Source organism: Mustela lutreola, chromosome 2 (genome assembly GCF_030435805.1).
Source record: "Mustela lutreola isolate mMusLut2 chromosome 2, mMusLut2.pri, whole genome shotgun sequence".
Classification (NCBI taxonomy): Eukaryota; Metazoa; Chordata; class Mammalia; order Carnivora; family Mustelidae; genus Mustela; species Mustela lutreola.
Window position 1 is genome coordinate 183,203,605 of NC_081291.1, and position 576,716 is coordinate 183,780,320.

The 576,716-nt window shown below is 35.0% G+C and overlaps 1 protein-coding gene and 1 long non-coding RNA gene across 4 annotated transcripts in view; both read right to left on the bottom strand.

Annotated features, from left to right (window-relative positions):
* Window positions 1-60,689: 60,689 nt before the first annotated feature.
* On the bottom strand, window positions 60,690-426,614 carry EPHA3 (EPH receptor A3). 2 transcript variants are annotated; one of them, XM_059164417.1, is made up of 17 exons: window positions 426,329-426,614; window positions 407,009-407,073; window positions 325,316-325,976; window positions 193,040-193,195; window positions 191,997-192,332; window positions 140,532-140,656; window positions 137,535-137,694; window positions 130,102-130,204; window positions 129,327-129,394; window positions 124,071-124,196; window positions 117,466-117,651; window positions 106,662-106,723; window positions 104,815-105,024; window positions 84,215-84,364; window positions 82,502-82,695; window positions 69,207-69,362; window positions 60,690-63,488 (listed from the first exon to the last, which is right to left on the bottom strand). In XM_059164417.1, the coding sequence occupies exons 1-17, from the start codon at window positions 426,414-426,416 to the stop codon at window positions 63,383-63,385; spliced, it is 2,952 nt and encodes a 983-aa protein (XP_059020400.1). In that variant the 5' UTR covers window positions 426,417-426,614; the 3' UTR covers window positions 60,690-63,382. The 2 variants fall into 2 exon arrangements, with proteins under 2 accessions (XP_059020400.1, XP_059020399.1); XM_059164416.1 differs by having other exon boundaries at window positions 137,535-137,697; window positions 426,329-426,613.
* A 136,369-nt stretch (window positions 426,615-562,983) lies between these two features.
* The window catches only part of LOC131825948 (uncharacterized), a 22,737-nt gene continuing 9,004 nt past the window's right edge, over window positions 562,984-576,716 (bottom strand). The window contains exons 3-5 of one of the 2 annotated variants that reach the window (XR_009351374.1): window positions 566,576-566,745; window positions 566,095-566,163; window positions 562,984-563,115 (exon numbers count right to left, since the gene is read on the bottom strand). This is a non-coding gene — a long non-coding RNA (uncharacterized LOC131825948). Of the gene's footprint in view, window positions 563,116-565,823; window positions 566,746-576,716 lie in introns of those variants that run through there. The other variant, XR_009351373.1, reaches the window with a different exon arrangement.

The window sequence follows — 576,716 nt, forward strand, 5'->3', positions numbered from 1 at the left end:
TTCCTGAGGCATTCCTGGCTTTGCAGCTCCACATAAAGAGAAAAATAGTCAATGTGAGGCTGTGAACAGAGTCACTGTTTTATTCAGAAACCACTTTCCTTGCTATAATTTCTGGAGTCACTGTCATTCCATTCCCACATGTTAACTAATATTATTTAATAACATCTAAAATGCCTCTAGAACTTCGCTTCTTAAAAAGGAACATCATTTACATTATCTTATTTGATCTTGCAAGGCTTTACAAAATGCTTTGGATTAGAAGTATGGATTATAGCATTCATTTTCCAGATGAAGAATGGGAAACACTGATATGACTATAGTTGGTCAGAAGAGCAGCCCAGGCTTAAACAAAAATATTCGAACTCCAAGTCTATACCTTGAGTATTTATGCATATTTAACATAGTAAAAGGATAACCTGTTAAGAAATGACTCACTGTAGATGTAAAACACACACACACACACACACACACATTTTTAGACAGCTATTTTGAGATAAAAGGTTCTTTTTTATTATTTCCAAAACTATAGTATCCCTAGTTATCTTTGAAGAATAGATAAGGTTCTGGCAATTCTTAGTTAATTCTTCACTACTGAGATTTGCTTTGCATTAGTCCTCAAACTAAAAGTGAAAGGGCTCATAAAGAGAACTGGATTTAAGGTACTGGAAGGGGTAGAGGAGCACATGTGAAAAATGAGTTTTAACTAAACCAAATAAAACTTCTGAACTTGAGTCCACAGCTGCCAACATGCAGCAGCTGATCCTGACTGTGAGACTGAGTGTATTTACAGTGCTGGAGGCACTCCACAAGTGTGGGTCAGGAGGGACAACCAATGTTCTAGAGCTCCTCCTAGCCTATAGAACCAGAAAAAAACTATCTTTCATCTTCATCTTGCTTTCTGATCTCTAGCTCGATCATGCCTTTGGCAGAACCTTAATGTAAACCAGCTGCAAAGGAGTTGGGGAAATAAATTTTCCAGTTCTAGCCTCTTGTGATAGAAAGACGAGCACAGAAGGGCAGATATGAAGATTAGTGCCAACAGAAAATTGATGGCAGAAACTTGTCCATCGAAAAGTTTAAAATAACCTTGTACTTCATCTACTGAGAAGAATAAAGATGTAAAATAAAATATAACTTTAGTAGGAGATAGGAATGTACAGTTAAAAAGCTATATTTTAAATCTTCAGTTCCTATGCAGAATAGCTAAATTCTCCACCTTATTACATGCTCCATTAAAATATGGTCAAAGAATTGCATGAACACAATGGGAAGGTAATTGTAACTTAAAAAATTTTAGAAAGTAATAAAAATCAATGTTAATTTAAAAAATCCTGTGATTGTTTTTATTTAAGTAAAACATTTTGCAAAGAATAAATATATGCTCTGCACTGTATGTACAGATGTGTAAACATGTACACAGAACACAAATATATACTTACTATTATGACTAAATTCAAATATCTTCCTGGATGTATAACTGGATATCATATCTTATATATTATATATACTTATATATAATGTCTATGTACATCTCCAGAAAGAGTTTTGAATTTAGTAACAATTTAGAATTTCAGTTTCAGCTAAATTACTTTTATTGGCTCAGAGGCAGACATATTTTTAAAATAAGGAAGTGTAGGATTCTGGGTATCTATTTCCTAAGTTGATTTGCACAGTGTACAAAATTTGAAACTGCTTAAAATCAAATTTATACAAACATGAAGAAGACATTTTGCAGTCTCAATTTGAAATGAGAAATCTCCTTCAAATATAGTATACAGTTCTTAATCTCCAGTTACATTTACTTAAGAGATTTCCATTTCTATTTACTAGATAACTCAGAGTTGCAATTTAGCAATAATTTTGCATTATTTCCTTGTACTCTGTTTGGTACACATGGATATATTTGATCAGCAGGTAAGTTTAGAGACATCATTTTACACTGTTCCAGTCACATCTTAAATTAGCACATGGTTAATTCTTATCAGACATTTTCAAAAATAATCACAGTGAAGAAAATAGAAGTACAGCCTAGCAAACATCATGTTATGTCTTAATTAAATCTGGCTAACAGTGCTCCCTTTTTTACTTTAGGTAATGCAAGTTTAGGTGCTATCAGTGAAAATGTATCCTAATAAAACTTTCTTTCCAATAGACAATATATACACTCAAAGTAATAAAAACAAGAAGACTCTGGCCAAATTCTTGACAAACATATAGTCAGCCAATTTCCCTTTTTAGATGACAGAAATAGGAGAAACTCTCTGTTGAATTCCACCCATAGTCTTTGATAGCATCAACAAGGCAAAATAACAAGGAAAAAGATACTAGAAATCTCTAATTCTCATGATAATGTAGATGACATCTATTTTACATTTGTTTCAGACTAAAACACTACTTTACCAAATATTTTGGCACCTTCAGAACTAATCATGGAGGGTTCAGAGGTTATATAGGAACTTTCTGTACTTTCTGCTTAATTTTCCCATAAACCAAAAATATATGGTAAAGTTTGAGTGAGAACAAAAGGAAGAAAAAGCACATGTGTTAGGTGAAGGAATATACCATACACCAGTGATTTTTAAATATAACCATATCAGAATCACCTGGAGGGCATGCAGAATAGATTACTGTATTCAGCCTCCAGAGTTTCTGGGCAATATTTTATAAATTATGTAGATATAATAAGTTTTGAGTTATTTGATAATTGGTAATGCTTTACTTAATTTTAAAATATCATTTGAGGTACTATAAGGAAGGTGACACAAATCCATTATTTTATACACATATTTAGGAGGAACTGTAGTCAATTTTAAATATCTAAGAAATTTTTTTTTATATCTTTTGGGATTTTTTAAATTTGCTAATTAGGAAAGTGGTATTAAAATGTTTAGAGAAAACATCTTCATAGTTCTTTAGGAAGTTAATTATTATACAAAATATAATAGAAGTGATAGCTCCATGCCCCAACAGACAAACATTCAGTCATCTAAAATATTCTGAATTTTTGCCAGGATTTTAGAAAACATTCACACTTCTATTGTTGTTCTGACTTAATGAATTGACACAACAAAAGAAAATATTGAAGTATAAATTCCAGTTCCATGCAATAGTGATATAGGCTGATAAAAACCTGTATCCGTGTGGAATACTGTCACCTACATAGAGTTATCCAATTTTACTGATCCTTTTGCCCCAGTTTCTCAGGTGTGCAAGAATGGATGGCTCCTCAAATTGTGTGACATTTTGTTCTGGCCCCTTATTGTCCATGGCAACTGATATCTCCAGTTTAGTTCTTTTTCCTTAAGCTTGCTTCATCTATTTGGGTTCTTTAGTGATTTGATTTGAATTTTAGGATTTTTTTTTATATCGTGAAAAATGGAATTAGATGTTTGATAAGGATTGCATTGAATCTATAGATTCCTTTGGGTAACATTTATTATTTTCCATTTTCTGTGAGTCTGTAGGAAGTGGATAATGAAGTCCAGACTCACTAGATTTTCTTGGGATCACTCACCTGTCTGTATTCAGCTAGTTGGTCACCACTGAGCAACTCTGTTGTTCTCCATTTTCATGTTCCAAATGGTTTTTCAGGACGAGTTGTCATGATGGTGAAGATTTCTATGAATCAATGGAAGTTTTTTAAGTCTTTTTCAGTTCTAGGAGTGGATATGTCATATTGATACTTCCTCCATACTGTATTGGCCAAAGAAAGTCACAAGGTTAGCCCTGATTCAGGGGTCAGGGAAACAGAGACCACCTCTTGACTGAAGAAATTGTAATGTTACAAAGCAAAAGGGATGCCTAGGGGGAGAAGTGGTGAATTCAGCCATTTTTTGTAGTTGGTTTACTACAGTGTTTTTCTCCCAATACAGGCAAAAATCACAAACATAATTTCACAATAAATCATTAAGCGAATTCTGAAATAGATGAGGCATAGCTGAATTTCAAATTAAATTAAACAAGATAATTTCTGTAATATGTGTGGAAACGATGGCAGCATGTTGCTTTGGGTTGAGGTGATAGCTAGACAGATTTATAATAAAATAAATGGCCTTATCCAAACATATTTATTTATAGAAAAGTGTCAACTTAAAGAGACATTTTCAGTGGCAGAACATAAGGCTTTATTCTCAAGCAGGTTCTATGTAACACTTATCACCATTTATAAATGACTTGTATAAAAACATGACTCTCCAAATAGAAAATGACACGAATCTGGAAGGAATAGATAGTATTCTGGATGACAGTATTAGTGTCCAAAAAGAACATGACAGGATGAAATAGGGATCAAATTAAATGTGGCAAATTTTAACATAGATAAATTTAAGGCACAGCAATAAAATTGAAATCTCAAAATGTCCAATTATAACCTGGTTTAGCTGGATAAGCATCTTAAGGGCTTTAGTGAACAGCTGCTTCAATAATAATCAACAGTATGTGCAATTTACATAAAACATCTGTGAATATAGGTCACATTATTATCTGAGCTATGTATATTCTAGAATAAAGTGATAATCTTTTCCCCAAACTTCAAAACTTACTATGACTTCACTCTATAACTAAGCTATTGAATATACTAGTGATAATTAGTTTTAGCACTATTTCTGATATTGAGTTTCAGTTAATGTCTCAATGTGAAAATCAATTGCTTGGGCATCTAAATTCTCATCAGTCTGTAAAAGAGCATTAAAAAATGGTAATATTCTGTGTCAAATAGCAGATATTGTAAGTATCACAGTTTCTGATTATAAAGTAATAAAATTAGAAATTAATAGAAGGGCTTATTCAAACTATCAGAAATGAAAATAAGAAAAACATGATATCCAGGTTTTCTACTATTAATAGAGATTAAATTTTAAAACACAATGACTTATTAACTTAAAAATAATTATAATTATATTTTACATAAAATTGATGATATATGGTCAAGCTTTGACTCAGTAGAAAATATTTAGAGGCATTATTTTTAATTTAAAAGAAAAGGATAGACTTCTGATTTCAGCTTGAGCTGTGGAAAGCTGGAAATAATGTAATTCCCATCCTAAAAACAGGAAAAGTCATTATAATCTATAAAATTATTACCTTTCCTGAATCCACTGGATGAATGAAATCTTAGGTCAACCGCTTTATAAGCTTCCAAAAATTTGGGAGGCAATAGGTCATTGGTAAATTATTCTCAACCCCTGAGTGAGAAAGATTTCAACCCCTAAAACAGGGACACAGGGCAAGCCTAACACTGAGGCTGGGGACAAAAAAAATGACAAAAAACAACAACAACAAATAAAAACCCTTAGCAGAATGCAGCAAGCACCAAGTATCATGCAACAGCAGTCTATTTTTTATGGAAACACAAAAATATACACAAATCTTCTATGGGGCACAATCACAAAGGGAAAACCTAAAGCTGAGAGTCAAGAAAACTGAGGAAAACTTTCTGGCCAAGCACGCAAGTATGAGAAATTCTAGGGGATTCTGAAGCCAATGGTAAACTGAAGGTAGCCATGACAACAATAAACTCAAACCCAGCTCAACTCTGAGTAAGACTGACACAACCCTAAAACTGACAACCAAGATGAGGTCTAGTATATTATTTGCTATAGTAATTATTCCATATGCACTTAAAAGCAATGTGTTCTGGGTATGAAACATTCACTATGACAAGTCATATCCTAGGCCTAAAAGGAAAGCTAAACCTCAAGAAATTAAAACAACTAAAATCAAACAAAATAAGTTCACTGGTTAAAGCGGAATTCAATTAGAAATCAATAACCACGACATCTGAAACATCCTCAAATATTTATAAATAAAACAGCACAGTTCTACGTATTCCATGGGCTAATGGGGAAGTAAAAAGAAAAAATTGAAAATGTTTTGTATTTATTGACAATAAAACACTATATATCAAATTTGTGATGTTCTACTAAATAAAGAAATACTTAAGGGGAATTTTATGGAAATGACACTAATATTAGAATATCTTTTTTTTTTTTTTTAAGATTCCATTTATTTATTTGACAGACAGAGATCACAAGTAGGCAGAGAGGCAGGCAGAGAGAGAGGGAAGCAGGCTCCCTGCCGAGCAGAGAGCCCGATGCGGGACTCGATCCCAAGACCCTGAGATCATGACCCGAGCCGAAGGCAGCGGCTTAACCCACTGAGCCACCCAGGCGCCCCGACACTAATATTAGAAAGGAAGAATTATCATAAGTAAATGATCTATAATCTCATTTTAAGAAACAAATATAAGAAGAATAAATTAACAAATATAAGCATAAGAAATGAGATAATATCATAAGAGCAGAAATAAATCAATTTTAAATAAAAAATAAAATATGAAGGAAATCAAAAGATGTTTCTTTGAAAAGATAAATAAAATTGGCAAATATTGAGCCTGACTATCCAAGGCAAAAGGAGAGAAGCAAATTACCAGGAACAGTAAAGAAAGAGGGGACATTATTACAAAACCTAAGAATATTAAAACTAAAGAGAACTTTATAAATAATTTTATACTTTAAACCCAACAACTTAAGTGAAAATAAATTCTGTGAAAGACAAGTGACCAAAATTCATTCATGAAGAAACAACCTGAATAATCCTTTCATAAATTAATCTTTAAAGTCTTTTTATACTTTTAGTTCCTGGTTTTATATAAAAAGTTTGGAAGTCAGCATGACCTCTTAACAAGTGATAGAAAGCTAAGCAGAGGAAAAATGAAGAACTCTTCTTGAATCTGTGAGATAGGAAAGAAAGAGCAAGAAACAAAGAGAGGAGGAAAATATGTAAAGTAATTATTTAATGCATTATTTTATAAAGAGAAAAATCTAAGGACAGCAACTGTAGGAAAATTAAAAAATAAATTTTAGAAAATTTATAGACAAAATAATTTATAATTTGAGAAGATTAATATATAGATTAATAAATATTTATTTTTAAGACTGACAAACAGGAGCCAAATCAAAAACCAAAGTACACAAATCCATTTTGAAAAAAGTGACATAAAAAATGAACAAAAATATTCAATTATAATTAAACAGAAGATACAAACAAAATTAATAATTTCTTTGTCAAGTAAAATTTTCAAAATTAGTTGAACAAAAATTTTCAAAATTAGTTGAACAAAAATTTAAAAATGTTAGATAAATTGTCAAGAAAAATCAGAGATCTACTAAGTATATCTTGAGCTCAGGTAGATTTATTACTAATTAATCCCAAGCTTCCAAATGAGAAAAAATAGTTCTTCAATATTAATTTTTCTTCAACATAGAAAGTAGAAATAGTAAACTAAAAGAATAAATTTAAAACCTATCTCTTTTTACAGAAAAAGAAAAAAAAAGGCTAAAATCTAAACATTTTAAAGTTTAAGCCAGAATTAAAGGAGTAGGTAAAAACAAATATTGGAAAAAACCCACTTTGGAGTGCAATTCTTTTTATCTTCCTAATCTTATTATTTTGTGTTCATTCTAATTCTTCAGAAATATGCTACACACACACACACACACACACACACAATTAGACATGTCACCCAGGACTGATCATTCTTATTAGTCCAGTTTGTTAGATACCATGAGAGGTTGAATTTAAGCAAGAATGGTATGAGTTCTTTCCCTCTCTGTCCTATACAGGCTTTGGATATATATCAATGATAAGGAGATCCTTATTAAACTCTGAATGCAATTTTATGTTTATATTAAAATTTACATTTAATGTACACTTTTATTTGCGTTAAATAAAAACATTAAAATAGAAATAGAGTTTGTGTGGTGGAATCATGGGGTGTTTTATATATTTCTCAACTTTTCTATTGTTTTAAACTTGAATGTGTTTTTTTATATATTAAAAGTTAGGAAAACATAAAATCATGCACAGAATGCATTGTCCCACAACTTTTGGAAGGACACATTTAATTTAGTTTTTAAATACATCAAGATCTGCAAGAATTCAGACTGAACTTTACCTTTTTTTCCTCCAAAAGCTAAAGGCAGTAGTGAGAAGAGGTGAAGAGTAGGACAAGAAGTTCCATCTGTGGACTCTGAAGAACAAACTGAGGGTTTTGCATGGGGAAGCGGAGGGGGGTTGAGCCTGGTAGTGGGTATTATGGAGGGCACATATTGCAGGGAGCACTGGATGTGGTGCATAAAATAAAACTAAATTAAATTTATAAAAAATAAAGAAGTTCCATCTGCAACTGTGAAAATTAATTGTGATACTTAACTGACTGAGACACCAGGTGCCCCAATTCATATGCTTTCTTTAGTCATCTGTACACTCTTTGAATCCATCGTCACCTTCATACTGGTCTATAATAATAAACAAGATACTTTAAAACAACTCCTTTGCATAATGCCTTAACTTCAGGTTAGGCAATATGCAATGCAAGTCACTTTATTCAAATAGAGAAAAACTTCTATTTAAGGCACTTTCATACATAATTAGTAGCACAAAAGGATCAATTTGCTATGGGAACTTTCCAAGTTTACACTGTCTATTATTTCTGTCAAACCAGATTAATGTCTTACCTATAAATTTAGCACCTTTATTAGCCTATAATTATTTCAGAAAAGCAAAACTATTTAGTCAAATTCCCATGAGAAGTTTTATAGATTTGGCTTTTTTTTTTTTCTAAAGCTGTCAATTCTAAGAGCACCCACAGTTCAGCCCTTTCCTGTTTCAAGGAAGAATGCCATTCCCATTGGTGCCATCCTGAAAACACATTTCTTTTAATATACTAGTCCAGAGATATTAACAATTTTGTCCTGTAATTCTTCTCTCCCTGCCCTTTCTCCTTGGATAATTTTTACATAAGCTAATATTTGACACCCATATTTCTCAGAATGGACTGTAAAACACGTCTTCCCCCCTCATTAGTGAATGACCAGCCTCCTGTTCTCCTGCCCAGTGTGCAGCTGACAAGAAGCAGAACAATTTGACAGCGATGTGTGTGGGGGCCAGTGGTTCCGTGGAAAATGGGAGGAAAGGGGGGCAGAGTCTGCACTGTCTAGTATGTGACTTTACATCAGACAGTTTTTCCTAATAATAGGAAATGTAAACCACAAATTGGAGGCAGCAAACATGGTGATCAAAAATATGATTTTTATAAAAAGTGCTATTGTCATTATCTCACTGTTTGGCCTCTTCAGAAGGACCACACAAGCTTCACAGGAAGACTATTGTGAGAATCAGTAGCCAATTGTGTGCAGCACAGCACAGATATCATGTAAGATTTTGGATTAGACCACTTTTCATTTTTTTTCCAAATTGAAAAAATGTGCTAAATGGGTGTAATTAAGACTACATCTCATTCAGTTTGATCTGCTTCTCTCGTATCTTCTTCTAAATGCCCCGGAGTGGCTCTAAATTTATAGTAAAATGGGAAGGATAACAATTTTACCATTTAACCCAAAAGAAGATTTCTGCATGAAATTATGAGTATGAAAATGTTTAATGAATTTGAAACATGTACATATGTATTACGCAGTTATGTAGTCAACCTCCTATCTTATTGGATAGGTCATGACTATGCCTTTTGATTCTGTATTATTTTGATCATTTTTCCCTCCTGTGCCCAAATACACAGGCACAGAGTTCTATTTTTGAGAGCTTTTAGTGTTTTCCAAGAAAATTGATGATATTTAGGAATTTAGGGCATTATCAGAATATTTTTTAAAATATTTTATTTATTTATTTATCTATTTGAGAGAGAGAGAGAGAGAGTGCATGAGTTGGGGGAGGAGGGGCAGAGGGAGAGGGAGACACAGACACCTCACTGAGCAGGAAGCTCAGTATGAGGCTGATCCCAGGACCCTGAAATCATGACCTGAAGCTGAAGGCAGATGCTTAATCGACTGAGTCATCCAGGTGCCCCTAGAATATTTTCTATACCTAAGGAAACGTGTCCTCAATGGTATTAGTTATTATTTAGAATTGTACCTTAAAGGTACAGTGTAGAAACTTTGAATAAAATATTTTATTTCTCAAGGAAATCTGTAGTTGCTTTAATTAGTATAGTCATACTTAGGTTATAGGGTAAATTTTGTACCTGTAAACCTTGCCTTACTTTCATATTAGTGTTTAGTCAGGAACTCTATGATGTCATATTTACATTTTGCTAAGTAAAAACCTATATTTATTCTGAATATCTTGCTGGATTGGCTCTGTCTCTATGTGGAGTGGTTTTAGGGATGGGGAGAAGATCCTACAATCAAAAAACTTCATCTCATATAAATATACTTAAATTTATGTTAAGTACCCTCTAGAAGAAGGATCACCATAAGTCATTATTAAATTTTCAGGTTTATTCTGAGAGCATATTTTAATGAGAGTAAAAAAGGGAAATATAAAGATCTTGCTCTTCCCCTTCCCCCCGACCCCCGCTGCTGGGGTAAAAAAATGGTGCACCCAAATGGACCCTAGTATGCTCAAGTTTAAAGAAATAGAACTAAATTAGAATCTGTTTGCAGTTATCGATAGATAAAATGATTTTTTTTTTATGTAGTATGAGCTAAAGAAGGAGATAAAGAGTAGGAAATCAAGGATATCAAAACCCATAGTAAAATAACTGTTTTTCAAATTCAACTAATTTGTCTTTCAACATGGGAAGTTTTAAATAATAACCTTGCTGATTTTCAGGGAACAAAGTTAAGAAACAGATGATAATGCCACCTGATAAAAATATTTCCTCGTAACATTTCTGTTAAGATCGAATTTTCTTTTTACTATTAACTCCAGTCAAATACAGCCAGACTTTCTATTCTTATAGGCTATTTCAGTTCTCAAAATAACGTAAGAATCCAATGTTTTCTCTTAATTATTTAGCAAAGCTAAAATGCAGATTCATTGGTCTTATTAAAGTGAAATTTAATGTCATGAATGTATTTTCAAGATGTCAAATCAACTCTGTCTGTAAGAGCAAACTATGACAACTGAAAAGAAAGCTCTTTTCAATCTTGTTTATACTTACAATTGAGTGATAAGACTTTCAGATTTAAAAAACAAAATGTTTACAAACAATTCCAAAATAGAAAGGAAAATAGATTTTTAAGTTAATTGTAGTACCGTAACTCTCCAATGGTGAGGACCTGCTGAAAAGAGCTCTTAAATCCAATTAAGATAATGAAATGTTCACACAATTTTATTAAGCATTAGCTTTTTAAACACGAATGACTGCTTAAACAGTCAGTAAACTAGGAGAGCATGCTTCATACATTCTCTTTTAAGATGCCCTAAAGTCATTCATGTGTAGTGTGTAATCAAACACAATGTTTCTCCTTCCTTCACTATAATTTTTTTCAGAAATGTTTAAAGTCTGCTTATTATATGATTTAACATAGCATGATTTTTCCCTGAGCACCCTAGGGCTCAGTGTTCTCACCTTGTTATTATTCATGTATCTATCGTAAGTTATACATGTATCATAAGTTTACTTGTATTGTTGATTATAATCTAGAGGATTCATGCCTTAACTGTTGAATTGTACTGAGAGTCTTTCAAGGCCAGAAATACTGCTGCATCCTTTCTCTCCATAACACACAGCATGTTTTCCCCTCCATGACTGATACTGAAAAATGCTTACTATTGAAAATACTGAACAGGATATTAGACAAAGATGAGAGTTTAAAGAGGTTCATATGTAGAGCAAACTATCAGTAATGGGTCTGTTTGAAAACTGGATTTAACCTTGATAAAAAAAATGTCTGGAACTAAATACAGAACACTATTACTGACTTGTTTACCGTTAGATGTAAGCGATTTATTCCTTCCAAAGACTTACATTTTCATGATGATTAAAAAAAAATCTTTAACTACACATGTTTTATTTAAATATTATTTTAATAAGTACATTCTGCAATAAACTGGAAGCATAAATACTCTAAGTAACTTTATAGAGTACAGTTAATATAATAGGCCAAACTATAAAAGAAGAAATCAAGTAGAGATGAGCAGCTATAAAACAGAGCCAGTTGTATGTACAAATAAATTAACCCGTAAACAAAATCCGTCTCTGCAGAAATATCTGCTAATCAAGGAAATGACTTCTCTCTGAACTGAAAAAGGATACTTCTTCCAGACAAGTGATCATACTGGCAAATTTATGATAAACAAGAGATGTATCCTGTGTTCTTAAAGTTGTGGTAGAGAAAAAATGCAGGGACATGCAGCAGACAAAGCATCGACGAGGAAGTGAGGGAAATTGAGCAAATGTCTTCTGAGAATTGTAAGGATAATTCTCTCATTAGAACAGTTAAAACCAATGTTTCTATTGTTTTGTTTTTGATATTTGGCAAACTGCTGTTAAGTGTCTCCAAGTTATGGACAGCCTTGAAATTCTAAGAAAAACTGATGGTGAATTAGAATGAAATGTGTACCATAGACCTCTAATCTCCTGAGATGTTCCCTCAGAAGGAGATTAACTGTTCCGTTAATCGAGGAAAGCTTATGATGTACTCCCATTTTGAAAAGAACAGCACACTAGCGTATACAAATCTGTGAATTATAGGAGAAAAACACAAATCCAAGCATGCGTACACAATCCTGGCTAATTTTATTTAACTCCAAGTGAAATCTTTTTGCAACCTAACACCCATGAAAGTGTCAGAACTGGTATTCCATTAGCAAATCTCGGAAGACTAGTACATTGTTTTCTTCTGGAACAGGTGAGAAAAATCCTGATTAATTGTAATAGTGTTTGATGGTAATTCAAGATTACTGAGTACATATTTATTGCAGTGAAATGTATGTGACTTTAAAACATTTTTCTCTGGACCCTGCATTAAAATCTTTTAAATTATAATGTCATGGTAATGTAAACTAATATTTGTGTTTAATAGATTAACAGAAAAGTTTATAAAAGCTATTGGTGATTTCAAAAACTATTTACAGGGGCATCTGGGTGGTATAATCTGTTGAAAGCCTGACTCTTAATTTTGGCTCAGGAGTGATCTCAGGGTCATGAACTCAAGGTCGTGGGATTAAGTCCCACACCGGGCTCCCTGCTTAGAATGGAGTCTGCTTAAGTTTCTCTCTTCCTCTGTGCCTCCTTTTGGCTTTCTCTCTCTGTCTTTCAAATATATGTATGTATATGTATATATATATATGTATATATATACATATATATATAATTTTTTAAACTATTTTTATGGGCATCTATTTGAATACCACAGATTACAAGCATCACTTGCCACAGGATAGGAATAGTCATGATATAAAGTACCTCTTTTTGGAGGGATTACTATATACCAGGCAGTGAGAACTTCCTCTTAATGACTGAGACTCCGTTTTTTTTTTTTTAATGTTAGTGGCAGAATTACCACAGAGTTCAGTCTATAGATGTCAGACTCCAAAAGATATGTAAATTTTAAGCTTTTTACCCCAGAAGGAAATAATAATCTCTAGGACAGAAACCGTTTACATGTTAACTCAGAAAGTGTCCTGAAATGTTGCAGTAGGATTTCCATAAGCAGAGGAGAGAAAAGAAGTCATTTCAAAGTGTAATACCAGGTAATGCTCAGAATACGATTGCCATAAATTAGCTAATAAAGAATCTAATTTTTTTTCAATCTGTGAATGGATATAAGATGTGCTTTCTTTCCTTTCACTCCTAAAAGAAATATACTTAAATTTGTTCAGTGTAGTCACCAGAACAACTTTCTAGATGTTCATTAAACCCCCACCCCCTTCCCTGCTCTTGCTAGAGCTTTGACTTAAAGATGGGAAAGTGGAAGTAGAAAGGAATCAGGTTTGTAGTGGACCATTATTGCCAAAGCATCTCTGTTGCTCTGAAAAATCTGTTTCTGTCCCATTGAAAGCTAGGAGCTGGCCGACCGGGAAGGTGATCAGATTTCCATTAGCAGTGGAAGGAGTTATCTGTAATAAGGATGAGAGAAAGACACAGACACCGGGGACTGGAATGCAGAGCACTTATATCATAGGACTCTAAAGCTGAAAATAGAAGTCTGTGTAAAACTTAGGGAAAGAATAGTCTTCAGAGAGTCAGAGAACCATCAGTGAAAGCAGCCTGTTGGTAGGTGAACAAAGGAAGTCTTTGTGTGAACACAGGCTAATTAAGTCTTGCAATTACCGAAAGAGCTTTCTTTTGTGTGGAGGAGAGAGACATATAAGAGTGATGTACAAGTTCAGATTGAAAATACTTATTCATATTCTTTGGGAGAGGGGCCATTTGCCTATTAAACAAAGCCAATGTCACCCATTTCCCGCTTTGAGTAGACATGGGGAGAGCGGGAAGAGATGGGCTTCTAAAGTAGGTGAAATTGTTGGCCATGAAAAGTGCTTTTGACTCACAGTTTCAATGGATTTAACCTTTATTAAATATAGAACCCCTATCAAAATAGCTATAAGCTGAGAGAATCGCTTCCAATACACACTCCTTTTCTTAGTAGTCATAGAAAAAACAAAGCTCGATAAGCTCTTGCGGCTGAAGTATTCTTCTCCCATATGGGAGTTATTATTTCCAGTTCAATGTGTCTCAAAGTAGGGGTCAGGTCTCCCAGAGGCCAGAGGGGTCTGAGAGGGTTAACACAGAACAGAACTACAGAACTCTGAAGTGATCAGTGTTGATGATGGTGGTGAACTCTGAGCGATGTAAACCAGATGAAAAGGCCTCTACTCACTAGCCCTAGCCTTCACTTGTCACCTGGCACATGTCCAAATATACTCCATCTCCGAGAGGGGGCTCCAAACTGCTATTGCATGGCCATGGCCACAAGGAAGAACTTAGGAAAGTCAGCATCTGCTTGCTTTTCTGTGTGGGAAGCGTGGAGACAGCCTGAGAACCTGAAGCAAGTTGAGCAGAGAGGAAAGGCAAACTTAGAGCAGTTTCAAATTTGTGAAGGAAGTTTGTCGATCTCTTTGGCGATAAGCCAAAGCTCAAGGTACTTCAAATAGTCTGGCCTGGGAAAAGGCAGACTCCGATTTCTTTATTTTCTTGAGAAGTTCTTATCCAACTATTTTCTGATTATTCCTCCTGTCCCTCATCCTTCTGCTTCGTTCTTGAGATCGACCCAGCAACGCTGTATTTCCGAACTGTAACTTCATCTGAAGAATGTCTCAGGAATCCATGAAGTAACAGGGGGTTCATTCTTAACCACCTCATTACGGTGTGTTCTCTGAGCCCTTATGCTCTTACAATCAGTGACAAACAAATAAACTGAGAGGAGGGAGAGAAATGTTTATGATCCCCAGACACAGCCCTTTCATCATTCACCATCTTCGTTCTTAGAATGGCAAAGAGATCCCCTTCTTTTCCCAACCTGTTGACACCCACTGTAATTACTCCCAGCAAGGTAACTCTCCGAGGCAATGTTTCACTTCTCCTTAATCACACAAGCAGCAGTTTCCACCGTGTCAGAACTGACGAGCAGTGACACCCTCCTGTTGGCCAGGTCATTTGTTGGCAGAAAAACACCACAGTCACTTTAGTGTTCATCTTTCAAAATTTCTCATGCAAATGAGGTACGGTAATTAGTGCTGACCTTCTCCTATCACCAGCTGCCAATCAGCCATCCATCCTCCTCAGACAGCAGCCGCCTTGTTCTGTGCAAAGATGGGCCTATGAGGCAACATGGTAGCCCTAGTGGTGTAAGAGGGCACAGCTGGAAAATGAGCCTCCTGACAGACCACAGTGACAGACCCAGGCAGGACAATAGGTGGTAGGTATTAAAAATACTTCTTTTCAAATATCTTCTAGGAAACACCCAAGTGTGTAGCATTAGGATATCTGACCCCAAATTCAGATTCTGAGGCCGCATTCAGGCCTACGGAGCAAGAATGCCTGTGTATGAAGCCCCTGAAAATAAATTTTGCACAGGCACCTTACCCAGTTCCCTCAGCGCTCAAGTTTGGGAATGACTGGTTTCCAGTTAGCCTGTGTACCTTCCCACGCCTGGGCCAGAGCACACGCTTTCCCAGCATTAAATTCAAGCAACATCGTTACATCTTTTTTGTTGTGTGAGATATTACAGTTTGTAAACATGTGAACAAGATGTGGCACCTGTCCTCAGGGTTTTAGAATTTCTTAACCTAATTAACATAGTCCATCAAGGACTGTAGAATCTCAGCTATGAAGAAATACTTGTAAGCGAGAAATACCCAGCATGCACTGAGAAAATGCTCTAAGTGTGAACGTGACTGTTTCTTTGTCCTGCCCCCAGCATGAAGTACTCTTCATGTTACGTATCTTTAATACTTAGCCATTGTTTAGAATTGAAACTTTAGCACAGACTTTTTTTAAGTCCTTTTTTTTCCGTTCCAGGATTCATTATTTATGCACCACACCCAGTGCTCCATGCAATACATGCCCTCCTTTTCTTTTTTTCAAAGATTTTATTTATTTATTTGACAGAGAGGGATCACAAGTAGGCAGAGATGCAGGCAGAGAGAGAGAGAGGGGGAAGTAGGCTCCCTGCTGAGCAGAGAGCCCCATGTCCGGCTCAATCCCAGGACCCTGGGATCATGACCTGAGCTGAAGGCAGAGGCTTTAACCCACTAAGCCACCCAGGTGCCCCAATACATGCCCTCCTTAATGCTCACCACCAGGCTCATCCATCCCCCACTATCCTCCCCTCCAAAACCCTCAGTTTGTTTTGAACGCAACTTTAAGTTGAAGATCAGCTAATAAACTGCTTCATCTCTGGCAGTCTGAAAAGAAGCATGTACTTAGAAAGCATGTGCTTAGTTGTTTTCAGATATGTAAAAATATAGGTGAAATATCTGGAATTTGGCTTATCTCAAAATCTGTAACTTCTAGAATGTTTGTGTTTCATCAGCAAGATCTAATAGATGATTTATCATGAGCTTTTATTTCCGCATGAAGTCAAAGATCATCCTAAAGACTGTCGAGATAGCCCCATCCAGAAAAAAGATAAGAAATTCATCAATAGATAAGAAATTTTTAGTCAATGATAGAGTAAGTATTCCCAAATATTCAGAAAATCAGTGAATTAAGCCTACCTGAAATTCAGTGGTGCTTATATGGTTTGGGAGAGTTTATTTTACAAGAAGATAATAAGTGGACATCTTTATTTTTTTGCATTTCTTTTTTGAAGAATAAAACATTTAATTTTGGTGGAGAAATACTCATTCTCACTTTTGAGATCATCTAGGTGATAATAAATATTCAAAGAAGTTATTTACTTTGACCAAAATTCTTAATGTCTTTTGAACTGCAATGTATAAGGTCTGGTCATTTCCCACTGTGCTGGCTATTCCTCTTGGATAAGATCTGACAACTAAAGAGCCATTTGCTTGGTGTGGAAAGAAAGTTCCAAATCTGGAAGGTGCTGACTCAGCTGGGCAGGAGGTGGTAAGATTAATGGACACCAAACTTTGGGGAAAAGCAGTCTGAGTGTTAAGGGCCTTGGTGGGAGAAACATTCCCCAGTGAAAGAGAGAACACACACTTCGCCCTCCCATTCACCCCATGGCCAGACATCCTGTTGCATATGTGTGAGTCCCATGCAGGAGGACTATTGGAAATTTGTATCTCTATTCAATATTGACTGAATTAAAACCAACTCATCATACATTTTATCATACACTTGAACTTCTGAAATACTTTTATAGGAAGTCAATTTTATTTTCTTCAATAACATATGCATTCTACTGGAAATAGCAAGAATAATTGCAACAAAGAGTTTGTCGAAATACACATGAAAACAAGATACACTCAATAGCATAAAGTACAGCTTACATGCTGCAAGGTAGAGGGAAATTGTGACTAGATATGCAATGGAAACATAACAATATATTAAAAGAAAATACATGGCATACCACCTAAGGATTGTTTGATTCTCTAATATTTATTTAAAATTTGCATAGTGTGAGAGAATAGGCAGGCAAGTGTTTGTCTGTGTCTGGCACAATATGCCCCCCCTTTTTTAAGATTTTATGTATTTATCAGATAGAAATCACAAGTAGGCAGAGAGAGAGGGGGAAGCAGACTGCCTGCTGAGTAGAGAACCCTATGCTGGGCTCGATCCCAGGAGCCTGGGATCACCACCTGAGCTGAAGACAGAGGCTTTAACCCACTGAGCCACCCAGGCGCCCCTGTTTGATAGTGTTGCAGACAGGAAAAAAAAAAACCCCACACTTTGCACCTTCCTATTTACTGTTTGTCCGGGATGTTTGACACTTGAGCATATCCCGTTAGTAGACTCCCAAAGAGCACAGTAATAGAGCAGTGCTTACATGATCCAAACCATGTTTAGCTAACAGACAATTTGCTAGTATGGGTAGTTCAATTTCAAGGCTAGCCTTAATTCACATGGTGAGTTAAAAATATTAGAGTGTTGCAGATACAAAATGAATTTTTTTTTTAAATTCTGTAAATATTTACCAAGTATCTGCTCTGCACCAGGGGCTGTTTCCAGCCACTGAAGATCTAGTGATAAATAAATGACTCATCAAGTATGGAAGAGTGCTAATATTCAAAGGGGAAGAATGGAGAGTTACACAATCCAAGGTCAATGCAGATGCAATCTAGAATGAATGTCATCATTCTCTATTCTCTCAGTAGACAAATAAGTAAAGACTACAGTTTTTTGCCTTTTACCTGGCTGCACATTTGCTCTTGCTCATTTTCTTTGTAAATTCAATGTTCCGTGCACAATATAATGGAGAATGGAGAGGAATAAATGAGAAGACCTAGAAATTGGTATCATCTTTCACACTAATTAACCTTCTGACCTTAATTTTTCTGCGCCTCAGTTTCCTGAAATAATTCATAGAATTTTACGTAAGAGATAAAATGAAGCTTCACTTATGGGAGGTTGTACTGTGAATCGTATGAAGACAGAATAGTTATAGACTGTTTTGTGAGTTTTCGCATTAACTTTTTATCAGTTACATCCAGGAGAAAATGTTTCAGATGCAGTTCACAGACAGCAGTCATCGCTGTGTGTATATTAGGCAATTTCCCTATACTTGACTTTTCATTTCTTATTTGTTCATATCTACTTTTCTAGGTAGGGGGTAAATATTCGTTGTAGAGGAAAAAGAAAACTAATACATTTTTTCCAGTTAAAAGAATTATACTGAAAATACATACATATGTATTGGAACTTAAAATACCTACAGGGCCTCATGTTTTACAATCCTGTTGTAAAGTCTCACTTTTATGTTGTCTCAAAGGAGCAAGTCAAGAATGCAGGGGTAGGGATCCTGTGGTGAAATTTAGTAGAGTGACGGCTAATGGTGAAATGAACAATTTGTCTTTTGAAGAATGGTGAGAAAACTGAGATTTTCTCCTTTTCCATAAAATATTTTTATTTATAATCCTCTTTTTTTAACACACACACACATCCACTCATGCACAAACACGCACACAATCTCCTCTATCTCCCTGAAACAGTTTGCAGAAAGTGCTGAGTAGAATATCTGATCTTTTCCTTTTTAATCCTTGCTTATGGGAGTGATTATTTTACCAAAAAAGAGAGAAAAGAGGACTATTCCAACCTGAAAAAGTTCAAAAGTCCCTGTTGTTTAATAAATAATTAAATGAAGTCTTAAATACTATTATTCCTTTCTCTCCCTTTAAACTAATATAAACATGTCCTTCCTTCCAACAAACAAACAAAAAAATTTGTTAGTTGTTTGAAATACATCTCCTGGTGAACACTTTACACTTTAATCTCTAAACCATTATTTTCCTCCTGGCTCAGCAGGAAATTCTGCCTGTCATTAAATCAGTAACCCCTTATGTTTATGACTAGCAATAACTACAAGAGCCAGACTTAGGTGTGGAGTAAAACTTGTCTAATTAGCATCAGTCCACACATTAGCATATGTTGATAACAGTGTTTCATAGGTTATAATATTTTGGCATCAGTGACAGATAACAGAACCTAGAATAATTCTTCATTATTATTTTATCTTCTTGCTATAACTTCTCAAGCATTTGTTTGTCCTTTTTTATCTTTTTATCTTTTTTTTTTTTTAATATATTTCCAGAATTTCTCCCAGCATCATGACCCTTAGGTGCCTTGTTCTTGCTTTGTGAAGAGGGATCACATATAAAGATGTTAACATCTTTATATCACCAAACCTCTTACCCCTCTACTTTACAGTTCTGTCTGTTGATTTAGATCTGCTTCAAGATCTGTAATTTATTGTTCAAGATACTGGAAATTGACTGATAATTGTATAAAATCCAACTATTGTAGTATAAGGAAAAATAAGTAAAGGAGGAAAAAAAAGGAAAGAAAAATTGTAGAAGAAATGAACCATTCCTATTAAAATGATCTAATAGTTGTTTAAACAAGTTCAACTCAACTGAAAATCTACAAGGATGCTTGATGAGACTATATATTTTTTCCCTAATTTTCCTAAATGACCATAGGTGACAGTGTTAAAATACATAATATGATACATCATTTGATAGTTTATTTTTAAATAATCACCCCAGGTGAATTTTTATTAGAACCATTAGAATGGTTTGAGATCAAAACTAAGATTGTAGATTATACGTTCATCAAAGTTCAGGGTGAAAAAAGAGACAGCCTTAATCTTACCATTTACAGCTTTCTCTGTTGGAAAAAATTCTGATTCTAGGAGTGTTTTGCTCCCATCCTTAAAAAGTCTAGGAGCTCCTTCCTGAAGCCTCTCAATCCCCCAATATGTATTTTCCCTTGCTGGTTTCTTGTCCTTGGGTGTACTTCTTTAGATGCTACGTGCAAATTACAACACACATTTAATTGAGTTGTTTTGCTTGCCTACTCGGTAAGTTTCAGAAAGTCATCACCTTACATAGGTGGGTGGTGACAGTACAAAGAGAAGTTAGGGAACCCAGATATGTCAATAAGTCCAATCTAGGTAATGAGTTACTTACATAACATCTGGTTCCAAATAGTTTTGTTTGGTGCCTATTACTGTTTTGTTTCTGGACCAAATTGTTCTTGAAAGAATGAGAAATTTATTCTAAGTTGGTGTTGTTTCTAGTCCTACTCCCAAATAGGGACCCAAATATTTTTCTCTTCTACCATACAACTCTCAAGAACACCCCACTCTTTGGTATACTTTCATGGTATACTTCCCAACTTAATTCTATGATGTAGTTTCTGACCTCTCCCACATGCTGTAGGTGAAATTAACCAGTGATCTCCTCTTGTAAATTTCAAAGCTTTTTTTTTGTGTGTGTGTGTGTGTGATCATTACTCCTAATTTTTTCCAAACTGTGTGACATGTTAAACATCTTCTGCTTAAAGTTATCCCTTGATTTTAGTCATTAGAGGATTCTATTTCTACTCCTTACTCTCAATGTACTGCTTATATTTCCTTAACTCCTTTTCAATGATTGTTTAAATTGTGCCTCATGACTCGTATTTTTTATAAAGATTTTATGTATTTATTTGACAGAGAGAGACACAGCGAGAGAGGGAACACAAGCAGGGGGGAGGGCAGAGAGAAGCAGGGATCCTGATGTGGGGCTCGATCCGTGGACCCTGGGATCATGACCCAAGCCGAAGGTAGAAGCTTAATGACTGAGCCACCCAGGTGCCCCATGACTCATTTATTATCTCTCTGTTCTTCATTTGTTTCCTTCCTTGGACATCTCATATCTTCTTTTTTTTTTTTTTTTTTTTTAGACTTTAATTTTTTTTTTATTTTTTATAAACATATATCTTTATCCCCAGGGGTACAGGTCTGTGAATCACCAGGTTTACACACTTCACAGCACTCACCAAATCACATACCCTCCCCAATGTCCATAATCCCACCCCCTTCTCCCAAACCCCCTCCCCCCGGCAACCCTCAGTTTGTTTTGTGAGATTAAGAGTCACTTATGGTTTCTGATGACTTCAATTATAAACTCCAGTAAAACGATTTCTTAAGTTTACCAAACTTCTCTGGATCAGCCCTATAAAAATGTTGTTTTCAACTGAATGTGTGATCATTGTCTCAAATTCCTTATGTTGATCAAATACATCAAGATTTTCTGACTTGGTTCTCCTACACATGGCTTCCTGTTCTCTAAGACAAGCCAACATTTTCCAAGTTTTCACATTTGCGTTTTTGTAATCCTTCCTGACCTTTTCCCCCCAATGATTGTATTCAGTAAATTCTTCCACTCCTTTTTGCCTTCATTTGTCCCTTTCTTTCCATTCTGACTGTTATTAGTACCTTCCAGTCCAAGCTATCATTCTCATATGGCTAGTTTAACAATCCCCTCAGCTATCGTTTTGCCCCCTTAAACACGCCCTACAAACCATTGCCAAAAGAAACTTTCCAAAGCATTAGTTTTGATCAAATCCCTTTTTGGAAAAATTTGTCAAAGCTTTCGCCATTCCTATGATGTAAAACAAGACTGAATTTATTCATCTTTGTGAGTTGTTTCTTTTTATCTTCATTTCTTTTGGTTAAAATTATGTAAAACTATATTCAAGAAAATTGTTCTAACACTATTTTTTAAATCTAAAATGTATTGTCTCAAAAAATTTATATTTTTCTACTTATAAGAAAGATGTGGGATTTATCCATTTGTATCTGATAATGCTATTTGCATAACTGTATTTATATTCATATCTGTACTTTTTGCCAGAGGAGTACTGTGTATATTCCCTTTTCATCTCTTTCCATATACTAGACTCAAGGGCTATTTTAAATTTCATTTTACCTTCTATAAGATCCAGCAGAAATGTTTAGTCTTCACTCATCTTAATTCCTTGGCTTTATAATAGAGAAAGTCAATTTGCTGCTTATCACTAATTAATATTGTTCATTTTCTCCACCCTCTCCTTGACCCCCTTCACCACCACCACCACCGCTACCTCCTTCTTCTTTTTCTTCTTCTTTTGTTAAAGATTTTATTTATTTACTTGGCACAAAGATAGAAAGAGAGAGAGAGAGAGAGAGAAAGGGGGCACAAGGAAGGGGAGCGGCAGGCAGAGGGAGAGGTAGAAGCAGTGTCCCTAATCAGCAGGAAGCCCCTACAAGGTTCAATCCCAGGACCCTGGGATCATGACCCGAGCTGAAGGCAGATGCTTAACCAACTTAGCCACCCAGGTGCCTGCCCCAAACCTCCTCCTCCTCCTTCTAGCCCTCTTTTTCCTCCTTCTCTTCCTCTTCTTCTTCCTCATCTTCCTCCTTCTTCTCCTTCTCCTCCTCTTCTTGTAAGCATTGAGTTTCCAAGTGGGGCTTAAGTACCTTGGAGGCAGAGAAACAGTCATATAGTCTTTGTCATATCATCTCCTTAAAATATTGTACATCGTTAATGAAAACAATAAATAAAAAAAGAAATAAAAAATAGAGAAAAGAGGATAATCTCATCAGTTCATTCAATACATATTCTAATAAATTCTTCTTTAAATGCCTTAAATTAGGTCAAAATAAAGCTCAGAAAGCTGGCAGTGTGTGGATTTTTTTCATTTTAATATTTTTCTATTAAGTTTATTATTAGTTGCTTCTTGCATCTCATTTTTTTTAAAAGATTTTATTTATTTATCAGAGAGAGAGAGAGAAAGAGAGCGAGCGAGCACAGGCAGACAGAATGGCAGGCAGAGGCAGAGGGAGAAGCAGGCTCCTTGCCGAGCAAGGAGCCCAATGTGGGACTCGATCCCAGGACGCTGGGATCATGACCTGAGCTGAAGGCAGCCGCTTGACCAACTGAGCCACCCAGGCGTCCCTTGCATCTCATTTTTTTAAACCTTCACATAGAACTTGTATTGAACATATCTGATCTAGGCCTTGGAACCATGATTTTAAACAATCTTTAAAGTTCTAAAATTTAGAACAATGTTTTCAAGTAGTTATTGGGTATGTTCCTTTTTTCTTTTATTTGACTAAGATTAGGTATGAAATATAAACAACTAATACATCTCTACAGAAATATAATGAAAGGAAAAAATAAAATGCAAGTCAATGTGAAGCTTATCACCACAATGCAGATTAACAAAATATACAAATGTAATCTATAATGAAAATGAATCCATTTTTGTCAGTGAATTTGCATTTATATTGATTTCCATCATAATTTTAAAGGAAGTTATTTCAAATTATTTCTTATCCAGTCATAATTATAGCAAACCATAAATTTAAAACATAGTTTTAAATCATATAAGTATGTTTAACAATACATTGTAATCAATATTAAAAAGAATATATTTGTGATAAACTAAAGCTTGAAGTTTTACTTACACTCTATTACAACTATTAGTTGAAACTCTATGTAATGTTTCTTTAGAATAAAGAACCTATGTTTTGTAAGGATTTTGCTTGAATTTCAGGCTAATTAAGAAGAAAATTGAAATATAAGATTCTTTTAACAACTGGACCTAACAGTAATTCTCTCTTCAGACTGTCACTTTATGTTTAAATTGTGTTTAAAGCACATCATGATGTTCTGAATCTATGCGTTAGATCAAAGCTAAGCTCTTTCAAAATAAATCAGCTAATTCCAACATCAAATGTGTTTCTAGGATGAAAGTTAAACCTCCAGTTTTAAGCTATCAAGAACACTTAAATACTATGTTTCTAATCAGCATAATATAGAATTCCAGATATGGAGTGGACCTTAGAGATAACTATTTCAACCCCCTCACTTTACATGGAAGCACTATTTATTTATTTTATTTTATTTTTCTTGGAAGCAGTATTTACAGAGATTAAAATGCAGCTTGCCCAAAGTCTCATAGCACTTATGATAATGATAAGAGGCTGATAATCATGTGTTATGGCTTCTAGTTTAATTCCCTTTCTATTATAATCTTTCTGGGGGGTGGACAACAAAACCCTTTCTGTATCCCACTGAAGTAAAATGGAAGCCTCTTCGAGAGTTCCTTGCGTGGTGGTTGAACTGAGGACAGAGTGAGTGCTTAAAATAAGCCATTATTGTCATTCCTATTATAAAAGATTTTGCATAAACATTTTACTAAGTTTGTGATTTTTTTTTTAGGTGGTAGGTATTAAATGAATGTTCTCGTGTTTCCTTTTTCAGAAGAAAAGAAAATAATTTGGTAGAATAGTTAGTAATTTCCTACTATGAATTTCATTTCTGTTTATCTTCTCTTTTAAAGAATGTACTTTATATAAACTAGCTATCTAACTCACATATCTTAAGTATAAGTGAACTTGTCAGTGCAGTGGAAACTAACACATACAGGAATGAAATTTATCTCAGAATTTTTTTAAAAAGCATAAAAGAGAAAGATAAGTTAGTCATCTATTTTTTTCATATCATGTGTGATATACAAGTTGAGATAAAGTTATGTTTTTATGAAACAAAGAGGAGGTCTCAATTACTATCACATGTTACATGTGTGAAAGGTGAGTATATTGTTAGAATGAAAGAGATGTAATGGCTGGGTGTATGCTAGAACAGTAGAAACAGATCTTTAAGTTAAGGTACATTATGTTCAAGATTAATGACTCAAAAATTAATCTGTAAATGTAGATAAGTACATATAAAAAGCACAATTTATATCTCTTAGTTTAATATTATGGCATTTTGTAAGACCACAATATAGAAGAAGATGAGTGAAAATTTGAAAAATTAGGACTAGGATAAGATGTTAAGCAATACTAGTAGAAAATTACAATGCAACAAAATGGCATTGTCAACCAACTGACTCTAGGTACAAAAATGCAAAAAAAAAAAAATTCTAATATTAACGTAGTTCTAAACAGCTCAGAGGATCATAGGGTAAGGGAGGGAAAACTGAAGGGGATCTCATCAGAGAGTGAGAAAAAAATATGAGACTCTTAACTATAGAAAACAAATTGAGGATTGTTGGAGGGGAGGTGAGTAGGGGTAACCAGCTGATGGGAATTAGGGACAGCTTGTGATGTGATGAGCACTGGGTGTTATATGCAACTGGCAAATTATTGAGCACTATATCTGAAACTAATGATGTACAATATGTTGGTAAATTGAATTAAAAAAATAAAATAAAGAAATCACATAACATTTAGTGTATTTAAAGAAAAATACCATTCCTTTATACGTTCTAGGCTTATAGAGATCTACATGAATCCTGAGAAGGAGTGCTAGAAGATTATAGACCAAACTGATATCAGTTGGCTGCTTTTGGGGGATTGGTGGTGATGACCAAAGCAGATACTAACTTTATGTGGACTGTTTTAAATTTTGTATTAAAAAGAGTGTATTCTTATTAGATTTAACTGAAATTATTTTTTAAAACAATATTCTAAAGTAACTAGGGTAATTTAGTGCAGGTAGCTGAAAGGTAAATAAGACATTAAAATAATGTGTAAAGCTATCAAGATTTATAGAAGTCTGAATTTATAAAAGTGTGAATAAGTAGTTCCCTATTATCACTCAGATTATGGCTCAAGGATATGGAGTTTAAATTAAAGACTATATGGCAGACTATATGGCAGTTAAAGACTATCATGTACTTGATGATGGTTGCATGGTGAAATAAATTGCTTATGAAAACTGGAATCCTCTTCTTTGAATGCCATTAGAAACATTCCCATAGGGCACCTGCGTGGCTCAGCTGTTTAAGCGTCTGCCTTTGGCTCAGCTCATGAGCCTGGCATCTTGGGATCAAGTCCTACCTTGGGGTCCTTGCTCAGCCCAGAGCCCTGCTTCTCCTTCTCCCACCCCCTCAACTTGTGCTCTCTCTCAAATAGAAAAAGAGAAAAAATTCTCATAAGTCTGGGATAAAACAAGTATGAGGACTGAATGATTATAGAACAGTTAGCCACTATAAATGCCTAACCATCTCTTTTACAGTATTTCATATTAAAAAATCAACTGTCAAACACACCCTGAACCAGCATGAAGGTCCTGTTGCATAGCCTCCCTATGCAATTTTATGAGACCTCTGATTCTAAGATTGGTGGGGATGAACCAGGTGTCCATATCCATCCCCTTTTGAACAGGGAGACATGTGTTGAGGTCTAAGGAGGATTAAAGTTAAATGCATTTGTAATCACCTGTGAGACTTTATTTGTGTGACCATTTTATGTTTTCCAAAGATAACTTGATCATTGCTTCACCCGGCTAATTCTTCCATTATATTCTTAAAAACTCAACATAAATCCCTTAAGATGTTAAAGTGTAATCAAATGCTTGTTTATTCACAAAGATTATAAGGCTGAAGTACAAAATGAAAACACAGTAATTAAACCAACTTTCAATGAAGAAATAGGAAAAACAAATTTAATGTTAATGCTGTTTTTAAATTGAAGATTGAAAGTCCATCCAAGTTGGTCATCCTTTCCCAAATGGGATTTTGATCAAGCCAATGATATTTCCCTTTCTGCTTGAGGGCAGCTGTGAACAGGTCTCCCAATCCAGGGAAAAGCCTGATTCCATGAACCCACCCACAGAGTTTTGTAAACATTCAGGATTCTACATGTGGTATCACTCAGTTATTAAATGGAAGCCTGTTCTTCCATTGTATCCCTGTCATTGTGTGGGTTTCTCCAGTTCAGTGCTATGCATCATCTTGGATTAGACAAGCAACAAACTCTTCTGTTTGGAACTGCAAAAATATAACAGATGAAAGAATTTACTAAAAGAGGAATTGAGGGGCTAGAGAACCCTCTTTCACAACATCCTCTGGGATACATCAGCCAATGGCAGCATGAAACAGGGCTTTTGGTAGGCATCCATGTTTCCATTTCAGACAGCCTTGTACTAGGAACAGCTGCAGGGTAGAAGGAAGAAGCACACATACACAGAAACCAAATCCTACCTAATTTTACAGAATCAGTGCTCTTATAAGAGAAAATAAATGTTTTCAGTGTGTGACTACAAACTCCAAAAAATGTGCCTTTTTTAGATAAAAGCTTGTGAGGTTATGACAGCATACTTCTAAACTGGAAGAATTTTAATCAAATATCATTTCAACCTCAGACACACATGGCAATATTCTGTCTTGCCCTTGGTATTCCCTCTTCATTTTATATTTTGACAAAACAAAGCTCTGCTACTGGGAACTTATTTCTCATGCCTCTGAGGTAATTCCCTAGATAATCAGGATGTCACTTGAGTTTTCAGTGCTCAAATCTGACATTTATAACTCCCCAAAGACAAGGTCTGCATAGTTTTACCAAGTGCTTCTCAGACCTGAAGTTCTAACACTAGAGACCCAAGAAATATTTATTTCTGCTTGGAATGAATGAAGGTGGTGTCCTAGAAGATGTTTAAAGGTTGTTGTAACTGATTCTGTTTTCACACTTTCATGCCTGAGAAATGCTCTTTCTCTTACATTGTGCATCAGGGAGAATTTACGTTTGATAGAGTTTAAGGATTTTTGAAAGGTTAATTTTGTTTTGAAACAAAGTGATAAATATCTCATCCTGCAGTTTTATTCAAAGATGACTGGAATCACTTGTGTCTCCTGATGTAAGATAAAAATGATATGTGGAAGCATCCTATTATCCATGAGAGCTTCCAGTCTCTACATTAACAAGTCCTGATTTGACTGATTTGTGTTTGGCTTGATGCTACTTGAAAATAAACTTTCAGTTCCTGCCTGCACATACCTATTCTCTCTTAGAACCATCAATCAAGACTTTGTTAGCTGAAGTTCAGGACGGTGGTGAATTTATATTGCCAATTGCAAAGACAAGGTCCCAAAAAGAGGGGATGCAGATGAAACTGAGACAGATTCTATATAGGGTAGAAGTACTAAATATTTTTTGAAAGATTCTACATATGGTATCACTCAGTTATTAGATGCTTTATCTTTCCCCGTCATGATGATAAATTTTCCTCGGTCCTGAGTAATACACTATCTCTTATATTAGATAAATTAAAAACTCTGCTCAGTATTTCTCCAAGAGGTCACTAACCATCTGTACCCCATTGCCTGAGGATACAACATTAAAAATGAGATATATTTAGCTTCACTGAGAAACAAACACTGATCTTCACTTTATGCCATATGTTATTTTCAATAAAATACCCTCTAAGAGCACATTTTCACTACCAGCTCTGATAGTATAGGTATAAATTAACATCCTCTCGTCTTGCCTTCTTTCAAGCAGTTTTGTGTCTGTCACTGACCATGCTCTTGGTGGAGACTGTTTACAATCACTAAAATCTCTTTGAAGATGTTCAGTAGTTTTGCCAAACATTATGACAAAATTAGACATACTTCAATTTGATTTTATAAGTGCCATCTGTCCTTTAAAAAAAATGTCCATAAAGAGCCTTAATATGGCATTTATAGTGCAGGCCTCAGGATGACTGGCTAAAAAGGCCTCGGAGAAGCATGCAAATATATTTAAAAATCTAGACTATTCATAGGAAACTCTCAAGGAAGAGTTGAGGTGACACCATCGCTTTCATTTGCAGCAAGAAGAATTTATAGAGGTCAGGCTCAGATCAAAAGTAATAGAAAGGTAGTCTTTAGAAAAGAATTTGCATCAGTGAAGATGCCTTTCCCTAAGATCAATTTTGATCTATGCTACTGCTTTCAATTTTATATGTCATATCTTGGATTTCCATTGTCTGTCAAAAATCATGATTCTAAACATACGGGCGTAAGTTGGCAGCCAGTGAACCAGCATCACGAGGCTATACTCAAACAGTGGTCAGAACTGTTCTGATTCCATCAATGCCTACTTGTCTCACACCCCAGGATGAACTCCCCAAGGAGACCCAGGTGGCCACAACAGCTGCAGGTCTAATCAAGGAGCAGGAAGCACTATTACCTGCTGATGGCTCCAGAGGGGACATTGTTAATCCTCTTTCTGCCATGCTGGAAGGGAAAGTGAGGTCAATCTTGACCCCAACAGCCTCGTTTCCCACTTCTCTTCTTTCCCTTAATCTAGGCCTTCGGGATGTCGGAACATTTACCATTCACATGTTTAGTGCTACCAAACTAAGTCATCAGGCAGACATTGGACCAATGCTGGAGTTACGCAGAGAAAGGTAAGCACATCAGCATTTCTCTGACACAGGAATATCATGTTTCACGTTTTATAACAGTGCAGGAAAAAGTTTAAATTATCAGAATATCCTGGCAATCCTCCTGGCAGTGTTACTGGGTCAGTTCTGCCCTATGATGATTTCTACCCCAAAACTGTGAGAACTGTGAGAACTCTGTTTAGGGCTAGCCTACCCTAAATGTTTTTGGGCATTACTTCAAGATAAAGTGTCTCAGTGCAAAGAAAACTGAAAATCCCTCTACTTGAAGAGAGTCATTTTCAACTATTTTAAATAATTTTACATTTTCATCAGAGAAAAATGTAACATTTGCTTTCAGCTGTTTGCGAGGTAGCTCCATACTTCCCTAGTACAAAGCTATAAAGTATCTTATTAGAGTAACCTAGTCTGAGATAAACCATATTCTTCCCAGATAAGTTCATTTTGTATTATATAAAAAACATAAGCAGGCAGATTTAACACTAAATTGATTTATATATATTGAAATAAAACCTGTGTTGTATGCCAGCTGAATCTTAGAAATATAAGTACTTAAGTCTGTCCTCATTGATTAACCTCCTTCTAAGAAATCTAAGTCTCCTTTATACTTGGATATAATTAAGGGAAAAGTAGACAAAAATCTGCTGAATCTACGGCTCTCCTGAAGAGACACATTCAGGACCTCAGAAAAGAGACAACAGTTTGCACACATTACAATAGGTAAGGAGCCTCTCGATAACCAGGTGACTTTTATATATTTTGCCACAAAATTTACAAACTTAAAAAATTGCAGAACACAAATTTAAAAAACCATTTCAGCCTTTGACCATCATGTCAGTACCAAATGCTGTATTGTGATTCATTCAGTACAATACGGAGCAGCATTTCCCAGCTTGTGTCTGCAAAACAGATACCTACTTAAAAGCTTTCTGTGGTCAAATAAATTTGAATGATGTAGAAAAAGCACGGTTAAACAGATGTTTGGGGGCTGCACTTTCTAGAGGCTTTTACAAAGAAAAGCATAGAGGTTCACCAAGAGAAGGTATCTAGCGTATAATATTTTCCAAACTTCATTGGTCACAATACCACTACTGGTTTTTCCAAAGCAGATAACTTTGTCTAAACCTGTATCTTCCCCCAATCCAGGACCCTCTGTTTTCCTTTGAACGTGCATACTTTGTAGGAATAAATTTTAACAATGTACTTTCATTGTGATCCTTGGAAATAAATCAGCTGTAGTTCCAATGGTGTGGTAACTACTCTTTTTTGGCAACAAAAGAAGTGAAAGCACAAATCAGCCTGTAAAGCTACCTACTTACCAGCAGCACTTGTACATGATGATAAGAGTTCCAATTTTTCTTTTTTAAGCAAAGATTTCCCTAATAACCTTGATTTCGTTTTTAAAATATTATTTATTTATTTGAGAGAGAAAGAGAGAGCACAAGCAGCAAAGGAAGAAGGAGAAGCAGACCATCCCCACCCCCTGACCCCGAGCAGGAAGCTCGATGAAGGGCTGGATCCTGGGATCATTAACTGATCAGAAGGCAGACACTCAATTGACTGAGATGCCAAGAAACCCCTCGTTTCTTTTCTTTTCTTTCTTTCTTTCTTCTTCCTCCTCCTCCTTCTCCTCCTTCTTCTTCTTCGTTTTCTTCTTTTTGTATGTTTTCCCTCATTTTAAAAATTTAAATTCAATTAATTAACGTATAGTGTATTGGTTTCAGAGGAAAAGGTCATCAGTCTTATACAATACCCAGTGCTCATTACATCAAGAGTCCTCCTTAATCTCCATCACCCAGTTTCCCCATTCCCACTAGCAACCCTCATTTCTAAAGCATTTAGTTTACAAAAATTTCTAGATATCACAGAAAAATAAACAAAATATGTAATCTCTATAACTCTTATCATAAACAGTTGTTGAGATCAGTTCTGTCTTTAATTAAACAGTAAATCGTGTCATATATTTGACCATCCATAAGGCTATCACAGAGCTTTGCAAAAGTTTATGTTTTTAGGGAATAGAAATAGTGGGCACGAAGAACTCTGAAGACTTACGTATAATTTGAAATTTATTTTTCCATCAACATTTTTAAACTCCCCTTGGTTTGTTCATGCCAAATAAAAGCAGTCAATAATCCCTTTGATGCTTTGCAACAAAAAAAAATGTTTATAAATCACACATAATCCATTATGACATAAATTTTGATAATTGTTAATTCTAGACAATAATGTTCCTTTTGGGGAGGGCAATGAAGCCATCTAAAAAATGTTTTGTTTTGGGGCACCTGGGTGGCTCAGTGTAACCCACTGAGCCTCTGCCTTTGGCTCAGGTCATGATCCCAGGGTCCTGGGTTAAAGCCTCTGCCTTCGGCTCAGGTCATGATCCCAGGGTCCTGGGATTGAGCCCCGCATCAGGCTCTTTGCTCAGCAGGGAGCCCGCTCTCTCTGCCTGCTTCTCTGCCTACTTGTGATCTCTGTCTGTCAAATAAATAAATAAATAAATAAATGAATAAATAAAATCTTTTAAAAAATGTTTTGTTTTGAAACCAGTGAACATAATTTAAAATTGACACTCTCAAATTCAATGACTGTTTTGTAATTATAAAAACAATGGAAGAAAACAGTGATTCTATGGGTAGCTTTGGAAATTTTTCTCAGTACTTTATAAAATGTTGATGATACTAAAAGATAGCCAAACATTTTTCCTGAAGAATTCTGAAAATGGACAAAGGTCAGACAGAGATTCTGGAACTAAAGATCCCTTATAAAATCCAAAATTATGAGCAGCTGGTTCTATCCAACTCCTGTGAAGTGGAGTGCTCTGGTTCAAGAGTTTTCTTGTCATGCAATCAAAGGACGGAAACATTAAGATTGCAGATGGAAAGTGGTGACACACTGTAATTTCATACAGATCATGATGGTTTGGTGACATAAGAATTACTAGACCATGAGGCCTGGGGTCCATGAAATGGATTAAAGCTTTATTGCTCTTTGGAGTTCTGACAATGACAAATGCTCTCTCTGATGTTGGGATTATCTTGTCTAAACTTTTGTTTCCTTAGTTTCAAGTTTCACTTTTTCCTTAACCATCTTTTAAGATCGCAAATAACTTCCGTTTTCTTATTGTTACTGGAAGGCGTTTAGAAACACTCCCTTGGTTTATGCCTTCTTCTCTGGCATCACATCCGTGCATATACTCATTTTTCAATTTCCAATATCCTGATAAGGGTTTTGGATGATAGAATTAATGATATGGTCATATAACCTAACTCCAAATTCCTTTTAAAAAACAAAACAAAACCAAGGAAAAGGATGAATAAGAGACTTAAATAAGAAAATCCAGACACAAAATATTATGAATATTATTTATTAATACATTTATCCCACTGCTGGCATCAATTAAAGAAGCAGATGTTTGGCAGCAAACTTTTAAATAACAAGTCAAACACATCATGTATGCCTTTTCTACCATGGCACTCACATGCACAGAGTTGCATAAGTAAGATCTCTGATTTAAGTTGGAAATAAAGACTTGAAGTAAATTTCAAAAAGCATTTTGCAAAGGCACTTTTTTTTTCCTTATTAAAATGGGAAAGATAACTGATAGAAAAAAAGTTGTTTTTTTTTTTTCCTTCTGACTCTGAACCTGTTGGCACTTTTCTCTCTTCTTGCTATTCTGCCTTTGTCATTATCATGCATTGTGAAAACACTGCTTCTGGTGAAGTTAAGTGGGTAAAATCTTTAATATGAAAGGAATTGTATAGTACACCAATTCAGCAAAATTTGATGGCATTAACATTCAGTGTTTCTCTAGTACCTGATAAAAAGTGTGTGAAAGTCTTGCAGATGGAAACACATTAGGATTTTACATATTGCTAAAAATTTCCAGCAAACCAGATTGGAAATTTTGTTCTAAAAGTATAACTTTCCAACCTAGTTTCAGACTACATTTGAATTATTGCAATTGCAGTTACTCTTTAAAATACTTAAATAATTGAATAGTGGAATGGATGATCTAGTTAAACTAACTCTCCTATTACCTTTTCTGCCTTACAAAAATGAAAACAGCAATACATGTTCTAGGTATCAAATAAGAGTTACATCAGTTGGCACAACAAAGCAAGATATACTTTCCTTTAGGGAAAGTAGGCTGAGAAAAAGGTCAGTGAAAACAACTGGATGTATTATAGATTTAACAAGTCAGGAAATAACAAGTGTTCATGAAGATGTGGAGAAAGGGGAACCCTCTTATACTGTTGGTGGAAATGCAAGCTGGTACAGCCATTCTTGAAAACAGTATGGAGTTTCCTCAAAACATTAAAAATTGAACTACTCTACTACCCAGCAATTGCACTGCTGGGTATTTACTCCAAAGATAGAGATGAAGTGAAAAGAAGAGGCACATGCACACCAATGTTCATTACAACAATGTCCATGATAACCAAACTATAGAAGGACCTGAGATACCCTTCAACAGTTGAGTGGATAAAGAAGATGTGGTTCATATATACAATGGAATATTACCCAGACATCAGAAAGGATGAATACCCACCATTTGCACTGGGATGAATGGAACTGGAAGAGATTATGTTAAGTGAAATGAGTCAAACAGAGTAAGAAATTATCAGATAGTTTCACTCATATGTGGAACATAAGGAATATCACAGTGGACCACAGGGGAAAAGAGGGAAAACTGAATAGAAAAAAATCAGAGAGAGACAAACCATGAGAGACTCTGGACTTTGAGTACCAGACTGAGGCTTACAGAAAGGAAGGGGCATGGGGTGATGGGGTAACAGGATGATGGGTATTAAGGAGGGCACATGTGGTGATGAGCACTGGGTGTTATACACAACTAATGAATCATTGAACACTACATCAAAAACTAATGATGTACTGTATGCTGGCTAATTGAACATAATGATAAAAAATGAAAAAAAATGTATATTAGCACATAAAAGATTAAAAAAATTAAAGTAGAAATTTCCTGTGATTTAAAAGAGAAGGTTTTAAGAACAAATGAAAAGTTTATGGAAGTTTATTTCATTTCTTATTCTTTCATTAATCCCTGTTGTAATCATTGGCCAGCTGTTTACAAACAACTGAAACTATATTGTGTACTGAGCATTGTTTTAAATCCTTTTTAAAGTTTTTATTTAAATTACAGTTAGTTAACATACAGTGTAATATTAGTTTCAGGTGTAAAATATAGTGATTCAACACTTCCATACAACACTCAGTGCTCATCACAACTTGTGCTCTCCTTAATCCTCATCACCTATTTAACCCATCACCTGTCAACCTCCCCTCTGGTAATCATAGGTTGTTCTCTGTAGTTAAGAGTGTGTTTCTTGGTTTACCTCCCCATTTTCCCCCCTTTGCTTTTTTTTGTTTGTTTGTTTATTTCTTAATTTCCACATCTGAGTGAAACCAGAGGGTATTTTCTTCGACTGACTTATCTTGCTTAGCGTAATATTCTTTAACATTATCCACATCCTTGCAAAAGGCAAGATTACATTCTTTTTGATGGCTGAGTAATATTCTATTGTGTATTTATATACCACTTCTTTATCCATTCATCAGTTGATGGACACTTGAACTGCTTCCATAGTTTGTCAATTGTACATAATGCTACTGTAAACATTGTGGTGAGTTTATCCCTTTGAATTAATATTTTTGTGTTTTTTGAGTAAATACCTAGTAGTATAGTTGCTGGGTCATATGGTAGTTCTATTTTTAACTTTTGAGGAACTTCCATACTGTTTTCCATGGTGGCTGCACCAGTTTGCAATTCCACCAAGAGGGTTTTAATTTCTTCACATTCTTGTCCAAACCTGTTGTTTCTTCTGTTAATTTTAGCCATTTGAACAGGTATAAGGTGATATCTCATTATAGTTTTGACTTGTATTTCCCTGATGATCAGTGATGTTGAAAGGCGACCATGAAACAACAGAAATAATATCCACCACATAAATGAGTTTATAAGGTTAAAATATTTCTATTTCCTGAAAAACTAAAACAGGTAAATTGAGAATTAAACAGGGATACTTTTAAATCTCAGTTGTCACTAACTGTACCCCTGGCAAATGTCTGATCTTCTATAAGCCCCAGTAGCCACATGAGAAAAATAGTATCTACATCATAATTATGTTAAAAATTAAAAGAAATATTCTCTCTTTTTAAAAAGATTTTATTTATTTATTTGACATAGAAAGAGAGAGAACAAGCAGGGGCAGTGGGAGGCAGAGGGAGATGGAAAGACTGGCTTCCCCTGGAGTAGAAAGCTTAAAGTGGGCTTCAGTGCACAGCTCAATCCCAGGAGCCTGGGATCATGACTCAGACTGAAGGCAGACACTTAACCGACTTAGTCACCCAGGTACCCCAAAAGAAATATTTTCTGTGAAGTGCTGCTCCACAAAAAGCAGTGAATAATAAATTAGTCTCTCTTCCTATATCAGAAAACTTAAAATCAAGAGTAATACAAGTTTCATTCTTCAAAATTTGAGAACTTCAGTATTGGCAATAACATTGTGTATGGCATTGTTTCTGCATAGCATAGTATTAGGAAAACAGGACATCCAGGATTTTTAAAAGTCAAAATGTCACTCCTATCTACACTTCCATGTGTTTCTTCTCTAAAGATTGCTAATGGCTTTCTTGGGCAAGCTGACAGAGTTAGGGTTGGTATCCTTAAATTTCTTAGTGAAAAGACATCTTCCACATTTCAAGATATCACCTGGAATATAGTTTTCATAGTAAAAAGGAAGCTGAGACTCATGAAAAATAATTTTGAAAAACTACATATGTTATAGACTACACGAGGTATCACTAAATTTTTATGACATTTCTAGAAAAGAAAAAAAAAATATATAGAGACAGAAAGCACATCACAGCTTGCCTGGGGCTGAGATTGGGAGTGGGAAACTGCGAAAGGGTGAAAAGGGAATTTCTGCATCCTAAAACTGGATAGTGGTGATGGTAGCACAATTGTAAAAATTCACTAAAAATTAGTGGGCTATTTACTTCAATAAATAAATTTCATGGTATGTTAATTATATCTCAATAATGTTATATAAAAAACAAGTTATAATACAGCATTATATTTGCATTATGGGAATATCAATTTCTTTACACCACTGATTGGCACAAAAATGTACCAATTTTTGCATTCAGCCTATTTAAGAAATTATACCCTTGAGGGGCACCTAGGTGGCTCTATGGGTTAAGCATCTGATTTTGGCTCAAGTCCTGCTCTGAGTCCTGCTGCCTCAGGCTGCTTGCTCAGCAGGGAGTCTACTTGTCCCTCTGTGCCCCCACCCTTTTCCCTACTCATGTTCTTTCTGTCTCTCAAATAAATAAATAAAATCTTTTAAAAAAGGAAATTACAACATTGAAAACAATATGTATTATTATTATCTTTATATCTTCCTTCCAGACTCTCAGTAATAACAAGTAGAATCCTTCCCCAAATAGAAACTACATCTTGTTTATCTCTGTATCTTTCATCTATCACACAAAGTTTTTGGCACATCCATTGATAGTCAATAATATTTCTGCTGAACAAATACTGTGCATTATAAAGACTAAATATAAACCCTAAGAAATTAAATAATTTTCAATATTTCCATTTCACTAGTAAATGTGCTTTCACTGAGATTGCTTAACTATATTTATCTCTGTGATTTTAAATTATTTAGAAACACAGTTGAACACTGCATTTAGCAATAAATGAGATTAGTGATAATTTACCCATGAGAGGAAATAAAGATACCTCAGACTAAAATTTTCAATGTAATTTACTTTAACTTAGTTTTGTTTTTTTTTTCATTGTTTGGGAGTTTTTCATTAAGTTTATCTTTGCATCAAGCAAGAAAGTGGATGTTTTACAAATTACAAAGTAAAAATTAGCAACAATATAAAATGTAACTGTTTTAATAATTTTGCATATTTTATATCTGTTTCTTAGTAGTTATGAGAATTTTGATGCCATTTCACTGTACTTTCTTTCTATATCTTCCTATTCTACCCATTTAAAGTGATTAAAATCTCAAATCTCATTTTAATTAAATACTTATCATTTATGCTTATGACTAAATTATGATAAACATCTCTAGAGTAGGAAGAATTAGTATAAAATTTCAATACAGAACTATCTATTGACATTTTGTGTTGTTAACTTACTAGGTATATAGATATTTCAGATAAAGTCTTTAAGAATACGTCTCAGAAAAATCCAAGAGCATTTAATCTGAATCATATTACTTACAATAAAATATATGAAAATAATATATAGTTTGGGACCTCTGAATTATACTCAAAGCAAGAAGTTGAATGGAAAAATAAATTTCATTTAGAAATTATACACAATCTTTATAGTATTGAATGTCTGCAACTTGGGATATTACAGGTCCTGCCTAGCACATAGTTGACACTTAATAAATATTAAAATAAATAAAGAAGAAAGGGGTGGAGAGAAGAAAAGCAAGAAAGAAGAAAGAAAAAAAAAAGAAGAAAGGAGAGAAAGAGATTCTTCCATGTGTTTTTTCAGTAATGAAAACAGTGGAATCCCCAGTAAAGCTGTGTATGGCCAATTCATGATAAAAAAACATGCTGTTAGCTGTATCATTAAATGATGCAAAGATCCCCTGAAGGCAAATGTCGGGGCTGAGACAGATGTCCTCAATCATGAGAGTTCATACAAAAACGTGCTCCATATGGTTTAGAACACAAGATGTATGGCTCAACTGGCCCAAGAACAAGAAGAATACACAGCAAGCAGCAGAGAAGAGGAAACAATACAAAACAGGCACCATGTTAATAATAGTGTTGATAGTATAATAACTAATGAGAGCATGCCAATTAACAATGGCTCATCTGCACGTACATGACTGAACTTTTTAAGACATGTTTTACAGTCATGTAAAGTTCAATTGCAGCATATACATAAAACTAAAGTGAAGAGGAGACTTTATCAAACCAAATCTTTTGATGTATATGCCTACATCCTTACTAAGGGTAGAAAACATTGTTAAAATTGGTTTTAGAACTAAAAGAAGAAATTACATCCAGACCCTTAGGAAATTGTCCGTCTCCTGTACATGTTTAAGTATCAGATCAATGTGCTTTAGCTCTGTTAAAAGATCAACTGCAGAGATCTGCATCTAGCATTTTAATCTAATGTTTCCTGAAATAAGCAGTTACTGTTAGGAAAACCAATAAAAGTGCCTCTTGCCCACAATTTAATAAGGAGATTTCCACCATGGGTAAACAAATACAATCACAAAGCTACACAAGACTAAAGCCACTCATAAGAGCCATATTTTCTTCTTTAACAACCACATTGAATCAAATAGCTGGCCAATTTTTTCCATGCATTTACTGTGTAGGATCAAATAGTTCTGCTAATCAAAATACAAATTTGCTGAATGAATCAGATCTTCTAAGAGCCTCACATTTTTCTTTCAATTGTTAAAAGACTTTGGAAACATTTTCAAACATTTCAGACTGAATCTAATAATTTACATGTTCTACATAGCAGAAAACTATATTCACAGAGTAGCCATTTATTACATTTAACGTCTACTCATTTGAAACAACATTGCCAGTCTTCCAAATGTACAGAGTCCATGGTAAGCTAGAAATATATGGTTTATAATTTAAAACCAGGAAATATAATTTTTTTTTTATTATTTTAGTTGGGATGGAAAAATAGCTTCCATAGAAAATCAAAATATTCTGTTTCACCAAGGTAAAAGTTCAACCTTATATAAATTGTACTATTACATAGTTCAAATGTCAAAAATGAAAGCCATTTTACTAACAATGAGAAGTAGGAGAAGACTTGTTCTCTATTTTGAAAACAATTATTGATCAGTTTTAATGTAAAAAATTATTATCAGAGTTGGTCAAACGTCTAACAATGGCTCCTAAAGGTTTTCCAAATTTTACCTTTTATTTTGGTTTGTTATAAAAGTGTTTTGTTCTTTGGATTTATTACCTTTTAAGCTTACTTCCTTTACAGCTCAATTCTGATGAACATAAATCCAAAACCAGGCCTTTCATTGGACCAAGAAAAGTGAGTAGGGAAAGAAGAATTTACCTACTTGAGTAGGTAAACTAAGGAAAACATTTACCTACGATATTCCATTTTATCCTTCCAACTCTACTAGCTTAATACAATTATTTTAATAGACATAGTCTCTAGAATTCAGTAGACTGAATTATATTCCACTAATAAAAACAGCTAAGAGTATTGACATCAGGTCTGTTTTACACTAAGTCTTGATTTCTTCCCACTGTGGTATTTTTTATTAAGCATAACAGGATGTACTTACAGTGACAATAAATATCTGATGATATTCATGTTTATTCATTTATCCATTCAAAATGGTCACTTTTTAAAAAATCTTTAGTGTTTCAAACACCTGGGGCATGCAAATAAAAAATTATTATGGCCAATCCTCAACAAGTATACAGTATAATGTCTAAGGATATTTCAGATATAGAAAACTAAGAAAAAAGCACTTCACTCGGTGAATGTGGGTTTACAGCCCACTGCTTGGATGATAGGAAGAGCAATTTATCACAGCATCCAAACTCTTGTAGGAGTCAGAAAGGACCAAAATGTTTTCATGCTTCAACATTAACTTGCACATCCATGTTCACTATATACTTCACCTCTCTATTTCACCAACATATCCAAGGCTCAGATAAATTCCTAACACAGCAAATAAACAAAAGCCACATTATTTGTTGCTGTTGCTTAAACACATGGACTTTTGGCTTATTTTAGTATTAGTAGAGAACTCCAGCTAATTTGATGCTTGTGTTCCTATTGCCTCAGTTGCCAAAGTTATTAAAAATTTGTTGACTATATTCCTTATGCTGTACTTTTCATCTCCATGAATTATTTATTTTGTAGCTTAAAGTCTGTACTGCTTAGCCCCCTTCCCATATTTCACTCTTCCTAACTGGCAACCACTAATTTGTTCTCTGCATCTATGAGTCTGTTTATGTTTTATGTTTGTTTGTTCATTCATTTGTTTTTTTTAGATTCTGCTTATATATGAAATCCTGTGATATTTTTCATTCTCTGTCTGATTTATTTCAGTTAGCACTATATCCTGTCAGTCCATCCATGTTGTCACAAATAGTAAGATCTTATTCTTTATTATGGCTGAGCAATAATTCATTGTGTATATATACCACATCATCTTTATCCATTCATCTGTTAATGGACATTTGAGCTGTTTCCTTATCTTGGGTATTGTAAATAATAATGCAATAAAAATAGGGATATATATATAGATAGATAGAAATAGATAAGTAGAGATAGATATGGGTCTATCTATCACTATCTATCTATATCTATCTACTTATAGATAGATATAAATATCTCTCTCTATGTGTGTGTGTGTATATATATATATATATATATATATATATATATCTATCTATCTATATATATATATAGTTTTTTTTTTTTGTATTAGTGCTTTCATTTTCCTTGGAAAAATACCCAAATACTAATATCCAAAAACGAATACTAAATACTGAATACCCAAATACTAATCTTTGACAAAGCAGAAATGAATGTCCAAGGAAAAAAGACAGTCTCTTCATCAAAGGGTGTTGGGAAAATTGGCCAACCACATGCAGAAAAATGAAACTGGGCCATTTCCTTACACCACACACAAAAATAGACTCAATGTGGATGAAAGACCTCCATGTGAAACAGGAATCCATCAAAATCCTTGAGGAGAACACAGGGAGCAACCTCTTCGACCTCAGCCGTAGCAACTTCTTCCTAGAAACATCGCCAAAGGCAAGGAAAGCAAGGGCAAAAATGAACTATTGGGACTTCATCAAGACCAAGAGCTTTTGCACAGCAAAGGAAACAGTCAACAAAACCGAGAGAGAACTGACAGAATGGGAGAAGATATTTGCAAATGACATATCAGATAAAGGGCTAGTATTCAAAATCTATAAAGAACTTAGTAAACTCAACACCCCAAAAACAAATAATCCAATCAAGAAATGGGCAGAGGACATGAACAGACATTTCTACAAAGAAGACATCCAGATGGCCAATAGACACATGAAAAAGTGCTTAGCATCCCTCGGCATCAGGGAAATACAGATCAAAACCACAATGAGATAGAACCTCACACTACTCAGAATGGCCAAAATTAGCAATTCAGGAAATGACAGGTATTGGCAAGGACGTGCAGAAAGGGGAACTCTCCTATGCTATTGGTGGGAATGCAAGCTGGTGCAGCCACTCTGGAAAACAGCATGGAGGTTCCTGAAAAAGTTGAAAATAGAGCTATCCTATGACCCAGTAGTTGCGCTACTGGGTATTTACCTTAAAGATACAAATTCAGTGATCCAAAGGGTCACATGCACCTGAATGTTTATAGCATCAATGTCTACAATAGCCAAACTATGGAAAGAACCTAGATGTCCATCAACAGATGAATGAATAAAGAGGAGGTGGTGTATATATATACAAGGTACTGCTATGAAGCCATCAAAGGAAATGAAATCTTGCCATTTGCAATGACATGGATGGAACTACAAGGTACTATGAGATCACTGGGATTACTGGGTTATATGGTTTTTCCATTTTTAATTTTTTGAGAAAACTCTATACTGTTTTCCATAGTGGTTGCACGAATTTACATTCCAACCAACAGAACATGAAACTGTACTTTTCTCCATATTCTCACCAACACTTGGTATTTCCTGTCTCTTTAATACTAGGAATTCTAACTGGTGTAGGATGATATCTTATTGTGGTTTTGATATGCATTTCCCTTATGATTAATAATGTTGAACATCTTTTCATATATCTGTTGGACATATGTTTGTCTTCCTTAGAAAAATATCTATTCAGTCCTCTGCACACTTTTAATCAGATTCTTATTATTTTGGGGGGAGAATGTTGAGTTATATGAGTTCTTTACATAATTTGGATATTAACCTCTTGCTAGATATCTCATTTACAAATGTCTCTTCCTCTCATTAGATTTCCTTTTCATTTTGTTAATATTTCCCTTAACTATGAAAAAACTTTTTATTTGGGAGTAGTCCTAACACTTTATTTTTGCTTTTGTTTCCCCTTCATGAAGAGACATGAAGTAAAACAAACTTATAGTCTTCAATGTTGTTCACATATTGCAGGATGTTAGGAAGACCTGTAGAGATACCTAGACCAATTCTCATTTATTACAGGTAAAAAAAACAAAAAACAAAAAAACCACAGAAGAATAGACAAATTCATAATTATAGTTGGGAACTTCAATATAGACAAAACAGAAGTGACAGAGGAAAAGTGAGCAACAATATTGAATAATGAAAACATCATTAACCAGCAAGATTTAATAGATGTTATAAAAATACTCCACCAAATCATATCATAAAATGCATTGCATTCAAGTGCCAATGGAATATTCACAATAGTAGACCATACATTGGGTTAAAAAGAAATAAAAAGAAAAAGAAAAACTGAACAAACTGAAAGGAATAGAGAGCATATTACATATGTTCTTTCATCACTATAGATTCAAACTAGAAATCAATGAAAGAAAGACAACAGGAAAATCTATAAACATTTGAATATTAAATAACACACTTTTAAGGGATCCATAGTTAAAAGAGTAAGCCTAAAAAGAAATAGAATATTCATAGAACTAAATGAAAATTAAAACAAAAGATATTAGTATTAATGAAATGTGCCTAAAGTAGTGATCAGAGAAAAACATATAGCACTGTATTCTTATTTTAAAAGAGAGGAAAGACTTCAAATCAATAATCCATCAAGAAACTAGGAAAAAAAAAACCAGCAACAACTAAAACCTAAGCAGTGAAAGAAAAGAAATAATAAAGATAAGAGAAAATACTAATGAAAATCAAAACAGGACAACAATAAAGAAAATCCGTGAAACAAAAAAATGGCTCTTTACAAAACAAAAATGAAAAAAGTTATGCTAAATTTCTAGAAAAAATTAATAAAACTGAAAACAGTGAAGATGTAAATCATACATACTAATAATGAAACAAGTGATATTATTCCAGACCCTAAGGACAACAAGCAAATACTAAAAACTACACTCATAAATTTGACAACTGATTAAAACAGATACAGTTCTCAAAGACTAAAAATTATCAAAACTCGACCAAAACAAAATAGATAAACTATTGTCCAAATAAAATAAAATAGATAAATCATTACATAAATTGAATTCATAATTCAAAATCTCCTAAGGATAAAAGAACTTCAGGCCTAGATAATTTCACTGACATATTATATAATCATGTCAAGAAAAAATTTTATACCATCTCTTCTGGAAAATGAAAGAGAAAAGGATAATCTTCAACCTTTTTTTTATGATGCCTGATACCAAAAGACAAGCAAAAAAGAAAAAAGTAAAGAAATAAAAGAAAGAATAAAAGCTACACCTATAAATCTCTCATAAACTTAATGTAAAATTCTTAAGTTGAAGCCAACACTGCATTAAACATTTATTTATTTATTTATTTATTTTTAAAGATTTTATTTATTTATTTGACAGACAGAGATGACAAGTAGGTAGAGAGTCAGGCAGAGAGAGAGAGGAGGAAGCAGGCTCCCTGCTGAGCGGAGATCCCAATGTGGGGCTCGATCCCAGGACCCTGAGATCATGACCTGAGCTGAAGGCAGAGGCTTTAACCCACTGAGCCACCCAGGCGCCCCTGCATTAAACATTTATACACCATGAACACGAGAAATTTGTTTCAGGCATGCAAGGCTCTTTTAATATTCAAAATCAATCAGTATAATCACCTATATCTTTAGGTTAGTGGGAAAAAAAATCAGATCCAAGATGACCTTCAGCAGATGAATGTATAAAGAAGATATGGTCCAAATATACAGTGGAGTATTATGCCTCAATCAGAAAGGATGAATACCCAACTTTTGCATCAACATGGATGGGACTGGAGGATATTATGCTGAGTGAACTGAGTCAAGCAGAGAGAGTCAATTATCATATCATTTCACTTACTTGTGGAACATAAGGAAAAACACAGAGGACATTGGGTGAAAGAGAGGAGAAGTGGGGGAAATGGGAGGTAGAGAAAAACCCTGAGAGATTGTGGACTCAGAAACAAACTGAGGGTTTTGGAAGGGAGGGGGATAGGGGAGCCTACCCATATTGCATGGAGCACTGGGTGTGGTGCATAAACAATGAATCTTGGAACACTGAAAAAATCAAATAAAATTTTTAAAAAATCATATGATCATACCATACCAATTGAGATAGAAAAATCATTTGAAAATTATAACACTTGTTCATGAAAAATCTTAGAAAGCTAAGAGGAATTCCTCTATTTGATAAAAAGAATCTACAAAAAAATTACAGCTAACATCATACTTAATGGTGAAATATTGAATGCTTTTGTCTGAGACTGGGAACAAGGCGGAAATGCTTGCTTACTACTCTTATTCAACATAGTACTAGAAGTTGTAGCCAGAGCAATGAAGAAAGAAAAATAAATTAAAAATTATATGTTTTGTAGAGGAAGATATAAAATCATTACGATTTTTGAATGTCATGATTATTTACATAGAAAAATCCTAAAGAATCTACAAAAAAATTTAAAAATAGACTTAGAAGTAGTAAGTGAGTTCAACAGAGTTAAGGGATAAAAAATCAAAACAGTAAACCTGGTAATTCACAGACCTGTACCCCTGGGGATAAAAATATATGTTTATAAAAAATAAAAAATTAAAAAAAAATCAAAACAGAAAAATAATCATTTTCTAGGAACCAACAATGAATATGTGGCAACTGGAATCAAAACTGCAATATCATTTATAATGTGCCCAAGAAAATGATGTGTTTAGGTATAGGTTAAACAAAAATTACACAGGATCTTAATGATGATAGTTGCAAAACATTGATGAAGGACAGCAAAGAAAACTTAAGATAAATGCATTGCTCTGTGGACATTGGGACTTGGGGGACCAGCATGTGAAACTAAAGGCACTCTGACTTCTGCTATTACTGTGAGGGCTGAACCATCTATTGTGTCTCATCCAGAAACCTCAGGCCTTCCACCACCATTTACAAAAGTATGACGGGGTTGGGCACCTGGATGACTCAGTCGATTAACTCTTGGTTTTGGCTCAGGTCATGATCTCAGGGTCCTGAGATCCAGCCTCCTATTAAGCTGCATACTCAGAGGGGAGTCTGACTGAGATTATCTCTGTCCCTTTCCCCCTCTCCCCACTCATGCTCTTTCTCTCTTCTCTAAAAAAAATAAATATAATCTTTTGGGGAAAAAAAGTGTGACAATATAAATTGTTGGCTTATAAATAGGATAAAATCTCAGACTTCACAACTCTTTTTTTTTTTTTTTAAGATTTTATTTATTTATTTGACAGAGAGAAATCACAAGTAGATGGAGAGGCAGACAGAGAGAGAGGAAGGGAAGCAGGATCCCTGCTGAGCAGAGAGCCCAATGCAGGACTTGATCCCAGCACCCTGAGATCATGACCTGAGCCGAAGGCAGCGGCTTAACCCACTGAGCCACCCAGGCGCCCCAGACTTCACAACTCTTGATAGCTTTCTACCTCCTCTCTCTACCCTAAGATGCCTGTACTTGGAAGTAACCACCACAATGTGAGGACACCAGGGCCACAAAGACAAGGCATGTATAAGTGTTCCAGGCAATAGCCCAGTTATGTCCCCAATGAAAGCCAATATTAATAATGGAATGTGAATGAATGAAAATTCAGATAATTCCATACTGTAGGCTTTGAGTCTTCCCTCTGAGGCTTAGAAAACATGGAGAGAAAAGCTATCTCATTATGCCATGCCTGAATTTCTAACCCACAGAAAACAAGAGATTAGTGACTTTAAGTGACAATGTTTTAAACCATTAAGTGATACTACATAATGATAGTAATTAGAACACTCATTTTTTAAAAAACACAAATAAAAATACATTTAAAAAAATATTTCTTGGGTGCCTGAGTGGCAAGTGGGTTAAGCCTCTGCTTTTGGCTCAGGTCATGATCTCAGGATCCTGGGATTGAGTCCTGCATCCGGCTCTCTGCTTGGTGGGTGGCCTGCTTCACCCTCTCTCTTTGTCTGCCTCTCTGCCCACTTGCTAACTCTCTCTCTCTGTCAAATAAATAAATAACATCTTTGTTGTTGTTGTTTATTCATTGATTAATTGATTGATTAGTTAGTTATTTTTTTTAACATATAATGTATTATTTGTCCCAGGGGTGTAGGCCTGTGAATCATCAGGCTTACACATTTCACAGCACTCACTATATTAAATACCCTCACCAATGTCCATAACCCAAGCACCCTCTCCATAATCCCCCTCCCCTCAGCAACCCTCAGTTTGTTTTGTTGAGATTAAGAGAGTCTCTTATGGTTTGTCTCCCACCCCATCCCATCTTGTTTCATCTTTTTCCTTCCCTACCCCATAACCACCCCCCGCCAGTCTGTATCTCAAATTCCTCATATCAGGAAGAACATGTGATAATTGTCTTTATCTGATTGACTTATTTCACTCAGCATAATACCCTGTAGTTCCATCCATGTCATTGCAAATGGCAAGATTTCATTTCCTTTGATGGCTTCATAGCAGTACCTTGTATATATATACACCACCTCCTCTTTATTCATTCATCTGTTGATGGACATCTAGGTTCTTTCCATAGTTTGGCTATTGTAGACATTGATGCTATAAACATTCAGGTGCATGTGACCCTTTGGATCACTGAATTTGTATCTTTAAGGTAAATACCCAGTAGCGCAACTACTGGGTCATAGGATAGCTCTATTTTCAACTTTTTCAGGAACCTCCATGCTGTTTTCCAGAGTGGCTGCACCAGCTTGCATTCCCACCAATAGCATAGGAGAGTTCCCCTTTCTGCACGTCCTTGCCAATACCTGTCATTTCCTGAATTGCTAATTTTGGCCATTCTGAGTAGTGTGAGGTTCTATCTCATTGTGGTTTTGATCTGTATTTCCCTGATGCCGAGGGATGCTAAGCACTTTTTCATGTGTCTATTGGCCATCTGGATGTCTTCTTTGTAGAAATGTCTGTTCATGTCCTCTGCCCATTTCTTGATTGGATTATTTGTTTTTGGGGTGTTGAGTTTACTAAGTTCTTTATAGATTTTGAATACTAGCCCTTTATCTGATATGTCATTTGCAAATATCTTCTCCCATTCTGTCAGTTCTCTCTCGGTTTTGTTGACTGTTTCCTTTGCTGTGCAAAAGCTCTTGGTCTTGATGAAGTCCCAATAGTTCATTTTTGCCCTTGCTTTCCTTGCCTTTGGCGATGTTTCTAGGAAGAAGTTGCTACGGCTGAGGTCGAAGAGGTTGCTCCCTGTGTTCTCCTCAAGGATTTTGATGGATTCCTGTTTCACATGGAGTCTTTCATCCACATTGAGTCTATTTTTGTGTGTGGTGTAAGGAAATGGCCCAGTTTCATTTTTCTGCATGTGGTTGGCCAATTTTCTCAACACCCTTTGATGAAGAGACTGTCTTTTTTCCTTGGACATTCATTTCTGCTTTGTCAAAGATCAGTTGACCATAGATTTGAGGGTCTATCTGGGCACTCTATTCTGTTCCATTGCTTTATGTGTCTGTTTTTTGTGCCATTACCATACTGTCTTTGATGCTTACAGCTTTGTAATTGAGTTGGAAGTCTGGAATTGTGATGTCTTCAACTTTCGCTTTCTTTTTCAACATTCTTCTGGCTATTCAGTGTCCTTTCTGGTTCTACATAAGTGTTAGGATTATTTGTTTCATTTCTTTGAAAAAAATGGTTCTTTGATTGGGATTGCATTAAATGTATAGATTGCTTTAGGTAGTATAGACATTTTCACAATATTTTTTCTTCAATCTATAAGTATGGAACATTTTTTCCATTTCTTTGTGTCTTCCTCCATTTCTTTCATGAGTACTTTATAGTATTCTGAATATAGATTCTTTTCCTCTTTGGTCAGGTTTATTCCTAGGTATCTTAATTGTTTTGAGTGCAATTGTAAATGGGATTGACTCCTTAATTTCCCTTTCTTTTGTCTTGCTGTTGGTGTATAGAAATGCAACTGATTTATGTGCATTGATTTTATATACTGACACTTTACTGAATTCCTGTATGAGTTCTAGTAGTTTTAGAATGGAGTCTTTTGGGTTTTCCAATAAAGTATCATATCATCTGCAAAGAGTGACAGTTTGACTTCTTCTTTGCCGATTCAGATGTCTTTTATTTCTTTCTGTTGTCTGATTGCTGAGGCTAGGATTTATAGTACTATATTGAATAGCAGTGGAGATAGTGGACATCCCTGCCATGTTCCTGACCTTAGGGTGAAAGTTCTCAGTTTTTAATTGAGAATGATATTTGCTGTGGGTTTTTCAGAGATGGCTTTGATGATATTGAGGTATGCACCCTCTATCCTTATTCTTTGAAGAGTTTTGATCAAGAAAGGATGCTGTACTTTGTCAAATGCTTTTTCAGCATCTAATGAGAGTATTGTATGGTTCTTGTTCTTTCCTTTATTAATGTATTGTATCACATAGATTGATTTGTGGATGTTGCACCAACCTTGAAGCCCAGGAATAAATCCCACTTGGTCATGGTGAATAATCCTTTTAATGTACTGTTGGATCCTGTTGGCTAGTATTTTGGTGAGATTTTTCACAACTGTGTTCATCAAGGATATTGGTCTGTAATTCTCCTTTTTGATGGGGTTTTTGTCTGGTTTGGGAATCAAGGTAATTCTGGCCTCATAAAATGAGTTTGAAAGTTTTCCTTCCATTTCTATTTTTTTGAACAGTTTCAGAAGAATATGTATTAATTCTTCTTTAAATTCTTGGTAGAATTCCCCTGGGAAGCCGTCTGGCCCTGGGCTCTTGTTTGTTAGGAGAGTTTTGATGACTGCTTCAATCTCCTTACTGGTTATGGATCTGTTCAGGTTTTCTATTTCTTCCTGATTCTGTTTTGGTGTTTATACATCTTGAGGAATGCATCTATTTCTTCCAAATTTTCAAATTTGTGGCTATAGTTGCTCATAATATGTTCTGATAATTGTTTGTATTTCTTCAGTGTTGGTTGTGATCCCTTCTCTTTCATTCATGATTTTATTTATTTGGGTTCTTTCTCTTTTATTTTTGATAAGTCTGGTCTGGGGTTTATCAATCTTATTAATTCTTCAAAGAACCAGCTCCTAGTTTTGTTGATCTGTTCTTCTGTTCTTTTGGCTTCTATTTCATTGATTTCTGCTCTGACCTTTATTGTTTCTCTTTTCCTGCTGGGTTTAGGCTTACTTTGCTGCTCTTTCTCCACCTCTTTTAGGTGTAGGGTTATGGTGTGTACTTGAGACTTTTCTTATTTCTTGAGAAAGGCTTGTATTGCTATATTCTTTCCTCTCAGGACTGCCCTTGCTGTGTCCCACAGATTTTGAACAGTTGTGTTTTCATTTTCATTTCTTTCCATGACTTTTTTCAGTACTTCCTTAATTTCCTTGTTGACCTGTTCATTCTTTAGTAGTAGGATGCTCTTTAGCCTTCATGTATTTAAGTTCTTTCCAACTTTCTTCTTATGATTGAGTTCTAGTTTCAGAGCATTGTGGTCTGAAAATATGCAGAGAATGATTCCAGTCTTTTGGACCAGTTGAGGCCCGATTTGTGACCCAGGATGTGATCTATTCTGGAGAATGTTCTATGTACACTAGAGAAGAATGTGTATTCTTTTGCTTTGAGATGGAATGTTCTGAATATATCTGTGATGTCCATTTTGTCCAGTGTGTCATTTAAGGCCTTTATTTCCTTGTTGATCTTTTGCTTGGATGATTTGTCCATTTTAGTGAGAAGGGTGTTAAATTCCCCTACTATTATGGTATTATTGGCAATGTGTTTCTTTGATTTTGTTATTAATTGGTTTATATAATTGGTTGATCACATGTTAGGGGCATAGATATTTAAAATGGTTATATTTTCTTCTTCAATAGACCTTTTAAGATTGATATAATGTACTTCCTCATCTATTATTATAGTCTTTGGCTTGAAATTTAATTTATCTGATACAAGGATTGCCACCCCAGCCTTCTTTTGATGTCCATTAGCATGATAAATTGTTTTCCACCTCCTCACTTTAAATCTGGAGGTGTCTTTGGGTCTAAAATGAGTTTATTGCAGACAACATATTGATGGGTCTTGTTTTTTTAATCCATTCTGATAACCTGTGTCTTTTGACTGGAAGAATTTAGCACATTTACATTCAGGGTAACTATTGAAAGATATGAATTTAGTGTCATTGTATTGTCTGTAAGGTGACTGTTACTATATATTGTCTCTGTTCCTTTCTGTTCTATTACTTTTAAGCTCTCTCTTTGCTTAGAAGATGTCTTTCAATATTTTCTATAGGGCTGATTTGGTGTTTGCAAATTCTTTTAGTTTTTGTTTGTCCTGGAAGTTTGTTATCCCTACTTTTATTTTCAGTGACAGTCTAGCTGGATATAGTATTATTGGATGCATGTTTTTTTCGTTTCATGCTCTGAATATATCATGCCAGTCCTTTCTGGCCTGCCAGCTCTCTGTGGATAGGTCTGCTGCCAATCTAATATTTCTACCATTGTATTTTACAGACTTCTTGTCCTAAGCTTCTTTCAGGGTTTTCTCTTTGTCACTGAGACTTGTAAGTTTTACTATTAGATGACAGGGTGTGGACTTATTTTTTATTGATTTGGGGGGAAGTTTTCTGTGCCTCCTCAATTTTGATGCTTGCTCTCTTGTGATATTAGGGAAATGCTTTACTATAATTTGCTCCAATATACCTCCTGCCACTCTTTCTCTTTCTTTTTCTTCTGGAATCCCAATAATTCTAATATTGTTTCATCTTAGGCATCACTTATCTCTGGAATTCTTCCTTTGTGCTCCAGTAGTGGTTTGTCTCTCTTTTGCTTAGCTTTTTTATTCTCCATCATTTCATCATTTGGTCTTCTGTATCACTACTTCTCTCTTCTGCCTCATTTATCATAGCAGTAAGACCCTCCATTTTTGATTGTACCTTATTAATAGCTTTTTTTATTTCAACTTGGTTAGACTTTAGTTATTTTATTTCTTCAGATAGGGATTTTTATTTCTCCAGAGAAGGTTTCTCTAATATCTTCCATGCCTTTTTTGAGCCCAGCTAGCACCTTGAGAATTGTTGTTCTGAACTCCAATTCTGACATATTATCAATGTCCATATTGATTAGGTCCCTAGCCATTGGTACTACCTCTCGTTCATTTTTTTGTAGTGAGTTTTTCCACCATGTCATTTTATCCAGGTAAGGATATATGAACAACAGAACAAAATTCTAAAAGGGTAGAAAAGACCTCAGAAAAATGCATGCTAGCCAAATCAGAAGAGATCCAAAACCAGGGGAAGAATAAAAAAGAAAGAAAGAAAAGAAAAGAAAGAAAAGAAAGAAATAAAATAAAATAAAAATAAAAAATTATATATATATATATATTAGATTGGTGCATAACGCTGAGCCACCCACTTGATTTTGGGTGTGTTTTGCTCTCTTAGAGGAAACTATCTCCCAAAATTTTTAAGAAAGAAAAAGTTATATATGTACAAAAATAAAGGTAAACATGATGAATGGATGGAATATAACTGTAAAACTGAAAATTAAAAAAAAAGATTACAAAAAAGGAATTGATAAGATAAGTTGGTTTGAAAAAGAAAAATAAAAAGGGAGAGAATGTGCTCAGGCTGGAGACTAAAACAAAGCCATGTGCTCGATTTAGAGTATATTTTGATCTATTAGAAGAATTTGTATCTCAAAATTTTAAGGAAAAAAGAAAAACCTCTATGTATACAAAAAATAAGGTTAAATACAATGAAGGGATAATATATGACTATAACAATAAACGTTTAAAAAGATTTTTTTAGAAAGGTATTGTTAAGATAGACTAGTTAAAAAACATTAAAAGAGGAAGGAGAAAAAGTTAAAAAAATAGAATAAAAAAAGAATTAAATTAAAAAAATTAACTTTGCAATACTAAAGGCTCATAGGGAAAATGCCATGAATTCTATGCATTGATTTCCCCTAGCTCTGGTTCCTCTGTTCTCCTTGATTGGTCCGAGTGTGGTCTTGGCTGAATGTTCTTGCTGATCCTCTTGGGGAAGGACCTGTTGCAGAGAGTATCAAGTATCTTTGCCTGAGGTGGAATTGCACCACCCTTGCCAGGGGCCAGGCTAAGTAATCTGCTTGGGTTCCTGTTGGGAGTTTTTGTTCCCTGAACACTTTTCATAGAGCTCTGGAGGACAGGAATAAAAATGATTGCCTCCCAATCTCTTGCCTAGAAGAACCAAGAGCTCTGGGCCCCACTCCTCGGCCTGCCCCCATCTCCCTGGTCTCCAGCCATCCTCTGTGCTCATCCAGCCTGTGACTGAGCTTTTCTATCTTTGTGGCACAGCCGCATTTGGAGTCTCCAAACCCAGCAGATTCTTGCCACTCACTCCTGCACTACTCCTCCTTTCAGAAAGTAGTCGATTTTCTGTCCCTAGAATTGGTGCTCTTCTTCTCTTATATCTCCTGTTGAATTTGTAGTTGTTCAGAATGGTTTGATAACTATTTAGCTGAACTCCTGGGACCTGGTATCATTTCAGTCTGCTACTCCTTTGACATCTTGCCTCTCCCTTAATAAATAAAATCCTTAAAAAACTATTTCTTGATCTCTTTCATGTGCATAATATTTTAGAAAGAAATCATTTCCTATAAAAATTTAGTTTTATTCTTGGCCTTGTCATTCACTAATTCTATAAATTTTAGTGAGTCATTTATCATATATGTATTTCTTTCCTTCACAGCAGGACAAGATATTAAGAGTTTCTCTTGTTACCTGTGGTGATATTGAATTAGAATTATTTATCTCTTAACAAATAATTATGTCTATTCTGAAATGAACTAGGCCATGAACCAGGTTTTATGTTAGATTAGACTTGCCCTTACCATATTCTTTCTGTCTCTCTCTCTAAGTGTTTAAGAGAAGCATGACCTAAATGGAATTCAACATTATGTTATTCACTGGATCCACTGTGGAATTCAACATTATGTTATTCACTGGATCCACAGAATGCAGTTTGAAAGGCAATATTTAATTATTTGTTTTCTAACAATACACTTAAACTTCATTCAACAAATACTTATTATATGTCTACTTACATACTGTGTGCTAGGCTCTGTGTTAGGCATTTGATAAGTGATCCATCCCCATTAGGCTAAAATTTATAGATGTGTCATTCTAGAAATTTCCATGCTGAGGGGTGCCTATGTGGGTCAGTCATTTAAGCATCTGAATCTTGCTTTTAGCTCAGGTCATGATCACTTGGTCATGAGATCAAGTCCCATTTCAGGCTCTGCATTCAGCATGGAATCTGTTTCAAATTCTTTTTCCCTCTCCTTCTGCTTCTCCCTCAACCCTATTTGTGCTCTCTCTCAAATAAATAAATAAATAAATACACAAATAAATAAATAAATACATAATGTCTTAAAAAAAACACAAAGCACAAAACTTCCATGCTGAAATGATGCCTTACATTAAACTGTAGTCAATTAAACCAAGAAAAATTCCTGTTTGTAAAATATCTTTGAAAATTTAAACATTGAAAATCTCATCTATTTGATTCTGAAAGCACCTACTAAGCATTCATATATTGAAAAGATTTTATTACCTTAAGATATTGTAACATGGGGACACCTGGGTGGCTCAGTTGGTTAAGCAGCTGCCTTCGGCTCAGGTCATGATCCCAGCGTCCTGGGATTGAGTCCCACATCGGGGTCCTTGCTCCGCAGGGAGCCTGCTTCTCCCTCTGCCTCTGCCTTCCACTCTGTCTGCCTGTGCTCGCCCTCACTCTCTTTCTCTCTGACAAATAAATAAATAAAATCTTTAAAAAAAAAAAAGATATTGTAAAATGATTTCAATATTCCATGGAGTATGAAATACATATATGAAATCATATAACTATATGTATATATATATATATACACAAAATATATAGATATTTATATCTATATATATTATTTATATCTGTATATATATAATATATTTATATTTATATCTATATATATCTAAATGTATAGATGTGTGTGTGTGTGTGTGTGTGTATATACATATATATATATATACTGTCAGAAACACAAAACAAATTGATTATTAGGGGGATCTCCAGCCTAAAATAAATAATAATATTGGCAAATTGAGCATTGCCTAAAGGATAAACATTGCCTGAAGAAGAGTATCCAAATTAATTTTGACTAGAGTCTTTTTCCATTTTTGTGCTGCTGAGTTGCTGATATGAAATATATATTTATTATATGAAGCGTACCTATGGCAGTTAAATTCAGATAGTGTTATCTATAACAATTTGTATTGGCTTCTTCCCAAGGCTTTTGATTTGCCATGTATTAGAATAAATGAGAACCATATGAAAGTCAATAAGTTCTTGATAGTACATGACATTCTGTGTTCTCTCATCCTTGATTTTAGCAAACATTCCAAGGTTTTGGCTTCTATCATTGAGGGTGATAGGCTTCAAAAATGTAAGGGCTTTTTTCTTGGCTTCAGATAAGAATCCCAAACTTAACACTCTTCCATAAATCATTGGTGTGGAAATCTGTCAGAAAATAGCACAACAGTACTACTTTTTCCTTGTGGTATTTGGTGTTTCCAAATTAGATTATTTGTTGAATGTTCAAGGGAGTATGTTTGCTTGAAGGGTTCACCATATGTCAGACAAATCTCATGCTCTTGAAATGGAGTTCACAGAAATGAAATCAAGGGTTACTGTCTGTTCCTTCCTCTGGCATGGTAGTAAGATTCTGCAAAAATGTGTCTCTACTAGCAGAGTTATGGAGTAACCTCATGTATGTTGGAAAGTGGCAAAATGGAGACTACCCAAGACCTTAAGTCAGAGAGCATTTTAAACTTGTTCTTCAGATTTTGTTCTCATTAGTAATATAATTCTGACAGGTAATAGAGTGTGGTCATTCAGAGCATGAGTCTTGGAGTGGGTTTTGACTTCAATTCTTCCACTTGCTAGTTACATGATATGATGTGATTATTAACTACTTTAAGCCTCAAACTATAAAGTGGATAATAACATACTCATTTCATAGGTCTTTTGGGAAAGTTGAAATAGTATATATTAAGTGTTTGGCACATAGTACATACTCAGTTGATATTTGTTATTATTATTTGGAACAGATCAATATAATACATACAGGTATATATACATATGTGTAATAGAAATTATCCAGGAGTTTTCAGATTGTTATTTGTTGTTGCTATTACTATTGTCTCTTCTACTATTTCTAACTTAACTGGAAAATTACCTTTCTTCAAATCAGGAAGATGATAACTCACCTAGCAGGAAAATATGACTTAATTATGACTATTCTCTATCAGCTTGTAACTGGGTTTTCTCAAAGAATTTCAGGGTGAGGACTTCTGTAAACCTCCAAAATCTTTATTTTATGGTGTATTTAATTCTACCACTTATTTTCCCCAATTGTGTCTAGATCCCCTGGGTCCACAGAATATGCATCCCAGATGCCCTGTAAGAAGGGTGGCTTTTAGTAGGCATGTTGACGTTATTTGTACATAGTAAGAGAGTAGAAAGAATCAGAAAAGCTTTGGCATTTACCTTGTTAAATTTTTATAGCTAAGCTCTGGTTCAAGGGTCTACTTAAACAACTTAACTGCACTAAGAAAAATGAGAGCATTGAGACCTGTGAAAGGAGTTCACAAAATTCTATGAAAATGAACCGGTTTTAGCAGAAATCAGTACATTCAATGATCCAAGATACACAACTAGAATATTAACTAGTTTTATTGACCTGAAGGAAATTTATACTTCTTTTTCTATAAGACCAAAAATAAACAGGGACATGGTCTTTTATTATATTACCAAAAATTGTTTTAATACATTAAGTCAACTCAGATAATTCTGAATGCTTATTACATATCAGACATGTGCAATGGATCAGGGGGCACAGTAGTTTATAAGGCACAGTTCCCGGTAAAGTGCTCTCAGCCACAAGTAGGGTTGGTACCTGAAAAAAAGGCAATTTCAGTATAAGTTGATGTGTTATGCAGGATGAATCACAGGATTCCTTTGCTACACACAAAAAAGGAAACCCAGCACATGCTGGGGAGATAAGGAGAGGAGTAAATTAAAAGTTGGCTAGTGATTCTAAACAAAGGAACAAAAGTTCAAAATCTCTGATGCATAAAAAAGAAAAAAAATGGAAATATTCAGAGCACTACGAGGGGTTCAGTGCAGATGTGTATGGTGTGAAAAGGCAGTGGACAGACATGAGAATATGGAGAGAAGCAGGTTTTTTTTCAAGGCAGATCTTATGTATCACTATTAGGTAGTATTCTCCATTTCAGAAATAAGTTGGCAGCTGTGAACTAAGAACAGCCCTTGGATATGTCTTCATTATTAGATGGGTTACCATATTTAAAGTATATAGAAGTTTCTCACAAAAACTCAGATTATGAATTATTTTAGAGGATCCCAGATGGTTCAGTTAGTTAAGTGTCTCCTTCTTCATTTCAGCTCAGGTCATGATCTTATTGTCCTGGTATCTGGCACCTCTGGCTCCTAGCTTAGTGGGGAGTCTGCTTGAAATTCTCTCCTTCTCCCTCTATCCCTCCCCACCACTCTCTCTCGCTTTCTAAAATAAATAAATAAATCTTAAAAAAATTAAATCTTTCTTTTTTTTAAAGGAATTCTTTTAAGAGATTAGGAATTCACATTGGATCCATGCCTCCTTGTCCCTGAGAAATTGCTTTTGGAGGAACAAAGGGTGCTTTCAGGAGGCACCAACCTCTCCACTTGCTTCACTTATTTATATCAACTGCCAGTGCCCTTAGCATTTGTATGCATAAGAGGAATACATAATTAAATTTGCTCTAATGTATTGGTCTGACTGATATTAGAGTCATCAGTACCAGAGAGGGGGTGCACTATTTAGGAAATATCTTTGGTAATCAAAAAAGTAAGGAGGTACCCACAGAGATTGTGGTGGGAGGTAGAGAAAAGAAAGAAGTTAGCATTCCTTAGCTGGCATAGTGGCTTTAGTGAACCAAAATAAGAAAAGGGAAGAGTGAAGGGTGACTTTTTTTTTTTTTTTTTTTTTTAATTTTCAGGTTAATCCACTTGAAAGTGTCATTGTCTCAGTTTGGGATCTTCAAGAAACAGACACTGAGAGAGACTTAGACCTGCATGCCAGTGAAGGATCCAGGCAGGGAGCAAGAGAAGACATAGGGAGCGTTCAGATTGAAGTTCTTGTTTGAGGCTTATGGAAGGACAGAGCAGAGGAGGGGTTGGTAGGGAGCTCAGGCTTCAGTGCAGCTCTGAGAGCCCTGGGGGAGGTGGGTGGGGGAGGTGAGCCTGAGATATAACACTGATGAAAGGAGGCTGTCACCGGAGTAGAAATGGTCTTACTCTAGGACTCTCACCATGCTGCTGTGCCTGGGCCTGATGCTGTGCTGGGATTTCTGAGAGTACGACAGCTCAAAGTTCTCAGCTAATCGCTCTCCTTCTAGTAAGTTCTCTGTTGTAAGAAGGTCTGAACAGTTCTGGTCCAGAGCAGACCCAGGAGCCGCTAATTGAAGTTATCAGGTGTAAGTAAAGAGAGAAAAATGTTTAAAATGGTTGCCTATAGAGAATATGGAATGGGTGAAGTTAGCAAGAGGCTGATGTTCCCTTAATAGTACTTTAGAGAACTAGCTGCTTCTTAGTATTATACATGTCCATAAGGAGGACTTGGGGCAGAAACTGCTCTATAGATTCCTATACTCTGTAGTATAGATTTCTCTTTACTTTTCTATTTAGGCAACCTACTTCTTCCCCATTCTCTTGCAGTTAAATAAAATATGAGTTCTAGCCAATGGAAAGAGAGAAACAATGGGTGCCACTCACAGGCAAGACTCATAAAATCCACCACAGACAAGTCTCCCTTCCATTTTACTGGCTGGGAGCAAAAGATTCCAAGGACTTAGACTCCACAAGTTGAAGAGTGTGGGATCTGAATCACTGCTATTAAGGCTGCCTGACAAAAAGCTACTCTGGATAATTCTGTATTTAACATTTTGCTGTTTTTCTATTTTAAGCTGATGAGATTTGGAGATTTAACTATTAACTAGCAGCTAGCATTAACTTCAGAAAGGTAGTTCAAGATAAAGTTATATATGTTTGTATAGCATAAATGAAGATACATAGATCTTTGCATCAACTCAGAGACACTATCACCTTTGAATGATTTTTTCTAAAGCTTCAGACTCACATCTTCAACATCTATTAATTTGTTAATGTTTGGCAACACCATAAATTTTGCACTCATAATTTTAAGCTAACATTTCCTTATTCCCTACTTCTAATGGTGCCTTCATTTCCACAGAGAGTCATGACCTACATTTTATGGTTCACTTTGATTCTTACCTTTTAAATAATTGTTTCATCAAATTGATAACTTCTGCTAAATCTCTGTGTCTTTGTATGCATTTCATGATTCATATTCTTTTCACACCATTCCAGAGTAAATGCACAGCGTCGTGCCTATAGCACCGAAGTAGAATTCTAACATTGAATAATCTGCGATAGCCTCGCCACAAACCATTTTTGCAAATTGCCACTGACACTCTCCCCAGAGCACATTTTTGGATTATAGCAGCAATTATTTTATAAAACTAACACAAAATAAGAAGGTTCCAACTTGAAAAATATCTATTTGTCTACTTAGTAGAATTACTTTGGGAAGGTGACTGGGACATTCCTAACCTTGATTCCCTTACATATTAAAAGTGAGTAATCTATTTTCACAGGACTGTTGAAAAGATTGAATGAGTTGCTTTGCAAACAAATGGTAATAACAAAACACCTATTTCATAATAGTGTTAGATACATGTTTATTGAATGAATAAATATATTCTTCTTTACCTCTTTCACTTTATTTAGCTAATTTGCTGCTTACCAGTTATTCCCTACTCTAGTCAATGTTATCAAGCGCTATTTCTCCCTTAATATAATCTTAAATCTGACCTGTTTGGTGATCTCTCCCTATCGACTTTGTCTCTATGGAATTCTTGATCACTCATCTTGGCTTATATTATTAGTTAGCTTTTTTTGGTTTTCATGTATAATCATATTCTTTAAATAGATTGCAAATGACAATGGACCTACTTTATAAACAGTATCAGGTGTTTCTTAAGTAGTATCTGCAGTTGTGGTTGTTTGTTTTTCATTTCAGTTTTATTGACCTGTCCAAAACTATTTCGTTCTTTTTTCATAAATGACATGCTGATTTTCTTTTGGACAGAAACCACTCTGATACCTCTAATCCTGTAGATCATCAATTCCATTCACTTGGCCCCACCCACTGTCTCCAAGGGTAAGCACATGACTAAGTACTTGCCAATCTCAGTATTTCACTCTCCTTCCCAAAATGATTCACATAAGATCTGTGAGCTCAAAATTCTTGTTCTCCTTAACCTAATTTGTTTTTCCGTTACTTATAAGCAAAATATTTGCCAAATAAAGTTGTGTTTTTTAATGATAAAGGTAATACTTACTGCTTATTTTTTCTAGCTTATTGATAATGAGATTTAGACAACAAAATTGATTATATAAATGAACATTCCTCACTACTGGAGAAAAAAGAAACAGAAGCACATTCTTTGTGGCTTATATAAATTTCATTATTTTGCTGTTTAAATAAGCACATATCTTATAATGTTTAAAAAAGCTTCAAAGACCACTTCTGTATTCCAATCTGTAAAAAATATTTTCATTATGTTTATTATAAAAATATAAATGTTTCCACTACAAATCATTTTACATTAGTAAGAGGCCATCTACATTGTATGATATAAACTAAATGTGTAATTTTTGAAAATACAAGTTTAAAGTAAATACATATTGCCAATCATATCACATTTATACATGGCTTAATTGATACTTAGCACAGCATAAACTGCGTGAGTTACCAGAAATAAATAATATATGTAAATCAAATTTAAGATACAAAACAGATAATATGGTACATAAAATTGTGAAGTGTGTTTTCATGTTTATTGAAAGTCAATGCATGTCCTATACAAAGAGATGGCCATCAGCATTCTAGTACCTCTACTCCACAGTTAAGAATCGTACACTGTTATGTTTACATATGTACAGAGTAAAAAGCATGTAAAGTAAATTTATAAGAGGTCAGATAGAAAAATAGTGGAAAAAATGAAGAGCAATATACTGTGTATACAATCTCTACTTTCAAATGGAAACCACAGCCAAAAGAAGTGAAATAGATCTAGCAAATCTCAACTTCTATTAATTCATGAAATGCACAGATTTTGAGTATTCTCAGAATAGTAACTAAGAAAGTAAATGCTAGTATGGGAAAAAATGAGATTGAAGCCAGATTTAAGTCTTGATGAACATTCCAAAACACAAACAAAATATCTGATTTAAAAAAAAAAAAAAAAAAAAAAAAAAAAAACAGAAAGAAAAAATACCTTTTAGCTGCTTCTAGCAGGCTTAAGTGAAATTTGTAATTAATTTCATAACCGCATATATGTTTTTTAAAAAGTTCATGCTCTTATATATCCAATACAGAATTCTAGTAGGATGATTTTACTATAAGGAATATTGCAGAAATCTAAGAAATAATCTCATACATGAAGGAACACAACCTAAGCTTTATTACACTAAATTTACAACAGATTAGCACTTGTGAATTTTGATCTGTGACTGTAAGGTGTATAGTGTTCCATTGTGCATAAGAACATAAGGGTTGCAGCTTTGATTTATTCATCCAACTCTTGTGACGTATGCATTTCTCATGTCTATTCCCATAACATGATCCGATCAGCATTAGAAAGAATATAGATAGAACTAAAATGTTGCTTCACAATATATTAGTCGCTAGATCTCCACCAGGTATACCTTTTCAAATATTACTGAGTACACTCATATTTGGCTCTTATGGAATAGTAAATCTAAGTTCCTGCAATGAGAGATCTCTCCATTGTCTACAGATTTTTTTAGTCATTTGCTAGATAACCAGCTCGTGTGAAAATCAGATGCTCAATAAATGCAGAGAAGTTCAAGGCTTCTAAGTTATACACCAAAATTACAACAGGTGCATTTCAGTGGAAGACTCTTAAAGATAATATTACCTGCTATTGATGATCACAATGTTTAATTAAATTAACTAAACCCCAGTGACACAGATGAGTAGTTTAGTTTTCATTATTCCCTATAAACAGTTCAACAAGTTTAAGCAAAGATATTAAGTGACATTTCAAAGCCAGTCAGCAAGTGATTTTTTTTAACTCATGCACTGGCCTCTAGGCTTTGTTGCCAATTAATGCAGCAATCTAAATAGGATTCCAATTTTTTCCAGTGTAGCTATTCTCTACTCAGGAGCTCAAATGTAGCTCCTTTACTAATGGAGGGAGTTAATGGTCTCCTAAGCACCAGAGCAGGGCAGGTATGTCATTGAGAATCCATTACATACAAGCCAGTATATTACACTAAATTAGGAGCATACAGTTTGTAATAAATGGAGAGACAAAAATGGATAGGATAATTCAAACTGAGATTTAAGTAATGTATGAACAGAGAAGGGGTTTGGTTTCTTTCTTTTTGTATACAGATATAGGTACATAGAAGTGGATGGTTCAGAAAATCTGGAAAGAAACCCATCATTCCCCATGTCTAGTTTACCATGTTTCTTACTGCTGACAATTTTAAAGAACATTTGGCACTTGGCTGTAACAAATCCAAATTAAATCATCATGCTATAAATAGAAAATAATAAAAACAATTCAAAAGAAAATAAATATGTACTTTTCTTCAAAATTAAGACACATTTTTACATGGTAATACTTAAGAAGCTAACAATTAAAAATGTATAGTACTTAAAACAACTACAAACTTCATTTCTAAATGCTTTTAACAGATAAAAGAGAAAAATACAATGAAAAAGGTAGTATATATGGCCAGATAGTTTGAGGTATAAACTCCTCTATTTTGCTTGCTTTTAAAGAAACAAAATACCTGTTACAGATTTCTTCTGTGTATAAAAATATCACAAGTCTTTTCTTTTGTGGCTATTAGTAAACAGAGCCACCATGTTCATCTTGTTATTACACTTGTTCGGCTTTTATGATAATCAGTTTATGATCAATGGCTCTATGCTAGTTCTTCATCATTCCACGCTGAAGAATTTTAATTTAACCCATCAACTAATATAAAAAAGCAATTACAAAACAAAATACACCCCCCTCCCATCCACTAAATGATAGGGGAAAATAAAGAGTCTTTCAATTCCATGTTAAGGCATTTGTATTCATATCTGAGTGTCTTATTGGGCTTGGAATTGCCACCAGCATCTCCAGCATTATCGTCTGTCTGCAGAATGATACTAGATCTTCCACAGCCACCACTTTCTTCCAGAAATTACACTTTACACTGGAACTGGACTGTTTTTTGATTGTGTTTCTAGAGCTTTAATGCTACTGATGATTTTCTTCTGTGGACCAACCACAGTGACACCAACCTTTTTCATGTCACTGTAAAGAAAAAAGAAAATGTGTGGTGAGAATCTTGGTTTCCTGGATGGTATATTAGCAGAAGATTTTCAATCAGCAAATCTTGCACAATCATATATCCCAGTGCTTTGAACCTAATTTTCTGATTTTTGCATTATCCACGTACTCTATCCTGATGATTCCACCTCCATCATTATGAAGAATAGATGGTTTAATGGATTGACTTGTGTCCCCTCAAAATTTCTGTCCACCTGGAACCTCACCATGTGACGTTACTTGGAAATGGTGTCTTTGCAGATATAATCAAGACAAGGATGGAGATGAGATCGTACTAGATTAAGGTGGGCTCTGAATCCAAAGAGACTATATTTAGACACAAAGTGACACAGACAAGAAGGCCATGTAAAGATGGAGGCAGAGATTGTGGAGTTATGTTGCTGCAAGCCAAGGAATGTTAGAATATACCGGAAGCCAGAAGAGGCAAGGAAAGATTCCCCGACTCCAGACATTTTGGATCATATATGGGCCTGCCAATGCCTCGATTTCCAAATTCTGGGCTCCAGGAACTGTGAGAAAATAAATGTCTGTGGTTTAAGATAATAAGTTTGTGGTAATTTATTATGGCAGTCCTAGGAAACTAATATAGATGATAAATTCTTTGTGGGTCATTATCCAATTTCCTTATATCTGGGCTAGCTTGGGGATTATTTTTACTGCAAGAGCATGTTGGAAGTAACACTGTATCAGTTTCCATGTTCAGGTCTCAAGAAATTATAATATTCCATTTGTGTTTTGAGACACCATCACTGGGCCCTGAGATGCCATGTAAGTCTGACTAGCTTGAGACTATGACATTGGAGAAACCATGTGCAAGCATTTAGTCTACACTGCCAGCTGTGTAGCCGTCTGCATCAGGGCAGACATAAAGGAAATCATCTCAAGCCTTCTGGACTAGACCAGATTCATGTTAGATGAATGTTTCAGTCAGCACCAACATTAGGTAGAAGAATCACCCACCTGAGCTCTGCCCAAATTCATAACTGATGACATCGTGATATACAATAAAATTGTGGTTTTGAGGTAGTTAGTTATATAGCCATAGACAACTGAAACAATTTCTTTAAAGTATAAATTCCTTTCCAAGTAAAAGCAGTGACTATGATCGATTTCCATTTATCAAAAATATTTAACTTAAAATAGTTCAAACTTAGAAACCTAGAAACCAGGCATTAAAAATAAAGATTTTTTTTTTTATTGTGGATGCAAAAATAAAGATTTTAAGAACAAAAGGAATTTCATTTGGATGTGGGAGAGACTTAGCTAAGCATGTGCAAATGATTAATTAAATTACCTTGATTCAAGTATTCGTTCAAAAATTCACCTCTTTCAGGTCTTGACTCAAACATAGCCCTCTCAGAACTCCTTAACTGAACTTCCTATTTAATATTGCAAAACCTCTTGCACTCATATCTGCATTTCCTACTTTCTTTCCTTGTTTCATTTTCTTCTAAAGCATTTATCACCAACCAGCTTTTTGCCTTTCCTTCTGATTTATTTTCTTTATTCTCTGTCTTGTCCCATAAGAAGTTGAATTCCATGTGAAAAGGGATTCCTGTCGGTTTTGTACTCTGTTTATCAACCACACCTTGAACAATGGCTATCATTTAGTAGTGGCTCAATATCTACTTAATGAAGGATGAATAAATAGACTAAATTATATTTACCTGGGGAAGGCCATAGAGGAGTAAAGTATTGCTTTGCAAGGAATGCCAGGCTAACTGAGAATGGCCAGAAGGAAAAATATGCATTCAAATATGTGCACATACACAGAAACATACAGAAGGGCTTCTTTCATTTTGATCATAAAGAAAAGAAAGAAAAATTGGGAGTTCAATTACACAGAAATGGACCAATTGATTTCTTAAAAAATGGGTTCCCAAGCAACAAAGGTGTACAAGCAGACACTGGATAACCATTTTAGAAGGAATCTACATGATATTTATGTATCTGCTACAGAAAATTAACCAAGACGGGGTTGCATTCCTATCACCTAGGCTGGGAATAAAATCCTGATGACCTGCTCTTACCTCCCTGCTACCATTCAAGGGGCTGATAAATTCTCAATGTATAGCTTGTATCTTGTCTGAGTCTTCTCTGAGTTTCCTCTAGCAGCCTTGCTTCACCAGGAAGGCTAGTGGTTAGATACGGTGACACCAGACTTGCCGCTCTGTGTAACTGTGGATAATGAAACTCTCCCTTAGAGTAACATTGGCTATTTACATATGTTGATCCCCGCTTCTGAGAATATGTGTTTGCTTCTTTATATACCGTGGATCTATCTTTTAAGTGAATAAAAAGCATTTCCCCATTTATCCTTAACTATAGAAATTTACAGACAGAAAACAGGGAGATATAAATATATTTGTACGAATCAATAGATCCTCAATCTTTTTGTATTTCTCCTCTCATCTTTCTTCCAATTCTATATTATACTTTCATGACTTGCCCAGCTCTATGACTCTTGTTCCAACAGGAAGGGACAAGTGTTCTTCAGTACATTGTCCCCCTTATCACTTTTTTCCCTCTCATCATTTTTTTTTTAAATAGATGTATGTCTTAAACACACTCCTCAAGAAATCTCTTGCATAAGACTATTTCAGATTCTGTGCCTGGACCCAATGTAAATAAATAATACATAATTTTGTATATATTCAATGCAAAGGATTCTTGGAGAAAATATAAAGTAATTATCTCTTTAGGTTATACCTTAGCTTAGATTTTTATGTCCCCTCTAGCTTCCCTACCCTGCCAACGTGTCTCCTACCCACCAGCCTGCCAAGTCCAAAATAGTTGTAAACATCAGCTCCTGTAGTCTAAATAACATTCCCACGTGCTTATCTCATTTTGACTACCCTATTCAGAAGAGCAGTGGAAAAGTTCAAGTCTAAAGAGCAGCTCGAGACTGAGACCAGAGGTTAATAAGCTATCTGGCTGGCACTTCAAAGGCAAAGGATAGGTGATGACACTGTAAGAATGGCATCCAAGGGTGCAGGATAATGACCTGTAGCAATTAATCTGCCTAATATTCATTGCACACACTCAATGCTCTCTCCAGTTTCTGTAAGCACTCTTGCCCTTTCTTGTTCTCTCTTCCCATTTCACATTAACCTCCCTAAATCCATCGGAGGCTCTGCAATAATATTTTAAAACGTGTTATTTTGACTGAACAAAACTGCATATTTTCTGGATTTCATTTGAAAATTAGATAGCTTGATTAGCTTGTGTGTCAAGGAAGTCCCTACACTAACTGAAATAGATAATTATTTACTTGGATATGAAGCTCTATTGACCCTTTTCCTGTAACTTGAAGATCTGGAGAGAAGAAAAAAAAGAAACTCAATATCCTTTTTTAAGCATTCTGTCCTATTTGAAAAGAATATCTAGAATTATTTTGTCAAGAGAATCATTTCTGAATTGAGTCTGGATGACACAAAAGAATCGCATTTAAACAAAAAAGCCCAAGACTGCAAAAGGTAGGATGAAATACCAAGTTAAATATTTTATAACATTTGAGGTAAATATGTTGCCTCATTTAATTTCCCCATATTGCGTATTATGCATTTTTTAATACATTTTCATTTTTGTTATAAAAACTAGGAGCATGAAGGACAGCACACCGCAGAGATCCACAAGACAATTATTTTCAAGGAGTTTTAGGTCAATAGATGTTAATTCTACATTGTCCCTGCATTAAGGAGATAGGACAGGAGAAAGAACATTGTGGGGATTGAAGTAGATGTGGAACCATCTGGCTTCGTGTGAAGGACAAATCTGAAAGAGCAGTCTCCCAGGAAAAGTCAGCTTTCATCTTCCGTGTACATTCATAGGTCATTCAAATAATAACAATTAAGTTAAAATATTTTCAACAGCCAAAAAGAGCTCACTGTCCAACAGTGGAGTGTGGAGACAGACACATCCCAAACTTGGAAGTAGAGCAAATGCCACTACATCATCGTTTTAAGCAAATAGCCTTATTACCACATTCACAGCTCCCAACATATGACTCTATTTAAACTGTGAGCTAGCAGTTAATCATATTAACAGTGCTCTGCTAATCCACTCTAGCATGCTTTTTCATTATCTAAAAGCTCTGAGTGTTGATATTTGATGGAGAATAAACATTTGTATACCTTTGTCTTTGGAAATCTGGCAATGGTGCAGAAATATCCAACTTTGTGTTTGTTCTTTGCTATGCCTCTGTGCTCTGAAGCAGGTGCCTTGTAGAGCATAACCCTAATTGTTTACATTACTAAAATAAGAATTAATAAAAATATTTAAATACATTAATATATCCTGAGACTGTGTCTCATCAAAATAACTACCACAGAAACTCAAATGGTATTGTTGATTGAGTCAGAAGTCTATTCAATAAACATTACATTCCACTTCATACAGAAAAGCCAACATGTGTCAAGTAGATTGGAGTGGGTTTATTTTCTAAGAGCAAATTCTCCTTCAATAGGAACGTTCCCTTCCTAAAGATCTTTTTGTGAAGTTCTGTGTTTCCTATTGGAATGCTATATTATACATGATAAGCTTTACCTATTTGTTAGGCACTTGTATCTCTATTAATTATACTGTACACTCCTTTTTGACATCTAATCTGTTGCTCTCCACAGTGACTTTGTTTAAATGACCAACAGGGTGACAATGAAAATCTTTAAGTATTCAACATTTGAATATTAAGATATTGAATGGCAAGAATAAGACTAAAGGAACTTGTGCATGGAAATGCAAAAAAAAAAAGTCACTATGCAAAAAAAGAAAAACAATGCAGTTAAATTAGGACATCAATTAAATTGGTTTTCTTTCACAGAGAGATGGAGAATATGGCTTCTGGCTCTTCCTTTTCCACTTCCCAATTACCATATCCTATGAAGGAGGACTAATTTTATTGATTATATATTGGATTCAGTTAATTCTTTATAAACTCTCTTTGCCTTAGACCCATGTGTTCAAAGGATTCTTATTATATCAAAGAATTCTTTTTAGCAAAAATCCCTAAGAAGCACAGCATGTTATACTTGATATTTGACCTTTACACATGACACCATAAATTAACACTAATTAATGCATACTGATTATGCATATCCTGTCTTTCCAATCTGACTATAAGCCTTTTAAGGAAAACAAATAATATTATGTCTTAAACATATTTATAACTTCAGTTTCTAACATGATACCCTTCAAAGGATAGACAGTCAATAATAAGTGATGAAATACAATTATTTAGTATTTGTGAAACTACTTTTAGACTTTAATGTGTTTCCCTATATGCCATCCTATCCACTTAGTCCTTAATTTTCCTCTTCTATAGAGGTTGGGCTTTGTTATAAATAACAGAAAATCACAAATGCAGGAATGCTTTAATCATCATGCTATGTTTTCTTATGTCTTAAACTAAGAACTTGGGTCATTAGGGCTGGGAGTGGGTATGTATCTGTTGGTCTATCTGAGAAAGGTCATAATTCAATAAAGACACCTATTGTGGGGAGCTATGGTGAGGGAGAAAAGACATCAACACACATAAATCTAGAAGATGTCATTGACAAAGAGACCCAGGACCCAGAGGACAGTAAGAACCTCAGAGGTTCAGCTAACATGTATAGCTCATTAATTCAAAACATGTATGTCCAGCAGAAATTTCAGAATCATTCAGTCTTAAAATTTTTCTCTTACTCTGTGGAAATCTTGGCTATGGTGTCACAAGAACTGTACTCCACGCCTGTGAAGATTTCCTTGCACTGTGCTGTCCGGACACCATTAAGCCAGTCACCTGTTGTGCGGAAGGTAGTGATGTCGACATTGCTTTGGTCCAGAAGAAGATTTGATGGCCTGCAAAAAACAAAAAGAGAGATCAGGAGTCAGCAGTGTTACTGCGTGTCAAAATTTGACACCAACATCAGCAGGAACTTCCAGACTTCATGTGGTGTTCCTGTTTATTTGTGGAATTTATCTGTCATGAAGGCTTCATCTGTTCAAGCTGGCAGCTTGCAAGAATACTGTGCAATCATCTTGTCTCAGTGCTTCCCTCTCCACTCACGACCGCTTTGTAAATCATCAAAACTTTGCCAGTGGAATGCATAAATAGACCAATACATACTTCTTCAATTATTTTCTTTAACTATTAGCAAAGATGGTGGCACTTCAGGATCCAGTTATAGTAGACATGCCATACTGAATACCTAACTGTCTGGAAGTTCATTTGTAGACATTGTACAGGTTGCTGTCTAAAGGACAGTTGAATAACTGAGACTGTAATTATGGTAGGGCATAAAATCAGCACAGATGTAAATAATGTCACATAGGTCATTAAAAATAAAAATCACAAAAGAAATAGAAAAAGTAGATGAGTAACAATAAATGAAATTCTCACATATATGACAACATCAAATGGAGTTCATGATTTATAGAGAAAGATGAAAGAGGGAGAGATAAATAGATAATAGATATCATGACTGTGGTTTATATTGCACAATACAATCATCATTAAGGGAAACTTCTAGAACTGTTTTATATAATTACATGCCTTACCATAGATCTATGCCCAACTGCAAGATCTGGTAAATAAAAGGAACAGCAGGGACATAAAAGAAACAGAAGGGACCATATTTTTATCCTGGGAGAGCCAAAAGAAGCAGCCTTTTGGTAAAATGCCCTTGGGGTGTTTTTTCAGCTCTCAGTGACCCATATAATTGTCCTTTGACTCATAAGACTGGGACCAGTTACCAGATAGAAAATTGATTGTCCTCTTTTTTCATTTTCTCCTCTCAAGGAAAGGAGCTTGAGCAAAAGTAGTTATGAAGACCTTTGTTTTGAGATGAATATTAACAACTGGCAATAATGATTACATTGAATATTATGTTTCTATACTAAGCATGTTACACAGATATGAAGGGCTTTAATTCTTACAACATTGATGATAATATGTCCCTACAATAGATGTGGAAACCAAAACTAAAAGAGATTAAATCACAAATCTTGGTTTCCTCAGGCAAAAAAAGGCAAAACTAGGATTTAGAGGCAAGTTATTTTATACCAAAGCCCACACTCCTGGCCACTGGTGGAACTTTGTTCATATTGCTTTTCTCATGTTTCTCTTAAGTACTTTGTGGTTCCAAGATGTGGCCTGTTTGATTTTTATATTCCACAAAATGTAGAGGTCTAGTGCACAAGCACTGGAACCATAAGGCTTGGGATAAACCCTGGATATAGCTCACACTATCTGATCTTCTTTCTTTCTTTCTTCTTTCTTTCTTTCTTCCTTTCTCTCTTACTTTCTTTCAGATTTATTTACTTATTTGAGAGAGAAAGAGAGAGAGAAAGAGTGAGTGCATGTGCAGGTGAGGACAGAGGGACTGATAGAGGGGGAGAGAGACAATCTCAAACAGGCAGTACACCTAGCAGGATCCCAAGAGCCCAACACTGGGCTCAATCTCATGATCCTGATATCGTGACCTGAGCTGAAATCAAGAGGCCAATGCTTAATTGACTGAGCCACCCAGGCAACCCCATTGGTTTTCTTATCTTGTCTGTTTGCACATCTGTAAAATGGGAATGACCATCACAGTAGATTTCACACAACTAAAGATTAAATGAGGTTTAAAAAAGAGTACATATGTTAAGTGAAACTCAGAGATGTGTAGACATGTAATATGATATCAGTTAGCTATTTGTTATTCTGACATAAGGTAATACATCTAGTCAAATGGTTGAAGTTTTTAAAACTTCAAAAAGAAAATAATAATCCCAGTTCATGAAAAATACTAGGAATGTGTTGATGCTGTTAATTATCTTTCTGAGCAACTAGAAGTTTAGTCATGTACAATCTTAGGAGCATAATAGGGCAACAATCTCGTAAAGCAGGTATAATTGGGGACCTCATTAGAATAGCCAATAACTTTTATAAGCTCACAATGATTCTATAAACAATGCTTGCAAATAGGTATGCTATTCTCACTTCTGTAGTTTCTGTTTTCATTACTGCAAATAATATATATTATTAACATTAAAAATATGTGTGTCATAACCTAATCTTTAACTTATAATTGAGAAGGTACATTTAGATTTTTACCTTTTCAAAGTTATCCTTCAGAATCTTTCATGTTTTGTGATACTGCAGTTGAATTGAATTAGCATTGAACTCTTAAAATTTTTTTAAATTATTTTTAAAATCCCCAATGTTAGGATTTGTTAACTAAACTTCATATTTTCCGATCTATGAAAAATTAATACTTTGCCTAAATGAAATCTATTTTTTGAGGTGCAATTTAGAATTGTCAGAAGACAGAACAAATGAAGAATATACTAACATACATTTATCCTTATTTTAGAAACAAACTCAGCTCTTTAAAGTACCAATTCAATAATATTTTTAGAAGTAGCACGGAATAAAGACAGAAGGAACAGACCTGACAAAATTAAACTGCTTAGTGTTTTATCTATGAATAATAACCATTGATTATCATTTAGGAAATGTGGTAAAGCTCATGTTCTCAGGAGGAAACGTTTCTGTAAAGCAAATCTACAAACATGCCAACTCTACTGACATTTAAAAGGAATTTTTAATTGGGAGATTTTTATTACCACTGATAATATTTCTCAACTCACTCGTATAGAAAACATGCTTAAGTGTGAGGCTAATATTCTCAAACCTGAACAATTTTGTATCGTGTCCTAACCCTGCAGGCTACTGTTGGAGACACATGAGAGAATGTAAATTGACAGTCCATTTGGATTTTGATGGGGATACATTAAATTTTTTTGATGAAAATAAATTTTTAAGTATTTTTTTCATTTGATATAAAGAAATATTAAGGAAATCTTAATACTCAGTTGAAGAAAAAATTGATAGCATGAGAGCTTGGTTCTGTCTGTATTTTTATCCTCTACAGAAAAAATAGCTCAATAGCTAGTTCCCTCCCTCTCCTGATCATTTGTAAAGAAGAGGGCAGCTGAGAAGGGATGGCTTTTCAACCTTCTTTCCATTAAACTAAACTCAACTATTGCAATTTCATCTACCTCAAGTATTTTATTTATAAATTAAAACTAAAAAATTACAGAGTTTATAATTTCATTTATATATTATAATTTAGTTTTAACTAACAGAGGTTATCTTTAAAAAATGGAAAAGAGACAAAAATTAGATATTATTTTAAAAATCATTCCTTCAAGGAATACCTAGAAAACTACACAATATAAATAGAACATTGTATAAATTATTCTCTTCGGGGGAATATGTAAAAATAATTTTCTATGACTCTTTAAATTACTCATCTGTAAAAAAGGTTAAATCATTGAAAATTTCTTGGTTTTGTTTTCTTTCCCAGGAACTTGATGCAGATACACAAGCCAGATTCCAAAATTTATACAATATTCTTGGATTGTTTTAACATGGCCCTCATGGGTGAAATAGCTTTTGTCACTAGCCAGCATTACATAGAACACTGGACCCCTTGGATAAGTCACAGAATTAGCAAACAAAATTGATAGGAATCCCATTAAATCAGGTGGAGATAATTTTATAAGAAAAATGAAGTCATACTTAGAAGACAATAAAATACTAAACCATCTACAGGCAAACGTGCACACACACACACACAGGCACGCGTGCACACAGGCACATACACACACACACACACGCCCGCGCACACACCCCACAGCTTGTATTTCTACAGTAGCTGCAGTAAAGAATCTAATGTCGACTCTTGGTCCCATGAACAGCAATACTCCTTTATTTATGGGCTTGTAGGTATGAAGAATCAAACCCCAGGACATTTATTCAGAATATTTATGAACTGTGCCTAATAGCAAAATGCAGAACTTTTTCTTCTCAGTTCAAACTGGTTTGTATTTTTAAACTCAACACTATAGCCAGACTCAACAAGAGTTTAGAGAAAATTAGTATAAACAAATTGAAATGGAACAGGACGTGCAGATTAGGGATTAGAGTGACCCCAACTGAGTTTTTCTGTTTATTACTTGGATCAAAGTACAATGAAGACAAAGAATGGCCTAATTTTAATGCCAGTGACCTCAGAATAACCAGCCCTGCAAAGTATCATTTTTCCACTTCCAGGATTTCTCTGGGGAATTCAAATAAAAATTGGTTCCTTTCCTCCTCAGAGAGGACATCTGGAGAGTTTATCAATGGATAGGAATTTGTCTCTCACTGTGAAGAGCCTGTGATGTCTCTTCATGCGCACCAAGGGAATGTCCGCTTTTTTGAGCAGCTGCAGGCATTGGCTATTTTTTTTTTTTTTTTTAGACCCAGCCCCAGACTTGGGTCTGAAGGGGAAATTTATAGGCTGGGTGATGTGCTCCGTGAGCTCACACTTTTACTAGACAAATTAGATAGGTTTCAATCCATGCAGCTGTAAACGATGTCCTGCAGAGTTCCACCTGATCTTTTACAGCTTTTCATAAATCAGTACCTACTGGCCGCAAACCGCAGTCATTAAAAAGAAATCATGGAAATTACATGTTTGCTCAGGGGAAGCAAAAAAATAACTTTCCTCCCCCTTCTCTCTCCCTCCTTGTATTTAGGCTTGTGAATTATTCTTTTATGGATTTTCATACTGTTGCATTAAAGAGGTATGCATGTAATTTCTTCCCATCAATTCCTATTTTACCTGCAAATGGTTTCATACCAATTAGCACCCAATATTGGGGACCAAATATCAATAAAGAACTGCCAGTCCCAAGAATATCTTCCATAATGAGGTTATTTCAATATTGAATTAGAATTCCAAATCACTAGGATTGAATGTTAAGTTATCCTTTTAGAATATAAAGACTCCTTTTGGTATACAAGTGGCTTTATTTTTCATGTATTAAAAACAATGATTAATACACATTTCCTTGATAAGTAAGTAGGTCCTAAACTACATTTAGAAGTAAATATCAATAACAGCGGAGATGAACACTCTATGACTATAATTATCTACATTTTGTCTGTTGTTCTGAATAGTTCCAGGGAATATATGTACTCAAGAATAGTTTCTTAAAGACAGAATATCAATTATATCTATCCTTATTATTGTCTGAAATTAGTTGTCTAATTTTTCAATGATTCTTCTTGATTAATTGTTAATTTTTTTATTTTAAACAATGTCTTCCTGCTATAGTTCAGGGGTAAATCTTGTATTTGTCAATTTTTTATATGTGGATTTATTACAATTTTTATCTTTTTATCACTCATATTAAAAATTCCACATAAGATTAGGAAAATTTAATTTGTCCTAAGTAACTAAAAATAATTTTGAGTGTATAAAGTTCCCAATAGGAAAGTAGTATATCCATGACACATTAAAGAAAAGTAAAGTCCTTATGTTTATTTTAGTTATCTCTGGGCCTTAAGGATAAGAATCTTAGCAGTTATAGCTATTACATCTGGTTTAATTCCCCCCAATGGCAAAATTACCTACTTTGATTTTTATGATTAAAAAAAAAAATCATCTGGGTCTTTGGCACACTCGCTTCCCTATAAAATTTTCTTCATCGTATTTGATCAGTGAGGAAATTCCCCTTGTCAGTTTCAGAATTGGAGGTCAAAGTCAACGTTCGGAAATAGATTGTTTTTGATTGTTAGACTTCTCTTATAGGATGTAGTATTTGTCAAAAACAGTTATTCTCAAAAATAATTATATCATATTCTCTTAGAAATCAGAAGTATTTTATTTACATGAATTTACTGCTATTAACAGGGAAACATTACTAGTGTTGCTTATGTTTACTCTTATTTATCTTGCCAAATTAATAATAAAAAAAAATCCCTTCAAAGTTAGTGATCAATACAATGGAACAGTATATTTTAAATTATTTCAATAAACCACCTGAGTATAATTGGATCTATAGAACCTCATTCTAAATTATAATTAGAGGGATGCTTGGGTGGCTCAGTTGGTTAAGCACTCTGCTCTTGATTTTGGCTCTGATCATGATCTCAGGGTCCTGAGATGGAGCCCAGTGTTGGACTCTATGCTCGGTAGGGACTCTGCTGGAGATTTTCTCCCTCTCCCACAGCCTCTCCCTACCATTCACATGCTCTCTAAAACAAGTAAATATTAAAAATTTTTTTTTTTTTAATTACAATTCAATACATCGTTTAAGAACTTATGCCATGAATTTGGTTGCCTTCACTTTAGAACCTCATTCTAAATACATGGGATATATTATTCAATACTTTATGCCAAAAATATGTATTCCATAAATTAAAATATTATTGAAGAATCCAAATGCCTGGAGTATTAAATTATGTAAATTTAAAGAAAAAAAGTCTCTATTCTATTTTATATAAATGTCCATAAGTTAAAAAGGAATTTATTTAGTGCCTAAATAGAAATGAATCAATTCATCTCACATTTTTCTCTATTGTTAGTCTTCTTTATTTTTAATTTAGCTACATTCATAAAAATAGCTTAATTCATTTAAATACAGGAGCTATATTTTATATAGAATATTAACCATTTGAGTATTTATATAGCATAAAATATGTACCATAAAAATAATTTAAATTATACATGATTAATTCTTCAAAATAGTCTCTTTTAAAAAATGAATTTTTAAATTTTCTTGGTGGGGGTAGAGAGGGAGACCAAGAGAGAATCTCAAGTAGGCTCCATGCCGACACTGATCTCACCACCCTGAGATCATGACTGAGCTGAAATCAAGAGTCAGACACTTAACCAACAGAGCCACCCAGATTAAAAATGAATTTGATTTATTTCTCCTATCTGTGTAACTAAATTATATGTTAAGTAGGAGAAAATTTATCATTCTAAGACCATTTTCTATTTAGTTTTATGGAAGTATTTTTTTCCTTTTTTAATTATTTATTTATTTATTAGAGCGAGAAAGAGCACGAGCCGGGGGGGAGTGGTAGGCAGGAGAGGGAGAAGTGCCCTCCCTCTGCCTGATGTGGGGTTCCATGTTCCTGGGACCCTGGGAGCATGAGTTGAACCAAAGACAGAGGCTTAACTGACTGAGTTACCCAAGTGTCCCATGGAAATATTTTCTATCAAGAACTTCTTTAAGAAAAATTTTGTTCTTTTTTCTTTTTTTAAGATTTTGTTTATTTATTTGAGAGAGAGAGAGAAAGAACACAGAGCTGGGCAGGGGTGCAGAGGGAGGGGCACAGGGGCAGACTCCTCACTGAGCAGGGAGCCTAACAAAGAGCTCAACCCCAGATTCTACGGGTCATGACCTGAGCCAAAGGCAAACGCTTAACCAACTGAGTCACCCAGACGCCCCGATTTCTTCAATTCTTAAAAAAAGGAGGGAACTTTGTTTACCGTTTTACACATGTGCGTTATATTTACATTTTTTTCTAAATTTTTTAAAAGCACTGTTTTTTCATTAACTTTTCACATCCAATTATAACTAAACCTCTTAAAATGTTGTATCTCATGTTACCACTGTAAAAGAATCAAAATACTTCTCTAAAAAGAACCCAATGTTATCACCCTTGCTTAAGTGAATGGCTTTTTTCTCTCAGTCATCTTGTTTTCCCCACCACTCTTAAGCAGCTTTTGATAACAGTTCATTCTATCCACTTCTGGAAAATTCCTGGAGCTGTGGATTCAGTAATGGTCTAAGTCACATTTTTAATTCTGCCCCTGATTTCTACCAACCACTTGGTATCCTTCTGCTCTGTGATTGGTACTGTTCCCCCAAAGCTCTAAAGAGACCGTTTTCTTTCTCTCTGGGTAGTGTATGCAATGGGTTCATGCTCTGAGATATTTATGAATGTTTCATACTTTTTTTTTTTTCTTTTAGGACTGCCATCCACTGACATTAATTGGCTCTACAATCCCTTATAAAGGGCCAGAAATCCTCATGAGCTACCATCACACCGTGTTACATAGGATGGAAGCATTCACCCATTTCAATTAGCTTCCTGGCCCTTACAAACATTTTGGTTCTGGATTAAGTGATGGAGGCGTTCAGAAGCTTAAAAAGGCTCCCTAAACATCAAGAGAGCCCAGAGGCAGCAAGAAGAAGCATAGAGACAGATTGGGGGAGGGGTGGGATGACCCAATGTCAACTTCTGTGACAGACACCCTCCACTACTCATAGATTAAAATCTCCCTATAACCATGAGATATCAAAGTTTTAATTACAAATTACAATACTAGAAAAATAAAAAGAGATATATTTGTGGTAAAGCCCATCATTACTAGGGGCACCTGTGTGGCTCAGTCAATAAGTGCCTAACTCTTGACTTAGGCTCAGGTTACGTTCTCAGGGACCTAAGATCTAGCTCTATGTCAGGCTCTCCACACAGTGTGGAATCTACTTGCCCCTCTCTTTTTGCCTCCCCCAGTTTGTGTTACCACTCTCTCTCAAAAAAATAAATAAAATCTTAAAAAAAAAAAAATCAAACAAACCAACCCAGCATTGCTAGATTGAGGTCTGTACCCCTAGGCAAGTTTCTTGAGGCTTTTTATTATCTTTATAGAGAAAAGGCTCTATATTGATTGCCCAGGTTTAATTTCTCCCCCAGTTTGATATGTGAACTTGTAGTTTCCTGTGGGACTTGGTCTCATTGTTCCAAAATGCTCTTCTGTCTCACAGACCTGCTCTTCCTTATGCCGTTCCTATGCTGTCAGTGAGAGCAATGTTCTCATGTCCTCCATTTTCAAAACCTAGAAGTACTCTCCAATACTTTCCCTGTCGATCTGCACAGCTCCTTGGCCACCATGTCCTATAATACTTCAGTAAAACTTTTTGAACTCATACATTTTCTTTTTGTTTCCTCTGCTCTACCCAAGAGAAAGTTCTTTCTTAAACAACTGAAATCATCTCCCAACTCCTTATTATGAATGTCTTTACTCCAGCCCTTCTTAGGACTATCTGCCAGAGACCTATTTGATAGGCAGCAGACCACATGTCACTTAAGTATCTTCCATGGTTTCTCTTTTCTTTATGGACAAAAGTCCAGATCTCTAATGATGCCACAAAATCTTCCATTATCCTGTGAAATAATCTATCAGGCTCTTTCTTCATCTTTGCCTTTTTAAATCCTATATTTCTGCAGAATTGTATGATGCCAAAAAATTTGGAAGTATCTTAAGTTTTTGTGTGTTCGCTTCTTTGCACAGTGTTCCCCTAGCCTGATGTGATCTGATCTGCCTAAAGATATTTCATCCAGTGTTCAAAAGTTACTTCTTCTCTATGACTAATCATCATAGAGCCTAGTAAAATGCCTGGCACAAAGTAACTTCTAACTGAACATCTGTGGCTTCATATCAATGTACTGTCTAAACTTCCAAGTTCATGTATGTCTCCTTCAATTACACTACTTTTAGGAAAATAAATCAATTACCATAAGACAAACATAACATAAAATTTTATATAACTCTCCTTCTCTTCTCACCACCGCCTGCAATATCTAAGTTTTTAGTTGGCACACCTTGACCATCTGCTAATATATCCTCCTACTTCCAGCAGGAATATTCACAAAGACACTCTCAGTGGAAGGTTCTCTGGGAATTATTCTGTTATGAATCACCAACTCTAATGAAGGTTGAAAAGTGAAATGATGCATCGTAGAAGGATTTCTGTAATGTATATGAAATAAATTTTGCCATGAAACTAACTAGACACAGGCTGACTCTGGAAAACATCATCTCCATTGGAATGATGGAATAATGTTACTTTTCCTAATGGAGTTTATAGGCATAATTCTATACACTAATCTAAATAAGTCATTCAGAAACTTGAATTCTTGGTGCTACCCACAAAATCAAATGAGGACAGTCTCCTATTGTGCTTGGATGAGGACATTTTGGAGGTGAGTTGATAGAGACATGAAATTTTGCTTAGGAGAAAATTTTAAGATTTTAGTATTATGACTAATGTCTGCATAAATCTATATAATGAAAAGAAAAAAAATAACAAGAATTTTTTTAAAAAAATCCTTCTATTGAAATGGATGTTTGTTATTTTAGAAAATGTATATTGGTGTACTTAGCAGATAGTCATTGAGTTCCCAGTACCAACTTGGTACTGGTAATATAAGAGAGACATGGCATCTGATCTCATAGGACTTAGAATTTATCTGAGTAATGGATACTTAAAAAGAAAACACACAAAAGAAATTAAATTAGAAAAGCAGTGGAAGGGTGAAGCTACTACGAGAAAACAAAAGCATAAATTTTTTTGAATATTAATTTTGAAGACACTGTGAGACTCTGATTTGAGAAGTTTGGCCATGAAGTCCTGTGGATAAAAAAGGAAGGACCTGGCAGAGATGTGAGACCAGCAGAGATAATGTTGGCAAACAACATCCCCTAAATTCCCTGTATGATAAAAATCACCTGAAGTTTTTTTTTTCCTAGACCAGGATAACTGTCTATTTAATTAGTTATCCTGTGATTCTTATTGCCTGGGAATTTTTTTTAAGATTTTATTTATTTATTTGACAGAGCAGGCTCCCCACTGAGCATAGAGCTCGATGCAGGGCTAGATCCCAGGACCCTGGGATCATGATCTGAGCCTAATGCAAAGGCTTTAACCCACTGAGCCACCCAGGTGCCCCTTGCCAGGGGAGATTGAGAAACAATGTAATTTAGCACATTTCTGTGGCAATGGTTCTGCCCCCCAAAAGTATCTAGATATGCAAAGGAGGAGGGAGGGAGAGAGTTGGGTGAGAGGGAGAGAAAGGAAGGATTTGCCTCTGACAAGTAGATGGACACTTGCTCTATGCCCCTCTTATAATTAGAGAGAGAGAGAGAAAAAAAAAAAAAAGCAAGACGGGTAGGTGCAGGCACCTAATTTTTTGTTTTGTTGCCAGAATTTCCCATCTGAGGGATCGTATTTTCTCAATGATGTATGTGGCAAGAACATCACTGGAAAATTAAAGGGGGGTGGGAATGAGTTTAATCAGTGATTATAAAGGATGAAATAAACATTATTTAAAATGGAAAAGCAAATTTTCTAAAGAAAAAAATGTTTTCTTGACACTGTTATATGGAACTTAAGGTTGTTAACTAATAAATTTACATTGATGCAATCCACCTGGTTGTGTGTTTTAAGGGCAATAAATAAACATATAAACAAAACTTCCATGACTTTTATATTTAAGCGAATTAAGATATATGGGACCTCTTAGAAAAATATTTTCCTAAAGTTACTTACTTCGTGACAAAATACATAGAATTTATCAAGTACTAAGAATATATATTAGGAGAAATAATATTCAATTTCAATAAGAATAGAAAAGTGAATTTAAGAAGTATTTTAAAATTTGAGTACTAGGAGATATCCGGATATTAACACCATTTCCCCGACACAGAATTGGAATTAAATATACCTTGATCATATTACATGAGTTAGAAATATTATCTTATAGAAATGGCTTGCATGTCTTTTTTATGATATGGAAAGAACTGAAAGATATTTATTTTTTTGTTGTTCTTGCTTTCCCCCCATGACTGCTATTGAGTAAAGATCAAAAGAAATGGATTCAGGGTACAAACTATGGCCCAGAGAAGGGATTTCTCCAACCCGTTGTGTGGATCCAACCCATCGGGCAGATTTCCAAGAGAGTCTGTACAGTTTCTCTCTGTGAAGATTTGAGCAAGAGATTCAATCTTACAGGATAAGTTACAAGTAGTTTTTCCTGCTAAAGATATATCATCAAGTTCAATCTTAGTGACCCCTAAATGTTATTTTCAACAAATAATCTATAATCTTAGATTCCTCTTATTCATTTCATCCAAATATAGTGCAAAACCTGGATCATGTAGTCTTAATATAATTGTTCCTCTTAATGTTAAAATGTTAAAAATCATATGCTATTATAAAGTGCATCAGCAAATGCTCTATCAATTTGAAAATCATAATTCTTGGTGATTATCAGCAAAGACAGCAAAAGAGAAACAAACTCCTTTGAATAAAGCATTATGTTATATCTTTTTGATATAACATTTTTTATGAGTCATCTTTTACATGAGTCATGGGAAATCATCACTCACTATGTAGCATTTATACATCCCATTTAATACTGTGGATATATATGCATACTAAATATAGTTCTTTTACTACAATCATGTAATTGTCCTATGAGAGCACATATCATCAGAATGGAAAAGACCTGCTTTGCTCTTATGTGTATAATAAGAATATAAATCTTTAAGCATGACAGCTTTGCCTTTAGTTTGTCTGAGAAGTATTAAATATATTAACACCTTTTTTTTTCCTTTCTCATGGCCACTGACAAAATTCATCTCTCATTCCCTACTTCTCCAATAGCACTTTTTAGATACACTTTAACTTGCATTCCTCAAAATCATTAAGAGAACAGAGGAGGAATATGCATAAAATTTCATGTCTGTCACGCATTTGGAATTGCATTATAGCTTTGATGTACTGACATCTGTCTTTTGTTGCCGGACACTGACATTATTTTATACTCCGTTTTATTCTCTACAGTGTCTAACAAAGTCATTGGCACACAATATAGGTTCAACAAATGTTTGTTTAGTTACACAGTGGGGGGAACTGCATCTGCTGGCCCAGTGCAATGTTTTGGAAGCTTTATTATTTTTGAAGCTTTATTTTAGATGAGGAATGAATCACGACTTTGCTAGAATTCACCACCACTCCAGGAGATTTCATTTTTTTCTCTTAAAATTTTTGTTTACATAGTAGAGAGTGAAAAGAAGCTATGTGTCCAGGGTTCCTATCTCCCGAAGATTTAAACCCAAGCCCAAATGTAGACTCACTCAAGTCAAGCTGGAAATTAAAAATATCTCTGAATTTCATCATTACGATTAAACAACATAAGAATTTCTCTTGGAAGTTTTTTTTTCTTTTTTTTTTTTTAAGGAAGAAAAGAAAGACACTTTTCTCCAGTCCTCAGGAAAACAAGCTTCAAAGAATGCAGTTAGGGAAGTGGGAGAAGAAAATTAACACAGTGGAGATACAGAAAATACACTGATGTGTGAGTGAGAGCAAAATCTGAGTGTCACCTTGCTGCCGCGCTGGTGATGATCTTCAGGCTGCCTGGGTTCCGGATAAGCTTGTCCAGAATGCTGACAATCTGCTCAAACTTGGGTCTGTTGTTTCTGTCTTTCTGCCAGCAGTCCAGCATCAGCTGATACAATGCAGCTGGGCAGTCCATGGGGGGCGGCAGCCGATAGCCTTCATCCACAGCTTTAATCACCTGTGTGAGAAGCAGTTTCCAGGGACTTCAGAACTGAGACTCCTTTTATTCTCCGTGGGAAGGGTACACCAATGTGAATATTTTAAAGTTAAGTGGAAAAGTTCTCATTTTCATTTACTTAATAAGATGACAGCTTATCAAATAAATAAGAGATTATTCCTGCCTAGAGATGTTATATAAAAGGAGAGCTTGAGAGAGAGAACGTGAATTCAGGAAAGAAGCATTTGTCAAGCTCCTTTTCAGATGAAAATCAGAAGAAACATTTTGTGATATAGGAAATTCAATGAGTTATAAAGAAATTATTATGTGGTAATACAGATTTATATGGAATATCATTTGTACGTGAATGGATGCAGAAAAAGTTAGTGTACAGATTTTGTTTATATTTCATTCAAATGGTACCTCCCAAATCATAGTAAGTTTTTTAGGTAGGATCCTATGTGCCGAATAATGAAGTGATTATTAGTTCATTTGTAATTTTAAATCACATAAAACAGTGATTTTCAAACTTACTGTGTATCAGAATAATCTGGAGGACTTAATATATAGATTGTTCTCCTCTGATTCCATAAGTCTAGAGGAAGGCCCGAGAATTTGCATTACTAAAAATTCCCAAGCCCTGCTAAAGCTGCTGGTCCAGAGCCCACAGTCTGAGATCCTTGAATACAGAGAAAATTTGGACAAAAGAGATGTGGAAAAGTGAGTCTGATTTTCCCAGCACTATTATAAACATAGCTGGATTGGAGAGTACAGAAAGGTTTTATTTGCAAATATGATAAAAACAGTTTTATATGTAGTGGGCAGCAAATGACTAAAATCATCTGAGCTTTCCGTCTCATGTATCTTTGAGATCATGCTCACAGTCTTTGGCTAAGGAAAAAGAAAAGCCTCTGAGTGCTGATCCCATGTCAACAGCATTCTTTTACTAAGCATTTGCAAGACATGAATTCTAAAACCAAAAATCCTTTTCAAAAATCATATCACAGTTACAATAGAAAGTTTAACATTATTTTTCCAACCATATACTTCAATTCGTATGACTAAATTCACATGTAAGTTTAATACATTAAGAACAACAACACACAGACATTGGTTGCTTTGTCTGACACTGGGAAATGCTATGTTTAAGTAAACAAAATGCTGGCATAGATGCATTAATTAGATCTACAGAGAATGGCATACATGTGGCTTTTTAATGTTACATAGAAACAATTTTATAGCAAAAATACTTCAAACAGTCCCCGATATCTACTATCTTTTCAGTCACTTGTTTCATTACATTCTTATTACAAATGTCCTTATTTTGTCTCATTTCTAAACCCCTGCTTCAGGGAAACGTGTAAATCTATAAGAACAACTCAATTAACATCCTTGCAAGACTTGGAAACTATTTCATTTCTTCTAAGTATTCTATTTCAATGTCACAAACTGGGAGCCACCTGGTTTCATTATGCTCCACTTCCTTGCACAGCTTGATTTCTTAATCTGAACCCATAACTCATTGACTACAAATACTTACATCCTGATTGGACATCTCCCAGTATGGTCTCTCTCCATAGGACATCACCTCCCAGAGAACAATCCCGTAACTCCATACGTCGCTGGCTGACGTGAACTTGCGGTAAGCTATAGCTTCTGGTGATGTCCATCGGATTGGGATCTTCCCTCCCTTTAAATATAAAATTATGCACATATGTGATCAAGACTGAATTTGTCAGAGTATGTCTAAAATGGAATATGGGTTTCTGCTGAACTATCTGGATGTTCTATTTTAATGCCAAGCAGAAGCAAGTGGCATGCCATGTATTGAAGTGTTTACTTACAATTAATCTGTTGAAAGGAAAACATTTAAAACTTATTTAAATACCGCTGGTTTATATCAACTATGGCACATTAATTACTCATCTGAAATAAATGACCTAAAGTAGGCGTGCTACATGGTATATTAGAATTGAACGTGTTATCCTGAATCAACCTTTATTGATTTAACATAGCTTTATGTTCAGAATGCAAGTTAATATTTGTAAAGAACTATACCAAAAGAAGAACTTATACCACTCCTTGATATATAATTTCTCATTGGTATTTGTTAACTAAATAAATTTTAAGTTAAATTATACTCTTAAAACACTCTCTTCGATTCATAATTAATCATCTCGATAAGTTTACCCAATGCTTCACTTCATCATTAATCACTGAAGTACCTTCCATGCACTCGGTAGGCACCACATGAACTAACTAGATATAATAAATACATTCCCAGAACTTACAGTCTAGAGGAGAATCTTGCTTCACTGAGTTATGGGAGATATAAAGATATAACTCCCATGGAATTTTCTCTCAGTTTAATAAATATATTTAATAAAAATGTGTCGAGTAGCAGCCATATGGGAAGTATTAGGCAAGTCACCGTGGGTGAGACAAATATAAATAACACACTAGCCCTTCTGTTTGGAAAATCTCAGGCAACTAGGAATGATCATTAGTTGTTTGAATAATGAAATGCAGAACGAAGTATCTAGTACTTTGTTTCTCAAACTTTATTATATATATGAATCAGCTGGAGCTTGCCCCCATTAAAATGGAAGCACTGATTCAGTAGTTGCAGAGTGTAGCGATGGTCTGCTTTTCTCAAAAGTTCCAGATAACGCTTACTGGTCACACTGGTCATAGACCTTCCAGGGTCTATGCAGCAGAGATGGCTATGACGCAGAGTACGGGGCTGAGAGGCTCACTAGAGAGACTGAGGAGGTCACATATGAATTGAGCCTGAAAAGATGTACAGATCTATTTTAAAGACTTTATTTATTTGACAGAGAGAGACGCAGGGAGAAAAGGGAACACAAGCAGGGGGAGCAAGAGAGGGAGAAGGACTTCCAGCTGAGCAAGGAGCCCAAAGTGGGCCTTGAACCAAGGCCCCTGGGATCATGACCTGAGCTGAAGGCAAACGCTTAACGGACTGAGCCACCCAGGCGTCCCTATGAGCAGATTTTTGATATAAGAAAAAGGGGCTCAATACTGAAAAGAATTCACATCATCCAAATCATAAGGCCTATTCATAAAAAGGTTTGTTTGGCTGCCTAGCACTTCACTGGTTTTGAAGTAGTGCTGGGGGCAGGGGGATGTGAAATATCGCTATGGAGAAATGGATCTTAGGAAATAAAGTTATTACACCACATTACACCTGAGCTTCTTCATGCTATTTGGAAAAGTAAAAGTTCTGGTTCATAGTATAACTGTGGGGCTAAGTGACAAATTTCAATAAAACCTTTAGCATAGTTCCTGGCACACAGTAAAGACTCAAGAAACATCAGCTTAGCCCTCTCATACTTGGAGGGAAATACCATATATCAAACAAAGTATCAAACAGAGAAGGAAAATGTATGTTCTCAAAGAAGTTTCCAGTGTGATTATGCTTCAGAGTATGTGGAGGAATATAATGGAAAAGGATGGAAAAAGATCAGGTTGAGGCTTAACCATAATCCTCAAGTAAACTGAGCCAGCTTAATCCTGCAGAGGACAGGATTGATCTACAATTGGAACTTTCTCCATAAACTTGGGGCTTTTCCGTGATGCTTTCATACAAGTGAACTGCTCAAGGAGAATACTGCCATAGGTCTTTGAAGGAGGTGGGCTTTGAAGAATGCATGAAACGGCAGTGGAGCGAGCACAGAAAGGGTGACTGAGCACAACCTTCTTGAGGAGCTAACAGCCGAAGGCTACATGATGCTCTATGTTGGTGAAGTAAAATAAACCAGGTTGGGGAGACGGGAGGCCTTGGGAGGTCCTGGGGAGACACTACAGTGCACAGTGTGCCCCCCAGGAGTGGGATGGTTTAGAATCAGAAAAACAGAACAGAAAACTTTTATGGTCCAGTAGAGGAGAAGGTCTTAGAGGTTTCCCTTTCCTTTCTCTCTCACTCACTCATTCACTCTCTTCTTCACAGTTTGCCTTACTTTCAACATTTTAAAGGGTCCTTTTCATACTCAGATTTGGAGGGTAAAAGAGTGCCTGGGTGGCTCAGTCAGTTAAGCTTCCAACTTTTGATTTAGGCTCAGGTAATCTCAGAATCCTGAGATCAAGCCCCACATCAGGCTCACACTGGGTGTGGAGGCTATTTAAGATTCTCTCTCTCCCTCTGCCCCTCTTCCTCCTGCTCACCCTGGCTCCTTTCTGAAAAGTAAGTACGTAATAAATAATAATAATAAGTAAGTATGTAATAAGTAAATATAAAATAATAATTTTATATATTTATATATTTATGTATATAAATATATATTATTTATATATATAAATAAAAATAATAAGTAAGTACGTAATAAATAAATAAATTTGGAGGGTCTAATATTGCCATTTTCTCTGACAATACATTCAATCCTAAAAGTACCTAACAATACCCAAATTAACTTATTTGCACCTGCCTAGATCAAGTTCTGGGTCTAAGGATTCAAGATATCAAATATCATTAATTTAGAAAAAAACAAAATTATACATGTGACATGTGACAAAATCTATTCAGGATGCCAAATGACATCATCTGGCACGTTTTCTCTTCCTTAAAAAGCTCTGAGAATTAACAGAAGTCAAACAAAGCTATATTCACAGAGCAAAGGAAAGATAATATTCTGCAGTACCAGTTATATATCTTATCTCTGCTATAGACACTTTGCCATTTGCTTTTCTTTGTCCGGAGCCAAATTACTGAGAGCATAAAAATTGTGCTTAAAAGGAAGTCCTTTCCTTGATGAAAACTTTGTATCTATTTAGAAATATAAGGCACAGATACAGGTCATCTTATGAACGTCCTTAGTTTACAGTAATCTATGAACATAGACAAAAACATTAGGTTGATAACTGTCAGGAACAAGACACCTATTTGTTGTGTTTGACCTCAACCAGGATGAAAATGGAACACACTGAAGTTGTTTCCTCTTATGTGCTTCATCGCTCTTTTCCACAGAGGAGAGCAATGAGAATATTTTAATAAAATTGCTGAAAATAATCCAATCAAGAAATGGGCAGAGGACAGGAGCAGACATTTCTGCAAAGAAGACATCCAGATGGCCAACAGACACATGAAAAAGTGCTCCATATCACTCGGCATCAGGGAAATACAAATCAAAACCACAATGAGATATCACCTCACACCAGTCAGAATGGCTAAAATCAACAAGTCAGGAAATGACAGATGCTGGCGAGGATGCGGAGAAAGGGGAACCCTCCTACACTGTTGGTGGGAATGCAAGCTGGTGCAGCCACTCTGGAAAACAGCATGGAGGTTCCTCAAAATGTTGAAAATAGAACTGCCCTATGACCCAGCAATTGCACTATTGGGTATTTACCCTAAAGATACAAACATAGTGATCCAAAGGGGCACGTGCACCCGAATGTTTATAGCAGCAATGTACACAATAGCCAAACTATGGAAAGAACCTAGATGTCCATCAACAGATGAATGGATCAAGAAGATGTGGTATATATACACAATGGAATACTATGCAGCCATCAAAAGAAATGAAATCTTGCCATTTGCAACAACACGGATGGAACTAGAGCGTATCATGCTTAGTGAAATAAGTCAAGCAGAGAAAGACAACTATCATATGATCTCCCTGATATGAGGAAGTGGTGATGCAACATCGGGGCTTAAGTGGGTAGGAGAAGAATCAATGAAACAAGATAGGATTGAGAGGGAGACAAACCATAAGAGACTCTTAATCTCACAAAACAAACTGAGGGTTGCCGGGGGGAGGGGGGTTGGGAAAAGGGGGTGGGATTATGGACATTGGGGAGGGTATGTGCTTTGGTAAGTGCTGTGAAGTGTGTAAACCTGGTGATTCACAGACCTGTACCCCTGGGGATAAAAATATATGTTTATAAAAAATAAAAAATTAATTTAAAAAAAAAAGAATACAAAAAAAAGAGAGAAAGAAAGAAGTACATCATTAAATACATATTAAAAAAATAAATAAATAAAAAATTTAAAAAAAAATTGCTGAAAATAGTAAAGTACAGAAAAGTGATCCTTTTAAGGAAAAACAGGGCCACAGCAGTATTTCAGTTTAGAAGGAGAATCCTTCCCTGTGCGGTTTTGGACACAGGCATAAATGCTATGGGAGGGATGTCTCCTGGGAGCCCATCTTTTTAATGGTGGCTCTTCCCTGCACCATCCCTGAACTTGCCTGGGACTGGTGTAATGTGCTCTCTAAGCTAGCACGTGGTTACAGATTTAAGCAAATTATTTTCCAATCGAGTGCTAGCTATTTACTTTCACTGGATACATTTGATTGAAATCCTCACAAAAAGGAAATGCATTTGGAAAATTAATTAGTAAATTATTTTAAAGAATACATTTAAATTTTGAGTTGTGCTGTCTTGCTAATGTTTTGTAATCATTATAGTCTTCCAAACTATAGAAATAGAGGTAAACAAAGATGGCTGGAGATTATGGAATATTTTTGGTTTTGGCAATGGTTTTATAATATACATAAATCAACTAATAAAAGTGTCTGATCATTAACAGACTGCTCATAAATATCTTGCCCTTTCTTCTCTTCTAATTCCTTCAAGTAGTTAACACATTTTGTATATTGATACAAAGGATTTATTAAATGAACATAGGAAGGAAAGCTTATTGTTAACTACAATATATTATTCAAATTTAGCAATTGTTGCTATTGCTGCTAAAAATAAATCAGACTAAGAGGAATTTTATACATATTTTTCTTTTTCCATGATTGGCAAACAACGTGGAGTTACTCTGGCTTTAAATGAAACACAGGATCAAGTAGTAGCTCTTGTCCAATCTGTTGCCATGAGTAAATTTTTTTGTCACAGTTTGTAATAATTTGGAATTCTTAGCCTATGAAAATCTAAATAGGTTGTAAAGCTGAGGAAATACATGCTATTCTTTTTTCTTGGGAGGCTCTTTTCTTGTCTGCCTTCTGTAACTAGTATACTTAGTTGAACATTTTGGTGAAGTGTGAACTTATTGGTGGAAAATTTAGGAACATTCTAGGCCAAGTTGGTCACTCCATGTTCTGTGATCCTTCTACCTTTTAATCTTATGAGTAGACTGGGATGTTCAGAAGAGTAACTGTTTTGCTTACTCCATTTCTGCATTCCTAGAATTTAAAACAAGAGTCTGACTTTCAAGTTCTCCTGTTTACAACAGCTTGTTTCCCAGAGGTGTATGTAGATTTGTGGAGAGAGAATATAATCACTTACGTTACAGCCTTAGAGTGGTAGATTTTACTGAAGCTATTTGATAATTTGGGGCATATTTTAAAATACAGCTCACTTAGAAAACAATACATTGAACCTAGTTTTTCAGAATATACAAATATTAAGAATGAGCTAATATATAACACAATAATAACTTTAAAAAATCATACTATTTTCTTATGCCTTCTTTCTCCTCATGCTATTTAACAATGTTGTTATTTCCATAATAGTAATAAATATAAGAATTATTAAACATCAAGTTTTTATAGTATCTATAAAATTATGAAAATATCCCACAGGGTTGTGCATAGATTAAATATTTTAGAGTTTGCAGAATTCTATAAAGATTTTCATTTGACTCAACAAACAAAATACATCCTACAACAACTATTTCAATTTTAATATTGCAGGTACTTTACCAACCTAAAAATAAATAAATATTGTTGTCTCTGAATATGAATATTAATCCATTCCTTTGTAGGATGAGGTAAGTACAATTTTTATACATAAAAATTAATTATGCATGGCTAAGATTCAAGTGCTGAAAATACATGATGTATTTACCTGCAAGGTAAGTATGTCTACTACAGTTAACTCCAAAGACATATTAATAAAACAAAATCAAAACATCAAAAATAAAGAGGCCATGTTTAAAATTTAGAGCACCAGAGGAAGGAATTAAAATTTTAAGTACTAGATGAAGAACATATGAGAATAAAATATTAACAGGAACAAGAGTCATAGTATTCAGGGGCGCCAGAGTGGCTCAGTCGGTAAAGTGTCTGCTCTCTCTCCCTCTTTCTCAAATGATTAAATAAAACCTTTAAAAAAAAAAAAAGCATACTATTCATTTCATTCTGTTTGTGAAATATCCCCAAGTTCAACCTATTAGGCTTGGTGGCATATGGCTAAAGTGTTGTGTATATATATATATATATATATATATATATATTTTTTTTTTTTTTTCCCCTCACAAATGGCAATGTAGTCTACATTTCCTCAGGCAACTTATGGTCCAGTATGTACAGGAGAAATTATAAAGTACCTGAGAGGGACATTTGATCTTCAGTCCCATTTTTTACACATTATTTACACATGTTGGGTAATTTTAGAACAAGCTCTCTGTACAGTAGCAAAACGACATTTTAAGCCAGATTAATGATTTGTTGTGGGGGCTACCCTGTGCATTGTAAGATGTTTAGTAGCACCCCTGGCCTTTACCCACTAGATAACATTAGCATCCCTCCATTTGTGACAGCCAAAAATCTCTCCAGACAATGCCAAATACCCCCTAGGAGCCAAATTATCCCTATTTGAAAACTACTGCTTTAGACGGTATATGATAAGCTTTACTTAGCAAGGGAAAATAATTCAGACGAGGTCCAGGATTTATCCAGGATTTTATGTAGAATAAGTGGAATTAACTTTTTCATTTTTTTTTCCTTATTATTCACACCCTTTCTAAGGATATTTTTATTTCTGTTCTAGTCAAGTAAAGGCCAAGTTCTTCAGAGCTGATTTTGATACCTCCTTTTAGTAAATATAACAGTATCCTTTTGAGATGTTTCCCTCTATTTTTAACTTTTTTATGTTTTCATGCTTTTTTATTATTTTATTTTATTTTTATTTATTTTATTATTTTATTTTATTTTCTCCTCTCTTCTTACCTTCTCCTTTCTTCTTTCCCCCCTTTCTTTTTCTTTTTTGAAAAGGGGATAACTTCTTATTGCTAATAAAACTTTAGTTAAGCACCAATTTCTTTATCAAATGGAAGTATCTATGACCGAAGAGTTTAGTAAGAAACAAGTTTTTTACTCCCAGAGTAAAAAATGGCTACAAAAACATTAATGTCATTGACATAGTGAGACACTGGACACAAGTCCCTGAGGGCCCAATTTGGTTCTGAAATATGGGTGAAAGAAGAATCCATACATTTTAATAATGCCTTATTTCACAATAAGGCTGTCTGCCTTCAGGTTGAATATCTATATATCTGAGACTATCAAAATAAAATAAAATGGATCTATAAGAGTCTGACTCACTAAATTTCCTACAAGTCATCCCTTGTAGAATTTATTCATCCTTCTGCTTCTTGTTGATCACAAAAATCCCTTTTTCCCCCTACTCCCCACCCCAATAAATTCAAGCTTATATTGTTTGACTTCTTTTATATTTTTCAGGTCCAGAAATTGCTTTCTCAGTTATATATGTGCGAGACATTTTGAAACTTTAGATGCTTTTCAAATAACTGCCAAACACATCCTTCATTGGGTTACCCAAAGATTTGGAGTGATCATTTGGCATACTTCTTTTCTGCCACAGTAAAACTATTCAAGTACAACTGCTATTAATGAGCTAAAATTTTGAAATCAGTTGACAGTTTAAAGTTTGGCTGATAAAATGCTACTAGGCACTTAGAGTACTCTAAAGTACAACTAGTTACTATAAAGATGATTTATGAAGATGTATTTTTTACAACATACGAATACATTGTAAAATGAACACATTTACTTAAGGTGGTCTCTATATCCATATGTAAGCTCCCCAGATAGTTATGCATTTGAGAAAATTCTCCAATTGCCTGGAGCAACCTCAGAATCATAGCTTATGGAGTATATCTAAAACCTCAATTACAAAAAAATTAAAATTTAAACAAATTAAAAAAAAATAAAACCTCCATTACAGAGAAACCTCTTTAACAGACTGAAGTTAATGCTTGTTTCCCATATTGAAAGCTGCAAACCTAGAATCAGTTCCTTTCCGTGCTGATGTCTCATCTAGGTATAGCTCAGTAATTGGGGTGCAAGAGAATTTATAGTTATTCGTTCCATCTGTTTAGCAGAAATTAAGTGTCTTGGTTTCTGGTCAATTTTTAGAATACTGTTTAATTTAATTTAGCCAAGCTTCTTAACTTCTCTGTGCAGCTATCTTGTCATTCACCAACTGAAGATTACGGGGAGTATCTCTAACAGCTGGACTGACCTATGAACCTTAGCTCCTTGAACTTTCAAATTTCTGTCTGAAACATACAAGCATATCAAGGATGCTGAAGTTTTTGACATTCATTATTTTGGACTCTTAAAGATGGTCCTAAGTTTGGATTTACTTATCTATTGAATGTCATATCTGGATTTACTCCTATAGAATTCTTAAAGAAAATTTAAAAGAGGAGAATAAAATGGTGCAAGTAAAGATACTTGGGAGTCTCTGGGCAGAGGCATTACATAACTGCTACACTCAAATCCAGGATTATAGTTGAAATAATCCCAAACCTTGTTCACTTTGTCTAGAAATAGCAGTTGGAGTAAACCTATTCTCAAAAGATCCTGCAATTCAGTTCTCTAAGCTTAATGAATTTAGACAGTTCAAATGAGGCATTTGGCTAAAAGCCTGAATTTTTCAGGCACTCAACTAAAGCCAGCTCTTTCATTATGGGTTAGGGGGTTTCACGTCTTGATTCCTAAAGAAAAGGAGTATAATTGCTAAACTCTCTGGACATTAAGGCATAATATCTCATATCTGCCCCAATTTTTCTCTAATTATATATACAAATCTCTCCCTGCTGATTTCATAAATGCTTAGCTGATCCACAGTTCACACTGCCTGCCCGTGAGCTCTGTCAGGTCATACTTAGAGTGACAAAGGACTTCGGAGAGTTTATCTTAGTAAACCCTAAGTAATTGAGTGTTTAACCTGGAGGCAAATATTGGCTTCTCAGGTTAAAAGTGGAACCACAGAGATAAATCATTTGACTCAAGGATTTAGCATCTATCTATTGTCAGGAACTGAACTTCATTCACTGTAGACAACAGTAGAAAACAAGGTGAAGGGCAAGCCAGGAAGACTCCCAGGGGAAGCATCTGTTCTAATCCCCAGTAGTTCAAATCTAAAAGCCATTGAGAGAATTGCTCCAGCAGATGTTGATTGCCACAAGAGATCAGAGACAGATGATTTTTTAGGTAGCAAAAGCTTATCCCTTGAACTTTTGAAATGTTTCAACATTATGTGAAATGCTTAAGAATTTCTTAAAATACAAGAAAATCTTCAACTTGCATTCTAAGTTATTCTATTGCTATCCAGGTAATGCAGTATACAAATAAACAACTTTTCTGTTAGTTTCAAATTAGGTCATCTGATGTATAATGTCTATTTTCAACAAAAACAATACAAACATATACAGATAAGGTTGAAGATATTTCAGAGTTCAGTAAGGTTTTAAATATTAAACTTTTGTGTTTTATAGATACTCAACCGTAATTATTTTAAAGATTAAAGAAATTCATTTGAAAGTGTATATTTTTAGCACTCTGAACACAGTTTTCCAAAGAAACAATGTTATAAGCAAATAAATCAGAAAGACCTATTCAGTATATAATTGCAATAAAAATAACAGAAACAAAAATATTAGGTTCATTCTAGTTAGTAACCAAAAAAGTACGAAACTTGAATAAGCTTGTTTTGTTTAATATTGATGATTGAGAAATAAGGAAAGATAATATAATAGGTTGAGAATCTCATAAATATCCAAAAAGACAATTCTGACTGGACATAATGGCAATGGTTCCCTTATAGGCTTATATTTAATAAATAACAGCTTGAACTAGGGGTCAATTTCAGAGCAGTGGTCAGCAAATGAAAAAGGAAAAAAGTCACGGAAGTGTATCTGAACCATGACATATAGAATTATGGTTGAAAAGGGGTGACAAGACAGAAATGAGTCAAATTATTAGCCATTCCAGACATCCAGTGGTAAGACTGACTTAGGACTTCAAGACTGTGATACTTCCCAATGCCAAAGGAACTGGGCTGGTCAATGACTTTGGGGCACTAGGAAAATCTTCAGGTAATGTGTCATCACATATTTGAAAATGTGGGATATTCACAGCAAACTGGAAATCATATCAGAAAGTGATTTTTACTAAGCTTCCAGGCTCACCAACATTACAGACTAGACCAGTCACTATGAGCCTGATGTTTAGTCTGAGTCAAGCCATTAATCTGACTACTTAATTTGTCTTCTTGCAAAGTGAGCCTGTTGGAATTAGAACAATGATTAAAATTGATTTATTAAATTGAAAAGATTGTTAAAGCAAAATAAATCTGGTTAATTAACTTTGATATTTATAGTATTTTCTCCTCCTCTATCACTAATTCACTGCTCTAATGTCATTTTATCAGGGGAACTCTTGTAATCTTCCTCACTGAAATAACACGCCCCCCCCACACTCCCCATATTCTTCATCTTACTTCTCTGCCTTGCTATACCTTTACTAGTTGGTTTATTACCCGAATTCCCACACTAGAATGTCAACTCATAAGGTCAGGGCTTTGTTTTATTTACTGCCCTAGAACAGTGTCTGGCATATCATAGGCACTCAAACATTGAATGAATGAATTATGCACTTGAGAGAAAATTTTTAGAGAAAATGTTAGAGACCGTGTAATAGTTTACATACAACCTCCGTATTACTATGTTCCACTCTAAAAGTATAGCTATGATTTTTTTTCCTCACTTAAATCTGGATAGATTTTTTTCACATGTAAAATGTTTATGGTATCTATCTCTCTGAATCAGGTGACTAGAAAGTACTAGATCTCTCATTAAATATTGATGCAACATTGACAACTGAGATTATGATGTCTTCTAGCATTTTCTGATATTTGAATACATGACTTTACTTTGTGAAGCTGCATGAGGCATATCCATACTGATGCTAAGAGAGTAGGGAATAAATTCATGATTGACATTACTTATTTTGGTTCAAAACTTAAAATATATGAAGGCCACTGATTAGATATTTATGTGTTACCTTTTTTTCCATTCATTGAGGACATATGATATATATTACTTATCAAAATAATATAATTATCTTTTTATATCACACTGTTTCTTCATACTCATAGTTTTTAGTCCTTGACTACAGAATAAAGGCTCATGTTCTCTATTATTTATGTCCTTAGAATGGAGTTATCCTGAAGAGGAAATTTTAACTACTTAGCTTCTAACTACTTGCATTAGCCTATTTTTTTTCTTTCTTATCTTGCAAATGAAATTAGGTAAAATAACTGTAGCAGAATATTTCTGGCATCAAGTTGGCAGAATTACAGAGAAAAAAAATCAAATAAATTATTATGTAAAATAAGATTTCTTTCTCCTTCACTTAACACGCAATGCCTGTGATAACTTTTCAGTTGCTTTTATCTCCTAAAAATCAAATAGATACTAATGGGCTATAAATGTAATGAAAAGGAGAAACTTCTTATCCAATATAAAAATGTAACTGCAGAGGTGCCTGGATGTGCCTACAGGCAGTTAAGTGTCTGCCTTCAGCTCAGGTCACGATCCTAGGGTCCTGGGATCGAATTCTGCATTAAATTTGTATTTGGGGTGGGGAGGTAGGGAAAAAAAAATTCCTGTTCAGCAGGGAGCCTGCTTCTGCTTCTGCCTGTTGCTATCACTGCTGGAGCGCTTGCTTGAGCACACACACTCTCTCTTTATCTCTCAAATAAATAAAATAAAATAAAATAAAATAAAATATCTAATTTCTAACCACTTAGTATACATCTTCAGGAAATAAAAAGGAAAAAAAAATTGAAAGTGAAGAATATAACGAAAAATAAATCACCTGGCTCTCTCAAATTTCCCAAACCAGTTTATGTGGTAATTATATCCCTAAAATGAATTTGGGGGCTTGAGAATTGGATTGACTTTATATAATAGAGCATGTAAATTAGATAAAAGCCTATATTTTCCCTAACTTGATCTTGTTAAACGGTAAATTGATCACCATCGTGGTGGAATTTTGGATCCCATCTATTTGAACATATGAATATAAAAATGTTCATTTGCATAGATGCATGCATGCACATAAGAAATGCTAACCGCTTAAAATAAAATTTCATAAGGAAAAAGGCTAAAAATAAGTTAGTGGTAAACAGTCTTCACCAATAATTTCATGGTTCTCTTAAACTGAAATGAGTTGGTAGTTCAGAGCAAAAAAAAAAAAAAAAAAAAAAAAAAAAAAGGCAACATGCCATAACTGTGCTCTGAATTCACATGATGGGAAACCAAAGAAAGGCAATTCATATTTTGTTTGTTTTTCTCAACAAAAAAAAGTTTCTGATGGTTTAAGTTTGCAGAGCTAACTGCTCCATCCCCAGTAAAATCCAAAGCTTTTCAAGATGATTTATAGCCTTTCGTATGCAGCTGCTGTTATGCATCCCATGCCTTTCTTCAAAACATGCTATATCATATTAATACTATAAATCAAGACTTTATATCACTTGATAAAAACTAAAATATTCATTTCATTTTTAAAGTGCATTTTCATGACATAGTACCTAGAACAGTGGTTCTCAAAGTGTCCTTATGCACTTCAGGGTGTCTCCCAAGAACATTTCAGAGGGTCCACAAGATTGAATGATTTTCTCAAAACACTAGAACATCACACCTTTCTTACTCTCAAATCCCACGTGTACAGTGGAATTTTACAAAGGTTACAGGATGCATAATCACGTCGTATAATGGAAAGTGTCAATGTTTGGAATTTCTGCATAACTCAGTAGTGAGAAATGAGAAGAAATAACTGTGGGTGAGTACTAAAAGAAATTCTGATTTCCTACTCAGTTCCCTTATAAAAAAGAGAAAACATACAAAAGTGTATATTATGATCTGAGCTGACACTCACATCTCAAGGAATACTATTGGGACAGAAGGCAGGAAAACCTGTGATACACTTAAGACAGTGTTAAAGATGCAGAGAAAAATGTCTGGTAATTGTTTTGAGTTTCAAGGCTCAATGTCTTCTCAACTTCTCGGGTGTTCCATCCAGTTTAAAAGAAAAAAAAAGTACATACGGAATTAGTTGATATAAATTCTGTTCCACTCTCCTAACTTGCCTGTTGATTGCCAAGCTGTTTTTAAAATGAGATCAGCAGACATCCCATATTCATTCAGTGGCACTGAATCAAACGCCTCTCATGATTCCTTAGTGCAATTACCCTCTACCTAAAGGCAGGAACATTCTGAGCAGGAATTGGGCAACAGGCTTAGTGCACTGAGGCACTGAATGCTAATTTTTGAACCCCAGTGACACTGAGTGATATGTGTAAGTGTGACCGAAGTAATGTGGCTAGCTTCTTCTTTTTTTTTTTTTTTTTGAGATTTATATAATTTTTTATTTTTTATAAACATATATTTTTATCTCCAGGGGTACAGGTCTGTGAATCACCAGGTTTACACACTTCACAGCACTCACCAAAGCACATACCCTCCCCAATGTCCATAATCCCACCCCCTTCTCCCAAACCCCCTCCCCCCAGCAACCCTCAGTTTGTTTTGTGAGATTAAGAGTCACTTATGGTTTATCTCCCTCCCAATCCTAGTGGCTAGCTTCTTAAAGCAGATTCACCAGAGTGTGTTTATCCAACAAGAATGTATGGCACACACTCTTAAATGGTGAACCTGTTTTTCTGAAGTAACCATAAATTATAGGATTGCCTAACCAAATAAAAAAAGTGAATGTCTAAGCTGAAAAGTACTGGTTTGGGTTTAAAAAAAAAAAAAACTAGACTTCATTATATGACAATGTACTAATTTTTTCTTATTTATTAACTATAAATTTATTGAGACCAGAGTTTTATCTCAGGCAAGTATGCTTCCCAAAACACTATATGCTTAAATAATTCTGAATTATGATATCCTTTGCAATCCAATTTTAAAGATAATTTCAAAAGAGATTTCCCAAAACATTTTGTACAATAGCAGGGTTCCTGTAATATGTACAAATTCTCAAGAATTAGTATGGCAACACTCATTTAATTGTTTCAGTGTGTTTGTTTAAAAAACAAAATAGCAGTCCTATTACGTTAGAACATACCTAATAGTTTAGGGTAAATTATAAAATTGGTGTACCAAACAAGGAGATTACAGGAGATTAAAGATTTCTAAATTATTCGAGAAATGCAGATGCAAATTACAGCTTCTCAGAAGGAAGTTTGGACCCCCACAGATATTTTGAGAAGTTTTAAGAAAATACAAAGATGAACATTGAATAATTCTAAACAGCTGTTTATTGGCAGTTAATGAGCCATTTGGTTGGTGTAGTTTTTAATAATCTTCTGAGAATAAAAAGTGCAGAGAGCCTGTCGCATTTTTATTTCATGAATGATAATGAGGAATCTTGACAGAGCAATATCTTTTTTTTTTTTTTCCCCTACTAGGGTTAAAAAATGGTCTTCTGTACCCCTGGTCCTTAAAAGTAACAGTCAGTACAAATTAAGCTATGAAAGTTAACCCAATATATTCTCTAGAGAGCAGATGATCCAGATTTGGATGAAGCTTCCAAGTTTCTACAAAAAAAAAAGTCATGCCTTAGAGTTTCCTGGAAATCAAAGCTAATATTGAAAAAAAAAAATGCTCTAGTTTAAAAATAAGATATGGCACAGAACCTGACTAAATTACCAGAAATCTAATATTTCAAATAAAGGCCTTTTAATCAAATACTTTTTATTAAAACTGGAAGTATATCACATACATATATATAATATACTATATATATAGTGATTGCTGTACCATGGATGAGACCTGCAAGAATGATACTTTCTGTGCAGTGTGTTTAAAGCTCAATAGTAGCAGAAGGTTATGAAGGATATCTTTAGAATGCAGAGTAGCAATGAGCAGAATAAAAAATATTTCTCAAAACTATAAATATATTATCATCTGTTGCATACGTTATCTCCTGGGATGATAATTTATAATCATAAAAATGATGCTTTGCTGTAGAATATTGGCTAATTTTTCTGGAGATGAGAGAAGGAACAGAAGGGACACTAAAAGCACTATCCACATATTTACTCAGGTTCTGTAATTTCTTCAAGTTTTCAGAGCTTTATAGTCATAGTCACTGCTATAAATTTAATTAAACTAGCTGTTAGATATAAAATTTTATTTTATTTGTTTCGCTCTCAACTTAGTGAGCTATATTCCCAAGAACAGCAACATTTTTGTGCAGGACACATCTTAAGAAATACTAAGATGTATAGACAGTGAATCCACTACAGAGTCTAGTTGAAAATGGGAAATGCGAAAGAGAGTGTAATGTAAAAGGCATCAGGAGAGTTCCAACTCCTTTATCAACTCATCTAGGAATATCTCCAGGACGCTGTGCTTCTGAATTTCTGGTTCTATCTCTGTGGCTTTGTGGATGAAACTCAGTCTGGCAAATTGGGTTCTTTCTCAGAATGTGAGATAGACGTCACATGACACACTTGGTCATTGATAATAGATTTGTTGAAATTGATGTTTTAGGAAAGAATGAGCTTTTAATTTTTTTTAAATTAATAACTTTCTTTTTTTTTAAGATTATACTTATTTGACAAAGCAAAAGAGAGAGAGAGAGGGAGGGAGAGAGCAAGCACAAGCAGGGGGAGAAGCAGAGGAAGAGGGAGGAGGCTCCCCACTGAGCAGGGAGCCTGATGGGGCTCCATCCCAGGACCCTGGGATCGTGACCTAAACTGAAGGCAGGAGCTTAACCAACCGAGCAACCACCAAGCGCCCCAGTAATAACCTTTTAGAAACATAAAGAAAACAGCAGAAGTTGACATTTAAAAACTGCCCATTCTCTTGGCTGGTGCATGGGGGAATAGTCTCTTTTATATGTTGCCACTAGAAGTGAAACTCTATAACAAACTATATGGAAAACAATTGGGCAATTCATATATGAAAATCATACACATATCTGCATGCATTTTATTTATTTCTTTTTTAAGATTTTATTTATTTATTTATTTGTCAGAGAGAGAGAGCGAGAGAGAGTGCAAGCGCACAAGCAGGCAGAGTGGCAGGCAGAGGTGGAGAGAGCAGAGTCCCTGCCAAGCAAGGAGTGCCCGATGTGGAACTCAATCCCAGGACTGGAATCATGACCTGAGCTGAAGGCAGCGGCTTAACCGACTGAGCCACGCAGGTGTCCCTCTGCATGCATTTTAACTCAACAATTTGAACTCCAGAAATTTATCCTGAGGAAATAATCATGGCCAGACACTAATCATTTATCAGGATTACATCAAAGTAATGTTAAGAATATCAAAACTCTGGAATTTGCTTAATTAATAGTGCATTGGACAAATAATGTATGTATATGGATAAAGTGGGTTATGACACATTACTTAATGATAATGTTAAAATTCATCATGTAGAAAATTTTACATTTTATATTTTAAGTTAAAATAGTCAAATTACAAAACAACATTGAGTTTGTAAAAGAAGAAATTACTGGATTGATAATGGATATCATTTTATATATCAATATGTAATATCCCATTTTATAACTATATACATAATTGGTAATTACAGTTGGTTACTTTTGGTAGTATCATTAATGATGATCATATCTTTATTTTCTAAAATTGCCATGAAAAAAGAATTCTATAAAGAAATGTCTTTTCAAAGGAATCTGTCGATAAATATATGAAGAAATAATCAGATGCATTTTGAATCATATTAATAAAATTAAATCAATTAGATACTAAAACTAAAAAATACAAAAAATCATAATATCTATTTTTATCAGTATATAGTTAAGTATACTTTTATTTATTTATTTATTTTAAAGATTTTATCTATCCATTTGACAGACAAAGAGCACAAGTAGGCAGAGAGGCAGGCAGAGGGAGAGGGGGGATACAGGCTCCCCATTGATCAGAGAGCCCGATGTGGGGCTCAATCCCAGGACCCTGAGATCATGACCTGAGACGAAGGCAGAGGCTTTAACCCACTGAACCACCCAGGCACCCCCTAAGTACGCTTTTAAAATGGGCACAGAAGATCCACTTTGACAAAGAAAATCCACTTTTAGGGTTCTATCATAGGGAAATTATCAGACTTATATACTTAAGAATGTAGATGGATCATTTACATATTTGTATAAAATATTGAAAAGCATCTGACAAAGTACAACATCCATTCATGATAATAATCCTCTGCAAAGTAGGTTTAGAGAAAACATACCTCAACATAACACAGGCCTAATATGAGAAACCCATAGCGAACAGCATACTTAATGGTAGAAACCTGAGAGCTTTTCTCCTAACGCCAGAACCTGGTGGGCAAAGATGTCCACTCTCACCACTTTAATAGAACATAGTATCAGAAGAAATTAGACAACATAAGGAAATAAAAGGCATTCAAATAAGGAAGTAAACTCTCATTATTTGCAGATGGTATGGAACTATATATAGACAACCTGAAAGACTCCACCAAAACCTACTGGAACTGATAAATGAATTCAGTAAAGTAACAAGACACAAAATCAATGTACATAAATCTGCTGCATTTCTATATACCAGTAATGAAACAGCAGAAAGAGAAATTAAGAAAACACTTGCATTTACAATTGCACCAAAAACAATAACCTATCTAGGAATAAACTTAACCAGAGAGGTGGAACACCTATGCTCTGAAAACTATAAAGCACTGACAAAAGAAATTCAAAATGATGTAAAGAAATGAAAGACATTCCATGCTTATGGATTGAGAGAACAAATATTGTTAAAATATCCATACTACCCAAAGCAATCTACACACTTAAGTAATCCCTACTAAAATACTAACATCATTTTTCACAGAACTAGAACAAACAATCCTAAAACTTGTATGGAACCACAAAAGACCCCAGTAGTCAAAACAATCCCGAAGAAAAGAAAAAACCTGGAGGTATCACAATTCCAGACGTCGAATTATATGACAAAGCAATAGTAATTAAAATGGTATGGTACTGGTATTAAAAATAGACATACAGATCAAAAATACATATATAGAACAGAAAACCCAGAAATAAATTCACAATAATACAGTCAATTAACCTTTGACATAGGAGAAATGAATATAAATAGGAAAATGACAGTCTCTTCAACAAATGGTGTTGGGAAAACTGGACAGCCACATGCAAAACAATAAAACTGAAAAACATTCTTTCATCATACACAAAAATAAACTCAAAATGGATTAGAGACCTAAATGTAAGACCTGGAATCATAAAAATCCTTTAGGGGAACACAGGCAGTAACCTCTCTGACATCAGCCTTATTAGCATCTTTCTAGATATGTCTCCTGAGATGAGAAATAAAAGCAAAAATAAACTGTTGGGACTACATCAAAATTAAAAGTTTCTGCACAATGAAGAAAACAATTAACAAAACTAAAAGACAACCTTCAAATAGGAGAAGATATTTGCAAATGACATATCCCATAAGGGGTTAGTGTTCAAAATATATAAAGAAATAACATAATTTAAGATGAAAAAACAAATAATCCAATTAAAAATGGGCAGAAGACATGAACAAACATTTCTTCAAAGAAGACATACAGATGGCCACCAGACGCATGAAAAGAGGCTCAATATCACTAATCATTAGGGAAATACAAATCAAAACTACAATGAGATACCACCTCACACTTGTCAGAATGGCTCAAAGAAACAACACAAAAAACAAATGTTGGTGAGGAGGCAAAGAAAAAGGAACCCTCTTCCTCTAGTGGTGGGAATGCAAACTGGCACATTCACTGTGGAAAACAGTGCGGAGGCTCCTCAAAAAACTAAAAATAGAACTACCCTATGATCCAGTAATAGTACTACTAGGTATTTACCCCCCAAATACAAAACACTAATTCAAAGGGATATAAGCACCCGTATGCTTATTGTAGCACTATTTAAAACAGACAAATTGTGAAAGCAACCCAAATGTCCTTTGATTGAAGAATAGATAAGAAAGAAATGGTACATCACACACACACACACACACACACACACACACACACACAAAGGAATATCATTCAGCCATAAAATGAGTGAAATTTTGCCATTTGCAACAATAGGGATAGAGTTAGAGAGCACAATGTTAATGAAATAAATCAGTCAGAGAAAGGCAAATACCATACAATCTCACTCATATGTAGAATTTAAAAAACAAAACAAACAAGCAAAGGGGAAAAAAAGAGAGAGACAAATCAAGAAACAGACTCTTAACTATAGAGAACAAACTGATGGTTAGAAGGTACCTTGGTGGGGGGTGGGGATTAAAGAGTAGTCTTACCATAATGGAAAAAAATTTTAAAAATAACAGAATAAAATGATAAAAATTTTTAAAAAGCTAGAAATAATAATTTGACCAATAATTAGGAGTCGATTTTAATAAAATGGTACAACCAGATAGAACTGCTGAAAATGGAAACCTGAAGATTATTTACTGACAGTGAAATATATTCGGCAGGTTATTCGCTAAGAGAAAAGCAGGCTATACAGTGATATTATGAATAATCCCATTCTAATTATGTATTCATGGATAGGTGTGTATAATAAGGAGGCAGAAAAAATCTGGAAGAAATTGACTGACAAAGTTACAAATGTTCTCTGTGGGTGGCACAATTACGGATGACTTTTCTCCTTTTTATTGCTTTGTTTTGAATTTTTATGATGTGAGCATGTGCTCCTTAGGTAAACATGAATTTTATAATGCTTTAAAATTATATCTAGTTGGATGGAGGTACTGAGAATTTATCCTGTTTACTGAAAGTGGCTCAACCAGATCCAAAAATGCGTAAATATAAAAATCCCAAGACTTCAAACATGAGTGAATCATGCTGCCTTTCTGGGGGACACATTAAATCTATCTATGACATTTCAGAATTAGCATAATTATCCACTTTATAAATAGTGACCATCTCTTTGCCCAGAAGAAGTAACAATAGTTTAATGTTAAAGGATACATTTCCTTCACGGGAAGACATAATTGACAAAGCATTGAGAGACATGACTTCTATTTATTTGCAAGTCCACATAACACAAGGCAGAAAACAAAGATAAAAGAGGACAAAAAGAAAAAGAAAAAGTGACTCACTCTTGTTGTGTAAGCTGCTTCAGGATCATCCTCTAGAACACGTGAAAGTCCAAAATCAGAAACCTTACACACCAAATTACTGTTGATCAAAATGTTTCGAGCAGCAAGGTCCCGGTGAACATAACCCATGTCTGAGAGGTACTTCATGCCGGATGCGATCCCTCGAAGCATCCCCACTAGCTGGATGACAGTAAACTGGGCATCGTGTTTCTGAGAAGTATTTCAAATACACAGTTAAGATGTGTTACTCTTCCTTAGGGATATACCTCGGTTAAAAATCTCACAAACTGAACTGTAAAAAGACTGACTATATACATTTTAGTTCTAAGAGCACTCCAGCCTAACAAGATATGTGAATAAATAGTAATAAGGCTAAACCAAAATAGCACAGTAGCTGCATTACTGAATACTTCATTACAAGGAGGATCCCAATATTCTGACTTCAGGTTCAAAATTAGATCTTTCCTGGTCTGTTGGTGATAGACAAACCCCTCAGAAATTTTACGTTCAAGAACAGCAAAATGAAATGAATCCTGTGGCTATTTTAGTTTTACATACTTATTTGATTGAATGTCCGTTCTTCCTTCTGGTTTTTCAGATTTTTATTAATTGCTTCAGAGAAGGTGGATGTTACATGTTTAAATTATCATTATAAATAAATAATTCAGAATTAGAAATATTTACTGAATATTCATTTTCTACTCAATCTTGAGTTACAGGTTATAAAATGGAAGACAATAAAACACAAAGTCAGAGGTCTGTATTTAGAAAAGTTTCCAGTTTACTTGGATTAAAATAGAAATACACGATTTATATGATAAATAGGTAAGTAGATACACACATATGGATATACCTATGTGCATAAATGCATGCATAGATAGATATAAAATTCTATGTTTAGTTTTATCTACACAATAACAACTTAAAAGAAAAAAAAAATAACAACTTAAAAGAATATTTATTATAATGGTTTTAATCATCTGATTTGAAAAGTACTTTGTTTTTGAATGCTTGGGAAAATAATTGCTGGTAAAATTTGTATTTGCCTCATGAATATTAAAATAAATAATTTCTCATTTATAGAAAATTTAAAATTTTCCTCTATGAATGAATTGTACTATGCTTCCTGTCTATCTATTTCTATATTATAACACTGAAAGCATATTAAAGACAGAGTATAAAGTCTTTTTTTAACCCTTGAAGTGATTAGTGATTGGCAGGATCTTGTTCCCCAACAAACTTATTTCTTTGAATATTTGCTGAAGCAATCTTTAAAAATAAAATTTCTAAGCTAAAATCATTAAGAATATGTATGGATGCATATATATCACCGAAATGATATCTCTGAATTGAGACTCCTTTGGAATTATAAAACTTGCTTATTTTCTGAGACAAAAGCTCTGTGTGAGAGATAGATGGTTTTCTATCTAATAGCAGTCTGAGGTTACTTTAAATGAAGAAAAGAGAATGTTCATCTTACATCAATCAACGTTATTTATGTCTTACTTTAAGGATCTTTTAGAATTTTCTATTTTAACCAATGTGAATCTCGGCAGTACGAAAAGGCTGAAGAAGTTCACACAAATTTGTTTTAAAAATATAAACCTTTAACTTGGGATGCTGCAAAATAAAGATATGATTTTAGTCTTCCTCTTACTATTTAGTTCCCTCAATTTCAGTTTTACTTTAAACTTCGTTATCTAATAACTCGCAAAATATTAGAGGTTGTCTCACATTTTCAGCGATTCATTCCATATTTATGCATATATGTGTATAGATAGAGGGATAAAAGATATAGATAGATGCGGATGAGAGATAGATGAATATATATAAAATCTTCTACTTACACGTAAGAAACTGTCCAAGGAACCATTCTCCATGTATTCTGTGACAATCATGACTGGTTTACCTGGATATATGGTAAATAATAAATTAAACATGATCAGCAGAGTTCAATAGATATCATGTCATGAATATGTATAATACAATTTGATACACTGATGAATTAAAAAATGTAAAAGCTTTCCTTGTCTTCCCAATTTTGCAAAATTGCAAAATATATTTAATAGAAATAAAACAAAAAAATTGAAGATTTGTTTTCAAAACAAGTGGCTATAACCTGTAGTATCTCAATCAGCTTATTTGGCATGGCTTTCTGTGAGCATAAAATATGCCCCCTTTTTTATCTTTAGTTGAATCCTAGCTGATCTACAAAATGAAGTATTTCTGCCTTCTAGCCCAACATATAGCCAGGATTTCCACAATCATTTATCCTTTGTACAGACATTTATAGAGCTATGTACTAGGTGTTCCTTTTTATGCTGTTAGAGCAAGTAAATCAAAGTCCCCATCTTCATGGATCCTATATGTGATTTTCATAAAACAATTAAGATGAATAATTATAATTCTTAAAAATGTGTATTTGATTAACACATTAAAAATATAAAATCCATGTTTAAAAGGAAAATAAAATTAAAATAGCTGTTGGCAGTAACTTATAATAACCATTTTAGAAATATGTGCCCTTAAATACAATTAAATCTTTCAATGAGCATTTAACTTTATATAGCACTTATTATGTGCCAGATGCTGGTTTAATTATTCTATATATGATAACTTTTTAAGTATTATCATTTCCATTTTACACATGAGAAAACTAAGATATGTGGAGGTAATCAACTTACTCAATGTCATACAGCTAATACATAATAAAGCCAAAAGCAGCAACTGGAATCCACTATGCTGTTACTCTTGGAAATTTAGACTGAGGGAAATATTTAAAATATGACAAGCATTAGATACAAGAGTGTTAAGTATACTGTTATATGTATGTACAAATAGAACAAGTGTTCAACTATATAATGATTCAGGCAACTGATGGGTGTAAATTCTATGGATAATTCTGAATTAAAATAACAACTCTGAAGTCTATGGCATTTTAGATAATTGTCACAGTTTAATGTCATAGGAGCCAAGCTGAAAGTATACCTCTCTATATATTACAATAGCAACTTGGAAAATAAGTAATGCAAAATGAACAATTCAAAAAGACAAAGAAATATGAAAAATGGGTATTTTATATATAGAAAATACTAGTTAATTTTTTGCATGATTAGAATTATGTAACATTACATATTTATACATACATATATATATACATATATATATATATATATATATATAACATACATACATTACACTACTTTATGTTCACACCATCTTGTGCTTTAGTGATATATATTATTCCCATTTTATGGTGTCCTTAACTGAAAGCATCATGGATTTAAAAAACCTGCTGAGGTTACACAATCAATTAGTTCTCCAGCACATTCCCAACATGGCTATCTCTGATTTTAGAACCTACAGTATTACTACTCTATAGTTCTCTTCCTTTATTTTTGCTATAATATTGTTTTAAATATAATTCCATCATGTTACAAAAAGAAGGGAAATTGCTTGTCTTCCATGTCTGAAGGACCTGAATCTAGTCTTGACTAAGCACTGTTGAAGGACCTTGAGCAAATAGCTTTTTTTTTAATTGATTTTTTTCTTATTAACATATATGTATTATTTGCTTCAGGGGTAAAGGTCTGTGAATCATCAGTGTTACACAATTGACAGCATTCACCATAACACACACCCTCCTCAATGTCCGTAACCCAGCCACCCTAGACCTCCCCCACCATGCCCCAGCAACCCTCAATTTGTTTTCTGAGATTAAGAGTCTCTTACGGTTTGTCTCCCTCCCTGGTTCTTTTTAACAAACATTGATGCACCCCTCATTGTACTGCACATTTAAGTTTTCCTCATATGTTCCTTCTAAATCATGAAGTTTAGTTTGCTATTCTGATGATAGAAAATAGCTTTCTGAGGAGCCTGGGTGGCTCAGTCAGTTAATCATCTGCCTTCAGATGACCCTGATCTCAGGGTCCTGGGATGGAGCCTCTGTAGTCCTCCCTGCTGGACTGGGAGTCTCCTTCTCTCTCTCCCTCTGTCCCCGTCCCCAGCTTGTGCACTTTCTCTCTCTCTCTCTCAAGCAGATAAATAAATAGCTTTAAAAAAAAAAAAAAAGCTTTCTTTGCTTGCTTTTTCTTTTCATAGGTAAAAAAACTTAATTCACACTGAATTATATGGCTTGGTAGTATGAAGGTTATACTTGCTGTATTTAGTATTTGGATGTATCCCAAGCTATAGGTCTTATTTATTAAAAGGTAAAGAAAAATTATTTAAATTCTATAATTTTCAAATAATTTTTATATATGTAACAATTGACTGTATACCAATCTGTTTTCCTTGAAGGTACTGATTAAATATTTTGGGTAACATATCATATATATCTAGTTAATCTGGTAATGTCTGAAACGTCATTAGGCAAAAGCTTAAGCCTCTAGAACTTGCTTCTTCAAAATTCTAATTAAACTTTAGATTTAACAATATTCAGGAAGAAAGGGAAGATTCAACATTTCCTTGAAAACTTCTATCTATCCTGAACTGATCAGTCTAATGCCTAAAACCTGGTCCCAGAGACTGAGCTGAAATTAAAAGAATGGATGACTGAACAAATGAATGAATGAATGAATGAATGAATGAATAAAATCCTTTATATGTATGTTCTCCATAAATCATTATAATTTTCTTTGTTCTTGCCTTAATACCATTCTATGAAGAATAATATGCTAGCAAAATCCAATGCATACAGTAAGTGTAGTCACAGATATTTTGCCTCATACAGCCAACTCTCAATTACAGTGGCCAGTTACTGGGTTTTCATACTACCCAGACTTTTCATACTACCCATCAGACTTTTATCACTCGTTTCCTTCTGGCTCCCAGCCTTATGACCATTTCGTTTCTTGTTAGCATGTCTAGTGGAATGTTTGGCAAGGGAAATAAAAGTAGCTGAAAAATCAAACCAGTCAATTAAGCCAAAGCCCCATGACCATTCAGAAACCAAATCAGGCTGCATTTAGCTCTAAAATTTAGATATTTGTAAACACATCAGTTAATATGGGCAAGTCTGAAAATATGCTTTACATTAAGTTCAAAGATTCAGCAAACCCAAATGTACAGACAAAGAATAAACAGAATCACAAATATTCCACCTTGGAAAGCCTTAATTTCTAAGTTTTATTTTTTTAGTATCTAAGTTTCTATTCTACCTTAGTTTCCCTGTGCCTTTGATTATAATAAGTAAGGTTAAAGGAAAAGAAATTCTCTGCATTAGTGGTGAGAACTAGTTCTAACATGTACTAAATATAGCTGGAAATTATTTATAAAATATCAGTTCATCTGCACGTGGATGCAATGTGTTCTTCTATCAAGGTTGCATGCTCTCTCATACGTATTTTGATTTAGAAGTGACATTCTCATGTTTTCAAGGGCTTATATTATTCACTGCTACCAGAAATCCTAAAGTGCATATGAATATCCATAGTGAAACTCAATAAAATTATTGTTGGATGACTGGCTGAAATGGAACTTCAAAAATAAGCAAAAAAATGTGCAGTGGAATTTGGCTTTTGTTCCTAGGTTGACTCATGAGTATAAATAAAATTATGATCTTTCATAACTAAAGAGTTCAGGGAAGCAAATCAGTCTGTTACAATCAGTTCATTTCCCCAACTATTCCCAGTGGTTCAGATATATTATTAATCATTGGACCACTGTTTGATGACTCAAAATGTGATTTAGAGTATATAAGAATTCCAGGTTCAACATTATGTATTTCACCACAGCCTTTATAATCACATTTTCTAGAAAAAGGACAGGGAAATGTAATAAATATATAGCCATACACAGAGATTTATCTTGTAATTATCAAATAAATGTTGGCTTTAAATTGAAATATTTTCTTTCAAACATAAAAAGTATTCATCAATGATAAAAATATTAAAACTCATTGGGGTGCCTGGCTGGCTTAGTCAGTAGAGCATACAACTCTTCATTTTGGGATTGTAAATTTGAACCCCACACTGGATATAGAGAGTACTTAAAATTTTTTTTTTTTTAATTATTGAGGGGCAACTGGGTGGCTCATTTGGTTTATTGACTGACTCAATTTTGTCTCAGGCTGTGATCTTAGGGTGCTGGGATCAAGCTCCATGTGGGGCACCAGACTCAGCATGGTCTGCTTGAGATTTTCACCCTCTTCTATAGCCCTTCACCCCACTTGTTCCTGTGCTCTCTCTTTCAAATAAATAAATCTTTAAAAATACCAGTAATTGTATCTCACATATTCTGTCTCATTTCCAAAAAATTAAAAACACACTCCAATACATGAGTGTGATATATAAAATCAAAATCTTTGACCTTAGTAGCCAGCACTCATTATTAATATGTAATCAGAATCAGGATGGAAGCAAAAAAGCATACACAGCAGGAGGTAAACTGAAAAAAAAAATTGACAAATATGTTTCATTATTCCCAGGAAAAAAGACTAGAATCATCTTTGATTAGAAATAAAATGCTTTGGTTTTAGATTTTCATGTAATGTACCTAACTAGCTGATTGAACTTAGAGTATTTTCTGTGGTTTACTATTAAATCATGTAAAAATACAGGACAGTATTTTCCAGATTCCATTTTAATGAAGACATTATTCATTTTAAGAATGATCCCTATTAGGATGCTTGGGCAGCTCAGCTGGTTAAGCATCAGACTCTTGATTTCAGCTCAGGTCATGATCTCAGGGTCGTGAGACAGAACCATATATGGCTCCAGGCTCAGTGTGGAGTCTGCTTGTCCCTTTCCCTACTCCTCTGCTCCTTTGCCAACTCTCTCTCTCTCTCTCACATAAATAATTTTTTTTTTAAATGACCCCTATCACACCCACTGGTCTATAAATTAAGGAGGGCAGGGGCCAACTCCATGTTGTATGTAGTTCTAGCAGCACCTAGCAGACTGCCAATTAAAACTGATCACATGACTATCATTTCAGGGTGCCTAAGGATAATCTCTCTTTCCAAAGTCAGGCTAAGAAACACATTCTCCAAGTCTTCCTTACCAACCATACTCCAATCTTAGTACACTGAATGCTTTACGTTACTTTACACTTTTAAATTTTATTTGTGTTTAATTCAAAACAAAATTTAATAGTTTTTAAAACAGGAACAGCTGAAAAATACAGCATAGGCTATACAGCCAACAATATACCATCCACTTAAAACTAATTATCATTGTATATCAACTATACTTCAAAAAAAAGGACAAGAATGATATTTCTACTCTTTCTTATTTTATTCAAAGGTGGTTTGTAAAATAAGTGCAGTAACAATTAATAAATACGTAATCTGAATGTGCTCAGTTTGATTTTGCAAGGACAGCTTAGATATTTTTCCCTTTTCAATCTTTCTACATTTTATTTATTTTCTTTTCTATTTGCAAAAATTAAGACCTTGTGTATAATAATGAATTGAGTTGATAATACCAAGATTCTCATTTCTACTTTAAGATAAATGCCTTTCATGTTTTACTACTGAATACAAGGTTGTAAGATTTTTGTTTTGTTTTGTTTTATGGTTTTTACATACATTTATCAGGCATACATATTTCCATGTAGGATGTGCTGAGAAAAACTTTTTAACTAAAATGTTTATTTTCTGTATCTATCGAGATTGACTTTTTCTTTTCTATCTACCTTGTGAATTTCTAGAATGATTTAATAGCAAACCAACTTTGCATTTTTGGCATAAACCAAACTTGAGCATTACATAGTATCTTTTTTGATAAAATTATTAACTATGGCTTTATAATTATTCCAGTGTTATTGAATTTTTGTTCACACATTGCAGTTTTTTTTCTCCCTCTGAAAAATATTCTTGTATGATTTGGTGTCAAAGATATTCTCAGCCTCATGAGTAAGGGATGTTTCTTTTTCTCACTTTTTGCAAGAATTTGTGTATGATTAAAATTATACAGACAATTATTAAACAAGTGTATAATTATAGTTCTTCCTTTAGGAGAGTTATTGTATATTTAAAAATTTAAAATTGATCTTAACAAATGTTGTTAAGTTGCATTTAACCTTTCAAAAATATCATAAACCTATCTAAATGGGGAAATACACAAAAACCAATTCTTTTTTAAATTCAAGTGTGGCCAATTCAACCAAAAAATATAAACGGTCAATGTTGAAGAAATAAGGAAAATTCTTAAATGTGTAAAAATTGCATTCCCTGTCTTATATTTTCTCTAATATATTTGAAAGATTTTCCTAATTTCATTGTTGTGGATACTTGGATAGAGATGGTCTCAACTCCTTTCTAAAATTAGTCATGAATGTACCCTTGAGACAAGTGCAGAAGAACACTTTCAGAGAGAAGCAAACAGGACATAGCAAGAAATTGGCATGGTCAACATAGAATGACATTTTATTTCAGCAATATCTTTATCATATGCGCAGGAGATAGAAAGGTGCAAATAAATGACTAAGACTTTGCTGTAAAGTGAATGCTCACATCAGTATAGAAATGTTTTAATTATGAGAAACTGTCCTAATGTTCTGCTTACTATATTCCTTAATGATGTAAAGTTACAATTACACTAATTATTATTATTTTTCTAGTTTTCAGAAAATAATCCCTCCCAAATACCAACAATATCACATCAACCTTATCTAATATAATTCCTTCTATTTCACTTGGTAAAAAATGGCCAATGTGGGTCTTCTTGAAGTATGAACATTATTTGACTAATGGTGTGATGGCAGAAATATCAAACATTTGCTAAAAACAAGTTCCATCTTTTTGAACTTCGACTAAAATTGATAACACATGTTAGTACCAAGTTCTGAGCAGAGACTATGCCCCCAGCTTTCTGCTACTTTGAAGATCAGAGACTCTCTCACCTTCTCTTGTTTAAGACCATCAAGCTCAAAACTTATTACAATTGTTTATGGTTCAATTCAAATAAATGGAAATATAATGATTGAATAAAGGGCTTTCTCTAAATGACTTGAAAATGATACTTTATAACAGATGTAGTGTTTCAAACATATAATTAATAGAAATATTGAGAAGAATTATTATTGAGCAAAACAAAAGGAATTGCTTTCAAGAATTTTTCTTTTCTATACAGCCAAGATTAATTGATAAATTCTCAAACTTACCAGGAGTAATAATTTAGGTTTTCACAGGTCTATTTCACTTAATAAAATATATTCCTATATAATCTTACTTGACCTTTAAGGTATCTGGAAATAGTGAAGTAGAACTTCTATTCTGAATCAGAAGGGAAGAAACTGAGTCTCTGTGAGTGCTTTGATTTGCCACAGGACTCACAACCAGTTGGGTTGAGTCAAAACTTGAAGTATTACACTCTAATTCTTAATCCAGATACTGATATAATTGGTTTTCTTCTGTAAACACAATTTTGTTTATTAAATTATAAGCTATGCCTCACTCGTGTGTGTGTGTGTGTGTGTTTATGAACTTTGCAATTAGATCGTTCTAGCAGTCATATATTCCCAGGAAACAAAGAAAATAATAGCAGTGAATGAATAGCTTCTGGTGACCAAAATTGCCTTATTTATATGTTAAATGAAACATATTAACTTCATTTTAAGTCATTTCTATTTCCTCTCAGATGTTATAGGGTACCAGACTTAGAGCTTTTAAATATGTCAGAAGTTCAAAATCTTATCTAGGTTTGCTACTCTATTATGTTTGCACTATACAAGATGACTGGGATCTATATAGTCAAATTTGGCAACCTCTTACATGCTTATTTGACCTGGGAGAGTTATCAAATTTAGAACTTTCACCCCAAGAATAAGGCAGTTGTAATTCACATTAGAATGTTATAAAATCAGACTTCAATAAGGCATTTAATGTGTAATACCTATGATTTAAAAAAATTTTTTCCTTAATGCATTCTTTTTCTGCAGTTTGGTCTTGGGTATTATTTTATGGATTTCTTTGTCAGCTGGCCATAATTAATATTTGATTATTTCATTTTTATATTTAAAGAAAACCCGCCATAATGATTATGGTTTAATGTTGCTCATCATTCAGTGAATGAATTTATAGGTAACAGCTAGCAAAATATAATAGGTCATTTTCAATAATTTAATAACACTGGAAACCAAAAAGTCAATTTACATTTGATAACATGTAAAAGCCTATCAATAAACAAATTTAAATCTAATATTTATTTTGATAGTCACTTTTATCTCATTCTTTATTAAGTGTAGGTGTTGGAAAAGTTAGGTGGTAGATAATTCTGTCCATGCTAAAATATGATGATGTTTTCCATCACTCCCTGACTGATGCAAGCAGTTATACAGTTGTGCTTCCTTGAAGCATGCATTCAATTTAATGAACCAACACCAAAGAAAGACCTATAGGTAGAAGATACTGCTCTTTTTTCCATCTAATCAATCAATCAATATTTTTTAATTCCTTAACATTGGTAAGTTAAGAATCTAGTATGATCCAGTTTCTATTTTTATCACTCCTTAAAAATAACACGGACTCTTTCCCTTTATGAGAGTTCACATTTTGTTTTAGGTATTAAGGGTTATTAATTCTTTCCAGAAAATTTTTTAAGCTTGAGGGATTTCTTGCTATGATCAAATTATTAGAGAAATTTAAAAAATTCAAGATATAAAAGAAGTAGAATACAAAATGAAAATTAGAAACTTTTTGTCCATTGTTAGGGACAAGAGGTAAAACCAACAGACCAAGTTTCCAATGCTATTTCCAGGAATTTCTATTTAGATAAGCTGCTTGCTCTTTACGGGTTATCATTTGTTCTAATGCAAATGGAATTATTGTATCTAATTCACAGAGTAGTGATAATAATGAAATGACATCCATAGTACAATGTCAACTCAAAATACAATACAATAGTCAACTCAAAAAGAAAACCTTATGAAAAAAAAAATCTTATGAAAATTAAGTTAAAAGAAAAACAGCCATACAAGTAAAAATGAGCTTCCTCCCCAAGGGGTGTGCTCGCGATCTGAAGGACAACCACTTGGTGAGGATGATATAAAAGGGAATAAATGGCTAATTGATTATTAAAATCCCAGTGAGACATAATTGTTAATTCTATAGGCATTAAGTAGTATGGTCTTGCCCTGGAGGAACAAAGGATTTGAACATTTTCCCAATCTTACTACTACTAGCAGTGTTTTTATTATTAATTTAAAAAATAGTTAAAAAATGCTCTTCATCAGAAAATATTTCAGAGTTACTACTAGTATGGCCTAATATTAGGAGTACGAAGGGAAACATGCTTCTTACCGTACTTAATATGGGCTTACAGTTTATGGTTTAGTTCTACATTACTCAGTTCTTAATCCCATTTATTATATAAGAAAACTCCAAAGGAAATCAAAGTACATTTCAATTATACCATGCTCTTGTGAGAAAGGAACTGCCTTTTTAGTCACACTAAGATGAGAATAGGTATTAGTGCCATTTGGAAAGTGCTCCATGTAATGTTAAAGAAAAATATCATCGTGAAAAATATAATGTGTAATGTCTGTTGGTAACCATAGAATATGTAAATGTGGTGCCAATGAATTATCCCCTAAAGGATGCCAAATTTCCTGCCATATGTTGTCTTTCGCTCTAAGTAGTTTGCTGCCAATTTAGTTTATTCTTCATCCTGTGCTCTAAAATATTGAGGAAAAAAAAAATCCTAGAGCATTCTCAAGAGGTTTTCATTGGTACTGGAGCCAAAAATCACATACCTGCCTCACGGGATTCCTTTTGAGTCCGGCTGGAGAAACTATCATGGAAATAAGTTCAGATCTCTATCATGGGCAGTGAGCCAGAGTTTCCCCAGACCAGTCAAAAATCCATCTGGGACTCTAGATTAGAATTATTTCAAATCCACAGAGAACGAGGAAAAGGCCTAGGGTCTAATGTGATCCCAATCTTTACAGCTCGGAAGCAGTCCCCAAACTCCCATAATTTTCCTAAAATCAAGGGAGTAAAGATTTGGAAATTTAACTGAAACTGGTGAACAGTAAAAGAAAAGGCAGCTAGCTGGGAGTTCCCAGCAATTCCTGTCAAAATCGAGTCATCGTTTTTCCTTCTTACTCTACATAACAGAGACTTCTCCACAATTCACTTCTTAACTGTCTTTTCATCAATGTGTCTTAATACTGACCAATTTTTTTAGCTCCTATTTTTTCCAATTTTTTAAAGATCTAGAATAGCACTTTCAATATAAAACTACTTAAATATCTTCGTCCTTTTGTCAAAGAAAGACATGTTAACCCCAAACTAGTCTTTCTGTTAAGACTGACACTTATACCCACTTAAGCCCCCATGTTGAAACAAGATGGGATTGGGAGGGAGACAAACCATAAGTGACTCTTAATCTCACAAAACAAACTGAGGGTTGCTGGGGGGAGGGGGTTTGGGAGAGGGGGTGGGGTTATGGACATTGGGGAGGGTATGTGCTTTGGTGAGTGCTGTGAAGTGTGTAAACCTGGTGATTCATAGACCTGTACCCCTGGGGATAAAAATATATGTTTATAAAAAATAAAAAATTAAAAAAAATAAATAAATAATAAAAAATTAATAAAAAAAGACTGACACTTATAAAAAAAATCAAAAATCAAAATTCTTTAATGATTGAGTTTAGCTTTAAATAACCTCTGCTCAACAAAGGCAAAAGTCTGTCTTTTGACTTGACTTACTCTTAGTAACAACTCCCTCTAGTCGAATGATGTTGGGATGGTCAAACTGTCCCATAATACTTGCTTCTCCCAGGAAGTCTCTCCTCTGCTTTTCTGTGTAGCCCACCTTCAGGGTTTTGATGGCCACTGAAATCTCTTTTTTTGAAGGAAGCTTTAAGCGACCACTGCACACTTCTCCAAATTCACCTGTTAGAAGAACAGAACCACAACAAAAGGTAAGGACTTACATAATAAAAATGTATCAGTAAAGAGTAACTCTTTCCCCTCAATAATCCCATTCAAAATATTTATACCTTTGACCCACAAGATGTACTCTGTAGGCTTTCAACTTATTTCAGAAGACGGAAATCAGAGAATCCCTAAGAAAACTCAGGGGATCCACACCCTATGGAAAATGGACCTTGTAAGTGGCCTCATACATTTTTAAGTACCACATTGTGATAAAAAAAAATATGAAAGAACCAGAGGAAAGTTGAATGCCATATCTAATAGGGTTTTAATTCCTATTCTCATAGCTACCATTTCCTGAGGTTGATCAGCAGAGCAACACAGATATTATGGGTTGAGCAATGGATTAAATTTCAGATGTTTCCAGCCATTCTGTTATTACTAAGAGAATCAGTTTAGTGATATACTCAGACTCTCTGAAAATGAGAACAGTAGCATCTGCTATCAATTCATTTTATTGGAGTATTGGCATGTCACATTACTGACATACTAGTTGTAAAATTCTCTGAGCTTCTGGAAGGAAGAAGAAAATACTAGTATCAAAAAAGGGTAAAAACCTTTTCTATAGAATCACTATAAATATTTTCTTTGATTCAGTATCTCCAATAAAAAACTTGTCTTAAATGCATGATTAACCCAGAATTTACTAAATATGGAGTGTTGCTGACTTTTAAATAGTCTAAGTGAACTAATATAAAACTGCCTAGAAATAGTTGTGGTGCTAACTTCATATATATTGTTATTAAGAAGATTTACCCATAACTCTTCATCATGTTTTGAGCTCCCTGACAGTAGACATGCTTTACATTCATTTCTCTCACCCACTGCTTGCCATGGTAATTGCCACAAAATAGTGTCACCCATAGAACGTTCCTTGTTCATAGAGGAAATCCTAATATTATGTGGATTTGTACAATACCTTAAAAATGTGTTTTCTTTTTAAATATCAAATAAGAGATTTTTCTGAAAATGTTTAATTACATTGTTAGGGTACTATGGAATGGAAGAGCATTCTTGGTCCAGCCTTCTCGCTGTGAGTTTTTGTACAAGCTCCATGTCCCATGGCTCAGCCAGAGAAAAGCTGTCAAGAAGTGAGATGTTTCTTTCCTATATTTTGTTCAAACAAGTGGTTCAACTCACAAAAGCAGCAGGTTATCCTATTGATTTACCAGCTGCATTACTAGGAGCAGCTCGCTTCTCTCCAGGAAGCTCTAAACTCTCCCAGATTTGACCCTTTCTCGGGAATCCAGTTTCCAAACTGGTGGTTTTTGGAATCAGTTTCCAAAACAATGACTTATGCTGTAACTGGTCAAATTCATTTAACGTCCAAAAGCAGTTACTTATACATTTTTTAATAAATACTCATCAATTGGCAACAGTTTGACAAGATATATTGAAAAACACAGAGTTATAATACTAAATAAGACAGATTTCATTTCTTACCTTTGAGGGAGTATAGAAGATAGTGGTATCTGTAGCTAGAGTGTTCTTTCAGATTACAGGGAGAATCAGGGACAGAATTTGAGAACATTCATTGACTTTTTGAAATCCCAAGTAGAATATGTCATTATAGAGTGTATTCGGAAGAGAAGTTACGATGCAAAGTAAACCACTGTTAGAATATGTCAGCAGGAGTAAAGGCTGCAGGGAGTGGTCTACCTTCTGCTCAGGTCATGATCTTGGGTTCCTGTGATCCTGACTTGGGCTCCCTGCTCCATGGGGAGTCTGCTGCTTCTCCTGCAACCCCTCCTTGTGCACATGCATGCGCTCTCTCTTTTGCGTGCACGTACACCCAGAAATAAATATATTTTTTTAAGAATTAGGATTCCTTTCATGATACTGGGTTATTAGAACATTTCCAGAGAGCTCCAGTTCATGTTGTATAACATTAATTTTGAGTAAACCATAAGGAATCATCCACAATAAGCTTTAATTTTCTCTAAGTTCTGCCATCATCATGAGCCAATATGCTGTAATGCATCATGTTTTAAATTTTGATGTTATCATCACTTATTTCTAGACAATAAATCACTTGTCAACAGATTGCAGGACAGACAGTACAGAACTGTGGATAGAGTATGGATTCTAGGGTCTAATTGCCTTGGTAACTTCTTAGCCATGTGATTTTAAGCAAGCATCTTAACCTCTCTATTATTTTGTCTCCTGTCTGTAACTTGGGAGCACCAACTGTGTCTAACTCATGAGGTGTTTGTGCAAATAAAAGAATGAATATTATGTAAAGACACATAGTAAGTATCATCTACGTGTTGGTCACTATTTTCCTCTCTGAGTTCAGACCCACCTTAAGAAGGATAAATTACCTATCTCTAAAAAGTTAGATCAAATTGAAGCACAAATATAAAAATGATTTTTAAACTGTCAAATTCTGTATTGATGTGAGAATAGGTGGTTGTGATGATGATGGTGGTAGCAAGGTTAATGTCACCTTAGACAAGTATTTGTGAAGGACAGCATTTTGTGAGAGTACCTCACTGGGACCATCAGAAGAAGAGTTTGAATTTCAAGTTGGTTAATTAGAGTTCCTTTCTTTCTTCTCAATGGGATAACCAACATATGTAAATGTCTATCTACCTCCAAAATTCAGAAAATTATATTTCAGTAATGGTAATTAAAAAAAAAATTTTGAAATGTGATTGTTTCACCATACAAATACTAGAAATGGTCACCAATATATTTTACTAAACATAGAAATATTAAATATTAATTCAGTTCTCTTTATATTAACTTAAACAACAGTGTTGAAAAAATTAACAAAGATTGGCCAAACACAAGACTGGATTTTACATGGTCTTATACAATTAACTTTGAGCCCAAAAAAACCAAAAAACAAAAACTAGATCCTTTCATTCCCATCATTTCTAGGTAAAAGCACAACTACAATAAGATCCTTGGAAATCATTGCTTGATTTTTTAAATCCAGTAAGTATAGCAGTTTTTATTTGTCCTTTGAAATACAGTATGCTTTCTGAGAATGGACACACTGTATTCTGATTTAAGATACACAGTGCAAAATTGTTCAAAGTAAAATTTCTTACACTCGTGTCATTTAAAATAGAAGAAAAAAATCTACTTGTATTTAAGTAGAATGACACTCTGCCTTCAAATTCCACTCTCCTTCTACCGTTTTAACAAGAGAAGCATAATAAAAATATATATGGAACAATGTTGATGTGTCAGGTAAGCAATGTTCAAGAATTATCTCAATCCTCACAAAAATGTTAGATGAAGGCGTTACTGTCATTATTAATGTCTAGTATGAACTTTGAAATTGGAAAGTACAACATTCAAATTTTGGTTTTCAATTAATAATTATGTGACTATAGGTCACTCAAATTTTTAGCTCATCTGGTGAAATGGAGACGATGCCTACCCAAATGGCTAATAAAATTAAATACCATGTGAATGCCTAATAGGATAGGGAATTAAATGAACATATATTTAGATTTTGAAATAATGGTTGGATGGAGGAGTAAAACTGGAAATTTGAGTCATTCTGAATTCAAATATTAAAAAAATTACTACTTTGAGTAAGTCAATTTGTGGTTCAGTTTTAATTCTGTTATTCTCAATATGGGCATAATTCTTCTAATTAGCCAAAGTATAAATAAAAGTTTCCATTATACCTATTTCTTTTTATAATATATCCTACAGAAAATTAGAGAATTATCTCACATATGTAGAGTTTTCCTGCATATTTAATTGACTGAGAAAGTTCTGTCTTTGACTGAAAGATTTAGTACTAAAGCAATTGGAAGATAGATGCTAATCAGTTTAGCATAACTATTAAATTTTTATCAACAATATTACTTTTAAAATTTAAAAGGACATAGAAAATGAGTAAGTGTATAAATGAAAGAAGGCTGGCCAGGAATACATTGTTACTGAAGTTGTGGTGGAAATGGGTACTATTATACTATATTCTCCATTTTATTATTATACAATTTCATCTACTTTTGTAGATAGTTTACATTTTTCAAAACAAAATTTTAAGAAAAATTGATAGCTTTCAAAATCTCCATCTACTATTCTGTCTTGGTGATGACAAACCCTGAAAGGCAAATCAAGACAGACTAGAATTGGCTGGATTCAATATTATACTGAAATCTTCCAGGAGAAGTGTAATCGACCTTGAAGATATACTTGTTTGCAAACAAAACAGGCACAGTATTATTGTCCTGAATGTGGCAAATGAGGATATTGGCTACAAAAACCTGAAAATGGGGCATATGTCTATTTTTTTTTTTAATTTTTTATTTTTTATAAACATATATTTTTTATATACATATATTTTTATCCCCAGGTCTGTGAATCACCAGGTTTACACACTTCACAGCACTCACCAAATCACATACCCTCCCCAATGTCCATAATCCCACCCCCTTCTCCCCAACCCCCTCCCCCCGGCAACCCTCAGTTTGTTTTGTTTGAAGAGAGAAATGAAATAAGATGTTTGTCCTGATCTTTAATGAGTGTCGGGGATTATTAAATGAGTTAGTATAAGGAGCATTTCTTCATTTATCAGATACCATTTTTATTTTTTAAAAATTTTTAAAAGATTTTATTTATTTACTTGACAGACAGAGATCACAAGTAGGCAGAGAGGCAGGCAGAGAGAGGGAGGAGGAAGCAGGCTCCCTGTGGAGCAGAGAGCCCATGGGGCTCCATTCCAGGACCCTGGGATCATGACCTGAGCCGAAGGCAGAGGCTTTAACCCACTGAGCCACCTAGGTGCCCTTATCAGATACCATTTTTAATGTGTTTTGTCTCCCACCACACTGTTCTAGATATCTGGCATTATCAATAACATTGACATATTTAATTTTATTAATGCAGAGAGTCCCAAAGTTCAAGGTCCTGATGTGTTTGTCTGGTCTTCTGGACACTGGCTGAGCCTAAATGGGTTTCTCCTCCTCACATCGGTTGAGTGTGCAAAGTCTTTGTGCTACCTTTGCCCCTGAGTTTTCCATGCTGGGAAGCAGTGCACTCTTGTGGGACATTAATACCAGCACGACAAAAAGCCCCCATGTCACAGAGAAGTTTACAAAGCAGAACTACACAAATGAAAGAGAGTAATCAATATATATTTGTTCCAATTGCATTCATAGATATACGATGAGTATGTATATTCTTAAGTCTTAGATTGTGGAAAAGGAAGCTCATACTCTATTCTCCTTTTATCAATTGCTAGTTCCATATTTTAATATTACCTGCTCATGTGAGTTTTAGGAAGATAAAATATGAATAAAGTTGGAGGAGAAGATTTAGTAAATTATCGTTTTATTTAGATAATATGAATTACTCAGACTGTCCTGTTTGAATAGCAAATGCCGCTAGAATTCTAAACACTGGTTTGATGTACAGAAAGAGAAACAGAGAAATTATATGCACATCTGTGTAAAGAAGCATCGGTCACATATATATAGTACTTGCCAAAAACATGATTCGATACGTTATGTATAATTCAATGAGTTAATTTCTCAATCTTTCTATTTCCTACATCAACTTTGCTTTTGTTTTTAAAACAATATTGACTAATGAGATGATGGAATGAAACTATTGTACAATATTTATTTTTACTTTTAAGTAGTAGTTTTTATTCAATTGCACACTGCGTGTTTGTATTTGTCCATATGTTAATGTGTAAATGTGAAAATATCGTTATTTTATAAGTATAATTTTTATTGGAAATATGAATCTGCTTTAAAAATCCATAGGTGTTTGTTAATGGATCTATGATTGACTAGATTCATGATTAGAATGAAGAGATGTCTATATGAAGGCAAGCTTCAGCGCAATGAATTAAGACTATACAAAGTTACAGGCAAATATTAAAATGAACCATTTAAACTGTTCACTCAAAAATAGTTTTGAATAAATTTGAATAAAATGTGTCATTTATTATTTTATTTTGTGTTGTCTCTTTTTTAAATTCTGAAGAGCATTCTAAAATTACCTTTTTTACAAAATCAAATTTTCACCTTGTGAGCTTGTTTAAAGTAAGACACTTTCATCCTGTTATCCCCTTTTCAGCCAAATAGGCTTTGTGACACATGATCAGCACAGCCCGGGGAGGACTGAGCTCTTGCGGCTGCTGGCTCTGAAATTCAAAAAATAAAAAGCTGGCCATGGTCTGTGAGTCTGTAAGTCTGGCACCTTTGAAATCATTACATTCTGTTAAATGCTCCTTCATTTATTTATTGCCTGCCTTTGATCATGAAATCAGGGGGAAAAATGTCCCTTTTCATAGCAATATAACTTAGGCTTGAGAACTTGAGTGATCTCAGACGGCATTATTATTCATAGTTGTAAACTTGTAATTAACACAGGGTTGGGGGTGGGATTATTTTGGTGGTTACCTGCTCCAACAACTTTGTCAATGGATATGTTGGTGGCATCCAACTCCTTAGCAAACTCGTGAACTGCTTGGGTAGGGTCTTCGTATGTATGTGGGTCAACGTAAGTCCTGAGACCTGGAAGTTTTACTGTTTAAGGGAAGGAAGAAAGGCATTATTATAGCTAGATTTATTTAAATTTTACTGATGCAATTTCATAATCACATTATCAGTGGAAAAAAAATCCCCATTACAAAAAAGTACACCCACTTTAGTTTATTCTCAGGTATCATGGCAATTGGCAGACAGAGAAGTTGGATTAAGTACTGAACCACTTAAGAAACAAACTTTCCCATAATGACACAAAAGAGGAAACACAATGAACTTTCTCTGAAAAAGCATTAGAAGGAAAATGAACTTTCAGAAAGGGGAATCTCAAGGAAAGGATGGTTCCGGATTGAGTAGACCCAGGAATTATTACCAGAAGCATGAGTGAATGAATACCATCACACTATTACACATTTATGATTCTACAAAGCCTCCAGTAAACAGATATTTATAACAAGGCCACATCTGACAATAAATCAAAGTTTGTGAAATAATTTCATAAGGTGGAATGGCAGCTATAATTACAGACAAATTAAAGAACATAAAACATCATGGTTTTTGTCTGACACTATTCTCCTTTTAGTAACATTCACAATCAAAATTTCACATTGCTATTGTAGGTCTTCTTAAACCTGTGAGAATATGTATATATAATGTGAGTATTATATGCATGTACTATTACGTGCATGTACAATTAACTGAAATCTTATTGTATAATTTTTCAACATAGTTAAGGACAATATAGATTCTCTGTAAGTTTAATAATGGTTCTAAGAAGCTAAATTCCAAACATAAATTACATTTATAGTTTATTTTATATAAACCTCCTTCATCATATATGCACTTATTTAATTATTCTGAAGGCAAAATTTTTTTGTGATGATCTATAATTAAAATAGCATGGGTGGAAGATTCAGAAGAATCATTTTGGATCTGATTTTATATTAATGAGAGTCCTACCATTTGGAAAAATAAGTTATATTAGAAAAAATTTGGAATATTCAATAAATGAATTTTCTCTAAAGTAAAACTATTTTTTCTTTTTTGAGTAAGCTGTATGCCCAATGTGGGGCTTGAACTCACAACCCTGAGTTCTGAGTCACATGCTCTACTTGAGCCAGCCAGGCACCCCCTAAAACTAAATTTTAAAAAAGGGAGACTAGGCTCTATTAAAGTACACAAACATGCTCTAACATTAAAGAATATTGTGTATGTACTAATATGATGGATTTTTACTTTTAATTTTGGTAACATTGGTAAAAAAAATATTGGTAACATTGTTTTAGCAAGGGCAGGGATGACAAATAGTGATATATTTTTTCATTTATCACACTATATTATCAAAAGATTTTTTTAATACTAAAGTAACAAAATCAGATGTTATCCTTTCCGGTTTAATTTTTTATTGAAAGAATCTTAATGACAAATGCAACTGAACATTCTGTGATGACCAAAGACTTCTTCGACTCCATTTTGGACTTTGCATGAAATGGGTGCAAAGACTGAAGACCACAATTATTCTGGAAAGCCTTCAGCTCAATGGACATTAGGCCAACAGGTCTAGCATTTCATAGTGTGGGCTGAGAAAGAATTAGTTCATTGACCTATAGGACATCTTTATAAATGACATGGTTATGCCACATAATAATTTATGATCCTGCAAAGTATCCATAAACGTTTTGAGTAATGAAATAGAAGCATACAAAAAAATGGATTATAAAAATAAATGGTGGTTAGGGAGTAAAAAATCAGTTGTCCTCCGCTATGTTTTCAGATGATTTTAGCTATGTTTAGCTGTTTTCAGATGACTATAGAGTGGGTTTGGGAGAGTTGGGAAACAAATGGAGAAAAAAGTCTAACACTCGTCCTACTCAAGCCTGTGTTGACAAGGAGCGCCACCATAGTGCCACCTCTCCATCCTGAGGCCAAGTGCAGATATTTCAAGAAGACATATCTAGGGAGTTACATCCACAGAAATGGGAAAGTGACAAGTCCTTTGCTCTGGCTTGGGCAAACTGTGGATTAAAATAGCTTTTGAAGGTAAGAACTGTTACTTTTGAAGCTTTTCTACTTTGAACAGCTCAGCAAAAAGAATAAATGAGGTGCCAGAGAAAGAAGGCTCTTTCTATTTTCTATTTCTATTTCTTGCTATTCAGGCACCTGGCATGAGTGCCTGTTATGTGGTTAAGGTCCAATAAATGAGAGAGACTATTTGTCGTTTTAAGTATTTTCATGTTAAAAATGTTCATTCACAATTATTAATGTAAATGAGGTTTCTAGAGACAGAATTTGGGCTCAGAAGTGTCCATTCCTTTTGAGCTCCCAGATCAGTTTGCAAGCTTCTGCCATTATTGAAAACATTATTGCTTCCTATCAAAATAGATGGCCGAGCCACTCATTAGGACAGTGGTCTTCTATAGTTTATTATTACACTAAACCTATTTCAATATTATCAGTATCAAAACACTTTACCCTTAAAACAAGCAAACAGATTAAGGAAAGCTCTCATACTTTTCTTGCTTAGGTTAAGGAAAACAGTAAAAGTAACTGTAGACTTACATAAAAAGTCAGGAAATAAAATGTGTCAGAATCTTTTCATGAAGTCAGTTTGGTTACATTTTAATGAAGGCTTGCCTCAAAGTTTGGCTAGGCTATATGATCATTCTGTTTTGATTTATCTCTAGTAGATTGTAAGGTAAAGAACTAGTAAGGTAAGGAAATTAAGTATTACTTTTCAAGGAAAGAGAAACATTTTTAAAGATAAGGTAAAAATCAAGCTTTTCCCCCAAAATGAAAATTTTCTTGTAAACAATTACAAATGTTTTACTTTGCTCACCTCAAGGAAATGAAGTTGGAAGCGATTCACTAGCATCAGAATTTGCAAAGACCATAATAAAAGGAGCTGTCAGGAGCAAAGCCTCAAACATTTATAAATAAGCATTGGTTTTAAACAGCCTTGAAAGTGTTCTTAGAGTTACCTCTCATACCTGGCAGCCCTAGGGTAATATATGTATTACTAAATAATCTGAAAATTCAATATCGTTTCTAACTAAAATCAATCAAACTCGTTTCAATGAAGTAAAATCATATATATTGCTTTTTTTATCCACACAAAGTTTAGGGAACAATACAAATATAAACATACACACATCCCCAAGTAAAATAGCCTGTTCACTGTGGGAGTTTGGCTGCTGACTTTTAACTGCTGACCCTAGAGGTTCCAGGAATCAGGTGATGCAGGATGCAAGGCACATAATTCCTTCACACCAATAATTAAGGGCAACATACAGAGTAGCTTGGCTGTGTCAAGAAAACCAGATAATAAACACATGCACACGTGTTAAGCTGCACTACTTTACAGCTCGTTCTGTGCAAACACAATAATTTACATTTCCATTTTACCAGCATGAGTTGCCCTAAGGATAGCAAAAAATAAAAAGACCTAGCCAGAGAGGGCAAGGGGACAGGATCTTAGGAGGTGAAACACATTTCTTTCCTTTTGAAGCAATATTATAGGATTTGTAACAAGGCTGGAGGGAATAGTTCATAGCTAGAGCTTTTTAAAGTAATACCAAATAAATGGTCTGAAATAAACCAGCTGTAGCATTAAGACGCAGAAAGTTTATGACATGCACATAAGTTACCTTATGCCCTTATAGCTAGGATAAAATGCATTTCTCTTTTGTTTGTCTGTTATAAGAATATTGTGCATTTGAAGAAAATTAAAGTCTCAACCAACTCTCCCAGAAAAACCAACAGCTAAAACAGACTGGAGTGATAGAGGGACCTGTTTACAAGTGGGTTACAGAAATTTATCATTGTTCCAAATTCATGAGATTTACAATTCTGATATAAAAGAAAAGTATGGTTTTGCTCTAAAGACAATATTTACATTGACTATCTAACCCAAATTAAGAACAACTTAATCCACAGGAATGTAACTGCTTTAATTTATGCATGGTGACTGGGACTCTGTGTTTTTGGGGATGATGAAAAAAGCTAGACAAGTATCCTGTAATTTGTTCATTCATTCTTTTACGACTTCTGAGTTGGTAACCTAACTAATCTGAAATGATGAAGTGAGTCTACTAAGAATGTACTACTTTGGCTTTTGTGAATTATTCTGTAAGGACTACAAACAGAAAATGTTCTCTGTAAACTCTATCGCAGTGTTCACATTACATCAATTTACATTTCGGAAGACTTTTTTTTTTTTTTTTTCAAGCCACTGTATGCCCCCTGCATGTTAGCTACAGGTAATCAAGCTTTTACTTGAGTTATAACGAGAGCTATAATTTTTAGATGCAAAGCCACTGACTGATACAAAGTATGATGCTGAATTGACAATAATTTTACAAGGCAACGGTGAATTCCAAAGAAAGTAATGTATACAAGAACACATTACTTATATTGAGATTATTTGAAAGCACATAAATCTATACTAATTTCCATAAGAACATTCCCTTTGAGTCCACTGATTAGTAATTGCCACATTAAACTGAGCCATAGTTTGGAAAATCAAAACACCTGGGATGATTTATTTTGCCAGAAGAAGAAGAAGAAAAAAAGAGCCTTCTTATTAGATATAAACACTTCATTTCCTAAATGAAAGTATTTCTTTTAGAAAATATTAAAAAGACACTAAACTGATTAGTATTAAAATATGAGGGAAAAGTGCAGTCTTTCCTACCAGTTGGATATCGTATAACTCCAAAATAGTTTATTTTAAAGGCTCTCTCCTGCTTGGTTGACAAAACAGAGTAAGGCATTTCACATAAACAGAGGTTTATATTTATTTGGGAGTTAGGAAAAGGAAAAGGTTCCTATTTAGATTTTAGCAAAGGACAAGAAATGAGGAAATTGAAGATACGCTTTGCCTTTCAGCTACGCAGAGCTGACTATAGACCATACTCCACATCCTATGCATTATCTGGATAGAAACCACAGGTTATCCTTCCCTTTAGCTTAAGTATGCTGAAATGTGACCATGTAAAAATTACTTAATGTGGAGCCATGAATTTCCTTCTCCATTTAAAATTAATTTAATTTGCTCAATTCTTTCATAGAACTACTTTTGCATTCTCTTTGTGGGGAAGTTATCCAATAACAAATCAATAACTGGGAAAACTGAAATGGTAAAAACCAAAGCACCAAAACAGCTTAGGAACTTACAATGTCCATTCCCGAAATGAAGCCTTTTTTCATCTGCATTGTGTTTTGACTTGTTATAGCCACAGAACCTGGAGGTTAAGTCAAGGGAAGAAACACAGAAAGAAAATATACTTAAAGCAATTATCTATGTGCAGAATGTGCAAAGCACAAAAAAGTAAAGCATTTTCCTCAAACAATTAAATGCTTTAGTAAAAGTTTAATGACTTCATATTTTCTAAATCCTTTATAGAAAGCCTCTTTCTCTGGGGACTCTGGAAAGCTGCCTAATGAGGAGATACGTAGAGCTGATTCCCCACTGTGCAGACCCCTTCAGCTCAGTTTTTATAATAGCCTTAGAAAGTGTTTATAGTTTTGTTTTTTTTTTTTTTAAACAACTGCTGTGAGAATGAATGAAGGGTAAAGTCTCCATTGTTAGTGATTAGCGCTATGCTGCATTACCAGTGTTCTGGGTGAGAAAGTGACAGGGAAATCTGGGGCATATTTGAAGAGTAAGAGGATAATTGGAAAAAGAAAGTAAAAACTACAAGTGAGGTCAAGAGAGAGGAGACGTGGAATGTGTTGAAGAGTGGGGCAGGAATTTAATGGAGGAAAGAAAAATCAAAACTAAAGATGGAGAAAGAAAAGAAAGGGAGGAGAAGAAAGATCTAGATCTCAGTGGAGACATGCTTATTTGTTAAAATACTTCATGGACCACAACCTTTGGCTGTTAGTGGCCACTGAGGGGAGCAGGCAAGGCAATAATGAAAGTAAGTGGTAAAAGAGCCCGTGGACTCACCTCCCGATCAAGACGTAGGTGACGACTGTGAGCAGGATAATCGCCACCGCCGCTGAAATGGCAATCATCACTACTTGGCTGTTTTCCCCAGAAATGGAGAAAGCTGTGAGGTAGAGAAAAAAAAAAAATAAGAAAAGGCCAGGCATTAACACACCATAACTAACATCTGCACAGAGAAACCGTATTTACACTGGTTTTACCTGAAATTGGCTTACTGCTTAAGCCTGTATAGACAGAACTCTTCATTTCGTGTAAAAAAAAAAAAAAAGAAAGAAAAGAAAAGAAAAAAAATTTCTTAAAATGGCGCTTGAAATTTCTAATTAGTAAGATAAAGTATTCTGTTTCAATGGCATCAATCAAACACACCTTGAGTGCCTAGCGTGTGAAATATCCTGGCCTGGTTTTGTCTATCCTCACTACAGAGAAACTCACTGGATAAACCAGAAATTACCAGAGGCACATAGAGAACAGGTAAGAGTTCCAGGAACAAAATGATAAAAACAATCTAATCAAGCTTGTTTAGCCTCCAATATCTAGAGTTATTTAAATGTTTTACAACACATACCACCAACAAATTGTTCTTCCTGTATTTCCTACCTTTGTGAATGGCCCATTTGCTCACTCACTCACCTAGATAAGGTATTGGCAAAGAAGGCCCAGGGATCAAACCTGGCCTGCCACCAAGTTTTGTAATGCCCAGGAGTTCACATTATTTTTATATATATTTTTAATGGTTGTAAAAAGTTAAAAGAAGATTTCTTGACATGTAAAAATTATACAAAATTCAAGTTTGGGTGCATAAGTAAAATTGCTTTGGAACACAACCGCATTCAATTGTGTATTGTCTGGCCACTTTTATGCTACAATAGCCAAGTTGAGTAGGAACAACAGAGACTATACACACAAAGCCTGACATATTTATTATCTGTCCCTTTACAGAACAAGCTTACTGACCCTTGAGCTAGACCAATGCTTCTCTAACTTCATTCGAACCACTTGAGAATCTTTTGGAAAAGTTGTTTGTGATCCAGTTGGTCCAGAATGGGGACCAAGACTGGACTTTTCTTGTGAGCTCACAGTGATGCTGATGCCGCTGACCCAGTCAACATTTTGACTAGCAAAGACATAGACCATAAACATGAAGTCATCTCATCTTTTCCCTTTTGATCCTTCAATATCCAATTAATTACCAAATTCTTTGAGTATTTTAGTTTATGTCTTCATTTACCTTCTGGATTACAATTAGAAATTCCTGATTGGTCTCTATTTACATGGCCATCAGTGTATTTCTTCTAAACCATGAATTTGACCATGTCGTTCTCCTGCATAAAAGTTTTGAAGGGCTCTCCATCACTTTTAAGATAAAATGCAAATTCCATACCAGCGAAGGTAAAGCCATTTAAGATCCTAGTCCTCTCTACCCCCAGCCTCAGCTACTAACAAACTCCATAAGAATCCCGATCTCTAGACCTTCTAAAAATATGCTCAGCTCCTGGAACAACCCCATTCACATGCTCATATTTTAACATATATTACTCTTGTAATAAATGTCGGTGAACAAATGAATGAGGGATGAATGAAAAGAGCTTAGAAGACAGAGTTTGATTATTTGAATACCATCTCCTCTCCAGAAGCCAGTATCTGATGTTCAGCCTCATCAACATCTAACCTTGGAAGGTTTTCTGGAAAATAACGCTGCTTTAGGAACAGCTAAATGATACAAATGAAGAGACCTGGCAGATAGGCTATGAGAAGTTTCCTCAGCATCTGAAAAAAAGAGCTCCAAGTGTGGCAGGATGGCATCCTCATAATATAAACTGCTGCAAGCACTTTATTCTTTACTACCAGCAAACTGTTGTTTACACCACGGTGGCAGTCATGGGAGTGCCTGCTTCGATCTCTCCGCTGCCAAGCCTGCAGTGGCAGACAACCTCCAGCTGCTACCCCTTCAGGACCCACCGCAGCCTCCATGCACGGGCCATGGTCCCCTCCATGACTAACCGCCCTAGGGGACCAGGGCCAGGCCCTCCCTGCTCAGTGCAGGACTCCTCAACAGCAGTCTTCATTCTGGGGCTCCTCATGGGCTTGTGAGACCCTCCGAGCTGCACTGCTGTCTGAGGCTCCTCCTTCTCCATGCTTCTCTTTCCCTCCAGCTCTTCACAGACAGCTGGCCTACATCCCAGCCGGAGGTGCTGCTTGACCACTTCTGCTCTTCCTGCCTGTTTCCCCTACCTACATCTCCCCCTATAAAGCTCTTGTAATTCCATCTTCACATCTGCCTCCCAGAAGACCTGGACTGATACATACCCATGCATGGGACATTGATCTGTGATTAGTCTGCAAAATAACTTAACCTAGTGATTCAATAATTCTCCATAAGCCTATAATAATAACTCGATCTCTTACTTTCCATTTTGTATCCTGTAATAACTTATAAAGCCCAGCAAGTTCTACCTTCTCTGCACATTTTAGCCAGTTGATAAAATAAAGGTCAGTGAAACTGGGAGGGGAAACATGATAGAAGAAAGAGGACTTCTCGATTTCTTTTTCTGTCACAGGCAGTAGAACATCTCTGCAATTTCCTCTAGCTCTAAATAGCTATGAATCCTGGAGACTATCTAAAGCACATAATCAAAGTGATCATTTTTGCTGGTGAAATTAGCAAACACTTTAATGAGTAATATTGACTAAATGCATAATAGAGTTGTCCAATTCTTTATGTGGCATGCTGCTAAACATTGATACCTATTATGTGTCTTAGAAACTCATTTTGAATATTTACTCCCACAAGCAAACTGCTTCTCCTGTTTCTAGCTAGGCACTGCCCATTTTAGTATAGCCTGTACATACTGCCAGCTTCCTCTCCCTAAAGCAGGCTGGTTAGGAGATCGTTCTTGTGAACCAGAATGCCTGGATTTGCACTTATATGTTGTCTGACATAATATCTCATTGTTGTGAGGATTAAATGGGTAATGCAGTTAAAACACTTAAAACAGTGCCAGGCACATAGTAAGTGCTTAATAAATGTTACATATTTTTATTATTTCATTTCCTCAGTGAAAAACTGGCAAAAAGTGCTATGGATTCCATGTCTACCCACTGAGGGTTTCTAGACAGTTGACTTTATTTCCAAGCATGCCACAGTTTCATACTCTTCGTACTTCTTACTTAGGAGATGTTGCCTTGACTCTAGGATGCTTCTTTACTCCGGTAAACTCTACCACTTTAACATTACATATATATACATATTTAATTAATTAATATGTACATATATAAATAATATATTAATAAATATATTTTAATATGCAATCACAGCACTGGATCAGTACTCCAAAACTTGGAGATTCTAGGGTCATTGACCTCACTTATTGGTTATACAACCTGAGGGAAAAAAACATATAAACTTTGTGTCCTAGGCCACATAAAAAGGAAATAATAGTATTTGAATAGCTTACAGAACAGGACCAGATAAAATGATTTATAAGAATGCTTAATATAGGGGCGCCTGGGTGGCTCAGTGGTTTAAGCCTCTGTCTTCAACTCAGGTCATGATCTCAGAGTCCTGGGATCGAGCCCCGCATTGGGCTCTCTGCTCAGCAGGGAGCCTGCTTCCCCCTCTCTCTCTGCCTGCCTCTCTGCCTACTTGTGATCTCTCTCTGTCTATCAAATAAATAAATAAATAATCTTAAAAAAAAAAAGAATGCTTAATATATTATCACATAAATACATGAGTTCTAGTATCAGACCCGTAATTTACCAATGGTATGGTTTTGGAAAACTTGTTTAAACATCCCTATTTCTCAGTTTCCTCATTGGTAAGAGGAAGATGATAATCATTGTAAAAAGTAAGACATTTTAACCAAGTTCAAAAAATATTATCTAAATTCCAGGTAAAGATATACTTTGTTCTATTGAAAATTATGTATATGTGTTATGAATGAGAACTTTTCATATAATTTTTAAAAATAAAAACTAGAAAAAATTAAAAAAATAAAAAGTACAATAAATAGTAAATTGTTAAAAGAAATCCAAACATGAGACTTTATATATATATAATATATATAAATATTATATATATATAAATATCAATATATAACAAATAAGACTCTTATGTTCTTAGAATTTTAAGAAGATATCATTTTTATTAAAAAATATAGAAACTTAGGGGTACCTCGTTGGCTCAGTTGGTTAAGTATCTGATTCTTGGTTTTGGCTCAGGGCATGATCTCAGGGTCGTGAGATTAAGCCCCACATCAGGCTCCACACTCACTGGGGAGTCTGTTTGAAGATTCTCTCACTCTGCCCTTACCCCCTTTCTCTCTCTCTCTCTCTCTCAAATAAATCTTAAAAAAAAAAAAATAGAAAGTTGATTTTTGCCTTTTTTTCCCCGGCTAAGACAAAAAATACTTTTTTTTCCTCATTTATATTTAAAGGCTGGAATTATTTTATGCTGAAGCAGCAAGAGTAAATTGATTTTTTTTTTTTTTTTTAAATCAAACTGAGGGAAGACTGGGTGAATCAGTCAGTGAAGTGTCTGCCTTCAGCTCAAGACATGATCCAGGGTCCTGCAACTGGCTCCCTGCTGAGCAGGGAGTCAGCTTCCCCACTCTCTCTGTTCCTGTTCCTGCTCGTGCTCTCTCTTGCACGTTCTTTTTTGCTCTCTCTCTCTCAAGCAAATAAATAAAATCTTTAAAAATAAATAAATAAATAAATAAATAAAGCTGCTCAACTCAAAGATTTTTTTAAATGTAGAGGAGGTGTTAAAAAGTTCATCTTTTCCTTTTCCTCTCTTCAACTGCTCTATCAATCAGTGGAAGTATTGCAAATATAAAACTTATCTGGCAAAACCCCAAGACCCTATAGTTTTCCAATGGGATTATTTCTTAAACCTCAGACACTGAAGCTTCAGAAGTGGTTCATGCAGAAGGCCACTCCAGAAATATCTATAGTAAATCTGGAGTCACATTCATATATTGGAATTTGTTGTTCTCTTTGCATATTTACATATCAGATAAAGTTAAGTGCTGATTAAGAACATGCATGCTGGAACATAATGAAGGTTTATCTAATGGTGATCTGACCCTCCTGTCCCTCAATATGCCTAATTTCTACGACAGGGATATAATGCACATTTGTTTCTTTCTCTTCCTGGGATTTGTGATCTTTCTTGGTAAAGCAAATGTAGATTTTGTTGTTGTTCCCTTAAATATCATTTAAAAATTTGATAAAAAAATTCAATTTGTAATCATTTCAGAACAAGAAACTTTTCTGCAATGACCCTGGCAGGCAGGGAGGAGCATGCAACTCTTGATCTCAGGAGTGAGTTCAAGTCTCTTGTTGGGTGTAGAGATTATTTGAAAATAAAATCTTTAAAAAAAAAGAAAAAGTAAAAAGAAACTTGTTTTGCACTACTTAAACATTAACAAAAATATTTAGAACTACTAATGTCAAATTGCAATTAAACTTTTTTATTGTGTCACATAAAATTTTAAATTTGTTTTTAAAACTTGTTCAGATGTACTCTCATGGCAATTTGTACCATTTTGATGTGAATTGTCTCAGAGAACGATTTCTCCTTGGAACCTAGTCCCAGAGTGAAGACTGTTTGGAGAGGAATCCTGCATTAGTCAGAAAAGGCCTGACACCAGTCCCCTTGCAGTGTTTAGTCCACAAGGGAAGTGTGGCCCGTGCATGGTGGCTGTGGTGGGTCCTGAAGGAGCAGCAGCTGGAGGTTGTCTGCCCACTGCAGGCTTGGTAGCATGGAGATCCGAGCAGGCACTCCCATAACGCCACAGTTGGGTAAACATGTATATCCATCACGGAGGATTAGGAGAGGTCTTGAAGTATAGATGTGTGCTTTTGAGGATGGCAGCTCCCCTTTGAGTTAGAAGAATTGCCACATTTCAGCTGTGAGCTAATAATTTCTAAGAACACTAGGTTATCAGTGCCTTGCAGGAAGTACAGCTTGTTATTATAAGAAGCCTTTCTAATCATATGACCAAAAGTGTGCCATAAAATTACTACCTGATAGAGTAACTATTACACTAACTTGAACAGTTTTGATAATTTATGTTAATCTTCAATGTTTCTATTAGATATGGATTATGGGCATAATAAAAATATTACTGTACCGAAGCCAACATGATTTTAATGTCATGAACAAAATATTTAAGTAGGAAATATGCATGCCAGGAGAAATGGCAAATTGGAAAAATCAGAAGAGATTACTGGGTTTCCTTTCAGGACAGTGCAGGCCATTGTCAGACCCTTCCCAGAGAGTCTCTTTCTAAAGGGTGTTCATCTTTGATTGCCTTTCTAGGCTATTTTACAATTGAATTTAAGTTGCAGACAACTGAGTAATGTATATAATTTCTCCCATTAAAATTAAAATAAAACATTCACTGGAGACATAAATGGTTTATGTGCAGTAGAAAAGATTACTTCAATCATTACATTTGTTGTCCTATAGGATATTAGTCAGTTTGGGGCAAATTAGTAAATTTGTTTAAGTATTCCTGATTGCCTATATAGGTACACACACAAATATGTATTTATATGTATATATGTATCTGATCTTCAAATTTTCCTTTAAACCTATTTAATCTAAAAAAATAAGCCAGTTTAATCTTTTGGAGGATATAATGAACATAAATAAAATATAGATAAATACATAAGAGTCTCCTCATTAATTAATAAACTAAATAAAATCCTTAGCTTGAATGTGTGTTCACTCTGTATTAGTACTGTGGCCATGATATTAACTTTTTAAACATTATATTTCAGCAGAGGGTTTTTCTAATACAAAGCAAATACATTTGAAGAAAAGAGAAATACCACTGGGAAAATGTTTGCCAATTTTAGATGTATTTATGCCAAATTTGGTGTCAGACACATAAGACTATCCAAACTGCTTGTGAATGTGAATGAGGTGATAAATCACGATTTAGAAAATCCTCAATCTCCAAGTGACACAAGATTGAAGGTGTTAAGGATTAAAACAATATTAAAATCCTCATGGATATCAGCAAGTTTGTGTGTGTGTGTGTGTGTGTGTGTGTTTTAAATAATTCACTGAATTATGCAATGAACCCAGGACATCTGGATTAACAAGTACTGAGGGTATGTTTCATATTACATAATTTTCCTCAAAGCAATTTATGGCCAGTAGAGGACCAGTAGCATTTCAGCATTCGAACATGTTTGGTGTGTAAAAGAGAAAAACAACAACACAGATGCATACCCACACAAACACAAATCTGCAGACTCAATACCATACAAATTTTCAAATATTTCAAGCAATTTACTTTCAGTGTATCTCAATATGTAAATATTATCTAAATGTTAACAATTAAAATTTAGAGAAAATGAGAATGAATTATCAGACACCTTTACAGCAGCCCTCTCCCAATACATGACGCTGAAATAATACGTACAGTCTGGGCTAGTTTCAAACTCAAACTTGCGACTGTTGGTCCCGTATCCAGCTGCCGTTCGGGCTCGGATTTGGAATACGTAAGTAGTGTCAGGCTTGAGGCTACTGATGGTAACGTTCGTGCCTCTTGCCCTCAGAATGGTATAACTTGTCTCTTGCTCCTGCTTTGAGGTAAGAAAAATCATGTTAAAATCATATCTTCATAATGCTATCAAATGATAAAAAGGTGAACCACTCAAAACCAGTTCTTTCAGATTTTAACATAGAGCATAAGACACAGAAAAGAAACAACAATCATTTCACTCTCTGAATGCAGTAGAGGCATAAAGAATTTCCTAACTTGGGTAAAATGATTTGTGTCCCGCACATGAAGCAGGGAAAGTTTTCATTCTTACCAGTTCGTGAATATGCCAGGGAAAATATCTTTTCTTCCAGGCTAAGTCTGAATGAAAGCTTTGTTCTAATTTCAAAAATAAACGTACAATGAGGAAAATACTCCTGTGAATTAAATTTAATAGGAATGCCCTACTGATTCTCAGAAAAATATTTTTTATTGATTATGAAATATTAAACTCAGAAAAGGTCCAGGTTTTAGTATATGTGCTGCTGAAGTGAGCACAAGTCTAGGTTTTACATATAGCTCTACATTCATAACTTTCTAGGCATCAGTTATACGTGCACTGTATTTATTCTAAGTCACTGTGGTTTAGTAGAGACAAATATCTCCAGATTAGAGATATTTCCCCAAAGGATCTCCATCAGGGGATCCTTTGTATATTGTATAGAAATTGTATATTAGGGGATTCACAGTGCACATTAACAGGAAAGTTTTTTGTGTGTCGAGACTTATATAGAAAAAATGGATTTACACAGAATTGTGTTTTTCCCCTAAGGCACATTAATATACACGGAGTATTTTATGGGGAACCTGATTTTGAACAATGGTGGAATGTCCCTGCACCTGGGGTGAGGCCTAGAGTGGATATCCTTAACCAAAATGACATAGAATATTACAGAAGTGTACATTACAGATATTTTGTGCTAACTAGTTAAAGATGCTAGCTATGTACTAGATAGCATGTAAGCTGGCATATTAAAAAATGAAGAGGATCAAATATATTTATTTTACAGAAATAATTATTTCATTTGTGAAAAAATTTGTTGAGTCTATACCCAAAACTTGACTCTGTGCATCACCATTAGCGAACTAGTCAAGAAAGCTAGACCTTACAAAGCTTAAATTCTAGGGAAACATTCAAAATATTTCTAAGTATTATATACATTTGGGAATAATTTTTAAATTTATGTATGTCTGATATAAATATTTATATAAGCAGATATTAAAGATAATATTGCATGTACATTTGTATCTAGTTTTAAAATGCTTAGGGAATAATGAATAGATACAGCCATTTTTTTCCTTCCACTTGTTAATATTATTTTAATACAAGGATGTGCATTGTACTTTGTTAGTAAATTTGAAAGTTCAGAATTTTTTTTATGTTCATAATAGATATAAATATAAATTAACTGCATTTTTAAATTAGCCCTGTAGACCTAAAGTTTAGGTGCGTCCTGGCTTTGCTATCTGAACTGAGATGTGTCATTTTTCTTTTTATTTTGTTGCATCGTCTATAAAACATGGATTGTTACATTTGCCCAAACAATCTGGTCACACTTTTAAAAATAGAAGATCATGATCAGATGACTATTTCACAGTGCTGTCTACAGAGGAGGACCAAAAGCTAGCAAATAAGTTATCTATACTAAGACTTTAGCACAATGAAGTTGATTAGGTCTCTCTTCTTTTAATGAAAGGAACGTTCCTTTTCCCGCATCGGACAGTATGGGGGAAAAAATGGCATCACATTTATGAAATACATTAACCTCAATAAAGAGAATAACTACAAAATGCAAATTAATGTTTATACATTATGCTTTTTTGCCAACTGATCATACCACTAATTCTCATGTCTCTAATAATCCATTCTCATGTAGAGCAAGACATGTATTACAGGAAAACACACTAAAGGAGGGGTCATGGCTGCCAGGATTCAAAACCAAGACCTGTTCACTAGCAATGAGGCTGTGAGAAATTCAAATAATGCCACTGACTCCGTTTTCGTATTAGTGAATGAACCCAATTATCAAATTTCATAGGATCATCAGACAACTCAAAATAAAATCATGTACACAAAAGTGTTCTATAAAGTATTATATAAATATAAATACGCAATTTGATTTTAAGTCATTTGCAAATACTTTGTCAGCTGCCCACAAATATGTTTTATTCACATTAGTAGCTATAAAACCATCCAGCTCTGATAAGATCTGAATATCTTACTTTCGAACCTATCTATAATTTATAACCAGGGAGAAATAAGTACCATTTAGAGGTGATGAAATACTATAGCCTACATTCTACTTATAAATAATCATTGTACTAATTTTTATAATTGAATTATGGAACCACAATTTTATGACATGGAGCAAACTTATCCATCCACTCCCACCTTCCAAGTTACCTTGAAAGTATCAAGAAAGCTTTTCATTGCCAGTTCAATAATACGATGGCTTTGTTATTAGTTCAATGTTCCCATCTGTACTGAATGAAATTCACGTGAATGTGAAGGTCAGGAAGTGATGCTGAAGGCAATGAACTAAGGAGTAGCTCGTCAGTAGGCTAAGGAATCACTGTGAAATAATTGGTAGAACAGGGGTCTCAGCAGAGGACATAAATGTCATTTCTAATGCCATAACTCGATGGCTTAAGTTTGGTACTGACGTCTTTGCTGTGACATATTGTTATAGAATGGGGGATATTTGACACAATTATTTCAAAACCCCCCTACTGATAAATCAAAAGTATCACACGACCAGAGTTCCAAAGAGCTTTACCGCTTCTTAGCAACACCATTGGGTTCTTTGCAAGTACACAGCTCATGAAAAGATTACCTCTTTCCCGACACAACCCAACCCTTTCACATCATCTACCCACCTTTTCATAGTATTTGACCTCGTAGTCCAATATGATCCCATTAGGGTGCTCAGGTTCCTGCCAAGATAGAGAGATGCTGTTTCTGGACGTTCGATCCTTCTTAATCGTCATGACAGGCGATGGAGCTGTAGAGAAGCAACAGGAAGGGATGGTGGGAGGACACAAATCAATCCAATTAGGAAAGGTGGTAAAGGAGTGCAGAGGAAGAAAGGAACAAGCAAATGCAGGCCATCATTGCTCTTATCTTTGGCAAGAAAGCACTATCTCCATTTCAAAGGCTCTGGAGTATTAATCTGGCCCCATATCAAGCCCCAGCAGCTGGATTATAGCCCTGGTACATACAGGCGTATGGAAAATGAGCTGAGATTTTCAGATGCTGGTGGACTAGTGGCAAGTGAGCAGATGTTTTCAATCTGCTACTATAATGTAAGCAATGAAATATATTTGATCTATTAAAAAAAGAACCAAACATCAGGGCTACCTATTTGTTATAACGTTGCAAAGTTATTAATGCCAGATTCTGCAGCTCATTGATAACATTTTCATATGCAACTCTGTAAGAGGACTGGAATCTATTATGCAAAAGGAGTCCCATGGTATCTATAGGTAATAATAATATTTAGTGTATTGTAAATGGACAGGGTTTAGAACATATTATAGTAGGCCTTGACTTTTCACAAAAATCTCTCATGAATAAAAATATTTATCAGGAAATAATAATCATCTGCTTTTGTATTTTTATTTCTTAAAATGAAAATATTAAGAAGTACAAAGGAACTGACTGCTCTTTGTGTCACAAATCTCTGGATAGATACTGAGGTATCTTACTGGGTGTTGTTGACTCTATATTGATTATGTTTTGCTATGCATTATCAAAAAGTACAGAATAAGAATAAAAAACATCTGTTTGGATCAGATATCATACAATCACCCTCATTTCTAATGGAAGATTAAATATATTTTAAGTGATCTCCCACTTTAAATCCTTCCATTAAAAAGAAAAAGGCATACTATCCCTCAGTACACTTCTGGTTTCAAAACTCAATGTTGGTACACTGGCCAGCTGAAATATCTCACTGTGGGGTTCAGCAGCATCCCGTCCTGAGGGAATGTAACAAAATAAACTGCGAACATGAAACAACCCCAAATCAAGAATCCTCAAGTGTATTAACTATTGATCATTTTCATTGCTAAACAACCTATTTTTTTATAAAGATTTTTCTCAGGTCGAGTACCATTAGAATCCTGTGTATTTGTATTCCCTTTAATAGCTAGCATTAGAAGTTTTGTATTTGTGGATTTGATGTTTCTGTGATTGTCACATGCTGACTTCTGTGTCTAACTTCTCAAACCATTCCTGTACATAAATGCCTTTCATTTTTATTCCTCACTTAAAAATAGAGTTTTCATGAAGCCTGCCTCATGACACTTTATTAGAAAGGGTAAGTCTAAATGAAGAATCTATTGCAGTAAGTTTCCCATCCTCCTATTTCTATTATTTGTAAGATCTTATGAACTCTTTTGTAACTAAAGCATCATTAATTTAATGGCCTGGAAATGATTATTTAATCTTTTGCCAAGGAAAAATGTAGGTGTTGCTTTTTTGATGGAAAAGTAAATACATTTTCTTATTCATATTTTGCTCCCATTAGCAATTACTGTCAAGTAACTTATCATAATTTACCTTTCATACTTAATTTTCATCTATTCATTGTAATAATTTTATTTCCTGGATTGGCCTCATCATAATCTTACCTTCCACCCCCCTGACCAGTAGTGGTTTGATGCTCTGAAATTGAATTTAAGCAAAGGATAATTTATTTTGGTTATATTTAGTTAAAAGTTTATAAATGTATTCAATGTTTCTAGATATATCACTCAGGTGTAAGTAAATAAAAATGTTAATTTTTTGAGAATTCTTTTAACCTAACCCTGTTACTTAAAAAAAAAAAAATAGCAATTCATTATCTAATTGTTAGTAGAAAAATTATAGTCTTAACATCCAGGGAAATAAGTTTTGCTTTTTGTACAAAAACAGAGAAATTCCACTAATTTTCCTGCTGATTAAATCCACTAAAAGAGTAATTTTAATATATACTTAATGGGGCATTTCAAAGATGGTTGATGTTGGAACAATTTCCTAATAAACCCATGGAGATCCTACATTTATTCCATATCACCAGGAAACTGGTATATTTTCCCTAAAGTTAAAATACACTTTCAAAGAAATTTTGAAACTTATCATGCATGACATCTCTCCTTAAACACACACACACACACACACACACAACAAGAGAGAAACACATTCATTTCAAAAAATGTGAAGAAGATTGTATTAGCTTTTTAATGAAAGCTTTGCAGGCTGTTTGGGGTCTGCCCAAATTTTACTGCTTCTGCACTAAGCGAGGCTTTATAACTGTTGAAATTCTTCAAAGGTCTCTGAGCAAGCTGCAGGGCCCTGTTTGACTGTAATAAATAGTCTTTTGTAATTCCACACTTACTTAAGTAGAGGCAATTGCTCCAAGCTTGTGCCATCTCTAAGTTAAATGAACCTTTTCTGATTGCTGCTTTTAGGCCCCTGTTAAGTCATTTGTTCTGCTCTTTTAATACACGCCTCTTGTGTTGGCTGCATGTCAGCAGTTTCAACCCAGTGCACCAGCTGGAATCCCGTTACATTTAGGTAATGCTCATCAATATTTTAATATTAATAAATAATTAACAGAATTTGTTTTTCTCTCTCCTAATAAAGAATTTTAAGACATGATAAAACGTACTTCAGGAAGAGTTGAATTATATGGGCACGCCTCTGTATCAATGCTTTTTAAAGTATTTTCTAGAACACTCTTAACTCACACCTTGAAGTATAATTCATCCATACTGCCTCATGCACTCATAGAATCTGTAATATTAATGAGAAACCATAATATGGATTACATTTCTTTAGGTTAGTTTCCAGGTATTAAAGAGTGATTTGTTCAAAGTACTAATTTCTAATATCCACAGAAATTTCTTTCAGTTTATTATTATGTTGTGTAAGAGAACATGGTTTTACAGTGTATATCATAAAATAGATTTGATTTATTTTGTCTTCATTTCTTTTTTTTTTTTTTTTTTAAATTTTGTTATTTGGAAGAACGGTGGGTCATAGTTCCATAGAATGAAAAAAAAAAATCATCCCAAGACTAGAGAAGTGCTCAGTGCTAATGTAAGAAGTACACAGGAGGAGAACAAGTCTTCCCCAGCAAACTGCAGGTATATAAGGAGAAACAACAATTACTTGTGAACACTCCGATATTTCCAGATTGGGCATTTTAATCTGGTGCCTCTTTTATATACCTTAAATGATATATACCTGAAATGATTCTCTTACCAAGATGAAGAAATTGATCATAAAGTAGGCTATGGGGAAACTGGTCAAAGCCTCTATATAGTTTAGTAAATGCAGACTTCTGCAAAGGGGAGATATATATATTATATATATATATATATATATATATATATATATATATATATATAAAATAAGAAAAATTAAAACAGTAAGAAGGAACATGGTAACATGAAAAATTAAAATAATAGGAAGGAAATAATTTTTAGTAAGTTAATAGCCCTCTTTAAAATAATACCTTGGTGTGTAAAATACATTTTGTGGTATTGGTGTTTGAGAGGAAGCAAATATTTGACCCTTAGCTTTTGCTATTCTGGGTACAGTTAGTTATACACACGTCCTTTGGAGAATAAAGAACGGAGACATGATATACTTAGTAAAATAAAATGTATTATATTTTAACTGAAATATTTCTTTAAAGAATACACATACAAGAAAAATGTTGGGGGGGAAAGAGAGGTTCATGAATCACACAGTTATCTGTCCTCTATGAAGCTTTCCTATACTGACACTATACCACTGAGAAGTTCTGAACACTCCAGGTACTAAAAAAAAAGTCTTGTGTTGCCACAGTGGACTTGCTCATGGCTCTTTCAATTAATTCTTCTTTAAAATTTTTCTTTGTCATGACATAGAGCTATAAAGATTTTCAGATATTTTCACCTTATATTGTCTACTAGTATGTGTTTTGTAAAAGCTGGTATCAAAATACTTTTCAATTGTTATTCTAGGGAGACATCACTTTCTGGGAACGAAGGATTGAATGCTCACTGGGTGCTTACTTCCCTAACACCAGACCACTGCATCTGGCAGCCTCTTGAATCACAAACATGCAGTGGCTAGTCCAGAGGACAGAGAAACAACAGAGTATAACCCTTAATAGTTAATAACCGAACCCTAGTTATTTATTTATAGAGGAAAGGTAAGATTTCCTCTCATTGTCAGGGTAACCTGAGCCATTGACTACATCTAATGAAATAATAATTAAAAAAAAATTACAATGTAGAAGCAAAAAATGTTGGGCTAAAGAGATTTCCTTGTAAAGAGATTGAGTTAGAAATGGGGCTTGTATGGTTTACAATTTGTATTTGAGTTACACTTGATACACTTACATGCCAAACCTACTGACAGACATGGAAGAGATTCATTATTTTAACTACGGTGTTTTTAAGCTAAATTTACCATTATTCTGAAGCTAAAATATGACCCATCCTTAGAATCAGGAAGTCAAAACTTCAAAATTCAACTCCTAAAGGATCTGGTTTGGTTTGTTTTTATTGGGACTTTCCTCTTTCTGGGTTTGGGAATTTCTAATGAACCTCTGAGGTATCTGTGGTTTAGAGATTGGACAAGTTAAAGCAATAACAAAAAGGATTCAGTATTTCTTTTCTAAGTAAGCCAAAGCTTTTAAAAATTATCTCCATGGGAAAATGTCATGCAGTAAATGGTTGAAAGATTTTTACTTTGAATCAGACATGCCTTTAAAAGCATTACTCTTTTATATTTTTTGTACCATTCATTACAATGACCACTTAAGAACATTTCCTTCTTGGGTTTTGGGTTTTTTGTTTTTGTTTTTTTTTGTTTTTTTTTTTTTTTTTTTTTTTTTTTGGAAGTGAACCCTTCTATTAAATCCAGAAACACTCTTGGGTTTGAATTAGCATAATCATTCATAGCTTCATGTTCTCCATCTCACCACCCTTACCCTGATTTCCTCAACCTGTTGTTCTCTGGAATTTCCTGTTTGGATCTCAGCACTCACTATCTCTACAGCCTAACCAGTTTCAATTTCAGTGTTACACTCCTTGATATATTCTCCCTCACCAAGAACCCTGCATGCCAAAAGCTTCAACATCTGACAGCTGATGAATATTCTTTTTTCAACTCTAGTTTTCCAGCCCTGCTTCAATTCAAACTCTTGCCATTTTTCACCTGGATTCTATACTTTTCATCTCAATTGTTTCAGAAATTCAATTTTCTACACATTTTGATGACTTCTTATTTTATAAAGTAAATGAAACATTAATATTCCCCTCCTTCAAAATTTTATAATTTCAAACAGTTTTTTTCCCTAAACCTATTAGCTAAATAATAAGAGTCCAAAAAAAAGGTTAAGGAATCTACATTTTTAAGAAGTTTGTATCGGAAAACTCTTTAGATCATATATTTGGGAAATTCTGGACTACAGTTAAATACATATATTGAAATTCATGACATAATTATTAAGATTCCTCATAAGACTACCACACACATACCAGTTTTAGTATTTAGTGCTCTCCTTTCAAATTAAAATTCTAAAGCTAATTTCTTTGGTCATCTGCCCACAATGTGCTGCTACACTTGCTATCTGGAACATTCGATCTCTTCCTTTTTTCATCTGAAAAATCTCTTGTATTATTATCCTTAGAAATCAATTGCTAATATAATTCTCCCAAAAAGCCCTTCCTGAATCCCTTAGGCAATAGTTAATCAGCTTCTTCCTCTGTTCTGATATACAGAATAGTTGTTCATTCTCTTAATATTTAGCCCACCACATTGTGTTGTAATTACATAATTTACTTACCAGGTGTCTTCCTACTATATTATAAGCCCCTCAGAGTCTTCGGTGCCTAATGTCATGACAATCTTGCATAAAACTAGCTATGCACTTTGGATAGCTTTACAGTAAAATATACAATATATTTTGTGGTTATTTCCTTTGAAAGATAAGTTCGATTTAGCTCTTGATGTTAAATAAATAAAATTCTAACCAAAATGAAACCTATAATGTGTTTAGCAGAGATACCATTATCTATAATATTATGTCATTAATTTTCTATAGTAAAGAGAAAAATAATTTTCTCAACTGAACTAATAGTGATGGAAGAAAAACATTTTCAGGCATACACATTAAAGATAAATTTTGAGCAATACTGATAGAAGAAGGGTTCATTTCATAGGTGTTTATTGCATGGATTCTTCAAGAAAAGATTCCATTTTTCTTTCTTTTTTTTTTTTTAAAGATTTTATTTATTTATTTGACAGAGATTTATTTCACAAGCAGGCAGAGAGGCAGGCAGAGAGAGAGGAGGAAGCAGGCTCCCTGCTGAGCAGAGAGCCTGATGCAGGGCTCGATCCCAGCACCCTGAGATCATGACCTGAGCCGAAGGCAGCGGCTTAACCCACTGAGCCACCCAGGTGCCCCTTTTTTTTTTTTTTTTTCCAGTTGCCTTCCACATTCCTTATTCTTTAAACCAAGTTCTCCCCTCCCTTTTTTTTTTTTTTTAAGATTTTTATTTATTTATTTGACAGAACACAAGTAGGCAGAGAGGCAGGCAGAGAGAGAGAGGAGGAAGCAGGCTCCCCGCTGAGCAGAGAGCCCGATGTGGGACTCTATCCTAGGACCCTGAGATCATGACCTGAGCCAAAGGCAGAGGCTTTAACCTACTGAGCCACCCAGGTGCCCAAACCAAGTTTTCCTTCTAATGTCATTCAATATCCACATAGAATCAGAACAATCCTCAAATATGTTGTTTTTAAAAAAACAAAACCAAACCAAACAAAAAACCCTAGTTTGTCCCCTCTTATGTTTCTCTTTTATTCTCCTATTATTACCACAGCCACAACACTTCTGACACCTCCGGTCACCAAATGTGTGGGTTTTCCCGACACCAACTAATTCTATGACACCAGCTGGGTTTCCTACAGTTTAAATTCTGACACTATCTACTGGAAATAGCATCAGATCCCACAGGTTAAGGGCTCAGTCCTACGAGACTGCACCCCACTTAGATACCAACTACCAAATTGTAGGCCCCCAGGTTACTCACAACTTCTGACCTGGCTACAAATTGCAGGTTCCCATGACTCCCTTCTTCAGTTTGACTTATATGCTAGAATAGCTCACAACACTCAGGCAAATACTTATATTTATCAATCTATTAAAGAGCATGATAAAGGAGATACAGATGAATAGCCAGATGAAGAGATACACAGAGCAAGATCTGGGAGGGTCCTAAGAACAGGAACTTCTCTCTCTACTGGAGTTAAGGTATCACTGCCCTAGGACAAGGATGTGCTCACAGACCTGGAAGCTCTCCAAATGCCATACTGTTGGGATGTTTATGGAGGCTTCATCACATAGGTGTATTTCCACCCTTCTCCCTTCTCAAGAGAATTGGGTAGCAGGGCTGGAAATTCCAAGCTTCTAATCATGGCTTGGTCTTTACATTGACCAGTCCTCATCCAGGTGCTATTCAAAAACTCACCCAGAGTCACCTCATTAGAATATAAGACACTCCTTGTACCCAGGAACTGATAAGAGTTTCAGGAGTCCTATATCAGGAACCGGTGTCAAAGACAAAATACTGGAACAGAAGTATGCTACTAGTGTTCTATTATTTAGAAAACTACAGGAGTTTGTAGAGCTCTGTGCCAGGAGCAGGGAACAAAAACCAATATATAATTTCTGTTATCTCACATAGGTGATATGGCTTTGAAAAATCTATGGAGGGCAAACCACAGGTTTCTAAATACAATGTTCCGAAGTGAAAGAGGTTAATATTGATAAAGACCTATTTTAAAAACTCTTGTTGTTCACTTGGAGTTGATTAATCTCTGAAATAAGGAATCACATAGGTAGGAGGGGTACCTAGGTGGCTCAGTTAGTTAAGCATCCAACTCTTGATTTCAACTCAGGTCAAGATCTCAAGGTCCTGAGATTGAGCCCCTCATGGGGCTCCACACTCAGCATGAAGTCTGTTTATCCTGCTGTCCTTCTCCCTGCTCAAGCTGGTGCACTCTCTCTCTTTCAAATAAATAGAAAATCCTCAAAAAAATAAAATTAAGGAATCAGTTATGTAGGAAATATTAGGAATTAGAGCAAATAAAGATTTTTTTCAACTATTTGTCTTTGAAAAATGTAGTATACTAGAAAATTTATCAAAAGTATTGAAATCTTGGGAAAACTCAGTTAACATCTTATCCAGCTTTTGAGTACAGACAAGGTTATTTTAGTATAGAAGTTTCCAAAGATTAAGGGCGATAATTGTTGAATGTAGTTAATGAAAACATGGTGGTGAGAAAGGATTAGGATGCAAAAATCAAGCCCAGATGAAAGAACAAATCTTAGGTTATAACCAAGCTAACCACACTGTGAGTTTTTGTTTGCTTGTTTGTGTGTTTGTTTTAAAGCACTGTTGAAGTAATAAGGTCTCTTCTGACTTAGAGTCACTCAGGGGTAGAGCTGCTACATTCCAGCACAAGACAGACAGAACTGAATCTGGACCTTGGGAGGACTTTCTGTGGAGCTCGTGACAAAGGGCTTGCTGCTTTCTCATTAACTGCAGGAGTGGAGAGGTATGACTTAAATACATGTTAGTGCGGAAGGGGGCTGACACGTACCCTGCTTCCATTTTACAGAAGATGGTTAGAAATCTAGTAAAAAAATGAGCCCATTAGGCTGTTTGATCCTTGTACTCAATGGAGACAGAAAGGGGAGAAAATTTTACATTGTATTATTTACATTTTATTATGTTATATTTGGAAACAAGGCAAAATATATACAGGTCTTAAGTAAATTAAACTTTTATTGGCAAATTATAACTGTAGATAGATGGAAAGAGGCCACTGATAGACATACTCTATATTTTGAGTGGAGTGGATATCTTTGTCAAATGTCATTGAATTTTACACTTACAATTAATACAATTTACTATATATAAATGTTATTTCCATTTAAAAGGAAGTAAAATATATATATGTATATATATATATATATATATATATATATATATATATATATATATTTCTTTTTTTAACTATCTTTCTTTATTTTCTGTATTCTTGATCCTCTGGCATCTGAAGCCTTGCTGACTGGGTGGGGATAGACTGCCTCTCCCAAGGTTAGCCAATTCCTACAAATAGCAAAGACTGACCCAGGAGAGTGCTTTTCATATGAAATTAATCGATCCAGAGCCTTCTCTATCTGAATTTATACTCTAGGAGACAACATTTCCCTGCTTTAATCATCCCAAGGCTCGGTATCAGACAGCTGACAGGTCCCTACACCTCAGAGTCCACTGAAGTTTTTCTAACTGACTAATCCTAGGTCTACCTATCTTATCTCACCTTGCCTTTCTGACAGGAGTCATCATAAAGGCTCTCGCCCATGCTTTCTACTCATTCTTTCTGCCTCCTAACTGACCCTGATACTCCTCTATGTGGCCCCTATGGTGTGGCAGTTCCCCCCCCTTCCTCTTGGGAACTGTGAGTAACAAACTATCTTTTTCATAACAATCATCTCTTGACCAATTTTTGGTCTCACTATACCTGAATAATAATAAAAACTACATTTTAAAACAACTAAAGAGTGTAACATTGTCTACAAGTTATTGCAAGCAATAGACGTCCTCTCAACAGGACTATGAGGTATCTAAGAAAATACTTGGCATGCACACAATCTTGTTAATAACTTTTTGTCTTAGTCCCATCAAATCCAGAGCCTTCCATGATGTCCTGTCTTTGATGTCTAACCAACAGTAAAGGTTAAAACCAGCCTATCGCAGCTTTAATAATAGCTTTAACCTCTTATGCTACTTAAGGAATAGGTGTTTCTGTACTTATAAAGTTGCTGTCTGTTGGGTTCCTGTGTCTCTGTTCATCAGCAGTATGATTTTAGCCAGATTACATCAGCAGTTAGACAATATACACTAAATCATGAGCTAACACTTTTGTCTGTACCTACCCCTACTTGGCAATGCTGAGAGTCAAGGTGAAACATTTTGTTCTGTCTTTACCCCATCCTTTCTGGTAAAGAAAAGAAAATGAAGAGAATGATACCACAGTTGCATCTGTCCAGGATTCTGGATTAATTATGTACTATTAATTGGGGTTTGTGTCAGAAGTAATAAATAACTAACTTTAATTGAGGAACCAAAATTTGAAACACACATACATCCATACATGCTCACACACACACACACACACACACACACACACAAACACACACGCACATACACACGCAGTCATGCATTCATGTATTTGTATGACTTCGAGTGTGATCCTGTAATAACTTCACTTTCACTTATATATGTTCTTGGATGAATGATTTATTCCCGAAGGAGTGACAACTGTCTTTATAAGTATCACATGCATGAGTAAGCAACCATTACTGTTCATTGTTGTATGAATCATGAATTTTTATAGTGCATTATCCCTCTATAAATGTACACCATAGAAGTATATGTTACATCTAAATTTTATTGATTCTGTGTGTGGAAGCAGAAAAAATGTTGACAGATTGTGCTTAGCATATGGCATATGTAGGTCTGGCCCATTTGGCTTGTATGTGCCTAGCAATTCTACCCTAAGTGCAGCAGAAACCAACTGAAGCAGGAAAGTCCACTTTTGGAATCACAGAGGCTGATCTCTTTCTCAAGGAGCTGAAACCTTCCATACCACGAAATCTTCAAAGGCTGGTCAAACACTGGAAATCAGATTTTCAAAGTTAGCTCAGACTTACCAAATTTACTTACGTATAGAAATACTCATTGGCTTGGGGGAAAAAAGCGGGGGGGGGGGGGGCAAGGGAAGAGTCCAGAAAAGAAGATCTTTGAAAGGTCACTATATAGAATGTAGAATATTTGATTACCATGAAATCAACTTCCTTAGCAGCCCTACTTCTATGTTACCTTGATGCTAGGAACTTATTTATGGTATGGTTATATTCTTTTTTTTTTTTTTTTATTCTTAAAGAACACACTAGTCTTTATTTGTTAATTTGAAAGAAATCACCTGAAAAATATATTTTTTGAAGATTTATTTATTTATTTAGGAGAGAATAAGGGAGCGGGAAGCTCAGGAGCACAGGAGGAGGGGAAGAGGGAGAGAAGCTGACTTTCCATTGAGTGCAAAACCAGGCCCAGACCTTGTGCTGGACCCCAGAACCCTGAGATCATGACCTGAGTTGAAATCAAAAGTCAGGCACATAAGGAACTGAGCCACCCGGGTGCCCCTCACCTGAAAATTTTCAAGTAAAATAGGAAAAAGTTAAATGCATTTGGCAATTCCATGACTCTTGATATGCAGTCTACATCTCCTCAAATTATGCTTCCCAAACCCATTATCTGATTTCAATTAAAATTTTAAAAATTAAGTAATAAAAAAGAGGTTGTGATTATCAATTTTTTGTAGTCTAGCTATCTGAAGGATGCAGGTGGGAATTATGCTAATTCAGGTATGTTTGCTTATTTATACAAACAAAATGCACACCAGCAGGGACTTAAAGAGTTTCTAAAAGCAATCATGCTTGCAAAATTCCTATTTTGGCTGTAAAATTTGCATTGTTCATGCTTGCATTTAGTAATACTTCCCAAATTCTTTTTGTTTCAAATTCCCTCTCTCCACTCCATATCACTTGATTAAGAAATGCAAGCACTCAATTGTTATAAATAACATTTTACTTCCCACAAGCAGAAATTCTAAAAAATTTAAGCAAAAAACAAAGAGGAAATTGCAAAGGCAGACTACCTGCTGCTTAATTTCCATGATGCCTGTGGTTTGACCTCTTTAGTTCCAGGCATAAGATTAATTTATCTAAAGAATTTTTGTCAAATACCTTTTGAGCTAGCATGAGTTTTGGAAGAATTCAAATTCTCAAATCTATCCAAATAAGGAAAATACATCAATACATATTTTTGCCATTATGTAAACTCCACATAATTGACCTCAGAATTTTAAGAACTGGAGCAAATTAATTTTCACATGTAACATAAAAATTTTAGCACATTAGAAAAAATAGCCTAAAGTTATTCCATTTTTGGATTGCATAAGTAAAGCTAAAAAGAAAATTATGTGGATACATATATAGTAATACTTGTTTCTTTTAAGAATTTGGCTTTCACTTTAATGTGTGTATTTAGTTTCCTGCATTTCTAATTCCCAATAGCTAACAGACAATTATCTTTAGTCTACACAGAGCAAGAGTTCTCAGACAGTTCTGGGCAAACTTCAGGAAGGAATATAGTTCGTGTTATCTGAGATGTGGAAATATTCTAAAATTCATTCCCAAGTTTGTGAACTCAGGTCACTTTGTGTTGAGTTTTATTTATGAAAAATTAAATTCAATATGAAGGCTCTTAAATTAGAATTTATGTTTTAAAACTTGAACTTTAAAGGCAATGATAGGCTAATCATTACTTATTAAGGGGATAAAAATATTCTAAAACTGATTTGTATGGCAATGGTTGAATCAGTCAGAAGAGTTACTAAAAATTATTGAATTGTATACTTGAAAAGGGTAAATTTCATGAGGTGTAAAACCCACCCCAATAAAGTTACATGTTTATGTATATATGCATATGTAAAAGAGTAATCTGAAATAAAAATTAGTACATATAGTTTACCAGTACTGAGGTGTGGTTATATTAATTATATGGCTTTGAATAGTCTTGAAAATTTTTCTGCTGTGTTCCAATTTTTTTCTAATTTTCAGGCTTGTTTGTTGAAAAAAAAATTGTATTTGTGTGAAACTATTTTATAGGCAATATTACTTATTACAGACCTGGTCTGTCAGATTTCTTCTGGAATTGAAAAACAATAAGCCAAGAATCATTATTATTCACATTACACAGTCTGTGGTTTAGCTTTAGAAACATGCTTTTCAAGTTAAATTTCCTTCAAAATGCACCTAGCTAGAAAAAAACAAAATAAGGGAAAAATGCTACAGGCAAAGCAAACTTGAGGTTTGAGAGGTCTGGCAGTCCATTCTCAAAACACAACTGGGTTTTTCGACTCCAGCTACATTATAGGGGGCTCACAGTTGGTTTTCAAATACACATTTATGGATCTATGTGTACATCTTGGTTTCCTGGATGGTTAACATGTAGTACTTTTATTTTTTGTTAACCTTAGGAATAACTGACTGTCAAATTGATTTGGGACTATAAAGGCTTGTTTAGTACTCTGAAAGGGGATCAGGGAACAAAAGACCTTGTAAGGCCACACGTTGGATTCTAAACAATGTATACAGTTTGTAAATGAGTGCAGGTGGAATGAATATTCCATTAATATATAATGTTCAATATAAAGCATTCAAAGCATAGGCAATACACATAATCTATATAATGTCTGTGTTCTTTCCATTCATAAATTCAGGGGAAAAAGTGTATACAAAAACATTGGGAAGTTCTTTTGATAATTCACTACTAGCTTCTAGTGAAATGGTAGATCATGAAATCAGACCAGAAAATAATCCATCTAAATAAAACAAGTTTTGAACAACAACAACAAGCCTATGTTTTTGTTCTAAAACCTGTATCAGTTAAATTTGCAATGAGGAAAGTGACTACAAGAACTACAGACACAAAAGAAAAACCTTGAGAAAAAATTTTCCAGCACATTCCATGAAAAGTCAGCAGGGTTTTACAGGAAACAATCAAGTGATTGTAGGAAGAAAACATGCAACCAAAGAATGTATTCAGTTAACATCTATAATTTAACAAAATAACATATGGTCAAAGTCACTTTTTGAAGACAAATTAAAAGGTCCTTATGGACTACAAATTGCTAACTACCAATGTTCTTTTAAGGAAACAACGAATAATATTGATGACTGACTATCCCAAGACTGAATGCTGCAAAATTGGCATCTGAATACTTAGTGTTGACTTTGCTGGTAACTTTGAAATCTTAAATCAACACGTTTCATCCAAATACAGATGGAAGATATGCAATGTAGAGGAAACTATGTTTATGTTTTTGATTTTTTAAAATAAATATAAAATTATAAGAACTGACAACAAATAGTTTATTAAATTTGAACATAAGTTCTTTCATCATCAGAAACCCAATACAGGTGAACAAATTCTATACCCATAGTTAGATATTTATAAAAAGAACATGGATGAAATGTAAAACCTGAATGTAATAATCTTGAAAATCCTGCACAGGAAGACATATTTGTATTATACACTATATACTATATTTAAATATTTAATATATTTATTATCATAAATATGTATGTATCATGTACATATGTATCTTATCTGTGGTTTTGCTTTCCAGGGTTTCAGCTGCCCCTGGTCAACCACAGTCCAATAGCAGATGATCCTCCTTCTGACTTTTTGTCAATGTCAGTAGTAGCCTAATGCTATGTCACAATGCTTCTGTCATTCACCTCATTTCATCTCATGAGGTAGGCATTTTATCATCTCTCATCATCATCGTAAGAAGGGTGAGTACAGTACAAAGGAATGAGAGAGGGAAAGGGCAAATTCACATAATGATTATTATGTCATAATCATTCAATTTTATTGTTAATCTCTGTGCCTAATTTATAAATTAAACTTTAACGCAGGTATGAATGCATAGGAAAAATACCATATGTAGGGTTTGGTAGCATCTGTGGTTTCAGGCATCCCCTGGGGGTCTTGGAATGTATTCCCCTCAGATAAGGAGGCACTACTGTGCACATTTAAATATATATCTATATTAGTATCTATCTAACCTTCTATGTAAGCTAAGTTACTGATCATTTTATATATTAGATTCACACATCTTTTATTTAATTCTAACAGCTATCTTAAGAAATGGGAATTATTGGGGCTCAGGGGGTTAAAGCCTCTGCCTTTGGCTCAGGTCATGATCCCAGGTTCCTGCATCATTGGGCTCTCTGCTCAGCAGGGGGCCTACTTACTCCTGTCTCTGCCTGCCTCTCTGCCTACTTGTGATCTCTATCTGTCAAACAAATAAACAAATAAATAATCTTTAAAAAAAAAAAGAAAGAAAAGAAATGAGAATTACTTTTTCTGATTCCACAAACAGGAAACCCAGAATTAAAATATTAAGAAACTCAGCTAAAACAAGTCAGCAAATGGGGGTGCTCCTATTTCGCTTTCACGTCCTTCTCTCATTTGAATCCCTCCATTCATACCTGCCAATACTTTTTGCAATACAAATAATGAGATAATATGTTTCTATTTTAAAGAAAAGGAAAACATAAATGGTAAATTTTTTAAGGATAAAAAGTTAATGACTGGGATTTAACCCATACTCCTCTTTCCTACTATCCTACTGGAATAAGACTAAAGAAGTACTGAGGTAGTTCTCCAGAAAGACATTGGAGACAATATAATTTGTATTTCATTTAATAAAGCAACCATACTAACTAGTCTTATAGCTCTCCTTATTATCATTCTAAAGTCCTTTCTAAACTAATAATACAAAGAATATATCTGTACCTGTTCCTTTTTGCATATTTTTTCTTTGTATAACTTTGACCAATTCCTTAGTAAAGAATATTAAAGTAAAGAATTTGTGTTTCTATTACATGCTAGGCACTGTGGAAGGTACAATGGGTAAAACAATGTAAAAAGCAGATGTGTAGCCCGCCTTCATGAAGATCGAAAACATTTGCATCACTAGAGTTGGATTTCTTTACAAATTACTGATACCCCATGTTCCCCTAAATGCATATGGAACCTATTATATTAGTTAAACACTAACTGGTTTGAAGTATTCTAACCCATCCAGGATACCTAATGTGTATTTTGTTGGTGTCCCAACAAAATCCCTTTGGAATTTACAAATGTAGTGTAACTTTTCTATTTCAAGCTGCCAGCATCTTACTCTACTTGGGAGGGCTTTCTTTGAGCATCAGAGTCAGCTCTGCCAAACACGTCAGGCTGGACATTCTAAGAATTAATATTCCTTCAATTTACCTCTCATCCTTGGAACAGCTCTCAGTCAAGGACTATTGGGGAGTTGATGTATGATAACCCAAGCTTTCTCTTCATTTGGGAGGGATAATTCTCAAGCAAATATTCTACACCAGCTCTCCCTGTTCAGCAGCAGAATTAATTTCCAGTTTCCCACAGGGGAACTTGACCATTGCCTACCCCTAAAGTGGTTGCCTTCATTTCCCTGTTCCATTGTCATACTCCCCTACCTGTGTCTCCTGGGATAATCTCTCCCCAGAAAACTTGTATTCAAATTCTCATCTCAACATCTACTTATAGAAGAATACAAACTAAGACACCTTGGGTCTATGAAGAATTTCTGGGATACTGATGACAGCCAAGTCTGTCTGGAACTCTGTATAGATTTTTAAGATACTTAAGCAATTTACGTTTGCTCTAGATAATAGCTGATTCTGTCATTAGGAAGTTTTAATCCCCATTGGGTCTGAGTTTAAGGAAACCAAATACAGTCACACAAACAAGTGCACAATTTCACAGAGCTAACATACACACATATATAATCTTACTCCAGCATTGTTAATGTCTCAAAGTCACTCTTGAGAGTTGTAAATGGTAATATAGGTCATATTAGAAATTATTTAAGTAACAGGACTGTGGTTGCTATAGTGGGATGAGATAATTTGTGATACTGCTTGGAAGATTAGTGGCATCCCTTTCATTCAGAGAGGATTCTGTTTTTCTATCTACTCTAAGTTAGGAGTGACTCTTCTGAAACAAATGGTTAGTTTTTAAAAAATTCTATCCTTTTCTCCTATGCTCAGAATACAGCATTGTCAGGTTAGAGAAGCAAAGGTGTTTCATTACTTGGTTATTCTTGGGGATTCCCAAGCAAATACCAAAATGTATCATGACAATGGGCCCTTAAACAAGAAGCAGATATCACAATGCACACCAGATCTATAGAATTTTTTTTTTTTTAAGTGGAAAACAGAACAGAGGTCTCCTGATCTGTTGAAACTGCTTTCCTATTCTCTGATGACATTGCTGGAATATCTCATAGCTTTCTGTTACTTTCAGTTATTAATACCCAGTATACACAGGGTAAAATGAACATTTTCTGAGTTTGAGAGATAAAGGTTGGCAAACTTATTCCTTCTTTCTCTTTTCTGGTGTTGAAACACTGAGGAGAGGTTGTGGAAAAATAAAAAAGTTCACACAACTGAACTGTATTTGTTGAGTTCCATTGTTTTCTTGACTGATACCTGCTTTTAGAATTGTGTGCTAGCTTTCTGTTGCTACTTATGACTTTTTCAAAGGAACTGTGATATCCATTTCGAGCTACTTAGAAAATCCTCCAGATATATCTGGTCCCAATTTTTGAAATTTTCTTTTCCATGTGGTATACTTAGTACATTTTTGTACTATTTTTGATCTTAGTTGCCAATTCCCAAGCAATAATATATATATATATATATATATATATATATATATATATATATATATATGAACTCATATCTTTGCTTTTGGTTTGGAAACTCATTTTGAACAGATCTTTCTGTTGTCTTAATAAACTCTTGATAAGTATTATATATTGTACTATACATACTACCTATACCATAGTAGTTGGACCAAATGAGCTAGAGTTAACTTCTTATACCTACATTGAATAAAACCACAGAACAACACTTTTATCATCCTACAACATCCAAAGCTTTACAGAACGCAATTTAATTCTATGTTGGGGTAACATGTAATACAAGCCCATAAATGGAAGGCTGGAATAGGATTGAAAGGGAGCTAATATAGATCTCTAAATAAATCCTTCCTGCTGACTCACATGGGTGAGTGAGAATTAAGTCCAGTAGAAATCAGACAAAGAGGCCAATAAGCAAGTGCCCTCTGGGAGAGACTCCTTCGCAGCGATGGTGATATCCTGGTTTCCTACCATCTAGCAGACTTCACCAAAGAGACATCTGTCACGTAGGATTTGAAATTAGCGGGCCTAACCAGAAATTTTCTGTTTTTACTTCTTCAGTTCCCACATTGCCACAGCACAGCAATTACTCCCAAAATATTATTTTATGAGATAAGGCAGATGTTAGAAAGAGATAGGCTATACATAGAGGCTTATGCAGGTAGCCTATGTAAAATGAGGAAAACATTGTACATTGTATTAAGTTTTATCTTGCCTGAGGATCAGTCTTAAGAAAATGGTTTTGAAGAAATTACAAATGAACACTATGTTTTCTTTAAAAGTAAGATCAAAGGAGATGAGTAAAAAGCCCAACTTATTTCTTAGGTTAATATTTACATACTTACATAAGTCTTATAAGACTTTATAAAAAATCTTTACCTTTTTATAAGTCTTTACCCTTGCAAAGATTTGAAATTAATTAAAAAAAAAAATTATCTCAGGGAGTCGCCTGGGAGGCTCAGGGGGTTAAAGCCTCTGCCTTCGGCTCAGGTCATGATCTCAGGGTCCTGAGCTCTCTGCTCAGCAGGGAGCCTCCTTCCCCGAACCCCCCCCCTCTCTGCTTACTTGTGATCTCTGTCTGTCAAATAAATAAAGTAAAAAAAAAAATTTTCAGGAATAAATATGAGGGGTCTCTGGATGGCTCAGTTAGTTAAGCTCTGACTTGATTTCGGCTCTGACCATAATCTCAAGGTTGTGAGATCAAGTCTAGCATTGGGCTCCACACTAGGTGTGAAGCTGCTTAAGATTCTCTCTGTTCCTCTCCCTCTGTCCTTCCGCCCTTAAAAAATAATTAAAAAAAAAAAAGAATAAATTTGAACACTATACAGCATGAATTCTATTAATGCCAGAGACCTTTAATCAAATTAAAAAGTTATAAGAGGAAAAGCAAGACAAACAAAACACACTCATAAATACAGAGAACACCCTAATGGTTGCCAGAGAGAAGGGGGGTGGAGAGATGGGTGAAATAGGTGAAGACGATTAAGAGCTACAAACTTTCAGTTATAAAGTAAATAAGCCATGGGAATATAGAAACAAAGCATAGGGAATATTATATTAATGGAATAATAATAACTGTGTATGGTGACAGATGGTAACTAGACTTATCTTGGTGAGTATTTCATAATGTACATAAATGTCAATCGCTGTGCTGTACACCTGAAACTAATATAACATTGTATGTTAACTATATTTCAATGGAACAAAAAGGAATTGAAACCACTTTTATTGAGCAAAAAGACTAGAAAAACAAAGTGATAAAATACTTGGGAGAACCACATATTTTCTTAATCAAGATGCATTTGTTTGATCAAATTACTTTCTTCATGCAGCAGTTCTACACAGATTCATCCTTGGTTCTTTTTGTGGTTTAAATGGATTTTAGGCACACTGCCCTTTAAACTATATTACCAGTGCAAAGTGAGATAACATACCTTTTGTTAAGAGTCAGATGTTAAGTTATTCTATTTGTTTTATTTATGATTTAAGGTAACTGTCTCATTCATCAAGAATAACGCTAACCACAGTCTTGAGGAGACAGAGACTAAGCTGTTCAAATGAATGACTATAAAGTGAGTAGCTTGTGCCAAAGGATGATTCATTTGATTTAAAACACATTTATAGAATAAATTTTGGAACTGTGCACACTTGTTAATTTTCTCTTTTGTGATTTCCCTTCTCTTTTGTCAGTTGGCAATCAAAACCAACATTTAGATACTGCCAAGTTTGATGAAGTGGTTAAGAGCATTCCTGGGAGTGGCACACATGCCAATGAATCAGCTTTTTACAGTAAGAAAAAAAAAAAAAAGTCTGTGCTGGTATTAACAAAAGTTGCTGTGTGGTTTAGGGTTTTTTATTTAAAAAAAAAAAAAAATGTTGGTGAATACAGAAGCCTGAGCTGAAGTGTGACGGTGACAAGGAACTATCAAAAATAAGTGATATGCTCCATCATACTATAAAGCCATCAGGTCCAAAACTATCTGAGGCCTTGTCAAGTTTAAGGTCACAACTTGTGAGACTGGGAGTTGTCTCAGGGTCTTCTCTCGATACCTCCTGTTTTCTTATCTGCAGAATCCACAGGGGCTGACTGATTCGTTTTTTTTTTTTTTTTTTTAAGATTTATTTATTTATTTATTTGACAGACAGAAATCACAAGCAGGCAGGCAGAGAGAGAGGGGGAAAACAGATTCCCTGCTGAGCAGAGAGCCCAACGAGGGGATCGATCCCAGGACCCTGGGATCATGATCTGAGCCGAAGGCAGAGCCTTAACCTACTGAGCCACCCAGGCGCCCCCGGCTGACTGATTCTAAGAACTTCAGATGGGTCATTCTTTCATTCTAAATCGGGCAAATGTCAATCCCAATTTGATTTGAATATTTCAGACCAGGTGGATTATTGGTTATGAAGAAATGTGCAGTAGCATTTTTCTTCCCTGCTTTCTCTGTGCCATAAGATCATACATTTTTGGAAGTGAACGAAGCTTTCAGATAACTTCCTAAGCTAAAAGTGAATCATGGCGAATTGCCCCATAGAAACAATGGACATGGATTTGATCCTAATGTCCATCCCCAGGCATACTCTAATAACTCTTTAAATATTGATTACTTAGCAACTATGTTTCTTTTCTGCATAGATGATCAAAGTTGACCAGGATACAAAATTTTCCATGAAAGAAAGAAATTATTTCCAGTTTTGAAAATTGTTTCATGTTTTTCTGGTCTTTTCTTTTTTCTTTTTTCCTTTCATATTACTCTGTTTTATACTAAGAACTAAGTAGAGGAACATAAAGGAGAACAAACTTCACCATCAAGTTTCCCCTACTAATTCTGAATGTGTCAGACAAGATGGCTGCACGTCACTAAGTTAGAGAAGACCCTGACTGACAGTTGGTACTTAGGAGACTCCCTCCATCTCTTTGATAGGGGTATTAAGATACCAGCCTCATTCTTCCTTTTCTCTTATGTATCTTCTTAGTTCCCTATTATACACAGTAGAAGTGGACCTAACATAAAAAAGGTTCCTGTATAATGAATGCAAGGTAAAGAAAGATAGTTAAGCGCATGTTCATTAAATGAGTAAAGAAGCTAATCTTTCATGGAAATTTAAGACATGAGAACAGATAGAAGATAGTTTTGTTTAAATATGGGTAAGTAAAATATTAGGTAAACTGTGGCCTTTAATATGAATCAAAACTTCTCAAAATCATCAACCAAAAAAAAAAAAAAACCTGAAATTAAGAAATATATATGTGAACAACTAACATGAAGTTTTTGCCAAAATGGGCCATACAAAAAATAATTTACAGAGAACCTGAGCACCTTGAAACATTTATTTTCATATAGTTTAAGAGTTTTCATATAGTTTAACACTAGTTCCATATTGACCTCATCAATTTCTTGGTAGTTCCTTTATTTTCTTAGTTGATACCGCCTAGTGAGCTGCAGATGTTTAGTCTAGGTGCACAAAGAAGATAGAAAGCAAAGGTACCAGTTTGAGAGGGTATGTCACATTTTTACTTTTTAGTTCAATAACTTCTCAGTCCTTATCCAATTCAGTTCAGTTCAGTTCAGTTCTGTTCAAACACTGCCGATTTCAGGCAAAGTGACTTTCTAGATTCACCCATACTTTCCTCCTTTTCTCCGAGGGTTGATGAAGCAGGTTTTCCTATTCCTGTCTATGGCTTAATTCCATTCTTTCTTACATGTCATTCCTTAAGTCCTTGAAAGCCCTGCCTATCCTGTCGGTGATATTAATTAATGCTATTTTCCTTTGTGTGGCATACTTCCATAGAAGAGAGAGTGATGGTTAAGAATGCAGGTACTGCTGAGGCACCTGGGTGGCACAGTCAGATAAGCCACCAACTCTTGGTTTTGGCTCAGATCTTGACCTTGGGGTCCTGAGATGGAGCCCCGTGTGGAGCCCTGTGTGGAGACAAGCATGAGGCTTTGCCCTCAGAACAGAGTCTGATCAAGCTTCTCTCTCTCTCTCTGCCCCTCTTCCACCTCTGTCTCTCTCTTTCTCTCTCTCTCTCAAATAAATAAATAAATAAATACATGTATGTTTTGGGGAAGAAAAGAGAATTCAGATTACTTGAATTCTGATTATGATTCAGCAACATCTGTGTGAGGTTCAGCACGTTACTTCCTCTCTTTGCCTTAGTTTCTTCCACTGAAATATTGGGAGGACAATCATTTCCACCTTATGGGCTGTTATTCCTAATAAAATCAGTATTAGATGATATGCAGAACATGATTAGCACAATGCCTGCCACATAGCATGTACTTTAACATTGCAATCCAACTTACGTTTCGAAATTTTACTCTGAATTGTCTTGAATAATCAGATACTTTCCCAGCTACCAACTACTGTAGCTTTATATTCTGATCTAATTCAGTGAAACCTCTAGTATTTGAATCCTGTGTGCCTCCTTTCCTTTTTCTTACATCTCTTTCACTTAAAAACTATTCAGAAGTTCAGAAGTGCCTACTTGGATAGGGACCAAGGAAGCCAGTGAAGAAGACAAATGTGGGCCATGCCTGGATTGTGCCCTCAGGATCTTAGAGTACAGCAGGGAAGATTAAATGCATATAAAATATCATTCTAATGAAAATTAAAATAGGAGAGCACCAGAAGAGATACTGCTAACTCATAATGTAGTGCTCTGGAAGGTCAGATGAAAGCACAATGACTTCTGGCTAATAAAAATTAGAGAAAAGAATAGTGGAGGAGCTGGCATTTACTATGGGCTTTTCAGAATGGAAGACATTTATTTGGACACATAAGTAGTAAAGAAGTGTATTTTAAGTAAAGGTTACCAAATTGGCCAGACTTCTTATGAGAATAAGAAAGGGTTTTTTTGTTTTGTTTTGTTTTGTTTTGGGAAGATTTACTTACTTTACAGAGAGCACGTGAGTGGGGAGCAGGGCCACAGGGAGAGAGAGCCCTCAAGCAGGATCCCCACTGAGCTTGGAGCCTGGTATAAGGCTCCATGCCAAGACCCTGAGATCACAACCTGAGCCAAAACCAAGAGCCCCCGCTTAAACGACTGAGCCACCAGGATGCCCCTAGAACAAGAAAGTTTTAAATTCACTTTGTAACAAGGAGTAAAGCAGATTATGGTTGGAGTTTGCATAAACCCCGCTTGTGAAATGTCTTACCTTCCAGGCTAAAAAGTCTTGTTTTGGCTTGTTTTGTTTCCTGTGAATGATAGGGAACCATTAAAGCTTTTAGAGGAGGTAAGTGACCTGATCAAACCTGCATTCAGTAAGATAAGTCTTGCCGTGATTTCATCATACTTCAGTATACATGGATAAGATGGGGTATCTGCCTTTGGGGAGTCACAGAACTGGCTAAAAGCAAGTGATAGAGCTGTGAACAGGTTCCTACAGGGAAGTGAGAGGAGCTTGCTTACTCCCAGGGGAAATGGAAAACTTCTTATGAAAGGTGACTCATGAACTAGTTTTTGAGAGATGAGAAATGAACAGGCATGGAGGGAAATAGCAGAATCTCTTGTAGGTGGTAGAAGTTAAAATGTTTAAAATGGCATGAAACTGTAGAGAGTTTATGAAGAGTACAAGGAATTGTATTCATGGAGCGTAAAGTGGAAAGGTATTAAAAGAAAAGTAAGCATGGAGCAGGTCACAGAGGGCTTTACAAGCGATAGTAAAACACTTGGACCCGAGGCATTCTGTAAAACAAATGAAGTGGAGAAACAACTCCAGACCAGTGGTTACTGTAATAGTCCAAGTGAGAGATCATAATGACAACCCAGGTTTACAGATACCTGTGAAGACAAAGGATGTCACAGAAATAGGGGGGAGCTTGTGTTGGTGGCATTAAAGGGCTCATGTGACTATATATCCACTTGTTAGACATTTGATATCCATTCTATTCCAGCCACCAAGGAAATATATCAATAATAGATCAATGTGCAGAGTGGACAAAAATCCCCTGCCATCATAAAGCTTATATTTCTTGAGGAGGACCAAAAGAAGTGATGACAAGAAAATAAAACTTCATAAATAAGTTCGCAAATGGTTATTTCCTAGAAGCAGGCTGAGCTTTGGTCCCGCAGTCAGCTTCTTCTCCTATGCTCAGTAGCTATTGGTTGCTGTTCCCACGATCTTATTTTGGGCCCTTTTTTTTATCTTTTTTTTTTTTAATTCTATACTCTATATCCATTCCTTCTGTCTTCAAACCTTATGATTCGCAACTCTACAACTCATATTTAAGTTCTCTCCCAAGAATCAGACTTTGTCAGCTGCTTACTTTATATGATCTTTTGGATGACCACCTGCATTTTGCCTTATTCTCTTCAATTTCAAAATGCTCTATACTATCTTATGCAATTTTCCTCTTTGTCCTTTATTTCATACTTGCTTATGTCGTTTTCGTATGTGAGTGAGCTGGAACTCTGTCGTGCTCTTTAATGCACACCTAGTTACTTTGTACATCTTGGTTTTCAGATCTGAAAGGTCATCTCCTTAATTTCCTCAGGCTTAGTTCAGACCTTACTATCCCCCACTTGGGTTAGTGTTAGTTTGTTAACTGGTCTCCCTTGCCACTTTACTCACATCCCTAAATCACAGGTCAGATCTTGTTACTCTTTCGCAGAAGAGTTCTTTTGTGTCCATCCTGTCCCGGGTCATCTATAACATACAGAAGTACCCTTAGATATAAAAGGAAAACAAAAAGTCCTATGCATGCTTGACATGCAAGTAGTTGCATAGGCTCTGCAGAGAGATGGGTTTTCTATACCAAAGAAAAGTAGAAGACAGATATGTTATTCAAAAGTCACTGACTCTGTTTCCATCCCTATTCTTTTTTGTCTATTGTTAATGTTGTTACTCCGTTGGCTCAGGAACCAAACGAGCTCCATATTTGCAAATCTTCCCCTACAGCAAAGAGCAATTCTTTGTGGTTCTTTCTCAGAATGTCTAATACAGAACTGAATATTAAGGAACAGTGGCGCCATAAGTGGCGCTGTAGGGCTAATGAATGCTTCCAGGTAGGACCCTGACAGCACAGGGCTGTTGCTGTGTAGGAATCCCAGAAGTCAGAGTGTAGAGGAAAGCCAAGATATGCTGTATCTGCTCTTATGCCTGAGCTTGTTTACTTCAGTTAAATTCTATACCCTTGACTAAATCTGTTCGGAAATATTGGTTAGTTAGTGTATGCCTGCTTCCGTCCAACTGAATACGACTGGAGAAGTGCAGACCTCAAAGCACTTTCCCCATCCACATCCCTCATTCAGTGCTCCCTAGTGCTTCCCTCGCCTATGCTTCACCTGAATGGTTTCTCTGGGAGAGACAATTACCTCCCTAGCCTCTCTGCTTTTCCCCCACTTGGGTGAACTGTAATGCTCTTATTCCCTTTCGCACCGATCAAATCCTTATTTATCTCTCATTGCTACCTCAAAAACCCACCTCTTCCATAAAATCTTTCTTGATTTCCCAACTGGAAATAATCACCTCTTTTCTTTATTCTGATACATTTTGATTACAAAAAGTATATTTAGTTGATTAAGTGTTGAAGTAATTATAAATTCCTTGAGGGGAACAAGCATGTATTAATTATTATATTCCCCCACAACACAGCACAAGGTTGGTTGTAGAGCATAGTCAATAAATATCTTTGGAGTTAAATTGAATAATGAAACATTTCAGTTATAATGGTGCCATCACTTTACAAAACAAATTTTAAGAAAAAATTTTAAAAGCAACAAAGACTGATAAAAATGCAGAAGAAAAAATAACTGAACACTAGTTAATACATACTTTGGGTAAGGTCTGTGTATTACTGATTAACTTAGCTTTACTCTAACAAATTTGGGAGGAAATCAAATATAAATGGATGTCAAAATTCTTTATAATTAAATGGATTCGGAAAATATTGATAAGATAATGACAATCTTTAAATATGTATGAAGTTTAGAAAAATTAAGCATCGTCCTTTGAAGCCAACATAATAAACATAAACCTAGTTTTCAGTGGGCGCTTCCCATCTTCTATTTCTACAAATTCAGTATGTATGGCCTTAGACCAGGCAGTTAATCTAAGCTCAAACTGAGCAAAGACATCAAGTGTGAAAGGGCTGTAGATTTTCTGCCCATCTGCAACTTTGAAATTGGTCAAAACTTTCTCCAAAGCACTTCCAAGTGCTTGCTGACCAGATTTGGCTCTAGAGTGTTTTAAATATACATTGTCAGGAGCCGCTTTTATTTTCTGAGCCATTAAATCTGTAGGATTGACTTGAAGTTGGTATACATTAATATGCTGAAAAGCTTCTGAGTGATTTGTTAAAGTAATTCCATGTTTAAAAATCACTGAGCTGAAGGTTTGCATAGATAGCTCCACCCAAAAGATGATAAACAAGCTCTGTGAATGGTGCTATTGGTAGCCACAATACTGTCCTAAATTTAGGGATGTCCCTTGAAAACAGAGAAGGGGAAGAAGTATGGTAAAAGCTGTCTCATCAAATCTGATACTGTTTCTAGAATTCTGTCTGAGGAGGTACATTTGAAAGTGATCTCCAAGGGGTGCCTGTGTGGCTCAGTCTGTTAAACGTCTGCCTTCAGCTCAGGTCATGATCCCAGGGTCCCGGGATCCAGCCCCACGTCTGGCTCCCTGCTCAATGGGAAGTCTGTTTCTCCTTCTGCCCCTCCCCCTTACACTTGTGTACTCTTTCTCTCAGATAAAAAAATAAAATCTTAAAAAAAAAAAAAAGGAAGAAAGGAAGTGATCTTCAAAAGTATAATGTGAGCATGAAAATGTTTAACAATATAAACACACTATAATGTGTGTCGTTGTACCAATTATGTTGCTAAGGATAAGTGGTCACCCAAAGGAGGTCTTGAAACTTAGTATATTTGGGATAGGATTGGGGGAAGTATATTCTCTGATGCAGTAACCACTGTATTCCAAAGAAAACCTAAGAAAAGAATCCCAAAGAATAATCAAGACTCACAGAAAGAGAATATCAGTATGGTCAGTGGGTGAAATCCAAAGATTATTATTGTCTGTGGAACAACTTGTCCTGGCCTTTTCCTTAAATATACAGTCTAGAAACTCACTCGAAAGAGAGACTGCAATCACACAGAAATATGCACATGTGCACACACATGCGTGTGCGTGCACAAACACATGTACCCTATTACCATGGGAACTGTAATGTAATGGTTAATTTTTTTATGTGTCAACTTGGCTAAGCCACAATACCCTGGTATTTCATCAAATACCAGTCTAGATGTCACCATGAAGTTGTTTTTCAGATGAGGTTAACATTTAAATCAGTAGACTTTGAGTAAAGCAGATTGAACTCCTCAGTGTGGCTGGGACTCATATAATCACCTGAAGACCTTAACAGAAATAGGCTGAAGTCTTTCCCATGGAAAAGGGAATTCTGCTCCAGAATGCCTTTAGGCTCCGCGGCAACACTCTTCTTCCCTGAGTCTCTAGCCTGCCAGACTGTCCTGTAGATTCTGGAATTGTCATCCCTCACAATTACACGAACCAGTTCCTTAAAATAAATCTCTCCCATTCTCTCTCTCTCTCTCCTGATTCTGGGTGAGTGTTTGGGAGGTGATTTCATTTCTATGGATCCTTTCAACTGACTGGTCAGCTCACCAACCGAGAATTTTAAGAGGGGGATTTTTTAAAGTACTTTTTTGAATGAAATTTTTTTGTAGTTATTGTATATGTACCAAGAAAGCTATAACTTAGGGTTTGGTTGTGTTTTTTGCTTTTGGTTCTTTTTTTTTTTTTTTTCCTTTTTTGGTTTTGTACTTTTGGGGGAATGATTTGTTGAATTTTATTTTTTCCTAACTTTACCAAGGTTTGCAGCTTTTACCTCAATAGAACAGGAATATTTTAAATCCCATAACTGCAGACAGACCGGAGTGATACCGTTTTAAAAGTTTTTCTTTCCTCCTTGTTATTAGGTTTGTTAATGTGTTAGGAAGAAATGACAAAATCCCGTGTAGGCTTTTTCTAAAAAGTTCAATGTTCTTTGTCCAGATTTTAGATTCTCAGAATCTAAAATCTCTCACACACACGCGTACATGCGCATGCACACACACACACACACACACATGCACACATATACACACATACTTAACATATACATTAATATAATTCAATAAATGCTTTCCAAAAATACTTATAAAACCAAAAGCTATGTTAAAAAAAAAAAAAAGAAAAAGAAAAAGATACAAGGCTTTATTTAGTATTAATTGATAGAATTATTGTCTTTGGTGCCATAGTCAACCATCTTACAAACTTCACAATCTGGGCTTGTATAAATCCTCTTTCTTAAAATTCGAGGAGGAAATGAAGGTTGAATGGGCCGGACTAAACTCTTAACTTGAGTTGACAAATATAACCCTGGTAAGTAAGAACATTTCCTTTTAACTGTGAACAAATACAAAACCACATTCATCTGGCATATTTTTGGTTCACATTGTGTTGGTGATTCTTTTTTACAGGACAAAGGCTGATGACTCAAGCTTCTCTGACATTTCCCTCATGTAGTGTGCATCCTGCCACCTGTCAGTCTGGTGCTTTTCATAAACACTCGGTCACATATGTTAAACACGTTCCCCCTTGTCCCACTTCCCAACAGCAAAACACACGAGCACACTCTTCACACAACATTCAAGGAAAATGTCTTTCCGCTCCACTTTCTGCATTGCTCATTAGAGTGGCTGTAGGAAGCTTTCTGGTTGTAGCCTTTGAGACTAAAACATCACTCAATCAGTCAATAACAAAACACACACAAAAACTGGAATCCGAGTGCAGGTGACTACAGTTAGGATGAGAAGCCCTATAAAGAGGTATTGACAATGAAAGCAGCTGCCTGGCACCAACTGCTGTATGAAGGCAGCTGCTTTCTGTACATCTAGGTGGAGCAAAGCTCACTCCTAAGCAGCAGTTGCTACCCTCACAATAACTATGCAGGCTAATCTCCCACCAGCCCAATGAGTATTTGGAGAACAAAAGGAAAATGATTGTGTTTCTCCCTGAATCATAGATATACATAATGAATTTTTGTCTTCAGATGGTTTATTTCTCAAGACATGAGACATAGACATCTCCAAAAGAAACAAACACACACTTGATTAATAGCGGCGAGTTCCACTTTGAAAAGACGAGATGGGCCAATACACTTATTTTTGAAAGAAATAATAGTGGTTATTATTTTTGGCATGGGGTCGTCTCACATAGCCATTCTTCAGGTTTCAAACTACAGCATTGGGTTTTCAGTGCAGGAGCCTTTAGCGCTTTCAAATTATAATCAGGTCCTTGGGAAGGGTGGGAGTGACCATCATTTTTCACACTTTAACTTGGGATATATTTAAGGCACAGTGTTAACTACATATGCACTCTATGTTAAACACATACAAAAATCTTGCTTGTCCCATAGTACTAGTGTAGGTCATTATTCCATGATAGACTCCATTACCTCCCATTGGAAGAAGTAACAAAGAGAGAATTATTAAATAATGATCACAGGCAACTCTCACTGCTTGGTTTGTGAAATTCAAGTTATTATCACCTCTCCAGGCTAAGGGAATAGCAAGAAATAGTCAGAGAGGAGAGCAGCGCAGGTCTGTGGAGATGAGCGCTCAGAAAACGCTCATCTTAGCTCTAGGAATCCTTGAAGGGGGAATCTCATTAAGTAAAAGCAACCTTTTAGTGTTCCCTAGACTAAACTGTGAAACATTTTTGAAAAGCAGAAAATCCTTATTTATGGCAGGAATGTTTGAAATTCAAAAGATAAATGCCATTCGGAATGCAAGCATGTTCTAGGTATCTAATATGTAATGGGACACAGCTGTGATAACAGCCACTGAACCAGGGGCCTCTCTATATCATGTCATTAGTTGACTTGTTATAAGCCGATCTTCTGGCCCTTTTTATAAGGGCCACTGGGGTAAAAAATAAATATATCATGTACTGAACATCTGTGGTTCTGTCACAAAGCACCACTCATATCAACTTTCAAGCTCATATCTTGGGCTACACATGACACCCTTTTAAAAATGGATCTCAACAAAATATATAGATTAGGAACTCATGGGCCTTTATTTCCAAAGGATAAAGGATATGAGAAGGCCTGAGCTATACTCTGGGCAAAAACTAATGCATCCTTTTTTCTTATTGTTTTAGTGTATTCTTCCGGGTTCAAAACCATATGTGCACTCTAGATAAGATTCAGGTGATTATTTTATATGTGAGATGTTAAGTGAGGAAAGAAATGTCAAGTGTCCAATCTATTGACTTAGTAAATCATCAAAATCATGAGTCAGTGTTTAAGAACATGCAATTATTAGTAGCAATTCCTTCCTGAGCCCCCTCCCCCAACCTTTTTTTTTTTTTAATTTTTTAAACAAATCTATCAGGTCATAAAGAGGTTCTTTCATCTTTTTATGATCAAATAAAAAAATAATGTTTGTCTCCTTTAGGAAGAAACAGGCAAAGTAAATAAAATATTTGAAATAATTAGGAAATTATACCTGTTATAAAGTATTTCAGAGAAAAGTAAACATTATTAATCTACATAATGAAATAGTTCATGATATTAAACACTAATATAGTTATGAGAGGCTTATTTCATAGAGAAGGTATGGGGGAAGGAAGAAATCCAGTCAGGTTTTAAGTAATCTAGGTAAGATATGATAGAACAAGCATAGCAATGAACATAGTAAGAAGTGGGCAGATTCGGCTGGATTTGGAAGGCATATGTTTTTATGAAAATCCTGATGGATCACGTGTAGCGGTGTGAGGGAAAGAAAGGAGGCAAGCATAAATCTAACAGCTTTGGTCTAAATAACCTGGAAGGACACAGTTGGTCTTAAGATGAAGATATCTGTGGGTTATCAGTCCCAAATTAGCAACTGACAACAAGATCGTATGGGTGAGAAGAAGAATGCTACTCCAAGTGGTCCAACTTTACCCTTAGCGGTTTGTGGAAGGATCTTAGGAGCAAGGTGGACAACATTTATCTAATTAGTGATAAAGTTCTGGCAAGTGATATCACTTTTCTATTTACAGAAGTGAAGTTCTCTTTGAAATACAGTTCAGGACATGAAAACCGGGGCTTGATTTAAGTACATTGTTAAGCTGTAAGAGTCCTGGTGACACATGGTTGAACTAACTTCCTGAAAGTAGTAAGTTGTTTACTGACAGTTGGGAAAACTGTATTGGGAAGTCCTGGGTCCAAATTCTCCTCAGCCACCTAAGCTAGATAAATAGGGCTAGAGAACTAGTCTTAAAACAGCTTTTTCTTCCATCAGTTAGGGTAATGATGCTCCAAGTATAGAGATTTTTAAGGCTTCAATGATACCTATAAAATACCCAGTACCAGTGTTTAGCAAATTGCTGGCACTCCACACCTGGTTGATACTTTACATAACACATATGCTGATTTTTGTTTCCATTCAACATAAAAAGTAGCCTTTAGGCTACTACAACTGGAAGATACACACAAATACACACAAAATAGCTAATGTCCACAAATCCAATAAGAAATAACAAAACAAAATAATAAATAAGAAACTACTAATAGCAGAGAAGTGATTATTTCTGAAAAAAAATATATATAAACTTTTAAAACTTCATCCAGTATTCTAAAAATTATAGTAAATGGTAATATAAATACCAGTATTACATATGAAATCCACATTTTGAATCTTTTTAAGTACTTCCCAAGAAGATAAACTCATCTCCCAATTAAGTGTATATGCAGGTTGATTGATATAAAGAATGGCGGATTATTCCTTTATATCTAATTTCTCTGATATATTTCTCTTTGAAACTCATTTCAATAGTGTTTTATTTGTAATAGAGTGAGCAGTGTCTTTTAACTTTCAGAAATAGATGATATTCGTAAACATGGATGTCCTAATAAATATTAGCAGATAGAGTAGTAAAACCTGGCATACTATCAAGTCATCAGTGTTAAATTATGGCCATGTATCTTTAGAAAAATTTTAATTCATGCTTATAAAGATTTTTATAAAGATTATTATGAATGTTTCTAAAATTTTGACATTTTCTTAATTTGCTGATATAGTTTTTTCCATAATAATTACTATCAATGATTTCAGTGTATTCTAATTTCATATATTTTATGTGGTAACTGTCTATAAATTTGTATATTTAAATAAAATGCTTCATTACATATAGTTAAAAAGCTTGGTTGATCAGCAGAAGAGTGAACGCGCAGATTGATGAGTGAGACCGATGTGGAGTTTCACTAGACAGATGTAAATATCTGGTCTTATCCCACTATTATAAGTTTGTATATTTTGACTAAGTGCTTTATACAATCCAGACACATTCAGCTGGGATATCATTAAATTTGGCATGAAACTATCACTTAATTTGTACATAATTTTCCTTTTTCCTGTTTGTGGAAATACTTGAGATAGTATTCTGTTTTTTAGCATCTAAAGTCTCTCCTTTAGAAATAATAATTTTCAAAAATGTGAAGCTATTACACATAATTTGGCATTATCTGTGAGTATGAGATAAATCTGTTTCATTGGGTGGCTTCACTGAGCTGCTGATGCTTGTTGAAGTCTCCTGGCAGCTGGCTTTGCCTGCCTTTTCTTGGCCAAACCAATCAATTTCATGCTGGTTGCTTAAAATCTTTAAGATCACTTACTAAACTGAGAGCTCCTTGAAAATAGTAGCCACATCTTAATCATCACTTTATCCACAGTGCACCCAGGATAGTACCTCGCGATACTAAGCACTCGGTGATCACTTAGGCAACAGAAAAAAGCAATTAATCATGTGTGTGATTTACCGACAGAGAAAACAAGGAGTTACCTAAAAGTTATTTTGATCTTCAAGACTGCATTTCTTGCTCATGTGCCAAAAATTCATTAAATATACTACTACCAAGCAAGTGTTGGTCACTTAATAGTAGCAAGCATTATACAGGATATTACAGGCATTGGTTCCCATCTTTACCCTATCTCAGTGTAGAGCTAATCCTTATTTAATAAATAAGAAAGAGTAAAAATACCCAAATGTAATCAATTTAGTAGAAAAGGGATTTTCTCCTCTCAGATCTGTTAGACTTTATAAACATTTTATAATTTCACTCTTTCTGAGCTATACATTCTTCTTGAGCTTTGAATATACACACACATACACATACACACATAAATAGCAAGTTGTAAAACTTCATTCTTTATCTAGCTATTTCATATCAGGACTTCAGTAAGGATATCTATCTTCTATCTGTAATAATAAGCATTTATGAAAATAGCTTAAAATGGATGCATATTTCAAGGAAGATTGATGGGATTTTTTTAAAAACTATTCAGAAATAAAAATTTCCAACTAGATCAAGTTTTTCTACCATATCAATTCAAATCAATAAAGAACTATGTTATGTTCTTTTGTTATGTTCTATATTATGTTTACTGAAAGTTAATGGCATATTAGGCAATGTATTTCAGATGTCAATGATGAGAAACCTTTTTGAAACCATTTTTTTTTTAAGATTTTATTTATTTATTTGACAGACAGAGATCACAAGTAGGCAGAGAGGCAGGCAGAGAGAGAGAGAAAGGGAAGCAGGCTCCATGTGGAGCAGAGAGCCCGATGCGGGACTCAATTCCAGGACGCTGAGATCATGACCTGAGCCGAAGGCAGCGGCTTAACCCACTGTGCCACCCAGGCGCCCCTGAAACCATTTTTATATAGAAGGAAAATAAATTAAGCCTTACTCAATGAAACAAAAATAGAGAATCTTTTTCCTGGTGTATTGGAAATCTGCATAACTGTAATAAGTATTCCTTAGAGGATATATACACAACCTCCACAGGTGGAAAAAGATGGACAAACTTGTTCAAAATCTGTATGCAAATAACAAGATGAAAAAACAAATAGAACATGAAGAAAAACATTTTTCTTTAATATCTGTAGAGAGCATAATTTTTGGCATTTAAAATATTCTCTTGGAAATATAATAAACTTACGGAAATATACTTCAAGAAAGAACTAATATTCTAATGATAAAAGATGAGTATTTCCTAAGTAATTGAATTTCTTTTTTTCCTTTTAGGAATTTGCTTTTATTTCTTAACAGATTAATATGTAATAGGCATGGAGAAGCTACAAAGTTTTAGGAAGTTACACAACTTCTCAAGGTCAAAGTTCATAAGGTGTATTTTTGTTTTCCTAACTAGCTGGTTTTGAGGAACCATGGAGAACAGCCTTCAAGCTTTATTCTTCAAGGACAGCTCCTCAAACCTCCTTATGGCCTTTTTGTCTTCTTTTTTTGACACACAATATTACATTAGTTTCAAGTGTACAGCATAGTAGTGTTTCAATTTCTCTATGTTATGCTAGGATCACCACAAGTATAGCTACCATCTGTCACCATACATAGCTATCATAATATCATTGACTATATTCCTTATGCTGTGTTTTTTTTTTTTAAGGTTTTATTTATTTATTTGACAGAGATCTACAAGTAGGCAGAGAGTCAGGGAGAGAGAGAGAGGAGGAAGCAGGCTCCCGCTGAACAGAGAGCCTGATGTGGGGCTCGATCCCAGGACCCTGGGATCATGACCCAAGCCGAAGGCAGAGGCTTTAACCCACTGAGCCACCCAGGTGCTCCTATGCTGTGTTTTTTATTCCCATGATTTACTGATTCCATAACTGGGAAATCTGAATCTCCCACCCCTTTTGCCATTTTGTTCAAGTTCCTGGCCCCTTTCTTGGTTTTTGGCGTTTATAGTTCTATTCTGGTTTTTTGCTTATTTATTTATTCATTTGTTTTTTAGATTCCACATACCAGTGCAATCATGTTGTATTTGTCTTTCCAGTCTTATTTACAGTATTTTAAGTAATCACTAAATCTTTGTTTCACATCACAACATTGGTTAGAATTTTATTATTTTATTATTTTATTTTATTATTTATTTTATTATTTTAAGTCTATATGAAATGATTGTTACAATATTCTTTTGTCAGAGGAAGGATTCCTATAAATAAAATAACAAATGAGAAAGGAGATTGTTACTCAATTAACACCACAGAAATACAAACAACTATAAGAGAATGTTATGAAAAACTATCTGCCAACACAATGGACAAACTAGAAGAAATGGATAAATTCCTAGAAACATAAACTACCAAAACGGAAACAGAAAGAAATAGAAAATTCAAACAGACTGGTTACCAGCAAATAAATGGACTTAGTAATCAAAAAACTCCCAACAAACAGAAGTCCAGGGCCAGCTGGCTTCATAGGTGATTTCTACCAAACATTTAAAAAAGAGTTCACACTTATTCTCAAAATATTCAACATAGAGAAAAAGAAAGAAAAGTTCCAAATTCATTCTGAGTCCGGCATTACCCTGATACCAAAACCAGATGAAGACACCGTAAAAAAGAGAGAAAGAGAGAGAGAGAGAAAACTGCATGTCAATACATCTGATGAACATCGATGCAAAAATCCTCAAAAAAAATACTAGCAAACCAAATCCAACAATGCATTAAAAAATAATTCACCATGATCAAATGGGATTTATTCCTGTATTACCAGGATGGTGAATATTTGCCAATCAATCAACAGTATACAGCACATCAACAAGGAAAAGGATGAGAAACATATAACTATTTTGATAGATGGAGAAAAAGCATTCAACAAAGCACAGCGTCTATTTATGATAAAAACCCTCAACAAAGTAGGTTTAGTGGGAATATACCTCAACATAGCAAAGACCATATAGGAAAAGACCACAGCTAACATCATTCTTAATGGGGAAAAACTGAGAGATTTTCCCCAAAGGTCAGGAAAAAGAAGGATCTTTACTCTTGCCACTTTTATTCAACACAGGACTGGAAGTCCTAGCCACAAAAATCAGACAACAAAGAGAAATAAAAGGCATCTAAACTACAAAGGAAGAAGTAAAATTCACTGTTTGCAGATGATGACACTATACATAGAAATCTTGACAGACTCCACCAAGAAACTGCTAGAACTGATAAACGAATTCAGTAAATTTGCAGTATACAAAAATCAATGTACATTGCATTTCTGTTGCATTTCTATACAATAGTAATGAAGCAGCAGAAAGAGAAAGCAAGGAACTGATTCCATTTACAATTGCACCAAAAATAATGAGATACCTAGGAAGAAACTTAACCAAGGACAGGAAAGATCTATACTCTGAAAACTATAACACTGATGAAGAAATTCAAGATGATGCAAAGAAATGGAAAGACATTCCATGCTCATGGATTAGAAATGTTAAAATGTCTACATTAGACAAAGCAATCTATACATTTAATGTAAATCCTATCAAAATATCAACCACATTTTCACAGAGCTAGAACAAACAATCTTAAAATTTGTATGGAACCACAAAAGTTCTCGAATAGCCAAAGCAATCTTAATTGTGCTTAATTGCATCACAATTCTGGACTTACATTACAAAGCTATATTATATATATATTATATTATATTACAAAGCTATAGTAATCAAAGCAGTATGGTGCTGGTACAAAATAGACACTCAGATCAGTAGAACAGAATAGAAAACCCAGAAATGAACCCACAGCTATATAGTCAATTAGTCCTTGACAAAGCAGGGTAAATATTCAATGGGAAAAAGAGACAGTGTTGGGAAAATTGGACAGCAATGTGCAAAAGAATAAAAATGGACCACTTTCTTACAACATACACACACACACAAAAAAATCAAAATAAGCTAAAGACCTAAATGTAAGACAGGAAGCCATCAAAATCCTAGAAAAGAACACAGGCAGTCATCTCTCTGACATTGGCCATAGCAGCATTTTTTTTTCTAGATATGTCTCCTAAGGCAAGAGAATTAAAAGCAAAGATAAACTACCTGAACTTTATAAAAATAGAAAGCTTCTGCACAGCAAAGGAAACAATCAACAAAACTACAAAGCAACATACTGAATGGGAGAAGATATTTACCAATAATAGATAGGTAAAGGGTTAGTATCCAAAATATATAAAGGACTTAAAAATCTTCACACACAAAAAACAAATAATCTAATTTAAAAAATTAACAGACATTTCTCCAAAGAAGACATACAGATGGCCAACGGACACATGAAAAGATGCTCATTATCACTTACCATCAGGGAAATACAAATCAAAACTACAATGAGATGTTACCTCACAACTGTCAGACTGGCTAAAATCAACAACACAAGAAACAACAGGTGTTGGGGAGAATGTGGAGAAAAGGGAACCCTCTTGAACTGTTTATGGGCATGCAAACTGGTGGATCCACAATGGAAAAGGATATGAGGGTTCCTAAAAAAGTTATGGTCCAGCACTTGCACTACTAAAGAATAGGAAAACACTAAGTCAAAGGGATACAAGCACGCTACGTTGTTAACTAGCTGGAATTTAAAACTTAAAAAATAATATTTTGTCATTGATTTCTTCCCATATCTCTGCCCATTTCTTTTCTTTAATCATTATGGACATTCTTTGCTTGACTGTCATTTTATTATTCTTACCTATCCTTTTAATCAATCAATCAATTTATTTATTTATTTATTCATTCATTCATTTATTTATTTATTTATTTATTTATTTATTTATTTTAAGTGGGCTCCATACCTAGCATGGAGCTCAATACAGGGCTTCAACTCACAACACTGAGATCAAGGTCTGACCTGACAACAAAAGTCAGACAGATAACTGATTCAACCACCCAAGCACCCCACACATCCCTTTATATTTTTATTTTTTTTTTTAAGATTTTATTTACTTACTTGACAGACAAGTAGGCAGAGAGGTAGGTAGAGACTGAGAGCCCAATGCGGAGCTCGATCCCAGGACCCTGGGATCACGACCCGAGCCAAAAACAGGGGCTTTAACCCACTGCGCCACCCAGGCGCCCCACATCCCTTTATTTTATGGATGTTTTGGGGTCTTGTCTTTGCTCAAGTTTCAGCAGAATAGACCAATATAACCAACTGCCTATTAGACATTTTGATTAGACCTTCACAGGGACACCTCTGTGCTGGCTCAAAGCCTATATATACATAGGCACACACACATACACACACACACACACACACACACAGATGTATGTGTGAATATGTGTGTGATGAAAGGAGCAAGAATAGCTACTTACACTGAGAGTTGTTCCACATTACACATACGAATTATAATTCTGAAAGAACTGAGGCTTAAACCAATCACATCAAATAGATTTCAGAACTTGATCTCATGTTTTAATATTTCTTCGTATATATTTTATTTCATTTTTTATTTCCCTCTAGACAAAACAAGATCGGTATGATTATACTGGAAATGGGGCACAATGACTTTTTTAAGCACTTCCTTGGTTACTTATGCTGTCTCTCATTTTTGTACTCCTCACAACAATCTGTGTGAAGTATTTTCTCTATTTTAGAAAGGATGCAAGGGCTCCAGTTTAGTCCAGAAACTGCCTTAATTCATTTTTAAATAAAATTGGGAATAAATTCCTCAAAAAATAAAAATAATAATTAATAATACATATCAATGTATGTAATATAAAATAATAAATAATAAATGTTTTATAAAAAATATAAAACAATAGCTATGATAAGTGACCCATTCAGAGGATCGGATTGGGAGCACAGAGAGTCTTTTTGGACACCCATTCCAGAACTCTCCTACCCTGACATATAACCTGTCCTTTAAAGCTAATTCTTAGACAAAATTGTGAACAAAGATTTTCTCTCTTTTGATTTGTTATAATTATTTTTTTTCCTAATGAGATGAAAATAAAAACCAATAAGAGATTATTTCTGGATCATAACAAGTTTTCAAGGTAAATGCTATTTATTCATTTATTTATCTTTAAATATTTGTGTTTTTTATTTATTTTTGAGAGAGAGAGAGAGAATGGGAACAAGTGGGGGGTTGGGCAGAGGGAGAGAATCTTCAAGCAAACTCCCTGCTGACCACAGAGCTCAATGTTCCTCAATCTCAGGATCCAGGAGATCATGATCTGAGCTGAAACCAAGAGTGGAACAGCTAACCGACTCAGCCACTCAGGCGCCCCCAAGATAAATATTCTTAAAGTAGCATTGATTAATAGTAAGCACAATCTTTCAAAGCTACTTTAGAAATTTGGGCTACTCTAGAAAGTTTGGGATAAATAACTCTCTAATAAGGCAATTCAGGTTTCTAGTTCTAATCAGCATTACTCAAATCATGTGAATTTTTTTTTAATAATTTTTTATTTTTTATAAACATATATTTTTATCCCCAGGGGTACAGGTCTGTGAATCACCAGGTTTACACACTTCACAGCACTCACCAAAGCACATACCCTCCCCAATGTCCATAATCCCACCCCCTTCTCCCAAACCCCCTCCCCCCAGCAACCCTCAGTTTGTTTTGTGAGATTAAGAGTCACTAATGGTTTGTCTCCCTCCCAATCCCATCTTGTTTCATTTATTCTTCTCGTACCCACATGTGAAATTTTGATTTTAAAAGAAAAACTATCATATGATCTACATGCCAGTCAGTCAAGATTTTACAATAATACAATAACCATTTTCATATATTTCTTTTTTCAGCATTACTTGTTTATTATGAAAAAATTTTGTTATGAAAGAGTCTGGCCAATGGTAGTAAAACATTTGCTTCTGAGAACAGAGCATCTTCTCCTTTTAGATATGTTCATCTACTCAATTTCTCAATGATTTGCACATATTACAATTATTCCCTAAGGACCTTCCATGTTTAATTTAACCCTTAAATGGTAGAGCATATTTAAAATTTAAATCATTGTTTTTTCTATGCTTTGAAACTAAAAGTATTCTGTTGGGGGCAAATAAGAGCAATAAAGATTTCTGTTGCCAAAGAAGCTTTTTTTTTTTTTTTTTGACTTTTTTTTTTTAATATAATTTTTTATTTTTTATAAACATATATTTTTAGCCCCAGGGGTACAGGTCTGTGAATCACCAGGTTTACACACTTCACAGCACTCACCAAAGCACATACCCTCCCCAATGTCCATAATCCCACCTCCTTCTCCCAACCCCCCTCCCCCCAGCAACCCTCAGTTTGTTTTGTGAGATTAAGAGTCACTTATGGTTTGTCTCCCTCCCAATCCCATCTTCTTTCATTTATTCTTCTCCTACCCACTTAAGCCCCCATGTTGCATCACCACTTCCTCATATCAGGGAGATCATATGATAGTTGTCTTTCTCTGCTTGACTTATTTCGCTAAGCATGATACGCTCTAGTTCCATCCATGTTGTCGCAAATGGCAAGATTTCATTTCTTTTGATGGCTGCATAGTATTCCATTGTGTATATATACCACATCTTCTTGATCCATTCATCTGTTGATGGACATCTAGGTTCTTTCCATAGTTTGGCTATTGTGGACATTGCTGCTATAAACATTTGAGTACACGTGCCCCTTTGGATCACTACGTTTGTATCTTTAGGGTAAATGCCCAATAGTGCAATTGCTGGGTCATAGGGCAGTTCTATTTTCAACATTTTGAGGAACCTCCATGCTGTTTTCCAGAGAGGTTGCACCAGCTTGCATTCCCACCAACAGTGTAGGTGGGTTCCCCTTTCTCCGCATCCTCGCCAGCATCTGTCATTTCCTGACTTGTTGATTTTAGCCATTCTGACTGGTGTGAGGTGATATCGCATTGTGGTTTTGATTTGTATTTCCCTGATGCCGAGTGATATGGAGCACTTTTTCATGTGTCTGTTGGCCATCTGGATGTCTTCTTTGCAGAAATGTCTGTTCATGTCCTCTGCCCATTTCTTGATTGGATTATTTGTTCTTTGGGTGTTGAGTTTGCTAAGTTCTTTATAGATTCTGGACACTAGTCCTTTATCTGATATGTCGTTTGCAAATATCTTCTCCCATTCTGTCAGTTGTCTTTTGATTTTGTGAACTGTTTCCTTTGCTGTGCAAAAGCTTTTGATCTTGATGAAATCCCAATAGTTCATTTTTGCCCTTGCTTCCCTTGCCTTCCTCTGTTCCGCTGAGGGACATCGCTCCAGAGGCTACCCGAGGCAAAGCCCACACGGGGTCAGCGTGGCCTCAGGTCCCGCAGGGTCACAGAAGGATCGGGGGTGTCTGAGTGTCGCAGAGCTTGAGGGTATTGGAACGGGAAAGCCGGCTACAGAGACAGAGCCGACAGTAAGCTCACAGCTCGGGGTGACCTTGAACCGATCGCAGGCTCGGTGAGCTCGGAGCGCGGCTGGAGGTCAGGCAGATGGGAGTAACTGGGCGCGGTTCTCTGAGCGTGCACTGAGGAGTGTGGCCCTGGGCTCTTGGCTCCTCCAGGCCGGAGACCAGGAGGCCGCCATTTGTATTCCCGTCCTCCCGAACTCTACAGAAAGCGCTTAGGGAACAAAAGCTCCTGAAAGCAAACCCAAGTGGATTACTCACCCCGGCCCCGGGTAAGGGCGGTGCAATTCCGCCTGGGGCAAAGACACTTGAGAATCACTACAACAGGCCCCTCCCCCAGAAGATCAACAAGAAATCCATCTGAGACCAAGTTCACCTACCAAAGAGTGCGGTTTCAATACCAAGGAGACCAGCAGAATTCTAGAGGACGAGAAAGCAAAGCACGGAACTCATGGCTTTTGCCCTGTGATTTTTTTTAGTCTTGCGGTTAATTTAATTTTTTTCTTTTTCATTTTTTGTTTTTTTTTCTCGCCTTCGGGTAAAATTTTTTTTTTAACTGTTACCTTTTTCTTTTTTAACGATTTTTTACTAGTTTATCTAATACATATATTTTTTCTTTTTTATAGTTTTCTTAGGTGTTTTCTTTTTTTTTTTAAATTCTCTTTTTTTCTTTCTTTTTTCTTTTTTCTTTTTTTTCTTTCTTCCTTTTTGAACCTCTTTTTATCCCCTTTCTCCCCCCTCACGATTTGGGATCTCTTCTAATTTGGTTAAAGCATATTTTCCTGGGGTTGTTGCCACCCTTTTAGTATTTTACTTGCCCCCTCATATACTCTTCTCTGGACAAAATGACAAGACGGAAAAATTCAACACAAAAAAAAGAACAAGAGGCAGTACCGAAGGCTAGGGACCTAATCAATACAGACATTGGTAATATGTCAGATCTAGACTTCAGAATGACAATTCTCAAGGTTCTAGCCGGGCTCGAAAAAGGCATGGAAGATATTAGAGAAACCCTCTTGAGAGATATAAAAGCCCTTTCTGGAGAAATAAAAGAACTAAAATCTAACCAAGTTGAAATCAAAAAAGCTATTAATGAGGTGCAATCAAAAATGGAGGCTCTCACTGCTAGGATAAATGAGGCAGAAGAAAGAATTAGTGATATAGAAGACCAAAGAAGCATTTTTTGCTCTTGGAAAGATGCAGTGAAGATGGCACAAGTTAGCATTAAATGGCTATTTCTTTCTTAGAATTTATATGCTTTAGTTAACACTGCATTTCCTCCTCCAGCTGCTTGTTGATATGTCTACTCTTGTGAACATCCTTTAGGAGAAGCCAACAAGAAAGACAAGCACAGTCCAGGCACCGTTCTGCTCCATGGAGAGTAGTTATGCTAAGGATCAGAAAGGAAGATGGGATGAAATTTTTTTTTTAAAGATTTTATTTATTTATTTGACAGAGAGAGAGGTCACAAGTAGACAGAGAGGCAGGCAGAGAGAGAGAGGGAAGCAGGCTCCCTGCCGAGCAGAGAGCCCGATGCGGGACTCGATCCCAGGACCCTGAGATCATGACCTGAGCTGAAGGCAGCGGCTTAACCCACTGAGCCACCCAGGCGCCCCGGGATAGGTTGAAATTTAATTTGGATCCTGGAATCCTCCGTCTTCATCTACTTGTTCTCTCCATAGAGTTGTTGCTTTAAGTTCACATAAAAGTTCTGAATAACTGTGGGGACAGTCTATGGTTCTGATTTTGTTTAGCTTATAGCTCCTGCTGCTGATCTATAATCTGCCTCCATCCCAGGACGTGATGGCTGAAAGGCATCATTAATGTGTTAAACGATGTGGAAGGCTTCAGACACACGAGGACATATCCCCCAGAGTGATGTTCCTAGATGCACAGGTATCTGCCTCAATTTCAAATCAGAAAGAAAGAAGCTAAATGATCACACAAGTAAAATGCACCAGGAAAATTATAATATATATATTCACTCATAATCTCTGAGCCTGATTTGGGCCTCACGTGTTCCCTGAGAGAAATAAAAGGGTGAGATTTCCATTTTCAGAGCTTGTTAATCATACTAGTGGAATAAGGAGGGCAGGATTCATCATAGTGCATTACTGGAATCTTACCTCACTGTTTTGTGGTTGATTTTCATCACACTTTATCATTCTAACTCTCTTCACTGATGTTGCAAAACACCTTCCTCCCTGTTCTGGAAGAATTAATGCAAATTCTTCTGGTATCTACTTTACTTTCAGTCTACATCATTATGTGACAGCATATATTTCTATAAAGACTACACCAATATGTGCTCATATTTTAATAACAGATGCAACTTTGTGCCTTTTCTACCTTTGTACTGAAACATTTGCTTTCTCAGAAACGCTAAAGACTGATCAGCTATCTTTGACATGAGATGTTCCAATATCATATCCATATATTCTGTTCCTAAATTACAGCAGAACAAGGAAGATAGAGTAAACATATTTCAAAATCAGAAATATAGAAGATTTAGAAATATTGTCTTATCAATGTAAAAAATCAGAGTATATTCTAAACTTAGCCAAAAGGACCTGATAGTTCTCGGATTCATTTTTTTTTTTTAAATCCAAAAATCTTAATTTATTCTTTCTTGTCATTAAATAAAAATTCAAATATACAGACACATTCAATATTTATTTTTTAAAAGGATGTATTGCTTATTTAAGATGTATTAAAGATACCTGTTTCTTTTTCTACTAATGGACAAATCACATCTTATGATAGAAACTATACACCTACATGCAGAACTCTAGTAAGATAAATTGAAAGAGGAGGGAAAGTTCCATTCACTCTAGGTAAGAATCAGGGTCACGATAACATTCATAGAGAAAAAGTAAGTTTAAATGGAACTAGGAAAAAATATTAAAAATGTGCATACATACTTGGAGCAAAAAAAAAAAAATCAAGATTGGGGAGATATTTAAAATGGAAATAGTAGAGCAATACTAGGACCCAGAGAATGGAGAGACATCTCTCTCAACTAACATAAATTCAGAGAAACAGGATGGCATTTACCTAAGTGTCAAACTATGGGTAGTTAGTCCAAAAATTCTAGGATTGATGGTAGTAACTCAGTGTCAACAATCTGGCAACCAGGAATCCAAGTAGAAAAAGGTTCAAGTCCCAAAAAACTATTTTTGGGGGTTTGGATTTATGGCTCAAAAGTTTTAAAAATGCCATGTTAGATTTGAAAATAATAATTACAGATAATGTTAATACTCATATAAGTCCAATGATGTTACTTATTTCATTCTTTCATTATAATTAAGTCACTCAAATGCCAAGAATTTTATTCATTGACTTTATTTTCTGCTCTTTTCAATACTTCTTCTTAAAACACAAATTGAATGAAGTTACTCTTCCACTCAAAGTGTTTATCTCTATCCAACATCCCATTATGCAACATTCAGGTTGCTTGGTCTTCCTTGACTATTCAACCTGAGTTCTTGTTACCCCTTAAACAAGACCAATTTCTTCCTTTCAGCCTAGCCTTCAGGAAACTCAGCTCCAATATTGTGATATGATATATATATACTTCTTTTTACGTCTATCTGCTTTATTTCTATTTTTCAAAGTACATTTAATTCTTCTTCAAAGGTTTCCCCAAAATTTCTAACTAATTTAATTACATAGTGTCTTATGTATATTTGTTTGTTTCATATATATTGCTTTTTAAAAAGATTTTATTTATTTATTTTAGACAGAAAGCACATGAACGAGCACAGGCATGGGGGGAGGGGAATGGGTGGCAGAGGGAGAAGCAGGCTCTGAGCTGAGCAGGGAGCCAGATGTGGGCTTCATGTCCAGGACCCGAGGATCATGACCTGAGCCAAAGGCAGACGTTTAACTGACTGAGTCACCTAGACGCCCCCTCATATATATTGTTTTTAATTCTGTACTTAGATTGCAAATTCCTGCACATCTTGGGCACATATGGCATGCAGGTAAAAGAGGCATTCAAACATATTTGTTGACCTCTTAACACTTTTTACACATATCTCAGTGGAAAAAAGTTGCTAAGAAGTAAAATATTTTTATTTAAATTCCTACTTTTTATCTTGGAATCTATTACAGACTATTACAATTAATCACATCATTTACTTATGAATGCTATAACCAATAATTTTATTTGATTTGATTTTTAAAGATTTTATTTATTTATTTGACAGAGAGAGATCACAAGTAAGCAGAGAGGCAGGCAGAGAGAGAAGGAAGCAGGCTCCCAGCTGAGCAGAGATCCAGATGCGGGGCTCGATCCCAGGACCCTGGGATCATGACCTGAGCTGAAGGCAGAGGTTTAACCCACTGAGCCACCCAGGTGCCCCTATAACCAGGAATTTTAGAAATTGACATTAAGAATGGTGAACAAAGTGTGAGGATCTAAAACAACTGAAAGGAAAAATCAGTAGCATGGAACAACTTCTTATATGTAAAAGATGAACCAAAGATGCTTCCAAGTGTTAGATTAGGATCTGGTGAACTAGGGAAATGATGGTTATCTTGGCAAAGAGGAAAAAAAAAATAAGGAAAGAAAGTTGTTTGAGGGAGAATATATTTAATTTTGAATGATGAAAATTTCCACTAAACAATCATTCATTCAGTAAACATTTGAGTGATTACAAGGTGCTAGAAGGCATTGTTCTATGTCTGAGAAATACAAATGCGAACATCAGAGAAGATTCACAGCCTCATGAAATCTATATTCTTCCTGACACTTTAACATAAAGATACAAATAGGAAATTATTGAAGGACTTGCTATCACACGAGGGCAGAAATCAAACCTTAGTATGAATGAGAGAACAAAAGAAGTAAGGATTACACTACAAAATGTGTGTGTGTGTGTGTGTGTGTGTGTGTATTATCTTAGTCTGAAAATTAGGAGGAAAAATAGGATGAAATCTTGAAGATCACACACTTATGTCAATATTATTATTGCTGCTTCTGTTATTTCATTCTTTGTAACTTCCTCTAAGGTGAAGGAAAACCTCAGCAATTGCCCAAAAGGCAAAGAAAAAGAGACAGGAGCGCTCGTGCTGAAGGTGCTAGAGGAGAAGGAAATTTGTTTGAGAGCACATTCTATAAAAATTCTGGAATCGGTGAAAGTTAGTAAGTACAAAGTGAGGAAATTAGACTTAAAGAAGGCAGGTTTGAGGTGGGGGGAGTAGTATGTTCTTCTTCCTCTTAACCTTTACAGTCTTGAAAGTGAGGACAATGTAATAGGAGGCAAAACACTTTGCTGTGTCTCCTCTAATCTCAACACTCAACTCACAAAACATTTCGCTTCTGGTTACTAAATGTGTAACACACACCTTGCAATTCTGACCCATGAGCTGGGTCTCCTACAACTGACTTCAATTCTGATACTATCTACCTGGAATTAGCATTGGACCCACAGGTTAAGGGCTGTCTCCCTGTCCTCCGTTCAGCTGCTAATCTCAAGTCCAGGTTGGTATCTGTGATTCTCTCCCACCAGCTCTCAATCAGAGAGAGAGATCTCCTTGGGTCCCACTAATTTGCTATAGTAGCTCATGGAATGCAGGAAATATATTTTTTTAAAGATTTTATTTATTTATTTGACAGACAGAGATCACAAGTCGGCAGAGAGGCAGGCAGAGAGAGAGGAGGAAGCAGGCTTTCCGTGGAGCAGAGAGCCCGATGCAGGGATCAATCCCAGGACCCTGGGATCATGACCTGAGCTGAAGGCAGAGGCTTTAACCCACTGAGCCACCCAGGCACCCCCAGGAAACATTTTTTTACTAGATTACCAGCTTCTTATGAAAAGATACAACTCAGGAACAGCCAGATGGGCGAGATGTGTACGGCAAGGTGTAGCCGAAGAGGCACAGAGCTTCCCCCTTCTTTCCAGGCATGTCATCTACCAGCACCTGTATGTGTTCACCAACCCAGGACCTTTCTAAATCCCAACTTCTGGGCTTTTAGAGAGGCTTAATTATATAGGCAAGAATGATTATATCATTGGCCCCTGGTGATTGAAATCCATCTCTAGCCCCTCTCCCTATTCCTGGAGTTGGGGGTGGGAATAGGGGACCTGAAAGTTTCAACCTTCTAATCATAGGGTTTGGTTCCTCTGGCAATCAGACCCCATCCTTAGGGGTTTTCCAAAAGCCGATTCATTAACGTAAATGCAGGCCTGGTTGGAGGGGGTTATTATGAATAACCAAATATACCTTTATTACTCTCATCACTTAAGAAATTCCAGGGGTTTTAGGAGCATTATGTCCTGAACTGGGACCAAGACCAAATGTATTATTTCTTATTATAAATCACAGTATCCCCAAGGGAAATTCATCTGTGGAGAAGGAGAACATGAAGGTTGAGATTAGGTTTGCTGAAGAGTAGAGATGATAAGGACGGTCTAGCACAGAACCCCTCTAAGAAACTCTTTGACAGACGACTGAGAAGCAAGGACCAAATTTACTAGGGATGGCATAAGTTAGAGTAAATGTTCCAACAATCTCCCTCTCTGTCTCCATGGCTAAGCATTTATTTTTGTAGCCACATGGCATGAGTCACAGGATGACAGAAAGAATTTGAGGGTAAAAGAATGGAATTGGAGTTGGGAGACATAAATAAAAAGTTTGATCTCTTGATGAAATGTTGAAAAGGCCTCTGGGATCTCAGTTTTTCTAGATGTAAAATGGGGGTGGGTGAACCTCAGAACTGAAAGGCCCTAAAGTCTCTATTAGTGCTCCCTATTTTAGCCTAAGATCATCACATGCTATAGGATAGTGAAAAGTGGCCAGCTGCTAGGATGGAGGTTAAGAATAAACTGAGACAGTCCACTAGTGGAATGATTATTTCCAGAACTGAGAAGTAAATACATTCATTCAGGGAAGAAAACAAAAAGTCACAACTTACACCAAGTTATAACTTTACAGATTTTTTTTTTCACAATCTGCAATTCTTTCTGAACATGTTTGCCAGATTCATGGATAGATACAATCTTTATGTAGAGTCCATGCTTTTGATCTCACTGGCATACTTTGTGAAAGTATTGAACAAATATCCGAATTTACAACATAATCCTCTACAATTTAGAAGGTGGCTTATCATGTGGTCATCGCAAGGCTTTCACAATGTAATCAAGCGAAAAATCAACAAACTCAATCTCAGAAACTAAATTAAACAGGACACATTCACGTTCTTCCTTTATATCCTTGTCAAAGATAGAAAGCCTAGGAGGAATTTAAACACCATGGCATCATATCTGTCACAGCCGTATCTTTCTAGTGGTAGGAGTTCATTTATCAAGGCTACCAGTCCATTAACCTTCACAAGAAGAAAAATAAAGCAAAACAAAGAAACACTCCCTGGAGAAATGGCATTGCTCCTAATCTTGGTTATATATCTTACTGTGGGGATTTGAAGATAGAACAAAGACCTTTATCACCCCAGGCACACGAAATGATACAGACACCCTGAAATAAATATATAAAGTGCTTAGTGGTGCATAGTATAGACAAATTTGTAATTTTTTACAAAAATGATAGTGGGGTTAGAGAGAGTAACTGATATCATCCCTGTTAAATTTGTCTTACCTCGTGATTTGTAACTGGGAGGGCCAAAGCATCAACCCCATTTATTTTTTAATGTCTTGGCCTGCTCTTGGTTGCCCTTACCTCGATTCATTCACTGTATATATCTGGAACTATTAGTTTCCTGATAAATGCATTGTCAGAAAGCCAGAGGCCAATGATAAGATAGGAAATAAGGAGCTCTTGCTTGTTTTCATACGTTGCTGTTTGACTTGGGAGATAATTATAACACAGATTGATGCTCCTATTTTAAACAAGGTAGTAAATCAGCATGAAATGTAGGATTTGGGAAAGCCATGTGCCACATAATTATAATTTCTTAAAATCCCTGTGTTCACCGAATATGAGAAGCTGTAATCATGCAATATATAGCAACAGAATTACTCATCTCTTTCGCTCATAGAAGACAGTTAAGTAAACCTAAGTTACAAATTTTTAAATACTATTAGTTATGAAGTTTAAATGCCGTTAACTGAAGTGAAGCAAAACATATGTTGTTTGGTCTGGGACCTAGATTCCGGTGGGGAAAAGTACAGATTCAGTAAACCAGATTAAAATAATGACACAGTACACTTCATTTAAAAGTCATGGCTTTTCCACAAATAAAGTTTACTTATCACCAAGAGAGAATATAAAAGTATAAGAGTTCCATCAGCATAAGCGAGCAGAAGCAAAGTAGGAACAAAAGAGGGGTGTGGAATCAGATAGGGAGACGTCTGCACATGGACTCTGCCAGGGATAATAATCAAAATACCTATTAATCACATAGCAGGGACAAGGTCCCCTCAAGAAGGAGGAGTTCCAGTGCAGGACTGCAAAGACCTCCCCCTACCTCCCCACCCTATGCCAGCATTTATCCTTTGGTTGCCAAATTATGGGAGAGGACAAGAAGAGCTGAGACACTGCGTTTAGCAGGCTACCCAGGGCACCTGAGAAATGAACCAATACAGAGCTATTTGTGTAACTCCCCTGCAGAAGTAGTTAGAACTACTTTGAACTAGTACAGAAGTGGTGCAAAATTTTAACCATGAGCAGACCCATTCTGATGCATATTTATGGAATATTAGCCCTGGGTGACAGCTCTTAACTGTGCAACTTTGGTGATTTAACTAATCTTCCTGAGCCAGCCAAGTGAAACAAAAGAGTTGTCTTTTAGTTAGTTTTTTGGCTGCTGCTCTAAGACCTTTCCCAGCCAAAGAGAGAATTTAATCAGCTCTCTTTACCTTCGCCAACGCCATCCAGTACACCTCCTGCTATCCTCAGAGCAAAAGGAGAGTCCCATGAGACAGCAGAAGGGCTTCCAAATTCAAGCCACATGCAGGTAAGAGGCAAAGTTGACTCTCCATCCTGACTTCCAGCTCCAAGGTGAACCCACCTGGGAGCAGACCCAAGAATCTGTAGTTCTAGTTGAAGCATTCTCAGGCCACATTCTGTCTCTTCCTTTTCTCCCCTTTTGGCTCCATTATTTATTTCCATATAAACAATCAATGGTATTTCTGTCTTAAGCTGCTTGGAAGGTAGTATCCCTAATTATAGTATCTTAGAGCAACAATTTTATACAATGAGCATCAGCTTAACTTTGCACAGGCTTTGCTGCCTACAAAAGAAAATGGTTTATTTCTCATTCATCACAGTTATCAATAATGGAAACACTGTGATCACCTTATCTCAAAGGGACACCATGGGTGTGTCACATGTGTAGACTTTGTCAAGTATGACCTTCCCATATGTTTGAGAGAATCACAACTGAAATCCCATAAATAATTTTGGACTCCTCACTGCTTAAAAAACAAAACAAAAACACAAAAGCCATAGTCAAGAATTATCAGAGAAGGAGAAAACACAGAGAAGATTAAAGGGGTGATTGAAAGAACATGATTTACTAATAGTAAAAGGAACAGAAACGTTGTGGATGTAAAGACAAAGAAAGCTGAGAAGTATGCTTATTGTTTAATTTTTCCATTTCCTACTAAAGGTCATTGTCTTACAACCTGGCAACGTAGCATTTTGTTCCAACTGGAAAAAGATTGTCGGTGAAAAATAAAAAAGTAATTTATATTTGCAAATTTTTAGATCAGTCATTTCAACTCTTCTTCACTAAGACCTCTTTTCACTATGCTTCTCTACAAGTTCCTTTGAATTTTAAGTACAAATTATATCTATCAAATAAAATGGATTTTTCTTTTTTTATTAATCAGAGAATAATCTCAGCAAATAACACTCAGAGCTACTGAGGAGCATAAAATAGTTGAATAGTGATATAAAAATATGATATAATTATAACATAGATAAAGGTATTTCTAGTTTTAAGTATTCTGCATAACCTTTTGCAAGCTACGTTTCAATGTCTGTTAAGTTCTTTGGAATATCAAAATGTGTCAAGGAGGCCCACCAGTACCATCTCCAGTGTTCCAATTATTTAAAGATTCCCTATTGAAAAGCAATGGATTAAACCAGTTTAAAATTATCTAAAAAATTTGATCATTCCAACTTAAAGAATTAAATTGAGTTATTCAATGTAGCATAACTGTCTAAATGTGAGAGAAAAATACATTCTGGGGGTCTTTCTAAAAAATTGTTTTCTCAACCTTTTTTCCACTCCCTCTGTCAAAACCATTACTTGGCTCAGAGACGGCAGGAGTAGGAAGACTCCAGCATGTACTCACCAGCCTGGTTGGTCGTGATGCTGACTGCAGCGACCTGTCTTGGTGGTGAGCTCAGCTCTGACACCCCGTTAATGGCATCGATCTCAAAGGTGTAGTTAGTATGTGCCAGGAGATCTGTCACTGTCACCGTGGTGTTGGTGAGTCCAAACTGTCGAGGGAGGAAGCGGACATTTGGGCTGCATGGCTCACACTGTTTTATATTCCACCCACATTTTTTACATATGATGTTGAAGGTAACATCTTTCCGGCCTCCTGTGTCAAGGGGCCAACTCCAGTCCAGGATGACCGAGGTCTCGTTTATATTAGAGATAACATTTCTTGGTGCAGATGGAGGTCCTGCAAAGTAGTTCAACAAAGATTAATGAGCCTCACTTCTGTTTTCTACTACAAGGGAAATAGATAATTTACAATGGAACTGAAAGAGGTAAATAACCATCTTGTCTCTATTATATACTTTTAATTCATCCTTAGAGGATCCATGAGATTATAGACACATGGATTCAAGAGCACTGTCCTCCCTAAGCCATGAACGGGGGAGTTTTGATTCAAGTTGAAGATGCATTCACATAGTCCAACAAGGGAATGTACTACTAAATTCAATGCCCTCGTGAATAGTTATGAAAACTTTACTATTAGTTTTATAAATCTTAGTCCTTTTTCCCTGTGACCTATGACCAACACATAACAAGAGGGAATAGAAATGTAAAAACACAAATCCCATGACTATAACCTCCCCTAGTCTGTCAAATGTAATACAAGATCTAAACCAAGATAAAGAAAATTCTCCTTCTTTCTGGGGGTCCTGTTGCAGGAAGTGCTTTAAAAACTAATTCATTTTGCGTGATAAATGTTGCATTTGTGGTGAGCCAAGCATGGAGAGTGAAGCAGAGAAAGCTTTCAACTTGCACATGGATAACAGAAGGAAATGGGCCAAATGCTTAAAGATAAATAAATAAAAATAAAAAATTTAAAAAGCGCCATAACAAGAATTAAAAATAAAATAAAACAAACATGGAGGCATGGGTTGCAGCAAAACTACTCACGGGTACAAGCCATGGATGGAGGGTCTTTGTCTGCTCGGAAGTAATTATTCTCACACCTGCAGTTCACTGAACCATCTTCCTGAGTAGAACTGTGGGGTGGGCACTTGGCACATTTCATATTACCATCCGCAGCCTTGTAGAAACCTGGTCGGCAAGCTACAAACAAAACGGCTCTTTTAAATTCTGAGATAATTTTGAAAATGTATTTTTGAAAGTATGTAAAACAGATTTCCGAATGTTAGGGTATGCATTCATTATGAATAAAAATCCACCCCACCGCCCCCCACCAAGAACTTACAGAAGCAAATAATGTGGCCCAGTGTCGTTTCTCCACATATACATTTGAATTTACACCAAATGTTAAGGGGAGAAAAACCCCGAAGATTTAGATTATTTTGGCACTAGAGTGTGAGGAAATTTCCAGCTCATGTTTTCACAGCTTTCCTTGGCATTGAACTATTTGTGGAGAAAATACAGCAAAGCCATGTCATCATGTAGCCATTCCCTTTTAAAACATGATGCAATGTGTACACTTTCTGTACTGCAGTTAGCCCTGCACTACATACTCGCTCGGGTTTTATGGGTTTCTGTGTGTACAACTCTATCTCCACAAATTGTAAGCAACTGAAGGAAGAAATCATGGCTTCGTTATTTTAAGATTCTTGATGCGTGGTTTCCAGGAGCAGTATTTTTTTTTTTTTTCCCTGCCTTGACAGTGTTGTTCCTTAACTTCTATAGCAATGGCTTAAACTGAGATTTTAATGTATTTCCTTGTTTGAATCTCAAAAACATAGTGAGGTGTAATTTCTATTTCAGTATAGTTCCTTGTCTATATCTCAAATACATAAGAGGTATAATTTCTATTTAAACTGATCTACTTGTGAATTGTTACTAGGTCAAGTTTGCTTTTTTTGTTTTGTTTTGTTTTAAAGATTTATTTATTTTAGGGGCACCTGGGTGGCTCAGTTGGTTAAGCATCTGTCTTTGGTTCAAGTCATGATCCTGGGGTCCTGGAATAGAGCCAGGAAGGGCTCCCTACTCTGCTCAGCGGGGAGTCCTCTTCCCCCTCTGCTCCTCCCCTTTTGCCCCTTCTCGTGCTCCTGTTCTCTCTCTCTTAAATAAATAAAATCTTTAAAAATATATTTATTTATTTTAGTGAGAGACACCAAGATCATGACCTGAGCTGAAGTTAAGAGTGGGCTGCTTAACCAACCGAACTACCCAGATTCTCCAAAATTAAAGCTTTTTTTCTTTTTTGATTAATTTTTTTAAAAGATTTTATTTATTTATTTGACAGAGAGAGAGAGTAAAAGAGAGCATGAGAGGGGAGAAGGTCAGAGGGAGAAGCAGACTCCCCGCACAGCTGAGAGCCCGATGTGGGACTCCAGGATCATGAACAGAGCCAAAGGCAGTGGTTTAAAAAACTGAGCCACCCAGGCACCCAGGGTAAAGCTTTATAAGTAAGTGTCATCTTTTTTTCTAGACATCTCTGAATGACATTTCTTTAAGTCCAATTAATCGTGATGAAGTATTGATTTCAGCTGCCCATTTAACATTCTTCATATATTTACTGTTTTAACAGAAATATGCCTCTACTATATTAGTTTTGCTTAATCTGTATATTAAATTCAAAATGCTATAATGTTTCATGTGATCCAGTACCAAAGTTAAATTGAGAACTGACATCACCACGAAAATCCTGCAAAAAGTCTCTTGACATTGTTTTGAGGATTCAATTCAGGCTCTAAAGTTTTTAAATTTCCTCCAGATTATCTTTGGAAGTTAATGATTTCTTAAATCTCTAAAACTCAATGTCGATGCTACATTGAGATTTGATGACTTAAACAACTTAGATAGAGAATATACCCTATAGATTGCCTTTATCACTGAATCTCAGAATTTTCCTACATCAGTTTCATATTGTGAATAACAGGTTATTTGCATGCAAGTAAACCTGTGCGGACAAATGTTAACTTTCATAGTCATTAAATGCGTTTTGAAAGGTAACACATTATTTCCATAACAGTGGGTCTTCCTACTGAATGTTTCTTAAAAAATACACTGCCAAGGGAAATCTACTGTTAAGACCCATGATTACAATAACTAAAGATGACAGCATTTGTTAATCTAGTCTTGCTGTTTTCTAGTTTCTATCAAGAATGGCTGCATTCGAATTATCTAAATCAAATAAATTTCAGTGCCGCATTGAGAACCACACAGATAAATTCTATTGCCCTAACCAAACACGGATTAGGATTATAAACTTTTGAACATTGTTCTTGAGCACAGGTAAGAAGCCACCACTCATATCTCATGTCATATTGCCTCAGGGGAAAATGATGTAAAGTATAAACACTTAACTTCTGGTTTCAGTTTAGCTCATTGAGCGCTTTTAAATTTGCAAGAGGGCAATACTGAGTCTTTAAAAGGTAGAGTTGCAGTGTTTGCGTCTACTTTGTTTTTTGGTTGCTGGAAAGCTTATCTGCATGTTTTTATTGGAGTTTTTTATGGCTTCTGCAACATTTAGCATAAAGGTATTCACTAAACACTCAATCACTTTTTGTTAATATTATAAATGGCTATACTCTGGGATATTTAAGGAAAAGACGAGACAGTCATACAATCACTTCTTAGCTACAACACTGGACTTCTAATAATAACTTCAGGGTAGCTAGAGTAAATCAACCTAGAAGTTAAGAATGTGATTCAAACTAGTAATTTGATTTTCTCTAAATAGGATTTGATAACCTTAGATACAATACTAGTAAAAGGTAGGTAGACACACGCATATTCCGTTTAACAAATCCTTGGCAATCATTTATTTACTCTTGTTCAGGCTTTCTGTTAGCCTTGAAGGTACAAATGCCCCTAATTCTGTTTATCTTAAAAGGGCCTTGCAATGAAAAGCAGGCAACAGACATTTAACATAGGCCACAAGGAGCAAGCATTCCATTTTGACTGAGCTGTTGGAAGGAACTACACAGAAGGAATCTCATTTGAGAAAGATTGGAACATATAGTAAAAGCTGGCCTGTAAGTAGCATAATTAAATACACAAATACGAACAGGAAAAGAGAAACTGTTAAGTAGAGGAACATGATGGTTACTGTTGGTCGCATAGTAAACACCTAACTCTGCTTTCAGCTTGCTGATAGAATTTTGATTTTGTTCAGAATCGCAGTCTGCTGAGTACTCCTTTACACAGATATGATTGCAAATAGTTATGGATTTCTCAATTGATGTCTAAAAGATGGACAAAAAGATGCAAACAGAAATTTGATGAAAGTCTTCGAAATCTCTCTCCCCCACCCCAAGGAGATGGTCCAAATGTAACAGAAGCCACTCTACCTACATTATTCCAGCATTGATTCTCTGCATAATGGTTTACATGTGACAATAAGTTAAAGGCCAAGAAAATTAGATGTATAACCTTCACCTGATTCAACTAGCACCTCTCTCAGGATTTCTTATAATGTCAGAAAAATAACACCATATTTGTTTAAGTCACCATGGGCAAATTCCTCATCTCTACAGTGGAAAATATTTCTAAGGGATGGGAGACAAGCAAAGAATGCAGTTGAGAGGTACTAAGTAGAATTACAAGCTAACAGAGCTAAAAAGATCCTAATAAATCACTTTGGCCAGTCTGTGTATAGTCCGTCTGAGGACCCACAAGTCCAGGACTTCAGGTGACACACAACTGGGACAGCCCCTACTCTGCCTCTTCTGGAGGTAGTCAGGTGATTGGCTCTACTTCTCCAAATTGTTAATATTTATGAAATTACAACCATACAGAGTCCAATAATAGATTCAATAGCAACATCCTAAATTGTGTAGACTTCTTTACTCTTTCTGAGAAACTTTCATAGGTACCATCTCAATTGAATCTCACAACAATTGTACTGAAATCATTGGGGCAGATATTAATCTATTCATTTTACAGAATGGACAACTGAAGCACAAACAGCAAAAGTAGCATGCCCCAAGATAATGAAGAATTCAATGGCATAATCCAAAAAAAGAGATTTTCCCGCTGTTAATTTTATATAAATCACCTACTGAAAACAAATAACTCTCTAGAACCTTGAATTATTTTCCTACTAATTGTAAGCTGTTGTTATGACATTGAAGAATAGTCATTTAAAACTTATTTAATTAAAGAAATGCAAGTCTTTCATCATCTACTCTTAGAAATTATATCACAAAGGGTAATGTTTTCTCATGATTCTCTAGGATTTTCTATTTGATGTCTATAATTGTTATGGGGGGAGATGGGCAAGTGTTTTTTGTTGGAAGGGCAGAGCTGTTAAATTCAGGAATAGCACAACTTACGGTATGTGGGAGTTTTTGTTTTCTTTTTTTCCTTTCTTGCTACAAGCAGGATCTTTAAATTTTCTACTAAAATTTTCCAACAAATTTGAGAATATGACTGAATAATTTATATTCATTAATAAAATTGTACTGATAGGAAACACTACTTAAATTCATAAGGAGAAATTCTTTATATAGTATACTTGCTTTCAAATTTTTCCCATCAGTAAATAATCTCTCTTCTCTCTCTTCCTTGCAGTCAATCAATTTGTGCTTAAGTACCTATATACCTATTATACCATCTTCATCTTTCAAAAAATTCCTCCTGGAAGAATTTGAACCTTTAGTTCTAAAGAGCATAAATACCTGTGTTTTAGTATCTTGCTTATAGTAATAAAAGCAATGATTGTAATTTAAGAGCACCTCCTTTCTCTTTGAATGCAAAACTAGTGATAAAACAATCAGCACATTTCTTTCATTCAAGTAGTATTTCAAGAAGGTTTAGCATAAAAAAAATCAGGTAAAGGAGTAGAGAGTAATGTTTTTCTTCCTTTCATTGGTCAAGGGAAATCTTAGTCAACTTACTATAGAACATCACGGAAAAAAGAATGGACAAAATGGATACTAATTCAGATTTATCCAGTTTTAAGTTTTAAAATTAAACAAAACAAAACAAAGCAAACAAACAATATATGCTATATAGTTAAGGCCTTCCCCGGTTCAGGCAAGCTACTAAAGCAATATTCAGCTAAGGTGGATACACATATATTCGAAATCACTGGCAGAATGACAGAATTCTGATTTACAGATTTCTTCAGGTAACCTGGTATATATGTTATTCTCAAACACTGGTTAAATTACTCACAGATTTCAATCCTTGGGTAGTAAAACCAAAGAACAACTACTCAGTTTCATATCATTTGAGTGGAGGCAAATTACCACCCTAGTTTTTGTGGTCCCAGAAATGTTTTATTCCCCTGCTTTATTGAAGAATTTTGAAGTAGTGAAATGTGGTAGGAGCTCTCATCTTTGATTTTGGGTTGATGAATCTAAGTAAGGTGAGCCATGAGTCTAAATTAATAATCATTAAAAGCCAGAGGTGTCACTTCCTTAAACCTTACTAGATAGCAGCATAGATTTACTAAGTAATGAGCGTTGTTTATACAACATTTGGATTTTTAAAATTCATTTTCCTCAGACAAATATGTATTAATCTCCAAAATGACCTAGACACTTTATTGTGTCCAGTCTTACAGTGATAAAAGCTGCAATCCTAGCTTTAAAAAGATCAAATCCATATGGCATGGCTATTTTAGAAATGGATCTCTTGGCTTGAAAATGTGAGTGCTAAGATCATTTTCAATATGACATTTTAATGTCATTCTCATCAAGAAATTCTTTCATTTCTCTTTTTAATCCCAAGATTTCAAGTTGTTTTCAGCATTTTACAGGAAGAGCACTGGACTAAGAAGGAGAAAATGCAGGTTAGGATCTAATCTTTTTCTGGTAAATGGGTATCATCCCAAAGGCACTGGCCAAGAGTATACAAATTCTAATTATGTCCTTGGGATAGTGATTTCTTTTTCTATCCCTAAGTCTCAAGTTCCATTTGTAGTAATTACAGTATGTTCTCAGGTTAGAGCCTGAGCAATATAGAGATAGGACTTACTTCCTATTCATTTTGTATGCAGAGTGTCTAGCACATTGTTCAGCACCTAGCACTTGATTAGATACATTTTGAAGTGAATGAGTAACTTGAACCCAATTTTAGTCCCTATACTTCTATTTTTTTCATTTGTCAAGTGATGGGCATGGACTAACTTATCTCTAAAAACTCTTCACATTAACACTTTAAAAGGTTAATACTTTGTGTACCAAGATTTGTAGGATTCCTAGAACTTTCTAGGTTGCAATAAGTAGATTGAAGTACTTCACTTTCCTCACTGCTTTAAGGATTAAAATTTGCCACTGAAATTACAAAATAACATAGAGCAACAAGACAAAGAAAAGAGATTCTCTTCTGACTTAAAAGAAATATTCTTGAAAAATAAATGACAGATTTTTACTCTTTTTAGTGTTTTTCTGTATCAATGTGGTATGTATTCAAAGGACATGTTGATTTCACGATTGAACGGGTTGAAAAATAAATTGACCACCAAACAATTCCCTATTTCATAGTTTTATCTTAACAAATAACACAATAAAACCATATGTGATCTTACACACAGTTCAGATGGAGTAGATGTTTAAAATTTTGAAAATCTTAAGGGAATGAACAAAAATTAAAATATGATATTCTCTTTAATTTTGTAAAATGTAAGAAAAAATTTTTCCTTTTTTTTTTTTTGAAATTTTATTTATTAGATAGGCAGAGATCACAAGTAGACAGAGAGGCAGGCAGAGAGAGAGGGAAGCAGACTCCCTGCTGAGCAGAGAGCCTGATGCAGGGCTCAAATCCCAGGACCCTGAGATTATGACCTGAGCTGAAGTCAGAGGCTTAACCCACTGAACCACCCAGGCACCTCAATTTTTTTTTCTTTTTTTAATGACAAGGGAAATAGGCACAAGATTGAAAATAAAGTTTAAAAGAGAATACATTTCTCTTCTTCTGTCTACTAGAGGCAGACTTCTAGTCTGCCATGAGTTTTTGTCTGTCCTTACTAATCTAGATTTTAGTTCCTCTATTCTAAGCGCTGAGTTAGTGAGAATATGCTTGCTCACTTATTGAGCAAGCCCCAAAACTTATTGAAGAACCCAAGTTGGGCCACAGTAGTACAAAAATGATAAAGTCCTTGCCAAATGTTAATCTGTTATTGAGAACACTAAAAAATGTGAATAAAATAATAGAAGGAAGCCAAAATAATAACAATTTGTAGTGAATGAATGAAAAATATTTTGGGAATCTGCTGATTCCATATTTATGAAGCGGTAACAATAAAACAGGAACTAAATACTACAGGTCAATAGGTAGGTTAAAAAAATCCAACTATCAGCTTTGGAAAATAACAAAGAAAAAGAATGAAATAGAGAATATTATGAGCACTGTGTATACAATGAATAATAATTATAAAAAGGTTTCAAGATAGAATCTTGGCCTTATTCCCAAAGCACATAGCATACTTTCCTCCAAGTCATAATTGATGGGTTTAAGCTACGCTGATAGAGAGAATGGGTAAAGTTACCATAGTGAAAGGAAAACAAATGCACTTAGTAAACCATGGTGGCTACTGTTGAAAGAAAGTAGACAGCCTTTCAATTGCAAAGTGAATTTTGTCTCCAGTTGACTAATGTGGTTGACTTTTAAGAGAAAACATGGTCCTAATTAAGGGTTAAAAGGCTCATTTCAATTTGAATTAACTTTAAATTAAAAATAAAGCTGTTGGTAAATAGGTCCCATTTAGTATTCAGACTTTAGCTCCATAGACACAGGGCTATATTATCAATTCCTAGCCATAAACACAAACTAATGACCAGAACCAGCACTGACTAAACAGATGATTTCCTGGCCTTGCAATTCCAGACCTGACAGGGTCTATTTGCCGGTACAAGGTCAAAGCAACTGTTTATTCCCAAAATGAGCTGCACTCCACAATCTTACAGGAACTCTATTCTTTGCCATTTGAATAGAGGTACAATGCTTTGAGGCAAGGCCGAAGGATTTCAATACACTGGAAGTGGCTACGTTCAGTCATTAAACCCTGCCTGCAATGTGCAGCATTTACAAAGTGATCAAGTGTTTCCTTCTTCTGTTCCTTCCACTGTTCAATAAAAGAGGCCTAAGGCAAAATGCCACCACACCATTAAACACAACAGAATCAATCACAATCTGGTGTGGCTCAAAGATAGCTTAGTAACAAGACTTTATTGTGTTTGTTGTTGTTCCATCAGATTTAGCAAGACAGGTGCCAGTAGACCTGAAATATGTCCAATGCACAGTGGCCACAAAGAGAATACTAAAACAGCCTCCATTCTGCAGATTGTCGCATTTGGCCAGCTTTTCCGATGTCTTCCACTTTCACGGGAGAACTGTGGATCCTCAGAGTAGCACTTATTTGAGCTTTTCTGTTCTTAATTATCAGTGCCCAGAGATGAGACTCATTAACTAAGTTTACAAATTCATAAGAATACTATGTATATAACAAATAAGGTAAATATTAAAAGAGAAGAAAAGGAGGGATGATTATGAAAGAGAAAGTCATTTTTATGGGGTTTTATTATGAAGAATGTAAATGTAAAATGCAAAGGGCCCAAATCTATACTCAAGGCATACTGAGAGACAGCCCACTTTCAGGATAGTGCCAGAAGTCTTCTGTAGACCAGAGTAGCACTGGAATGTCTAAGAAAACTATTCCTAGGAAGGGGTTTTGGAGAAGGTAAATCACTTCTATGCTTAAGAATTACTATAGATGAGCATTTTCCAGGCTGCATTGGAACTGTAATTAGGGCACGGGGAGATCATCAGGCCAATACTTACGTTTATAAACTAATTTTAGAATAGAAGTTCCATAATAGATTTGTAATCACCCAGAGTAAGAGTTTGAGACACAAATCATGAAAACCTTAGATGTGATCTCCAAAGGATCTCTTGCATGTAAATGCACAAAAAACAATTAGGTCCTGTGCGTATTTATATACACAAAGATATATTTATGATATTGACAAATTAGAAAGAATACCTCAAACTAGAAAGGTAGTTAAGTTATCCCATATTCATACATTTTCACAAATAAATTATGATGTGTTCATATATTTATCTGACAGAGTTGACATCTCACACAGAAAGATGTTCATGTCATTTTTATGGGGAAAAAGCAGGATAAAATAATAAATATGTAACCCTGTTTTTAATTTTCTTAGTAATGTTATCACTTATCTAATGACAAACAAAAACTAAAGGGGTTTTAGAAGCGAAAAGGCTGTAGCACGTACACACAAACATATCACAACACTTCAATCAATGAACACTGTGTGTGTGTGTGTGTGTGTGTGTGTGTGGTGTAATTTGAGCTTTAGGTACATGTCAGAAAGTAAGAAACTAACTATGCATACTATGTGTGGTTTAATTTATATATTGAAATTACTCTTACTTTACTACACACACACACACACACACACACACACACACCCCTCGCACACATTTTCGCTATGGTTTTTACTAGTTCTTGTTTCTATTATACTGCTCTAGGTATTTTCTTTTTCCTCTCCTCTCTTCTTTAAAAAATCCAACGTGGAGGAAAATTATCATTGACTGCGAATGTCAATAGCTCCACTAATGTGAATTTCACACTTCTGATCACAAGTAACTATACTTCACTTGGGAACATTTAAACAGAAAATAGCACAATCTTTAAAAACCAGGATTTTAAAGAAAACCTATAAAAGGTAGAAGACTCAGAGGAAAAACAAACAAACAGAAAAAAGAATTTTATGGATGCTGCAAGAGACAGTGCAAAAATATTTGCCATCTTAGTTACACAGTTAATTATCTACTCTCCAAAAAAGAAGATCACCACCTAGAATTTGAAAAATGGTGACATCATTATATTTTATCAGAAGTCCTTTAGATTTGCTTTACTTTCTCGATAAGTTTATTTTAAAATAATGTCTATTTTTATCTTGAAGAAACACCTTTGCAACTTTCAAATTTTTATTTTAACACATCTTATGGTCCTATCAGCTTTCTATCCCATTTTTATCTTGTGAAATTTATTAAAATGACTGATAACATTGTGGTCAAAAATGATGCATTTAAAAGAAACCTACAGGGGCACCTGGGTGTCTCAGTCAGTTAAGCTGCTGCCTTCAGCTCAGATCATGATCTCAGGGTCCTGGGATTGAGCCCCACATCGGGCTCTGGGCTCAGCAGGGAGACGGTTTCTTCCTCACCCTCTGCCTGCCTCTCTGCCTACTTGTGTTCTGTCTGTCAAATAAATAAGTAAAATCTTTAAAAAAAAGAAAAGAAAAGAAACCTATAATGTGTCATTTATGTGTTAAGTATTCATTTTATGATCACAAAATATTACCAACAGAAAGTGTGTAATTAGAAGTATCCAGTATTGGTTTTGAATACCTTCATGGCTAACATTTGTAAGATAACATAGAAAAAAATGAATTACTGTAATTCTGAGGTCTCTTTTTTCATCTATATTTATGTTTATGGTAAATATTTATCTCAAGATAAAAAGGGGATTTCTATTCAACATATGCTGAAATTTCATTCTCTAAATGGGTAAGAATGAACTTTACAAAGGAAACATAAAAAGCAAATAGAAGTCCATAAATAGATGCCCATGGGACCAACAAAACCATTAGTCAAATAAGTGTTTCATAAAAATTTCAACCAATCATGTATTTTGAAACTGTTAGGGAAGACATAAATGTTCATAACTGTATCGAATAGCATGTCTATATATTTTAATTTTATGTAAAATTATTTCCATCCTATTCAAGAAAAAAATATTTTTCTCCTTGCATAAGAATATGAAGTTTTCAAAGAAAAAAGAAGCCACTATGAGGTTTCACATGCATATGTCTATTCTAATATATATGCAAAATATCTCTCCTTAATTAAGATAGAAATAAATTTCTCAAAATATAGAAAAGAATCTCATGGGCAGAAGACACAGCAATAAATCATAGTATTTAATGGTGTTATTACGATAAAAAGGAGTGAAGCACCTGGGTGGCTGAGTCTGTTAAGTGTCTGACTCTTGATTTTGATTCAGGTCATGATCTCAGTGTGGTGAGAGCAAGTTGGCCTCTGGGTGTGGAGCCTATATAGGATTCTTTCTCTCCCTCTGCTCCTTCCCCTGCTCAAGCTCTCTCTCTCTAATAAATAAATAAATACTTTAAAAAAGAAGTAAAGTAAAAAGACTAGGTTCGAATTCCTTAAAGAGGTTAATTTTTAAAGATAGAGGCAATCGTTTTTGTTCCTGCATAATTAGACTTTATTATTCACAACTTCACATTTGACTTGGGAGACAGATCATTGAATAAAAAAGATAAGATTAAATTAAGTAAAATTCATCTAAGAGGAAGAAAGAATTAAAGGGTGAAGCTATACTAGAAAGATGAGAAAATATGACTGAAGAAATATTAAACTGCATTGCTTATAGCTGGCAAACATATACCATTTTTCTGGTACAGAAACTGGGACACATTAGAAATTTGGAACATAAGGATGAAGAACAAAAGAGGACATCTGCCATTTTTGTCCACTCTGTTTGGTTATTTTACATAATTTCAGATTTGGTCACCTGTGCTGAGCATTGTTGCCCTGGAAGGGAAGAGGGTGGTGGGAGCCAGAGAGAGAAAAAAAAAAAAAAAAAAAAAACAGGAGAGGGAAGGAAGGTGGAGAAGAAGGTGTGTGTGTGTTCCTATTTAAAACCACTAAGTAGATTTTGCAAGTTTCTTTCAATAAAGAGGTCGTTATGTATCCCACCCATCCTCTGGAATTATTATTTAGAATTTTGTTGGTTTACTTTAGAAATGCGTTTAGCTTAACTTCTTCTATCCTACTAATTTAGGGGCTTTTTTCTTGTACTTGAGGCTAGAGAAGTGAGGGACTGTTCAGGGGATGGACATTAAGTCACATCTTATTCCAGAAGGCTTTGAAAACCGAGGCAGTGTGATACATAAGAGATGAATCATTAAACTCTACACCTGAAACTAATATTACACAGTATGTTAACTGGCTCGAATATAATGAAAAAATTGAGGAAAAAAAAAAGAAAAACCGAGGTAGATTGCCACTTGAAGAAAATAGTTCTCACCTCCATGTAATATAATAAATACCATTTCCTGCAAATCTTCTCCATGTCTAGCACTGCACTTGTACTTCACTTCTGTACTTACAATGATCATATGGCACAGGTATTATCTACTTTTCCTTGAAGAGATGACTGAGGCTTAATGATATTAATAAGTGCATTGGCTGCTTATCCTTCTATTAAGTGTTATAACCAGAAGTGAAATCTAAGTCTGGAGATTTCCTAGACACAGATATTTATGTGGTTTGTATTGACTGCCTTCTCGTTCTGTAATATTTAAAGTGATCACAAATGTGGACTGGCAGTGAATCTAGCACCTTAAAATTAATGCCAAAAATATATATATGGTGTAACTGTAAAGATAGTAGGCAGATATTACTGGGCACGTAGAGAAGTTGCTTCCCTCATTTTATTGGAGTAACCATGGATGGTTTTCTTCTACAATATCTCAGGGCTCCACCTAGCCAAGTGAATAGCTCTGATGGAGGAAAATTCTAGTCACTGAGAAGTGGGAATGCTTCACTGTTGGCAGACTCTGAGAAAGTATCTCTGAGCTGGATATCTTTGCAGAGGAGTGTGCCAGCTCACCAGAGAACACATTTTCTACTTTCTCTATGTTATCAGCTGAAACAAGGAACCTTACTGTGTAGAGCGGGGGAAGCCATACCTTTAAATAGGCTCCAATCAAAACCTAAAAGGGCGAATGCAATTCCACTTTTTTTGGTTTAGTCTTCTGGGCATTTAGAACTCTCAAGAAGCCTAGGGAAGTAAAATATTCCACTTTATCATACAACTGGATAGGTGATTTTCACCAAAATATAATATTATATTTGGAGTTCTTCAAAGTGTGCTCGCTTCGGCAGCACATATACTAAAATTGGAGTTCTTCAAAGTGTATATTGAAGTGTAACTGCTCGAGATACCAACAGGAGTGGAAAAAATAGCACTTTTCCCAAGACATTGGAGTAGATTTGCGGCACTTCAGAAAAAAATGCCAAACCAGGCCTTCCACACAGCTGCTGATCTGTACTTGTCACTCCAATTGAGTAGGAGACCCAACTAAGCAACAACAGATTTAGAAACCAGTCAATTTTTTTATTAATTAGGACTGGAAAATATATATCTAAAATGCCTGCACATAACTTATAACAGCTGGATCCATATTCTTTTCCTTCCATGGAACTCTTGGTTTCATAATACGTTCAACATATTTGATAATATACAGTAGGAAGCTATACCTAAAACGCAGAACTTATTTTTGTGACTACACAAAATTCCATTCATGTTCAGTAATAGCTGAAATCGCCCGAAAACACAGTCCAGCACCCGTTCTGACTGTCTTCACACTGCACGAGCCACAGGAAACTCCCCACTACCTGTAATCCTTCCTTCCAAAGTATGCTCAACTCCGTTGATAATTGACACATCTTGTCAAGCAATAAAGTTATGAGACTTACATATAAACTAAATACTGAAGATATAATCATGCTTTTACAAAATGTATCAGTAACATTATACTCTTTAAAACTCAACTCCTCTTATATTACTGTGGTGTGATAGATAAGATAATGAGCACCTCATGGGCTTTTTCTCCCCCTTTATTCCTTGGTGCCTATTAGGATGCTTGGCTCATAAAAAGCAACTAATACCTTTTGAGAGAAGAATGAAAGCCTTATTCATCTCTTTATAGCAGTGTCCCATTATAACATTTCCAATGTACATTTACTAGGTTCAACCACTCATAAACATTTCAGAATAAATTTCCCTTTAAAGAATCAGGCTCATGCTATGAATCAATTATAAAGCTTCATAATGGAAAAAAATTAAGGAAGATGGACAACTTTTTAAAAAACATATGTGTTCCATTAGGTGTTAAATGCAGAAATACATGATATAGCATGTGAATATATACATAATATGTAATTATATATATGATTAATAGTAATCATACATTGTACATAAAATCTAGAAATAAAGAAAGCTCTAAATTCCTTCTAAACATTTCTTTTGAAAAAATTCTTGAGTTATGTTTAAACAAATATCCCCAGGATAAAAGAAAACATAAGGCATATTTCCTAAAGGAACTTTGTTTCCTAAGTGAAGATGTTAAGTTAGTTCAGAACAAAAGGGAGTACGTGGATTTCCAATTGAGTAGTATAATTATGTACCATTGCTATGGTATACATATCATATCAAGCCATCGATATGGTATACATATCATAATTATTGATATGCATACCATCTAACCTTGAAAAAGAGGACTATCATTTTCTGTGATACATACAAAACACTACAAGATTTATGTGATATGCAAAAGACAGAGGCAAAAAGTGGACAACAGATCATTCTGGGGTGAAAGTCTTGAGGTAAGAGTTTTGAGAGTTTTTAGGAGTACTGTTCACAATAAACCAAAAGTGGAAATAATCCATATCCATTAACATATGAATAGATAAACAGAATTTGGCACATATCTACAATGGAATACTATTCAATCATAAAAAAATGAATGAAATACAGACACCTACTACAATATAGATGAGCCCTGAAACACTTTGTTAAGTAAAAGAAATCAGATGGACAGATCACATATTATATAACTTCACAGATATGATATATCCCTGAATAGGTAAATCCATAGGAACAAAAAGCATCTGCTTTTCAGTGATTGTGAGGGCCTGGGGGAAGAAGAAATGATGAAGAACTGCTTTGTGGGGCAGGGTTTCCTTTTGAGGTGTTGAAAACATTTGGAATCAGAGAGAGATGACTATTGTCTAGCCTTATGAATATATACTTTAAAATAGTTAACAAATGTTGTTGCTCTTTTACGTTATGGGACTTTAAAAATTAAAAAAAAAAAGAGTTTTGAGAGTTTTGAAAGTGAAAGAAAAAGAAAGTATAGCTGAAACAGAGAGCTTCAAATCGGTCTGGGGAGGCATGCAGACAAACCAGGCATGCAGTGCTGTGTTTATATTAAGGGTTTGTTTTTACATAGTAAGTGTTGTGGGAAGTCGCTGAAAGGTTTCATGCATGAGATACCCATAATCATATTTATATTTCAAAGAGATCATTCTTGCTCCTATGGGACAGATGCATCAAAAGGAGTCAAGAATGGAGTAGACAGATACTACTATAATAGTCCAAATTAGAAATATTATGACATAAATAAATAGTTATGACCATAGGAAGAAGTGTATTCATTTGAGGTATATTATCTAGATAATATTTCTAGATCTTGGAGAAAGAATGGATGGAGAACACTGGGTGGAAGAAACCAGAAGAACTGGCACCTAAGCTTCTTGTTCAAGTTGTTGGGTGCTATTCCTATTGTCTGAGTTAGGGAGTGAGTGACTATATAAGGAAAGACACACCATTTAAGTTTGGATACATTGCACTGAGTTAGACAAGTAAGCATTTGCTGTACTAAACTGTGTGGCATTTATCATATTTGTATTGTAAAGAAACTGATTCCAGTATTCCAACATTTTCCTTAACTATTTCCAATAGTTAAGGAAAATGCCAATTTAACTCTTCTTGGTCATAAACATTTTTGTTTATAGACAACAGATGAAATTCATTATAAAAAATATGGGTTTCCAGAGAAGCCAACATGATCAAGCGATCTATAGGATTTTTTTTTAATGTAAAAAGATTACACTAAAACATTAGTAAAGAAAGCTTTCAGGTCACAGACACATTAGAAACAGTGTCTTTACTGAGTTGGGTGATTCTTCTTCTCAGAACAGAATATTGATTTGATTTGCTTATGAACCAGATACTTGGATTAAAAAACAGAAAACCTTCATTCCAAGGACTCCAACATTTGCCTGAATTTGTTAATATATACTTCTTACCCCAAAGCAAAAAAAAGGAGAAAATTTATGAACAGAGCAACAAAAATATACCATGACTACTGAACCAATTTAAAATGCAATGTCAATCCTGGAAAACCAGTAGGAGTTATCAGTTTGGTGTGCATATTATAATTGTAGGAACACAGTTTTGGATGGTTAGGTTCAAAACTTGACTCTGTCACTTTTTTTTTAAAGATTTTATTTATTTATTTGACACAGAGAGAGAGATCACAAGTAGGCAGAGAGACAGGCAGAGAGAGAGAGGGAAGAAGGCTCCCTGCTGAGCAGAGAGCCCAATGCGGGGCCTGATCCCAGCACCCTGAGATCATGACCTGAGCCAAAGGCAGGGGTTTACCCCAGAGCCACCCAGGCATCCCTTGACTCTGTCACTTACTACCTGTGTAACTGAGCCAGTTACAAAGTCTTTTCATATCAGTTTCTCTGTGTCTATAAGATGGGGAGAGTAAAAGAGTCTTAGCAGGATTTTATAGGAATTAAATGAGTACATGTAAGTTTCAAGTACATATTAGAAATTAACAAATATTAAAATATATTTATATAAATAATTAAACATACATAATGTACACAAGCAAACATTCCTAAAATCTCTGGCATGAATCAACAGATTTTGCAGTGTATTTGAACTATATTAAACCACATTTGCCTTTTCCTAATTTTCTTCTTTTGAGATATATTAAGCATTTGTTTCTCCTTAAAATATGATTGCAACATCATTATCAATTAAGATTCTATTTTTTCCAGAAGATTCACAAAAATATATCACAAAAGAGCACCCTTTTGTCTAAGTCCCTTAGTGACAGATGTTCAGCCAGTTCTCTACTGTATCGTATATTCCCAACTATCTCTTTGTGACCCTGGAGATTTCCATAGATGTCTTATACCCATACAACTTTCTACTAAGATCGACAAACCAGAGCAATGTTTTGCCCTTGGTTCCTTGTTGAAATGCCAGCCCATCTCATTACACATTACTAATACCTTTATCCTTCTTTGAAATCTTTATATTTACTAGTAGAAGGACCAACACAGAATGGGTCCCCTCAAAGGTAATTGAAATGATTACCTCCAATTGGTAGTTCAAAGCCTCTTTGCTTCTTTATTCAGATTCATTCTTCCCATCCCCAATACTGGCAGTTTTTTATTTTTATTTTTTTGGCTGCTGTATGCACTAGAAAATACTTAGAAACTTGGCTGACTTCCCTCCACATCTTTTCCTCACTTCTTGAAGGATCTTTCTTTTACTGAGTTTCAAAATAAATCTGACTCTAAAATTCTTTAGTTTTCCTGAGTCTTATTTCTCCATAAGTACAGACTGTTACTAAGGTGATACTGATCTTTTTAACTTTCAGCCACTTGTCCAAATCTGTACCATGTTGGCACTGACCAATGTCTCCCCTGTCTGATAGCTTTTCTGACAGTTAATGAGAAGTAAAAGGCTAGAGCTATTAGTCCAAATCCTAGGGGATAAATGTCCAGATTAGAAAAACCACATTCACATATGGCAATAATTGGCAGCTCTTTTAGGTGATCACAGCCTTATTTCCAAAGACCCAATGGATACATGAATAATTCCTTAGTGCCAAATAGGAAGCTCTCCTGAATAAGATAAGTATATACAGCTTTTTTTGGGGGGGTACAGTTATTGCTTTTTTTCAATGGACTTTTTCAATAAAACAGATTCATCTAAATAGTTTATGACAGAATTTATATAATTCTACCAAAATTCCAGACTTAATTAACACTTGGCAATAGAAACCTGAGAAATAGGATACTTCAGTCTCACATCTTATAAGGTATTAGAGATTTTAATTAATGAAAGCCAATATGTTTATATATCTAAATATCATAGTAGCACTAGGAGCAGCAGCTCAGCAAATAATATTCCTTCAAGAACCTTAATATCATTTATTGAATGCTATTTAACTAATCTATTTCATTCTTTGATTTTTCAAAAATAGCAGAACATGAAGTCTATGTAAAAACATTTATTAATTCACTATTTAAAGATTCAATTTTATATGGAGTCATTTATTTATCCTTCAAAGTCCCTTTGCCCAAGCTGGTTTTCGAGACTCTATTGAACTCCTTTCTGCTTATCTCTAACCTTTCTGTTTAATCACACGTGGTAATAAATGGAACATTCCACAGACTCACAAGCAATCAACAAATGAGTAGAATATTGCAGCTCTTCTAAAGGAAGAACAGACATTTAAAGGGATGGCTGAATTAACAATGTGGTTTTAGAACATATCTTAGAGCAGAAAATATTTTCACTTATTTTATTTTAGTATCTAGATGTTTTTTTTTTTTGAGAGTTTTTAATTTTTTATTTTTTATAAACATATATTTTTATCCCCAGGGGTACAGGTCTGTGAATCACCAGGTTTACACACTTCACAGCACAGATGAATGGATCAAGAAGATGTGGTATAGATGTTTAACTTACTATTATTTTAGTTTAAAGTGTAAGTGCAACTTCCATATTCAACTCTATCCTTTCATGTAGGAGGAAAAGCAACCTCAAGACTGAAACCTCAATAGACCTATGTTCTAGCCCTGAATGGCCCTATTTCGGCTGGGTGCTAGCTTAGGTTAAGGGAACTTGTCCTAGAGCCCAGCTTCAGAATGAGAAGAACCTGACAACAATTCTTCCCCTCACCTCTTGCTTCCATTATACTAACAGCCTAGATCTCTGAGAAAATTAAATATATATATATTTTTTCCTGAGTCAGTTTAACCTGGGATGCATGTACTTTTGATAATATTTTACTTTACAGACATGTTCCCATACTGAACTCTGGGAACAGTCTAATATGACAAGCCAGTGGTACGAATGTCCTCATGAAGGTACAGAAGATTTTTATTATCTAACATTCTTTCCTCTGTCGATTGCTATAGATACAGAACGGATTTTTCAACAGCCAGTATGATGTTGATTCTATTTTAGGAATTCCTTTTTAATTTTACTTTATAGAGGAATTTCTAGCTTCTATTCATATAGATAGGCAGTTATTCATCACATGAAAAATATTTTTTTAGTCAATAGGAACACGTTTGCACATACAATCCATTAACAGTTTTTCAGAAGTTGTAAAAGACTTCCAGATACTTCCTATGATGTTGTATCTCTATATTCATTGCAGGTAACCTAAAACAAATTTTTGTTAATTAAGATCTTAAACAAGCATATAATTAAATTTAAACAAGGATTAAAAACCCTTGCCATGTAGCTCCATGGCTTAAAAAAAAAAAAAAAAAAAAACACAAAAAACAAAAAACAAAAAAACACAGGATTATTTTATTTAAAATCCCATATCCTAGGATAAATAGACTTCCTCATCTATTTAGCATTGGTCTCCCAGGATTAGAAGATTACACAAGATGGTTCAATGATTACACTGGAAAATATGTTTCCCCTAAAGCAAAGATATTATCCATGTAGTCACCTTTAGTTTCTTATCTCAAGTTATTCTTTCATTTGCTGAATTTCTATTCCTCTGTGTCAACTATGACTTGAAAATTAAACACCTCGGGACACTAGGGAATAGCATGAGAGGAACACTATTCTGACCACAGCTGGAGGCCACAGAAATGCTGTTGCACCAGATGAAGCAAAAGGCGGGGATGTCTGGGGAGCCTAATGTCAGACAGTTGGCACTTGCATCTGGTTCCCCCCCTCAGTATTTTCTATTTGAACTCTAGGTACATGAATGTATGCCTGTAATTCTTCTAAATATTACTAATAAGACATGATGTATAATAATCCATATAAAGCAATGAGTTGCCCTTAGAATAACACAAGTTTTTCAATATTAGAAATTTCTAGTGCTCAGAATTCAGAATATTTGGAACATAGCCATTGCTTAAATACATGCATTTTTTACAGTAACAGAAAAATATCTTATTTATAAATGCTTTATATGTATGTATAATGTATACCATTACTTTAGAGATAAACTGAAGAGTATTTTAAATTCATTTCTATGGATATTTATAGAAAGCAGATTAAGAGCAATTTGTTACATCATGAGCCTCTACTGAAAACATGCTAATCTTTGTAGGGAATTTACATGGTTGCTTAGCATTAAAAGAGAGAGAGTCTATTATCAACATTTCAAGGGATCAGTTTGCACAATCTGAGGTCCCCAGTTCTCCCAAAGGATCAGCCAATCTTCTGACAGGACAAGTTGGTCAAGTCCCCTCCACAAGATAGGGTTTCAATGGGTGGCTTCATTGTGTTTAGCCTCTTCCAGTTTCAGTTTTCTCGCGATCCTGACTGGTATTCCTGACTTCCGTTGGTAATTTTGACCCTTGGGTATATAGTTCAATTTTAGTATATTATATTCTTATTATCTCTCTGTGGGGCTCTCAACACTATTTTATTGGAAGTTCATTAACAAGAGGAATTTTGTCCTATATATCTTAGAATATTAGATATCTTAACACTGTTTGACACAGTTAATGCTTGTTGAAACAAATTAACACATACATACGTGTACACATACATGCAGGGGGTGTGTGTGTGTGTGTGCGTGTGTTTTGGGTGGTTAGTACACACACCACATCACAGTGTGGGGTCCCCTCGTGATCTCTCTCCTGCCCCCACTTCCACTCTCAGTGTCTCTAACCAAAGTTCTTAGATTCTACAGGAAAAATAATTGAGAAAAAAGAGAAACTATACTTACGAATAGAAATTTAGAAAACTGCCTACATTTTGTTTTTTTGCTTGTTTGCTTTTTTAAAAAATAATTTTATATTTTATTTTATTTTAATTTCAGTATAGAAATATACAGTGTTATATTAGTTTCAGGTGTACAATATAGTGCTTCAGCACTTGCATACATCATCCGGTGCTCCTCATAACAAGTGTCCTCCTTTAATCCCCACCACCTGTTCCCCATCCTCTCACCCAGCTCCCCTCTGGTCAGCATCAGCTTCTTCTCTGCAGTTAAGAGTCTGCTTCGGGGCGCCTGGGTGGCTCAGTGGGTTAAGCCGCTGCCTTCAGCTCAGGTCATGATCTCAGGGTCCTGGGATCGAGTCCCGCATCAGGCTCTCTGCTCAGCAGGGAGCCTGCTTCCTCCTCTCTCCTCTGCCTGCCTCTCTGCCTACTTGTAATCTCTCTCTGTCAAATAAATAAATAAGATCTTTAAAAAAAAAAAAAAAGAGTCTGCTTCTTGGTTTGTTTCTCTCTTATTTTCCCTTTGCTCATCTAAAAAAACTGCCTATATTTTGGAACCTGGAAAGAGCAAATGATACTGGGAAGGAGATATACAGAGTGATGAATGGGATATATGCATACTAGGGTCAATTATTTCAACACAAGCATGGACAAGAGTAAAATATTCTGAAGGAAATACGTAAAGTGTAAGAACTGGGGACGTGTGGTTTGAGTTATCAGACTTTTAGCCTAAGGAACATTGACATTTGTCATTCCTTTAGGGAAGGGTGTGTGCGTGTGTGTGTGTGTGTGCGTGTGTGTGTGTTTAATTCTGATTTCATTTCTGGAATCACAAACACAATTCTGTTTAAATGCAATTGACAAAGTTTGAGCGTTTGTGTAAGGTGTTACACATTTTCAAGTATGTATACTATAAGAAAAATCGTTATTAATATCAGTTCTTGAGCTTGATAACTCTATCATTCTCCAGTAGTGTCATTTTTGTATCTTTACAGATTGTGAGTTGATTCAGCTTGGCATCTCCAAAATGAAAATTCTACAGTGAGGTTTTTGATGAATGTAAGCTCTTGTTTGGAGATGCAATGCAATTAACCATAAATACCAACAATATATCCTTTCTGTATCAAACTAGCCTGTCATCTGATCATCTATGTGCAAAGTCAGATACTTTATCTGGCCATTTTGTGTTAAAGGAATGAGGGCCTGGATACATAAAGGGATTTCAAGAAGAAGTCAAATTACTCAACTGAAATCATCTGAAAAGGAAAGGATTTGAAAAGAAGCCAAAATAACCAAGTTATACAAATTATCATCATATCCCAGCCCTCCCCTGTGACAGAAACATCCAATCAAAGATTGGGAGATTGCTTAGAAAAGAAACTTCTTTAATAGTTGTTAATAATGTACAAAATTATACCTTAACATCTCATTCCAGGAAGAGAACAGTAAGTTTCATTTCACTCCAGAAAGCATGATTTCCATTCATGAACAGTATAGCTTTCTAAAATATCTCCTCAAGTTATTATGGTGTTTTATAACCAAGCCTGATTGTAAAATATGATGTTACAAAAAATCAATAATAAAATATTCATATGATCCAAGATTTTCCCAAATTGAATCTGACTGGGTCATGGCAGTATGCTGATGTCTGGAATGCAAGTAATATACTATATTATTGATGCCTGTCAAATAACGGAAATTGTTACAAATTAATTCATCCCTAACCTAATTAACCCCGTGTGCAATATTATATGCATTCCAGACGAGTACTGTTTTGCTCTGGCCATAAAACTAGGAAGGACAATATTTCAACCTATAAAATCGCCTTTTAAGCCACTTAGAAACCTCAAAGAATATTGCTTATGTAGAAGTGATGCAAAAGAATGCATTACCTCATCTGTTTGAATTATTTTTGGTCTGATACAAAATGTTCTAACTTTTTTTAACTATAAAAATAATCTAAGGAAAATGTCTAGTCTGTCCTACATGCTGAGTATATAGAATACTTTCATATTAATAGTTTGCATTGTTAGAAATAAAAGCTATGTACATTTTGGAGGGGAAATGGGGAAGCCTTAACATTTTCTTGATATCACAAGGTAAAAATTGTTTTCTTTTTTTTGGTAAAAATTGTTTTCTATCCAGGCTATCCAATAGTTCTGACTTTACAGGTCAATTTATATCAAGATACATTTTATCACTGCATATGGTTAGGACTGTTCCTTTTGGAATTTGTGGGAAGGTTGTTAATTTTTAATGGAATTTTGCTATTTCTCTTCAACTCTCTTTAGACATATTCTTTCCCATTTCCATTTGTCAATAATGCCTAGTCCTTTGGTAATGCAGACCCTGATTCAAATATACCTAGATTTGAAATTTTCCTGTGCTCCAAATCTGTCTTGGATCTACAACACATTAATATTTATCAGTTCTTTATTTTCTTTCCTGCTAGTTGAAAATGCTAGTATGCTGTATATCTCTTAGGTTTTTTAACTTACTATTAAACAGTTAAAAAAAAAAGTAATTCCAAAGAAAAAAATTAATTGTGGAGATGTTCTAAACTATTTCAAGCTGACTTTCTGTGACCATCATTTTATATCACACTGCAACATTTTCTTTTAATTATAGCCAAAAATTTCTATTTTTTCTAATTTTAGAATAACTTGATACTTGAGTAATAGATTTTAAAAGAATGAGGGTGGCCTTGAAAAGCAATAGAAAATGCATGCAGATGGTAAATTTGGATCTCTGGAAGAATCAGTGTTTTGCTGCCTTCTCAGTGATCTTGTTAAAGTTATTCAACCTCTTTGAACTTAATCTCCACAGATGCAGACTAACTACAAAAATGTCTGCCTCAAAGAGTGGTCATGAACACTGAAATGACCATTCATAAAGTGTGTATTAACACACTGTATTAACACACTGTAAAGTGTGTATTAACACACTGTATTAAGAGCAGGTATTTACTAAAAAGGAGATTTTATTATTATTTTACAGTTACAGTTAACAACTGGCACTTATGTAGAATGTTAGCATTTTTCAACTCAGCATTTCAATCTAGGCATTGTTTTAACATACATAATTATCAAGTATGTTCAAAAATCTATGGATTGGTTCATTTTCTATAAAAGCACATTAGACACTCTTAAGAAGAAAGCTGTAGCACATTTTTAAAGAGAGTACTTCTTTCTGCCTTCAAAATCTAAAACAGTGACAAAAACAAAAGTGCTTTGTCGTTAATTTCCATTTTAAGATGTATATATATATATCTTATATATAAGATACATATATATTAGATATATATATGTACATATATATGTTTATGTATATATATCTAGATATATGTAGGCATCTACATACCTATAGCTATATTAAGAGAGAGGGCAAGATCTCTGTATTGTGCTACATGTTGTCAAAATGCGTTAGTGAAATATCATATCTGATAACAACTAATGTGAAATGATACCCCACTGATTAGAATGTCATTGATGCTGTGGCCTGTTGTTCTTGACACCACAGAAGAGGATCAAAGCATCTTTCACGGTGATAAATTTGGCAATATGGACGGGAAATAACGCCAGAGAGACTGATTAAGTGTTAACATTCCCACCTGGTGCCATGAAAATAAAACACGATATCCATAATCCAAGATGATTTCCTCCTCCTGTGTTTGCCCTTGTGCCAGCTACAGTATTTGAAAGAGTTAATACTGACAAACACTTCCATCTCCCCAGGTAAAGAACAGGTTATAAGAGGTGTGAATCCTTTCAAGAAATACTTTTTACATTTATATTAAATATTAGAAAGGTAATTCAAGTGGGCATAAAAATATGACTCATCCATTTTCCCTGCTTCCACATCTGGGTTGACAGATACCCCACGCAAGCTGTCTCTTGACTGACAGTCACCTCAGTGGGCACTTTTTTTTATGATAATGCTTTAGAGATAATTCAGGGGACCTGCATCCCAGATTTGTATTTTCAAGGAATAACATCAACTAGAATATGAAGTTCTGAAATGAGAATAAGTCTTTATTTGAAACCATGCTTCATCTATCATAACTAAATTTGCTAGCACCTCTCATCTTCATGTCACTGGCTTCTCTCCATGAAACTATCTGTGAGGCAAATCCAGTGTAAGGCCTGAAGAGAAGGAACTCTGCCTGAACTGCTAGAGCTTAGATGGTTAAGAAGATAACACTGCATTTTTATATTTCTTTTTCTCTCTTTTTTTAATAAAAATTTTTAAGAAAATTTTCTTCACAGGCTTCAAGCATCCTAAATCAAAAGACAGCAATATTCATTCAACCTTAAGGAAGAATCTCCTAAAACAAGATTAAATGTCATTGCTAAAACAGATCAATGGTAACACATTTGTGTGAGTCACTACTATCCACAAGACAAAAAAGCTTTTATTAATTCCTGAAGGTGCACTGAATTGTTCCTGTCCACTGAGTTCTGAACCATAGCTCTTGTTCTAAATGTCTCATTACATAATATGACTGACACAATCAAAGCATGCTTTCCAACACTGTCCTTCTCAAGTCCATTTTTTGTTGGCATACACTCCTGTGATAAGACTTAATATTTTAACAAACATAAAATAAGTTTTTCAGACACATTCACACATGTTTCTCTCTCTCTCTCTCTCTCTCTCTCACACACACACACACACACACACACACACACACACACATGAGTTTTTTCTAAATATATCCATCAGGGAGTCATTTACTGGATGTACCCAAATGATGTAATGATGTAACAGGTATTTCTATTACTAATTTGTAGATTTTAGTCAGGCTTTCTGGTCCATTTGAAGGCCCTGTGTTTACACTTTGTAGGCTGCCATCTAGGTGCCAGATAGCTGAATGCATCTTATGTTACTGATGAGGTCATCTTCGAGTAGCATGCTGAGAACAGCAGGGCTATCACCAGGCTCTGGAAATGAGGCACATTCATGAAAATGTGTGTCTTCATTCGTATCCTTTCATAATTTATTTCCAAGAGTTTTCACTCTATAATCAGTGCACTTTGGATCTTTGATAAGCACATTATAAATTGCTTTGCATTACATCACATTGATGCCCACTATATTAGAGTTCTCCCATTGTTCTAACAAAATATCTTATTCATCTCCATGGAATCCTCATGACTCATTGGTTTATATAAGAAATTTAGTCTTATACTTTCAATGTAACAAACCAAAATATTGATTAACTACTTTAAAATTAGAAAAGAAGCTTTATATATAGCATCAAAAAATTGATTTGGCCATGTGCTGATAATTTCATGGTGGAAAAAGGGACTCAGTTTGACAATATTTGATATTTGACTACATAATCAGTGGCAGAAAAATTGATCTCTTCGAACATATTTAACTCATGTGTAATATACTGTAACAGCAGATCACTCAAACAACCAGATGGAGAAAGGCATGTTGAAGTGCTTAGTAAAATGAAAAGCAATATAAAATGCTAATACTAACAATATGTGTCTCTATGTGTACAATACAATATTAAATTCATATTATAATTATCTCAATTCTAAGTTATTACCACAGAATCACAAAAATTTGGAATTCTTAAGAATAGTTTGCTTTACAAAAATTATATGTTCCCCATGATAATAGTATATATCATTTTATTTTACTGATGACAGCTGGAATGACAAAGATAACAGAGTGCAAGTCTAATGATTTTTGCTTTTTTTCCCCTTCTGTTACTATTCACTAATATATTACTTCTTTTCTTGAATTATTTAAAAGCCCTATGAATGGTTAAACATTAGACTTTATATTTGCTATATATATTATATAATATGATATAATATCATATGATAACAATAGCTGGGGTGGGGAGCTATGCTTAAAAAAATTTCTGATATTTTGCTAGAAGCAAATTACTATCAACTTGAAGTAGATTTTGATAAGTTAGAGATGTACACTGAAATCACTACAGAGACCACCAAAAGAGTAACACAAGGAAGTATTGTTTAAAAGTTAACAGAGGGGGCACCTGGGTGGCTCCGTGGGTTAAGCCTCTGCCTTCGGCTCCGGTCATGATCTCAGGGTCCTGGGATCGAGCCTCACATCGGGCTCTCTGTTCAACGGGGAACCTGCTTCCCCCTCTCTCTCTGCCTGCCTCTCTCTCCTGCCTACTTGTGATCTCTCTCTCTTTCTCTAATAAATTAATAAAATCTTTTAAAAAAATTAACAGAGCAATTAAAGTTATAAAGGAATTAATTGCTGTATTAAAATAATGGTGTAACAGAACAAGAAAAGATTAAAGAAGAAACAGAATGGGGGGAAGCACTCAGAAAAAAACAGAAAACAAATAGCAAATGGCAAACCATACTAACTTTAATATTAAATGTGAAAGAATTAAATACTCCAAATATATGGCAGAGTCAGTCAAACTGTCAAGAAAGGAAGAATTAATTATTTACTATCTATAAAAAAATACATTTTAAACTCAAAAACAAAAATAAGTTAGAAGTGAAAAAGATGGAAGAAGATACACCATGAATATAATAACATGAGAGAATTGGAGTAGCTATATTAACATCAGATAAAATAAACTATTATTAGACACAGGAGAGACATAAAGCATCAATATAGTGGGAAAAAGTACACATATAAATGTATCTGAACCTAGTTGAATGTCATTTCTCAGCTCAAAATATGTAGTTGCAAATTACTGGCAAAAATTCATCCCCTTAGCTATAGTCTGTAAATAATTTGCTCTCTTTTGACTTCTTCCTGCTTGTTTTCTGCTAATTCAGTTAAGACTCTTAGCGTAACCTTTATTTCAAACACTCTCCCTGCACCATGGCTCATCATTTTGTGCATTGCATGGCCCCTCCCCCTACTCTAAGTCATGGCCAGCTTTGTCTATTAAGCCTCCCTTTACTTCAGAGGATGCTACAGAAGATGCTGACACATTTCATGTTGATTTTATTTTATTACAACAGGTCACAAATATATGAAACCAAAGACCTGAAACAAAAAATCTTTGTGGAGAAATGGATCGATCACAGAAAGTGAGGGACTAAGAGTTTGAAAAACTACACAGATGCCATCCCTCAACTTCTCTAACTTTGTCATTTAGTTTACTTTAGGATTTTCTTTTCATTTTTGGTGACCCTTTTCCTACAAAATAATGCCTAAGTTGTACCATACTCAATGCCACTCTTCAGTATTTTTGGCAATTCCTCATTGGATAACAAATCCCAGAATAATTTTAGACATTACATAAAAAATATTCCAGGTCACATTACCAGCTATGAAGTGTTGAAAATACAAGTGAAAATACAGTATTCTTCTGTGCCAAGGAAGGATACTCTGAAGTCAAAGAGCCTTTTGGAAGTATTAATAAGATAGATAATAAACAATTCCAGAGCTGGGATTTATTGAAGAAAGACAATCCATATTCACTAACTCAGAATAATAAACATGAATTTTAAGAGACCGTTAATGGCTTGGACCATAACTCTCCCAAATCCATTGCATCTTTTGGCTTGCACTAAAGAGAATGTTGAACTTGAGCACATCTGAAAAATCTAAAATGCCTTGACTCAATTATGATTATAATTTGTTTTTTTTCCAATCTAAGTGAATGATATACATGGAAACAAAATGCAGAATTTTAAAATTCATTTCTGTTACTCCTATCCCAATAGGAGATTTTGTTCCATTTGGACGCCAACGTTTGCATGGTTTCACTTAGATTGTTGGTCGGCAAAATAAATGTCAAAATCAAGAACAAAGAAATGGTAATATTCACCAAAAAGTCCATTTCTCCAAAATGTCAGCACTCCTTGTCAAAGTTAATAGGAGAACAAAGGAGAATGTGCTGAAGTTAAATTTTTTAATTTTTTCTTTCTCTTTGCAATCCAAAATCAGAAATACATCTTCTTTCTTTTTCCTTTTCTTTTTCTTTCTTTCTCTCTCTTTTTTTTTTTTTTCCTACATGGGGAGCATCAGTATGTAAAATGTACCATGCATTTTTTTCATTTGAAAAAAAAAATTGTTAAATAATAGGAGTGGCCACTCATAGAAAACTTACTATTTGCCAGTTGCCTTCCTGATTTTATTTAATTTCACTACAATCGCTTGTATAGGTACCATTATGAGCTCCATGCTATAGAGGAGAAGACCAAGAACCAGATAAAGGAAGTAACTAGCCAGGAAATGGATAAGAACAGAGGTATTTTGGTTTCAGAGGCTGTGCTCCTAATCTCTATGCTTATAAAACAAAACAAACGAATTATAGGCTAAGATATCTCAAAAAGACTAAAATTTGCTTTTTTACTATTTTGATACTTAATATATTTGTCAACACATCAGCAGTCCAACTAAATTATCTAGGTCTTATATTCAAATGGCTCCCAAGACCTAACAGTGCTGCATTACTGGTAATTTATTTTATTTACTGACTTCCAAGGGTTTGCTACTAATAATAGATGCTTTAATTGGCAGAATGTGCTCTTGCCTTTTGGAGAAGTGAATAAGGTTTTGGAAATAGCAGGAAGACCCAGGATGTAAAAAAAAAACAGGATAAAAAAATGTAGTTTATATCAAGAAATGGAAGGACTAAAATAATTTAAGCTAAGCTTCATCTCCTCAAAGTGCTTTTAAGTGAAACTACTTACCATATGAATATACAGTTTAGAAACACTATATGAACACTAAGAGTTTTTAGGAAAGCATTTCATGATGTTCCCAAAGCCATCTGATATTATTTTGTGCATTTGGAAGAATGATTGTGATCATCTCTTCCATTTCTACTTCTTTTGTTAAAGGCATTATATTTAATATTTTTCCTATCCCTTAAAATTAGTACTCTTGTGATCTAATGTGCTTTTCTACCTACTTGTCTTTTACTTTTATATATCTGCTTTATATATAAAGAACCCTAGTTTGAACTGCTCAACAGGTCGTACAGATACCAGCTCATTAAAAACTCTACTGTGCGACAGTCTGTGGACATTTTAGAAATTGTGCCACTTTTCACTTAGAACAGAGAGTTTAAGGCTTGTGAAGATCACCCTGTGGGTTCTCCATCAGAGATGTGACTTACTATAAGAATCTTGGGTCTGAAGTAACAAGTTCAGTTTCTTCTGAATGTTAACTCACAAGATGTGTAACTCAGAGTGACAAAAACCACAGGATATGAGAGTAACAATATGGAATATTTATGTGTGTGGAGGCATTTTATTCTGTAGAAATAAGAAAGGAAGGATGGACCCAAATATCTCTCAAAGCTTTTAAGCCTATATTCAGTTGCTTATTAAAAAATAATGTAGAAATTTGACTTAAATTACTATTGACACAAGAAGCACAGGTTTGGCAGTAAAATTAAAAAAAAATGTTCTTAGTTGATGACTATCAAATAAATGAATTAAAATAACAGTAACAGTATAAGCTACTAGTTTGGAAGTGCTCTGAATATGAACAATTGTCAGAGGCAGGCCCCTGGCCAGGGCAGCCTCCGCCATTAAAAGATGGCGCCTGGCTAGTTGCCAGGTTAGGATTGCCTCATGAGACTAAGCGGAATGCCCAAAGAGGAAGTAAACAGCATTGGTTGCTAGCGAAGTTGTTCGTTTAGGTGCACAGCCTGATTCGCTCCCTCCTGTAGACAGGTGTGTAGACTTGTGGAAATAAAGAGAGAGAAGATACATCTGAACTGGGGCTTCTTGTCATCCTTGCGGGTCGAGGGCGGTAAACAATAGGCTAAAAAAGGTTCAGATAGACATGGGGCTCTGTGGGTGTGTGTTCATGTGTGTGGGTGCATGTGTGTGGACATGGGCATATGGCATGAGGTTGAATGTGTACAGCAATAATCACCAAAAACTGAATGACTTTGAGAGTCTAAAACTAACAATTAGTATTTCTCTTCCTCATACGTCTTCCACCTGCACATGATTCTTGCCATTTATTCCATATTAAATATTATAAATTATAGTGCCTCGTATTCATTAGCCTCTCTCCCAATGGTCATAGATGAACTCAAGACACTGCCTTCCTATATGAAACAAACAAAATAACAACCTCTTATATTCCCCTGCTCCATGCCAAAATGCTTATGTAACTTTTAATTTTTCATATCCAAAACAATTATGGAAAAGGTATCCTCTCCTTTTTCTACTTTCATATGCCCATCTAATTCTCCAACTTTAACCAATTTAATTGGAACACAGGGATAAATTTCAAGAACTAATCTTCCAAATGCTAAATGGAAAGGGGCTTTTTCTTTACTTTCTTACAGTCTCTTTGATCTGTAAAGTGATATTTGGTACTTTCCCTATGCCCTCGTTCAAGAAGCTCTTCCAGTGTTGGGACATGGTTTTTTTTGTTTGTTTATTTTTGTTTTTAATATCTTTTTGAAAATTTCTAACAATATTCTCTAATATTTTACTATCTTTTTAACTATCTATCTTCTTGGGTATCTATAAAAATTTTCCTCTGTTTGTCTCCTAAATGTAGTAATTAGGGACCAGTGATCATTCATATGTAAATGAGTCTAGGGGTACCTGGGTGGCTCAGTGGGTTAAAGCCTCTGTCTTCAGCTCAGGTCGTGATCCCAGGGTCCTGGGATTGAGCCCCACATAGGGCTCTCTGCTCAGCGGAGAGCTGCTTCCCTCTCTCTCTCTGCCTGTCTCTCTGCCTACTTGCGATCTCTGTTAAATAAATAAATAAAATCTTTAAAAAAAAAAAAAGATAGTCTAAAAAAGATTGAATATCTTCCTGAACCCATTACCTTTGCCATTCAATCCATTTTACATGTGCATTCAACATTAACCTTCTTATTATTTTCAACTCAGCATTACTGAGTTGCATTCAGATAGCTATTTTCAGCTTCTTTTATACAAACTTTTTTATCATTCTACAAATCTCAATGCCTCAGTCTCACCATCTGCAACTAATACAGCCAAAGTGATGTTTCATAATGTTTGCTGAGTTGAATGTCATTTCTCAGCTCAAAATCTGTAGTTGCCAGTTACTGGCAGAATTCATCCCCTTAGCTATAGTCAGTAAATAATTTGCTCTCTTTTGACTTCTTCTTGCTTGTTTTCCACTAATTCAGTTAGGACTCTTAGCATAACCTTTATTTCAAACATTCTCCCTGCACCACGGCTCCTCATTTTGTGCATTGCATGGCCCCTCCCCCTTCATTTAAGTCATAGCCAGCTTTGTCTATTAAGCTTCTGTTTACTCCTCGCCTTTGATGATTCTGGTTCATACCAAAGCCCTTTCTTAAACTTCTTTGTCTCTACCTATCTATCTATCTATCTATCTAATCTAGTCTTAGCTATATAGTTGATGATGATGAAGAGGAGGATTTTGTGTAGCTAGAATATTTCTTTAGCGATTTTATTTATTTATTTATTTATTTATTTATTTATGAGCTAGAGATTGAGAGAGAGAGAGAGAGAGAGAGAGAGGAGGAGAGAGAGAGAGAAAGAGAAGAGCAGAGGAAGAGGAACAAGAAGACTGCTGAGCACAAGCTCGACATGGGATTTAATTTCATGATCCTGAGATCATGACCTAAGTTGAAATCAAGAGGTGTTCACCGTCCGTTAACCTACTGAGCCACCCAGGCACCCCTAGTGTAGCTAGGGGTTTAAACAATCTTAGGTATGACATAAACATAGAGAAGATACTTTGAAACAATCCATGCATCAGGAAAATTGAAATTCATCAAATTTCCTGACACCTAGGAAAATGTAGTCTCTTATACCAATGCATATATGGTAGTATAAAATTTAATGTTAAATTTCTATTCCTTTAAATTTGAAGTTACAAATATAGGCCTAATATTTTGGAATGTCAGAGGAACAAACAAGTATTTAATGTAAGATTTTTTTTTTTAATTTTGAGGATTATTTTTTATTCCTAACCAAAGAAAGGTACTTCATCTAGAAAGGATTATGTCAAATTCAAAAGGATCAATTAATTTCACAGTTGGCAAGTATCACCTGACAAGTCATGGAAGACACAGATATCTACTCTCAGCTTTCAGGCTAGCCAAACCACAGCATAGTCAGGACCAAACAGACTCAAACCCACAGGGCTTTTCTGAGGATTACTCGCAATTTGGTATGAATGAATGGCTAGACTGAGCTTAGGTGAACTGACCTGGAAAAGCCAGGAGTCTGATAATCTATCAGACCTTAGTTTTAAAACACTAAATTTACTGCCATTATATATCCCATATCTTTGTTTCCCAAAGGCCTAACCCAAAATTCAACTATAATTTGTCCTTCAGAAGTTTATACGGTCACTAGGTACTTTCTGGGATACTTTCTTAAGGGTTGAAATAGGAAAATTAAATTTTCTGAAAGCCAGTGCTAACACGAATTCTATCGTAACCACAAATATTCACAATTCATCTAACAACCTCAACTTTTGCTTTCATGATAATTTCAAAAGAGTTAATTGCTGTGAGGTGTCTTAAATTCTCTGCCTAGAGTTTAATGGGAAGGATAAAACCAAAATAATATAGTAATTAAGAAAAATGGGTTTGAATTCTTTAGTTAGAATTTTGGCTTCACCATTTACAAGCGTTACGACCTTAAATGGATCACTTAACCACTTTGTGCCATACAGGTTTTCACCTGTATGATGGGGACCAAGACAATAAACTCTCATATGATGATTGTTGAGATTAATCAATATGAAATGTAGAATACTTTGAATATTGCCTAAAACAGAGTAGGCACAAAAAGAACACCAATGATGATAATGATGATGATGATGATAATGTTGATGATGACGATGATGGGGATAATGATAACGGTGATGACTGTGAGGGACTATTCTACATCTGCCGAGGGGTACCAACTGATTCTATCAATGATAATTGCACACAATAGTAGTTACTTATTTTTGCATCCACATTTCCCCTTTTAGAAAATGGAGCTCTCCATGAAAATTACTTTTGTTCTACATGACATTTGACTTGGCGTTTTATTGCTAATTGGCTAGAATAACAAAAGAAAAATAAAAGGAAGTTGTCTTCACCAATCTTTATTCTCTGCAGTGTAAACCAGAGCAGACAAATCTGATAGGACACACATTGTGAGGAAAAGGAATGCAAACCCAGAGAAGCAATTATCTGGAAGTGGGAGCAGTCGACGATGAGTTGATATGGTCAGTATGGAAAATGGAGAAAACATGAAGATACATTACAGTTTTCCATCTAGCAATCAAGAACCGAAATATGGGGCACCTGGGTGGCTCAGTGGGTTAAAGCCTCTGCTTTCAGCTCAGGTCACGATCCCAAGGTCCTGGGAGCCACATCAGGCTCTCTGCTCAGTGGGGAGCCTTCTTCTCTCTCTCTCTCTCTCTGCCTGCCTCTCTGCCTACCTGTGATCTCTCTGTCAAATAAACAAATGAAATCTTAAAAAAAAAAAAAGAACCAAAATATGTAGTAGAATGAATGAATGTTAAAGGTTAACAAGATATTAAAGAGTAAGTTTCAGAGGTGTAAAGTGACTTATTCATGTTACACAACAAGAAAGCAGAAACAATGAGGAATTTTTATGTATGATTTTCTCAATATCAATCTAATATTCTTTCCTCTACCTTACAGGATGGGTTCAAAAAGGAACTGCCAGTATCTCCAAAGTGTAAATGTATTTACAAATGTTCATAGAATAAAACTGAAGTTACAATATGTCAATTCTGTCCTCTTTTAACAGATAGTATAATCTGTCATGCAGAGGGACACTTCCTTTAGCTCCTACTTTTTCCTTTATTTTTAAAAAAGATTTTACTTATCTGAAAGAGAAAGAATGAGAAGAGAGCATGAGCAGGGGGGAGGGTCAAAGGGACAAGAAGACTCCCTGCTGAGTGCAGAATCCAATACCGGGCTCAACCCCAGGACCCTGAGATCAAGACCTGAGCTGACGTCAGACACTTAACACCCTGAGCCATGGAGGCACCCCTACTTTTCCTTCAAACTATAGCAATTTTCATGTGCTTTGTTAAACAGTTAATCATGTTGAAAAGTATAAATCAGAGAGGGCTGATGGGAAGATGATTGTAACAGTAAAAAAATTATATATGATTATAACAGTAAAAAAAACAAAAGTACAAAACAAGAAAAAGATGCGAGGAAATGGGAAGAATTACAAGTGTATATGGGATGATTCTCCAAAGAGAAACAATTCCTAGAACAAGAGAGAACCATGCTCCATAAAAATTGCTAAGTAATGCAGTTTTAAATAGAAATTAAATTTTAGAAAGTAATTCTTAAAATGAATAATCTTTTAATCACATGACCAGAGAGGGTAACATCAAAGTAAGATGCTCATTCACCTAATGACACTTCTGGAAACATTTTCATTTTCATTTATAAATTCATCAAATATGTATTGAGAGGTGACTATGTTTCATGAACTTTTCAACGTGCTTATGATTCATCAGTAAACAAAACCAATAACCCTGCCCTCTTGGCGTTTCCATTGTAGTGTGTACTGAACAGTAGGGAAGGGAAGGGGAGAGAGGGAAAGGAACTAGACAATAAATCAGGAATAAAATAAATATATATATCCTGTTTTCTGTTAGAGACAAGAGTAATTCAAATTTAAAAATTTAAAAAAATATATATATAGGGACACCTGGGTGGCTCAGTGGGTTAAAGCCTCTGCCTTCGGCTCAGGTCATGATCTCAGGGTCCTGGGATCAAGCTTAGCATCAGACTCTCTGCTCAGCAGGGAGCCTGCTTCCCCCTCTCTGTCTCTGCCTGCCTCTCTGCCTACTTGTGATCTCTCTGTCAAATAAATAAATAAATAAAATCCTTTAAAGAAATAAAAATAAAAAAATAAACTGTGACGTTAAGAAAGTAGTGTGTGAGGGGAATATTTTAAATAGAGCAGTCAGCTTGTCAGGGACCTAATCAAACAGTGCAGGTCAAGGCTTTTATCACGTAGATACCTAAAAAGACAGTTCCTGGACTAATAAACAGGCAGGACACAATCCTTAGGATGAGGCTCGAGTTGAGGATGTTCAGTGTACCCAGACTGATGGAACTGATGGGGAGAGTCATAAAAGATGAGTCCCCAAAGTCAAATTATGTGTAGGATTCAAAGTCAGTACAAGGGTTTCAACTTCTATCCTGAAATAAATGGGGGAGCCATGGAGTGTGTGGGGCAGAGGAGAAAATGAATTGGCTAACTTGGAAAAATATCACTTGTCTGTGTTGAGAAGAGATGGTGGGAGGGTAAGAGGGGTTAACACTGAAGCTCAGTAATCCAACTTATACTGGACTAGAAAGTGGGGAGTTTGTTGTTAAAAGGCTAAGTCTGATATGGTACTGGTGATGAAAATTTTATCAAAAGCCGCAGCATGTTCTACAGATCCAAAGACCTTTAAATTTACATCCAAGTGAGTAGCAAAGCAAGGGCTAAGGAAACTACAGGAACTAAAAGTTCTCTTAGTTATGGGTTTCAACAGATTGTCAATGTAGAAGAAAATAACCTAAAGATGTTTATTGTTTTAAAAGTCAGCACGGAAAAGAAAAGGAAGTCTGGATCAGCTCTTACTTGGTGAAACTATAATTACTAAAAGAGACAGCAACTTTAAACTCCCTTTGGTGATTTTGGATAGAAAAGCACAAAGATACACAAAAGGCTATCTGAGCTATTTGGGAGTGGCAAAAGTTTTCTGTACTAAACTTTTTAATTTTTTTTTTCCTGGTGTAAGAAGCCCATTTTTTCAACATTGCGGGTGGCAGGGCCTGGTGCGGGGGGGTCCGGACTTGGAAGTGGGGGTCGCTGTGGGGGTGGGGGACGAAGTGGACACAACATTGCCATTTTTTCAAACCATAGAAAAAAATAGTTGCTTTATTTTTAGCATCCTGAATATATTATAGTGACTAATAAAAACAATATGAGATGGTTATTTATATGAAATATTTCCAAATAATCCAAATATCTCTCAAGTATCATTTCTAACGTGGAATAACTATATATAGATATAGATATAGATACAGATATAGATATAGATATATATGTAATAAGGATGTGTGACAATCAATTCGAATGTAATAAATTATCTCCGTCTTTCTCCTGCCCCCACTTGTTTTCTCCCTTTTACCTTCCCCTTCCTTTCCCTCTCTTGTTTTCTTCCGTCCCTTTTCCCAGATATTCAGGTTTACATTTTAAGATCATCTTTTTGAACTAAAGAGAAAATAATTTTTTAAAAATGGTACTGGGAAGAAGTTTTTGAAGATAATAGTGAACAGAAGACAGAAAAGAGCATTTAGAGCAAGCAGAAAAAGACAATGTGTGGAGGACAAACACCATCAATCAAAATTATTTTAAAAAGTCAAGAAATATCTTGAAAGACGTTCCTGTGGCTGATATAAAAGAGGTTACTGCCTGTGTTCTCCTCTAGGATTCTGATGGATTCCTGTCTCACGTTGAGGTCTTTTATCCATTTCGAATTTATCTTTGTGTATGGTGTTAAGAGAATGGTTGAATTTCATTCTTCTACATATAGCTGTCCAATTTTCCCAGCACCATTTATTGAAGAGACTGTATTTTTTTCACTGTATATTTTTTCCTGCTTTGTCGAAGATTATTTGACCATAGAATTGAGGGTCCATATCTGGGCTCTCTACTCTGTTCCACTGGTCTATGTGTCTGTTTTTATGCCAGTACCATGCTGCCTTGGTGACCACAGCTTTGTAGTAATCAGGTAATGTGATAAAATCAGGTAATGTGATGCCCCCGGTTTTGTTTTTCTTTTTCAACATTTCGTTAGCAATTCGGGGTCTCTTCTGATTTCATACAAATTTTAGGATTATTTGCTCCAGCAAATAATAAAAATACCGGTGGAATTTTGATTGGAATGGCATTAAAAGTATAGACTGCTCTAGGCAGTATAGGCATTTTAACAATGTTTATTCTTCCCATCCAAGAGCATGGAATGGCCTTCCTTCTTTTTGTGTTTTCTTCAATTTCTTTCATGAGTGTTCTGAAGTTCCTCGAGTACAGATCCCTTACCTCTTTGGTTAGGTTTATTCCCAGGTATCTTATCGTTCTATATAGGAAATGGAATCAATTCTCTAATTTCCCTTTCTGTATTTTCATTGTTACTGTATAAGAAAGCAACTGATTTCTGTACATTGACTTTGTATCCTGCCACATTACTGAATTGCTGAGTTCTAGTAGTTTGGGGAGGGAGTCTTATGGGTTTTCCATATAAAGTATCATGTCATCTGCAAAGAGAGAGAGTTTGACTTCTTCATTGCCAGTTTGGATACCTTTTATTTCTCTTTGTTGTCTAATTGCTGTTGCTAGGACTTCTATTACTATGTTGAACAAGAGTGGTGAGAGTGGGCATCCTTGTCATGTTCCTGATCTCAACAGGAAGGCTGTGATCTTTTCCCCATTGAAGATGATATTTGCTGTGGGTTTTTCATAGATAGATTTTAGGAAGTTCAGGAATGTTCCCTCTATCCCTATACTTTGAAGCATTTTAATCAGGAACGGATGTTGGATTTTGTCAAATGCTTTTTCTGCATCAATTGAGTGGACCATGTGGTTCTTCCTTCTTCTCTTATTGATTTATTCTATCACATTGATTGATTTGTGAATGTTGAGCCATCCTTGTAACTCAGGGATGAATCCCACCTGGTCATGGTGGATAATCTTTTTAATGTGCTGTTGGATCCTATTTCCTAGGATCTTTTTGAGAACTTAGCATCCATATTCATTAGTGATATTGGTCTGAAGTTCTCCTTTTTGGTGTGGTCTTTGCCTGGTTTGGGGATCAGTGTAATGCTGGCTTCATTAAAAGAGTCTGGAAGTTTTCCTTCTGCTTCAATTTTTTGAAATAGGTGTTATTTCTTCTTTGAAAATTTGGTAGAATTCCCCAGGGAATCTGTCAGGTCCTGGGCTCTTGTTTTTTGGGAGGTTTTTGATCACTGCTTCAATCTAATTACTAGATATCGGTCTATTCAGGTTGTCAGTCTCTTCCTGGTTCAGTTTTGGGAGTTTATAGTCTTCAGCAAGATCAAAAGTTTCTGCATAGCAAAGGAAACAGTCAACAAAACAAAGAGGCAACACACAGAATGGGAGAAGATATTTGCAAATGATAGTACAGACAAAAGGTTGATATCCAGGATGTATAAAGAACTTCTCAAACTCAACACACACAAAACAGATAATCCATGTCAAAAAAATGAGCAGAAGACGTGAACAGACACTTCTCCAATGAAGACATACAAATGGCTATCAGACACATGAAAAAATGTTCATCATCACTAGCCATCAGGGAGATTCAAGTTAAAATCACATTGAGATACCAACTTACACCAGTTAGAATGGCCAAAATTAGCAAGACAGAAAACAACATGTGTTGGAAAGGATGTGGAGAAAGGGGAACCCTCTTACACTGTTGGTAGGAATGCAAGTTGGTACAGCCACTTTGGAAAACAGTATGGAGATTCCTTAAGAAATTAAAAATACAGATTCCCTACGACCCTGAATTACACTACTGGGTATTTAACCCAAGGATACAGATGTAGTGAAAAGAAGGGCCATCTGTACCCCAATGTTTATAGCAGCAATGGCCATGGTCACCAAACTGGAAGGAACCAAGATGCCCTTCAATGGACAAATGGATAACGAAGATGTGGTCCATATACACTATGGAGTATTATGCCTCCATCAGAAAGGATGAATACTCAACTTTTGTATCAACATGGACGGGACTGGAAGAGATTATGCTGAGTGAAATAAGTCAAGCAGAGAGAGTCGATTTCATATGGTTTCACTTATTTGTGGAGCATAACGAATAACATGGGGGACATGGGGAGAGGAGAAGGGAGTTGAGGGAAATTGGACGGGGAGATGAACCATGAGAGACTATGGACTCTGAAAAACAATTTGAGGGGCTTGAAGGGGCGGGGGCTGGGAGGTTGGAGGAGCCAGGTGGTGGGTATTGTGGAGGGCATGTATTGCATGGAGCACTGGGTATAGTGCATAAACAATGAATTCTGTTATGCTGAAAAGAAATAAAAATATAAAAAGTCAAGAAATACAGTGTGAACAAAGGAAGGAGAAAAGAATAAAATCAAATGCTACTTGAGACAATCCTGTTATAAATATTGTTACCAAACCAAACACTATTGCTGTTTTTCAAATTCTAATGTCATTTAGAACAAGAAAGATACAAGAGCAAAAGCAATGAGCTAAACTTCAGGAGAGTATTAGAAAGTAGAGAACCACCATGATTCCAAATTCAGAGAGCACAAAAACAGTCTGAAGATTTTTAGGTATCTTAAAACATGTTAGGAGGAGGATATTAGAAAAATAAGCAGCCATGATATACACATGAAATGAATATCATATGGTATTCTTCATTCACATACAATATCTTTCACCACTTTGCTCCTGACTGCAATCTCTAATCACTCCCACCTACTCAGGTCTTATTCTCAACTTGTACTGAGTTAGCACAGAGTCAAACTCCTCAAATGGATATGAAAGAAAAGGCTTTTGTACCTCCCACAAAGCAAGTTAAATGTTAGAATCCCCCCCCTTTTTTTCCCCATTATATCAATGAGAATAGAGTAAAAGAGAGACTGTTTCATAGCAGATAAAAAGATTATCAGTAGGTGGCAAAGGGACTATAGGTAGGAAAAATTGACATTATATAGAAGTATTTTTATTCACTATAAAACTTTAAAATTATGTTACAATATGAATATGATTGACTTTAGAATATGAACTAAGTAGATTGTTTATTCTAATTACAGATGACATGACTTTTGGGATTTTACAGATGGACAATAAAATGAAAAAGTTGATGCTATGCCATCCTTTAATGTGAATTTTTTTTTAAGGTTTTATTTATTCATTTGACAGAAAGAGAGAGAGATCACAAGACAGAGAAGCAGGCAGAGGGAGAGGGAGAAGCAGGCTCCCTGCTAAGCAGAGAATCTGATGGGGGGCTCGATCCCAGGACCCTGAGACTATGACCCGAGCCGAAGGCAGAGGCTTAACCCGCTGAGCGACCCAGACATCCCCCACAATGTGAAATTTAAAATAATTATTTTGTTTATTTAATTGTCCAGACAAGATTCTTTCATCAGTGTAATTAAATTTTTTTCTAAAGCAATGATGTAGCCAGAGTTTATTTCTCTTTACTTACTTGAATACATCCAAAGTTAAAAAGATCAATATCACAAAATAGCTATACCACATTTTGTTTTAGATCCCTATATCCCCAGGAATGTTGCTGAAGCGTCACATCCTTACAGAGCTTTTTAACACCAACATAATATCTTAGATTAACATTCCAGGATCTGTTCTGTTATGTTGAGCTTCTTAGAAAATAAAAATAAAAATTAGAATACATCCCCACTTAACAGAAATTTGTGGAAAAGATCATGATTTCAACTCTAAGTAAGTATCCTGTGGTATTTTATACTTAACTCTCAATTTACACAATTAATATTTACTATAATATATTAGGATTCAAAGGACTGAAATTATTCTTTGAATATAGTGGCTGAATCCATAACAAACACCCACAAGCATGGCAAGATGCAAACATTTAAATATGTAAATCAAAATATCATGTGACACAGTTTAATTAATATGAAACCCAATTTTATTACTAAAAGTGGCATTTATTCATCCCTTGTGTGTGGTTAATATGCTAGTCTCTGTTCAAAGTAAGTTTAGTAAAATCTCTTTTTTTTAAGACCAAATATATGTTTTATTACTAAAAATAACATTATCAACTGTTTCTATCAGAACTATCCATAATATATCATTCCAAATAACTATTGCAGCTTAAAAGTGGAAAATTGAGAAGACTGCACATTTATCCCACAAGGCAGCTGAAACTCAAAACATTTTTGAGAACTCTCTTTTGACACTGCCACAAGAGACATTTTATGATCCACAAGAGAAAAATTTCCTCAGTGTTTTAAATCCATGACTCATTTTTTTTTTTAATTCTCTTCTTTTCATCCCTAAATGGCCTTTCTTATTTGGTAATTCATTTAACCACCAGGTTTGATGCTAGATTATTTTTTAAGATTTTATTTATTTATGACAGAGAGAGATAGCGAGAGAGGGAACACAAACATTGGGAGCTAGAGAGGGAGAAGCAGGCTCCCTGCCAGGCAGGAAGCCTGATGTGTGGTTTGATCCCAGGACACCTAGGATCATGACCTGAGCCAAAGGCAGACCACTTAACAACTGAGCCACCCAGTCTCCCTAACTCTGGATATTTCCTAACAACTTGCAAATTCAGCTTAGGAAAGTTCAATTCACCTTGGGAAGAAAAAATCAAAATGGGTTGCTATTGCATTTATTTAAAGAATGGGTCATAGGTTCTGAAGGTATGATTTGGTACCTTCACAGAACATCAGACATAACTACTTTATAAACAGGTCTCACAAACAATGTAACTTAAAAGTGAAGGAGAAGCAAGAGATACTCAGAAGTCTTTGGAGAATAGGTATGGCAATATAGTAAGAAAATAGAGGCTGTATATTTTGAGAGGTTTTACTTTTAAGAAATTGGTTTCACCACACAGGATTTCCTTTATTAAAATAAATGGCATACACTATATTGACTCAGTATATCTTAGTACAGAGCAGTATGACATTGTGGTTAAAAACCTGAACTCTGAAGTCAGACGGTGAAGGTTGAAATCTGGCTCCAAAGCTTATTACCTGAGTGATGTTGGGCAAATTTCAGACAATGGAGATAATTGTTGAAAGTATTAAATGAGATCATCTAAATAAAGCCGTTTAGCATGGTGTCTGGAAACACAGTGTGTATTATGTAATTCAGTCTTACCATTTTTCTCTCTGCTTCTTAGCTTGCGCCTGTGTGTGCAGTTTTGTTAGTACATCAAAGTTTACATAGACTGACGATTCTAAAAGGGTTTCAAGGGTAGTTTATATTGATGTTAACTTTACTGCTTTTATTACAGAAAAAAGAAATAAGTTGGATTAAATACTACCTTCCTGATAGAGGGGGAAAAATACATATATACGGATAGATGATAGATAGATAGATGGATAGATAAATAGATAGATAATCCAATGCGGAAAGATAAGAAAGATATTTTGGTCTTGAGACTTCAATAGTTCCTTGTCAATTAGAAGATTTACTGAGTTGCTACATAATAAACAAAATGAAATAATCACAATTACCCAAGACATAAATCTACTGTGGTAAAAACTAGCACAATGTTTTCAAGTCTTTCTTTTTTGGGCTTAGGGGTAAACATAATGTGAAAACAAAAATAAAATAATCTTATGTCCAAAAGAAAAACTGATACAGAAAAATGCAGTTACACTGTAACACTATCTCAGATTTTAGGTAGGCAAAACTTACAGTAACTGCTGCTTAGTGGTATCAGAATTGTTATTTAAGGCTAGATAGTGTACAAAACACTTACATTTTCCTATTTGATATATAGTGTTAGACAAGCTCCTGTCCAACAGGTTTTCTTTAAAATTCTGCATGTATCATTTCAATGGCAATTATCTAAAAGAAACTGGGTTCTGAAGCTGGATATATTGATATTCAAATTCTGACCCCACCACTTCTTGCTGTCACATTGAGCAGAAGACTCAGATCAATATCCTCATTTGTAAATTACAGATGGTCATAAAAGCTTCCAACAGTGCTGTGATGATTGAATGAGATAGTCCATGTGCAGACTTTTGCAAAGTGTTTGCACATATTGCACATTTAACAACTATTTCTATTTATTATTATTTTATTATTATATCACTATTTTTCTTCAGTTCATTTTAGTTTCAGATTTCCAGACTAAGCTCTCCTGGTGTGCCATTTTCTGTTGATAGTTTCATTATGCTCTTTTATCTAAATGTCAATCATCTTAGAAATTTCCCCTTTTTTCTTTCCCACATATAATCATCAATCACCAACTTCTGCAATTTATACCATATAATCCCTCTTCTGTCTTTTCTTTTTATCCACATAACCAATGTATTAATTCAGTTTAGATAAGTATAATAATTTTCTTACTATTCTCCCTAATATCTGTTTCCCTGTCACTTCACACTGATTATTCTTGCTCAAAATGGGTTTCAGCATCCTATTACAAACTGGTTCCACAATTTTAATGGTTTACTGCTGCCTTTATGTAAAATTATAAACTTGAAGTTTCTAAAATCTAGAATTTGCATACTTCTTTAAACATATGATCATCTTTTATTGCCCTCTTAAAATTATCTCTTCTTTGATCATTTTGCACAGCATACTTCTAATATGTAGTGTTTATCTACATGGAAAGACTTTCTCCAAATGAATATACTAGCCTCAGACAATTTACCAACACTATACTTTGTCTATGTAGGGGTCTCTAAATGTATAATTCTCAGTAAATTCTTATAAGGTTGAACTCTTGTGTTTACAAACCAGTTAGTGGTTAATTATATGTTGTTTTTTATCTGTTCTGTAATGTTTAATTGACCTATATCCTATACTTTTTACTCATTTTAAGAATCTGCACCATACTGGGATGCCTGAGTGGCTCAGTTGGTTAAATGTCTGCCTTTGGCTCAGGTCATGATCCCAGGGTCCTGAGATCAAGTCCCAGGTCTGGCTCCTCGCTCAACAGGGAGCCTGCTTCTCCCTCTGCCTGCTGTTCCCCTTTATTCCCTCTCTCTGACAAAAACAAAAACAAAACCTTTAAAAAACAAACAAACAAATAAATAAAAAAGCAGAGAGCTGGTATTTAAAAGAAAAAAAAAAGAATCTACAACACACATTACTCTATAGGATTGTATACCTTCCTCTGCACCTCTGATATATAGCCTTAAAACACTCACAAACAAATATTTCAAGAGAATCAATACATAACAAAACTCAGTCCTTGAGTCCTCACTGAGATAGAGTAACAGGGACTAGATTGACTGTATCATAAGAAAAATAAGAACAAGGAACAAACAAACAAAAATGTATGAAAGAACAGTTTTTAAGTCGCTGAATACCAGGCAACAAAAACAGTGAATCTTAAGAAAAGGGAAATGGCTAAGATGAGTATTTCAGTGTGACATCTTCCTGCCTTTAGATTTTCCTGGTGGCGAAATGGGGAGGAGGAACCAGGGACAGAGCTCAGGAAACTCCCCAATTTCAGGAGCTAAAGCTGAAATTCCAGGGAAACTAAACTGACTAGAGTTCCCAGGAAAGAATAGCAGAGAGGAGAGAACTGCATAGAGAGAGAAAAAGGTCATCTGTGAAAGATCCCCTCCTTCATGTTTCAGCAGAGCACTAACAGCCCATGAGTGAGAAAACCTCTTAAAGCCAAGGAAAGAACTACCCAAAAGTATTGGAGGCATCATGTTTGGTGCTCACACAAGGCTAGGAAAAATACTTGCTCTCACCAGCCAAATTGGAAAACATCAAGATTTGTGAAGCATTAGGTAAAGTACATGTAAGTGTCTTACCTCAGTAGTGAGGAATACTCAACCCTTGGTTTAACAGTGCTGTGATCCCACAGAAAAGATCTTAAAAGCAAAATTCACAAGGATAAAACTGCTTCCCAATTATGTAAGTGTGCACCATAAAAAAAGCTCAAGAATATTTATAGGAATACAAAAACACCTAGAACTTAAGAAAGTGAAAGTCACAATGATTGGAATTAAACAAAAAAAATTACAAGTCTTGTAGAAAAATACAATGCCTAATGAAGATGAAAATCAGTCAATCAAAATCAACCCAGAACTATCATAGATGTTAAAATGAGTAGACATGGCCATTAGAAGTGTTATTAATGCTGTATTCCATATATTCAAAAGGTCAAATACATAATGGGGGATACAAAAAGGATCCAAATAGATTTCTAAAGATAAAAATTACAACATTTGATGGGGTGCCTAGCTGGCTCAGCCTGTAGAGAATGCCAGGGTCATGAATTCAAACCCCATGTGAGGTGTAGAGATTACATTAAAAAAATTACAACATCTGATAATGATAAATACACTGAATTGAATTGGTGAAGATCAGATACTACAATGAAAAAGATTCACGAGCTTGAAGGCATAGCAATAGAAACTACCAAAAATGAATACAGAGAAAAACAAAAAGTGAAGAGCATTAATGAACCCCAGGACTACTTCAATTTACCTAATATATGTGTTACTGAAATTCCCAGTGGGGGTCAGGAATATTTAAAAAAATAATAACTGAAATTATTCCACATCTGATGAAAACTAAAACCCCACAGATCCAAGATCAATAAAATTCCACCAAGGCACATCATAAACTGTTCAAAACCAGTATTGAGCCATCTGATAAGCAATGACAGAAAAGTTACACCTCACATAAAAAGAAATAAAGGTTACAACAGATTTCTCATCTTGGAACAGTAAGATTAAAACATCTTCAAATCCTAAAAGAAAAATGTTTCAACTTAGAAGTCTACGCCCAGCAAAGTATCTTTCAAAAAAGCAGGTAGATAAACTTTGTCAGACAACCAAAGTTGAGGGATTTATCACCACAGACTTAAACTGTAAGAGAATAGAAGTCTTTAGGAAGTAAGAAAATGATACTAGATAGAAATGTAGATTTACATAAGAATGAAAAACAACAGCATTAGTAACTACACTAATAATTATTTGAGTTCTAAATATTTTAATCTTTTGAAAATGTAATTGAATTTTAAACCAAATATTAACAATGTATTATTAAATTATTAAATGTATTATTATTAAATGTATTATTAAATTAAATATAAACAATGTATTATTAAATTACACAGCACATGTGTGAAGATGAGATGTTTGAAAGCAACAATTTAAAGTCTAGGAGGGAAGAAATGGAAGTATACTAGTACAAGATTATTGTATTATATATGAAATGGCATATCATTTAACAATGGACTATGATAGGGGCACCTGGGTGTCTCAGTCAGTTGAGCATCCAACTCTTGATTTTGGCTCAGGTCAAGAGATCGAGCCCTGTGTCAGTCTCTGTGGTCTGCTGGGAGTCTACTTGAGATTCTCTCTCTCCCCCTGCCTCTCCCTTACCTCAAATAAATAAATAAATCTTAAAAAAAAATAAGTAAGGGTAGACTATGATAATGATTTTATATATATATATATATATATATATATAAAATCATATATATATTTATATATATACTAAAATAAAAAAACAAAGGATTTGAATTTGATTAACAAAAGAAATAAAATAGAATCATAAAAACATACTTGATTAATCCAAAGGACAAAAGAACAAGACAAAGTAAAGAAGCAATAGAGAGGGTGCCTCAGTGGCTCAGTCCGTTAAGTGACAACTCCTGATTTTGGCTCAGATCATGATCTCAGGGTTGTGAGATTGAGCCCCATGTGGGGCTCCATGGTTGGCTTGGTGCCTACTTAAGATTTCCCCTCTCCCTCCCCCTCCACCCCTCTTATCCTGTTCCCCCCACTCTGAAAAAGGAAGAGGAAGAGGAACATAAAATAAATAACAAGAAAATGATTTAAACGTAACTATCAATAGTCACATTGAGAATAGTCTAAGCAACCCAATTAAAAGGCAGAGATTGTCAACTTATATTTATTTATTTATTGTAATCCGTTCTTTAAAAGATTTATTTATGTATTTGAGAAAGAGCAAGAGCTGAATGGGGGGAGGGGGAGGTGGGGCAGAGGGAGAGGGAGAGAAGCAGACTCCCCCTGCTGAGGATGGACCCTGACTCTGGGCTGGATCCCAGGACTCTGAGGTTGTGACCTGAGCCAAAATCAAGAGTCAGCCACTTAACTGAGCCACCCAGGCACCCCTCAAGTTAGATTTAAAAGTAATACTACATGTTGGCTAACTGAACATAATAATAATAATAAAAATATATAAAAAGTAAAAGCAATACCAAACTTTATGGTGTTTAAAAGAAACATCTTAAATATAGACACATATGGGTTAAAAGTAAAAGAATGGAAAAGATATAAAATTCTAAAACTAGAAAATAGGTAGCTTAATGGTTATATTAAATTAGACAAATGACATTTCAGAATTAAAAATATTGAGAAGATAGGGGCACCTGGGTGGTAGAGTCAGTTAAAGTTGGTTTTGGCTCAGGTCATGATCTCAGGGTGGTGAGATTGAGCCCTGAGTTGCACTCAGTGTGGAGTCTACTTGAGATCCTCTCTCCCTCTCCATCTTCCTTTCCACTCATGCTATCTGTCTTTCTAAAATGAATAAACAAATCTTTAAAAAATTATATTGATGGAATAAAGTTTATCTCAAAGGAATAAAGGTGTGAATTAATCAAGGAAACATAACAATCATGTATGCTTATACAAATGAAGACAGAGTTCCATAAAAAAGAGAGAGAGAGAGAACAACAAGGAAAAACAGGCAAATACAAATTGGTAGATGGAGATTTTAATACCTTTCTCAATAACTTATAGAACAAGTCTGGAGAAAATCAGCAAAGATAGAAAAGACTTGGCCAGTAGAGTCAACTGATTTGAACTATTTGGCATTAATAGAACACTCCACTCAGTAAGAGCACAATACATACTTTCCTTATGGTCACACAAAACATTATAAAGGTACATTATGTTTTGGGCCATAAAAGAAATCTGAGTAAATTTTAAATAATTCAAATGACACAAGATCTGTTTTGAAAGCAAAACTGAATTAAATTTACATTCAGCAATGATAGGAATACTGAACAAAAGTTCTAAATACTGGAAATCAAATAATAGACTGAAATAAAATACAGTTCAAAGAAGAAATAAAAATGTAAATTAAAAAGCATTTTAAATTGAATGAAAATGAAAATACCACATATTAGAATTTGTATAGTGCCAATAAAGCAGTACTTAGAGATAATGTATAACACGAAGTACCTATGTTAAAAAAGAAAACTCTCAAAAGCAATGACCTCAGCTCACACCATGAAAACAAAACAAACACGAAGGACAAGAAGAACAAGAACAAGAAGAAGAAGAGGAAGAAGGAGAAGCAGGAGGAGGCGGAGGAGAGGGAGGAGGAGGAAGGGGAGGGGGAGGAGGAGAAGAAACAGAAGAGGAGGGGGGAGGGGGAGGGAAGGGAAAAATAATAAGGAGGAGAAGCGAGAGGGAGAGAAGGAGGAGACAAAGAAGGGGAAAGGAATGAATAAAAAGGAGAGGAAAGAAGAGAGGGAGGAAGAGGAGAGGAAGCAGAGGAGGGGCAGATTAAAAATAAGCTGAGGAAAGAAAATATTTAAAATCACAGCATAAATTGATTAAATAGAAAACAATAAAATGTAGAGTATCAATGAAATCAAATATATGTCTTTGAGAAGATCAGTAAAGTCGAAAACTTCTAACCATAATGGTGAGGGAACAAAGGAAAAATAACAAATTACATATATCAGGAAGAAGAGAATGGCATTACTATAGGAATTAGAAGAATAAGTGGCTGTTGTGAAAATGTTTATTCCGACAAATTTGGCAACTTAGATTAGATGAAAAAATTCCTTGAGAGATGAAGTTCACTCAAAAAAAGAAAAGAAAACCTAGATGGTCAAATATCTATGACATAATTTAAATTTGAAAAGAATGAACAAAGTTGGAGTACTAACACTTATGATTTCAAGACTTAATTCAAGACGTTGTGTTGCTGGTGTTAAGACAGAAAAATAGGTCAATAGAACAGAAAACAGTGCAGTAACAGAATCACACATAACTGATAGATGATTCTTTAGAAAGGCACAAAGGAATTTAGTGCAAAAGTCCTCTTCTTTCAACAAATGTTGCTGAAACAATTGGATTGCAAAAGATGAACTTCAAGATTTGTATCACATTAAAAAAATCAATTAATATGAATCATACCCTTACTGGAAAAAAAAAAATCTAGAAGAAAGCACAGGAGAAAATCATTGTGATCTGTGTCAGGATACTAGTTGGCAATTTATAGCTGACAGGTCAAATTCAATCTCCCACCTATGTTTTTAAAATGTGTGCGCTAAGAATACTCTTTAAATATTTAAATGATTGAAGAAATTTTTAAAAGAACAGTATTTCATAACATATAAAATGTGTGAAAATCAGGGCGCCTGGGTGGCTCAGTGCGTTAAGCCGCTGCCTTCGGCTCAGGTCATGATCTCAGGGTCCTGGGATCGAGTCCTGCATCGGGCTCTCTGCTCAGCAGGGAGCCTGCTTCCCTCTCTCTCTCTCTCTCTCTCTGCCTGCCTCTCCATCTACTTGTGATTTCTCTCTGTCAAATAAATAAATAAAATCTTTAAAAAAAAAATGTGTGAAAATCAAATTTCAGTAAATAGTTACTGGCACACAAGCACATTCATTCATTTGTACTTTTTGTGTGTGTCAGCTTTCACACTACAGGCACAAAAATGGTTAGTGAGGTGGAGGCTATATAGATACAGAGCCTAAGTTGCTTGCACCTGGCCCTTTAGAAAAAAATTGCCAACTCCTATTATAGGCAATTTCTTAGATATAGCAGTAAAAGCACAGTCCATAAAAGAATAAATTGATAAATTGGATTTCATCAAAATTTAAAATTCACCTCTTCAAAAGACACTATGAAGAGAATGAAAAGCATTAAACCACAAACTGGGAGAAAATATTTGTGAGACAAATATCTGATGAAAGAATTGTGCTGCATGTACAAAGAAATCTCAGACTCCATGGTTTAAACCCTCAGTCCCCCTAAAAGTACAAAATATTTAAACATGCATTTCACAAAAAAAGATATATGGATTGGAAATAAACACATGGAAAGACGCTCAACATCATTACTTTTATGGAAATGCAAATCAAAAGTATAATAAAATAACAAATATGCACCTATGAGAATGGCAAAAATTTTTCAAAAAATACTGACCAGGGCACCAGGGTGGCTCAGTGGGTTAAGCCACTGCCTTCGGCTCAGGTCATGATCCCAGTGTCCTGGGATTGAGTCCTACATTGGGCTCCTTGTTCAGCAGGGAGCCGGCTTCTTTCTCTGCCTCTCCCTGCCACTTCGCCTGCTTGTACACTCTCTCTCTCTGACAAATAAATAAATAAAATCTTAAAAAAAAAAATACTGACCATACCAAAAGTTGACAAAGCTGTGAACTGGAATTCTCATGTCGCTCTAGCAGGAATATAGTAAGTTATAGATACTTTGAAAAACACTTTGCTACCTTCTTACAAGCTTAAATGCCACATGATGCAGCCTGCCCACCATTTGATATTCATCCAAAAGAAATGAAATACGTGCTTAAAAAAATCTTATGCACAAAGGCACACTCAATTCAAAGATTTTTGAAATTTAGAATAAATTTCAGCAACCACAGTGTGTGTGTGTGTGTGTGTGTGTGTGTTTATGTGTAAAGAAAGAAAGCAAGATTTTAAAAAATTACATATAGAGACTATGTAAAGCTTTTAGTATATGAATTGTGGGGTCCTCAACTGATAGGCTATATTTTCTGAAGATCAAATACAGTTAAAATGTTTTATCCTGTATATATTTGAAATATATTTGAAATAAATTTGAAAAATGCAATATTGTGTTCATAAACAGCTTCTAAAAGCAGGGCATTTGAGGCAATACAGTAAGATGTGTTTTCTCTTTGTTTTATTTATTTATTTATTTATTTATTTATTTATTTATTTTTTAGGTTTTAGTTAACATATAGGGCAGTATTGATTTCTGGAGTATAATTCAAGGATTTATCACATCTATACAACGCTCAGTGCTCATCACAATACCCTCTTTAATACCCATCACCCATCTAGCTGATCATCCCTGACCCACCACCCTCCAACACTGAGTTGGCTCTCTATCATTAGAGTCTTACGGCTTGTTTCCCTCTGTCCTTTTTTTCTTTTCCCTCTTCCACTATGTTCATCTGTTTTCTTTCTTAAATTCCACTTATGTGTGAGATCATATGGTATTCCTCTTTTTCTGACTGACTTATTTTACTTAGCATAACACACTCTAGCTCTATCCACATCATCGTTGCATCATTGCAAATGGTAAAATTTCATTCTTTCAATGGCTGAGTAATATTCATATATATATGTATATATGAAAGTGGTCCACTTTCATTCTTCTGCAAGTTGCTGTCCAGTTTTCCCAGTACCATTTGTTGAAGAGACTCTTTTTTCCACTTCCTACTTTGCTGAAAATGAGTTGACCATATATTGGATCCATTTCTGGTTTTCTACTATGTTCCATAGATCTATGTGACAGCTTTTTTGCCAATACCAGGCTGTCTTGATGATTATAATATAGCTTGAAATCCAGAATCATGATACCTCTAGTTATGGTTTTCTTTTTCAGAGTTACTTTGGCTATTTAGGGCTTTAGTGGTTCCATACAAATTTTCAGGATTATTTGTTCCAGCTCTGTGAAAAACGCTGGTGGTATTTTGATAGATAGCACATCAAATATTTAGATTGCTTTGGGTAGTATAGACATTTTAACAACGAACATGGAATGCTTTTCCATTTCTTTGTGTCCTCTTCAATTTCTTTTATAAATGATCTATAGTGTTCAGAGTACATATCTTTTACCTCTTTAGTTAAGTTTATTTCTAGGTATCTTATTGTTTTTGGTGTAAGTTATGTTTTCTAAGTTCTACATAAAAGCTAAAGTAAATTACTTTTATAAGTGCCTTCCTTAACCTCCTCTACTTTCCTAATTAAATAATTATTCACTTATTATCAAAGGGATTTCTCGAAATAATTATAGTATCTTTTTAGCAGAATTTTTGGAACTAGAAATATTTAGGCTTATTAGTCTATTGAGTCCAAATCTTATTGCCACCAGAACATGAGAGTTTGTCAAGCAAGTATTAATTTGCCTACCAGGGTGTTTACATTCATCTCTGTTCCCCAGGCATTGGTGGAACCATGCATTCAGATGAATCTTGCTTTAAAAAGTAGACTGAGGATCATACATTATCACAAGTTCATTGAAGAACAGAATTTTAATTTATCCTGGTCAGCTGGCACATGTTCCATAAACCAGGCCAAATTTTTAGCCTCACAGGGTGGAAAGTTCTGATCTTTGAAGTGACAGACTCATAAAATGGAGCAAATGATCCTTACACATAATCTCATGCAACATCACACTTGAAGGTCCTCAGCAATTTACTAATAATTCTTCAGTCTTAAGTACCTACAACATTATAAGTTATCTTGTATCTGTCTTCTTCTTCTGATTTTATTGCTCAAGAATTTTGTAAATAACTTCCATCTCTTCTCATCTTTTTGTTATTATGGAAGACTGGTCTCAATCAGGTGTTAATTTATAAAACTGATGCAAATGTGCACTCTTTCTCAATCTTTCTCTCTCTGACATAATTCTTAGAAAATATTTCTGAATAAAAATCTGAATCTTTTTTGCAGACCTCTTTTCCTCTGTGATACAAACTATGGATGAAACTATATGCAGTTGAATTGTGCACCATCTATAATTATTTCTTAGATATTTAATCAAAGTACATGAGGGAGGGAAGGCAGTCTAGGCCAGCTCTCATATTACATAAATGATGGTACTTGGGATGAAAGAAGTTCAGTGACTTACTCATGGCCACAACATGAGGAAATTCTTAAGCTGGACTTGGATCCAGCTTCACTCATTAATTAGTTAGACATTTGAAGTGATGAGCCATACATTTTGCTAACTACAAATCCTGTATAGAGAAAAAGACACAAAGCCCACCATCTGAATGAGGACACATCCTTCAACTCAGTGGATTCTTGGTATCTATAGTTCTTTCCTCAAATCGACCATTAAAGATACATTACATTACAAGAAAAATACTTACAATATTATATCAAAAATATGGGTGAGTCTAGTTTATTTCAATTACAAAATACACCAAATAGCTCTAAAATAAAGAAGTCATTTATTGAGGAAAGACTGCTCCTAGTTTTTATTTGACTTATACATCTAGCAGTAACGGTGAAAACAGATTCTTCATGCAGTGCTAAAGCTTAAAATAGGTAGATGTGATTTTTATTTACACATATGACTTCAATCTCCTTTGTAGTAAGGTACAACTTTACTGTTAACCAAACACATGGTTACACTTTGCTTTTAAGTATACCAAAAAAGAAAAAGAAAAAGAAGAATTTGTAAGGTATTTTAATTTTAAATTAACACTTATCACAGTTCCTTTTTCATAGTTTGCCATTATTATTTTTGAGTGTATTTTTGAGGAGTTGTATCCATTCTTTCTAAACCGTGAATGATGCACATGTGAAAACACATTTTCCTCTATATACTATTCTGATGAGACCACACTTCTAACAATATTTTGTTGTTGTTGTTGATTCAGCAGAGAGAAGGGACAAAGAATATATGAGTGAGTTTAGTAGAAATCATCAGAAGATTGTTGGAAATAATGATACTATTCATTAAAATAATATTCATACCTCTACAAAGTCTATAGAGGAAGACAGAACTTTTGTTTATAACATTTGTATAATAAAACTTCAAGAGAAGTGTCTAGTTAAAATGATATGATCAACAGAAATGAACATTTAGGATAGTGACAGAGTTGTCTAACAGGGAGTTAATAATAGCCTCACAGTTTGTATTTTTTTTTTTTTTTACTTTGTATTTGATAAAACATACGAGAGATCTCAGAGAATGACTCTTAAACTGAAGCCAAGCAACACAATCTGTTAAATCAGGTGATTTTGAGCTGAGCTTTCTTTGATGCTTATAATCCAGAAAGTTTGATTTACCTATAATAGGTAAATTAGGACTCACCAGAAAATCCACCCAATATAATACAGTGTAAAAGGATTCATTTCTATGACTCAAATTTGAGTGGAAAGAAAGGAAGGATGGCAGAGTGGCAATGAATAGGAATCACAGCTTTTTTGTCTTCTCTGTGCATTTCTTTTCCTCTGTGTCTAAGTCTCAGCTCTCTGTATCATCCTCTTGCAAGAGTACATGCACAAAATCTCCTATTCTTAACCTTACATCACTAAGAATTCAGAAAATTAGGGACACCAGGGTTGCTCAGTGGGTTAAGCCTCTGCCTTCAGCTCTGGTCATGATCTCAAGGTTCTGGGATCAAGCCCTGCATTGGGCTCTTTGCTCAGTGGGGAGTCTGCTTGTCCCTCTGCCTGCCTCTGGGCCTACTTGTGATCTCTGTCTGTCAAATAAATAAATACAATCTTAAAAAAATCAAATACTTTTATAAGAAAAAGAATTCAGAAAATTAGATAAAACTATAATTTCTAATATGAGATTTATATATGCTACATATCTATATGCATTGTATAGATATGACATATCTATTACACTATATATTTATATACTATATGTATCTCCGAGAAATTCAACAAATTAAAAATTGTTCAAGGCGTTCAAATAAACTTGCCTGGCACAGTCTGTCTGCTCCAGGATCCCATTATAAAGGATGGATTACTTTAATATATAACATATAATTTCTCTCCTTTTTCATAGAACACCCTCAGGAGTAAATTCTGAAATCATTAACTTTTAGAACCAACTTTAATACCAATTTTAGCCAACTATAAGGGAACTGGATTAGCATTCCTGGCCATCAGTAGGAATAAAGAATAAAAGGCAGATCCAAGCAACAACTTCCTTCTACCAAACTACAACCCCACACTAGAGAAATTCAGATACGGAAATTTAAGGTCTATACACCTAAATGATCCCTGATGATAGGTGGCTACCACACACTAGCTCTGTGACAAGGAGCATGTCAACTCACCTTTCTGTTTCAGTTCCTTAGCTTGTAACACAGTGTAGTAATAGTTGTTATCTCCTAAGGTTGTTCTGATGACCACAAAGATTAAGATATGCAAAAATTTTGTCCTTCACATAGTAGGTGTTACATTAATATCATCTGTTACTATAATAATCATATCATGATTAACATGTCTATTAGTAAAACTTTACCATCAATATAGGGTAAAAATATCTTCAGAATGCTTTATTAAAGCCAAAAGACATTTAACAGAAATCTTTCCATCAATCTTAGTTTAAATAAAAATGCTTTACATTTTGAAGTTTAAACTTTAATTATCTTGAAAGTTTTCTATGCCGTAATGTCTCATCTTTCTATAACACTGAAGAAAGGCAGTATCATTTATGCAATAATTATGATGTTTTTGAGTTTAATATACCTGGTAATGGTAAAGGTTTGCATGAACAGTATTTATTACCAAATTAGTTATAGGGACCTTTGGTTGGTTTTGCCACCTGAGAAGATGCCTGGGTTACAGTCACCATTTGCCATTAACATAGAAGGATTGTCTCAAGTCTATATCCACATTGGTTCTTTAACAACCACAATAATGGAACATTGAAGTCTATAACACTTTTCATCACATAATAGTTACTGTGCTTGTCCACACACAGGCACTTTAAAATAGATATGACATATACTCTGTATCCACTCAAGGATTCGAGATAAAGTCTATGAAAGTGGCTATAAATGTCAACATTATACAGCATCATAGTCCTATATTTGTGGCAGGAAGGCGTATTACCAGTTTAAGGCTGTAATCATTCATGTCTTACCAAGTAATGGTATGACACATCCATTTAGAAAGATGTTCTGTGCTCGGAGAGTATTGTATTAAAAAGACAAATGCATATATACCCTAGCCTAAATATACAACACTGACTATGTATGTGAGAAATTGCTTTTTATCATGGTAACTATTATAGATAAACATTGAACGATTTTTTAATGGTACTCTTTTATAGCTGTGGCTAAGTCATCTTCTGTTACGATGCATGCACATCTTAGGCTTTTACCTTTTCTTCCAAAAAAAAAAAAAAAAAAAATTCTGGTGTGTTTTTCTTATCCGGCAATCATCTCTATAGAACTGGGATAGTAATCTAAGTTAAATTACCATATTCAGACATTTTTTTTTTAGTTGTCAAAAAAAAAAAAAAGGAAGATAAACTATTTGACATATTTTCTTCTATTCTTAGGAAAAATTTGAAGTCAATGTCCCACCTTGGAAGAATCTTGAGTGGGAAGAAAATAAGTTTCAACATAATTGACCCCAACTTGGGTCAGTATCGACCTGTGTAATCTGGGCAATTTCCTAATTGTCCATGTGTAAGTAAGGGTGTTGACCTCAGTGATCTTTTTGAAAATGCTCTGCTTCTAAAAAACATTTAAAGCTGAACTAAAAATGTTTGCTCACCTTTCTTTTATTCCTTTCTTTTGTCCTTAGGGTTTTTTGGGGAGAGGATATTTAATAACCTTGTTTACCTGTACAATATATATTTCCAGAATGTTATAGTTATTCCAGAGAGTGATGGCTCTTTCTTCTATTTAGCTATCACACCCTCCCTGAACTCAGTCAGCCCACAAGCAGCAACAAACCTTGTAAATGTCAGTCTCACTGACCTCACCATTATCACTCTTTTCTGTTGCAAAGCATCACTATAACCATAAAAGGGCACTTTTACCATTGGGGCCTGATGCCTTGGTTTAGAATCTCAATTTTCTTACTATGATCCCTATAGCCTCTGACTAGGCATTTAACATTTCTGTGCCTCAATTTTCTCACCTGTAAAATGAGGATAATGATGGTGCTTGCCCTCCAGGACTGTTCTGTATTTTGAATAGCCTTATTACATGTAAAGACAGAGAACAGTGCTTGGTACTCAATAAATGTTAGCTATTGTTTTTCTGTTTTTAACTGTTATGCAGCTATAAGTGTTGTTGTTGTTGTTGTTGATTTATGTTAAAAACCAAGGATAATTTTAAAAATTCTTTCTATCAACAAAGTATTTCTAGAGGGTTCCCCATGAATCAGGTTTAGTCAATAAAGTAGATCATCTTTGTGTTTGTATAAAGCTTACATTCCAGTGGGCACAAAAGGATGATATCCAAGTGAAATTAAAAATGAGTAAGATATTTTCAGGGACAGATAAGAGTCACTAAGAAAATTAAACAAGGATGTGTGACAGAGATGAAGAGGGTCAGGAGAGTGGAGTGGGGGTGGGGAAAGAGCTTCAATTGCTCATATGCATAATCTCTCTCTTTTTTTTTTTTTTTGAAGATTTTATTTGACAGACAGAGATCACATGAAGGCAGAGAGGCAGGGCAGAGGGAGCAGGCTCCCTGCTGAGCAGAGAGCCTGATGCGGGGCTCAATCCCAAAACCCTGGAATCATGACCTGAGCTGAAGGCAGAGGCTCAACCCACTGAGCCACCCAGGCGCCCCCATATGCATAATCTCTTAATGTTGAAGTGAATCAAGCCTCATTTCTTGCACGTTATCTCTGCTTTGCTTATGCAACCCTCCTTCCTTACTGCACCAAGTCTCAGGGCTTAAATATGACACCCAAACATACCATATACTTTGATTAGCTTCCTCAAACCTGTGACACTGGTAGTCACTTATTACAATAAGTAACATTTTCCCTTCATGAAGACCAGAGACCCTGGAGACATCCTGGCAACTTGTTTTCCTGTCTTCTTATATCCAATGCAGGAGCAAATTCTATGAACTCGAAATATAGCCAGTTCTTTCCACCTAAACTGCTTCCACCATGTGCCCAGACTCCCATGATTCTTGATTGAGTTCCTGGAAACCTTCCTAACTGCTCTTCTGGTGTTCACCTTTGCCCACCTACTGCTGAATTCCCACACAGCTACCAGAGTAAGTATAAATTGGATGATGCGCCTCTTCTGTCCAAAGGCTTCAAAGGTTCTGAATTCATTCAGAATAAAAGCAGAAGTCCACCATGGATATAAGCCTTCCTTGATCTGTCCCAGCTCCCTTATGTTATCCTCCTTACAACCCACTCCTCCCTCTCTACTTCACTCTGTACCTGGTGAACTGACCTCTTTAATATTCATGAAAAACACGAACAAGGCTTCTCTGCTCCAGGACTTTGCTCTTCTGTAAATACCTGGCATGTTCTTCCACCATCAGCATGGTTTGCTTCCTCCATTCCTTCCTGACTTCATCTAAACATCACCTTTGCAGTGAGGCCCTCTTTACTAGCTTTTATAAAGTTGCATCCTCAATCCTTAGCATTTGTTAACCTCCATGTGTTTTTTGGTTTGTGTGTGTGTGTGTTTTGTGGTTTTTTTTTTTTTTTTTTGCTTTATTTTGCTCCATGATACTTATCACCTTCTAACAAATTTATTTATTATATTGTATTATTTCTTCTCCCTTAGGGTATGTATACCATAAAGGCAAAGATTTTTGTCTATGTCATTCCATGCTGTATTCCAATTGCAGAGGCAACTGCTTAGCATATAATGTTCTTTCAAAATGAATGGAATGAATGAATGATTTAAAGACAGAATATGTAGTCCAGGAAGCTTCTCTATGAAGTAAGATTTTTCTGAGCCCTTAAAGATCAAGAGGCAGACAACCCGCAGACACTCTGGAGGCAGAGAATATTCTAAGTAGATGCAATGACCTTAGCAATTGTCAGCTATTGGACAGAGAGAGGAGAGACGTGAAATGACTTGCAGGTTTAAATGATTATTCTACTTCTGTATTTAAACAAAACAAAACAAACAAAACCAGGAAGATCATTGTTTGGAAGAGAGTTAGTGAGGAGGAGAGTGATCCGAGCTAAGTTCTGAGGAAGAAGTGGATAGTTCATTTCAAGGTTTCTAGGCTTGGGTGCTTGGGTGGCTCAGTGGGTTAAAGCCTCTGCCTCTGGCTCAGGTCAAGATCCCAGGGTCCTGGGATCCCAGGGTCCTGGGATGGAGCCCCGCTTTGGGCTCTCTGCTCAGCCTCCTCTCTCTCTGCCTGCTTCTCTGTGATCTCCATCTGTCAAATAAATAAATAAAATCTTAAAAGAAAAAAAGTAAATTTTACTTTAGACACAGATGGAAGCACTGTTAAGGGGGATGATTAAAGGTATGGGTTGAGTAAAGTGATATAATCCATCATTGCTATTGTTTTTGAAAATTCATTTGCCTTGCAAGGAATAGGAAGTTATTTTTTACTTAAAGAAAGTAATCTGGGAAATCACATGATGAAGATTTTTAAATCAGTAACATGAAAATATCTGAAAAATTAAGTCCCTGATGCTCCATATTTGAGGAGAAGTTCATGGTAGGAAAAAAAAATTCACAGAATTCACATTTTTTCAATATAGTCTAATATTCCTTCATATTCTAAATTGAATTTGTCAATGGCCTTATTACTGTTACTGAGAATTGTTTATTTTTCTGAAGCTTTCACATGGTTAACAGTTTCATTCACTTTCCCTGAGTCTTTTAAAAAAGCCTACTAAAATGTAGCAAGTTGCATTTATAAAATTTTCTAAATGATGTACTACAGATAATGACTATGGATTTTTAAAAATAAGAATAGATATTATGTGATCCAAAACATAAACCTGTGACACCACCAAATGTGGGTTTTGGATACAGATTTGACTTCATTAGTTGATTTTTTAGAATTACTTGGTATATAGTTACGTTCATTGTTACATATATGTGCATGAAATTCTACATAGCTATTAAGTCAATATGTTAATAAAATAATAGCAACAAATAAAATTTATAATAAATTTAACGTGATTACATTAATTAAACTAATAATACATTAATGATAATAACATGCTACTAAAATCCTAGTATTTTATACTGTATCTGTATAAATGTCTACAAATGTCCTATATTTACGCTAGCATATCACTAAGATACATCACTAAAAGCTAAGTCAATAAGGATACATGGATAGAAAAGTCCATGGAATTTCAAAAGACTTTTTTTAATACAAATGCTATAATTGATGCACTGCCATTTTAACTTAAAAAAAAAACTAAACATATTCCATCTGTTACATTATGATTATTTTCTTTGTTCATTTCTAGTGCATATTTATATAATGAGAAGGAAGAATTTTCAAGTTTGTAGAAACAGCTAAGTGTCAAAAATACGTGCAAGGACTATAAATTGTCTGTTTTGTATTTCGCCATGCTGTATGATGAAATTTGTATATAAAGAGTAGAATAGAGAAGAAAAAGGGATAGAAATGTGTATTATTTTTGAGCTATTTTGTCACCCAGTTATCTTGCTTCTGCTTTGTTCTCATTTAAATTCTTATTTCTATGTATGTCTTTTAAAAATACCAACATATTAAATAAAAACATGGGAGAGAGCAAGGTGTGTATCAAAAAAAATTATGATCTTCCATTAAAAGTAATGATCTATTTATTCCCATGAGTATGGATAAACAGAGCATCACGTTCCCATTATATAGGAAGGCAATGGGTTTGGAAAAGATTAAAAAAAGGCAGGAAAAGAAACTCTTGAATGAAAGGTACACAGCAGATGACCTATACTTTTTACAAATCTGCCCCCAAGAAAAGGTGCTTAGGACTTATGATTAATCAACAAAAATAGATAACTTCTAAATTAGAGGATAAATATCAATATTCACTGCTATTTCCTCAACTCCTTTGTGTCTGGCATATAGAAAATGTTCAATAAATTTTTATAGAATATCAGCTTAAATATCACTTCTCAGTGAACTTTGAAAATAGGTTATTATAGCAATCATCACAATTCTGATTAAATCATTTTTGAATTATAGGTATGTTTGCTCAAAGATTGAAAATGTCATAGAAGACAACATAATGTCTATATTTACTCATCAATGTATGTTGCCCTAGATATATGCTCAGACCTAGTAGATGTTCAATAAAACCGTTGAATGAAAGACTGTGTAAGTGGACCTTCAAAGGAATGTGAATGCCATGATGGACATTTGGTAAATAGCATTCATTATTTATCTATTATCATGAGCTAATCTTCTAAATAAAATATACAAGTCTAAATGCAAGTATTATGATTATGTGACAGGATACAGATGTTCTTTTGGGAAAATAACTCAAAACTCATTATTTTTATAGATAGCAGTGCTGAAGACAGTATTGTTAATATATGTAATATAGTATATATGGTTATATCATACTTATTACTGGGTGGTATGTCCTTTCTATATTTTAGAGCTATATATTGAGTTGAAGCATGCATAAATACAATGAAGATGGTTTCATCCACCAAAGCTATGTCTTATAATTATGTTGATGCATTGCTTAATTCCACTAAAACCCAATTACACCACATTTGACTCCCTGAAACACAACCACCCCCTCCAGAATAGTTCACTCAGTACTGAGAGATGAGAGTTTTGACATCACTCCTCTGTGCTTTGATTTGTGTACATTGCACAACAGAGGAAGCATGGCGACAGTGCCACACACTTCCCAACTTCACCCCCATTTTTTCCCCAGTCTTCTAGAGCCATTTTATTGATTACTATTAACTCTGAGATGATGTCTTTATACCAGAATCACAGAATGGTAGAAAGACCATCAATAACCATGTATTCCTTAAGTTCTGTTTGAAAGTCCAGCTAGGGATGCCTGGGTGGCTCAAATGGTTAAGCGTTGAACTCTTGATTTCAGCTGAGGTTATGATCTCAGGGTTGTGAGCTTGAGCCCTGGGTTAGGCCCTGTGCTGGACCTAGGACCTGCTTAAGGAAGGATCTCTCTTTCCCTCTCCCTACCCCCACAAAAGACCATTTAGTTTCCTAACTAAAATATCAGTATTTTCTATAAAACAGTATTCAAAAGAAATGGAGAAATATGAGAATTGCTAAATAAATCCACTTGTACTTTCAAGAGATAAAAGTCATTACATGAATTCCATATCAAGCTGTTTTAGTATAATATTTTATTCTGTGTTTCCCATTACACACAAACATACACATAGACACATGGGGGCACACACAAGTAATGTTGAAACACTGTAGTCAGTAATTTTATTTATTTTTCTGATATTTTAATACTATGAGTTTATAAAATGAATACAGTATGATGAAAGAACATTGCCAGATATTATGCTTTAATAATATTTTTAAAAAGATCATTTCTTGTTATTGAAGTATCTATTTTTGTATCATAACTAGTTGCATGTGGCTTTTCTCAGTATAACATATAGTAAAATTGAGTGTTTAGATATTATTTATGGTTATTTTTCTTTTCTTTGGTGATCACTGGCTACTTAGCAAAGAGGACTGTAATGAACACTTAACACTTAAATTAGTAGTCAAATGTAAAGCATAGTTTCCTTACCCTAAATTTAGGATCATTCTAAATAAATATTACAAGATCTTCTAATGTGACAGATGGTGTATTAAGGAAGATTTTGTAGCTTGGGGAAAAAAAAGAGAAGAAAAGAAAAGGAAAGGAAAAAAGTAAATTAAAGTCTTATGTTAAAAATCAGCTTACACACTAGTTCACTTCACTGAATTTTAAACAAATTAAGTAATTTCTTTGAAATTTTAGTAACATTTATTTTGGACATTTATTAAATACACATCTAAGCCAGTGACCAAAGGCAGTTATACATCAAAAAAAGAAAATATAAAAATTAATTAGCTACGGACACATGAAATATATGAATATAACTTATTCAATAACTCTAAATATTTAAGTGTAAAACAAGTGTTTGTTCCTGACATTTTCTCTAGCACTTTCTAGAATGCTAAACAAAGTATGTAAATTTCATTACTAAGAAAAGAAAACACTCTTTCTTTAAAACTCATATATTTCTTCCTATCTGAATGAGGTTTTGTGAGTGTGTGCACATACTAATAAAAAAAAAAAAAACTCTAAGAAAACAGAGTGTAGTTTCTTTGATATAGCTATTTACTTGTGAAACCAATTTTAAATTTTAAATAAAAGGCTACTCCTGGAATTTAAATGATACATAGTCTGCCATTCAAAAACCTAGAAAAGAACCCCACCTTATACACATTTGGTTCAAATTTTCCACAGTTTAAACTACCACCAGGCAAGTCAAATGCATATTTAAGAATCCTCAAGTTAAGGACGCGGTTGTAAACACACGTAAATATGAGGTCAGTCACACCCCTCCCCCAGCATAAAGCACTTAAAGTAATGAAATCTGTCTTCTTTTTAGAAGTTAATTTGCACTCATTTTAGAGCATTTCTTCTGGGAAATTAAGGCAAATCTCTGGGGTAATGGGCCTACTATCAGAAATGCTCTACCTGAGAAGTTGATAATTTATATATACAAATCTTTAATAAGATTTATCAAACTTTGAAAATAGAGCAATCTCTTTCACTTTATTCCTAATTTGTGTACTCATGGTTGTAGGTTATAGAGAAAGGGAGAGGAGAAGGAGTCACAAAAATAGGACTTTGCACAAGATCACAAGGTAGAGGAAGCCCACAAGCCTTTTGGAATGTCCTCCTGCTGGGTGTGCACATGGCATTCCACTCAGCCCATGAAACACTGGATTGTTTAGCAATGGAGGACCCTGAGAGCAAAGGGAAGGCTGTGTTGCAAACGTTTTCATTTAATGAAGTTAGTAAACTAATCATGTTTCCAGGACTCTTCCTGACAGGTTGATTTCCCACCTGATAGCGCCAAGCTTCTCAGGCTCTCACCACCTACGGGGCAGAGACCTGCTTCTAGCTACACTTGTGGCAAGTTCCAGGCTGCCAGTAGGCCACAGAGGCTGAGCAAACTTGATACCCTGTCTGAATAATGTCCCAATATGCCTGGGATTAAGAATAAATCTTTTAAAATGAAAAGTAAAGCAGGAAATATATATAACATACTCGCCTTTGGGGTAAAACTCCTCCAACAGAAAAGTATTTTGACTCTGTTTTAAAGGACTGCTGGGGAATTATACATGTTTTAGAAAGGCATCTTGTAAAAAAAAAAAAAAAAAAAAAAAAAAAAAAAAAAAAAGTATAAACCCATCATAAAGCTTGTAAAAGCAAAGATCTTTGTCAAAAAAAAAAATATTTTTGAGACAAGCCTCACAAATGTTTTTTGGAAAGGCAGCTGCAGCTAAACTCTTGATAGCAGTGTGAGAAGTGAGAGAGTTTAACACCCCATTGAAACTATATTCTCCATCCAAGGAGAACCTGATAGAGAATCTTTGTGTAAAAGATTTTTTTAAAAGGAGACAAAAGAGTAAATCGTTTAAATTGCATTAGCTAATACAGAGGGAATTTTCATAAATGGGAAAATGAAGAGTTACTGAAAAGTAAAGTTTCAGGAAATATTTAGAGAGAAAGCGACAAAACACTAGAGCATCATATTATGACAACAAATAGAATACACCAGGATCATTTTCCCCATTAAATGGGTAGCTTAGAATTTGAACTAAAAACCTATGAAATAAAAGTTCTCCAGAGGGTGCTATTCCTACACTAACATATTTTAAAATGCTCAAGTGAAAATACTTTATTTAAAAGCATTGTGTTTTCACAAGCCTACAACAATTCTACCATTGTCGTCTAGTTCTCAACTCTTATTTTGTGGTGCAGATTTATTTTTGTATTATCCTTTAGAGCTCAGTGTCAGCTTAGATTTAAGCATTTTTTAAAGATCCATCTAGTCATCTATTATGGCCACATAATCAGGAATTTTCAGGGGTATGGGTGAGCCCGGTGATGGGTATTAAAGAGGGAGCATATTGCATGGAACACTGGGTGGTAAACACAAACAATGAATCATGGAACACATCAAAAACTAATGATATAATGTATGGTGACTAACATAAAACAGTACAAAAATTATTAAAAATTAAAATGAAATTAAGAAGACAAGAAACAAAGGTTGGTGAGGATGTGAAGAAAAAGGAACCCTCACATACTATTGCATATGAATGTACATGGGAATATAAATTTGAAAGCCATTGTGGAGAAAAGCATGGACATTCCTCAAAAAATTAAAAATATAAAATATTGTATGATCCAATAATTTCACTACTGTGTATTTGCCCAGAAAAAATAAAAACACTAATTCAAAAGCAAAAACAAACAAAAAACAACAACAAAATAATTTTTAATGCATGAAATACCCATTGTAGGTTGGCTAGAAACATTCAAAATCTTAAAGGATTTTTTTGTCCAGTTACATTTTACTTGTGTTTTAGATATCATTACCTCATTAAATGTGCCTGTAAATCATTCCACTTTAAAATTCAGAATTAGAGTATATGTTTTATTATTACTATTCTTATTATTAATAACATCACTGTGATTTTTGCATGAAGGCAAAAAAGTCACCTATTTAGAGAAAAAAAAATTAGTTTTCAGAGAAAATGTAAGCCTTGATATGAGACTATTATTGTCAGGACATGAAAATTGGTGATACAGTGGCAAACAGAGAGATGGAATGGTTTCTGAAATTCTGATACTTCAATGCATTTAGCTTGTTTCTTGGGGAGGTGGGAAATGGGATAGGTAATGCTATTTTATATGGATATCCATGCAATTAATCATGAGCTTTACAAGATGACATCTTAAAAGGGATCTACGTGTTGAAAACTGTTAAATTGATCCTTAGTATCACTTTGGAAAGTATAAAAGTTGCTATGATCTCCTTAAGTTAAGACTACAGCTGGATAGCTTCAACATAGACTAACTTTCAGATATCCTCTTTAATACATAATGTGTCCTTTAGTGCTATAGTAAAATACATCATTTCCTGTGTTCTGTGGGAATCTAGACTTCCTGAGAGGCCTATTCAGATTAGAATCATAAATCTTTATCCTGAATATAGAGAGCCTGGTAAAACTTTCTCTCTCAATCAAACGTATTTCATATTTTCTTCCCCAAATAACATCTAAGAAGTTAAGAGAAGGACTGTTATCAATCTCTGCTGCTTTTGACTCCTGTGTTTTTAATTTATATGCACATTTTAAATCGCCATATTAAAAATAGAAGAGAGCAAGTTATCTCTGAACACTGTATTATCAGAACTTTAATTAGGAGCACTGTGGAGAAATTTGCAAAACCATTCTCTTCACAGTCAGGCATCCATTTGAGCATTCCTTCCTACTCAATCAAAGTATATTCAGTTTAAAGAATTTGCAAGTGACAGCTTCAATCAATAATTTAAGCAACCTGGCAGAAGCCTCACTCCGAACAGTGCATTGCTCTATGGACATCCTATCTGAGATAGAGGGGATTAAGAGAAGGTGTTCCGAGCTTTTCATACTACAGCTTATTCTGTAAAAGACTGACATATTTTTACCGATGGCATTCTGTGACACTGATAAATCAATCAGACTATGTTCTGGAGTATAAATTACCTATGTACAGTTTGAGAACAGGGACACTTATACAAGATGCATATCCTTGAGAGCATCTATTTTAAAAATGCAGGCTTCCATTTCTCTGATTTCCTGAGAGAGCACTCTTGCCTTGTGGCCTCTTTGAGGGTTTTTCCCTGTTTTTTTCCTCCTCTGTCCTATGCTCACTGACTGCTACTTATCCCCAGGGGTCCAGCTCAGACATCACCTTCTGCAACCCTCCAAAACTTGATCGAGTATTTTTCCTGAGTTACGCAGAATATGTAATGTATTGCATTACAGTGTATCCCTTTTAAATGAAGGAAGAGATTTTTCCTTACTCATTATTAATAGTACCTGTCCTCAGCAAAGTTCATTGCTCTCTGTACTCTGCAATATTTATTTAATGAATAAAAGAAATGAAGAATTTTTTTCATGATATGGAGTTGGAATAGTTAAACCAAATATGAAGAGCTCCAATAAAACCACAAAAACTAAAAATTATATCCTGCCAGCTACTAACTAGTGGAAAATGCTTGAGGATTTTAACACATTAGTGAGAAAATTCAAGATTGTAGGAGTGTGATAGGAATGAGCATGTTTGTCAGTGAGCTGGATAATTTGAAGGCATTTTCACATACAGTATCTCATTTGAATTCCCTAGTATCCAACAGAGGTAAGAATCTAACTTTCATCTGCAAAGATGAGGGTTTGGTGCTGTCACAAGTTGGGAACTTTGTTAGTCCAATTACAAATGTGCATTTTCCTCATTACAGACTGTGAGGATTTAGGAACAATATAGTTGTAGAGGAAATCTGGTTTCCTCTATCATTAGAATGCCTTGTCTTAGAAACATCACAGTTCTGTGTCAATGGATTTTTCTTTCTTGTGTCATGTCTTCTTGATTTTAGGAGCTGTCAGTGATTTTTAAAGAACAAAAATCTCCAGGGAAAAGAAGGTATAGAATTGATATTGCTCCCTCCAGGACCGTCTCCTAGCGCATCTAATAGTTGGAAATTTGGATTGACATGTATATGGAACCAAGTATGGTGGGAAGATATGGACTTTAGAATCTCTCAGACTTGAACTTCAATTTTAATGAAACTACTTACTAGCTGTTCATTTGAATAAGTCACAACCCCTCTAAGCTTTAGTTTTACCATTAGTAAAATTTTCAAAGTATTAATGTATACTGAGTAGAATGTTAGGAGAATTGGAACAAAATATAGATGTGAAGTGCCTGACATACATATCAAATTATGAAATGTGAGCATGAAACCTCAATGATAAATATCTACAGGAATGATGAAAATCCTCCCATTTGATAGCTATATTGGGAGGAGGAGCTTGGTAGTGATTAAGTAGCAATTTCAGTTCTTCTTAAATTTTTGTGTTATCTTCCCTGTTCCTCCTCTCTGGTTTCCACCCTAACTCACTGTCCAGTCTTCAAAAGTGCAAAAAGCTATAACAAAGAAGTACAAGGCAGGCATTTAATTCACTATATGGAAATGATGCTTTACCAATACTGATGTCCACTTCTTGATAAGTCATTTTAATTATGACACAAGTCTTTCAGACACATTTTTCTGTTCTCTATGAATTCACAGAAATCTAGGACATTCAGATAAAGATATCATTCCTTACTCATTAGAAAAAAATTTAATACAGATCATTACATAAAAAGTCTGATGATTTTACCTAAATGATGTGTCTCCTAAATTTTCTCCTTTCTAAATATCTAAATATTAAGTATCTGCAATATTTATAGAGCACTAAAGAATATTTTTGAACATTAAAGTGACAGAAATGGAATGATTTATTTTCTTAAACTTTTAAAAGGTCAATACTTTTAAAATATGTCAGAGAGGGCAGAACATCAACTATTTGGAGGACTGGACCAAATGGGAAAGAGGTAGATGAGTTGGAAACAACAAACAAAGTCAATCCTCATTATTGGTGAATTCTGTATTTGTAAATGTGTCTCCTCACTAAAATTTATCTGTGACTCCAAGGTCCAGACTCGTGGCTTTTTCATTGGCCGGTTTGCACAGAACAGCAGGAAAATATTTGACCCGCCATGCAACGTTAGAAAACAAGGAGAAATTCTGTCTTCTAGTTTCAGATCTCATTCTGTAAACAAATGGCCTTTTTGCAGTCTGTTTAGTGCCACATTTTTCACATTTTTTAAATATATTTTGCTAGTGAGTGTGATGTTTAAATCGGCCCCAAAGCAGAGTGCCAAAGTGTTGTCTAGTGTTCTGATGCACCTTATAGAAAAATACATGTGTTAGATAATCTTCCTTCAGGCATGAGTTATAGTGCTGTTGGCTTAGAGTTTAATGTTAATGAATCCACAATATATACTAAATAAGGTATCTTTAAACAGAAACACACATAAGACAATTTACGTGATGATCAGTGTATGAAAATGGGACCAGATGCTTACAGGAAACAACACTTGCATTTCCTTAAGAGGAGCAATCCAGTATTGTGGTGACTTTATAGGACATAACTTCCAAGAAAAATGAGAAGTGACTATGTGTGCTACAACTATTTTACTCTTAGCATATTTTTTGCCATTCTAATATCTCCTTGAGTAGCATTCATTGACATGCATTGTATTTATTCAAATTCTCTTCTGTTAGATTTTACTAAAAAAAAAAAAAAAAAAAAAAGTTGATGGAAATGGGGGAAAAGTTGGCTACTAATCTATGAATATAAAATTTTATCTAAGGTATACTCAGTGAAAGACATAAAATAAACAGAAGAAAGGCAGAAATGGACAACAAAGAGAAAATTACATTCCTATAGCTTTCTAAGTCTCCTTTATTACTTTATCTCCTTTGTACTTCTCTCGTAGGTATTTACAAGCATTTTTATTTTCAATTAACACAAAAGCAAAGTGAGGCTTAGAGAGACAACGTAACATCTTTATGAATACATGAGTGGGGCTAAAATAGCTGGTATAAAGAAACCTTTTGGCTCACAATGCTTATAGCAATTACTTGAGTAAACTGAAAATAGATCTTCTAATGATAATACTTGTCCTTCTGGCCTAATAAACCACTTTCTTAGACAAGGAAAACATTCATTTCCATTAATGAATACATAGCCAGTTAATGAAGATTATTATTTTATAAAGAATATTAAAGTCAGACTTTATTTCAGGTCGGAGATGGGTGGTTTCTTAAGGCTTTTATAGTAATGATTAGAGAACATTAATTCATTAAAATATGTCCCAGATTTACACATTTACTTTCAAACATCTATATTACCAAGTTGTGAAAAATAATCCCTTCATTCACCTTATAGTATTCTAACTTCCCATGCGTTCCATAGTTATTTTGAAACATAAAAGATTATGAATATGAACAAAGAGAAAGAAAGTAAATATAAATGTGCATCAGACTACACTAACAGGAATGATTTCAAGATATTGAACAAGCAATTCTCTCACACAATGAGAAAAATGAGAAATATGATTTCATTTATTGTAAGCACGCACGGATACTTAAAAATCTGGCATAAGTTTTATTTTCCATTTTCTAACAAATATTAATGGATTAAAATGCCATGATACTCATAACAGACAAAGTTCAAAGACACTGCATTATTTGTAAAAGATAGTGTTTTTGTTTCAAAGCTGATACAATTTTCTGGCAGTCTATCAATAAAACCACAGGTGTGAGGAAGATAGCTAAATTATATGACTTATGAAAAATTTTCTTAATTTGAATGTTAAGTAAAAATTATAACTAGAAATTGTATTTTTATTTTTAAATATAGTGGCCGAAAACTGATAATGCTACTGATATAATTAATGGTAAATAAACACAGACTCATTTGATAGCATTTTCTTTCCTTGTATTTCTGGTCATTTCTTCTTTCTTTCTGTTTTTCCTTATTCTTCCTCTTCTTCTTCCTTGAATACAAATCAAGATCTAAAATATCTTAGAGATGATGAGGTCCAAAGACAATGAAGACCAAAGAAAGACATTTCATGCAAGTCACTTAGCTTCGCCAGGAGAAATTTAACCCTTATAGAATTCCAGGCAAAGAAAAGGTAACATTTTACTATGCGCGTATTCAGAAATACATCCAACTTTACTATACCCCACAGAAAAATAAACTTATTTTGGATTTTTAAAAACATTATCTTAGATTGCTATTTCTAAGTGTTTTCCTTGTTATTTGTCTTTTTCTTTTCTTAACTTGTGTCTTCCAGGATATACAAAAGGTGATAGAGTGACTTTGCATTTAAAGATTTTTCTTCTTCAAGTGCCTGGGTGGCTCAGTTGGGTGAGCATCTGCCTTTGGCTTTAGCTCTCATCATGATCCCTGTCATGCACTGGGCTCCCTGCTCAGTGGGAAGTCTACGTTTCCCTCTCCCTCTGCTACGCTTTCTCTTTCTCACTCTCAAAAATAAATTAGTTCATGTAAAAAAAAATCCTTTTTTCTTCACTATTGTTTGGTTTCATAGTTTCTGATGAAGAAAAATAAACAATTTCTTTTTTTGTCTTAGCGCTGAAGCAGAGAATATAATGTCAATATGGAAATAATACATGGTGAGAATAATCTATATTTTGTGTACACAAAAGTTACAAATATGTAAAAGAGAGGACATTATTCTTTCCGTATTAATGTTCCTACTTGATCATTTTTTTTAAAGCATTATTGCTGCAACTTGGGAAATATTTGGTGAAGGAACACAGTTTTTGTTTGCCTATTTGCTTTTAAATTAAAACAGTTTTTTTTATCAGAAATAAATGGAAAAGAGAAAAATGACATAGAAGGGAAATTTTGTAGGAAATACTATTTCAAAGTTGGCGTTGAATTTATTCAAAAAGTTAAAACTACAAGGCACAGACAAAATTTGATAGAACACAGATCCTTGAGTATAACTTTTACTAGTTCCACTAAAAGTGGGACATGCATTTAAAATGGTTATAGTGGACTGAATGCATACTCAGGCCACAAAATTCAACCCACTCTTGTTTCTCTTATGGAAATAAGATAGAAGTGAAGGTCAGGCTGGCTGTAGATCAGGAGAAGCTGTCCACATGGCTCACACTGTTAGTCATGAAGAACAGGTGGACCAACAGCTGGCCAAAGACAGACAGGCACAAACTAGGAGGCAGTGGACAGTCTGTCAAAAGGAGGGTGGAGAAAAATGTCAGAGTCTAAGGTCAAAGGTAAACCCAAACCCAGTCTTCTCCAAGTCAAGGATAATGCTCTAACTGGCAAGGATAATGATTAATAAGAGCACTACTAACAGCGGCAATAACAATAACAATATGAGATCTCAGTTACTAAGCATTTACTGTTGGACACCATGAAGAATGACTTAGTATATAATATTAATGGATCCTCATATAATATTTAACTCCCATACCATGGATAATAAAACTGAGTTTTGGATTTCTTATTCACAGAGGATACACTAGCTTCTTGAGGTCTGCTTTATATACACTTCTAGTGCTCCTGACACCCTCGTCGGAGAGGGACTATTATTATCACTCACATTCTAAAGATAACTCAGCACTGAAAGACTAGGGACTTGAAGTCACACAGCTCATAACTGAAAATCTTGTCATTCAAAGCCAGGCAGTTTAACTGCAGAATCTATGCTCTAAACCAGTGGTTCTCAGACTGCAGCATGCATCACAATCGCCTGGTAAGCACATATTGCTGGGCCCTATACACAGAGTTTCTAACTCAGTTGGTCTGGAGTGGGACCAGAGGGTATACATTTCGTTTTTAAATTTAAAAAAAAAATCTGAAGTGTAATTGACATACAATATCATATTTACATTTATAACATGCTCCCCAGTGATGCTGATGTGTCTGGTCCGAGGTTCACACTTTGAGAACTATTTCTCTAAACTCCTTCTTGGATGTGGGAAGTTCAGTGAAGTTGTCTATACCTCACTCTGTAAAATATGTAAAATGAATCTTCCTCATAAGATAGTTCTAATGATCAAATAAGTTATCTCATAAAACTGCATCTGATGCACAAGAAGTGCTAAGTGCATATAAAAGGTCTTATTATTGGACAGCAAGAGTTACAAAAATAATATTTGAATTATATTGTAATGTTTTAAAGAGTTGGAAAGTAGAAACAGTCATGTCATAAAATTATCATCTTTTTTTTCAATTCACAGGTTTATCCTGTGTACTTGTATAAGATACAAAACCTTGCTTTGACCTCAAGTTCTTTTTTTTTCCCCTTAACTTGTAAATAAGAAAAATTATATCATTTACCACAACACAGGAAGGTTGAAAAGAATAACTTGTAAAATTATTTTATAGCACTTTGTGAAAATAATGGAGTATATAAAAGCTAATAATAAATTTCACCTTCCTCAAAGAACATTGTAAATTTTCAATCTTGGCTGATTTACTGCTACAGCTAAAGTGCTAAAATTATAGACAGGAATTTTTTTCTTGAAAAAATCATCACGGTTAGGCTTTCTCTTTAATAGGTCATTAATATAATTCATAATTTTCTAATTGTCTAGTATCCTGAGAATACATTCAATTTTCTCACTTTCAAGGACATTGATTATGTAATAAAATTTTGGTTGCTTAAAAGTAATAAAAACAGAAACATGAGAAACATGATAGACCACATATGTTAAGAAATAAGAAAAGGGAAAATCAAATTTGGAGATTTTAGGAAGTTGAAGTATCCCTTTAAATTTTTGAGAATGCAGTGAACTTGAAGATGAGTGATTCTTTCTTATTATTTCTTTCTACACAATGAAGATTAGCCATATGAACAGACATATCTTTCAGCAGCAATAGCATTAGGAAACATGTGTTTTCAGAAAGAAGAAAGTTAATCTATTGAGGGCAGTTTGAAACTGGTGTGGCCTCCTAGACGAGGTGTCAGAAATTGTGAATTTTAATCCCTCTCAAACACCACCCTATACTCCTGACTTGTGTGGCCTGGGGCAAGTGACTTGTTTCTTTTGGCATTTAAATGCATCCTCAGGAAACATGGATAAAATTACATTAACCTACCACAAATAAGAAACTTCATTATTTTTCTGAACTACATCAGCAAGTCCATCCTTGCTATTAGAATCTTCATGTGTCTTTTCTAGACTTGACCTTAGCCAAAAGGTGGAGAAACAATTCACATTATCTTTCAGTTATCGTAAACAATTGGTTGAAACTTTGTTGAAAGCTAATGTGAAATGAGACCAATAACAGAAGGGAGCTTCCAACCAGCTAAAATTACTAGCAAAACATACTTGTAGCCTAATGGAATCACACTGTTTTAAAACAAAAACCTATCAGTTTATCTGTTATTCTTTTCTCAAACTTAAACCCAGGATCATCTCAGAAACTTGTTAGCATTATGGTATAAAATTTTTTATATTTAAAACAGGTTAAGTCTTTACTTAGTTCCCACTTATTTTCAGCATTTATTATTACTATTTTTTTTACAGTTCAAAAAGATTGAAAAGTAAGTCCAAGTTTAAGTAAAAATTAAACAATGATTAATTCTGTGTTGTAAGACTATACTGGGACAGCCTTCGTTAAGGTATTTTTAAAAACTTAACGGATTAAAAAGCAAAATCTCCTTATGAAGTCTTTATTTTGAATATGCCTTCTACCAGCATGAAGGACTTTTAATGCTCATTTAGTCACATCCTTTCTTTGGGATTCTGCTTCCAGGCTACCAGGGAGAACACTGGGGCTGTGACATATAAGTCTGTCAGTGATGCCTAAGCTCTTCTTTTTAAATGAGAATAGGATTCCAGAATGAATAAATCAAGTTTCTCCCTCTCTGCCTAAGAGAGTAACATCTGAATTATCCACAGTGTAAAATAACCAAGGATAATTAATTATATGCTTTGAGTCAACCCTCACTCATTTCCAATTCAAGTATACAGACATCTTTTTTTAATGTAGTTACAAAGAAAATAACAATGATACTATCATCTTATATTTCGTAAGGTTTTGCCATTATAAAATCTTAAAAAAAAAAAAAAAGGTTACTGGCCTCCAAAGATCTTAGCCTTTTCAAGGTTTAATAAGTAAGTTTCTGCTTCTGAAGAAAAATGTATTAGAACATATTAAGATAAGTTTTGAAAATATTTCATATTTGGTAAATGACCATGATATTTTTCATTGTTAAATTGTTTTCTAATCTACTCTTGTTTCTGAGTTTTACTTTTGATGATGTACCTTTTAATAAAATTAATTTTTAAGTAATCATAAGAGTGATACAGCAACAATTACAGTGACAGGAGAGAAAACAAAAATATAAAGAAATTTAAAATGTAAAAAAAAAAATGCAAGTAAAAAAAATATATATAAAGAAATCTAAAGTGTAAAAAAATATGGTCACTCATAATGATTGACTATTTGAATGACTTAAGAAAATTTATATCCTCAAGACTGGCAGAAAATTAAGAAGTCTTTTATAAGGAAACAGCCAACTAAATAAAGAGGCAACCCACAGAATGGGAGAAGATATTCACAAAAGACACTACAGACAAAGGGCTGATATCCAAGATCTATAAAGAACCCCTGAAATTCAACACCCAAAAAACAGATAATCATGTCAAAAAATGGGCAGAAGATGTGAACAGACACTTCTCCAATGAAGACATACAAATGGCTAACAGACACATGAAAAAATGCTCATCATCATTAGCCATCAGGGAAATTCAAATTAAAATCACGTTGAGATACCACCTTACACCAGTTAGAATGGCCAAAATTAACGAGACAGTAAACAACAAGTGTTGGAGAGGATGTGGAGTGAGGGAACCCTCTTACACTATGGGTGGAAATGCAAGTTGGTATAGCCACTTTGGAAAACAGTGAGGAGATTCCTTAAAAAATTAAAAATAGAGATACCCTATGCAATTGCACTACTGGGTATTTAGCTCAAGGATACCGATGTAGTGAAAAGAAGGGCCATCTGTACCCCAATGTTTATAGTAGCAATGGCCACAGTCGCTAAACTGTGGAAAGAACCAAGATGCCCTTCAACGGACAAATCAATAAAGAAGATATGGTCCATATATACAATGGAGTATTATGCCTCCATCAGAAAGGATGAATACCCAACTTTTGTATCAACATTGATGGGACTGGAAGAGAGTATGCTGAGTGAAATAAGTTAAGCAGAGAGACTCAAGTATCATATGGTTTCACTTACTTGTGGAGCATAAGGAATAACGTGGAGGACATTGGGAGATGGGGAGGAGAAGTGAGTTGGGGGAAATTGGAGGGGGAGACAAACCATGAAAGACTGTGGACTCTCAGAAACAAACAGGGTTTTGGAGGGGATGGGGATGGGGGTTGGGTGAGTCTGGTGGTGAGTATTATGGAGGGCACATATTACATGGAGCACTGGGTAAGGTGCATAAATAATGAATTCTGGAACACTGAAAAGAAATAAAATAAAATAAAATAAAAAACCAAAAAAAAGCCTTTTATAAACATTTACCTGTAAAAACAGACTCTTTTGTCAAAATCTATAAAAGTCATTGAAGTTCATTGATTTATATGTTGTGCTATAATTGAATTTAAATCTTCAATTAAATGTTGACACATCTACAATATGAGACAGAACTTTTAAAAATCATGCTAATATGAATATCCAGATTAATCTAGATGGGAACTAATCCGGTTTTAATAAGACAACAGTTTCCAGTGCACATGAGGGCTATGGGATGTGGCAATTAGGAAGGACTCTAAGGAGTCAGTTGACCTGGGTTCAAATCTTATCTCCTTTACCTAGTAACTATGACCTAGGATAAGTCTGTAAACTGTAGGTCTACTTTCCTACTATGTAAAGTGGAATTAATAATAAAATTTATTTCATAGGTTTTTGGATATTAAATGAGTCCACACTTTATGTTGTTTTTCATTGTTGTTAAATGACTTTGGAGTCCCTTTCTTTGCACCACGTCACTCATCTGGAGATCTTGGAATCCAGAAACTAGAGTTAAGGGTGAACCTAGGAATTTAAATGAGTTTAGTTATCTTCTGCTAGTGTCCATCAGACTGGAAAATCCTGAGTTACAAAAAGTTCCCAGACTTCCAGCTCAAGTCTGGAAAACTTCCTTAGAAATAAGAAACAGAATTGCCTTGCATGTATTCTCACAGTAACTTCTTTCTCCTCTCACATTCACCTGAGGCAGAGGACCTTTGCCATGGAGAAGAGGAGTGTAAGAAACAGGTTGCCCTGTTGTCAAACCTTTCCTCACTCTTAGGACTTAACTTTTAAAGTGTTCTAGGTTTCATAATGATGAAAGAAGCAAGAATACTGCTTAATTCCTGACCTCTGCCATTGTTTCTATTATACTTTTCCCTAAAATAATAATATCAGCAAATAAAGGGATATATCAAGAAACCAGATGCTATTTCTTAAAAAGCAAGGGCATCATTTTATCTATTTGATTGTAGATGATAACAGGAATTCATTAAATAATAAAAGTCATATTACATTTTACTTTCTACATTTCCCAAAAAGCATTTCATGAAACAATGGTACATCAGATGTTTACAAGGTTTATTAAAACAAGTCTTTAGAGGGGAATTTTCTTCAGTAAATAAAATGTCTTTTCTGTAGAACTAGTCAGAGCTGTTACCTTAATTGATGTGCTTAATGAAAGTGAATGTGTGAGGGAGAATACTAAATACAGTATTTCCCAGAATTATTTGGCCTGGGATTCCCCATTTATCCCCCCATCACTCTAAAGGACTAAAGTTCTCTATGACGCCAGTTTTGGGAAATTTAACTTTTGATAAAAGGTCCTTAAAAACAAAGAGAATTTTTTTGCATTTTTCATGTATTATATTATAAAATTTTGGAGATACATTTACACTAAGAAAATTATGATACTAACAAAAGTTAAAGTAGATCAAAGAATAGTCTTTGTTAATGCTGAGAAGAATTTTTAAACTTTAATCAACTTCCAAAAGATATTTTAACAATTTGGAATGCCTAAGTTCCATCCAAATCTTGAAATTATCAAAAGCATAAGAATTGGTTTCCATTCCACCTGTATTCTCAATGACTCTTTGGAATTTTAACATGGATTTGGACATTTTTGTGCATGGCATTATTTTAATTCCTAAAGTGGAAAAAGCACGTGTTTTCTTTGAAGATAGAATTCCAATTCTGCCTTTATTCATTAATTCAATAAGTATTTCTTAAGATCTTAGAGTGCCACACTTGGATCTATGCTTTTGGGATATAACAGCACATAAGACATATACTGGTTCTGTCTGCTCTCATAGTTTAAATCCGACCTGGAGACACAAATATTATCCAATTTAGTTTAGAAATTACTTAATGTAATAAGTACTTGCAAGCATAGGTGCATGTGATGATGAATTTTATGTGTCAACTGGACCAAGAGATTCTGGACATCTGGTTAAACATTGTTTGTGAGTGTGCTTGTGGGGTTTTTCCAGAAGAGATGAGACTTTGAACTGGTGGACTAAGTAAGGCAGAGAGCTCTTCCCAATGTGGGTAGGTATCATCCAATCCACTGAGGCCCCCAGGAGAACCAAAATATGGAGGAAGGTCAATTGAATTCTCTCTCTCATCCTGATTGCTGAGAAATGAATCTTCTCTTGTTGTGGGACTCGAATGTACATGATAGGCATGTATAGTTCTCAGTCTTCTGGACTCAGACTGGAATTTAAGCCACTAGCTTTCCTGAGGTTCCAGTTTATAAATGACAGATTGTGGTACTTCTCCATCTCCACATATATGGAGATGGAGAAGTCCATCTCTCTCTCTCTCTCTCTCATATATATATATATATATATATATATAATAGCCTGGAACACTATTTAACAATGAATATATGTCTCCTATTGGTTCTGTTTCCCTGGAGAACCCTGACTAATACAGTGCAGATGAGTATCAATATGGAAATTTATAACAAAGGGAACTCATCTACTTAAGAAATTAATTAATATGTAAACCAAGACTAAAAGATAAGTAGGATTTTATAGAGAAAGGGATCATATAGATGTGGAAGTTGATGAGGAAGGGAACATAGAGGAGGGCTGACATCTATGGGCCTTTAGAATTGTGCATCATGCCACAGAGAGTATTTTCAAACCTTGAAACCTAATGGCATTTGCCCTGCTGGAATTAAGACTTGCTTGGGACAAATCACCCCTTTATTCCTTCCATTTTCTTCCTATGAGAATGGGAATGTCTATCCTATGACAGTACCACCATTGTATTTTGGAAACACATGACTAATTTTCTAGTTTCACAGGTATGCAAATCAAGAAGGTTTTGCTCCTACATATATCATATGAAGTCTCATTCATTCTTGATTTAAATGATAAGACTTCAAATTTATTGAGTCCATGATATTTAGATGAGATTTTAACTTAGAGCTGATGCTAGAATGGATTAGATTTTAAGAATGTTGGAATGGGGTAAATGTATTTTGTATAAGGGATGGATATAAATTTGGGGGCCACAGGGCAGGTCTATGCAGATGTAATTAGTTAAGATGAGGTCTTGTCTTAATATTTGATAAGGGTGGGCCTTAAATCTAATGAGTGGTTTCCTTAGAACCTACTCATGGAAGACACAGAAAAGAAGGCCATGTAAAGACAGAGGCAGAAATTAACAGTAACACAGCTATCAGTTAAGAAATGCTGAAAACTGCTGGCAAATGCCCAAAGCTAGGGAAAGAGTCTTCTCTAGAATGTTCTGAGGGAGCCGGGCCATGCAAATACCTTGACTTCATACCATTAGTCTCCAGAACTGTGAAAGAGTATTTTCTATTGTTGTAAGCCACCCAATTTGTAGCTACCTGTCACAGTAGCTCTAGGAATTATTTCAGCTTCTCACCAAAGTAAATACCTTGGGATATTTTTGTTTGCATCATTATACATACTGATAACAACGGTCTGTAATATGCCAGTTTCTTCTGAGGCTATTATATTATTACTTGGGTTTTGTTCAGTGGAAAACTAAAATTGTAACTTTGTAATATTGCATGTTTTATGTTTTACCTAATATTAAGTATGGCAAATAAATAATATCAAAGGTATATGAAGGACAATACTATAATATCATATTATCTATTATTATATTATATCTAAAATAATAATACTATATAGACAATGTTATAACTGTGTGTGTTTACATGTATATTTCAGTATCTGTGTGTTTGAAAGTTAAAGGTTGCATAACTCTCCAAGTAACTACTTAAAAATATAAAATGATTGAAAACGACTTTTGAGGAAAAATGTAATTATAATATACCAGTGTTATGAACAAATCAATATCTGATGCTTGTGGTTAACTTTTGTTTAAATAATTATTTTCCGGGTATATAAATCTATACAACTTGCATGTGGAAATCAGTTTTGTCAAACATAAAATTATTTTTAAAAAATATTTATTTTGGGAGCACCTGGGTGGCTCAGTTAAACGGCTGACTCTTGGTTTCGGCTCAGGTCACGATCTCAGAGTCATTAGATCAACCCACACCTCTCGCTCTGCACTCAGCAGTCTGCTTGGGACTTTCCCTTTCACTCTGCCCCTCCATGCCTCTCTAAAATGAATAAACAACATCTTTTAAAGATATATTTATTTTGGAGAGCCTGGGTGGCTCAGTAAGTTAAGCCTCTGCCTTCGGCTAAGGTCATGATCTCAGGGTCCCGGGATCCAGCCCCGCATAAGGCTCTCTGCTCAGAGGGGAAGCCTGCTCCCCACCCCCCTGCCTGCCTCTCTGCCAACTTGTGATCTCTGTCTGTCAAATAAATAAAATCTTAAAAAAAAAGTAAAGCTATATTTATTTTGATCCTCTATATATGCAAATCCTGTGCTAAGTGCATACAGTTTACAGGGAAAGAAACAATCCACACAATTTAAAAATGCATATAAAATAATAAGTTCTCCATAGGGTGTGGTCATAGAAAAGAACAAATAAGTGCATTTTCAATCCAGTGGTCAGCGCACAGCCCTCTGAGTATATGACTTTTAATTGAAGGCTGAAGTATTAAAAAGAGCAGAACACACAAAGAATAAGGAAAGTGATCAGCATTATGATAGAAAACACTGCATGTGTAAACACAGCCTAAGCAATGAATTGCAAACCCAAACATGTCAAGAGGAAAGAATATGCAAATACCAGCATCATAAAATCAAATAACTCTAGAATTACAAAATGTAAAACCATGTTGGGCAGACTTCCGCCCAAGAGTGTCCACACAGGCTTTTGTAGACTGAGTCTGAAAGCAAACACCACCATCACTGGTTTCATAGACCATCTTATCATCCACTAGTAAATCTTACTGAAAATTAAATGGCATGCGAAGAAGAAGAGCAAGCTCAGCCAGCAAGCCAGTGTCCTTTGTTGGAGTAAAACTCCACAGAAAGAAATGTAGAAAGAATGGATGACAGCAGGACCCCTAAGCAGCTGCTATGTGCTGAGCAGTAGCTAGACAGCCTCAAAGATTTCAGTGGAACGCGGTGGACGCCCATAGAGTCCTAACAGGAAACAATGGCAAAGGGCAGTCCTTCATGAATCAGCCTGGTGTGGAAGTCAGCACAGAGCGATATTTTGACTGTGTACAGAACAAAAAGGCAAAGAAAAAAAGTAATATTATGTTCTGTCAATAGTGCCTACAGCAGCAGTCCAAAGCCTCTTATTTTCTTGTTTCTTGTTGGAGATTTCAGTCAATGGTATACCTACAAAGTAATCAGACACAGTATTTTCTTGAAATAAAGTATGTCCTGCTTCTCACATAGAAACTTCTAGTACAGAACTTCCTCAATATATGATGGAGTTACATCCCAATTAACCCACTGTCCATTGAAAATATGTCAAAATGCATTTAATACACCTAACCTACCGAAGTCATAGCATCATGCCTTAAATGTGCTCAGAACACTGACACTAGCCTCCAGGTGGGCAAAGTCATCTAAAACAAAGCCTACTTTATGATAAGGTGTTGAACATTTTGGGCAATATACTGAACAGTGTACTGAAAATGGGAAACGGAGTGGTTATGTGGGGACAGAATGCTTCTGAGTGTATCAGCAGTTTACCCTTGGGATCCCATGGCTGACTGGGAACTGAGGCTCCCTGCTACCACTGCCCAACATCACCAGAGAGGATAACACCTTAGCATTACGCTGGAAATAGATCAATATTCAAATTTTGAAGTACAGTTTCTATTCAATGTGTATTCCTTTCACACCATCATAAAGTCAAAGAATTGTAAATTGAACCATTGTAAGTCACTGAGCCATCATAATTCGGTGACTTTCCAAGATTTGCCAATTAATTCAACATTTACATAAGAATATCCACTATGCCCCAAGCATTTTTTTAGGCCCTTGGTACCATCTATAAACCAAATACATACCTGTTGCAACTTCCCTTGTAGTCAGAAAGACAGACAATAGACATAATGGTTAAAAAAGTCAATGTATTAATAGAAAGTGTTAAGCTCTCTGGGAAAAAAAAAATAAGTCAAATAAAGTAAGAAGATTGGGAAGTTCTTTGGAGCAGTTGCATGTAGTAGTATTAAAGGCCACTATACTTGATATTTACTCAACAACTGCAGGTTAGTGACAACATAGTGATGACCCTCCCCTTTCCTATCATGCTCTTCCTACCCCATGTTTAATATCCCTCAGGTAATAGACGAATCCACTTCAACTCAAGTTACTTATTGATGTTTAAAAACATGCCTTTCCTATAGGAAAGCTTTAATTTTAGTTCAGAATTGAGATCTCTTGTGAGTTCTGCTGAAGTGTGAAGCCTCTAGCTCTTCTAGTTGTTAGCAAGTAAAGGACATTTATAAAAGGGGTATTCACGCTTTGAAAGAGTGTGTAAAAATATTAAATGCTGCCAATACACAGGTCCTTCAAAAATTTTGCTTAAATAGAGTTTTAACTTAATAGAGTTGATGCTGTTTGAATAGGAAATTTTAAACTGAGCAAAATTTTTAGGATTCACTCTACATACAATTGTAAATATATTATCCATTATATAGCCTCTCATTATTTAGGGTGAATGCAACATCAAAAAGGAAATAATATTAGTCACAAAACTAAATATATAAAAGTCATTCTCTATTTGATTAGTGTAGAGAAGAGTGATTTCAGATATTATCTGCTGACACTGACTTCTTAACAAGCAAAGGTATGTTTCCAACATTTTTAAATAAGAGCTTATACAGATGTACATTGTTACTAAGCACACTGTCTAAATGTGGATTAAAGTGGTTATTTTAGTGTGGAGAAAATAACCTCTTTAATCCACAAAAACAAAAGACTGTTCAACCTTCTTAATTAGTGCCTTCATAAATAGTATCAAATGTTAATAATGTGGAGAAACATGAATTCAAAAGTATCATTTGATACTATTTATGAGGGCACTAATTAAGAAGGTTGAACACTCTTTTGTTTTCTGTGATGTTTTTTCCACCTAAATTTGGAGAGAGTATACTTAGAATATGGAGAAGAAGCAGGTAGTTCAACTTCACAAAGTAAGATCACGAGTTCCTCATATCATGTACTTTTGCTATGTTACAAAACAAAACTCAGGCTATCTTTTCTTTTTCGAATAAACTTTCAACAAACTATAATTTCAAATCAGATTCTCTTAATATTGCACTTATCTTTAGCCATAAACTTCCCTAATAATTGGCTCAATTTGGTGTTTAAGACAATATAAAATGAGGTTGGAATTTTAGAATATTTATGGACCTAGGTATCTCCCTAAATTGTCCTATTTGTTTAAAATAATATCTTAAAGTTTACATTTTTGCAAGAAATTGACAATTGATCTCTTCTGTGAGTGCAGCTTACTAATAAACATGTGCAATGTACTTTCAAGTTCAAACTTATAACACTTGTCTACATAGAAACTAAGAGAACAGAGGAGTGTTCTAATGATTAAAGGCTGGCCTAAGCCAGGCATATTTTTGAGACCTTTTATTTTAAAAGAAAGTGTAACTTTGAGGTGGGAAGGAGAACATAGCGTGGGTGTGAATTTTATGTATCTTTTAATTTTATAAATCCATTCTTTTCAGAGAAAAGCTCAAGAGTTCCTCAAATATAAGTGTATTATATCTGTCTCAGTTATGTACTTGGGGGATTTTATCCCTAAAGTGAGGTATAGTTAACCACTGGAAAAAGAAAAAAGGGATAAAATACTGTAGCATATAATTTATAGTTATTAACAGGGAAAACTTTGGGTTTTTTTAATGTAAACCTACAACTCCTGCTGGGATCAGAAGTATCATTTGCAGAACTCTTTTAACCAGTGTTTCACCTCTCCACTTGTCCATGCATAAATCTTTTTCTATTGCCTGGAATAACTAAATGACATCTGGCAATGGGGAATTACTAAGTTGGGGGCAGGGAGAAGGAAAGTCAGTTTAAAACAAACCAGTTAGAAGAACTAAATTCTATCAAGGTCTTCCCTAAATTAAGTTGATGTTTTATAGGATTACTTTAAAGGATAGGATAAATACATAAAGGAAAAGATATATATGTTTTATACTATTACTTTAAAGGAAATGATATTATACATTATTACTAATATGGTATATAATATTATATCATATATTGCTAATATATCATCATTATATTACACATAATATATATTCTGCAAACTGTATTGTACCTGCTATTGACATCTATTAAGGTAAAGCATTCGAAACTTGAACAATATTTATAAAATATGAATAGACTAAAGTTGAATATTTCCTTGTTATTAGGACTTAGAAAAAAGTATCCATTTTTTTAAATGCTGAAAAAGAAACTGACTAAAGGGATATGAATTTCTTTTTTAACAAAATGCATTTTGCATCTGTGTTACACTTGAGAATTTTCTTTTTTAACACCAATAGCCAAAAATATAAAATGTTCTCTCTTGTTCAGGAATTTAGTCTAGCATAATACATGTTAAATATGGTCCAAACCAGCCCTGGAATTCAACATTTCTAAAAGAATTCAATAAAACATTAATTATCATTGTTCTTGGCAAGCATATGTGGAAATTTGGAAATGGTGTACAGTATGAGAAATATATGGAATCACATTTACTCTGCAAATATTTCATATTTCTTTTTAAAGGAACTGTTCCTCTATGACATGTTTTTGCTCTATAATTTATTATTCCTGAATAGATGACCTATAGAAACTGAGATTCAAAGTATAATCCATGATTTTCTCCCCCTTAGGCTGTATATAACATAATTATTTTTATCCATTTCCATATGCTCCTTTTCAAAAGACAAAACAAAATGCTGTCATTAACAAAGAACATACATAACATATTTAAATAGAGATATCCTAGGATACTTGCAGTGATACAATGCCCCAATACATTTTTCTATTAAATAGACTATGTGGCTAAAAATTTGAATTTTTTCATCCCCATGCAACAATAGGATGGAGTAAAGCAAGATATGTCAATGAATTAACTTACTCTATATAAGACAAATTGTCAAAAAATTAAATTGCTATTAAAATAAAAATGGTATTTGAGTATTATTGTTAATTATACTTGATTAACATATTTATCTTTATAATTATGGGAGAGTCAAAAGAGCATGGGCTCAGTAATCAGATTGATTTGTGTTTAAATTAGAGTTGTACCCTTTGCTGATTATGTTACCTTGGAGAAATTATTTAATGTCTCTTAACTCTATTAATTAGATTTATATCACCTACCTTCAGGGTTGAGATATTATGAAAAACATATCTAACACATAATCTGCCTTCATAAATTTCAGCCACCTTTCTCATATATCATTTTTAATGTTTATATATGATAAATTAATTTGGCCTAGAATTGTTACTGTGATTGAAACATTTATCACTTTCTATAGATTATTACATTAGTCTCCCTCTTTAAAGAAATAACCTTAATCTATTTGAAAAGTTAAAAAAAAAAAAAAAGTCCTGAAAAGAAGTATGTCCCCATAGGTACTGATTCAACAGGGTTTGTTTATTTTTATCTTTTCTTATTTTTCTGTTTATAAAAAAGAAAAAAACAAAGAAGCGAAAAAGCCCAATTGTTTGACAAGATTATGGCAAAAGAAGTTCAGTATGGCCCAATAGTTAGACACTCAATTTTATTTTATTTTATTTTATTTTATAATTTTATTTATTCATTTGAGAGAGAGAGACAGAGAGAGTGCAAGCAGGGGGTCCTGCAAAGGGAGAAGGAGAAGCAGATTCCCTACTGAGCTGGGAGCCTGAAGACGCAGAGCTCCATCCCAGGACCTGGAGATCCTTCCCAGAGTGAAGGCGGAGGCTTAATTATCTGAGCCACCCAGGCTTCCCCTATTTTTTTTAAACTAAGAAAGTTGATTGATTTTATCCAAAACAAAAATTTTGGATACTGAATTCTGAAGATCTTCAAATTTCCAAAAGTGAAATCATTATACATGATTTTTTTATGTCGCACTGCTTAGAGCTAAGGCTGACCTTTTTTGCTTCATGGTCTCAAACAACTAAGTCTACATCTAATGTTTCTAACAATTTCATGAAATGTTGTTACTAATATTTGCTGATTGCAGGCTCATGAAAAAATCTGTAGAGTTCACTTAGATGAACATGACCAATTCTTGTCAAATTTGCAGTCTCATGGAAAGATATCACTAAGAATTCACTGGGAGAAACTTTACCACTAGAGGGATTTATTTGTTTGAGGCTTCATGCAGAAATAGTATTACAGACAAACACAGAGGGAAAAAAATGGTAGTATTTTTCATCCGGAAGCCATCCCAAGAAAGTAAGAGAAAAGAGCCTGAGTAACAGGCAATGATAAGATAGTTTTGGACCTTTAAGCAAATTCTGATGAGTTAGTATACCTAGTCTGTAGAACTCCCTGGAACCTCCAGACTGGTTTAAGCATTAGGTTAGTACAGGATATCAGCAGCAATAAGAACAGAAAGTAACTAAGATTAGATTCTTAAAAGCCTGGCTGAGGAATCCGGGATTCGGTAGAAGACCCTGAGGACTTAAGGAAGTAATATGACTAGACTCATAAATTAAGGAAATTAATTTTGCAGTTCTTCCTAGGGTAGAAAAAGGTAGGGAGACATAAAAGACAAGCAAAACCCAAAAGCAAAACGAAACTAAAACAAAAAAAAACCCAAACCATAATTTGTAATACTTTGGTAATACATGTGAGAATTACTAAAACAGTGTGGAAAATACCCAAACTGACGAATAAATATGAAGGGAAGAACCAACTGAATAAATGTGTGAGGGTAGTTACATCGATAAAGCTTCTTTGGGTCTAGGCAAGGAACAAAGAAGCGTTTGCTAATACAGGAAAGTGGCTCACAGGAGCTGATTTTGTAGGGAGGGTGTTGACTTTGGTTTTGAATAAAATCAATCAACTTTCTAGGTATTAAAATAAAATTGTCCATATTCAGAATATAGTACTAGAAATATGGAACCTCAATTAAAAGACATTAAAAACTGGAAATTGTTGGTACTATTGGGTACTCAAGAATGGACTCAAATGAACAGTGTTGGTTCCTAAACTAGCACTCCTCTTCGTCTTATTTTCCAACACAACGTTAAGTATCCATGATCCTCTTCCTCTCCCTTGCTGCCATTACCCTCAGAGCATGCAGATTGTATCCCAGCTTTAGGGATGGAGGGTGATTGTTTCAGGACAGTGAGTGAGCTTGTGACTTGACTATCATCAGTGAGACATTATATAAAGTCAGCTGAGAGAAGTCTGAGGGAAAAATAATCCCCTCTTAGAGAAAAACCTAGGAAGACAATCTCTCTTCTGGAGATAATGCCTGGAATTGCCACAACCAAATTAACTACCAGCTCCCAGTGATGAAACTGCAGGGATTAAGGCAGAGCAAAGAAAGAATCTGGGTTCATTATAGTGTTTTTTATTTCAAATAACAATACATCCTGAAACACATCCTACCTCTGCACCTCCTGCCATGTAAGCTAGACACATTTTCCTGATTTTTTTCTGTTGGTTCAACAGGGGTATCTATTATTATACCCAAATGCAGTTCCCGCTGCTAAAAACATTTAAAATTTTTTCTATGTCAAAGGACCAAAGGGAAATAAAAATGGGAACAGAATACTGGCATTGGAAGTTCATGTTTTAAATTGGGAAAAATAGTCTTGTAGATCCACATTGTGGAGATTAGAAAAGGACCAGGGGTGATAAATCACAGAGTTGTAGAAAGGCAGACTTTCTAGAATGCGTCTGGTTAGCAACAGAGCACTTGCTTCAGAGAGATCAGGGAAGATGAGAATTGAGAAAGAAGGTTATTAATTTGGAACCTGGAAGTCTCATGTTGTGAACTCCAAGAACATCATTTCCACATGGTACCACACACAAAAAAATGGGCAGGGATTTTATGATGAAAAAGTACAGACAACATATGCTGTAATTCATTAAGGAAATGATTAGATTTCCTTATTAGCTTAGATTAAGGAAAGGAAATAAATAGAGTAACTTGAGCAGATATATTGAGAAAGTATTTTTGTTTGTGTTTTGTTTTAATTGGGAAAACGTAGGTATGCTCAAATTAAAGAAAAAAAAAAGGTAAATTAAAGCCAGGTACCATAAACGATAGACAGCTGACATAAAATAATTGAAAATTACTTCAAGCATCTGTGTTACCCAAGGCTCTTTACATTAGTATTGTCTTTACTTTCAGTCTCTGTGGGCAACCTCATCCACTCTCTTGGTTTTTAGCTGTTCCTATTATTGATCAATCTCACAAATCCATATGTCAATCATGTCTTTAGCAATGAAATTTAGACTCAAATTTTAAGTTTGCTTAATAGTTATACTTTGATGTTCCACTATGACTTTGAGTACAAAGTGCCCCAAACTGCCTTCATCACTTTATTCACAGTTCTGTATTTTCCCCACACTTCCTGTTTCTTATCAGAAAACTGGGTCACCTAGATTTCTCTCTCCCTTAGGTAACCTATTTCTATGGATTTCAGATCCTGTGTACTTTGGGATCTGTTCCTTTCTTTAGTTTTATAAAACTGGTCCAGGAAAAGGCCATCACCATCTCTTGAATTGGCAACTCAAACAGCCTCCACCTTTGTATCTCTAATTTCACTTCCATCACCAAGACCTATCTATGTCAATTGTTTGTTTCAGGACATTCAAAACTAACCCCTCACACACCTACCAAAAAGCACCTCCCCAGACATATATTTACAAGAAGTTCCTGGGATGTTATACGAGATAATATACTATCTGTCCCTTGCCTATTTCTCAGATTAACACTTTCCATCCCTGCCATACCCTTGGGTTTCAGCAACACCAAAATATTTGTCATCCTGCTTACATCCTACTTCTTTCTTTCCTTCAGAACTTTGTGATGACCCTTTGTCGTATTTTAGATTCCTTTATCCATTTTATCTCTTATATGCCTAATTATCTGCCAATACTTCATGCTCCACCTTAAGTTTATTTGATTTTAAAATCATCTTCTATCTCCACAAGTTGGGCTGAGTCTTTTCCAGTCTTACTGGATGATGTCCATTAATATTTACTGCCTTGAAATAATTCCCTTGACTTGACTTCTTCCTATTGTTTATATCCTAAACATGGAGCTGTTGGGAGTGAAAACTGGGACTTATATTTGCAATCATCCTCAATATCTAGAAAAGTATCAGTGCAGAGTAGATATTCAATAAATATTTGTTGGTTTGTGCTGAATATTTTTATTAAGGGATCGAGTCAACAAATACCAAATGTACTATATCTATCTATATCTATCTATCTATCTATCTATCTATCTATCTGACTCAGACATATCAAGCATCAGTAAGAACTCCTAGGACAAGAACTTCAGTTTCATATTGTCAAGCAAGAAAATCCACTCTTCCAAAGAACATTAAACAGACATTACTTTCTGATGACTTCAAAGTTAATAAAGGGCAAAATGAGTAAATCATTAAAATGTAAGCAGTGAATTTTGAAAAAGCCCAGAATATTTATTAAAACTCATATTGGACTTTTTTAGATGCTATTCAAATTTCTGTCAAAGAAAAGTGATTGAAAGTATGTCCACTGTATCATAGAAAGTGCAGGGTGACAATTGTCATGCAGTATATTCAAACACAAAATAATTGGGCTGCCATAGCCCATGGAAATGATGGCAACTTCATTGTGTCCCTTGCAAGCTCTTTGACACAACCTAGCAGGAGAGGCAAAGAATTAGGCCAGCAGGAGGTCAGATCTATTCAACAGAAGATCATGGTATAGACAGCTATGTCCTATATCACATTAAACGGATGTCGGAGCCATCAAAATGTTACTCTATCTTCCAAAAAAATAAAGAGTTTCATTAGAAAATACAAAATTTCAATGCCACACCTTATTCCTTTTGAAAAATTAAAACATATAATTAGTTCATAACAGGAGCTAAATGAGTTGTAAAAGTGTATTTTATAGTTTGCTGAGAGGATTTCTTTAAGCTTTTGAGTATCTAAAATACTACTTACCCCATTAAAAATAAAATATAAACTTAAAAATCTCATAATTTCATTGGAAGCTTTTATTGGGCCTTTTAGCTCTGCTGATGTTTCTCAGCCATGTTGAAATCTTCAGAATAACATGGTCTAAAGTGCAGAAGATTGTAGAAGATGATTGCCACAATCCCACATCATGTGTGAACATTATGTCACTGTCTTAAAGGGTTTCCCTTTAAAGAGTCAGTTTTTCTATGGTTTAAATTGAGCATACCCGTCACACAACACGAGAGAAAGCAAAGAAGGGCTGGGGTTTTAGCCTACACTTCCAGTAAAAGGTTTTTTTCCAGTATCCAACTTTGGGTCTAATTTATTCTCCTGAGATTCCCCATTCTAGTATTTCTAAATGATCTTGTATATGGCAGGGTTTTAAATAACCTTATTATGCTCTTTTACATCATAGACAAGGATTTAGAAAAGCTGTCCTTGTACAATTTGACCCACTTCCCTAAAGACTTTTTAACCTGAAGCAAAATCCATTTAACCAGCCAAGGCTAGCACTCTGATAACAGTAGCTGCCAGCTGGATGCCCAGTTCCATGATGTACACAGGCATCCACATCATCTCCAGACGATCCTGAGACATCAGACTTAATTCACACTTCAGAAAAGGTGTTACAGATTAGTCTTGTCCGTTGTAGTAGGATTTTTCACAATTATGAGAGTCAACTAGATTTTTAGATTTGTTCTATCTCACCAGAACCATCAACATAAAGAACCTTATAACTTTTCTTTCCCTTTCTATTTCATTATTTTTCAAGGTAAATATAACCTCTTGGCAATGTATAAATATTACTCTTTAATATTTATAACATCAACCAATTTCTTTGCAAGATACAGAAAGTCATTTTATAAGGTTTGATTATATAATAGATTTGAAAATACCACAATGCTATAAGATTATTAACTACAAAATGCTTTAAAAGATAAACAAAATACTCTTTTCTACTGTCTTTCTTTCAAATATCATTTAGTTAATTACATATCTGGATACTCTAGAATGCATTAATATAATAACTTTAATTTATGTCCAGGATAAGAACATAAAAGATATATGAATTTTTAATGTAACTTCAAGTTTGTTTGTTTTTCTTTTTTAAGACAAATTATTACTAGGTTTGGCATGATCTGTGATATTTATTTTTAAAAAACAATGAAATGAAGGAGAATTAAAAAATATTACAGGCACTGATCTTCTGGTTTGGTATTTATTTATTTTTAAATGCTTCTTCAAGAATATCCAGCCACATTTACTCTTTCTGCAATTCTCTTCAATAACTCAGACTGACTTGAGTGACAGCAAGTGACAGGAGCATAACAGTTCATCTGGGGGGTTAACTGCAATTGAACTTTGCCCAAAACAATCTGCTCAACTGCATTTTCATAAGAACAAGTGTCACTTCATTTCCAAAAACAAATGCTTAGCACAATAGCAAGAATTTGGAAAAATTAAAAAGCCAATACTTCCAATATGATCATTCAACTGTGCACTATGTAGTTGATTAAATGTTCTCATAACATGATAGCCACTGATAAAGTTGCCTATCAACATCGCTATTACTGTTGCTGGCACCATGGTGAATAAAATATACAGGCACATAAGAAATAAAGACAACCTGAAGCACTTCTTTCTATTTTCTATTCTATTTCTTTTCTCATGTTAGTATTTGTAGAAACACAAATTTAACAACCACTAATTAATACTTTTGTAAATTGAAAGAATGAAAGATATATATATATAAACATATATATATATATATAAACATATATATATATATGTTTATTACTAGGATTAAGGGATGCTTAACTCTAGGAGCCACCAGGGGCTGGTGGTGAATATTATGGAGGGCACATATTGCATGGAGCACTGGGTGTGGTACATAAACATTGAATTCTGGAACACTGAAGAGAAATAAAATAAAATGAAATGAAAAAAATAAAAAATAAATAAAATTCAATCTACTCTAAAATGAAAAAAGGAATTAAGGGATGGAATAAAATATTTTTGGGGGGTGTAACTCATACCATTCTGAAAATCATGCTATTTAAACTTTAATATATGAGCATACATACCAATTTGATTAAGGTTTTAACTCCTAAGCAAAGCAAACATAGGATATAGTAAAGTTATTTTCTTTTAGATTTCCTTAAAATGGACAATCCTGAAAACCCCATTTGACTGACTCAAAAAATCATCTTAGTTTTAGTTAAAATGTCTCACTATGGGAAAATTTCTCCCAATATTTTTTTCAGAATTATTGTATGTCAATAATGTAACATAAAGTTTGCATTGCAAAAATATAAAATGAGATGTGATGGCAATATTTTTACATTTTCAAATGTAAAAATAATTCCTAAGATCCAAATCCGAACAATGTTTTGTGAATTCTAAAAACAAGCATTGTTAAAAGTAGTATGAAATAAAATATTAAAAAGAGAGGCTTTTTTTTCCTTCCTGAGTGGAAATATTCTCATACTTTACTAAATAAAATGGATAAAAGGTAATGAAAACACAAGTAATGAGATAAATAAACCTGGGGAGTAAGATAATGTTTACCTAATACCTGTCCTATGCTCTGGAGAAACTCATCCAATCAAGTTTTAAATCATTATAAACTACAGAAAATATGAATTATAAAGGAAATACTAAAATATTTTACTGCAATCACAATTTAAATGGTTCTCACATTGAACTATATAAGAATTCTTAAGTTATTTTATTTAAAACATTAATATCAATGTGTGATCCTAAAAAATTGTTGTTGTTGTTGTTGTTGTTGTTTTTAACAGGAATTGTCCATGTATTTTAGCCTGTGGCAGGAATAGCTGTCTCAGTAGAATTACAGTTCTTGACTTGAACCTACTTGAAAAATCATTAGTTTATATGGCAGCATTTGTAGCAATTAGATAAATACATTCCTCTTTAGACTGGGAGTTGGATTCCCAACTCTGCCAACTGTGCATTTCCTTTCATATCCTCATTGATTGGAAAGCACCTTAAAAGAATCAACCTAGGTTTTGAAATCACCATTTTATTGCACTAAAGGACAACTTAATCTTGTTTTCTGAAACAGCGAAGTGTAATTTTATTTACTGCCCCATCAATAAGATCCTGAAACTTGAGATTTATAATTCTGTTTGATGGTTCCTTTAGTTTATCTCAGGGGGAGAAAAAAACTATTCAATAATTATAGGAATATTTAGTTTTTGTTCTTGTGATATATTTTCTCTTATACTTTCATTTTTAAGATACTCAAAATTAAAGATATTTTTACTTGCATTTTAAGAAGTAATGAAATATTTAGATTAGAAACAAAGAAAATGCACCACATTCTTTAAAAAACAGTGTAGAGATTCTTAAAAAAAGCAATTGACTAATAAACCACTTAAGTTTCTTCATTTTAAAAATGAAGAATATGATCATACTTGGCAAAGAGAGTTGTTATGAGGATTAAAAGCATCAATATATACAAAAGTGATGGAACAATCCCTGGCATAAACTAAGAACTCAATAAATAGTAGTTAATAATAGAAGTGATGGTATTAATTAACTGGTAGTAGTAGTTGTAATAGAGGCATCCTAGTCGTTGATGAAGCAAAAATAGTTGCGACAAGATTGCTAAAATGTATGAAAATCACCACTACTGTAGTATATTTGAGCTAAATGCACTGGGTTAGTGTCAAACGCCAATCAATTTTCAATTACCTAATATTTAGCTACAGGAGGTCAATAGTGACTGGTTGATTCACTGATTAGCATGTGGTATGAAAATTCCCACCAGAAGCGTGGAGTAATTGGGTTTGAGTAAAATAGTTAATCGCCTTTTCCTGATTCTCCCTGAGGAAAAACAGGAAGAAATCAAAAAGGACAAACATTAAATATAAGGTTATTATCCAATGACTAGTTTTGTTTATTTGCTTTTGTTTTTTAATGTTCAGACTAGATATTGGTTGGTTCAAATTAACAAAATGGTGATTAGATTACTGTAGGTAGGAAGCCGTGAGGTATATAATGAAAAGAAAATGAGTTTTTTTTAAAGAAAAAAATACATCTTTCCTAAAAGAAATCAAATGTTTTGTTTGATTTTGTCTGTTATCTCTGTTTAGTTTTCAAGAACTACTGCTGCTTAATAATTTCTCCATTTAGCATTTCAGTTTTAAAGTTCTGTCTCAAAACTTGCTCTGTAGGGACTATTGAAATAAATCAATTGTCTATTGTCTCAAATCAGCTTGTCAATCTTTCAAACTTAAATTAGTGCTGCTTTGTGTTACTTTTATTGGCAACCAATTGTCATTAATTATTATTACTTTATTACTTTTCTACCATTTATCATCAAATACATAATTATATAATTATCCATTTATCAGACACATAATTAAAAAGATGAAATGTGAATAGCCTTATTTCCTTGCTCTATTCTGAATTTAAATGAAAATGTCTCATAAATGAGCATGTTCTATTCATATAATTAGAAAAAACAATATATGATACATTTGTTCTGGAGTAGATATAAAAACATCATGTAACTAGGGACTTTACAAATCAGATAGTCACATAAAACAGAGAACTATTTTTTATTAAGGTGTTGTAAAATGTTTCTTATTCAATAGAACATTTCACCCTTTAAAAGGATACAAATATACTACATTTACAAGATGCTTGAATAGTTATATAATAGTGTATGTACTTCAAAATACCAGTAGTTATGGTTTTTTTTTTCTCCTAGAAATCTTAATTGCATTAATTATACATTCCCCCAGTCAAACACTCAATGAAGCAAGCGTTACAGTTACTGGAAGCCTTTCAGAAATCTGCTCAGGAAGTTGTTCTCCACAAAAAAAAAAAAAACACCCACCTAAACAAAAACATCACCCCCGCCCAAAGAAACCAGAAAATCACATCCTAAGATGATATCACTGCTTCTACACAGAGATTCTCTAGAAATACCATACAAATATATTATTTCAACCATCTGACCTGCTTTCTTCCCAGAAGTAGAATCTTGGGAAGAGCAGCCCCTGCTTTGGCCCCACTGGGGTTAGATGCCAAACTCTTGACCCTTCCTCTTGAATGTGCTCAGTTGTCAGTTTTGCCTACAGCAGCTGTTGGATATTCCAGAGGATCAGATGGCCAGAATAGGTCTGGAATAGACCTATTAGCATCTCAATACAGCCTCTTCAGTCCCCTTTATTACCAATTCACTCAAATTAATTAATTTTTAATTTTGCACTACCTCAACTATTATAAATCAAGTGAGCCAGTGAGACAGAAAAGCACACTGAAACATGAAACTGTCTGTGGTTTAAGTCACAGAGGCTCAACCTATGCAATCTGTCACTTTGAAGATCAGAAAAAAAGGAAAATTATCCTGTGCAGAGATTATTGAAAAAATATATTTTGATGAATTATGCTCTTTTCAAAAGGTCACAAAAGAGAGAAGTGGTGATAAATGTCTGTGATGTGTTTAGATCCTTAAACCCAAGATATGGATTCAGAAAGACCAGCTCACTAAAAAGAATGCTCCTGTGATTTCCCATTTATTTTATCTGAACCTAACATTTTATTGTCATATTGTATACTGTAGAAATAATAACTTTGAGTTTTAAAATTCACAGCACCTGTAATTATATAATACTCTTGAAATTTAAGAATTATTATTATTATTATTATTATTATTTAGGTGCAGCTTTAATTTCCTTACAGAAGCATCTTCTAAAAATGTGAGTGATTTGGATTAGATAATCATCTGAATTATAAACTGGTATTTTGAAATGCAGAAAGCAATGAAATCACTGGCAAAATATCCCTCTGTGTTCCTTTATCTTTAATTTACTTGAACTGGTCTCAGGAATAAAACTCAGAGTAAGAAAGCATTTACTTTTAACACTAAAATCCTCTTTGAGTGAGGACTGATTGCTTTTGATATTCCATAGTGCAATGTACACAGTTATAGATATATCATACGGAGCTTTCTTTTGACTTTGAGCTACAAAGTAGAAAGAGCAAAGATTAAAGGTGTTCAATCATTCCACCATACTGTGTAACTTCTTACATCATATTCTTGAGCAAGGAAATGTGGCCAAATTTAAGATGCATTTATACCATGCCGGGTAGGATTTTTTTTTTTAACCTAATATAAACTTAGCTGTTTGAGACAGAATACAATTGGTTTCTGTTTCTGAGAATAATAAAGGGTAGATTCATGGCTACCAAGTAACTCCTAGAAAGTTTTCTTTCCCTCTCAAATATAATCAAGCCCATGGTGTGGTTTATTACAAACATTTATGAAGTCATTTAATTTTAAATATTTGCAACTATTTTATAAGTACTTGGCATTTAAAGTTGTGGAAATGAAATAAGTAATTTGTTGAGGTTAACAATGCAGTAAAGGAAGAAAGATCAACTCATATTTTAGACCACCATTTCACAAATATTCCTGGGCAAAACTGCTTCCCAAAACCTATATTTGTTAACAGATAAATTACCATAAATGACAACTATCCACATTTAAACAAATATAAAATGAAATACTTCCCTAAACTGAGGGTTGTTAAATTCAAGAATAGATTTCTTATGTTAGAATTGTGGTTAAAGTAGAATAGTATCCTGATATGGGACTGCCTTAATTGCGGTTCTGACTGGAAGCAGAAGATAGCAAATATAATATTGAGATCTTTAAAAAATGTAATTATCAATTCAAAATTGGGTTAACATACCTCAACAATATTTCACACTATTAGCATAATGAAAAATTTTCTTGCTTCCCAATTCTTTATTGTTTTTATTGAGATTGTTATGCAAATTCTGTATTGGTTCTTTGGCAGAGAATGTTGGGCCAACTGCCAAATTAAATAGAAATCGCCCACATATTTCCATATGCTACCCCATGTTGTGTAATTATCTCCCTTAAAAATGTACTTTTCATTTTAGTACTTAAGAAAATACTCAACATACTAATACACAGTAAATGCCAGTTATTTAAAGAATATAATGATTTTCTCATTTACCTTTTTTCATTTTTAGTGTATAAGAAAGTAACTGATTTCTGTACATTGATTTTGTATCTTGCCACATTACTGAATTGCTGTATGAGTTTTAGTAGTTTATGGGTGGAGTCTTTTGGGTTTTCCATATAAAGTATCATCACCTACAAAGAGAGAGAGTTTGACTTCCCAATTTGGATACCATTTCTTTTTGTTGTCTGATTGCTATTGCTAGGACTTCTAATACTATGTTGAACAAGAGTGGTGAGAGTGGGCATCCTTGTTGTGTTCCTGATCTCAAAGGGAAGGTTGTCAGCTTTTCCCCATTGGGGGATGGTATTCACTATGGGATTTTCATAGATAGATTTAATGAAGTTGAGGAATGTTCCCTCTATCCCTATAGTTTGAAAAGTTTTAATCAGGAATGGATGCTGTATCTTGTCAAATGCTTTTTCTTCATCAATTGAGAGGACCATGTGGTTCTTATCTCTTCTCTTATGATCTATTCCATTTATTATAGCACCAGGAACCATAAGATACCTGGGAATAAACCTAACTGAAGAGGTAAAGGATCTGAACTCAAGGAACTATAGAATACTCATGAAAGAAATTGAAGAAGACAAAAAAAGATGGAAGACCATTCCATGCTCATGGATCAGAAGAAGAAACATTGTTTGTCTAAATTACCTAGAGCAATCTGTACTTTCAATGCCAGCCCAATCAAAATTCCACCAGCATTTTTCAAAGAGCTGGAACAAACAATCCTAAAATTTATATGGAACCACAAGAGACCCTGAATTTCTAAGGAAATGTTGAAAAAGAAAAACAAAACTAGGGGCATCACATTGTCTGATTTCAAGCTTTACTACAAAGCAGTGATCACCAAGACAGCATGGTACTGGCACAAAAACAGATACAGAGACCAGTGGAACAGAGTAGAGAGTCCCGATATGGACCCTCAATGCTATGCTCATATAATCTTCAACAAAGCAGGAAAAAATATACAGTGGAAAGAAATCTCTTCAACAAATGGTGCTTGGAAAATTGGAGAGCTATGTGTAGAAGAATGAAACTTGACCATTCTCTTACGCCATACACAAACATAAACTCGAAATGGATAAAAGACCTCAATGTGAGGCAGGAATCTATCAAAATCCTAGAGGAGAACCAAGGCAGTAACCTCTTTGATATCAGCAACTTCTTTCAAGATATGTCTCCAAAGGCAAAGGAAACAAAAGCAAAAGTGAACTTTTGGGACTTCATCAAGATCAAAAGCTTCTGTGCAGCAAAGAAAACAGTCAGCCAAACAAGGAGGCAACCCATGGAATGGGAGAAGATCAAAAATGACACTACAAAGAGCTGATATCCAAGATCTATAAAGAACTCCTCAAACTCAACACACACAAAACAGATAATCATGTCAAAAAATGGGCAGAAGACATTACTAGACACTTCTCCAAAGAAGAAATACAAATGGCTAACAGACACATGAAAAAATGTTCATCATCATTAGCCATCAGGGAGATTCAAATCAAAACCATATTGAGATACCACCTTACATCATTAGAATGGCCAAAATTAATAAGAGAGTAAACAACACGTGTGGGAGAGGATGTAGAGAAAGGGGAACCCTCTTACACTGTTGGTAGGAATGCAAGTTGGTGCAGCCACTTCGGAAAGCAGTATGGGGATTCCTTAAGAAATTAAAAATACAGATTCCCTATGACCCTGCAATTACACTACTGGATATTTACCCCAAAGATACAGATGTAGTGAAAAGAAGGGCCATCTGTATCCCATGTTTATAGCAGCAATGGCCACGGTCACCAAACTCTGGAAGGAACCAAGATGCCCTTCAAAGGACAAATGGATAAGGAAGATGTTGTCCATATACACTATGGAGTATTATGCCTTTATCAGAAAGGATGAATACCCAACTTTTGTGTTGACATGGATGGGACTGGAAGAGATTATGCTAAGTGAAATAAGTCAAGCAGAGATTCAAGTATCATATGGTTTCACTTACTTGTGGAGCATAAGGAATAACACAGAGGACACTGGGAGATGGAGAGGAGAAGTGAGTTGGGGGAAATTGGAGGTGGACTCTGAGAAACAAACTGAGGGTTTTGGAGGGGAAGGGTGTGGGGGGTTGGGTGAGACTGGTGGTGGGTATTATGGAGGACGTGTATTACGTGAAGCAACTGGGTGTGGTGCATAAACAATGAATGCTGGAACACTGAAAAGAAATAAAATAAAATAAAATGAAAAAAGAAAAATATACTGAATATTGTCATTACTATTCTCTCAGGTATCTCAAAAAAACCCCTGCTCTGATTGCTTGATGTTAGTATGCTGAGAGACAATTGTTCTTTTCTTCTGAAGAAGGGCTATAAGTCTAAAAATTAACTCAGCTTTACTCTAACATAATCTTACAAGCTACAAAATTGATCATGATTTAATATAATGGTCAAGTTATTCTTGTGCACAAATACTAATCATCCAGCACCAAATAGCTTTTCATACAAGTTCTTCATAATCATAGGCAGAAAAGCTTAGGGAAAAAATGTCAACAAAATATGAGATTTTATGACAGTTATGTATGTCATCTGATTTCTTTCTTTTTATTATAACTGAATTCATAGAATGAAAGTAACAATCTTTGGTTTATGAAACCTTTTTTAATTGGTTCATGTATGGCCATCATTTATGTATTTATGCATTTGCTTCCTTATTTGTTAATTCATTTTTTCATGCATTCATTCATTTATTCATTTTTTATTGGATTATAATACTGTAATAAGTGTAGATCAATCATCCAGAGTATGAGCTTGATGATAATTACAAACATCTAACCATATTATTTCCCTAATCCATTTCTGTCTCCCTTCACTTCATGTAATCAATACCCTTAGCTGTATTTTCACCATGATCTTGATTCCTCCTATTATATGTATGAGATACATATATCTTGATTTCGTAAATACTTGTAGCACTTTAAATTTTTTAGTTCTCTTTAACATTAGAAAAAAAATGGTCTCATGATAGATACCACTTTAAGGACTTTCCTGTCACTTAATACTATATTTCTAAGATTCAAACATAGTTTTATATCATTATTTTTCCTTAATTTGGCTTGATGTATACTATTCTATTGTGCAAACTTACTATAGTTCATTCATCCATTCTCTTTTTAATGGTATTTAGATTATTTCCAGGCCTTATATAGCTTGAACAATGCTTCATGAAAATTCATCTTCCTGAACATAAAGAAGAGTTTTCCTGGGGGATAGATATAGATATATATATCTATATCTATCTCCATCTAGGAAAATGGCTTATATCTTGTGTTAACCCAAAACTATTTACCAAAGTGGTTAGAACATTTAAATTCTCATGTTATTATTTAGACTAGAAGGTGTGAAACCACACCTTCTCTAAGACTAGAAATCTCTAATTTAAATAAATATATAAATTTATATGTAATATATATGATATATAAATTACATATACATTTTTATACAAATTATATATAAATATATGATATGTGTGTGTGTGTGTGTGTGTGTGTGTGTGTGTATATGGACCTGGATGGCTTAGTTGGTTAAGTTCTCTTTTTTTCTTTTTAATATTTTATTTATTAAATAAATTATTTGTCAGAGAAAGAGAGACAGATAGCACAAGCAGGGTGAGAGACAAGCAGAGGGAGAAGGAGGAGACCAGAGCAGAACTGGATCTTAGGATCCTGAGATCATAACCTGAGCTGAATGCAGACGCTTAACCAGCTGAACCACTCAGTCTTCCCAGCATCTCACTCTTGATCTAAACTCAGGCCCTAATCTCAGGGTTGTGAGTTTAACCCCTATGTTGGGCTTCATGCTGGGAATGGATTATACTTGGAAATACACACACACACACATATGTATGTATGTGTATATGTATCTATATACATTTAAATATAAATTTATAGATAAATATATACTTTCCAAGTAGGCTCCAACCTATATATTTATATATAAATTCATCTATATATACTTTTTCAACTAAATAGTTAAAAATGATAATCCATTGCCTTCTTGACTTGTGTTTCTCTCGTCATTTATTATATGGAACATTTCTTCTAATGCTTATTGAACACATATACTTACTTTTGGGGGAAATTTATGACTTTCACTCATTTTATTTCATTGCTTAATTATTAATAAATGTAAATTCCTTATTTATTACTAATGCATATATTTTTCAGTTGTATGTGTTGAGAATAATTCCTCTCAGTTTGAAACTTGTTTTACTCTCTTAAAAAGTATTTTGAAAAACCGAATTTCTTAATTTACTATAAATAAAAATTTAGTGTTAAGGTTTTAGGAGGGTTCCAAAACAAGAACTGATGATTATAGATATATTCAAGAAGTTTTAATAAATGTACAGATATATCATGTTCATGGATAAGAATAATCTATTGAAAATACATCAATTTTTCCTAAATATATGTACAGTTTTAAAAATTCCAATAAAAATCTCAACAAGAATTTTCCTAGCATTTAATAACATGATTCTTTTTTTTTAAAAGATTATATATCAGTTTTGACTCCCCATCTATGTTTTTTTTTTTTTAAAGTCTGTAAAACATTCACATGATTCTGTGCGCCAGAACTCTACAAAAATGTATAATCAGAGATGTGTCACCCTAATAATCAGAGATGTCTCCCCCATTTTCATTCCTCTGTTTTTCCTACTCTGTTCCCCTTACTCCTCCATAAATAAACAATTTTATTAGTTTCAAAAAAAAATAATAAATAAAGATTTTATTTATTTATTTGACAGAGAGAGAGATCACAAATAGGCAGAGAGACAGACAGAGAGAGAGATGAGGAGAAGCAGGCTCCCTGCTGAGCAGAGAGCCCTATGCGGGACTCGATCCCAGGCCCCTGGGACCATGACCTGAGCCGAAGGTAGAGGCTTAACCCACTGAGCCACCCAGGCGCCCCTAATAACATGATTCTTAAATGTGTATGAAAGAATAAAGGACAAGAATTGTCAGTAATATGAAGGGCAGGAATGAGAGATTTGTCTTTTCAGATATCAAGATTTAATATAAAATGTGTATATGTATCTATATACATTTAAATATAAATGTATAGTAATTAAGAAATTGAAATATTGACACAGGATAAATATATTTATGTAAAAGATATTTTATTTGAGGCTTAGACCTCCATATTGCCATTAAAAGTTATTTTGTTCCATCCCTTTGAATGTCAAAAGATTGTTTGAGAAAGAATTGTTGAGAAATATTGACACAGGATAAATATATTTATGTAAAAGATATTTTATTTGAGGCTTAGACCTCCATATTGCCATTAAAAGTTATTTTGTTCCATCCCTTTGAATGTCAAAAGATTGTTTGAGAAAGAGTCCACTTTTCATGAATATTTTCTCATTCTACAAAACTATCAATGTGTATCAGGAAAGAATTTATCTTGAAAACAACCCAGCTAAAGCCCAACCAATCACTATATCTTGTTAAAAAGCCTCATCCTCTTTTTTTTTTTTTTTTTTAAACTCAGGTATACTACTGAAATTCATCTCTAGAGGTAACTAATAGTCCCCATTACCAAGGAAGAGAGTAGCAGGTTTTATTGGTCCATATGTACCAAATCATAACAAACCAATATTACCTTAGTTACAAAACTGACAGAAAAAAACAATGAAAAGTAAGTGAAATTCAGTCACACAGACTGAAAGGGAGTACATTACTGTGTAGTTTAATAATTACTTTTCCCACATGTTTTGTAGAGCTTTAAAGATTTTATTAGTTAAAATACATGAAAATGGTTGTCACATGGAAAATTAATAATATCAAAATTTAATGTAAGTTCTGGTATAAATCAAATTCTCTTTTCTATTGCTAGCCTCAGTTACTTCATTAATGTTATTTTTATTCTATTTTTATTTCTGTTTATATAGCATCATTAATCTATAAAAATATATTTAAATTGATCTTTCATTTCATATCAATTTTAAGTTGCATTTTTTTCTTTTATGGCATAATTTATTAAATTCCTAGCCCATATTCTTTGCCTTTTATTTATCTGAGAAATGAAACACTTAAAACTACAACTATGGAATATACCACTCAGACTTAAGCCATTTTATCAGAGGCTTCCTTTCACTGTTCTACCTTCCAACTAAAACACTTCAATCACAAGCCCCTACTGTCATACTTTTTTGCTTGTACAAAAGATAAGAGAATAGAAAAATCTCAGTCACTTTAATGATGGCAACAGTAACTTCTATAATTCATAAGCATTTTGTACAAACCTTGGTCTTCTGAAAAGATCAACTGATAACTGCATGAGCTAGGAAAAAAAAGGTAGGTCTCACTAAAGACAAAATAAAAGGGAACGTTAAGTTCCTCCAATTGACTGTTTAAAAATAGCAAATCATCATTATAGAGAACTACAAAAATGTCACATACCCCAGAGTTTCTCCAGAAGAAAATATGTATAAAAACAAAAATGATTTCACAATTAAAGTTTTAAAGATTAACAGGACATTGAAATCCTGGCACATATTATCAACTATTTTTTCATGCTTGTCTATTTTAACCCATGTATCATTTAGCATATAGAGGGCCACGCTAGGCTCCATGACAAGGGAACTCTGTAGCCCACCTATTCTATAGGCAACCCCTGAAGAACAGCAGGACTGGGAAACATTCTTTCCAAGGTTCTCTCCACCAGGGCATTTCTTTGGATCAGAGAATGGGTGTCTCACATTCCAGCCAGGATTTTAAATAAACATGCATTTCAAACAGAGTCCCACCAAGACTGTTTTCTGTTTTATGGCATACTCTTGTGATTACATATGACTTCAGATTGAAAGGAAGTTACCTGACGCAATGCTTCAGTGACATGTGCATCCTTTTTAAACATCAGTGACAGAAATAAGTTAAAAATCTAAACATAATGAAGTATTATTCTACTATTCCTACCCTATGCAGCCTCAGGCCATCTTAACGTCTTTGCAGGATGGAAAATGTAATTGAAAGTCTACAAAGAGAAAAGTTCCCTTTAGTTAACTTTCTGCCTTTTCCAGCCAACAAACTCTAAAATACATTCATTTATCTTAGTTATGCCTTCCACTGTTTCCCTCGGACAGAGGTAGCACTACACTAAACTCCAGTTAGAAACAGCACAAGACCTGTAGCCAAATCTAATTGAGGGGCCACTGTGATTTTCACTCTCCCCTTGCAGTCTTAAGACCAAGCACAATTCAGCACATGAGAAAAAATAACAGGCAGTACAAAGTTCTTAGGGTCTGGCCCAGCAGGGGAAGTTGAAGCAAAAAGTCATGTCAACAACAATAACAATGAAAACAATTTTAAAAGCTTTGATCTTTTGAATAGCCTCAGTACCAAAGGCAAGCCCTGCTGTTCATGCCTTAACAACAGGGCAAAAAGAGCAGACAACCTCATTTACACATGCTAGTTCAATGCCAAAGGCAGAAAAGTAGAGAAGACAATGCAGGTCTATGGGGAAGCTCTGCAGTTAAGTGGATAGCCTTGTTTTTGCATCTACTACACTAAACAAATGCTACCAATAAAGGAAACTTTAAACTTTCTTATTTTAAAAATTTCTGTTTTTTAAGTCATTCATCTTCTAGTATGATAAAGTTAAGTGAATAATACGTGACAAATAGCCAGAAGAAATTTTTTTTTCTGCTTTTACATCCTAAACTTTCTTTTTTAAACTTTATTTCTTTTTGATTTCTTTTACTATTATTTTATTTTTATTAACATAAAATATATTCTTTGTTTCAGGGGTACAGGTCTGTGATTCATCAGTCTTAACACAATGCACAGCACTCACCAATGTCTATCATCCAACCACCCCATCTCTTTCACCCCCCTCTACTCTTTTGAAGTGTCACTGCATTTATGAAAGGTGAACATTTAGACGTGGAATATTTGTGGCCATTGCTATTGGGATAAATACCAAATTTTACAAAACTTGAAACTTGGTTATCTCTGAATATGAATTTTATATTCAAAATAGGGATTCATTTGTCCACAGCCTCAAAAAGCAAGTTGCCTTATACATACTGAAATCTGGTACAAGAATAAAAGAGAATTGACAGCTATGAGTCAATAACATTAAAAGTTCATTCTGTCTACTATTTGCCTACATTTAATACTAAAAAGGACATGAATGAATGATAGACCAACAGCTAAGTCTCTTCTAGCCTGCAACATAGGATTTAAAAAAAAAAATCACATTCATTTTGAGTCTGTTTAAAATTAATTATGGATCAATTCAATTTCTTCTTGGCTACTTGAATATTCTCAAGTTTGAAGAGACTATTTTGTGTAACACACTGTAATATTAATTGTCTTTCATTATGTAATCTGGCATAAAATTGGGAAATGGCTTCTGTGACTAAACTGGATTTTTAAAAATATTATTTTTCCTCCTTAGGACTTAAATTTTCCCATTAAATTAAAACTTAAACATACCTCCAAAACAAGGTGCATTCGTGGTTTTCCCATTTTGTTTTATTTTTATTAAATCTGTGCATATCAAGTATGTCATCTTGCCCTTTAAAATTACGTGAAGTCTCAGACACCTTTCCGTTTCCAACATAAATTTGTATTTCAAGCCTTTCACCAATCTGGTCTGCTATACCCAATCTGGCCCATCTGCCCAGACACACTTGTCAAACTACCACTTTTACTAGTTTGATCTCCTCATTGTCCCAGCAGCAAAGCTTTCCCAGATCTATCAGCCTGGCCAGAAATGGGTGTTCCTGCCCAACACCAAACTTGCGCTTTCTATTTTAAAAATATGTACATTTGAAATAGACTTTATTTTCTTAAGCAGAAGTAGAACCTTGTCATTCTAGTCTCTAAAGTCTTACGACACTGTAGTCCATAGACCAGCATTGTCCATATCATCTGAGAGCTTCTTAGAAAAGCAGAATCTCAGGGCGCTTGGTGGCTGAGTCCCCTGGATGGCTCAGCTCTTTAAGTGGCTCACTCTTGATTTGGGCTCAGGTCATGATCTCAGGGTCCTGGGATCAAACCCCACAAGGACTCTGTGCTCAGCGGGGAGCCTGCTGGAGATTCTCTCCCTCTCCCTCTGTCATTTCCTCTGCTTGTTGTCTCTCTCTCTGTCTCTCTCAATTTCTCAAATAAACAAATACATCTTAAAAAAAAAATGCAGAATATCAGCACCACCCTACTCATACAGACTTAGAGTCTACATTTTAAACAAGATCTTCAGGTAATCCATATGTAAAGTAACATTTGAGAAGTCCTATTCTGTACTGCCAAAAATATAAGCAAACAAACAATACCAACAGCACAGCCAACAAGCAAACAACTAGTAGCTAGAAACGAGGAGCCTTTAGGGAAAGGAAGAAAAACGTAAATATCAAACCAACTGCATTCTTTCTAAACTAGGTGTTTAATAAGAGACACAACTAAAATCTAGGTTGTGTTCATTTAGGTACATATATACTTAGAGAGGTATTCCTACAATATAGGAAGTATTTCAAAATCTGATGATATGCTCCACATGTTGCAATTAGTTAAGTGTTTGTTCTTTTTTTTTTTTTTAAGGTTTTATTTATTTATTTATGGTGAGGAGGGGCAGATGGAAATGGAGAAACAGACCCCCTGCTAGGCACGGAGCCTGCCTCAGGGCTTGATCCCAGGACTCTGGGATCATGATCTGAGCAGCAGGAAGCCATTTAACCAAAGAGCCACCCAGGCACCCCTAAGAGTTTGTTCTGGTAGAAGTTCTCAGTATTTTGTACCATAAATAATTTACTAATGTAAATTAATTTACTAATGTAAATTAGTAAATTATTTATTACTAATGTAAATTAGTAAATTATTTCTTTATGTAATGAAAGAAATGGCAGATACATTTTTTGTCCAATAAAATGGAACTGAAACCATTATTCTTTATGGGATGCTTGCATTAATAAACTTTATCCTATTCATCTTAGTGCAAGACATTAATAAGCAGCTTCATAAGATTGATCTAAGGGCACTGCCTGCCCAGATTTATCCTGAAAAGGCATATGGTGGTGGGGGGGGAGGAGGTAGATCCCTGAACTCAGATACAAAGGTAAAGGAGACCTTGTCCTGATTCAAGGGGAGCACAAAAAGGTGCTTCCAAAACTAGTTGCACTGCCACTCATTAGGAGGACCACTGGAGCAAAGAGGAAGGAGTATTTCACTCTGCCTAGGGAGTACAAGTGTTAGGAAAAAAAGCTGAAGAAGAGAATGAAAAGTCCACTAGAAAGGCCTTGTAGGAGTTTCCAAGGCAGACTGAGGGCTTCTGGTGTTGGCTATAATCAATTTAAAGGGTCTATCTAATTTAAAGAAAAAGTGAGGTAAGTAATTCTGTGGCCAGACCGAGCACACCAAAGCCTGGATGACTTTGATTGTCACCTCTCTTTTCCATGGGCATTATCTGCCCACCATTAGTACAAAGGCAAAGTCCAATTAGATATGGGTTCCCTACCCTCAAAGGGCACATGATGTAATGAGCATTGGGTATTATATGAGACTGATGAATCATTGACCTCTATCTCTGAAACTAATAACACACTATATGTTAATCAATTGAATTTAAATTAAAAAAATAAATTAAAAAAATAAAAGAATCAGCAATTACTAGTGGAGTGTAAAAGAAATTTGCATGAAGTCCCAAGGCAGGGGTGGGGTGGGGAAGATGTATCTTTGTTTGACCTTGGAAGACTAGGGGGAACCCAGAACGCAACCTTAGTTTAGAAGGCAAACTCTTAGTTTTAAAAAGAAGAGAGGGAACAAGAGTGGGCAAGAGAGATATATTTGGGGCAGTTCCTAATTAAAACAGCAGAAAGAAATGGTCACTTACTGGCTAATGTCATCAAGGGGAGGTGTTCCCAAACCTCTAGATCCAGAAAGTACCAGTTCTGCAACAATTTTTGCATTCAGAGAAAGTATATTTACCTGCAGGAAAACTGCCATTAAAATAAGTATAAATAATGCTTTATAAATAAGGCATGGAGTAATGTGTGTTATATGTAAACAATGAATCTTGGAACACTACATCAAAAACTAATGATGTACTGTATGGTTAGCAACATAATACGATAAAAAATAACAATAATTAAAAAAATAAGTGCAGGTATGCCAAATATATGTCCCATAATTAAAAAATCTGTCTGATGATATTTGCTTTTCTTCCTTGAATTTGCTTTTAATTCTCAGATGACACATTCCAAAGTGTTTTTCCAAATAGCACCATGGTTTATTTTTCTTAATTTTTTTTTCTCCTTCTCTTAAGTAAATTCAATTATTAGAAATATGGAGGCGAGACATTTATGTTAAAAACATAAGATGTTTTTAAGAGTTTAATGAATTGCTTTTATTTAGAATCAGTGTTAGAAGGAATATTACAGAAGCATAGATATTTAGGCATGGAGAAAGCCAGTAATGAGGGTCTCCACACTTATGCTTTAAAACAAAGACCAGAGTCTGGAACATAAAGATTTAGATTCAGTTGTGTGTATGTGGGTTGGTATGGATGTGGGGTGGTGGAGTAGGAGCATGTTTGTTAGGGCAGTGGAGCTCCATCAGTAGGATGGAGCCATACTGTAAAATTGAAGGACGATAAAGCCAGATAAAAAGACACTTGATTGGGCGCCTGGGTGGCTCAGTGGGTTAAGCTGCTGCCTTCGGCTCAGGTCATGATCTCAGGGTCCTGGGATCGAGTCCCGTATCGGGCTCTCTGCTCAGCGGGGAGCCTGCTTCCCTCTCTCTCTCTCTGCCTGCCTCTCTGTCTACTGTGATCTCTCTCTGTCAAATAAATAAATAAAATCTTAAAAAAAAAAAAAAAGACACTTGATTTATTTACCTAAAATAGTGTCTTGATCAACTAACCTCCTCTAATATGATCAAAATCATCTAGCAATATGCTTAAATTCCTTGTTATCTTCATATTATTTTTCTCCTTTATTCTACTAAAAAATCTTCAACAGCAAATCCCACACACAATACTTGAAGAAAGTTAAAAATCTTTGGCCTAACTCACCCATCCCATCATAACTTTATATCCATACATACCAATAATATTCCAATAAACACTATAAAATTCAAGCAAGCTAATATGTTCTATGGTTCAGGGATAGAAGTGACAGAGATCACAAGTAGGCAGAGAGGCAAGCAGAGAGAGAGGAGGAAGCAGGCTCCCCGCTGAGCACAGAGCCCCATGTGGGGCTCGATGCCAGGACCCTGGGATCATGACCTGAGCTGAAGGCAGAGGCTTTAACCCACTGAGCCACCCAGGTGCCCCTCAATGTTACATCCTTAATGAAACCTTTGTCTTCTGTGTAGACCCTTCTAACTGGGTGCTGCTGCTAACTGTTTGCGTGACCTTGGTAATATACTTAACTGCTCTGGATCTCCATAACTTCATTACTAATATAAAGTGGTTGGTATTAGATCTGTGAATTTCTAACTTTATTACTCACATGCACCCTAAAATAATCTTTTATAACCTATACTACTGATTCAGATATTTTAAGTTGGCATTTAAAATGTTTCCTCATGAATGTAAATAACTGGGAATGATGTAATTTCCAGCATATTGTAAATACTGACATTTAAAAATAAAGCTGTTATACCACTCTTTAAAATGCACCCAGTGGAATCTAAGTACCATGGTGACTTGATACCCACTATCGTGTAAAAATAAACAACTGACAATTTATTAGGTTTTTTTTCATTTTGAATGACAAGAAATAACTGAAAACCACTTGACCTGAAATAGAATTTGATGCACACCCATTTCACATCCTTAACACCAATTTTTAATTCCCATTTAATACTTATATCTAAAGAAAAATGCACCTTAATAAGATTTCAGAACCAGCATGAGAGAAATGCTTTTTTTTAGAAGAGAATGAAAAGAGTGATTGTGCAAACGTAAGTGGGAAAGAGAACGATCTTGAAAATCTGGGCTTAAACGCAAGTTTTCACACAAGTCAACATCAATACCTACGGGAATTGAGTACAGGAAAGTTCATTTCCTTAAAAGTGTAAGTGTACATGTACCCCTTGGACACTCTCTTGGAGTCTCCACTTTATATGTACCTCAGTTTAAAGAAACTGCCGTCCATCCTTCTTTGTGTATTTTTATAGATCCCTCAGGTGTTATATTCTACACAGTACTTTGCATAATGTCTTGAATTTAATACTCAACCAATACATATATATACAATCATAATTTCTAAAGTGTATCTAATTGTACATACACAAAATCTGTATTTAGATGGACATGGCATTGTTATTAGGCTTTTCAATACTTATTCCCAAACATATTGAATTGTCTGACAACAGCAATACAGTACAATGAGCTTGTGAATATACTATATAGGCAGGCTTCCCGATTTGCATTTTCTACAATTTCTTTTCTGAAGAACACTATATTTCAGTCATGTTTTCATCTTCAGTATTTTGCTTTCTTCCCAGAACTTTGTGTACCACTTAACCACACATTACCAATTGCACATTTATCCTGTTCATGAATATCCACCAATAGGTGAAACTATTTTCAGCAGAAACTTTTTCTTAAGTGAATCTAAGCAGGCATTTTATCTGGGGACCATGTGTCTAACAAAGCAGCCATTTCTAACTAAGGATACCAAAGTCAGAGTTACAGCAAATTTACTTTGCAATGTTATCACACATGCCAAACATAATATTGAACTACCAACAAAATGACTGCTATGCACAATACACTATAATTAACCTTGTAAATTCACTGTGCTTACAGCCTTAACATGTATGTACTTTGGTGAAAGGAACCACAGTGCTGAAAGCAAATGTGAAATTTGGAAAATAAATTTTTGGAAGCTTAAGTCATTTGACCTTTCCAGTTTAAACAACCTAATATAGGAGTTAGTCATTCTTGGATATGGGACATTACAAATAAACTGCCCAAAATAATAGTCATCATGTTCTGGGATATCCTTGCTCTAAATTATTATAATAAATTTTCCTGAAGAGTTTAAATGAATAAAATAATAATTGTCAGCCTCCTGAAATCACAGGTAAATCTATGAATCAATCAATCCTCTAGTATCTGAGAACATATAATTAGGAGTTACAAGTTGTTCCTGGAAAGGCAAGAACACTTAAGGAATTTTAGCCCAAGTTCCAGGATTTAAATTTATATCATGACTTATAAGATGTTTTCCTTAGCATACTGAATTCTAACTTAAATATTCAACCTTCAGTGATATATAAGCTCCTTACTTCAATTTAATATTTATACAAGAAACACACAGGAAATAAATTATGATTCATAAATGGGAAATCAGATCTGGGAGTGATCCCTTGGGCTTCTATCTTCAATACCTAAATGAGACTACCTCCGAAGTCTGAGGTGAATTTCCAGAATTTCTGAGAGAGAGACTATTACTTATTTCTCAAAAGCAATTTAAAACAATTCACTTAGAAAATAATGATTTAGCACTTAGTAGCCACAATTAAGATATCAATGTGAGAATGTCTGTCTCCATTAAAAAAAAAAAAAAAAAAAAAAGTGTAGGGGCGCCTGGGTGGCTCAGTGGGCTAAAGCCTCTGCCTTCGGCTCACGTCATGATCTCAGGGTCCTAGGATAGAGCCCCGCATTGGGTGCTCTGCTCAGCAGGGAGCCTGCTTCCTCCTCTCTCTCTGTTTGCCTCTCTGCCTACTTGTGATCTGTCAAATAAATAAATAAAATCTTAAAAAAAAATGTAGAACTGAAAACACTTAGAAATATTCATTTAAAAGTATGACATATATGAATACACATACTATTTATAACAGATACCAATTATATATTTGACTGAATATTTACATATAAAATGCAATGACTGATTATCAGGTCTTCACTTAATTTTCTCTTTGAACATTTTTAATTAAATTTATGTAATATATGTGTAGTCTGTCCCTTATTCTCTCTCTCTCTGCCTTATAATTTGTGCTCTGCTTTCTTACTGTTATGAAAAGAGACAATAGACCCAAAATGGAGTCACTCATGCTAAATCCCAGGTCAGAAAACCAAGATTTAATATCCAATCTAATTGAAATTTCAAATGTCTCCCAGGAATGTAATCTTAAATTAGGAAATCTGGAATTTTCTGGTCAGTCTTAGTGAGGTTATCTTCCCACAGACCATCTGTCCACAGTCCCCCAAAGGAAGGTGATCTTGTTTTAAATAATACACTCTTTTCCTTGCCTCACCCCCTATAAAAGCCTTCCTTTTTGTATAGCTCTTTGGACTTTGGAGTTCCTTTCTGTTTGCTAGGTGGGATGGTGCCCAACTCGTGAGTCATTGAATAAAGCCAATTTGATCTTCAAATTTTACTCCGGTGAATTTTGCTTTTAAATACTACCTATATGTACTTATATCACCATACTTATTCCTACACCTCCCTCACTTACTCACATTTTACACAGTGGAATGCATTTGAGGGATTTAAGTGTGATTAAAGTCTCAACAATCATGCTTGAGCTTCAGACTTTATGATACTTGCCAAGTAGCTAATTATTTGGTCCTGAAAAGGAGCTGGTTTTCTACATGATAGAGAGAAAAATACTGTCACAGCAAGGTAATTCAGAACGTATTAACAATTCCTAATGGTATGACATGCCTTGTTTTAAGAGAAACAACCCTGAACCATGTTAGACAGACCATCAAAACCAATTACTGAACAAAGCTATTTGATTCTGAAAAACTATCCAAACAGGATTAGTCTAAGTTCTAAATATGTAAGAGCTGAAGATCTCTTAATTTGGAACACAGAAATATTGGATGTTATAAGACAAACGTATTGTTTAAATTTTATTTTGTTTGTTTAAATTTTATTTTGTTTGTTTTGACCTTCTATTTAATATATAGCAAAATTTTGGCTCTCTGGATTCCTGGAACTTAGGTAAAGCAAACGAACAAACAAAATCTTTCTAGATAGCAGATGCGCCCCCACCCACCATCACCAAGGCTTTAGTCTTGTTATAAAAGCTAACACTCATTAAGTCCTTACTCTGTGTCAGAATCTGTATTGAATAGTTTATAAACATTATCTCACTTTATCCTCCCAATAACACTACAAAGGAGATACTTCTGTTATCTCTTCTTTTTTCTCATTTTATGTGTGAGGAAATGGACCCAGACTAGTTAAGTCCTTTGCCCACAGTCACATAGTGAATAGGGGGTAGAGCCAAGATGAAATCCAAACTCCTGATTTATACCATTCATAACAGTTAAAGTAATGATGCTTCAAATCATTGTCTTCTTTGAGACATTGTAAAATGTGCAACTAATTAATTTGTTACCAGAGTGGAGAGAATATAATTTAAACACTTATTGATAACTTAAGGCCACAACTATGAGTATTTCTACTTGTTTTATGGACTCCGTAATCCTGAGATCTTCTCAGGGTTTACTCAGCCATGGAAGGCGTTGGCCCCATTTTGGCCCCAGGCAGATGAAAATGATCACTTGTGTATGTTATCATAGCCCTTCTGCCTCCTGTCCTAAGCTGCCAGTTGTGATGTTTATTATATTTATGCTACTTTGCCCCTTTTCAACTTTTAGGCTTTCATCTATCAACTTTGGAACTCACTTACTTAGCAAGTTATAACTATATGTCTAAAGTAAGGTAGACTCTGACTGCTGTCTCAGTGTTGTCATAGGAATAAAGAATTTCACTACACAAACTTGAGACAAACCCACAAGACATATTTGTCATCCTCCTTAAACTTAGCAAGGGTGTTTTCTTTACAAGTATTTGGAAAAATAATATATCCTAGAAAATATACTAGGCTATTATGGCCCAATTTTATGGCTGTCATCAGTTTAAAGAATCTGATAATTATTAAACTAAAATAAATATAGAAATATGTGATTGATTGATATGTATAAAATCTTACAGTTGGTGGAATATGTAAAAGTTCCATCCAATCTACTTTCAAACCCAGTGCAGCTTCAGAAAACTGTTTTGAACAAACCAAAAGCTTTCAGAGGAAGTACAGAAGGTGCTCAAAGATTGATAGAATATATTCCCTGAAGTTCTCAGACATAGAAAGATTACAAGGACATTTTTTTCCTAATCATTACAATTATCTAAGCAACAACACATAATCATGTCCCATAACTGAGCAGCAAATGAATAACAGCAAATAAAATGTAATTACTAAATTACAACCCTTCAAATCTTTACATCTTAAGACAGATATTCCAGGCTGGATCATTTCAGCTGTAGATAACAATTTCCAAATGCTTTTTCAGCCTCTCTTTGTATTTTTGGGAAGAAATCCATTGCTTTTTCAATTCATTTCTTTCTTTTTATTTTGCTTTAAATTGGGATGATAGTCTCACAAATAACTGGAGACTTTTTACTGTGTATGAGAAATTAGATAATGATTTTAATTGTCTATTTTTTCAATATTTTAGAGTATTCAGATTGTCTGGACTTTATAAGGGTGGCTGTACCTTTAACATAAACTAGTGGCTATTTCAAGCACACTTCCTTCTTCCGAAATTACTTTCCTGTCACTTCATTTTTGTTGCCTGTCTTCTAAAAAAAAGATAAAAAAGACGTTAAAAGATATTTAAAGATAAACTGGTGTGATGCAAACTATGTGTTAACCAAAACAGCAGAATTTGTTTTATCATTTTATTGTTAGATTAACTATTTCAACCCCGTACCCTGAAAGTTTCGATACTTTGTCAGATATTTAGATTATACCTCTATTTTATAGAAAGCTTAATTGTGGGAAATGATTTGTGTAGGAAGGAGTGATGCAGTTTCTAAAATCACAAAAAGGTCAGGGTATAGCAAATAACTAGGTATGTGTGCTCCTATACCCACCATGTGTGCCTTCATGCAAGAAAGTTACCTATATTTCACTATCACTCCATTTTTCCTATTTTATACTGATACAGTGCATATGTTAATAAAGAAACAAAAATATTAGTAAGTAAAGGAGCCATCAATATTCCCACAAAAGATGTTGTTATTGTACATTATTTTACATTAAAATGTAAAATGTACAAAATGTACATTATTGTACATTTGAACTAGGCTCAGAAAAGATTCACAAAAGAGTAGAAAACACAGCTGCTAATCTTAGAAAGTTTACAATCTCTAACAATAACAAAGTATGCTTTTTATCCACTTAAAAAAATTAGTATTTATATGTTAGTACCCAATCTGTTATCAATATTTTATTGTTATATTTCTCTCCTAACTCTGACTCTTAAAAAATATTTAGGTCAAGACATATGAAAATTTTATATATATATATAATTATCTATCTATATCTATTTATTATAATAAAATGCTATAAACAAGATTCAAGAATATAAAATCAGGAATCCCCATTATCTTATTCTAAGGAATCTTACTGGATTTTTACCATGAATTTAGATATGTATCAAGTCATGTAAAACAAATGTAATCCCGCAACTGTGCTGAGCAAATCTCAGGTTTATTACTGGACTAAGAGTGTACAGAGAATAGAGCTGACAATTCCTCTGCAGTGCTGACCCTTGTCTGGAGTTTACAGCATGAACTTGGCTACTAGCCAATATGAACAATGCTTAAATTTTTTTATGGCAGCTCAATGAGCTTTCAAACACTCATCTGCTTTACTTACTGTGCTTAATAAAAAGCAAGCCAATGTATTTTCTCATTTCCTTTTCATCACTAATTAGAGTAACCATCAACCTTATGAAGGATATAGCCTGCTTTTTCTTCCAGCCTCTTTTGCCCAGTAGCTCTGCACTGAAGCACTAATAGAACACCATTATCCCACCCATCGTCATTACACAGATTTGAATATAAAGCAGCATATATCTTGTCACTAAACTATACTATATACAGTAGAAGCCCTTGGGAATTACATCTGTTCTTGGATATCAACATTTTAAAGGAGTTTTATTGTATAAATGAAACAGTTGCTTTATACAAGCCTTTATACTCTGGAAAGCTTAAAGGGTTAAAAATTTCTTTTAAAAAAAGGATTTATTCATTTATTTTAGAGATTGAGAGACAGATTAAGAAAGTGGGGAGAGAGAATCTTTAAGCTGATTCCCTGCTGAGCATGGAACCCCACCACCTATAGGATCATGACCTGAGTGGAAACTAAGAGTTAGAAGCTTAACCAAGTAAGCCAGCCAGATGCCCCACAAAATTTCTGATAGCAACACAAAACTTTGTAACCTATGACACCAATAGCATTTCCAAAGAGAGGAATTTCATATACAATCTTCATATAAAACAATCTGATTGATAATTTAGGAAACATGTACATTTTAAGCCATATTTATTTATTTACCCAAAGGAGTATAATGATTTATTATTGCAATTTTAAAGATATGCATATTATATTTATTAACTTACTCTGTGTGCTGCCTCATTCTAAAAGCAATACAAAGAAATATAAGAATGTATGCAGCAGTCCAATACCATCTGAAGTTCCATTTGATATTCTATTCCATACCTCATTCATCTTAAATTCTTTTAGAAACAAGATGTATATTTATAAGTACACATATTATAATACCTATATATATATGCTAAGTATACAGCACAAATGAATGTGTGTATATGAATATATATGCCATGCATCCATATATGCATCTACACATGCATATATGTACATGTCCTGTATGTCTTTAGGCACATACAGTTACACACATGTATACATATATATATACCTGCATATATTCCTACATACACGTACATACATTCATATATGTATTTCAGTGTTTGTAAGTTTTGAACATACCCAGTATGTTAGCAGATACATCAGCCATCTCCAAAACTCATTTCCAATCTGCCACTTGGAGATCTGTCAAACTAATAAAGAAGCATATTGTGCAAGCATACACACTGAGCACATAGCGAGAGTTTTCTGGGTCCTGGTTCCCCCCTCACCATCATCTCCTATCAATCATGGCCTCAACAACAGCAGGGGCAATGGAAATAGAAGCAGAGGTAATTAGAGGTGTGACCAAGTTCCACATGCACAGAAAATAAAGACCACAGCTACCCTGTTAAAACATGTTTGCATTATAGTCTTACCCAGTTCCATACTGAAAAAAGAGAGAAGGATTATGTTAAAGAATAAAGTTCTTGCCTCTTTAAATAACTACTGCTAATCTTTTTTTACCTCAATTCTAAAAACCACTTTCTTTAGCCACTCCCTTAGCTGCAAGAACTTCCAAATTTTCACGTTATTGTGACTTATAAAGTATCACCAAAAGAAAAATATTATTTTATTACAGTATAAGAAGGATTGGGATTCAGAATTAGACAGAGCTGTGTTTACAACCTGGCCTCATGAAACAGGACAAATTAGTAAATTATCTTAGCCCTGTCCTGGTAAATATGGCTAATAATATTTACTTTGTAAGGTTTTTGTTGAGCATTAAATGGTATATTAATTCCTGAGTACATACTTGGCAATCAATAAATGGCCATTCAAATGTATTTATCACTCATCCTAGAGACAGAATATCTAAAATTCAGGATGCAATAGAAAACTATAAAATATTGCTTGAAATCTGAAGAACAGAATACAAAGGAAACATATGGGGGAAAAATAAAATTGTGAAATAAGTGATGATGTAGAGAAAAAGGAACCCTTGTGCACTGTTGGTGGAAATGCAAACTGGAAAACAGTTTCGAGGTTCCTCAAAAAATTAAAAATGGATTTGCCCTATGATCAAGTAATCTCACTACTGGGTATTTACCTAAAGAATATGAAAACACTAATACAAAAAGATATATGTACCCCTATGTTTGTTGAAGCACTAGTCAATTTATGGAAGAAGCCCAAGTGTGTCCATCAATAGATAAATGAAGAATAAGTGTATATATACACTTATATACTTGTGTGTATGTGTGTGTGTGTATACATATATATATTTGCCTAAATAGATTTCTCATTTCACATGAAAAAAATTGTATTTTAACATCAACAAGGAATGTTGCAAGGGCACAGCTAATTGTAGGATGTAGGAAGACACAATTCTGCACTCATTTATAGAGAATGCAAGCAAGATACCATTACCATGACATGAATCAATTTCCAGAAGTGTAAACAAGCCAGTAGCCTGAGAAACACAAGCATTCCTGGCATGGGAGTCTGAAATCAATGTCTGCAATGGGTCTCAGAAAGAGGACAGAGTGGAAAGTGTTGAATGACATCCTCAAAAGCAGCCTTACAGCAACGACAGCCCTGTGCTGCACAGGCCAGTTCTAAAAACACAGGCTGGTGGGCTTCAGTTTCCTTATGTCCTGATCCTCCTTGCTAGGGAGGCCAAAGGAACGCTGGCCACACACAAATGTTCTGCATTCAAATTCCTGTTTCACCACTTACCAACTGCAACCTCTGGACAACTGTCCAGTTTCTCAACTTATTTAGTCTCCTCTCATGGGAAACGGGGACCTGACGGTACTTTCCCCATAGGTGTTTGGGAAGATAAAATAAAGCACCAAGCTCAGTTATAAGCCAGAGGACAGAAACTGCTGATGTTAAGGTGATGCTCTAATATCAAAAAAAGAGGAGTCTTAGAATTAGAACCAACGAAGTTTTTATACCGAGTTGTATATATTAATACAATATGGTCCTGTAAATAACCACATCTACCTGTCATCTTTACATTTGTACCACATTACAGAAAAAAGGGAATCAAATGTCAGATTCGATTTCATGTCAGCACGTCAGAGTTCGCTAAAAGGGAACTAACTCCATAGCAGCTGTCTGAACCCTTTGCTTAAGGAAACGCCCTCAATCTCCAAATGCTTTTTCTTTGATATCTCTTTTATCACTCTGCTCACATTCTCAGTCTGTGTACTACCAAATTCCAGCCATTAAATGTCAGTCACTTTTTCCAGCTCCGTGCAAGTAACATTCTTTCACTGTTTTTAAATATCTACCTTCATGTGAAGAGTCCTGAAATCTTTATTCTCTCTCTCACATAAAGAATCTTAGTTCTGATTTTCTTTGCTTAAGTGTTACTTTCCAATTACCTAAGTAGTTAATAAGACTCCACATGCCTTTAAAGTTATAGAAATTTCTAAGTCTAAATAAATCCCAAAAAGGAAATGTCCTGAGGTACCATCATAAGATGCTTGAGTTCGGGTTCCAACTTGGGCTCTGCTAATGTGTAATTTGACCTTTCAGTCTTTATTTATGTTTCTGTAAAAGGAAGGGTTATTCTAGACCAGGTTTTCCCAACCTTGACATAGTTTGCTTGGATGATCTGTTGTTACAGAGGCTGCCCTGTGCATTGTACAATATTTATCCGCATCTCTGTCCTCTAAACTCTAGATGCCAGTAGCAATCCCCAGCCCAAGCTGTGACAACTGAAATGTCTTCTTCAGACATTGTCATATGTCCCTTGGAGGCAAAATCACCTGGGCTGAGAGATTAGTCTATGCTTTATTCCACGGGTGGTACAATGAAAGAATCTGCATTAGCATATTCCACTGATATTTCCACTAAAAGCTAATTACTGTGAGGGCAGGGACATTTTTTTGTTGTGTTCAGTGCTATATTTCCAGTGGATATTGGTATAGTAGGTATTCATTACATTTTGTTTGATGAAAATGAATAAATGATGGAATATTTAACTCCATGGAAATTGAAACCTCTCCATTTATTACCTCTTAGCAACACATTTTGATGAGTCTCTAAGCAATATTCGTCTTTCATGCTTACTCCACTTTTTTTCTTCCTAATGAGCTTATGGATATTGTACTTGCTTCCTTTTAACATAAATTCAGTTCAGCTACCCTTTAGAATCCAAGGTGCTTAGGAGCAAGAACTGTATTGTCCTTCCCTTCAGTTCAGCACATTAATCAATTCTGGATGCCATAAAGCCTTTATACATGTTGACTGACAGATTGGAATATCCCATCTTCAATAGAGCAGCATGAGATAGGCAGCAAGTGGATCCAAATCTCTGGAATATAGATTTTCCTATCTAATAATGACCAGAGAAACAAAAACGTTCCTTTCCAACCATTTATATATACAGATTCATTTCTGAGTTCCAGAAAAATTTACATGTTCTTTATGCATTACTTCAAGAATGGTATTCTCTCATCTCACAGCATGTGCTTTCTTTTTCTTGTTGAAAGTAAGTCTTCATGTCAAAAAGCAGCAGATGTTCTCAATTACAGTGTCAACTTTTAACCTTTTGTGGCATTATAACTGACCACTGAACAGAGAATTCAGGAATATTTTACATGGAGGGTCTTTCATTTTTAGAAGCCATTCTTACTTCTTATTTTTATTTTCTTTTTTTCTCATACAAAAAGTCTATGACTGTTCATATGATGGCTATCAGTTTCATGATCTCGACTCACCCTTGGAATCTCTGGGTCTCCTCTCACAGAACAAATCTGTGATCAGAAGTCCAATACTGAGTGTTTCTAAAGGGCAACCAACAGCAACACATCTCAGAGGACTACTGGAAGAGGGATAAATAACAACCCAACTAAAGTTTATAATACATTTTTCCTACAGGATATCATGGATTCTGCTTCCTAAAAGAGACATCCATAAGTGATTACAGTTATCTGCCAACAGGATGTTTCGTCCACATCCTGGAAGATGAGAAGCTACACGAATAGAATATACATGCAGTCTCTCTAGTCATATGATTCTTTCCAAATGGCTCTCCTTTGGAGCACTTTCATCAAACATTATCAAAACGTGTATTTCTCTCCACAATTGCTTTCTATTAAGGTTTAGTGCCAGCTGTCAGAGCTGTAATGTAAACCCTTATTAGCTCTTATAAGTTCTACTCTGGAACTAATAAGGGATTGTCAAAACTCCAAACACAGACAGAGTGGGGGAGAAATCACAGGAAAGAAGGTGGAAAGTATACAACGAATCTGTACTTGCAAAGCACTCTTTGTGATACCCTTACCAATGTCTTTCACAGAATCTCAGTACCTCAAGAGGGAGATGATCTACTTCTTAGTTTATTTTGCATAAGGTTTGGTCTCCCTTTCTCTGAGAAGGGTTGATGAAAAACAATGAAACAAACTGGAAAAGTTCATGAAATCTCAATAATCTCTCTCTCTCCCTTTTTTTAGAATCATAACCTGCATTCTGAACAAAACTACATTGGCTTCTTCGAATTTTAAAATATAGAATCTCTGATAATTTCTGAATAGCTGGACAGAAAAAGCATGTTGATAAAGATGAATATTCCCTACAAGATCTATAGATTATATATCAGCTTTAAAATACTTGTTTTGCATAATTGCATGAAGCACATCAGACCAAGGAAGAATATCTATATCAACCCCCAAGTAGGCTATGTTAAAGAAATGAAATTTCAATAGTTCCTTCAGAGCCCAACTACCTGATGGTATATTATGGTGGCAGATCCACGAGCTATCCAACAAGGTCACACACACTAAAACACCAACTAACTAAAATTTTTATATATTCAAAATAAACAATATTCCACCAGTCACAGAGAAATGGGCTTAGATATGTCCTTCTTTGGAAAATTCTAATCACTTTTCAGATGCGTTTGCATTTAATAGATATTTCCTTAGTGGTACACAGTGTACTGATCTTCCTTTGAAAATGAGACTGAAAATGTGATGACAAAAATAACTTCTTTCAAGTAAAATTAAAGCTACTTTACTTTTTACAACTGAAATTACTTTTTCCCCATGTCTTAGATTCCTATAGTAAATACTGTATTGGGAAGCTCATTCCACATTTTTCCACAAACACACTCTCAAACAAACTACTTGAATGAGAAAATTATTTGTGTTCCCCAAAGACTATATAATTAGCATAGAAGACTTGCCTAAATAATTATTTCTACCTTTGAAACTTTGAAACACTAGGCTAGACAAAGTATCTGAAAATTCACAGATTTTAGCATATTAAAATTTTTAAATATGGTATACTAAAAGCAAATACTGTACAGCTATTTGACAAGGGATGATCGTGAACTGGGTTAAAACCTTGGGAAAATATCTTAATACTGACTTATAAAATGTCCCTTCAGGTCAAGACAAATACTAGAAAAAGACATATTTAAAGAAATGTCTTATTATTTTTCTCTCTTTGAACAGTGAAATTTGACATGATTATATAACTAAAGTTAACTTGTATAAAATAAACCATATAGTTAACTTGTATAAAATAAACCATATTTTATACAAGTTAAAGTTAACTTGTATAAAATAACCCATATTTTACTAGCAGACTGTAACTCTCATTTATTTGTAATCCTGTCCTAGACTAATATTTATAAAACCGTCTGTGATTTTTAAGGCCTTTTATAGTGGTTCATTGATGATCATCTAACTTGTGCTTATTAATTATGAGGTATTCCAATAATTAGACATGAATTCATTCTACTCCTTAAATTTAACAACAGTCCTATTTCTCCTAAATATGTTTGCAGTTAAATTGTCTCTGACTGCTCAAAGTAATCTGATTTGTAGTTTGTATGGAATGAAGAACTCACGTTTCTTTCTAGTATCTTCTTTTTTTTTTTTTTAAGATTTTATTTACTTGACAGAGAGAGAGATCACAAGTAGGCAGAGAGACAGGCAGAGAGAGAGGCGGGAGCAGGCTCCCTGCCTAGCAAAGAGCCCGATGTAGGGCTCAATCCCAGGACCCTAGGATCATGACCTGAGCCGAAGGCAGAGGCTTTAATCCACTAAGCCATGCAGGCACCCCTCTTTCTAGTATCTTAAATATGCAAATAGATGCTTTAAATTTATACTGTTTGTTTTTAGACTCAGAAATGAACTACAAACAAAGAAACAAATGAACTACAATACTTAGGTAACTCGCAAGCCAAATGCACTCTTTTTTTTTTTTTTTTTTTTTACTTTTAATTTTTTATTTTTTATAAACATATATTTTTATCCCCAGGGGTACAAGTCTGTGAATCACCAGGTTTACACACTTCACAGCACTCACCAAAGCACATACCCTCCCCAATGTCCATAATCCCACCCCCTTCTCCCCAAATGCACCCTTTATTTTCCTCTCTTTTTCATATTTTAAGAGTTTTTACTTAATTACTCTTTATATGGTATATTGTCATAATATGATTGAAAGTTTCTAGTAATATCATATAGTAATTCATGTAAACACATTTGTAATTTACTTCATACAATTTATACCGTTTTCTTCACTGCTTTTTTTTTCTTGTTTTTTTACTTTTTTTTTTTTTTTTTTTTTACTATTTAGGTGATTCTTAAATGTACATAATAAATACCCAAAGTAAATCAAATAGATATAGTTTGTTCTACACACAGTCAAGTAAAATGTCTGACAAATATTTTTACTTCTCTGATTACTTTTTTTGATTCACATGAATTCCTTCTAGGCAAGAACATTATTTATTATTATAACTCCCCTAATACCTAAGCTAGTCTTTTATACAATGAAATATTAGGACATAGAACAGTAAAAAAACTTCTGGGTTTAACATTTTTGAAATGTTGAATTTTATTTTATCTTGTTATTGTTATTGTTTGCCTGTTCCTAAACTACATTTTCTTAAATCAGTTAAAACCTAAAAGCCTCTCTGGATCTACAACAATAAAAATGTCCATATCTAAATTTAAGGTTGCTGTTAAATAATCAGCAGGAAAAAAAAAAAAGAAGAAGAAGACAAAAACAAAAACCAAACACGAAACACGCTAGAAGGAATAGAGACTGAGTCAACACCAGATGGGAAAAATCAAGAGTGACTGATGTTCAGAAAAAGAAAAATAGAAGCTAACAAGAAGAGAATGGAGGAAATATCACCTATGATTGAATAGACTAGAAGCTTAATGAAAATAAAAATGAAGTGTCCTCAGGAGAGGAAAATCCTACTTGAAAGAAGGTGGACAACCAGTGAATAAATAATGAATACATAGATAAATACGTTCATTAAAGGCATGTCCTTTCCCTTAAAGTATCCCTAAGCCCTAAGGTTTAAAGTAAGAAAGAGACTGTTGAATGGATGAGTTTATAACATCTGTTTTAACATAGATGAAACAAGAAAGCAAGGAAGATTACACATTCCAATGATGCTGAGGACTAACAATAATGATGATTTTCAAATACCCTTTTACGGATGAAGAAACTGATAAGCAGCATTTTTAAGGCTACTGAGTGCAAGAACTCAAACAGTTGTCAGTGACAAGAGCCTTTTGTTAAATAAAACAAATAAATGCAAATTGAAGTTTGAGGGCAAACTTGGGTGGATGGGGGGGACAGGGGTCTGCACTGTGCTAAAGGTACCAGAAGTTATTATACAAATTGGTGAGAAGATATAGAAACTTGTATAAATCAAGGGCTTTATAGCTCTTATAAAACTGTCAAAATATCTGGTTGCTTGAAAGTTATGCACATTATTACTTATCAGTGGCATATTTTGTAATAAAATAAATGTATTGGTTTGAAAAGTCATGGGTGTGCAACTGCTAAAGGTAAAGTGGGATTAGATAGATGTAATTTTAAACTCTGGGAAAACAAATAAGTTTTTTATAATTCAAGGTAAGAGATTTCAGTGCAGTAATTAAAGGATGAGTCAATGAGTACTAGGTGTATTAAACAAAAATTATTTCAGCATTTATATAAATAGAGCTTTGCTTTATTACAGGTATGATAGTCGATTGATTTTTTGTAAGTCAGAAAACCTATTCATCATAAATTCATAAAAGATAAAAGGTATTCTCTCAGATACCAGATACTAATTAATGAACAGATGAGATAACGTAATAGATCATTAATTAGTATCAGGATAGTTAGGTGGATCTAGTCTTTTTTCTTTTAAATTTTATTTATTTATTTGACAGAGATCACAAGTAGGCAGAGAGAGAGAGAGAGAGAGAGAGAGGAAGCAGGTTCTCCGCTGAGCAGAGAGCCCAACACGGACTCGATCCCAGGATCCTGAGATCATGACCAGAGCCAAAGGCAGAGGCCTAACCACTGAGCCACCCAGGTGCCCCTAGGTGGATCTAGTCTTAACTTGTTGCAACTGTATGTGATCTAAGAGTCAAATGTGCTTATTTCAAATTAGATAAAATGAACATCATTACGCATCTGAAAGACCTAGTAGATTCAAAAATAAATAGCATAAAGCATATTCACTCTAGAACTTACATTCTAAGGATGCGTACTTGGAAGAGTCATTCAGTAAGTATTCATTCAGTAAGTATCTAACTGAGAACTTAATTATCCTCTGTTAGTTCTAGGCATGATGTTCCTAGAAAAGGACAAAATGAGGTCCTTCCTTCAAGTAACTTGCTGCCTAGTGCCCAGCTCCCAGCACGTATTGCCCAGCATGGAATCCAGTGGCAGGCTCAAACTCAAGACCCTCTGATCAAGACCTGAGCCTAGATCATGAGTCAGATGCTTGACCGACTGAGCCACCCAAGTGCCCCCAGAAAAAAACAAATAGACAAACAAAAAAACATGCTTCTGAATTCATTACAATATATGAACTCCAAGAAGTTCCAGAGGGTGCAAACAGACTCAGTAGTAAGTGCCAAATTCTGAATGAGATTTTCAATTTTCTCTACCTCTTCAAGAGTAAGTAGAATCTCCAAATCTTTTGTTATTGAAACCTTGACAGCTTCTTTAAGAGTTTCTGAATTGACAGAGAAATGAAATGAGAACAAGAACTCTTGCCCTAAGTCCTAGGTGAAACCAACATAATTATGGATAATCATCAAAAAGTCTAGCTATTTTCATACATCACATCAAACACACTTTTCTATTAAGCAGCTGATGTACAAAAACAAGGAATAAAGTTGGCACTCCACAATGAATGCACAGAGATAAAACACAGAGCAATAGATTCTTCAGTGACGTTAATAAGGTACTTGGTACATTAAGTCTAAACAAAGTTTGTAGGAGCAGGAATATTTATAGTAACCTCCTGGGATCTGCCTCAAATGTAATTAATTGACTATATAAAAATCCATTAGCATTCTCGTTTTTTTTCTCCTAACTAAATCAAAGCAGATAGCAGAATTCATTAACCAGGATTAAAAAATAATAATAAATTTCACAAGGTTTTCTTGGCATTAATGCAAAATTTCTTTACATCTCCAATCTTAAAAAGTTAAAATAATTATACTGGGATGTAAGAAATACTAATGATTTCTCTAGTGAAATAAATCAGTTGTATCTCGATTGTTAATGATTGAAAGCAAACAGCAGATAAATTAGGTTTATAATTTTAATATTTAATAGTATCATTTTAAGGCTTATTAACATCCAATAAAAGCAACTCAACGTGCAATTTGACCACATTTAGCCAGCTCACCCAGAGACCAGAAACATTGCCCAAATACTTAAGCCATACACAGTAAATTAAAAGAGATAGCATGATTTCCTCCTCTATCATTAAACTGAGAGAAAACCTATTTAAATGAAAGCCATATTTTAAAATTATATATTACAGAAACTACCAGTAAACCAAGTCTCATGCATGATTTCTTACTTTTCATATTAATCATTATATCACTCTTTATCAGTTGAAGTATATGTAGTTATTTTTTTAAGATATTTTTTATTTATTTGACACAGAGAGAGAGAGAGAGAGAGAGAGGTCACAAGTAGGCAGAGAGGCAGGCAGAGAGAGGAGGAAGCTGAGCAGAGAGCTGGATGCTGGGCTGGATCCCAGGATGATGGGATCATGACCTGAGCCGAAGGCAGAGGCTTTAACCCACTGAGCCACCCAGGTGCCCCTGTAGTTATTTTTCATGTGTATTTCTATTTTACCAAACTTATCATAATAAGCACTCTCTCTTTTTCTGCATTTGTGGTTTGCATGGCATGCAATTTCTGAATTATTCTTTAACAACCAATATTTCTTTCAGTCTTTTCTTGTGTTCTCCCTCTAACTGTTCCTTAAAGGAGAAAGATGTACCACTTTATCTTCTTATCTTTCCTGTGTTCATTCTTTCTTAGCAGAGTAAAACAAAACCAGCAAAATAAAGCATCTTACTGTAGAAATTTTAAATTTCCTATCACTTATTTCCACCCACACCAATACCTCCTTCCTCATTACCACTAATAATTTATTTTTAGTTTAAACAGCCATTAACTTAGCTCTGTTTAAAAATTCAGTTAAAAATCTATGTTTTTTGGAGTGCCTGGGAGGCTCCTTCGGTTAGGCAGCTGCCTTCAGCTCAGGTCATGATCCCAGATTCCTGGGATTGAGCCCCTCACTGGGCTCCCTGCTCAAAGGAGAACTGCTTCTCCCTCTCCTTCTGCCTGCCATTCTGCCTGCTTGTACTTGCTCTCTCTCTCTCTCTCTCTATTGAATAAATAAATAAAATCTTCAAGAAAAAAAAAATCTATGCTTCCTTAAGAGCAAAGACCAAAGTATTTACCTCCCATTCCCCAATACACACAGATTTTTGAAATATGAACCAAACTAATTTAGCAGGGATAATGTTCATTTCTGTTTTTTTAGTGTGCAACACAGGATTTGGTACATACTATATACTACAGACTCAATAATAGTTGAATAACTGAATAAATAGCCAAAATATATTCCCACTCTTTTCCTCATTTCAGGAAAAGTGCACTGTTTTGAAGGTTTTCATTTATATACAAGAAAAGTATAATGCTATGGTTAGAATTCTGGCTCTGTAAAGGACAACATTGGTTTCAATTATAATTCTGAAATTGATGGGTGAATTTTTTGACAATGAAGTGTCTTCATCAATATATTTTCCTATCAAATGGATATTGTCATATCCTCAGCATTTACTTAACCAAACTTTAACTGTCCCAGTTATCCATCTAGAGTGGAATAAATGGTTCAGAATATTTCATTACTAAAGTGAGAAAATGACCTGGCTATGAAATCTTTACAAAACCTCCCTGCGGAACGAGCTCAGAACACAAAACTCTAATGGTACTTCTACACATTTTGAAATTCAATAAACAAATTATAAACTTTATTGTCTGTAATGAGTAAGCTATATAAGGTTGTTAGCCTCTTTTCCTTACTCCAAAAGTTTCTAATGCTAGCAAAGATGATCAAAATCTCTCATTCAAAGGCATTTCATCATTAATGAAAAAATCCCATTATGAATTTGGAAATACTCAAAATTATCTCTCCTTCCCCTACATTGCCAAAGTCTTTTGTACCCCTGGTGCAAGACTGATTGGTCTGGCTTGCATTAAAAGTATCCATTTATGTATCTGTCTTTCACAGGAGATGCTGAGCCCCTGTAAGGTAAATACAATCCATCTATGTTTCCCTGTGTCTAGTGCATTATTACTTTGTACTAATGGATAGTCAAAAACACTTATTGAATTAAATTTGTTAGACTTTGTTGTATATCTAAGATGACTGGTGATGTATATATCCAGATTTTATACATATCATCCAGACTAAAATTAGTCTTTCCAAAATATTACATTTTGACTAGTAGCTCTTCTTTTTAAAAATTCTAGAAGCAGAATGATGTGAGAAATAAACTGATTTATATTAAACCTTATATTAACAGATTTTGGGTTACTTTATGCCAATTCAACTGTGGTCCTACTCCTCCTTCAATGTACTGTACTCTTACTTCCAGTAGAATTTGTGTCTTATGGGGTTTCTTGGTCTCTGTCACCACTGGACTAAAACATAGGGAAGCAATGTGGATTGAGGTTAAGATGACAGCCTTTGGAATCAGACTGCCTGGTTTCAGATCTCTAATCCAACACTCACCCATTAAAGAAACTATGGCAAGATATTTAACTTGTGAAAGCTTTGTTCTCATTTTTTAAGATGTAGATAATAATAAGGTATGCCTGTAAGTTACTTGGAGGGGGGTGATAAATAAGATAGCTCATAGACATGACTTAACAAATAAATACACTAGCATCTAGTAAATCATGAACATTTAAAAAAAAAAGGCTTTGAGTTCTGATACAATACTTAGAATGAAATAGACACTCATTAAATATTCTTTTAAATAAAGTGAATGAGTCATGTTTTCTTTTGTGTTAGGCAACTGAAAGCCTATGGTTGCTTATCATTGGATTATAAGATTATGCTGAGATGTTTAAAATCTAGCTATATGTGTGTTCCAAATAGTGGGTATATCAAGGTATTACCCCATCATTTTTTTTAAAAAGGATGATACAATATCCTTTTGGAAAAAAATTTAAAAAATAAAAACTGATTTCATGAAATACAGGAAGTTTGTTTAGCTATCTTTTGTATCTGCTTCTTTCCTGAGGATTACCACTCTTCTCTGTGCCTAAACAGAAGCACGGCTGCTAAAATGTTGACTAGTGAGAGTCCTAGCATGCTGTTCAGACAGCCTACAAGTTTACCAAAAAGCCAACTGAAACACCAGCACCATCACTGACAACAACAGCAAAATTATAGCCAAGAACAAGATACAGAATAAATCTCGTTCCTGAGTTCCTGAGTTCTAAAATTTTAAGACATAGTATAGTAATGCCCAAAATAATATGTTTAAACAAATATTTGTTAAATATGTAAATCAAAAGAAAGTAGAATACCTCAACACATTGTCTAATAATCTGAATATACAAAGTCTTTGTGATTGTGAAAAGAAAGGAAACCAAAAATCACTTGGAAACATCAGCAAATGTCAAGACATAACTATAAGAAAATATTCCCCCTTTAAACTGCATCACTAAAAAAAAAAAAAATCCTCCCCTTTAAATTACAATCACATCCCATTTCAAGGGCAATCTCTAATTCTACTACAATTATTTTTATTATCTTCAAGATCTTTGTCTTAAAACAATCGGCTATTTTTATATATGTATCTCATTCTGAAACTAGTATTTTTAAATGCTGAGAGAGAAAGTCTATGATGATATTGCATTACTATATGAAAAAGGTGCTGTTGACATCCTTAAACTTAACAAGTTTCAAGAATATAAAACTTTCACTTAAATCCTTATCTATAAGGGCATCTAGGTGGTTAAGTCAGTTGAATGTCCTATTCTTGATTTTTGGCTCAGGTCAGAGTAGAGGTTATGGGATTAAGCCCCATGGAGAGCTCCATGCTGAGAAAGAAGCCTACTTATGATTCTGTCTCTTTTTCTCTCCATCTGCCCTTCCCCCCACCTTGTGTTTATTCTCTTGCTCTCTCACACAAAATTTAAAGATTAATTAATTAAATCCTATCTCTAGGAGTGATCTTGGAATACAACTGAATATCATAGTAGTTTAAAAAGTAGTTAAGTAAATTAGAATGAGGTTGAAAGTAAAGCAATTCTCACTTATTATGAACTTTCTGAATTATAACTTCATATGACTCTTTTATTCTTCTACTAGTTTATCCTTAAGATAGTATGTAACATAAGTCTGTAAGCTTTATTTCTACTAAGACTTTTATGTGATTCTTTTTACTTCACCAATACTTATTTTTCTATTTATGTTTCAATAAAATTTTATAACATATGAAAATTATTTAAAATCCAAACATCTAATGATTAAGTTTCTTGCCCACTGTCATATTTTAGGAGATAGTTCTACATAAATTGATACATATTATTGAGAAGTAGACATATCTCTTTCTCTCCTGGTGTGGATATCAGAGACTGGTTCCATAGAGACCAAATTAGAAAAAATGGCCAATTTTGAAATTCTTCTGAGTTAGGTCCTTATTATTTTATTTAAAATAATTTTCACAAATATTATATATACATAAAGAGTACATAGAGACAAGATATGATTCAAAGTGGATTATAAAGGCCACCGAGATTTTTCTCCACTCATGTATATAAAGAGTAGTATCTACCATGTTGTTTCAATTTTAGAACTTTCAAAACCATACTTAATAATGATATTTCTGATGGCATTTGCCAAGGATCTAAATAACATGGAGAAGTATGAGACTAGAGTGTAGCCCTTGCTGTCATTAAGCTTTTTCCATAGATTATGTTTATAGTCAAAAACAAAATGTTATGTTCCATTTACATTGTTAGAAAGGTTAATTAATGTATAAAGTATATTCATTTCTGTTGCATGGTATGAGATTACTGAATGGCTAAAAAGAGAACACCAAATTCAATTCCTTTTTCAGAGTATAACAGCAAACATAGGTATTAAAACAGACCAGATTCCCAAAACTAAGTAGTTAAATTCTCCTTATATTTATACACCTAAAATTTAAAAAAAAAAAAAATTTCAGTGTGTTCTTTTTTTTTTTTCAGTGTGTTCTTAAACACAAACCTTGCCTAATTAGAAACTAACAAATTTGGGGATTAAGTGGAAGTTTTCATCTGATATATCAAATCTTATATGAAAAAAAAGATTATTTTTAATTAATTTTATTTCAAATACAAAGAAAGTGTTAATAAAAGTCATCTTGGTAACTGTTCAGATTCTTTGCTACTGTATTAAGTATCAAATATACATCCAGCCTAAAATGTGGTACAGATATTCTCCTGGGCAGCTTAAAGGGCCAAACCATGAAACAAAATAATTTCTTTAAAAATTAACCTTTTATACATCAAACACTAAGGCATAAACCCTGGATTTTTAAATAAAATAATCTTTATTAAAGCACTAATGCATTGTAAGTAAACAGGTATTTGACATACAGACATCACTGAATGCTATATTTTATAAAAATAAAGAATATACCACTGTGAAATAGAAAAACATATAGTCAATCTAATTCTGTTGAAATTAGATTACCTGAGTGCCAGTGCTTCTTTCCTTTACATAAAAGAGAGATTTTTTTTTCTTTCACTTGATCTAGAATTATAACACCAGAGTCATTAAATAGAAGACAAAACTTAAAAATAGCATATGTAACACCTCTCGTGGGGTACAGGCCAGAACCACATAGTCAAACACTGCTAATATTTCTAGAGTGAACTGTGGATCAACACATCAAGTGAGATAAATTTGGTCTATAAATGGACTGTCAGTTTGAGGCATGTTTTGCTGCCAATGAGTTCAGGCTGGGTTCATTTCTTTCAGTTACTCAGTGATAATAAACTCACAGTTAAGCAACACCACTATAAGGAAAATAGAGAAGACTCTTACCTTGGCACATAAAACCTCTTTCTTCGTAGCCAGCATTGCATGAACACTTGCCAATGGGTACAAGCCATTCACCCTCTGTACTGCAGTACATCCTGGGAGGATCTTCCTCCTTAGAATTGTTAACACAAGATCCTCGAACCTCCACCAGGGATTGGGAATCCATGGGTACTGTGTCTGGAAACATAGCCAGATTCTTCACTGTAAATGGGCACTTTTTGAAGTACACTCTTACGGACACCAAGGCAACACAAGCACCAACATCTTGAAATGCCAGATAGAATCCCTTTTTGTTGACAGGACCTACTTCTCTAACCTCAGTGTTGAGTTTCAGAATACGGTCCCCAAGATCCATTTGGGTGAAACTTTCATCAGCTGCAATGGTGTCAATCTTTGTAAACTGATGTTCTCGAAATTTGACCCCATGATCATCATCGGACTCCATGTAGTACAAGTTGAAAGTCTCCTTGCAAGTTCCCAAAACCAGTGGAATGCTATTGCAGTCCCGTAGAGTGAACTTGAGCTCTACATAGATCTTCTGAGCTGAGTTCCTAGGGACCCAGTTTGTCCTCAGCCAATTATTTTGACTATGATCCATGACATTGCACACCTGGTAAGTCCTGATGGGTGTGTAATGTTCATCAACACCACTGATCTCTTCCCACTGAAGCATCAAAGGAGGAAAAAAAAAATGAGAAGCAGAATTAATGAGTGAAGCATAACGAATAATAATGAACACAAAATGAGGGTGTTAATGGAATCACAGGATATACAAAATTAATAAAGTTCAGTGTTACTCATTAAAGATCATGACATGAAGCAATTCCGTAACATTCTTATGTAGGTTTATTATTTGCAAGGTTCTCTGAGTTCATTGACACTAAGTAATTTATAATGTTGATGAATACATTTGAATTGTATTGTGGTTTGTGGGATATTCAGGAAAAAAGTTGCTTAGCGGGGCGCCTGGGTGGCTCAGCGGTTTAGGCCTCTGCCTTCGGCTCGGGTCGTGATCTCAGGGTCCTGGGATTGAGCCTCGCATCGGGGTCTCTGCTCGGGGGGGGCCTGCTTCCCCCTCTCTCTCTGCCTGCCTCTCTGCCTACTTGTCATCTCTGTCTGTCAAATAAATAAATAAATAAATCTTTAAAAAAAATTTTAAAAAAAAGTTGCTTAGCAATTGATTATACCTAGACAAATATTCCAACATCAAAATGTCAAATTAGTTATCTCAAATAACACTATGAAATGGTTCTGTGTTTTATTTATTTTATTTTATTTTATTTTAAAAGAAAATGAAAAATACTGCTGCCTAAAATAAACATTTATTCATTTTTTCCCAATTTGGTCTAGAATTTGGTAAAATCAGTATCTGGCAAAATTAGGTAAATCTAAATGATGTCCTTACCATCTATCTCCAAACATGACATTTTTTAACACTCTCAGTCATTTCAAGGAATACATGTTGGTGTACCACAAAAGAGAATTTGAAGTAAAAATACAAGCATGCCTCCCTCTGCTAACAAAATAAAATTTAATAGTTATATGCAGAAAACAAAAGATGTAAATGTAGTGAACATTTCAGTTCTTAGTATCTTTTACTCACATTGAATTTTACACAAACAAGAAATAAGTGGCTATGTGGGGTTTTGTTATTATAGCAGCTAAGGTTATCCTAACTTTTTTTTCAATGCAAAAAACACTTAAAAAGTTTCAAGACTTTCCAGGAAGTCTTTCAGAAAAGCACTGCTTTCTGTGATCCTGAATAGGTTTGGGAAGCTTTTAAGCTGGCATCATGTGGTTTGTGGTCCTACTTATGATTCGGCAACTATTAGACCAGCTGTTTCTGTTATCTGTGTCTACAACTTTTTTGCCATGCCAAATTTTGCCTTGTGCTGCCAGGAAAATCTCTCTTTTGTCATGTTATATTTGAATTCAAAGCCTTCTAGGGCTGCACATTGTCTACACAAATAACTTCAAACTCTTTAGTTTGGTATTGGCATTCTTCCAAAAACTAATTCCAAAATCCATTTATGTTTTTCTAAAAGTTTGAATGCAGATTAGTGAATTACATGTTTCACATACTACGTTCTTGGAGAGTGAACTTTTCTACTGTTGTCAAAAGCCATGTTAGATCTTCTTTCGTTTATGGTATAACACCAACTTGACCATACTATTTTCTCCTTGAAGCTATCCATACCCTTACCATTCTTAAAAAGCTTTCTGTAGTATATAATCTCTATTTTTTTCTTTTTTCCCAATTTTTATTTAAATTCTAGTTAGTTAGCATACAATGCAACATTGGTTTCAGGAGAAGAATTCAGTGATTCATTGATGTACAACATCACGAGTGCTCTCTTTACTCCCCATGACCCATCTAGTCCACCCCCCAAACCTACTCCCCCATCAACCCTCAGTTTATTCTCTGTCTTTAAGAGTCTCTTATAGTTTGTTTCCCTCTCTTTTTTCTCCCCTCCCAGATGTACTATACAACCTTTATTAAATGCCTTATGCATTTATAAATTTAATCCATGATGAATGCTAACCTCTTCATAGTCTCCATAATCTGCAGCATACAATTTCATCTTTTGAGAGATGTATAAAAATTATTTTTTCTCATAATAGATGTAGGACTCATTCAAGGGAGTGCAAATATAAACCTCTTAAAATAGAAGATATTTGAATTATGTAAATAAATATATAACTGAAATCCTTGTGAAACCCATTAGAAATGAGTTCTGAATTCTTTTCTCCATTCAGAGAATAAATGCTTTACATGGACATTTTACAGAAAATTAGATCATGGGTATTATTATTTAAAAATAAATCAACTGGCTTAAAATTTTTTAGGTCAAGGCTTTTCAGGGGTTTTTTTTTTTTTTTTTGTCTTTTTAAAAAAATCCGAATAGATATGAGTTTGTATTTCAACTGATGAATTGGTTGTAAATATTCCTGCTATTAACATTATTTTACTAGATATCAAATGAAGGTGATGACCATTTTTCAAAATTTGATATAAAATGCGATTTCAATTATGGAGGTCTCATTGTCATTTAACATTTTTCCTCTCAATGTTGATTTGGCAAGCTATCACAAGTCCTTGAATGCAGAGGTATACATTGCAAGAAGATAATGCAAACAGCACTATCATGCTTTGCACATAAAAGGTTGCAAAGAACAATTATTACTTCATTAATTTTTAAAGAAGACCATATTGCTTGTAAGTGTTGGTGGTTTGCCTACTCACTCCACTTGCAAAAACAACTCCCAAGCCCTAGCATTTGCTGGGGCTAAAGACAGTAGAAATAACATCCCTAAATGAGCATTTTTCTCAACAGTAGCAGCAACAGAAGTCGTTAATTAAAGCTGTGGCTGTAATGTTTACACTTTAGAAATTTAAAGAATGCCCATGTTTACCCATTCTTCCTACTCCAAGAACTAATGTGTAATGTTCATAAATTATTAGAAATATCATATTGCCATAGTAATTATACTAAGGAAAAATTGGGTTTAAAAAAGAAAATGGGTGAGTGGACACCTGGGTGGCTCAGTTAGTTAAGCAACTGCCTTCAGCTCAGGTCATGATCTTGCTAGGATCCAGTTCCACATTGGGCTCCCTGCTGGGCAGGGAGTCTGCTTCTCCCTCTGACCCTCCCCCTTCTCATGCTTTCTCTCTCTCATCCTCTCTCTCTCTCAAATAAATACATAAAATCTTCAAAAAAAAAAAAAAAAAGGTGACATACAGAATTGGTGACATATATAATCAGGTGGTACAAAGAAAGCATATTTCCCTTTATTTTCTTAATTAAATAAAAACGTCTCTGCAAGGGATTTTCAGCAGTAAGATTGTCTTCAGCAGAAGGGGGTACAGAACCAGAAAGAAGTCAAATTTTTTCTAAAGGTTAAATTCCCCCAAATCACCAATTCTGATGTTTAGTCTAATTCCCAAATTCTTATTCAGAGCTTTAATTATTAGACCACACAGGCCAGAACTGAGTTCCTTGTTTGTTTGTTTGTTTTCTTTTTCCAAGTTATTACAACCATAAGAAAATCATGTATCCAGACTTCCTATCCCTAAAAAGGTCATTCTGAAACTTATTCGCAGAAGCAGAGACAAGGTAAACCTCCCCACTATCAAAACACATGTAGGATACAAAAGAGACAATTTGTATTTTTCTAGATAGAAAAGTTCCTCATCACTGAGTGAAACATGTATTTTTGGAGGAAAACACATTTTTTTCAAATAATTAGTTAGCATTTAACCTAATAACTATCATTCTGATAAATCACAATTATAGTAATTATGGACTTATACTCTATATTATACATTTTTAGCTACTTGCATAGAGGGAATGAGGAGAATTCTTACATTTTCTTTAAGAACCTGCAATATGTTTAGTGCCTAGGCTAACACAGTTTGGGAAATGCTTAAAAAATAAGAAAAAGAACTTTTCATGATTTACCTTATACGATTTGAAGCCAATTTCTTAGAAATTTACAGATGACAATAAAGAGAAAATGATCACCAATATTCTTATGTTTATAATATTACATTTGCATTTCGAAGGCTAATATGAAACAGATGATGCTGCACTTTGCAAAATGCTAATGATGACTAATCTTGCACTCAGTAATTGTAATATTAAGTTGATTCATGTTATTCTTTCTCCCTTCATGTTTTGTAGTCCCTTGTTTATTCCCCTTTGTTCACACACACAGCCATTTCAAAATTCAGTGGTCATCCTAAAAATATTTGAACATTTACTATGCATCAACATTTTCACCATGGATATGTATCACCACTTATCACAGGAAAAATGTCACTACAAAGTGTAAGGCATAGCTATATCTACAAAAATCATCATATCCCCATTTTTTAATAAATAGTTTTTTAGCCCATTCTGATCTGAAGAGCACACACACACACACACAGATATATTTCTAATAGTATTATATAAAAAGGTAGAGTAAGGTAAAACAGTTGGAAAAAATTAGGTATACAACTGGCTTTTTGGGGGTTTTTTTGTTGTTGTTTTTTAACTTTCTTGTTGTCGATGTCAATTTTTGGCCAAATCAGAGGTTTACATTTGTAACCAGGAATTGAGGAGAGAGATGGGGATTTGATGTTGGAAAACCAACATCAGGTAGATGATAAACCAGCATTTGTTTAGTCTAAGAATAGAAATGGCCAAAAGGGGCATGCCTGGGATGATATGGCTGGCAGTCTTTATAAAATGACTACTATTCATTCCCCCAGCTACCTTCAACCCCTAAATATTCTGCAAAAAGTTTATTACCATCAAATTAGAATTGCCTTATTTAAATGGAGAGGACAACTTCCGACTTTGGGTCAAGTATACTGAAAAGAGCTGAAAAAAAAAGGAAAGGAATGAAAGGCCAGAGATTATTTTCTTTTAAAGTTTTCATTTATTTATTTGAAAGAGAGAGCACAAACAGGGGGAGAGGGAGAGGGAGAAGTTGACTCCCCACTGAGCAGGGAGCCTGATGCGGGGTGGGGAGGGATGCCATCCGAGGACCATGGCATCATGACCTGAGTCAAAGGCAGCCTCTTAACCGACTGAGCCACAGGCACCTCTGGCCAGAGATTATTAATAAGGAAAGCCAACAAAAGATTTCAGAGAGTGAGATGAAGAGATAGGACCCAGATGATATGAATCCTGTGCAGAATTCTCAGGAACATTGGATGCACCATGGTACTTTTTATAGTTATAATAAGCAGCAGGCTGTTAACGACAGTGCCTTCAGAAAGTTTGTTGGTGAAGGGGGTGGCTCTTGGTTCCCCTACAAGGACAACATTGGATCCTCTGTGTTTACTTTAGCTAGTACCTCATAATTCAATACCTCAACCTCATAATTCAATCTGAGGCAAGAACCAGCATGTTCTCTGCTCCACTATTTGATTTTGGTCATTTTCTTTCCAGCTGGAAGTCAATGGTACTGTGCTGAGCTCTCAGGGTGGCTGTCACATCTTTCACCTGTAGGCGAATGTGCCATATTTCTGACCTCACAGTCTATCTACTTCCTTATGTTGATAGTTCTTATTTCCAGCTAAACCTTAGCCAGGGAGCTTTTTAAAACTATTGCTTCATGTGTATCTATTCAAACTAATAGTTTGCAAATTGCTTAGGCAGTTCTAATGTATCCCTAATGTTGAGAAGCAACTTTCTATGTCCCTTGCCAACTGGATTATTCACCTCTACTATCTAGTTGACTTGGCTGCATATTCCAATGCCAGTTTCCAAGACGTGAATCTCCTAGGAAATGATGTCTAAAGTTTCTAGATAGCACTTCCTCTTCTCTGTGGAATGGCCTTCTGCTCAGCCCTCATCCCAAGTGTCTGAAGATTTTAGGTTTGCCAAGTCCTGGACATGGTTTACAGAGACTCACCTGAATAACCTCATCTTCCTATAAAGATTTGTAAGATTCTATTATAACAAAGTAAATTTCATCATAGTGTTCTTCTATTTCACATTTAGTGGTAAATGCAAAGTGTGTGCATTACAAAAAGATCTAAACTGTGTGGGAGAGTTACCTTCAAGCATGTATTTCTCCTGAAGGCAAGAAAACTAGTTTTAGACCTGTTACTTTTTTTATAGTTTGGTAGTTTCTTACTGTGATTTTCTGTGGTGATTTGTGATCTTCTAAGATGCCTCTCTCATAGAAGTTTTATTAAATTATTAAATATTTTTATGTAAAGCTTAGCTTAGAAATCATGGATAATAAAAAGATAAGTTACATGTGATTTTTGGTATCCAGAAGTTGATGCTGGACAGAGAGAGGCAGAAGTGTTTGTTGCATAAGGCAAATGATGATATGTTTGTTCTTCAAGATACGGCAAGGAGCTGTGGGAAAAGGAAGAGTTTCCACTATAAAGAAAATTGTGGGAAACCATTAAGTGTGAGCAAATAGAACAGTGTGTGGGAACTGAATCTGTTTAAGGAAATGGATTTCAGTACAGACACTGAGCAGTAGTCTGTGGGCAGTTACTTAGAAGAGAAAAGCCTCAGCCAATGTGGAAATATCACCCAGCATGCCATGTCTTTATTTGCTACAGTGAGTAACCACTGAAAAGAGGCACATGGTTAGCTCTGGACTGGGATCTGATTCTCCAAAGAAAAGAAGAGGGCTATAGAAAAGCCACTGCAAAGATTCAGAAGGGAGGTTTTAAGACAACAACCTCTACTGAATGAATGTAACACTGAATATTTTCCAGAAGCTATAAAAGGATGTAAGTTTTTGCTAAGCAAAATAAGTCAATCAGAGAAAGACAGTTATCATATTATCTCTCTGATATGAGGAATCTGATGTGGTTGAGGCAGCCAGGTGGCTCACTTGGTCAATTGCCTACCTTCAGATCAGGTTATAATCCCTGGGTCTTGGAATTGAGCCCTGAGTCAGGTTCCCTGTTCAGAAGGGAGTCTGCTTCTCTCTCTCCCTCTGCCCTTTCCCCCAGCTTGTGCTTGAGCACTCTCTCTCAAAAAGATAAACAAAACCTTCAAAGAAAAGACATGGTCACTGATTTATTCATTCATTATTCTTTCTCCTCTACACAGTCTCTGGTTTGGCTAATCTCCCCTCTCAAACATCTAGCTCGTACCTAAAATCAAGTAGCCAATTTACTAAGTTTATTAAAATTAAATATCACAAAATGTGCCCAATATTAAACTTAAATAACTAAAAAAGCACAGGAGTATGCTTTTGGGTACATAGTGCATTGAATTTTAAAAATCACTATTTTGTATAGTTATGTCTCAAAGAGTGGCCCTAGTGAGTTAGATAAACTCCATGTTTATAAACATTTTTGCAATTTAAAAAAAAAAGTGGGGAATGAAATTCTAGGAGCTATGTGTCAGCAGAATTATAATAAAGATTTTTAGAATAGATGGTGACAAAATTTTGGAAGATGAATATAAGAGTCTTAAATTCTAGGGGATGGTGGGATGGCAATAAAAAAACTTTCAAGAACAAATAAAAATCCTTAAAAGTCTACCAAAAAAGTGAATTTCTAGTCAGGAAATGATGTGCAACAGATACAATGTACTATATAAAATTTACTATGGGGAAATTTATATCAATTCACCATTGTCAAAAGTTTTCAATTAAGCCTTCTATTTGAATTTATTTTTTTCTACAAGGGCATAAATGTCAATATCAAAGGATATACAAGAAAAGTGTAGTTTACACTATACAGTTGTGATTTTAAGGGTGAAATACTTCTATTTATAATATGAGACATAATTGTAAATATGTTATTCTTAGGACAATAACCATGAAGGATACCATTATCTAAAACTTATCTCAGCAAAGAGGTCAATATGGTTAAAAAATAATTTAATAAACCATTTACCTATTCCACAAAATTTGAAAAAATAATTTATATTTATCAGAGGTTTTCTCATTCTGTGGTCTTATTTATATATATACAAATGACTTTACTCCTTATGGAATAAATTTCTTTTGAATATTAGGGACTAGGACATTGAAACTATCATGTTTCCAATTCTTGGAAAAATGTTCAATATGAAATTGTCCAATAAAAAGGTAATTTTAGAATTCAGTATAACTGCTTGGAAATAATGGGGGGAAATTCCATGCACATTGGCTTAACTTGTCTAGACTGAAAACTGTGCTAAGATGGACATTTACGGAATTATTACAAATGGCCAACTACTTAGAAATTAATGCATAGCAGTGACAGCAGTACATTTCATATCAGTTGTGAGATTCATGTAATTTCCTGCTATGATAATGGGTCACAGCCACAGTAATTCATAGCAATTTACGATATACCTGTGGAGCACTCACGGTGACGGAAATGAAATTAACTCATGTCACTGTAGAACATATGCTAAGTTTTATAGATCTTCAGATAACTAAGTTTATTTCTAACACACTAAGTATGATTCTTGAGAGCAATTCCCTGAAATGTAAGCTGCTTTACAGCAATGATTTTAAAGTTGCAGACTTTTTTCTTCAGTTCTTTCCACAGGGAGGGCAACCTTGCTTCAAAGGGACTTTTTAAATTCTTTCTCCATTGAGTATCGTGGGGAACCCAGATTAAGGGTCTAAACTCTTTGGACAAAGGATCCCTGGGTTAGAAACCTAGCTCTGCTACTCAATAGAAGATTCAACAGACTATGATTTAATTTACAGATCTATAAAATGAAAAAAAAAATAGCAAACACTGGAGACGCAAATAACAGTGGACTATCCATTTAAAATAGGTATAATAGTGTGCAGCACACAGGAAGCAGTAAACAAATATTATTTATTACTCTGCCAAAGCTAAGTTGGAGTGTCTGGGTGGCTTGTTGGTTAAGTAGCTGCCTTCAGTCCGTATCAAAACCCCAGGGTCCTGGAGTCTAGCCACACGTTGTACTACTTGCTCAGTGGGGAAACTGCTCCTTGCTCTCTGCCCCTCTCCCCTGCTCCCGCTTTCTCTCTCCCATTTGCTCACTCTCAGATAGATAAAATCTTAAAAATTAAACTAATTTAACAGAAAATGTCATCAGAATACACAGATATTTTTCCCTATAAAATAATACAATTCTTTTCTTAAACTCAAACTTTCCTTGTTTCCAATTTTTTTTTTTTTTTTTTTTTACTATTCTAGTGTTTCTTCAAATTTATTTAAGGTTATCAAATTTGTGACAAGTGTAGTTGTTTAACTGTTTTGAAATTCAATAAATATAGTAAATGACAAAAGTTAACTGAATATTGGGCTACTTCATATTTTTATTATAAATGAGTCAGCTATCTTTTATCTATGATAAATTTGCTATTCTATATGGAGTGAGAGTTTTGCTCATAATATTCCACACTTTACCAAGTACTACATGTATTTCTATAATGTTATTAGACATTGCCTTTCAATTCCTTTCACTATTCTTTTTTAAAGTGACACAGTGGGTTAAGGCCTCTGCTTTCGGCTCAGGTCATGATCCCAGTGTCCTGGGATCGAGCCCCGCATCGGGCTCTCTGCTGGGTGGGGAGCCTGCTTCCTCCTCTCTCTCTGCCTGCCTCTCTGCATACTTGTGATCTCTGTCTGTCAAATGAATAAATAAAATCTTTAAAAATAAATAAATAAATAAATAAAATAAAAATATAATCTATCTGAATAACATTTTAACAGTCATATGCTATTTCTTAAAGATTTATCTATTTATTTATTTATTTATTTTTAGGGGGCAAGGGCAGAGGGAGAGGCAGAGTGAATCTTAAAGAGACACCCTGCGGAGCACAGAGCCAGATCTGGGACTTGATCTCACAATCCTGATATCACGACCTGAGCCAAAACCAAGACTCAGATGCTTAACGAACTGAGCCACCCAGGTGTCCCATTCATATTCAATAGTTTAATAAAATAAAAATATATATTAAATAAATTAAATTAGTAAATTAAACTAAAATATATATTATTATGCTTTTACTCCATACTGATCAGTGTGTTATGCCAATTATCCCATATCTACATAGAGATAATAATCGTTTCACATAGGATTTTTCACTTGCTTAATAGATGATATTGATAGTTAATAAGTGGTTACATAGCTCGTACCTGATAATGAAGTAAAATAATTATGTATCAAGCACTTACAAGTGACAAAATTGTTTTCTGGTACAACATTATGATAAAGATACAAAAGTCATGGTTTCCTGCCTTTGGAAATATTACATTTTAAAAACAGAAATATGTGTCTGTAAGTCTAACAGTAGACAGTCATTCATTTATTCCACAGAATACTACTGTAGTCCAGGTACTCTTCTATGTCCTGGGGACCTCTTCTCCTTCATGAAAAAAATAATAATAAAGCCACAGTGTTTTCATAAAGCTTATGTTCTACTTGAAAGAAAACAAGTAATCAAAGAGTAAGCACATATACAAACACACACAGGAACACATACAATAGGTGTAGTGGTGACACTCATCACAAAGAAAAAAAGAGATAAAATGTAGGTTAAGAGGAGACAGTGGGTTGATTAAGATGGTATTTTCGATGAGGTAACTGGGAAAGAGGTCTCATTTTTGCAGCCATTTGAATGAAGTGAGAAACCAGGCCAGAGCGTATCTGCTAATAAAGCAACCCAGGCTGATAGCATAAACACCATTGGCTATGAGACAGAGGATGGTGTAAAAATCCAGGCAGAGCACAGAGGCCACTCTGGCTGAAAAGGAGTGATCCAGGCACGAAGCGGTGAAATAATGGATCAGAGAGTTAGTTGAATACAAAAGCATTTAGGTCCTCATTGACTATGTAAGGGACTTTGGATTTTATTCTCAAACAAAATGAGAATTCAGTAAACGGTTTGGCCAGAAGAGTGACATGGTCTGACTCATGTATTAAAAAGGTTGAGGGCTGCTGTGTAGGAAATGAACTGTAAGGAGAAAAGGTCTAAGAAATGAGATCATTAGGAGGTTATTATAATAGCTCAGGTGACAGAGGACAGGATGTTACTTGCAGAGAATAGACCAAACCCTGGAATTATTTTGGTAGTAGAGCCAAAGGACTTGATGATGGATTGGGTGTGGGACATTAGAGGAGGGACATTAGAGGAGGGTGGAAAATGTGATATATCCACCAAAGAATGGCAATCACCAGTGTGAAACCAGAGAAAGAGAATAGCAGCTAAGAGGTGGCATTTAGGCAAGAAATTTCAACATGAGTGGAATTTCAACTTGTAAAAATAGGTGATGATGGAAAAAAAAAATCCAGGCACAGGGAGCAAGATGGAAAATGCATATAAACACAAAAGTATCAACTGAGTGGTTATCATGAAGCTGCTGAAGTGAGAGAATGAAGATCCCTTGATTAATTCAGCATTTACTTACTACACACCCTTTATACACTAGGGATTCTATAAGGTGTTGGATTTATAGCAGCAAGCAAAAATGACCTGAAATTCCTCTCCTCAAGAAGCCTTCATTCTAAAGGAAGAGACGGGCTAAGAAACAAACAAAATGCAAACAAGATAAAGAATAAAATTTATGTTTTCTTATGTAGTAGCATGTTTTAAGAAGAAACAATAAAAGAAGCAAGGAGACAGTTGGAGGGTGGGGGATTTAAAAACAACAGCTCAGAAAGACCTCACCAGAGAGGAGATGTTGAAATAAAGACCTGAAAGGATGGCTCAAGCCAGAGGAAGATATTTGATATTCACTGAGGAGATATTTGAGTAAAGAAGTATGGACACATCAGGAAAGAGCATTCACGGCAAAGGAAAAATAAATAGAAGACCCTAAGGAATATATCTGAAGTAAAAAACCACGAAGAGTGAGATGTATGTGGTGTGTCCTAGGAAAAGGGACAAAAAGAGTATAGCAGGGGAGGAGTGGGGAAGTTGGAGGAATTAAGGTCCAATCTTGGGACGTGAGCAGAGGACAAACAGGGCTCTCATTGAAGAACCTCAATCTGGCAACTTTACAGGAAATAGTAGAAAATTGGATAAGTGGGAGATGCTCTCGTGAATGGTTTGGAATGTAAATGAGATTTTTCTCATCATTCAAAAGATTGAAACCAAGATCAGATTTAAGGACATCACTTTGACAAGAGTATTTAGGATGGATTGTTGGAGGAGTGGGGTGAGATGAATTTGAGAGTTATTGCGGTTAGTTAAGGGACAGTGAGGGGAGTTTGGCCATTTTGCTCATTATTGATTCCCAGCACCTGACAGGGATATACATCTTCCATTAATTGAATGAACACATGAATAGGTTAATTTTTGAAAGAGAGTAGTATTTCAGGAGTAGGACTACAACTTGGAAACTGATGGAGATTTGGCTTGAGAAAATTAAAAGCCTGAAAATGACTCAGGTTTTAAAGCTAACATTTGATAATCATACTGACCATTTTATGAGGATGTTACTCATGGTCATGGATGACCATGTTATGAGGATTTCTGCTTTCTCAGAAATGCATCATTTTATCCTTTCAAAAGCTCTATGCAGCAGGTGCTATTATCAACTAATTCTGTAGAGGAGACAAAGGAAAGCTTAGTAAGAGATCCAACTACTTGCCCCAAATTGAACACCTGTTAAATGGTGGAATCTAGACTCAAACTCAGAACTCTTCCATTACAAAGCCTTTCCTATTTTTCAGTAATCTGTGTTGGTGACTTAAAAATAATGTCATTAGAGAGAGACAGCAATAGAGGTGAGAAAAATTATAGGAAGAAGAGAAGCAGTTTTGTTTAATATAAGCCAAGTTTATTATGTCAATGTGAAACACAAAGACAATTTCAAAAGTTAGAAAGGTCATCTAGAAGTCAGGGGGAAAAGGGGGTATAAGAGTAGAAACTCAGGTTTTGAAAGTTGCATAATTAAAGCTTTGGAAATGGTTACAATGATTAAAAAAGAAGAAAAAGGAATTTTAGAGACCGTTTTTGAAATGCATTATGTTTAGACATTAGGAAGAGAAAGATGAGCTGATAAAAGGAATGGAATGTTTATAAAAACTGCTTTTTCAAAGCGTCTATATTGAAATCATCTCCACATCACAATAAGGTTTTTAAGTTAAATATAGTAAATACTGCTGAAAAAGGAGCATTATAGAGGTAAGATTGAAATAGGAAAAAAACAAGTCAAGAGATAGCAGACAGGAGAGAATTTCAAGAATTTTTTTTTTATTTATTTAATATGAAGAATAGAATAAAAGGCCTATAGTCTGAGAAGAATAAACTAGTAAACAGAAGGATATTGCTGACTTGGTGACTTATAAAAATATTTTTTTTTCAGGTAACATAGCTTTTTCCAAAACTTTATGGAATTAAGGAAGGTATTATAAAAGAAGTTGAGTCAGTAATTGTGATTAAAAAAAAATTATAGTTGAATAGAAAAGATTCAGAGGAGTCCACAGATATGGAGCCTAGAATATCCATCTACCACATAAAGATACCTTGAGACCTTCTTTACTAGTAAAAAAATTGACATCTGGAGATGAAAACGTCCAATATCATAATGCTAATAAGGATCCAACTAGACCAACCAATGTTCAGTTCTTATGCTCCATCCTATATTAGTGTCAATAAACCATACTCCCTCTATAAGACAGAAAGGATTGATTTTCATGTCAGTTTTGGTAGAACACTGATCTACTAGAAACCCATAGCAGTTTCAACTGGAAATTTCCCCTTGGTTATGGGCAAAAATTAATGGGTTTGAAACAAATGCAGGAGCATTGGTATTGCTATATTTTTAGATGAAACCTGTTGCTTTATTTTATAGTATGTTTAAACATGTCTTGAAATATTATTATTTTTTTAAAAAACTACATTCCAAAAGAATATTTGAGAATAGACTTAACTGTATTTTAATCCTGACTTAAAGACAACTATAAACAAAATAGATGTGGTAAATATTCCACTATGAAAACTACCACATGATCAGATATGTTCTACAATATACAGCATATAGTGTTTCAAAGTCCAAAGTGGTTGTGATTAGAAGTAAATACAATGAAATAAAGTGGAATGTTAAAAATCCAGATGCTCAGGATTAGAGATAAGTGTAACACATGAGATGTTCATAAAATATTAAGAATGAATGAAAATGTGAACATGGTGAACACGGAACAATGGTCCAATATTATTCATCTAACATTTAGATAACAAATAAAAATACTGGGAGAAACTTATAAAACTAAATGGCATATATTCAGAACATTATTTTGTGTACTATTTTTTTTCAAAGAAAAAGGAATTGATTTAAATAAAAATAATTGAGAAAAATTTTCTAATGACAAATTAAGTTGTACAAAATAGGTTTATCAAATTGGAACAATTACTCCTATAATAATGACAATGCCATTATCAATTGGGGGATAATAATTATGTTCAAAGCCATTTGAACTAAAAAAAAAAAAAATCCAAAAATCAGTCATAACTTAGAGTTCTTGTTTTCTTCCTTCACAGTTTGACCACTTATTTGCATGTGTTATCTCAAATGTTCCTGTATCTTGTAAATGGCCCACCTAGAGAAGGTATTCAACAGAATATATTATTTTGAATTTTCAAATTTATATTAACATAAACTAAAATTTTATGCCATTGTACCTCAAACTAATTTTTGTTCCACTTTCTACAAAATATTTCAGAGACTATCCATAGATAAATTTAAAGTTTAGGTATAAATAGTAGGTATGCCAAAATATGTTATTTAAAAATACTTTTCTAGGTTCTCTTTCTAATTATACAACTGATGACCAGTTCTGATCTCTAGACCAAATGAGGCTAACGTTGGTATTTTTTAACAGTTTTCTGTGCTAGATTAGTAGCAGGATGCTTCCCTATGTTATTTTCCTAATATTACATGTCTCCTCCCCAAGCCTTCAGCATCCAGAGCTATTTGGCACTTAAAATGGTAATGTGTACCAGTTCGTTTGCATTATGATCCCCTTCAAAATATAGAACCCAAGTCAATTCTGGGTAATGAATTAGGTTATGGTACTATACTGAGGAAAACTAATATTAACTCTAGGTTTCCAGATTTTTATAAGTACACTTAAAAGAAGATGTTCTGGTGAGATGTCCTAGTCAATTTTATACTCTAGTTATTTGAGGGCTAATTCTTAAATCCCATAACCATCTAGGTTGTTATAAATAATTTAGTATTTACTTTATCAGATGTAACATATATAATATATATGTGATATATACTATTTTATTATACACACACACACAGTGTTGGTTTTATGTATAACATATTTTACCCTTATCCATTATCATAGTTCGCTGCTTTAAAATATTAACCTTGTTATTTTGAAGATAATTTAACTCTTACCCCATAAATCTGGATCCAAGAGGGCCCAGAGTACAGTATTTTTAATATCAGCAATCATCCAACAGTACTATAGGTGTCAAATGTAAGTTAATGAACACTGTAATGTCATTTCTAGAACAAATGCCTAGGATTCTCTTCTTGGATGGTGGTGAGACTAGACAGCTTGACTAGTCCCCCACATAATCAAGCACTGAATGATTTTTTTTAATGTAGTAGACATTTTTCTGAGTTCTTGATATGTATAATCTAATATAATCCTCATAGCTATTCTAAAGTTTAAGGGATTTTTAATATCTTCTTCCCATCTCTGAAGATACTAAACTTCCAAAAGACTATACAAGATCTTATCAACACTCTCTAGGAAGTGACAGGAGATTTGAACTCAGGCATTCTCATTCACAGATTGCACTTTTCATCACACTTCTCTGTTGACTTGGCTCTGCTTATCTTTTCCTTTTCCTGGTTCTTATCATAATTATTTGGGGGAAGTGAAGTTCCAAAAGACACTTCTCTGCCACTCTTCCACTTAAATAGGAATCAAATTCCTGTTCTCCCTGCTTTGCAGCTTCCCGCTGCCTACTCAGTGGACCACTCTTCGATCTTTAAGTCTCCATTCCTATGGCATCTTGTCAGTGAAGATTTTTGTTTCCCTCTTCGCTAAGCTAAGTCTTGGTCACTTGTTTCTCAGTTTTTCACCCACCTCACTTCCTAAATAGACCTACTCTTACATATACTACTCCCTATCACATTGATTTGCTTAAACATTTTTCTCCAAAGGGGTTCCCTGAAGGTAAATTTGTGATATTTCAGAGTACAAATTCTCTGTGTAGCTGCAGAATCCAGTGGAGTGCTTGAAAATTATGTATATTTGCAGGGGCAGATCATGTGAAAGTAAAAAGTTAGCTGGGCACAACAGGGACTCAGGAACTATGGTAAACTAGGAAGTACACTGATAGTCTGAAGAAATTCCACTTTAATTTTTTCATAAACACTCCATCCTCTGGTCTATAATAATATATAGCAGGATTCATCTAATACATATTTGCTCAACTAATGAAAGAAGAAATTATATTTTAATGTTCCAATAAAAAAACAACAGGAAATGGGTAAGCATTTAATCAAGTGTTATGGGCTAAATTGGGTCCCACCACCACCAAATCCATAGTCTTGAAGTTCTAATACCAGTTCTTCAGGATGGAAGCATATTTGGAGAGAGGGTCCATAAGGAGATGATAATCTTGAGATCATTAGGGCAGGCCCTAAACCAATATCACTTGGTATCCTTAGAAGAAAAGGAAATTTGGACACAAACACAGAGGAAAGACTTTGGAAGACAGAACAAGAAGACATTTATCTATAAGCCAAGAAGAGAGGCCTGGTACAGATCTTTCCCTCATCACCCTTGAAGGAGCCAACCTTAGCAACACCTTGATCTTGGACTTCTGGCCAGTAAAAAAAGTGTGTTTCTATTGCTTATGCCATTCTGTAGTACTTTATTATGGAAGCCCTAGCAAAGAATACACAGTGTAATAACATCTATGCAAAGTTGAAAAGCCTAATATTTCAAGTCAATGTAGTTTGGGGTGCCCAGTTAATTGGTTGATTTATCATTGTGTTCTCCAAAATTTCTGGTTCAGATTTTTTCATAGATATGCCTGGCAAACAATGAGTTTTGAAGAGAGTTAGAAAAAGAATTTAAGATTTTTTTTATTATAATTGGGCCAGCCCCCCCATTACATATTTTTCTTTATCAGCTTGTTTTAGCAAGGGTTAAAAAATAAGGTAAGTTCAGATGAGTGTGACCTGATTTCAATGAGATATATAAAATATAAAAACAGATGCAGAAAAATCCTTTAGTTTAAGTAGTCATGGTGTCAGGAAATGGTTAAGTAGTAAAACCTTGAACTGCTACAGATGGAGGATGTTTAATAGTGCTGCACAGGAAGTATGTAAGAGTCCAAGTTTCTGCACAATGAGAGACTGTTTTCAGCTAAGATCTAATGTTGAAATTATGCTTCCAAATAAAAGTAGCCGAGCTTAAAATTTATTTTCCATTATTATATTTCTGCAGAAAATAGTAGGGCTAGTGAACAATAGAAAGCATATATAAATAATAAATTACAGAGCATACTAGGCAAAATTAATGCCTTTTTACTAATTCCACTGTTGAAAATGGAGTACTCAAAGTGATTTTTTTAAAGAGAGTAGCTGATATAAAATATATATATATATATATATATATATATATATATATATATATATATTACAGAAGAAGGAGAAGGTTCTCTTTTGGAACAAAAGCAACTCAGTCAGGGCAGATTAATATAAGGCAACCAACAACCCACAGTAACATCATCTGGAAATCAGAGCTTTTCAAGAAGAAAAATGAAGCTCAAACCAAAGCTAGGTCTTTTAGTATAGTTTCCAATACTATGCTTAGAATAAAGGATCAGACTTTATACCAATGTAATAAAAGTCTGGACATTAATATCAGAATCCCACTTTGTATCAGATAAAGCCTATGGTATACTTTCTACTTTATAATATAAGATCAATCCTTGTTTAGTCCTATCCGTACTTGGGAAATACTCGTTTATTCCCTTCAGAAATTGTCAACATCTTCTAAACAGATTAGAATCTATAAAACCACTGCACTCAAGGCAATACCAAATGAAGAAAGAGTTTGTAGAAAGGGAAGATAAAATAATGATAAGCTTTGTCAAATGCTCTTAGTACCTGAGAAAGATGAGGGTTTAGGACTGAGCCATTCAATTTGGCAACATGGAAGTCATCAGTGTGCTTGTTATAGAATGACTTTAACTGGCTTTTGCCTATCTAGATGTGTTTCATCTATTTGTTTCTTCAATGACATTTTATTGAAGAAATAGTATGTGTTGGTACTACAGAGGTAACTATGAAAAATAAGAAATCCATTTATTTCCATAATACACATAATTAAATCAGAAAACAAATGACAACAAAATGCCCATTAAAATTCTGTATTTCTTCAGATTGCTTGTTTTTATTTAGGATATACTAATTACATAATTTAAAATATATTTTAAAGTTGTCAAACAAAACAGATTGATGTGCAAAGAAGTTATTTGTGTCAGTTAATATATAATAGATTTCTTTTCCAACAAATCAAGAGAATTATTATATTGCATTCCTCAACCCAGTTTTTTAAGTGATGCCACAGAGCTATGTCATGGTCAATTATCTCAGATAAGTGTCTATGGTGAAAGACGGCTGCTTAATTTAGCTTTTTTATACACAGGCAAATGCACACACACAATAGACACCAATAAATATTTTCTATGATATTTAACAATTAATTCTAGGGATACACAGTTGAGCAAAACAAGGGGACAGTTTGTAGAATTATACTGATATTACAAGTTCAAATATATCACTTCATTTAAGTTGATTAATGTTTACTTCATATTTACTTTTTCATAAATGTTCATGTCACTTTACCAACATCTATCTTCATATCTTATTCAATGTAATAACATTATACCTTTACCTTTTTAAAACACTAATTTTATATTAAAATAACATAGTAAGGGGTTTTAAAAAGTAATTCAACAAAGGCAAGGTATGTACGTGAAAATAAAAATTTAGTATGTAGTACCCAAAAAGAGTACATTCACAGTGTGAAGTGAAAATCTGAACAGTACACTGTTGTTAAATTTTATACATGTTTATAGTCCATATAAATATGAATAAAGATTTTTAATTTCAATTTAATTAGAAAAAGAAAAACAAAGCAGCAATAATTTTGTATAGGATAACTCAGAGCTCTACAAAATGGACACACAGAAAATTAAAGATTAAAAGCATAGCTCAGGTAACAAAAATTCAATAAATTCAACAAACAGGTGCATAACATATCATTTCCTTGGTTTCACAAGTCTTTGAAATGCTATCTTTCTACACAATGGAATTTTCTATAGGATTCCCTATCCACAACATGTTTTCCTATTGTCATTTACCTAAACACTGAACATACTGTAGAATCAGTACTGCTGGGCTGAATGAAACTGTAAAAAGCACCAGCTGGCTGTATTCAGAATGGCACTTCTCCAGGTCTCAAATGTCTTATTTATATACAGTGGAATTCTGCCAGCTGTTTAATATTTAGGGCTAATAAATGTAATTGGCAGTACTACAAAAGCACAACTAACAAAATATCAGAAAATACTTCTCAATGTGAAGTTTGACTTGTTCTTATTTCACATAATTCAATTTGTGACACTGGAAAATAAGTTTAAGCAATTTTTCTTTTGAAAGAATAAAAAAAATTAAAGAAAAATGTAAACGAAGCTGTAGGTGAGTTGTAAGCTTACCATCTGGTCTACATTTTATTAAACCAGGGGCATATATTGATAGGTAAAGCTTATACCATTATACGGATGAACAGAGGTATTTAGACAGGTCCCTGGGCCTCTCAGACAAGGTAAATGTTAGTAAGTCCTTAAGGAAGCCACAACCTAGTGTCAAAATAAATTAATATCACATGAAAATGCACTGATGCTTTACCAAGAAAGGTTTATATAAAACGTATGATGGAGCCTCTAACTGTGCCAGTCAAAACGATAACATTGTGATTTAGATTTTCATTTCTAGAAACCAACAGTAAGCATGCATCTCTTGATGAAAGAAAGAAAGAAAGAAAGAAAAATAAGGAAGGGAGGGAGAGAGGGAAGAGAAGGAGGAAAGAAGGGAGGAATGGAGGGAAAGAAAGAAAACCTTCCTTAAAGAAAACAAAATAGGTACTATAATTTAAATTTGATTGACAAGAAGGTGAGTGGTGTGCCTGGGTGGCTCAGTGGGTGGGGCGTGGGAGGTTGGGGGAACCAGGTGGTGGGTACTAGAGAGGGCACGGATTGCTTGGAGCACTGGGTGTAGTGCAAAAACAATGAATACTCTTACAGAAAAAAGAAATTAAAAAATTTAAAAAAAGAATTCAACCCTTGCTTTAGGCTCAGGTCATGACCTCAGGGTCCTGAAGTGGAGTCTTACATAGGGCTCTATGCTTAGCACAGCACCTACTTGAGATTCTCTCTCCCACTCCCTGCCTTTCCTTTTACTCTCTCTCTCTTTTAAAAAAATAAATCAATCTTTAAATTTGATTGACAAGAAGGTGAACCTCTCCTCAAAATACTAAGACATACTTAACTATTAAGTCATTATTTCATCTAAATTAACCAAAAAATGACTGCACCCTGAAAGTGACATTATATGAATCCCAAGCCATTATTTGCATAATAGTGCGACCATGTGAACCCAGAATGCTCTGATAGCCTGGGGAGTAGAAGGGCAGGGCTATGATTGCGAATACCCATGTGAAGTGAAAAATGGAAGAGTATAACTGGAGAGTGAACATATTCTTCAAATTCCAACTATTCCACACTTAGCTCTAAAGAAGATAAAAAGACCTAGTTCTTTACCTAATAGTGAAATATAAGGGGTAGAGATGATGCAAAACTAAATAGTTAAGAGATCTGAATTCTAATTCTGCTTCTAGGAATTTCTATGTGACATTTGGTAATGAGTAGCTACCCCTAAGTCTCTATATTCTAATCTTCTACAGATCAAACATAAGTCCCTTTCTGTATAATTAGTCATTTAAATGTCCATTTCATCTTTAATTAGTGCTGGATTAACCATCTCACAGATTGGCATGTACTTTGGAGACAGCAGGGTCACCAAATTTCAGTTTTTTAGTTTTTTTTTTTTTTTTAAGATTTTATTTATTTATTTGACACTCAGAGATCACAAGTAGACAGAGAGGCAGGCAGAGGGAGAGGAGGAAGCAGGCTCCCTGCTGAGCAGAGAGCACAATGTGGGGGGCTTGATCCCAGGACCCTGGGATCATGACCTCAGTCGAAGGCAGAGGCTTTAACCCACTGAGCCACTCAGGCACCCCTAGTTTTCTTTTTTTAATTTCCAAAATTTATAAAGATGTTGGAAATACTTAAAATTGAAAAAAAAATAAGCACAAAGAAGTTTTTGTCAGGAGAAAAGCTAGAACTTCACTAAACTTATACTACTAACACTGTTTTTACTTTATTATATATTAAGTAAAAGCATAATATTTCAGGATTTGGGTTCTTAATTGTAGCCTGATTACAAGTACGCATACATAGACATATGCTATCTTCATAACAGTCATGTAGATAAAGGACAAACTCGTATCAGAAGAATAATCTAGAAATAGGAAAAAAGCAGACAATAAAATCAGCTCTTCTATTATAGACACACAGAAATCAAGAACACGCCATCCAAACTGAAGATACCAAACTCCCAGATGGCAACAGATACAAAATTTGCATGGGTTTGGATGATTTAATCCTAGAGTAGTAGTTCCTTGCTTGATATCCAAGTATCATTACTACCTTCCCTTTTCCTAGTCCCCTTGTCTTCCCACCTGATTCTCCGTCATCTTGCTACAAACCACTCAGACTTACTACAAAAGCTGGGAGAATACGGTAAAACTATTGAATTTCTGAGTTTTGTTTCACTTTATTTTAACAATTAAAAGGGATACTAGGAATTCTGGCATGGAAAAATTTGAGTGCCATGAATGCAGTATCTTTTGTTGATGTTTTTTAAAGAGCTTTTCAGCATGTGTTTATATTTTGAATTATACTCCTGAAAAACGTAAGAGTTTGGTTGTTCCGCTGCTTGTTTTTTTTTTTTTTTTTTTTTTTTTTAAGTCTCCTACTGACTGCTACTTTGTAATTTCTGCATATGATTATTGAAAGTAGGATCACTTATGGCATATTGAAACTAAATTCAAAACAACCAGAATGCAATTACATTAATGCCAACATAAACCACCAACTCAATGAATGGAGGTCTTTTAAGCACAAATAGAATGCGATGGTTTTGATACCATATAATCCCTGTGGCCTGGAACCTACTAAGATACCATTGCTGTGCAGACAAGGGCCTCCATTTTGATGAAGTCACTCAAACTGATCAACCAGCCAATGAACTACTTTTACACGGTTGTCCTCACGTTCCCTTCTTGAATATTAATTAATTAATTAATTAATTCTTAGGGGAACTGCTTACTTTCAGTTTTAAACTATCTGAGATAAAATTGATCATCCTATCTCAGTGACTCTGCAACTACTCAATCTTTGACACATTGGGAGAATACCAACAGCCTGAAAATTCCCAATATTGCTTTGAATCAAGTGAATATTTTAAAACGAAAAGAACAAATCTTTAAGAAGCAGCAAGAATAAGACCATTAAAGTATTTATAAAAATTACACCCTTAAAACATTTTTATATTCATAAGATACTTAATTATTTAAGTCTCAATAATTCTATTAACCCACAGAATCTCACAGACTTTTTACAATCATGATTGCATTCAAGCCTTGAATTTTGCAAGGGAATTTCAGATACGACGCTAGTGTAAAAATCTCTAGCTATTACTTAATTCCTGAAAAATGACAGCTACTCATTAGATCATTCAAAAAATGTGTAGAAAGGTGTATAATTCAAGATTTCTACTTAAGCAAAAGCCAAATTTTGTAGATCCCACCCAAAAATAAGATTCAGGGTTGTCTTAGAGTGAGCTGTTACATTAAATTTCCATAGATCATGTGGCTTAAACAACAAGTATTCCTTTCTCACAGTTCTAAAATCTGGGAAGTCTAACATTATGGCACCAGCAGATCCAGAGTCTGGTGGGGACCCACTTTCTGATTTGCAGATAGCCATCTTCATATAGTATCTTCACATGACAGATAGCAGAAAGAAATCCTCTCTCATGTGTCTTATAAGTGTACTAATCCTATCCAAAAGAACTCCATCATCATGACCTAATTACCCACCAAAGGCCCACCTCTAAATACCATCACATTGGGAATTTAGACTTTAACATATAAATTTTGGGGGGAACAGAGATGGTCAGTCCATAGCAAGGACTATCCAAAATGAAATGTATTCATCTCAAGTGCTCAGTAAGGCATGTAGGGTAGGAAGACTACATCAGAAATTCAATTCATGTCCTCTTTTTAATTCATATTTAATTTCAATTTTGTGTACAGTATGTTCAGAGGTACGTGTACACATAAATCTATAGATATCTATAATTATATACCAAATGAGAGTTCAAAAATTATATTAATTATCAGAGTATATCATCAAAAAATTTAATCGTTTTAAATTATATTGGGAATCTGACTTCAAAAATTATCTCCCTGGATCTTCAAATTAAAATCACATTTGCAATCAGTTTTTTTTTTTTTAATTTTATTATTTATTTGACAGAAAGAGAGAGAGCACATTCCTGCACACAAATAGGGGGAACAGCAGAGAGAGAGGGAGAAGCAGGGACCCTGAAATGGGGCTTGATCCCAGGACCCCAGGCTCATGACTGAGCTACCCAGGTGCCCCAACAGTCAGTTTTCCTTTCAGGTTCAGAAATGTCTGACATTCTAACAAGTTTTAGTGCTTGCTTTGTATATTTTAATCCAAAGACTAAGCTATTTATCACAGATAATTTTCATTCAAAGCATTTTAAATTAAAGTAATATAGACCGTATGGTTCTGGAAAGCAAATGCATGGAGTTTTATATCATATATACATGGTTTTGATCTTTCAATGTTTCCTCATAAAAATGAGAAAGGAACATCTTATTTCCCTGACATTGTTACAAAAGTAGAAAAATATGCTAAGTTTATGTTGGTTATATCTCAATTTTTGCATATTTATTATTTCCAGGTAAAGCAGAAAACTTACACACTGTGCACACACAAAGTTAATACCTATGATTTTTTTAAAAACTGTTTAACTGAAGCCATTTTTTTAAACTCAAATTTTGTATATGCATTGACTTTTCATTTAATTTTTCAACAGACTTCACCATACTCCTCTTTATATCATAATGTAAGATAAATCTTTTGAAATTACTGAAATGAGTAGAAATCTATGTGGACTATCTGGAGAGTCAACTGGACATCTATTCAAACTGTATAACTTCGTACACCAAACTATCAATACATTCCTACCTCTTATTTTTAAAGAAGATCCTGGTATATTTAAACTCTCCACGAGGAATATTCATATTTTCTTACTGCCCAGGCTACACCACTAGCAATTATACATTCCCGGACTGATCTTTTGCAGATGTCAAAGAAATTTGATGAAAGAATGTTCTCAGAATGGAGGCATGGTTGAGATAGCAAAGTTCTGCTACTGAGTATGATATGCCTTGCTTTAGGAAATAAAGGATGGTATGAGACCCGTATTTATTTTTCACTGAAAGGAGGGCCGGGGGGTGGGTAGGGAGATGATTAAAATCATTAGGAAAAGTGGAGGAAGAAGAAGGAGAAAAGAAATTTGTGATAGTATGGCTAGTAAATAAGAGAAAAATTACAGTGAAAAATTAACATAAATAAAAATAGAAATTTCTCTTTCTTCTGTCTTGCTGTTGGTGTAGAGAAATGCAACTGATTTCTGTGCATTGAATTTATATCCTGACACTTTACTGAATTCACAAGTGCATCCAAAACCATAAGATACCTAGGAATAAACCTAACCAAAGAGACACAGAATCTATACTCGGAAAACTATAAAGTACTCATGAAAGAAATTGAGGAAGACACAAAGAAATGGAAAAATGTTCCATGCTCCTGGATTGGAAGAAGAAATATTGTGAAAATGTCTATGCTACCTAAAGCAATCTACACATTTAATGCAATTCCTATCAAAGTACCATCCATCTTTTTCAAAGAAATGGAACAAATAATGCTAAAATTTATATGGAACCAGAAAAGACCTCGAATAGCCAAAGGGATATTGAAAAAGAAAGCCAACGTTGGTGGCATCACAATTCCGGACTTCAAGCTCTATTACAAAGCTGTCATCATCAAGACAGCATGGTACTGGCACAAAAACAGACACATAGATCAATGGAACAGAATAGAGAGCCCAGAAATAGACCCTCAACTATACAGTCAACTAATCTTCGACAAAGCAGGAAAGAATGCCCAATGGAAAAAAGACAGCCTCTTCAATAAATGGTGCTGGGAAAATTGGACAGCCACATGCAGAAAAATGAAATTGGACCATTTCCTTACACCACACACAAAAATAGACTCAAAATGGATGAAGGACCTCAATGTGCGAAAGGAATCCATCAAAATCCTTGAGGAGAACACGGGCAGCAACCTCTTCGACCTCTGCCGCAGCAACATCTTCCTTGGAACAACGCAAAAGGCAAGGGAAGCAAGGGAAAAAATGAACTATTGGGATTTCATCAAGATCAAAAGCTTTTGCACAGCAAAGGAAACAGTTAACAAAATCAAAAGACAACTGACAGAATGGGAGAAAATATTTGCAAACGACATATCAGATAAAGGACTAGTGTCCAGAATCTATAAAGAACTTAGCAAACTCAACACCCAGAGAACAAATAATCCAATCAAGAAATGGGCAGAGGACATGAGCAGACATTTCTGCAAAGAAGACATCCAGATGGCCAACAGACACATGAAAAAGTGCTCCATATCACTCGGCATCAGGGAAATACAAATCAAAACCACAATGCGATATCACCTCACACCAGTCAGAATGGCTAAAATCAACAAGTCAGGAAATGACAGATGCTGGCGAGGATGCGGAGAAAGGGGAACCCTCCTACACTGTTGGTGGGAATGCAAGCTGGTGCAGCCACTCTGGAAAACAGCATGGAGGTTCCTCAAAATGTTGAAAATAGAACTGCCCTATGACCCAGCAATTGCACTATTGGGTATTTACCCTAAAGATACAAATGTAGTGATCCAAAGGGGCACGTGCACCCGAATGTTTATAGCAGCAATGTCCACAATAGCCAAACTATGGAAAGAACCTAGATGTCCATCAACAGATGAATGGATCAAGAAGATGTGGTATATATACACAATGGAATACTATGCAGCCATCAAAAGAAATGAAATCTTGCCATTTGCGACAACATGGATGGAACTAGAGCGTATCATGCTTAGCAAAATAAGTCAAGCAGAGAAAGACAACTATCATATGATCTCCCTGATATGAGGAAGTGGTGATGCAACATGGAGGCTTAAGTGGGTAGAAGAAGAATAAATGAAACAAGATGGGATTGGGAGGGAGACAAACCATAAGTGACTCTTAATCTCACAAAACAAACTGAGGGTTGCTGGGGGGAGGGGGTTTGGGAGAAGGGGGTGGGATTATGGACATTGGGGAGGGTATGTGCTTGGGTGAGTGCTGTGAAGTGTGTAAACCTGGTGATTCACAGACCTGTACCCCTGGGGATAAAAATACATGTTTATAAAAAATAAAAATTAATAAAAAGATGAGAAAAAAAAGAAAACTAATAGTAATAATGAAAATAACAGGTGTGCCTCTGTGGCTCATTCAGTTAAGTGTCTGCCTTCTGCTTAGGTCATGAGCCTGCAGCTTTAGGCTCCCTGCTCAGCGGGGATCCTGCTCCCCACTCTGGTCCTCACCTTTCCCCCTCGTGCTCTCTCTTTCTCTCTCTCTCATATAAATACATAAATAAATAAATAAATTGATAAAAAAGAAAAAAAATAGAAATAATTATTATCATTTGTCAAATAGTCTGTAAGTGCCCAAGGTTGGCTAAATAGTTTATACGCAGTATTTCATTGGCCTAAACAACAATCCTCGAAAAAAGTAACAATATTTTGCCAAGGAATAATGACGCGAAGAACTCGAAAGCGGGTTTCCTATTGGAGACATTCCCCTTGCAATGCTTTGCAGCGCCAGCCTCTAGGGCATGCGCTCTGCGCAAACGCACAGGGCTCCGAGTTTAGGGAGATTGCCCTTGCTTAAGGCTCTGAGCCACCATCAACGAATTGCTAATAATTTTCGAGCAAGGGTTTATTATTATGTCCTGTGCCCCTCAAATTATGAAACTAGAACTGATACCTTATAATACTGGAGGGCATATAAAACATGATTATTGACTGTAGCACTAAAAATGTACAAACTTAAATAGGTTAAAACATCAGCGTATTATTTTTTTTTTTTAAAGATTTTTTATTTATTTATTTGTCAGAGAGAGAGCAAGAGCGAGCACAGGCAGACAGAGTGGAAGGCAGAGTCAGAGGGAGAGGGAGAAGCAGGCTCCCTGCGGAGCAAGGAGCCCGATGTGGGACTCGATCCCAGGACGCTGGGATCATGACCTGAGCCGAAGGCAGCTGCTTAACCAACTGAGCCACCCAGGCGTCCCTAAACATCAGCGTATTAAATGTTTCAACATTTCCACTACCATTTTCACCATGTTGGGTTTTTTGTTTGTTTTTTCATTTTATTTGGTTGTATCCCCTTGTCAGCTGTTTATTGATTAGCTACTAAAGAGATCTATTTGAATGTCTAGCCGTCTCTTCAAAAATTTCCATCAGTGTATGAAACTGAACTATATGACACAGTATAGAATTGTTATCTTTTGTTGTAAGAAAAATATTCTTCAGTAGAAATCAGGAGAGCCAGACAGCATGGCATTATTCATTTATTCAATATATCTTTGCTATGTTTTCTCAGCTAGATTGTAAATTCCTTAGGAATTCTTCTGTGTTCTTCAGAATTCCTACTACAACTTGAGAACAAGGCAGACGTCCAATAAATACACATAAATTTACTGAAAGTCTAAAAAGGAATGAACTGTCATATAAAGAGAAACAAGTAGAATAAGGGAGTAACTTAAATAAAACTAGAAGATCACTTTAAGTGTGTCTAACACAAATTGCTTGATTATAAGAGCACTTGGGTTTAAATTAAAAGAAGCATTTTCAAAATTATGAAAGCAAATTTTAATTACTAGATGTTAAAGAGTATGGAAAATGTTCTGTTTAAAATGGTTAACCACTCATTTGGCTTGTCCACATTTTGTTCAAAAGGCTGTGACAAATCCTTCTTCTTTTTTTTTTTTTTTAACTCTTCTGGAAATTATTTTAGCTCCTCCTATATAAGTAAGTCTTAACAAATTAACACAAACTAAACCTGCTGGAGTATTTCCATATGAATTTCACTTACAAAAAAAATGTATTTCTTTCATGTAAAGCACAGGTTTCCCACCTCAGAGTTTCATGGAAATACGTTTTTTTTTTTTTTCTTTAAAAAATAATGACAGAGAAAAATAAATGACAAAGCTGGAGTCAAGGAATCTTGGAAACAGTCCAATTGTTTTATCAGCTGCACCACAAGGCAAGTAAACCTTAACCTCGTTTGGCCTTATAATGCTACTAAACTGATGCTTTTCATACTCTGCATTTTGCATATATGAGCAAACTTCGCTCCTCAGTTTAATATGCTGATTACTGTAAGATAAGCATAATGTCAAAACAACATTTGACCCAAAGCATCATAAAGCTGTGGCTTTTTCTAACCAGTGCTCCTGTCTCATGCCAGTCGGTAAATATATACACTAAAAATTTAAGGGTATGGTCTCATCTTTCTCTTTGGGGAATTGAGCATAAAGCCTTGAAAATCAAGAGAAACTAACTTGTGATTCAGTTTACAGTAAAGTGGAAAACTTACAGAAGAAAGGAACACCCGGTTTGGAATTGCACAAATACCAATGTCTAAACATTTCACATTCGAGCCTGATAATATATTAAGATATTTTAGATATATGGAAGGAAAGGGGGATCATTAATGGAGATCACCTTGGGAACATACAGCTATTTTGACATCTTATATTATTGGTATACTGTGCATTTATGAATTTTTAAGGAAGAAGGTATTCACTGTTTTCTAGAAAAACATCGAAACAAAAGAACAGGTTTCCAGATATTCTCAATTACACATCACATTGTTTTACTGTAACTTCTCTCTTCGTTGATAACAAGAATACAAAGGAATTAAAAAACCCACTTGAGTTACATTTCTGCATATTCAGACATTTAAATTATTTAGCTTCTCTCAGCATATTAAAAAAAAAAAAAAAACCCTGCTCTCAGTGAGACACTGATTTCATGCTGTGACAAGCTCAAAAATGAAAACAACTACACAGATGAGAGGGTTTTTCACTAAACCGCAGCACTAAGCACAAATGAAATCCTGCTGGGAACATGTATCTACAAGTGTGAGTGTGTTTGACTTGGTAACACACGTTTGTGACTCTATGTGTTAATAGGAAAAAGTAAAAAAAGAAGCTAGACAAGGATTTCATTGTCCATGTTTCTTGAAGATTTTTTTTTTTTTGTAGTTAGTTTAAAAATATTGGCAACATTTAAACATAACACTTAGCATTGGCTCAAAGGCTGTCTTGACTACATTTAACCTTACAGTTCCCTATGCTGCCCCATCAGTGACTTCAGCCCAAACAAAAAAGATGAGACAAGATTTGAACTTTATGCTTTTACATTCCCCTTGGACTAGTCTGGACCAAAGATCGTAAAGAAACTGAGTACAGATCATATGATTTCTTTCTTCTTCGATGATGCAGAATGCATTCTATTATGTAAGAAATAAAGTCAGACCATAACTCCTTTTTATAGTTCTCCTCCTTTTTCTTTTGGATTTATTTAAAACTCCTTCTCTGATAAGCCTGTCTATACCCACCTCACTCCCATGTGATAATTGAGGGAAGAATCAGAGATACAGAGATCAGTATTACACTAGGAGAAATGCTAGAAACATAGCAATTAGTCTTCCAAATTATTTCTATTTCCAATATAACTTGATAATTTTTTGTTTAGATCTCTGGAAAACATGAAAATGCACATGAAATAATTCAACACTGAAATATACCAAAATCATGTTTCTAAAATAGTTGGTTAGAGGATGAAGAAATTCTTTTCTTCAAGTTAAAAAAAGAGAATGCAAATTAATTTTATAATAAAATATAAGTGATATATTTTAGATTCCTTGCTTTTACTAAAAGATCACACTGTAGTAATACATTACACCTATAGTTTTTAGACTGTGACTAATTTATTTTACCATTTTATTATGGTATGATATACAATGGCCAAAAGCAATAAACTTATGACCTTAAACATAAATTGTTTGTTTCAAGATTCAGACACTACTAATAAGTAGTGATTGATATAAAACATACCTTTCATTTTTCTTTACTTGTCCTAAAAATTTGATATGAAATTGTTATTTATCTCAGCAAATAAAAGTTAAAGTATTCAAAATGTTTTTTTAGAAAGTGGATCTTTTAAAATATGTCTTGGAAATAATAGTATTTTAAATATTAAATTATATCATTCAGAAATAGTCAATAATCCTACACTTCAAATTCCCTAAAATATATGCTCTTGATGCACCTGCAAGATCTGTCCTAATCCACAAACTTTATAGATAATGTACCATCTACTGTATTAAATAATGGATTCACAAGGGCCATATTCCCAAAGGTCTAAAAGTTTAGAAGTTTCTTTCAAGATAGCTGGTGCATCTTTGCAATGATGTCTGATTCCACAGACAGATTTCATTTCTAATTCCCAAGCCAACTATATGTAAAATTATAAATTCTTTAATAAAATTCCTTTACACATTATCTTATCTTTCTACAAATGAAAACAAAGAACCATATAGAAATCATACATATTTCTAAGTTGTAATGAATAACAAAAAATGTTCACGGATAAAAAAGGCTACATGTGGGACAACTGGGTGGCTCAGTCAGTTAAGCATCTACCTTCAGATCAGGTCATGATCCTAGGTCCTGGGATCAAGCCCAACATTGGGCTCCCTGCGCAGCAAGGAGCCTGCTTCTCCTTCTCCCTACTTGTGCTCTCTCTTTCTCTTTCTTTTGCTGTCAAATAAATTAGTAAAATCTTAAAAAAAATAAAAAAAGAAGAAGGCTACATGTGCCTCTTGACTATAAGCTTTCAAAATATTATTCAATTAACAATAGTTTATGGAAATAATGCTAGAAGTACTGCACCTTTAGGTGGCTTAATAGAATAATTGTTCTCAATATTTCAAGACTATCCATATTCAAGATGAAGTTTCAATATTGGTAAAATATTGGTTTTAATATTTTGGTTAAATTCTAAATAGAAGTCCATTTCAGTAAATACCTAGCAATATAGTTCACCTCTTGGAATTTTCCTCCAACATGTTAGTTCCCTTTAGGGGATATTGTTCTTGTTATCTCTAGACATTATATCTTTGCTTTGTGCTTCAAGCTTCTTTGGGAAGTTCTGGGTCGAATAAGTTAATCAATCAGTAACACTTCCTTGAATAGCAAGCTATCTAAATAGGACAGAAATAAAATGAATAAGGGAAAGAGAGGTAAGAAAGAGGAAATACAGTAGGACAGTAGCAAACAGTGAATACAATTATAAAACACATGGGATGTTGTTGACAAGATCATAGTTTAAATTACCCAGAGGGGAATGTACACAGCGCTGTGATAAAACAGTGCATTTAATTTGCAATCACTAATTTGAATTAACTAACTTGAATATCTGCTTTTCTTTTCTTTTTTTTCCTCTCTTTCTTCTTCTTCTTCTTTTTTTTTTTTTTTTACATTTCCTAGCATTTCAGTGGCTTTTCAAATCCCTTTGTAACAAATGAAATCTTAAACCTAATTGACAACTTCAAAAAATGTTGATAAAAATGAAACCTTAAGGAGAAGTGGAGAAAGGTAGCCCTTCACATCTCCAGCATGCTGTCAGCCTGTGTCCGTCTTTAAAGAGGCTGACTGAAATCTTACCAATGGGAGAGAGAACATCAGACCAGAAGAGAGAAGGCAGATGTATGAGAGATAAATATTTTTTGTTGTTGTTGTTAAAGTTCCAAATGTGGACAAGCAATCCAAGGCATCAGACTTGCAGTCGCTCCTGGAGTCCCCCCAGAGATTTCAATACTCCATTGTTAGTGTACACAGAGGCATACGCAACACCCAGTGCTCAACTGATGGCAGGTAGCCGACTGACATTCTGCACATGCTTAGAGGTAAAACTGTTTGTTAAGACCCCAAATCAGATATAAGAAGAAAAACTACTTTTTTGACATTTAAGAAATTCCAAATAACTATGAGAAGTGATAGAGGTAAGATGTATGTACACACACGAACCCTTTAATGGTATGCTACATGTAGGTAAGTGTTTTGGGTTTGCAAATTAGTTATTCATCAGTGTCTAGAAAAACATTGCGTGTGTATGAGTGGTATGTCTTATATCTGTGCTTTATGTGTATTTGTTGTTGCTTGAGTGTCTGAAACACTAAAAGCAAATCTGTATGCCTTTATTTTCATTTTGTTTTATTTTTTAAATAAAGTCTGACTGCCACTTTCAGCACCTCACTTGGAGGTGTCTGGAGACTTGGAAGGTTGACTACCCTACGTTCTCCTACAAATGGACCTTGAGAATTTGTTTGGAGGTTCTAGCAGGGGAACACAGTTAACTCGTATGCCCTTGACTGAAGGACAGTCCTTTTATATCCGAGAAGGTTGTCCTCTTTCACCCAGCATGCAGCTTCTGAATGGATGCACATGCGGAGGGGCAGTGAGGGAGGAAGCGGACAGGCGCCTAGCCAGCCGGACCAGCCAAATCAACTCTGGCTATAAGTGGGGCCTCAGATGTCCAGCCAGATTGTCCTCACACCCTGTCTTTATTTTAATTAACATACCAAATTGAAATTATATGTTTTGAAAGTCATTTTTGGATTTTATTTATTCGCCTCATGGCATTTTCCTATGGGTACATTCAAGATAAATTCCAAGTGATTTATACCACAAATTCTAACAGTGACAATCTGCTATTTGTCAAATAAGTACAAATTATGTATTTATTTATATGCTTACAGTTAAGTACATTTATAACACTCCTTGTTGTAAGCAATATTTAAGGCATCTAACATTTAAGTGGTTTACAAAGCACTGCCACTTGCAACTGTGAGACATGTACTTATACTTTCATTCTACAGGTGAATCTACTGAGAGAATGATTAAACAACTTCAACAAGAATTAAGAGTAAATGGCAATAAGTTATCTCCAAGTCAGAAATGGAATGGAAACTGCCAGAAGAAGATTTGGGTTGGAATTGGAATATTGAAAGTATCTCTAAAAAACTAATATGGAACTTTTACCTAAAATAAGAGGTTTGAACTCAAGATCACCTAGCTAGAGGCAGCGGTAACTACCAAACAACACAAGTGAAGAAAACAAACAAAACAGATTAAACCTATATAGAAGGGCAAATGAAGTCCTGGAGAATAGAACTATGTTGACTTCTTCCTCTTCCCTCACCTCCTTCTCTCCTCTCCTCCGTTCCTTCCCCCTCCTCCTCCGTCCTCTCTTTTTAAACACTAGAAGTATCAGAACATAAGAGAACCAGGATAGAATTCCAGACATGATTCAGAAATCAAACGAAAAATTTTAAAGAGCAACATTTCCGTTAAGGAAAATATTTTAACTTGTAGGAATAAATTATTTAAAATGGAATAATTTTGTGAACTAATGTTTAGGAAGAGTGATATTAAAAGTCTATGAGAAGGAAGCAAAATTTCACTAATGCATTCAGAAATCTTTAAAGTTAACATTTAACATACTTAAAATAAACCTCCACATACTAAAATATATATATATATATATATATATATATATTTGTCCATTCCTGTGTTTTAGTATTAAAAAAATGATGTGCTTTAATAAATGATCAGCAACTATATTGCACCTGTAAATCACAAGTTTAAATGAATAGTTTAAAGTTGTCTTGAGCTTGTACTTGGAACGGATCTTGCAATCTGAGCATGGCTGGTATAAAATATATCATAAAATATTGACACTTTTCCAACTTAAAAGGGTGCCAAATTTTCCTGGAGCAAATTGTACTTGTAAACACCAATCATTTTTACAACACTTTAAATTATCAAGTGCTGGCACTTGTGACCCAATTTGTTTAAGCGTTATTTTGGATCACATCAAATAAAAAGGGCATATTTTCAAAGACAACATTCTACTGCCAAACACAACCTACTCATGTTTATTTCTTCAGGTGAAAGGTTCAGGGTCAAATTTTAAAAAGGCTATCACCTTTTTTTCCCTTACGAAACCCTTACAAAACATATTGTCATCATATTTTCAAAGCTTAGCTTAATTAAAAAAGAATTATACAGAATGAGAGATGTTGCTATTATATACCTCTAATTAAACTGAGACAAAACTAGCATAACAAAATGCAATCATTTTTTTTGTTTTGCAAATGTTATTGTCATCAGATTCAAAACTTACTGTGATTTTTTTTTTAATGCAGGACCAGAAACTTACAATCATTGGCATTTGATTAAATTGGCTACTATAAGTTCTTTCCAAATGTCCTACTTTATGATGTATTATCACCTCCAAAAATATTATACTGTGATATTTGTTTCATAATTTTACCTGATGCTTAAGGAAAAAAAGAAAAGAATTTTCCATCAAGATAGGTACTTCTGAGACTTCTAGCTCTGGCTTATAACTTGAAAATTAAGGGTAATAATGAATTCTGATTTACATTCAAGATAGGAATTCCTGGAGGAAAAAATGACAGCCTTTTGGATTATAGCGCAAATGCATTCTCTCTAAATCAATCTCTCCATAAGTTTACTTCCTGAAGTGATAAGCAAATTATATAAGTGCATGTGCTATTTAGAAATGAATTAAAAAAACAAACCCAAACAGACCCAATCTATCTACAGATAATAAGTTCATTGCATGTAGCTGCAAATAATCTACAGTCATACTTCACATGATACAGCACTTGGTTATGAAGTGTAAAGTAGCAAAGGCTACACACAAAAAATCTCATCATTTTTTGTCAGTGAATACATTTATATATACGTATATTACCTACATACATATGAAACAGTTTTGCAGATTCTGAAACCTCAGTGCTTTTTATAAATTTAAAAATGTTTATATAAGTCAAGCAGAGAAAGACAACTATCATATGATCTCCCTGATATGAGGAAGTGGTGATACAACATGGAGGCTTAATTGGGTAGAAGAAGAATAAATGAAACAAGATGGGATTGGGAGGGAGACAAACCATAAGTGACTCTTAATCTCACAAAACAAACTGAGGGTTGCCGGGGGGAGGGGGTTTGGGAGAAGGGGGTGGGATTATGGACATTGGGGAGGGTATGTGATTTGGTGAGTGCTGTGAAGTGTGTAAACCTGGTGATTCACAGACCTGTACCCCTGGGGATAAAAATATATGTTTATAAAAAATAAAAAAAATTAAAGTCTAAAAATGTTTATATAATAGCTTTTTCATTAAGACTTTTTTAACTTGTGAAAATCTTTTAAAACCTTTAATGAATTTATAATCCCAAACTCAGGTTGCTTTGGTCATTAAAATAATCTAAAATGCATCAAAATACTGTTTCATAGCATTTCCTCTTGTTTCCAATACAAAGAAGAAAGCAAGACAATTTTATACCTATCACAGCACATAATTACATAATAACTGATGTCCTATTTTTATTAACACTATGGAATAGATCACCTTTCTGAGTGAAATATTAATGATCCCTTGTTTTCTTTTCAACATTACTATTTCATATAAAATCAGTACAGTGATAGGGAATGTTTTCTTTCTCTTACAGGTTTTTTTTTCCCCCGACGATGTGCATACATATTATTCTAATAGCTTCCAATGGATCCACTTGAGTGACCAATGGAAAGGTTAAGTTAGACTAAGAGAAAGCATTGCAACTAATTAATATGTCAGAGGAGTATAGTCCTAGCCAAAAGAGTTAATGAAGCTTGCTAAGGACACATGTGGGCCTTTTGTAATGCAAGCCTGACTGTACAGCCTAGTTAGGTTAAATTGTCTGTCAGTTACTGGCCAGTTGGCCACCACCTGGCTGCCTAGGCCAGTCTCTCCCCCATCCCCAACAGCCTTCTTCCCAGCTCTCAATGGCAAGCTGCTGCCACTAAACATCTAGAAGCCTCTGACAAGGTTTGGGCACACAATGGGCTCCTGACAAGTGAATGAAGGGCCAGGGTGACACTCTGAATGGGGAAGATTTTCCCCATTTAGACTCATAATGTTCACAACAACACCCATAAAAAAAAAAAAAAAAAAAAAAAAAAATCCCATCTTTGGTGTCAGGCCATTAACATTTATAACAATATGCTAATAACCTTCTAGATTACTTTCAGTTTCCAAGGACATTTAAATACATGAATTGATGGCTTCAAAACTTAAAGGGAGTGGTGGGGGAGGAAAAAGGAAGGGGTAGTTGGTTCAGGGAGGAGGAAGAAACAAAAAGCAAATGGGAGAAATTGCAATCTATCTCACAGAAAACTACTTTCAAAAGCCTTCCACCCAAACAGAGGGCTTCTGTCTATGGAAAGATTATAATCCAGGCTCACACAATGCCCCCAGGAAAATGTAATCAATGATATGCACATCTCTATGAGTCTGGCATTTAAACATGACTTGTGATCAGAAGGTAAATCTTGATTCACAAACTATTTTTAAGTCAAGCCATGCATCTTTGGTTTTGTGGTTGTGTAATTACCCTTCTCTCAATGGCCTCCTTCGGGTGCATTTCCAGAATACTCAGGTAGAGTTTGAACATCTGCCCAAATAACAGATTATTTTTTTCAGTACTGTAAAATATCATATCACAGGAAAAAATAATGACATTTGGAAATAGGCCCTGCATGAGGCTGCACCCTGAAGTGATTAAGAAATGAGTGGATAATCCTGGATAAATTATAAAGGATGTTTTCTTCCCCATTACTTTATGATTTGCCAGTTTTTTATAATAAAACAAACATGAGATGGAGTTTTAATATTATGTCCTACCATATTCACTCAGCATAAGCCTCAAAATTAAGTATCAATTTATGTTATCATAAGAAAAAGACCTACCATATACACCACCTGCTATACTGTACGTCAGAATCCATTGCTTCTGCCTTAAAGAAAGACAACAATTCTTTCTTTAGTGCTGATTAGGGATATTCAATCAATTTGAAAAACTGCTGCTTCCATAGATTTCAATATTGAGCTCTTGCCATGAAATTGAATCTGCGTGACTTCCAATGAGAAAAAGCATTTGAAAAATATGATGTGCTTATTTTAAATCCTGTCACAAGTGACTTACCAGATATAGCATAAGACTCTCCCATAACATTTCACTACAATTTAATGGGTAAATGCTTCCTTTTTTATAGTTTTGAAACAACTCTCACACATCTGGAGCATCAAAATCTGCATGTAACACAGAGGCTAATTTGTACCCATCTGCAAAAACAATACCCATGAGGTGATGTTAAACAGAACCCATTTTTGGAGAATTAAATCTGTAACAAATTGTGCTTCTCTATCCAACTAAGCAAAAGTATCAGACTGTAATCCTTGAAACATGGCTATAAAAAGTACACATTTGCTTTTTGTGCTGTAAACATCTTTTATTTTTAATGAATCCTTAGACAAGTAAATACTGAAATTAACTCCATGTAATATTAATAAAAATAACAGTAGCAATGTGCATTCCCCTATTATTTTGTAATATTGTGATTTAGGATTCAGTATTTCTATTTGGGCTTGGATCCCATTGTCTACCCTCTTGTCTATTTTCCTTAGAGAGAGTCATCACAGGAAACACAGAAGAACAGTATAGAAGACACTAGTTCATATGCCATTAGCTCCCTGGACACACTTTGTCCCCAAAGTTCAAAAAGTTTGAAAGATCAGTGGATATCTTTACTGCCAGAGTACTGCTATTCCATTTCTATCAGGACAGAGAGCTAGAACAGGAGGGTGTCCTTAAAGGTTTGGATCAGTGAAATCCATATAATAAACTACTTATGAGGGAAAGGGAATAGAATAAGTCAAGTATCCCCAAAATTAACTTAAGTAATTCTGCTTCTGTGATTAAGTCTTCCTTTTATGAGGAAATTTTTAAATATAATACTTATTAGTATTAATTTAAATGTTAGTAATATTAATGTTGATATTAGAATTTTTTGACTTCTGAATCACTCATTTGGCTCTTTCCATCACCACCATCAACCTTATGGGATATACTAATTAACAAAATCTTTCAGCAAAAGTAAACCCAATGCTATAATTTCTGTGAGAAAATGTGACTCAAAAACCAATGGTAAGGCATAAAGTGGCATTTACATTCCAGTAAAACTGAAGTTGTGTTACATTTGGGTTTAAAACCAAAGAATAAAAGGGCAAGAGGAGTAACTTGAGAGAAACCTCTCTTTTTATGGCCTTGTGATCCTACAAAAACAAATTTTTCAAGTTAAGGGACACAGAATTCTGACATATACGGTGTCTGATAATATACAAGAAGAAATGTATGGTCACACATTAGTTTTCTTCTCTCCATTTGGGGTATGAGTTACATAAAAGAACTGTTTTACATATAACCATCAACAAATGAGTAGATATAATTTATGTCCAGATTATTTGAGACTGTCATTTATTCTACATATAAAAGGCAAGATCATTTAAATAATTTGTCACAATTAAAAGTAATATAGAGCAATAAAACTGAATCAGATGTAGCATTGAGGAAGCACGGGTGAGATGAAATGAAAATGAATATATGACATCTGTAAGAAAAAAAATACACTGCGTTTGGATATCTTAACAAATATTTTTATAAGAGAGAAAACATATACAATTAGGAGAGTGATACAATTCAACTAGTACATTTTACAAAGGCTGTCTGGAAATTTCATCTTTTTATACTTTTTAAGTTACTTCATGTTTTTAGAAAAAAGAAGTCTAATTTTACATTCAGATGACTTAAATGGGCTGAGGCTTTTTCACTAAAACAAAGATTGTCTGTTTGTCCAAACCTTCAGCCAAGAGGCAATTGTTGTCTCCAGACAGAGACAATTGTTAGTGTTTATTCTACTGAAAAATGCAAATATATTGTGTCCCTGAATATTTGCTTAATTAAAAAAAAGCTTTATGAGCAATTAAGGAAAAAGATAAATCCATGAAAACTCTTTTTCTTTAAATTTCCTAATAGTTTTATCTTCTAATGATGCACCAGAATTGCTCAACAATTTTCTATTTCCACACACTTACATATTACAATTATTGAAATATATCACAATCATTGAAAATTGTTATATATTATTATATGTACAGATAAGGTTTGTTTACCTAGCAACAGGAATTTAGCATGTAGCCAAATATCTATTTTATTCTTACCTTCTAAAACAGATGTGAAGGAAGAAATTCCAAGTATTCTTAAGTACTAATTAAAGTGCATCTCTGCACTTCAAAAGCATTGCATTTAATTCATTATCAGTATACTTCTTTCCCTTAACTACAGTTTTGATTTAATATACTAATCTCTGAAAAAGTTTCCATGAAATTAAAACTGAAATGAGGTTTCTTAATTACCGCAAAATTATGTTTAGTTTATATTTACCATAGTTCTAATTCTCAATATCACACAAAAATTAGGTATAAATTAGAAATTTAGAAGTTCTACAGCAACAAGTGTTCTTTTTGCATTTTGTTTTCTGTTTTTTAATCATAGTCTCTTTAATAGTTGAGGTCATTACAGTATGATTTAAGAAACAACCTGTGAAAATTACACATGTGTGTGCACGCGTACACACACACACACACACACACACACACACAACGTTCCACTTTGAGAGATCCAATAACAAAATACCACAGTTGCCAAAGTTATCTGCTTCCTATCAAGACCCATGTTTGGCACAAGAAGTATTCAATTCATTCATCATTGTCAATGCACTAGTACACTAATTATTTCAAATTGTTTCCTCAGCCAGAGGTCTAGGACAAATCAGGCAAGCCAAAAATAGCAGTTATGAATAATTATGCATAATTTACCTCAAGGCCTGGGCCAGTCTATCATTAAAACTTTTACTTGCCACGCTGTGATCTCTGCTAATTGCAAACTTTAAAATTAGTTCAAGGTTGTCTTTTTATCCAGTGCCAACCTCAAACCCTCTTCCTAGCCACTTTCTGTTATTTTGAACACTTCAAATAAAATGTCATCAGAATTTAGTAAAGAATATATATACTAAATGAAAGATGGAAATTAGTGGAGAAGGTATTGTTCCCAGCTTTTGAAATGCTCAAATATGTTCACAAATGGTATAAAGATGAGGGGTTAGAAGTCAAAATATGGTAATGACCTAGGGGTGGGAATTCCATCCTATTTGAGAAGAGAAGAAAGGGCTTTAGCAATGTGCAAATATTTCTCTTCAGTGGCAAGTCAGTCCTCAGACATTCTCTAAACTTTCTTAAGAAAGGGAATCTTGATATTCTGCTGTTCATTAGAAAGTTCCCAGTGTACTCTGACTTTGACTTTCATTTAAGACAAAAACAGAAGACACCTGAGCTGTTAACACTGCTACCAGGGTTTCCAACAGTTCTTTTCAACTACGCAGCAAGTATAACACACAACTGAAGATGATACATTTTAATTTCTATTTATTCTTTGTAATGTGACTTCTCCCACATAGGCAGAATGTTACACACTTCATTATTCTTCCTTATTTCTCCCCATTTCCCTATCCATGCTGCATTTTGTAGTTACACCTTATCTTCCTATTGAAGGAAAACATTAATTAAAGAAAAAATGGATGTGATATTTTAAATAATCTGTCCTTCACTTTTCCAATTTTACTTCAATTTCAACCCCCCCCCCCCAGGGCCTTGATTTTAGGTCATGGAGACATGTATCACTAAGCTGTCATCCCCCTGAATTATTTTCTTTGTGTAAAATAAAGGATGCTCCATTTCACCTCAGACACATTTTGAGGAGAAATGGGCCAATTTGCTGGAATATTTTTCCTGGCTGTGACCTGTCAGATAAATGCCTGCTCCACCCCTTTTTAATAACACATTATACTTGCTGGTTTTCTGTGCTTGTGTTTTTGTGCTGTTTGTTAACTGATGCTCTCAGTTAACAAGACACCTCTTCAGTATTGCCAGGTAAATTCACTCAAAGCATGAGCGCTCTCTGGGCCCTCCTAAAACCTCATTACAATATATTTTGAGAGTCTGAGGTTTCTGCTAAAATGGTGCTTTGGAAAACTGGTTGTAGGTAGATGGTTCCAAGAAGCATAAGAAAAAAGGAGAGCAAATCTGAGAACACTGGTAAATTTGGAGAAGAAAAGGAAAAGCCTAGAGACAGAAGCTAACAGATTTATCTTGAACATTCCAAAGAATTCTGCCATTTTTATTATTGGCATTATTTTTAGTCTTTTGTGCTAAAAAGAACCTTGTAATATGGCTGTTAAGATGGTACCAGAGAGAAAATCATAGAACAGTTATCATACCTTAGATTTGTCGCCTTCAAAGTTACAGATAGCCAATACCTGCCTGACCTCCCAGTGTGCCTCACATTACTTCAAGCAATAAGGGATTGAGCGAGTGCTTATGTTGAAAGGAGCTTACACGTGCTGGGTATATTTTGTTCTTCCTCACAGAAATCTTATAATTAAGTAAATTAATAAGAGAAAAACCTGAACAAAAAAGAATTAAGTGAAGGAGAAGATAGAAAAGTAATATAAGGCATACAGGGATGGTTGCTAAGCCCTAGACAGTTGATGGTGGGGAGGGGTGCCTGGCATGTAAGCTGAGGACCCACAGGATGATAACAGAGGTCTTGTGGTGGCAAAGGACTCAGGATTCAAAGTCTGATTACTGAGGTTCAAATTCTGCCACTTACATGCTGTTCATTAGACTTTTGGCAAGTTACTTTCTCTGGCCTCAGTTTTGTCATCTGTAAAATGAAGATGATGACAGCACCTAAAACCATAGGGTGAACAGCGTCTGAAGAACCAGGGGAAAGTGTTCTGGGAAAATGAAACCACAGGAATGAGAGCATTAACAGTGGACAAACTATATTTGGTGCTCCTGAGAAACTGAAAATTGGCCAGGAGAACCACAGCATAATCTGGCAGAGATGAGGTCTGAGAGCAACAGGAGCCTTATTATCCAAGGCCGGCATCCTTGGAAAGGAGTCTGGATTTTGCTCACTGTGCAAAAGCTGATGTAGGCTCTTCCCTCAGAAGACGTGTATGTAAGTGTTCAAGATAATGGTGTGCAGAAAGGGATGACGTGAAATGGGCCTTCTCTTTTCATTTTGAAAAGTAATAACATTAAAATTAAACCAGGATTAACTTAAGATTTGCATTTTAAATACATCACCTTGACTGCAATAGGAAGATTTTAAAGGGGAAGCCAAAAGGAAGAGTAGTGACATTTTTATTACCTGTGTGAGAACAGTTAAGAGATGGTCGTCTGGACTGTGATGGCAGCACTGGGGATGGGAAGAATTTGACCAATGTGACATGTGTTTGCATTGCACTGCATTTATTAAACATATTTCTATTAAAAATGTCATTTCCATGGAAAAGGTTTTATATACCGATAATACATGTCAGGTGGGTTGTATAGTATGATGTTTCATTTTAATTCTGAATTAGATCAGTTTTAGCTAAGGCATTGGCAAATTGTCTTATTCTTAAATGAAGATTCTCCTTTTTCTTCTGCAGCTTTCCCAGCTTTTCAATCATTGCTAGAAAGGACACTAGACTGGCTTTTCCCACGGATCTCAGTGGGATTGTTTAGAATGTTGAGTCAGAATCCCTTACAGAATGTTTCCTGTATTAATCTGTTTTCTGTTACTGATCCTTCATTGATTAGAAATAGAAGTGACAGAAAGACTGTAAGGAGCCCCTGCAATCTTTAAAAGCCTAGTTTCCAAAGTATATGAGAATCCCAAGTCAACAACGTTGCACTCAAAGACATTTTGAGTAGTACTACCAATGGTTTCTGTGTAATTGTATAAATTACACTTTATTTATGTACCTTGATTATAATAAGTTTACTCTTTCTATTAAATATGTCCATAGTCCATGAGATATACTACATGGCTATTCTATTTGGTGTTCTTAGGCAATTGCACAACAGCATATAGTCTGTTAGCATAATTTGGTGCTCTCAGGAGAGCAAGTGGGAAGAAAACCATATGCATTCATTGAATTATCTGGAGATCATTTCTATGGCCTACCTATTTTTTTTTCCATGAAAGGAAAAAGGATTACAAAGGCATCTACAATTTTGTGTTAGGAAATTTCTAGTAAGTCAGAAGAAGTCAAGAAAAACTAATGGGATTCACACTCAAGAGAAAATATGATAGAAACAGAGTTAATGAGCAGAAGAAGCTATGGATGTCAAGAATCAGGAGGGGTCAGGTGTAGAAAAGAGTTCTGGAAAATGTCTCCCAATAAAGTTTTCCTGGTTGATTCAAACAATGACATACACTCTACAACAGTTCCTCAACTTCTCTTTGGGAGTGTGGGGGCAGAACTGGATTTTGTCTAGACTTTCTGGCAGGTCAATGTATCTCTAGATCCATTATTTTCCTGTGTTCCTTTCTGTCTGAAATGCTACCTCCATCTGAACAATTCAGTATTATTACTGGATTAATCTGAGTTATTTCTATCCCCTTGATACTATTTGATACCATTTTCCACCCTGGTTTGGTGCTTTTAGCTACTTTCCATCCCAAACTAGGCACAGCCAAATGCTCAAAGATCTCCTTCTTAAATCTGCCTCAATTCACCTGGATGAACCCACTAGTTCCCATAGTAACCTTAAATAGGGATCCTTTATTTTAGAACATTTGTGTGTGTCTCTCTCTCCTCCCCAGTCCCTCCATCTTGGAAGAATTCTTGTCCTCTCCATTGATTCAGATTTGTCCAGGAGTGTTACATTTTTCTCTGCCACTCAGCTGTAGCAAAGACAAGCAGGCCATGCTAGAAACCAAGAAACCCGAGAGTCTCCCAACTCTCAGTCATGAAGTTCATGTTCCTACAACTAGTTTCAGTTTAGGGTATTTAAAGTTTCTCATCCCTATCAGTCTGTAAGGGAATGCATTAGAAAGTAAAGACTTGATGAAAATCCTACATTTCACTTTTATGTCATAAAAATATAACGCATATTGGGAATGAATTATAAAACATGAGTAGAATAGAACAGAACAGAATAGAGACAAGGTTAGCTTAGTGAGCCAGGAGTCATACAAATGAGATGTTGTGAGAAGGTTTCCCTATTCCACCCCTTCATCTCTCCCCTGCAAAAAAATAAAAATGTTATACTTGAAGCAAAAAGTTAATCAAGTTATTATTACCCTTTAAAAATTCAAGTTGCCATTATTGAAACCTCACTGTGAAGTCTCAAAAAAGTAAGATAGAGAATATCATGATTGAACAATTCTATGTATATAAAAAGGGGGATTATATTTAAATTTATGCTCTTACATGATCCTCACATATAAATACACAACTAAGAACATGAATGGCCTCTGGAACAAAGAAAAAGTGACCTACTAGCAGAGTGGAGTGAACCATATAAATGTATTACCTATTCAAAACTCCTTTTTACTCTAGGGTTCCGAAAAATCACGGTTCTTTCTCCAAAATACAGTCTGATAAAATCAAACCTATTTCCATGGTGACACTAAGGTGGCACTCGTCTTTTCTCTCTACTTGTCTCATAGTGTTCAGTGGAGTTTTCCAGAAGCTCTACGATGTGTGATGAGATCATAGCTTTAATGTTAACATCTAGTAAGCTTTTTGTTATATATTTGGATGAATTAGTAACTTTTTTAAATCTCTCAGTTTAATTCCTATTAGAGTAATTATTGCAGACATAACCCATATAAACAAAACTTCAATAATTTTTAAGGGCATAAAGGGGTCCTGAGAACAGAAAGTGGGAGAACCACTAGGACATAGGGGTGAAGAAAGAAAAATGTTTGTAACGTAGAAACATTTGAGATTGTGAGATGGAAGCAGTTAGTAAAGTGAGGCGAGCACAGCAAATAAAATCTCTTCGCTGCTGGATTTGCTATGAAAAGCCTGTTAAATACTCGCCAAAAAGATACACCAAGTTTTAACAACACTGGAGAAACCTTGTGCTATGACATCAATTAGGGATGGGAATAAACAGGATACGAGTTTGGCTGTACAACATGATCCCGGCTATATTGAAAGAAGTGTACACAAAGAAGAACAGAACAAAATATAACCAAATCTGAATGTTGGTTTTCTCTGAGTATTATTAGTATGCAAAGCTGTTTATTATTTACTTATGAACACTCATTTACAATTAGTTCCCTATAAATACAGATTCATTTTATAATCTTAAGAACTTTTTATAGGGCCTTCACATGAAATCTTCTTTCATTCTCCTAAACAAACTTGCAGACAAAGAACCTGAATACAGCCATCACTTTATGTAAGAAACTGTTATTAAGAAGATAACCCATACTGCATTTTTTTCTGTACAGTTTATCAAATATTAACATATTATACAATTAACTTATTTATATGTATATTGTCTGTCTTCCCGTGAAGGAAAGTAACATCCATTAAGGTTGCTCCACAAGATTACCAACTTCTATCATATTATATTTATACTCATTGGCTGTATTTGCAAAGTGCCTTCACCTGATAGGATGAAAGAAAACTGATTGCCAACATTTTCTTTTTATTCAAACTCTTGGAGTATGTATGATTTTAGGATAAAGTTCTTAGGATGTTATTTTAATTGCAATATTTGTTTATATATACCCAAGTCTAGTATAACCTCTCTATTTTTGGAGAAACCCTCCCACACCCCAGGAAAAAAGGAAAGAAGGGAAGGAAGTAGGAGAAAGAAGGAGGGAGGAGAAGAGAGACAGACAGACAGCTGAAGCAGAAAAGAAACAAAAATAACCAAAATCCATGTAAAGTCTAGTAAGTAGTTTCTTTTTTTTTAATTTTTTATTTTTTATAAACATATATTTTTATCCCCAGGGGTACAGGTCTGTGAATCACCAGGTTTACACACTTCACAGCACTCACCAAAGCACACACCCTCCCCAATGTCCATAATCCCACCCCCTTCTCCCAACCTCTCTCCCCCCAGCAACCCTCAGTTTGTTTTGTGAGATTAAGAGTCAATGAAACAAGATGGAATTGGGAGGGAGACAAACCATTAGTAAGTAGTTTCTTAAGAAGTTATGCTCACATCCAACACCAAATCTCTCAAATCACTCTGTGAAGCTAACATTTTATTACACTGATACTGAGTATACTCTAAGATAACAACTAAAACTATAAAAATAATGAAAGCAATAGTATTAGGGATGTATAGATATATATTTTTCCACTTTGTATTCCCAGAAGCTGAGCTTACTTCCCTACATTGGGATACACAACCATCAAATGCTCCCCATTACTGTCTGTGGCTCCAACTAGCAGTTGGTGCCTGGCTCATCCAATATTCCCAGCTAGGACTATTAGAGAAAAAGAGAGAGTGGAAAATTTATTCCTGTCACAGTCGCCTCACAATGCACCCAGGTTCCTTTGGCAGCATTTTCAGTTGGTACCAGCCAGTGCCTAAATAAAGCCGGTGACTACAGGAACCACACCACTGGATTTTGCTGCTGCTTGCTGTGGTCCCTGCTGGACCCTCCTCAACTTGGGTCCTGTTGCTTTTGAGCTCAGTTGGTCAGGTCTTGCTGATTATTATCATTTTATTATCATTAAATTTCTTTCCTGACTAAATCAGCCTGAATGAGCTTCTGGTGCTTATAAGTAAGAACCCTGGTTCACAAAATGAGTATCTAATTTGGAATAAAGATACTAGTATGGTATAAATTGCCAGGACTAAAAGTAAGGTTTTACTAAAAGTAAAACCTAGTGTATCAGAATGCATAGTAGATGTTTGATAACTATTGACTTAATGAATCCGTGAAATCTCATTAGAAACATTTAATCAATAGGCCAGCCATTAGTACAAAATGAACTAATAAGTCATTAAATAAATAATGCATATACTCTTTAAAAGAAACAGGCAATGGTATTTATAATGTCCTTGCCTTACAATAATGTATTATTTAGGCAAATAACAAGAAAAAAGTCATTTCCTTTCTTCTTTCCTCATTCTATGTTTAAGAGATATTTTTTATTTATGTAAGGAAATTAAAGGCAAGTGCATTTATATTTTTCCTGTGCAATACCCTATGAAATGTTCATTCTTTTCAGATAGAACTGATTTTAAATTTGAAAAAAATAGCTCCATCCAGTCCTCCTTTGGCACTATTCACTAAACAGTGCTCCTTGGGACATTAGCATCCTTTGTAATATTAAACTATTCCTAAGAAGAAAAGCTCATTGTAAAATAGGTTGAGAAATAACAGGTTTATAAAGAAGCAAATCATGTCTCTTTAAAATAGGACTTTTCAAAATTTTTAGAATATTGTTTTGATATCTGGAAGGAAACATGACAAGTAGCATTTTGTAACCTTATTTTACCTTTTATAAAATTTAACCTTAACATTTTTTAGACTAATACATGGTCTTCTTATGGGAAAATCTGGGAATTCTTGACCAAATAATGAATCCAATCAATAAATTGCATGTTTTTTAAATCTCCTTTTAATAGATAGTAAAAATTAAAACCCCACCAACTTGTAATTGTACCCTAATTGATAACTAAGAGACAAGGTCTATAATTAGAAACCATATACCTTCTACCATTAGCATTCAAGGTAATGCTCACTGGAGTGATAATACTGATAGTGACATACACTTTTTTTTTGGAAAAATGATTTAGAACATTCTGCTGCTTAGGTTTAAATCCTGTCTCCACTATTTACTAGTTGTATGACCTTGAATGATTTACCTACTTTCACTGTCTTTAGTTTTCTCATCTATAAAGTGATAATAGAATGTGCCTCATAGGGTTATCATGTGGATTAAATAAATGAATATTATAAAGCACTGGTATATACTGAACCATAGAGTGTGTGGTTCACCACCATCAGACTTTTATATTACTTTCTCAGGCTTTTCTCTGTCAACCTCAGTTAAAATTTCAACCCTACTCATGGACTCTCCTTATTTCCCTGTCCTGCTTTAATTTTATTTTTTTTATTTTTCTCCATAGTATATGCTGCCATCTAACACCACAAAGATAATAGTTTATTGTCTATATTTCCCACTTTCCAAGACCAATTCTATTTACCATTGTATCTCCAGAGATATGTAGAGGCAACTTCCTGGTATTAGTCACTTGTAAGATAACTGTGAAATTAATACATGCACATCATCAGTCTCCAGAGTTTCATCTCTGCTTTTGGGTCCCCATAGCCTGGTCTTCATCCCTCCAGTATTACCCTTTTACAACATTCATCTGCCTGCAGCAGCATGGTTATTCAGATAACCATGAACTTAAGCACATATTCCAGAACCCAAAGGAAATCAGAAAAAAAAACACCTAAAAGAAATGTGATATTCTATGCAACTTGTTCCTCTTCCTTTTCCATCAACTTTGCAAGAGATCTGGTTTTGTGAAAGAACGCCATAGGAATGTGCTACAGGTGTTATGGATAACAGCTGAAGCAGGAGAAAGTGTGCACAGTAATAAAGGTCAAATAGAACTTGTTTTAATTTAGCAAACTGAGAAGATTATTTGTAAGCTGTACTAAGAAAGAACTGGAAATTGTTTCTAATGAAGGCATCCTCTTTAATCTTCATTTTTCTCAAGTAAATCGTGGGAATAAGAGATTCAATCAGAAAAGGCTGGAATTTGGTTGGCCATGACTAGGACACTGGATCACAGTACCTTAGTGTCCTGGCTTCTATCCCAGGAGAAACCTCCACTTCATCACATTCTCAACCTTATATATCTGTAAACCAGAACTGTCCATGAAAGTTTATTCTATTCCTTCAGCTTTTGCACTCTACACATTAGGAGTCAGACACCTTGTTTCAGTCACATTATCTGGCTTCATTTGTGCACTGATGCTGTGTCAATTTTGAAACCTGTCCAGGCAACAAGAGGTGTCCTGTTTTCTGTCCTAGGCCATCTGGCTGCCCTTAGTTACAATTTGTTCAGGAAAAAAAAAAAAAAAGTGTAGTGGACATAAGAGTGACTATAAAGAGAAAAAGGAATGTGATGTTACCAAAAATAATCAGAAAAATGTATATATTTAGCACTTTCATAGTCTACTTATTTTTTTAATAAAATGTTGCTGCTCAGTCTGGCATTATTATATTGTTTCAGCTTTTGAATGTTAACTTGCTTTGATAATTTGCCAACTAAGTTCATTTTTATTCTTGTCTCAGAAACAAAATTTTCACGAAGAATAGTGGAAGAAAATAGCATATGTTAGAAAACCAGTCCTTGAAGTTTACCTCACAGTGGAATAAAAAAAAAAAAAAAAAACAATAGATTATTTTTTCTGCCAGTGTCTCAGTCATCTGAAGCAGCCACTTTGGCCTAATTTTGCAAAAAGCACAGCAAATCACTCTTCCACACACCCACACAGAATAAGAAGAAAATCCCTAACTATATCCCGAACAACTTACTTTAAAAATAAATTTCATTTTTTGAAGATCAGCTAAAAATAAGAGTGCTTGACCATTACTTTGTAACATGTTTTCAACTTTTTTTTTTTTTTTAATCTACTTTCTTCTTGTTTAGTACAAGGAAGTCCTTGCTTTCTAGCATCCAAATAAACCTCATGTGAGGAACACCCAGATACAAAGAAGTGCTTTTATAAAAAAACAAAAGTCACATGAAAGCAGTTAAGTTTGGACACATTTTTCCCTGAAAAGTCTAGTTGTGTCCTCGTCCTAATGTCCAAGTCATTCGTGTTGTCCTGATAAGATATTTGGTACTCCTGTTTTTGTTTGTTCATTCATAAAATACTCTGGAACTTGGATGTAAACTGTATCTTCTTCTCAACAGCCTCCAGTCAATATGTCCCTCCAAGTGACTAAGTTGACTAGTTTAACAATCACCACACTGTTCATCCCATAAAGATTGTTATTTCTTTTCCTTTAGATACTTACAATCTGTTTCTTGTAAAGTTGAAAGGAGGTTGTTTTCTCATGTTGAAAGAACTGACAGCTGTAATTACTCCTACCATTGCAGCAAGACTTGGTTCCCAACATTCGACTACATACTGTAGAAAGCATGAATCTGTTCAATGTTTTCAAAGATGAGAAAGGGTAATCTCAGAAAAGAAAAATCACTAATGCCATATTTTCACCATTTCAAGAAAATGCAAGCCTCAATAGGTAGATAAGATTTTTTTAAATTAAACTTGTTGAAACATAGTTGTAAAACTGTGCATATTTTGTTATACTTTTTTCTTTTACAAATTATTTCTATGAAGTGTAGCATTATGAAAAAGTAATAATCCTTTTCCTTTACAGAATTTCTAGCAACAGTGCAAAAGCCACTGTTAAAATCAAAATGGACTGTTATCATAGGTAATCCAATCTGAAATCTTATTTAAAACTTTTTACCCTCTCATCTGTTGTAGCATCTTCTAGTTAGTATCATGCTCAAAATTGGGAGTATTGTTGGGAAGATTAAATGAAGTAATATATATAACATATGCTGTTAGTGTCCCGCACAATGTCAGCACTCACTAAATGTGATTTGATAATCTTACTACCGTAACTAGGAAAACTAATTTATATGTTTCCTGAACTTTGAGAAATTTGTTTTAAATGACAGATTAGGTAAAACCACAGTTACAATTTAATAAAGAATTTCTAAACTATTATTTTTTTTAAACATTTTTATTTATTTGACAGACAGAGATCACAAGTAGACAGAGAGGCAGGCAGAGAGAGACGGAGATGCAGGCTCCCTGCTGAGCAGAGAGCCCAATGCGGGGCTGGATCCCAGGATCCTGGGATCATGACCTGAGCCGAAGGCAGAGGCTTTAACCCACTGAGCCACCCAGGCGTCCCAAGAATTTCTAAACAATTAAAGTTGAAGAATATAAATGTAATTATTGATATTTTAGAATACTGCCCATTATTTACCAATTCTACATATATTTCTGTACCTATTTGCTCCAAACCTCCTCTAACCTGAGAATCATACCATATATTCATCTTTTTATATGTAATGTACCATACCATCAGACACAATTACAGGAAGTGCTTAATAGATGCTGCTTTGAATAAACTATGATTCAAGAATTAGATTAAAGAATTCTTTAATGAAGTTTTATCTTTAGAAAACAAAAATCTCCCAAGCCTTTTAACACAATTATCTCTCTATTCATTAATTCCCTTTTCTACATTCAATGGATGAAAGAACCAAAATGTAATGATTAAAATTATATGAAGCTTTTTGGGTAGGACTATTACTAAAATGCAGATAAGACTGTTATTTATGAAGGATTTTAGGTAAAGCCTGGTCTTTTTAGATCAGTAAAGAGAAGCTGAAAATATAATAAAATTACTCTGTAGTTATCTAGGATTTAAAGCTTGTATATCAACTCTTGTCAATGGATTGTAGATAAACAAATTTATCACATTTTACAATTATGATTGCTCTACCTGAACATTTTATAAATGCTCTTAGACACTTCAGCGTGACTTGAAGAAGTTGGCCTACTGAGTGTATCATTTATCTTTGGATGAAATATATAGAACTGCCTAATGTCTCAAATTAAATATTGATTTTTTTAAAAGCTCCATCCTTTTTAAATCATCATCTTTTTGATCCTGAAAACTTTGTATTATATTCTTCAGTTGTTTGACCAATCAACAAATTACAGACAGTTGTTTACTAAATGGCCATCGAATGATTGACTTTTTTTTTTTTACAGGATTTAAAAAATTAACCCTAGCTTGATCAAAGGATTGAAAATACTTTTCATTATAGCTATCCATTATGCAAAGCAATTGCAGAAACCAGGGCCCAAACCAGTATTTTCAGAATTAATAAAAGATGACAAATCTCTGTACTCCATTAACACAGCTTTGTTAGCATCATTTAAGCACACATAGGCCACTGATACTAATAACATTTTCTGAATAATTCATAGGGAGGAGATACTATTTCTTACATTTATTAATTTATTGAAGTATTCAACAAATATTTGTTTCAGGTCTTGTCTGGGTTCTGGGAATAAAATGAAAAACAAAGGGCCCCCAAATGCCTGTCCTACCTTTCTAAAGGGAAGGAGGTATAACAATGATAGTAATAATAATAATAATATAATAAAAATAATAATAATACAGATAATGTTAGAAAATGATAAATGTTACAAGAGTTGATAAAAGAAGAAAGTGCCCCATGGAATTTTGGGGGAAGGAAGAAATGAAATTTATAATAGAGTGATCAAGGCAACCTTACTGAGAGGTTGGCATTTGAAGGGTGAAGAAATAAAGGATAAGAGGGGGAACCTCGGGGGATGGGCTACATTTGCAGGTATTGAGAAGAGTAAATACGGACACTCAGAGATGAAAGCAGATATGACTTGTTCAAGGTCACTTCAGAAGCCCACCAGGATGGAGGAGCATGAAGAAAGGGAGAAGATAAGACCATTAATAACACTGGGGGGAAATCATTGGGACCTCGTAGATAATTCTGATGGCTTTCGCTTTCTGAGTGGGTTGGAAAACCACTGCAGGGTTGGGGGTAGCCAGGGACATTTTAACAGGATCACTCCATGTCAAAAATTGATCATAAACTGTAATGGGAAAAAGGCAGAATTAGAAAGCCCAACTTTTACAATAATCCAAGAAAAAAAAATCGTGTAATCCTTGCTATGGTGGTAGCAGCAAAGGTGGTAAGAAATGATGATATTTTTGATATAGTTTAAAGGGAGAACCAACAAAATTTACTTACCACCACTGCAAATGAATTGAAAAAGAAAAAGAAAGTCAGAATTGACTCCAAAGTATTTGACCTGATCACCTGGAAGGAGAAAGTGGCCACTGACTGACATGAGGAAGACCATAGACATAAGTTTTGTGGATCAGATAGAAAGAGAAAGAGAAAAATCAGTTTTTAATAAGTTTGGTTTGAGATGAAAATGTTAAGGAGAAAGTTGAATACATGAATCTGGATTCTGGAGAAGTCTGGAAACAAAAAGGTAACAGCAAAGTCCAAAAAGCCACGGATGGGGGATGGGCAGAAGGCAAGAACAGGTATTTCATGAGCCCCGTGAAATGAATATGCAACATTTCTGTCTGCTCTTAGACTTATACACACTCTTGAGGGAAAAGCTGAACTTGGAGTTCTGAATGCCTCTTTCCCTAATCACTCCAGCTCGTTACAGAGCTCTTGAGTTTCTAAACATCTATGGCTTTTATTACAGACATAGGTCAGTTAGTTATCAGCAGACAGCTCAGTGCTTATGAAGGCTGTGCTTATTTAAATATACTTTATTCTAGGGTGCCTGCCTGGCTCATTTGTTAAGTGTTTGTCTTCGGCTCAGGTCATGATCCTGGGGTCCTGGGTTCTAGCCCTACATCGGGGTCCTTGCTCAATGGGAAGCCTTCTTCTTCCTCTCCCACTCCCCCTACTTGTGCTCCCTCTCTCACTTTGTTTCTCTGTGTAAAATAAATAAATAATAAATAAATCTTTGAAAAAACATATATATGTATATATATTACATATGCTTTATTCTAATCTATTCTTAGTTTTCTCTACTGAGCTATTGTAATTTATAAATATACACAAAATAGTTATAAGAAATAGAAAATAAGATAATTGGATAATTTAACAGATAAATACTCAAAATTTAACTTTGAGAGACTTGTTCTAAACAAACCCAGGAAACTGGTATCAAAAATGTTGGAATTTAGTTCCTAGCTCATAATGAATCTTTTCAAACTGCTCTCAACATATATAGGCTTTTGTTCTCTCTTTCATTTGAAATACATGAACAATTGTTTTGTGATTTTTCACATCCACTTTTGTATTCAATATATTCCTATATTTGTAGGAATATACTACTACATTGCATTTTGATTCTGCAAAAAGTTTCAACTGGATGGATAGGAAATGTAAACATGCTCTTTAGAAAATTAAAATTAAGTTTCAGAAAGTTGAAATGATAAATGAAAAAATAATGCTGCAAATTCCAGTACTTTTTTATATGTAACAGTATGTATTCCGTTAGTCCTCCCTAAAATGTTTAACAGTATGAACACTTTAGGTCCTGAGAATTATTCATAAAAACAGATGAGTAAAATCACCTAGACATCTTGAATGGTCTTGACCCTAAGTTAAAACTTCCATATGTGAAAGGAGGTTGGGGGTGGAGAAGAAGGATCTGTGCAGTTTCTGAGAGCCTTTAATCATAATAAGAAACAGCATGAGGAGGTTGTTTTAGGTTTACTAGAAGTAGACAACTATAGTATTCTGCTAATTCTAAGGTAGAGGTGACTTATGCATGTTGTGTTGCCTCTGATTATTCTCTGATCTAGAGAGAGGATTTGGGATTATAATCAGATAAACAAAGAACACAAATTAATATGGAGATCATAATGGTGATGACTACTTTTGTGATCCAGAGAAAGATGAATTAAAATACCCAAGATTATATGTGAAATGACGTAAACAAGTCCACTTTATAATCTCAAGGTGGGACAAAAGTCTTTATCCAATGAAAAATTCCTTTCAAACAACATTTTGTTTTTAGTATTTGTAACAGTAGATAGTTATGATTTTAAGAACAAAAACAGAACTTTCAGCCTCTTACCATTTTTATTTAGATTTTTTTTTTTTTACTTTTTTATTAACATACAATGTATTGTTTCAGGCATATAGGTCTGTGATTCATCAGTCTTACATAATTCACAGCACTCACCATAGCTCATACCCTCCCCAATGTCCATCATCCAGCCCCACTCTTACTAGTTTTACAAGTAAATGTGGATAGACCACTGCAAACAGTATTTGTAAGAATATTGGTCCCCCCCTGACTTGGGCTTCAAGTTTACTAGAAGTAGACAACTATAGTATTCTGCTAATTCTAAGGTAGAGGTGACTTATGCATGTTGTGTTGCCTCTGATTATTCTCTGATCTAGAGAGAGGATTTGGGATTATAATCAGATAAACAAAGAACACAAATTAATATGGACATCATAATGGTGATGACTACTTTTGTGATCCAGAGAAAGATGAATTAAAATACCCAAGATTATATGTGAAATGTATCTGACAATAAAATGGATTTGCAAATTTCATGAATATTTAATTTCTATATTTTCTTTAGCTTCTATTATTTATAATGTCATGCTTATGTACAAAATGCAAACTGTGTATTCATATACATCCTCATACCAGATTTAGGCTTTACTAAAATAAAATACAATTTTCATATCAGTTGGAGATTATATTCTACTGATAGAGACAGAAACAGGAAAATCTTCACTAAATGCAAGGTCTAATTTTTTAATAAGAAGAGTTTTTCATGTGAAAAGTTGCAATGGCAGCTTTCTGAAATCATCAGCACACTAACTCCTCCTACCTCCTCACCACACTGCCCCCAGGATGTAGCTTTCATCCCAATCTGTCAAGATGCATGTTTAGTGCTACTCATTACCCAAATGCTTACATCACATGGGGACCCATGTCCTTGTCATATGGACATACTTTGATTCTACAGAAGCTGAGAAATGGATTCTTTCAGCAGGACACAATGTCACTCTAAGTAAAACAGGGATTCTTATCATTAGCAGAAAGGACTGAATAGATTTCAGGATAGACAATTAGACACAGACGAATTTCAGGGGCACACAATCCAGGCAAGATGACCAGATCTACCCCTCTGCTGTTTCTATGAACCATCAATTGCCCCATTCCTCTTATGATATTTAATCTGTTCATAATATCTCCTTCATTAACAAAGTTACAGCATTGAGCATGTCTTCTGCTGCAGGGTTTGCTCTTTAGCAGAATACAGCAAAAGGTGGTAGAACTAGTACCAATTTATGAACTCTCAGTTCAAACTAGTACAAATTTAGCAACTCTCAGACTAAAACTGTCAAACTAATGAGTGTCCAACAGATATGTACATATTAATCTGTCACTTTGATTGCTTTCTATGAGGTAAGTAATCATATAGAAACTTAATGCATATTAACTTTAAGTTGATATCTAGCAAACACTTCAGTCACATAAACTGTCAATCTGTTATCAATATTTTGAGGCTTTCTCAAAGGGGTGTATTTGCATTTGGGGAAGTTACATGAATTCTTAAAATGTGGAAATGACCATTAGTCATAAAATAAATGAAGCCATCTATTACCTGTACTATGAGGCTTCCAAAATGAGGTACAAAGGCCCCTGCGATTAATATTTGTTTTAACCTTTTTAAAATTCTCCTAATTTTTAGCATTTAATGAATATTATTATCTATCTATACATACAAACTATAAACCAGTTACATATACACTAGAAATGTGTGTCAAATTTTGCTCTCAAAATTTCTTGAAGACCACTGATGATTTCACATCTTGATCAAAATTCAAGGCATTTGTTCAACTGATCAATATACCCCATGGAAGTTTAGTTGTTTGTTACTATTTTGCCTTTCCTGTTCGCAGCATATATTGCATAATTAAGACATAATTTGACAGAGCATGTACTTAATTGGTCATGAAGACGTTGGTGTGCCACCAATACTCCCTAAGAATCATATCCTTTTCTATCCCAACTGTGTTACCAAGCAGACGCCTGAGACACATGGAAGTGGGTATATAGCAACAGAACCTTTGAAATATCTACCCCTGTGATGGGCTGTAGTCAAACCTGAGAACAAGCTGGTACTTGTCCACTGGAGTATATTTTGGTGCCTTGCAAATTCTATTACAAATTTTATGGCTTTTTCCTAGGGGCAGAGAGGAGGACAGAGAAATCCACCTAAAATTTCCTATTAATTCATAACAATCACCCTTCCTTTTTCCATCACATATTGACATACAAGTAAATATGTTTGCATTTAAAGAAAATTAAGTTACTTCTTTTTATTTTATTTTATTTTATAATTGTCATGCTTAATGGCAAAATGCTGAATTAATGAATGGTTTGTTAAAGGTTTAGTGATGGTTTTTAGAAAGTATTTCTTAATTTTTAGATCAGTTTGAGGTTTACTTAGCAGATAATACAGATTTCCCATATAACTTTCCTTGCCATACCCCTCTTATTGTTTAATGTATTACATTAGTATGATACATTTGTTAAAACTGATTAAAGTGTATTAACTTGCTTCTTATAACTTCTATAGTTTTATAAAGATAAAGACCTACAACTTTTATATTTTTGCAGCATTTCTATGGTACCTTTTTTATTCTTCCTATGCATTTAATGTTACAGAAGTACACAATAACCAACCAGAGTTCATGACCAGTATCTGATGGATGATGTAGCATATCTGTATGACGAGTTTCAATGGTTTTCTATTTCGGAAAAATAAATCCAGAAGATGACTGGTATGTTAAAATAGTGATTGTTCCATCTTCAAGTTAATACTATTAAAAAAATGTGGTTTTGATTTGTATTTCCCTGATGCCGAGTGATATGGAGCACTTTTTCATGTGTCTGTTCGCCATCTGGATGTCTTCTTTGCAGAAATGTCTGTTCATGTCTTCTGCCCATTTCTTGATTGGATTATTTGTTCTTTGGGTGTTGAGTTTGCTAAGTTCTTTATAGATTCTGGACACTAGTCCTTTATCTGATATGTCGTTTGCAAATATCTTCTCCCATTCTGTCGGTTGTCTTTTGATTTTGTTAACTGTTTCCTTTGCTGTGCAAAAGCTTTTGATCTTGATGAAATCCCAGTAGTTCATTTTTTCCCTTGCTTCCCTTGCCTTTTGCGTTGTTCCTAGGAAGATGTTGCTGCGGCAGAGGTCGAAGAGGTTGCTGCCCGTGTTCTCCTCAAGGATTTTGATGGATTCCTTTCGTACATTGAGATCCTTCATCCATTTTGAGTCTATTTTTGTGTGTGGTGTAAGGAAATGGTCCAATTTCATTTTTCTGCATGTGGCTGTCCAATTTTCCCAGCACCATTTATTGAAAAGGCTGTCTTTTTTCCATTGGACATTCTTTCCTGCTTTGTCGAAGATTAGTTGACCATAGATTTGAGGGTCTATTTCTGGGCTCTCTATTCTGTTCCATTGATCTATGTGTCTGTTTTTGTGCCAGTACCATGCTGTCTTGATGATTACAGCTTTGTAATAGAGCTTGAAGTCCGGAATTGTGATGCCACCAACGTTGGCTTTCTTTTTCAATATCCCTTTGGCTATTCGAGGTCTTTTCTGGTTCCATATAAATTTTAGCATTATTTGTTCCATTTCTTTGAAAAAGATGGATGGTACTTTGATAGGAATTGCATTAAATGTGTAGATTGCTTTAGGTAGCATAGACATTTTCACAATATTTATTCTTCCAATCCAGGAGCATGGAACATTTTTCCATTTCTTTGTGTCTTCCTCAATTTCTTTCATGAGTACTTTATAGTTTTCTGAGTATAGATTCTGTGTCTCTTTGGTTAGGTTTATTCCTAGGTATCTTATGGTTTTGGATGCAATTGTAAATGGGATTGACTCCTTAATATCTCTTTCTTCTGTCTTGCTGTTGGTGTAGAGAAATGCAACTGATTTCTGTGCATTGATTTTATATCCTGACACTTTACTGAATTCCTGTATAAGTTCTAGCAGTTTTGGAGTGGAGTCTTTTGGGTTTTCCACATATAGTATCATATCATCTGCGAAGAGTGATAATTTGACTTCTTCTTTGCCGATTTGGATGCCTTTAATTTCCTTTTGTTGTCTGATTGCTGAGGCTAGGACCTCTAGTACGATGTTGAATAGCAGTGGTGATAATGGACATCCCTGCCGTGTTCCTGACCTTAGCGGAAAAGCTTTCAGTTTTTCTCCATTGAGAATGATATTTGCGGTGGGTTTTTCATAGATGGCTTTGATGATATTGAGGTATGTGCCCTCTATCCCTACACTTTGAAGAGTTTTGATCAGGAAGGGATGTTGTACTTTGTCAAATGCTTTTTCAGCATCTATTGAGAGTATCATATGGTTCTTGTTCTTTCTTTTATTGATGTGTTGTATCACATTGACTGATTTGCGGATGTTGAACCAACCTTGCAGCCCTGGAATAAATCCCACTTGGTCGTGGTGAATAATCTTTTTAATGTACTGTTGAATCCTATTGGCTAGTATTTTGTTGAGTATTTTCGCATCTGTGTTCATCAAGGATATCGGTCTATAGCTCTCTTTTTTGGTGGGATCCTTGTCTGGTTTTGGGATCAAGGTGATGCTGGCCTCAATGAGATATCACCTCACACCAGTCAGAATGGCTAAAATCAACAAGTCAGGAAATGACAGATGCTGGCGAGGATGCGGAGAAAGGGGAACCCTCCTACACTGTTGGTGGGAATGCAAGCTGGTGCAGCCACTCTGGAAAACAGCATGGAGGTTCCTCAAAATGTTGAAAATAGAACTGCCCTATGACCCAGCAATTGCACTATTGGGTATTTACCCTAAAGATACAAATGTAGTGATCCAAAGGGGCACGTGCACCCGAATGTTTATAGCAGCAATGTCCACAATAGCCAAACTATGGAAAGAACCTAGATGTCCATCAACAGATGAATGGATCAAGAAGATGTGGTATATATACACAATGGAATACTATGCAGCCATCAAAAGAAATGAAATCTTGCCATTTGCGACAACATGGATGGAACTAGAGCGTATCATGCTTAGCGAAATAAGTCAAGCAGAGAAAGACAACTATCATATGATCTCCCTGATATGAGGAAGTGGTGATGCAACATGGAGGCTTAAGTGGGTAGAAGAAGAATAAATGAAACAAGATGGGATTGGGAGGGAGACAAACCATAAGTGACTCTTAATCTCACGAAACAAACTGAGGGTTGCCGGGGGGAGGGGGTTTGGGAGAAGGGGGTGGGATTATGGACATTGGGGAGGGTATGTGATTTGGTGAGTGCTGTGAAGTGTGTAAACCTGGTGATTCACAGACCTGTACCCCTGGGGATAAAAATATATGTTTATAAAAAATAAAAAAAAATTAAAAAAAAAATTAAAAAAAAATGTGTGGTACTTCCTCAGTAAATAGAGTATTTTCAATAAATATTTACAGAATAAGTGAATAATTTTCAAAGGCAAAACTTCATACAAGTTTTAAATCTGTATCCATAAAATCATGTCAGACACACCTGGTTTTAGGAAGAAGTCAATACTCCACAAAGTCCACCTAATTATAGAAGATTTTACAATTACTTTGACATGGTATTCTCTATTTCAATAGAGTCCTGAGGTTTTAGGACCTAGCTGCAATTTTACTGTTGCTTTTAAAGGACTATGATCCCTACATCATTTTGTGCTGGCTTCAAAGTCTGCGTTATGCTATCCCAGTTTCTAGTGGTTCAGTACTTTTAGGTCCCAGTATTGATGTATGTCTTCACAATTGTTTCATTATATATTGTGACTTTAATTAAATTCTGTTCTCTCTTTGCAAATGCCTAATTTAAGTAGATTCTGTGAAAAATTAATTTTTTCTGACCATTTTTCAACCTTTAAAAATAAGAAACCTAGAGAAAACTAAATTTAAATTCATTTGGGGGCTCTATTCCGTGAAAAATGGAAACATTTTGTGTAACTTCTTCTATTGACATACCATCTTAATTTACTCATAAGTTCTTTTCCTTTGCTCTTAAATAAAACTTACTTAGCACTTCCTGTCTTCTCTGCTCATCAATAAAATTCTTTTAAATCCAATAAATAAAAGAGAAAGAGAAATGGTGGGATAGAGAGTCTTTCCTGTAAAATAGTAAAATCACAGATACTAATCCTCACTATCATTTTTAGACACTGTAAAAACAAATATAGTTGAATATGCTCTTATTCTTTATTGTGATCTTTTAATTGACTGTATTATATGGCCATGTTTTCATTTTAAAATACTTTAGCTTTCCAATAATTAATAAACACACACATGCATGCATGTATATATGTGGTATTAGTTGATATTTGCATAATACCTTCAAAACGCATGGCCATTTATTCTTTCTCCAAATTATTAGCGCACTTTGGATACATAGCTTATCATTTCTCCCAAATGACTTTTTCATTGAACTCTATTACCTCATGCTCCAACCCTTGTTTTTCTTTAATTTTTCTAAGATAAAACATAAGGACTTTTCTATTTTGGTTACCTTTTTTTTTTTTTTTTAATACCAACTACAGCATGGTATTGTCAGATAAGCTGTTTGAGTTTTACTAAGCCTATTCTTTGCTAATATGTGGGTCATTCACTATTTCAAATTAGTCAGTAGTCATTATCTCTATCTTAATGCCAGCATCCTTTTCTGCCCCATGCTATACTTCTTGGCAAAGAACCTCATGAGTGAGACTCAGTCATAAGATCAGGTTCCGTAGAAATAATCATTAATTTTCAAAATTACCCTCTGTTTCATTTTTAACACTGTATTTCTTTTTTATTATTATTTTAATGTTAATTTTTCTTCTTTCATTCAATGATTTATTTAATTGTATTTTTTTATTATTTAAGCCAAAATTCTTTTTACATACAAGTCCCTTCTTCAGTTATAGTGGCTGGACTGAAATCTAAGAACAGTTAAGATGGAGGAAAAGATACTGATTCTATACATATTTAAGAAAGAATCCTCGGGAAATAGTGAACAATTGAATATGAAAAACAGAAACAACAAATCAGAATTGATTCAAAGGTCTTTAGATCAAGGACTAAGTAGCTATTTAATGTATTATCTGAGATATGTACTTTAGAAAGAAGAGTAGACTTTTAAAATTTGAGGTATTTAAATCGATTTATTCAGTGAATAGGATGCAAGGAATTGAATATTATACATTTAGACAAATCAATGAGGAAAATGTCATAAGATCGTCTAAGTATATAATAAATATCATTCTACATTATTTTAAGTCATTGGATAAGAATTGGTTAAGATCACAGAACATATCCACCTGAAAGTTGGCTGTGTCTACATAATAGAATGGTTTTAAGAATGTTTATATAATGGATATTATTATTATTTAAAAAAACAAAGCTTTTTACGCACTTACCTGAAGAATATCTCTACGTAAGAAAAAGACTCTTTACATCTCTGTGTGTGTCTGTATCCACCTATATGTGCGTATACCATAATCAACTAAAATAAAATATTTCTAACACATTTGATTTAAAGAAAGTGAAGCAAATTCATTTGGAGCAAAAATTTGAGAACAGTGATTTTAGGCAAAAAAAAATCAATTACCAAATCCTTCCCTATCCTTCCCTCTCTCTCTTTCTCAAATAAACCATCAGAAAAAATGTTCTTTATAAGAATTTTTTTTCCTTTAGTGAAGGAAAAGAAGGAAAACAAACTTGTCTATATAAAGGTAGATTTAATTTTGTTATCTTGTGAGATACTGTATCAAATCCTGTAGCATCATCAAATATTTGCTATTGATAATATACAAATTATATGATTGCTAGTCCCTAACTTGTTTTAAATTTTACAACCAAAATCAGTCAACCAACTATTGTATTTCAATTAGACTATGCTTATTCTGATTTTTTTTTATCTCACTTTTAATCAAATGCTCATTGCCTAATAACTAGCTTTGGAAATTGAGAAGTATAAATAATTACAATTCATCATTACTATAGACACAAAGTGTTTGGAAGATGAAAAACTAATAATATTTGAAACTCTAAGTAAAAATAAATAATTGAATGACATTGTAAAATAAACAAAAAATGTAGAATTTATCATGTCTTACAAGGAATAATATGCAAAGAAACTGACGTCTTCATATGTTTATATACTTCCTGAGTAAACTGCATTCAAAGCTTTGTTGTAACTTCAGACCAAGGATTATGAAAGAAAACCAGAATCAAAAATGGAGCAGTCCTCAGGAAGTTCAGAATAGAAATAGAACATGGACAAGACTTGTTTGGTAAATTCAGAATGCAAAAGGCTATGTATAAAACTAGAAGTGTATGTAGACAGGCAAAGCAAATACAAAACAGCATCACACATGGAGGAATCTTAGATGCATATTGCTAAGTGAATGAAACTAGTCTGAAAATCATAGATACAATATGATTCCAGCTATATGACTTTCTGGAAAGGGCAGAAGTATAGAGACAGTAAAAAAATGAGTGTTGCCCCAAGAATGGGAAAGGGATGAACAGGTGGAGTACAGGCGATTTTTAGGGCAGTGAAACTGTTCTGTATGATGCTGAAATGGTAGATACATATGTTATGCATTTGGCAAAACCCAGAGAAAGGTACAATACAAAGAGAGCATTCTAATGTAAACTATGGTCTTTAGTTAAAATCGTGTTTCAATACTGGTTCGTCATTTTTAACCAACACACCTCAACAATTCAAAATGTTCGTTACAGAGGAAATCGGAGAGGGGGAGAGTATATGTAAACTCTGTATAGAACAGATGTATATACTCTGTACTCTTGGTTCAACTGTTCTATGAACCTAAAACAGCTTTAAGAAGAAGTCTGTTAATTTTAAGTTAAACTGATGACAGTTAAACTCGTATGTTGTAAAATGTATTACTAAGTATAAATTGATGGGGAAAAATATCCTTCTTCCTGCAATGGAAGTATATTAGTGGAAAAACGAGTGAAATCTAAATAAAGACTATAGTTTAGTTACTAGTAACATATCAATGTGAATATCTTAGTTTTGACAAATATACCATGGTTATATAAGATTAGGAGAAACTAGGTAGAGTAAATGGGAACTCTTTGAATACTCTTTACCACTTTTCTATAATTCTAAAATCATTCCCCCAAAACAAACTTTTTAAAACCAGCATCATACATGATTATGAAATAAATAAACAACAGCCAGAACTATATGTCCAACTACTACAAACCACATTCACCTTTGGCTCTGAAAGCTGGATGTACACGAATGAGACAAACACAATTATATCAGAAACTTCTTTGGAGCAGGGATTGTTTCTGATTTTCTTTTAACTCTAAAATGTCTATAGGAAGAGCTGCTTATACATATTCAATGGCTGACTCTTAAATACCTAGAACCAAATGAAAACAGATTTTCTGAAGGCACTTAATAGTGCAGCTTGTGTTGTATTAATTAAAATGACAGCTTTTCATTTAGCTTTGGTCTCCCTCATAGAAAGACTACATTACGTATTCCAAAAAAAAGACAAAAAGTATTACTAGAAAAAGCAAAGAGGATCTGGTCTCATGACAGACAATGATATCTTTCTCTTCTAAATTATATAGATATCATATGGGAATTCAGTATTTAAATATTTTGCTAAATATAAAGTTATGGCTCTTTTTGTAAGCAAGCTTTTTTTTTTTTTTTAAGCAAGCTTTTTATTTTTCAAATTAGTTATATTTTATGAAATATTCCCTAAATAACATTTAGAAATTCTTTCATATTCAGATATCTGCTAATTCACTAAAAGGTCAAATGGATTTCCCCACCCTACTGTTAAACATATTACAGATAATTAACTGTTCAATTATATCTTTGAATATGATCTTTACTTAGTACTGTGTTAGGCCCATGCTCTTTTTTGAAAGGTATGAAGTGAACCTGATCGGGGTGAAGTTATTCAAAGATTTGATGAATCAGCGATTTAAATCATTATACTAAATACTAATTGGTTATAAGAATAAAAATGCAGTTATGTAAGATTCAAAGAAACCACTGTCCTTTATATATATATATATTTTTTTTTAACCCCCCCCCTTTTTTTTAAGATTTTATTTATTTATTTGACAGAGAGAAAGAGATCACAAGTAGACAGAGAGGCAGGAAGAGGTGGAGGGAGAAGCAGACTCCCTGCTGAGCAGATGAGGAACTCCAATCCTAGGACCCTGAGATCACGACCTGAGCCCAAGGCAGAGGTTTACTCAGCCACCCAGGTGGCCCTATTCTTTATATTTTAAAAAAATCCTTCTTTGGTACATATTAGTCGTGGTATTTCATGAGAGACGTACATCCTAATCTTCCAAACTGACAATTCGGACCTATGCATATTTACTGAGCATGTCCCACAAGAAACACATAAAATTAATTTCATTATAATTTTGAATTAAAATTTTATAATTAAAAATATTAAAACATCCATTTATTTTATTTGACATATTTTTGGATAAAAGGAATGAAAATACTCATGAGAATCATAAAAAAGAAAATAAAAGAGGACCAAGGCCACAAGAATTATTTCATTTGTTTATAAGTGCCTTGAGATAGTTCATGTTCTTTTTGTTTATATTCATTTCCTATGGAATGATTCCCTGATCTATACCCAGTTAAGCATTATTCCTCTTCTGTTTAAATATTGCTTTAAATACCAACCTATGTCTCTGTTGAGAATCATAAATTCTACAAACGCTACATCTAATCAAATGTTAAAGGAAATATTCTTCAAAGGGAAAGTGCATACTAAAAGAAAAGCTATCTGGTGAATATTTCCTAAGGCTGTTAATTGTTTAAAATTCTATTCAAAATTTCATCTTTTATTTTCCCTTTATCTATGCTTTGTCTATCACATATCATGAGTCTATTTTACAACATTTCTTCAGAAATTACCTGTTTTGTATTATAAATACTATATTATATATAATTAATATTGGGGTAAAATCTTTATTTTTTGCTTCTAAATACCTTCTACTGCCAAAATACCAATATTGGACCTCCCAAAACTTTAGAAGTACATTACATGACCTTCTATGGCTGACTATGGTCATCTATTTGAAAATTTAGTCTTCATGGCTTCTATATTTCTCTGTAATTCAGGAAATATTGGGGTAATGATATGGACTTTCAAATACTAGAAGCACGTTAGATACCACTGGGTATGTTATGATATGTGTTATAAATACAAATATCCATAAGTGTGCAGATATATACATGAATATTATATGTTAATATTATAGGTTTATATCAACAAATACATATGCCAATACAAAGTATTAAAAATTTATTCTCAATCTTAATTGACCATCTACACATGAGAATAGATCACATCTCTCCTTTTAAATTCAGTTAATTTCTACCCTTTAAATTTCACAAAATGAAACTATTCAAATTTATTTTCAGGTAAATCCCTTAATGTTGATCTAGGACACTGATTTGCAAAGTATGGTGCTGAGACCAGCACCATTAGCAATGCAATCTCTAACCATGAAGTGGTGTCCTACAGTTGATCCAGAGGCATTTGCGCATCTAAGAAGATTTTATCTAGGAGATACTAATACACATGTGAGTCATCATTAATCACCCATCGTATCAGAAATTATCTTTGAATCCTTCATCTCCTTTCCACCCATACCCAGTTGGCATCATTTCCTATAGAGCAGATATCATAAATGACACCACATTCACGACCTCTCTTCTATGCCTTGCCAGGTATCTTTCTCAGATGACCTGAGAAGCCAACTCTTTTTTGCACCTCCGGTCTAAGTGCACAGAGTAAACTTCCAAATTCCTAACCAGTTTAAGAATGTCCTGTAAGAAAATCCAAAGCCCTGACCATGGTGCATGAGGCTCCTCACAATCCAGATGAAAATTTTCACTTCTTTTTTTTTTTCCTTCACAAATTATCACTTTATTCCTTCTATCCCTTACTTTCAGATGGTATGGACTGTGTTTTTTGCTCAGCATAAAATGCTGTTTTACAGTCTGTGCTTTGTGTATGGGATGCCCAGTTACATATACCTCATAGATTCCAACTCATCCTTAAAAGTTTAACAACCTCTTGCAATCATTTTCCCTGATGCAGGTCAAACAGAGCTGATCCCACATTCAGTGCGATATTTTACCCACTATTTATCTCAATTGATGATTTTCATCATATTGTAGTTGCTGGTTCATGGTGTCTTCTACCAAACTTTATGCTTCACCCAGAAATACATTCCTCACTTCTCTTAAGAGAAGCATTTTAGAGTAGGGGTGATGTATGCAGCATAAGGAATCTGACTAACTGATTTTCATGCCTGACACAATTATTGGGTGTAAGATCTTGTTTGAGTTATTTAAACACTTTGGTTGTACTTTTTTTCTACTATGAAATGAGAGTAAATTTTGTACAATTGTTGTAAGATTTAAGTGAAATGATATACAGAAAGCAGGGGAATACAACATAGCACATGGTAAAAATATTACCTATGGGTTATGTTTGTATCCCTACTCCATATGATAGGGCCTACCACATATTAGGAGCTCAAACAATTATAAATAACATGATGGGGGTGCCTGGGTGGCTCAGTGGGTTAAAGCCTCTGCCTTCGGCTTAGGTCATGATCCCAGGGTCCTGGGATCGAGCCCCGTGTTGGGCTCTCTGCTCAGCGGGGAGCCTGCTTCCTCCTCTCTCTCTGCCTGCCTCTCTACCTACTTGTGATCTCTGCCTGTCAAACAAATAAAAAAAAAAAAAAAAAGAAGAAGAAGAATCTCCTCCCTTAAACAACATGATGAATGAGTATCAATATACTAATGATTTTACATACCCCTTTTATACTGCATAAGCTATTAAGAATACAATTGGCTCTGGAAATTAATAATACCCATATACTTTCCTTTCTAAAATAATGCTTGGGACACCTGGGTAGCTCAGTCACCTGGTCAGCAGGGAGTCTTCTTGAAGATTCTCTTCCTCTGCCTCTTTCCCCATACACACACATGCACATGCATACACACTGTCTCTCTCTTTCTCTCTCTCTAAAATAAACAAATCCCTAAAAATAAAATAAAATAATAAACTAAAACAATGCTATCACCCTTAGTCTTCCCCCAAAATGTTTATCACTACTGGGATTTTCTTTGAACTAGGATCATTTATTTTAGAAACGAAAAAGTAGTGATTTTAAAAGAGATGATCACTATGGTAAATTTCACCACAAATTATTTCTTGGATTATGTAACTCCTGTGTTTTTATATTTTAGTGTCCAAAATGTGTTGTTGAACTAACTTGTTAATCTAATTTTTACTCATCAACTTATCTGGAAAACTACATGAGAGCACCATTTATTTCTGTCAAAATGATTCAACAAAAAAAATCTATATTAGCAGTGCAGAATGCAAAAAAATATAGCTAGCAATTTAGAAACATTTTAAATCTGGAAGGGGATTATTGGCTTGAAGATACCACATTTACCCTTGTTTTTAAACTAGTACATTAAAATGATGTATTAATTTTTAAAAAGGTCTCAAAATATCCAATAGTTCTTATGAAAACTGAAATTAAATGGGATTTGCTTTGGTTATAAGCTAACATTTAAAAATGTCATTTCAGGGACGCCTGGGTGGCTCAGTGGGTTAAGCCGCTGCCTTCGGCTCAGGTCATGATCTCAGGGTCCTGGGATCGAGTCCCGCATCGGGCTCTCTGCTCAGCCAGGAGCCTGCTTCCCTCTCTCTCTGCCTGCCTCTCCGACTACTTGTGATTTCTCTCTGTCAAATAAATAAATAAAATCTTTAAAAAAAAAAAAAAAAAAAAAAAAAAAAAAAAAAAAGTCATTTCAGTTCAGGTAAATTTAAATTTATATTTGAATCTAAGCTAAAAATCAACTTGATTTTAGAGTTGTCAAGAGAATGAGTTAAGAATGTTTAGTCATCGGGGCGCCTGGGTGGCTCAGTGGGTTAAGCCACTGCCTTCGGCTCAGGTCATGATCTCAGGGTCCTGGGATCGAGTCCCGCATCGGGCTCTCTGCTCAGTGGGGAGCCTGCTTCCTCCTCTCTCTCTCTGCCTGCCTCTCTGCCTACTTGTGATCTCCCTCTGTCAAATAAATAAATAAAAATCTTAAAAAAAAAAAAAAAAAAAAAAAAAGAATGTTTAGTCATCAGTGACAGTTCATTCCCTAGATCATAAGTCCAGCTGTTTGTGGATTGTGTTTGTCGGGGCGGGGGAAGATATATATACACAAGAATAGAGAGCTAATAATAATCCTATACAACCCACTTTCTTCTTGGGCTTATGAAAGATCGGCATTTTTCAGCTGCTGAGAAAAATAGCTTATATTGACTGATGTATTGCAAGATGTGGTCACTATTGAGGGTGCTGTAAGACAGCACACTCAGACAAAATAGTTCTAAAACTTGATGGTGTATAATCTGCTAAGTATTAAACCACACAATTTCAAAATCTACTTTGGTATTGTCCAGACCAAGACAGAAGGGAATAATGAAAAAAGCATGGACTCAGACCCAGGAAGCAATAATATAACCTTGGTCAAGCCAAGGTTTAGCTGTTTGTCAACATGAGTTTGGGAATTACACTAGATGACTTCTAAAGTCACTGCTATTTTAAAATTGATTATCCCTTTGAATATATTCTACTGCTCCAAATAAAATAAAATTTTGCTACTCTTAATAAAAAGTGAAGCAACTTGGGGTGTCTGAGTGGCATAGTTGGTTAAGCATCTGACGCTTGGTTTCAGCTCAGGTTGTGATCTCCAGGTCCTGGGATCAAGCCCCTCATGGGGCTCTGCATTCAGTGTGGAGTCTGCTTGAGATTCTCTCTCCCTCTTCCTTTGTCCCTCCCATTCAAGTTCTCTCTCTCTAAAATAAATGAATAAATCTTAAGAAAAAGTGAAGCAACTCTGTCAATAAATATTTTCACAAAATTCTACTATTTTGTGAAAACCTAGAAATTCACAAAATTTCTTGTAGTTTATGATTACATTGTTGTTTATTGCCTTTTGAACACTCATGAGAAGAGAGAAATTGAAGTCAAAATTATATCACTAATTCTACATTAAAAAATGGCCACCCATCACTTATATTCAACATTATGGATACAGATGACAAATGGATCTAGGGAATTGCTGAGCAAGCACAGTTTGCAAGATGCATTCATATCACTCAGAAGCTTTAATCCTCTTTGGAAACCTTTGACTAAATTCATAAAGTTTATGACGACCAACTCTCTTTGGATTCCATGGCATGGAATAAATATCCAAGTGTAGACTGGGAATTAAAGTTCTTTGGGGAGCCTGGGTGGCTCGGTGGGATAAGCCTCTGCTTTTGGCTTAGGTCATGATCTTAGGGTCCTGGGATCAAGCCCGGCATAGGGCTCTCTGCTCAGCAGGGAGCCTGCTTCCTTCTCTCTCTCTCTGTCTGCCTCTCTGCCTACTACTATGATCTCTGTCAAATAAATAAATAAAATCTTAAGAAAAAAATGTTTAAAAAATAAAAGTTCTATGAAACCATCACATGGCATCCTTCCTCTCTTTCTGTACTGGCTCTCTTCCATAGTAACTAGATCCGTAGTTCTATTACTTCATATTGAGAAGAGAGGTCACCATTTTACATTTTTCTGAATTTTAGCTTATCCTTAACCTCAGGCCCAAAAAATTCATTGACTGATACTGTCACAGGGAAGGGAGACTTAATTACTCTTACCATCCAAGCATTTTATGCTCCCCTTTCTTTCTTTTCCTTTGTCTTTCTTAGTTTACAAGATAATTTTCATTTCTACTGAATCCTCCAATGGTCTTCAACTTACTCAGTTCTCCAAATTCAGCTTCTCTGTTTCATGCCTTTATTTAAAAAAAAAAAAATTCACTAATAAAAAAAGATTTAATTTTTTTAGAATATCCCTTCTTTGAATATTAGCAAAATAGTTAAAATTCAACCTTACGCCAAATCACTAAGCTATATAATCAAAGGGATACAAGCAGATCCTAGGTTCCCATACAAGCTACCCATGGGAACTTTCACAATGCTTTTCTGTTTTTTTTTCTGACTCTCGTCTGTTCTTCAATTAAAACATCCCCCATAATTACCTAGATTAAAATGTTGCCTTTAATTGTTATACAGTATCTTTAGTGTGGCACATAAAATCCATCAAAAGATGATGCCTGTCATTTTCTAGGAACATCCCATAGCCGTTCCCTAGACAAACTTAAATTATCGTAACACTTTGATGGAAGATTTTCATATTCTTTTTTTTTTAAGATTTTATTTATTTGACAGAGAGAGATCACAAGTAGGCAGAGAGGCAGGCAGAGAGAGAGAGAGAGAGAGAGAGAGAGAGAGGAAGAAGCAGGCTCCCTGCTGAGCAAAGAGCCCAATGCAGGGCTTGATCCCAGGACCCTGGGTGGAGGCTTTAACCCACTGAGCCACAATTTTCATATTCTTTATTGCGATTTTTTAATCACTTAATTCATGACTATTTTATCTCTTTTATGGTGAGCAATGGATGCCAGATGTATAAACAGCGTATATATGCAGTTCAAACTAAATTCCCAGATTACATGAGAGAAAGGTAATGATTCTAAAATGAATCATTATAGCAAACTGCAAAGAATAAATTCCCCAAGCTACTGGTCAAGTACTTACATTCACGTGTTGCATGTTTATAAAATCTTAAATGAAAAACATCCAGAGCTATATTAATCATGAATTGTGCTGTATTAAGAGGTTGGAATGAACTACAATACAGCATCAGGCAGCAAATGAGTATCTTCCTAAGTAATGGTGGCCTCATTACAGCAAATAACAATATTCTAGTACAGTGATTCCCAAACTTGAGCAGCATCACAATCACAGAGGGTCTATGAAAAAGCAGATTTCTGGGTCCCACCCCTCTGGATTTCTAATGAAATAAGTCTTGGTCTGGATTTCGCCTTGTTGTTTACATATTTTAAACTAAGGATTTCAATCTATATATTTATAATTATTATTTTATATATTTATTTGCATATAAATATATATCAGAATGAATAAAAATAACTCGTAGAAGTGGACTACTCAGAAAACCCCTTTGATGTTTCTTTTCATATGTCTCATGGAAAGGGGATGAATGATTTTAGCAACCCCCAAGAAACCGGCATCGTTTTTCATTAAACTGAACAGCATTAGCAGAAAACAAATAACTGTAATCAATGGGCTATTAAGGTTGCAGAAGTACTTAAGTGGTCTGTATTGTAAATAGAATAACCTTTAAATGATTTCAGATGCAATGGTTATCATTTGGAATGTGGAACTTCTTTAAAAAGTGTTTCACACTATATTTTTGCAGGGCATATTTAATTTTTTAATCTTCCAAAAAAATGGCCCACCAGACAATACCAAACCTAAGGATCAAAATCATTAAGTCATGAAATTAAAAAAAAAAAAAAAGGAAAGGAAAGAAACTTTGGGCAAATTATTATTTTTACAAATTTCTATCAAAATTCTTGGCTTAATATAATAACAGAATTGAAACATTTTCCCACTGAGTGTCTATGTTTTTATATCTTATTTCAAAGGAAAATTTGGAAGCTTGAAAACATAGTGTTTTAGTATATTTTTTTAAATATTAAAGGAACTGATGGTGTCTGGGTGGCTCAGTTGGTTAAATGATGGCCTTTGGCTCAGGCCATGATCCCAGAGTCCCATACTAAGTCTCACATCAGGCTCCCTGCTCAGCGGGAGTCTGCTTCTCCCTCTGACCTTCTCCCTCTCATATGCTCTCTCAATAATTCTCACTCTAAAAAATGCATAAATAAAAATTAAATGAATTAATTAAATTAAATATTAAATGAACTGAATGTTTCTCAGCAATAAAAAAGTTGATATTCAGGCTGCTATATACTATTTTGCACATTTCAACAAATTTAATGTATAATGAACTGAGTGAACGTAGGAACACAGTTTGCATGAACACAGAAATATACAACATTAGCAATGGAAAAATGATTTTTATTTTCTTAAGGCACTGACAAAAATTATGTTAAAATAAATAAAAGGTAACATTTTTATAAATTAAATGTTGCTAGAATAAATTCTACCTTTGCTTATTTTTACCACTTATCCTCATTTCCCCTTAGATTTTGGTGCATTTTGTTTCAAAGAACCTTTGCTTATTTTTACCACTTATCCTCATTTCCCCTTAGATTTTGGTGCATTTTGTTTCAAAGAAAGGTGAGAAAGAAAAAACTGAAAAACTTTGCCATGTTTTTCTAATTTGATCAGACAGCCTTCCTTGAAAGGTCAGCACAATAGGTGAAAGTGACATATTGAAAATATATAGCATTGTTCATTCTAGGCATAAAAATTTCAAATGACCCAGAATCACATATCACATGTGTCAAAAATTTGATTTTTCTAGATCAACTATTCAGCATATGAAGCAGAATTTAGACTATGATTCATAAAGGCAGAATCCCAAGTGGTTATTGTTGACACCCAGTTGTCAAAATATTCTTCCTGCCTTTCAGAAACCATTCACAATGTGAGAGCTAGAGATCTAGTAGCTAAGACTTAAAATCCAGACTTCAAAAACAGCAGGAATTCCAACACTGAAGGCAAATTACAGTAAACTGGAGAACAGCAAAGCAATGACTCATTTTAGCTATTATTTTTATTATTCCCACTCCTCTCTACGATTCATTCAATTCTAAACATTTCTACTTTTAGTTAAATGAAATTTATTTGCAGGATTCTGGCTTTTTAACCTTCAAACAACAGTCAAGATGAAATTCAATATAGAACTGTTTTTAGCTAGTTTTCTTTCTTGTTTAAGATTGATTGATTTATTTATTTATTTATTGATTTATTTATTTATTTCAATGAGAGCACAAGCGGGAGGGAGAGGGACAAGTAGGTTCCACCTGACTGGTGAGCCCCATGCAGAGCTCGATCTCAGGACTCTGAGATTATGACCTGATCAGAAATGAAGAGTCAGATGCTTAAAGGACTGAGTCACTGAGCCACCCAAGTGCCCCTAGCTAATTTTCTTTTCAGTTAACCTCTAATTCATGGGCTGTTTGTAATTAACTAAATAGCCCTGCTAGTACAAACAACAGCATAATATCATATGCAATATAAACATGGATATCTATACGTTATATGCTTATAGTACATATAGTATGTGTTTATATTATAATTTCACTTAGCATTTATACCACGAAAAAAGAGAGTGGAAGCATTAATAGACACCATTTGAAATAACAGATAGGAAATCAAACTTTTTCAACAAATACATAACGTCAACTTAGTTATACTTCCTTATTTTGGAAAGCGTTTATATTTCATTCATTCAGGCAATTTTAATTTATGGACAGCTATCCCAGGGACTGAAACTGTGGAGAATAAAAGAGGAAGTTTCATGATGGAGACTGACTTCATAGAGTTTTCAGCTTCCTGGCTGAAATAAGTGTCAATGAAATAATTGCAGAATGTTAATGTAGAATTACAAGCTGTGGAGGTACAAGAGAGAACAAGGAAGATGAGTTTAACAGTATTACGTGCTCACCTGGGGGGTGTGGGTGGGTAGAGGGGAGGGGTGGCAGGAGAGTGGCATGTGAAAGAGTCAGAAGGTCTCCCTGAAGGAGAGAGATTAAAATTTTGAGGAAATTCTCATCACTTAAAAGTTTGAAATAAATTAAAGTGGACATGCAACTTTTGACTCATTCATCCATAGTTAACCCTTTCCATTCAAAATATAATGCCAAGACTTTATGGACACTTTTGTCTGCACAGATTCAATAGCGTAACAACCCTGTGATGTCAAAGGCCATGTTTGGGGCTCTTAACTGAGAAGAAAACGTCAGGTAGTAATATCAATTTTCCTTCTCCTAAATCCAAATCCAAGATGCCACATAGAGTCTGGGAGCTAAGATTCGAAGGGGAAATCCTCAAATTTATTTAAGAATAAGAAATTATATGTGTATAGCTCTTTCACATGCACTATCTCGTATATTTTGTCATAGATAACATAAATATCTTATTTGTTCAAATATTCACTACAAAGTGCTGTGACATGGAAACTATAATTGTTCCTCTTTTAAAAGTATAGAGAAATGTTAATGAAGGTTAATTAGCCTATGTCGGATCAAATAGTAATAAATAGCAAAGCCAGGGGCGCCTGGGTGGCTCAGTGGGTTAAAGCCTCTGCCTTCAGCTCAGGTCATGATCCCAGGGTCCTGGAATCGAGCCCCGTGTTGGGCTCTCTGCTCAGCGGGGAGCCTGCTTCCTCCTCTCTCTGCCTACTTGTGATCACTGTCTGTCAAATAAATAACATCTTAAATAAATAAATAAATAGCAAAGCCAGATTTCAAATGCAGTTTTCCAACCCTAAACAATGTAGCTCACTGTATTTTACTACTCTGCATATGATCTCTAACATCATACTAAAGCACTGGGAAAATACAAATAACATAATACAATTCACAAAATAATATAAATATAATTATCCATTGCTGTATCCCTCATTTGGAATTTAAGATATTTGATCAGGAAATTAAACATTGTATCCTATCAGAATCCCTTTCATTTGAAAGTATGGGAAATACTAAGAGTGATTTAAACATGGAAAATTCTTTTACATAACTCAGTGGTTCTGCCAGGTCAGGTCTCTAAGCTAATTTCTCCAGGCTAACCCAAGTGGGTTAGCGCTTTTCTGGTCATGAAGGGACCAGATGCTCCAGACAAGGACACTGGGCCCTCACAGGGCAAGCCTGGAGACACAAAGTTCTTAGGCTCTCCCCATGTCTTTTTATTAGCAGGAAAATTTTTCCAGAATTCACTGGAATTCTGCTCTAGATTCACTGACTTTATTTATTTTTGCCTAAACCAGTCACTGGCAAGTGATCATGATTAGCTCTCAGATGAGTCAACTTTGGCCGCACAGAGTCACAGAGGGGCTATTTTCCAGGGACACAACAGAAGTTGAAAACATAAACAATATAGGTGCGCCATTCTCAAGAAAAAGCCAGGAAATAGATGTTGGGGACAACCAACAGGGCCTCTTTGCCAAAAGAGCATTTTGGTTTTGTTTTGTTTGTTTTAGCTTGTTTGTGTACATTATCAAAAGCGAGGCACCAATAAATTTCTAAGGAAATCTTTAAGGAAAAAAAATTCTAAAGAAGTTGAAAAAAGAAGAAGTTAGAAAATTAAAAAAAAAAAGCTCTGCAATTACTAATTTTGAGAATTCTTTCTATCATCAGCTAATATACATGAATCACTCATTTCAGGCTATGCTTTTTCTATATTTCCTAAACTCTCTCCTTTTTTAAAAAAAATTTATTACATTCAGTTAACCACTGTATACTACATCATTAGTTTTTGATGTAGTGTTCAGTGATTCATTACTTGTGTATAACATCCAGTGCCCATCACAGCACGTTCCCCAACCCTCTCCTCATGCCTTTCTGGCTACCTGAGCTTCTGTAATTAAGTGAATTGGGGCTCATAATTCCTTTGTACTATTTGGTTAGCATATCAATACTATTCTAATTATACAGCTCCACCTCCCTCTGATCATTCTTCTACGTTGACACATATACTAAGAAAACTTATGTGGTAGATTGGCATTATCAATCAATCAACCAATCAATAAATTTAAATACTAGACATATTTAAACAAAAGACTCTTTCAAAGTTGTAATAAAATATGTAAATGGGTTTTTACGTGTGTTGATTGTCCCCTAAATCAAAGAATATTTAACCTACTGATTACTAAAATTCCTGAAGATAATTATACCCAAAATTCGAACATTATAATTCACAGTTCATAAATACAGCAAATGTCATTGCTATGTCTGCTTTATTAGTGCCAAAACTTGTCCATAACAAAAAAAAAAAAAAAAAAAAAAAAAAAAAACTCTTATCAAAAAATAAATTGTGTTCATAACCCCCTGATAATTTCAGTTTACAAACTTTGAGTATTATTTATAAGAATTTAATTTAGAGGGGTGCCTGGGTGACTCAATTTGTCAAGCATCTGACTCTTGGTTTCAGCTCAGGTCATAGCCTCATGGGTCATGAGATCAAGCCTTGCTGGGGCTCCACACAGAGCCAGGAGTCTGCTTGCAAATGATTCTTGCCCTCTGCCCCCCCCCACTCTCAATTGCCCTTTCTCTCTCTCTCTCTAAAATAAATACATATCATTTATTATGATTATACATTATCATAAGTAAGGCACCAATAAATGTCTAAGGAAATCTTTAAGGAAAATTTTCTAAATAAATAAATAAATCTTTAAAAAAAATCATTTAAAGAAAACCAAAGTCTCATTAAATTTCCTCCCAGATACTCATTTGGAGAAGTTTTTCCAGGCCTAATGGTATAGTACCATAATTTTCACCAGATTCCCTCTAAGATTTGAAGCATCATTTTAAAATAGAGTTAGAAATACTCCTCCCAAGAAAATTACATAGGTTAATTGTAAGTTTTTATGCATGAATACATCTCTGGGGGAAAAGGGGAACAAAAATAGGAAAGAACATACATGAAGGAATGACTCATTGTTGGGCCTTTTCGCCCAAATATATTAATTTTATATAGCTTTGGTATACAATCATTTTTTAAAATTAATATTGCAAAAGATTTGGAATTTGGATGGGAGTAAGGCTGAGACTTAGAGAACTTGCCAGCAGTCTCCCAGTTTCTTTTTAGTGACCACAGCTCCTGACAAAGCACCGTTATTCATCCCCTAAGCAAGGATTTCTCAACCTGGGCAGTGTTATTTTGGGCCTGATTATTCTTTGTTGTGGGAGTTTGCCCTGTTTCTTGCAAGATGTTTAGCAGCACCTAGACCTTCCACACTAAATGCCAGCAGTGTCCTGCCTTACCAGTTATGACAACCAACAATATCTCCAGACATTTTCAAATATCTCCATGGAGCCCATTCAAAATTGCCTCCCTCCCTACCTACCTCCCCCATCACACTGAAAACCATGGCCCTAAATCAAAAGAGTAGGATTTTCCTTGCTGTTTCCAACAACATGCGTGGACCTTTAGGACATTATGCTATGAAATAAGCCAGACAGAGAAAGATAAATATTACATAATATCACTATTTCACAGATTTTAGGGGGGAAAAAAGTCAAACCCATAGAAACAGAAGAAAAGTGGGTGTCAGGGACTGAGAAGTAGGAGAAACAGGCAGAAGTAGGTAAAAGAGTACAAACTTTCACCTTAAGATGAATAAGCTCTGTAGATAGAATGTAAAATACAGTGAGTGAAGCTGGTAACACTGTATCGAATAGTTAAAATATGCTAAGAGAATAGAATTTAAATGTTATCTCTCTCACACACACACACACAAAGCAGGGTTTTCAGTTATTTAGTATGCTATAACATTGTTATTACAATTTTTTCCTCCAAACTTTATAATCATATTTTAGTTAACCTACAAACAGATGCACTGCTTTTATTGGAGTTAATCAATTAAGACAGTAACAAGTTCAAAATTGTTTCCAGCACTACATTTCACTTCTTATGGAAAAGCTGTAACAAAAATATCATGATATTTTTAACTATTTCCTTTAAAAACAAAAGATCACAAAATTAACCTATTTTTGTTATATTGAAAATGGCACTGGTTAGGCAATAAAAATAATTAAAAATAAAAGCATAAACAACTATAAAAGCAAGGATGTTAAATTCCAACTGGTAATTAACTATGCAGTGCTTTTACTTGAGAATGTCACCAGTTCTGGGGGCGCCTGGGTGGCTCAGTGGATTAAAGCCTCTGCCTTCCACTCAGGACATGATCTCAGGGTCCTGGGATGGAGCCCCGCATCGGGCTCTCTGCTCAGCAGGGAGCCTGTTTCCCCTCTCTCTCTTTGCTCTGCCTCCCTGCCTACTTGTGATCTGTCAAATAAATAAATAAAATCTTTTAAAAAATTTCATCAGTTTCTCAAAAAGAAATGAATATTAATCAAACATATTCCAAATTATGTTACTTATTTCATTGTGGACATTTTGGTTAACACAATATACGATTTAGAGGAAAAACACACTATACAGCACCACAGGATAATAATTCACATCTCTCTCTATATATATTTTTTCTCTTTTTGCTTTGGGGTCTTGGGATATTATAAATATCATGACCTGTTGGGGAGATTTTTTTTTTCCCTGATAGTTTTAAAGATAACTCCGAAAACTTGGCCAGTTGTCTTAGGCATTTTTTATTTAACTTTACTTTTTCAGAATTCCAAGATTCATTGTTTATGCATCACACCCAGTGCTCCATGTAATACTTGCCCTCCTTAATACCCACTACTAGGCTCACTCAACTCCCCATTCCCCCCTTCCTTCCAAAAGGAAAGACACAGCTGCAGGGAGATGCACCAGGAAAACAATGAAGAGGAAGCCCAAGCTCATGAGGTTGGCTCTCTAAGGCAACCAAAAGCCAAAGGAAAACTGAAAACTGTTTGCTGATAAAGCCACAGAATTTGTGGACAAAAATGAGGTAGGAAATTGGGCAAGAGATGGGAAAAGCCAAGAGGTGAGTTATCCTAAGGAGTGCTTCTTAAATATAATGTGCTCAGCAATTCCCTGGGGACCATGTTAAGATGCATATTCTGATTCAGAAAGTCTGGGGCAGGTCCTGAGAGTCTATCAAAAAATCTCCGGGGGATTGATATTGCTGGTTAGTGCACATACCTACCACACCTTGAGTAGTAGAGAACATTTCTCTAGAACATTTCTCCCCACCCCCAACATATCTCTGGAAGCAGAAGTGCCAGTTTTGTTTCATTACAATACACCTAATATTAACATGGTTAAATGTATTCACTTACACAGTATTCTCCCCAAAAGTCTTAATATATAGAAATATTTTTTCTTTATACCTTCTTCAAAGGAAATCATGAAATAGACTGTTGCTTTGAAATACATGTTAATTTCTTGGTTTTTTTTTATAAGCCTGTATAACTATCTGTTAGTAAAATATCACTGTGATTTTTGCTTTTCATACATCCTTAGGCAGCAAGTTTCTATAGTGGATAACCTGACGGAGTAATGAAAAACGCAAATTTCTAAAATCAGAATTAAAATTAGACTTGACTTTAGGGTGATTAGTTTTAAATGAGTTTTCCAGCTCAATCTGGAGTTTTGATTCACTCTTTCTGACTACCCAGGATGTGCTTTTATCCTAATAATTTGATTCCTTTTACACCTATGGGAAGACCAAATCCTGGCTTACTTCATATTCTCTCCTCCAAAACAACCAACCAAGTCCTGATTATGTGATAGGTTTTGGCATTGTGTCAATGTCAAGGTGTACCAGGAAGAGAAGCAGATTCAAAGATGACAGATAGATGAAGTATCTCTGATGTAAAACATCCGTTGGTGAAGAAGAAGCTGGCAGTACCGTAAAAATCAGTATGTTTAGGCACAAAAATCTAAAGACTGAATATCAGCACTAAGTGGAAGTAATTATAACCTCTTTAAAAAGAGGATGAGTAGAAGGAAAAGAAATACACAAATTTGTTCCTACCACAGGTATTTCAAAATAACATTTTACATTTTCCACAAGCTATACTTGGAAGCAAAGTATGTTTAGGCACTTATTACACAATTTCATAAGAACAAGAATTTTCCAAATGTATATGATGATCCTCCCCCAACCAACCACCAAAAAAAAAAAAAAAAAAAAGAAAAGAAAACAAAAAACTTTCTCACAGAATCTTATCAGAAACGGTTGGGTCACAAAAATTCTATACACTTTAGTAAACTATGTCTGGCTTGGTAATGTATTAAAGGTATATAAAGAGTTTAAATTTAAAGGTATTCAATTTTTTTTTTTCTAAATGAAATTTCCCAGGCTTAAGCTGACCTTGATATGCTGCAGACATTTTAAGTGAAGAAGTTAAAGCAATGTGAAGAAATTAAGAAATAAAGATCAATGAACAAAGAATTTAAGGTTTTACAGAATTGACAAATATATCCTTCTTGGATGGTCTCCAAGGCTGCTTTTAATGCTATGACTCTGCAGGTCTCTAAATACACACTTTCTACATTACTTGAAATTTGAAATGTCTTCTCAATTCACCTCTTCTGATCACATCACAAAAAGAATGTTAGATGATCACACTCAGACCATCTACATGATGCCAGTAAAAGGTTTAATTAGTGTCATCAAGCAACTGATGGCAATCGATTCAGAAGGAAAAAATTAGACTTCAAAAATTTTAATAGTTCCATTGGACACAAATATCTGGCTCTCTTGGTGCATGTATTGAAGATACTGATAAATATATATGCCACTGAAGTAGAGGAGTTCATTTTAGAGAACATACCAGTAATTCCCTCTGTTCTCTATGAGACAATGGACAGAATTATGTTTCCTTTCAACAGTTTACCATACTCACCCCATGTGATGGGTAAGAGATCCATCCCAGCTCCCCTTGAATTGTTTTTGAATCCAGTAGATTGACTAAAAGAAAACACAAACACACAAATGCGGTTAAAATAAATAAATTTCTATTTGCCTCTGTGAAGTTAACGTTGCCTGTTGTCGTTGATATAAGAATAAGATCATGTTTAAAATACAAGACTCTTTATTTTTGTGATAAGAATATGAAAGAAAAAGAAGGAAATGGCAAAGGGGAAGTAATCATGGAAACAGTTAAGGAATTAAATTTCTCTGGCTTTTTTGACTGTGCTTATTTATAACGATAGATCAATATTCAAAATATTGATAACAGTTTTTGACCAATTAATTATAGGTTTAAGGAAGAAATGGTAAAAATGAAAAACAGGAAACATTAATGCTAACATGTTATCAAAATAACTTAGAAGACCATTAAATTTAACAAATTTACATATGATTTCACTATGAATGAACTTCTTTAATATGCTTCCATAATGAACCAATATTTCTGTTTGTGTCTGTTAGGACATCTTTTTTATTGTCTGTGTCCAATAGAAGAATTTTTAAGACCACATAAATTATCTTCTTATGTGTAATAAAAAAACATACTTCACTAATAATTCCAGGAGAAATCAAAACAGAACTATGTTTTATAAAATTCCCTGGAATAAGCTTTAGTTATTTAAAGAAAACATTGTTACTCAAAGGCTTTAATGATTTTACTTAGAACTTTGCACTAGCTATTAAAAAGTCTGATGAATAATAAGACACAACATGAATGTGTTTTCATTTTGAACATATTATTAAAGAAAGACAAATCATTTCTTTTTAATTTTTAAAGGTTTTATTTATTTATTTGTCAGAGAGCGAGAGAGAGAGAGCAAGTGCACAAGCAGGCAGAGTTGGCAGGCAGAGGCAGAGAGAGAAACAGGCTCTCTACCAAGCAAGGAGCCCGATGCCGGACTCAATCCCAGGACCCTGGGATCATGAACTGAGCCAAAGGCAGAGGTTTAACTGACTGAGCCACCAGGTGTTCCAAATCATTTCTTTTTAACGCAGAGGGTAATAATTGGTAATGAATTAAAAATTAAAATATAAAAAGATACTTCAAGTTGAATTAATAACGAAAGGCTCACTTTGTTGATCTATTAAACAATGTAAACTATGGTTTTACCTCATCCTTCATCTAAATCAGAAAGCAATCCCACAATTGACTAATGAAAGACGTAGAGGAAGTTTACACAAAATAGCTATGTATTATTAACACAAACCAGAGCAGGTGAATCAATAAATACAATGAGAAATCATTTTCAGTTTCCATATATACATAAATCAAAATACAATGTTAATACATGCATAAATATTATATGTTAATACATGCATAAATAAAATATTTCCTGATCCGTAAAAAAAACACCATACTTCAATCACCCCAAATAGGAAACATTAATCTTATAAAATGTTAAGTAAAATAAAAAACATATTTTATAGGTGTGAGATTCTAAATTTTCAAGAACTGCTTTTTAGGGGAGCCTGGGTGGCTCAGAGTGTTAAGCCTCTGCCTTCTGCTCAGGTAATGATCTCAGGGTCCTGGAATAGAGCCCCACATTGGGCTCTCTACTCAGGAGGAAGCCTGCTTCCCCCTCCCCCTCTGCCTGCCTCTCTGCTTACTTGTGATCTCTCTCTCTCTCTCTCTCTCTCTGTCAAATAAATAAAATAAAATAAAATAAAACTTAAAAAAAAAGAACTGCTTTTTAAAAGAAGGTATTTGGTTATCTAGGTGAGTTTCAAAAAATCCTCCTGACTATTAAGTTAGAAGACATATAATTCTCAAAGTTAGAATCTCTAAGTTTTGCTAGTGAAAGTACATAAATGTAATTACACTGGAATTCCTTAATGATTAAAGATTTTTTTTTTCTCACAATGAATTAATCCCACTGAGAAGTAATTATATTTAGATAAGAGAAGAAACCAGTTGCTGCATAGTGCAATTTCCATAATGGTATTATTTCCCAGGATATCAGTTTAGAAATGAATAGTCTTAATTGTCTTGAAATTATCTGTCAAAAATGATTTTTAAAAACCCTCAACCAATTAATCAATGTTACAGATAATATTTCAGATTAATCAATGTTAGAGAACTTTTGAAAATATGAAAATTCACCTTCAGAGTAAAGCATCTTACCAACATTCATTCTAATAGATATGTTCTATTGATGAATCCTACTTTGACAGTTCTATCAGTCATCAGATGATTTCTCTGAGTTTTACATATGATTTGCATAGAATTTACAATGCCAATATTCATCATTAGATCATATTTGCAATCCCTTTAGGAGTCTAAATGGTTCAATGTATTTGTGTGTGGTGTGTAATAACTGAATATGTACTAAATGAATATGTGTCACTCAACTCGCTAAGTTAAACGGCTGATTTAATTTCAATATTACTAACCAGAGGAGGAAAGTGTTTGAGGCAAAAGAAGACATGAATATAGTCTCCATTTAGTCAATGACTTATTGGAATGTAGGCTGTTAACTAAGAACTAAATACCCTTTAGTTTTCTCTGATGATAATGAGGGAGAAGGGACCGGACTAATCATATCTGCATTTGGTGTCTACTCAAAAGAGAATAACTAAGCCAAAAAGAATTATATCACGCTGTTGATTAAATAAGTATAATAAATTAATTGAATTTATTTCATTTATTTGGAAATGGAAATTTAGTGTACTCTATTTTACGTGAATGAGGAAAACACAGCAGCATCATTACCCATGATTCTGATTCTGTTGTCTATCAAACATAATTATATCTGTCCTGGTTATCTCACACTGTTGCATCATGTGATGATCAAATAATAGAAACGTATTTAAAGCCTCCATGAGTTTATAACATGCTATACAGATTTGGTGTTCTTGTAAAATTAATACCTGAACTCACAACCATACTATGTTGGTTTATGAATTGTATTTATAATCAACCATGGATATATAACCTAATAGAAAAGAAGAGTGACAACAAAACACTTTTTAAAAGCTTATGTTTTGAGTTCATATGGTGCCTTTTGTTTATAGCCAAATAAGAAAAGCAGAATCTAAGAATACTAGCCACTTTAAAGTGAATGATTGCTAACCTGGGACTTCCCAGGATATAACCTCAAATCTCCTGTGATCTGTTGTGCAGCAGTCTGAGTGTAGCATAATTGAAATAAGAAAAAGAGAAAGTTAATGGAATTTGAAAGTCAGCATGTTGCAAGTGAGTTCTCTGGATACATCGACTAAATCCAACATTGCAATATAACATACTGAATCCGACACTGAATCACGCAAGAACTTGGGTTTCTAATGCTTTCTCTCCTAAAATAGAGGTACAACCTGATCATAGCCTTTCGGTGGTACCAACATACAAATGTTGGGACACATGGAAGAAACAGAATTGTGACATACAATTATATTCAGTTTTTTGAGTTTTAGTGATGATTTGCAATGTAGAAGGTTTATTTCAACTTCTGAAAAAATTCTGAGTCTGTGATTATAACTTTTAGCCAAGAAGAGTTAGGAATATTCTTAAGGTCAGATGGAGGATGGCTTTAATCCTTTAATAACTGCCTTTTGCCAGATTACTTTTCAAAGATATAAATTATTCCTTGCCACTGTTCATATTCTAAAGGTATGATTTCTAAATATTTTTGTTTTGTAACAGGAAACATTTCATTTCATTAATTTCAGCTTATTTTCTCTTTAAAATAATATTTTCAATTTAAAGAGCTCTATGGCATATATTAACTTCTTAAAGTGATTTAAGCCGGACACATTTTAAAATGTCCTGACTCTGAGCAGAGCAATAAATAAGTGCTCTTTGGCAAAACTGTATTTGGAAATCACTGCCCAAAGTCTGGATGTATATAGTTCTGGGTTTCTTTAACATGTTTTACCCGGCCTAAACTTTATTTCTTTTAAATAAAAGATGTATGAATGGGTAAAGGGGTTCACATTCATGAAAACTGATTTCATGAATCATGAAAGGATTCATATTCAGGAATCCTTTTTCAAACTCACTGAGTTGGCTTTCAAGTGGGCACTAATGTGAATTTGCTGAGCAAAAGGAATTATGTTCTCTGATGGGAATTAGAAGGGGTAGAATGGAGAACAGGAATAAGAACAAAGTAAGAATAGGTAAGTTGGCTCAAACTGGAGCAAGTACTTTTAGAAAGGAGAAAATCTTCCTGTCATTCCTGCCACTGATCTTTACTGTCACTTTTCCCACTCAGCTGGATTGAGGGTTTAAGATGTCCAGGAGTCTTGGGGCACCTAAGTGGGTCAGTCGGTTAAACGCCTGCCTTCAACTCAGGTCATGATCCAAGGGTCCTGGGATTGAAGGCCCACACTGCATCTTGATCCCCGCTCAGTGGGGAGCCTGCTTCTCCCTCTTCCTCTGCCTGCTGCTCTGCCTACTTGTGCTCTCTCTCTGTCTCCCTCTCTCTCTGTCAAATAAATAAATAAAATCTTAAAAAAAAAAAAAAAAGATGTCCAAGAGTCTTGCCCTCTCTTCTTTCCTATTTTCCATCATAATGGAGAGACAACCAAATAAATGTCCACTCCTTGGTTCATTTGTACGAACAGTGTTATGAAGAATCTATACCAAGAATTTATACCTGTTCCCTTCTTAATAATAATGCAATAAAATTTTTAAAGGACTCGATTACTAAAATAAGTGTTTTCAACACATATTGCTAGCTAGTGAGGACAGATTAAAAATTTAAGGTATACATTTCTGGAGTTTTCACTTGGGGAATCATTAACATGCCAAGATTTTTTTCGAGGGCATTTCAAAGTTCTGATTCATGTGACTATGTATCCAGTTAGAAAGACAGAACTAAACTAATATTCTGTCTTGCAAATTAAGGGCTGCAAATACGCAGATATTGCTAAAATAATTTTTAAAATTAAATGACACAATTTCTTACTGAAGTGGAAGATCTTTTCAATTATCTAATAACATATCACTATCCTTTACAGTAATGCTATTTGTATTTTATGAAATGTTAGTTGCATTTTTTGAAAATATCAAGTTATAAAAATTATCAAATAATTCTAGGTGATCAGAGGAGTTTAATGGCTAAAGAATTTAGACTCTTATAATAACAAACATGTTTTCATATGAAACGATAAAACATTCAGCTAAGGTGCCTTTAAAGCCAATTGCAAATAACTGTAGAACCACTACAACAGAATAGGAATCCATCCCTTTATTATGTCTTGCATTTACTAAAGAAAAATGAAATTTCCTTTCCTATTCACACTATCACTGTCATTGTCCCAGCCACATTTCTTGTATACTACTTATCTTTATCATTTTCATCACTTTCCGTTACGATAAAAAGAATAGATTTGCTCTAGGTTACAGATAGCAGAAGGATCCTTTAATCTGTTTCTAGGTTGCACTTAAATGTCACAAATAGAAGAAAATGATACAGGAAGTGATAAATTTTACTGTGGGTGTTGTAGTTCTCTGTGTAGTACTCCGGTCAACTGTAACATGGAATCAAGAAACCAAGATGTATTTTCTGACAGAAGTACACCGAAGCTCAGCTGTTCATTTTATTGTACATACTAGGATATGCCATTGAGAAGAAATTTAGAGAAGTCAAAGTTTGACTTATGTACTTATATATGTCAACATAACTTTTACCTACTGTGATTACATATTCTTAATTTATAACTCCTGCAGCCTTCCTGTTTATATTTATTTCTACCTAAATATAACTAGAACCATTTCAATACATTGAGTTAATATTGTATTTCATAGACTAAAACTTACATAATGTTTGAGGTTATAAATGAAGTCAACAATAACTTATTGTGTGCAGATAAGTCTTCCTATAAACTTTGTTAAATTTTACAAGCATTTCGTGTCACAGAAAAGTATTAATTCGTGATAATTTCTCCATCCAGCTGCCAGCTAAAGTCATTATGTAAAAATTCAAATAAAAATTCTGTAGTGCTAGCAGTTCTGTGAAAAAAAGAAAAAAAAAACCTTTTGTCACATGGTATTTTAAGGGCTTATTTATGTGATTTAGGCAGATTTCTGGATAAGGTGGTATACTATTAACTTACTCTTCCTTTTAAGCTTTTCCTCCTGAGCAATAATGGATTTACTTCTATATAGGTCCTAATTACAGAAGTAACTGTAATTAGTTGTCTCATCTCAATCTTTGCGAAGAGCAAGGAGATCTCTTTGGACTCAAAACATAGTCTCACAATAAGATGTTCGTGTTTTAATGACTAGAGTTGTTCAAGGAAATAACAGAAACACAGACCAAAATTCTGCTTGAAACCTGGACACTTCACAAATGGAAACCCTGTGCTGTTTCTAATGTGTTAAAGTTTTCTCTTTTTTTTTTTTCCTTCTTAATCTGAGAAATATAAAGTTCATTCTAATATCGTACTATTACAGAGAAAAACAGCTATAAAACTATCACTAGGGAATGTGTTCTTACAACAAATTAGTCCTTTCACATAAATGAGTGGGGATGGCCTACTGTCAGTGAAGTTTTAGTGAGTTAACTATCCCAGCTTTAATAACAGTGGCTAGAATGGCAGGTCTCTGTCTCTGTGCATTGTCAACTGATATTACGAATCATTTAGATAAATAAAATGTATTTCCCAAAATGTGAAACTTACTAAAATTAGATTAATGATTTTATTAACACTGTATTTTTCCAACATATTTTGCCTTTTAAAGTGTTCTAGAAATAACAGAACTTGTTTATTTCTAATTCAGAAAGACTTTTCTGACAGATTAAAAAGTAAAAAATGAAAATATGCAATTCTAAAATTATAAAAATAATTGCTAAGGCAATTACATATTCAAACCTTAGCATATATATTTTGCCTTCACACCATAAATTGAGGCTACCTTGGAATACGTTTTTTTAATCATAAAATCTTGATTATCAAACATCAACTACTAAATGAAAGCTGTCTGTTCAGTCAGAGTTTGACTGATGGCTAAGAAAATGAAACAGAATAAGCACATTTGCTTTAGTAGAACAATTCTACTACAGCATTTCTTTTAGAAATAAAATACTCCTGGACGCCCTTGGATATAAGGATTCAAAAGTTTAGCAGAGAGAACAAAAAGTGCAGTGATAACATTTAATTTCAGTTTAAAAGCACTCTCTGGACATAATTATGCCACAAAACATGTTCTTTTTTTTTTCCTTTTTTTTTTTTTTTTTAAATTTCAAAAAATACCCCTTGCAGAATAAATTGATTTAAATTTCTAGAAAAGTAAAATCAGGGTCTGGCTTTGGCTTCATCATATTCGGGGGTACAACTACATCTGGACTTTACGTCACACATTGGGACTGGCAGCTACACACAAAGACATGCACACATATAAACAAACTCTTCAGGTATAAATATGGGTCTCTACAGAGGTCCACAAAGGATCCAATGTGGAGTCACATGCTTATCTGTTTAATTCAAAACTTTCCATCTTAGAAGTATGGTATCAAGGGAAAAAAATCAAAGCATTTGCACTGGTGATAGAAGTTTGTTTTTTGTTTTTTGTTTTTTGTTTTTAAGATTTTATTTATTTTACAGAGAGAGAGAGAGAGAGATTACAAGCAGGCAGAGAGGCAGGCAGAGGCGGAAGGGGAAGCAGGCTCCCTGCTGAGCAGAGAGCCTGATGCAGGGCTGGATCCCGTGACACTGAGTTCATGACCTGAGCTGAAGGCAGAGGCTTACCCCACTAAGCCACCCAGGCGTCCCAGAAAACTTTTAATGTGTCCCTCAAAGAGAAGGTAGAATTCGGAAAAACCTCAATGTGATTTCTCTTGGTAGTAGAGTTGGTATAAACAGCCTATAAAGACTTCTATTTGGGGATCGTTCCTTTCTGACATGCAATCATGTTTGTTTCCCATATACCCTCATGCACACGTGAGTATGAATCTATTCAGACAGAACTGACATTGAACTTAGCTATATGTTTACTAAGAATAGCTATTTCTGAGTGTTCAGTACTTTAAAAGGTGCTTTTTACTTGTATATATACTTAAAATGCACCCATTCCGATTATTTCTAAAGTTTTCTAGACATACGAGGTAAAATAATTGGAATTAAAATTATGCTACCACATATTAGACAAATTATTTAATCTTCTCTGCCTTGTTTTTAACTTATTAACTTTTATATTAAAAATGTATTTTCTATATCCCAGGTGTTCTTTTCTGGGAAGCTAACTGTACCCTACTATAAAGATTCATATTGTATTTTTGTAATTTTTACATCTATGCTAAAACACTAAATTTTTATATAAATATTTATTTTGTGGTCATCTCTTCCACCTAAGTTATCTTCAAGGGAAGAAGATATACTCTTCCCAATAATTTTTTTTTTCCAAAGTCCAGTACATAACTAATAGTCATGTGTGTACTGTTTGATAAATAAATAAATACAAACAACAAATTGCAATATGGAACATGAGTTATTTTTTCTTAACACATTTCTTGATTCATTTTTAATGGTTTTTAGATTTGTGGCTCTGCAATTAAGTTTGAATTCCTAAGCAGTCAGTATTAGCTTAGAGTAGTAAACCTACTGCAAACCCAGGCAAACATAAAATAAAATATTCTTAATTAGTTTCCAAAGGGCCACCTTTAGTTCTTTTCTTCTCTAATTCTACATATAGTTTTAAAAGATATAAACATTTGGAATAATTTTGGACATTGCTTGTAAGGAAAGAGAAAAAAAAGTCCTTATTCAACACATAAATGTTTAAGAAAACCTGTTCATTCAGATAAAATACAAATAATAATGACTGAAAAGCATTTTTCAAAAAAAAAAGACTATTAAAGCATTAAAATTTCAGATCAGAAATGTTAAGAATGCCATAATAAAATCTGAGTTTGCCTTTTTTGAGTTATCTAATGTAAATGAGAATTAACTTATCTAGGGTAAACCAGATCATAAAAATAAACCAAGAGAAAAATACTATTCCCTTTTTTTCTGCTTCTTTAAAAACATTTTCAGAATTTAGAGATAGCTATATTTGGTGAAATATATATTGGATGAAGTTTATACACCTAATGAAAGAATAACAACCCAATTTAATTTCCATTTATAATTTCTATGATTATGCCAGTTCTTTACATTCAGTTAAAATGCAAAACCAACCATAAATAGCTTTGGCATATGAAAGGGGAAAAAAATCACAATTTAGACATAACTCTAGCTTTATACTATCTTTGAATACTGTGGGTAGATTAAGGGGTCCAGTTGGGAAAAACTTATAAAATTAGATAATGGCAAATAACTTACACATGGTTATTTTTATCTTTCCTCATCACAAATTTATAATTCAGAGAAACAGAATTTCATACCATCTAGATTCTAAAAGGTATATACTCATTCATAAAATTTTGCCCACAGTGTGGGGATAGTTCCATTTTGTACAGGGAGAATACTATTGGTGACCTAGACACACAGACACCCTCACACATATATACACACAGTTCTTGACATTGACAGACACACAGACACACAGACACCCACACACACATATATACACACACAGTGCTTGAAAGGGGCTTCCCAACCTAACTTCTCCTTAGTGTGAGAACTACCATTGTATGCAATAAATAAATACATCTTTCTAAAACCTACAGATTTATATTAATTGCTAAACTATATTTGAAAATCAGGAAATAAATACATGTTAACTACTAACAAGCTATTCTCTGTTGCCCTTAGTCACCCCAAGGTAGATAAAGAACATCTGAATTTCATACTGTTTGGAAGTCAACCAACTTTATCATAGACAAAAAGTTAATTTTAAAGCCTTATATTTTTATCAAGGGAGGGTAGGGATAGGGGTTAAAGGAGAGGTATTACTCTTTACTGGGCCAGTAGAATTTAGTCATCTATCTTTCTTTTTTATTTGAAAGAAGATAAATGAACCTCACCTTAAGGAACATATAGGAAATTCAAGACAAAACCATTTTGATATTGATTAATCAGCAACAAAATTAACTCTGGCTTATCCCTTTGCTCCTGTACCTTTTGAGACCTTGCCATGTAATTAGTCAAGACTTTTGTCTTAAAACAAGAGACAATTCAGTTTGGAGACTTTAAAGTCAAGTTTATATTTTCTTGAATAAGAATCCCACAAACTCAAATATAAATTAAAAGTTTTAAAAATAGGAAAAGTAGTTGTTGACTGTAATTACCCAGAAGCAAGAAAAAAAAAAAAAAAAGTTTGTTGCCAAGCCCTCATTTTTGCTTACGGCAAAATGTACCAATAGCTTGAGTGGTTGAATCATTCGTTGGAAAAATAAAAGATAACATATTAGATTTTTTTGGGGGGGGGTACATTACAGTGAAAAAAGCAAGATACTAAAAGCAGCTTTCTGATTTGAAAGACTAATGTCATCAATATGCTGTTTTTGCTCTTTGCCAGGTTAACAGAATTTATTGCAGCAATTAATGCAAAACATATGTGCTGAAGTACCCACATCAAATATATAATTGCCCCCAACTTAATTTGCTACCTTTCAAAACCCTGTTTTAGCTACCTTTTCTCAATGCCTCCACTTAAATAGAGTACAAGTGTTTTTATGAAAGAGAAGATAAATCATTATAAGTTATTTTCTCATCCTCAGTAATTTCTACATGATCTTTTAAATAGGGAAAGGTTTCTACAGGGAATCAAGTCTACTTTTTAGACTATGTTCTATTTTCTCCATTACTGACTTCTATAACAATTCCTACGGTTAATTCACACTCGATTTTTATTATATAAAACTCATAATAATAATAATAATAATATTTGTATTATAGTGACCGTTGCCTCACAATCTGTGTATGGAATTCCTGACAAAATCTTTTCTCCAGCATGAGGAAAGGAGTGTTGGAGTGTCAGGAAGGAAAGACAGAGGTAAGAACGTGTGAAGAAAAGGCAACACAGAGATTTTCTTCAATTCCTTTGCCTACATCAAATTTTCTTTACATTATTTTCTTGGTGTGTCCTCCACCCACGCATATAAATCATAATTTAGGAGTGTAAAAAAACTATGCCATTTCTAAGCACTCTTGGAAGCACTTTTTGAAAAGTACTTCGAAGCACAATTTTTCATTCAATGACTCTTGGTATTTCTAAGTTACTCTTGCAAAGTCACAGGACACAACAGCGAGTCACTAGGATTCAGGTTCAAAAGCAAGTGCATTTCCTGAAGAGAAGGATGCCTCCCTCATTCACAGGCATTGGCGTACAAGAGAAAACATACGAAGTTAAAACCAAAAGACAAAGACAAGAGAGGGCCTGGCTCAGTTACTACTTTATTATGATTTGTTTCCCAGTTTCCTTAACTGTAACAATGGAAGGTGTTTCGGGGCTGTTTGAATGATTAAATGTGGTCCAGTAAATAGTGAATGATAATGTAGGGTAAAAATCTTTCTAGCCAGCTGAATTCTGTACAATTATTACGACAGCGTTGGGCATGGCACCGAGGCCATATTTAGCCCCGGAATCCCTTGAATTCAAGAATTCTATCTTTGATGAAAAATACTAACGTTCCAACACAACCACGGAAACATCAGCATCATCCTACTACTAACCTACCTCGATGGCAGGGCTCCCAGAAAAATTCTGGCCCATTCCAAGTTTACTCGCAAAATCGGAACAAGGAAAATCCCGTCTTAATAAAATGGTGCCAATCAACTACGGGGCTGCAGGAGAAAAGAGCTTTCGATCTTGCACTGGGGTGGAGGGTGGGGGACTGGGGGGAGCTTATGCAACATGCCCCTTATGGCTTTCACGAGGGGCCCAACAGGTGGCATTAGTAGGTGGCTTTAAAGAAAACGGGGTGGAGGTGGGGGTCCTTATTTTAGTTTAGCGAGTGAAGAACTTAAGGGAAGATCGTCTGGAAGACCAGAAAACAGCCCAGAGGTCGGTCAGACAGCAGCAGGCCCGACAACTGGGCGTCTCAGGCGCGCCTGTGTGTTCCAAAAGAGCACCAGGTGGGTTCCAGACGCTTTCCCTACACTGCAGGGAGTTTGTTCTAGAAGCCTGCAGAACGGAGTCCCTCTCTTCCCCTAGTCAAGCGGTGGCTCCATGAACACGTATGTGTGGAAAGGAGACCGCGCCACTTCCTGACGCCAAGCTGAAAAGGGTGGCTGAGAGTAACGGCGGGGGCCGGGGGCGTGCGCCAAGGATGTCCGGTAACAGTCTCCGGGCAAAGTCAGGACGTACCTGGCCCGTCGTAGGCGCTCGCGCTCTCTGGTCGGGCCCGAGCCCCAGGTGAGGAGGGTCCAGGTGGTGAGGCGGTCGCCGCCTCTGCCAGCGCCAGCAGCTCCGCGGCCGCAGGCAGAGGGCGCACGATTACCTCTCGCCCGCCGGGTCTCCAGCCCGCGCTCGGTTTGGGTAACTTGGCGCGGCCGCGCCGCTCACACCCACCCTCCGCCCGGCAGAGAGCCGCGGGCCCCGCCGCCCGGAGGAAGCCCACAGCAGCGGGGGTTCCGCCTTAGCCCGCCGCCCGCCCGGCATGCGGGAGGCCGGGGCAATGCGGGGGGCGGGGGGGGGGGGTGTTTGCGGCCGCCTGGCGCGGAGACGCTCGCGCACAAAGAACCACCCGCCTCCCGGAGGGCTGGGGCAGGGGCTGGGGGCTGCAGCCCCGGAATTGAGTTTTTATCATCTGATCTTTAAGCACATGCAGAGAGTAAGACTAATGAATGGTTGAGAGACCCCCCACCCCCACCCCTGCACTACTGAGCCTGGTTCTGCCGGCGAATTAGTTTGCAGTTGAGATGCCCTGGTGGTGGGTGTGGTGGCAGCGAGGAGCGCTTGCTCATCTCTCAGCTGCCACACTGAAGTCACTACCCGCGAAGCCCGGCTTCCCCCTAAAATTTCTCAGAGCCCACGTCTGAAGGGTAATCGATATTGTATCATCAAATGCGGGAGGCGTAACGCGAGGAAAAAGAAACGCCGTCATGCCCTTCTGTGACCACCCCAGTCCCCAGGGCTAAGATTGTTCACAACAGTTTGTTTGTACAGTGCTGCCACTTGTTTTCCCCCTCCTTCCTCGCCTATTATTCTGACTTCACCATGTTGGTTTGGATTATGTGGATTTTCACCCTTTGCTTTGACTGGAACAGCAGGACATGGTTTAGAAAATGAAGGGAAGGAGGGGGCTGCACACTCTGGGCTTCCAGTTTAATAACATCACTCCAAGTTGGAGGCTTTATTTGCTGAACTGGTTTTGATTCCATCCACCCTCCACATGCATTTGCCCAGGCACCCAAAGGAGGAAGCATTCTTTGGCGTACACTCTTAAAACTTTCCTGGATAAATATTTTCTTCTGGGGAAAATCAAAAGTTGTATAAACTTTAGAGAAGAAACAAACAACGCAACGCCCCCCCCCCCCCGCTTTTTTAAAGTGTGCAGGTTTTTAGGGTTTTAATAAAAATTGATTAGCCAGATGTTTCAAGTGATAAATATTTTATTTTAAGCAAAATATTTATATATTAACATTGGATTTAGAACCTTTGCACGTCTCTACTTCCCCATCTTTCCAATCAACTTTTTTATTTTCTTTTCACTTGCAAAGACTTTTTTTCTTTGTAATCGACCACCTTTTTTTTTTATTTCAGAGAAAGCTGGTAGGAAGCAAACTAAAACTTGCTAACTTTCAGACTTTTCCAAGAGAAAACCCCCTGCCAGTTTTCAAGAACTACCTGATACTAGGCAGTTTGTAAAGGACCCAGAGATTGAATTTAAGGGGAGCAGTGCTCCCACACCCCGATTCCCACCAGGAGTGTCCTCCTAGTTTGATTTGTGGCTTGGAATTCTTTGCATTTTATAAAAGTCTAAAGACATTAGGAAAGAATTGTCTAAGGCTTTCAAATTTCTGAGAAGCAAATTTCAAGTCCTACTTTTTGGTGTACCTGGATGAATAACATAATGAATGTTTCACACCACCAGTCATCCCTTTATTTGAACAATCTGTGGAAAGCTACTTGTCCACTTTGTAAGAGCCCTGCACTGACCCTCTCTGGTGATAAAATCCAGATCTCTGAAAACAGAACCCAAAACGAGACACCTGCATCTGTTTTTCTAAATCTTTTAATGAACAGGAATTGCAAGAACAAGGTTTATTAAATGCTTTAAAGGAAAAGTGTGTATCTTAAAAAATAAAGTTGAGGATCTTGACAGAAAATGATTTGTAAATTTAGCGTTCTTCCAATATATACATATTTCCCCTTACATCTAGTATCTGTGCCAAACAAAATCACTGGGAATGACTAAAATCAAAGGTAACCCAAATCACAGATTTCTTAGTAAGTAAATGTCTGTAAAAACTTATCGGGTTTTGATGATTTGTGGAAAGTTTTATTAATATTTACTTGAAGATTTTATGACTTGGAAAATGTAACTCTCAAGAACAGTCCTTGCTCTTTCCATTTGCGTTGAAGTTAGTAAATCAAATATACTGTGAAAATATGTTTTGCCTTTAAAAATCCTTTGCATATGTAACCAATTATTTGATATTTAAAAATTGCATAGATTTTATTTCAGACAAATTCCAAAGCTTCAGAAACAATCTTAACATTTAAGGTACTGTATAAAGAAAGTTACTATGAGAGGCTAATAGAAGTGAGGGTGTTAAAAAAAACACACCAAAATTTGAATATTGACATGTGGATAATATATTAATACAATAAAGAATTTTACTAAATCTTTTATTTAAAGATAATAAGTTTCTCAAGAGTCAAGGTGAAATTACTAATTGTTTACATGAGCAAGGCACAAACCATCATTATATTCAATTAATTAAGAAACTTCACATGAAACTTCCTAAGCCCATTAAACAATGTTCTAAAAAAGCCTTCAAGTTTTGATTGTTTACAATATTTTGTTTAAAATTGTTTACATTAATTTTAAGTGCTTTTCATTTTTGCTCCCAATTTCTAGCATTTCATGGAAAATACAACTTTATATAAAATGTAACCATGATGTAACACGTGGCAATGGCGTTTTATCATATGTAGTTTCCCTTTTATAGTTTCAGTTGTTTCTGAATTATAAATATATCCAATTGACCTTAAATCTTAAAATAGGCAGAAAAGTGATACCAACTACAGTACCAACAATAAAGTATAATTTTGAAAACTTGATAGCTGGTTTGTATTTCTAAATCTATTGTTAATGCCAGAGCATTTTTGGTTTAAAAGAATTCTTAATTGCTCACTTATGACAAGGACTAGAATGGTGTAACGGATGAATGGAAGAGTGAGGAGAATGGACATTTTTCCCACTTGAATTGTTATCATCAATATTAGTTGTTGGGAAGATACAGATTCAAAATGAATTAATTTCGTGATAGATTTTGAGAGGTTACAAGAAGTTTCTTTCCGGCACAATCAAAATATTATCGTAGCAATTCAGGTTGTCAGTAAAAGCTTAAACAAATTTGCTGATAATCCTGTTAATGACCTAGGTCAAGTGTTAACTGTTGTGGGTTATAAAATAGTGAAATTAAGGTTTCTCCTACCTCCAGGCAAATAGCATAGTTATAACTATTGGGGGGTGGGGGTAGCTATTAGGGAAGCTATTAAATTACGAAAATGTATAATGCATTCAATTATTTAGTCTAGCATGATGAAATGCTATTAAAAGCAAATGTAAACCCTCTTCAAAAAAAAAACACCTACAAAGATATGACAGCTTAGTCTCCATAAATATTTCAATCACAAGGTATTATTATAAGTGTTTATATATGAAAAGTGATGCCAATTTATAGTGATTGTTAAAAATGGAATAATCCATTGTTTAATTGTTTGTCTCTAACATTTGCTTAGTAATCAAAGGGAAGCATACAGTGTTCATTTGCAAATTTTACTTTTAAGCTTTGAACAATCACATAGTCCCCTCTAGTACTTAGAAGATTTATGTTCAGCAAAATACATTTCAAAGATAGTGTCCTAGCCACTCCAATAAAAGTCTCCCAAAATAAGTAGTATATAAATATGCAGATTTAATTTTATTTACTTTTATTTTGAAAACTTTGATTTCCAATGTAAAGAGCTCTATGGGTAAATGTTAATCGAATTTACAAATGCTTCTGGATAGAAAAATGATTCAATGCTTATTTACTGATGAATTTGCAGTACATTCTCCTCAGACTCCTTCAAATGTAGGAAATTATTTAAAGAGAATACTTTATCCATTGCTAAAGAGATTGATACTTCCATTTTATAGCAAGTTTTTACCTCTTTGCAAAGTTATTTTTATTTACTATTATGATCATACATTTGGGGTCAGAACTGGGACCAAATATATGAAGTTCTTAAATAACATGTAGTCTAGCAATGCTATTTTACCATGAGTAGTGATTTCCCATTGTAAGTCTTTTATTGGTGTGTCATGTAAACAGAGACCTGATAAGATTTTAGCAATATTCTATGCAGCTTTACTAAAGTTTCTATTTAAGTAGATAGGCCAATTGTTAGTTTAAGCAATCATTGAAATTACAAATAATCTATTAACGTTGAGGAGGCCAGTGATAGTATCACCTGGCATCATTTTCTTGAAAGTATATTAGAAAGTTATTGGTAACTGGATTAATAAAAAGAAAGTTCAGATGAAACTTTTTCTAAGTTTTTTTTAACTTTTTAATCATAGGCCCATGGCATTTTAATATTGATATTTGACTACCAGACCTCAAATTAAAAGAATATCACACAAGGGAAAGCAATTAACTCAATTGCTTGGTTTTGTTACCTTTTAATTATATCATGTCTAACTTCATAATAGATTGTGAAATAAATTCTAATAAATTTTACTAGTAGATTTCTAGTAAATTTTCTTTGGTGTTGAAATAAAATTTTTAGCATAGTATTTTAAATACAACTTAGTATTTTATATCTCAGTTCTCAAAATGTATACCAAAATCTATATTAAACAGATTCATCTTATTATTACTTCCACTCGATATATGAATTTTCAGAAGCATTTTACTTTCTATTGAAATGATATTGTTAGAAGAATTTCATGGAAATTTTGGCACATACTTGGATTTTTCACTTTTCATGTTCCTCAACTCAACTATGAAGACCTAAGCTGTTGCATTAATATTTAAAATTTCACTCAAATATTACTCAAGTTAAATCATTCATTTTAAATTTTATTTCAAAGTTTCCCTTCATGACCTCAGGAGGGAAAGGAGACACTACCCATAGGACATGATCTGGAAAGAATAATGCCAGGAACAATGGATAAACTTTTATCCAAACAATTAAATGTAATTGTGTCAGTTTTCTGCATAAAGTTCCCTTTCTACATACATTCCTGCCTACATAATCATATATACATTAGATACTGAAACATATACAATGTGTGGCTTAAAAGAAATTTACATTTGATTATTCCTGTTTCATTAAATTAATTTGCAGTAGTTTTATATGAGCATGAATAAGTTTCAAGGGTCTTTTTTTTTCTCCTTGCAGTTTACTGAAATGTTATGTTTTCCACAAAAATACTTACTTTCTCAGCTCTATCCCTGTGCATTATTAATTCAGTAAAATCCATTATCTAAATAGTTTATAAATATTCCATCTGGAGAAATACAATTTATCATAGCAGTATGGGAATAATATTGTTAGACTTCTATGTTATTGTCAACTCTTGAATATCTTCAAAAAATAGGATTAAACAACACTAATTTTAGCTTACTGATATATTACTCATTATACTAATGATACTCTTGCCTTTCATTCAATAAAAAAATGATTGGCCATTACTTTCAAATAAAGATTTTAATTTTATTTGTAAAAAAAATGTCATTTATAGGTGATCCAATGATTTTCTTAATTCTTATATTTTAGAATTTTCACTTTCCCAGTTAAAAAAAAGACACAGAAAAATTTAATGAAATCCATCAAATTGATAATGGCAGTCACTAAGGAAAGAACAAAATTAAACTGCTCTATTAGCAGTGAAAGTAGGTCACCAAATATGAAAGGCAGTTTTTAGATCTAATTAAAAAGTTTCTAAATATTTTGAGTATTTAATAGTCTTTTTTAGATAATGCATACAATATACAACAGGATTGGCTTGCCAATATATTTTTAGTGACAAAATATATAAAGAAGCATTTTCACATCTTGCTCAGTATTGCTAAATTGCAAAACATTGCTAAGTGTTATTGTCATAAATTCTAAATGATTAAAAGGAAATCAAAGTTGCAAGTGTTGCTTTAAAGCACTCAATTATTTAGAGAACTTTGTCTTAAGAGTCAGTGATTGTATTCACAAATCATTAGGAATAGATCACAAAAGGTATATATGAGAAAAGCAATGTATCCATCAAATACACAATCTTATATAGGAAACATTCGTGTCCTCAATATTACATTTGCACTTTAATCCATTGAAAAGGAATGAACACCCATTAGAAGGAAAATAAATAACCCAACATCAGGAAATGCCATTTGCTGTATATGGATATTCTTTCTTAATTTGTTATTCAGTTATTTACTATACCTACCCAGAACTTTTCACTTTTCAACAAATACGTTCCCTTATTTGTATATAAACTCTTAAACAAAGAGAATCCAACCTAAGTTTATTGTAATTCCTGCAAATATTACTTATGTTAATGTGGCACATGCTGCTCATTAAAACCTGTACCATAGAGCAAACCATCGCCTGGCGGGATACACATCACTTCAATACAGCATTGCAATATAAACACCCACACACCACAATACACACACACACACACACACACACACACACAGAGAGAGAGGCACACACACACCATCAGTTTCAACAAACTCTGATTTCCCTTTAGTCCATTCATAAATGCCATGATCCTAAGTAGGAACAACCTGTCATTACCTTTAAACATACTAAAGAATCTAGCGAGGAGGGTTTAATTTTCTTTTAAACTTCTCAGAGTACTACATGGTCATAATTAGAAATAAAATACTGCCATGGCTATTTGGCAATTAACATCGTGGGTTGTAAAACTGGAGGATCTTTCTTTCTTTCTTTCCTTTCTTTCTGCTTTAAATTGACAAACAAGATAATTGTTTGAACTGGTATTAGAGTAAAAACACATTTTAGGTTTAGGCAATCCAAAATTCTCTCTTAAAGTCTTTTAGAAGACAGCAGAAAATAAAAGCACATCTTTAGTTTACTCTCAGAGGAAACTGCTTTATGCTGAGGCACCTTAAGGACCTGAAAAGGTTTCAGTGAGAACGTGCTTTGAAGAGCGTTAGCCCTGCGGGGCAGGGCTGTTTGCTGTACCTAGCTTACCTTCATTGGAAGGTTGGAGAATCAGTTCCCCGAAGCAGTTGAGAATGGAGCAGCTGAGAAGAAGGAGGATGGAGAGGTGACAATCCATGTTGCTGGTGCAGAGGGCAGTGAGAGGAGCATATCTCCATGAAGCATGCCACTGATGTGAGGGGGAGCGCTCTGATTGCTGGAGAAGTTACCATGCTCCGCTCGCAGGCTGATGTCAAGTTTGACACTGGAGATAAGGAGGAGTCTGGCTGCCTTTCCTCGAACCTGGCTCAGGGACTTCCCTGGGTCCTAGTGCCGTCGGAAGCGAGCGCTGTAGAGGAACGCGCTGCACGCGGAGGAGCCTCGGAGACTCGCAGACTGCTCTGTGAGCAAGGGGTGGGGCTGGGGGGGGGGGAAGGGTGCGCCGCCCATAGGCAGGAAATCCAGAAGTTGTGATGGGGCAGTGGTAGAGAGCAGTGGAAGGTATGGAAAAACACCCGCTCTTTATTTCCAGTGAAAAGCAACTGTTTTATTGTTTGCTATACATGCTCTGTAGGTTAATTCCCTGAAGAAATCAGAAACCCTGATGGGAGTGTCATATGGCAGTGTGAGTGGAAGAGAAAGTGAAATGCCAGAAGATGTTTGTATTATAAGAACAGGAGCCTTTCATTTAAAAAGAAAAAAAAAATCAAAGATGATTGTATAATTCAAAGGAAAATTAGGATTATTCCTTCACTACGTTCAATATAATCCTAACTCTTATGAGTCCTTTGTGGTGCAGGAGGACACTAACACACACCCCAGATCAGGAAGTCTTTCAGTTCTGTACCAAGTGGTCTCAGGGCTTTCACATAGACTTGGCACAGGGATTTCGATGTACATTGGGTATACTTTAATTTTCCAAACTGAGGAGTAACCTTCACCATGCTAAAGAAGTGAACAAACCTAGCCCCAGGAATAGCTGCTGGGCAGCATTTACTTTTTTCTGTGCTGTGGGTATAATACAAATCAAACCTGAAGTTCTTGACAGCACATCGCTACCCCTCTCCCTCACCATCCCTGTTAAGATCTCTGGGTTCTGTGAGATAAACATGGCATAATTCACAGCTCCACTTTCGGCTTTTCAGCCACTTCCAATCTGATAATAGTTGGACACTGTTCTTCTTTAACATTCCAAATCCAATGCCTAAATAAAGTGTCCTAGCACTTTCTCACTTTACACCATGGCCAGAAATGATTTCTCTTATTTCCAGTTCCCTTGCTGGATAATATAAGTGCAATCTATTTCAGCTGAATAATTTTGTGATTTATATTTTGAGAACTATCCTCACTTATCCTTAAAACATCCCCCAGAAAATGATTACTCAAATATCCTCCTTCTCATCTCTTTTCCTATTCTGAACAGAAAACAAGACTTAGATTCCTTGCACAACTCCAGAAAGTAAGGATAGGTTGACAACTTTAAGATCAGTGATCAATTTTAGAGCACTAAGTTGTAGAATCTAAATAAGGGTTTGAAAAGGCCTTGCTAATAACATATTCATTTCACAAACACGATGTTTTTAATGAGAGAACACAATTTTCACATGAATTGAAGTTAAGAGCTTCTGAGAATAGCTTGTTGGCTGGGGTGGGGGGTTGGGAGGTCGGTTGAGGAAGTGAGAGGAAGAGTGGCCCTGCTCACTTTCTATGTATGCCTTGTTACTTTGTATCTCTAACTTCTTCCCACATTATGTCACCGGAGGCTGTATAACCCTCTTCAAGTGCCAAGTCTGTCAGAATTGAAAATAATGACAGATACTGAACAGAGGACTCAGATAATGGTGACTCTGGGATTTTTTTAAAGTTGCAACACAACTTTAGTCTTTCCATAAGGCACAGTTCCATTGTTCTAGGGTTAGATAAGATTTTTCTGAAACTTGAAAGAAAATAAAGTCTTATTTGGAATGGCAGTTTATAAACATTTTGGAAAAATATGCCAATGTGCTGATATCCACATGCATTGGCTTCCCCTTACACTATTCTCTCTTCACAATTAACTGCTGTCACTGGGGAAAGAGGCATTCATGTTTGAAGGAAACTACAATAGTGTGAAAATGGGTAAGAAGCAATTCTTGGCCTGGGAATATAATATAAACAATACAAGATCTCTCAATTGTAGACTCTCTAAATCAAGAGACATCAAACAATAAGTAAAGTATTTCCACAATCTGAAATACTTATTAAAAATCCCTCTGCCCACCACAGATTTACTGAATTAAACCTCTGAGGCTGGGACCCAGGAACCTGAAATGTGACAAGCTCCTCAGGAGATCCTTGTGGTGATCCCAAAATTTGAGAACCATTGCTGAGTGTGAAGAGGGAAAATCAGAAACAGAATGATGAGATCTGAAGCAATTTTAAAAGTAAAACTAAAGTACTATGAGCTGAACTACAATCTAGTAAAAAAGAAAGAAAACACAAGATGAAATTAAAATATATGCATGAGGTGAAACAAACCCGAAGAAAATCTGGATTTGGGCTTTGAGGAAGAGGGCGATGACCAACCTCTGCAATGTTTAGTTCACCTAATATTTCAGTTTAACAGGATGTGAATGTCTAACATGTGCCTTATCTTGTGCTAGACGCTGAGGGTAAAATCATGAAGAAGACCTTGTCCCTGTCCTTTAAAACAATTTAGAATCCAATATGGCAGGTGTTAGATAGAGGTAGAATTTTTTTATAGTGTGGGGTGACGGTTGGGGACAATTCAAGTTGGGGTTAAAGGATATTCTTCTAAAGGAATAGATGGCGATTGAGTGGCATAGAAAAGATTTATTTTGAAGAGAAGAGAGACTATATTTGAAAAGCATGCCTTCTGGAAGAAATAACAAATGCCTCTATTACTGGAGCATAGATTTTTGAGGTGAGGTGAGAGGGTATGAAAAAGAGGAGGCAGGAGGGATAGGAAAGAGGAAGGTTAAAAAGAATTTTGCGAAGTCTTCTAAGGAGTTGGGCTTGAAAGTGATATGGGACAGAAGAGAGACCTACTCAATTTGCATTTTAAAAAGATCATTTTGCTGGGCAATTGGGTGGTTCAGTTGGTTAAGCAGTTAAACTTCTGACTCTTGATTTCAGCTCAGGTCATGATCTCGGAACTCTGAGATCAAGCCCCACATCAGCCTATTCTCTCAGCGGCAAGTCAGCTTGTGATTCACTCTCTTCCTCTCCCTTTCCTTGCCTCTCCACCCGCCCAACCGCCCCCCCCCCCCGTGCTCATCCTCACTCTTACTCTGTCTCTCTAAAATAAATAAATCTTAACAAAATAAAATAAAAAGAAAAAGATCATATTGGTATATTTAAGTGGGGGAGAGTAAAAAGGAAGCACAAACACCAGTTAGGAGCCAAGAGACCAATTGGAATCCCTTTGCAACAGAATAGCCAATATCATGTGGTGATAGAAGTGGGGCTCTTTTTTTTTTTTTTTTAAGATTTTATTTATTTATTTGACAGACAGAGATCACAAGTAGGCAGAGAGGCAGGCAGAGAGAGAGGAAGGGAAGCAGGCTCCCTGCTGAGCAGAGAGCCTGATGCGGGGCTTGATCCCAGGACCCTGGGATCATGACCTGAGTTGAAGGCAGAGGCTTTAACTCACTGAGCCACCCAGGCACCCCAGAAGTGGGGCTCTTGAATCATACTAAATTGGTGACTGCTCTTACTCTATTACTCTTAGTAAAATTCTAGTAATAATAGATCCTTGTGATAAGGATGTTGTAGGATTAGATAAGATTCATTCGGGATGGTACAGATAAAGTCTAAGCCTAGTTCTTGACACGTTAAAAACATCATATATATATATATATATATATATATATATACATATATATATGTATATATATTTTTAAATCTTGATCTAGAAGAGAGATCTAGAAGGTATGATGCTGAACACTTCATCATAGACTGATTACAAGAAATGAGGTGGATGGAAGTTTCTAGGAGGCCTTTCAATCTCTGGCTTGAGGGAGAGGGTAGTCAGGAATGTGAAAGCAAAGATGGGCATGAGATACAACAATTTCTGTTTTAGGTGTATCTACATAAAATGGCCCAAGGAAAAGTCAAGGGTAGATGAACTACTAGGAGACAAAGATCCTAACTGGAGTTCTTCTTTTGGGAATAATTTCTTGCAAATAATTATTATTTTTTTTTAAAAAGGAGGCTCATCCACATAAATCAAGTGTTGGCAGAAAGATGAGTTGGCCACGGATGAAAGAAACCCTAGCATATACCAATACTTAGAGGACAGGAAGAAATAGAGATTAGAGAGCTAGAAGAGATGAACATATCATTAAAACTTTTTAAGGGTTTCACAAAGAATTCATGGCCAGAAGTGCATGCAAGAAAAATATTCAATAAAATATCGACTGAATAGTGACAGCTGGATTTGACAGCCAAAGATTTTGATGACTTGGGTGGTTGCAGTTCTGGAGGAGTAATTGGGCATCACGTAAACATTGAGCTGAGGGAGTAAATGGAGTGAGGAAGTAGAAAGATAAATGTACTATTTTTTTCAAGAAGGTGAACTTAAAGGAGAAGTCATGCCTAGGAAAGGAAAAAGCAAGAGGTGATAAGAGTACTAAAAAATGGGAGAGGGTTGCAAGATTCTTCTCTCATGTGCTTGACTGACCAGTGATACAAATAACTGAGAAGAACTTTGGTGGATCAAATTTGGGGTATGGAGAAAAGGTGGGGAAGTAATGGCTTTTGTGAGGGACATGGCAAGATACAAGTGTAGATATTCAAGCCAATAGTTAGAAGATAAGCCCAGAAGGGAAGGCAGGTTAGACACTGCAAGTTAAACACTCATTAGTGAACTGGTAATAGCTTAACCCACTGGAATAGATGAAATTGTCCAGCAGGGGGCGCCTGGGTGGCTCAGTGGGTTAAGCCGCTGCCTTCGGCTCAGGTCATGATCTCAGGGTCCTGGAATCGAGTTCCGCATCAGGCTCTCTGCTTGGCAGGGAGCCTGCTTCCCTCTCTCTCTCTCTCTGCCTGCCTCTCCATCTACTTGTGATTTCTCTCTGTCAAATAAAATAAATAAAATCTTAAAAAAAAAAATTGTCCAGCAGGGTCATAAACAGTCATAAACATAAACAGTGGGGGGGAATCAATTCTCTTAAATAAAATATTCAAAAAGCAGACAGAGGATGTATAATTATCAGAATTAATTGAGTAGGAGTAAATGTTATAAAATAAAGTTAAGAGAGAATGAGTTGGAGATGGTAAGACAGATGAAAATTTCAGAAAGGGAGAGAATCAACAACAACAACAACATCAACAAAAAAGATGTTTTCAGTGAATAGAAAGACCAAAGGACTGGGAATCCCCACCCAGAAAATCATACTTAGAGCTGCAAAATTCTTTAGAGCTTATCATTTTACAGTTAGAGAAAGACTAAAACATTAGTGACTTCATTCTGTTCACACGGTTAAAGACAACAATAGAGAAAGTATCTGAAAGCTCTTGCCAGTATGCAAAGAAAACATTAGAAAAAATACTTACGAGGAACTTTATAGGAAATCTTCCATTACCTAAGTGTTCGATGCTGATTAGAATAGAATAACCTGGGGCGCCTGGGTGGCTCAGTGGGTTAAGCTGCTGCCTTTGGCTCAGGTCATGATCCCAGAGTCCTGGGATCGAGCCCTGCATCGGGCTCTCTGCTCGGCAGGGAGCCTGATTCCTCCCCTCTCTCTGCCTGCCTCTCTGCCTGCTTGTCATCTCTCTGTCAAATAAATAAAAAAATAAAAAATCTTAAAAAAAAAAAAAAGAATAGAATAACCCAAGAAAACCTCTTGAAGAGTTGTGATTTTTGGGGACAGTGACTAAATTTTGGACTTGAAAATAGTCACAGTAGGTTGCACAAATTAATTTACTGTATTGTAACTAATATTCCCTGAATTAATCTATCTCTACTTTAAACATGCAAGTTTATGCTATCAATATAAAAATGCCTGAATTATTAAAAAATGCTAATTGTAAGTTACAAAGATTTCGTTTGATTTTTATAAAGTCGTCAAAAGGAAAGTAAAAAAAAAAAAAATCAGAAATGTGATTTGCTTGTCAGGATCAACCAGTGCTATCCAAAACATTCTATTACACTGATTTTTATTTTTTATTTTTTTTAAATATTTTTATTTATTTATTTGACAGAGAGAGATCACAAGTAGGCAGAGAGGCAGGCAGAGAGAGGAGAGGAGGAAGCAGGCTCCCTGCTGAGCAGAGAGCCCGAAGTGACTGGATCCCAGGACCCTGAGATCATGACCTGAGCCGAAGGCAGCGGCTTAACCCACTGAGCCACCGAGGCGCCCTACACTGACTTTTGTAACTACCTCTGAAACACTTCTTCATTTTAAAAAACAGACTTTACTACTACCATTACTTCCTAATCTTCCATTTCTCTTCCCAAAAGATAGTCAAAATAAGCCAAGAGTCCATCTTAAAATCTAAGGAAAACATCCCAAAGCTCTGAGCAAATTCTGAGCAAGAGCACATGGAGTTTGAGGTGGTGGGGAAATGAGGGAGCATTTGGCTGAAACAGAACCAGTTTCATAGAACTTTTGAGTCTAATTTTTGAGAAAAAATCATATGTATTTACACACATACATTCTATGTATATACTCACATACATACATGCACACGCGGAGGAAATACTGTATTGATACTCTACCCAATAATGTTTTCTAGAATGGGTTGTCTCAATTTTTAACAGGCAGAAGATTGGGAGCTTGTAAAAATGCAGACTCTGACTTTGGAAATCAAGCACAGGGCCTGAGATTCTGTATTCTCACAAGTTCTTTACACCATGTCTTTTGCAGGTCTGATAATACTTTGCATAGTAGAGTTCTAGAATATATAGATCTTGTTTGGATAAATTAGTATAAATATGTAGATATCACATAAATAAAAGCATAAACATATTAAAAAGTCAGATGGTTAAAAATAGATGAAATACATGGTCCAATGGATTCAACTTTATCTTTCAGTAAATTTCCAGATAAACCTAATGCTCCCACAAACTAGTTAGATAATACTGTAATAAGCTAAATCACTCTCTTCTTGTAGGTAAGTAGTCAAGACTAATTCACCATTACTATGAATTCTTCCTCTGCTTTTATCTAAATCACTCTTGTAAGCATCTTATAATATACTGATCTGCCTTGTTATTGGAGTGTTTAAAGGGTATGAACTGTCTACCCAATATTTTAAGTTCTTTAATGACAAAATAAATATCAAACATTATCTAGAAGAGAGAGGATACTGCTCAACACAAGAATGTATAATAATCTCTTTCATTTTATTTTAGAATATGTTGAACATGTGATAATTACAGTTTGATAATAATTTCTCAAGGTATGTAATTGAGGCCAAATTTCAACTATCCAAGGGGATTTGCAAAGCTTAACCTGCATAAGAAAACCATTGTAAAAACAAACCCATGACTTAATTCAAAATGAATTTGTGTTTACAAGTACTAGGACATTTATCTAACGATGAAAAATTAATATCCCTTATTTCTAATGGATTAATTTTAATTACAAAATAGCATTTTAATTTTCTTGATATACTGATAGGTAGTTCAGTAAAACAAGTATTAGAAATATGGCTTAATGATGTCATATATATATCATACATATATGATTTTGGCTCAGGTAAAAATGTAGCTGCAACCAGAGTAATTTTCAACAAAAAGCAAAAAGTGATAAAGGATTATTAACTAGTCCATGAACGTATTTTGAGAACACATGGCTTCAATTTTGTTTCTCAAGTATCTTGTAAGCCTGAACATAAAATAGAATTACTCAATACAGAAAAATTAACTGATTATGTGCTTGTCTAACCATAGTCATCTATTCAGCTGGGAACCAGAAAAATAATCCATATTAAGTCATAGGGATCTTATATTCAACAGTGTCAAACATTTGTGATTTTTCACGGATGCTCTTGTTTCTACAAGTGCCCAAATAACCTCACCTGCTTTTCCAATTTGTCCCCTGGACTGTGCTGTGGGTCAGTGATCCCTATTATGTCATGTCAATACAGTGGTTAAATAATGATAAATAATTTAAAATGTGGCAGGTAATCCACGTCTTAATGTCAATCATCTTTACCCATACAGCATTTCCCAAATTAAAATGGAAGCTAAACTCAAGTTCTTATATATCCAAATATATTTCCTTAAATAAAAATTATGTATTTTGCATATTTGTTTGAAGCTCAAAGGAAACTGAATTTTAAAAATAAATCAAGGTCAAAGGAATTGCTCCTAAAACATTTAAATGTAATTACAAATATACTAATGACATCATTTTTCTTCTAATAAAATAAGATACCTCCTCCAGTTCCTAATCATAGCAATTAAATGATTCAAAATATGCGTGTTGTATTCTTATTATTTCAAGTGTACTCACTTAGCAATGTCTATTATTTAGTTAGTTTGGGCTCAAATAATCAACAGTTCTTTTTTTAAAACCCTTGTACAAGTAAAGCCCGAGTAAAAGAGTGGACCTCTTTAAAATCACTTTAGTGTACAATAAATTTACAAGTCACACTCACATATAAGAATCTTGTCTGTTGGAGGTACATCACATCGAAACCCATGAAAGGTTGATGTCATATGCCAGTACTCACTTCACTCGATTTCATGAAAGATCTAGGAAGTTGCTGTAGGCCATGCGGTCCACTAGAGGGCTCTGCAGAAGCAGCAGCCACTGCAGGGGAAGATTCAGGTGTGTAGATCAGCTCATTGACAAAAAGCACAAAGGTCTTCCTGGGAGTTAGCACAACTTTATTTTTAGGTTTAGTTTGATTGGTCTCCTGATTGCTAGTAATTAAGAAGGGTTATGGAGGCCTATGTGTGAGTTTTATCTGCTCATACAACCTTCTTTTACTTCCCTTATCTGGACCCAGTGTTGAATTCATCATAACACTAAAGAATCAAGAAAACAAAGAATCACATTTGATTTCTGGTCTAAAGAGATCTATTCATGTCTACATTAACAGGTGTTGAGATAAGTGGTACAGTTTCTTCTTTATGATTCTCTCTTCCACAGAGTTTCCTTGTTAAACTTCCACATTGAAATGGACGACGAGAATGTGTGAATGTAAGATTTGCAGTATATTTGAGATGCTTTTAGCAAAATACGAGTTAATAAAATTTACTGAAAAAGTTAAAGGAATATGGTGAAAGTGACAGTGACGCAGAATCTCCAAAATGGATAGTCATGTATATGGCACCTAGGGTGGACAGAAGACAGACTCACCTGTTGTATTAATGGTAAAGGTGCTACCGAGAGCAACAACTATAGCAAACACACAATAATTTGGTTTTAGCACTTTAAATTTATAAATTTACATCTTTAAGAAGGGAACCAAATAAAAATGTATAGAACAAATATTCTAATATCCTTTTTGGACAAAAGTATACCTGATGTTCCCATGGAATGTGTCTAACTCTCATTAGTAAAAGCGACACCCCATCATGATTTTCAAGAGAGACATGATGCAATCTTTGAATTTGAATAAGTACAGAAAATTATCATAGGGTTGAGCTTTTCCACTGGAGGATAACATGCCTAACTTAGAAATACAAATTTATTTTCTATATTTGCTGCAAAAACATGAATTATCTATTTTTAATAAACTTCAGATTGAAAGTTTGCATAATTTCCACAATATTGTTTCACAATCTTCTAACTTAGAACTATTTTTGATGGGTTGATGGAGATCCTAACATAACAAATAAGCCAAACATAACAAATACCACACTATGACAAGCCTGATGAAGCCCAGAATACTGCACTTTCAGAAATGTAAAGATGACTGTGAACACTAAGTCGTCTATAGACTGACCACCTGTCTCCAAAGTTTGAGACTGCCAAAAGATGAATTCATCCAAAATGCCACATAATTAGTAAATAAAATGTGAATTGCAGGAGAGCAAAGGTTTTGGTCCGTTTTGTTCACTGCTGTTATCCTAGCATCTAGAACGGAAGCTGGCATATTGTAGGTCCACAATCAATATTTGTTGAATGAGTGAGAACATAATTCACATTCATGATAATGTACTTAAAGCTTTGCTCTATATTCTGCTTTGTCCCTTTTTCAGACTCACTTTATGCCAGACTTCAACACTCTATATAGCAGCTTCATTTTTTAGTTTTCTTTTCAAATTGTTTAACATAGCCCAGAAACAAAGGCAGAAGGAGTTACTCACGTAGCAGTGAATTAAGATTTACTCCATTATATTTGGATAAATTAATACATTTGCCTTTTGGACAGTAAACTTAAACTAGCATTTTTATACCCCCATCCCTTGAAAAACATAGACAAAACTAGATTGACTAGACAATATTAAGGGTCATTTAATTGAACTATTGACCCTAGAAAGAGGTATCTGGAAATTATTCTTCAGGCAACCATTGACCGAACAGTAAAAAACCTTTGTCTGTATATTGATTGAATTTATTTAACAATCTTTATGTTAACTTATTTATTTCCATTTGTAATAAATTGACTTTATACAGAGGAATTCAAAGAATGATAGAAACAAGACAAAACTACAACTTAACAAAACAGTGCAAATAATTCAATTTATAAAGTTCTTCTCTTTATTTTAGTTTTTAAAATTTAAAATCCTCGAATTGCAGTATTTTATTTTGAGGGTTTACCCCACAAAATAGGGAGAAGCCATGCTTATACCTTTAAAATCCCAATAAGTCAAACCACACAATCAGAGATCTCTAGGCCTCATGCTTATATAAATAATAAGAAAATAACTGTTAGGTATGAATATTTGAAATGATTACTGGAGAAATCAGTTGTTATATCTGGTCAAATTTCAATTTTAGACCTCCTCAAAAAAAGCCATTTAATGTCCATAAAGTTTAATTTATATTTTTAATTAATTATACCACATGTAAGTGATCTTCATTTTAGAGCCATCAGTATTTAGCAAAGTAACAATATGTATTTTCTTATTTGCTTAATAACTCAGTGTGGAATAGAATAAATGCAGTATCTGATTTCAAGAGAGCCTGGTAAGCAGCTGTGAGATATACAGGTTTTACTTGCCCTCTGGACAAGCATATTACAGAAAAAAATAGTGCAGCTCAAGTTCTTTCATGTCATTCTATACGTCACAAGTCAGCTCATACCTAGTATAGAGTCTTTTATTTGTTTAGTTTATCTTCCTCATCAATATTCAACTACCTGAATATCCTTATGTAGCCACTTGCATTATTTTTTATCAATCTCAAGACTATAAGGAAAGAAACTAGAGAAAAATCTTAATACTTTAATCATGATATTTAAAGAAAAAAAAACATAGCTTCTTCATCTTTATTAGTATATTTAGTTACTCAAGAATATAAGAATAAGCAGGGTTAGCTTTGGGTGAAGAAAATCTTCCTAGTAGGGCTAAAAACAGAAGTCAGCCCATTTAACACTTTGCTGAGAGAGATTATTATAGAGAGGATTTCCAACTTGGAAAAAATGAGTCTTTATTCCCTTGGATGCTTCTTTGTTTTATGGAGCATTGAAGTCCTAGAATTAAGGCAGTGAATAATATTTCAGTAAGACTTCCTATACTGAGAAATTCTTCAAAGCAGTCTTAGGCCATGGAAACCTTGAAACATATTTCAGCAGGTCATATTGTAATAGAATAACTTGAAAAATTATGGAGGAAAAAGAAAATGGCAGATGTAAATTTCATGTATAGAAAATTCATAATATCCCTTACATCATCTCAACACCCTAAATATGTTCTACGACATATTTTTGCTCAATAACAAACTCTCTAGAAAGCAGTAAGTTCTTGGAGAAATAGGGTAAATACAACATTAAGTAATAGAAACAATGATTCAATCTGCTGGATCAAGACACCATTTTCTACCACTTTATGCTGTGTGCAGGAGCACTTAACAAATATTTAGAAATTCCTACTTGAGGCATCTGGGTGGCTCAGCTGCTTTTGGCTTAGGTCGTGATCTCAGGACTTGGAGATTCCCAGCCCCCATCATTGGGCTACCTGCTCAGCAGGGAGTCTGCTTGTCCCTCTCTCTCTGCTACTTGTGCTCTCTCTCTCTCAAATAAATACAATCTAGAAGAAGAAGAAGGAGGAGGAGGAGGAGGGAGGAGGAGAAGAAGAAGAAGGGGAAATTCCTACATGATCTCCTTTGAGGACTTTTTGAAGAGGTCTTCTGAAGAAAAAAAAAAATTTTTTAAGATTTTTATTTATTTATTTGACAGACAGAGACCACAAGTAGGCAGAGAGGCAGACAGAGAGAGAGGAGGAAGCAGGCTCCCAGGACCCCTGGGATCATGACCTGAGCTGAAGGCAGAGGATTTAACCCACTGAGCCACCCAGGCGCCCCTGAAGAAAAATCTTTTATCTGTACTTGCCTACCTATCAACTGGCAAATCAGCTAGCATACTTGGGGAAGAAGGCTACTAATGTAGAAATTTGTCTTACCACTTGCTAATGAATGGCTTCCAGGGGAAGGACGGACTGGGTAATTAAACCATGATAGGCAGAAACTGGAACAAGAAGTGAAGATGAAAGTAAATGTTCAAGCTCAGGACATACAGAAGGCATGAACTCTAGAGCTAATTTGTAACAGGCCACAATTAAAGATCAATAGATGTAGTTTATTTGTGATTTATATGGAGCCATTTTTTCTAATGCTTAGTATTCCTGTATTTTTCTTCTATGCAAATAAAAATGGCAAGTGAAGTAAAATGAAAGTAAAAAGTAATACAATATTATGAAGTACATAATACAGTATTCTGAAGGTACAGGTTCATCTCCTCCCCCACCCCTTGCTGTTTATCAGCTGTCTTAGGGGCTTTAACTGAAGCGGTTTTCCTAAAAATAGTCCTTTGATTAAGAAGCACTACCTTTTTCTTTTTTTATTTTTCTTTTTTTTTTTTTAAAGATTTTATTTATTTATTTGACAGAGAGAAATCACAAGTAGTCAGAGAGGCAGGCAGAGAGAGAGAAAGGGAAGCAGGCTCCCTGCTGAGCAGAGAGCCCGATGCGGGACTCGATCCCAGGACCCTGAGATCATGACCTGAGCCGAAGGCAGCGGCCTAACCCACTGAGCCACCCAGGCGCCCCAAGAAGCACTACCTTTTTCTTCATGGGTTTTACAATTCCAGAAATTATGTGTTTTAAAAATAAAATTTAGAAAAGTACAAATTGAATTAGGTATTAAGAAAATATGTTGATTTGCTAAATATATTTTTTGCTATTTGACATTATACTGTTGATTTATGTTTCCTATTGAGCTTTTTAAAACAGCTAAATTGGATGAAAAATATATAATATGAAATAATATTAATTTAGAAAGTTGATAGAGAGTGTATCTGTGGTTCAGTGGAGAGAGCCAGCATGTCACTTCCACTCCTCCAAAGATATATCAACCAGAAAATAGAGAGCTATATATAGTAGCTATAACCACCAGGTAACATGATCTGTCTCTTACCAATAGCAACATTTAATTTCAGACTCTTGGCCATAATCAAAAATTAACTGCAATGACCTGAATAGAGTTCATTAGCTCTAACTTGTCTGTAGAGTTCCACTGTTTATAAAAGATACCTAAAATATTGTGAAACCACTGACACTTTATTTAGTAGGAGAAAGAGAAAATTCTTGTCGTTAATCAGAACTTACAAGTTCACTCTAACCAGGGTAAACAGGTTAATTTTGTACAGTGACATGAATTCCAAGGGGATTTAAGATCAACATGTTTGTCTAAGGGAATGATGACAACTGCTTGAATGTAGTGATTACAATCTTGACAATAAGACTCTTTTATTTAAAGCGCATGTGAACATACACAAAAAACCTCTTTGGATTAGTGAATATCAAGGAGAGATAATTATTTTTGTCATATTATGATAAAATTCTAGTTATAAAATTCTAGTTGCACCACTAGAATAAAAGATTGAGAAATCTACAGGCTAAAATTAGAAGGATTTGTTTTACTTCTATTACATTTTACAGACCCAATATACTTGAGTATATTATTGTGGTTATGGGAGCCATGTTATAATACTGTAAATAAATGATTTTACAATGATACAGTTATTTAATTTGAATGAGGACTTTGGAAATAAGATTTTTTTAATATAAATATAAACTCCCGATAATCACATGGAAATATAATAATTTGGTTTGTTGTCTTTAATTTCAGGAATTAATAGTTGAATAATAGTCAAAAAGTTACACTGTCCCAAACTTTCTGAGCGAAGAAAAACACAAAAGTTTACTCAACATGAATACAATAAATTTCCAGAGATTAGCAAAACCTATGAGTTAACAGAAAAAGCCTCATTCTGAGAAGTTTCTGTCTCATTTCCACCCAAACTTAATATGTAATCCTAAACAAAAGTCTCTGTTGTTCTACTGTCAATCTGCAAAATGAGGTTTTGTTTTGTTTTGTTTGGCCTGTGATATATAAGATTGTCTACAACCTTAACACTAGAAAGTAAATCAAAGTAAAATTACATTTTAATTTACTACACCATTTTTTTTTTTATTTACCTCAATCAGACATTGTACTATTGGTTATAGTAACTGGTATGCTGAAACAAGTAATCTCAATAGTCATATATTTGTCTGCCTTGCCAGAGCATATTCATATCATTATGTATTTTGTCATTTTTTTCTTTAAAACTAAAGCTTCAAATACTATTAGATTTTTTTTAAGATCTTATTTATTTATTAGAGAGAGAGTGTATGCATGAGAGAGAGAGAGAACAGGGGCAGGGACAGAGGAAGGAGAAACAGGCTCCCTGCTGAACAGGGAGCCCGACGTGGGGATAGATCCAAGGACCCTGGAATTGTGACCTGAACTGAAGGTAGACATTTAACCAACAGAGCCACCAAGGAGTCCCCCAAATACTATTAGATTAACAAATGATGCCTAAGTTACTAGTTGTCTTCTACCCATCTGATTCCCAGGAAGCAAGGCAGACAGCTTATTAGATGAGTCTCTTCAGAAAAAAACATGACAAAGCTAAGTAATATTGAAAGATGTGCAAGGCATCTACATACAAATTCCCTAGGTCTTCACCCACCCTACTACCTCTCTCATATTAACATGACTTAAAAGTTGTATTTGAACAAAGGGGTATTTCTCTTATATATACAATGTTTGAAATTTACAAAATATAAGGGAAAAAAAACCTTAACAACACCTTCATTTATATTCTTCCAGTTTTGTTTGTTCCTTTGTATGTATACATTTACATAGTTCTGAGCTTTTAACAAATAAAAATCCATCAGGCTATTCATTTTCTGGCATTTTAAGCATGTTATTACCAACATTATAAAACCACTTTCGTAGTTACATCAACATTGAGTCCTGTGAACATATCATACTTTGACGACTTTTTTTCCAATTTTAAATTATAATTTTCATTATGTATGTATTTCATTATGTATAATTTTCATATATTTTCATTATGTAAATTCACTTGAATTTTAACCAGTGTATATACCTGCGAAACACCCTGAGGAACATGATGTAGAATATTTTCATTACCCACAAAAATATTCTCCCGCTTGGTCACATTCCATTGCTGCCTCTGTTTCTCCGTCCCAGACAACAATTGATCGACTTTTAGATACAATTCATTAGATTGTATTTCCCAACATTTTAATTAAATGGAGGCTTACAGTATGTATAATTTTTTGTCTAACTTGCATCATGTAGGGGAATGAGTTTCAGATCATCTATGTGGTATGCATGAGTAGTTTGTTTCTTTTGGTTGCTGAGAATTATTCCATTACATGGATATAACATTTTTTTAACCCATTTTCCTCTGAGTAGGCATTTGGGTTTTTCCCAGTTTTTAGCTATTGTGAATAAAGTTTGTAGAGAAATTCATGTATAAACATTTTTTGAGTATTTTCATTTCTAGTGAGTAAAAACCTAGAAATGAAATGACTAGATCATAAGATGGCTGTATTTTAGCATTTTTTAAAAGATTTAATTTATTTATTTGACAGAGAGAGACAGTGAGGGAGGGAGTAGGCTCTCCCTGCACAAGCAGGGGGAGAGGGAGAGGTAGAAGCAGGCTCTCCACTGTGCAGGAAGCCACCGGATATAGAACTTGATCCCAAGACCCTGCACTCATGACCCTAGCCAAAGGCAGATGTTCAACAACTAAGCCACCCAGGCGCTGTATTTTAAGAATTTAAAGGAACTTTTTGATTTCTCAAAAACAGTGTATTAGAGAACCAGTTGTTCAAAAAACCCTTGTCCACACTTGACATATCAACTTAGTCATCCTAATGGTAAGTAGTGATTTTTTACTGTGGCTTTTGGTCACACTTTTCCTGATGATTAATGTACCTTCTTGATGTTATGCATCTTTTCATGTGATTATTGACCAGTTTTTATATCCTATTTGTGACATCCATCCAAATATTTCACCCATTTTTAATTGGTTGTCTGCATATTATTGAGTAATAAAGATTAGTTATATTTTCTGAATAGAAATTCTTTGTAAGATAAATGTATTGTGAATATTTTCTCTTATCTTTTGGTTTATCTTTTTGTTGTTTTAAAACTGTATGTTGAAATATAAAAGTTTTTAACTTTGAAAAGTCCAATATATAATCTTTTTTCCTTTATATATTGTGTTTTTTGTCCTACCTAAGCAGGTTTTGTCTGCTTCAAAGTGCCAAATGTACTCCTATGTTTTTCTTCTTGATTTTTTGTAATTCAAGCTTTTCTATTTAAGTATTTGACTGATTGAGAGCTAATTTTTGTATGTGGTATGAGGTACAGTTAAATGTTCACTTCTCCCCTACGTGAATAGCCAGTTATTCTAGCACTATTTATTCAAAATACTTTTTAAAATCATTGAATTGTTTTGACATGTTTGTCAAAAACAACATAGCTTATGTGTATAGATCTATTCCTGGATTCACTATTCTGTTTCACTAATCTATATGTCATTTCATCAATACCACACTGTCTTGACTGCTAGGGATTTAGATGAAGTCTTTAGATTGTCCTATAATTTAGGTCTCCCTTCTAAACATTGCCTTGGCTTTTCTAGGTCATGTGTGTTTACATATATAATTTTACATGAGATTTATAATTTCTGCAAAAAACGTTCTAAGAATATGACTGAGATTGCAATTAGATTAAGAATTGCTATCTTGAAAATATTGAGCTTCCTTTATATGAATGTTATATTTACATTATTGATATCTTCTATAATTTCTCTTAGCAATGTTTTTTTTTATAATGAAGACTTTTTTTTTTTTAAGATTTATTTATTTATTTATTTGACAGAGCGAGATCACAAGTAGGCAGAAAAGCAGGCAGAGAGAGAGAGGAAGGGAAGCAGGCTCCCTGCTAAACAAAGAGCCTGATGTGGGAATCGATCCCAGGACCCTGAGATCATGACCTGAGTCGAAGGCAGCAGCTTAACACACTGAGCCACCCGGGCGCCCCTTAGCAATGTTTTTTAATCTTGAATGTAGATGCCTTGCACATCTTTTGTTAATTTTTTTTCTGTGTTTTATGTGTTTTGATGCTATTGTAGATTCCATTTTCTAGTCTTTTGCTGCCAGTGTATAAATATGCAGTATATTTTTAATTTATAAATTTATAAATGTACTTAAATTTATATGCACACTGCTGCCAGTGTGTAAATCTATATTTATAGTTTATAAATAAATAAAATATGTTTAAAATATATAATTAATTTATTGTGTTGACCTTTATCTTGCAACCTTGATAGATTCACTTATCAGTTCTACTGGTGCTGTATATTCCTTAAGATTTTGTATCAAACAATCTTGCCATGTCTAAACAAAGATAGCTTATTTCTTCCTTTTTAATCTTCATTGTATTTATTTTTATTATGCTATTGCAATGACTGAGATCTTCAGTTGAAAAAAAAAAAAAAAACCGATGAGAGCATCTATCCCTATCTTTTTGATCTTGTAAGGAAAGCATTTAGTATATTATTCTATTGGTCAAAATCCTCCAGAGAAACAAAACAATAGGGTGTGTGTATGTGTGTGTGTGTGTGTGTGTGTGTATGTATAAAAGAACTGTATCTATATGTATGAACTTGCTGTAGAACCAAGAAAAGCCAATGTTGAAGATAAGGTCTGAAAACAGTCTCCTGAAGAATTCACTCTTTCTCAGAGGATGCTAGAGTTTTGTTCTATTTAGGCCTTCAACTGATTGGATGAAGCACACCATGTCATGGAGGACAAACTGTTCTACTCAAAATCCACTAATTTAAATGCTATTCCCACCCAAAAACACCCTCACAAACACCCAGAATAATATCTGACCAAATGTCTGGGTATCTTGTGTCCCAGCCAAATTGACACACAAATCAGCCATCACAATTACCATTAATTATGATGTTAACTGAAGACTTTTCCGGATCTCATGAATGAATGTTGAATCTTGTCGAATTCCTTTTCCGACTCTTTTAAAAGAAGCACATGGTTTTTATCCTTAATTTGGATATGATGAATTACAGTGATTGATTTTGAATATTAAAATAAATTTATATTCCTGGGATAAATCCTACATAGTCATAGTCCATTATATTTAACATTTATTGTATTCAATTGTGAATATTCTGTTAATGATTTTTGGATATATATTCACAAGATATTAATCTGTAATTTTCTTTTTTCATAACGTCTTTTTCAGATTTTGGCATTAAGACAATGCTGGCCTGATAACATGAGTTAGAAAGTCTTTCCTCCTTCGCTTTTTATGTACAATTCTCTGTTTACATATAATTATTTGAATGTTTAATAGATATCACCCATAAAATTATCTGGTCCTGGAGATATCATCATAGGAAGATTGGAAGAATTAATTCAATTTTTTAATTTATTTGTCTTATTTGATTTTTCAACAGTGTTTTTAAAATTTTCCCTGTAGTTATCTTACATATCTTTTGTTAATTATTTTTAGTAATTGTCAATTTCAGATTTCCTGATTTTATTGTTATATTTCTTCAAGGAATTTGTCATTTTATTCAAGTTTTTTATTGCCTTGGATTATGTTCATTTTTTATGTATATGTATGTGTGTGTGTATAATTCTACACATTACCCTTAAAACCTGTTAATTTTCCCTGAATTCTTTTTTTGTAACCTTGAATAGTTTTTGCCATTCTACTAGCATGCTTCTCTGATAAATGCAGGATGGCTTTTATGATATTTAGAAGTTTCAGAAAGCTTTTTCTAGCGGTACTAACACTTTGTGAATAGAATATATATCCCTACCACTCTTTTCTACCCATTTCTAAGATTCTGTAACTATCTGAAATCATAGAATCACAAAATATTTAATAGATGTCAAGAGATATAGATAATTTAATATAAACTTGCCCTTTTGTTTTTCTAAGTATGATAGAATTCCGTTCTTGCCAAACATACTGTTAGTGCTTAATTAATAAGCTGGCTCAACCAGCTCACTATGTTTGCCCATGATTGCTCAAAAGTAAATGACAGAGGTAAGGGTAGGCAGAGAAGACATTACAATTCATAGCAAAAGTACATTAATTAACTTTAATGTAAACTATGAACTAGCACATGTGGCCAAAAAGTATGTAAATTCCTTTGCATTTCTCCATTTCCAGTCCTTGTTGAAATAAAATACCAGTGAACTACAATAACTATAATGATTTTAGACTGTCACTGGTTCATTATGTTGAGGTTTAATGAAGTTTAAACAGTTTTTTTCAAAGTTGTCCAACTAAAACATTACATTTGTTTCTCAAACCTTAATTTCTAAGAGGATAATAGCAAACATGTTTGAGAGAATATTACCAATATACACTAATGGGTATATATACAAAGACATACATGAATATATAGCAAAGATTTCAAGTGAAGTTTTCACGAACATCCCCCTAATGCTAAACTTTACAAAACAAATTAATTCCTCAGGTGAATAAACTGCCATTTTCAGAATCAAATCAACACTCATGTTACAATAATATTCAAACACATAAAGCAAGTTCCCAATTAGAGGTACTTTGATTTTCCGTTTCCTTCTCAGAACCTGTAAACCGATCTGAAATCACAAATGGCTGTGTCTGAGATCTGTGAGAATTCTTCTGCTCCCCCAAGAAAAATGTCTACAGCAAGAGTGATACCTCCTGATAACCTCAAAGAACCTAATCTTAGTATATAATAAGATAGGGCTTTTTATTTGCAACTCATGAGGGTGTTTGCTCATAGTCAAATGAACCAGGGGGGACTTAACCCATCTGTGACTTGTTAGGTCTTCTGTGATCCAAAGTAGATCTTTGTGTCTCAAATCAAGAAATGTCTTACACCAGTTAGAATGACCAAAATTAACAAAACAGGAAACAACATGTGTTGGAGAGGATGTGGAGAAAGGGGAACCCTCTTACACTGTTGGTGGGAATGCAAGTTGGTACAGCCTCTTTGGAGAACAGTGTGGCGATTCCTCAAGAAATTAAAAATAGAACTTCCCTATGACCCTGCAATTGCTCTACTGGGTATTTACCCCAAAGATACAGATGTAGTGAAAAGAAGGGCTATCTGTACCCCAATGTTTATAGCAGCAATGGCCACGGTCACCAAACTATGGAAAGAACCAAGATGCCCTTCAACGGACGAGTGGATAAGGAAGATGTGGTCCATATACACTATGGAGTATTATGCCTCCATCAAAAAGGACGAATACCCAACTTTTGTAGCAACATGGATGGGACTGGAAGAGATTATGCTGAGTGAAATAAGTCAAGCAGAGAGAGTCAATTGTCATATGGTTTCACTTATTTGTGGAGCATAACAAATATCATGGAGGACAAGGGGTGTTAGAGAGGAGAAGGGAGTTGGGGTAAATTGGAAGGGGAGGTGAGCCATGAGAGACTATGGACTCTGAAAAACAATCTGAGGGGTTTGAAGTGGCGGGGGGGTGGGAGGTTGGGGTACCAGGTGGTGGGTATTATAGAGGGCACGGATTGCATGGAGCACTGGGTGTTGTGAAAAAATAATGAATACTGTTTTTCTGAAAATAAATAAATTAATTTAAAAAAAAGAAAAGTAACAAGGAAAAAAATTTAAAAAATTTAAAAAAAGATTAAGCATTACCAAAAAAAAAAAAAAAAAAAGAAATGTCTTAAAAGCATTGCACCAATTTCTGCCCTGTCCTTTAATGATGAATTTTATTTGAATTTTCTCTTAAAAACTTTATTTTGAGGTTCTGACACTCATTTTTAAAAATACCTTTATTGAGACATAATTCCAGGACACAAAATTCCCCAATTTAAAGTGTGTAATTCAATTTTAGCATACTCGCAGAATTGTGCAACCATTACCACAATCTAAATTTAGGACATTTTGATCACCAGAAAAGAAACCCCATACCTATTAGCTATCAATACTTAATTAACACTAGTACTCCCTCCCCTACCTCCACCTGCCCTCACCCAGTTTTAGGTAATCACTAATTTACTTTCTACCTCTGTAGATGTGCCTATTCTGGAAGCTCCATAAAATAAAATTATATAATGGATGGTTTTTGATGAGTAGCTTATTTCACTTACCATAATAATTTCATCATTCATCTATGTTGTAGCATACATTAGTACTTCAGTCCTTTTTATTCATAAATGATATTCCGTTGTAAAAATATAGCACATTTTATTTATCCATTCTTCCGCTGATGGACATTGGGGTTCTTTTCAGTTTTTGGCGATTTTGAATAATACTGCTAGAAACATACACAAGTTTTTGGTGGATATCTGTTCTTGTTTTGTTTGGACACATACCTAAAAGTGAAATTGCTGAGTCATATGATAACTCTATGCTTAACTTTCTAAGGAACTGAAAACTGTTTTCCAAAAAGGCTACACATTTCTACATTCTCATTGGCAATTAACAAGAAGTCCAATTTTTCCACATCCTCCCTAATACTTGTTATTATCTGTCTTTTTAATTATAGCCATCCCAGAGGGTGTGAAGTGGTATCTCACTGTGGTTTTAATTTACATTTACCTAATGGCTAATGATGTTGAGCATCATTTTACGTGCTCATTAGCTCTTTGTACATCTTCTTTGAAGAAATATCTATTCAAATCTCTTGCAATATTTTAATTGAGTTATTTTCCTTTTTATTGTTAAGTTGTAATTGTTCTTTATATATTTGGGTTACCACTTCCTTATCAAGTATGTTAATATTTTCTTTCATTCTTTGAACTTTTTATTTCCTTAATGTTTTAGAAATGTTGCTGCTTATGTATTTGACATGACATCTCATGTTTAAGAAGTTCTCGAAACTATTGTCTAATTCAAGGAAAGAAAGACTTATACTTGTATTTTATTGTAATCCTTTGCGTTTTATTGTAATCATGTGGGTTTAACTCCTACATTTAGTTCTATGATTATTTTCTAATTAATTTAAGAAAAGGATCTAACTTCAATTTTTTGCATATAGACATTCAGTTGTCCTAGCGTTATTTGTTGAAAAGACTGTTTTCTGCAATGTATTTTCTTAGCACTCTTTAGTTATCATCTTGCTGTTGCTTCTTCTTTTTTTAAATCATTTTATGCCAGTCAAGGGATTAGCTACCATGACATCCCCACTATTACCTTTCTTTTCCTTACCTCAAAGCCAAAAATAACTTGTTCTCTTACAGAAGAGCAGGCCTTGGAGGTCATAGAAGACACAGCATCTACCATCTTTAATTTTTTCCTATAAATAAAAAACTATTTCCTTAGTCAAAACAAACAAACAAACAAGTAAACATGCTGTAAGTCCAATCCAAGTAACTGCTTTTTTCACAAACATGAAAATGATTAACAAATTTGCAATTTTAATTTAGTTTTAAGCTGCATGCTGTACACATTCAGGTTTAAGCACTTTGAAACACTTTGTTTCTTCTTGAAACACTACTCAAGCTGCAAAAATCAAGTTAGTTATCAATGACCATGAGCTCAGCTCTGAGATGACAGCAGTGGATACATCCCTATTCTAGGAATCACCAATTTGTTCCTTATTATATCACTGAAATACTTTGTGCCTATGGGAGGTTTCAGCTGCAGAGAGCAAGTTTCCCAAAAGAAAATTATAGGATTTAGAAACCTTTGTAAATTACATGTAACTTTAGCTAGAAGGTAAGTGATCCACGTGAAAGGATCATAGTTTTTAAAGGCTTTTTTGCCTTCACACTACAATACTCTGAGAAGAGCTTTTTAAGTTCTTGTAAGAAACACAAACAAATGAAACTAAAAGCTACCTGTATGGTAGCATTGTCCTATGATTCGGCAACAGAAGTGATGAGAACAGTGGTCAGTCTTCCTGTCTTTTCTTACTCTTAGATCTGAAACAAAATCCATTTTATTTTAAATAGATCTTCATCATAGAAATACAGTTGCCATGTTAGTTGAAATGGTCTGTCCCTAAAAGCCTCCCATTTATCACCTAAGGAATGTTAGAAGATTTACAGTAAAGTCAGCCTTTTAAGTATGAAAGATGTGTGATATCGATTGCGGTGGGAACAGCAAAAAGTCTGCATTTTAAGCAACTTTGTCTGCCTTGAACATCAGCAGATGCCATTGATGAATTCCAAATAGAAACATTTGGGATTCTATTTGAGATTTATCCTCCTTTATGCTTTTTTCTCAACTAACATTATCCGCTCACTCAGAAGCACTTACGTTCCTGGAACAAGAACAACAAAAAGAAATAGCTATTGAAATGCAACAGGGTAGGATATTTCTACCCAGGGAAAAGAAATCTTTCACATAAATATATTTCATTTATAAGGAATATTCTGAAAGACTTATAATGTCTGCTTTAATACTACCAGGGAATACTTTGATGTTAAAAAAAAATCCACTTATGTTTCAATAAAACAATTTTCAAAGTAAATCCCAGTGTCCAAATATTGATCTTGATGACAATATTATCCATGATTTGTAACAAAATTTATAATAATATAGTTTCCCATGATGCTTATAAAAAGTATGATCCAAGTACAGAATTTACTGCTATTTCTAACTTAGTGTATCCAAGAAGACATATGACACCAGATTTATTTATCTTTACTAAATTTAACAAATGCATAATACAAAACAGGACACAAATCCATGAAAATTTGTAACTATGAATACTTGGTTAAGAAATGTAACAACCTTGGGAGCCTGGGTGGCTGAGGTGGTTAAGTGACTGCCTTCAGGTCAGGTCATGATACTGGAGTCTCAGGATTGGGACCCTGCACTGTGCACCCAGCTCCATGGAAAGTTTGTTTCTCCTTCTGACCTTCTCCCTTTTCTCTCACTGTCTCTCTCTCAAATAAATAAATAAATGATCTTTTAAAACAAAAAGAAATATAACAAACTCAAATGCCTTTTCTTAGACACTATCAGTATTAATATATATAAATATGAAATTGTGTATTAGTATTCCATGTGCTGCCTGATTTATTGGCTTAAAAACAAACTCTAGTACCAGTTATAGTAATTGTTCACAGAAACAATGATAATGTTTCAAAAAATTTTGAAACTCATGGCCTTAAATAATTTATGTAGAAAAAATTTATAATAATATTATAACAAAAAGAAAAGACAAAAAATGCCAAATGGAATATTGGTTAAATAAATGCCATGTGATAGAATATTACGTGACCATAAAAAATACCCTTTCCAAGAGTGTCTAATTACAAAATGTTAATGATAGAAAAGTACGAAAAATAATCAGACTGTGGAACAGCATGCATTATAATTTGGAACATGTAAAAAGTGGACATATACACAGAGCAGTTTAGAAAGAAAACACCAACAAAAAAATTAACAAACAACACTGGGTAGTAAAACAATTAGCAAGGCAAGTATAATGAGGAGAGAGTTCTGCCCTGGACTGACCTCTAGGAAATCTATATGTCTTCTATTTTCACTCTAAGCAGCATGGCCAAGCTGGCTCTCCTCAGTCTTCCCTCTAGGCTGCTAAGAATTCTTAAATTCTTTTTCATAGGTGAAGAACCAATGATTCCAACTGTCTTACTCAGATTTTATTTTCATGACTATCCATTCTTTACTTTCCCTTAAGTTTCAGATAGGGGAATTCTTCTCTTCCTGAGATTTATGCCTGAACTGCTGCCTTGATATAATCCTTTCCCACATACCCACCTATAGAATATTGCTCCATTGCCTATTTACACTGTTTCCCTTCAAGGTGTCATCAATTTCTTCCTCCATATTGACACAAATAGTCCTCCACACAAATAGTCTGTTATCATCACTTGCTGAAAAAAAATACTTTATTTACCCAATTCCTTTTTTTACGTAGAACCCCACACTGTCATACTTTTATTCATGCATTTAACCAATATTTATTGAGCACTTAGTATGCGCCAGGCACTATTCTAGGTACTAAGAATATAGGATTGGACAAAACAGAGGAAATGCCCACTGTACGGTAGCTTACATTCTGGAAGGGGGGGAGGGAGGATTAAAAAATACATCTTTAATATGTCTGGTTATAATAATAAGTACTCAAAAGAGAGATTAGAGTGGGATAGCAAGTCATGGAAGAAAGAGTAGCCTCTTTTAAATAAGGTGGCCATGGAAAGTTTACTTATGAAGGTGATATTTATGAGAAAGATCATGGAGAGAGTGGGGGCGATGAGTTCAGAAAATGAGCAGAAGTCCAAATGAAGCAGAGGCATTTAGGCTATGATACGAACTTTTAATTTTATTGGGAGTGAAATGAACGTAACCAGTGGGCTTTGAACAATGGAGAAACATGTTAACTTCATTCCAGCCAAACGTCTTTGAATCATAATCCACTTTCATCATCCCTAATTTAGTCACCTCATGTTTTCACTGCACGTGACTTCGGCTAGCACTATACAACTAAGACTATGCTAAAAAATGGCCAATAATTTTCTCATTGTTGTTTGCCTAGCCTCTTCAATAAACTTAGTTTGTTTGTGACATGACTGCAGCTTTTGACCTAATTTTCATCCATTTTCTAAATATCCACAATCTCTCTTGACTTGTCTTTTCTGTTTTTTTTTTTTTTTTCATTCTTTGTTTTTTGTGGTCTCTTTATGCTAGGACCACTAGATAAGTTCTAAGCAGATTCACGTGAAATTCCTACAAGTAGCTCTAATTCACATTTTGCAAGGCAAACCCACTTCTTCATCATAACTTCCCTCTTCCAAGTGACCTCAATTACTTCTTCTTCTGTAGTAAGACTCCTGCTGCCATATCTAATTTGTTTCCTTCTTCTCAACAATTACACTCCACTGCTCACCATTCCTGAGTTCTACAGCTATGCCGACTTCTTAAATTATTTTAATATTTCTCCTTTCCATTTCCAATGTGTCTTCTTATACTTTTGGAGGAAATCCATGTCAGTATTCCTATATCCAGAAACTTCTCACTTTCCTCCAGGAGGAAAAAAAAAAAAAAATCAGTCACACATCCATCTCTCAAAAATATAAATCTGATCATCTACAACCCTGATCTAATCTCAGGTATTTCTGCATCCCCAAATGAATAAAACTGGCCTCCTTCACACGATATCCACAGTACTCAACAAGGCCCAACTCCACTTTCCAAAGCTTCTGCACTCAGACATGGTCTGGACTGTGGTCATAAAGCACTTTCACACTGATCTAGATTTGTTCTTTTTGTCTCCTTACCTGAGAGAGTGAGCCTTCTCTATTTTTTCTACCTTTTTCTAATGGAGAGTAGCCATCTGTTACAATTTACTTGAGCTGTCACTTGTATAGACATTTTTTTCCCTTTTTTTCAGCTTTTCAGTTAGAATTCCTTAGTGCATTTTCTGTAACCCAATATTATTTCATTTATTAAAGCATCCTACCAATTTGTGTTGTGCCATAAATGTGAAATTTATACATATCAGTCTCCATCATTACAATATAAGTTTCTTGAGAATCAGAACTCTGGTTTTCCTTTAGGTAACCCTAGTTCTTTACATATGAGAATGATTCAAAACCTAGTTTTTAAATTCCACTGAATGGGGTATACTCTCCCAACAATGCAGTTATATAGAACCTTTTAAAATAATAGTCATTTGGGGGCACCTGTGTGGCTCAGTTGTTTAAGATCTTACTTCAGCTCAGGTCATGATGTCAGGGCCAAAGGATTAAGCCCTTGTTGGGCTCCCTGCTCAGTAGGGAGCCTGCTTGTTCTACTCCCTTGTCCTTCTCTCTCCCTCTCCTCATGCTCTTGTTCTCTTTCAAATAAATAAATCTTAAAAATAACAAATAAAATAATCATCATGTCAAAATAAAAATAGGGAACATACGTTGACTACTGTGATATATATTATGAGTTCACTATTATGTCTTATTTTAATCTTCCAAGCACACAGTAGGATTGAAATTTACCCAATCTCTCGATGATTGTCAAAGCCGTGTGATGTACTTTTACTCACATATGTAAATACCGTGATGTATTTCCAGGGACTTAAAAGCTGGTCCATAATTCGTTATTTTCTGTTTTCTCTCTTTGTGACCTATCACATTCCAGCTTGTAAATCCTTCATCCAGCTGGCTCCTATGATGCACATTGTATCATGTGCAGGAAATAAACTTTTTTAATTAAAAAAACTGCAATATTGGTGTTTTTAGTTAATATAGAATAACTAAGCTTATATAAAAATGCAACTATTTATTATACATCTTTTAACTATCTATTATGTGTCACTTTCTCTGCTGCAATACAGCTTCATGTAAGTTATGTCATTCAATCCACCAAAGCAATGAAGACAAAGAGGTTGCAGGGCTCCATCTCACGATCCTGGCACCATGACTTGAGCCAAAATCAAGAGCTGGATGTTCAACCAACCTAGTCACCCAGGTGCCTTTATAATCAAGTGTTTTTGTTGCTGTTGTTGTTGTTTGTTTGTTTGTTTTTTGTCAGAGACAGTGAGCACAGACAGAAAGAGTGGCAGGCAGAGGCAAAGGGAGAAGCAGGCTCCCTGCTGAGCAAGGAGCCCAATGTGGGACTCAATCCCAGGACTCTGGGATCATGACCTGAGCTGAGGCAGCCGTTTAACCAACTGAGCCATCCAGGCATCCCTATAATCAAGTTTTTAACCACTTCATAGCATTGGGTCCTAAAAAATTATTAATTTATTTTAAATTTTGTAAGTTCCTATTGAATGCAACATAGCATAATCTTTAATGGGCCCTGAGTCAGACTCTTTGGGTTGAATCTCAGCTTGCCTCTTATGAATTGTGTGACATTAGTCAAATCACATTCTCTCCACAACTTTGTTTTCTCATCTTTAATAAGGGGATATAAATCGCACCTATTTTATAGAGTTGCTGCACAGATGAAAAACATTTGAAATGATACCTGATGACAATAAGTACTCAATAAATTTAGATATTGTTCTTATCATTATTTATTTTAGTCCAGATACTAAGATAAAAATGACAATATGTAAAGCAAGTCATTATCCTAGTCCCAATATCTCAAGAAGAGGTAAGCAAGTAAATCAGTAATTACAAACTAATATAGCACTATGTAAGGAATGTATAAGGTGTTATAGGATGATCAAGAAAAAAGAACATCATTCTCACCCACATACAGTGAACTGCCCTTCCGTTTTGACCTGGTGAGCCACTGCCGATAATGCCTTTGACACTGAGGGATAGCCCTAAAGTAAGAGGTGAATGGTGAAAGTGGCATGATAGAATGCTTCCTAGCATCAGTTCTAAGAGTAGACTAACTCTGGGGTGCATGGGTGACTCAGTCGCCTGAACATCTAGCTCTTAATTTCAGCTCAAGTCATGGTCTCAGGGTCATGGGATCAAGCCTTGCATTGGGCTCTCCACTCAGTGGGGAGTCTGAGAGTTTCTCTCTCTCCTCTCCCTCTGCTTCTCCCCTCACCCCCTGCTCCCTCGCTCTCTCTCTCTCTGTCTCTCTCAAATAAATGGATAAATCTAAAAATGAAAGAAAGAGAAAAAAGAAAAGAAAAGAAAGGAAAAAAGAGGAAAAGTTGGCCCAGCAAGGGAGTGTCATGACATTGTGAATCCGTTTAACACATGAAATTCCTCATAGGAATGAGCATGAGAGGGGCACCTGGGCAGGGGAAGGGGGTGGACATTTGGTTAAGCAACTGACTCTTGATTTGGGCTCAGGTTGTCATCTCAGGGTCATGAGATTGAGCTTGGAGAAGGGCTCCTGGCTTTCCATAGGGCCCCGGCTCTGCTTCAGCTCTGGACTCTGCTCTGCACTCAGTGAAGAGTCAGCTTGAGACTTAATCTCCTTCTGTCACTCCTTCTCTATCTCTCTATTTCCCTCTAAAATAAATAAATAAATCTTAAAAAAAAAAAAAAAAAGACTTTCCAGGAATGAGCATGAGAAATAGAGAGTCATCCCAAACAAATCAAGAAGTAATTAGATTGAATGAAGCACTACCATAAAGGCACAAACTAAGACTTTTTAATGCTGTTAGGATATCTCCATTTTTTTCTGGAATGGAACTGTATCACTTTTTGTTGTTGATGGAAAAAAAGTAATTTCAGAAGCTGTCCACAAAAATCTCAGTATTTTACAGACTCAGATGAGGACTGACCCCTTTGGGGACAGAATGTAAGCAAGAAGTTATGTTTCCCGATTTCCTACTATGTATCCATTCTTCACCAATATATATTATAAGAAACAAAAATATAACCTATAAATACTTGTAAAAAAATAGATTATAAGCTATTTCCATTGTCACTGTAGCCATGGGAAGATCTGTGATACAGGCTGGTGAGAAAAGAAGGAGCATCCTCTCTGGATGGCACTGGTCTAGCTCCAGAGCAGCCTGAGGTTCCCTCAGCTTTGAGCAGAGAAAGGTGAGAATGAAGGTTGCAAACAATGGGACATATAGCTGTTTTGAAAGGCTGTTATTTGCTCCATGATGATAAATATAGAAAGATAATTAAGTGTAAAGAATTCCTCAATGAACAAATATTTGGCAAGCGTTTACTCTGTGCACTCTTCCAGATGCTGCAAAGTGATGATCAGGAGATTAGATTTCAAATGTCATGGAGCTCAAATTCTAGTGGGAAAAAAAGACATCACAAGGAAATAAATACAGTCAACTTAGTAATGTTTTATAGTGTTAGAAGTATAATGAAGACAAAAGGGTATTGTGACAGTGAGTGTCTAGTGGACTGTTTTGTTTGGGTGAATCTGCCTCAAAGAAATAAAAATAATCGGAGACCTGAAGGACCAGGAAGACATAAATACCTGGAGACCTGGGGGAAAAGTCTCCCAGGTGTAGGTATAGGTATTATGCAAATATCATAAGAAAGAACAGACTCAGACTATGAGAAACCCTGAAGAAAGCCAGGATGGTTGAAATAAAGTAGAACTGTGGGAGAACTGCAAAAGGTAAGCTCAGGATGGCAGACAAGGTTGTAACTTCACAAAGATTTATTCTTAGGGTGATAGACTTAGGATACAAATTCATAGTTTATTCTGGGTGGACATAAAATCAAATAAGTGCTTTAGTAATGGATTAAAATGATCTGTTTGAAGATTTTTTTAAAGATTTTATTTATTTATTTATTTATTTATTTTATTTTTTATTTTTTTTAATTTTATAAAATGTTTATTTGTTGGGGTGCCTGGCTGGATCAGTCAGTAAAACATGTAACTCTTGATCTTGGGGTTGTACATTTGAAATCCACCTTGGGTGTAGAGGTTTTTAAAAATAAAATATTTAAAAACTATTTTTTCATTTTTTTTTTATTTTTTTATTTTTTTATTTTTTATTTTTTATAAACATATATTTTTATCCCCAGGGGTACAGGTCTGTGAATCACCAGGTTTACACACTTCATAGCACTCACCAAATCACATACCCTCCCCAATGTCCATAATCCCACCCCCTTCTCCCAAACCCCCTCCCCCCGGCAACCCTCAGTTTGTTTTGTGAGATTAAGAGTCACTTATGGTTTGTCTCCCTCCCAATCCCATCTTGTTTCATTTATTCTTCTTCTACCCACTTAAGCCTCCATGTTGCATCACCACTTCCTCATATCAGGGAGATCATATGATAGTTGTCTTTCTCTGCTTGACTTATTTCGCTAAGCATGATACGCTCTAGTTCCATCCATGTTGTTGCAAATGGCAAGATTTCATTTCTTTTGATGGCTGCATAGTATTCCATTGTGTATATATACCACATCTTCTTGATCCATTCATCTGTTGATGGACATCTAGGTTCTTTCCATAGTTTGGCTATTGTGGACATTGCTGCTATAAACATTCGGGTGCATGTGTCCCTTTGGATCACTACATTTGTATCTTTAGGGTAAATACCCAATAGTGCAATTGCTGGGTCATAGGGCAGTTCTATTTTCAACATTTTGAGGAACCTCCATGCTGTTTTCCAGAGTGGCTGCACCAGCTTGCATTCCCACCAACAGTGTAGGAGGGTTCCCCTTTCTCCGCATCCTCGCCAGCATCTGTCATTTCCTGACTTGTTGATTTTAGCCATTCTGACTGGTGTGAGGTGATATCTCATTGTGGTTTTGATTTGTATTTCCCTGATGCCGAGTGATATGGAGCACTTTTTCATGTGTCTGTTCGCCATCTGGATGTCTTCTTTGCAGAAATGTCTGTTCATGTCTTCTGCCCATTTCTTGATTGGATTATTTGTTCTTTGGGTGTTGAGTTTGCTAAGTTCTTTATAGATTCTGGACACTAGTCCTTTATCTGATATGTCGTTTGCAAATATCTTCTCCCATTCTGTCAGTTGTCTTTTGATTTTATTAACTGTTTCCTTTGCTGTGCAAAAGCTTTTGATCTTGATGAAATCCCAGTAGTTCATTTTTTCCCTTGCTTCCCTTGCCTTTTGCGTTGTTCCTAGGAAGATGTTGCTGCGGCAGAGGTCAAAGAGGTTGCTGCCCGTGTTCTCCTCAAGGATTTTGATGGATTCCTTTCGTACATTGAGATCCTTCATCCATTTTGAGTCTATTTTTGTGTGTGGTGTAAGGAAATGGTCCAATTTCATTTTTCTGCATGTGGCTGTCCAATTTTCCCAGCACCATTTATTGAAAAGGCTGTCTTTTTTCCATTGGACATTCTTTCCTGCTTTGTCGAAGATTAGTTGACCATAGATTTGAGGGTCTATTTCTGGGCTCTCTATTCTGTTCCATTGATCTATGTGTCTGTTTTTGTGCCAGTACCATGCTGTCTTGATGATGACAGCTTTGTAATAGAGCTTGAAGTCCGGAATTGTGATGCCACCAACGTTGGCTTTCTTTTTCAATATCCCTTTGGCTATTCGAGGTCTTTTCTGGTTCCATATAAATTTTAGAATTATTTGTTCCATTTCTTTGAAAAAGATGGATGGTACTTTGATAGGAATTGCATTAAATGTGTAGATTGCTTTAGGTAGCATAGACATTTTCACAATATTTATTCTTCCAATCCAGGAGCATGGAACATTTTTCCATTTCTTTGTGTCTTCCTCAATTTCTTTCATGAGTACTTTATAGTTTTCTGAGTATAGATTCTGTGTCTCTTTGGTTAGGTTTATTCCTAGGTATCTTATGGTTTTGGATGCAATTGTAAATGGGATTGACTCCTTAATATCTCTTTCTTCTGTCTTGCTGTTGGTGTAGAGAAATGCAACTGATTTCTGTGCATTGATTTTATATCCTGACACTTTACTGAATTCCTGTATAAGTTCTAGCAGTTTTGGAGTGGAGTCTTTTGGGTTTTCCACATATAGTATCATGTCATCTGCGAAGAGTGATAATTTGACTTCTTCTTTGCCGATTTGGATGCCTTTAATTTCCTTTTGTTGTCTGATTGCTGAGGCTAGGACCTCTAGTACGATGTTGAATAGCAGTGGTGATAATGGACATCCCTGCCGTGTTCCTGACCTTAGCGGAAAAGCTTTCAGTTTTTCTCCATTGAGAATGATATTTGCGGTGGGTTTTTCATAGATGGCTTTGATGATATTGAGGTATGTGCCCTCTATCCCTACACTTTGAAGAGTTTTGATCAGGAAGGGATGTTGTACTTTGTCAAATGCTTTTTCAGCATCTATTGAGAGTATCATATGGTTCTTGTTCTTTCTTTTATTGATGTTTTGTATCACATTGACTGATTTGCGGATGTTGAACCAACCTTGCAGCCCTGGAATAAATCCCACTTGGTCGTGGTGAATAATCTTTTTAATGTACTGTTGAATCCTATTGGCTAGTATTTTGTTGAGTATTTTCGCATCTGTGTTCATCAAGGATATTGGTCTATAGCTCTCTTTTTTGGTGGGATCCTTGTCTGGTTTTGGGATCAAGGTGATGCTGGCCTCATAAAATGAGTTTGGAAGTTTTCCTTCCATTTCTATTTTTTGGAACAGTTTCAGGAGAATAGGAATTAGTTCTTCTTTAAATGTTTGGTAGAATTCCCCCGGGAAGCCGTCTGGCCCTGGGCTTTTGTTTGTTTGGAGATTTTTAATGACTGTTTCAATCTCCTTACTGGTTATGGGTCTGTTCAGGCTTTCTATTTGTACCACAACTGAACCAGGAAGAAATATTTATTTATTTTTAAAGATTTTTATTTATTTATTAGACAGACAGAGATCACAAGTAGGCAGAAAGGCAGGCAGAGAGAGAGAGAGGCTGAAGCAGGCTCCCTGTGGAACAGAAAGCCCAATGCAGGGTTCCATCCCAGGACCCTGGTATCATGACCTGAGCCAAAGGCAGAGGCTTTAACCCACTGAGCCACCCAGGTGTCCCCTTTTTGTTTTGTTTTGTTTTGTTTTTAAACAGATTTACCAAGATGTAATTTAGATGCCATATAGATCCCCCATTTAAAATGCACAATTCCAGATAGATTCCTAGGAGAAATTTATCAGACATTTAAAGAAGAGTTAATAACTATTCTTCTTAAAGTGTTCCAGAAAATAGAAATGGGAGGAAAACTTCCAAACTCATTCTATGAAGCCAGCATTACCTTGATCCCAAATTCAGACAAAGATCCCACTAGAAAGAATGACAAGCCAGTATCCCTGATGAACATGGATGGAAAAATTCTCAATAAAATACCAGCAAATTGAATCCAAGAGTACATTAAAAGAATTATTCACCACGATCAAGTGGGATTTATTCCCGGGCTGCAGGGGTGGTTGAATATTCACGAGTCAATCAACATGATACACCACATTACTAAAAGAAAGGGCAAGAATCATATGATCCTCCCGATAGATGGAGAAAAGCATTTAACAAAAAACAGCATCCTTTCTTGATAAAATCCATCAACAAAATAGGAATAGATGGAAAATATTTCAACATGATAAAGACCATATATGAAAGACCAACAGCCAATATCATCTTCTATGGGAAAAACTGAGACCCTTTCCCCTACAGTCAGGAACAAGACAAGGATGTTCTCCCTCACAATTACTATTTAACATAGGACTGGAAGTCTTAGCCTCAACAATCAGACAACAAAAAAAAATAAAAGATATCCACAATGGCAAGGAAGGGGTCAAATTTTTGCCCTCTGCAGACATGATATTCTGTGTAGAAAACCCGAAAGACTCCACCAAAAAGTTGCTAGAATATATGAATTCAGCAAAGTTTCAGGATATCAAATTAATGTGCAGAAATTTGTTGCAATTCTATATATCAGTAATGAAGCAGCAGAAAAAAACATCAAGGAATTACTCCAATCTGCAATTGCACCAGACACAAGGTACCTAGGAATAAAGTTAACTAAAGGGATAAAAGATCTAAACTCTGAAAACTATAGAACAGTGATGATTGACACAAAGAAATGGAAAAGAAATTCCATGCTCACGGATTGAAAAACAAACATTGTTAAAGAATCTATATGACCCTGAACAATGTCCTATCAAAATACCACCAGTATTTTTCACAGAGTTAGAACAAATAATCCTAAAATTTGTATAGAATTACAAACAAACAAACAAACAAAACCAAACAGCAAAAGAACTCCTGAAAAACGGAACTGGAGACAATATGATTATAGATTTCAAGCTATATTACAAAGCTCTAGTCTTCAAGACAATATGGTACTGACACAAAAACAAACAGATCAATGGAACAGGACAGAGAACCCAGAAATGGACCCACAATATATATGGTTAACTAATATTCTACAAAGCAGGAAAGAATATATAGTGGAAAAAAGACAGTCTTTTCAACAAATGGTGCTGGTAAAACAGGACTGCAACATGAAGAAGAACAAAACTGCACAACTTTCTTACACCATACACAGAAATAAATTCAAAATGGATCAAAGACCTAAATGTGAGCCAGGATACCACCAAAATCCTAGAGTACACAGAGAGCAACCTCTTTGACCTTGGCTGTGACAATTTCTTACTAGACACATTGCCAGAGGCAGGACAAACAAAAGCAAAAATGAACTATTGGGACTTCATCAAGATAAAAAAGCTTCTGCACAGTGAAGAAAACAACAAAACTAAAAGCCATACTATGGAATGGGAGAAGATCTATGTAAATGACACATCTGAAAAAGTGTTGGTGTCCAAAACCTATAAAGAACTTGTCAAACTCCACACCCCAAACCAAATAACCCAGTTAAGAAATGGGCAGAAAACATGAATAGATACTTTTCCAAAGAAGACATCCAGATGACTAATAGACACATGAGAAGATACTCCACATCAGTCATCAGGGAAATACAAACGTAAGCTATAATGAGTTACCACATCACACTTGTCAGAATGGCTAAAATTAACAACACAAGAAAGAGATGTTTGTGAGGATGCAGAAAACGGGGAACACTCTTGCACTGTTGGTGGGAGTGCAAACTGATGCAGACCTTCTAGAGAACATTATGGAGGTTCCTCAGAAAGTTAAAATCCAGCAATTCGGAGCCTGCTTCTCCCTCTGCCTCTGCCTGCCATTCTGTCTGCCTGTGCTCGCTCTCTCCCTCTCTCTCTCTGATAAATAAATAAAATCTTAAAAAAAAAAAATCCAGCAATTGCACTACTAGTTATTTACCCAAGGGAATCAAAAATACGGATTCAAAGAAGTACAAGTACCCAAATGTTCATAGCCGAATTATCAACAATAACCAAACTATGAAGAGAGCCCAAATGTCCATCAACTAATGAAAGGATAAAGAAGAGGTGGTATATATGCAATGGAATATTACTCAGCTATCAAAAAAGTGAAATCTTGCCATTTACAACACAGATGAAGCTAGAGTGTATTATGCCAAGTGAAAGTAAGTCAGAGAAAGACAGATACCGTATATCACTCATATGTAGAATTTAAGAAAGAAAACAGATGTACACAGCCAAAGAGGAAGAAGAAAAAAGAGAAAGAGAGAGAGAGAAACAACCATAAAAGACACTTAATGAGGGGCGCCTGGGTGGCTCAGTGGGTTAAGGCTCTGCCCTCAGTTCAAGTCATGATCTCAGGGTCCTAGAATGGAGCCCTGCATCGGACTCTCTGCTCAGGGGGGAACCTGCTCCTCTCCCTCTCTCTCTGCTTGCCTCTCTGCCTACCTGTGACCTCTCCCTGTCAAATAAATAACTAAATAAATAAAATCTTTAGGAAAAAAAAGACACTTAATGATAAAGAACCAACTGAGGATCGATGGAGAGAGGGGAGTGGGCGATGGGCTGGGCAAGTGATGGGTATTAAAGAGGACGTTGTTGTGGTGAGCACTGGGTATTATATGTAAGTGATGAATCAAAGAATTCCACTCCAGAAACAAATACTGCACTGTATGTTAACTAAAATTTAAATGAAAACATAAAATAAAATGAAATTTACATTTAATCATTTTCAGTATATATACTGAGTATGGAAACCATCATTCTAATCTAATTTTGAACATTTTCATCATCCCTAAAAGAAACCTTGTACTCATTAGGGCTTTTTGTCCACTCTCATTTAGCACCCACTCATCCTCCTCTACCAGCACACACACATCACAGGTTGCTCTACACAGCTATTAATCTACATTATGCCTTTATAGTTCTGCTTATTCTGGACATTCCATTGAAATGAGATGATATAATGTGTGGCCTTTCATAACGAACTTCTTTCATCTACCATAAAATGTTCAAGCTTCATCCATATTATATCATGTATCAGTACTCAGTTCCTTTTTGTTGCTGAATAATATCCCATTGTATATGTATGGATTTACCATATTTTGTTTATCCATTCCTTAATGGTAAACATTTAAGTTGTTTCCATTTTTTGCCTACTATAAATAATGCTATTGTGAATATTCATGTACAAATTTTTGTGTGGATGTATTTTTTCATTTCTCTTGGGTAGATATCTCAAAGTAGAATTGCTGATATGCAGAGTAGCTCTATACTTAGCATTTTGAGGAAATTATTTGAGGAACTGGGGATTTAAGATAAGTTCTTCATTCATGCCTATGGTACTGGAATTATTTCTTGGCCCATTTCTCTTCATCGATGGTCTCATTCTCTACACATGGCTCTGGTATCTCAAAGCTTTGCAGCTTTGCTGTTTCTTATAGTTCCATATCTTACAGGGCTTTTGGCTTCAAGATGCAGGAAACTGAAGCCTTTGTACTGGGTCAGTGTTACACCTACTCTATTCTATTGGCCAGTCAGTCCTCCCACATCCAGGTGGGTAGAAGGATAGATTTTACCTCTTATTAGGGATGTGGCAAGGTCATGAGGCAGAAAATTAAGTGAGATCAGAGATTCTGACATGGCTATTTCTGAAAAATAAAATCTATTATAGTGGGGCAGTTAGAAGATATTGCAAAAATTCAAGGGAAATATAATAATGGCTTCTACTAGAGTGTTAGCTGTGGAAATGAAGAGAAGTACACAGACCCAGAATACTTCAGAGATAGAACTTGAATAGGGTTGGGAGGAGGTAAGAAAAGCATGACTGCTCTACCCCTATCTTAATTCTTGAGCAGCTCTGATAATGGACACTGTTTTCAGTATACCAGAGGAGAAAGAGGGGGCATGTTTTAGTGAGTTTATTTTCTTTTGTATGTGTCTGTGTATGTATGTGTACATGTGGGGGTAAAATCTGATGTGTTTTTCATATTCACTATAATGTGCCTTTTACATCTTTTACATCTCATAGTCTAAAGTTCCTGAGAAAACTAATGACAGAAGATATAAGTTTGGTTGATGTGCCATCTTTGTCCTGTTTGTTCTCAGAGGTACTTCTCATCTTTCCCTTGTTGTGCTTTGCATCATAAATGAGCCAATCACTGATGACTATATGTGACATTGGGTTTGGCTGATGCCAGGCACTGGCAAGAGACAAGGGGAATGAGTGTTGATAATCAAGGGTATTTCTCTCCCTCCGCTCTTCCCTTGAAGAAGGTCTATAACAGTCGCTGAATATCCTTGGTAACTCCTGCTTCCACTCCACAGGCTGGTGTGATTCAGGCTTCCTTCTGGCGAGTCCCTGCCTCTAATATCTGGTGATTCTATCTCTATTCTTTAATCTTCTAATCTATGAGTGTAGCTGTTCGTAACATGCTGGTTACCTTATTGATCCTTCCTTTTCTTTTCAGCTCTTTTATCACCAGTGTACCAACTGACTCTATTAAAGTCCTTTTTAAAAAATCCCTGCAGTGGTTTCTGTTTTCTGGATTAGTCTCTCACTGATAGTAGTTATCAGCATATAGATGGTCCTGAAAGCCATGGGAAAGAGTAAGATTAACAACTGTGCTGTTCACAGGAAAATAGCTCAAAGAGGGCAGAGTTTTGTCTATTTTATTCAGCTGATGTATTTTCAGGGCATAGAACACTATCAAAAATATATGAAGACTCAATAAAGGCTGTTGGATCAACAAATCCATTAATTAAGGGAATCATTATTAACATTCAGATCTACTTTGATTAATTTTTAACTCAAATGTTCCTCACTTCAAAAAAAGGTTTTGAAAATATATTAAATGTATTCTTTCCCTCCTGTACTTTTATCAGTATCACTTTGTTTCTTACAAAACACAGAACAATGAACTAGGGAGAGGAAGAAAAAAAAAAAAAGAAGGAGGCAAATCATAAGAGGCTATTAACTACACAGAACAAACTGAGAGTTGCCAGGTGTGGGGAGGGTGGATTAAAAGGGTGATGGGAAGGGTATTGTGCCAAGCATGTTGTGTTGTATGTAAGTGATCAATCACTAAATCCTACTCCTGATATTACACTATATGTTAACTATAATTTAAATAAAAACTTGAAACAAACAAACGTAATATCACTTTGTTTCAAGGTAGTAGTAGGTTTGGTGAAAGGTGATTAAAGTTGTTGCAAAAGGGATGAGGAACGAAGATTAAATTGTATTCAGCAGATGGCATTCAAAATATAATTTTACAAATTCAGGCTTGAGAATACTCTCTTTGACTTATTAAGAAACAAATCCAGAGGAATCAGAATAAAGGGTTTCTTCTACTTTATAGAGAAAAATCCATTTCATCTATGAAGCTTTGGTAGATGAGTCTTTGTGCCTGAGGTTAATAGTAGCATGTAATATGAAGGAAAGGTCCTGTTCAATAAGGTTGACTAAATTTCTGCAGCCACTCAAATGAAAGACCAGGAGGACCCAGAGGATTCTATATTCAAGGACCACTGCTGCCTTGTTGCCAACTATCATCTCCCTCCCCAAACACATGTATACCAGGTTGAGCTGAGGACAGAAAAAAGAGTAAAATCTGAAAGAACATTTATCTGAAGAAAGAGAGTTAGCCAAATCAACTCTACAAAAAAGAAATTTGGACTAAGTTCAATTTTTAAGCGAAAAATAGACTTAAATTAGAAAATACTGGAATATTTTCCCATTGCTAAGCATCTCTCTTGTTTAGTGGAGTTTGGCTTTATGGAAAATGAGAGCAAAGAAGCTACTTTTCTTTTTGCACCCACCTGTCTAGAGGAATAATTCTGACACCTGCTGCATTTTGAATATCGAGTATTTAATGTTATATTAATCCTATTCTGTAGTTCCTATTTACTCTTTAATGCTATATCACACCCTACATTGTCTCTGGGACAAAGTGAATGACTATTGTCTTACAAAGTTTTTTAAAAGAAAGTTCATAAACATTTGTCTGGCAACTAGCATCTTCCCCAAAATATGTATGTTTAGGAAAAGAAAATAATTAAACTCTGGGAAAAATATTGACAAGGTAACATTGACATTTTGATATGCAAAATGACTTTAGGATACAATTTCACCTATAAAGGTGTGTCTTTTGACAGTGATACTTCAGATAAACTTTTCTCATTTTTATTCAAAATGAAAAATAATTGTTTTGGTGATATAACAGTCATGTCAGAGAGGACATAATATTATAAATCTTTTTATAAGAATTTAGCTAGGGCGCCTAGGTGGCTCAGTGGGTTAAAGATCTGTTTTCATCTCAGGTCATGATCTCAGGGTCCTGGGATCGAATTCCGCCTCTGGCTCTCTGCTCAGCAGGGAGCCTGCTTCCCTTCCTCTCTGCCTACTTGTGATCTCTGTCTGTCAAATGAATAAATAAAATCTTAAAAAAAAAGAATTTAGCTATATATTTCAATAAAGTTTTCATTTACTTACCAGGATATTATAAGGCAAAATTGAACTCTGTTAAGATCTGGAGACATCTTTATCATAAAAACCTGTAACATTCAAGTTAAACTATAGTTTATTGTGAGACATTATTGGAAACCTAGAAACACAGTTGTAGCTATTCAGGAGCTGAAAGAAGTGTTCACTTCATGGGTGATCTTCCACACATATAGTTGATGTGGAAGCTGCCCTGGCAATAATGCTATTCCTCTTTCATATCCAGAGAAATAATATAATCTTGACCTTTTCTTCCTTGATCAAAACACACTCTTGCCTCATGATACAGTGGAATCAGAGTTGCTGTTGCAAGAAAAACCTAAACACATTAAGTTTTCATAAGAACTTTTGCTCCAATCATAGTTTATGTATGGTTCCTATTAAAAGTTTATTCTCAGACCTCATGGTTTTGAACAGTCCATTTTCATATTTGAAACATTACTTTTTATATAACTAGAAGGGTTGCATATCTTCTAAGAACTGTTGAAAAAAAAAAGAAAATGCAATCTGGCTTAAGATACTATTTTCAGAGAAATTCCTACCTTAAAAATGCATGCTGAAAAGCATTAAAAGAGTTAAAATGGATTGTTTATTGCGGGGGCTTTAAGGTTAGTAGATTTTCCCACGGCAACTGGGTACAAAAGGCCTCTTAAGTGTTTAGGCATTGAAGAAAATAACAGTATTCCATTAACAAGTTTCTTTTGTTAGCAAGTTTTCACTTAAGAAGAGTTTTCATTGAATTGACATAAACTAGTGCATTACAGATGTATTAATTTAATACCTCTCTATACTTACTATGGTTAATCCTGTGTTTCACTGACTTTTAGTCATCTTCTTCACTTATTCTATTCAAATATTAATATAAATAGTATTACTCTACTGATACATAGTAATTTTTTTCTTATACACAACCACTCAGTTAACAACAATCATAATGAAAATAAAAAATAGTAAAATAATAAATTTATCACATACTAAGTTCAAGTAACTCCATGCACACAAAACATTTTATCCTAAATATGTTTATAGTACAGTATTGAGACTGTTTGTGTATGCAACTAAAAGTATTCCTAAAACTATTCATGCCATTGTACCTTAAAATAAAAATCAATTCCAATAGGAGTGTTTGAATAAAAAGTAAGCTTATCTAGAGTGTTCATTTGCACTACTATATTCTGAGAGATAACTATTAATGTTGAAAGGATATAAGTCACATGTCTATAGTTTAATATTTTTCTCTATTCTTAATCAAAAGAAAAAGGGAGAAAATAATAAATACTGTCATATAAATATTCTAAAAATGCAAATGATTTATAGATGAATGCAAGTCTCTTAACTGTGAATATGTCCTCAACACCAGAAAAGGCTTAATTTCAGTCATTATCAATTTATATAAGACAAGAAATGTATTATTAATGTATTTTGGCTAAGCAAAGTGGGATTCTTTTCAGAAAGTGATCTTTATGAAAATGACATGTTACTATTAGCAGAGGGAAGAGTTAATATTCTAACAAAATTGTTCTAATTTTTGGACTTGTTCTAATTTTTAGACTTTTTTTGGAAGTTTTGATCAAATTACACAGTTAAAACAAACTGAGGGTTGCTGGGGGGAGGGGGTTTGGGAGAAGGGGGTGGGATTATGGACATTGGGGAGGGTATGTGCTTTGGTGAGTGCTGTGAAGTGTGTAAACCTGGTGATTCACAGACCTGTACCCCTGGGGATAAAAATATATGTTTATAAAAAATAAAAAATTATATTAAAAAAATATTTTAAACACATTTTTAAAATTATTATCCAGATAGCAAGTGCTCACGTTAAAAAATTTTCAACTATTGAAATGATATGCTTTTACCCAAAAGAAGAGTTTGAATCGCAGAAAATTTTTCAGAATAATATGGAAAGTAATTGGTCTTGGATTAATTCCAAATGGTACAACATAGAACAGATTGACTCTTCATTCATTATGGAAAACATCAAAACTTTTTTAGGCTAAATATAGATGGTATAGAACGTATGTACATATCATATGGTACACTTAGATTTCTGCAGAATGATATTTTATTATTTTGTGTCTGGAGACCTAAAAAAAAAAAAAAAAAAAACCTGGGAAACCAACTGTTTCTCTTATTTTTCATGAACTTCCGCAGAGTCTGTATCTTTAATTCCTTATTCACACATTGTTGGAACAGTTGACCCCTGAGTTTGGTAGATTAATGGCATAGCACCAAGTGGATATCAAACAAATGTGGCACTTCTAAAGCTGTAGTACCAAACTGCAAATTGGAAATACACCCCTGGTTATACTATCAACAAAGGAGACCCTTGATGTGTGATTCCACTCATCATTCCTCTTAAGCCATTATCAGACAGCTGAGATCAGACAACAATAAAAAAAAAAAAATGTGCTTGATGGTTAGTATGTCAGAAGTACGTTATTAAAAACAGTAGGGACAAGGAGAGAGATGAGAAGAAAGGCATTGGCTTCTTTGTTCTATGCCGGAAGGGTCTGTTTGAGAAGAAAAGAATTCTAAGAAGCACTGCCATGTAACTCCCTATCATGAAAGCCTTGCTTTCCTCTCTGTTCATTTGATAATGACGTTTATGATCTTTTTTTTAACTTCATAATGAAAATGATTAAGAGTTTGTTTTAATGGCATACCCATTCTTATCAATTTCAACTGAAAATCCATTTTTATCTGATTGAATTTCTGATCTTGAAAGATCTGAATGTAAATTACCTGGCTTGAGTTGGACCTTTTCCAATTCCCCCTAAGTATATTAGAGGATAAGAAGAGTTAGGAATTGTTGATGTCATCCAGATCTTGCAACTAAAAGTCAGTGATAATCAATTTTTTTAATATATCATATCATACATGGTTTAGCTAAAGTAAGGGCTTAAAGTTCAGAAGAAATACATGAGAATGAGTCAGTATTTTATAGTTCTACTTGAGACATTTCCTAAAGAGAATTTAGAAATTTTTCACCTAAAAAATTACCACTGATATCAAAGATAACCAAATTATAGTCACAGAATAGAATTTATAAAATAAATTTATAAAACATAAATGGAATTTACAGACCTTGCTAACTACAGGGGAAATCAGAATTATATATATTTTAATATGTAAAACTATTTTTTTCATTTTTCTAAATTTATTATTTTGGGCAATACTTTTAATTATTTTTAATCCTTTTTTGAAGTAATTTTTTAATACTCATAATGTATATCTATTCAATAACTTATATAACTACAATCTCAAATATTTATGTAAAAAGCTTAAATTCAGAATTCATGGAATTAAAATTTTGATAAGTCCTAAATATTTATTTCTAGATTTCCAAGGTCATTATAGTAATAAAATTTCCTTTTTAAAATCTGAAAATTAATCAAGTGTATTGTGTCTGTAATCACTTAAATATGATAATATTAACTGTATTCCAGTGTGCATTGGAAATACACCCCTGGTTATACTATCAACAAAGGAGACCCTTGATGTGTGATTCCACTCATCATTCCTCTTAAGCCATTATCAGACAGCTGAGATCAGACAACAATAAAAAAAAAAATGTGCTTGATGGTTAGTATGTCAGAAGTACATTTGCACACACAAATGTGTGCAAATATTTATATATAGATGTGGAAATATTTGTTTTTGTTATTTATATATGGGGAATAAGAAACAAATGCAAATATTTCCACATTTTTTTAGCATTTATTGTAAAGACACACTGAAATACTTAGTACATATTATTTACTTTTTGAGTAGAGATGATTTATGTATATACAGTTGGTTTGAGATCTTTCAGTGTGAAAACAATTTATAGTTGTTGAAAGGACATTGTTTTCAATAACAGTAACATTTTTGCCAATTGCAATAATTATATTTATTTTTCATCTAGAAACATTATCTATTGAAGGATATATTTCTGAACACATCTATATGTAATAAAATACCTGCCATAAATAAATATATAACATTTGCAATTATGCAAATAAATACCTCAGAAATATAAAATTTACTTGGTAAATTTTAAAGATAAATAGGAATAAAGAATATTGTCTCACTTTTATTTTTTTAATTTATTTTTTAAGGTTTTATTTTTTTTATTTGACAGAGAGGGAGCAAAGTAGGCAGAACAGCAAGCAAAGGGAGAAAAAGAAGCAGATTCCCTGCTAAGCAGACAGCCCGATGGACTCCATCCCAGGACTCTGGTATCACGACCTGAGCCCAAGGCAGATGCTTAACCGACTGAATCACCCAGGAGCCCCATGAACATTGAAAAATAGAGAACTTTTGAAAAATAGAGAAATAAATGGCATTTGCTTTCCTGATTTAAGATTATTGGTAGCTTGATATGTAGGTCACACATCCTCTCCTTGTTACCAACAGGTACTTTGAAAACACATATGGGAATCACCACCGAGCAGTGAGTTCAGCTGCTCATGTGTAAAGAGGCTTAAATCATGAGGATGTTTATCATTTTCCTAACCAAAAATCTCGAAATAGTCTAAGGTTTAGTTCAAAACCTTTATATCATCATCAAAACTCTTTCCTCATATTGTGTTTTGCAGAACTTTTTCTTTATACATTTTTGCTTCCTGGTCAAAAGATGGTTGCTTCAACTCTTGGTATTAGGTCCATGTATAAGGCAAAAAGAATGAGAAAAAGGAGAAGCTCCTGGGTGGCTCAGTCACCCTAGCCCAGGTCATGATTCCAGGGTCCTGGGATCTAGAACCCTCTGTGGGGCTTCCTGTCAGCAGGGAGCCTGCTCCTTCCTCTCTTCCCCTTTTGTGCTCTCTGTATTGCTATCTCTGTCTCTCTGTCTCTCTCTCTCTTTCTCAGATAAATAAATAAACCCTTAACAAATTATTTTAGAAAAATAAGAAAGAAGCAATGCTAACTTTTGAGAAATTTTCAGCACAATTTTCTTGTATCTCAGTGTCCAGGAATGTGTCTCATGGACACCCCTGATTTCAAGGAAGCCTGGAAAAGCAAACATTTGGCAAAAAAGAAATACACATGGTTAGGCATGTTGAGTCCCCAAACAGAAAAATGACTTAGTTTATTTTAAAAAATACAAAATAAATAGAGGGAAAATACTATTGAAAACAATCATTATTTTCATTTACTTTTAAAATGTATTTTATTTGGTTAGACTGAGAAGCTAGAATGCAAGGTGTTTAGTTATATTTTAAGTGATCCTTTATCTTTTTTTTTTTTTTTTTTTTTTTATTTTTTTTATTTTTTATTTTTTATAAACATATATTTTTTATATACATATATTTTTATCCCCAGGTCTGTGAATCACCAGGTTTACACACTTCACAGCACTCACCAAATCACATACCCTCCCCAATGTCCATAATCCCACCCCCTTCTCCCCAACCCCCTCCCCCCGGCAACCCTCAGTTTGTTTTGTGAGATTAAGAGTCACTTATGGTTTGTCTCCCTCCCAATCCCATCTTGTTTCATTTATTCTTCTACCCACTTAAGCCTCCATGTTGCATCACCACTTCCTCATATCAGGGAGATCATATGATAGTTGTCTTTCTCTGCTTGACTTATTTCGCTAAGCATGATACGCTCTAGTTCCATCCATGTTGTTGCAAATGGCAAGATTTCATTTCTTTTGATGGCTGCATAGTATTCCATTGTGTATATATACCACATCTTCTTGATCCATTCATCTGTTGATGGACATCTAGGTTCTTTCCATAGTTTGGCTATTGTGGACATTGCTGCTATAAACATTCGGGTGCATGTGTCCCTTTGGATCACTACATTTGTATCTTTAGGGTAAATACCCAATAGTGCAATTGCTGGGTCATAGGGCAGTTCTATTTTCAACATTTTGAGGAACCTCCATGCTGTTTTCCAGAGTGGCTGCACCAGCTTGCATTCCCACCAACAGTGTAGGAGGGTTCCCCTTTCTCCGCATCCTCGCCAGCATCTGTCATTTCCTGACTTGTTGATTTTAGCCATTCTGACTGGTGTGAGGTGATATCTCATTGTGGTTTTGATTTGTATTTCCCTGATGCCAAGTGATATGGAGCACTTTTTCATGTGTCTGTTGGCCATCTGGATGTCTTCTTTGCAGAAATGTCTGTTCATGTCTTCTGCCCATTTCTTGATTGGATTATTTGTTCTTTGGGTGTTGAGTTTGCTAAGTTCTTTATAGATTCTGGACACTAGTCCTTTATCTGATATGTCGTTTGCAAATATCTTCTCCCATTCTGTCAGTTGTCTTTTGATTTTGTTAACTGTTTCCTTTGCTGTGCAAAAGCTTTTGATCTTGATGAAATCCCAGTAGTTCATTTTTTCCCTTGCTTCCCTTGCCTTTTGCGTTGTTCCTAGGAAGATGTTGCTGCGGCAGAGGTCGAAGAGGTTGCTGCCCGTGTTCTCCTCAAGGATTTTGATGGATTCCTTTCGTACATTGAGGTCCTTCATCCATTTTGAGTCTATTTTTGTGTGTGGTGTAAGGAAATGGTCCAATTTCATTTTTCTGCATGTGGCTGTCCAATTTTCCCAGCACCATTTATTGAAAAGGCTGTCTTTTTTCCATTGGACATTCTTTCCTGCTTTGTCGAAGATTAGTTGACCATAGAGTTGAGGGTCTATTTCTGGGCTCTCTATTCTGTTCCATTGATCTATGTGTCTGTTTTTGTGCCAGTACCATGCTGTCTTGATGATGACAGCTTTGTAATAGAGCTTGAAGTCCGGAATTGTGATGCCACCAACGTTGGCTTTCTTTTTCAATATCCCTTTGGCTATTCGAGGTCCTTTCTGGTTCCATATAAATTTTAGAATTATTTGTTCCATTTCTTTGAAAAAGATGGATGGTACTTTGATAGGAATTGCATTAAATGTGTAGATTGCTTTAGGTAGCATAGACATTTTCACAATATTTATTCTTCCAATCCAGGAGCATGGAACATTTTTCCATTTCTTTGTGTCTTCCTCAATTTCTTTCATGAGTACTTTATAGTTTTCTGAGTATAGATTCTGTGTCTCTTTGGTTAGGTTTATTCCTAGGTATCTTATGGTTTTGGATGCAATTGTAAATGGGATTGACTCCTTAATATCTCTTTCTTCTGTCTTGCTGTTGGTGTAGAGAAATGCAACTGATTTCTGTGCATTGATTTTATATCCTGACACTTTACTGAATTCCTGTATAAGTTCTAGCAGTTTTGGAGTGGAGTCTTTTGGGTTTTCCACATATAGTATCATATCATCTGCGAAGAGTGATAATTTGACTTCTTCTTTGCCGATTTGGATGCCTTTAATTTCCTTTTGTTGTCTGATTGCTGAGGCTAGGACCTCTAGTACGATGTTGAATAGCAGTGGTGATAATGGACATCCCTGCCGTGTTCCTGACCTTAGCGGAAAAGCTTTCAGTTTTTCTCCATTGAGAATGATATTTGCGGTGGGTTTTTCATAGATGGCTTTGATGATATTGAGGTATGTGCCCTCTATCCCTACACTTTGAAGAGTTTTGATCAGGAAGGGATGTTGTACTTTGTCAAATGCTTTTTCAGCATCTATTGAGAGTATCATATGGTTCTTGTTCTTACTTTTATTGATGTGTTGTATCACATTGACTGATTTGCGGATGTTGAACCAACCTTGCAGCCCTGGAATAAATCCCACTTGGTCGTGGTGAATAATCTTTTTAATGTACTGTTGAATCCGATTGGCTAGTATTTTGTTGAGTATTTTCGCATCTGTGTTCATCAAGGATATCGGTCTATAGCTCTCTTTTTTGGTGGGATCCTTGTCTGGTTTTGGGATCAAGGTGATGCTGGCCTCATAAAATGAGTTTGGAAGTTTTCCTTCCATTTCTATTTTTTGGAACAGTTTCAGGAGAATAGGAATTAGTTCTTCTTTAAATGTTTGGTAGAATTCCCCCGGGAAGCCGTCTGGCCCTGGGCTTTTGTTTGTTTGGAGATTTTTAATGACTGTTTCAATCTCCTTACTGGTTATGGGTCTGTTCAGGCTTTCTATTTCTTCATGGTTCAGTTGTGGTAGTTTATATGTTTCTAGGAATGCATCCATTTCTTCCAGATTGTCAAATTTATTGCCGTAGAGTTGCTCATAGTATGTTCTTATAATAGTTTGTATTTCCTTGGTGTTAGTTGTGATCTCTCCTCTTTCATTCATTATTTTATTTATTTGGGTCCTTTCTCTTTTCTTTTTGATAAGTCGGGCCAGGGGTTTATCAATTTTATTAATTCTTTCAAAGAACCAGCTCCTAGTTTCGTTGATTTGTTCTATTGTTTTTTTGGTTTCTATTTCATTGATTTCTGCTCTGATCTTTATGATTTCTCTTCTCCTGCTGGGCTTAGGGTTTCTTTCTTGTTCCTTCTCCAGCTCCTTTAGGTGTAGGGTTAGGTTGTGTACCTGAGACCTTTCTTGTTTCTTGAGAAATGCTTGTACCGCTATATATTTTCCTCTCAGGACTGCCTTTGTTGTGTCCCACAGATTTTGAACCGTTGTATTTTCATTATCATTTGTTTCCATGATTTTTTTCAATTCTTCTTTAATTTCCCGGTTGACCCATTCATTCTTTAGAAGGATACTGTTTAGTCTCCATGTATTTGGGTTCTTTCCAAACTTCCTTTTGTGGTTGAGTTCTAGCTTTAGAGCATTGTGGTCTGAAAATATGCAGGGAATGATCCCAATCTTTTGATACCGGTTGAGTCCTGATTTAGGACCGAGGATGTGATCTATTCTGGAGAATGTACCATGTGCACTAGAGAAGAATGTGTATTCTGTTGCTTTGGGATGAAATATTCTGAATATATCTGTGATGTCCATCTGGTCCAGTGTGTCATTTAAGGCCTTTATTTCCTTGCTGATCTTTTGCTTGGATGACCTGTCCATTTCAGTGAGGGGAATATTAAAGTCCCCTACTATTATTGTATTGTTGTTTATGTGTTTCTTTGATTTTGTTATTAATTGGTTTATATAGTTGGCTGCTCCCACGTTGGGGGCATAGATATTTAAAATTGTTAAATCTTCTTGTTGGACAGACCCTTTGAGTATGATATAGTGTCCTTCCTCATCTCTTATTACAGTCTTTGGCTTAAAATCTAATTGATCTGATATAAGGATTGCCACTCCTGCTTTCTTCTGATGTCCATTAGCATGGTAAATTCTTTTCCACCCCCTCACTTTAAATCTGGAGGTGTCTTCGGGCTTAAAATGTGTTTCTTGGAGGCAACATATAGATGGGTTTTGTTTTTTTATCCATTCTGATACCCTGTGTCTTTTGACAGGGGCATTTAGCCCATTCACATTCAGGGTAACTATTGAGAGATATGAATTTAGTGCCATTGTATTGCCTGTAAGGTGACTGTTACTGTATATGGTCTCTGTTCCTTTCTGATCTACCACTTGTAGGCTCTCTCTTTGCTTAGAGGACCCCTTTCAATATTTCCTGTAGAGCTGGTTTGGTATTTGCAAATTCTTTCAGTTGTTGTTTGTCCTGGAAGCTTTTAATCTCTCCTTCTATTTTCAATGATAGCCTAGCTGGATATAGTATTCTTGGCTGCATGTTTTTCTCGTTTAGTGCTCTGAAAATATCATGCCAGCTCTTTCTGGCCTGCCAGGTCTCTGTGGATAAGTCAGCTGCCAATCTAATATTTTTACCATTGTATGTTACAGACTTCTTTTCCCGGGCTGCTTTCAGGATTTTCTCTTTGTCATTGAGACTTGTAAATTTTACTATTATGTGACGGGGTGTGGGCCTATTCTTATTTATTTTGAGGGGCATTCTCTGAACCTCCTGAATTTTGATGCTTGTTCCCTTTGCCATATTGGGGAAATTCTCCCCAATAATTCTCTCCAGTATACCTTCTGCTCCCCTCTCACTTTCTTCTTCTTCTGGAATCCCAATTATTCTAATGTTGTTTCGTCTTATGGTGTCACTTATTTCTCGAATTCTCCCCTCGTGGTCCAGTAGCTGTTTGTCCCTCTTTTGATCAGCTTCTTTATTCTCTGTCATTTGGTCTTCTATATCACTAATTCTTTCTTCTGCCTCATTTATCCTAGCAGTGAGAGCCTCCATTTTTGATTGCACCTCATTAATAGCTTTTTTGATTTCAACTTGGTTAGATTTTAGTTCTTTTATTTCTCCAGAAAGGGCTTTTATATCTCTCGAGAGGGTTTCTCTAATATCTTCCATGCCTTTTTCGAGCCCGGCTAGAGCCTTGAGAATTGTCATTCTGAACTCTAGATCTGACATATTACCGATGTCTGTATTGATTAGGTCCCTAGCCTTCGGTACTGCCTCTTGTTCTTTTTTTTGTGGTGAATTTTTACGTCTTGTCATTTTGTCCAGATAAGAGTAAATGAAGGGGCAAGTAAAATACTAAAAGGGTGGCAACAACCCCAGGAAAATATGCTTTAGCCAAATTAGAAGAGATCCAAAATCGTGAGTGGGGAGAAAGGGGATAAAAAGAGGTTCAAAAAGGAAGAAAGAAAAAAGAAAAAAAGAAAAAAAAAAAAAAAAAAAAAGAAAAGAATTTTTTTTTAAAAAAGAAAACACCTAAGAAAAATGTAAAAAAATATATATATATATTAGATAAACTAGTAAAAAATCGTTAAAAAAGAAAAAGGTAACAGTTAAAAAAAAAAAAAATTTTACCCGAAGGCGAGAAAAAAAAAAAAAAATGAAAAAGAAAAAATTAAATTAACTGCAAGACTAAAAAAAATCACAGGAAAAAAGCCATGAGTTCCGTGCTTGGCTTTCTCCTCCTCTGGAATTCTGCTGCTCTCCTTGGTATTGAAACCGCACTCCTTGGTAGGTGAGCTTGGTCTCGGCTGGATTTCTTGTTGATCTTCTGGGGGAGGGGCCTGTTGTAGTGATTTTCAAGTGTCTTTGCCCCAGGCGGAATTGCACCGCCCTTACCCGGGGCCGGGGTGAGTAATCCGCTCGGGTTTGCTTTCAGGAGCTTTTGTTCCCTGAGCGCTTTCCGTAGAGTTCCAGAGGACGGGAATACAAATGGCGGCCTCCTGGTCTCCGGCCCGGAGGAGCCGAGAGCCCAGGGCCCCACTCCTCAGTGCGCCCTCAGAGAACAGCGCCCAGTTACTCCCGTCTGCCTGACCTCCGGCCGCGCTCCGAGCTCACCGAGCCTGCGACCGGTTCAAGGTAACACGGAGCTGCGAGCTTACTGTCGGCTCTGTCTCTGCAGCCGGCTTTCCCGTTCCAATACCCGCAAGCTCTGCGACACTCAGACACCCCCGATCCTTCTGTGACCCTGCGGGACCTGAGGCCACGCTGACCCCGCGTGGGCTTCGCCCCGGTTTAGCCTCTGGAGCGATGTCCCTCAGCGGAACAGACTTTTAAAAGTCCTGATTTTGTGCGCGGTTGCTCCGCCGCTTGCCGGGAGCCGGCCCCTCCCCCCGGGGTCTATCTTCCCGTCGCTTTGGATTCACTTCTCCGCCGGTCCTACCTTTCAGAAAGTGGTTGTTTTTCTGTTTCCAGAATTGCTGTTCTTCTTCTCTTCGATCTGCCGATGGATTTTCAGGTGTTTGCAATCTTTAGATAAGCTATCTAGCTGATCTCCGGCTAGCTGAAGCAGTCTCAGCTTGCTACTTCTCCGCCATCTTCTCCTATTTGTGATCCTTTATCTTATCAAGAGTAATTTTCTCTATCATCTTTACTGATAGAGAAATATGGACTATTGAGTACTTTGGGATAAAATCAAAATTAAAATTTTTAAATTAAATTGTAAGTTGCAAGATATTATATCAATGGAAAGTTAATTATCTTTTAAATACAGTATAGGTTTATTTCTAAAAGTAAAAAAGTATTTCTTTGTTTTAAGAGATTTATTTATTTATTAGAAAGAGAGATAGAGAGAGAGGAGTGGGGGGGCAGGGACAGAGGGAAAAGGAGATGCCCACTGAGTTCAGATTTTGAGGGGACTTCATCTCATGACCCTGAGATCATGACCTGAGCCAAAACCAAGAGGCAGATGCTTAATCATCATGGTGCCTGCAAAAAGTTATTTCTAATAACTACCTAACATCCAAAATGCCTTTAGGACATCTTAAGTTTTTGATGCCATTTTTTCATTGTAACTTACATTATATCATACCTCTACAGAATACAGCAAATAAAGAATAGTCTGGCAGTCCTTAAATCAATCAAGCTCAGGTTGGTTTGGTTTTTTGTTTGTTTGTTTTGTTTTGTTTTTTTGGGGAAAAAAAACAATTATAATCCCTTATTATAGTTAAAGTGTATTTTAAATTACTAAACTAACTTTCAGTATTTCTCCTGCTATTGACTTTTTTTCTTCAGGAAACTAATCTCAATAAGGTTTCTATTTAAGATCTCAGAAAATTGTAGCATAAACTTTTCCAAATGCTGCTTTTTTAACTCAGGCAGGAAGGATTACTTCTAAAACATTCTTTGCATGCCCCACCCTTTTTAACTTCCACTATCATGAGAAAGAAAATAATTGGGAATGAATGAGATGAAGAGTAAAAGAGGGATCATGGGGAACAAATCTATGTTTAATTCGGGGAAACTCCCTAATGACATCTCACCAGTTAGTTTAAAACTATCCAAAAAGAAAATATTCAATTGGATTTTTGATTTAAGGAACGATAAGTATAGGATGTATTCTAAGAAGCCACTTGCACAATTTTTTCTCTATTCAGGAATATACATAAGCAAACTTAGACCACAGAGTTCCAAATGGAAAATCTTACTGTAATACAGCTACAAGGCTCCTTTAATTCATAAACACAAACACAGACACATTCTCAACAACAACAAAATTACAATGGTTGTTGGTCTTCAGTCTTGGGAATTTATTTCTTATTTCAAAGTAAATAATCCATCTCCATCCATTTCCTCTCGTTCTGTCCTCAATGGAGATGAAGAACACCTGGACGAGTGCTTTATGTAAAGCACTTGATATTGCTGAGAGTTGTAGTACCTCTTATTCATGTCTTCCAAAAGCAGAGTTAACTTTTTTTTTTTTCTAATACCATTCTGCATACAACCTATTTCCCAAGTCTTTACTATTTATTTTCAACTTTGGAGTTACCCCAGTTCCATCTTATTGAGTAATGACTCTCAGAACCCAAGAGAATAGCCAAGAAATTACCCAGAGGAAAATAAAGTCCCATCAAATGTTTCTGAGCCTTTTAAAATTGAGGAAGAGGAAAGGAAGTTCTTGACATATATAAGACAATTGAAAACCTTAATCAAAACCATTCTTCTCTCCTCCCTTATATTAGTAATTTTAAAAGAAAATATGATTTCACATGCTTTCTTTGAATTATCCATCCTCCAAAGTATCAACGGCATGTTTAAAACTAAACAAAACAAAATGCAAAACCTAAGCAGGTGAGTTTATTATCTTGTGGTATTAAATATGTGTGTGTTCTGCATGCACACATGCACACACACATAGAATTTCTTTTCCTCATCCTTCTTTCTTATACACAAGTTTTCAAATGCACAGAACTCATTGGGAGCTCCCAAGTCAAGGGTATATTCTTCCAGGTTCTTGAACTTGTTTGATTCAATATATTTTTCCTTGTTCCTTCTCATAACAATATTTAGTTTGCTTTTTCCTTTCCTCTTTGTTTCTCTACTAAATTTCTATTCTGACAAACATTCTTTAGGTTGTTGTAGGAAATATGTTCTATTTTTAGGTAAAAGCCAAAAAAATTATAGGTTTTTTTTTTTTTTTTGAGATATTGGGAAAAAAACTCAAGCAGAACAAAAAGAACAAATTGGAATAGAAAAAAAAACATATTTAAAATGGCAGCTGAGCTGGGTCTATGGGTGTTCATCTTATTTCCTGCCACAATTAGATATTTATAATATATTTTACAGAAATAACTAAATCATGATTTTACATAGAAAATTATTTGGAAGCCTTAATGGGATTTCCAGTATTGTCCATTACACTTAGAGTAATTTTTTTTTTCCTCAAAGTATATTATAAGGTCAAATGAATTAAAATGGTGAGGTAGGTAGGTACTATTTAATATACAGATTCTGGGACACATGCCAAATTCACTCAGTCAGAATATTTGTGCCAAGGCCCAGGGACACCAGTGTTCCAAGATCAACAGTTGACTTGAAACTTATGTTAATATGAAAACCACTGATGTAGAAGCCATAGAACCCAAGAAAAAATATTCCCTGTAGTTTTCATTCTAACTCCAGACCCAATGACAGAATTTTCAAAGTAGATGCAGTCAGTTTAAAATGAACATCAAGAGCTAATTGAAACTAGCTTGTTGGGAACTCATCAGTGATTTTTTTAAGCACAGGTACGGAATGGGATCTCTTTATCCCTGGGACAGTTCTTCAAATCCATATTGCAATTCCACTTGTCATGTAGCGAAGCGGTGCCCTTAAAATATTGAACTAACTGACCAAGGGGAAGGCCCTAGTGTATTACACCCTCAGGGTGGATCTGATGGGATAAAATTTATTATGTACAAATCCTAAATTAGCACAGTCTTTATCATGCAACTCATACAAAGTTATATCAATGTGCTGACCAATGTGTAGGACTTGCTAGGATCCAGGAATGTTCCATGGATTTTTTAATTTAATTTAATTTTTTTTGCCATGTTGCAGTTTACTTGCCCTCTCACACCAGAGTACCCAAATAATGACACTGTTTTATGTATCAGGCTTGATACCATTTTCCAAAATACTATAATGTTCTTGATCACTTCTGAGATTCAGAGAAATATTATGAGGAAGACTGGATACATTTTCACTTTCACAATTAACCAAGGGACAAATTGAAACTCAAAACGGTAAATAACCCATGAAAGTATCTTGTGTATTTCAGACTCCAGATTAATGCTCAGGTGTTTTTATTCTAACTGGGATGCATTCTATATTACTCTATATAAATAACATACTATAAAGTAACATGATATTTGCTTATAGTTTATACATTTTTTTAAACAAAATAGACATGATTTTATTCCTTTACCTCACCTTCACTAAAATATGAGCTCCAAAATAGCAAGCTTTGCCTCTGTTTCATTTTTCTACAGTTGCTAACTAGACTAGTGAATGGCAAATAGTGGGTATTAAATAAACAAAGTCTGAATATAAATGGGCCCCCCAAATAATTGTCATCTTTAATTTGTCTGATTTAAAGGAACTTTGATTTTTTTCCCTTAAACATACCTGAATTTATTTGAGACAGCTGGAATATCTTTTTTTTTTCTTTTTTTAGTATATGTGCTGCTGAAGCGAGCATTGGAATATCTTCTTAATGGAAGTTCATAAAATACTATTTATTCATAGGTTTCTGTTCAATTGTTCTGTTGTTTTTCTCATCAGGTTCAACATCAGTTGTCTATGGAAAACGAACTGGATGATCTTCTAGGTATGTTGCAAGCTCTAACAATAAAATCTTTGTGGTTTAAAGATTAACTGGTGTCACAAAATTAAGATCAAGAAGTTTAATTGCAATAATTTCCAACAGAATTTCCAAACCCCACAGTTAGAGAATCTGGAGAAATGTGTGAGTGCAAAACATCTGATGAGGTCTGTAAGGCTGATATGCAAGAGGAATGTTTTAGTTTATTGGTAGATGTTTTATTTTCCTCATGCCAAAGTAAAGCCCAGTGATGTCTAATGACTCCCCATGTTTTGCTGTTATTGTTGTTGTTTTTGGTCTCTTGCATTTCATACTATGTTTGCAAACAATTACATCAGCCCATGGGGAAATAGTTCAGAAACCTAACAGCCTTCTCTGAGCCAAAACCATTTGTGCACTGAACAAATAAACAGCAATCAAATGAATATCAACATGTAGGAACATAGCATAGATGGCAGATAAATCTAAAACCACCAGTGCAAACTGCCACTCTAGTCAATACATATAGCGAACGTATATGTCAGACATACTATCTATCATGGGCATGCATTGCTCTGGCAGTTTCTATTTCCCCTTTTATTATGGAAAGTGTATATTATTGTGACTAAACACTCCTGCTTGGGGAATACGATAGTTTCCAGGTCAATGAAAATGTGAATTTGAATTATTAATCCACCAGGTAAGGGTGGAGTAATTTAACCCTGTTTGACCTTTATCACTTCAGGTAAATTGATGTATTAAAACTGTATATATGTGTGTGTGTGGGAAAACATAGTAGCACAAAAAGTACATCTTTATAACACTGTCATCAATCTAACAACAGCATTTTTAATATGTTAATTTGAAATAGTGTGGAAGAGTATATGTACAATGTGTTTATGTATACTTGGTGTGATCTTTCAAGAAATAGCTTGCTTTTTCTACCAAAGCATCAGGCTTCCTTACATAACAAGAGCAAATAAACTTTAAGCTTACATACATTGAGTAATGGTGTCATTAAAGCCAGAAAGAAGTTTCTAAAAATTCACTTATAGATTTCCATTTGTAAATTCTAATACAATGCCTTTCTTAATAGGATTTTCAGAAAATGACAAAGGCTCAATCCACTGCTAAGAATTTCCTATGCTTTCTTGACTCCATGCTTCAGTAGAACTGAATGTGTGTATGTGAAAAAAGTCTTCAGTTACCCCAAGAATGTAAAGACCTTTAGCTATGAAATAAGATCTTTCAACCACTATTAATTTCTTTGGATAAAGGATGGGAACTCATACACTTATAGGAACCAGGCATTTTTCATGTATGTATGAGTTAAGATAGGATAGCGTAGTGAATTTGGCTTTGAGCTAGTCTGTCTATATCTTTGTGTCTACGCATCACTATACTGAGTCTATATCTATGTCTAGATCCACATCTGTACCTCCAGATGTACATACTTCATATGTACATCTATACAAACATCCCTAGCTCTACATATATTTGTTTATCTATCATCTATCTATCTCTATCTATCTATCTATCTATCTATCCATCATCTAAAATCAGGACTCTTCAGCCTGTGGATCAGACACAAGCCACTCAGGCTTAGAGTCACAAAGCTATTTTGTTGCAGAGTTTGCAGGAAAAGAAAAAATACTTTTTCCAATGTGTCACAAGTGTACGAGGAAAGTAAATTAAGCTTTTAAAACACTTGAAGTAGCCTCAGTTTCTTCGTATTTAAGAACACTGAAACAAAACTTACACTGATTTTTATTGTTGCTAACTCTTGGATTACCAAATAATTGCTATGCAATTTATTTAATATGAGTAACAGTGTGATAATCTACATTGCACGATATCCTGAATTAAATAATTTTGCTGATAACACAGAGGGCAAACAGTACTATAAGCAATACTTGATTGAACAACGTCAAGATAATCAACCATTTTGACTAAGTTTTCTGTTAAATGGTTGTTTCTTTTCAACAGTATGGCACTGTTAAATGAGGAATTGGAGGACATGTGCTACAGAGCGGAGGTGGTTTTAGGGAAATATGGATCTTTCCTAAGGAAGTGCCAAGTCATATTAAGTCACTAGCCCCAGCCAGTGCTTTATGGAGGTAAAGTAGCCCATATATTTTAGGTAGTAAAATTTGACATTTTAAAGAGGGAAAGATGCTTTTACAGAAATCCTTAAAATAACATGAAAGAAATAGTATTGAGGGACAGAGTGTGGATGGAGAATTTTGACTGAAGTTCTTTCAAAGTGTAAGAGGAAGTTGCAATATTGTAGATAAAGAAGAGACAATTACAGTGTGTCTGACTAGGACAGAATAGTAAATTTGGATGGAAAGGTCTTCATTGTTTAAAATGGATGTGTGCCACTGAAGCAGTTAATGAATTATCTTGATTTCCCTCAATGGGATCTAAAGTCTAAGTTTTCAAATGAACACCAGGAAATTGGCTTGAGGAAAAAGTGAGACACAGTATTATTATTTTTCAAAAATTTTTCACTCAACGGTGAATATTAAATGCCATTTTTCCCATAGACTTTGAAATGCCTTGACAGTTGTAAATAAGTCAATTATTCACCCCAAGTTTTATTTATACACTTTATTTATTTATACACTATTTATTTATAAAGTTTTACACACTTTATTTAGCCAACAAAATACTTAACATTCAAAGTGAGTTTGTTCTGATAATCTATCTAACCTAATTCAGAAGACAAATATAGCCACTGGAAACTTGCAACAATATTATGGAGGCAGAGAAGAATCCCATTAGAGGGGTTTAATCCCTATAATGCTCAAGGACTTACTTTTGGCACACCCAGACAACGACGTACTGAGACAGTACCTACCTTGAATATTTTCATCATATATAAGTATTTTAAAATTCTTGGCCTTTTAGGAAGATAAAATTATGGAATTTGGGGATCTCAAGTATATAAACATTGCATTCCAGTGTCCCCAGTATTTTCACAATTTCTTTCTTTCTATAGTCTAATCCACACAGCTAGAAATGACCCATGGTTTATTCATGTATATGATCAAGTCATATATTTTCCCACCCCAAATTATTCATTGTTATTGGTAGAATATAGGGTAATATACTTTAAACACTATAAAGTACTATATAAATAAAGATGTGGTAAATTTCAGGGGAAATAAATTCCAGAGTGAATTCATAAAGATGATATATGATTTGAATTAATACCTTTTATAAAGAATTGAAATACAATTTTTTAAATCCTGTGCATCTATATTCAAATAATACATTCTCTCTTCTGAGACACTGATTTTTCAATAAAAAGGCATTTCCCCTCAGAGGACAATATAGAAATTTTATCCTCTGAATAAAACTATTAGGGATTAATATAATACAGAGGGAAAGACCAGTTACTTGTGGAAACTTCCAGAAATTAGCACATTTGGGGCGATTGATAAATATTTCTGCAAAAACCTCATTTGAAAAATTCTGATATAAAAGTAACTAAAGTGAGATCATTTCATCATCTATAAAGTGAGGAGGATGGATTAGAGGGTGATCCCCAAGAATTATATCACAATTATGCCAAACGCAAAGAGAAAGGTAGGCACGGAACAAGGTTCAGAAATTATTTGGAGGAGGCAGAGTCACATAGAGATGAATGCTAAAAGGCCATCTGTTGTAATGTGCCCAGTTTTAAGCCCAATTTGTATAGCGTGAGCCATGTGGTGATGAATGTATGTACCAGGGCTTAAGGGAACTAAGTAAAATGAACAGACCAGCATGAAACAAGACAAATGAGCAATGACTGAGTGGGCCCCAAAGAGGAAGGAGCATGATTACTATGGCTACAAAGCAAGTTATGTAATTGTTGGCACGTGCATTGTTTGTGACTTGTGTAAGAGTGCATGGAAGTGGGGAAGCCCTGGGTTTATTCAACAGGGCATATTTTGTGGCTTCTGGGTTGGGGTTTGGCTGAGAGAAGTGTTACAGGCGCCTGTGGTACAGGGTTACACATACTTATCCTTTTTCATTTCCAATTATAACAAAGTATACTAGAATAACATGAGGTATTGAACCATGTGTTCTATGTTTGATATTTCTTAGCTATTAAATTCTGTAAGTATTTTTCCTCCTATTTAAACTTTTGCAAGCTACTTAATAGTGTTTTGCAACCATATTAACTCTTTCAACCCACCACGGTGTGTGGAAATAATTTCTATGAAGATAATGCATTATTTATTGTTAATAAAATGTATAAGGATTTTCTTAAAATGAACCACAGATCCATCTCTGAAAACTTCTTCGAAAATTTGTTGACACTCTTTAGGAAGCTACAGTCAGATTTTGATGTGGTGAGCAGATTTCAGTTTTGATAAGAATTTTACAACTTATAAACATTATGACTAGCTCCCATTTGCAAAATTTTGGTAAATACTTTAATAGTATCCAAATAAGCTCAGTGGATTGATTTTATATGTGCTGTTCTACTAAATACTGCCACCTTCCAGCCAGCTATGATAATATTATAAACCTGAGATTTATAACTATTTGTATTAGGTAATAACATGTGCCAGGATCCCGCCATGTACTTAACCTTAATTATTTCATTCAATCATGAGAATATTTTGCATGGAGGCTGTAACATTATTATTCCTGTTTTACAGAAATGGAAACTGAGTTTTTAAGATATTATGTAGCTTATCCAAGGCCACATACCTTAGGAGTTTCACCTGTGGGATTGATGACTTAAGAGTTTGAATTCAGGGCCTGGTATTTTAGCTTTTGCACATGTTATTCCCCTAGACTCTCATGTTCGTTGAGCTCACTATGAAATACAGTAGTAGAGCAGTACTTTCTTTTTTGACAGTAATGATGGATACAGGTATCTCAACAGAGGCCTTTACCTGATACCTACAGTAGAATACTCTGGATAACAGAGGAGAATGGGCTGCTCATTTCAGTGAAGCCAATCTGAGCTGTGCCCTTTCTACCTTAGATGGGTATTTGAGGAGGGGAGTGGAGTGAAAAGAATAATAAATAGAGACCCCGAAAGAGTAGTTCATATTATTAGAGCAGAATATAGTAGAAGAACAACTAACATTTGTTAAATACACATTAAAAGACTTTGAGACCCCTCATAATCTAGTGACCTGTTTTGCTAACCTCACTTTAATTACTTCTTACCTTCCCTCATGCTTTATACCACTCTACTGACCATCACTGAAGATCTCATGATGCTTTCATGTCTTAATGCCCTTCATCTGTACTGCCCCTTCTCTTTGTGATCCATTTTCTCTTCCACTCTAAAGCTCATCATTTGTTATGGTAGCTCAAATGTCATTTTCTTATAAGAACTGAGAAAACTCCCTGAATCATGATTCCATTTTTTTTAATACTTCTCTGCTTGGGCTCACTACATTGCATTCTTTCCAGCTGACCACTAGTGCCCTCAAGTTAGGGAAAGCATTTTAACATCTAACACTTCGTGTTCTGATGTGAACTAGGCTGAATATAATGGCATGCTCTGTGTTAGAAGTAAAAATGACATTTTGAGCCTCACTTCAGTTTATTGGTGAATGGGTAAGAGAATAAATAAACCAGAATAGTGTTGGGAGAGGTGATTTGCCGTGTGCTGTGTGTCCTGTGGGTCCTTGCTGGGTATACCAAAAATATAAGATAATGACTTCTCTTTGCTTGGGCCAATTTTCAGGATGGCATTTACAGTGAGGGATGAGGAGTGAAAATAAGTGTACTTTCCACTCATGATAAAATCATAAAGTCTCCAAGTTTAGTATCCTCAATCATGACACAGATTTACTGTGCATCCTTCATATGAGTCCCTGTGCATCCTCTTTCTGGTGCTTGGAGGAAGGGATCACAAGAAGAGCTGACACATGAAGCTCACATGGCCTGCTGTGCCATGTGAAGTCCTTTGCCTATGACCTAGGAGTCTCATGTCTTGTGTCAATAACCATGAAATAGAAATAGGCTAATTTATTAGATCACAAGCAAAAAATTGGAGTAAAGTCAAAGAATTCTCACAGCTCTTGATAGGTACAAGTGATTGCACATAACTTGATTTTTTCCTAATTCTTCAACAAAATAAATCTAAATTATCTTAATTTGGCTTCCCTCCACAAACAGATCCTGAGTCAGGAATGTGAATCCCAGTAGCTTATTTGTGACTAACAGAAAACACGGTGAGATTAATAAAGAAGTGAGACAAAGAAGAGAACAGTCAACAAAGGGTTGGTCATATATATATGAAAAAATATATATATATGGATGTAAAGCCAGTAGTCACTGTAGATGATGGTCCTTAAACCCACCGAAAAACTCTAGAAGTCAATGTAAAGCACATGCTTCAGTGTTTTCCCATCTAAGAGAGAGGGTGATAGGATATTTATATACCAATTCCTATCAGTCACCAGTTGGGCAGTACTCTTAAGGGGCATTAAATACTTGGTATTTCCAGGATATCAGGCATGTGGGTAGAGCCATCTCTAGATTTGGAGAAAGGCATCAGGCTTAGAAAAATACAGATACTAGAGTTGGAATCAACTTGTGTCCTCTGAAATTGTAAGGCTAAAGAGATGTGGTTGGGCAGCAAAATATCAAATAAGTGCTAAAACTGGCCCTCATGGGAGTAAGAAACCACAAGTTAGAGGAGCTCATAGTCATGAGTTTTTAGCTATTGATGCCATCAGATATCAGGGCATGGGAGCACATGTTTTGTCTACTAACAGCGTATTCTGCTTTGTTTCATATAGGTATTCTGAGTTCTTTCTTTTTCTTTTTTTTTTCTTTAAAGATTTTATTTATTTATTTGACAGAGAGAAATCACAAGTAGATGGAGAGGCAGGCAGAGAGAGAGAGAGGGAAGCAGGCTCCCTGCTGAGCAGAGAGCCCGATGTGGGACTCGATCCCAGGACCCTGAGATCATGACCTGAGCCGAAGGCAGCGGCTTAACCCACTGAGCCACCCAGGCGCCCTCTTTCTATTTTTCTTAATGTCATCTTACCCCTTTATATAATATCCTAGTAATGAGGTCTACTGTGTCACTGTGATCTACCACAATCTGCCCAATGCATATTTATTAGAAAGAAAAAACAAGAGTGATGAAAGTGTAGCTGGTAAGCATCCTGAAATGCATAGCCAAAAGATCATTGATTAACAAAGATTAAATAGAAAGGTTCAAATATATTTTTTATGGTACAAAGGTACCTAATGGAGAGAACAACCTTGCATAATCCAATTTGATGTGTGATTAAATTAGTTGGTTTGGCTCATACCTTTCCCTAAGATGAAGAATGCTGGCCAGCTGAAATGGATGCTGGGAAACTCCTGGGGCATCATGTTATCCCCAAGGAGGACAACTCACTTGTGAATAATCAGGAATTGGCTGTACAGGAAAACCTTACTATTGCCAGGGTTTCCATTCAGAAATAAACAGAAGTTACTGAATGTCTGAGGGAAAAAGGTAGAACCAGCATGAAGAATGCCTACCATATGCTGAAAACCATGCCACACAACTCACATGAATCGCACATTGACATTTTCCCCTTAACAGTTTCTAGAGGTTTCTATTTTATATAGTGGAGGAAACTGGAAAGTTTAAGTATACTTTTCCAAAAGCACAGAATAAATAACAGCAGATTAAAAGTTCAGGTTTGTCTGACTAAAGTGATGATTTCTACACCACCCTTGACTCCCTGTGAATCACTTATATCATGCTGAGCACAGGTGAAAATGTAGTAATATTGCAAATCAAATCTTTCCTTCTAACATGCATCACACACACACACACACACACACACACACACACACGTGTAATAAAATACAACATCCTATTTTTGTGTTGTCTCGCTGCTGACAACTTTCAAGTCCCAGCATTCCCCTTTCCTCTGCTCCACACCTGGTCAGGCTTTAGAAAAGCCTAGGTGTTCCCTCTTTTGATACAGGTGGAAAGTTCAAACCTTTCCAGTCCCTGTTTTCATTGAGGAACTCTCATACTCGCCTCACTCCTAACTTCCTTAAAAATCTCAAAGCCAGTCTCCCCTCCCCACTTTCGTGATCCATGTTTGGACCTGCTAGATACAATCCTACTCTCCCTAGGAAGTCCTATTGAATAGTAACAAATCTTTTCAAACCTTCTTGGTGCATGTGTGGCATCATCAATTTTGACATCTGAACTAAATATTGGGTAGAGGTTCCATCTCTTTGTTGTGAGTGATGATAACAATTGGCAGAGGAAACAGAATGACAGATAATGGCTACCATCACTAGGGAGATTTCTTCTCTTACATTGGCTTGATAACTGGATGTGCTTGCTGGCAATGTTGTGTTTTGAACTGTGCTGGTTTGTGTTCCAATTGGTAAGTCCCACTTAATTTCACCAACTTGAGTTTTGAGTTTCAGTAATTAGCATTTAAGGACAGAAGTATGTGACTGGGGCCCTCTTTATACAATAATTTTTTTAAAAGCGCCGCTTGGCTTTGGTGCCTGTACAATATAGGCCCTAGAATAACTTTTTTAACATCCATCGAAATGCACCATTTGGCAAACCTTTATGATTATAATCAGTACTGGAGCTCAAATTACAGTTCAGCTTGGAATCCTACTACATTTAATTGTGGTGTTCCCCATAACCTTAGGGATGTTCCTGAATATGAAACAGAGGACATAAAGACATGTCTTAACCATTGGACCTTAACCATTGGATCTTAACCATTGAACTATTTCCTAGCCAAAATTCTCCAAAGCTGCAGTGACCATTGCCCTAAAATATCCCATAGTAGGCAGAGAGGATCTTTCTCAATGAATAAAAAATTAAAATTAATTAATTTTTCGATATTTACAAATGGTTTGACAAAATGGGACCCCATGGTCATTTTCCTCCCTAGTTAAAATAGTTAATACAGACCAATGTAAATTAAAACAGGACCTTCAAAAATTGAAACTTGTGATGGAAGACCTAATTAAGGAAAGGTTGATTATTCACCTTGCTTTTCTATTTAACAGCCCAGTTTGATCTTTTGTTGAACTGGGAGGGAATGAATGGCACCTTATGGTACATTCCCCCAACCTTAATGTCTTGGTCCCACTCAGTAAAGCCTATACCCAATATTATCATAATATTATTTGAATTACTGTCTCCATCCACCAATTGGTAAAATGCTTAGTCATAGGTTTGGCTAGAATTTTCTGATCAGTTTCTCTTTCAACAGCTTCTCAAGTTGTAGTTGGCTTTCACCTCTGAAGAGACCAATGCACTTTTATCTGACTGCTTAAGGAGTGCTACAACAGTCTCTCCATCTCATGTGATCCTTGCAGACAAGTTCTTAACCACATCCAACTCTCTCCAGGAATACAGGTATGATATTATTTTGATGACATCACTTTCCAAGGAGGTCCATTTGACATACTCATTTGGGCCATACAAATCTTAACAAAAGAGCTCACTAAAAGAGACTGAGCTATTGTACCACAAATAACATTAGACCCCATAACCTCAGTTAAATTCTTGAAAATGATTAAGTAAACTGAAGCTGCTTTGGTAGTGTTAAGAACAATCACTGATCTACTCATCACACATAATTTTAAAACAAGCTGGTTGTCCTTATTGCTGGTTGTATACTGGGCTCTCCCAGAAATAGAGGTTCTCACAGGCCCTAAACCCACAACTCTCCATACCCAACTGTCCTTATGTCTTGGATTATAGAAGCAGCACTCCACAAGTTCAGCATAACCATGGAGCCTTTCTTCTAGAGAATAGAGTCAAACATGGCTGCTAACATATTCCATCAACAGGAGGAGGGTTCCTTCTATCCTCAATGTGTTGCCAAGAGCCACAGTTCTAGAGGAGAACTCTTTTATCCTAAATGACTTGGCCACTTGGGTAATCCCTTGAGTACATCTATGTGAATAGAAAAGGAAATTCATATAGTTTTTGGACAGCAATAGTGCCATCATATATGATGGATACTAATATTACCTTATTATTCTTTTACCATGATGTCCCTGAACAAGAATAGAATCCAAAGATCAGCATAATTCATTGTATATTCGGTAGCCATCTTAGCATTGGATACCTTGGCCAATAATTGGTCCCATCTGCCATTTACAAGTTCTTGGTCATTGCCAATGGTTTGGCCATCTAGTGTGGTAACAGCAACAACAATTGTTTAGCCAAACTTACCTCTTTTGATGTAAGAACTCTTATGATCTCTTGCTTCGTCAATATGCAAAAATTGGATTAGGATTACATAAATTCCTGTACATACTAAAGACACAATACAAGATACCACCAAAATACTCATTATCCTTTTCAGAGTTCCTGACTCTGTTCCTAATAGTGACCAAGGCACTTATTTCACTTCAAGAGCTGCATAATTTTGGACTCTTGAGCAACACATTCAATGGAACATTCACTTCCCTTACCAGTCTCAGACTATAGAGACTCAGGCCTTTTACAAGATAGTGATGGCCTATTTAAATTAGTTCAAACTCAATTAACCAAAACACTACACACTTCAGTCATCAGTCAAATATTAGAGGTGAATTGTAATAGATTCAGTTATCGATGTTTGCTTGACAGCTGACAGATGTCAATCCCAGCCACTCCCTTTCTCTGTCTGCTTTATATCTGGGCAAGCTAATAACAAAGTTGATTCTTTGGTGCTAGTGGGAATTTCAAGCCACATAGGCCCCTTTCCATGTGAGGGAACACTTGCTTTACCATCACCCATTCTATCTACCATAAAAAAGCCTAAAGATGATTTCTGTTCTCCACTTTTTCAAGCTATTCTCAGAACTGCTTGGGACTTCATCCTGTTTTTCTCCCCAAGAAAGCCTCATTATGTTAGTAATAAACCATTGCATACTCTCCTGATGAATCTGTGGCATTATCAATCTTGATACCTAAACCAAATTTTGAGTTTGGGAGGGGTTCATCTCATCTTTATGAGTGATCACCAAAAAAATGCATCTCAGTTATTTTGGTATAGTACACCTATGAAGTAGTGACTCTTGGCATTATGATATAGTTCAGTTGTATTACCATTACCAAAGAACCTTAGATCTTTTCTGAAAGTGCGCCTTTAAAAAAAATTATTTATTTGAAAGGGAGAAAAAAAGAGATAGAAAGAGAGAGCACGAGCTGGGGGAGGGGAAGAGGGAGAAGCAGACTCCCTGCTGTGCGTGGTACAGGGCTCAATCCCAGGGCCCTGAGATCATGGCCTAAGCCAAAGGCAGATGCTTTTCAGGTGCCCCTGAAAGTGTATCTTACCTTTGAAAATGCAAAGTTCTAGCTGAAATCCCTTAGAGTAAACTTTTCTTGCAACTAATATGTGGTCCTTCTAATATGTCTGGCTAAGCCTTATAAAAAAATATTTAAAAAAAGTCTTCCTTTTTTCTCCAATTTTGTGTGTATTATACAAAATTTAAGCCTCCAAACATTTCAGAATGTCCATCTAACTCAAAACAGCAATGTTCTAACTGGTTCTGCATTCGGTTTTAAAAACAAAGTGGTCTATTTTGCCAAGGTTAAATTGCCATTCCATGCTATATTTAGTATGTATTTCATGGAAATTTTTTCCCGGATTTATACTTCCTGAATATTTACACTTGACTAACTTGAATATCCTTAAGAAAAGTTATCCAGTATTCAAAAAAATTAAATTTTCTCTTCATTTGCTTAAACCTTTGTGAATTTTTTGAACAGCAAATCCTACTCTCTTGTCATTATGAACAGTGACATTTGTGAAAAGCATTGAGACATCACCATTTTAACCAAAGCATGTCTGAAGGTAAGATACCTAGAAGGGTGATATTCTGGTTGTGAGTGTTAGAGTTAAGAAAATCTGGCACACTGCCATAAGTCAAATAGGGAAAATTAAGGGGGCTTAGGGTTGTCTTTCAGAAAAGAGTTTCAAACATCAAAAAGAAACTTGAAGTTAAGGAGAAATTAAAATGGTAGGAAGAATAGCAGGATTAGTAGGTGAGATCATCAAATGCAAAAGAGAGCTGAGCTCTATGTCCAGGAAAACTGTTACAAGGAACTAACCCTGCATCCAACAAGTGCCTGCATCCAACAAGTGTATGCTGAAGGTTATCTTTCATACAGTGCCTAGGGTTTGTGTCATGCCCGGGTTGCTGACACATGAAACATGGTTTGTTTGGCCACTGAGGACAGGCAGAGTGAGCAGCAACCCTTCAAGCTAAATCTATCTCCTTGGTTTCCTGAGACTGACTTCTGGTTTCAGATTCCCTTTGGTTTTGGGTAAAAACAGTTTGTACTGTAGCAGAGTCTCCTTTATTAAAATCATCATTGATTTTCTCTTTCTGCCTCTCCTGACTTTCCTCAAGAGTTGGGCACTTTGTATGAACCTCAATTTCAGAAACACACATATACACACATACACGCACACACTGAGACATGCTCCCTGAGAATAATTTCCATAACTGTCTATTGCTTCCATTGGATTATAACCTTCTTGAGCTTAGGAAATAGATTATATTCATCTCTGGATTCTTTACCTCCAGCATATAATTTGATGTATGAGGGTCTCAGTGTGGTGTTATCTTATTCAAAAGGAGGCAGACTTATATGGGGCTACTGAACAGTTGTTACTAAGACCTTACTCATAACCCATGCCAGAACTGTTGTCTCTGTTGGTGGCACTATCTCATTGTAACTGAACACTCAGAGCTTTCATTTTTCATATTTTCTTACATATTATGTTACATCATAATTAATCACCGAACCAACAGCTCCTCTTATTCTGGACAAGATTACATAGGTTCACATTTGCATCTCAGACAAGATTACATAGGTTCACATTTGCATCTCAATGTATTGTGCAGAGATACATTCAATAAATATTTCACTTAATATTTCTTTAGAATGTATTTTTGATACTATGAATTTACTAGTAACTATGTGAGATAAAATGACTAAACACTGTTCACTTAAGGAATGTCATATTCTCTCTCACATAATAGACATTCAACAAGTATTTGTTGGATGAAAGGATAACATAAACTTGTTGGTCTAAAAGAGCATTGGACTATTTATAGTTTAAAGTGGAGCAAGTTGACCGCGAAAGCTGAAGTTAATTACACAACTCACTCCCTGTAAACTCTCTCCTTGTGTAGTTGGGAAGGGTCAGTTCCAGGCACAGTTTCCTGACATTAAACTTTTCTTGTCAAGAGTTACACATTAACATTTCAAGCTCCAGAAGATATATATAAAGCTTTCTCAGTGGTTGCCTTAGAGACCTTTTTCCCTGTTTACATGGAGGCAGAGGGAAAGCGCATCCTGCTCTGTTCTGACCTTGACTCGAGAAGAATCCTCAGTTTTCTCATCTGTTCAACTTCATTCTGGAGTTGAAGCAGCTCTAATGGAGTCTGCCAAGGTGGACTGTCCTGCCAAAGTGGACTGTCTTCTCATTCAGTACAAGAGTCAATCTGGCAGAGAGTTTCTCCTTTCTTCCCAGACCAAAGTGTTTCCTGATAAAGATTAAAAATCTCTGTCATTATAGATTTGAAGATAAAGATTTAATGAGTGTCATATACAAACCAAGGGACAGCCAGATAGGAACTCCTATTGTGTTGGGTATCCTGAGATCATTTTTTTTTTTTTCCATAGGAATATGTGTCAACACAATCTTCAGTTCAAGCTTATAAAGAAAGCATTCAGGACACATGGACTAACAAAGAAAAAGTTAGAAAAGGAAATATAAACTGAGATGGCTTCCAGAAATGTGTGAATAGCCAAGAGAGGACAGAACCACAGAAGAAAAAACAAAAAGCAAAAAACAAAACACCTTAATATAATAGTTACAACCCAATGTAAGCCACAATAAATACACTGCTATCCAGATTTCAGTTAAGCAACACTGCCCTTTGATATTTAGTAAAATTGGCTCAAACCTTTATCCCAAGTCCTGTGGGAAATCCTGTCCCAGTACATACAGGGATTAAAATTCTCGTGGTCATTTTTGACAGTCATTTTTACTTTTGTGAAACTCAGCTTCTCCCACAAGGCTTGCTTTTGAATTCATATTCATTGAAAATTTAGGCAGGTCAAGAGAGTTTTTATCTCAGCAAGACATTCTGCTTTAAATTGATCTTAGATACCCCCATTAGAGCAATGGCTGTTCAATGGTCACTTTCTGTACTTGCTTCAGCCTCTTGACATAAGTTCTCTCTTCTCTTTCTTCCCTCTGTAAGTTTAAAAATGCTTCTCCTCCACCCTCTCCCACCAGCACACCCTCCCCCGATATCCACATTTTAATTCCTGGAAGCTGTGAATGTCACCTTAAGTGTGGTCAAGAAAAAAAATAGTAAGTCTGATTAAGTTAAGGATCTTGAAATAAGAAGAGTATTCTGTCTTGTGGATCCTAAAAACAATCACATATATCCTCTGAAGATGGAGGCAGAGGAATTTTACAGACAGACTCACAGAGGAGAAGGTGATGTGCAGATGGAGCAGAGAGAGATTTGAAGATGCTGACCTCAAAGATTGTAGTGATGCACTACAAGGAAAGGAATCAGAAGCCTGCAGCCATCAGAAACAGGAACAATTTGGATGGCTGGTGGCTCAGGGGGTGAAGCATCCAACTCTTGATCTCTGCTCAGGTCTTGATCTCAGGGTCGTGAGTTCAAGCCCTACATTGGGCTGCAGTGTGGAGCCTACTTAAAAAAATAAAAAAATAAAAAAGAGAAGAACCTCTTCCATGTTTGAATGTTCCAATCCATCCAAGGCATGGATTCTTCCATTCTCCCCTAAAGCAGGGGGTGCAGCCTTGTCATTGTAATTTTAGCACAGTTACATCAGTTTTGGATTTCTGGCTTCCAGAATGGTGAGAAAATCAGTTTCTGTTGCTCTGTGCCACCAGATTTGTGGTAATTTGTTGCAGTTGCCCCAGGAAATGACTACCATGCACTCTTCTCTTCCCTCTGTCATATGTCTATTCTTCTCTGCTCTTATACCCCTACTGTGTGTGGCTCCCCGTGCAGAGCCATCAGTTGTACCCTGGAAAACCCTGGTTTTCAGGATATCCACCTTGGCCAAACTACATAAGAAGAGGGGTAGGGCAGAATGGCCTGCCCCCTGACAGTTGTATAACAATGTGGCCAATTCTTCCCAAAACCGTTTTCTGAACCTTAAGCTACATTGCACCTCTAAATTAGAGTTTTCCTGCATAAGCAGTCCCATCCTCAATGAATTCTGGGTAAAGTTGTGGCAGAGGGAGCCTGTAGGAGATGAAGTTATACTTGTAGTTACAGCACATATAGGGATTGGGAATCAGGGTAACAATTCCCTACAAACATGTAAATAAAGTTTGGACAATACTTCGAAGGAATGGACAAAACAACTACACATAAGACATTGAAAGTAAAAGTCAAAAAACAGAGGAGACAAACACACATGATGTTTACCAGAGATACAAAGCTGATTCTGTGAATTTCACAATCCCTCCATAGAGGACAGATTGGATGAAATCTATACTAACACTGTATCATAGCTTGAGATTAGGTATATTGCTCAGTAATTGGTTGAACTGTAATATTTAACATTTTGTGGAGTTTCTCAGAGTGTGATTTGCAGAAGCATCAGACACACTTGTTAAACACTCAAAGAGAACTGACAATTTGTATTTATAACAAGCTGAATTTGAGAAACGGTCATCTTCATAGGGTCACTAAAATATTCCCATTTTGTCCCGTATCTCAGTTTAAGACTCCTAATATCTACCCTAGGGTATACCTAATTGCAATGGATTGTTATTTCTCTCTGTAGGGAATAAATACCATTTGAGATCGTTATCTCTGATTTAATCTGCCTGGATTCCTATCCATGTCATAGAAAAAAGGAAGTTCGAAATTATTTTTTTAAGCCATCATAAGAGATAACTAAAAATCATTTATATAGAGCTGAACTGTCTCAATCGCAGTTGCTGAACATACTAGTAGGGTCAGATCTAAAAGAATTGAGAAGATATATATTCAAAAGTCTTCTGCTTTTGATTTATTTTTTTTCTTTCCCTTTCAAGAGACTCAGACTGAAGAACATTGCCTTTTGTTCTCTGGATGATTCTGAAGCTCATCAGGTATAGAGTAAGACAGACAGTAGTTCCAAGGTAACTAGGTCTGGAAACTCACAGGGGTCAAAGAACCGTAGATTGTTAGTTTTGAGTTAGTGGATTGTTTGGCAAACCAAAATTACCTAACATACTATTTCCAACTCAAGAAAAAAAAATGGGTATTTTTGTATCATAGAGTATAATTATTTTTCCATGATTCAAGTAAGTTTAAAAGGGCAGATTATTGGTTAATTTCATTTTCCTGAATAGGGTATTTTATTTAAGCATAATCTGTTAAATGTTGGTAAAAACAAAAGCACCCAGGGTTTATTTTCAAGCTCATCATATTAAAACAGATTTGTTTTTATTTTTAAGTGAAAAATCTTTTATGTGGCATATGTATTTAGAATTTTAATTGTTTACTAATTTTCACAGTTATCTGAAACCAATGCACAAGTAAATAATATTTATTAACTGGTAAATGGTACTTCTGTTGCTTGTGGGTGTTTTGCAAACTGCTCTATTTGCAGAAGAATGGGCTTTCATATCACTAGGAATCATCATAAAAGTTATCTCCTTCATCACTGCTTCTGAGGAGTAAAAATTAAGTTCAATTGAGGGAATTCATTAACTTTCAAAATATAAACAAATTGTCTTTTTCCCCCTTAGCTGGAGAACATCAATGGTTTACAAAAGCTTGAGTGTTTCCTTTACCTAAGGAGCTAACTCTTATTTCACTAGGGTTTTTATTACACTGGAGAATAAATCGTGAACTAATGGCATGTTTTTATGGCAACCTTCTTGTCAAAGAAGGCTTGTTTTGCTTATCAAGAGATGTTCAGGAAATTAACACTCTGCCGCTCTGAAAGGATCCTCAGACAGCCCAGATTGAAGAACAGATTGCTGCTGCAATTCCTTCATTCTTTTGTCACACCTTAATAATTATGCACAATAAGTACCAAAATGCCTCCTATTGTGCACTGCTTATGATCGCAGTACCACAGAGGAAGCCGATGTGAACACAATGGATCAGTAGTATTAACTAGATCCCATCTTTTATCACGTCCTCTGTGTGAGTAGATGAATGGAAATGAAAGAGCAGCACTTGAAAGGAGTACTTGGAAAAAAATGTTCCCAACTAGATATTGGAAAGAAGAAAATTGCAATGCTTCATAACTGGAGACAGTATATACATTTCCATTGTATAAACGTAGACAAATGACCTACAATAACTTCTAGGTTGAAAGAGAACACAGAAGATTTGTTTTCTTCCTTTACCTTAAGAATCCTTGTAAAGCATTTTTTTAAATAATTTGCTGGGCCAAAATAGAATGATTAAAAAAAATTAAAAATCAATGACAGTAAGTTGATACTTCAGAGAGTTTCTGCTGTGAACAAATTAATGTGACTCTGTCAAGAAATAATAATGTAACTAATTGGTTTTAAAAATAACAGAATTTTCCTTTTCTACAATTTACTGTTAATGTTAGAAAATAAAAGCAAATAATCTTGGATTTTATTAGTAATTATTCTGATAATATTTATTTATTGAAGTATCCCATGGCATTTATGTGCACATTTTGTAACCATTTCTTGCTTAGTTATACCTTGGATTCCGACAGTAACTACTGATTAAAATAATGTGTAGGATATTGGATTTTTCACCATCATAGTAGTAACACAAAACTAACTACACACTGCTGAGATAATTATTCAGAGGATTTGGTATGCCAAGTCTCCCTTTTAAAAATTAAAATCATTTTTAGTTTGACAATGTATTCAGTTAGCACTTTTTTTTCTTTAAATGAATTCAGTGCCTCATAAAAGTGCTGGATTGACAGACTTTTGGAGAGGAGGCTTTTGTTTATCCCTCAAATGAGGACAGCCTGGGCAGCAGCAGGGGAAGCTTCCACTTTTAGGCAGGTGGAACTCTCAAAAAAGAAAATTCACACTCCTGTCAATACCATTTAAAGTTCTCACTTACACCAGTTTCACATGAGATAAAGCATTTTGTGGTTGTGACTCACATCTCACTCCCCTTCCCATGCTTAACTGAAGTTTTCCAGCCAGTTCTGGAATTAATATAAATCTGCCCATGTCACTGGCTCAGGGTGAGCGTCTGCAAAACTAATACCACATTTCTTAACTCTGAGAACCCATCATTTTTTTTTTTTTTAATCTGTGAAATCCGTCCTTAGTCTGACTGGAAATGGGGTAAAATAAACTGGATATAGGAGGGTCTATAGGAATCTGGCTTGTTTCACATGTGTGGACATCATAAATACTTGTTTAATTCAAAGAAAATATTTAGCTTTAAACTTAAAGAGTCTTTTCAGTTGAAATTCTCCTGTTTGAGGTAGGGACCACTTCCTTCAAACGTTAGCTTTGGCCTCCCTTGAACAAAACCTCAGGGCTACATGTAGATCTCCCTGAGATTCTGACGTGGAGACTGTTTTTTAATTAAAATCCTGAATGTTTTGTCATATCATCTACTTATAAATTATTATTGGTAAAAATTCTGGAGTATATTAATTAAATGACTTTGGTAAGAGATTTTTGGGTATTTCAGATGCTTAAGCTTTGAAAATATGCTATGTAAATTTTCATGTGGGAAAAATAGTTTTTTTCAATTATATAAATGTAGGATGAAAAATCTGGTGAAAGTATATACTGAAGATAGTTTTGAAAATAGCTGTCTATATTAAAATCTGTTAGTAAAGTAATATAAAAGTCTGATAAAGTCCTACAGACTTTCAGTTACTTATTAATTTCTGTAGACAATAGGCAGTATGTTAAATGTGGATAAGTATAGGTAACATAGATCCATTTTCAAGAGAGAAAATGTCATAAGGTTATTTCCATTCTTAATATGAATGGATATGGCATGTGATCGGTTCTAGGCTTTAAAGAAGAAATATTGATTTGACCAATTGACACTCTATAGACCGCAGGTGTATCTTGGAGTTATAATGGATTCAATTTCAGACTGACACTATAAAATAAACATGGCAATAAAATGAGTAAAATATTTGGTTTCTAATACGTATTGAAATTATGTATCCACTATACCATAGTCTAATAAATGTGTGATAGCATTATATTCAAAAAATGATGTATATAACTTGACTAAAACATACTTTATTTCTAAAAATTGCTAGCATCTGAGCATTCAGTGAGTCAAAATCTATGCTTGTGGAGGTCTTGCTTTGAAGCTGATGACTGCTAAATGATCAGGGTGGTCCAGGTTGTTGAAGGTGAAGGTGGTTATGGCAATTTCTTAAAATAAGATGACGAAATTTGCCACACTAATTGATTCTCCCTTTCACCAATGATTTCTCTGTAGTAGACAATGTTGTTAAATAACATTTTATCCTAGTAGAACTTCTTTCAAAATTGGCATCAATTTCCTCAAAACCTGTCACTGGTCTGTCAACCAAGTTTATGTAATAGTGTAAAAAGTCTTCATATCATCTCCACTAAGAGTAGATTCCACCTTAAGAAACCATTTTCTTTGCTCATCCATAAGAAGCAAACCTCATCTGTTAAAGTTTTATCCCGAGATTACAGCAAGTCAGTCACATCTTCAGGCTCTACTTCTAATTCTAGTTTACTTGCTATTTCCACCACAACTGAAATCCTGAACCCCTCAAAATCATCCAAGAAATTTGGAACCAACTTATTCCAAACTCCCCTTCACATTGACATTCTGACCTTTTCCCATGAATCAGGAATATTCATAATGGCATTTAGAATGGTGACTCCTTTCCAAAAGGTTTTCAACTCACTTTTGCCCAGATCAAAAGAGGAATCACTGTCTGTGGCAGCTGTAGCCTTATAAAACGTATTTCTTAAGTAGTAAGACCTGAAAGCTGAAATGACTCCTGGATCCACAGGCTGCCGAAGAGCTGTGTTGACTGGCATGAAAATAACATTGATTTCATCATACATCTCCCTCAGGGCTCTTGGGTGACCAGGTCTATTGTCAATCAACAGTAATATTTTGAAAGGAATCTTGTTTTTCTGAGCAGTGGATCTCAAGATTGGGCTTAAAATATCCAGTAAACCATGTTGTAAGTAGAAATGCTGTCATCCAGGCTCTATTGTTTCATTAAGAGCAAAGGCAAAGTAAATTTAGCATAACTTAGGGAGGTCCTAGAACTTCTCAAACTTTGAATGAGCACTGGCTTCAGTTGTATTAGCCCCTAGCAAGACAGTCAGTCTGTCTTTTGAAGCCTGAAGTCAGGTCTTGACTGCTCTCTAGCTGTGAAGTGCTATATGGTATCTTCCTCCAATAGAAGGCAGCTTCACTACCTGGAAAATCTGTTTAGTGTAGCCACCTTCATCAATTATCTTTAACAAGATCTTCTGGATAACTTGGTGCAGCTTCTACATCACCTTGCATTTCTGTGTTATGGAGATGCCTTCTTTCCTTAAATCTCATGAACCAACCTCTGCTAGCTTTAAATTTCTGCTCTGTAGCTTCCTTGCCTCTGTTAGCCTTCACAGAATTAAAGACAGTTAGGGCTTTGCTCTGGATAAGTTTTAGCTTAAGGGAATGTTGTGGCTGGTTTGATCATCAATCCAGACCACTAAAACTTTCTCCATCTCAGCAATAAGGCTGTTACACTTCCTTATCATTTGTGTGTGTTCACTGAAGTAGCACTTCTAATTTCCTTCAAAACTTTTTTCTTTTGAATTCACAACTTGACTAAACATTTGGCACAAAAGGCTTAGCTTTTGGCCTGTTTCAACTTTCAGCATGCTTTCCTCACTAAGCTTAATCATTTCTGGCTTTTGATTTAAAAGTGGGAGATGTGAGATTCTTTCTTTAACTTTAACACTCAGAAGCTATTGTAGGGTTGTTAATTCACCTAGTTTTAGTATTGCTGTGGCCCAAGGAATGAGGAGACCTGGGAAGAGGGGAAGGGAGGAGGGAACAGCAAGTCATAGAGCAGTCAGAACACATACAACATTTATTGATTAAGTTTGTTGTCTTATATGGATGCAATTCATGGTGAACCAAAACAATTATAATGGTAACATCAGATATCACTGATCACAGATCACCATAACAAATATAATAGTAATAGAAAAGTTTGAAGTATTACCAGAATTACCAGAATGTGACACAGAGACACAAAGTAAACAAATACTGGGGGGAAAAATGGCACCAATAGACTTGCTTAAAGCAGAGTTGCTACAAACCTTCAATTTCTAAAAAAAAAAAAAAAAAAATGATATCTGCAAAGCATAATAAAGCAAAGTGGAATAAACAATAATTGCCTTGGGACGCCTGGGTGGCTCAGTTGGTTAAGCAGATGCCTTCGGCTCAGGTCATGATCCCAGCGTCCTGGGATCGATCCCACATCGGGCTCCTTGCTCAGCAGGGAGCCTGCTTCTCCCTCTGCCTCTGCCTGCTATTCTGTCTGCCTGTGCTCACTCTCTCCCCCTCTCTCTCTCTGATAAATAAATAAAATCTTAAAAACAACAACAACAACAACAACAAAAAAAAACAATATTTTCCTGTACTCTTCAGGATTTGAGAGTAATCAGCCATAACATTTATGATCATATAGGTCTTAGATATTGATTTGGATGGCTTAATTTATTATTTATTGAGCCATTCTTTCATCCATCATTGATATATATTATCTACCTAAGTAGTACAGACACAGGTAAATGAAGCCCTTTTTCTGAATCTAAGCATCATAAGAAGCATGTACACCACATCTGTAACAAGGGATATGAACTAAAGGAAGAACCCTGAGCTTGAAAGTTGCCCTGTTATTCTATATACATAAATGTGTAAAAAGTCTTACCTTGGATTGTCTAAATGGTCCATTAAGAGCATGATTATTCATAATAATTGTACCAAGAATATTTTAATTAAAAAAAAATTGTTTCCTAATGATGACCGGTGGCTCTCATCTTTAATTTTCAACCACAACATCAATCATTCTATCTATGTTTGAGGAATTCTTCCTTAAGGACATCTCATTTATCTCTCACTTGAGATGCTGAAAAGGACTTGTTCACTCTCCAGTCCTCACTTGTAACTAAAGCATTGGCAGACTTTCTCACTTAGGCTCTGTCAAGCATATAAAGTTGCCACAACTTTTGAAGCTAGTGAGATATAGAAGCAGGAACAAGAGTTAGCTTTTCCTGATAAGACCAGTGTCAGGAGTGCCAGCTAAGGCAAGTTTTTGGAATCAGCAGCCTCAGGGTTCTAACATTGCTTTTCAGTGTCCAGCAGAGTGGAAACAGTGGTGTCGTACTGTGGTCTGTCCCTAGAGATGGCAGCATGGAGAAATGTATTTTCAACTTAAAACAATTTAAAGGACTGTAGTTTTGTAAGTAGTGTTTCTTTCTTAAAGGAAAACAAAACAAAACAAAACAAAAAAACAAAACAATGTACCTGCGTGGCTCAGTTGGTTGAACATCTAACTCTTGATTTCAGCTCAGGTCATGATCTCAGGGTCTTGAGATCAAACCCCGTATTGGGCTTTGTTCTGTGCTGGATATGGAACCTAACTGGAATTCTCTCTCTCCCTCTCCCCATCCCCTACCCACTGCTAGTGCTCTACCTCTCTTTTTCTCTCTCTTTATAAAAAAAAGGAAAGAAATAAAGAAAAGAAAAAAAAAGCATCTTCTACTATGTGAAAAATTCTGTCACTAAAAGGAATCATTAACAGAGTGAATAGGTGACCTATCAAAAAAAGGAGAAAATATATGTAAATAATATATCTAATAAGGAATTAATATCCAGAATGTAAAATGAACTCCTATAACTAACAACAACAAAGGAAATAACCAAATTTTTTTAATGGGATAATGGCTTGAATAGACAGTTATCCAAAGAAGACATACACATGGCCAACAAGCACATGAAAAGATGCTCACCATCACTAGTTATTGGGGAAATGCAGTTCAAAACTACAATGAGATACCACCTCATGCTCATTAGTTTGGCCACTATCAAAATAACATAAAACAGGCCTTCCCAAAGATGTGGAGAATTTGGAATACTTGGGCCCTGTTGATGGGAATGTAAAGTGGTACAGTTGCTATGGAAAACAGTATGCAGGATTTTTTAAAAATTAAAAATAGAATTCCCATATGATCTAACAATCCCCCTTCTGGATATATATCCAAAATAATTCAAAGAAAAATCTTGAAGAGACACTTTTATACCAATGTTCATTGCGGCATTTTCATAATAGTCAAGAGGTGAAGATAACCCAAATATCCATGAATCGTGAATGGACAAAGAAAATGTAATATATATATACAACAGATACTATTCAGCCTTTAAAGAAAGGAGATCTATAATGTAGGGAGATCTATAATGTAAAGGAGATCTATAATGCTATAATGTGGATGAACCTCTAAGACATTATGCAGAGTGAAATAAGCCAGGCACACAAGGGCAAAAACTGTATGAGTCCACATACTTAAAGTATCTAACATAGTCAAAATCATAAAAACAGAACATAGAAAAGTGATTGCCAAAGACTAGGTGGAGAGGGGAAATTTGTGTTTAATGAGTATAGAGTTTCAATTCTGCAGGATGAAAAAAATTCTAGAGATCTTTTATAAGCAGTGTCCATATACTTAGTGAACTCTACACTTAAAAATGTTTAAAATGGTCAATTTAATTTCAGGTGTTTATAATCACAATTAAAATTAAATTTTAAATTAAAATATTTTTAAAAAAGTTTTTCTGTCTTTTTTGTTTTGTTTTGTTTTCCAGGATTCATCCTCAAATGTAGATCCTGACTCTGTCTTATTTAGTTTATCTGGTCAACTCTGATTATGACTAATTGTCTGTCCCTGAAACTTCTCTCTCTCTCTAGATGTGGCCACCACTCACAAACACTATCATGTTGATTCTTTTCTGATCCTGAAAAAAGGTTCTCAGGAAAACTTCTGTAAAAATTTCCCTTACTTATTACTCTCAAATATTAAAATTCTTAGAAGTCTCCTCTCTGAATTTTGTCTGCTCTTAGGATCTTGGGCATGGCGTTACACATGTAACAAAGCATGTTTTCTCTTTCTAGATTTCAGTGATGTCCATATGCTATCTGAATTTTCCCCACCTAAATTCCTGATAAATTCAGCTGCATTTCCTATGTATAGTCCTCAACAGCTTTACTGAGCTATAATTCATAAATCATTCAATTCACCTGCTTAAATTACATAATCTAGTGGGTTGTAGTATATTCACAGAGATGTGTCACCATCATCACAATTTAATTTTAGAACATTGTCACTATCCTGAAAAGAAATTTCCATATTAGCAGTCATTCACAATTCCTGACCCACCACCCATCCCCCACCCCCAGACACCACTTAAACAATTAACAGACTCTCTATCTCCACAGGTTTGCCTATTCTAAACATTTCATGTAAATGGCCTCATACAATACAGGATTATTTATGACTGACTTATTTTAGTGAGCAAAATATTTTGAAAGTTCACATACACTGTAGCTTGTATTGGTACTCCACAGAGTTGTGCAACAATCACAATCTAATTTCAGAATATTTTTTTTACCCTACAAAGAAAACTTGTACCTATTATTTGTTATTCTCATTTCCATTTACCAACCCATCTCCTCGCAACCATTAATCTACCTTCTGTCTCTATAGGTTTGCCTATTTTTGACATCTCCTATAAAGGAATCATACAATATCTAGTCCTTAGTGACTGACTTCTTTCACTGAGCAAAATATTTTCAAGATTTGTTCATGTTATAGCATGTATCCCTCTTCCATTCTGTTTTATTGCCAAATAATATTCCATTGTATGGATACATCCCATTTTTTATACATTCCTCAGCTGATGAAGATTTTAATTGTTTTCTATTCTTGGTATAATGGATAATGTTATAAACACTTATGTACACATTTCATGTGGAAGTATTTCTCCATTTCTCTTAAATACATACCTAGGAGTAGAACTGCTGAGTCATATGAGGAGTCCACGTTTAACATTTTCAGGAACTGTCGCATTGTTTTCAACACAGCTGCACCACTTTACACTCTCACCAGCAATGTATGAAGGTTCTAATTTCTCCACTTTATTGCCAGCACTTGTGATTTGTATATTTTCTTTGGAGAAATGTCTATTGGGATTCTTTGCCCATTTTAAAATTTATCTTTCTATGTTGTAAATGTTCTTTATATATTCTGAACAGAAAGCCCTTACCAGATCTATGATTTGCAAATATGTTTTCCATCTATGGATTTGCAGAAAAAAGTTTTTAATTTTGATCAAGTCCAAATTATTTTTTTTCTTCTGTTGTCTGTGTTTAGTTAGTTTACCTAAGACAACTTTCTCTAACCTGAGGTAATGATGACTTTATGTTTTGTTCTAAGACTTATAGTTCTAGTTCATATATTTTGGTCTTGAATTAATTCTTCATTATGGTATAAGGAAGGAACTGAATTTCATTCTTTTACATATGCACATCCAGCTTTCACTGCACTGTTACTTAAAAAGATTATTCTTTCCCCTTTGAATTTTCTTAACAAGTCTGACAAAAATCAATTAACCATAAATGTGTAAAGGATATTTTGGAATTCTCAATACTATTCCATTTATCTTTGCCTTTACTTTACATCAATATCAATCTGTTTTGATCATAGTATCTTTGTAGTAAGTTCAGAAATCAGAAAATGCAAGTCCTCAAACTTTGTTTTTGTTCAAAATTGTATTGACTATTTTGGGTGTCTCAGATTTCCATATATATTTAGGATGAACTTGTCAATTTTCTTTTGAAAAATATAGTTGAGGGGCGCCTAGGTGGCTCAGTGGGTTGAAGCCTCTGCCTTCGGCTCAGGTCATGATCCCAGTGTCCTGGGATCGAGCCCCGCATCGGGCTCTCTGCTCAGCAGGGAGACTGCTTCCCCCACTCTCTCTCTCTGCCTGCCTCTCTGCCTACTTCTGCTCTATCAAATAAAAAAAAAAAAAATGTAGTTGAAGGGTGCCTGGATGGCACAATCAGTTAAGCTATCAACTCTTGGTTTGGGCTCAGATTGTGATCCCAGGGTCATAAAATCAAGCCCCATGTTGAGCAGCATGCTCAGCGTAGTTCCACTTCAGATTCTCTCTCCCTCTCCCTCTGCCTCTCCCACGCATGCTCTCTCTCCCTCTTTAAAATAAATAAATAAATAAATCTTTAAAATTGTAGTTGGAATTTTGATATGTTTGCATTGAATCTAGGTCAACTTGAGAGTATTGAAATTTTAACTCTAATAAGTGTTCCAATCTATGAATGTGAAACCTCAATTTCCTAGAAAGATATTCTTTTGTATTGTTTTTCTATTTATTAGGTCTTCTTCAGTGTCTCTCAAATGGTTTGTATTTTTCAGAGTGTATTACACTTATTTTGTTAAATGAATTGCTTTTTATTTTATTCTTTTTAAATACTATTTTAAGTAGAGTTTTTGTATTTTATTTTATTTGATGATTGGTCATTTCTAGTATATAGAAATACAATTGACTTTTAAATATTGATATTGAATACTGCAACCTTGCCAAAATAGTTTATTAGTTTTAATAGATTTTTAGTAGATTCCTTCAGATTTTCTACATACAAGATTACATCATATTTAAAAAAATGTTTTAAAATTTCTTCTTTCTAAGATCCTTCTTTCTTCTATGTATTTCTTTCTTCTTTTTTCTATGTTTTTATTGCCTTATTGTCCTTTCCAAAATCAAGTAAAATATTGAAAAGCAATGCTGAGAGTGGACTTATTTGTCTTGGTCCAGGTCTTAGAGGGAAATCTTTCAGTCTGTTACCACCAAGTATGATGTTATCTGTATGTTTTTCATAGATTCTTTTTATCAGGTTGAGTAATTTCCCTTTTATTTCAGGTTTTCCAAGTGATTTTATAATGAAAGAGTGCTGGATTTTAAAAATAATTTCTGTCTATTGAGATGATTGTGGTTTTTTATCATTTAGTCTATTAAGAAGGTTAATTCCATTGACTATTATATGGTTAAACCAACCTTGCATTCCTAGGATAAATCCGCTTTGGCCATGGGATTTATAATTTACATATAATCTCTTTTATATGTTGACCAGTATAGTTTATTGATATTTGTTGAGGAGTTTTGCATCTATAGTCATAAGAGATATTTATCTGTAGATTTCTATTTTCTTTTCTATGATGTTTTTGTTTGGCATTGGTCTCAGGGTAATACTGAGCATGAATTGGGAAAGAATAGAAGAGTAATATGCAATTTTATTGTATTTTATGATCGCTTACATAATTATCTTTACGAACACTCTCAAGTGTATATGGTTTCAAATTACTACTGGTGTTACTCATTTTTAGTCTGAAATACTTCAGTGGTATTTCTCATGTGGAGTATTTACTAGCAAGAAATTCTTATTTTTAAGAAATCTGGACAGGTACCTGGGTGGTGCAGTGGGTTAAGCATCTGACTCTTGGTTTCTGCTTAGACTGTGATCTCAGGGTTGTGAGATGGAGTCCTGCGTTGGGCTCAGCACTCAGTGTGGAGTCTACTTAGGACTCTCTCTTCCTCTGCCTGACCCCTGCTCTCTTTCCATCTCTCCCAAACAAATAAATAAATATTTTTTTAAAAAATTGGATTTTGTCAAATGCTTTTTCAGCATCAATTGAGAGTACCATGTGGTTCTTCTCTCTTCTCATATTAATTTGTTGTATCACATTGATGATTTGCGAATGTTGAACCATCCTTGTAGCCCAGGGATGAATCCCACCTGATCATGGTGGATAATCTTTTTAATGTGCTGTTGGATCCTGTAGGCTAGGATCTTGTTGAGAATCTTAGCATCCATATTCGACAGTGATATTGGTCTGAAATTCTCCTTTTTGGTAGGGTCTTTGCCTGGTTTGGGGATCAGGGTAATGCTGGCTTCATAGAAAGAGTCAGGAAGTTTCCCTTCTGCTTCAATTTTTTGAAACAGCTTCAGGAGAATAAGTGTTATATTTCTTCTTTGAAAGTTTGGTAGAATTCCCCAGGGAATCCGTCAGGTCCTGGGCTCTTGTTTTTTGGGAGGTTTTTGATCACTGCTTCAATCTCGTTACTAGATATAGGTCTATTCAGGTTGTCTATTTCTTCCTGGATCAATTTTGGTAGTTTATAGTTTTCCAGGAATGCATCCATTTCATCTAGGTTGCTAAGCTTATTGGCATATAACTGTTGATAATAACTTCTGATGATTGCTTCTACTTCCTTGGTGTTAGTTGTGATCTCTCCCTTTTCATTCATAGTTTTATGAATTTGGGCTTTCTCTCTTTTCTTTTGGATTAGTGTGGCCAATGGTTTATCAATCTTATTGATTCTTTCAAAAAACCAGCTTCTAGTTTCATTGATACATTCTACTGTATCTCTGGTTTCTACCTCATTGATCTCAGCTCTAATCTTGATGATTTCCCTTCTCATGTGTGGAGTTGGTTTGATTTGTTGTTGATTCTCCAGTTCTTTAAGGTGTAGAGACAGCTGGTGTATTCTGGATTTTTCAATATTTTTGAGGGAGGCTTGGATGGCTATATATTTCCCACTTAGGACCGCCTTTCCTGTATCCCATAGGTTTTGGACCGAAGTGTCTTCATTCTTATTGATTTCCATGAATTGTTTCAGTTCTTTGATCTCCTGGTTGATCCAAGCATTCTTAAGCAAGGTGGCCTTTAGCTTCCAGGTGTTTGAGTTCCTTCTGAACTTTTCCTTGTGATTGAGCTCCAGTTTCAAAGCATTGTGATCTGAGAATATGCAGGGAATAATCTCAGTCTTTTGGTATCAGTTGAGTCCTGATTTGTGACCCAGTATGTGGTCTATTCTGGAGAAGGTTCTGTGTGCACTTGAGAAGAATGAGTATTCTGTTGTTTTAGGGTGGAATGTTCTGTATATATCTATGAGGTCCATCTGGTCCAATGTGTCATTCAATGCTCTTGATCTGTAATGAACTCCTCAAACTCAACACACACAAAACAGGCAAACATATCAAAAAATGGGCAGAAGATATGAACAGACACTTCTCCAATCAAGACATACAAATGGCTATCAGACACATGAAAAAATGTTCATCATCACTAGCCATCAGGGAGATTCAAATTAAAACCACATTGAGATAGGGGCACCTGGGTGGCTCAGTGGGTTAAGCTGCTGCCTTCGGCTCAGGTCGTGATCTCAGGGTCCTGGGATCGAGTCCCGCATCGGGCTCTCTGCTCAGCAGGGAGCCTGCTTCCCTCTCTCTCTGCCTGCCTCTCCGACTACTTGTGATTTCTCTCTGTCAAATAAATAAATAAAATCTTAAAAAAAAACAAACACATTGAGATATCACCTTACACCACTTAGAATGGCCAAAATTAACAAAACAGGAAACAACATGTGTTGGAGAGGATGTGGAGAAAGGGGAACCCTCTTACACTGTTGGTGGGAATGCAAGTTGGTGCAGCCTCTTTGGAGAACAGTGTGGAGATTCCTCAAGAAATTGAAAATAGAACTACCCTATGACCCTGCAATTGCACTCCTGGGTATTTACCCCAAAGATACAGATGTCGCGAAAAGAAGGGCCATCTGTACCCCAATGTTTATAGCAGCAATGGCCACGGTCACCAAACTATGGAAAGAACCAAGATGCCCTTCAACGGACGAGTGGATAAGGAAGATGTGGTCCATATACACTATGGAGTATTATGCCTCCATCAGAAAGGACGAATACCCAACTTTTGTAGCAACATGGATGGGACTGGAAAAGATTATGCTGAGTGAAATAAGTCAAGCAGAGAGAGTCAATTATCATATGGTTTCACTTATTTGTGGAGCATAACAAATATCATGGAGGACAAGGGGTGTTAGAGAGGAGAAGGGAGTTGGGGTAAATTGGACGGGGAGGTGAATCATGAGAGACTATGGACTCTGAAAAACAATCTGAGGGGTTTGAAGTGGCGGGAGGCGGTGGGAGGTTGGGGTAGCAGGTGGTGGGTATTATAGAGGGCATGGATTGCATGGAGCACTGAGTGTGGTGAAAAAAAATGAATACTGTTTTTCTGAAAATAAATCAATTTAATAAAAAAAAATTGAAAATGTATTTTCCTTTTCATTTTAAAGTAATTTGGGGGGGGTAAAGTTTTCTGATTTATAAGATTCTAGGTTGACAGTTTTATTTTTTTCTTTTAGCACTTTAAATGTTATACCACCGTCTCCTAACATCCACTGTTTCTCATGAGAAGTCACATTTATTCTTATTGAAGTTTCCTTTATAACAAGTTAGTTCTGTTTGCTGCTTTCAGGATTTTTGTCTTTGTTCTTGACTTTCAACATTTTGATTATGATGTGTCTGGTGTTGATCTGTTCATATTTACCCTACTAGATTTCATTGAGCTTCTTGGATGTGCAGAAAAATGTATTTGGTGAAGTTTAGGAAATGTTTTGCCATTATTTTTACACTATTTTTTTTTTCATTTTCTCTCCTTCTTCTCAGGTACCTCCATTATGCAGATAGTGCTTAACTTAATGTTATCCTACATTTATCTGAAGCTATGCTTATTTTTTCTAATTCTCTTTTCTCTCTGTTCTTTACATTACATAATATTTCTCAATCCATCTTCAACTTCACTAATTTATATTTCTACCAGCTCAAATCTACTGCTGATTCTCTTGAGTAAGTACTTCATCTTGATTACCATACTTTGGAACTCCAGAATTTTTATTTGATTCTTAAAAAAAAAAATTCTGTCTGCTTATTGATATTTACTATTTGATGAGATGTTGTTTTCATGCCTCTTTTAATTTATTAATTATGGTTATTTTTATTTCTTTGAAAATAGGTCTAAGAGCTGCTTTGAAGTCTTTGTCTTCTGTGTGCATCATTTCTGCTCTCTCAAAAGCAATCTTTATTGTATTTTTTTTTTTTTTTACAGCTTACACTTTTCTGTTTCTTTGCATGAATCAATTTCTTTGCTGAATATTTTAGGTAATATATTGTAGCACTTCCAGATCCTGACATACTTTGTTTCCTACTCTTACTGTTTGCTTGCTTATTTGTTTAATGACTTGGCAGGACTGGTTCAGTAAAGTCTATTTCTCTCTCAATATGAAGCCTCTGCTATTACTTTTGAAGGGTACAGTCTTAAATGTCCCCCTAACCTACACAGAAGTAATTGGGTTCTTTAACTCCTTTATCTGATCTTTCTACTAAGCTTTGGATGGTGTGTCTCTAGTGGTATCATATTCAGTTAACTTCCTCTAATTGTTAGATGATTAATATATTGCATTCAATCACTTTCTGGGGCATAGATGTTCCCATTGTCTTATCCAAATAAAGTGTGGTCACCCCATTTGCAGGGGTACACTCAAAATTTCTTTCAGGCCAGTCTTTGAAACTTGCTTTTAACCCCAGGATGGCTCTTCTTATTCAAGTATTTCCATGGCTCATTCTGTTAAACTTCTATCTGGTCTACTGGTTGCTATCATAAAGCCCATTACTATCAAGGAAATCTCCTCTTAATTGCTCTGTTCCAAGATCTTTATTGATTTTAACCCTGTCCATGAGCATGAACATTCCCCTTATATTTCAAATAAAAGCAATCTCTTTATAGAGAGTGATAACATTTTGTGTTATTGTAAACTGAATCTCTCCCTGTGTAGAAACTCTGTGCCACTGTTCCAGAGCTGGATGCAAGGACAGTGGCTTGCTTCTCTGGGAGTGAAACTGTACCCTAGGACTGGGCACTGAGGTGATGCTGGTGTATGATACCCTTGTCTTCCTCTTTGTTTCTACTGGCATATAACTTCTACCCCATGAGCAAGCTGAGGTAGGGGGAAAATGGGTCCCAATAGACTTGGGAAGACAATTCTGAGTTAAGGTTTCCATCACAAAAGCAGAGACCAGATAGAGAAAAAGAATGCCAGATCTCTTAGCTGTCTTTGCTTGGAATGTAGCTTTTGCAACATAAGCTGGAAGAAGGATATGAGTAATGGTCATAGTCTACCCTTCTCAAGAAGTCATCACCTTAGAGAGGGAGCTGGCAGAGGACAGAATTCCATCTTCTTTGTTGCACAAGCCCAGAGTATAGCTTTCACCACACTGAGCTAAGGGAGGAGAACAGGAAGGGTTTGGATGCAATGATGCAGACAAAGATGGCACAGAATACTTTAAAATGATTTATTTTTTACTTATTTTATTTGAGAGAGAGAAAGAGAGCGAACATGTGTATGAGATGAGAACAGTGGGAATGAGGGAATCTCAAGTAGACTTCACACTGAGCATGGAGCCCAACACAGGGCTTGACTTCCCAACCCTAAGATCATGACCTGAGCTAAAACCAAGAGTCAAAAACTTAACCAACTGAACCACCCAGGCACCCAAGACACAGATATTAAATGTTTCTTCATTTGATGTTTACAAATTCCTGGAAAATAATTCCCATAGATTAAAGAGGTTTTTTTTTCTTTTTTTTTTTTTTATTACTTTCATGAATTATGGTTGTTTTGCTGTTCCAAAGAGATCCTCACAGCATCATTTCAGAAGTGTTTCTCGCCTTTTGTATACTTTTACAGTCTGCTAAGTTTATCTAAAGGTATTTATATGTTTTCCAGTTCCACCATTTGCACATTTGTTTTTGGAAGGCAGATCCTATGTTTAAGAATTTTTCACACTGTTCTTAGTGGTTGCTTGTTAAATAAATATGCCATACTCTCCATATCCAATAGTCTGGCTAGATTTCATTCTATTCAATATATGGTACTTTTCTCAAACAGCCATCTTTCCTGCCTTATAAACTATGTCTATATATATGTACATTTATATATTGTCTCTTCTGACATATTTCAAAATCCATGTAGCTCCATGAATCAAAGTAACAATTCTTTAAACCACTCTGTCTCTTCAATTAGTTCCATTGCACTACCTTATATTCTCTACAAGTTGTTTAATTATATTGATGTATGGTGATGTGAATTTCCAAGTTACAGGTCTATATCACATCATAGAATAAGGACAGGAATGGCTTTAGTATGTTTCCAACAATATTTCCAATGATGAATACAGCTATCTTTTATTGAGTACATACTATGTGTTAGGCACTCTGCTACATTTTTCACATGCATTTTTCCACCTAATTCACAAAAATCTCTGCCATTTAGATATTGGAAGCACAGTTTTACAAATAAGAAAAAGAAGATACGTAACTTGCCCAATATCGCACAGTCAGATTATATATTCCTAAAAAAAGAACTATGAAATATTTATTTTATTTCAAAGGCCATGAGATTATACTTCACATTTAGTTTACATTTTGAGTGTCCACAGCATATTAGGCTATTTTTAGGGACCAGGTAACAACAAATCTGATGCAATATTAAGGGAGGCAACTCAAGAAGCTATTATCTGATTAAGTGACAGCCTGAATGCATAATCTTCCACTAGCTCACAGTCATAAATGTAAAGTTGTTTACTTAGAAAAAAATCAAAACTAATAGATAATAGACCTTTATTCATGGTATTCTGCATTAAATATGGTAAAAGGTAAAGTTGCCATTTTTTCCAGTCTATTTTTTCCCTAAATCTGCCATGTCCCTTGTCTCAATTGATATTTTCTCTTTCATTATGTACACAGGGACCATGCTACATGGTTTACAGTAAAGAAACATTTTGATCTGAAATGCCAAACCCAACATCATATTTCTTGGTTCTAATATCATTAGACAGTCATATATTATGGCTGTGACAGCAAGGCTATGACAGATGACACTTTGAGAGTGTTGGAAGAGAAAGCTCATATAGCACTTAATCAAATGGTTGCAATGTCTAAAAGGATTAAAGTCAAGCAGGCTATGACTCATAAAATTATGTTTCCTATTATTATCTTAAAACTGACAATGAAAAACTGTCTATCTTAAGTGTGCATGTATTTTCTATTCTTTTTTGAAAAATAATTCAACAAAACAAAACCACAGGACATATTTTCCCAAAGAACTTTACATATCTAATTTTTAAAAAACATATGTATACATTTTTATGTACTTTTTATGCTTTATGAACTTTTGAAATAGTGATGTTGGTAAAATAGATGTCAGCACCATTTCCTAGCTAATGACTACTAGACCATTGCATGACTTTAAAAAGAGCACAAACACAAGAATCAAAATAAGGAAAAAATTTCTTTAGTGTTAAAAGTCAAAAACATTTATTAATACACTTTTGAATGTTGTCTTTTGCAAAGCAGAGATGAGTAGTTACAGTCTTAATTCATTGCTTATGGTAAGAAAAGTATTTGCTCTTTGCTGTCTTTAAAAAAATATGTTGTCTATTTGTCCTGGCTAACAAAAACAAACTTGGTAAGAGGCTTATATGACAATTGAGAAGTCTTCCAGAAAAAGAGCTTAAAGTGTTTTTCTTTCAAAATAAAATTTCAAAAATTCTACTTGGCTACGCTGTAGTGTTTTCTTCCCAAATGTTTTCTCAAAATATGTATTTTCAGATTTTTGCTTCTTGTGATAACCGTGAATGTTCCAGTATAAAACTATGGGGATAAATAAATAAATAAATTTTTAAGAAACTAGAGGCATGATTGAGTATGGCATCTTCAAAATCTCTTTCATTGCCTCTTTGTCTTTTACAATCCTCATAGTCTGTTGTAATGAAGACCTACTCTGGGTTATAGTACTGTCACCTCTGGTAAATTCAACTACCAAGCAATCTCACCTGTTAGAAATAAGTTACCGAAACAAACAAAAATTTATTTATAAACAATGAAAACATATGTCATGAACCTTGCATAATGATTCATATAATTATTGAGACATGATGTCTCAATTAATTTCTCATATTTCTAAGAGATGAAGTAGGCTCCAGGTTACTGCATTCATGAGGGATATCTGATTTTCAGGGTGGGAAATGTCTGATTTCTGAGTAAGAAATGTTGGAATCTAGACAATCATCACTAACATTGAAGTCTAACATGCTAGCTTTTGGCCCTGTGTATATTCGACAATTTCATAAATTCTTCACTGTATTTCTGGAATCCTGATAACTTAGTCAATAAGACAAGAAATTTTTGAATTGATCCCAAATTGTGCTTCAAACTCAAATCTCTATAGGTCTCAAATAAATGTCAATGAGTGCCAAAACAGAAGCCTGTCTCCAGCTCCATGCCATTCTTAGAGTAATACCTGGATGGTTATAAGAAAGTTTCTGATTTTTAATATGGCCCCCCAAATTTAAAACTCTATGACTAGAAAACACACACACACTCATCATCATCATTGTCATTGTCATCATCATCATCATCTAGGTCCTACCAAGACCTGTTCACAAGTCTATGGACCTTCAGTTACTTGATCAGTCCTTGGACATTTTAATTTATATACCTACAAACTTAATTTTCAAGAGTGAACTTCTGGATTTTGACATCTAAGTTTCATTCACCCCCCTTGACTATACATGATTTAGTTGTCCTTCAGAGATTCTTATTCAGTGCAAACAATGACAATTATAATGCTTGATTAGAGAAATGGTGGAAACATTTATTATTGAAAAAATGGGGAAAACTTGGTGAGTATACAAAATCAAAAGGCTCATATTTTGTGTTAAAAACGTGACCTTTTCCAAGGCACATTTTTATTTTCAAAATGCATATTAGTCCTTGGCTCTAAGGATCACACACACACAAAAATGTTTGATTTATCTTAGCTGAGATCCTAGCTCTCATGGCCTCTCAGAGGCTTTATTCTAGTGTTACTGAAACATGCAAATTGCTCAGCTACTGGGAATATCCTTATATACTGGACAGAATCTATGCAAGCATTCAGCTTGCAAATGATGTGAGATACCTAATAGCAGTCTAGAAAAAATTTCATATAAAGTGCTTATATTTTACAAGACTGTGGCTACTAGCAAGTCTTATGGCATTTTTCCTTAATAAGTAATCTATACATTTATAAATGCATACATGGTTAAAATCTAAAAAAACTAGTAATCTAGAACTGAAAAGAATTTTAAACATCACCTAAGTTATCCTATCTGAAGTCCCAAAATGATGATCATATTTTCATATACTACCAAAAAAAGAAACCAAAACTCCAACCCATGTATTTTGATTTTAAGCCCAGGCTCTTACATTGTTTAATATGGCCCACCTATAATATAAAACTTAGAGTTAATGATTTTAGTATAAGATAAACTAACAGAAGGTAGGATTGCAGTTACTGTCTAGGAGTAACATTCTGATTTCTTATTAACAGCTGCTAAATTTTTGTTCTGCTTGATTTTCTATAAATGTTCATTTCAATGTATTTCTTTCTTTCTTTTTTTTTTTTTTTTTTTAGATTTAACCTATTTATTTGACAGACAGAGATCACAAGCAGGCAGTGTAAGGTGGGGGGAGAAGCAGGCTCCCTGCTGAGCAGAGAGCCGGGTGTGGGGCTCGATCCAAGAACCCTGAGATCATGACCTGAGCTGAAGGCAGAAGCTTAAACCCACTGAGCCACCCAAGCTCCCCTCTTCATTTCTTAAAATAATTTTATTTTGATATACAAAAGTTCTACTACAGAAAATCTGTCAAGGAATATAGATGTAGAAACAAGATAATTGAGTTTTTTTGGGGGGGGTCCTTTATTTTTATTTTTTTATTTTTTATAAGCATATATTTTTATCCCCAGGGGTACAGGTCTGTGAATCACCAGGTTTACACACTTCACAGCACTCACCAAAGCATATACCCTCCCCAATGTCCATAATCCCACCCCCTTCTCCCAAACCCCCTCCCTCCAGCAACCCTCAGTTTGTATTGTGAGATTAAGAGTCACTTATGGTTTTTTGCTAATGTACCATATTTTGTGTAAGTGGTCAAACTACCTGTGCAATTAAATAGTAATCCACAAAAGCATGAATCCTTCTGTATTCTTGGTAAGTAAGCACTGGTTTAGAAGGAACACTTCTTACAAAATCTCACTCTTGAAATTAAATTAAAAGGTGTTTAGAATATGACACTTAATTTACAAATTTTCCTATTTACTTCATATAAATATAAACTTTTTTGGTGAAGATATCTTCTCTTGACTAAGGATTACACATATCTGACAGAATCCATTACAGTTTTTGTCCAGAAATCGTGAGTTAATTTAAAGCAAAAAAGGGAAAATCACACTTTCTTAAGTTTAAAAAGGAGCAGCTAAGCCTCTAAAGTAATGCGCATGATATTTAAACATCCATTAGAAGTTATGGAATAAGTGTAATATACACGGTCTCCACTTTAAAAAGATATAAATCCTTGTTGTTTCTCCTGACAACAACACCTGCTCAACTGCTTCCCTACCCTTAATCTTGTCCCCTCCAGAAATTTTCTTCACTGTGCCTGGAAGGACCTTTTCAAAAGGAGAATCTGAAGGTTGTAATTCTACACTTGAAATTCTTCAATGGCTTTCTAGTAGCTAGAGGATAAACTTTGAGTTTCTGTTGAAGCCATTAGGCACCCCATGGGGTCTGAGGCCTGCAGCCCTCTTGCACACACCAATTCTAAATTATCAGACTCCCCACTCTTCTCCTATAGAGAAAGGCCTTGCAGGTGCTAGTCCCTGGAGCATCTTGGTCTTTCTTCATCTTACCCTTCCTTGTCTTTCATTACTGCTGAGGAGCCCCAAATTCCTGAAATCTAACCAATTCCCTGAGTCTAGGTTACATGGACCTTTCATGTTTTCCCCAAGCCCCTGGTAGTGAACCATTCAGGTATCTATTTCTTCTCCCTTTAAGTAGAATATAACTTGATAACTTGATATCCTCTTATATATCAAGATTCACATTTTGTAATAAGTGACACATGACAATCATCCAATAATTAATTTTAGAGCAGAGCATGAAAGAGTGAATATATTAACTCAAAAAGAATTCATGTGAGGAGCCATGCATTAATCTTGGTGGTGTTTCCACTGGGAGCCAAGGAAGACCTTTGCTGCCAGAATGCAAAGATTCAGGTCACTGGGCAGAAGAACTGTGCTCTGATGTTGTCCCTACTATCTTCTTCTGACTGCAGTTTCTTGACCAAACCTCAGCCCACAAACCTGGACATCATGCTGATGCCTCTTCATGACCACTCCTGCAACCATCCCATCCCATTCTTCAACTGATACTTTGGAATGAGCAGCTAAACCAGTAAGTTCCATTCTGCCAATGTTACATCCAATGCAGACTTTACTTTTCTTAATCCCTGTTCTCTCTTACAACCCACTTGTGTCACTCTCTAACTTGGTCATGGGATAGCTAATTATATCTTCCACTCTATTCTTCAGTGACTCAGATTACTCTGGCCTTATTTAAAGCAAATTAGATGATGATTTGAGTAATATCAACCCTGAAGCCAGATGTTGCTTTTCCCTTGCTTTAGATCAAGTAAGTGGCTGTCTGCCTCCCACGTGCAAAAGGAAAAATCTGTGTCAAAAGATTCTCCAACAAGAACACTCAAGGCCTGAAAGTTCTCACATTTTTGAGAGCTATGTTATCAGGCAGAATGCCTTTCTTCCTCTCTCTAAAGAGGCCATTTGCTAATCTGCAGGTATTCACCAATGCATTAACAGATAAATTCCCTGGAGGAAATAGCAATAGCAAAACACTGAGCAATTTCTATGACGGAATAGTAACATTCGAGAAGAGGAAACAGGATTTTAATGTCCTAAAGAAAAAGCCAAGGATGGGTGCATTCCAGTGAGAGGCAGAGGCAGGATGATCATAGGCAATTTGAAAACAAAAATTTCAAAACCAGTTTGTGCTTACAGTGTTTCTTTATTTCTTCTATTTTCCTTCCTGCAACTTAATGGGTACCCTCTCCCTGTCCCAAATTCAAATTTCATTAAATGCTTTAATGTTTATAGGCATAACTCAAGTACCACACTCGACTGATATTAACCAAAAAATACTTAGGATCCTCCATCAAAGGAAAAACAAATGCCTCATCAGAAATCATATCAGAAATACTAATTGCAGCATACTTTGAAGTTCTCTTGATAATTATGTTTTTATATATCTGACTATGGTCAAGTCTATATGTGCTAGTTATTCAATGAAAACTTTAGAGCAAAAATATTAAAGGAGGAATTTTCTGGGTAACTTACAAGAAGATCATGTAAGATTCAGTCTTATTTACATATAAGCCTTTAGACACTATATCAATATCAACAAGTGAGTCACTGAAATACTAAATATTATTACAACTTAATGGCATCTTTTTAAATAGATGTGTGTGACTATTTATTTATCTATTTAAGTACATGTGTGTGACTCTAAATGTGTAGAGTCACACATTTAAATCACACATTTATTTAAATAAATGTGTGACTCTACATTTTATACTTTTATCTGAATTGACAGGTGCTTCAGCTAGAACCTATTAAAGTGAGATAATCAATAATATGATCATAGGGCAAGGGATAATTAGAAATATATTTATGAATGATTAATGGACCTTGTATTGTTTCCTCTTCAAGATTTTTACTCTTATATCTCACTTTAAAATATAAAAATTTCAAAACCAAACCATACCTCCTAATTGTTTCCTTTTTCTCTTCCAGTACATTTACAGCCACTTAATGGCTTTCTATAACATTTTAAAAATCTAGGTACATGTTTGACCATCAACTTGAAACTGAATTTTATGTCTGAAGTTAGAACAGTTCTAGAGCATTCCTAAATAAATCATTTTTAACTAAAATTAAATGCATTTAGATTTTTTTTTTTTTAATCTATCTGTCAGGAGATAGAGAGAGAGCAAGCATAAGCAGGCAAAGGGGCAGACAGAGGGAAAGGGAGAAGCAGGCTCCCTATTAAGCAGAGTTGAATGTGACGTTGGGCTAAATCTTAACATACTGGGATCATGACCTAGGCATTTAACTAACTGAGCCACCCATGTGCCCCAAAGCTAAAAGTGTTTAAAAAACCTAAGTGTTACTTATAATTTAAAGAAATGAAACGTTAAACTATGTTTGACTATTGCATACTATAGCTTATTACACTTACTGCATTATGCATTACTTTAAAATAATAAAATATTATTAAATTATTCTTTGTTTTAAAAAGTAGATTTTATGTTTAGGACTTTTTGGGTAGGGTTTGAAAAACAATATCTCTAAATTATTTTATCTGGTCACCAATATTTTGGAGTTAAAAAAAATGAAAAACTGCAAAAAAAAAAAAAAAAAGAAGAAGAAACGAGATCATCTGACATGAGTTCTTTTTGGATTTGGAAGGAGAATTTATTTTGGATTTTTGTCGGGACACCAAAAAAAGCAGGCAGATCTCTTCAATCCTACAATTTAGGAAAATCTTATTGGAACGAATCCTCTTTGGTTATACCGTTCATTCCTTCAGTGCTGGATTCTGAAGCCAGTGGTTTAATTGTGTCGATGACTAACTTCCATTGTGCAAAGAACTTAATTACATACTGTGGTTCAGTTTCTATTTTGCCAGGCAGTCATTCATCCATAAAAGAATGCTGTAGAAAGTAAGTGGTAAAATGCAAAAGAAATTGAAAGCACATGATTGTAGTCAAGAAGCAAATAAGTAGTTTTCAAAGAAAAGCCAGAACTCTTTAACTGTGAACTGGATTGTACTCCTAAAACAAAGAAAAAATTGGCAGCCAAGGAGAAATATTTTGTGATCTCACTTATTGTTCAATGTTTTAAGGTCATTTGAACCTACTTTTGCACTTCTGTTTACTAGTCAATTAGTGAAATTTGTCCAATGAAACTATTTTTTTAAAGCCAGGAAATTTTTAAGAGAAAAATATTGCCCTTTGGAAATATATGGTTATTTTCTATCTCCTCTGTTGTAAGATGATCATTCCCACTCTAAATTTATGATAGTGACTCCTTCGGAATTAACTAGACAGCTTTGCAATAACCCCAGGTTATTAAAGCACACAGGATTGAAAGATCTGGATAGTTTCTCCAACTTTGTATAGCTTTATTGCTGCTTTGGATGTAGCTTAAAATATCAAGATACAATCTTGAAAATATTGGGTTTTTTGTGTATCACATTAGTGGCTTCAGATAATTAACCCTAAAATATATTTATAAGTAAAAATGTTTACTGTAAGCAGAATATTTTAATCTGAGCATGATGTACTCCACCTCATTAAAATACACCTCATGAGGGCAGGAGATACAATGTTCCCTGCAATCGATAATTACTTTATGTTTCTCATTATTTTTTGTTCTAATAAAGAGACTACAGTGTAGCATAATTGCCTTTCAGCTGTTTTATTTCAGTGCTTGATAGTTACCATTTAAATGTGTGTTAATTTACAGCTTGAGGGATTTTAAAAAAATCATTTAGTTCATTTTATACAAAGTCCTTTGTCCTCAGATCAAAACATGTTAAAATTTCACAAATAGAAATGGTTAATAATAAATTCCTGGGAATTGTCACTTGATTTGAGTGGGGGGAGGAAATCACAAGAGGTACAAACTCGGCGTGACCCTGGAAGGATTCAGAAAGCACAAGCAATAAAGAATAAAAAGTAAAGGTATTGACTTTGCAGACAGATGGGCCATGGTCACTGGTTGTGTGACCTTGAATCATGCAATGCTTCTGAAATTTTATTTCCTAATGTGTGAGTTTAAGATTATCATGATATATTTTTTAGGGCTGATGTGAGCATTAGGTGAGATAAAGTATATAAACACTTGACCCAGAGTAGATACTCAATAAGCATGGGCTAAGCTGGTTCCAGCAGTGGGCCTGACTCAGAAGGGGTCAGTTCTCTCAGCTTTGCACTGCAGTGCTGCAAGTGGCCGTCCTCATGAAGCTCTTGGGAAGGAAACCCTTGCTAAAGACTCTGGAAACAACACCTTGTATTCAGACAACTTCCAGACTCAAGGAACTTTTTCAGCCTGAATGCAATTCTACTATTTATGTATCCACACATTTAGCAGTGGAGTGTACAAGATTTTTGTGAGAGCATAGCCTTGCTATATCATCCCAAGGATCAATTTTATTATACTGTTTCTCCATAATATTAAGAAAGCTTTCTAAGTGGCTGAGCAAAATATTGCCGGTTCCTTTGGTTAAATTTTCCCTGGAGGTGAAATGGCAGGAAAAGATAATATTTAAAAACCAGTGAACTAAAGGCCATGTAGAAGAGGCTAAATAGCCATAAATTGGAGTATTGGGGTACTGTAGCTGAGTACTCAATGTGAAGTTATTTGTTTTATCCTCGCATTCATCCAGCACTGAAGTTCAAAAGAAGAAATCAGGAAAACTGAAAATGCGATGATAAAGCATTTTGTTGACCGTCTAAATAATAGAAATTAAGAAATTATAATTATTTTGCTTGGAGATGAGAAAAAATCTATATGGAGGTTAAGGATTACTTTGTATTACTAATTACTTACTACTTAGTACTAATTACTAATTACTTAGTAATACTAATTACTTAGTATCTGGTCAAATGGTACAAAAAAATGGTGCATTTGAATTTGAGTAATTTAGATCACTAATGAAGAATAACCTTCCTAAAAATAAAGATCTATAGTCCAGAAAGTTCCCTAAGAATGATAAAAGAATTATCTGTTTTAAAAATCTCAGAATAGGGGCGCCTGGGTGGCTCAGTTTGTTAAGCCTCTGCCTTTGGCTGGGGTCATGATCTCAGGGTCCTGGGATTGAGTCCCTATTGGGCTCTCTGCTCAGCAGGGAGCCTACTTCCCCCTCTCTCTCTGCCTGCCTGTCAAACAAATAAATAAAATCTTAAAAAAAAAATCACAGAATATAAAATTTATTTCAACTAAATGTTTGGTTTTATCTATGAAATCTTACATGTTTAAGAAATTAACACACCTCTCATTATACCTAAATTATAATCCAGCCTAGAGGTAAATAGGTGAATTTCAGATTTACTAGGTGAGAAAGCAGATCAAAATTTCATGATAAGCTTAAGGCAATTTAAAAGAACACATTGATTCATTTAAAAATATACCTTAGACATATGACAAGGTAAGCTTAGAAAACAGTTCATAATATATTGATGTTAACCTCTAGATGATTTTACTGAAGAATATGAAACTTTCTTCTAAAATAAAAAAAGGAATAGAAATGGACCGAGTTTGTTTGCTCTCCAACAGACCTAAATTGCTATGAAAAATGCAGATCGGAAGGAAACTCTTCAGGGAAAATGTGCTGAAGTCATCATCAAATCATATAATCAGTATAAGTAGGTCATGACAGTACTCAAGATACTTGTCCTCTAGAAAGTCTGACCTAGAAGAATCTTTCTTTTTTTTTTCTTTTCTTTTCTCTTGGATGATAACTATTTAAAGCTGGAAACATATTATCACTGATGCTAACAAGTGGAATTTGGGGAAAGAATGAACAAGTAAATGCTATGGACCTGTTATCACCAGATGAAAGACCTTCAAGATACGTAAGTGTGGCTTGTCTAACTCACTATGAATATTTCCAGTTGCAATCTTAGCTTTACCATTACAGATTGTATAGCACCGACAAAAACTGAATATAAAATAAGCTTGATAACAACAAAAAGATTAGGTATTTCTGCCTACTTTCTTTCAAAACTCCTTTTTATGCCTCTATTTAATCAATCTTGAATTGTCAGAAACAAAAAACAAAAACAAAAAAGTCATCAGAGAAATGCATTAAGTGCTTATAGCATAGGGAAAAATTATTTTCCCTTTCTGCCCAAGAATGCATTATTAAAAAATCTTTAAGATGTGTTTTAAATGTACGCCCACACAGCCAGACAACCACTGTCACCACAAAGAAGGAAAATCGTCCAAAAGTGACTTGAACAGAGATCGTTGTACATCCTGCAAAAAGCTAGGGTCTTTCAACATTTTTGTGGCTTCACTGCAGGAAGCAGACTCATTTGTTGATGAAGCTATTATGCAGTTATGAAGTACTGCTCTTTCACCAAGGCTGTGCAATATTTTTTTAACCATTGGTTAAAATACAGCAAATTTAAATTTTTCATCAAAAAATGGGAAACCAAAGAATGAGATCAACTCCTACCCAGTTATGTAGCAAAAGTTGCCGTCTCCAAGATCAGAGGACACAATATGTTTTCATTTACAATTTTGTCATGCTTAAAACTTGGCTGTGAAAGGCCAAGTTCCTTTAAACTGATGAAATTTGGTATAGAAGATAGCAAATTGTCTATATTTTTTAAAAAAATACTAATTTAAATACCTCAGTTGCTTCTGTAGAACAGGAATGCCAAAATTCTAAGTTTTCTTATAATCAAATTTTCTCTCTTCTAACTTAGTTCTAGCTTCTAATAAAATATGATCATAATGTGGAAGATGAGTAGTTTTCAATTGCTTTTACATAATAGGCTGGAGAGGAATATTTTTATCTCTTTTCTATTTAATGATTTGATGTATGAAAAGATGATTTTCAAATAAAAACAAATATAAGCTAGCAGAAATGTAGGCTACTCTAGCATAGGCTCTAACTTTATAATATGGTATATTAACTGAAAGATGGACTTACTAATTTTTCACTATCAGATAAATGTATCTATTTCTATTACCAGCATTGATATATGTGTACATGTATGTGAATATGTATACATTTATAATACATTTGATCTGGATAAACTGTACTAAAGTTTAGATCTGTGTTTAAAGTATGTGGTAGACATTTGATTTGTTTACCTATATTTGTCATACATGGGAGGTTTGCATGGCCTCACTGCCTTACTATTTGGCATAACTTGGGCTTTATTTTGCTGATAAATGATAGAGATCTTGTGCACAATTCTCTTTCTCTTTCTCTACTGCCCAGATCTAAGGAGACCACGTGTTTAAGATGAAGTAGTTACAGAATGCTAGACCCTCCCCCACTGATTCACTACATGGAGTACAGTTGCTTTGGAGAGACACTCAGACCCACAGCAGACATTGGGCAACACAAGAAATAGCACTTTTTGGTGTTAAGGATCAGAATTTGTGTGTTGCTTACTATGGAAACATAATCTAGACTGGTATAATCTACAGTGACAATTTCTAAACCTTTGAAACTGTTCTCAACATCAGTAGAAGTTTTGAGTATGCACTTTTAATGTATATGTTTAGTCACAAATATCATAGCTTCTGATTTTTCTTATATTTCTTGTGCATTATAAAACATAGTCAAAAAGTAGAAATGAAAAAAGACAAATTAAAAAGTAATATCAAGTTCTCTGATACTTTCCTACACTCTACATCTTTACCTGTTTTGTCCTTGATTGCCTGCACCTCACATTGGTGGTCAATGTTCCAGAATTTAGAGAGAAAAATGAAACTGATATAATCATGGGGAAGTTTACTACCAGGTATAAAAAACACTGTAATTTTAGGTTCTATTTGTTGTCTCCTTTTCATACAACAATGTATCTACCTTATGGCTCAGAATCATTAGTATCTTCTTCCATACTAAAGAGATCATGGTCTTTGAGGGCCTAGAAATCTTTATTGTATTAAGTCCACTACCTGATTCTTACATGCTTTCAAGTGCGAAAACTTTTGCCTTAAGTTGTTCTGGAATCAAGGATTCAGCTTTTTACTCTCCATAACAAATAGCTGAAGGTGATAATACAAACACCATCAGGGTTTTTGTTTGTTAAATCCTTACACTTGTCAGTAACCACTCATTTAAAACTGAAGTTCAAAGACAGCATTCATGTAATAGCTTCTTTCGGAAACAATTTTAATTAAAACATCATTGAGAGAGGAAGCCAAAAGACATCCCAAATCCAAGCTAGTGGAATCTTTTATAAATTGATAGCATAACATAAAGTTCTATGAAACTTGAAGTATATAAATATTTGTCACGTATGAGATATATGTGGAAAAACAAAGGAAGTCACTACCAGAATACATAGGTTTAAAAAATGGTAATTGGTCAATTCAGAAAGGCTTAAATCGCTAACCATTCTTAACTGATCCCATATTTTATTGACTTGAAGAAATGACATCATGAATATTTTGACCACCATGTTTTTGTTATCTCACAGGGTTGAAATGGAATGGAAGTCCACAATTCTGTGACATGATTCATCACCAGTCAAATGTTTCAAAGGCCATTCAAGAAAAGGTTTATAAATTCAATGCAATTAAATTTTTCATCTTATATCAATGTTCTCTAAACTAGTCACCCACGTGAGTCATGATTTTCAAACACTCAGATCTCATTACTGTGCATAGTAAGCTATGCAAATTAGGCAAATAAATTCCCCCCCCCCAAATCTACGATAATATTAACTAACCTCTTGTAATAGTGATATTATGTTTAGGGGGTACTTTTATAGCTGCTGAATAAAATATTGGCAATAATAATAAGAACTGCTGCCATTTTCAGAGTACATTATTTCAGGTGTCCAACAAGACACATTACAGGGAATTACGTATTGGCATAATGAATTACTTCTTTTACTGATGAGATGAGTCTGGTACACAGGCCAACAGCTCACTGAGTTCAAGTATAAGGATGTTAGCATTCAGTGAAACTGAGAACAGTTTCAGTGAAACTGTTAGCATTCAGCGAAAAGACTTGTTATTAAATATGATAATAAAATATACAAAGAAACATATATATGGATGGTAACTTAACTAGATTTTCATCATTAAGATTATTTGCAGCTTTTAAAGCTTTGCCAAGGAACTTATCAGTCAAATGGGGATCAATTCTTTTTGTTTACTTTTTGTTCCTTTTAATTTAATTTTATTTTATTTTATTTCAGTGTTATAAAATTCATTGTTTATGTACCATACCCAGTGCTCCATGCAATATGTGCCTTCCTTAATACCCACCACCAGGCTCATTCAACTCCCCTCTCCTCCAAAACCCTCAGTTTGTTTCTCTTTCTCTCTCATTGTTTGTCTCCCCCTCTAATTCCCCCAACTCACTTCTCCTCTCCATCTCCCAATGTCAGTAAACAACAAGTGTTGGAGGGGATGTGGAGAAAGGGGAACCCTCTTACACTGTTGGTGGGAATGAAAGTTGGTACAGCCACTTTGGAAAACAGTGTGGAGATTCCTTAGGAAATTAAGAATAGAGCTACCCTACGACCCTGCAACTGAACTACTGGATATTTACCCTAAAGACACAGATGTAGTGAAAAGAAGGGCCATCTGTACCCCAATGTTCATAGCAGCAATGGCCACAGTCACTAAACTGTGGAAAGAGCCAAGATGCCCTTCAACAAACAAATAGATAAAGAAGATATGGCCCATATATACAATGGAGTATTATGCCTCCATCAGAAAAGATGAATATCCAACTTTTGTATCAACATGGACGGGACTGGAGGAGATTATGCTGAATGAAATAACATGGAGGACATTGGGATCAATTCTTAATGAACTTGCTGTGTGTAGGTTGTAATTAGGGAGAGTGTGACCTAAGGAAAACTTCTAAATAAGTGACCTTTCCCTAGCAAGGGCTTGAGAAAATTCTGATTTTAAAAAAAATGCAGAAACATTGCATTGTTCTTGTATTTATTCAATAATCTTTATAAAAATTATTGCTCTCATCTTTAACAGATGAGGAAGATATACCAGAGAAAGACCACAGCTTAAGTAAGGTTTATTTTATTCAACTTGTATCAGCTTGTAACTTTGTATCATTCATGCTATTCTTTGACAATTATCTCTATCTTCGGTGACTGGCTCTAATATCTGGTACAGCACAAGCACACACAAAAGTATTTACTGCTTGAATGAATAAATACTTACTTAAAAACATATTCTGGTTTAATTTAAATCAAGTCTGGGCAGAATTAACTGCTTATTTTTTTATGTTCCTGTGATGATTCATGCTTCTTATTATTATAGAATCTATCACAGTGACTTTTATTCATTTGTATTATGTGTCCATCTCTCACAAACTGTAATTTCCTTAAGAGTAGGGTTCATCACTTCATTGAGCCTTGTATTCCCAAATCTTGCATCACATCTGGACCCTAATAAGCACTCAATAAGTATTTGTTCAACTGAATTAAATTTCTGTCCTTCCCTTGGCATGGCTTCAGACTGACCTAAGAGGCAGGAGTGACAACATGAATCAGAAATAAGAAAGGATACCAATCAGAATGGCCCATTGGCATGATGGAGCAATTGGTGGTTACCTGTGAAAGACTTCTGACCCATGGCACAAAAGGAGTGGCCGAGATGGGCAAACTTTTTGAATTTCAGGTGTGAACAATATATAGGATGCCTCACACAAACCCTGCCACGTTCAGGTGCTTCAGAGAAGTGGGAGCACTATGAGGGTAGATGTCAGAACATAGATAAGCAAGAGTCAACAGAAGGGCAAAAGCTGACATACAGTCTATGCATGGGTAAAAGTCCAAGTCAGGGCTGTCAATAGTCTGGAAGTCTGATCTTAGTGTGTCCAGTTTGAGTATGAATCATCTTAAATCAGAGTTTCAGCTCTATTGTAGCTCTATCATAGCAGCCCAAACTCACGTGACTGGATGGAAGAAATACTGGAGCTATGAGACAACCCCATATGTATAAGCTCTTGAACTCCTTGGAGTATGCGTTGAACCCATGTCTGTGGTAGGCAATTGAAAAGGATCCTAAAAGGGAGTGACTGGGACCAAAGCATATGGGGGTCTCAGTGTGTGCAATACTGTTAGCACAGTTCCTCCCAGGCACTGCAGGGGAGCTTAGAAAATTTTAAGAAATACACTCCAAAGCATGGGAGCTCCTTGGTTGAGTACCTATAGCAGGGACCCAACTTGACCTGATCTAAGGGTATTTTGAATCAAGATCTCCTGAGGTGCTTGCTAAATATGCAGAATTCTCAGCCCATCCTAAACATACTGAATCAGAAAGTTTTATACTGAACAGAAAATACATCTCACGGGCTTCCTGGAATTTCTAAGGGATATTGATGTCTAAGAGCCACTGTCCTAATCCTTAAGGTATCTTTTTTTTAGCACGCATTCACATTGATAGCCTGACTCATTTACCCTCAAAATCTTTGAGTTATCAATTGCAGACCAACCAGATCAGATGGACCATTTTTTTCCACTTTTTTTTTTTTTATTAAAGATTTATTTATTTACTTGAGAGAGCAAGTGAGCAGGGAAGGGGACAAGTGGGAGAGAGAGGATTCCAAAAGACTCCCCACTGAGCACAGAGCCCAGCCCTGGCCTCCATCTCAACACCCTGAGATCACAACCTGAGCCAAAACTAAGAATCAGACGCTTAACCAGCGGAGCACCCAGTGCCCCAGATGGACCATTTTCTATTCACCAGACATCCCATGCACATTCATATAGTCACACCTTTTTTTCTCCCCTTATCTTCCCTCTGAGTGGATTATTTATCCAATATTTATATGATCATTGTAGTCCTACTAATGCCTGATGGCACATCCTTTCTAATGCCCATTTATGTTTGTGTGTGTGTCTGCTGTATATTCTTTTTATTTATTGTTTTTCTGTTTATCTTTCCTTTCAAATTTGAACTTTGAATGCTTGGAACACATGATGTATTTTGTAACTCAATCATTTTGCCACATTGTGGTGTCTCAACTACTCTACCTAATATGGTCCCAAATATAATGCCAAAACATTATGTTATAAAGGCTTAGCTCTGCACTGTCCTTTCAAATCAAGTCTTACAGAAAGCATTTAGGATCATTATACCAGAGTCATTTACTTCTAAAACCAAGCCCATTCTTAGAACAGATTTTTTAGACAGAGAATCTGCAGGCTAACCATTAAAATTAACATAATGGGTCCAGTTATAGAGTCAGGGACTATCGACCTTGCAGAGTGATTTAGTTTAAGAAAAAAAGCAGATCTAGATGTCCCATTAGTGCTACTAAATAAACTGTGTTCTGATAGTAGGGATTGATCTAAGACAGGGGAAAGTGGCTAATGTATAGCTAATCCAAGTCTGGAGTGAAAAAATAGGTGTCTTTTGGTTCTGAACGCATTTTTTTCAGATGCATTTATCACACCATAGAAATAAAGAGCAAAGCATGGAACTGACACTGTAGTTTCTAGTCTCACAACTTGTGGGATAAGAAAAGTCAGTTCACATGGGAGAAACCTGGAGCTAAAGCACTGATCAAACATCACTAACAAAGTTGTCCAGAATTTTCTAAGTCCCACAAAGGGAAAACTGGCTGTATTGAGTATGATAATTAATCACAGAAAATTATTTTGAAAATCTTAAATCCCTAAAGGATTGAAAATGTGACTAAAAGCTACACTAACAGAAAACTAGAAGTGGTTGGCATGCATTTAAGGAGTAGTGAGAAAACTAAGCCTCATTGGATGCAGGTTTGTGTATCAGGTAGTTTAGTGTCAGGCATGCATTGAATCAAATAGGTGAGTAGTAATTGACCTGTATCCTTGCAATTAGAACTGTATTTTTAAATTGAAAAAAAAAAATCCCTTCAAGACTGCCTCAACTGTATCAATTTATCAAAACAGAATATGAGAGCTTCAGAAAAACAAGATTTCTTTTTCTTTGACCCATGAAGGATATTAGAGCCCTGGACAAATTCAGAAGTAAAATGGAATTTTTTTTTTTATTCTGTGCAAGTTTAATAAAAGCTTAGAAGGGCAATTCTGAATTAGAGTCTCACATGTATTTTAATCTTGAGTTTATTATCCTTTTCGTAAAGAATTTCACCCATAGCTTCTGAAAATTGAGCAGCTGGTTTCAGTTGATTGATGGGTATGTTTTATGAAAACAACAAAGTGCAAATGAGCTAGCTTATTGCAGTTGGTTCTGTTTCATTCACTGTCTCATGCAAAGGCTCCATCTGTAACTTTGTCAGTCACTGAAAATGTAACCCTCACTTCAGCTTGAAGATATTACACATTTCTGAAAGAACATCCTTTCACTTGACTTTCTTCTCTTAAATATATATCCCTGATGTCTTGTATTTATGAAAGAAAAGCCCCAGGAGTCAAAAAGGACCCCTTTCTTAGAAATATTAACAGCTGGCAAAGACAGCCCCCTACTATTTCAGTGTATTCAACGATTCATCCATTTATTTAATGAATCATTATGAGTCCCTGCTCTTCTGTCTGCATGAGATACGGGGGTATGTAGAAAGTAGCTCCTGCCCTCAAGGGACTCTATGCATAGTCTACTTGTGAGATGGATAATAAAGAGTAAGCAGATTAATAGAGTATTTTTAACTCAGAAGAAAAATCAAGGAGGCTAAGGAACAAGTGAATGATCAGATAGAAGAGAAGTCCTTTTTATTAATTGGTCAGGAAAGAGCTCACTGAAGGGATGACATTTAAGCAGTGATTAATGGAGGGAGTGAATCTGTCTAGACCTAAATGTGGGACATTCTAGGCAGAAGAAAGGCAAGGCCCATAGCTCAGAAGTGACTGAACAAAAGGTGTGTGTTTGTATGTTTCTTGATTGTTTTTAACCTAAAATCACCAGTGTGGCTAGAATGGGATGAACATAAGGATACCTAAGGAAAGTGACTTTTCAGTCAGCTAGGCAAGGAATGAATTGGCAATATTTATAATATACTTATTGAACTGGTTCATTGTTAAAATCTGTAAAATGTTTTTTAAATAATTGCAGATAAGATATATTTAAGGGTGGGGTGCCTGGGTGGCTCAATCAATTAAGCAGCCAATTCTTGTTTTTGGCTTAGGGTCATGATCTCATTGTTCATGAGATCAAGCCTCCTATTGGGCTTCCATGCTCAGCAGGGTGTCTGCTTGAAGATCCTCTCCCTCTGCCCCTCCCCCACTTATGCATATGCTCTCTCTCTCACTCATAAATAAACGAATCTTTAAAAATATATATATTGGGTTACCTGGGTGGCTCAGTGGGTTAAAGCCTCTGCCTTCGGCTCAGGTCATGATACCAGGGTCCTGGGATCAAGCCCCGCATCGGGCTCTCTGCTCAGCGGGGAGCCTGCTTCCCTCTCTTTCTCTGCCTGCCTCTCTGTCTGCTTGTGATCTCTGTCTGTCAAATAAATAAATAAAATCTTTTTAAAGAATTTAAAAAATATATATTAAATTAAATAATATTGGTAAATACTGTCTGGACATATTACATAAATGCTGGTGTTACTAATTTATCATACAAGTTCTTCTTATCATTGCAACTCATCTTTTAATTTTTTTGTATGGTAGATGAGGCATCTGATTTTATTACATAATAATCATGTATACAACTTGGATGTTTGATTCCAATATCAACTTACATATAACTCCTGAGCAACTTCAATGAAAATACTAAAGAAAATGTTGTGTTTATGCTAGTATGCTAATATTTAAAGTACAAAAGGAGGTAGAGCAGTTGGGCAAATTTTATACAAAACTATCATACAAACAGTGTAACAGTAACTCAAGTTCATATGAAACATCAGCATAATTATTAAAATAACATTAATGTAAAATTTTTGATCTCACCTTAGAGCATAATGACTTAAAAGGATGTTAGTTTTCCTCTGGTACTCTTTTTTTTTTTTTTTCAATTTTTTGTTGTGCTAAAATACTCATTACATATGATTTATCATAGTAAATATTTTAAATAAACCATTCCATGTTATTAAATACATTTATATTGTTGTGTACCCATTACCACCATCCAACTCCAGGACTCTTGCCATCTTTAACTGAAACTCTAAATTCATGAAACAATAAATTCCCATTTCCCCCTTTCCGCACCCCCTGACAACCACCATTCTACTTTCTGCCTCTAGGATTCTGACTACTCTAAGTACCTCAGATAAGTGGAATCATAATGTATTCATCTTTTCATGATTGGTTTATTTCACTTGCATAATGTTCTCAGGTTGCATCCATGTTGTACAATAGGTGAGAATTTCCTTCCTTTTTAGACTGAATGATAATGCATTATATGTACATACCATCCATTCAGCTGTTGATGTGCATAGATTCACTTTCACATTTTTAGCTACTGTGAATAATGATGCCATGAACATGGTAGTACAAATATCTCCTTAAGACCCCACATTAAATTTTTGTGTGTCTATACTCAGAAATGGAATTACTGGATCATATAGTAATTCTATTTTTAATTTTTTGAGGCATCTCTATACTATTTTCCATAGCAGTTGCACCATTTTACACACAAATGGTGTGTAAAAGGGTTCCAATTTCTCCACATCCTTGGTAATACTTATTATTTTCTGCTTTTGAAGAGTAGCTACTCTAACAGTTGTGAAGTGATATCTCATTGTGATTTGGATTTGCATTTCCCTAAAGATTAGTGATGTTGAACATCTTTTTATATGCTTATTGATGACTTGTATGTTTTCTTTGCATAAATGTCTATTCAAGTTCTTTGGCTATCTTTTACTCAGGTTTGTTGTTGTTGTTTCTGTTGAGTTTTAGAAGTTCTCTATATATTCTAGATACTAATCTGTTATTAGATATGTGACTTGCACATATATTCTTCTATTTTGAAGTTTGCTTTTTATCTATTGGCAATGTCTTTTAATGAGCAATTTTTTTTTCAATGTTTGTGAAATCCAATTTGTCTGTTTAATTCTTATGTTACCTGTGTCCTTGGGGTCATATCTAAGAAATCATTACTAGGTCCAATGTTGTAAAGATTTTGCCCTATATTTTCTTCTGTGAGTTAAATAGTTTCAGGCCTTACAGTTAAGTCTCTGACCCATTTTAGGGTTATTATTAGGTTATTAGATTATTTTATTAGGTTATTTGGTTTGTTAGGTTTATTATTAGTTTATTAGGCTTATTATTAGGTTATTAGGTTATTATTAGGTTATTAGGTTAATTTTTGTACATGGTGTTAAGTAAAGGTCTAACGTCATTCTTCTGCATGTAGAATCCAGTTTTCCTAACATCATCTGTAGAAAAGATAGCCCTTTCCTCACTGAATAGTCCTGACGCCCTTACCAAAAATCATTTGACTATATATGCAGGGGTTTATTTATGGGCTCTCTATTCTATTCTATTGTTCAGTATGTCTGTATTCCAGTACCACACTGTTTTGATAACTGTAGCTTTGTAGCAAATTTTGGAATAAGGAAGTAGGATACCTCCAGCTGTTTTTTCTTTCTCAAAATTGCTTCCTGGTCTGTTGGGTAGTTTTATCATGAAAGAGTTTTGAATTTTGTCAAGCATTGAAAGTGCTAACATGATCATTAGGGGTTTTCCCACTTCACTGTGTTAATGTGATTATTTTCTAATATGCTGATGAATTCTATTTGCTAGTAGTCTGTTGAACATTTTTGCATGAACGTTCATAAGGCTAATGTTCTGTAATTTCCTTATAGTGCCTGGCTAACTTTAGTATTAAAATAATGCAGGTCTCATAGAATGAGATGTATTTCCTGCTCTTCAGGTTTTTTTTGGAAAGTTTTAAGCATTGGTTTTAGTTCTTTTTAAAGGTTTAGTACAACTCACAGTGAAGCCATCAGGTCTAGGGTTCTATTGCTTGACAAGATATCATTGATTACTGATTCAGTTTCTTTACTAACTATAGGTTTGTTCAGATTTTTCTATTTCTTCATGATTTAGTTCTGGCAATTGTTTTTTTTTTTAGGCATTTGTCCATTTCATTTAAGTTATCCAATTTGTTGGTGTACAATTGTTCATAGTACTGTTTTATCCATCTTATTTCTGAAGAATTGGTATTAATGTTCTAACTTTAATTTCTTACTTTAAAATTTAAGTCTTCTTTTTTTTTCCTCTTAGTCAATCTAGCTAAAGTTCGATCAGTTTTGTTGATATTTTCAAGAACGAACTTTTAATTTCATTTATTTGCTCTATTGTTTTTCCTTTCTCCCTCATTTATCTCTTCTGTAATCTTTATTACCTTCTTCCTTCTATCAAATTCGGGCTCAGTTTTTCTCCTTTTCCTAGATTCTTAAGTTTAAAGACAGGTTGTGGGTTTCAGCTCTTTCTTCCTTTTGTAATGTGAGCATTTAAAACTATAAATTTCCTCTGTAAATTTCATTGTATTCTTTAAGTTTTAGTACATTATATTTTTGTTTTCATATTTCCCTAAGTATTTCCTGATTTCCCTCATGGTTCTTCTTTGATCTATTCATTGCTCAAGAGCGTTTTGTTTAATACCCCCCCAGATTATGAATTTTCTAATTTACCTTCTGTTTTTATTTTCTCATTACATCCTCTTATAGTCAGATAGAATACTTTGTAAGAATATTATTTTTTTTAAATCTACTAACACTTAATTTGTGGCCGCCTATATGATTTTTTCCTAGAATATGCCCCATATGCATTTGAGAAGAATGTAACTTTATTGTTGGATACTGTGTTCTGTACGTATCTGTTAGATCTACTAGGTTTATTGTGTTGTCCAGTCCTCTAATTCCTTACTTTTCTTCGTTGTGGTGTTCTACCTGTTATTGAGCATCAGGTATTAAACTCTTCAGTTATTATTGTAGAATAGTCCATTTCTTCAAGATGTCAATTTTGTCCTATATCTTGGTGGTCTCCTATTGGAGGTGTGAATGTTTATTGCTGTTATGTTTAAGATCTCATTAATATTTATTAATGTCTTTCTTTGACTTTTTCACCTCTACTGATTTAAAGTCTATTTTTGTATGCTACTAATATAACTACCTCTGCTGTCTTTTGGTCATTCTTTGCATGAAATATATTTTTCATTTCTTTTACTTTGAACCATTTGTGTTTGGGGATCTAAAGTGAATCTCTTGTAAATAGTATATAATTGATTCTTTTGTTTTAAATCCTTTCTGCCAATTTCTGTGTTTTGATTGGAGAATTTAATTTATTTCCATTTAAAGTAATTACTGACAAGGAGAAACTTACCTTGGACATTTTGCTATTTGTTTTTCATCTGCTATATGTTTTCCACTTGAAGTTTTTGTTCCTCATTTTCTCCATTACTGCCCTTTTTTGTGTGTTTAACTTTGTTTTGTTTAGTTTTGTTTATAATTACAACAGAGACTGTATGGCCCACTTGTCTTAAGATACTTATTATTTAGTCCTTGCAGAAAAAATTTGCCTGCTTTGTTATAGATACAAACTAGTGTTTTAAGAAAAAGTAAATGGGAGAAAGGAGTTCCACCATTGAATTGTGTTTTTTTTTTTTTTTTTGTAATGAGACATTTTAATTCTCTTTTTATTTCCCTTTTTTAATATCCTGTATTTATTTCTTGTGGTTACCTTGGACATTGCATTTAAAATCCTAAGGTTATAACACATTAATTTTAATTTAAACCATCTTAACTGTAATAATATACAAAACTTCACCCCTTCATAGCTCCATCTGTACCTTTTCAGTTATTGTCATAAAATTATATTTTTATGCATTACATGTCCAAAAACAAGGTAATAAAATTTAAATGCATTAGTGTGTTAAATTATGTAAAAGACAAAATGTGCAGTTACTAACCAAAGTTAAAACAAAATACTGATTTTTATATGCCCATATATTTACCTTTTCTGTGTTCTTTATTTCTTCATACAGCTTTAAGTTATTGTCTACAGCTCTTTCATTTCAAATTGCAAGACTGCCTTCGGCAGGTCATACAGGATAGGTCCAGTGCAAAAAAACCCTCAGCTTTTGTGTATCTGAAAATGTCTTAATTTCTCCCTTGCCTTTGGAGGACAGTTTTACTAGGTATAGAATTTTTTCTTTTAGCACATGAATATATTGACCTACTGCCTTCTGGACTTCAAATTTCCTGATGAGAAATCTGCTAAAAATCTTAAAACAGATCTCTTGTTTGTGATTGGTCACTTTTCTCTTGCTGCTTTCAAGATTCTCTATCTCTGGCTTTTGTTTTTTGATTATAGCATGTGTCAGTGTGGGTCTCTTGAGTTCATTCTACTTGGAGTTTTCTGAGCTTCTTGAATATTTATATTAATGTCTTCCATCAAATTTGGGAATTTTTCAGTCATTATTTCTTTTTTTTAACTTAAATAATACATTTTATTTAACCCTATATATCCCAAATATTATTCCAACATGTAATCAAATAGAAAATATTGATGAAATAGTTTACATTTTTCTTTCTTTTTGTGCTTCAAAAAAAGCCTTCAAAAATGGAGTATTTTACACTTAGAGAACATTTCAATTTTCACACATTTAGTTTTCAGGGGAACTCCTTAATCTGTATTTTGATCTTACAAAATTTAAAGTTGAGGGGCACCTAGATGGCTCAGTCAGTTAAGTGTCCAACTCTTGCTCAGGTCCTGATCTCAGGGTAGTGAGACTGAGTCCTACATCGGGTCCCACACTCAGTGGGGAGTCTGCTGGATCTCTCTCTCTCTCTCTCCCTCTACTTCTTCCCCTTTCCCCACTCACATGCTTGCTCTCTCTGTCTCTCAAGTAAATAAATGAATATTTTTTAAAATTACATAAAATTTATAATTAAAAAGGAGACTAGATACCCAAGTTGCTTCAAACATACTAGAAATTTTCCCAATTACTGAGTAAAGTGTAAGTTTTAAAATTTAAAGTAATTAAAAGAAAATAAAAAATCAGGTCCTCAGAAGTGCTAGTCACATGTGGCAAATAGCCACTCTATTGAAAAGAGCCTCTCTAGATTAGCATTTTGTGGGTAGAAACTCTATGTAATAAATGAAGAGAGGAAATACAAACATTTCAGGTGAGCCTACCTAGTAAGGTTGGAATTAAATGATTTATTGAGATTGATAGGTCCCACATAGGGTAATGTGGGTGCAGAACAGTCAATGCCAGTCCAGCCTTCAACTCCAGTAGGAGCCTGCTAGATTCACCCTCACATCAAGAGACAAGGAACTGCCTCATTTCAGCTTGGTATCTGAGCATTACATTGACTATGGTTGAAGAGTATGATGACTGGCTCTACTTGTCCCATTGGTTGTGTCTTCTCTTGTCTGTGGCATCATAACTTCTATTCCTAATCCCCCCAAAAATCTGAGATGAATTCTAAACTGAATTTTAGTGTCTTGGATCTCCATACCTCACACTTTTCATAGGTCTGGCTTTAACTCAGATAATCCACCAGGAGGTGGCTGGTACTCTGGGCACAGTTCTCCAATACACAGGTGACAAAGTAGAAAACTGCCCCTCTGTCAGGTTATTAGGGGAACCCACTTGAAGCAGAAACACAGTTTTTGAAAATGGACTGCACTCTAACATGCAAAACAGATAGTGTATCCAAGCTAAAGGTCTTTTAACACCACTTAGTTCAGATCCATATATTTCAAGATAACACAGATTTAACAGTAACTATACACAGGTATTCTAAAGATATGACTAACTGTTTCAGCAATTCTCTGTTTTCCAAACTCTGATCAATTTTGGCCAGTACTGTCCTATGACTAATTCCTATGAATAACTCTATTAACACTTCATCCTTAATCCATCCTTTTTGAGATTTCCCATGGTCCCTTACAGTGACTTTTTCCTTGTTGTAGAAAGTAATAAATAAATCTTATTGGCTACAAATGTGTTCCTGGTGATCTTTGTCTGTAGGTGTCAAAGCAGATTTGCAACATTTTGTCATGTTCTCCCTGAAATGTTCCTCTGAACACACTTTTGCTGGAGTCTTTCTTCCTTCTCTTGCCTTGCCTTGCCTTGCTTTGCTCTTGTTCTCTCTTTCTCTTTTGAGAGCACACACACACCTGTACATATGAGCCTAGTGGCTCTCTTTCTCCCCATCTAGAGAGAGGGGGGGAGAGAGAATCCCAGGCAGGCTCCACACTCAACACTGTGCTGAGGTGGATGAGTGGCTTGATCTTGTGACCTTGAATTCATGATGGGCTTTATCTACCAAGGAAAGAGTCTCCTTTTTCCTTATGTGCCATGTTGCCTGACTTACCAATGGAGATGCTCACTAAGCCTTTTTGGTCCTCTTTTGAAAGAATAAATATCCTCAGATGTGCATGTAGTAATGTTACCTATAATATAATATAATATAATATAATAGGAATCATTAGTTCTTGAATTGAATGTAGATAAGGATATTTAAATATCAAATGACTTGTGATTAGAAAGTGTCCAGCAGGGGCTCCTGGGAAGCTTAGTCATTTAAACCTCCAACTCTTGGTTTCAGTCATTATTTCTTTGTATATTGTCTCTGACTCTTTCTCTCTCTCTCTTCTCTTTCTGGGACTCTCATAGAGTGTATATCAGTATACTTAATGGAATTCTACAGATCTATTAGGCTCTGTTCATTTTTCCTCAATATTTTTCTTTTACTCCTTAGGCTTAATAATTTCAATTGTTCTCTATTCAAGTTTGCTGATTCTTCTGTTTCTACTCAAATCTGCTTTTGTATCCCTCGAATGAATCTTTAATTTTAGTTATTACACGTTTAAGCTCCAGAATTTCTTCTTCCTTTTCTTTCTTTCCTTTTTTTTTTTTTTTTTTTGCTTTCCATATCTTTATTGATGTGTCTGTTTTATTTATACATAATTTTCTGATTTTTTCCCATCTCATTCTGACATTTCCCTTTCTTCAGTTCTTTAGCATCTTCAGGACAGCTGATTTTACACTCTTTGTCTAGTAGATCTATGTTAGTTCTTTCAAAGGGGCAGTTTCTGTTGATTTTTCCTTCTTTGAATTGGCCATACTTACCTGTTTCTTTGTATGCCTTGTGATTTTGTTTTTGTTTTTGTTGAAAAACAGACGTTTAAATCTAACAATGTGGCAATGATGAAGGTGAAACTCTCAAGACCCAGAGTTTGATGTTTTTTGTTTGTTTATTTTTGTTTTTTTTATTGCTATAAGCTGTTGATGTGCTGAAAAATCAACCTGAAGTGTAAGCTTAAGGTCTTCCCAAGTCTTTCCTAGGTCTGTGTTTTTCCCCGAGTATGTGTGATGACTTTGAAAATTTTCCTCTATGTACACTTGCTTTTGAATATCCCTGTATCTAGTGGCAGACTTCCCAAAGTGGCAATAGCAAAAAGGTGAAAAGGTGATCAAAGTGTCAGTTCTTCAAATACTCTGGAAGTAACTTCTGCTGGAGGGGAGGGACTTGCAACAAGATAAGGAGGTTCCACAACAATGGCTGCCTCTATGTCTGCACCCCTGTTATCAAAAGTAGCAACCAACAACCAGAACACAGGTCCCTGACATTTGAAGAACAGAGTCATTGTTGTCCATTCTTGCTCTCAGAAGCTGCATGAAAACTGCTGTAGGAACATGTTCACAGAGCTGGAAGGTATGGGGTAGGGAGCCACTACCTAAGAGCTAAAATTGACCAAAATCAACCAAAATTTAATATCTCAGCCTTCCCTGGCATTTACAAGTCTTCAATAGACTCCAAATTTCCAAAATAGTTATATCACACAAATTAATCCTGCATAGTTGTTGTCTGAGTGGGGAGACTGATTCCTAGTGCTTCTAACTCTGCCATCTTTCTAGAATTTTGTTTCTCTGGTACTTTAACTTAAGTTTGGTTTTCCCTAACCCCATAAAACCTGTGAAAATTATTATATAAGGAGGCTGTTCCCTTCTTCCCTTTTCTGACATCAAAATAAAAATAAGTTAACAATAAGAGCATCCTCAGCAGTTGTGTCCTACTTACTAGGAAGTGGCACATTGCAAGACTCTTTTCAGGCTACAGACTATGCAGTTTGGGCTCAGTCTTAACTCAGCAAAAAGTTTAATGCATATTTGCTTCTTCTTAGAAATTGTGTTGAAAAGACTAAGAAAAGTACAACTGAATGCTTCATTATAGCTCTATAATGATTTAATAAATGAAAAATGAATCAGAAACATATGCAGTGCATTTCACTGAAACTCCCACAGGATTGAAAGTTTTTGGCAAAATTCATTTGCATTTTTTTCTGAATATAATTATTTTAAATTGTGAAAGTTATAAGGCAACATACAGTTGGCTTCACACATTCTTAAAAATTACGGTGGACATATTTTTAAGAACTTCTTCATGAAGATGTGGCACAGGTATATCTTTCTCCTTGTCTGGTAGTCACCTCATTAGAAATCTTTGTTGAAGTCATTGCTGCTACTGAATCATCCATCTGATTCTGAAAAGTTTCTCATTTATGCTCTTTTTTAATGGATACACCCTTGCAGATAGAAATTATAAGTTCTGAAAATTTTCAAAGTTAAGCTATAGTGCCAAGCTCCCAGGATAACTACTTAACATGAATCAATGGTGATGACAAATCACTTTTATTAAATTTATCCTGGGAATCCACTGCTTTAAAATGAAACAAATAATCCCTTCCAAAATATTTTATAGACTGTGTTCATATACCAAAGGGAAATGGAGATTTGGGGCAATTATCTAGTTGAGTTTGGTTTTAAATTTCCCTTGCTTGAATCATGATGAATAACTGAGCCAAAGTGTACTTCAAACTTCACTTATTCTAGCAACAGAGTAAGTGAGTAAACCTTTCTTGAGTAGATGTTGGCAAATAGTTTTACTGTAGCCCATAGAAGAAAGTGGAAATTTGAAGGAAACTCTCATCTTACTTTCCTCTCCGATGAAACCACTTAGATAAATGCAACCTGTCCCACTGCCCAGTTCTATGTCTTCAACCACCTGCAGTTTTGGTATGCTGCTGATGCCAATGCCCCCAAGTGTCACAAGATTTGGTTGACAAAATTTGCCTTAGTAATTCTTTTAGTAAGGTGGAGAAGTTCCCCAAAACTGTTTAGAAAATTTACTTAAGGATTAAAGAAGAAAAACAGAATGAGTTTCCTAATTTTTAATGAATATATTTTCCCCAAATATGTTGATAAATGTGTCATTTTTGTAACTGAAAAGAAATATCTCATATCTACTTTTGAAAAATCTGGTTTTGTTGAAGCTCACATTATGAGAATGCAGGTCCTGGGTGAAGATCATTTGAAGAAGACTGAGCCTCAGATCTTAATATCTGAGAAGGCAGAAAGCATGAAATTAGAGGATGTGACTCTTAAAGACTTGTAAAGCAGAGCAGGTCCACAGAAAGACAAGGAAAAGGAATGAAGTCGAGTAGAGAAAATGGGGAAGAATGAAAGTAGAAAATAAAATAAGTAAGTCTGTGCACGTAAGGATGTATAAAAAGAAGTTCCAAAGATCCTAGTGTTATCCATCATGTGAAGCAGCCAATTTAGAGGAGTCATCTGCAGCTTTAACCCAGGAGTTGTATTTGGAGTGCTGCCAAGGATAACAGCTAAGAAAGATTGCCAAAGCTGCTATGGACGGAGCTGAAGCAGGAGAGAGCCATAAAGTCACACTATGTTAAATCAGAAGTCTCAAATCTAATGAAAGTAAATTCATATATTAGTGTTTCTGAAAAGTTTGTATTCCATGAATCTTCATAGTTTAGATAATTACTCTATGTCAAGTGAATAGTTGGCTGGCTGTAGAATATTCTTTGGTAAGCAGCTATGGGGAAATGGTTTAGGGAGGATGGGTCACAGAGACAATAGAAGGACCAGCTTTAGCTCTGATCTCTGCCCAGGTCAAGAAGCTAGGTAAAACTGAGTTACAAGGAACAGTAATAAAACAGCTTCTCTAGCTCATTCCAACCAATAAGTTGTTGGATGTAAACTATAGCCAGATTATTTTCTTCTTTTATTTATTTATTTCCTCATATTCACTAGTTCATTCATTCATTCCATAAATATATATTGAGTATTTACTATGTGCTAGGCATATGTTAGGCACTGAAAAGGGAATGGCAAACAAAAAATAACATGTGTTCCCTGATGTCTTGGACATTTAATTACAAAGAAAGAGGGTGGCAAATCATGAAAAAGTAGATTGTTGTTTTGCTGTGATAAGTGCTTTTTTGGGTGAGAGGAGAAGTGGGAGGGAGAAGGAAAGAGAGAGAGAGAGACTAATAGGAAGGGCCAGTATTAAGCAGCATGGGAATGAGATGTTCAGTTTGAGATCTTTGAGATTTACAATTTGGACTGCAAGAAACAATAAGGCTCAGAAGACATGCTGAGTTTAAGAAACGCACAGTTTGGATCACAAGCAGTATTGTTTTGGTATCCTCAGTATCCTCTGTGTTGTATTTTCTTTGAAAATACTTCAGCATAAACCATTGGATGTAATCTTAACTCCACTTAAATCTAACTCTTTGCCTACTCCACATCTGCAACCCTGTGCTGAATATGTCAGGAAAAAAACAAAACAAAACAAAACAAAAACAAAACAAAACAAACAAATAAAAAAAACAAAAAAACATGCCACTAAAGTGACCACCTTGAAATTATGACTAAGAATTGCAAATAGACTCCCAATGTTGCAAAACAATAAACGTTCATTTCCCAACCTTTCAATTTTCTCATTAGCTTAGAAGATTGCATATCCCTCTTTCCTCAACTTCTAACCCTTCTTCCTTATCTTCACTCTCCCTTGATGACCTCATTTCTTTCATCATTGAGAAAACTAAGAATCAGAAGAGAACTTCCATAAGCTCCAAGTACATTAATTTAGCATCTGCTTCTCCAAGGCACATTAGAAGTAACTGGTCACTGGTGGAAACGATAGTATTCAAGACAGGTATTTAGAGAGGTGGCATGGGAATTATTCTGAATGAATGGCCTAAATTTTTCATGCAAGTGTCAAGGTCTAGATCTCTCTTGTTCTTCCAAATCATTTGATTCTTGGCAGATTCTGTCACCTAACCAAATGACAAGGCTGGCTGCTCAAAACCCTCAGAATAGAGTCATCCATCTTGGAGTCCTGGAGGGCAGAGAGAGGAAATTTCCCTGTGCTACAAGCAGAGACTGAATAATTTTACTTACAGTGGTGATGGATTCTGGGCAGCACTGAGTCCAGTACTTGTTTTCATTGTGCAATACCACCTGGTGGCCAGATTATGGAAGAAGAACCATAAAGCCCCAACTTCCAGAGACTGTTTGTCCAAAGTATCAAATAATTGCTGTAATGCCACCTACACTGACAATAATTCACAATAACAAAAAAATGGTTTTTTTTTTTTGTTTTGAAATAATAATAGCTACTCATATGGAGCCAGTGCATGGAGAGAATAGAGGGTCCTATGGAACAAACAAATAGACAGAACAATGATTCTAATATAAGGAAGCTTCTGGGGGAACTGGATCTCAGAAAACACAACACTCTACCTAACTCCAAGTACGAAGATTGTGAAAAGGAACCCAAAGAGTTGTTGCAATGGTATCCAAAGGCCAGAGTCAACTTTTGAGAGAAGATATGTGGAAAGTTTCCTCTCTATCAGATGGTTCACAAAATACTGTGTTCTTTTAGTTTCAGACAAAATTTCTAGTGGTGTAGCTTTTATTATACTGTCCCATTTTCTGTGTTCTCCTCTCCCCCAACACACACACACACAAACACACACACACACACACATATTAAAACAAATGGAATTGTATTATTAGCCTATCTGGGACTTACCTCATGATACACACAGATATTCCTTATTAATAGACTGTTTTCTGGGAAGGCTGTTGCTTACATCTGCATGCGAATATTTCCCAATGAGCACAAACACTGAAAGGAGACTTGTGTCTCTCAAACTTAGTTGTCTTACTGCTTCAGCTTTTGATTCTTCGAGAAGTTAGGCCACCCTGAATCTGGAACTCTGGCTCTACCAATATGCCTACTAGACAGGTCTGAGCTGGCTGACACTTTAGGCTGGACAGGTTTTCTGGACACCTCATTATATTAAGGGACAGAGTGAGGATGAGATGGAACACCGGACAGATCCAGCAGAGATCTAGGGCTGTTTCCTTGTTGAGGGTGTTCCTTGGTCAAAGCAACCCTCTGTAAGAAGGCATCATATCCCTTAAAAAAAAAAAAAAAAAAAAAAAAAGCTTCTAGTTCTCTAATACAATTCCTCTGGGCACTTTGGGCAAATGGAAGTTTCTATATGACAGTCAGTTTAACCTTTGTCCATTATCTTTCCTATGGAAGAGCCTATTCTATGCAACATATCTTCCATGTCATTTGTAGGTCAGGTTTTTTCTCTGTTTGCACAGCTAATCCAGCTGTATTTATCTGGCAGTTCTGGTGTTTGTTTAATCATGATATGTCAACAAGGAAAACTAAAAACTGATGGAGAAAATTGCAAAGTGACAGAAAATGAGGATAGAGACCTTCTCCGACTAACCTGTAATAGCCCATGAAAGAACATTTAACATGGCACTGTCATTGATTTCCCAGGAACGCCAGAGACTCTTTCTTTCTCGACACTAACAAACTGAGGAGCTCTGGGTCCATGGGAGTGAGTTACTACTTGCATACTAAGTTTATTTCCTGTCTCTGGTGCAGCTTTTATCAGAGATGTTAGGCAGAAGGAATGCTCCGTCTCTTTCTTTCTCTCTCTCATTGTTTATCTCTATTGTATTCCCACATGCACGATTAGTAGAGAAAATATAATTATTTATCACTGTAATTTTGCTTCCAGCAAGTTCTAATTATAGCACTTCAACAGAGTGAATACTGACAGGATTTTGTTGTTGAACAGTCCATAAAAGGGGCTGACTTATTCTTGTTTTATCAACTATTGTATAAAAGTTCAGAAGAGGGAGGACTGAAATTTCTCCCAGGAAGTTCGAGTTGTTAGTTGATGCAAGGTCATACGAGTTATTTTTCTTGTTTTTCTGTCGTGCAAAGCAATACATTGCATCCATTGCTTCATTTCAGGCTTGGGCATGATTATGCCTTTTAAATGAATTCATAAATTCTGAATGTTATTGTTTGCTTATCCTTTGATATGAAAGGTTAAAACAATTTCATTTAAAACACAGAAATTTTTATTTTGTGGATTAAATGCCTTGGAAAGAAAATCACCTTGACATTTTGCTGATGATGTTTAATTGTCCTCTCCTTGTTACTATCTTTAATTTATAAAATTGTTGTGTGTGCTACTGTAATCTCTGCTATAAAGGCTACGATGATAAAACATTCCATTATTTCTTGAGATTATTACACCAAATCACTTACCACATATGAAAAGGACTAATCTGAAAACATCATAAATACAAAAATAATAAATGAGAAGTGAATTGAGCCTGTATTTGGAAGACTGAGTATAAAACCTGACTTAACTGAGCAAATCAAAATTTTCAGTGAGAGAGAGCATTTAAATGATTATTGTTCTTTCTTCTGGGTTTTTCTGTGTTTGTCTCTTTCTAATTGCTTATTGAATTCTAACTTTTAATGCACTTATAAATAACCTGGTCTGTTCTTGTTTTTGTTTGTTTTTTGGACAAGAGAGAAATAAATTATTTTGGATTTCAACTGAATACATTTCCTTCCTAGAATAGAGTGGTCAAGTTTGGGCTCGACAGAGAAGTTACAGATAGCCAAGGGGTGGGAGAATTAAGGTTTTAATAAGCAAGAATTTAACAATGGGCTTTTGACAGAGAATTTGAGATGTGCAGCCATCAATAATTTTAGTTACCTGCTCTCACTAAAGGTTTTTTCTGGGAGCCAAAATTAATTACCAACTGGAATTCCTGAAAGATTTTTTTTGACGTAAAACAGTCCTTTTATTTAATTATATTTTATTTTATCACAAACCACTAAATCAAGAGGCATCTTTCTTCATGCCTCTGTTTTCTCAATACTGGTTAACCTTCCCTAGTGCTGTGAAACCCAAAAATTGATTACCATATTTCATCCTAAATTCTCATTCAGTTACATTTTTTTATTATTTTACATTAAAATGCAAGATAGCACTTTGTTAAATTTATTCTGACTTTACTCATGAAACCAGTCCCTATTATTTATATATAAATTCTAAGAATATTTTTTGGCTCATTCAATGTGCAATATTTTTAAAAGTCAGGGATTTATAAACTAATAAAGAATATAAAAGCAAACAAATAGTAAAACCAAATATTATTAATTTCTACAAATCATTAAATTATTTAATTTATTAACTCTTATTTAATTAACAGTTAATATTATCTATTAATTGTTAATTTCTATAAAATTACTTAGAGTGCATGAAAAAGATGAAGAAAACAAATTTTATCTGTGATATAATGTTAGGAATCTGGGAAGTCCTCATGAACAAATGGATAGTTCAATTATGCCTTGATGCATGAATAGCTTTCCAAGCAGTTAGGCAGACGTGTATTCATTCAGAGCAAAAAGTGTGGACAACAGTGTGACACTGTTGAAGATGAAGGAATGTGTAGAAAATGGGAGCAGTCTCGTTGGGCTAGAGCCTTCTATATTGGCACAGACTAGCTAAAGAGAATGTTGAAAGGTGCCAGAAGATCACGAACAATAAACTATAAAGTTTGTAATCAATTTAGGAGGCATGGGAGAGATCTGAACATTCCTGAGAGGAACGGTATCACAATTCTGTGAGCGAAGCGTGCTATCTGAACATATTCCAGAAAATTTATGAAGAGAACATTGGAGGGCAAGTCTTTGATTTGAAAATAAAGCATTCTTCCTATTTTTTTTTTTAATTTTTTATTTTTTATAAACATATATTTTTTATATACATATATTTTTATCCCCAGGTCTGTGAATCACCAGGTTTACACACTTCACAGCACTCACCAAATCACATACCCTCCCCAATGTCCATAATCCCACCCCCTTCTCCCCAACCCCCTCCCCCCGGCAACCCTCAGTTTGTTTTGTGAGATTAAGAGTCACTTATGGTTTGTCTCCCTCCCAATCCCATCTTGTTTCATTTATTCTTCTCCTATCCACTTAAGCCGACACCTCCAGATTTAAAGTGAGGGGGTGGAAAAGCATTCTTCCTATTTTGCAAAATGACCACCTGATCTATACATCACTCTTTCTCCAAAGGCACAGTCACCATTAGCCAAAAACGTGAAACAATATCTCTTACATAGACATATACTTCCTTTCACTGTGGTCTTACTGTTTTTGCTCAGAAATTATTTTTCTTTCCATACCCAGCATCCAACCTTCCAAATCCCTCACATGACATCTACACTTGCAGATTCTTCTTCCTCTATTCCTCAATTCATTCCCATTTAAAAATACTCATTGCTGTAACACAGTAATTTTATTCAAAAGAAGGACTGAGAGATTTATTATATCCTAGGTATTCTCCATGTGACAAAGATAATGGAAACAAAAATTTATATAAATTTTTATAAAATTTATAAAAATTTTTATAAAATGAGAGGATTTATTATATTCTAGATATTCTCCATGTGACAAAGATAATGGAAACAAAAAGCCTACAGATTAGACTAATTTAATCTACTCAGGGAGTAAAGGCACATGGAGAAATAAACTAAAACTAAGAATAAATTGCCATAAGATGAGTGCATGTGTGAGTATATATATATATATAGTCTTACATGGAAATTCAGAAGAAAAAATATCCTTTTTCTGAGGATCATGAGGGAAATATTTCCATAGGACAGCACATTTTTGTCATGGATTATGAAGGATGCATAGAATTCTGATAAACAGATGACAAGCAGGGAGACAGGGTGTTTTGAATGGGGTGTTTGTTTTTTACAGTGAGTTTGGCTTAAACAAAAGAATATAGGGACGCTCAAGATATGTTTGGAGAGGGAAATCAGCCTAATTTGACTGAAAAGCAAGGTATGTGTATAGAATTATCTGGAAATAAAGTTTATGAGTTTGGGAGTCACATGCTGAAAGGGAAAGGACATTCAGATATATTCAATAGAATCTGAGAAGCCTTTAAAGATATTTGAACACAGAATTCCAAGTTCACTGCTGAGCTTTGTAATATTAATAATAGTAATGTAAAATGTATTGCAGAGGACCAGCTACAGCAATATTTAGGTAAAGAAAGGTCTGAGAATCTGTAATTGTTGGCAATAGGAATACAAAAGATTTTAATGCAAGAGATAAAAAGCTTCTAACACTATACTATGAATTAAATGCTATCTGCTATTACCTGGAAAATGTAGTTGAAAGCCATCAAACTACATTTGGCATATTTCAAAAGATTGTTGATGATTAACAGATACAAAAATAGTATTACTTTTACAACTACTTGTGGACCATTTTATTTAAAATGCATTTTAAATGCCAGGTTTGTTTTTGTGATACTTTGAATGGATATTTGCTTTTTTTTTTTTTTTTTTTTTTTTGTTTAAAGATTTTATTTATTTATCAGAGAGAGAGAGGGGAGAGAGCGAGCACAGGCAGACAGAATGGCAGGCAGAGGCAGAGGGAGAAGCAGGCTCCCCGCAGAGCAAGGAGCCCGATGTGGGACTCGATCCCAGGACGCTGGGATCATGACCTGAGCAGAAGGCAGCTGCTTAACCAACTGAGCCACCCAGGCGTCCCTGGATATTTGTTTTTTAAGTGAAAAAGAATTAGTATTTATGTGATACTACTAGACATTTTGCTTCCACATATATTATTTCATTTGATTCTTAAAATACCTTGGTGAGAAACCTACTAATCTAATTGCTAGATGTGAAAACAGAAACTCCAGGAAATAAAAGGAACAGTCAAGGTAACACAGCTATTAATTGGCCTGGATGGGATTTAAAACCATCTAAAATGCCTCTACCAGGAGTATGGTGACATTATTACTTGATGCAAAGAAAAAAGTATTGAACTATGCACAATTTTGGCCTCAGAAAAAATATAGTATAAAATGTGCAGTCTCTCGGAATTGATATCTGTGTTTTAATTATGAATCAATGGTCAAATGTAAATATTGGAATATAAATAAATTCAAATTAAGTTTACTGTTTCTATTATATAATACCAAAAAACTTTTTGGGGTTACAACTATCTCCAGTTTTTTTTCATAAAATTTCCCTTTACGTAAGGTATAATTTTGGCCTCCTCTCTGGGACTCTCCCAGAACTTTTGAGTGCCTCTTGGTCCTTATCCTAAATAACCGGAGAAAAATCTTGGGCTCATTTTGATAACACAAATACCAGACACAATGTGTTACTGCTGTAAGAATACCACAAAACCCTTCTGTGGCACCCTATTGAGAATTTCTGTTCTAATTTCAAAACTTTCACGATAAGATGATGACTCCATCTTCCATCAGAGCCAATGCAAAAATTTATTACAGTAACATGTAATAAAAGAATAAAATCTCTCATGTCAGCATTCTTGCTATATGCAAGGAAGGGGAGACCCTGCTCGGTAATATGGATTGAAATAGCTAACGGCAGCACATAAATGCAAACCCAATTTCTAAGGTAAGCGATGAACTACTTGATCCTTTCCAGGCATATGGCTGACTTTCAGCTTTCTTCACCTCATGTAATAAGAGTTAAATGTCTACATTATTTGGCTGCTTCTGGAAGATGATACAAAAAAAGAGAAAGCATAGCCCGGCCTTTTAACAGGATGCTTTTTAACTAATCATTTCAGTGTGCTCTTTGCAGGGAGAGCTAATATTGTTAACACCAAACTAAAAAGGAAGTTGACGATTTACAGCTCACAATTAAAAGATTTATCAAATTATCAAGCTTTCAAGCATAATTTGGGTTCAGAGGAAAGTACAAAGAGTGTCAATGTCCCAGAGGAATGCAGAACAACTGCCTGAGGCAGGGCGTGAACAGAGTGTGCTGCTATCTAGAGTGAATCACAGGACTGGTGTATATGCACCTATGGTTTGCACACACTGGGCTCTAACAAGGAGGCTGTGCAAGACGGGCGGGGAGCTTGTTGTGGTTGAGAAAGTGATACCTCCCCATAGACAGACTCCAAATTATTATGCATTTTTGAATAACTGTGAAAAATTGATTTTTATTTTTTATAGAGATTTGCTTTAGGGATTTGACTGTTACTCAATGTAACTGTACCTCCCGAGGTTTGAGGATGGTGGTGACTTGGAAAAAGCAAGAATGTGTGTGACTCCAGGAGAGGAGTGGGGAGCTTTTTCCTACAATTAAATAAGCCTAAAAGTCAAAACTAAATTCAAAATTTACCCAGAACCGCTACAAAAAAAGAGCTAGTCAAGAGCAGAGGTTGGCATCATCACAGGCTGTAAAACCTTAATCAGTGTTATTTAGGGAAACTTTGAAGAGTCCTATGCCAATCTAGAGGTAATGCCAAGACCTACATCAGGAATGTCTGTATCTCGCTGGCATCCCTCTGTGGAAAAGTGGCAGCTCATCCATCTTACCTCTTGTCTTATCCTATGGGGAAAATGTAAGAAAAATGACTGGGAAGACGAGACATAGATTCATTCCTATGTTCAAAACATGTAATAGTATAGCTATACCAAAGCATATCTGAAGGTTGGTGTATAAGATTTTTATGGATTAAAACATAATCAATTTTCTACTTGAAATTGAAAACTTTTTCCTCTCCAAGCCACATCATTTGATTCCTTGAAAAGAACTATGGGGATACATTCTAAGCCCTATAGCCGGCCACCAATTGACACACAAAATAAAAAGTAACAACAGTTTTCAAAGACCGGAAAGAATCATCTTATTATTGCTGGGTCAATTATTATTATTATTGCTTCATCGACACTTATGAAACGCACAGAGCGTCATGAGATATTTGTGGTTTGGTTCTTAAATTTCATAAAACTCCTTCCTGACACAATGCGATGACTAATTTTTATTGTCACCTGCATGTTGCCATCCTGAAGATGACAAATGAGATGAAGATGGAACTTTCTCAGAATTATTTGTACTGAAACTGGCAATTTTCCCAATGATACCTAGTCATACTACAAAATTATTCCCTCTTCACATAAAGATACCACAATAATATGTACAAATGAGAGCAAACTAATTATGTTAATTAGACTATATTACCAATCAGGGCCAACCTTCCAAACCCAATTAATACATGTGCAGTATATTCTCCAAAGCAATTTTAATTTGTATTGGCTGTTTCTCAAAACCTACTGCAAATGTTAATTGGTCTAGACCAAATAAGAACTAATTTTGAATGACTTGTACTACAGAGAAAAAAACAAACCAAATTATTTCCTCATGATCCTGGATTATTGCTATTATTTTTGTGGTTGTTGTACTTGTAAGTACTACAGTGCAAATGAGCAGGTTGACTGTAGCCATGTTTTTAAATAACAATTTTCAACCCACCATGGGAAAAATATTTACAAATGGTATAATGTTACATATTATTACATATAATGTTACATATAATATTGTTACATTAATGTTACTTATTAAACAAATCAATGGAATTCGAAGAGAAATCTTTTGCTCTGAGTGTGGTAAAATATGCACATTTAGGTAGTATTAATTTCATGTTTCAACGAACAACTTCCCATTAGCCAAGACTGTTAGCTGGACAAGATACTTTCTAGAATTTGGAGTATCCATTGTACAGTGTCTGCTAAGTAATGGGATGGGTCAGGTTTCTATTATTTACACAAACAACATTTTATTAAAATAAAATTAAAAAGTGAACTACATAATAAAAATAAAAACAAAATAAAAATAATAAAAATAAAACCAAAAAAAGAGATGTCTACATTCCTTACTTTTAAAGAAAGCTGATTTTATCCATCATTTATGCTTGAAAACAGTGATCCTATATCTAGGACTTTGATAAGCTTTAATTTCACAAGAAGTCCATGGTTGGAATGTTTGCTAGAGCAAGATTTGACTTATAATAACAACCATACACTTAATAATCTTCATTTTGTATATTTTCATGAACTAAACACTCAAATTTTTAAGTATCACTATAGATACAGAAAGTACCAATAAAATCTGAGTCCATGGCTTATTCTTAAAGATTTTTCCGTAATATCTCTTGTATTGTTTTCCAGGGTACCCATAGGAACATTCCTGAGTGGTGAGCCAACCCTACTTAATTCCAAACCAAGAAAGATGACATTTTGGTGGTTATGAGATGATTTATCAGAGTTTCAATGTTTCCTTCTTCACCACCTCCCTAGTTTGGGTAGCAGTGGGGCAGTAAGAATGTTGTCTGGAAATGATGAGCTGATTTAATTTTGGAAGGCTTCTCTTCCCACCAATCTGTTTGTGTAGGACATGGTACAAAACTTGTTGATGTTAGCTATTCATTCAGTGTGGGTTTCAGCCATGTTTATCTTTCGAAGACCTCACAGCAACAGCTAATGTCTCCTGACCACAAGATTTGATTATTGTAATTCCCAGTCTTTAGATCCTCCCACTTAAACCATCTCCTTCTTTGAAGAATCTTCAAGGTTTATTGCATGCCGATTACTCCATAATTATCACTAGGGATTTAGTAAAATGTTTTAAATACTGAAGCTGACTTACATAAAAATGTTAAGCACTTATACTGAGTAATAATGTGCTATATAGAATAGACAATTCCTTTGGTAACAATTCCTTATGATTAAAATTATGGATTTGTGGGTGTGAAAGGATGCCAAAAAGTCATTTGGACAAGCATCCTGGCTTCAGCTGAGCCATCTCAGACAGATGTGATTAATTGCACTGAAAGATAGCTTTGCTTTTATAACTGGTAAGCCAAAGGCTTTATCATTCTAAGCATCTAAAATTTAAACAAATTTGTTTTTAATTCCCAATTATAGTGATTCAAATCCCAGTAGCTTGACTGAAATAAGTCTTCACCCTCCAGAATACCCCAAAGGGATGACTTATCTATTTTAACAAATCAACCTGTTAATGTCTCAAGCAGTGTGTACCATGTTCTTCCTTGCTAGATAGCTCCTCATAGCAGATGCTTTCTGACCTTGAAGCTGACTGAAGGAGCGTCCCTGCTGCTGACGCTTTGTACCCAGGATGGATTTGCCAGGATCTATATTCAGATATGGTCTACTGATGCATTCAGTTTCCAGTTCCTGAGAAGCTAGAGAGAGTAGTGTTTTTCTAGGGGCATTAATATTGGGCTCTGAAAATTTCTCAAAAAAATTAATCTGTATTAATTTACTATTACTATGTAACAAGCTACTCTAAAACTGAATGTCTTAAAATAAGTATTTTTAATCCTCATGAGTCTGTGGATCATCTGAGAAGTTATTTTGGTCTCATCTGTGCTGACTCATATATCATAGCTACATGAAAGTGAAGGAGGAAGATGTGGATTTGCTGACCTGGTCTGGTCTACTGCATATGTTTGGGGTCATCTTGCTATAGGGTGGTCAGGATAGCCCTGACTAAGGTAACTGGGCTCTACCTCACATTGTGTGTCATCATCTCACAGTTAGCCTAGGTTCATTCACATGGAGATAGGAAAGTCTAAAGAAAAAACACAAAAGATAAAGACGGTGCACCAGGAGTCCTGCAGCTTCTATTGGCCAAAGCAAGTCACAAGGCCAGCTCAGAGTCAGCACAGAAGGGAATGTAAAGTTGCAAGGCTAATAGCTGGGCTACAAAGAAACCATTAATTGAGGCCAACGATGCATTCAGTTAATCTACCACATCATCACATCAGCTTTACCTTTCAGTCTTTAGCACACTAGTCTTCCAGATCCTCTGAAAGAATAATAAAATAATGCTTCACACTATAATAGTATTGGTGCCCAATTTCTTTTTTTTTTTTTAAAAGATTTTATTTATTTATTTGACAGAGAGAGATCACAAGTAGACAGAGAGGCAGAGAGAGAGAGAGACAGGGAAGCAGGCTCCCTGCTGAGCAGAGAGCCCGAAGTGGGACTCGACCCCAGGACCCTGAGATCATGACTAGAGCTGAAGGCAGCGGCTTAACCCACTGAGCCACCCAGGCGCCCCTGGTGCCCAATTTCTTTACACAAAGCCTGATACCCTGAAATGACAAGTTTGTGAAAAAAGTATTACATTCATCTGTAGTATTTGCAAGTTCATACAAGTAAGTTGATTACATCAGATGCCAGAGCAGTGCTTTGATGTCTTTCCACTCTAGAGGAAAGGATGTGAACATTGAAGTTCAATACAACTGTATTTGAATCCTGGCTCTGGCATTCACTAATATATTGCATTTTGTATGAATTATTTAACCTCTCCGAGCTTCATTTTTCTCAGTGGTAAAATGAGGCTTGCTGTTTAAGTATTTGGAATAGAACAGGTAATTTCCCCATGTTCTTCCTTCCCGCTTCTCCAAAGATCGTCAGCATACCTTCTTGCTTCTATCACCAATTATTCAATAGTGTTGACTGTGGACTATCCTTGTCTATATCCTCCACTGCCCTCCCAGTTTACATTCTCCAGTGTATCTCTACAGGGGCATTATTAGCATTTTGGGTAAAACATTTTTTCATAGTGCAGCATTTTCAAAATATTTGAAGAATATCCAGTATGGCTGGATATTCCATCTATTAGTGTCAGAACCGACCCAAAGTATGTGTTTCTTCTAAAATATCCCCCACATTTCCACACATCCCTAGGCGGGACTGCTAATAACCCTAGTTGAGAATAATATCCTTTATAATCTAACTTCCATACTATTGATTCATTAAAACTGTTGCATAAAATACCCCAACTTATTGGAGTTTCCAGGAGTGAGAGATAGGGGGAAAAAAAATGAAGAGAGAAATATTTCCTGCAGAATGGGACCGAGGGAGTGCTGCCTTTATGTTCTGGCCAGAGCTATGATTTAAAGCACATCTGCTTTCTAAAGTGGCCCCTGTATATCTATTATTGCCCACTGTATCTATTTGGATTAAGATATGCAAGACCCTGGCAAAAATCTGAGCATATTATTTAGACCAAATATTCTTGTATGTACATATGTACTTTTGTGCAAAATAATCTATCAAATTAGTACCTGGTACCTAGCAGGGACCTAAGATCTATGTACAAGGGTGGGAAGTGAAGAGGAAATTTATTTATATTTATTTATTTATTTTTATTTTAGAAAAGATTTTAACTTATTCATTTGAGAGAGAGAGAGAGAGAAAGCACAAGTGGAAGGAAGAGGTGGGAGATTTTATTTTTCTATTTGAGAGAGGGAGGGAGAGAGCAGGAGCAGTGGGGAGGGGCAGAGAAGAAGCAGACTCCCTGCTGAGCTCTCTAACAACTAACAGTCTTACACAGCCTTGTCTTATTAGTGTCCCAAATTCCATAAAGACTGTCTACTTGTCTGGAGTTTCATTCTCGTAAGAAACAAGATATGAATTATATAATTCAGCAAATTCCCCAGATACTATCAGTTGCCCCCTCCCGCCCACCCCGCGGCCAACTCCCTTTTTTCTTATTGGTAAAATCCTCATTGTGACTCCTGGAAGGATGACACCATCCTGAGGTCCAAAGAGAATTACTGATTGGCCTAAGCCAATCATGGCAGCCTTATTCTCCTCGTTGGTTTAATCTTAGTGATATGATACTATACTGGCCAAATGAATATGAGAAGGTGTCTCTGGATTGTCCTGCAAAAGGTTTAATTTTTAACTTTTACTGGGTAAGGAAATGACTGCATGTAATGAGTGAAAATCGCAGCAAACATTTTTCCATTATGACAGGAGCTAAGCTGACATACTGAGAATGACAGGCTACTTCATCATGTCTTTAAACCACTCAATCAAGCAACCTGGAAGCTGCCTCATCCAACAACTTGGTTTGAAGAGATAGCATGTAGTTTTGTTGCTGAGTCAGACTTTTCTGTGACTTGCAGTTCAAAACTTCTTAATGAATCATTAACAATATTATGAAACTGTCCTTTTCAACCACACTGTCCTCTTCCAAGCACACAGTCTGGAAGACTACAGGTTTATGGGACTTGTTTGACTCTGAGCTACAAAATTAAAAACACTCTCTGTCCTATATTTTTGCCTTGATGTAGACAAGTTTTAAGAAACAATACAGTTCTGGACCAAACATAAAGGACTATAAGCAATAAAATGCTTCAAGATGCTCAACAACAGCTTTCAAATAAATATTGCCAGGATGTTCACCTATGGCCATTGTGTAACCTATGGGATAATTATCCTTCCATGTTACTTAATTAAACACACTGTCATGAACTAGATATTCTCCCTTTTAGGGACTCCCAACTCAGGATGAACAATGCTATATATATTATTTCATGTAGGAAGGCAGAACAAAATACTTCTCAAACATGTAAACCGAGAAAGAGAGACTTGGCAGAAAGTAGGATAAGATAGGTAGATGGGGAATCGGTCAAAGAGAAGAAAACAGAACTATTATAATGGAAAGGAGGAGAACTAAGCCTCACTTTCAATTTTCAAACTGGGCATAGTCTCTCTACGCATCTTCATTACTCGTGCTGAGAAAAGAAGGATGAAATATAATTTAGAGTGCTTTAAATTCTACAGCACTGACTTTTCTGTGTAAGAGGAATACTGGTTGAAACACAAGCAAGTAGATCATAATTGTTTCTCCCTACTGCTGTGCTAGTGAATTCATCCCTGATCTGAATGGTAAGAACAAATTCACAGAGTATGAATAATAGTGTGACATAGCTAATTAATGCCAGTTCAATCCAGGCCTCTTAGGCAATCATGCCAAATTGTACAGTGCAATGGGGTGTTTTTTATGTGACAGTGGTGTATGGGGGATTGATCTGCGAATGTAAAGATGGCATCAAACTATGGGGCCAGAACTAACTGCTCAGCATTATTGTCGTTGCTGAATTACAGCTTTTTGATCTGGCAAAACTGCCACAAGACTTCACATTTCTAAAATACTATCATAAAATGGAATTCTGAAATAACTAGCTCATCAATCACTGACATTCCATGCTGCTTCCCAGAACTTGAAGCACATATGCAAGTATTTTGAATCTCCTTTGCAGGAAACACACACACACACACACACCAAAAAACTCCTTTTTAAATGCTTCATTTTATACAGTCACACAAACCAAGTCTAAAAGGCCAGATATGAATGTCCTATTTTTTTTTTTTTTTATTTTTGAAGGCATTAATCTGATAAAGGAGTGAAATAATTACGAACATGAAGGAGACAAATGAGGGCTTTCTTTTAGAAGAGTTGTTTAGGCAACATATAGGCAAGACATCAGTTCTATATTTATTAACCACTTCTGAATAGCAGATTATTTTTCTATCCTGCCAATTTCAAACTAAACCTACTTAATATATATTTCATGGGTTCTCGAGAGGTGTATTCTCTGCTGGTCGCAAGTGGATCGCTATATTTCTTTTAGATCAACTATATTAATTGTCATTCAAATCCTTACTTCTTTTTGTGTTTGTCCCAAGAACTGACAGAAATGCATTATTTTATATATATAGAATATCTATAGATATATAATATATATATATAGAATATATAAAAATCATGTTATATATTATAGTCTCTGTACATCTATTCTTATATAGCTGACAAATTTTCTTTGTATTTCCAAAATTAAAAAGAAAACTCAATACTATATATTTTGGGACATATTCATGACAGTTACATATATATCTTTTTACTAAGGATATATCTATCTTTATATTACATAAAGGGAAGTTCAACAGAAATATGATAATGCAATAAAAGCCAGAAATCACAAAGTTCTTTTCTAACTCAGAAGATATTAAAGTGGGTTATTATAACTTCATAGGTATTTAACAACATGTTATATGTTATTATATTTTTTAGGCATTATCTCTTATGAAATTGCACTTTTGGGTCCAATTAATACATTTTTTGAATATCACTTTTTCATCATTATATTATCACCTGATTTATGTTTGAACTTGCTATGTATCCTTGCCTGTTCATTTACGTTTTTTTTTTTTTAGGTGCTCTACTTGAAACATGTGACTTGTATATAACAGACTGCTAGTTTATTTAAAAAAAAAAAAAAAAAAAAGAAGAAGAAGAAGACCAAAAGCAGAGTTTCCCTTTTAACTGGTACGATTATCCCAGTTATGCATTTCTATTTTCTTTACTTACAATAGTTGCCAGATCCAAATTTCATTATTTTGACTGGTATCTTAGTTCTACAAATTATACACAGATTCGCTAGGAGGTAATATGTCTCCAAAATCCCAGACAATCTAAGCACATCTCTTTGGCTTTTTTACACATCAATGGTGACTTGACTAGGAACTAAGTTCCCTCTGCTTTTCCTTAGAAACATCATAGACTTGACTCCAATCCATGATTGTCTTAAGGAAGTCTGAGGCACTCCTGATTTTTATTTTTTATTTTTTTCTTTATAGGTGAGTTGTTTCTTTTGCCCAAATGCCTTTGGCATGACTTTTTTTTTTTATCCCCATAATTTAATAATTTCAACAGGATATGTTTTGGTTTTGAATGTTCTCTATTAACTTTTCTGGGAACAAAGTGAACCTTGTCAATGTGTAAATTTAGCTATTTTCTCATTTCAGAAAGTATTTATCTTTAATTTTTCCCCTATTCTATTTGTTCTGCTTTCTGCATCAGGGAGGCTCCAATTTTCCATATGGTTCTATTCTCAAAATGTAGCATTTACCCACAACCTATTTCCCTGCTTTGTCTTTCCTTTCTTCACTCTAATGTAATAATTTCCAGCTAGATACTCTGTTGTTAGAAATCCCCCCTTCCTGTTTTTAAAGTACCCGTTATTACTGCAATAGTATGGTTCTCCTCACTTTGTTTTCTAACTGCTACTAGATCTCCTATGACCTCACCTTCTTACTGATTATCTCATCACTAACCTCTTGTTTTCATAAACCCCATGCTCTACTTGACTTAGCACAGCACGCATTTGTTTTCTACATGTGTCCCCTGTCTCTGTTCATTCATTGTATTCCCCGTGTATCTTTTGGGTGCCACATTCCTTTCTTTGGTTCATGTCTCTCTAGAATAACTATTTGAAACTCATGTGAATAATATTTTTGTCTCTCCTCTGAACTGAGGACAATTTTATTTAAAACTACTTATCAGAAATAGAATGAATAGATTCTTCGTGAACTCCTCTGCATTTACATGGATAACCAGATGAGGATAGCTTGAGTAATTTATTTTCCTATATTTCAGGCATCTGAATGGAGTGGGGTATGAACTTGGAGCTATCTTGAAGAGACTTCTTTAATACTTTCTAGGTCTCTTTTATTTATTTATTTTTTAATATTTTGTTTATTTATTTGACAGAGAAAAATCACAAGTAGATGGAGAGGCAGGCAGAGAGAGAGGGAGGGGGAAGCAGGCTCCCCGCTGAGCAGAGAGCCTGATGCGGGACTCGATCCCAGGACCCTGAGATCATGACCTGAGCCGAAGGCAGCGGCTTAACCCACTGAGCCACCCAGGCGCCCTCTAGGTCTCTTTTAAATCAGGGAACAACTCCCCATTCAGCTCAAACCTAACCTATAAGGAAGTTTAGAACTTCAGTGCATATACCCAACACAGGAAGAGCCATACTAGACCGGTTTCAGATTCTGTGATTTAGCATGGGTGGGGGTCCTTCTTCCTTGTTTGCTCTTCCTTCTCTTTTTATTCTTCTCTCTCCCATAGTCAACTGAAACTTTTTGCCAAGAAAAAAAAAAATTAGCCCTTGTTAAAATGACTAAAGAAGACAATCTGGGTGATACAAACTTTATTTAACACTTCTTGAAGCAGGCCATTCTTTGAGCAGGAAACTGCTCCTTCATGACATGTTAAATAAAGTTTGTTTGAAGTGTCAATTGATCTCATTTTAACTTTGATGTGGTAGGCTGAACACCACTGATCCTGGGAAACTATCTCAGCAAAATGCAATTTAACTCTTAGATTTCATGTTCTTATAAATGGTCTAGCGACTGAGAAGTCATACTGTCTAGGTAACCCATCCGTGGTCACCAAGTAACATGGGTGATCCTCCTATCCCAGTGTACTTCAAATAAGGCCAGATATGTAACCCAACACATCAGATATTTCTATTTTTCTCTTCCTATTCTTTAATCCTATAAAACAACCTGCCTTCTCTCCTCACCTCCCCATCATTCAGTTCTCTTGAAGGTGGAGACTGCCTACTTCATTCAGTGTTAAATAAAAGTAGTTATATCACCAAAACAGTCTTCTTTGGTCGTTTCAGCATCCTCAGATATCTCTGAGATCCTCACAACTCTTTCTGTCCAGAAGAGAAAATCAACAATCATAAAAACAGAATGAACCCGAAGCATCTGTGTGGCTCAGTCAGTTATGTGTCTTCCTTTGGCTCAGGTCACCATCTCCAGGTCCTGGAATTGAGCCCTGCATAGAGCTCCCGGCTCAGTAGGGAGTCTCTTTCTCGCCTCTCCCTTCCTCTAACTTCCAGTTTTGCTCTTCCTCTCTCTTGCTTTCTCAAAAATATAATTTTGTTTTTGTTATTTTATTTTTTTTTAAGATTTTATTTATTTATTTGACAGATGGAGATCACAAGTAGGCAGAGAGGCAGGCAGAGAGAGGAAGGGAAGCAGTCTCTCCCGAGCAGAGAGAGAGCCCGATGTGGGGCTCGATCCCAGGACCCTGGGATCATGACCTGAGCTGAAGGCAGGGGCTTTACCACTTAGCCACCCAGGTGCCCCGTTTTTGTTTTTTTAAAGAGTGAACCTATGTTTATCCTCTAATACTTGGGGAATGTCAGCAAGATGCTTCATAATCATATTACTTTTAAGAGGAGGATGTCTGCAAATGTCTGATAGCGGGTATTTGTAGCATACAACATCATGATTAAGAATGATATTTCCACTTTATCCCTCAGTTCAAATCCTAAGTGAATTCCATGCTGTCTGTGGGAAAATGGGAAGTTATTTGGACGTTTACTTTCATGTGGAAAAATCTGAGAACTATACCTAAACTTCTAGGGTTTTTGTTAGGCCAAAATTTCTAGAAAACCTTATTTTGTTAGGCCCAGGAAATAACTTGTGTCTGTAGAGCATTTTGGCATCAGCCCTCATGAAAGGCATAATTTTCTTTGCAATGTCCGTTTATATATTTAATAGAGAGCTCGAGAATTATTCTACCAGGTGACACCTTTAAAATACTCTTAATGCATATTCACATGATAGATCACATTATAAAGACTAAAAATGGCATCCTATTTAACTCGAAAAGAGATGGCAGAACGTGAAATAGTGAAATATTCCGAAGAAGAGTAGTGGAATCTCACTGCATACAATCTGTAGTGATTGAATTTCTTTGGGTTATTGTTTTCTAAGCTGTGAATACCCAGGTGCATCTAATAGAAACGTTCATTTTCTCTGCTTATTATTCAGCACCTGCTAAGTTGTATCTATTTTTTGAATACCATAAAATGAATTAAAATAAACATGAATACAATGTTATTCTACCATATAATTCCACTTTCAGTGTATTTAAAATGACTATCATTTATGTTTCTTTTGTTTATGGATGATTGTTGTAATGACACCATTGTTTAAGATGTGGTTTTTATAAATTGTTCCCTGGATACATGATTACTATTTTCCAACAGCAGTTTTTCATGGTGATAAAATATAACATACATATTTCCCCGTGCCAGAATTGATTTTTACAAATGGGTTTGGTCTAAAGACCCGATCAGCTTTGCGAATATTTCATTTTGTAACTGTTCAATGGACAATCTATTTAGCTGAACTGCCACAATCAAGCATGTTAAAAAGACTTCACTTTAGTAAATGAAATGGAAAAAAAAAGTACAATCTTTTAAAAGAATGTCAATCCTTTTATAATCCTCTTAGGAAACTTGGTCTTACTGGGGTAAGTTTAATACCAGTCTCATCTGTTTGTTAGTGATCATGATTGGAAAGGCCATTATATGGCAAAATATTTTAGAATTTTTATTGTACTTTTTAAACATGGTGTGGATAACTTATAATTATACAAAATACACTGTACTCACATGTGGAGAGGCAGAATATGAAACTCAGTGTAATTTTATATACCAATAACTTAATCATTTATTAAAATCTGCCATTATGCTCACTTTTTATTTTCCCTTGAGGCTCCCATAAACTTCTAATATTATTTTCTTGATTTGATTCTCTAAGGCCATCTTGACATGTTAGACTGCTTTAAATGATAAAAAAAAATATGTATTTTGAGCTTTGTGTGTATAAAAAATATGAAGTGATTTTCTGAAATTTTATTAATCAAACTGATGAAGTTCATATTATGTATTTCCTAGGCAGAACTTTTAAAAGTCCCTTCTAGGAGCTATAATAATAGTTCAAGTAATCAATGCTTTCACCATTCAAAAAATCCAGATAAATTATTTGAATAGCTACTGATTTAGTTCAGTTAAATGGTCAGCTTAATTTTTCTAAGAACCTGTTTTGAAAAAAATGTAATTCATATGTAGAAGCTAAACATTATAAAAATAACATATTGGTAGAGATATGTTATAAATTAGAATATAAATACATTGGGGCACCGAGGTGTCTCAGTGGGTTAAACCCTCTGCCTTTGGTTCAGGTCATGATCCCAGGGTCCTGGAATGCAGCCCCACATCGGACTCTCTGCTCATTGGGGAGCCTGCTTCCTCCTCTCTGCCTGCCTCTCTGCCTACTTGTAATCTCTGTTTGTCCAATAAATAAATAAAATCTTAAAAAAAAGAAGAATATGAATACATGTATTACTTGAGTAGTCATTTTAGGTTTAAATTAAGTATAATGGAGAGTATAGACAGAAAAATTTGTTTCCATCACCAAAAACCTGCAACCTGTATGTCATTAAACACATGTCTACTGATTACTCATTCCCACACATACATAAACATTTAAATGTAAGTTGAATGCATGGAAACATACAGAAGAAAGACATAGCATATAGATTTATTTTGTATTGGTAAGTGGCATTTTATGGTTAAAAATATTGTATTAAGGAGGACACATGTTGTGATGAGCACTGGGTCTTATACACAACTAATGAATCATTGAACATTACATAAAAACTAATGATGTACTATATGTTGGCTAACTGAACATATTAAAAAATATATATTGTTTTAAGCCTTTTGATGTAATGTACTTGAAAATTGCTCGTAGTTGTTATCTTTCTAATGGAATGATTCAAAAAAAAAGAAAGAAAGAAAGAAAAAGAAACGTCTTGGACACGTTGGAGATTTTACCTTACATTTCTGAGTTGCTGATTAGAATACCACCAACTTCAAAGAAAACCTCAGGTTTGGTCCAAATAACTGAAAGGGAAAATAGAAACTGACCTCTTCCCAGAATGGCTCTCATGTAATCACTTCTATACTTGCAGAGTGCTATCAAAGTTTTATAAGAACATAAAATAAGAAGTGAATAAGTAAGGGCTACTCTAATTCACTTTGTGAAGATGGACATACATAAAATTTTCTCAAGCTTGGCATAGCTAAGAAACAACAACTTCTCCTTTTTTGCTCCTGTTCACTTTTCAAATAAGCTTATTTGAGCTATTATTTTTTTACATTTTGAGTCTATTTTAGTTCATTGTTTCCGCATTAATCTTCTGCACTCAGTTGTGAACAAATTGAGCATATTTGCTTCTAATTCATATTTGAATCATCTTGGAGAGAGCTTTGCAAGTATTACAAACCCTGTTTGTTGGGAACAAAATGACCCCACCCCAGGAGGACTCCTTGATCACTTATTATTTCGGCAGTCCATGTTGTGTCCTCCTTGCTCTTAGCTGGTGATGGGCAGTATTTGCCTCCATTTGTAAAACAGTCTGAACAAGCAGACAAATTTGGTGGTTTTTCCAGGTGCAGTTTATGTAGTTGTCTTCTGCTTTCATTCTAGAAAAGGAAAAAAAAATATTCTTACAGTCCCCTGGGCAATTGTTGTCTTCATTCCTAGCTGGTTCTAAGACCTACATTAATTTTAGTTGGCATAATAAGCGATTCTCTGTATCAGCTTGGTTCACATTTAAGCAACCACCCTTCACCATAAATTTTAGTAATATATTTAAAATCTTTGTTTAGGGTTTAAATAATTTTTGTTGCCCAGCAAGAGATAAGATTGTATTTTCCTGAAATTCCTTTTTAAAACCACCTACATAGTTTACATTCAAGATAAATAATTAAATTTTATATGTAGTATATATCTCTGCATCTCTGGAAACATTTATACGCAGTATTTGATCTGAGTATTTAGTTGCTACTGCTAATGTGAATTTCTAAGCTAAAAATAAATGCCCACTCTCCTGGACTTCTCACAGTGCCATTCAAAACTCAGGACTGCTGTTGAGTTATTCTGATGACTCCTCACCTTAGAGACCTGTTATGGGTTTCATTCATTTCTATTGTAAAATTGCATGTTTGTGGTTTTTTTGGTCATGTCTCCAGATGGTTTAATTAAGTAACATTGCTCACCAGATAACAAGTACAAATTCAATTTGACTCTCACAACTGAGAATTGTATTGTATGTTCCTTTAAGATTTTTATTCTGGGGACACCTGGGTGGCTCAGTGGGTTAGGCCGCTGCCTTCCACTCAGGTCATGATCTCAGGGTCCTGGGATCGAGTCCCACATCGGGCTCTCTGCTCAGCAGGGAGCCTGCTTCCTCCTCTCTCTCTGCCTGCCTCTCTGCCTACTTGTGATCTCTGTCTGTCAAATAAATAAATAAATAATCTTAAAAAAAAAAAAAAAGATTTTTATTCTGAAAAGTTCACTAAGCCTGGTCTTGTTATGCTACATTTTTGTCTATTGCCTTTCAAGCATGACTTTTATATAAAATCCCTTTCTATCTAGTTGGTATGTGACAGCAACCTTGGTACAGTGTTATGTTTCCCTGCTGGAGTTCACCTTCTAATTTATTTGAGTTTCAGGGAAATGTCACTGTATTTTCACATTTCATTTGGAGTTTGAACATGCAGCAGGAAAGATAAGATAGCAAACCTGCCCTGTGATCTCAAGTGAGTGAGCCACCATGAGAGGTTAGTGTCATAGAATCTTAGTGCCACGTGTTGTTTCATCCAAATTACAGACATACATGTTACAATTGGTGTAATATCTGACTTCAAAGATCTGGAATTTAAATATGATGGAATTCTGGCAGAAATATCAATTTTCTTTTTTTTTTTAAAGATTTTATTGGGTGCGTGGGTGGCTCAGTGGGTGAAGCCTCTGCCTTCAGCTCAGGTCGTGATCTCAGGGTCCTAAGAATAAAGCCCCACATCAGGCTCTCTCCTCGGCGGAGAGGCTGCTTCCCCCTCTCTCTCTGCCTGTCTCTCTACGTACTTGTGATCTCTCTCCCTGTCAAATAGATAAATTAAAAAAATCTTTAAAAAAAAAAGGATTTTATTTATTTATTTGAGAATGTGAGAGAGAGAGAAAAAGCACAAGCAAGGAGAGGGGCAGAGAGAGAGGGAGAAGCAGGCTCCCAGCTGAGCAGGGAAGACTCAGGATTGGATCCCAGCACCCTGAGACCAAGCAGATATTTAACAAACTGGGCCAGCCAGGAGCCCCAGAAATACTAATTTCCATCTTTAAATTTAACTCTTGTGTTATTCTGCACCAGAATGTCAAGGTTTGGGCCACAATTTTTATTTTTTTTCCATTCTAATCTTATTTTCATCTTGGTCTTATTTCCCTCACTTCTTCCTGACATTTCTAGGCTCCACATTTTCCTTCAGGCAAGACTACAAAGAGTAGCTTTATCAATTAATAGAAAATTCATTGTCACACACATTATTACTGAATTTTTATTGAATTAAACATTTCTAAAAGCCTAGGAAGTTAAAAAAAATGCTTTCTACATACCTCAATGGTAGTATTTATCGGTCTTTTAAAAAAATTATTTACATTAGAGAGATAGAGAGTGTGAGAGAGCATGAGTGTGCGGAGAGCAGAAAGAGGAAGGAACAGGATCCTTGCTGAGCGGGGACTCGATCCCAGGACCCCGGGATCATGACCTGAGCCAAAGGCAGATCCTTAAGCCACTGAGCCACCCAGGCGCCGTTTTTTTCTTTTTTTGAACAGATTATAAGGTTCTTGGGAGGAGAGTGCACCATCCTATTCATTTTTGAAATTCCAATACTCACTGCTTGGTAACAAAATAAAATTTAAAACATTTATTAATTGTATCAGTGGTTTCTAACTTGTGGCAATTTTTCCCCCAAGGGGATATTTGATAATATTTTTTTGTCATCACAACTGAGGGAGGTTGTTACTAGCATCTAGTGGGTAGAAGCCAAGGGTGTTACTTCATATTCTAAAATGCACAGGACAACCTATCTGAAACAACAAATTATTGGGCTCAAAATGGCATTTGTGTCTAGACTAAGGAACTATAATTTAAATTCTGTGTTCATATCCTCAGGAAATTCAAAGAATTTGACTTATTGATCTACAATTACCAATTTTCATGTTACTATCACCAGTTTCAATGAGAATATCCAAAGCAGTGTAGGGTTAGGGGTTGATTTGTGATGCCCTTATCATATGAAAAAAATTAAATCATCTTTTGAGTTTGAAATTTTAAGTGATTTTCAATTTATAGTGTGATTGGATTCTTATTTGAGTGGTTTAGAATGAACAGAAAATGCTATCCTAAACTTGTCTGTAGTCCAGGGAGTAGTAATTGTCTATATCTGGCTAGTTCAGAATGCAGATGAAGTTAATAATGCTTAGTAGTGACTTGGTCTGAATTTGTTCTACAGCCACAGAAGTGTCTGTTCCTAATCTTGACCTGGCTTGAGTATCATTGATCACAAGAGGCAGGGATCAAAAGAAGGTGAATAGATTCTTTTTAAACTGTCATCACTATTGTATCAACAGTCTCAATGGCAGCTTCTTTTGCCAGCAGGTCACCATCAGCGTCTTTATTCTGGAAGGACAGATCATAAATTAAGCAGTTGACCTTTATGTCAGTCAATCAACATTGGGCCATCCAGGGCTGCCAAAACCATTAACTTTGAGCAATAGCCACTTCACCAAAGTACAAATGCAGTATTTATAAACCTTACGTTGTTATCTTTGCCAAAAATCTCAATGACATTGTCTATTCCTCATTTTCTTCCCATCCATTAAAAGATAGGAAATGATAATCAATAACCTAGAATGTTATCTGTAAAAAATTCAGTGACTCAGAAGTAAAAAGCATTTAAAATAAAAATTCAAAGCAACATGCTCATTTTATAGCTTTCTTCATCAGAGAACTAAAAAAGACTAGAGCTACAAAGAATGCTGTGATATCTTATCCCACTCAGCTTTTACATACATGAAGAAACAAGGCCTCAAGAAACCAAGCAAACTATCAGGTCATGTAAATAATGGACTATCTTGAGTAACCCTAGCTTCTCATGATCCAGTTAAGTGGTCTCTGCATTCCCTAATAAGGCCCAAATAAGTGAGAATTCAATATTTTATTTACAACCGAAATATGCAGGAAATGTTGCCACACTTAAGATTTTCTTTCCAAGTTTGACAAATAGGAAATAATCAGAACTTCAAATGATATGAGTATTGCCATAAATAAAAATCCTATGCATATGTTCAAAAAGACTGGCTAAATTAATTCAATTACTGCATGCCCACAGAACACTTAGAACACCTTAGAGACACAAAGACAAAACAGGCACAGATGTGGCCCTAAGGGAGTTTACAGACCACTGATAATTTTAAGAAAGATGTTTGTGTAAATCAGGGTCCCAGTGAGAAACAAAGATACACTCAAGATAGAATAACTTGAGAAGAGATTATTTGCAGATGGACTTATTACTAGGGTGGGATTAAGAAAGACAAGTATAGGGCAAGAACTAGCAGTGTAGGAGCAGACATCAACCCTGCTTGGATTGCGTGTCTGGCAGGAAAGTCACTTCAATCAAGAAAGAGAAAGAATCATTAGAGTTGGTTGCCTTACAAAGATCAGTGACTTGCCCTAAAAGGAGGGAAATAAGGGGCACCTGTCTCAGTGGGTTAAGCCTCTGCCTTTGGCTCAGGTCCTAATCTCAGGGTCCTGGGATCGAGCCCTGCATCCTGCATCCTGAGCCCTGCTGAGCAGGGAGCCTGCTTCCCCCTCTCTGCCTGACTCTCTGCCTACTTGTGATCTCTCTCTCTGTCAAATAAATAAATAAAATCTTAAGAAATAAATAAATAAAGGAGAGAACTAAGAGAATTAATAGAAAGAACTTATTTTTGCTCTCTTTTGAACCCCTACCTGAGTCCTCCTTTGGCTAACCACAACCAGAAACCAAATGACTTTACATGGACAGAAAGAAAATATTTGTCATGAATTTCTTTTTTGTTTTTTAAGATTTTATTTATTTGGCAGAGAGAGAGAGAGCGAGCTCAGTCAGGGGAAGCAGGAGAGTGAGAAGCTGACTCTTCACTGAGCAGGAAGCCCAATGCAGGGCTCTGATCCCAGGACTCCGGGGTCACATCCTGAGCTGTAAGCAGACACTTAACTGACTGAGTCACTAGGTGTCCCATGAATTTCTTATTTTTAATAAATCTTTGAGGATTTTCTGAGGTTGTGTTGCCTTAAAACTGAGTAACAATGTCATACCACAGTTTGATGGACACTGTGACAACACCAGCCAGATTCTCCTGCAAGAATGAATAATTCATTCTGTACCTCCTGTCTATAGACCTCAGCTTTCAGCCTCTTTTGGGGATTGCCATAAGTGATGACAACCATGTGACCCAAAGGTATGCTCCCATGCAGGATGCCCTGTATTGTTCCTAATCTTGACCTGAGAGAGATTGAAAAAGAACTGACCCATTTTCTTTAAATTTAGGACAATTCTGAAAAACCATCCCAGCTTAGTTTTCCACATATGGTCAACTAAAGTCTCTACTGAGATTGTATCAGATCTCAACTATTTTCCCCTCACCAACTCTGCTTTCTTTGCTTCTCTTTCTGTGGAGTTAATCTCAAGAGCATTCCTTGCATGGGATTTTCCATCCCAGAGTCTGCTTCCTGGGGAACCCACCCAGAGATAAGTGGCGCTGAAAGCTATCCGAGAAAACAGACTGGAGATGAGCTTTTGAAGCTGGGTTGCCTACTTCTTGTCTGGTTGTGACTCCAAAAGGTTTGGCAGCCACGTCCATTGAGACTGCATCACGTCTCTTCTCCCTCTGCTAAGTCGGCTTCATTTCTTTCCAAAGGAATTGAACCCAAGGTTCAATTATATATATAACCCTGGTTCCATATATTAGGTATGTGAGAAATAAAGAACAAAAGGTAGCTATAAAGTGCCTCTAATTGGGTGAGGTGTTAAGCATTATTGCCTTAGGAAGAGAGATGGAAAAGTTCGGAGTAGTAATTAATTGACATTTGAAAGACAAGTGTGAAAGCTAGGGGATTTTTTTTTTTTAACATATAAAAGGCTTTCACCTCTTGTAGCTATTATCAGAGAAAGCTGGAGGCTAGCTCCAGAACTTATTCATAGGAGTAACAGAGCTCCAAAGATAGTTTTACTATCAATCTAATCAGTTATGTTATGCTAAATCCAAAAATGAGGAAACAAGTCTGTCTTGTCACATAGGATGGGGGCATCTGGATTAATTTGACCTGTAAACGTTGAGTGCCCAAATTCCCCTGAACCCTCAAAGCTGAAGTCATGACTCACTCCGTGTTTGGAGATATCAGTCTCCTCCTTGCTTGAAATTAGTGGAGAGTCCTCCCTCATACACGTTAACATGAGCCCCATCCTCAAGATCTGTCCCCAATTCCCCTCTTGGCCACTGGAGTTAAGTTGGGAAATAATGCAGCTAGAGGCAGGCAGGGCCCTGTAAGGAAAAAAATAGACAATGTCTCAAAGGAACTGTGACCTACTCAGCATGAATATGTATGGGATGGTAATCTAAGGGTGCATGACCAACGCATAGGGTCAGGAGAAGAAAGAAGGCAAGAAGGAGAGTCATCATTTTGGGAGAGTTAATTGAATCTGATCATCAGGACTCTACAGTGGTTCCATTGTTATGTAATAGAGGCAAGAAGGAATATATTTCCTGATATGAGGAAGTAGTGATGCAACATGGGGGCTTAAGTGGGTAGAAGAAGAATCAATGAAACAAGATGGAATTGGGAGGGAGACAAACCATAAGTGACTCTTAATCTCACAAAAAAAACTGAGGGTTGCTGGGGGGAGGGGGGTTGGGAGAAGGGGGTGGGATTATGGACATTGGGGAGGGTATGTGCTTTGGTGAGTGCTGTGAAGTGACCTGTACCCCTGGGGCTAAAAATATATGTTTCTAAAAAATAAAAAATTAAAAAAAATAATTTTAAAGAATCTCTAAAAAGCAAAAAAAAAAAAAAAAAAAAAAAAAAGAAGGAATATATTTAATTTCCAGATGTTATACATGGGTTTTCTTGATACTACCTTGATCAGTTTTCATAGTGAATGGACAAGGGCTACAACCCCCTCTAGATAAATGTATGAGGAATATAGGCTTAAACTTCTCAGGGATTAGGCTATGCATGATGCCCCTGACACTAACAAAAATGCTACTTGATGTTGAAGAGAATATAGATTGGATAGTAGAGGAGGAAAGCAAAAGGGACATTTGTGGTTGCCATACTGAAGGCAGCAGCAGTGCTTATAGTCTTTCTCCCCAGTCTTCTTCATCTTGAGCTGGAGCCCTGAGCTAACTGTTCCCCGAATTTATAGAAGAAATAGTTCCTAGTGAGGTAAGGACCAGACATCCCCCAGGTTCCCCTTCAGGATGAAGCCACTGGAACTGCCAACACATAATGAGTTCTCCCCCATCTGCCCAGTTTCGTGGTTGAGCCAGCTGAGTCAGGTGTGTTGCCCAAAGTCCTGCCTGTCTTCTGGGGCAGCCACATCTCTGGTGACCCTTGAGGGCTGTGAAGATACAGCTCTCTCCGTACAAGTCAGCACAAGTATGAAGGGTTATCCCAGATCCAGGTGGTTTGGTGACCACTTTCATTGAGACTGGTTTACCCCGTCTCCTTTGTCTAATTCACTTCATTTATTTCTAAAGGAGTCAGGGCCAAGAGCACTCCCTAATAAAACCCCTGCTCTCTTAATCACCATCTCAGAATCTTTTCCATGCAACAGCTCATGAGATATTTGTACCATTAGATGGAAATGTAGAGATACTGGTAAATATTACTGAAACATATATTGGGCAACATTTACAAAGCTGGTCTACAAATGGCTGTTACTCTGCATTGTTTTCAAGTACTGTACCATTTTCATTTTTTGTTTTCTCATAATGAATACTTATACCTTAATTCCATTTTATTTTGTAACATTTTTTTTCTGGTTTACTCAATGGAATATATTTGAATTTATAGTTTTCATGTTGTGCAGATAGAAATTTTTATTCATATTGCCTGAGTATGATTAAAATAGAAAAGTGAATATACTCAGTAATCTGGTTCACCTATCAGCTTTCCTCACTGTTTAATCTATTTCCAAAATGAAAAGGATCAGTTTTCAATTGCTTTCTTAAAAAATACCATAACTGTATTTCAAATGGATGCACCAGAGTTTAACAGAAATGCTGTGGATGACTTGAACAGAAAATGAGAACAGAACAAGTAAACTGAGTCCTAGTTGGACTCTTATTTAACTCCTATTGGATAAGAGTAAGTTAACTTAGTGAAGAGTTAACCAAATATTTACAACTTACTTCTTTATAAGTCTGCCTGACTGCTACCACCTTACTCCACTGCAGACTATATTGTCACTAATTTTTATTTATATGAAAACATGTCATATAATCTGTCTTTCTCTCTCTCTCTTTTCCTGTTTGTATTTGATATTCTGATTATTTTAAAATCAAGTTTTTCATGTCTGTTATCAGTATATTAAGCCTAAATGCAATAGTTTTGTTCGTACTAGTAAATATATCTACAAGTGTTCCAAGACTAAAAAATTGATGAATGTAGCTGTTAGTGAATTGTGATTATCTAAAATGATTGCTCTTCTAGACATAGTTCTTCCTGCCTACTTCTTAAAATTTGGTACATTTGTTTCATGAAAATATGTAAGTTTGTATAAGACCATATGCCTAAGACAGCAGCTATTTATAACCCGAAGATCATAATGAAAATATTCACTTATTGTTTATAAAGCATGCTTACAAATAGTGAATCACACAGTTAAAGCCAGTGAATATCTTGGGGCGCCTGGGTGGCTCAGTGAGTTAAGCCTCTGCCTTCGGCTCAGGTCATGATCTCAGGGTCCTGGGATCTCAGGGTCCTGGGATTGAGCCCTGCATCCAGCTCTCTGCTCAGCAGGGAGCATGCTACCCCACCCCCTCACTCCACTCTCTGTCTGCTTGATCTCTCTCTCTCTCTCTGTCTGTCAAATAAATAAATAAATAAATATCTTGGGGTGGGGGGAACTAGTGAATATCTTAATAGACAGCTACTATATTCTGGACAATATTTTTGTACTGAAATGCTGTTTGAGTTCACCTTTAAAAACGTATGAGACTATCAACATTCCCTGTAATTTTCAACATTAGATGCCTGTTTTTATTTGCGAGTTTATTCCATGTTTTCTAGTTTTATTTTTAAAAAGACACTGAAATCTGGCTTACCAAAGGTAGTTTTCACATAATTTTTCCTTTTCTATTAATTTTCTGTTTGAAATTTTATTGATTCCTTGCCTATTTTTTTTTTTTTTTAATTTTCTTTACTTTACTTTGGAGTAAATTTGTTTTCCTTTTTCTGGTTTCCCAAAGTGGATGTTTAGGTTATTGATTCTACATCATTCTTCTCTTTTAATATATACATTCAATACTATATATTTCCCTCTAATCCTTGATCCTACAGAGTTTAAATTGTACTTTCCTTTTCATTTAGTTAAAAATATTTTAAAATTTCTTTTGAAACTTTTTTGATCCCATGTAATGTAGAAGTAAGTTTTTAATATACAGGTATTTTGGAATTTCTCCAACTATCACTCTTTTATTGATTTCTAGTTTTATTATGGTCTGAGAACAGTTTGCATGATTTCTATTATTTTCTATTTGTTCGGATGTGTTGTGTGGCCCAGGATGTGGTCTGCCTTGATGAATGGTCTGTATGGCCTTGAGAAGAATGTGTATTCTGCTGTTATTGGATGGAGTATCCTATAAATGTCAAGTAGGTCCAGCTGATTCATGGTGCTGTTGAGTTCAACTACATCCTTACCTACTTTTTGCCTCTTGGATCTGTCCACAACTTTATATGAGGCGTACATGACTCAGAGAGGACAAGTAACTTGCTCATCATCCCATGGCTACAAGTTTAGATTTTAAAATGGGAAAGGGAAAAGTGATTTATTAACCTAATGATACTTGTTTCCAAGCTCGAGAATGAGTAAAATGCTAATTTACAAGTGTGGATCAAGTGGTGTCCACCCCAAAATATGTCCACTCAGAATTTGACCAAATTTAACCTTTGCATGTGTAAAGTAAGGATCTCAAGATGACATTATCTTGACTTAAGATGGATCCATAAGCCCAATGAATGTTGTTTTTAGAAGAGAAAGTAAAGAGAGGTTTGAGATATAGAGACACAGAGGGAAAGGGCAAATGAAGACACGTGGAGGTGGGAATTAGAATGATGCATCCATAAGCCAGAAAACATCAAGGGTTGCCCACAGTCACCAGAAGCTAGAAGAGAGGCATGGAACTGATTCTCTCTGGTTTTGGCTTCTGGCATCCAGAAACGTGACAGAATACATTTTAGTTGTAATAAGCCACCTAGTTTGTGGCAATTTGTTAGGATGGCCCTAGAACACAAAAACAAGCATGTGTTTCACAAGTTACATAGCTCAGTGGAGATAAATTCACTCAGCATTTC

Excerpts from the sequence above, each read along its gene's own strand:
- EPHA3 (XM_059164416.1), bottom strand. The coding sequence starts at position 426,416 with ATGGATTGTCACCTCTCCATCCTCCTTCTTCTCAGCTGCTCCATTCTC. Across the intron at positions 192,333-193,039 it reads TCCATCCATGGCTTGTACCC|GACCTCCATCTGCACCAAGA; the intron begins GTGAGTAGTTTT and ends ACTACTTTGCAG. Across the intron at positions 105,025-106,661 it reads CCTTGGACAGTTTCTTACGT|AAACACGATGCCCAGTTTAC; the intron begins GTAAGTAGAAGA and ends AATACTTCTCAG.